The sequence below is a fragment of the Periplaneta americana genome, chromosome 10, assembly GCF_040183065.1.
Source record: "Periplaneta americana isolate PAMFEO1 chromosome 10, P.americana_PAMFEO1_priV1, whole genome shotgun sequence".
In the NCBI taxonomy this organism is placed as follows: domain Eukaryota; kingdom Metazoa; phylum Arthropoda; class Insecta; order Blattodea; family Blattidae; genus Periplaneta; species Periplaneta americana.
Genome location: NC_091126.1, coordinates 75,118,826 through 75,695,541, shown reverse-complemented (window position 1 = coordinate 75,695,541; position 576,716 = coordinate 75,118,826). Strand labels below are relative to the sequence as shown.

Below are 576,716 nucleotides of genomic sequence, written 5' to 3'. Positions count from 1 at the left end.
TTTCAAGGATTACCTCACATTCACGTTTCTTAAGCTCCTGTACTACCATCAATTGGTTGAATGGAACTTAAGGTCTGTGTGTAAATTTCTCCTCACACTTTGATCAGACATTTCCGAGGCCAGATCATGCTTCATGGTTCAATGTCATGGACATCTGTTAGTGCCATGCCTCACTGCTGCCATATTTTGTGGTGTTTGAATGCTGCAAGTTCTACTGGGCGATTTTTAAAGCTGAATTTGTCTCTGAAATTTTTAACTCACAACAATATGGTTTTTCTGTCAAGAATTCTTCTATATCGACCTACTCCAAAATGTGTCCGAAAAAACCACTGTATTGCGATGATATAGTCACTATTTTTAAATAGGCTCTGTTCACAAACACCTGTTTCACCCTATGATGGTAACTAAAATGACATGACTGCTGCTGCTGCTGAAAGGTGTCACTCCCAATAGCTACTGCGCAGTGGCTATTTTAAATTCAGTAGATTATTCTGCCAGACCCTGTACTTTATTTTTTTTTTTCGTAGTTTCTCTCTTATAGACTAAATATCGAATATTCCAATTAATTATGTTGATGAAACATTTCATTTTTTATAATATAATGTAGCTAAAATAGCATAAGATTGTCTCGGCCACTGGAACAGAGTGCATCCCTTCTCATGTTTCTCTCCTGTATTGTATTAAATGGTAGTTTTGTGTCAAATTGATTACATAACCAGAAACTTGTGCTATTTTTCATTGTCTAGTGTAGGTTCAAGAACCTTGACAGTAGTTGGTGAAGATGATAATCAATTAGTTTATGTAGCCAAGATCGACATTTGTAGGCTTAATCATTGTTAAAGAGAAAAGTTCCATGTTAACTATAGTTCTATCAATGGCAGATTTCTAGCATCAATTGAATTGTCTGTCAATTTTGAGAATGTAGAAAATCCAGTGTTGGGATTTACTCACACCACCATTTCATGGAATAGACATACTTCCCTCCCTCTTTGCCTGTTTTGTCAACAACATATTCCTCTCGTCATACCACAGTGTGGTACAAACTGGTAATTTGTGTTTGTTTCTCCAGCAAAGTGGAAACTTTCTTGATTATTGTTGCTTGATTTACCAATCGGGTGACTGGGCTCAACATTATCCGTCATCTCTAGAATGTCGTATTTCTTTTGCTTAGACTACTATTTCCTTGTTTTTCCCTAAATTAAATTACATTTCATCAAAATTCGAACTTTAGAGGTAGTACCATGTGTGGTATGAATAAGAATGCAAAAGAGTTTAAAGGTTTGGGTAGTAAGATTGTTGAATATCAGTCTAAGGAAGAGAATTATTTTATTTTAATGAAACTTTTCTGTCAAGAAAAGTGTCTTACAAATGGAAGGTAGGCCAAAGTCATAAGTTTCAGACATTTTCCAAAGTGCGGTAAACTATCAGAAACTTGTAGTAAATGAATTTAAGAAGTGGTATTTAAAATAATAATGATGAAGGAATATTATTTTTGTATTTCCTTATAATTTGGTCTTTGTGAATAAATCTGTCAGTAAGCTTTTTAGCAATCCACAAGAAAAATCCTTATCCACACACAGATCGAACAAAAATTGCCAGGTTTGAATCACATTGCACTTCTGCTTCTATCCTCTTCGTCGTCGTCCTCCTCCTCCTCCTTCTCATCATCATCATCATCATAATCATCATGTTTTAGCAAGGATAACCAGATGAAGCAGAAGAGAAAGTAGGAAACAATATCAACTCCTCCAGCCTCGTATGTCATTCCATCTTCTTGCAGGTCTTCCTACACCTCTATAGCCAGAAGGTTTATATATATATATATATATATATATATATATATATATATATATATATATATATATATATAAATGGAATGCGAGTATTATCCATTTTCAAGGGACTTTGATTTCTTGGGAAACAGTATTTTATTAATATTTTTATTACATGGCCGTAATTATATGTATTGTGTACGTAGTAGTGATACAAACATTCTAAGAACTACATACTTAACATACTGTATATTTTTTGTCATAATTGAAAATTATATCTTATTTCAGGCAAGTGATGGCTGTGGGATTGACAGTCATTTGTTCATGTGTAGTACTCACTGTAACTGTTGTTATTTGCTGTTTCTGGAGTCGATGTCCCCTGTACAATACATGCCGAGTGAACTACACTCAGGGTCACATAATTGCATACCGTAAGTTTAAAAATAATCTTGTATTTCTAATTAGCTAAGCAGATTGTTCGTAAAATGATATCTGTAAACCACGAGACTTGTATAAAATTGGAATAGTAATTTACCCCAAGTCGCAGTTTTACACAGAAGTCAAGTTAGGTATATCATATTTCTTCAGGTTAAAGTACTCTTAATCAAGCTTTGGTAGATGTCACTTTAAATACCTCAAAAAAAAAAAAAAAAAGACCCTGCTCATTTTAAAATTAATTCCATGTTAGAAGTGACTATTTAAAAGCTACATAAATAGTTTGCAACTAGTAGCCCATATACAGCATTTTAGGCTTGGCTTATCGAGGGCTGGACCCAGAACAGGTTCTTGCACTTACACTTGATTTGGCCCATTGTGCGCTCTATATATGCGATGATGGCATTCGTGAATCCGAGGTTGACAGGTGGGGTATATTTCCTCAGCCCTGATAGAGCCAGATCCCATCCTCAGACAAATAGTTTGATAGGCCCCACGGCTCGGAGTCCCAAACTCTTCCTATATCATCCTCGGAAACCCATACTACCTCAAGACCTCACCCCAGCCTATTTTTAACAATTGCAAATGATAGATGAAATTAGGGGGAAAATGAAGTGTATTGGTGGAATGATAGAAGGAAACGAGAGTGTTCCGAGAAAAACCCTCTGGTACATCTGATCTGTCTATCACAAATTCCAGCACAAACTGGCTGGGGATCAAACCTCGGCCATCTTGATGAAAGACCACTAGCACTAGCACTTCAGCCACAAACATGGCGAGATTGTACACATTGAATATCCTGTGCAGTTGAAAGCTTCGTTAAATAAACATACGTTTTCCAGTATAGTAAAGAATTAATAATATGTATGCAGTGAATGCTAGCTGGCAGGTAAAACATCACCCAACTATTGGTATTAAATTATTTGCAATTGTTGAAACACGTTTATTTAAAGACCTCAGTATCATAATGAACTGCAGTGAAGCAGAGTACTGCGACATGCATCTTTTCCTGAGGAGAGTTGACATTACTTTTATTGCATTAATATTTTTAAAATTTAAATTATGGTTTATTTAACGACACTTGCAACTGCAGAGGTTATATCAGCACCACCAGTGTGCCAGAATTTTGTCCCACAGGAGATTTTTACATGCCAGTAAATCTACTGACATGAGCCTGTCGTATTTTAAGCACACTTAAATGCCATCGACCTGGGACGGGATTGAACCCGCAACCTCGAGCACAGAAAGCCAGCGCTATACCGGCTATGCTACCGAGGCCGAAATTAATATTTTACTTACAGACAAGTATGTTGGCAGAACGGTTGTGATTAATCTAGATTTGTGAGTGGCATTCACTATTAAATAAAAAAAAATCTGGTCACCCTATTTAAAAAAGAAGTCTATTTAACATTCCAGTAGTGCTGGGATTTTCTATGCAGGAAGATATCGTCCAGTGTTACAATAGACGTTAATATGCCCCAATTGACTAATACTGGGAGATATACTAACCACAGTATCTTCATCCTCTATCCTGTAAATGCTGTTCTTGGTTGGTATTTTGCCAATAGTCTGTACGGTATATTTTATTGTTGTACACAAGAAAAATTGTACATTTGCTGTAGTTGTTCAAAACAGTTCAAGTTCTTTGATCCTATTAAAATTTGAATTAAATTTCGCTATTTCGACATGTGTTTCCCCCCCCCCCCATGTTTAGAAATTAGTTATGATACTATGCATATGACTTCCAAAAGGGAGTACTAATTTGTTACATATACTATGAAAACAGTAAGTTTTATAGAGCAAGTTTAAATGCCAAGGTTTATTGTGTGCTATTGTTAAAATGAAACAACTGAATTCCCATGAGATAAAAATTGATGACATTATCAATATTTAGATTGTCACAAAAGAAACTTAATACTGGTAAGAATCCTTTATAACGAATGTTTTTTTTTTCCCTAAACTACTGGTACGAATTTTGTTCATATTCGTTGTCTACAAGTGAATTTATGTACGAAATATGCTAACAAAACTGGTTAAGCTAGGTATGAGCTCCAGTGATTTGATTGCTGTCTTTTGTTATTAGCGCCAAAGTGTTTGGTTCAGAGTAAGCACTATTACCTACAAAATTACACAGTAGATACTTGTGTATGCAGCACAAAACAAGAGATAAACCGAACCCAGCTAGGATGCGTAGGCTACACATATATCTCTTTCCAAGATTGACTGTGACTGGGCATGGGTAGAGGGCTCGTGCATGATCAACAGTAAACAAATCTTGACCAAACACATCCACTCTTTTGCATGGCTCTAGTAAATACATTTTGGTTAGTAAAGAAGTTAAACTCTCTAGGTTTCTCAGTGAATAAGGGGGCAAGTACAGGATGAATACAAACTCTACTAACAAACTTCCAAAGTTGTTCAGGGATGTTAGCTGAGTGTTTTGATGTCAGGGACTCATGGTCTCCGGTGCTTCATTACTGAGTAATTGTATTGTCCTTGTTTCTCCTGATCATTATGTAACCCATACACTGCTCAGTCTTGTCGTGTTATCGTGGAGTGTTATGAGCTAAGGTAATAGTGAAGTGGAGCAATTTACTTCCTCAGAGCTGACTGATAAACACCTTGCCTGTGATGAAGTTGGATGTGATAGTAGAGCTGCCACAGATGCTATACAGAGCTGTTTTAACTGCGACAACAACCTCATCATAGCACATTTTCGTCTGTACACTAACAGTTGCGAGAAAACAGGTCGTTCTGGTTTAGTATACATGGTGCTGATCATGACAGGTACAGTACATCCGAACTCCCAAATTTCAAGAGAAGGTTTTAAACACAATTTGGGACACTCCCACAATCAGAAGTCGCCACATTACAAGGAGCTTGCATGTAAGTTAAGGAACTGTTTTGAATATTTTACATGAGTAACAATTGCGAGTACCATCTGCAGACTGTGCAAGCATTGCAGCTGGAGAACTTCCCACATTGAGTGACGTTTGCAGATTGATTTTTACAGCAAAGTGCAGAGGATATTTTTCTCTGTCAGTGCTTTGCACAGACGAGGCACTGTTTACAAGAAAAATTTTGTTCAGTTTCCAAAACAGTCATATCTGGGAGAGGAAAATCTACATCCACTCGTGTGGATGCTTCCAATAGAGGTTCTCCTTGAATGTATGGGCTGGTATTGTAGACAATTATGTGCTTGGGTCTTATGTAATTCCTGATAGACTGGAACAGATTTGTTTACAAACTTTTCATTGGTTCCTGGTGATTCGAAGGCACAGTCTGTTAGGGAATGCCTTGATGCAATATTTGGTCTAAGATGAATTGGTCATGGTGGTCTTCTCTCACGGCCAGCTCGATCACCATATGTAACTCTGATAGACTTCTTCTTCTGGGAGTTTGTTAAGACCTTGGTTTACGAGACTCCAGCTAACATCCCATGGATCTAGTCACTAGGATTATCACAGCCATTGACGAAATATGTTTGCCAGTCTCTTGAAATGTTTGTGTACAACAGTCCATGGAGCAATACTATATACTTTGTCGTAATCCTGGTGGTCGACATTCTGAACAGCTGCTGTAAAGAAACCTTATCCAACAAAACCTACGAGCACTGCTGTGCAGTAATTTGTTTAGAGATTTTTAATTATTTATTAATTCTGCCTGTTATTCATTCCGTAATAGTTTTGTTAATTATGAAATTATGGCACATGTATATGAGTTTTGATTAATTTCTGTGTAATTATCAGATGTCATTTATCAGTCTTATGGAGACTATTTCACTCATGCAATCAGTGATCAATCGCGTATAAGATTTCATTCAGTTTCAGCCAATCATGGTCATCTATCACTGTAATATTGTGGAAATAATCTTGTAGCACCTGATTCATAATTGTATTTAGAAGGCAGTGACAGCTCATCCTCACTGTAAACCTATGTACTAATTAACGAGGAACATCATAACCTCATTATAAACAAACTATGGAACAACCAGTCAGCACCTTCATCATCAAATACTTTTACTTTTAAAGGATGCCAATTCTATAATTATACTTTATTGTGTATTAATATCTATATTATAAAGTTCCAAACTTTTATTTAGAATTAACGTACTGTAGGTCAAATGACAACTTTCATTGTATTTAAATCACATTCAGTTTAATAAAATTTAATACTTCACATCATTATGCTGTTCACTTATTTAGAGATTCTTAACACTAGACAGCAAGTAATTCTGAATTGTGAATTTATTAATACCGGTACTTTATCTGTAGTTCAGATTCTTAATACTAGATGGAAAGTAGTACTAAGGAATATAGAAGACTGTTCCAACATACAAAGTACAATGTACAAGTAAATTAAATTGAATAAAAATGAGTTATTATGTTCATTTTATTGAATATTCTATTTACGAAATAGTTTCACAAAATATCACTCGTGGATTCATCTTTTCACATAAATTGCCTCGTGCTTTGTTTCACTTCTTACTTGTGAATTGTCAACAAAATGAAACTCGCTCGTGGTATTACGTATGATAAATAATACGATCTACCACATTAACAAATTACTCAGTGATGCAGCACCTGAGGCCATGAGTTCCTTATATTAAATCAATCTGCTAGCATTCCTAAACCATTTCTAGAAGTTTGTTGGTAGATAATAATAATAATAATAATAATAATAATAATAATAATAATTTGTCACTAGAGTTCGTATTCATCCTGTATATTGTCATAGCAAGTTGTCCTCTTTGTTGTTTCAATGTTGCAGATTTCTTCAGTAGAGTTGGTAGAAGACTTGGAAAGTGGAAATGTTGTGATTTTGCAAATGAAGGATTTGGGAGAAATGTGATCGTGAATCATGTGATAAACATTTGTTTTTTTTTTTGTTATTTTTTTTACTTGATTATTTAACGACACTGTATCAACTACTAGGTTATTTAGCGTCGATGGAATTGATGATGGTGAGATGAGACCGAGGATTCGCCATAGATTACCTGACATTTGCTTTACGGTTGGGGAAAACCACGGAAAAAACCCAACCAGGTAATCAGCCCAAGTGGAAATCGAACCTGCTCCCGAGAGCAACTCTGGTTCAGCAGGCAAGCACCTTAGGCAACTGAGCTACGTCGGTAGCCAATGAACATTTATTAAATTAATCCTTATACTAATTCTTTTTTGTAATATATGTAACAAGAAAACTTTGATCCAAACCTATTTACTTTTTTATAAGTAAATGAACACATTATTGACCATTGACTGTCTAAAAAATTTTATGTTTATTTCGACAATTAATTAACAGTTTTGCAAAGTAAAGGCACTTTCATTGTAATGTGAGTTTTTTAGTAATAGAAATAAGGAATGTAGTAGTAATGTGAATGGCACATGCAAATTCAATTTATTATAAATGATTCCCCAACAAAATGAATACCGGTACTGTTACAGATAATCCTAGCCTACAGAAAACAATATGCAAGGACTAACATAGGGGAATTACGTAAGCCACATTGAAAGTACTTAAGCTAGAGTATCACTAATATATCTCAGAGTTACAATTGCAGTGGAGGCTGGACAAACCATATCTATTAGTGAATTAAATTTTATCCAATTAGGCTTGGAATTGTGGCCCAGAAAAACATCAAGTGGGAGTTCCACTCTCTTGATGTAGCCTTGACTCATTATTGTCTCCTTGCCTTTGTAGTTTACTGTTACGACTAAACTGAGAAGATGTTTTTCTATCACTGCCTTGTGCTTGAATCATGCTGTTAGGCCTACGTGTAATGTACTTATATCTCCCATGATATGATTCTGTAAATTTTGGTTTTATATCAATCTCCCTATGCAGAATTAAGCAATTTCTAAAACTGCAATAAGTTTTATTCATATGAGAATCATGTATAACGAGTTCATGTATATGATGCGTACTTATATAAGATTTTTATATTATTTTGGTATTATTAATACCTTGTATGATACAATTGAATTATGTTCTGAATTGAGGAGCTTTCTTAAACTTACTCACCTTTACTTATTTATTCATTACATAAATCATACCACACCATAGCTGTAGATACAGTGTTGAAATTGTATACATATTACACTGACTGAGGCCAGCACTAAGTTTAAATTTGCCACATTGCCAGTCTGGGCCATCAGTTTTGCCACATTGGAAAGTTCGCACGAACTTTTGTTTTTAGTGAACATTTGAACCTAAAATAACTATTATTTTGTGTGATGTGTTTTAATAAAGAAAATCCATACAGTTTTTATGTTTATTTAGTTATGTTCAGGCTGTCAGTGTTGCCACATTAGGAAGTTCGCACGAACTTTCGTTTTCATTGAATATTCGAACCTAGAATTAGTGTGGGCTATTATTTGTGTTGTGTGATGTGTTTTAATAAGGAAAATCCACACAGTCTTTATGTCTATTCAGTTACGAGCAGGTGATAGAGAAATAAGTTTCACATGGCTGCAGTTTCAACATTTGGCACCATGAAATACTAACTTTTTTATATATAGGTATTTATTCAATTATCCGCCAAATCTCGTATCCGGAACTAGCCTAGTCACTTTGGTGCCAGTCAAGAGAGATTCTACTATAGATGCTTGTAATGAGATCCACCTGGCAGTAGATGAGTTGCTCCTTTTCGGGACATGTTCATTAAAATGTGAAGAGGTTTCACACAAAATGTTAACAATTTATTTCCTGATACTTATGGCCAGTTTTTCCAAGTAATGTTTAATTTGGCTTAACAAATGTTAAATTAACAGCTGGTTTATTTTTAACGTTTTGTTAAGATGTTTTCCATTTTTCCAACATAATTTTGTTTAAAATAACCAACACTTAACTTTAACTGTCGTTAATACTATTCTAACTACTCAACAGCAGTTGGTAATGATTTTGCATATATAAGACAACTTCTTATTGGCTGATATTATTATTTAAATTCTGTACTGTGGAGTAAGTCATGAAACATGTGTAAAATCGTAACCTATTACAGTAGCCATGATTCATACAGTACAGAGAATTGATAAATGAAAGTTGCATTGACTGCTATTGAATAATAATAATTATTACGTATGGTTATATTTTATAATGCTAAATATGAATTTCTGTTTAGAAAAATCTCAGCATTATGACCACCAGGTGACAATAATTACACGAATGTGTGTGTAGTCAACTGTACAGAAAACCCCGAGGAGAGTTCCGTATCATATAAAATTCTCTAATTCAGGTCCATGCATAAATTATATGTAATTTCGTCCTAAAGAAGCAAATGGTGCTGAAACATTTTATTATTTACTCACTGCGTGTTTTGAAGCACTATTGACATCGGCTATAATTGAAGAGCTAGTAACATAGAAACTAGAGTTAATAGTAGCTGGTGAATTGGAACAAGTGGCCTGTTTCAACTAGGTAACATACAACTGAGTTTTATTTTAAGACATGAAAGTGATTATTATAACTATATACCGGTACCTAAGAAGTATTAGTAAATTAATACATAATGTGCATTCAAACATAACAAAACTTAAACTTAATCGTATAAATTTTATTGGGGGATTTCAACGCTAAAGTAGGACAGGAGGATATTTTTAGACCAACTATAGGAAAAGAGAGCCTACACGTAACTAGTAGTGACAATGGAATTAGATTAGTCAACTTTGCCACATCGAAAAATTTAATTGTCAAAAGTACAACATTCCCCCATAAGGATATACATAAATATACTTGGACTTCTCCAGATGGATTGACACACAACCAAATAGATCACATCTTGATAAACGGAGACATACTAGTATAGTAGACATTCGAACTTTCAGGGGTGCAGACTGTAATTCTGACCATTATTTGGTAATTGGAGAATTAAGAGAAAGACTATCAGTAGCCAAGCGAGTAGAGCAACAAGTTAATATTACTAAATTCAATATTTTGAAATTAAAGGAAGAGGAAGCTAAGCAAAATTATCAGGTCGAAATTTCGAATAGATTTGCCACTTTAGAAAGTTCCGACGAAGTTGAGAAAGAATTAGATGTTAACAGCGTGTGGGAAAATATCAGAGATAGTATCAAAATTGCAGCTGAGCAGAGCATAACTTATCATGAAACTAAGAAAAAGAAACCGTGGTTTGATGAAGATTGTTGCATTGCAGTAGAAAGAAGGAAACAGGCAAAATTGAAATTCTTACAGGATCCAGTTGAGGAGAAGAGAGATAATTATTTCAATGAAAGACGGAAAGCAAGTCGTACACTTAGGAATAAAAAGTGAGGTTACTTGAAGGAAAAACTGAATGAGGTAGAAACAAATAGTAAGAATAAAAACATTCGAGATTTATATAAGGGTATAAAGGAATTTAAGAACGGATATCAGCCAAGGGTAAACGTGATCAAGGATGAGAATGGTGACTTGCTTGCAGACTCTCCATCAGTCCTAAACAGATGGAAAAACTATTTTGCGCAACTACTAAATGTACATAGGCCAGATAGAAATGATCGGGACGAAACTGAAATACAAACTGCTGAGCCATTTATACCCGAACCCACGCTTTCAGAAGTCGAAATTGCGATAGAAAATCTGAAAAAGTACAAGTCTCCAGGTATCGATCAAATTCCAGCAGTATTAATACAATAGGGTGGAAGTGCATTATATAGCGAAATTTATAAACTTATACTTGCTATTTGGGAAAGGGAAATTGTACCAGAACAATGGAAGCAGTCCATAATTGTACCTATTTTTAAGAAGGGGGACAAAACCAACTGTGGTAACTTTCGAGGAATATCACTTTTGTTGACGTCGTACAAAATGTTGTCCAATATTCTTTTGAGAAGATTAACTCCATACGTAGATGAAATTATTGGGGATCATCAGTGCGGTTTTAGGCGTAATAGATCGACTATTGATCAGATTTTTTGTATTCGACAGATAATGGAGAAAAAATGGGAGTATAAGAGTACAGTACATCAGTTATTCATAGGTTTCAAAAAGGCATATGACTCGGTTAAGAGGGAAGTATTATATAATAAATAAATAAATTTAGCTTCCCTTATGAAAAGGTTGCCAGATTTGACAAAGCGTATTACATATAATTTGGAAACACACCTGAAAGGTAAAATGATACACATTAGAAACGGTTAGGGAATCAGATATGCAAAATGTCAGAAAAATTTATACCTAAGTAGCGTTTGTGCTCATTTGCAGTTAAGAAAGGGGGGATATTATCAGATAGGTTACAATGATTTGAATGCCGCGAGAAAAATAATAATACAGAGTGATTGGCATTGATATCTAAACCACAACAGCCATCGGTTAAGATAACTTGAAATTTCCATTATCACTCCCATACAAATGATTTCTCAATATCTGAATCGATCCTTTGAGGGCACTAATGGCTATTTCCTTCACAATGCTGTGTGTTAGGCCCAGGTTTTTACATTTGTTGGCAAAGAAGGAGGGTATGGTACCTCGTGCTCCCACCATCAGACCTATTACATCAATGTGGGACAGACTATATTTATCTTTATAGAACGGGATTGTTGGTTCATAGATCCGTTTCTTTTCACTGTCCACCTCATGCGGTTGATCTGCATGTGTCTCAAATCTGATGGTGGGATCGAGAATGTATGCCGAGTTGTTCTTAATGGCTATGATATCAATTCGCCGAACACTTCCTTGTGTGGCTAGTCCCTGCACCTCTTGATGGACTGTAAACCCTACTTCCTTCAGTGCCCCGGCCAGCATAGAATGGACAGCATGGTGACGGATGTTGCGAAGGGCCTCACTATAGGGGCAGAAGCCAAGGATATGGGGAAGATTTTCAATCTCGCTGAGACAGCGCCTACAGTGGGTACCATCCCGACTTCTACCTGGTACAGCTCGGACCGGAGCGACATAGCCTACCATTTTAAGGGCGTCTATCCATTCTGAGAGGGTTAGACCTTTGTGATTTCTTATCCAGCTGTTTGCTGGGGGGAACTCTTTGTTAAGAATCACTCCTTTACCCTTTTGTTGCAATGTACACCAATTTTCAAATTCTTTGTCTCTTAAGCGTCTCTAACTTTTTGAGAGTCCACAAAATTTTCACGATTATTTAAAAAAGAATTAGCAGGAGTTAATTTAAGGCTCTTTAAACATGTTTTACTCTCCTCGATAAGGTCCCTAGTGGAAGTAATGTAAGGATCATTAGTTTTGTGTAATACCCTTAAGCCGTTAATGTGTTGTAGCTTGGATTCCCAGCGTACCCTAAAAAGACCAAGACCTTTATATTTACGATGTGTATATATCATAGAATCGGGTGTGTCAGCCGGTAGTTGCAAAATTTCTTTAAGAGTGCTTTTAATAATTTTATCAGCGTTATCTAAAAAAAGTATTGGGTATTGTTTTCAAGGGCATTGTCTGAAATGTGTAGATTAATGATGGGCAAATTGAGGAATTTAATATACAAAACTTTTGATCAGGATGTAATAAAGGCGACGAAATTAGCAAATCTAATCTAGTTTTCAGGTCGTTTAAAACGGTTTGGGAATCGAATATACAAACGTCAGAAAAATTAACACCTAAGTAGCGTACATGCTCATTTGCAGTTAAGCATGTAACAGTAGTGTCATCAGAAATGTTTAGTTGATTTGGATGCAATTTACCGCGAGAAATATTAATAGCTACAGATTTATTTACATTTATATCTAAACCAATAGCTTTGAAACGATCAATAGCCATCCTTGTGAGTTCTAAAGCAGAGTTTTTGTTTTTAGCTATGATAACAGTATCATCTGCAAAACCAAATACAGTAATAGGTTTTAAACCTGAAACAAGATTGAAACCGTATTCGGCAGCGATCGAGTCTTCTGACAATTCATTAAGGATGTGGTCAGTACATAGATTTGGTATTCCCAAGAAACTAGTTCGATTAATTAAAATATATCTCAGTGAAACATACAGCATGTAACAGTAGTGTCATCAGAAATGTTTAGTTGATTTGGATGCAATTTACCGCGAGAAATATTAATAGCTACAGATTTATTTACATTTATATCTAAACCAATAGCTTTGAAACGATCAATAGCCATCCTTGTGAGTTCTAAAGCAGAGTTTTTGTTTTTAGCTATGATAACAGTATCATCTGCAAAACCAAGTACAGTAATAGGTTTTAAACCTGAAACAAGATTGAAACTGTATTCGGCAGCGATCTAGTCTTCTGACAATTCATTAAGGATGTGGTCAGTACATAGATTTGGTATTCCCAAGAAACTAGTTCGATTAATTAAAATATATCTCAGTGAAACATACAGCAGAGTCCGTATAGGTCAGTTTCTATCTGATACTTTTCCAATTCATTGCGGGCTAAAGCAGGGAGATGCACTATCACCTTTACTTTTTAACTTCGCTTTAGAATATGCCATTAGGAAAGTTCAGGATAACAGGCAGGGTTTGGAATTGAACGGGTTACATCAGCTTCTTGTCTATGTGGATGACGTGAATATGTTAGGAGAAAATCCACAAACGATTAGGGAAAACACGGGAATTTTACTGGAAGCAAGTAAAGCGATCGGTTTGGAAGTAAATCCCGAAAAGACAAAGTATATGATTATGTCTCGTGACCAGAATATTGTACGAAATGGAAATATAAAAATTGGAGATTTATCCTTCGAAGGGGTGGAAAAATTCAAATATCTTGAAGCAACAGTAACAAATATAAATGACACTCAGGAGGAAATTAAACGCAGAATAAATATTGGAAATGCCTGTTATTATTCGGTTGAGAAGCTTTTATCATCTAGTCTGCTGTCAAAAAATCTGAAAGTTAGAATTTATAAAACAGTTATATTACCGGTTCTTCTGTATGGTTGTGAAACTTGGACTCTCACTCTGAGAGAGGAACATAGGTTAAGGGTGTTTGAGAATAAGGTGCTTAGGAAAATATTTGGGGCTAAGCAGGATGAACCCACATGACAATGGAGAAAGTTACACAACGCAGAACTGCACGCATTGTATTCTTCACCTGACGTAATTAGGAACATTAAATCCAGACGTTTGAGATGGACAGGGCATGTAGCATGTATGGGCGAATCCAGAAATGCATATAGAGTATTAGTTGGGAGACCGGAGGGAAAAAGACCTTTGGGGATGCCGAGACGTAGATGGGAGGATAATATTAAAATGGATTTGAGGGAGGTGGGCTATGATGATAGAGACTGTATTAATCTTGCACAGGATAGGGACCGATGGTGGGCTTATGTGAGGGCGGCAATGAACCTTCGGGTTCCTTAAAAGCCATTTGTAAGTAAGTAAGAATTATAATATAGCTAGCGATAAGATATGTTTGCACCGGCTTTAAAACAGAAGCGAAAGAGCTGGATTCTTGGAATTTATAATCGTTTTCTTTCCGATGGAAATTTAATTTTCCAGCAGGATAATCGCCCCGCGCACACCGCCATAAACGTTCAAAGACGGTTCACGGAAAAGCATGAAAAATAGGAGGATTGACAAATATCGAGACATCCCACCTCAAAATCCAGATCAGTTCTGGGATAAAGTTCTGGTTACCTGAGAAGATTTCGCTAAGGACCAGAACTATTTCCGCGATCTTGTGGACTCAATGCCCCGAAAATGCCAGGCAGTGATAGACGCCGATGGCATATGGACAATGTATTAGATCCACATGTGTATTTCTTTTATTTTTCTTTAATTTGCTTGTTTATCTTTGTTTTATTTCGGGAAGAAAATTGATCTCCCAAGAGTTTTTTAAATTCTCCTAGTGGAGCCAGAGTTGCGAAATAATAAGTTCCACTACACAAAATTATAAAAATGTAGAAAGGTAACATGTATAAAAATTAGTTACGTTAATAAAAAAAAAAGTTATCGCCGAGAATCGAACACGGGCCCCTGGGATGGCAAGCCAACATGCTACTGACTACTCCATTGGGGTGTCATGACGTAAACAGCGTGACGAGGCACATATAGCTGCTAGGCTTGAAGTCTATGGACACAGCTCACATACAAACGTAATCGTGTAAATATTTCAATGTCTAGTACTAGTTAATCTTTCATTTGGACTGATTTACTGAAGCTTGGTGAAACCGGCTCTTACTCTAAACATTCCTCAAAGAGAAATATAACATGTTATTTTCACAACTTTTGTCTGAACAGCTGTGGTGTTATCCGCCATGTTTAACTGTCTGTTAAATGAGTTAACGGCCTGAAATCCTACATTTAAAGTTAACAAATGGTTAAGAATCTGTTAAGCCAAATTGGTGATGAACAGGGAAAGGATTTATATGTAAATACATATTTACTTATAAAGCTAATATAATTTATATTTTGCATTATCTTTATGTTTCACAATGTGTAGGGTTGAAAAATCCTACTTTTATTTTCCATATTTTTCCATATTTTAGAGTTTAGTACATATTTTCGTTAATTTCCATATATTTTCCATATTTCATATAAAACAGTCCATATTATATTAGGTTTAACAATAAAACAAAACAAAATTCCATTAACTTTTAAAAATACATTTCAACAATAGAGATTTAAACACATGTTCAGTAATCCCTTTAACATCAGAGTTATTTGAAAATTAGCAGTCCTATCAACAATGGGAAAGTAAGTTACAAAACTGTATTAATTTAATTTAAAATTTTTAACAGACTTCAGTTGTGCAGCTCAACAGTTAAATGCCAGTCAGAGTACACATAGGTTCAGTTTTGTAAATCATACTATAAAGACGGTAAATATGCCAAAAGTACGTCATTCAGTCAATTTAAAATCAAAACTAACAAGTTACATTTCAGAATTTAAAGAAGATGGTTTATCAACTGACAATAAAATATTATTTTGTAATTTGTGTCAGTGTGCAGTATCATCTACACAAAAGTTCCTGGTGCAACAACACATTACAACTAGTAAACATCAGGCCAACAAACAACTAAATTCCAAGCAGAGACAATTGTTTTTAACACAACCAACAACATCGAATGTAAGATCTGAGTTTAACATCGACCTGTGCCGCTCTCTCATCTCTGCTGATATTCCTCTCTACAAACTAAAGAATAAGGTCTTCAGGGAATTCCTTGAAAAATATACTCAACATACAATCCCGGATGAGTCAACACTTAGGAAGACGTATGCTCCATCCATCTACGATGAGACAATACAGAAGATAAGAGATGAAATTAAAGATAGTTCAATTTGGGTTTCCATTGATGAGACTCCCGACAAAGAAGGTAGACTTGTTGGTAATGTAGTTATCGGTTTGTTAAGTGAACAATATTCTGAACGAATTCTTTTACATTGTGATGTTCTAGAAAAGTGCAATAACAAAACTATAGTTAAACTGTTCTACGAAGCTATGGGTATCCTGTGGCCAAAGGGTATTATGTACGATAATGTGTTATTCTTTATTAGCGATGCTGCCCCTTATATGGTCAAAGCTGGACAAGCATTATCTGTTGTATATCCTAAATTGACTCATTTTACTTGTGTGGCGCATGCATTTCATCGTGTGGCAGAAGTGGTCAGAGACAATTTCCCTAAAGTAGATTTGTTGATTTCATCAGTGAAAAAAGTATTTCTCAAAGCTCCCAGTAGAGTTAACGTGTTGAAAGAAATGTACCCTGAAATTCCATTGCCACCAAAGCCAATTTTAACTAGATGGGGTACATGGCTAGAAGCAGTTGAATATTATGCCGAACATATAGACTCTATTAACAATGTTCTCCTTGCATTGGACTCTGAAGATGCAGTCTCAATTGATACTGCGAAAACAGTTACCTGTGACATAAGTGTGAAGAATGACTTAGCTCACATTCAGCATACATTTTCATGCATCATAAAAACGCTCAAAAGTCTCCAAAATAGGCACCTTTCACTATCTGAAAGTTTTGAAATTATAAATAGTACTGTGGAACAACTGAATCGTGGTAGAGGTAAAGTTGCAGATGCAGTAAGAGCTAAGGTGGACACTGTACTTTCAAAAAACCCTGGATATGAAGAACTACAAAAGGTTGTTGCTGTGATGAGTGGTGAATCAACAGTGAAGATTAACTTGGACTTATCCCCAGCAGACATTGTGAAATTGAATTATGTACCAGTTACTTCTTGTGACGTCGAACGCTCTTTTAGTCAGTATAAATCTATCCTCAGAGACAATAGAAGAAGATTCACTTTTCAGCACTTGAAAGAAATGTTTGTAACCTATTGTTATGGTAACAGACAATAAAAATTGTGTTTTGTTGAAACTACATTGGAAGATAAGGTACGTCCATTATATTTTTTGTTTAGTTTGATTAAAATGTACCAATATTTAACGTACATAGTCATTTTTTTATAATTTTTAAGTCCATATTTAATTCCATATTTTGGTAAAAATCCATATTTAATTCCATATTTTGGTAAAAATAACTACATATATATTTACATATTTCATATATTTTTAGTCCATATAAATCCGTTCCCTGGTGATGAACAAATGGAAAAGCCGTATTTAACAAACTGTTGAAGGTTTAATAGTCGTTAAGTGTTCTAACAATACTTGGACAAACCGGCCATTAGAGTTATATTAGGGAAAAGTAATTATTTCTGTCACAAATATTAAAATCTGAGTTCCCAGAAGGTGATAAAAATAGAATCAAGCCACCGGCATAGCTCAGGCAGTAGTGAATTTGCCTGTTGATCCATGGTTGCACTCAGGCGTGGGTTCGATTCTCACTTGGACTAATTACCTGCTTGTTTTTTTCCGAGGTTTTCACCAACTGTAATGCCAATGTCAGATATGTCGTCACCGAAGTTTTGACAAATTTTAATGATGGAATAAATTGGTAGTGTGTGCTAGTGTCCTGAAATGTTCGAACATGAGAGAGGCAACCAGGATATTACAAATTTCGTCTTATTTCATATGAGAAACTAATCGCAAGATCTGTGTCAAAATCCTAAGTGGTTAAATCATGAAGGGATGCATATAAAGAGAAGGCATATGTCACTGTTGATAGTGATTCGTCCGTTGGATGGGGACGTTAAGCCTGGCGGCCTCCTTGGTGCTATTCAACAGGAGTAGGCTACATGCCGGCACCAGGCTTCTCCTTCTCCCTTCCTCACATTCATCACCACCCTCACCCATTCCCTACAATACACTTACATATACACTCACCCTACACTCTTCACAGATATACATCATGCATAATGTGGCCTGCCCAAGTGGTGTGCAACTTGAAAATGGGTCACAGTCTGTTATCTATCCGCAGTATGTGGAACCCGAATCATGTTAAGTGAAGTGGGTAGGCATTAGACCCACACAAACACATATCAAAATTAAATGTGAGTTTATACATCATTTTCACACTGCAATTAATATGACTATTACTGATTACATTCATTCACTCTTCCATTTATTGTGATCTGTATATGCCTGATAGGGAAACTGTTCATGAACTCACATTCAGTCCTCCCCTCAAATTGCATTCAGATAAACAAATATATAATTATTTCCCCATACTACAGCAACTGTTGTTGCGAAAACTTATTTATAACTAGCTGTACTCGTGCGCTCCGCTGCACTTGTTAGAAATAAATATAAAGTAATTACATAATTAAAATAGGACATCTGGTCCAGGGAACATTCGTGTTTGATAGAAGGATAAATCGTTTAATATGTCACTTAATTTAAATTGTATTTAAATAATTAAAATGCGATCATTTTGGTCCAGAGACCACTCATTTATTGCAATGATAATTTCTTTAACATATTTTTTAATTGTTATTACATGCAAATCTATACTAATAATAAATCTGTAGCCGAATTTTTTCTGGTAATTTTCGATTTTCCAAAAATAATTGGTCCTAACATATATAATAATTAACCACCCTGAAACCGAAAATCGCTTTTTTGAAATTTTTGTTTGTATGTCTGTCTGGATGTTTGTTACCTTTTCTCGCGATAATGGCTGAACGGATTTCGATGAAATGTAGAATATAAATTAAGTTCGTTGTAACTTAGATTTTAGGCTATATGGCACTCAAAATACATTATTTAAAAGGGGGGTTATAAGAGGGCCTGAATTAAATAAATCGAAATATCTCGCTTATTATTGACTTCTGTGAAAAATGTTACATAAAAAAAGTTTCTTTAAAAATCATTTCCGATAAGTTTTATCCCTTGCAAAATTTTGATAGGACTGATATTTAATGAGATAAATGAGTTTTAAAATTAAAATAAGTGCCATCTAAGGCGCTGTAATGAAATAAAAAACAAATGACTTCGTCTATAAGGGGCCTTGGACAACAACAATCGAAAACTATGAAACATAGCCTACAGAGAATGTTTCTGTGTTTGTATGAAGCAATATCGGAAGCTAAATTAACTGATTTGTATAATTAATTATTATTTCACCATTTGAAAGTGTAGTTTCTCTAGATGGACATCATGCTATAATGTTATTACAGTATCTTCTGAGTGAATTGAGGACAGGTAAGATTAAAATAGCTTCTTATGCACAGAAAACTTGATAGGCTATTCTGTATATTCGTTTCCTTTTATTTCTTAAAATAATGTTTATGTAAGTTACATCCGTTGTCAACACACTTATTATATAATATAATATTATTTAAGTTATTTGAAGAATTCAGAACCATAGTGGGTCAAGTGCCATTTACTGAATATGTAGAAAACAAGGGTTAAAATTAAGTTACCATAATTCAATGGAAACATATAGCAAGTAAAATAAAGTATACACATTAAATCTAAATGATGTCAATGTTCATTAAACTATGGTTGCATGTAATAACAATTAAGAAACATGTTAAAGAATTGTCATTGCACAAAATGAGTGGTCTCGGGACCAAAATGATCGCATTTTAATTATTTAAATACAATTTAACTTGAGTAATATATTAAACGATTTATCCTTCTATCAAACACGAATGTTCCCTGGATCAAATGTCCTATTTTAATTATGTAATTACTTTATATTTATTTCTAACAGGTGCAGCGGAGTGCACGGGTATGGCTAGTAATTAAAATATGATCATTTGGTTCAGAGAACATCCGTTTTTGGTGCAATTTGGTCCCATCAAAATTTTGCTTGGGATGAAATGTATGGGAAATAATTTTTAAAGAAACTTTTGTTATGCAACATTTTTCACAAAAATCAATAATAAGCGAGATATTTCGGTTTATTTAATTCAGACCCCCTTATAACCCCCCTTTTAAATAAAGTATTTTGAATGCCATATAGCCTAAAATCTAACTTACAACGAACTTAATTTATATTACAATTTTCATCAGGCAGCGAAGTTCGAGATAACGCCGAGATCTAGTAGGCTCTGAGGATGGTGTGAAGATGCACCGAAACAGCTGGAAGCCACACATGCTTACACAATTATCACGAGTAAGATCGCCATTTAATGAATTATTCATTTGTTTTTATTTAATTGCAGTGCCTTAGATGGTGATATTTTAATTTTAAAACTCATTTATCTCATTAAATATCAGTCCTATCAAAATTTTGCATAGAATAAAACTTTTCGGAAATTACCTTTAAAAAAACTTTTGTTATGTAATATTTTTCATGAAAATTAATAATAAGGGAGATATTTCGATTTAATTCAAGCCCCCTTATAACCCCCCTTTTAAATAAAGTATTTTGAATGCCATATAGCCTAAAATCTAAGTTACAACGAACTTAATTTATATTTCAATTTTCATATAAATCGGTCCAGCCATTATCGCGTGAAAAGGTAACAAACATCCAGACAGACAGACATACATGCAAACAAAAATTTCAAAAAAGCGATTTTTGGTTTCAGGATGGTTAATTATACATGTTAACACCAATTATTTTTGGAAAATCGAAAATTACCAGAAAAAATTTTGGCTACAGATTTATTATTAGTATAGATGTTGCATTAAGAAACAGTGGCACATAATTGGAGAGAATAGTTGAGTTGTCTTCTTCCGTAAATCTTTATCCCCTGATGTGAAATGCGAAATACAAAGCAAGGTCGTGCACACAACGTGCTGCACCTGCTGAGTGAGCACTATCTTCTCAAGGCCAGAGTCTAATCAACTTTTCGATAATCTTTTATTAAGCCTTCAATTTCGTAAACTTAGTTAGTATGGGCATGTATTTTTTTATATTTATATATCTACTGTGGAGCTCTAGCAATGTGGGTAATTTTAGGGAAGGTTTCGACATGAGCTCGTAGCAGTTCACAGAAATGTCTTGGTCGGGGAATAATTTTCTTAAGTCCACTGGCAATCACTAAGAAACACCTTATATTGAATATTAGTAAACATAATGTCTTCATGCTTGATTATATAAGGCATAGGAATGTCACAGTCTATTTTTATTTGTTTTTTCTTTAATTACAGCTAAAGAAGACGATCCTCTTAACTCTATTATGCCTCCAGATGAAGGACAAAACAACTATTCACCAAATGCCGTGAAGATCAAACCAGTGGAGGATGTGTGATTCTTCTGAGAGCCAGGTATATTTTGTTAATGTTTCTTCTTCATTCCTACAGATTAAGCAGACATGTTTTGAATTTTGAGGGTGACAATGAATGAGGATGGTATACAGTAATATAATTGTAAAGCTTCACTTAACATTCCTTTCTTACTATAGAGGTTATTCACAGAAGAAGAGATATTCCAAAAATGAAGCAGTTGTAAAATGTAATGATAAGAGAAATTGAGATACTGAGAAAAAGTTCACCATAGACACTTTGTTCACCATAATTCTCAAATAATCTATTAAGGAACAAGCTCCAATCCACGTGTGAGAAGCCATCAGCCAATGGACTGACATGGAGAGTGTCACATCAGAGTCATAAATTTATTTGGAAATCTTTTTGGTCAGATTACATTAGAGATAATAGGACACGTATTTAGACAATAGCTTGCTCACAAAAAATAAAATATAGCCTACTATATACTACAATGCTTCTGAGCCAACTAGACAGGGAAATTGGTCGGCCACTTATCTGATAGGTTCCTACATGTCCACTGCTAGGAGGGGATGTAAGCATTCAACATTGACAGTGTTCATTTGGCTGTGATTGAGTGAAGGTCGTTCATTCTGTCAGTTGTGCAGAAATGGTAAACAGATATTTGTTAAAGGAATGTATATACATATACAATACGTACACAAGAAATAGGAAAACATGTACAACCAGGCGAAAATTCAGACGTAAATATTCTGCCAGGCCAGACCCTCTAGTCATTCTCTTTGTGCACGAGCAGTATGCAAGAACAGATCCAAAGACATTGGAAAGATAGATAGGCTATTGTCACTAAATGCTGAAGCACCTCTGTTGCTACTCCTACCTGACAGGTTACACACTCCCTATTCTTACTGTGTGACAATGCTACCTACGTTTTATACTTACTAACCATTATTGGTTGTAGAATATATAATTTATTTCCAAGAAATAGTCTGCCCAGGCATCCTGGGTTGCCAAAAACACAGAATAACATACATATAAAAATAATAACGATTACAGTAAAATAGATGAGTCAAATTGAAATGTGAACTAGGAGCTTAAATTTAAGAAATAATAAATTTGTAGATATATTGTAACAATCACACACTAACGGATAGAAAGGGGGGGGGGGGAATTATGATATTCCATATAAATGATTTTTCAGAATCGCCACAGACCCTTTAATGCTAGAAGTAATTATTTTTGGAATGATGTCATGGAGTCTAAATGTTTTGATAGTGTTTACAGTTGATCGTGGGATGGTGCCCCTCGCTCCGATCATTAAACCATGTACTTTCCAGGTGCCTTCCATCTGATATTTTCTCGAAAATACGGAATAATAGGCTCATAGTGGAACCTAAATTTTGATAAATGGAAGATATATTAGAATGAATTGAGAAACAGTTAAAGCTTTGAAAAAAACACACCAGGTTTTATTGCTTTGGGAATTATAATTATATTAGTACTATATGAATCACCTACGATATATGACATTTGTGTTAGAGCAATTGAGTGATTCACAATTTGAGTCTGGTTTTAATACTTTACATTGTGCATACTAAGAGTTAAGGGAGGTTTTACTTGTTGCAGTTATTACAAGCATAAAAAGTGCCAAGAATCTGCATTCAACCCCAAATACATTAGTTCACAGTGTCATAAAAACGTAAAGCTTGTTAAAAAGCATTGTGTATTGGTTCATAATCATTATTTTGTATATTGAAAAAACTTAAGCTATAAAATTGTGACAAATAATCCAATCTTACGATGTTTCGTTTCGGTAAGCATCTATGTTATGTTTCTCAACATTTCTCCCAGTCTCAGTTTTATTATTGAAAACATTGAGACATGTGCCCTTTCATTTCTTATATATTCTGACCTAAAAATGAGTCATGGATGACGAAAAATGGTATTTTGTATGTACTTATTTCTCTTTTCTTTAAAGACTCTAGGCCTATGGAGGACAAGTTTGAGGAATGTATCGTTTTCTTTCTTATGCACTTTCACTAAAAAAACTCCCAAACAAAACTGTGATATTGATGTGACAACCTCTCCATGTGAGCTACATTTGTATTTACATGCTTGGTATTTGACACTTACGTCAATTAGATTTCATTTAGTTTTGTTTCTTGATAAGCAATGTGATTCATATGAAATTGAATTTTTAATAATTTTTATGTAGTTTTATACATTTGTTGACACCAGAATCAATTTGTCCTGACTGTCTTGCCTATACAATGCCTGAGTTTCGTGGGTTAAAACACAGCAAAATCAATGATTTTTAAAAGATGATAAACTTCTTAGCATGGCTTCCTTCAGGAGGGAAGTAAAGTTGGAAAGTCTGTGTCCTATATTTATGGCATGTGAAAGATTCCTGTACCTAATAAAAGGGATCTTGGCAGTCGGCCACATCTCCCCCATGTCGAAGTTTGATGCTGAGTAACATAATATACTGTTAAAAGAGACATTAAATAAAATACTGTTAATTGACCAGAGCCAAAAATCTATTTGGTTGATATGTGATGAATAAAGAGCGAAAAAATATGAAAACAAATTTGGACAAAATATGAAAGAATAGTAAATTCCCTTTAAAAAATATTAATGTATCCTGCAGGAAGCATGATGCGAAATGGACATCTGTTGGTGCTGTTAACTCAGTACAAGCAAGTCTGCTACACAAGTCCTGAAATTCAACTACAAATATCAAAAGTAAGCAACACCCAAACCCCGAAGATAGCATTAAAGCAAATAAATAACAATGAAATGTAAGCCCTTCCTCCAGTTTAGAAACTGGCTCTTCCCACGCATATCTATCTCATTGTCGACTTGTAGAGACATTTTGTGCAAAACTGTGTCAACATAAGTTAATTTGTAAAGAACAGCAAATCTGGAGATGATTTGAGAGAGCACTTATTGTTGAATAATAAAGGGAACCGACAACCAATGCTACAGTTTTAAAGTTTAAAGGCCGATTTGTTGTAGGCGTCATTTATTGGGGTAACACCAGTTTATTTTATTGGGTAGGGGGCCCCTAATAAAAACTTATCGGCAAATTCACAAATACAGGATTTGTCAGTTAGATAATAGGTGCTATATAGCAGGGAAATAAAACTGAAAATAGCAGTGCTTTCCTTGTCATAAGTGAGGGTACCATTGTTGAGAATTCAGCCACGACCTGCATTTTGTATATGTTTTCGTAATTTATTGAGGACATGTTACAAGTATTAGTGTGTGAGAAATTAAACTTGATACAAGAAAATGTTTAGGCCTACATATAAAAGTGAGTATTCATAGATGTCATTCAGTCGAATCTCAATTCAGCTACACTTTACATTTGGCTACGATTATACTGCTACAAGTTACATGACTAAAAATTAAGTTTAAGTTGAGCTGAATTTGGTTATGGTTGGTAATGCTTGGGTCTGTACAGTATACTAGACACTGGCTCTGATACTTTAATAGGTTCCTTGTGATTGGATAATTTTATTTTAACGTGGTATGGCATTGGGTATGACACATGTTATTTGTCCCTTGAGAAAATTGAAACTCGTCTAAAATTTTCAAGTATAATGGGAATACATCAAAAGGAGGACTCAGTGTTGGGAATAATTCCCAATTACTTACTTACTTACTTACTTACAAATGGCTTTTAAGGAACCCGAAGGTTCATTGCCGCCCTCACATAAGCTCGCCATCGGTCCCTATCCTGTGCAAGACCAATCCAGTCTCTATCATCATATCCCACCGCCCTCAAATCCATTGTAATATTATCCTCCCATCTACGCCTCGGCCTCCCTAAAGGTCTTTTTCCCTCCGGTCTCCCAACTAACACTCTATATGCATTTCTGGATTCGCCCATACGTGCTACATGCCCTGCCCATCTCAAACGTCTGGATTTAATGTTCCTAATTATGTCAGGTGAAGAATACAATGCGTGCAGTTCTGCGTTGTGTAACTTTCTCCATACTCCTGTAACTTCATCCCGCTTAGCCCCAAATATTTTCCTAAGCACCTTAACCTATGTTCCTCTCTCAGAGTGAGAGTCCAAGTTTCACAACCATACAGAAGAACCGGTAATATAACTGTTTTATAAATTCTAACTTTCAGGTTTTTTGACAGCAGACTGGATGATAAAAGCTTCTCAACCGAATAATAACACGCATTTCCCATATTTATTCTGCATTTAATTTCCTCCCGAGTATCATTTATATTTGTTACTGTTGCTCCAAGATATTTGAATTTTTCCACCTCTTCGAAGGATAAATCTCCAATTTTTATATTTCCATTTCGTACAATATTCTGGTCCCGAGACATAATCATATACTTTGTCTTTTCGGGATTTACTTCCAAACCGATCGCTTTACTTGCTTCAAGTAAAATTTGCGTGTTTTCCCTAATTGTTTGTGTATTTTCTCCTAACATATTCACGTCATCCGCATAGACAAGAAGCTGATGTAACCCGTTCAATTCCTAACCCTGCCTGTTATCCTGAACTTTTCTAATGGCATATTATAAAGCGAAGTTAAAAAGTAAAGGTGATAGTGCATCTCCCTGCTTTAGCCCGCAGTGAATTGGAAAAGCATCAGATAGAAACTGACCTATACGGACTCTGCTGTATGTTTCACTGAGACACATTTTAATTAATCGAACTAGTTTCTTGGGAATACCAAATTCAATAAGAATATCATATAATACTTCCCTCTTAACCGAGTCATATGCCTTTTTGAAATCTATGAATAACTGATGTACTGTACCCTTATACTCCCATTTTTTCTCCATTATCTGTCGAATACAAAAATCTGATCAATAGTCGATCTATTACGCCGAAAACCGCACTGATGATCCCCAATAATTTCATCTACGTACAGAGTTAATCTTCTCAAAAGAATATTGGACAAAATATTGTACGACGTCAACAAAAGTGATATTCCTCGAAAGTTACCAGAATACTCTACAATTAATATGAAATTTCATATTTTTCCGCTCCCTCCTGATGAATTTGCTGGCTAGTGATCAGGAAAATGTCTGCTTTATGATACAAAAAAAATTTTCTTTTGAATAACCTAATATAATAGAAATTTTCAATTTTTCTCACCTCATGGAGCACTGAACAAAATGCTAAATTTATCATGCTATACACTAGTGACAGTAATTCTGGAAACTTTTTGCGTTTGTACTGAATTATCATAACATCCTGTATTTGTTTATACATTAATACTAAAATGTTATTCTTGACTGATTTGTTAATTTTGGGGTTATAATAAATATATTACCCCTATATTAAATCCTTAATATTTTAACAATAAATAATCATTACTATGCGGGGAATTATGTTCTTGTCATTTAAGATGTAAATATTAATTTCAGATTTCATTATAATTTTCCATTATTTACTGTAATAAAAATTGGTCCAATGTTTATTTTGTGTCAAGATTATTGATGTTCAGTAGGAGCATTGTTGAGCAGTAGGGACATTATTAGTGTATTTCTTTCATTACTTCAGTATTACTTCACTCCGTTAAGAGCTAAAATTATTTCCAAGTATTATTTTAACTGGGTCCTTTTAATGAATGTGTTTTAAATTCTCTCTTTTCAGCATAAATATAATGTGATTCTGTAGCTAGAGACCACAAATTTCAGAATAATATTGTAACTTACTTACAATTTGTCTTGAACATTTATTCACATATACCATCAACCATGTAAAGCAGTATCTGCTCATAGCCAATGCTGAAAACATTCCCCTTCCACACTTCCGTCCAAATTGTGGAATACTGATTTTCTTAAAGTGGCATCAGTAATGGCTGCAGTCTCTTGACATATAGCCTATTTCAGGGCTTCGATTGTGCGGGGTTTATTTCTGTATACTTTTCCCTTCAATAAACCCCAAAGAAAGATGTCTGGTGACATTAGAGTGGAAGATTTTTTGACCAAAATATTTTTTAGATAATTCTGTTTCCAAAAAACTTTCATGCTTTCATTTGAATTGTGAGATGTGGCACCGTTTTGCTGGAAATATCTCTCAGTCAGTTCATCTCTGTTCTGATTGACAGACTGTCAAGATTCTGTTTTATGTTATTGAAGGTATGCATATATAAATTTACAAGACAATCTGTAAGTAAATGACAATTCTATTGAAAGTTCGGGGCCTGTAGCGAGACAATCAGTTTATGTGTATGATTGTGTATAAGTAGGCCTATGTATTTTCTTATTTTTAATTAAACTTTACTTCATTCCTTAATTTTTTTTAATGTGACAGTATAATGACCTTGTTATGACTACATTGTTTTTTATTCTGTGATGTAAATTCCTGGAGTAGGGAGCAGATGACTCTGGCAGGGAGAATGTTATGTCTTTGCAAGAGAAATGACTAGAAAATAACTGTTTCTTGTACAATAATTTAACCTTTAAGACATCGATTATTTAATTTGCTAAGCAATATGTCCAATGAGATAGTATTTGTCATTTAATAATAACTCTTTTTTTTTTTAATCTAGATTTATTGTCTCACAAGCAAACCTTCTGATGGGAGCAGATAAAAAAGTTAAATTTTTTTTTTCACCATGTTAATAATGTCAAAAGAAGTGCTTATACAAATTTTGGCCACGCAATTGCAAGGGCCGTAAAAGAATAAGTTCGCCAGGGGTCATTAACAAAAGAAAACACTATTTTATTGGAAAAATTGATTAGAACAGGCACAGCAATTGTTGAGCTATTTTTCAACATATTTCCCACTGCAATTGAGACATTTGTCATAATAATTATTATCATGGGATCGACAGAGAGGTCCACACCTGTGGAGTATCGGTCAGCGCGTCTGGCTGCGAAACCAGGTGGCCCGGGTTCGAATCTCGGTCGGGGCAAGTTACCTGGTTGAGGTTTTTTCCGGGGTTTTCCCTCAACCCAATACGAGCAAATGCTGGGTAACTTTCGGTGTTGGACCCCGGACTCATTTCACTGGCATTATCACCTTCATATCATTCAGACTCTAAATAACCTAGATGTTGATACAGCGTTGTAAAATAACCCAATAAAATAAAATAAATCAACAGAGAGGTGCAGACATTTCTCTAACACTGGTTCCGATCCTAGGCAGCTGACTTCTACGACATAAGGATACAAAAATTGATCCCGTGGTATGATAAATGTCTCAATTTCAGTGGGAGATATGTTGACAAATAGCGCAACAATTGTTGTATCTGTTTCAATAAATCTTTGCATGCAATTGTGCTTTTTTTCTGTAAACGGCCCCAGGGAAAATCACTTTCTGGATGGCCTCGTAATTGCAGTCAAGTGGCCAAAATTTGTATAAGCACTTCTTTTGTCATTATTAACAGTGGAAGAAGAAAAGTTCACTTTTTTATTTGCCCCCATTAGAATGTTTGCTTGTCAGATGGTCAATTCAAATATTTATGTGTGTCTGTGGTTATTTCTTTACCTTTATTTCAGAAAAATCTACAATTGAAGACCTCTCCGGATTAAGGATGTAACCAACAAACCTCTTAATTCATGTTTCAGGAGAAAGGAAAATAAGTTCAGAGATATATCTCATTAGGCCTGTATTTACTACCACAACTATTTAACTAAACGAGGGTACAAATTTATTCTGCCATTGAATGCAATAATTTATTATTGTAAATAAATGCTTTAAAATTTCTTTTTCTACCTACATCACATATTTCAAGAACTTGATATTACATCCTTTAACCAGGGAGGTCTTCAATTCTTGCTTTTGCTTATTCACTACTTTGTGTTGCAAGAATTTAATCTTCAATAGAGCTTGTTTTATTTTATGTTCTTATCTAAAGATTTGATTCCAACTTTTGTAACTACTTAACCAGTGCTGAAACTTACAGAACTGAAGATAATTTCTTTTCTCACATTCTTATCTAAGTTTGTGTGTGTTGTGCTGTATTTATACTGAAATATAGGCACTTCACTGTTGAATATGTATTTATATACTGATTTATTTGTTTACAGAAATTTTTGTCAGTTCAAGAATCTGTATGGCTCGGACCTATAAATAAGAAGCCTTCCTTGTAAAATTATCACCATCATCGTAGTTTTTAGTATTATTATTGTTATTATATGTAAGACTGGCGTCCTACAGATTACCGAAGTATTACTGTGTTGACTGTGATGTTTGTAATATTTCATAACATTTTTGACAGCATGCTTTTCATTAATAATGTGTTCATATTATTTTTATATTAATTTTTATATTACTAAATTTCGTAAAATTTTACAGATATATATATCTATGTAATAAATTATATTAACCATACACAGGTACTAACAATGCAGACAAATTGATTGGGGCTGCCGTGTAAAGAGGAGCCAGATTTGCCAACTCTTTGATCTTGACTTTACATTCTAAGAAAAAACGATTTAATATATTTTTTTTAACTTAGCTTCATTTGTAATGTTTTTATGTGTATAAAGCCGGGAATATGTAGTACAAATTTTTAACTTGTTTATAATTCAGGTTTGTTGACGTAAAGGAACTGTGTTAAGTCATTAATTTCTCTTTGTTTGTCCTCCTCCACTTAGTGAAAATGATTGTCATAATCTCGTTATGTTATTAGTTCCAGAATTATTTCAGACAGAAGTTTTAGATGAGACCTTTAGATGTGTGAACAGTGTACAGACCCAGAAAGAAAATTCAGGTGGCCCAAATTTTGTTTCTGGGTCTGTATACATACAGAAGTTTGCTCTCCGTCCGTCTGTCCATCTAAAGCCGTGAAAATATATCAATAAAAGGAAAAATTTTGTGATCCATGTATCAAGATATTTCAGTATTCGATAATTTTAAGAGTTACTTTTAAGTTTCAACTCATATTCTTTTTTATTTAAGTGTTTATTAATATGCAGCAGAATATACTCCCATAAATCGACGTTCATGATTTATTTAAAAAATACATCATTATATGATTTATGAACAATTTATGTGTATTTTGTGCCTAAAATTTCGACTATATTTGTTTATAGTGACACAACATAACATGGAAATTGATGTATTTTGAGGAACTGTGTTACAAATTTTAATTACTTCCATTTGCAAAGCATTTGCCAATATTTATATATCACAGTTACTCTGTATGTATACTTTTGTGGCTGAGCAGTCATTGCTTTATTGTTATTTTGGATTATGTATTAGGCCTAGTTCTCTAGAGCTCATTCGTTTTATGTATGTAACATATGTGAATGGATTACTGGATAGTATTAGATTAAAGATCAAATTAGTTTACCTTTAACACAACAATATATAACATACGCTTATTTATTTTAAAGCTTTTTCAATGATAAAGATACCTAGTACCGTACAATATTTTTTATAAACTAAAAAATAGTAAGGAAGTGTGAGAAGATTGGTACCTTTTTGGACTTTCGAATTTAAAAAGTTGTTTGTGAGACTTTTTTAAGTGCGACCTGGACCAATGTCCTTCAGCATATATCAGTATCACATAGAAACATTGCAAGATAATAGTATTTGGTCTGATTAAGTGGTTTTACAATATAGTGCACATTTTCGTAGATAAGGGAAAGTTGAGACACAATTGATGGAAAGATGGGACACAACGTAAATTTAGAAAAATTAATTAAAATCCAGTGGAAATAAACATCACTTCAGTAATTACAAAAAGTTGTCAGAAAATATACGAAAATTATTAAATGAAATATCACGTTACAAAACAACCTTCATGGTTTATAATAATTTTCAGATTTGGAAAATGAACGCTGTTGTTTCTTGAAATGTCTGGCAGAAAGACAGTAAACATACCCAATCTGTTTAATTTCATTAGCTATTTCATATTGTGGTATTTTCTTTACTATGTCAGTTTCTTCTATATGTGAAATGTCCTTAACCTTTGCAGAGACGAGAATTAAAATGATGCACTAATTTAATTTTAATATTTTCATCCATAATTTTGTGTGTAAAGCATCGTAAATGACATCTCTGTTCTTATCGTGAAGTTGACTATTACACAGTTCAGATTATTAAAATTCTCTCTGTCATTATTAGTATCCACATAGGTAAACAGTCCTTCATCTAAGTCAACACAAATGTATTAATGTGTTCTTCATTGTTTTTTCACTGTTAGTTGAATGTAGGCCTACAAGTAATTTCTTCTTTCACTTTCACTTGCACTTCATTCTTGCTGTTAATTCAGTTACCACTGCATTATTTTGGATGTGTTGTAATAATCAGCTCTTATCCAGGTTTCTGTCCACTTTCTGTTCACATATGAGCGTCTGCCTTTGGGTATGGTCTGAGTTCTGTGGTGTAATTGCATCCTTTCTGTGTGTTATTTTAGTAATGGAACCTGGATTATTATTTTATTTAAGAAACTAAGAATTCTTGCTGAGTTACGTAGCGCATCCAGAAATTAAGGACAAGTTAGATGTAGAAAATTGTACATATAATTTTGTCACAGTACCTTATATTTAATGCACATTGTTGCTACACGTATTACACTATTTTTAAACATAGTCGCCATATTTACCGAGATGTTTATCGTATCATGACACTTTTTGTATTCATTTGTCGAAGAAACCACCAAGCTGTTCAGCCACACCTATATGTTTTCGCGAACCATTTGTGCCAACCTTCACTAATATTGTTGGTACAGTGGAGGTTGTGTCTTCCGCTGATTCCAGATCTCACATGGATAGCGAGGTGGTACCACTCTTCATCCCCTCCACCCAATGATATAAATATGTCTCCTTGAAGTAACAAAAGAACCTATTGATTCTTCATTTACATGATTTCGGAGTTTTTTCGAAAGATGTTGGACATGATGTAAATTCTCTGAACATGCTCTTAACTTTCTATAAAACTAATAACCGAGTGTAAATAATATAATTCCCAAGTTTATTTTAACAATAAGTATAATCGTATCGTTTCTTACACTCAGAACACTAGGCACATGAGATATTTTACTACAGGCCCTTCAGTAAGTTAAATTCACCAATTTGAAAAAGAATGATTTTATCATAGTTGCAACAGAAATTAAAGCAGTTGAAAAGAATCGCTACATTAACAGTGACTTTCTATTGTTACAGAATACATTGTTAACAGAACTGATTTATTTCACAGTAATTAGCGTAGATTTTATAAATGTTCTTTGTAGTAAAATTTAAAAAATATACAGGTACCTCTAAAGGTAGGGTGACTAGATGTCTTCTTTTATCCAGACATGTCCTCCTTTTTAGGCCTTTATCCGGAGTCCGGGTGGATTTAAAAAAAAATCAAGAAATGTCCTCCTTTTCGTTACTTGTATGCCTGATATTTTGAAACTATCTGATTTGACGCCTTTTTCAAGTAATTTTCCAGTAGGTGGCAGCAGCATCGATGGAATATCCTCTTTGCTAACATTCATAACTCTCTTTGCTCTTCCTTTTGATAATAATTATAGTTACCTTGGCTTTCATATGTAGCTATCTGTAAAATCTTTTTATATTATCATAAGTATGCTGTAATAAAATAAATATTGACATAATTTTAAATAAAATATAGGCCTAAGCCTAAATATAAATAGATATTTTCTGTCCTCTTTAATAATTATAGTTCCCTTGACTTTCATATGTAGCTAACTGTAAAATCATTATTATTAAGTTTAATCATAATTATTTTGTAATAAACAGATATTAACATACTTTTACGTTTGATATAAGCCTAAATCTGTACTGTATATTGACGTAATTTAAAGTATAATATAGGCCTAAACCTAAATCAAAGTAGGCTATTACATATTTTCTGTCCTCTTTTTTTCGAACAATGTCCTCCTTTTTGAAGCTTTGTGTCCTCTTTTTTATCGATGTGAATCTGGTCACCCTATCTAAAGGTGATTCGGAAGTGTCAATTCATGCAATAAATCTCCAATGCCATTTCCTCATATTTCCTTTGGCCATTACACTTTCACCATAAACAACAACATTGTGCCTGTAAATTTCTATTCCATTCTCATTTCTTTTCGTTTAAAATTCTTATCACTAATCACACTTTATGGGCAGCAGGATTTTCAGTTTTCATGTTCATTGTAAGTGTACACAGCAAAACAAGCAACTGCCGTAGAACAGTAACACACATGTATGTTGCACTTGATGCCGAGTAGACGACTTAATATGAAAAGAAAGTGTTAGCATTGCCTGCACTGCCACGATGCACAATCTCTATTTATTTTCTATTTGTGCCTCGGACATGATATCTCTGTTTCATTATGCATTCCTTACGAAGGGATAGGACTTTCAAGAAGCAGATAAGGCATTGTGTAGTGAAAGCTCGAGTTATAGTTTGATTTGATATGAATTCTATCTTTATTTACATTCATCTGTACATCACATGCAGAAATGCACTATATTTCCCTGTTTGTTTTCAGGGGAACGTATACACCTATATCTAAGGTTTGAAGCTTGTATGTACTAGGTGATCATTTTGTATGTGAAACATAAACAGTGGCTCTGCGATCTTTGTTGTTACTCTAGTCTATGACTAGAATAAGAGAGCACAGGTGACATAACAGTGGTGTGCTGTGTATTAACATTTAAGTAGTCTCGTGGGGGTCATGTTGGTTTGTATTATGTTTATGCTGCTGTCTACACTATCCAGCTTATCAGTACCGTCCTGAAAGGGTATTGGCAGTACGACTACATGATAACTTCCAGTTTATCACTGTCATTTGTTGCGTTAATTTAAATTTTCTAGGCTGGGGGTTCTGTTGACCCCCATGCAACTACTAATGTCATAAATTAGTCCACAAGTAGTATAATGTTATTTTTGTGATTCTGTACGTGAAATCTCTTACTGTAGAAGATTATGGCAAGTAATGATGCATATGAGCTAGAAGATTACATAGAACCAGGATATTTCATATTTTAATTCGTGTTTTTAATTGGGGGTCACTCTAACCCTCACACGACTACTAATGTTACAAATCAGTCCACAAGTATTATAGTGTTACTTTTGTGGTGTATATACATGCAAATTATTACTTAAGAATATATTGGCAAGTAATGACCCATATGAGCTAGAAAGTTTAGGTGGAACTATGAATTTTATATTTTAATTCGTATTTTTACTTGGGGGTCACTTTGACCCCCACGCAAGTACTTATGTCACAAAATAGTCCACAAGTACTTAAGTGTTAATACAAGCAACTGCTGTTCTACAAACAGGATGGTCGGGTAATAAAATGTGGAGGAAGAATAAGCATAAAAATCTTTCTTTCTTTGCGGAATGGTGTAGAATCATAAAATATATATTTTCTGATGACACAAAATCAATAACATTGAAGTAGAACAGTCAATAAAATTCCATTACACCCATACTTTGAACAGTTTACAGTATTGTTGGCTTTATTATTGTAATTAAATTTCGCTTTTAGGGTTTTGGAAACATGTGAAAGTGTCGGAAAATATAACAAAAAGTCCTCAACACTCATCCAATCTGTCTTCTGTGCAGCTCCAGAAGAAACTACAAGAACTCCATGTAACAAATAGTTTTTCAAGTTCTTGGAAATACATAAAAATGGTGGGAAGTAGTTTTCTACTACATTTATTGTAGATAAATCAATTCTCCAGATGTTATCAATTTGGTGTTTCTCAGCTACGACTCTTGAATGGAGTCTGGATGGTCATCATAAGTGTTTCACCTCACTTTTATATGAAATTCCACAAAAATTAAACTTTCAAATTGTCACAGAATTGTCCAGTGTTCATCTTCTCGAAACTATTACTTCATGTTAGACTGTTTGTGATTTTTGGATTGACAGAGAATGATTTGAATGTACAATATGCTTCCACTGATCTTCACTTGTAGACATAGGCCTATTCTTACTTTAGAACAGATTGACGAATATTTCATAAGCATTTCCTCTGATATTGTAAATAATTTAGTTTTTATAATGATACATATTTCTTTTTACTTTGTCTTCTAATATCTACACTTTACTAAATTTGTCATTTATTCTGGGAATGTTAAATTTTTCTGCAAGCTGCTCAAAATCACTGCTATTTCTGAATTCATTAACCACACATTCAAGCACATCTCCAATAATCCTATGTACTGTAAACATATTCATGGCGGAACAAATGAAAATGTTTATCCTTAACGTGATTAGAACCAATACTTTGAATGAAAAGGTATAGTTGAAACATTCTCTTTCTCTGTCCTCAGTTGAATGTCCCAACTCTTCTATGAAAACCACTGAGGAAAGAACAGTATATATCTGGGTAATTCAATTGTTTTTCTCATTTTCATTAATATGAATAATGTAAATTTTCTAAAAATATAAATTTTAATATTATGTTATTTAAAAAAAATTTTAGACATTAAGGAAAAGCAGTAGTTTTTCCGTTCCTTTATATGTATACAAAAATGCCGTCATTAGCAGTGTTTCACTATTCTTTAACTTTCTCTTCTGTCAACCTAACAATTGAAATTCTTGCATAGTATGTACCAAATCACTCACACTTCCCTAAAGCATTTTTATACAAGGGTTGTTCGGAAAGTAACTTCCAATGGTTTATATAAAGTATAAGAAGCATTACAAAATAATTTGATTATATACAAAAAAAAATGTCTACATACATAAATTATTTTTTCATATAATCACCAATTGAATTCAGGCACTTGACGTTTTTGAGAAGCGAGCTTTTCACTTCACTCTGCAAAGAAGCCAGCCACCTGTGAATTGAGTCATTACTCTACATCATTTTTTAACTGTTCGTTGTCACTGTAGTTATGTGCACGTAACCAATGTTTCATGTGTCTGTAAAGGTAATGGTTTCTTGAAGAAAGGTCGGACTGTATTGTGAATGATCAAATGGTTCTTAACAAAATGTTCAAACAATTTGCAAATTGGGGTATGCCATGCATTGTGAATCGAAAAGCTGGCGGGAGTCAGCATGCCACACTTTTTTTTTTTTTTTTGCACTTTCAAATTGTTAGTTCAGACAATACACTACAGAGGTAATTGCATTTGCTTGTACTATAATGGCCCCCACGTCATAGCTGCCTGGTCTCTGGCATCATGTCTTGGAGTAGCAACATGAAATGAGCAGGTTCGAGCCTTCTTGGGGAAGAAAACTTCTCATGAAATTTTGGCCAGTGTGTGAGATCGGTGGCTACCCAGCATCGTGATGAATTTGGGGAGCTACATTGACTAGCAAAATTCAATTTTACAAGCCAGCTATAACAGCTGAAGAGATGTGCTACTCACACTAACCCCCATACTGGTTACATGATCATTCGCCTCTACTGAGGCATGTGGACATGAAGCGAACAATTGGCTGATAGGCCTTGATTCTCCATGGGCTCGCAAAAAGGATTTTTTCGTTTTTGTGCCATGTTATCAATAAACAGCCACTCATTTCATGACACAAATAACAGTTACTTTCTGCCAGTCAGAGTTTTTGTTAAACTTTCTAGATTTTTTTACGAATGAGTGTGCCTCCACTGTGTAGTCTACCTCTTTCATTTACAATTGACATAGGAAAACTGCATTACATTGCTCCTATCGAGGAATTTTTTTTATCTTGTTGTGGTATAATTCCACAAATGTGAGTCTTGAAGCAATTTCCTTTGTCTTGTGCGCGTTTATAAGCATCTTAGTGACCCATCAGACACAGGACTTGTGATACCTTAGTTTGTCTCTCACAATTTGATGTAGAATGCTAGGCGAAATTTTCAGAATAAGAAGTGAAAACTCGATTATTGTAAGACATCGATTTTTCCAAATATTTCTACACAAGTTCATCTGTTACAACAGAAAACCAGTCAGATCATACTTCACTATGAACATTTCTACTACTATTTCTAAACATCCTGCACCACTATCTTACACGTTCGTAAGTCATAACGATTAGTTCTTAAACCTGACTAAATTGATGTTGAATTTCTGTAGAGCTGTTGTTTTTTTACATAAGTCGTATGAATGTGCGCAATTCACAACTGAAGCCTGGACATAAAAAGGACTGTAAGTGCCAGAGAGAGAAACTGTAGAAAACAGAGCTTTCTTGTGCGACTAGTAATGTAATATCATACATTTTTCACGTCTATGGGAGAAGATAGAGCCTAAATAAAATTACAATGAGACTTATCATTTTTTTTAATGGATTGAGCCAAGGACATGCTTATTTTTTGTGGGGGGGAACTAATTTTCAAGGATATTGGCACTTACAGTCTTCTTTTTTTATGTTCAAACTTCATCTGGTGGTGTCCTTTATAATAATACTCATTTTAAAAGTCATGGCACGAATCAGCTGCAGACAGTTAAAAATATAATGACTGGATACATTTTATGCTACTGTTCCAGCTCACTTCCCTAAATTTTTAATTGTAACATACTTCCTCTGAATAGATACTGCCTGAGAGACAAAGTATACTAGACAATATTAATGTACCTACAATTAAATTAATAGAATTATTTCTAAAAGTTAATAGAAGTTACGTTCTGAACCATCCTTGTATTTATAGTTGCAGTCTCTCGTGAACTGTGTAGGCAAGGTTTAATTTCTTTTAGGAACTTCGTTTATGCTACTGGGATATATATCTGACGACAGAAAGTCATTTGTGTCTGATTTCTTCGCAAACATTGTCTTGCAGTATAACTCCTAATGCATCATCTCTGCTTGGCATTTCATTCACAATGGCTCCTAAGTGTGATTTTTACTGTCACTGTTGGTGTGATGTAATGATGTATTGTGCCATAATTATGCATTTTTTACCAGAGTTGTCTGTTTTGGATTAAAGTGTACTGGTGTCTGTGAAGTGTTGCATCTGTCACTACACACGTTCTAGAAATTAAATCAACATTATGCTAACGAATTAACAGATGTAGTAGTGTTCAGAAACTAGTTAATTATTTTCATATGAAGCTAGTTTTCATTTTCATTGTCACTCTTAAATATCGAAACTTTTTATGTACATTTTCAAAGATTGTTTTTATGAGTGTGAGCATAATTAGATATTCATTACAACGAAATGTTTCTCATTCTATAAAGTCCATTAATGCAATCTGTGTTTCACTTTGATGATATTTCATTACAACGAATTCATTTCAGCAACGTGCACAATTTTCTTACACTGGTATTCAGTTATAACTTAATTTTTTATAGTTGTCAAACTTGAAAAATGTTAAATATTTGTCAGGTTTATTTTTATAATGTATGGACCAAATTTATACCATGATTTTTTCGCATACTTTTCATGCAAGGAACTTCATAAAAATGACTGCAGACATTCATAATTCCTAAGAAAGACTTATAGATAAACTTGCATTACATACAGATGACAGTCTTATAAAATATCGAAACTACGAGTATTCTAAAATGTACGTAGTTCAAGTAGTGTCCATTTCGAAAAAAAATATTTCCCCAATTATTTTAGTAGCCATGGAATGTACATTCCCGTTTTCTAAGGTTTTTGTTTCAATTTTACTGCTTGATGTGGTTTCTCTTGCTGCCTTATTAGAAGATTGTGTGCAGTTTCACTTTCAGATCTGACATTTTAAAATAACTATTAATTTTCCACGATATTTCTCATGGACTTTATTTCAATTCGTATTACATAAATTAGTCAATTCCATGTGTGTGTCATATAACATTTCATTCATTTTTTAAAATAACTTATTTCCCTCACAGGAATCCACATTCATGTCTGTCTTTCATCTAAATATCTCGTCGTAGTATATATCCTTCCTGTGTGAACCAATAAGTCACAGACTATTTTCAATTTTAGTGTTAAAACTTCCCTGACATGATATAGACATTTAAAATAGAAAGTCACTATGGCAGTTAGGTACCAGTACCTAGTTTGAAGCATCATTTAGTCTGGTTATATTTTTTATCCCTCTTTATTTAAAGTAATTCATTCCTAATTTCACGTAAAATTAAAAGAATTCCTGCGTATATTAATTTTTATTTGACAACATATTTGAATATACTAGACGCTATATCATAGCTTAAAGAATTGGCTCGTAAAACAAAAATAGTGAATGTAGCATTCACAGGTACCGTAGTTTACTAGTTTACTCGTTTTAACTGTTGACTTTTGTTCCTCACTACATGTGTTTTAAATGTCATTTTTTAATCCATATAAAAATAATTACCACATCATTACATCATTCCGTTTATATATAACAAATTATATTAACAATTATCTTCTAATATAACGGTAACACATTGATTCACTGTGCATATGCGTAGTGATTTCAATAGATATTCAATGCTCTAGTCAAAAACAAATTGTAGGAATATTTCTGAAAGGCGCAGTTTATTATTCCCATTCCATTTTCCCACCCTAAAACAGGTATAAAACGTAATATGAAGATTATAGGAGAAAAACCTGATGTCACATTTTACTGTTTTTCCAGGAGGGAAGTTAAAAGTTTCAAGATCCATTATATTTTGTTGTCTTTTAATTATCATTCTTAAAATTTCTTTGGACTAATGAGGTTATTATTCTGTACAGTTAAACTAGACAAATCTACACTATCTGAGCTATTACATGACATTTAAAACAGAAAATTGATAATTTTGGACTTACCACGTTTTTCTCCCGTGCTCTTAGATTAGATTAGATTAGATTAGATTAGATTAGATTAGATTAGATTAGATTAGATTAGATTAGATTAGATATTGTCTGTTGTCCTACTTTTTAGTGTTATTTAAGGATATTATATTAAATAAATGTCAAGTAGCATATATCTTGTATAAATTTTCTCAGAATTTAAAACTGTAATTGTAAATAATTTATTAAGATTGTGTCAGTGATGATTTACCAAAATTATTACCAGGGAAAGGATTTATATGTAAATACATATTTACTTATAAAGCTAATATAATTTATATTTTGCATTATCTTTATGTTTCACAATGTGTAGGGTTGAAAAATCCTACTTTTATTTTCCATATTTTTCCATATTTTAGAGTTTAGTACATATTTTCGTTAATTTCCATATATTTTCCATATTTCATATAAAACAGTCCATATTATATTAGGTTTAACAATAAAACAAAACAAAATTCCATTAACTTTTAAAAATACATTTCAACAATAGAGATTTAAACACATGTTCAGTAATCCCTTTAACATCAGAGTTATTTGAAAATTAGCAGTCCTATCAACAATGGGAAAGTAAGTTACAAAACTGTATTAATTTAATTTGAAATTTTTAACAGACTTCAGTTGTGCAGCTCAACAGTTAAATGCCAGTCAGAGTACACATAGGTTCAGTTTTGTAAATCATACTATAAAGACGGTAAATATGCCAAAAGTACGTCATTCAGTCAATTTAAAATCAAAACTAACAAGTTACATTTCAGAATTTAAAGAAGATGGTTTATCAACTGACAATAAAATATTATTTTGTAATTTGTGTCAGTGTGCAGTATCATCTACACAAAAGTTCCTGGTGCAACAACACATTACAACTAGTAAACATCAGGCCAACAAACAACTAAATTCCAAGCAGAGACAATTGTTTTTAACACAACCAACAACATCGAATGTAAGATCTGAGTTTAACATCGACCTGTGCCGTTCTCTCATCTCTGCTGATATTCCTCTCTACAAACTAAAGAATAAGGTCTTCAGGGAATTCCTTGAAAAATATACTCAACATACAATCCCGGATGAGTCAACACTTAGGAAGACGTATGCTCCATCCATCTACGATGAGACAATACAGAAGATAAGAGATGAAATTAAAGATAGTTCAATTTGGGTTTCCATTGATGAGACTCCCGACAAAGAAGGTAGACTTGTTGGTAATGTAGTTATCGGTTTGTTAAGTGAACAATATTCTGAACGAATTCTTTTACATTGTGATGTTCTAGAAAAGTGCAATAACAAAACTATAGTTAAACTGTTCAACGAAGCTATGGGTATCCTGTGGCCAAAGGGTATTATGTACGATAATGTGTTATTCTTTATTAGCGATGCTGCCCCTTATATGGTCAAAGCTGGACAAGCATTATCTGTTGTATATCCTAAATTGACTCATTTTACTTGTGTGGCGCATGCATTTCATCGTGTGGCAGAAGTGGTCAGAGACAATTTCCCTAAAGTAGATTTGTTGATTTCATCAGTGAAAAAAGTATTTCTCAAAGCTCCCAGTAGAGTTAACGTGTTGAAAGAAATGTACCCTGAAATTCCATTGCCACCAAAGCCAATTTTAACTAGATGGGGTACATGGCTAGAAGCAGTTGAATATTATGCCGAACATATAGACTCTATTAACAATGTTCTCCTTGCATTGGACTCTGAAGATGCAGTCTCAATTGATACTGCGAAAACAGTTACCTGTGACATAAGTGTGAAGAATGACTTAGCTCACATTCAGCATACATTTTCATGCATCATAAAAACGCTCAAAAGTCTCCAAAATAGGCACCTTTCACTATCTGAAAGTTTTGAAATTATAAATAGTACTGTGGAAGAACTGAATCGTGGTAGAGGTAAAGTTGCAGATGCAGTAAGAGCTAAGGTGGACACTGTACTTTCAAAAAACCCTGGATATGAAGAACTACAAAAGGTTGTTGCTGTGATGAGTGGTGAATCAACAGTGAAGATTAACTTGGACTTATCCCCAGCAGACATTGTGAAATTGAATTATGTACCAGTTACTTCTTGTGACGTCGAACGCTCTTTTAGTCAGTATAAATCTATCCTCAGAGACAATAGAAGAAGATTCACTTTTCAGCACTTGAAAGAAATGTTTGTAACCTATTGTTATGGTAACAGACAATAAAAATTGTGTTTCGTTGAAACTACATTGGAAGATAAGGTACGTCCATTATATTTTTTGTTTAGTTTGATTAAAATGTACCAATATTTAACGTACATTGTCATTTTTTTTATAATTTTAAGTCCATATTTAATTCCATATTTTGGTAAAAATCCATATTTAATTCCATATTTTGGTAAAAATAACTACATATATATTTACATATTTCATATATTTTTAGTCCATATAAATCCGTTCCCTGATTATTACCATTGCCAGTCTTGCAGGATGTAACTTGTCATTTACTTTCTTTTCTGCCACAAAGTTTTTGTATGATATGAATATTAATTTCATAGTGATGTTGAGATATGTAGTGGAAGAGAGCCAAAATGGACTACCATACCCACATTTTCAATTATTATATCAGACTTAATTTTCATGGCACAGTACAGTTTAATATTGTGACCATAACATAGAAATCACAGAACTAATCAGTTACAAATTTGCTTTATGAAATTAAAGAAACCAAGAAGAGGAATTTGGTTTGTTTAAAAATGTGGTTCCTAATACTTAATACAATTTAATGCTTAATTAAATCAACAAGTCCGATAGAAGAAAGCAACCATTTTGCCATGCTTTTCATTTGTTAAGAACAAGAGACGTCAAGTTGAACAATTCTACTGACTTTTTCGGCTATTTCTGGGGATTGGAGGGACCCCTTTTTTCCCCCAGACTTCATATCTTGTAGGCTTATGATGTCTCGCATGAAACATCAACTTGATCTTCACTGTGATTGTGCTTTTTCCTGATATTACTACAACAGCTATCTATGGCACGCAAAAAAAGCATTGGATTTTTATGGATTACAAAGTGATTGTGTGTGCAGGAGTGAAAGTGTCGTGATTCTAAGAGGTATATGTTTCATCTGGGCATTGAGAGGGGTATGCTACCACTTGCCTTATGAAAATGAATTGGAGTGCAGGCGAAGTTTGAGGGTAGGGTGCTGTGGTATTCCCAATTTTCCACGCCACATATATATTGTTTTATTATCTGTACAGTACATAGTTATTGCGAGATTAATTTTATGTCATGTTAAGGTTTAGTTACGAATTTGCATGGAGGTTTATGATATTAATCGATAATGGATTGACATAATACTCGTTGATTTTCTATATCATTCTCTCAATGATGTATGTTTTATGATGTCTGCATTTTCTCACCCTGATTTGAGTCTATCGAGTTGAGTGCTGGAAGAAGATTGGTTGTGTGATGGAGAATTCTATATTGATGGACGGACAGTGATGACAAAAGGACAGAGGAGTCAGCACCCTGCTGGGACTGACGAGGAGTTGAATTTTGAAATTTGGACAGAGCATAGCGGCTCCAGTTTGCGATACATTGATGCATGTGGATGTGTGGTTGAGGGCCTGGCTGCACTAATGTGGCTGGTAGCCATTACCTGCATTTCTTAACAGACACTCCAACTGTGCTTAGCGAGTTTCCTTTTTTATTTTCCATTAGAAATTGGAATTTTGGTGGTAATTTTGTTATATGGTACTTTACTTCATTTGTAAATTTTATATCTAATATTTCATGTGTCAGGTTTAATGTATAATCAGTGAAATATTTGATCTTTGTTATAAGCATTTGTATACTGTTTTGAAATAGATTTTGTTACTTATTAAACAGATTTATATATGTGTAATGTAGATTTTGTAGCCAAAATTTGGAGAGATAGCTACTATGATATGATATGATATATATTTGATGTCAACATTTACATCCATGTAACGTGGACCTCACAATTTTGTATCCGGTGCCACAATTACATTCATTACAGATATACCTTATAATTTAACTTTCGACCCCATTTCAATTGATCAGTATTCCCACCTTTAAAACCTAACAATTTAATTTAGATCGTTCAAAATTGACACTTTTACTACTCTGTTCTTGATTTTCAGTTCACTTACATCGATCATATACTGTTTCTAATAATAGCCTACTTGTTACTAAAACATACTACACCGTTGTCCAATGTGTTCATTATTATGTCTGTTTCTTGTATACATTCCACTTTCAGATCTCACTAATTTTCTACATATTATAATTTGCTATCCTAGCTAGCCTCCTCCACCATACTCCTCGCCTATTTTCATTATCTCTATCATCTTACTTAACTTCCTATTACACTCCTCTAATTCATATTTTATTTTACTTACTATGTCTTTAGACATCTCTTCCTTAGCCATCTTTGGACCAGAAACATCCACTTCACCCTTTTCTGTTATAAACTCCTCTTTCTTTTTCTTCTTTTCACTTTTCCCCATTTCAGCCCTTGTGCTCACAGAAACAATTTCACTTCTCCTCTCGGCACTGACCTTCATTCCCACTAATCTAGTTAAATCACTTCCTGAATCACTTGAAGTTTTACTCATGTCATTAAACTTCATTGCATTTGTGGTACTTAAGCCGCTCTTATTTGATTTCTTCACATATGTTTTCTTCTTCTGTATTCTTGATCTCACCATTTCCTGGTTCTGTCTCGCTTCCTCCAGCTCAACCTGCAATTCAGCCAATTCTTCGTCATCTACACATACCTGATCAACGATCTTGTTATGATAGTTACAATAGCTACTGTCTTCGCGCTACAAGTTGGCATGGGGAGTAGATAGGCGGGACGGGGGAACTTTACGCTACACTCTGACCTGAAAACTTCAGTTCACTTACTTGGCTACTAGGGAACGGAGTCAGATATAAAAGATTCCGCATCTTCGGTGTTGTCGCTATGACTATCATCACATTTTTTCAAAATTGCTGGAGTATAATCTGTCCATGATAATCGTCTGTTTATGTTCCAGCTGTGTATATTAATTCGAATCTCTCAACAAAGCCATTAGCCCCACCACCCCCATCCTGATGGACAACAATGAGCGTTCTGGACACATTTATGGTAGTCAAAACTCCCGTAACATTTTTATCGTGCCAAAACTTGGGAAACGTTAAATTGGTAGGCCTATCTATCCGCATCTCGTCCAGATACAAAATCAGTTTTTTCACTTTCCTAAGCTTTCTTATTTGCTGTAGATATCTTCACGTATTCTAATTTACAGTGTTTTCCTCAATTATTATTATTATTTTTTTTTTTTTGCTGCACACTTCTTCCACATGAAATCCTTTTTCTTCAGTAATCGTCTTAATGTTGTCTTTAATTTAAAATCAATTTTCCCTTGTAAAAGGTAGAAATTTGTTGCAGCTTGGTACTATTTTTTTGTACTTGTTATTTAACGACACTGTAATAACTACTAGCTTCTTCAGTGTCGATTGAATTGATGATGGCGAGATGGTATTTGGCGAAATGAAACCAAGGATTCGCCATAGATTACCTGACATTCGCCTTCTGCTTGGGAAAACCTCGGAATAAACCCAACCAGGTAGTCAGCGCAAGTGGGAATCGAACTCACTCCCGAGCGCAACTGCAGATCAGCAGGCAAACGCGCTACCTCCTGAGCTACGCCGGTGGTCCTCTTTCTTTTTCAAATAAAAATTCTCAATTATATCTTTTTTGACAATCTCCCGTCGAAGTCATCTACATTTGCATTTCAGTAGTCTGGACATTTACGTTTTTTTTTCTCCCTCAGGTGTCGACAATGCACTTTCTTCTGTGCAGGCTTTCATTTCATTCCTTATACGCTGTATTGTTCTTGTGGATAGATTAGAGTACTTTTCTACCTTTGCTGTAGGTTTCGTAAGAGGAATGCAAAGGCACTGTTGTTCTTTTTCTTCATCACAGAATTATTTTGCACTTCTAATAATATTCCTTTCATCGGTATAGATTGTCAATCCTTCTTTCCTCTTTGTCGACATATTTACAATAAACAAAAAACTGCTATAAACCTAAATAACAGTATACAATAACATAAATTCTATTAACTATATTATCAACACTATTAACACGAAAAGCAAAGGATAACTAAAGCAATACAAAGATTTGCAGTATACTGAAAACAATTGTCTTGTTGAAACTAATAAAACACTACAATAAAAACCCCACTATTATTTTCACAAAGTCGCAAAGACTCATAGACACGTGTAGTAGATGTTTGTGAAACAGGAATATTGCAGTGAACAGCGCAGTGCACATGCGCAACTGTTTCCCCTCCACCCCGTCTAAGTACTTCAGGCGACTTCTCCTGGCGTGACAACAGTACTATATAAACCAGCTTAATTGGAATAGGGTTATATTTCTTCATGTTTTGTTTAAGTTTTGGCGCATTCGTTTCCAAATATTTTCTTGTTAGATCAATTAGTATGGGTGTGTATAGATATTTACGCTGAAAACATGGAGAAAATGATCTTCCTCACAATTCTTGGGAAAAACATTCTTGCAAGAGTGAACAAAACAAGTAAGGTCCTGCCATCAGAGGATGTGAACATACTTGTCGCCATGAATCTTCTTGAGTCTCTAAAAAAACCTATCTTCATGGAGTTAAGACAAATTTAGTGAATACGAATTAAAAAGCCAGAAGTAGGTGTCCAGATTCAGATTACAGAGATGTGAAAAAATTTAAATGAGAGCGAAGTGTACATCTTACTACTGTGACGGATCACGAGAAGAGGTACTTCTCAGTAGAAATGAAAAGTTTAAGGTGGAAACATTCCTTCCTCTTCTGGACTTCCTAATTCCTGAATGGATAAAACATGCAGAAGCTTATTCATTGATGTCAAATCTATTTTCTTTCTTCAGTGAACTGAAAACAGTAGGTTCTGATAAACTAAAGAAAAAATGTGAATATCTAGCTAATGTATACCAAAAAAAAGCTTTGATTATGGTGACCTTTTAAATGAATGTGAGCATTTCAAGCAATACATCGTTCTTGATGAAAATTGTGAAACTCTCACTTCATTGTACAGAAAAAAATAATTTTCAGACAACTTGATATCTGTGTTTCCCAATGTTGAAATTACACTTAAGAGTGTTCATGTGCAGGATGGTGACCATCTGTGCATGAGAACATTCATTTTCAAGACTGAAGCTTAAAAAAAAAAGAAAAGAAATCAGCTTTGCAGCCCAATGGGGCAGCAGCATTTGAACTGGTTTTCATTCGTGTATGAAAAATTACATCCTGAACATCAAGCCAATTATAAAGGAATTCTCTACAAAGAAATTTCGCTAATGTTTTATGTTGAACACTTGAGCAATAATAAATAATTTATGATAATTTCACAATGTGCGCCTGTGTTACATCCTTTAGTATGACTTACCAAGTACCAAGCATTTGAACTGGTTTTCACTCGTGTATGAAAAATTACATCCTGAACATCAAGCCAATTATAAAGGAATTCTCTACAAAGAAATTTCGCTAATGTTTTATGTTGAACACTTGAGCAATAATAAATAATTTATCATAATTTCACAGTGTGCGCCTGTGTTACATCCTTTAGTATGACTTACCAAGTACCAAGCATTTGAACTGGTTTTCACTCGTGTATGAAAAATTACATCCTGAACATCAAGCCAATTATAAAGGAATTCTCTACAAAGAAATTTTGCTAATGTTTTATGTTGAACACTTGAGCAATAATAAATAATTTATGATAATTTCACAGTGCGCGCCTGTGTTACATCCTTTAGTATGACTTACCAAGAACCATTTTTGTGTTGAAATTTTTGTTTCTCAAATTAAAGGTTCATGTTATATTGCCCAAGCATTTGTATTGGCTAATCTTTGCTGTACATTACTTTTTTTTTTAATTGTCGAAACTGATTATGTTGGAGGTACCAATAAATATGTTTATTTTACATTTTCACTCCTGTGATAGGTTGTGTAGGCAGGGCCCATTGTGCTTCTTTGCCTGGATCCTGTAATGCTGTTAAGACGGTCCAGTATAAAATAGTACTATTCTATTTTTGGCTTCTGACACATTCCATTTTTTTAACCATTCCATTAACATTGAAATTCAACTCCTAAACATAACTGTCACTGGCAACATAATTTGTGATGAGTGTTTTGAAAGCTTGTTCTCGAATATGTCCCTCAAAACATCAAACCTTCAGCTCTTTCAGGAATGCTGACTGCTACATATTGCAGTTCTCAGAATTGCACTGCCAACTTTAGAGCAGAAAATATCCCAGTATCTCATAAAAAGAATGTATTCCATATTTGGCTCCCTTCATCTATATGTAATACGTATATGTCACCTATTTGTAATTTTAAAATGCTGAATATAAATTTTACACCATCCTGAAATTTTATGAAAACTGAGATACAGGAGTATGTAGTAAAAGAGGTTATGACATTTTCCATGTAGATAAACAAAATATTTTACTAAGGATCTGAGTAAGAAAATTGTGTTTTCTTGGGACATGTTTAAAATTTGAATTTTATGTGTAGAAATGTCATACAACGAAGTATAATGTAATTACTTTAAATTAGTTTGGTTATACTTTAAGAAACGAAACCATTGAAATGTTTAATGTACGTCATTCTTGACAATCCAGCCAAAATATGACCAAATGTGATCACATAAGTAAAACTGTCTTATAATGTGGAGCTATTAAAGTCTGATCATCAGTTAAGTGTTGAAATATTTTACTGATCTTAAGACAGTATTCAGCATCATGATTGGATACTTCAAGTGATATTTGTCATATACAAAGCATGTATAATTTAGTAAATAATAAACGTTACATGCAGGGCCATAGTGTGGAAAAATGGCATCCCTGGGAACAAATATTTTTTTTGCAATAGCAACTACTTATCACTTTTAGTCTTTTGTCCATGAACATCACTTTTATTCCTACATTTTAAATCAATATCAAATATTTGATTAAGCAATTACCATACCATGATATCTATACTTTAAATAAAACTGAAGAGTAATTGCAGTAAGATTTGAGCAAACATTGGTACTGGTATATTGTTGTTACTTTGTTAGACTAATAAAGTTTTTATTGCATGTGAAATGGATAATTTATGTACCTACTTTTCATGATATTATGTGCGACTAATTTTCTTCATGTTAAAAATACTAGTCATTTTACGCCTCTTCAAACCCTGTGTCTATGTGGGCCACCCAGGTCGCCATTACCTCACTGCGGCTCTGCTTACATATTACAATACATATATGAGCCTATATTCCAAAAATGTTTGTCCACCTGATTATCTGGTTGAGGATTACCTCAACTAAATTTAAAATATTTACTTTATAACATATGTCGGATATACAAGACTTAACTATATTTATTAATGTTTATTCAGAGACAATTATGTATGTATTAATGAATTGTAAATTATTATGTATATTGTAAAATGAAGTACTTTCTTGATGTCAGGGAGTCTAAAACTATTTTTTTTTCTTTTTTTTTTTTTTTTTTGGAAGTGAGTGGTTGTTTTAAAATTAAGAATAAAATTCAAGATGAATGCATCAGGCCTCGGTATACAAAGTGCTATACTATCATGGACCAAACACACAGTGAAAGTGAGGATGTCACTTCTTTCATATACATAATTAATATCATGTTCAAGAAAGCATTCATCTCCACTCTGTAGTCTCTAACATACTTCTATGACTGCTTGATATACCAGTAGAATATTACAAATATTTGAATGGTTAATAATTTCTTTGATTTTATTAAGATTTCTTACACTTAACATTTCCTCATTATTTGCACAGTGCCACAGAAGTTCAAGTAATCTTGTCTGTGTTATCCAATAGTACTGATTGTTTTAAAACACTAACGATTTATCAATAACAATATCATATTTAAAAACAGAATTGCGTGTTGAAACAAATTGAATGAATTTAATGGTGTCATAACTTAGACTTTTTAACGTTTTGTACACATTAAAAAGTGTTTATTAACTTTTATTCACTTTGAACATCCAGTGCACCAGGGAAGTCTCTCCGCACTGAAGACAGCAGAATGTATGTGCTAGCAACTGCAGTTATGTTGGCAGCAGCTGGAACTTATGCTAGGAACAAAACGTAAACTGTGTACTCACCACAATCATAACAGATGCTAGAAGTGTTTTCCTCGTTCTTGAAGGCACAGTTCGACTCTTTTACACTAATTTGCAAACACTTTCACTAATTTTTCTTGCGTAATCGACTGCACAAAATTAATTACATTTGTCTTAAGTCCATTGATTGTTTTAGGATTATTACCATATACCGAAGATTTTGCCGCACCCCAATGAGTAATTTTTTCGTAATCACTTTCTTTTAATTCATGAACCACTGTAATTTTATAGGGGTACAATTGAAGTTTGCTTCTTACAGCTTATGTGCTGTCCACTTAGAGATTGCGGCCTCTTGTGCTAATTTGCGTGTTGATTTTGTAGGACTCTGCAATATTATATCCGAGATTTCATCAAGTTTTTCTGCCTTTAAAATTGTAGGCCTGCCACTTCTTGGTGCAACGAGAACTGACCCAGTTCCACGGAATTTATTGATAAAATCACGTACAGTATCGTGATTTGGAATTAGGAAAACACATGTGAAATTTCTTTTTCACATTTTTCGTAAACTTATCACCTTCGCGAAAAACGTATTCCACCAAAAACACTCTTTCTTCATTAGAAAGCATTGTCGCCAGTAGTCTTTAGCCACCACTTACTCACGATTAGACTGCAGTACACCCCATCTGCCCTCAACTGATACCGTTAGCTAAGCAACCACCACTCAAGGATGTGGCAATGACTCAGCCTGGCTGATGCTGCTAACATAATTGCAGTTGCAAGTGCTTCACTCCGCTGTCTCCAGTGCAGAGAGACTTCCCTGTTGTACTGTAGTATAACCATGGATTAAATTTTATAATCCAATAAAAACTTCCTTCCCATTAAAATATGTTGACATTTTGTATATAAATTCAACTGCAGGCCCCTCCATCCTTTGCCATAAACTATTCATTCTAGAAAGCAAGAAATTATTACTTATGATATATATTACTACATTTGACGAAAAGGTATTTCGTACTCTAAATTATAGAAATATTGCATTTTGTAATACACTAAATTTTTTCAGTCTGTTTCTTTTACTACATTAAAATCTAGTGAGATGCATTTGAAAGTTAACCAGTTTATTACTATGAACTTCCTTCATAGACAGAATATCTGCTCACCAGCAACATTGCAGTTTTAGTAACTCTTCAGTCAAGGAAGTATTTTCGTTAAAATTGTACAAATTCAATACTCACGTGTCATGATCGTAGCTTCTCTCTTAATAGACGGAAAAGAGATATTTTATAAATCTCTTTAAGTTATCTTGTAGTTAGTGTTTAATACGTATTTTGTTTTGTAACAAATTTGCACTTATAGGTGTTTGTAGAAAATGTCAGTACTTGATAATCGTAACAATTTTTCTATACATGTATCTGTATATTATTATATTGACAAGTATGCAGAGTGCCATATTGTAATGTGATGTGATGAAACTGTCTCAGGTTTATTTTATATTTTAAAATTGTAACTGTTAGTTCATATCAGTGTATGGATATTTGAATGTATATGATGCAGCCTTCTTCATATTGTCTCTTAAATTTATGTGCATAAGATGTGAGATTAATAATTAATAATATTTGACTTATTACTCAGGACAGAAATGGTATTTGAAATGAGGCCAGATTTTTGCTTGCTTTCTAAGTTGGAATTCAGTGGTATATCCATTTAGCTTGGTTAAATTGTTTCTGTTGTTGCTCTTATGTAACATTACATATTAATCAACTGCGGCTAGTGGTTTTAAATTTGGGAAGACCCTGAAATAGCAGACTGGGGACATATAGCAGGAAGATGATAAATTAGTAATTTAAATAACGAACTAACTTATTTGATCCTATGGATATCTTACATGAGGTAGGCCTACCTTAACTTAATATGCTTGTAAATATAATCAGCCATTCTCTTCCCTTGCGCTGCAAAGTAGTTTATTGGAAAGTTTGTTGAAGGTCAGCAATGTCAATAGCCGCTTATTAATCAAATGCATTGCAAGTACAAAATATCAGTTGTCTTTCATTGTAATCTGCGTAAACATTTTCACACTTTCCACAAGTAAAAAAGCAATGTTATCAGAATGGTCACTGTGATTTTCAAGAATTTGACAGTCTCCGGTATAATATTTCATAAAGTCATTTTTTATATATCGGTACAGTCGTGGTAATTAGTGTACGAACTTTCGCGAAATATCGAAAATCGCGAATTATCCGCAAAATTTTTTTTTATTAAAGTCCAGTGAAAATTGCATGTTTAATTCCTAAAATACACTTCAAAATCAAGTGCAAAACAATTTGAAACATTGACGAAATTCCCCATGTCACATGCCTGTACACTGAACAGGGAGGGACTCTTTTTTATCTTTTAAATAACTTTTAATGTATATTTAAGCCAGGAACTTGAAAAAGTACACAAACATACAAAAATTCAAAATTATGTGAATAGTATATTTCGCTTTAATTCCTCAAAATTCCTTCAAACCTATTAAAAAAATGAAATTTTTAGTTTCTAAAAATTCCACAAGTTCTGGATTATGGTGTTCGTGCATTTAACTGTAACTTATTTCTGCAGTGAAATGTACACCACACATTGAATGAGAATGGTTTCTACACCAGTTGAAAGGCCTCATTTATGAATATTACAACCATATTAAAAACTTAATTTGAGAAAAATTGTGACTTGTGGGGTTTCTGCAATTCACGATTCAGCTGTGCTTTTTTAGTGACGTCTTAAAAATATGTAATCTACAGAAAAAATATATTATTATTTTGTGAAGCATAATGGAAAGATGTGAAAGAAAATTTCGCACAAACTATGCAAATTCCCAAATACCACACACTGTTTTCTGGAACCGAGGTCGTGTCTCAGTAAAGAGATAGTCACAAGCTATTCTAGACACCCCATATTCAATAAGAGAATGGTATCTATTGTTGGACTCCCCCCAAAAAAAAAATTGATGGTAAATATCTCACAAGGAAAGTGCACGAACTACACTAGCTCGATTGTGATGAAAATTGTATAAACAGATAATTACAGATCACTGATTAACACTCGTTTTGCTTTTCTTAGTGTGATCAGTGTAATGCTTTAACCCTTAGAAGCCAGAAGACTTATACCACTAATGCACGCAAATGTCTAACTCTTAACCAGGGGTTTGTAAACCTGTATAATCGAGTAAATTCATGTTGGGCTCGTTAGCTGAGCGGTTTTATGGCGCACAAGATATGTCTGGCCAGCATATCGTGCCTAAGATCGCAGGTTCACATCCCGGCCACTGCAGTCAGTTAAGCCTGTGGTAAAGGATGGGGAGGGCCCATGTAAAACAATCAGTGTAATGGTACGCACGGAAGCTGATGGGGTTTCAGTTGACTGCAGTTGAAATGATTTTTCTCCTTTTTTTTTTTTTTTTTTTTAAGAAAAAAATTACAAAAAAAATGTATTGTTTTAATCAAGTGCAATGTCCTTAATGTTATATAAAATTAAAGAATATCAACGTATTTTATATATAACATACAATTTATAACATATTATATCACGTCATGACCATAATACTCAGTATAGTATAAAATTTGGACTCAGACTAAATCCAGACAAATGACAAGCCATAATAATGGGTCACCAACGAGCATTAAAAAAATAGATCTAGCCACTGTATCAAATACAAAAATAAATAATAAAATTACATATAGTAAGAGTAAAAAATTTAGGAGTTTATTTAGATTCAAATTTAAATTTTCAAAGTCAAGTGACATACATATGTAAGAAAACTTTTTCTGTAATTCATTCCCTCAAACTCTTAACCAACGTTCTACCTCTCAGATTCTCATTCAAACTTTAGTGATGCCCCTCTTTGATTATTGCGATTCTCTATTCTCGAATCTAAATACTGATCTTGCCCACTGCAGATTACAGCGTGTTCACAATATCTGTGTTCGTTTCATTTGTAACAGAAAATTCGATCATGTAACACTGTCACTAAAATTGTTGTCTTGGAATCCGCTTAAAGAAAGAAGAATCTTCAACTTCCTCTTATTACTATTTAAAATCATTCACACCTCCACACTTTCTTACCTAGCATCTCGTTCTGTTTACCTTTCACTACATCGAACCCGGAACATGTACCTTCTCTCTATTCCTCTGCACAGAACATTCTTCTACTCGTCATCTTTCAGCATATCGATTCCACGCCTTTGGAATTCTCTCCCTGACCATGTCAGAGACAGGACAATATCAAAATTCAAATTTAAATTAAAGAATCGCATTCTAGTTCATGGAATTGCTCGTTGAACACCTGTCAGGTTGCACAACTTCGACTTAACCCATGACATATAGTAAATATTGTAACTATGCTGTTGTAAAATTGACAATTAATATGTAATGTGTTATTGTTGTAGTATTAATTTTCAAGTTCCATTGTTATCATCTTAAAGAATTATTTTGTTGTTTTACATAAATTTATCACGAGAATATATGTAAGGTATCTAGGTGTAAATTGAAGTATTCTCTCAGGGAACATTTTTCTTTAAAGGAAAAGTATTTACAAGTTTTTAGAATATTTTTTTTACATAAAGAAAATGTAATGATGCATATTATTATCTCTGATAGCCAATATCACTTTAGGTCGAGTAAAAACAAACTGCTTATTGGTTTTGTTTGGTCTCATTTATTGATCATCTTATAGTTGCAGGAACTTTTCTGTAAAACTACATACTACCGACTTACGACAGTGTGTCCAGATGTTGACCATGATAGCAATAGAAAACACTAATATTAATCACACTTATTAATGAAACATTATTTCTGGTTTCAAAAATTTGCTAGACAACATATATATGATTTACAATGTCGTTTATGATATTGTGTGGTTCTATGACAAAGTAGTCAGGGTGCTTTGTCATAGAGAGTAGTGCAAACAGTCAACAAAATCCACGTCCTCACAATCTGCATGACCACAGTTACTATTTCAAGCATGCAACATTGTCTCTGTAGAGCACTGTTAACCCCCCCATTAGGTGTGCGGAGTTTTGTGATGCATTTAGGTGCATGGGGGACAGACGTCACCCATTTCTTTGTATTTTTTTAATTAATTTTACTGTTTATGGAGTTCTGATATCTATTATATCCTTTTGAATGAGTGTAGTAACAAACATTTTACATAATATAACAATCTAAGAATTTATTATCATGCAAAATTAAATTAAATTACATATACAGGGTCTCCCATATAAACTAAGACCGAACACACTGTGTTTGTACTCTGCGCTATGGCAGTTGCCTCAGCCGAACATATGTCGTGCTTTAGGCATGTATACAATCTTATATGAAATCTTACCTTATAAAAGATGCTGGAAGTGTCGTCCTTCCCGGGTTATACAGGCATTGTATCTGGTAACTACATTCTGGCTGACACGAGTGAGTTCTGCCAATGTAATGTTTCTGATTTCATTTGTAATGTTTTCTTTCAGTTCCTCCAATGTGTGAGAATTTGTTTGATACACTTTTTCTTTCAGTTTACCCCACAAGTAAAAATCACACACTGTTAGATCTGGCGAATGAGGGGAAAATAGACCAACACTGATCACTCTGTCTGCAAACACTTCCGAAGGGAATCTTCTGCTGTATGAGCAGGGCCTGAATCTTGTTGAAACCTCCCACGCGATTTTTCTTCTTCCGTTAACTGATGGAAGAACAGCGTCAAAATATCATCTTGGTACCTCTCTGCATTTACTGTAGTTTCGAAAAAAATAGGTCCAATTATTCGTCTTGCACTAAAAGCACACCACACACCATTAGGATTTTCTGCACACCAATAGCGAGAGTTATGACTGTTCAATGACCATTAAGATGAAACCAGACCTCATCCGAAAAGAACACAAGCTGTGGGTCGAATAAATGATCATTCAATGATGCAAGATACCACTCACAGTGTCTCACTCTTGTGGCTGGATCAGCAGGTTTTAAACAATGGACCCGTGTAAACCTGTATGGTTTGATGTGTAACAGCTTTGTAGCTCTGTGTGCAGAAGAAACCGAAACCCCTACTTGTTATGCTAATTTTGAGAGTGATTTATTCGGTGACCGTTCAAGATTCACATCAATGTCATCTAGCTTTTCTTCTGTTAAAACTATTCGTGTGCGCGCATGTTTTTTATTGAGCACTGAGCCAGTAGTTTCAAATTTATGTACAATTACGTGAATCTGTGATCGTGAAGGTGACACTTTACCAGGAAATTGCTGAACAAATGCATCGCATTTCCATCGAGCCGACTCGTACTTAAAATAACCTTTACATACGAAAATACGGCGTTGCAATGATAACTGTCTCACCATTTTAACAACTGAGATTCAGACTGGCGACTGATGCTTGTGAGGTCGAACACGTGCATGCTGCTTTCAAGGTCAAGAAGTATGCACGCGCCTTCAATACTGCAGCTTACATATCGGAGCATAAAAATGCTGCTTGGACGGTCTTGGTTTATATGGTAGACCCTGTATATGATTAGAACAGCATAAAAATTATTAGTTACACAAAAAACTTCCTTTTCTAACTCTGATTTCTGTAAAAAAAATATAACTGTACATATCTCATGGGTTTGTCTGTTAATTCCTTCATTGTTCTAGAGTCACTGACCATACACTACACTTAGAGGTTAACCACACACTTTTCACAAATATTTTTGAGATGGTCAGGGCACATCCACTTGTCACATTTACAACATCATTTTCTGGTAGACAGATCACGAGCTCTTTCACATTCATAACAGCGACCCCTTGTCCCACACCTTTATTCTGTGGCAGTTGGTTCCTGGCCTTCAAGCCCCAATAATACTTTTGCACAGCTCCTAATCTCCGTCAGCACTTGTGTTAGTGTAGCTCTTCTGTGAATGTGAGGCTGTATTAGTTCCCAAGTAATATTTTCAAGAAATGTAGTCCTCCTAATGCCTTTCTCATTATTCTGTTTCATTTTGTGAACACACAGTGCATTGATCGCAGCTATGTTCAACAGATTGTATAACACCACCATGGGACAGCACCTTGTGTTCCTAGAAACGTCATTATTTTGACAAAGCTGATCGACAGAGTCAACCCCTATTTTCGTGGAATTATAAAAGGTGACAATCTCGGGTTTCTTATCGTCTCCTGTTTCATTAATTGCGTCATCATGATTCATTGTAGAAACAAGAAGAACAGCTTTATTTTTCTTGAAACAATAAGAGACAATTATTTTATCTTTGTGGAAGCCGAATAATGACGATTTTAGTTGTCTTTGTTTGTTTGGTATGAATTCATGACGTATCTCTCTTTTATTCTTTCGAAGAGTTCCAACGTAATTTAGGCCCTCTTCTCTGAGGGTCTTAACCAGAGAAATACTACTGAACTACTTATCAGCCGTAATATTTCTATTGCTCTCTGCAACTGGTTCAATCAGCCTAAGAATCATCTCTTTTGCACCATTACTTTGACAGTATGGTCTGTCTGTCTGTGTGCCTACATACATTTCTAAATTCATAGTATAGAACAGTGGTTGTCAGCATGCACTGAAATGGGTAAAGGGTAAGGAGTATCTCGGAATATGCACTGCCGTATAGAAGGGAGAGAGATGGAAAGCATACCCGCCAGCAGCCACGGATGCATAATATTGCAATGTCTTATCCGCGGATAAGAGACACCAGCTCGAGGGTGCACTGTACTGATGACCGTTGGTATAGTGTTTTTAGCGTCTACCAGTGCAAATGTTTTCAGTCCATACTTTGCTGGCTTGCTTGGTATATACTGCTTAATTGACGATTTCCTCTAAAGGCAAGCAATTGCTCGTCCACAGTCATGAATATGCTTAGTGAAAAATATCTCTGAAAATTATTCACAACAATTTCAAACACTTCTCTTATATGTGTAAATTTGTCCAGTTCCTTGTTTGCATTTCTGTCTCTTAACGTCATCGAAATGAAGACATCGAATTATAAACCTAAATCTTTTTTTCACTCATAGTGAGGTAACACGATTCAAAGCCATTACCTCTAGAATTATCCTACATTTGATGCAGATTCTTTCTTGAGCACCTCATGCTGCCTATCAAATATAGCAGACCTGATACTGCCCTGACATTAGTATCATCGGTTGGCTTGGCATCTCTCTCCCTATCGAAATTATTGCGAATTGTTCCAATGTAAATATTAGTACAATTAGTAATTATTTTGATCACTTTTTATCAATAAATAAATCTAGCAATTCAATTTCCGAGTTCACATCGCGGGCTTTTCCCTTTGGACCACATGATTGCATTATGTTGTGGGCTTGTGTGCGAATATTGGTTATAGTTTTCTTCTTCTGTCATTTTGTTTCTCCATCCCTCCCAAAAAAATAATTTGTAGACCGATCACCATTTTCAGCAGCTACATCCTCTTCGCCATCAGATTCATCCTCAGCTGAAGACTTCTCCTCTTCACTCTCATCCATCCACCCTGAAAGTACCCTGGGGTCTGATGTTCTCTTTACTTTCCTTTTCTTTTGTACCAACATAACTGAATAAAACATAATAATCCCATAATATTTATTATAAAAAGAAGTTGTAGTTTATAATGTGGCAGCCTAATTTAATATATTGTACCTCATTAGTAATAACAATAACAAAAAAACGTTTCTTTATTATGGACCTCATTCGCACATGTGTGTAATAATTGAAATTAATTTCAAATAACATAAGCACTTACCGAATACAAACAATACAACGAAGATTGGAACATACAAATGCGGCTGACTTCTGTCACTCAGTGGAAAAGCACGTCTCTTACAACCAACAGTGACACTTCAAAGCTGAAAACTAAATAATTCTGACCTATGTGGCAAACTGGAAAGCTGCCTTAAGTCACGAAAACACACCCCTTTCCAAACAGTAATACCAACTAAACAAAATTCATTGGGTAACAGGTGTCATCCACGTATCTAACGGAGGGTTTAAGGGCATTCACCTCTTTTTCAGTAACATATCCACAATTTGGAGAGTATAAGAATGGGTGTAAAATGCTGTAGATTGGACAAGTGTACAGTGGTGTAGCCAGGAATTTAAGATGGAAGGCCATGTTTTGGAAACATCGCTTGGTAAATTTGCCCAAAACTTTCATGCAATAATAATAATTGTTCAATACTATGAAATTTAAGATAAATAAAGACCCCCAAAAGTTGATATAAAGCAAAATCCATTCTCTGTCATTGCAGAGCAAATCAACAGAAACCAACCCTAAGTACATTATTTACATTAGTTATTGTGTTGAGAACAGTAGCTTCATAATTTCTTTTAAAATCATAAGTCAATTTAAAGGAACTTGTCAGCAGAAATATATAGAATTTGTCATTGTAAATATGTGACCCATTCCGCGAAAAGGGACCTAAAGTCGTGAAAGGAAAATTTACAGGAGAACAAAATATAAATAATAGATTAAATGGCAATCTTACTCGTGTTAATTGGTAAGCATGTGCGGCTTACAGCTGTTTCGGTGCTTCTTCACACCATCCTCAGAGCCTACTAGATCTCGGCATCATCTCGAACTTTGCTGCCTGTTATGTGGGTTGGGTGGGTGTGGCACCCACACAACAGGCAGCAAAGTTCGAGATGATGCCAAGATCTAATAGGCTCTGAGGATGGTGTGAAGAAGCACCGAAACAGCTGTAAGCCACACATGCTTACACAATTAACACGAGTAAGATCGCCATTTAATCTATTATTTATATTCAAATGTTAAAAGTAGTGTATGAAAGATTCAACATGGAGGACAAAATAACGAATTTGCGGTGTAAAAACTGCATTTGTATGTTTTGACATCTTGCGCTACCTGAAGGCTTTTTTACATACTAAACTAGGACGTAGTTTTGTACAGTGCTTCTTAAATACCTAAATCTTTCTTATAGCTGCTAAGAAAACAAACAAAAACTTTAATTTACATTTTTCTTGAAAAGTATATAATATGATATCAATATTCAATAAGTAAAATATTAAAAACTATAGCACCTAGAACCATGAATTTTTTTTTTAATGTTCAGTATTTCATCCTCTTTTTGAAACGACAAAAAAAAAAAAAAAAAATCCAAGTTTATGTCCCATTTCCTGCAACTAGTCACATATTGGTCATTGTCGGTAGAGTCAAACAATATTTTTCTTTCAATGTCGCACTCACACAACCAATGGTGGATTGTTTCTTCATACTTAGGATTACCATACATCCATAATGGAAAAAGAGGACTTCCTATCGACAAAAATTCTAACATAATCGTCTTTTTTAAAGACAAAACTAAATTATGCACATCATATTACTATCTGGTTAACCAGCCAACAACAATTAAATATAAAATGAACATGAATATTTAGGCTAATAACAATTAAACTTACTTTATCTACATGGATATGATTAACTTCTGATAATTACCCAAAAGATGTCAAGTTCAATCATTTTGATCACTTTCACAATCACAAAATACTTCATTATCATTATTGTCTTTTTCACTTTTATCATGCCAAGAATACATGGTGGATGATGAAATCTCCCCCAATAATTTTTTTCTTTCCCAATAAGTAATCATAGAAACTCGCACAGGCTAGATGCTTAAAGTTGTATTGCGCGCGTGCGCACACACACACACACACACACACACACTATACCTTTAATATCTTCAATGTTAAACCTTTTTCAGTCTTTGGTCCACTGTGCATTTACAAGAGAGCAGATGCATTAGCATGTATTAGCATTGTGGATAGGGATAGAAAAATAAAATTCAGCAATTTTCAGAAGTTCAGAATGGCACACAAGACTTGGAGACAAATTGAAGTATTCACACCACACTTCACTAGATGATTGTTTTTGTTTCCTCTCGTAGGTGTTTAAAAAATTTAGTGAAATTACAGAACTGATCAAAACAGTTTACGTCATTAACTTTAACATTTGTTTGTTCATGGAGATAAACAATACAGTTTTCACCTTCTTCTGAAGTTGGCAATTTTTCAGTTGCATCTACTTCAATGGTTCAAATTGCTGATACTGAACCAGCCACTTCTTTAGATTCTCAATTGCAACACTATATACAGGTGCGATTTCCTCCTTAAAGCTGTCGCATTCTTGAGAGTATCCTTCTCTTTTCTCTTTCATTACTTTTTTTATTGTTATTGACTTGTACTTCTGATTTGACCTATCTTGAAGTGTATCTAAAGTGGATTCTAAAATGGAAACTGTTTCAGAGACAGAATTTGAGTCCTTCTCTAGTTCTACAGGGTGTCCGAAAAGTTCTGCACTGCAGGCAAATTACAGTATTTGTTCAGTATGTCCTCCATCCAATTCCAGACAGGTCTGTAGGCGGAATTTTAGGTTATTCAGCACATGGGGACCAAAATCCTGGTCTTTGGTATGGCATTCATCTTCAATCCTGGCACTTAGGTGAACCACATCGCGAATCTTCACACTGTACACGTCAAACTCGACATCATATTACACGTCTAACTCGACATCATATTACAGGGATGTATGCCCTGGACCGTATGTTGGTTGGGGGTGGCTCGGTTGTTAGAGCCATTTAAGACATCCTCCCTCACATTAGGGTTGTCACCCACCCAACACCTAGATCAAAATGAGTACATCGCCTACCCCCAACATGGAGAAAGTCGCCTACTCCTGACATGGAGAAAGCCTTCCATGTAGGCGGCTGCCACTGCGCCTTCTTGCCCATAAACAGGATTCGAAACACTCTTCCCAGGCGATTGTAATACTTGGTTGGGCGCACTGCCGAAGGCACTATGTATAATCCATGTGGGTGTAAACGATGTCCAGTCTTGATCCCAACACCGACATTGAGAGGTATTTTTCTAAGGTTCTGCCGGCGATCCCTACAGTGCTTAGGGAATTCCTGGTTTCTTTGGGGATGGCCTCCCCTGAAGCCAATCACCGCCGGTAGAACACAACTAGCCACCGAGGTAGCTCAGTCAGCTAAGGTGCTTGCCTGCCGATTCAGAGTTGCGCTCGGGCGCGGGTTCGATTCCCGCTTGGGCTGATTACCTGGTTGGGTTTTTTCCGAGGATTTCCCCAATCGCAAGGCAAATGTCAGGTAATCTATGGCGAATCCTCGGCCTCATCTCTCCAAATATCATCTTGCTATCACCAATTCCATCGACGCTAAATAACCTCGTAGTTGATACAGCGTCGTTAAATAACCAAATTAAAAAAAACAACCTTATTGAGTGCTTTGAGCACCTGCCAGATAATCAGCCAGAGGCTGATACTTCCTGACTTTTTCTTTGTATGTGTCTGTTAGAGACGATGCATTCTGGTAGCAGACTGTTACATCGACAACGAGAACCCTGGCCTCGTCTGTTAGGACAAGGTCAGGTTTGCATCTCTCGTCACCGACGAGATGCTCTGGTTCTTTTGTCACAGTGAACCCTTTCGCTTCGGCCTCACGACCGATCTTCTCAACTACAGCATTGTGCCTGGATATATGTAGTCCTTTGCCAAAAACACACTCTCCGGTAACGTGCCCTAGCATTTCTGACTTAGACTTGCAGTTGTGGCAAAGGACAGATTTTTCTTTATCAGCTTTTGCTAGGGCAACATCGACACTGTATGAGTTGGTTCTAAGTTTAAGGGCATCAATGTACCTCTTAGAATGCAACATGTTAGGATCATAGAGCCAGGAATTTGCTACTGGGTCGTTATGAAAATAATCAACACTTTGACCCTGTGATCTCAATTTACTCCAATCTGCAAATGATTTGCGGCTTTGCGTAGGTGATTCTTCAGCCTGCCATCGCCATTAGCAGCGCATATTAATGGATGTCCACTATTGGAGTGAGTCATTCTCGCCCTGAGATTAGACAAAATCACTAGAGTTGTCAAACAGGGTATTTCCATTCCTCCATCCCTTAATCGCCAGTATAAAACCTGGTCAGTGGTACTGGGATGGAGGTGCAGTATGGATTTAAAAATTTGCCATAGTCTTCTGTCTGCATCATTTAAAACTGCCTTACTGATATTGCATAAAACCATATCTTGCAGAAACTTGGGAATAATATATTGTGTGATGAACCTGACTTTTTGTGCTGGTTTTAATGCCAGGCTCTTGATCCTCTCCACAGCCTTCACAAGCTTACCACACTGGGCATCGTCTCTTAGGCCTTTAGCTAAGGTGTATGTGATGCCCAGGTATCGTACTGGGGTGGAAGGGTCTGTGCCAGGAATAGACTCACCACCCATAGTAAGCTTGGGGCCCCTTACTATCCATGCCTTTCTTTTTGATTCTACTAGGAATCTGCAGGATTTAAGCGGATTCAGTTTCATACCCATGCCCCCAAAGTAGGCATGGAATCATTCGAGACTATTTTGGACTTCATGTTCCTTGCACATCTAGTCTTTCAGATAAAGCTTCCTGTAAAGCAGACTTGAATAATTTCAAGGGAAAAATTGTTCCAGGGCCGGGTATCGATCCCGGGACCTCTGGTTGAATGTACCAGTGCTCTGCCAACTGAGCTACCCGGGAACTCCACCCAACACTGTCTCAACTTTTCCCTTTATATCCACATAACTTGCGTGGGCTGACGAAATGCCTGAGACCCACATCGAGTGCACACAATCTCTGTGTGACTTGGAATTGTGGTTTTCTGTTAACGTACACAGTGACGTATATATTATGCAAATCTAGTCTTTCAGATAAAGCTTCCTGTAAAGCAGACTTGAATAATTTCAAGGGAAAAATTGTTCTGGGGCCGGAAAAGTTGAGACAGTGTCGGGTGGAGTTCCCAGGTAGCTCAGTTGGCAGAGCGCTGGTACGTTCAACCAGAGGTCCCGGGATCGATACCCAGCCCCAGAACAATTTTTCCCTTGAAATTATTCATGTTCCTTATCTGCCAAGACAAGTAGATCATCTGCGAAGTCGAGTGCCCCTATAGGCTGGTCATTCAGGATGAGGCCATTCCACTGCAAGTCTCGAATAAGGGGGTCTAGAACAAGATTAAAGACCAGGGGAGACAATGAGTCACCCTGCTTGACCCCCTTCTGCAGGGGTACTCCATCTCGAGGCCTTCCACCAAAGTTGAGGCCCCATCATACATATCCTTAACAATGGAGATGGAGTGTGCATCTAGGCATTGGGCATGCATTGCTTCCCAAATGGCCTCATGTGGTATGGTATCAAATCCTTTAGAGACATCAACCAATGCCCCACATACCATAAGCATGCTCACCTGCCTTCGCAGTGTGCAAGATCTGGTCTAGCCGATAAGAATTCTTGTTACAGCCATTCTCGGGCATGAAACCAACCTGCCTTTCATGGATGTCTACAACACTCTTTAGCCGCCTATCTATCAAACCTGAATAGAGGTGGCCCAGGAGTGGCCCAATCGTAATTGGGCGCCAGTTGCTCACATTTTCCAGGTCCAGACCACTCTTGGGGATAAGAGTGGTTCTGTTCACCTTCCACATCTGGGGGATGGAGCCCGTGACCATCACTAGATTAAACAATTTTGCGAGGACTTCCAGATACTCTTTCATGTTCTGCAGCAGAATTTTAGTCACACCGTCTAGTCCTGCTGCTGTTTTGGCTTTGAGTTTTCGGATTCTATGTTTAATTTCTTTTGGTGTGACCTCAGTAAGTGCCTCGTTAGTGCTCTGTGAAGCACCAGGTGGCATAGTGATGTCATTTTGCCATTGTCTCCCATAGTCCGACAAGGAAGGTGTGAAAGGACTAGTGGGCTGTTCCTCATTCAAGGTGGCCAATGTCTGCTTCGGCAAACGTGGGGCCCATTCAACAGATCCTCTGCGACCAATCCAGTGTTGAGGAAATGTGTCATTCAACTAGTGTCGCACAACCATGGCATAGTGTGGAGGGGCACTGTCCTGCATGAACCATGTGGGATGTTCTCCAATTAAATCCAACATCAGCATCAGCCAATCTTCTAGCATAAGCAGATACTCTTCACCATCCACATTTCCTTCGAAAAAGTATGAGCCAATGATATGATTGTTCCAGATTCCACACCACACCACTACATGATCAGACCCTTGCTGTGGGGGTTCTCATTACTTCAGTAGTGCAGATTTTGTTTGTTGACTTAACCTTTCGCGTAAAAATTCGCCTCATCGGAAAACGTCACGGTGGATAGGAAGTGTGCCTCCTCTGCAATCCTGTCCAAGAACCATCTACACATTTACATCCTGTGATCAGGATTGTCCTCTGATAAATGTTGTAACAGTTGCAGTTTGTATGGGTGAAATTTTTCCTTCTACAGAATATCGTGGACAGTGGACTGAGAAATGTTCAATTGACTTCTTTGGATTGGCATACACTTTGGAAATCACCGCTTCTTGTATCACTTCATCAGTTCATGGTCATCCCGACTGAGTCAAATCAGCAACGTTACTTGTGGTGAATTTGTTAAGTAATCTTCCCACAGTGCTGTGTGATATTGGTTGGCATCCAGGATGACGTTGCTTAAATTCCTCACTAACATCACGATGTGAGTAACCATCATGGTCACACAACAGAGTGATTTCAACGCGTTCCTTGTTCGAAAGCATCATGGACTGCAACAAAGAACATAAAATCAGATATTTCTGTATGGTGAGGGACTTTTCTGACACTCTGTAGTACAGTATATTGTTGTGGAAGACTGAATTGAGTAGACAAATAATAATCTTGCTCTACTCTGTTCATTTTCAAAGATAGAAAAGTATTGAGAAGAAAAGTATGATTTCAAAGCTGGAAACATATGGATCACCCTCTCAATGCAAGGAAATAGTGATAGCCATCTAGTTTTGGAATGACATAACAACTGTTGATAAGTGACGTGTACAAAATTACAGAATTCTTTTAGTTTTTCTGTATGTACGGTATAAATGAAAAAATAATTGAATATCTTCAATACAATTGAATCAATATCTGTGTTGAAATCAAAATCAAGACCATGTTGTACACAGTTGTGCAAAACATGTGCTGGACAACTCATCTCCACCAACTTCGGATTTAAAAATTTTTTCAAGTGGCTTTCAAAATTTTTTCCCCAGAACTCTCCCAATTCCCAGTTTTTCTGGTGTGTCCTTTACATAAGTAACAATTGTCTCTGAGTTCTCATTAGGAGTACACTTCATTTCAGTCACTTTTGCCTTGATCCCACCTATTTAATATCAAAATACTGAACAAGTATGGGAAAAATTTTCATAGAAACATGATTGCTTTCATTGGTTGCTATGCCACAGAAAGGGTAATTTGCTAGAAGACGTCGTTAGATATAGGCCTCTCTTACACTAAACCTGGAGTAAATTAAACTTATTAATCAAATATGATTCTACTTACTGTTTTTTATAGGCTCACCTGTATGTAATTTCTATTTTATACATATTTCATTGTTATTGTCCATCCAAAGATCATTAAGAACGACTAATATTACTCATGTCTTCTATCTTTCTTCAAATAGTGTTTATGTGCCATGTTAATTTTCATTTGTTTTCATAAATTAACAATGATGCACATTGAGGGCAACATAAGAAATCATTTTCCTACACAATCCAAGCTATATTCACGTTGTTTTGAAATGATTAATCGAAGATGCTTTGCTTATTGTTTATTACACGCACATTTGTATGTAATTTGTATTCTATACGTCTTTTTTTCTATCCCAAGATCATTAAGAAAGGTGAATATTATTCATGCTTGTTTCCTGTATTTCTTAAAATATGTGGCATATTAGTTTTTTTTTTTTTTCGTTATTTATGTAAACAATGATGCGCCCAAAAAATAAAAAATAATAATAATTTCGTGCTCGACTCCACATCCTATATTCACATTTGTTTTTCAGTGATTTATTAGATAATCTATCGGTATTTAAAAGACTAATTTAGAAACATGTTACATAAATCATCCTTGTACCAAAAGAGAATGCTCCCCTGGACAAAATGATCTTATATGGCAGTGGTCATCAGCACTTGCTGAAATAGGTAACGGGTAAGAAGTGTATCGAAATATGCACCATCATGCAGAAGGGAGAGGGAGAAAGCATACCCGCCAGCAGCCATGGATGCACGCTAATGCATCTCTTATCCGCGGGTAAGAGACGCTAGCCCGAGGGTGCGCTGTGCTGATGACCGCTAATATATTGGATACAATATCAATTTAAGAAGCCATTAAAAGAATTATCCTTGCACTAAAATGTAGCCTATGCTACCTGAACAAAATTGATTGTATTTCAATAAAATTATTTAAATACTGTTGCATGTTAAACAAATTATCCTTGAACCAAAAAGGAAGTTCTTTGCACCAAATGATCGTAGTTTAATTATTTCATTACTTCATAAATATACTTTCAAAATTATAGTACAGCATTCCAGAGACACTATGTCATCACTGCGAAAGCTGCTGTAAACCTATCCAAAATATTTTTATGTATCTTATATATGTATGAGGTTATGTTAGCTTATATTTTGGTGTGTAGCAGAGGTCTGCATCGGACGTTTTCGCTCGAGCGCCATAGCATAATCTGATAGGTAGCTCACATGCATGATGGGTAAAATTGTCGCGAGCGATAAATCCTTGAATGGTATAAGCTGAGCGTTAGGCATTTATTCTTGTTACTGTCAAGAAGCACACTGTCAAAAATGGAGCACGAGCTAAAAGATGTGGTGAAGTTGAAACTACTCAACAAGGAATACAAGTTAAGTGCTAAAGAAGGTATGAAGAGTGATATGTGGGACAAATTCTTACTTGTGACTTCTCAGGATGATAAAAAGTTGGGTTACGTTTCTTGTAAACATTGTTCAACTTTGTTGTCATTCTCTTCTGCTACAACTCCTCTGAAGACACACGTGTGTAAATTTTGTCCAGAAACAAGAAGATCTGATTATGTGCCACTTGATATAAAACAGTGTTTTACACAGAAGTGTGTCGAAATGTGCATAAGTGATCTTCACCCACTTGACATTGTTTTGGGTACAGGATTTCAAAACTATTCTCAGGAACGTATTAATATAGGTGCAGATTATGGACGTGTAAATGTTACTGATGTTATTCCTCATCATACAACTATCTCTAAGAAACATTCAAGCACAAGCAGATGAAATTAGAGAAAAGGTGATGCCCAAAATCATTTATGCGGCTGAAAATAGTGGTTGTGCCTGTACTGCAGACTTATGGACTGATCCATACAAAAATAGAAGTTTCCTCACATTACTGCCCATTACTGACAGTGAATGGTCACTGAAGAGTTGCACTTTAGCTACGACACAATTTTCAGACAAAAGTAAGATAGGAGAAAACATCAGAGAGGAGATTGAAGAAAAGATGACAGAGTTGGGAATTTTTCCGGAACACATGGAGAAGATATCCTTCGTGACAGATCAAGGACCTAACATTAAAAAGCTCTGGAGAATTATTCCTATTTTCCATGCATTGCACACTGTTTAAATACTGTGCTAAGACACTTATTTGATGACACATTTCTGAAAACTGAGTTACCTACGTGTCAACGTACAATCAATGCTGCAAAACATGTAATTCGTTACATGAAGAAGACTGGTGCAGTGGAATGTCTACAAAATGCACTGAAACAGGAAGTGGATACTAGGTGGAGTAGTTAGTCTATATACAATGCTTAATTCATTGTGTGTGGAGTATGATAAAGTAGTCGAAGTGCTGACACAGAAGAATGCAGCAGAAAAACTACAAGGCTACGACAACAACTTGGCACTGCATGTCAGAGACTTCTTACAACCCTTCACAGAAGCTTTCAACTCACATCAAGGAAATACCTATACAACTAGTACTTCTTTGGGTCCATAAACTGAAGAAACACTGCGCAATAACTGGTGAGGAAATTGAAGAGATTACGAAACTCAAAGAACGTGAACTTCGTTTATTGGAGAATAAAGTTAAAATTCAAGGTATCCACAAGATCGCTACAGTACTTTTCTTTGGCCGTCGTTCAGAAAGCTCAAACAGCTCAGAGCACTAGAGAGAGAGGAAATACTGTGTACTGTGAGACGAATGTGTTCTGAAGTTGAAACATCTGTTGGCGCTCTGTCCGATATATACCAACAATGCTCACCCACTAAGAAACTGAAGTCAGTGTTTGCTGAATGGCAAGAAGATGGTAACGAGCCTACCGGAAATGAAATAGATTTGTACATCAAAAGGGAACATGTTGATGATGATGAACCTCTTCAGTGGTGGAAGAAAAACAGTAATCTGTATCCTAGACTTGCAGAAGTAGCCAGAGGAATATTCTATATTCCTTCCACAAATGCAGCAAGTGAAAGGAATTTCAGTGCAGGTGGGAATCTAATATCAGAAAAAAGAAGCGTGCTCGATGCAGACAGGGTTAATGATATTTTGTTCATTCATAGTGTCGGGAAGAAATATAATGTTTAAATGTACAGTGATGAACTGTGTAGTAACATCATAGATGTTTATCATTTAAAAACTTTGCAGTGTTTAACTAACCTCTCCATAGTACAACTACAAAACTTGCTTTAAAATGTAATATAAATGTTAGGTAAATGTTTTTTCCCCCACACAGGATTGATTTTGCTTTGCCACATCTGATAGGTGTTATTGGATGTAAATGTAATTATTATAAATGGAGAACACAATCATGATAATGTAAGAACCGTATCAAATTTTCTAGTAATAATAATAATAATAATAATAATAATAATAATCTCTAATAATTAGTGTATCAATCTTTGTGTCTGTAACAGTTGTGCAGCACGATTATTCGTTTTATTATATTTTCTGTGACGTTATTTCTGTACTAATATTGTTATTAATCTACTGCTATATCAATAATATTTTGTAAAACGTTTCTACATTGTCGCAGTATATAGGCGAAACACTATGTATGGACCTATCATATTATATGTTGTAAATCAAATATTGAATAATTATTAATTAGCAATAATAACTGTATGTCGAAGTGTTTCATAATATTTTATTTATAACTCCATGTTACTGTTTTGGTACGTTCCATTAGACTGTCCCACTAGACGTTTGTCATAAATGCAGAAAATAAAGCCATTCGACCAAGTTCAGGCAAGCGATTTAACTCCAATGCAGCACTCTGGTGTGTAGCATTATATGAAAGATTAGGTTAGATTACGTGTATAGATTATATGAAATAGGTTAGATTAGGTGTCTAGCATTATATGAAAGGTTAGGTTAGGTTACATTAGGTGTGTAGCATTATATGAAAGGTTATATTAGATGTGTAGTATTATATAGGGTTAGGTTAGATTAGATTTAGGTTTGTAGCATTATGTGAAAGGTTAGGTTAGATTAGATTAGGTGAGTAGTATTATATGAAAGGTTAGGTTAGATTAGGTTGTAGCATTATGTGAAAGGTTAGGTTAGGTTAGATTAGATTAGATTAGATTAAGTGAGTAGCATTGTATGAAAGGTTAGATTAGATTAGGTTGTAGCATTATATGAAAGGTTAGGTTAGGTGTGTAACATTATATGAAAGGTTATGTTAGATTAGGTGTGTAGTATTATATGAGATTATGTTAGATTAGATTTAGGTGTATAGCGTTATATGAAAGATTAGATCAGATTAGATTAGATGTGTAGCATTATATGAAAGGTTAGGTTAGATTAGGTGTGTGGTATTATATGAAAGGTTAGGTTTGGTTATGTTAGATGTGTAGTATTATATGAGGTTAGGTTAGATTTGTAGTATTATACGTGGCTAGGTTAGATTAGATGTGTAGCATTATATGAAAGGTTAGGTTACATTAGGGCTGTAGCATTATATGAAAGTTTAAGTTAGATTAGATGTGTAATATTATATGGGGTTAGGTTAATTTAGATTCAGTGTGTAGCAGTATATGAAAGGTTAGGTTAGGTGTGTAGTATTATATGAGGTTATGTTATTTTAGATTAAGTGTGTCGTATTCTCAAAGGTTAGTTTAGGTTAGATTAAGTGTGTAGTAATTATATGAGAGGTTAGGTTTATGGTAATACTTACCATTTATGATTGTGGTGGATAGAGCAGTGCCGCCCTTTTGTAGAACTCGCACAGCAGACAGGTCCTGGGAAATTTCACTTTGAATATATACTCGACAGAGTAGCGCTTGAAATGCTTCTTCTTTTGGCCGAATACAGGCATCAAGTACTTGACGAAATATTGCTGTCTTCTTCATTCATGGACGAGGATTTTGGTAAATAAGTAAGGTATGTGTGTTGTGCGGGTTGGGTGGGCTTTCCATTCTCCCAGTGACTACATCTACTTTCTACTACTCCAAAGTATAATATAAAGGTATTTTCAGGGTTGTTTTTTTAATACCCTATAATACCCGAAACATAAGTAACCTCATATCAGATGTCACCAGTACCAGTATGTATACAGTTTCCTTAGTCGAACTTGTACTTTGTATAGGAATTTACTTTTATTTATATAAATTTGCTGCATGCGTAAAATCGCCTATGATTTTATTTACCAGAGTTGGCAACTCTAAACACACATAGCAAAATCTCATTGTCTCCAAAAGCTGACATTCATTTTTTGCTTTGGAACCAGATTTTTTTTTTTTTTTTTTTTTTTTTTTTTGCAAATTGTTTACTGAGTAGAATTGTGTAAATTTAATTTATTAAGCGTGATATATTTATCAATTTGTGCCCTGTGCACATTTGTGAAGTTATTCCATATCTCTGTTTAATATGTTGAGTTTAAAAAACGCAAAGAAAATCAGTTATAATATAATTATGTTGTATGTAGCAAGATCAATTATTCAATTTATAGGATAAATTATGGGTTGTCATGACTGAGATATCTATTGTTAATTGCCTTTATGTCAGTAGGGCTTGACTGACGGGCATATAAGGATTGGTGCTCTTAGGGGTAGAGGTCGGGGTTCGGGACGGCCCACAAGCAAGTCATTCTAAAGATGTTTGGGATTAGTGTAAAACTGGCCTATATGCACGACATCTCCTAGCAAATTACTGATTTGTCCTTTACATAAGAAGCAATTGTCTCTGATTTCTCATTAGGAGTACACTTCATTTCAATCACTTTTGTCTTGATCTCACCTGATTTAATACCAAAATACTGAACAAGTATGGGAAAAATTTTCATAGAAACATGATTGCTTCCATCAGTTGCAATGCCACAGAAAGAAATACCACTTAAAACATCTACTACAACATCTGTTGAATGTGGTGACAAAACAGATGTAGTAATTGATTTGAAACTGCATGAAAAGCCAGAGTACCTTCTGTTGCATGGACTTAGTCATTCTGCTTGCTTTCTTTTGGAGCAAAAAAAGAATTAACTTTAGATGATGACCCAACACTTTGTACATGTTCTAAATGTTTTGCACTTTTTTTCATGTGCTTCCAGATCCAGTGCACCTGAAAAAAAAAAAAAAAAAACATAAATAGTCAGTCCTAACCTAAAAATTAAACTGTATTCTGATAGGCTTACTGAACATCTGTAGGCCTACTTATATTTTCTATAAATGTTTCCAAAAAACTGATACTTGTAAAAGATATATCATAAATATGCTTACCTTTTTGTTAGCTACTGATATATACGTGCCAGATGGACAAACCAAACATTCTGCCTGACTCATTTCTCCCCTTCCCAAACGCTTTGAACTTTTCTTGAAGTAATTAAACACGAATTTTCTTTTCTGCATCCTGCTCGAAATATCAGTCAGTATTTGTACCACAGAACAATTTAAAATGGATAATTATTCAAACAACATACAATACAGATGTTTATCGTCGACAGTCAACTGCCACTGTCAGTTTAGTGCAGCCATATCACGTGACTGCTCATGGTTGCATAACCAAGGCTCGGAACACAAGCGAGTAACGAATCATGCACAGGAGAAGCACATGCTATGACTGCAGAGAGACAAAGAGCGCACACTAGATAAATTATGTGTGCTGAATTGAGACAAACGAGAGAAACTATGTTCTCTCTAATTTTGTTGAAATATGAAATAGTTTTGGTAACGTTTTGTAACTCTGTTTGAACTATATTTGACATCAAGCTTGCAGAATACTTAACATTCTGTACACAACACAGCGAAATTGCATTTAAAAGTAGTTTTTTTTCCTTGAGTAGAAAGGAGGACATATCGCACATACAATACAATACATTCTTTTAGAGTATGATATCTTTCTCTTACAGAGTTCATCTAAGACAGATTTTTTTTTAAGGAGGTTTGAACCTTACATTACGGAAGGTGCCTTTGTTATATGCGGCTAGAATTTTGAGTTCAATTAAGTTTTCTTGTAAAACTGGTTTGAGCACATCAACATTTAAATCAACTGTTTTCACCTTTTAACTAATATGATATTTGTTACATAAGATACCATTAAATAGTTTAGCTTATTTATTTTACTTTTAAGACAGAGCTGTGGAAATTGATTCGTAATTAACACAGTCATTTTTCTCATGCCATTTGAATGTTGAAGTCACTGTAAACAGTAAATTGAACTCCATTGGTATTTGATAATTTTGACAGGTTGACACTGAATTGACACTGTTTAGACAACTTTCTTGGACTTCATCTCTCTCCCATACTTCTGTCATTTGTTCTCTCATAAAATCCATTTCAGTGTTGATACTTGTGATCTTTCCTGACCAAAAATTTCATTTCCAGTAAGAAAGTTGATTACTTCTCTTGAAGTGTGGCAGGGTAAAAGTTTTTTTCGGAATATACCATCTCCATTTGGAAATTATGTTTTCAGTAGAACGAAACTCATCCCTAATAATGTAAGGAGCATGGTGACCCTCATATTTATCATCCAGCTCACCATTCAGCCCATTCATTTTGAAGATGAAATTATGCAACACTTGAGAAGAAATCATCTTTATTGAGTAAAAGGTTTGTCAAATTGAATTTGCGCATTACTCTAATATTGAAAATGTGTCCGTTTCTCATGACATAATGTGTTATGTAATGTGAGATGATTGAGAGAACAACAGGTTAAGAAAAAAAAATCAGTTCAGTTTCAGTCGACAGTTGGTGACGCTACTTGCTTTCATTGAATTCCAGAATAACATGTCTAGAAAGCCTTCTAATTCCATCAGAAAAAATTACAACGAAATGTGTCTCGCATTTTCTCATCAAGTATCAAAGTGCTTCTTTTGCAAAGATTTTGATGTCCAACATAGTTTTCTGTATTCAGATTTGTCTGATGTGGCTGATATTTGTGAGGAACTAGTATAATATGAAAATTATTAAATATTCAGTACCCAACTGCTCAAGGGACTTCTCAGAATCTCAATGCTAAACTTACAAATAAGAGACAGTAAGCAAAAATTTTAACACACGACATTACTTTAATGAATTACTTGGCTATGAGAATATCACATTCCGATTCCTCTTTAGTGAGTGAAAAAGCATTGAGACTGTATTGTAACGAATTATTTTAGTTTATGTTTTAAGTTGCCTGTTAGAACTACTTACAGAGTACATATCCCAAAAGTTAAACACGCAGTATTGTACCCATAGTAGTTTAATATTTAAAATTAGGTAAGTTAAATTTTCTCTTACTTATATTAGTTACATTTGGTACTTTACAAAGTGTACATTTTATTTTATTATACAACTGTAACATATATAGATAATTTTTAGAACAAATTAAACTGCACGTACTGCCTAATTCACTGTACCTTATCATCTGAGCTTTTGAAAATAAAGAACATATTATCTGTTGTAATAATTTTTAATACACGAATATGTTAATATATTATTATCTAACTGTAATTTGTATATTCCGTAGCATTGTTTACAATTTTATTAACTATTTGTATAGATTTGCACATTGAGGGTTGAACTAAGTCATACTCTTTTACAATTAATAATAAATAACGCAGTAAGTCTTAGAGTTTAGTTTCTTTAGAGTTATTTTTGTGAACAAATGCTATTTTGTACGTGTACATTGTTATTAATTTATAATAATTACCTATTATTGTTCATAATCTAGTTTTGCTACGTATTTTTGTTCTGTGTGTCACTCAAATGTAACTCACATTAAGTAAGATATTCTTTTTGTTTAGCTAGTCATTTGTAACTTTATGTATATATATATATATATATATATATATATATATATATATATACATACAAACGATTAATATTTGAAATGTATTAAAAATGGTTCTTTAATAGTTGTTTTACTTTCTGATATGAAATACCCAACTACAATATATGCAATCCAACAAACATGTTAAAAGTAGTTCTTTTCATATGTCGATATGTCCTCGGAGATTGTGAAACATATCCAGTAATGTTATACTGGATGAAGCAACTGAAAGTGACAACAGACTTTTCTTTATATAAATTGTATTGAAAGAAGAACATCAAAGTTGGAAAGACAAATTTACTCACATTATGGATTACTCTGTGCACTGTATGTAAAGTGACATTGTGTACATTTTATTATATTTATTGCACTTTGCTTGAAGAACACAACACGATTACTACACTAACTGATCTATAAGAACTTTACCCTTAGGTCATAAGTTTTATTTCATCGCAATTCTTTTTTAATATAAAAATGTTCAGAATTCGACAGGATTGGTTTGGTAATGATGTATGTTATATGCGTCCCCTCACTTAGTCTTAGTGTATATTAGTGCGTTTGCTTTTCTATAATGATTAGGGAATTAACGTGGCTTCAATACAGTAATCCCCACTTATCATCAGAATCTGTTTCTAGGTTTCAATTATCCACAGTTAGTCATGGCAACATTTTTTACGTATTTTAGCTCCTAGCAGTGCTGTCATGGTAATTTTTCTCTTGGTCATACACCCCACCCCTTGTTTTCTCCCTTGAAATATATTTTGCTCCCCTCTCTCTATCTCTCCGACTGTCATTTAATGATTTTTTTAATATTAAAGAAGTAAAGAAATTGTTTTGCTTTACATTTTAATTGTAAAACAAGCTTGATTTAAAGAACACACCATGGAGCCCCACAGTAGATGCACACTTGTCTCGATGAATCTTGAAGTGTGTATTTGCAGCACTTTTTGTTTTTCAACCCTTATTTTATATAATTCTGGATTCCAGCACTGTAGAGGTGGACAGTTTTGTTCATGAACATCAAACAAATACATTAGGAACAGCAAGAGATGATCTCCACGTACAAAACTTGGGCACCCATATGCCATATGGCTCCATACAGACAAAATTTTCTTTTCCCCATACGATTAATTAAAAAAAATTGTATGTTCCGATACAATATATGGCCCCGTATGGCCTCCATGACAGCACTGGCTCCTAATATCTTAATCTGAAGAGTTCTATAGACAATGTAGAATTTAGCTGCACTCTATGGTAACATCATCTCTCACCAGCACTGTCCTTAGAGACATTACACACTATTTACTTTTCATTGCTCTGACTGTGCTACATTAGCAACAGGATATTTATAAGATTTGCTGTTATCCGCGGTTTTGTGTATGTGGTAGGTTTCAGAACATCTGCATCATGGATACAGGTGGATTACTGTATATGCCCAAAGCATTTTTGGCGAATTTATTTTAAACAGATTCTCTTTTAGAGATTAAAATAAGTGTGTATTAAGATTTCATAAACATGGACTTTGAAATAATCAAAAGTAACAGAGGAAAAGACATAGAAATTTACAGTGAAACAGGCCATAAGAAATGGAAACTTTTGAACGTCAATAAAACAGCGTATCATGACCATGAAAACATTTCACCATATGTAATTAACAAACAAAAAATTCGTGCAACATTGAAAAGAAAGGCGACAGGTGATTTATATACAAAATCCTTCAAGTTATGAGGGCCAAAATTAAAGGAAATAATAATTTGGGATTCTTTTTTCTTAAATTGATCCATTCAGGCAGGAAATTTAGAGAAAACTTTGTAAAATGCTTCTCCTTCTTGCTTCTTCCTTCAAATAAGCCTTATAACATGCTTCTGCCGAAAATGTAGTTCACACACCGGAGAACAGTTTTCTCACATGAACAGCAACAGTAAAATTGTCTTGATAACTTGTAAAACAAATCTAACTTTTCTTACGAATAATGAATGAATCATTGTTTGACTGATGGTACTTTGATTATGCTCCAAAACTTTTCTATCAATGTACACCATACATTCATGTGTAATCCACCGAGTTAGCTCTGTGGTAGCGTGTCCGCCTCCAGACTAGCCAGCCCGGGTTCGATTCCCAGCGGGGTCAGAAATTTTCATGTAAAATTTCTACCTCAGATCTAGGAGAGAGTCGACCTAGTTGGCGAGTTGGTAAAGCGCTGGCCTTCTATGCCCAAGGTTGCGGGTTCGATCCCGGGCGAGGTCGATGGCATTTAAGTGTGCTTAAATGCGACAGGCTCATGTCAGTGGATTTACTGGCATGTAAAAGAACTCCTGCGGGACAAAATTCCGGCACATCCGGCGACGCTGATATAACCTCTGCAGTTGCGAGCGTCGTTAAATAAAACATAACATTTTATAAAAACATAACATCTAGGAGAGATGGTGATGCACAACTTCTAATTACTAGATTGTGCACCAATATGCCTGGGTTAAATCCCAAATTTCTCCGCAGTGCATATGCCACTGTTGATAGTGATTCATCTGTTGGATGGGGACGTTAAGCCTGGTGGCCCCCTTGGTGCTATTTGACAGGAGTAGGCTACATGCTAACACTGGGTTTTCCCTTCTCCATTTCCTCACCTTCATCATCATCACCCATTCCCTACACTATACTTACACATATGACATAACTCTTTACAGATACACATCATGCACAACGTGGCCTGCCGAAGTAGTTGTAACTTGAAAATGGTTCACAGTCCTGCCATCTATCTGCAGTATGCAGAACCCGAATCACGCAAGTGAAGTGGATAGGCATTAGATACACACATTCGTGTGTTAATGCAGAAGGGATAATACCGTAGATAGAGAATCTCTCCATGTTCTCTTTCATAATAAGAACTGTGGAATACTTGCAAGTTTCACTACTAAGGGGCAATCATGACAAAACAAAGGAAAAGAAAGTTTTTTTCTTCCAGAAATTTGCGAAATATGAATCATTTGTGATAATACAATGGAAGTTTTGTACCATGTACAATACAGAACCATCTGAGGATAATGACGGTTCATAATCACTTTTGTTAGTGAGGCCAGATGTAAGTTTATAATAATATAAAATCTTTAAATATACCCACTATAATAATGGAAGTACAGAACTGAACTCACTTGGTGAAGTGGCAGCATTATTTACACAAGAGTTGAGCCCGTCTGTTCTTCTGGTTGGCAAACATCTTCATGACTCGGTTGTTGAAGTTCAGAATTTCCCAGGTCACTTAATGAAAACTGGGAGATGGTTGATGGAGTTTGAAAGCCATCGAAATCTTACCTTCATTTATGCTCTGGACATAATGTCCATCTCCTTTTAATAAAAGAAGGTAATTTCATTTTCCGTTGTTTTGATGCTGCCAGTCATAATGGAAATGTTTCTGAGAATAAAAGGCAACCATATGACGGTGGAGGATTAGAAATAACAGTAGAGTTGAGTACCTGAGAACAGAATGTCAACTCTTCGATGGTGGAGTGAGGCAAGGTCGTCACACGTTGCCTGGATTTACAGTACAGCTCATTACCTAGGAATCACTAATCCTACCTTTGTCCTTTAACTAAAGGAGTAAGGAACTTAGAATGTTGTTCTCAACACATTCTTTCAATTTTATACAAGGTCGTTTGACTTCAAATAAGAATTTGTCAGGATATAAGGTTCACTATAACCGAAGCAAGGGTTCACTCTAAACGGAAATATTAATGTACTTTTTAATGTATGCAGGTCAGAACCAATGATTTAGGTTCACTATAGCAGAATGTTCACTATAACCGAGTTCACTATATCCAGAGTTGACTTTAATAATTACGAACAAATAAATTATAATACAGCTTACACTTTATTTTCGGCAGGGCCTGGCTCCACTGGCCCATAATGACAATTCGCCCCTGTCTAGGGGCAAAACAATTATTGAATGGTATAACAAATTCCAGCAGAGCCACTGCCTGTGTGCTATGAAATGAAGTCATTGGGTATAGCCAGTCGAAACTGTCGAGTGTGTGAGAAACGTATATCGGGAGCCATCAGTAAATTTTCAGCACATCACCACCACTTCGAAGCATTGTTATACTCCATTTTTAGTAAAGGGAAAATGTAATATGGCGTTACTACGAAGTGGTCGTGATGTGCTGAACATTTAATGAGCACTTGGGTGTTAATACACAGTGCAAGCTGGGAATTGCAGATGTCTCAGTCAAATATCTGGACTATTCTACACAAATGTCTTCACGTGAAATCATATCAGGTGCAGCTGTTGCAGACGCTGAGTCCCTGAGATCATAATTTCCGTGTCCAGTTCTGCATGAATTTCCAAAATCGGCTAGAGAAAGACAGGTTTCTTGAGATTAGTTTTCAGTGACAAGACGACATTTCATCTGTGTGGTAAGGTGAACCATCACAATGTACTCATTTATGGTAAGAAAAATCCTCCTGTAGTGGTGGAACACTTCTGTGATTGACCTAAAATAAATTTGTTTTTTGCAATTCCTTTTTGAAAAATCTATGGACCATTTTTTATAGAGTAAACTGTCAATGGTATCAATGCTACTATGACTAATGCCACAATTACAGGAAGATAATGAGGACTTCATTCTAACAAGATGGAGCCCTTTTACACTTTCATGTAAACATCCGTGATCACCTGAATGCTAATCTTTTCAATTGTTGGATTGGGCACATTCTGATAATGACTCTCCTCTACTTTCCTGGTCTCCACGTTCACCTTACCTAACCCTGTGATTTTTTTCTTATGGGATTACTTTAAGAATTTCATGTATGTGCTTCCTATAGAGAAGGTGATCATATGCTTCGTAAGTTGACAATACCACACGTTTTGGTTGTTATGCAAACAAAAGAAATCACAGTGCTGTTATAACTATGTACTTACCACACTAGTGTGCAGTAAATAAAAACAAATGTTGTTGTTTAGTCAACTGTCCGAGGACAGGTCTGAACCTCACAAGTGATACCAAGAAGGTGCCACTTATGAGGCAACTAGGCCAGAAGATAATGGGGTAGGATGGCCAGTTTCTTTCCCCCTCAATTGCACACATCGCTGATTAGCTACGTATTACACTAATCAGACTGCCGATGCATACAAACTATTGTTCTTCCTCTGACACATAACATCAAATGAGATCTGAGCCTTTATTTAGAAAAAATCACATTTTTATATCTTCTTTTAGGCTTTTCCAGTAGTAACTTAGCACAACTGATCTTCCATGCTGCTTTAATCTCTTCATCCACTAAATCCTCAACCTATTCTGCCATAATTAAATGATTACAAAACTTCTATTATACTTATATATTTTGTTCAGATTAATACAAATTTCATTACCAGAAACAACAATGACTGTTTACACTGAAACAAAATAATACATATACTGCCTTGGCAAAAACTTTAAACTTTTTATAGGAGAAATTTTTACTTACCAAACAAATTTATGCAGTATTCAAAATTAAAAACAAATTTATTTAAATGACGGTCATCCAAAAAATAGTGTGCAATATACAGGGAATATCTTCAACTGTCCCGGAGAGTTGCCGCTTCCTGCTCCCAGGCGGCCTTGTGACTAACACGTTGATGACGCAGTTCCCAGTTGGCAGTCTCAGTGCTAGATTGGGTGGATGCATACTCCAATGCTCTTTAGTTTCTGAGCTGTGCTTAATTATTTGTGTGAAGTTAGTGATTAGTGTGTGAAGTGTTTAGTTCCAATGCCATTTGCATTATGTGAGCATGTGTATATTTATAATACTTTATAATACATAAATTACAGAAAATCTTGTGCGAAAACGTACGCAAGTTCCGACAGAAATTTCCAAACAGACCCGTACTGTGTGTAAAAACAATAAAAAAAAACCTAGCTAAAATATTCAAAGAAACAGGTTCAATAAATGATCATAAAAGACTATATAAGAGCTGAAATGGATTCAATCAGTGCTGCTGAACTTGTGAAAGTTAATAATAATTTTATAAGAAGGTGTCAGCAATGTGTAGCAGTCAAGGGGGGATATTTTGAGCATAAAATATGGGCTGGGTAAGTACAAATAACTATACATTGCTTGCCTGCCAGGCAAACAGCGGGTGTATGCATAGCAGGAGACAGTCGCTCTGTGGCCGCAACTGGGAAATTCCAACTCTCCAGGACAGTTAAAAGATATTCACTGTACATGGGTTAAGTGCATAACAGAATATCGGAAACTGAAAAAACTCGACTTCGCCTTGTTTTTTTCAAACTGTTTCCTCGATTCTGTTATAATTCACTTACCACACTTCTGTTGCAATATCCTACTATTTTATAGTCACTCAATATTTGTCAATTATGTCATCTGTTCTGTTATTCTGTATATGTATTTTCTTATTTATTTCCAACATATTGTAGACAATATACTGTATTCTATCTATAATATTTCATTGATTATATCTATTCTATTTAATTCTGTTTCTGTATTCTATTACTGCTGTCTTTTCTGTAAGTTCCATTTTGCATTTCATTTCCTTTACTAGTATCTATTCAAGATTATTTGTTTCATTCCCATTTATGTATTATATATTCTCTGTCTAATGTATTCTATTTTCTGTTTTATTCTACCTATATCATATCATAAAAAAGTTACATTTCTGATGCATGAAGCATAGTGGTCGAGTGAGTTAAGATGTATATCTCTGTTTAGAGTGCGAGATCAGCAGTTCGAATTCCAACAAGATCCATTACATTTTTTATTTTCAAATACTTACTTACTTACAAATGGCTTTTAAGGAATCCGCAGGTTCATTGCCGCCCTCACATAAGCCCGCCATCAGTCCCTATCCTGTGCAAGATTAATCCAGTCTCTGTTATCATATTCCACCTCCCTCAAATCCATTTTGTTCGTGCCTGTGGAGTAACGGTCAGAGCATCTGGCCGCGAAACCAAGTGGCCCAGGTTCGAATCCCGGTCAGGGCAAGTTACCTGGTTGAGGTTTCTTCTGGGGTTTTCCCTCAACCCAATACGAGCAAATGCTGGGTAACTTTCGGTGCTGGATCCTGGACTCATTTCACCTGCATTATCACCTTTATTTCATTCAGACGCTAAATAACCTGAGATGTTGATACAGCATCGTAAAATAACCCAATAAAATAAATCAAATCTATTTTAACCCTGCTGTTCTGTTCGGGTCTATATGACCCGAAGTGAATATTGTTTTCTTAACATTTTCTTGAAATAGTGAAATATGCTTATGAGACTCAGTGACTTTGTCTAATAATGCAATATGCATTTGTGATTTAAAAATAATTTTAATTTTTCAAATAGATTTGTCATAATCTGTAATTGTTACTAATGTAACATTCGGGTCAATATGACCCAACATAAGATTTTATTATTTTCTAATGTGTTATTAACATTTTTTAAGAATTTGTATCATGCTTTTATTATAATGAGTAGAAATTGAATTATTGCCAACAATCAGATACACGAATTTACAACAATGGACTGGTTTCCTGTTGTTTTTCTGAATGAATTCCTTCTAAACTGTTACACTTTATCTGGATAAATATTTCAATGTTGTTTCTCAGTTTGAGTTCACATACCATGACGGAAAGACCATTGAGTAATGCTCAGTTAGTATCAATTGTGAATTCCTCCGACAGTGAAGAGTTTCTTTCAGAATTTGAAGATAATGTAAGTTGTGAATCTGAAAGTGAAAATGATGGCGATTTTGACAGTCAACAACCAGTCAATATTGTTCAGTCAATTCTTCCAAGAATAAAGCTATAGAATGGAAGTTGAATCCACCTCCGCAACATGGCCATCTTTCTGCCTCGAACCTCATCAAGACTACACCAGGATTTAAAAGGTATGCCACCATAATGAAATAATATAGATGCCAAACAGAGAAGGACGGCGAGTTTATGGCCAGCAATGGGCAAATATCGACTGTATTGTTTTCCAGGCTTATATAGGACTCTTGCTTCTTGCTGGTGTTACTCGATCTCATGGGGAGTCAACAAAAAGTTTATGGGATCAGAAAATGGACAGAAACATTTTGCGGGCAACTGTGTCACTTGAAACCTTTGCAAGATATCGCATGTCTTTCGATTTGATAAGAAATCTACTAGAGAATAACGAAGACCCACTGATAAACTTGCTGCTATTCGTTGCAGTTGGGAGAAATGTCTGGAGGTCCTTTCTAAATTCTTCAATCCTGGCGAAAATATAACTGTCAAACAGGTAGTAGGATTTTGAAGTCACTGTCCATTCCCAGCAAACCAACGAAATACGGAATAAAAATATGGATGCTTTGTGACAGCAAAACTTCATATGCATTGGTAGCACAAGATTATACAGGGAAAGAATATGGACCATACAAAAAAAGTCAGGGTATGAGGGAAGTGTGTGATCTTTCCAGTAACCTAAGGGGTCAAAATGTAACTTGAGACAAATTTTTCACTTCTTACAATTTGGAACAATACTTTTGAAAAAAAATGACAAAGTTGGGGACTATACGGAAAAATAAGCCAGAACTTCCACAGCAAATGAACAAAAAGGAAATACATAGTTCTTCATTCTACTTCACAAATGATACTACTGTGGTCAATTGTGTCCCAAAGAAAAACAAAAATGTTGTGCTAATGAGTACACTGCATCATGATAATGAAGTCCGCAACAGGAATGATAAGAAGCCTCAAATGATTTTAGATTATAATGCATCGAAAGGGGCTGTAGACACATTTGACCAAGTAACATATACATATACTTGCAAAAGAAAAACAAACAGATGGCCAGTGAAACTTTTCTACAACATTCTTGATGTATCTGCTTACAATGTGTATGTCTTGTGGACTTCGATAGATCCAAATTGGAATGCAAATAAATTGACTAGAAGGAGATTGTTCTTAGAGGAACTTGAAAAATCAATGACAAAGCAATATATTTCATAAAGAAAGCACTTTTCAAGAACAGAGGAAGAATCAGAATTGTCAAGAACATTCAACAACCTAAAATTGTGACTACAATACCGGTATCAGAGTCTACAAGAAGAAAAACTGTAAAACGTGAACGATGTAAGTTCTGTCCATCAAGCAATGACAATAAAACGAACATGTTGTATGGAAACTACAACAAACTTATTGTAAAGGTCATGTCGATAATTTGTGTCACATAATTGAGGGGCTTAGAACAAAAAGCAGGTAAGTGACGGAAACCTAGTTTTGAGAAAATTACAGTTAAAGTTCTACATGCAATGGAATATTATACACTAGTTTGGTGAAATGATGCCCATATAGCAGCATTGCACAGTGTGATACTTACCTGATTTTATCCCAAAGAAACATCCTTTTGGGCTATCACAACACGCACTTACCTCATTTTTTTTAATAACGTCACTTACCTGCTTTTTGTTCTAAGCCCCTCAATTGTAAGCAATGAGAAAGAATTGTGATTATGTATATCATGTGTGTTACACAAAACATAAGACTGAAGTTAACCATTATAACATAGCACAAGCATTTAGTTCAATCTACAATTTCTCAATGCCTATTGTTGTATTATAAGGTAAACATGTCATTCAAACAAGTATGTTTCTTCAATTTGTTGTTATCAATTTTTAATAAGAATATAGAAAAAACAAATGAATAATATAGCAAAATAAAATATCACGAACGAATAATATTTAAAAAAAGCAAAATGATGTAAGATTATAATAAAATAAAAAATAAATAATGATAAACTATGTTATTGTAGTCATGCAAATGTTCACAAACATGATTTTGTAATTTTATATGCAATGTTAATAGGTCGGGTCATATTGACCCGAACAGCACATTCATATAGGAAAATCTAACAGAACAGCAGGGTTAATATCCTCCCATCTACGTCTCGGCTTCCCCAAAGGTCTTTTTCCCTCTGGCCTCCCAACTAACACTCTAAATGCATTTCTGGATTCGCCCATATGTGCTACATGCCCTGCCCATCTCAAACGTTTGGATTCAGAAGTGGGCATAGTACTTCCACTGCCTTATTGAATTTAACTGAAGATATATGGGAGGCTATGGATAAACGACTAGCAACAATATTAATTTTATTGGATTATAGCAAAGCATTTGACTCTGTTGACACAGATCTACTATTAACTAAACTTCGAGTCTTAAATTTTTCTGACAGCGTTAGCACCTGGATGCACTCCTACCTCACTGGCCGCCAGCAGCGTGTTGTCTTTAATAATCGGTTCCCCTCCTGGCAGACAGTAGAGTCAGGATTTCCCCAGGGTTCGGTATTGGGTCTATTGTTTTTCTGTCTCTATATTAACGATATCGCCAAGTCATTTAAATATTGCAGATATCATATTTATGCAGATGACGTTCAATTATACATTTCCGCCAGTCCTGATAGACAAAGTGACTGTATTAATAGACTCAATAAAGATCTCGAATCCGTTTCATCTTGGTCTCAACAATTCGGACTTAACTTAAATACAGATAAATCACAGGCCATCTTATTTTCGAATAAAAGATTAATCCCCGATATTAATAAGCTGAACCTTCCTCCTGTGACTCTGAATGAAGCGATCATACCGTTCAGTTCAACTGTAAAAAACCTGGGAGTTCATTTTGAATCTAACCTTACCTGGGAGATACAATAATAATAACCTTACCTGGGACACGCATATCAAACACACATGCAAGAAAGTATTTTCCACTCTTCACTCATTAAAAAGATTGTACCACTATCCAACTAAATTAAAGCAGACGCTTGTACAGACTCTTATTATGCTCATTTCGATTATTGTGACGCTTTATTCAGTGATCTCAGGGTGGATTTATCCCAGAAACTGCAACGTGTTCATAATGCGTGTGTTCGTTTCATTTGTAATGTCCGCTACTACGACCACATTTCGCCTTCTTTCGATAAATTATTGTGGCTCAGGTTAAATGAGAGGAGAAAGTTACATTCCCTTTCTCTCTTTACCGAATTTTGCACACCTCTACTCCCTCTTACTCGTGGTGGGAATATAATGGTGAAGCAGTGCGCAGCCTCACCCGTTCTCCTACTACGTGATGACGTCACGCGGGAAGCATTGCAGACACTCTCGCAGCTTGCTAGCTTAGCTCAGCTCAGCTCCGTAAGGTTTTGGAAGTGGGGGAGGTTAATTGATTATAAATACCAAGAAGCTGTATTAACTAATCCCTTCCCTACTAACGTCTTGTCAGGAACGTGATGCGCTCCCAAAGCATAGCCGTCTAGACATGACGTCTTTGTGACCCTGCGACTTTTATTGACAGTTTTCATTCAAGATGTCAAATGCAGTTTTTTCAAGCTGTCTAAATAGAGGGTTGTTGTATGTTGTAAAACGATCTATCATGAAGAAGAGGAGTTATTTTCCTCTAAATATACGCGAAATGTTTTCCAGAATTCTGTTTGAATAAAAGTGCATTGAAGTTCTGCCCTGCATTCCAAGTGGAATGAACAAAGTTTAAGAAAGGGAGTCAGAATCGAGGTCTTGTAAGAGTTATTGGCAGTAAAGTGACATGACAGAAAAGGTCTGTCTACGAAGCACAACATTCACATGGTCAACATAAAAGAAAAAGGGTAACAATGAAGGGGAATAAACAGTGGTGAAACTGAAGGGCGTAATAGAGTACAATAACGTTATGTTGTGAGTTGACTGTCAGGTCAGCGTCAGAATGAAGTCTTATATCCCTTCTCCATTATGGGAATATACGTAAAAAAAACTACAGAAATGTTTCTTCAATATAATGTTTATGGTACTTTTGAGCTTTTCAATGTCTGCGTAATTGCATGTAAGACCGTGAAGGGAACAAACCCAGGAAGGAAAGGATCTGTACAAATCTTCGACTTGACCTGGATTTATTTTATTGGGTTATTTTACGACGCTGTATCAACATCTAGGTTATTTAGCATCTGAATGATATGAAGGTGATAATGCCAGTGAAATGAGTCCGGGGTCAAGCACCGAAAGTTACCCAGCATTTGCTCCTATTGGGTTGAGGGAAAACCCCGGAAAAACCTCAACCAGGTAACTTGCCCCAACCGGGATTCGAACCCGGGCCACCTGGTTTCGCAGCCAGACGCGCTGACCGTTACTCCACAGGTGTGGACACTTGACCTGGAAGCAGGCATTTTATAGAGGGTTAACCTTGTCTAACTGAAGTGTTAGTGAAAGGGGAGGGGATGCTGGAGTTACGACGACAATATTACAAACAAGCTGTTGGGCTTATTTCCCCCCCCCTCCCGTCATATACCTACCACCCACAGAAAAAGAAGCCAGGGAGAACCTGCAAAGTTGGTAAATCTCACAAGAAAGAAGCGAAACAACGTGGGAGTGCAAACAATGTTTTGTACTGGAGTCTTTCGAAACTTAACATACTGTTCAAACTGTTACCAAATTATGAGTATAATATCACAATTTGTAGTAAAAGACCCATGTTTATTGCAAACGACCTCCACCTGCCTTTAAATGCCACTTACCGCACACCACCAATTCACTGTCTGCGCGTGGAGATTTAAATAGAGATTCCAGGCAATAAACCCGTCCTTTTAAATCTTACTGCATGAACTTAAAGGTAGCAACAAGCAAACTTTAGAAAAGAGTCAATAATGAACATTTGTTAAAGGCAGGTATCGAATTAATTACGTTTATTCTGGTGTACTGCTTTCGTTAGAAGATATCTTAAGTTCATGGACTCAACTCGGTTTGATCCATTCAGGGTGATGGACAGAATACGTTTTGAATCAGACCTTCGATTTCAGGCTGGCTTTAAAGAGGCCGAAAATGTGAATTGCAACAAATGTCAAGTGTCCCTAAAAGAAGGCAAATTCGAAAAAAAAAAAAAAAAAAGCGCATTCTCGATCAAATGTGGACTTAACGCGTTTTGATTCCGAGCTCCTCAAATACGTTCAATAAAGATTCATCGTCAACAGTTTTACATTACTTAAAAAAACACACATCAGTTTTTCATTCCAGTGATTCTGCATATTTCTTTTAGTAAAATGCTCCTGCACACAATTTTAATATCTGAATATTTTTTACACAAATTAAGTCCACAATTTCCACATCTGACATTAATTTTCGTAATGTGAACGGCTTTCCTGTTAGCAGCTAGTACTTGAAATAGACCTTGATTCACCCTCACCAACCACTTCTGTATTATCTTCCTCACTACCACTTTCTTTCTTCAACCCTGCCGGTAAATCAATTTCCAATAGCAATATAAGTCTACTAGTCGTTAAAACTGAAGAATATTGCTGGAGAAGATTTTTAAATGTAGTGTAAATATTTGTAATTTAAATATGTATTGTATTGATTAAGGCTGGTTGAGTGGAAGAGAAGGCCTTATGGCCTTAAATCTGCCAGCGAAAATAAAACATTATTATTATTATTACCTATTATTATTATTATTATTATTATTATTATTATTATTATTATTATTATTATTATTATTATTATTATATCACTTTCACCCAAAATATTAAGACTGCTATTATCCACAAAACAACTCATGTCTATGTTCTGTATCCCTGAATACAACTAGATTTGAATAAACACCAATAAAGAAAGAACAAATTTAGCAACTCAAGTGTCTACACTGCAAGTAAATGGTAAAGTGGAGAATTGAAACAGTAAACGACTTTAACGGCATTACAAACAGTTACAACAATGGACAAAAATCACAGAATTCAAACTAGAAAATGTTTATAAAAGTGTAAGTCATATGAAATGCCAAGGGTGGGTAAAATCTGTCCACTAACAAATACTTCAAATTATTAGTCTGCTATATTTTAAATCTAAAACAGTACACATGTGTGCATACTTATCATGTTAGAGACAAATAGAGTAAAGGTGAAAGCTGTCAGATTTCATTAATTCAAAAAAAATTAGAAAATAAAAAGGGTGGGCAAATTTTTCCCAACCGTGATAATGCTAGGGTTAAGCGAGAAAATAATTAGTTTATGCCCATTGATTGACGCCTTTTTTGCTCCTCTATTGACATTCGAGACAATTGAATCCTTCCATTTAATGAAGCCTTTTCTGTCTGGAAGTTGTTAAAAGATACTAAAGCTTTAACATTTTATGAGACATGTAATTAAGTCCTTTTAGCTTAGAAAGTTTTGAAGAACTATGAGAAAATTATTCCCTTCTGCGGAGCGACTCGTATGTGAAAAATGTTAACAATATGATACACAGGAACATACCAGTTAATAGTTATTATAATGTTGTAATTACTCACGTTTCGTTATTTAGGTCTAATGCACTATCCTCTGATACATGTTCGTCTGAATTGGTTTTGAAGTGGCCTGAAGAGTACATGAACTATTGGCAATGATGTCATGAATTTCTTTTCTCCTTCTCCGTTTTTCACATCTGTTCAATCTCAGATTATCTGTTGATTTTCGTTTCAAGCAAGACTGCGCCAGAGTTTTTGTGGGTACAGCGTCTACTTTCAGATTGCGACTGCTTTTTGGTTCATAATTTAGGAGTTTCTGCTTTAAAGGTACTTCGTAACTTGACTCCTCAAAATGAAGTGAACATATTCGAGCTGAAACAACATTAAGTCTTAAGATTTTTACCCCCTTTCTTTTCCCTCAAAGCAATCTATGGAATAAGTCAAACAATAAGTTTAACATGAAAATATATTTTGCAAATGAGTTGCGAAGCAAATAAAATTATTTAGTAACATGAGAGAAAACTCATCGTACTGTAAATTGACTTCATCCTCCCTTCTACAAGCATGCAACCATTGTCTTGCCAAGTCTTCATTCTTCGGAAACCTATAATATTTTACGTCAGTTCCTTTTGTTTTTCGATTGTAACTCAAAACAACCAGATACTGCACATCCAGGCATACTAATAGCATGTGTCACATTAATAGCATTACTGATACAAGAATAACATTCAATATAATATATAATATATATATATATATATATATAATATATATATATATATATATATATATATAAACAAAGAATTAACACCGTGCACGTACACATAACAGCTGTTTGTTTTGTTCCTCGAGCACTGCGGTGCGAATTAGCGCGCCGCTGCTGCTTCCCAAGTGACGACATGCGCAGTAGAAAACGAGTTTGAGTCAACAGTCTGCTACACCATTATATTCCCACCACGCTCTTACTTATCTGTCCGATTCCACAGTCTTTCTCGGTATCATAACTTAAATACTCAGTCACAATATGATAACACGCTAGAAATACCACTGAACACATCATCTCTTTATTCTTCGTCTTTCACTGTTGCTACTTCTCGTCACTGGAATTCTCTGCCGCCTGAAGTCAAGGGCTGCCGAACTTTAATTTCCTTTAAATGTAAATTAGAAAAATATCTTATGATGAGTTGCCAGACCAAACGTATTGCAAATGTGTTCCACTGTATTTATTTTTATTGTTCTTGTTTCTTATTTTTATTATCTAAATCGTGTTTATTTATCACTTAATGCCAATATGTATTCCACTGTGTTGTTGTTTTTTATTATTAATCTACTTTTTGTGTACATTTTATTCAATTGTCGGTTTCTGGTTTAATTATGTAAATCCTATTTAATTGTAATCTAATACTAATATGTATACTAATGTGTTTATTTTTATTTTTACTGTGTACATTTTTCTTTTTTTTTTATTGAATTATCGGCTTCTGTTTTTATGTGATTCGTATTTGATTCTAACAAATTAATATGTATTTCACTATGTTTTTTTTTTTATTTTATGAGGTAAATTTTATGTAACTACCTCTTTTGATCTCATTATGTATCAGTATGCAATTACTTAATTTTGATCTAGTTTCATGTTCAACTGTGTAAGCAAGTTTTAATCCTGGTTGAGTGTAAGAGAAGGCCTTACAGCCTTAATTCTGCCAGGTTAAGTAAAGCATTATTATTATTATTATTATTATTATTAATGTTCCTCATTATGTCAGGTGAAGAATACAATGCGTCCAGTTCTGCATTGTGTAATTTTCACTATTCTCCTGTAACTTCTTTCCTCTTATCCCCAAATATTTTCCTCAGAACCTTATTCTCAAATACCCTTAATCTCTGTTCCTCTCTCAAAGTGAGAGTCCAAGTTTCACAACCATACAGAACAACCAGTAATATAACTGTTTTATAAATTCTAATTTTCAGATTTTTTGACAGCAGACTCAACCAAAGCTTCTCAACCAAATAATAACAGGCATTCCCCATATTTATTCTGTGTTTAATTTCCTTGTTACTTGTTACTGTTGCTCCAAGGTATTTGAATTTTTCCACCTCTTCGAAGGATAAATCTCCAATTTTTATATTTCCATTTCGTACAATATTCTGGTCACGAGACTTAATCATATACTTTGTCTTTTGAGGGTTATTGTGTGGTTTCGTAACAAGCTGTTTTTTATGGTGATGGGTTGTTAGCCCTTTGCCCAATCCCCAAGCTGGAGGACCACCCCTATCGGCTGTCCACAATTGCTTATTCAATATATTCGCAGCTACCCTCCATATCTGGAGGTTGTCTCCTCTATCTGCAACCTGAGGATGCGCCATGCCATGGTGATAGGGACCCACAATACATGGATTATTCTTCATTAGGTATGTAATCATTGAAACACATAATCAGTGCATGCGAAAGTTTACTTAACTCTAATTCTTGGATTTACCCATATTTTTTGTCATGCTATGCCAGTGGTGTTCACTTCATTGTCGTTTAAGTGTGGAAATTGGCTTGGTAAACTTTTCACTTGCTTAGAAGCCATATTTTTCATGTTGTTTAGTCAACTGTCCGAAGATAGGTCTGGATCCCACAAGTGACACCATCAAGGCATCACTCATGAGGCAACTAGGCCAGGAGATAATGGGGTAGGGTGGCCAGTTCTTTTCCTCTTCCATTGCATACATCGCCAATTAGCTACATGTTACACTAATCAGACTTCAGATGCATACAAACAATTGTTCTTCCTTTGACATATATCGTGAAGTGAGATGTACTGCCTGATAATAATAGATATACATATCAGCCAGAACTTCAATCAGAGGATATTTTTCACATCAAATTTTATTTAGTTGTTTCAAAAGGAATTACACAATTGGATGGAGTTACGCAATAATAGACTGACAATTTGAAAAAAAAATTAGATATTTACACAAATCTATTGATGGTAGGCTAATTTAACTCTGAAAAAATCAAGAATTCGATATTTGAATTTTGCTGCTATTTATAAGCAAAAATTCATTTGTTGCATAAAATTTGTTTATTTATTTTGCTTTGAAATATTAATTCAACTGGTGGTCTCTTATTTAAAATCAGTTAGCCTTTTTTGGGATTATTTGTGCTATTTTTTTGTAATAGAATGAATGTTATAATACTTCTTGCATAAAATGTTTTATAAAAAAACATATTTATTTCAATGGCCAATATCTCGAAACAGGTTTTTGGCACTTGGTCTCTTATTGCGTAACTTCGTACAATTATATCTGATATGCTTTTAATGTGCCAAGATGGTTGAAAGGAATAAATTATAATGGAAGGAAAGAGGTCAATTTTTAGACGCCAACATTTGTTCATTTCAGGTATCAGAAGTTGTAATTCTTTTCTAGAATTAATATTGTACTGGTGTGTTTATGTTTGCATGTATGTACATACACTAGACTTTCGCTAATCGGGTCTTCAGTAATCCGGCCTCATTCTAGTGTACTTCCTATCACTTCTACTGTAATAGTTTTCTGAAAAATTTGCACCAGCATCATGTGTTATATTGTCGGACCATCGGATCTGTGCACCTTCGGCACTGTCGTCGAACTTGGAAAAGTTAACGCCTCTACTCACTCCATTCCACCAGCTTTCCTCTCACCACGTCAAACAGCAGACCACAAAACCTTGCCAAATAGGGATGTTGTCAAACTTCCGTCAAACGATGTCATGTCTCTTGAATATTGCTTATTAATAATGTGAGGTTAATTATTACTTAATCATAATTTAATTTAAGTAGGTCTAATGACGCTGACTGACTTCTATGATTATTTGGAGATAAATTATATGATTACAGTGGATATTTGTTGGTTAAATGGAAATTACGTGAAGGGAATCTATTTCGTTTTTAAAGAGAAATGTTTTCGTCAAAAATACTTCTCCTTCACCTCATTATCTTATTTTGTTAGGTTTGGAACGTGATCTTGAAGTCCTAATAAAATTATAAAATTGTAAGAATGAATGAACACATAGTCATGTACCCTCTTTCTTTCTCTTCCGAGCTAGGGACTGGCTATGGTGAAGTTACTACTTGCTACGATCTTATTTACATACTATATAACACAACATACTTATAATATGCAGGAGTTCTAATTTATGCTAATGAAAATAACTTACATATTTACAAAAGACCAATACTTGTATTATGCATGAAATTACAGACATATTACAGACAAATTACGGACATATCTGAATCTGAGTCACTACTATTGCTGCTGCTGCTGCTGCTGTCTTCACCCAAATTGATAACAAATCTAGCTACTTCCTCTTCTATTAATCCGTAACATTTCTCTCCCACCTTGGAAATTTATTGCTTCTCTCGCAACTTTCAATAATTTCTTCAAAATCGGAACTTCTGCATGGTATAAAATTCTTGTATCTTTCTTCTTAAAACACATCGGTCCATATCATCCACAAGAATTAAAGGTTCCCTTGGTCTGTTCTTCCCTGGTGATTCTAGCTTTTCATCTCCTGCATTGATTCCCTATCTCCTGATTTTCTTTATTAGGCACTCTGACCTGCCTATATAAATTACATAAAAATGTTGTATTATATCAGTATTAGTTAAGTAATTTTAATATGTAATCAAGTAAAATAAAATAAGCCTCACCTGTGGAGTAACGGTTAGCGTGTCTAGCCATGAAACCAGGTGGCCCGGGTTCGATTCCTGGTCGGGGCAAGTTACCTGGTTGAGGTTTTTTATGGTGTTTTCCCTCAAACCAATATGAGCAAATGCTGGGTAACGTTCGGTGTTGGACCCCGGACTCATTTCACCGGCATTATCACCATCTCATTCAGACGCTAAATAACTTAAGCTGTTGATAAAGCATCGTAAAATAACCTACCAAAAAAAGATATTGACCTGTTTGTTTCTCTTCTTCAAAAAATGCTATTACAGTGAAACCTCTCATTTACGGATATCGAAGGGACATAACAATTGTCCACATCTGGGAGGTGTCCCTTATTGGGAGGGAGGCTCCCCAATCTAACAGTAAATTTATAATATGCATTATGTATCCCTTCATGCTTTAAATGAAATGTATTACTGTAGTTTAATTCTAAATTCAGTCTACTGTACTATAGTAAATTCTTTGCAACTTTGAACTACAGTAGATAAGACCGAAAAAGGAAAATACAGTACTGTGCCATGCAGTTTTATACAAGATCTACAGTTACGCAGTACTGTAATTTACAGTTTTCAACTTAACCTTTATGTTCAGGTACCATGTCTCTCGAAACAGAACAACTGATTGAAGTGAAGAGAATAATCCTATTAACCCTATCATGTGTTAAATACAATTTCACGATCGCGGAAAACTTTGACCCATCAGACAGGTTAAATTTAATGACTTTGTTTATCCACCCGCTTCCAGCTAACAAGGGGTAGCCGGCTGGGCTAGTGGTAGCCTTATTGTCTTCTTTCATGTTAATGAATTTCTGTACAGTTCTTAAAACTAAATTTTCTATTTTTGTAACACATTAGGTTTTGAAATCCAAGTTCTATCCGCAGTGAGGAGGTAAAGCAAGCTTTAGGACTGTGAAACAGCTGTCCGTGTCCGTGTCTGAGAGTGTCCATAAACAAGAGTTAAATTTATCATTATTTCTATATTATTTCAGTTGGGACATAAAAATCTGTCCATGTATGAGGAGTGTCTGTATTTTGGGGATCTCGGTAAGGAGAGGTTTCACTGTACTTGCTTAATAATATATTTTTTTTCACCACTCTGTGCTACAGTATTCATGTTGAATTGACAACACTGGACTGCAAGTGCAAATAAACTGTCCCGCAAGAAGGCTCAAAATTGTGAGTAGTGGGAGACAGAAAAGAGAGAGATAGGAATGCAGGGAGAGAAATGAATTACCTAGGCTGAGAAGGAATTAGGGTTCAGTTCGCATATCTTATAGGGACACAGATCCGATGGTCTGACAATACTGTATTACTTATACACGTATATACTTCTGTGGCCAGGAGGAAAAAGGTCTTAAGTCAATTTTTGTGAAAATGAGATTTTTATATATTCTGAAAGCGGAAACAATTCTCTATAGTCTGGTAAAACGGTTAAAGTCAAATAAGACTCCTGACTGGATTTATAGAGCGTTACCAAATGTCCTAAATACTTTTTGAATCGAGCACACACAGAATAAAGGACTTAAGAATATTCGATACTTTTTTCCTTACAAACCATCACATGTTTACTTTCCATGCTTCCCTATTAAAATGGTCTAACTTGTATTTTAGCCATTTTATCACATACTGATGCCCTTTCCTTTCAAAACTTTAAGCACCAGGGTAAACAGTCCTATAATTGTTCAAGACCCATTTTGCATTTCTAATCATTTACATTTCTCATTTATTTTAACATGAAAAAGTCCTATGTTTACATAGTCCCTTCTACTCAGTTTGGGTTCTACTCTTAAAAGGGCTTAAGTGCGGCAATTTTTGGAAATAATAAAGAAAATTTTAAATGAGCAACATTACCTATTTTAGAAGAAATATAAACAAATAATATCCAGGAAAAATCTATTAATTAAAAAAACTCTATAATTGACATCAATTTCAATCTTTCTACTGCTCTCCTGAAAAGTATAAAATTTTTACTTAAGACTTTTTTCCTCCCAGCCATAGACTTATAGGCCTATACATATACATATGTCGACTATGTGTAGAATGTTCTAGTTTGCATTTAGAAGTGCAATTGAAATGATTGGCGCAGCTTGTAACATTAAATTTAATGACATTTTTAAGCACTCCCAGTAACCCAGCACTCTTGCCAATCTGGCACCCTAATGTGCAAGGAATGGCCAGATTAGCAATAGTACTGTTAGCCTCTCTTCTTTTCTCAACTTGTCAATTGAATGCTTGTTATTTTCTTTATGCAAGAGAGTGCAATTCACTCTTTACTTTTTATAACCATGGTAAATAGGATATTGAAACAAACTTGTGAAAATGAAAAATACACCAGTCTTCCTTTTATTGAAAATTGAAAAACTGCATTAACATTGCACTTGTGACCTCCAGTATATGTATAAATTCATGTATAAAAGTTTCCCATAAGCTGTTATATAGTCTACATTAATAAAAAGTGACATATTCTCATTTATACTACATGACATTCGAACTTATCATACAGTATAAAAGTTTACACACTTGCACACACACACACACACACACACACACATAGCTGGAATGTTCTATGAATTTACAATTCATTTCTTACCTTCTGAAACTATAAATTACAAAGAATAGAATCACAGTGATTTTTCAGAATGTCTTCATACTCCATCAGAATAATGTAAAAGAAGTACGAGTATATCTGTATAAAAACTACATACAAAATTGTATATTTTAAAATAATGTGATACTACGCAATATTGAATATGAAATTTCATGATTTTAAGTAATATTATTTGTAATAATTGCCTTTTTTAAACCATAGGCTATGTTTCTTTTAATAATGAAGAATATTTTTAATTCTCCAACAAATGGTGCATTTAATGTCAGTACAGAAAAGAATGGAAATTCCTGTTGAAATTTTAAAATTATTTTATTCAGGTACCTATAATATCACTGTTAAAATTAGCTTACCATTATTACTCAGACTTTTCTCTTAGATGCAAGAAGGCAAGTCCCAACATTGTTTTGATCTTTTCCTTATGTATTTTAAGATTGTAGTAATAGAACACATAAGATCACAGCCACAAAAACAAACAATGAAAAATAAGTAACAAAGAATTGAAATACAGCTCAGTTGCTGTCCAATCCATTTAGGCATCAAATAAAAGAGTAACGGGATTTTCTATGTACTTCTTCCAAACATCTGAAAATCTGGCTATAGTCACCCCATCAATGACTCTGTGATCTGCAATCCAACTCACACATATTACTTTTGCTTTAATTAAGTTCTCAGATTCGTCGTATCGTGGAACAACCTACAATTAAAAGAAACAGTGTCAATATATATAAAGCATTTTCTATCTTTGCAATATCTATAAATAAATCACACATAATACAAATTGCAGACAAGTGTAGCAGGAGAGGGCATTTTTTTTTTTTTTTTTAATATTATACACAGTGTCTCAAAAATAGACCAACAGATTGTGATAGTAGCCATAGAGTAAATAAATATGCCGGCAAAAAACCCACAGTCCTAGTTAAAATATTTTTCAAGTTATCATTCTGTGAATTTGTTAAAGTCCAGTCCCAGTAATGAAAGCTAGGCAATCTCTGAAATGTTTGAAGAAAGAAATGTTTTGTTTCTTTTTGCTCAAATGATTTCCATTTTTTTAATGTGTAAATTTATGTAAACTCAAACTCAAGAGTAATTAGGCAGTGTATGGAGAGCTGTTTTCAGATTCCACTGTAAGTTAGTTGAAGAGTTCGATGCCAGATAGTAAACATAGGCCTATGTTCGATACGTATGAAGTACACCAACACACTGCATAATCACAAATAATGTTTATTTGATATCTCAAGAACTATTTGAGTTAGAAAATTGAAATCTTTTGCTTTGTGTGTGTGTTCTTTTTTATTAAGGAACATTTCAGAAAATGTTGCCAGTTTATTTCTGAGACACCCTGTATAGTCTCATTAACATGAGAGTGCGACTAGTCTAACTTGTCCATACTGCACTCGAGAAAAAAAAAGATTGAGGTTTCTATACCTCATTTCAGTTTGGTTGATAGGCTTTCCCCTCTACTCACACTCCCTACCATCAGGGAAGAGGAAGATGCTACTGTCCATCTCACAAACATTCGACTAATTGACTTCCTACATAGTGACAAATTTTATTTCTGAAAGTGTTTACCAGTACTCTATATTTCGAAAGTCCATACTAAGTGTTTATATTGAATTTTATTGCTGTTTATATTAACTGGCACATTAAAAAGCTGTTGACAACAGAAGATAAATGTTTTCTCCACCACTAGTTGCTACCCTACAGCATCACAATGGGACAATCTGCACAGTGTTGCTCCCTCTGACTTCATAATTCAAACTGACATTCCTAAATGTAATTAATTATATTAGTTGAAAATATTGTAAGAACTACACAAAAATATACTCTAATATGTAATTGTCAAACATCTGTGACACTGTATTTTATATTCACTTAAATACTTTATTTAATATTTTGTTTTCTAGTGTGTACAGCTTGGGGGGGGGGGGGTGTGCAGGTATAAGAGGTAACAGCTACTAGTCTGTCACTGAAGGACTCAGGACAAGTAGAAGGGGAAAGAAATGCCTTCGCATCCTCTCAACTTGTATGAAATGTTCTTTAGTCATGTTTTCCAACATTTTGCAACTACAGTTATTATTGGTTTGGTTTACCGACATACAACATGGTGGATCGGCCAGTGCTAGTCTACTGTCTGCAGCCCACTCTGCTCCCTAATTCCCCTTCATGTTGGTTGCGCCAATGCATGTGTGTTGTACACTTGTGTGATTGTTGTGAGTGCAGTTTCCTGTAGATACCGCATAGAATGACTCGCTATTCGACTAAAGACGAAAGAGTGCTTATGTGCAAGACATAAGTATGAATGGCTTACTGAGTCTGTACAGAGTTTATTGCGAAATTTCCGAAAACTCGTCCACCGATGAAATGGGCATTACATAAGTTAGTGAATAAATTTGAGAATACGGGGTTGGTGTTAAAAAATACCCAGAAACAGATCAATTTTAACAGAGGCTGTACTAGATGGCATTGGCTCTACTCTCGAACGTTCACGACAAAAATTGCTAAAAAAAAATAGCTCAGCAGACTGAAGTATCTGTACAATCTGCAAGAAAAGTTACATCTTAAACCTTATCACTATATCCCAGTGCATGTCCACGGTTGTGGAGTAATGGTTAGCATGTCTGACTGTGAAATGAGGAGAGCCGGTTTTCCCTCAACCAATTGAAGCAAATTGCTGGGTAACTTTTGGTGTTGGACCTCGGACTCATTTCGCCATCATTAATTAACATATCATCATCCCTCTGATTGAGGTTCTGGCTGATATGTACATCTATTATCAGGCAGTACATCTCACTTGACAGTAAGTATCAGAGGAAAAAGAATTGTTTGTATGCATCTGAAGTCTGATTAGTGTAATATGTAGGTAATAAGCGATGTATGCATTGGAGGCGGAAAGGAACTGGCCACCCTACCCCATTATCTCCTGCCTAGTTGCCTCATAAATGACGTCTTCTTGGTATTAATTGTGAGGTTCAGACCTGTCTTCGGACAGTTGACTAAACAACAACATATCATAGTCCAGGTCAGCTGTTCGACTACCCAATCATTCACAGAATAGAAGTGGTAAGCACAATAAGCCTCAGGCTGCAGTGTAAGCTTCGGGTCCCTTCTCAGTACAAGGGAAAAAATATAAGTATTCCAGTACATGCTCTAAAAGGTGATGATGCACATTTGTGAGTGAATTATTGCAATTGGTTTCTAGACTCCATGGAAAGTTGCCTAATTGGCCCACAGCTTGTGTTTTTCTCAGATGGGTTGGGGTTTCATCTAAACAGCTGTGTGAAATTACAAGAATTCCAGTGGAAGAACTGCAGAGAGTGAACGAGAACATATTTATGCAATAATCCAGTTATGTGGGACAAAAGGATCGACATTTTCAGCGTCTATTATAAGGTAAGTGTGTTGTTGTGGTTGAATTGCGCTGTTTTAGTACTAATTCTGGCAGTCTCAACCACAGTCCTTCCGAGGACCCACGTGCCAGTACATTGGTAAACCAAACCAATAACAACTCTGTATTACAGGTTCCAGTATCAGGATTATATCACCCAAGATCTAAAGAGCTGCTTACTCTGTTGAGTCCATCGTATCCGACTAATCCAAACAACTGGATAAGAGATCCTTATATAAAATCTGTTTTATCACTAGAATTACTGGACCAGTCATTCTAATGGTTGACCTTTGTTTAAGTAATAAAATTTTTGTAAATGTTTTATTTCAAGACTTCCAGGTTCTATAAAGTTTAGTGAATTTTAATATTGTATACTTTCTAAGAAATTACTACTACAGTCCCTCTAAAATATGCTACACATAATTACTACTCGTAGCAGCAAAATGGGTCATTTTGACAGATGCACTGTTTTATGATAGACACATATTTAGCCTCTAAGTGTTCGCCTTACAACAAAGTTACGGCCATTATTATTCATAGTTGGTTTTCTAATGAACATATTTCGATACTGTCCATTATTTCAAATCAAGTAATAATGTTTCTTCTGTTCTTATTCAGAGAGTGGCTTGATTCATTTCAGTCTACGAATGTATGTATGTCTTGTTAGTGTAGCATAACAGATTGTGCTAATGTCCATTACATGCACGACATTTCAGATGTCGAATCCGAAAGAGAGGATAACATTTTATGAACATAGTAATCTGGCAGCCAACAAAGATAATAAAAGATTTGATTTTGATTATCTGCTACCTGTAAATGCATCTGTAAGTTTTTCTGCTGAAGATGTAAAAGAAGATTAAAATATTGGCGAATGATATTTCTTTTGTTCCAGGTGAGTGCATTTCGTTTGCTAATTTGGTTTTTATAGGAGAATTTCTTCCCCCTCCCCCAGTCTGTCTTGCGTAAATATGCAAATGTAAATTAGAGGGAGGACTTCATTTTATTGCGAAAACGAAACAAAAAAAATCCTATAATAAAATGGCCTATTCTACACAATTCTGATAGAATACAAATGATATACAATATGTTTTCATTCATGTAATAACGGAGAGGGGGGGGGGGGAGAGAGAGAGAGAGCATTTACTGCATTATTTAAAAATGGCAGACTCCGTTATTACATGAATGAAAACTTATTATATATATATCATTTGTTTTCTATCAGAATTGTGTAGAATAGGCCAGTTTATTATAGGATTTTTTTTTGTTTCGTTTTCGCAATAAAATGAAGTCCTCCCTCTAATTTACATTTGCATATTTACGCTATATATATATATATATATATATATATATATAGCTTACAATTCTTTGAATTTCTTACCTGAATTTTTCCAAGTCCAGCAATGGCTACTTGTGGGGGGAAAATTAATGGTGTTGTATACATTCCACCAATCTGAAAGGAAAAAAAATATATACAGTAACTATTGAAATTTTATTTATAAATATATACTTCAGCTTTCTTTCCGCAGTTCTTTTCTACAATTTTCTTCACCTCAAATTAAATCATCATTAGGTACATCGCTCTCAATCTCAAAATGAAACACAACGTAATGTACTATAATCATGACATAATACAAAATTTCTGTTTGTTTATTCATATATTTATTTGAATATAAAACTTCTTAAACTACATATATATTACTTATAAGTACATTAGGATTATCGTTATAGAAAGATAGTTTTAATTAATAAAACACAGAGACATTTGTCTTGGATAAGCCAGTGTATGCTATTTAAAAATAACATTTTTATCTACTGTAGTTGGACTAATCATAAGTTCTTAAATATACTTTTAACATACAATAAAATTACAGAACTCATTGTAGCAACATTTGCTTTCTAAAAATATCTGACCATGTCCAAATGTCTAGCCTTTATTAATCAGTTAATCTTTTAGTACTTTGATTTTTATTTTACTTGTAAATGTAATATTAATTGTAATTATAATTGTAATTGTATTCTTAATATTGTAGTTGTAATCCCCTGGTAGAGGGGAAGAGAAAGCCTGATGGCCTTATCTCTACCAGGTTAAATAAATAAAAATAAAATAAGGATTCTTCTATTTTCAGAAACCAGATACCAGTAATGAAATGGAAATGGTTTGTCGTTCATCACAGATACATACATAGTAATTTTCCTGATGTAATTTAAATCTTTCGAAATAAAATTCAAATTTTCTATGACACGCATGCAGTCCATTGCTTGACCTTGAGCTGCCAGTTCGAAATGGACAGACTATAGTAGAGGACCACAACGAATTTGGTGTGAATTGTTTGCAGGAAGTGTGGTTCCCTACATCTAATGTGGACAGTGAGAAGAACTTTTCTGCATGTACAAAAATATTCACTGACTGTCGCACAAATCTTCATGCGAACAATGTAGAAATCATGCTTACTTTATATTTTGGATATGCTGATATGCCATATGTGTAAAAAAAAGTTTTATAATAAACAAAGCATAATACATTTAATTGAAAACTTATTTCACGAAATATCCACCGAAGTAGTAACAGGTTTAACATCAAACTCATATTATTTCACCAAAAAATACAGTCCCTACCATGAACCTTGGATCAACCAAACAGCAATGCAATTACTAAACTGAGTACAATGAATATTAAATACGAAAGAGAAATAAGATATTTTGAGGTATTTGGTTATTTCATTAACTGACTTGTTGTTATCAGTGTTAAGTAATGAGACATATCTGTCAAAGTATGAAATACTTACAATGCCGATGTTGGACAAGGTGAAAGTTCCATCACTCAGATCTTCCTGACGTAGGCTGCCTTTCTTTCCCAAATCTTGCAATCTATTCAGTTCCTTAGCTACTTCCAAAATCGTGAGATTCTGCACATTCTTTACGTTCGGAACCACCAATCCAAGTGGAGTGTCCATTGCTACTCCAATATTGTGTGACTTTTTGTACGTTACATTTTCACATGAACTATCTAAGCTTGAATTTACTATGGGAAACTGTTCCAATGCTTTTGAGGCAGCTTTGATGAAGAAAGGCATATATGTCACCTTTATACCCTTTGCACTTGCTGCTTCCTTCATGTGTGAAACTAACTCCACTAGCCGCATTACAGATACTTCTTCACTGTATAAAAATTGAGGTATTTTCTGCATGGAAGAAATAAAAACACAAACAATAAATATTATACTGTATTTACAGGAAAAATGCACTATTAATGTAATATGCGACAAATTTTCAGTGTTTAAATCAATATAAATCCAGTGTTATGAAATGATTGAATGCGAAGTTTAAACATTATATGATTTTTGCATTTCATAACAATTCAGTACTTGGAATAATTCTTCTCAGGTTGTCAGCCAGGTAAGTTGGATAGTTGTTTCCAAACTTTCGATGACTAGCTCTACAATCTTCTTTGGGGGTTGAAGTGCCGTGTGACTATGTCTAGCAGTTATACAGGGTGATTCACGAGGATTTACCATCCTTTAGGAGCTTATTTCCGAAGACATTCTGAGCAAAAAATGTCATATAAACATGGGTCCTATTCTCAATATTTACAGAGTTACGTTTCGTTATTGAAACGCATTGCTGTGAACAAGTGATCTTGGCAGTCAGCAGCCAGCGCGAGCGCTATGGAAATCAACAAAGTTACATAGCATGATGAGTGCCGTTCACAAGCATGCGGTCAGTGTACTCAAGCAGATGGCGACATTTTTTAAATGTGTTTTAAACTCTCCAAGACTGTAAATTAGGATGCAAAATTGAACTGCAAATAATTAAGTCGGTGGAAGTGGTATGATTTGTAATAATGTTGTGATAAGTGCGTAAGAATAATGTAATTTTCTAGTTAAAAATAGAAAAAAGATATCTGTACGAAGCAACTAAGTAGTTCACAGCACATTTTTAGCTTCATAAAACTTGCCAATTAAAGAAATGATACTTCTGAATGGTTCATTCTCTGTTTGTATTATTCTTTTACCTTCAAACTAAAGAAAAAACGCATTTTACAAACAAGTTTAAATATTGAGAATAGGAACTATGTTTATATGACTTTTTTGCTCAAAATGTCTTCAGAAATAAGCTCCGTAAAGGACGGTAAATCCTCGTGAATCGCCCTGTATAAGCAGTCAGTAGAGCTTCCCACTGCAGGTCAATCAGGAGCTAGTTCCTAGTTCCGAACGCCTGCCATGTTCTGATTGGTCGAAGCGTGTTGATTGCAGGTTTCCACTCTGTACTCAGCTGTAAACCCTCATCTCTGCTGAAATTATTGCCATCTAGTCGGTCATGCAGGCGATCAAGACTAGGAACTGGCCCGCAGTGGAACTCCTACTGATCTCTTATATACAGGCTAGACATGGTCCCACAGCACTTTAATTTCTGAAGAAGATGGCAGAATTAGTCACTGAAAGCTTGGAAGCAACAATCCCACCTACCTGGCCGAGAACCCAAAAAGAGTTATTCCATATCCAACTCCAGGAAAGCCTCAAGTCCTACAATTCAATACTTTATCATGTTACCAATCATAATGCTGTTTGTAGTTCACTTCCTTGAACAATCATTCACAAGGAAAATGGAGAGAGGGGCATTTTTTGTAATCCGAGAAAGAAAGTAGTAGGTAGATGTCAGAGTCCATTTATAAATTCTATGGCTTAGTTAATATATGAAATTAATTTGGCATAGATACCTATAGCACACATTTTCACATATAGTATTCTCTTTAATAATGATTTCTGTTTGTGAATATTAGTGTTTAAAATATGGTAAAAATATGAAAAAGTGTTATTCATTTATATTGATATTCTAACTATTTAATTCTCAAGCAAAGAGAGAAGATATTTCATCCAGGAATGTTATTACCAGTACATGAAATGTAGCTTAATCATTTTTACTATTAAAAAAAAAAAAGTTGCTGGATCTTTATACAAAAATATTACAAAAAAGGCAATTTACTCGAAGTGAATAATTTACGGACACTACCTTTTGAATACAAAACAATATTTAAAACTAACTATCAGAAACAGGTACTCTATAACATAAAGGGCACACCTTCTAGTCGACAGTCTTCCTTGGCTTTTAAAGTATTTGTGGAGAAGAATGTTTTGAAACTGAAGTGGTATATAAAACTTATTCCATATTTCCCAAATCCAAAGTTTCTTCTTGTGCCATTTAAGTCCCTCTTTTTTTTTTTTGTTCTATTTCTATAATAGCTAGGGTTAGTTTGTTTTTTTTTTTTTTTAACGAGTTTGTGTAGATATTTTTAAGCTCTATAATATTCACCTGAAGATGTTTTCAATTGGAATTATGATTGTGTAGATATTAATTATTAAATTTTAAAGGAAAATGAAGTTTGTCCTTTGTTCTATTTTCATAACTTCTAGGATGAGGTTAATTTTGTGGGGCAATCCATATATATTTGAGCTCTAGATATTTTTAAGAAACTTTCATTTCGAAGCAAAATTGTGTAAATAATATTCCATTTTGTTGAAAACAAATTTTGTGACAGTGTGTGTTTAACCATTTCAATTGTCACTTCATCTTTTTTTTAATGGTTTATTTGACGACGTTTTATCTAGAGTCTGACTGAGATAAAGGTGATAATGTCAGTGAAATGAGTCCAGGGTCCAGTGCGGAAAGTTATCCAGCATTTACGCTTAATGGGTTGAGGGAAAACCCTGGAACAAACCTCAACCAGGTAACTTGTCCCAACCAGGGTCTGAACCCAGGACCACCTATTTCATGGTCAGACATGCTAACCATTACTCCACAGCAATGGGCACACTTCATTTTATGTAAGGAAAAAGTGAATAAAAAATAGCCATGTTCGAGTAAATTGGTATTTCTTTGTAATTCTTTTGTATAAAGATCCAGCAACATTTTTAAGTAAAAGTAAAAACAAATTAGGCAACGCGTATTACCCAATCATTCTGTTTGTGAAAGGCAGTTGCTTGTACTAATACACAGCATGCCATTGTTACATCACCTGTGCAGTTTGATCCTCTTATTCTAGTCATAGATTATCTCTCTCTCTTTTTCCCACAGAGTAATAACATAAGATCGCAGCATTGCTGCTTACGTTCCACATACAAAATGGTCACCTAGTACATTTCATGTACAACATTCCTGGATGAACTGTCTTGTTGTTGATGTATATGGACAAAATGTGCTCGAAAGTTTAGAATAAATCTTGTAGATAGATAGACGAATAGCATACAAAAAATGTATTTTCAGTTTCCCGTATAATGAAAGCATCTATTTCCGCGAAAATCTCGAAACCATTTTTTTTGCAACATTACAGTACTTTATAAAATAGACCTTCAATACAAATTTATTCTGCAAATACTAAGAACTATCCAAATGACAATAAGTGAAACATTTTAACTCATGTCATAGCAACAATTTCTTCCAAAAATAGAACCTAACCACAAATAAACATTTTTACATTACTATAATAATTTCATTTAATACAAATAATTAAATCCATTGCATTTCTTACAGGACTTTAAGAAAAAAAAAAACTTAATAAATGCTGTAAAACTCAGTGAACACCAAAACCAAATTGCCTGTCTGAACAGGACACCATGTTTGTTTACTGTCTCTGGAATTGAAATTTGAATCTGGTATAACCTTAAATGCCTGTGCCACAAGGTCAGAAGGCTTTGGGAACGAAACACTCAGGTATGTGACAAGATGCTAGAGATTGACAGTAGTCAAAGACGACGATAATTTAATCAGATCTCCACTTCACATAATGAAGTAAAAATTATTTTGGAAAGTATATGTAACATTAAAATTATATTTACCCAAGATTCTGTCATAGACTTCACCATTGCCTTTTGCAAGCCTTTAACGGGTACTGTGTAATCATCAGCAGGTACAGGTTTTCTATCAGATATTGATGAAGGCTTCTTTAAGTATTCTAATACATCTTCTTTAAGGACTCTTCCGCCTTTTCCAGTCCCAATTACAGTACTTAGTTTAACCTGTAAGAACATCATTACAAACGTATTAACTGATAAAAGTTGAAACTGGAACAAATATTCTTTCTGAACTTACAGTTAAGTAATGTTAATAACTTTATATATTATTTTCTGCAATGAGTAAGAAGTGTAAATAAGAGATGAAAGAAAATTACACACAAATACGAGGTTTATTTCATACGTCATAACCTATTTTTACATGCAAACACGTTGAAGTGAAGACCATATTACAGGACAGAATGTCTACTGATTAACGTTAGCATTATCAGTTATTTGTGAATGCTTTTAGATAGCAAGACATAACACATAATTCTACATTGCTGTTGCATATTTCTTTATTCCTTCACCCTGCAGTGAGTAATATTGAATACACCCTTTAAGTCTGAGAACCTTCAGAGTACAGTATTCTCCGAAACTGTCAATTATATTTTTCCAATAATAAAGAACGCAGTAAAATCTTGCCATCTCATGTCTCACTGCATTGGAAACATCTTCTCATATATGAGAGCATTACCTTCGCTCTTTCAGTTTGGATATCCAACCATAATCACAAGGTGAAATAATATCATCCACTGAGTAAGGTAGATGCTGTAGTACCTCCCACCTCCAGTGTCGTTAAAGCCCTTGACGATGTTTTCATGTGAGCAATTGTATTATCATGAAGAATGATGGCATTGTGAAGCAGTTAAGAGATTTATTCCTAATTGCATGACGTAGGTTTCTTCTGCAGGTAGGGCTAATATGCTGTACAACTTCATCATATGGAACAAAATGACACAAAATAATCCACTCTCCTTGGATGTTATATACTAAAATTAACATTAACTCACAAGTAATGAGTTTTGTTCAAACTGCGATTTTTTGGCAATTCTGGATGTTGCCATTCAGCACACTGATGTTTAAAATTGGATTTGCTGGCCTTGGTGAAAGTTCCACCAATGGCAATGATCCTATTTAGCATGTCTGCAACTGTGTATTGTTTCAGGTTCACTCGACATGTTTCGTAAATTGTGACCACTTTTGAACTTCATTCAAGCCACCAGCGTAGCTGAGAGAGTAGCATGTTTGCATGCTGATTCAGACCTGTGCTTGGGCATGGGTTTGATTCTCGCTTGGGTTGATTACCTGACTGGGTTCTTTCCACGATTATCCCCAACGGCGAATGTCAGGTAATCCCATGGCGAATCCTCGGCCTCATTTCGCAAAATACCATCTCACTATCATCAATTTCATCGATACTAAATAACGCAGTAGTTGATACAGCATCATTAAATAAACAAGAAAAAACTTCATTCCGTTCGTATGGAACCCGTTTCACAGCAATCTTGCGCATGTGTAGGTCATGTCATAAAAATCTATCCACAGTGACCTGATCAGTATTTGTATGTGTCTCACTCTTTCAGAGAACAATGCCTGTCTTCATCCACACCTTGGGTGAGCAACACACCAGCAGAATAACCGCAGGGCATCCTGTATGTGGCATGTCGACACTTGCTTCTCTTCCATGTTGGAATGCTGCTACGTAACATACTCTTGTGTTTTTGCCGTGGAGCACTGCTATGTTCAAGTAAGATGAATGTTCCTCCTAGGGAACAGAAGAAACTCGACATCATTGTGAAATTTTGCATGGTTGTATGAGCTGTTAAGCTAGCCTATGCATCAGAGAAGTTTAACATTTTAATCATTCTCTGAAGCCAACAAAGAAGGTATGTTTTCAACATGAAATAACCAGCTTTGGAATATGCCCATATCTGGATTTTTTATACATCTTGATTACACAACTTTTAACACTGTATCACTTCGGAATATGTATGATAAGACTTTCTTGTGTTAAATTTTAACGTACCTCGTACATATCACAGCCATAACAAAATTACAAAACACCTCCACATATGCAGAACACATCACAAATGCCACCCACACCTACAGAGACATCAACACAGACATGGAAATACTGCACATCCAACCAAAAAGCCAGAAACTCAACACACTAGAACAATATGAAATATACAGACATACGAAAACACATCCCAAAGATATTCTCAACACACAACTCAATTTCAAAACACATACACTCTTTGACTCTACACTACGAACGCACCCTCACAGGAAACAACAAGAGGCGCCAAGACCAACAACGACCAGTTCTGAAGATGACCCATAAATAGGTCGAAACATGTAAACAAAGGTACGTTAAAATTTAACACAAGAAAGTCTTATCATACATATTCCGAAGTGGATTTTTTAATCGATCTAACTTATTACGGACAAATTACTTGATGCCTCTCCTGACAGTGGGTTGGTTCAATGTCGACCTTACGGGAACACGGCATCACACAGACAACAGACATTCACGTCCCTCAATATACATACTACAGTCAGCAAACGAAGTATAGAACCAATGGTATAGCTAAGATGGTAACGCGTTTGCCTGCTAATCCAGCGCTGCATTTGGGAGTGAGTTCGATTCCCACTTGGCAGAGTACTGCACGGTAGCACACAGCTCAGCACTGCCAGATGGCGGTTGCAAACAAACTAACAATAGTTTATTGCTAATGGGGTGCAGTATACTTTTCTTACCACGTGTTTGTTACTCCTCACAGCTGACGAGTTCAAGGAGAAGTATACACTTATAGTGAGTCAAAGTGAAACTCATACACTAGGAAGAATTTTCCATTTATTATCATCAACCAAAAACCATTACTGTTACTCCAGTTTGATTACTTTAGTTGTTTAGTTAAATTGTGATTTAAGTAATATTTTATTTTATACTGAGGTACAAAAATAAACTCTTATTTCTGATATGTATACTTTTTGACACGGAAAATGATCCCTCTTCTGTAGCGTGAATTTGTCTAAATGTCGTCTGGGTTAACGTAAGATTCAGACAAGGTAATATTAAGCATTGAGATCTGAGGATGAAGACAAGTTGTAGCAGCAACATATCACGAAATAACATATTCCCTATGAAGCCTTTATGGCTTAGTGATAGAGAGCTCTTTCTTCTTGTTACAAAGACCAGGCTTCAAATCTCTCTAAGTAAAACACATGCATGTAAACACAGCGCTCATGATGATTCCCAAGCTATTCTGAGGTGGGACTTAGTCTCTGAACAGCAAGAATTTCCGTGTCAAAGGGTGTACAAAGATAACTAATTACTTTTTTGTAGATGTAGCTACATAAAAGAGGTAAAAATAAAACTCATACATTTCTGTGAGTTTTTTTAAATTCTGTGACAATACAACAGTCATTCCAGTTGTCATGGATGTTACATTATTACTATTTTTAAACTCATATATATTTAAAATGAAATGACTGTTGTCAACTTTTATTATTAGAATCAATTTAGAAAATTAGTATCATTTTACAGAAAAAAAGTTGTTGAATAAAATTTATTATTATTGCAGAAAATAAAGAAAAGGTTCCATCACAGATGTTACAAGATTTGTGAACTCACTTTACACCTTATTAACAAAAAGTGTAAAACTCAGGTCTCTCAGCAAAAAGTGATTCATTCTCACAGTATCCATGAAAAAGCTATGAAAATCTCATGGCATCCAATTAGTTCACAAAAACATAATCAGTAGGCCTAAATATACAGAACATTTTGGAGCACTAATCATTGGAGATTTTTTTACTTTGTTTAATTATCCAACATTCCTCTCTTGGGTTGAAATTTTTTTTCCATTAATGTTTTCCTTTATTTTCAATGCTGCATGTACTTTTTATATATTTTTAACATACTGACAGTTGCATGACTCCTATTCACAATTTTAGCTCCTTCTCTGAGAGATTTTCTATTTTTGTAATGAAAAATCATCAGTTCTCTTTCTGCCTCGACTGAACTCTTAGATAGCCCATGATAACGCTCGAACTTGTCTGTACGTGTCTGTACTCTACAACTCTTCACAACGAACTAAGCATGTTTCATTCAGGAGTACACAACACAAACCTACACAATACCTTTCCCATAACTATCCATTCAGAGCTGTGTGAGTTTTATTTTGATGTGTTCACCAACATCGAACTAGAGAATCGGTGATATCTGTGTAAATTCAGGGATAAGGTAACTGATCAGTGGTGACATAATAGAGAGTGAATAATTTCGAGGGAAAAATTGTTCCGGAGCCGGGTATCGAACCCGGGACCTTTGGTTTAACGTACCAACGCTCTACCACTGAGCTACCCGGGAACTCTAACCGACACCGATCCAATTTTTCCCTCTATATCCACAGACCTCAAAGTGGGCTGACAACCGTCAAGCAACCAACTTCGAGTGCACACTAACTCCGTGTGACTTAAATTGTGGTTTTCTGTTAACGAACAGTGACATGTATTATGCAAATCAAAATTTCAGGTATAACTCCCTGTAAAGTTGATTTGAATAATTTCGAAGGAAAAATTGTTCCGGAGCCGGGTATCGAACCCAATGGTAGAGCGTTGGTACGTTAAACCAAAGGTCCCGGGTTCGATACCCGGCTCCGGAACAATTTTTCCCTCGAAATTATTCAAATCAACTTTACAGGGAGTTATACCTGAAATCTTGATTTGCATAATACATGTCACTGTTCGTTAACAGAAAACCACAATTTAAGTCACACGGAGTTAGTGTGCACTCGAAGTTGGTTGCTTGACGGTTGTCAGCCCACTTTGAGGTCTGTGGATATAGAGGGAAAAATTGGATCGGTGTCGGTTAGAGTTCCCAGGTAGCTCAGTGGTAGAGCGTTGGTACGTTAAACCAAAGGTCCCGGGTTCGATACCCGGCTCCGGAACAATTTTTCCCTCGAAATTATTCAAATCAACTTTACAGGGAGTTATACCTGAAATCTTGATTTGCATAATAGAGAGTATTCGCATCCTACTGATCCGCTAAACAGTTAACATTATATTGACGTCATTGATGAAAGAGTCAATCAGAGCAATTCACTTCACATTACTTCAATAGCAGAACCGCTATCTCTAAGCAGATAGCATGGAAGTGGACGAAGTTTACCATAGACTTAATTCGGTGTTAAAACATGCCATCTCATTTGAAATTTATCATTGTGAATAATATTCATCTACTTAGAACAGCTCAAGATGGATACAAGAAGTACAAGAAGACTCAGGAAAGAATTTTTCGTTGCGATTGCAACAAAAGGCTGAGTCGTGAGTTCTCAGCTCCTTTGTTTAACTCCCTATAACTCGGAAATCAGTAAAGATTCTGAGTAGCGACCACTTTTAAATTTAATTTCCATTGTACATGAGGCCTCGCCATCCTCATTGAATGATCAAGACTATATGTAGTCAACATGTAGATACCTATTATTGGACAAAAATCCGTTCCGGCAGCGGGAATCGAACCCAGGACATCTGAGCTATGCCAAGACCCAATCCATGGTGCCGACCGAACTCTTCTCCTTTGTATCATCAATGGTCTACTACCTGCATTTCAGACCTATACATATGCTACACTCGTGATGAAATGAGATGATGATGGAGACTTGTTGGGATGCAACAGGGGAACTGGAGCTCCTAGTGGAAACCCCTGTTTATATGGACCATGGGCTTTCCCAACAAAAGTTATAAATCAGGTTTACACCAGGAATCGAACCCGCAGTCCAGCACTCCAACCATTAGACCACTGTTGCGGCCTCAACATAAATATAAGTACAAATAAAGCCCATTTTCTAATATTTTTGTTACATTATTATTATTATTATTATTATTATTATTATTATTATTATTATTATTATGATTGTGATATACTAGCACATAAAGGTAACAGTGCAAAATTACTGTTTCTGTCCCTTTAAAATGGCGTTTATATAATAATTTTATCAGAAAACATTAAAGGTTGTCCAAGATTTTAAGCAAAAATTTAAATGCCTGCTCAAAGAAATACAGTTTGGCTGTCCCTGCTACATTGTTTAGAGGTTAAGCAGAGAAAGATATGTTGCCTTGACTTATGAAACAATACTCGAATATAATAAAATTATGGCTTAGTAAATGTTAAATGAAATAGCAAGATGATGATGATGATGATAATAATAATAATAATAATAATAATAATAATAATAATGTGACAGATTATATCCATACATCCCTCTTCATATCACACTGCAGGTAGGCCTAACATTAAGCACAGCAAAGTTATCAGCAATGAGAAGAGACACGGATGAATCATGTTCATATGAATGTATCAGACAATGAGTAGAGGTGGGTGAGAAAGAAAGTTATTTGTATGGTAATCACAGACTTACATTCTTTTCCATTGCTATTCTTCTCACTGCTGGTGTTGCAAGAACTTTGCCCAACAGTTCGGTTGCTTTATTTTCCTCAGTGATTGAAGTTGATTTCTTTTCTTCTGTAGCTATTGATGCTTTACTTTCCAATTTTACATCTGAAGTCTCTTCTCCTACAAACAAAATATTTTACTTATTAAAAGCTTTCCAGACCACTTAAATGAATTCAGTTTCTTTAATGACAGTTTGAACTACATGCGCACTTGTAACATAACCATATTTCGTCTATGATACTGAGCACCTGTTTTATAACCTTACCACTAAGGAACACAATATTGTGTGCAGCTATGAGTTATGAATTTCTCTTATGTGCATAGCACTCTTTATGTTGGCTAACATAATATCAAGGTCTGAGGTGGCAATGAGATTACAATGGAAAAAGACAAAAGAATTAAATTAACCAGCCCTTACAGAAGGAGTTGTTAGATTTGGCATTCAGTACAAGCGAGAATTTATTTTGTGGTGATCATGTGATTGGATTGAATGTATCTCGGTTTATAAGACAACAGGTGTCAAATTCCTAGCTACCTTACAATGCGTTAATTCGGTTAATTCGTTAGAAAAATGAGAGAGACTGGAAGTGAACAAGACAAAAAACATATGAAGTGACATGTTTTGACCAATAAAACTCTATATGACATAGCATTTCTTGTAGAATGGTTTTAAATATAGCCATGTATTTTATTTTTATTGTTAATGTAATAACAAATAATAACTAAAGACAGATTTTTTTATGCAAATGGACGTTTTTATTTATATGATTGCTACACTTCTCAAACTCTGTAAATATCCATTTTCTGGCTTAGTGATTTGAAATAAGTAGGCTATACTTTTTCCGTGCATATTTGTATATTTTGTCCTTTTTAGGGATAAATTTAAGCATAATGCATGTTTGTAAGATTTTACGTCTAATAAAGAATATTTAGAGGTTTATCTTGCACATCACGTTCATTTTTTATAGTTTAGTGCAGATTTTCTGTTAAATCACATAATACTGCATTTGATAAATGTTGCCTCTTAGAGTTTAGTATTTCTGAGCTCACAATATTTGAGTGTCTACTGAAAAATATAAGTGAAATGACTAATGGTCTGCAGGGCTTCTATCTAATAACTCCTATACCTTACCAGCTAATTCATAACCCCCAACTCTTGTTTTGTACAAGGTCCCCCTGCCCCCGAGACTAAAATTATTATTAGAAGAATTTCTCTCATGAATTGCTCCCATACTTAGTACCGATAGTTCAGTGACAATAGTGCAACTTGCTTCCCCTTACATGTTGTAATTTAAACAGTTAGTTTGTAATACATGTAGAGTTCCTTTGGAAATAGCTTTGTTTGAAGAGACGGAATTTGGCCTCATTTTATCTCAAATTTCATCAAATTTGCACCTGTTATTTCTTGTGACGTAAAAAGGTCATTTTCTAGATACAAAAAATTTTTTGACAGATGAAAGCATGAACTTGACTGCTGAAAATTAGGGATAGGCTATTAAGTAGTACATAGTGTCATTTGAAAATAAAATGTGAGTTTCAATTTTTATAGTGCATATATATTTTTTATCATTATGCATATTTAGTCATGTATGCATGCATATTTTACGACTTGATAGTGCATGAATATCCTATCTCTACTAATGACAGTCGTGAGTGACTGCCCAGTTGACTTTCTGAGACACATGCAGATTACATGATGGAAGCCAGTAGTGTAGCTATAGGCAGTAAAACTGTCACTTAATGCTCTTAGGTTCTCAAATCTGCAAACTAAACTTTTAAAGACTGAACTTCAATTTGAAAACTAAATACAACATATTTAGAAAGTATAATCTATTATAAAAACTTCGACTACAAAGCTTCATCCCAAAGACTTGGAAAAACTGATATTGCAACCTTCCAGGAGAAGAAAACAATTGTTTTCTGGCACTATTATACACGTGTCATCAATACTCCACCTCTACTAATTTGCAGAAGAATGATAGCCGGCAGAGGCACAGATTAAATGCTACATTATAACCTGTCACTGTCCTGGTGAATGCAGTATTGCTTAAGAAAAGGAGAGTGTAGCTAGATAAAAGATCATGAAAATTTAGTAGAATAACAGCACGGCAAAACTCAAGTAACTAAAGGAAAACTCCCTCATCACCTTTTTTCTATCATAAACTTCACCTTGGAATCAGCAGGAAATGCCAAATCTTTGCTCCGTTTATTTTATTTCTTACTTGACCTGATAAGAAAGGGAGACTTTCCTTACTACTAATAAAAAAAATCATTATCACAACAGTTTATTCCACAGTGAGCTGAGAGAGGTGCAATCATCTAATTTCACATGAAGTTTGTATAACTAGCTCAAGATCACTTGGACATCACCCATGCCATCACATAGAGAGATACAATTTATGGATAGCAAAAGAATTTTACGAATAAAGGTACCACATATCCTTATTCTACCAAACATAACTTACTTTCATTAACAAGGTTTAATCCACACCTGTGGAGTAACGGTCAGCGCGTCTGCCGCGAAACTAGGTGGCCCGGGTTCGAATCCCAGTTGGGGCAAGTTACCTGGTTGAGGTTTTTTCCGGGGTTTTCCCTCAACCCAATACGAGCAAATGCTGAGTAACTTTTGGTGCTGGATCCCGGATTCATTTCACCGGCATTATCACCTTCGATTTCATTCAGATGCTAAATAACCTAGATGTTGATACGTCGTAAAATAACCCAATTAAAAAAAAACAAGGTTTATATTTTATTTTTATTCCCATTTCATTTTTCGTTTTTAATTATTCTTTCAATTGCAGGGTTTATTCCTTATAATTAAAATGATGGAGTGATAATGAAATCCTGAGAAGACAGCTGTGTCTAGCGCAGTTATATTTCCAAGAGTATGTGAGGAAAAAGATATCAACTGGATTCAGGAGGTGAGTCCCACACACCCTAAATGCGAAAACAACATTATACTTGTGGTTGTCCCATTCATTTTCCATTTCTGTGAAGTTTCATATTTATTCTATATTATTATTGGTTATAATAACTATTTAAACATTGAAGTAGAACAAGCGGCTTCAAGGGCCACAATAGTGCTATAGTTACGAGCTGACGAGAAGGCATCCAGTGTATGCTATCTTATCTGCTAAGGCAGGACTGTTTTGATTTCAGCCACACACGTGTCTATCACCCATGAACAATGATGCATTTTTATTTGGTAACCTGCTCTTATTGTATGTTAAGTGCTAAATCTATGCATAATAACACTATATCGCCACGCTGAATAGGTTATCTTTCCTCTTTGCCCATGCATCTCAATCTAGAGGTCATTAATAAATAGCTTTCCTGACATTGGCCATCTCATCAGCTCGTAGCTGTACTTACAGTTTAAAAGCTAAAAATTGTTAACATTTAACAAATAATTAAATACTGTAAATGTAAAAAATAAATAAAATGAGAACACATATTTTCCTCCTCTGTCTCTCTACTACTCTTTCTTTCTTTCTTTCTTTCTTTCTTTCTTTCTTTCTTTCTTCCTTCCTTCCTCATTCCCTCCCTCCCTCCCTTCCTTTCTTTCCTTTAAGTATGAATAATATGAATAAGATTTATTGTCACCCAATATATTCAGTCCTGCTGGCCCTTCACATTCCTATATTCGGGCCAGCCATCCTGTTCTTACACTACTTACAACATCTATACATTAAGGCAATTAAGTGACCAATGCATGCTCATCCCTTTGTTAATCAATAATGTGTCCGTACATATCTATTAATTTCAGTTATCACTCCCTACATTTCATAATTTAATATCTACATTCACTATCGTACTAATCATATCTTATTCTAATTCCCCTTACTTATTCCTAACAATTTCATTTACTATTTAATTCCATCCCTATTTGCTCTACAATTCCTCTTCATTTACCATTGTTAACTCTTCTTTGTATTATACTTATGATATAAATTAATTTCATGTTTCCTATCCCTCATTGACTTCCCTTCTTTCTTCATTACTTCCTAAATCCTACTGACCTATATCATGTCTAACCCCTACTCCTAGTTCACCTTACTCTTTAATTCATTACATTACGCACTATTCTTTACCTTCTAGTTAAATATAAACACCATAATCTACACTTATTACTCAGTCACTACTCTCGGTCCTTTCTCAATGCAGATTCCTCTGCTATTTTTTCCCCCACTAATATACTATTTTCTTAAATTATAGATTGGCTTTCCTTTATTATTACCTGTCTTTAAGTATCTATAAATAAGTCACAACATAACAGCACTAAATCTCAATGCTTTTTCTTATTCACTATATTATTTTCAATGTTTGAAATTCATCATTTTTAAAGCAAAAAAAGCAAAGAAAAACAAATAATGTAATTACGAGAAGTAAACATACAATTAACTACTATGTGTAAGAGAGGTGGAGAAGTGTAAGGTGACAATAGGAGAGTCGGAAAGGGGGAGAAGTGGGAGAGGGTATGGGAGATGAGTAGCTAGATAGGGTGAGGAAGAGGGAGAGGAGGGGAGAAAGAGAGAAAGAAAACGAGATGAAGAAAAATCTGCAGACATGCACTCCACGGTTTGATTCTGTGTTGAGAATCAAAACCATTTTCTATTTACATACATTCATATTCTTTTTTATTTTCCTCAGAAATATGGATTGCAATTGAGAAAATGGCAACAATGAAATATTCTTTACTGATGCTCATTCAAGAATTAGAGATGCTATTTGGGTGTATGGTTAGTTTTTGTTTATAAAAAGTTTCAGGTTCAATCCCCTAGGCATTTATTTGTTTTTAACTGAAATTTTGAGAATTTTATTATTTACTTCTTGTTAAGTTTTAGTTCATTGATTTCGCATTACATGAAATTAAACAACAAAAATTTATTGCAGTTCTCTTGGTTTAATAATTTCATAAAGCAACAATAACATAACTTATGCCTCACTTCATTTCCTCGAAGAAAATCAAAATCTTTCAATAAGGCCGATGTGAATGTATAGGGTGACTCAGAAAGAAATGCATTTTTAGAAAATTGATAACTCTGTTTTGTTTGATTACTGAAAAAAAAACACGCACGCACGCGCACGCACGCACGCACACACACACACACAGAGCGTGCAAACTTAAAATACAATCTTTGGAAATTACTTGTGTACAATCACATCACCCAGATGTTGTTCATGTTGTTGACACTCCTCCAAGCGTAACATAGTTCATCCACTAACATGTTCACACATCTGCTGAGGGATTGTTGCCATTTCTTGCACTTGCAGCTCATTTGCACACCGATCACAGTGGATGACATGCCTCAAATTGTCAAAAGCACTCGGTTCCTCACCTGTGATGCTCCTATGGCAACCACAGGATGTTGCTGAGCCACTGACTTAAAATTTTTCATCCATTGTTAAATGAGATTTGTACTTGGACACTGATTAATGTTGTGCAGGCTATAATGTGCCCGAAATCGACGTTGAACAGATATGAAAGAATGGTTGTTCTCGTAAAATGTCATTACACAAAACACACGATCTCCACCAGTGAAATGATCCATTGTTGCTGATTTTCTAAGGCCACTTCTACCATTGGAAACTTGTCTCAAACCCTCTACTATAATAGTTGGTGCGTTATTTAAACAAAAACGCATTCCTTTCTGAGTCACCTTGTACTAAAATTCTGTTTTTAATCTGAACTAAATCAAATTAGTTCGATAGTCTTGAAATTTACCTAGAATTATCTAAAAAATATCTGTGATTACAGCAGCTGGGTAATTCAGTAGAGCAAGTGGCTACAGACTGAAAGGTTCTGGAGTCATTGCAAGGCGGTGATGAAATTTTTCACATTGATAGTACTTCCAGAATGATCCCAGCCTCCTATCAAACTAAATATGAGTCTTTCCTAGGAGTAGAAGGCGGTCCAATATGGTGCCGACCACATCATCTCAGTCTAGTGTCGAGGTCATGAAAGCATGGAGCTCTACCTCATGTCCCCCATGCGCCTTCGTAGCTCGTGAAGGGAGATACCTTTACCTTTACATCTGTAACTTAATTCGTAACTCAAGATTATATAAATTCACAACCCCACATCCACTATTCCATAAGCCAAAATGACAGCCATTCAATCAAGCAACTAGACTCCTTGCTACTGAATATAAATTATCCAAGTGTATTTACAATGTTGCAGCAGTTTCCAACATATCAGTCCTCATTCTGTGAAAAAGACAGAATACTGGACATTTATTTAAATACGAAAGTTTCTTGTCTTTATTAAAAGAAATGTATTGTGTAATGTGGGTATCATTCACTCTATATAAAATGCATTTTTTAATTTTAACTTGCCTGAGCCTTCATCCACCTCAACATCTACCAGTGGGTTCCCAACAGTAGCAGTTTCATCTATATTATAATATATTTTCCTGATGATTCCATCATATCGGCTTGTTATAGTTACAGAAGCCTTGTCACTTTGTACTTCACAGAGGTTGTCAAATTGTGATACCCTGTCATCTACTTTAACATACCTATAAAAAGCAAAGAAGAAATTAATATAAAAATTTACTTAATATTAGACATGATGATGCAAGAAAATGTCTCATCTGAAACAGATTTCTTGAAAACTAAACATTATGTATAATTATCACAAAATAAGAATCGGTGTCATGAACATGACATTTTGTAATTACTAGGGGAGAGTCGGGTAGTATCGGACATCGGGTAATATCGGACAGTGCGTTTCTTTCATCTACCACCATATGGTAGTACCTGAATGACATGGTTACGTTTCTCTATGCGACATCACAGAAATGTAACCATGTCAATCAGGTACAATCATTGTGTGGCAGATGAAAGAAACTCAGTGTCCGATATTACCCGACGTCCGATACTACCCGACTCTCCCCTAATATTGTATTATACCTCTGCTGGTGACTGACCGCGGAGTTTCAATTGGCTTATCATGGACATAGGTGTCAGATTACTAAAAAGCAAAACAAAAGATATTTGGTTGCATTCATTTCAATGCTCTGAATGTAAGCTGAGAGTTTAGACTTACTTTTTCTCACAGATTAGTACAATCTTTTGCTATCTCTTTCCCCTTACCGTAAACTATGATGTTGCATAGAGGAAGAGATATAATACAAGATCAGTACTAATTTCACACCTCAATTTTTGTCATATTATCAATAATATTCCTGCATTATATTCGAGGTTCATCATTCCTGCACGAACTAACTTGTAGATAATGAATATCAACAATGCTCCAATTGTTTTCGAGAAGTTTCTGAACAGACAGACATGATCAGACAGAATGCAAAAACCATCTTTTCTACTGTATATTTAGATAAGTTGAAAACTTTCGTGTACTATTTCATTATAACATCCGAAACAACTTAATATAAAGTACCGTTTCAATACAAAAAGCTCTCTAAAACCGAGGAGGACCACTGTCACTTAAGGTTACCAGATGTCCCGATTTTCTGGGGACAGTCTCCTAATTTTGCTTCCTTTCCCTAGACAAAATTCGTCTCTGGAATGTCCCTGGATTTAATAATTTTTTCCCAGATGTCCACGGATTTTTATTATTTTACATCTTGCTTTTTATTTCATTTTTATGGTTTAATGATCTTTCCACATTGCTGCGATAAATTGTGCTGATGCAATTTTGCCGCTTTTTCATGATGCCATAATTAAAAATGAAGGTGAGGACGTAACTGCAGTCGAATCCTCTGTTGTTATCGAAGTTAATAAAAAAATGAACTCCAGAAAATAAGATACATTTATTTATTTCACTATAAATTAAGCAGATTTTGGTCATTTTTAGAAGTGGCTCTTATTTCACAACAGAATTTTCAGTGTCGCTGGTATATTTTATCAAAATGCTGTTTCTGTAATTCGTTCACAAGTTATCTTTGAAATGCAGTTACATTGCTGAGACCTCTTGTAGAAAAAAGACAAATCGGAAGAGACAGTTCATTATTTTTCTTCAAATGTAGATGACTTGACCTGGATGAATATAATTTATTTGATGAAATTTACTGCTTGAAGAAATATGTGACTTCAGGGAAAATGCTAAAATGGAATGAAGAAAACTCTACTTCTTGCTCAAAACAGAGTGGAATTTTTATTTTTTTCTGAGAAAGTGATTCCCTGTGCATAATTCCAGAAGTTGACTGAACTATCTCTGTGGCTTGGAAATAATACTTCAGTGGAGAGTGTTTCTTCAATGAACATGATGTGAATATCCCAAAAATCAGGAATGAATTTAGAAACTGTTCATGCCATGCTTGCTATCTTAACCAACTTCATCATGACTTGTCAGAAATTTGCTGAAAAAATTGGGATCTGGATAAGACCTTTTAAAGAAATGCATTCTTCTTAAAAAAAAAAAAAGACAGTAGTTCGGTCTGTAAATAGAATGAATACCAGTATTTTATTTCTTTAAATTGTATAAAAACAGTATAAGTGAATAGTAATATAACAAAAATGTTAAAAATACTGGTATTTTTTATATGTCGATATGTGTCCCTGAAAATTGTGAAAAAAATCTGGTAACCTTACTATAACTGCAAGAAACCTTCGAAAAACAAGAGGCTTGAGGACAGAGCAAGAACTGCAAATATTTATGATTGTTTATGGCATTGTTCGTAGAACTTAATAGAACTAGGAGGTAATACGTTAAAGAATATTCTATTTATGTTCCACTAATATTCACGTCTGGAGTATCTGTATAGCACCTTAACTTCTGTATTACTTACGAGTAGGTGGTTAGGCATAAAATGATAATCTATGTAAAGATTATTTTTTTTGGGGTCCTACAGAATGTCTGTTATGGTAACAATTAATATTAGAGAAAAAAATTCGCTCCGGAGCCTGGGATTGAACCCGGTTCCTTGGTTCTACATATCAAGCGCTCTAACCATTGAGCTACGCCGAAGTTCAATCCACAGCACCGGATCGATTCCCTCTCCTCCAGTGTTTTTCCCTTTGTTTCGTGACTCCAAGTTCGACATGTACTGTATGTTGACATTTTTATATTAAGTCAACTGCCATTATACGAGGAGCGCACTCAGCTGAGTGACTTGGTGGCCGGGATTACACAGTAATATGCACTGTTGCTCGAAGAACAACTGAGTGCACTCCTTGTATAATGGCAGTTGACTTAATATAAAAAAATGTCAACACACATGTCGAACTTGAAGTCAGGAAACAAAGGGAAAAACACTGGAGGAGAGGGATTCGATCCAGTGCTGTGGATTGAACTTCGGGATAGCTCAATGATTAGAGCACTTGGTATGTAGAACCAAGGACCCGGGTTCAATCCCCAGCACCGGAGCGAATTTTTTCTCCTCTAATATTAATTAATAAAATGATAAATTAAATTGTTAATTTATATTGTTCCATTTTTTCAGTCAATAATTATTTCAATGTTTGGCAAGATTTGGAATCCAGAACTGGATGAAGCAGGCTGAGGATCGTGAAGAATGGAAGAGAATCATTAATGAAGTCAAGGCTCTGTTGGGCTGTAATACTAATTCAGAAGAAGAAGAAGAAGAAGAAGAAGAAGAAGAATTTCAACGAGGACAGAAGTCAACAGAATAGCATGAACAATTTCTGACATATTTTCTTGAAAAGAAAAACATTTAGGCTTACTTCTCCATTTTCTTGTACAGTTTCAAGAGAGTGTAAACTCTTATCATTAGTCAAATCCTCATCAAAAACACACAATAAGATAGTCACATTAGTGTGGTTTCCCAGCACTATGACACAATAAAGTTCGTTTGGTAATACTGTAAACTGTAACCATGTCAAAACTATTTTACTGTGTCATAGTGATTTTTCTTATAATAAGATTTCAAGTAACAATAAGTTCACATGCTTAATTTATTCACAATTTACTGTTCGACACACTATATGTATTCTCAAATTCAACTACAACCCCCTAGAATATTATATAAAAAGCTCAAGTATATGGTGAGTGAAATGTATGCAGATTTAAGTCACGTGGTGTTAGTGTGGCACCAGGTGAAAAGTGTTGCTTAAAATTGACATAAAATACTATCATCAGTAAGAAATTATAGGAGAATATTTTCATTTTTAATGTTATGAGTTCCACTGAAGTGAACATTTTATATAAAGCAATTAATTTTGTGCATTATCAAAAGAATGCATTCTTGATAGAGTTGCAGGTTTTGTCAAACTATTGGATTGCTGTGAACACAGACAAAGTGCTTTAAAAATGAATGACCTTTGGTGCTATTCCAAAATACCTTGCCTCAGAATTTTATATTTCTATACTCAGGCCATTGTAACCTTGCACTTGACAGTTCTTGTTTGTGTTGGCAACCCTTCCTAAGAAAAATTTGAAAAATGCTGTATGGTAGCATTCTGAACCAATAAGAACATAATATTTTTTTATCAGTTGCTGCTGCTGCTGCTTCTATATGGGGCTTTGCTGTGTTGTCAGTTTGCTACATGCTGTGTTACATGGTGTTACTACCATGTACACAATTTGTATGTTTGTATTATAAAGTTAAAAATAATTTGCAGTGCTGCTGTGAAATGTTGCAAAAAAGACCTCATTCAGAAAATGATAACTCGTGTAGTGATAATTTTTTGCGTAAATAGTCAGGCATTTTGTATATCTATGAAATGTATTGCAGTAAGATTGTAACATTTGACAATGTCTATAGTGAAGTTTTTCATTCAATGACAATAAAGATTATTATTATTATTATTATTATTATTATTATTATTATTATTATTATCAGAATTGGTGTGAAGGATTCGTCAATTTTACGAGCAGAAGGAATTTGTCCCTTAATATGGGCATACCTTGATTCCTGCAGATAATATAATATAGTGAACATAAAAAACTTACAAAAAAGAAGACAGTAATAAAGAAAGGAGTTACATAATAATTACGATTTGAATTAATGGAGCAGAAAAGCAAACTTCGCGTAAGTTAAATCAACTTTGTGTAGTGGTTATTGTGGCAACGTCTCATCTCCTACTACCAACATTACGCAATGCTGCCACGTGAAGGTTACAACAGATTCAGTACAGCTATGTATATGTTGTTCCTTTAACCCATTATACTTGAACTATTATATAATTTTTTATAGATCTGAAAATGAAATGTACCGGTACACAAGAAACAGACATAATAACGAACATATTGGACAATGGTGTAATATGTTTTAGTAACAAGTATTATTAGAAACAGTGTGTGTTCGATATAGACTAAGTGAACTGAAAATCAAGAATGGAGTGATAAAAGTGTCAATTCTGAATGAATTAGAGGAGTGTAATAGGAAGTTAAGTAAAACGATAGAGATAATGAAAATAGGTGAGGAGCATGGCTGGGGAGGCTAGCTAGGATAGCGACGTTTAATATGTAGAAAATTAGTGAGATCTGAAAATGGAATGTACACAAGAAACAGACATAATAACGAACATATTGGACAATGGTGTAGTAAGTTTTAGTAACAAGTATTATTGGAAACAGTGTGTGTTCGATATAAGTGAACTGAAAATCAAGAACAGAGTCGTAAAAGTGTCAATTTTGAATGATCTAAATTAAGTTGTTAGTTTTTAAAGGTGGGAAAGCTGATAAATTTAAATGGAGTCGAAAATTAAATTATAAGAGCATCTACAAAAGGTATATCTGTAATGAATGTAATTGTGGCACCTGATACAAAATTGTGAGGTCCATATTACATGGATGTAAATGTTGACATCATATCATATCGTATCATATCATATATCATATATAATATCATATCATTCATATCATATCATATCATGTCATATATCATATCATATATAATTTCTTAGTTAAACACATCCTAATCCAATTATATCAAAATGATCTGAATGTGATATATAAGAAATATGTGATAATTTGCAAATTAATATCCATATTCGAGAATCAAATATATTTTGATTTAATATTACAGTATGTTAAAGCAATATATTTGTTCCATAAACACATACTAACCATTCCTTGATTGTTACTTCATTTATGCCTTCTCCAATATCCGTTAAGTTAAAAGGAATTACTTTACTCCTCGTTAATGCCGTCTGAAAGAGACATCTTTTATTTAGCCAGTCAGTCTTATTTCTCTCAAGACGGCATCTAGTACTGTGATTAAGGCATGTGTGTACCAGCCTCGCACATTTCACTTTTCTCTGTGAAATATAACAAAAGAAAATATATGAAAGGTGCAGAAGAATTGTCACATAAAAATTGCAAAATCTGCGGGGGGGGGGGGGAGGAATTTCAAAAAGAGAGTGTCTTAGTACTTAAAATTTATTATTTCAAAGAACCTAAGTATCTCTTCTCAAATTAAATTATTTTAGTTTAGATATAGTGAAAGAAAGTTCTCCGGTAAAATTTGAGAAAAAATCATTCTATTAAATGGTTAAAAATGGAAGGTTTCACAAAATAAAATATAATGTTAAATACGGACTTCAAAATCATGCTCACAGTATGAATTAATTTCACAGAAACTATTGTGAGTTGTTAGCAAATAGTGTTACACTAAAGCACTCATAGCTTACATTATGTTTGGTTAGGTTATTCTAGGTTAGCTAACGTTTGTTACATTCTTTCAATACATGACGTATGCATGTACATTAATTTCTTTAATTGCCGGTATGCAGTATTAGTCTACTACTTGCCATATTTCGAAATGAAACGATGTTTTTACCGTTAATTTGATGACCATGGAACATGTGTTTTTATTCAGGGAAAGTGATGACGAGAGTAATATACTGAATACTATAAATTATAATTTTTATAAATATAAAGATAATAATAATAATAATAATAATAATAATAATAATAATAACAACAACAATGGTAATTTATTTCAGCTGGCAGAGTTAAGGCCATAAGGTCTTCTCTTCCACTCAACCAGCAAAAAATATGCATACATATGTAAGCTACAAAGAATGCAACAATTTGATTTGAATAAAAGTTACATGTATAGAAGAGCTACTCATGAATTAAACAATGAAATAGGCTACTATGAACTATTAATTAAAAAACAAGATACAAACTGCGTACCGGTAGCAAAATTAAACTAATATACATAGAATGTTAACATATTTCAAATAATGCTAGATAATATGAAGAAATGATCAGAACAATAAAATTGTGAAAATACAGTGCTATTAGGATGCATGTCTAAAAAAAGAAATTAATAGTCCCTGACTACATGATAAAGTCAGTATAACTGAAATGAATTGCTAAGGTTATCCTTCAAGCTATTTCAAAAGTGTTTATTGTCTTGCAGTCCCTAATACTTTGTTGTTTAATCAACTGTCTGAAGACAAGTCTGAACCTCACAAATGATACCAATATGGCACTACTTATGAGGTAACTAGGCCAGGAGATAATAGGGTAGGTTGGCCAGCTCCTTTCTTCCTCCATTGCATACATCACTGACTAGCTACATATTACATTAATCAGACTTCAGATGTATACAGACAATTGCTGTTCTTCCTCTGACGCACATCGTCAAGTGAGATGTACTGCCTGATAATAATAGATGTACATATGAGCCAGAGGTATCCTAATAGTCTGTGACAAGGAATTTCATTGTCGCAAGGTGGAGACTGTAGAACATAGGAATAATAAGATGTTTTATAATGGGGTATACTTTGGGTAGCACAGATAAGTGATCTGGTATTTACATCGTGGTTAGAGTATAGATAAAAGAAACGAGACGAAAGGTAATTTGGTGATGAGGTGTGCAGAATTGGAAAGAGTAAAGACAAAGAGAGTAAAGTTCTACATTCTTTGAGTCGGAAGACGCGCCCCGCACGCACACACACACACAGATATATATATATATAATTGCAAGGTTTAAATTGTCCGCAGTATAGGAGTTGTTGCCATAATGAGAAATGACGCACTATGGAGGTACACTTCGTGGCAAAATAATGGGCCAACTCTTGATCATTAGAAATGCAAAGTTCTGCCGCATGATTCCCATGTGTAAATGAACTGCACTTGAAGGCATTGCTGTGATTTTGTTCACTGAAAGTCGTCCATCTACAATATGGTCAGCCTTATGATGGTTTGTGGCTTAAGGGTAACATGTCTGCTTTCTGTACCATAGGTTGTGAGTTTGCCTTCCGGTAAAGTAAAATTACTTTTATTTAAATTTTTAATTGCTTTATTTTATATGTTAAAGGGAATTTGCCTAATAAACTTCGTTATGCCTCTATAGTAGAAATATTATTGCACATCACTAGTGCATTACCAGGCTATTAACAAGCGAGACCTGGCCTGTATAAACAAAAGCAATAATTGTTTCATGTCCAAAAAACCGAAGCATATCAAATATAAATACATAAACAAATATATAAACAGAAAAGACATTGTAGGAACTAGTATCTCATCCAAAAACCACCTGCGTCAACAACTGCCTCATTCTGCATGGCACATCTACAAGATTATGGAACAAGTCTTCATTCGTGTCCACTTCCTCCCACGCATCTAGAACTCTGTCCCACAATTCGTCAGCTGTCAGAACGGGCAGTTGTTCTGCCCAAGTAGAGCGTAGAATCCCTTTGACTCTTAGGCCGGGTGCACACAGAATCAGACGCGACGCGGCGCGACGCTATGTTTTGCTTTACAACGCCTCGCGACAGCTTAAAACTGTCTGCTCGCGACAACTGATTTGGTGGCTGTGTGGGTTTGGAAAACTGGCCTAGGCTAGAAAATGGCGTCAATAATAGAGGACTGTCTATATGAAAAATTCTATTGTAGTTGCTTATTATTTCCTAAGGACGCAAGCTCCTAAAAATCTAGGCTATACGATTGAAAGAGTCTTAAAATTAAAATGTACTGCACAAACGTCATTTTTTATGTTATGACTACTTCACGACTCACAATAAAGAAAAATAATATATTAAATCAATAATGAGTGATAGTTTAGAGCAGAGAATTAGGCTTACTACAAATTACACTGGTCAACAGTCATTTTGCGCCAGACATAAAACTAACAAATTCTTAATAATTTAGACCTCCTGAATTAAAAAATAACAAGCAAAATGTTCCATCACTTCGGGTTTTCGAGATGCACAATATAATTAATTTTTGTATATTTTATTTAAAAATCACCGTATTAGGTGTGTAAATATTTTGTTTTACAAATGTCAAGACACATTATGTGAAAACAAATGTAGTATATGTAGGGCACCATGTTAGAAGCACTTGTAGAAAGGGCAATTATTTTATTGCCCTTCTACGAGTCTATTTCGAGGGAGTGAAACAGGTTCGCGGTATAAATTCACTTGAGTTTACCTGATTTTACTTGAGATGTACATTTCTTTCACGGTGAGCTTAATTACATTACTGTAGTTTATATTATGCAATATATCACCATGTCAAAACCACTTCTAGAAGCGGAAATTGTTTTGTTGGCCTTTTCGGTTCCATTTGGAGGGGAAGAAATAGGTTCGCCGTATGAAAACGCTTCAGTTTACCAGGATATTTCTGTGGTGTTAGTATTCTGTGTAGGACGTGTAGGCTATTTCTTTAAAGTGTGCTTTAATGATAATATTCAAAGTACGAATGGTTTATATGTGCGGATTTGAAGGTTGTAGCAATGCTTTTTGGGATGCAATTAGGCTACACAAAATTTTGCTGCTTTCTGTACGAATTGGACAGTCGCGCTCCAGATATTTTATTTTTATTTTATTTTATTGGGTTATTTTACGACGCTTTTTCACGATCTAGGTTATTTAGCGTCTGAATGAAATGACGGTGATAATGCCGGTGAAATGAGCCCGGGGTCCTGCACCGAAAGTTATCCAGCATTTGCTCGTATTGGGTTGAGGGAAAACCCCGGAAAAAATCTCAACCAGGTAACTTGCCCCAACCGGGATTCTAACCGGGCCACCTGGTTTCGCAGCCAGACGCGCTGACCGTTACTCCACAGGTGTGGACTCGCGCTCGAGATAAGCATTATAAAATAAAACGACAATCACTAGAGCCAAGGAAGAAAAATGTTATACATCAACCCCTTGTACCTCAAAGCGAAGTAATTTTACTCCTTTTACACAATAAGTTAGGGTTAATGAAGAATTTTGTTAAAGGGATAAATTATAAAACTGAAGCATTTAAAAATATCCAGGAAAATATTCTTGCTATTAATAATCCGTGGCGCTACACCCCGTGAAGAGCCCAGACCGACCAGCCGGCTGCTGGCCTCAAGTCCACATGCCAAAACAGAGGTGGACGATCATCCAACTAGAATGGAGGTATCGTGTGGTTAGCACGATGATCTCCCCAGTCATTATATCTGGCTTTCACTACCTATCGTAGCTCCCCAAGTGCATCACGATGCTAGGTGGGCACCGGTCCCATACACTGGCCGAAATTTCATGAGAAAATTTCTTCCCCCATGAGGACTCGGACCAGCGCGCATTCCTTAAAATTTCCTGCTATTAGTGATTCAAAAATAAAAGAGGGAGTTCTCAATGGACCACAAATTAGAGAAATAATGGACAATCACTTCGAATCTTTGCTGGAAGGAAAAAAGAGAGCCATCTGGATTGCATTCAAGGAGGTTGAATTAATTTTCTGGATAACTGTAGAAGTGAGAACTATGAAGAACTAGTGAAAAATTTACTGTTGGCGTATTAAACTAGGGATTGTAAAATTTCCCTGAAAATTCACTTCCTTCACTCACATCTTGATTTTTTTTTCCCCGAGAATTGTGCGATTTCAGTGATGAGCATGATGAGCGCTTCTATCAAGAAATTTCAACTATGGAAAAAAAGATACCAAGGACAATGGAGTACCAATATGCTAGCAGACTATTGTTGGACTTTAGCTCCTGATGTACCTGATGCCCAGTGTAAAAGAAAATGGAGAAAAAGAAAGCTGTAATCTTCTGAACAGTGAATATTTAGCCTTATTGTCATTATATAAAACAATATTTTGAATAGATAGAAATTCCAAAATTTCTCAAAAACCGTAACCAACAACTGTTTTTATTGCCATACAGTATTCGTATTCAGGAGGCTCAAATTATGTAGAAAATATATATCACATGCCTAGCGCAAAAAAAAAAAAAAAATGTTAACATTTGTTACGCAGTGTTATTATTATAAATATTATAAATTATTATTCACCTGGTGCTTTCATCTCATTTGCAATTTTTCACATATTTTCAGAAACCACATTATTCTCGTGATATTGTTTCAAAGATTGTACAGAATGTATCTTTCCTGTATTAAATCAACTAATTTATCCTCATCGAGCTCCATTATGAATAATGTGCACTACACAACAATAGTATTTTTTGTAGATAATGAAAGCGTGCAATCATAGCCACTACTAACGCATGCGCAGTACACTGCCGCTATCAGACAGTCTCCTCGCGACCAACTTCAAGCAGTAATTCGATGTTGTCTCTTCGTGTCGCCTTGTGTCTCCTCGCGACCGTCGTGCCGCGTCTGATTCTGTGTGCACCACATCATAAGAAATCAATGGGAGACAAGTACCACGAGACAAAATGTCGCGCCGCGCCGCGTCTGATTCTGTGTGCACCCGGCCTTAGCCCACAGATTTTCAATCAGATTCATATCAGGTGAATTTGGAGGCAAGTCGACTAAATCGACATCAGGTGTCCTCGTAAACCATCTTTGAATTCAGTTGGCTCTGTATATCTGGTGGTTATCCTGCTGGAAGAAAAGTTTTCCTTCTCAATATCATTCTCAGGCAGAAGGGATAATTACATTTGCCAAAATGTGTTCGTAGACTTCTGCCGTAAACTGATTGTGGATGCATTTCAGAAGTAGTGCCCATCGTATCGCATCCACCCCTAACACGCGACACTCATTCGACCCGACAGTTAAGTCATCTCACAAAGTGTTCATCAAATCGGTGGTCATCTATACGATAAATTAGGGCAGGGCTATTGTTGCTACTGGAGACAGTTACCCAGTTACCTAATCAGAAAAAATGGCATTTCTCTAATCGAAGTCCTGTCGGAGAGGGCTGTTTTCATTTACTAGAGTTCAAGCATATATTATAAGAGATGTGACATAAATCTAGCTTTGCGAGACATATGATCGGAAATTTGTAATTCAAAAAATTAAGATTGTCAGACACTTGAACCAATACTATTTGTTCGTTTTGTAGACCCATGCCACAACAATCTACGCTATTGAAACTGTTAATGCCTGATCGGCATAATACGTGATTTTCCTGTTCATATTACTCCGATTCATTTTGTATTTATCAATTTTAAATAAGTGATTAAATGGCGATCTTACTCATGTTAATTATGTAAGCATGTGCGGCTTACAGCTGTTTCGGTGTTATTCGACACCATCCTCAGAGCTTACTAGATCTCGGCGCTATCTCAACTTCGCTGCTTCTTGTGTGGGTGCATTCGTGTGATGAAGAGTTGTGTCAAATAGTGTGTGTGTTCTGAAATTGATCTGTGTGTTGAGAATTTGAGTGGGGTGTGTTTTAGTGTGTCTGTATATTTCATATTGTTCTAGTGTGTTGAGTTTTTGGTTTTTGGGTTGTATATGTAGGATTTCCATGTCTGTATTTATGTTATTGTATGTGTGCTTAGGATTAGTTATGTGTTCGGCTTATGTAGATGTATTGTGTCCTCTGGTTATTGCTTTAATGTGTTCTTTATATCGAGTTTGGAATGATCTGCCTGTCTGTCCAATGTAGAAACTGTCGCAACTATTGCATGTGAGTTTGTATATGCCTGTGTGGTTGTATTTATTTATTTGTTTGTGTTGTTTGTGTGTTGAGATGTCTTTGTAGTGTGTTTTCTGTTCTGTATGCTATGTTGTATTTCTGTTTTCTGAATGAGGATGCGTTCTTGTGTGTGTTTTTGTTTTCGTATGTTAGTGTGATGTATTTTGTGTGTTGTGTTTGTGTTGTGTTTTGTGTGTTTTTTTGTTTGTTGAGTTTTTGTTTTGTCTTCCTTATGATGTCTATTATGTTTGGGTTGTAACCATTTTCTTGTGCTATGTATTTGATTGTGTTCACTTCTTCATTGTAGTGTTGTTGGCTCATGGGTATGTTGAGTAATCTGTGTACCATTGTCCTGAATGCAGCATGTTTGTGTTGTGTGGGGTGATTAGATGTGTTGTGTATGTGTGTGGTGGTGGTGATGGTGGTTGGTTTTCTGTATATTTTGAAGGTGTGTTTGTTGTCAACTTTTGTTATGGTGATGTCTAGGAAATTTATGGAGTTATTGTTTTCAAGTTCCAGTGTTTATTGGAGTTTTGGGTGTATTTTGTTTATGTATTGGTGTAGTTTGTGAATTTGTCGTTTGTTTCCTTTGTACAGTATGAGTATGTCATATATGTATCTGTGCCAGTATATTATGTTGTCTGCATATTATTTAATCAATTATTTATATTCAAGTGTTAAAAGTAGTGTACGAAAGATTCAACATGGATTATCAATTTTATTACTATTTCACTCTTCAGAAGCCTTGATGTATCTAGAATCAACCCTCCATTCGATTTTATAATATATTTAAGATTCTTAAACGATTTATAGCAAATTTAAATGGTTGAATTATGTGCAGGACTACCAGATGTAAAAATATCTTTGCAGGACTAAATGATGAAAAAAGAGAGGACTTTTATTCAAAAGGAGGACAATGGGTAATTCCACAGTATTTTCAGGTAACGACATTCCTGGGTGAGCTTCAAGTGTTACTTGTGTGTTATTGCTTCCATAATACTGTATAATATATCAAGTCTCAATATAAACGAAAACAATAATACTAAATATTGTCCTGGTTATGAGCATTACATATGATAAATTTAGTTTAGGGAAAATATTACCAACAGAAATAAAAAAAAAGCTGTACTTTTTCCGTAAAGGACAAGAAACAACACGTGTTATGAGGAGTTAAATTTTCAGTAGTCATCGATTTTAAAAATGCCGGACATTTTGTTATATTTTTAAATGCCAAAGCTTAAATAGGAGGACATGTCCTCAAAAAGCCTGGTCACCCTGATTATGTGTCACCTGGTGAACTACGGCTGTGACAGGACGAACATGCGCAGTACTATGTATGTATGTATGTATGTATGTATGTATTAGGAACTTACAAATTGTAGGCGGCCCATTCATTTTGCCGAGATGTGTACAGCAAGGAACATAATATTGTTGAGAGGGCGAAAATGTTTCAAGATCTCCAGCGCAATTCGTAACAGGCTACAATTTAAATTCCTTCTCAGCATAGATTGTAATACTTAACAGAAAATCGAAGCAAATATCTCATTATATCATCCAAAACTTTCAGCTCGGAGCATGCACAATGTGGCATCTTTTGACTTCGAAAATACTCGAGTCACTTAAGTATTATGCCCCTCATGTGTTCTGTTATTAACATCAGGATTACCAGATTGGGCGATTTATCGCAATTTAGGCTACATGAGAGGACAATAAAATTGTCTAGTCTCCGAGGTGCCTTTTAGGCTACCACAAAAATCGAAAGGGCGAAATTAGGCTACATGTTATTTCCTTTTACATCTTTACAACATATTTTTCATAAGTTTTCAGACCATTCTTTAAAATCGGAAGTCGCTCTTGTTCATTGTTGACAGTATCGTCGCAACATGCTTCGAATTTTATCTCTGTATTCTAATATCTAGTGTGTTAACCGTACTAATAGTCAAGGAAGTATTCATAATATACAATCGTACTTGTGATTTTTAAGCATGTGGGTAACAAAATATGTACAATGAGTTCATCTGTTGCGTAGCCCCATTAGGGTAGGTAGAAAATGCAACAATCCCGTCTTAAACTACTTTCCTCGCGCCCCATACCCACAACACCGGAAACTCTATTTTTTCTCTCCTTCTTTCCCCCTCATCCTATGTTCTATTTAATATTTCTACAATACCACCACCATCATCTATATTCTAATTTCTATATTACATTACATTCGCACCTACATTATTTTAATAATATTAACTTCATTAATTTTGTCTTACCTCGATGAGGATGTGACTCGGACTTGCGAAGTTAGGATTACTGACATAGCGCCTCAACCAGGTGAGCCAAACAGTCACTCAACTGAATCATGTTGAAAAATTATGGTTTATTTAAAGACGCTCGTAACTGCACAGATTATCAGCACCGCTGGTGTGCCGGAATTTTGTCCCGCAGGAGTTCTTTTACATGCCAGTAAATCTACTGACATGAGCCTGTCGCATTTAAGCACACTTAAATGCCATCGACCTGGACCGGGATCGAACCCGCAACCTCGAGCACAGAAGGCCAGCACTAATCATGTTGAATACTGTACATCTTATGTTCACGGAAATGAAATGATAACACCATTTTCACGTCACGAATACTGCTAACATTTCTAAATTATTTGAAAAACTTGAAAAGAAAATAACCTGTTTAATTAAAAACATATATAAGTTACAGCCTTATATTACATAATTAAACATGACGTCGTTGTTCATTATTGCGAGCGCGATATTCAAATATTCGCTTTTCTAATAAATGAAAAATAAAACCATTTTCATAGCAGGCTAAACATAACAATGAAACGGTTAACAGCGACATAAAGTTGGCTTTTTACGCGGTATTCAGAAACAGGGTTGTCCGACTGGGCGATTTATCGCAATTTAAGCTACATAAGAGAGACAGTGGGTGAGTAATGAAATTTATTGTTAAGTCTTCGAGTCGCCTTTTAGGCTACCTCGAAAATCGAAAGGACGAAATCAGGCTATATGTTGTATTAATTTAAAATATGTTTACAGTATTATGTTATTCATAGGTTTTCAGACCAATTTTTAAAATCGTGCCATTGTTATTCATTGTTGACAGTCTCGTCACAGTCTAGTATATACAGTCACGAAGCTTCAGTTGTGAGAGTGCTAGGAACAATAGACTGTGCAGGTACTATTTCGCATTGTCTGTAATGAGGCGATTGTAGCGATCCTAGTGGTTAGCAATTATCTATGGATGCATATTTACTACGTATTGAGCTTCGTGACTATATAATACAAGATGCTTCGAATTCTCTTCATCTCTGTATTCTATGACTAGGAAACCTTACATTCCTTACATTGTGACGTCATAATTTTATACGTTCGCAAAATATATTGTTATCATCCGCGGTTCGTTTGTTTTGCGCATTTTTATTGAGGTACTATTGCTCTGCTATGCTGGGTAACTATCGGTGCTGGACCCCGGACTCATTTCACCGGCATTATCACCTTCATATCATTCAGACGCTAAATAACCTAGATGTTGATACAGCGTCGTAAAATAACCCAATAAAAAAAACTATTGCTCTGCTAATGTTAGCTGCTAATAATATTAATGGCAAATATGAGGAACAGTATTGCAAAGCCTGGGAGAATTTGCCTGAATTTAAAGATAATAGGCGTTATTAATGACAAGACAGTTTCATAGGATTAGCATTATTGAATTAGGTACGAAAAATGAAAGGTGACACAACTTATTGTGTATATCTTTCAAGATAATATATAGGCCTAACAATTCCGAGCGGATTACAGTTAAGGCGGATGCAAGATACTTATGCCTCATTTATAATAATAATAATAATAATAAGAAGAAGAAGAAGAAGAAGAAGAGGTCTGGTGGGTTTATTGTTTTATTTTATTCATGTAGCTTCTTCACAGCGCTATAGTTGTCTATTTTCACCACTCCCCAGTCCCCACTAAAGATACGAACCGATGTGAACAAATATAGCACTTCATAGGATAAGCGTATAAACAATTCAAAGACGTAAGTACCTAATATATGCCGCATACTTTCATTGCATTTTATTGGGAACAGGCTTACGGAGATTACTGATTATTATTAATTTATAAGGCTATTTTAGGCTATATGAAACTCACAAATCGGCGAGTAGTACTCATCACAATCTGGCAACCCTGAATGACCTGGATTTCAGTTTAAGGGCGCATTGTTCATTTAGTCGCTTTTTAAAGTTATGATTTCTATATCTATAGGTGAGGATCGTGTTATACTCGTACGTAATAAGACAGCAGTAAATTTCGTGAGACGTGTGAAAAAGGATTCCATGCGTCCTTAATTATTTTTCATAGCAAAATGCCTACGCTTTCCACTGGGCCTCTGCTTAGTCGCAAGACTTGTCAACTTGCCATATTCATGTATTGCAACAATGAAATTAAATGTCAATATAAAATATTTTACAGTAATGTATAAATGTGTAATGTAGTAATGTATAAACTATTAGGAGAAATGCTATACAAAAAATGTTCCATTCTTATAGTTTAATTGTTTCTAATCGACAACAATGAGTCCACTTTACCTTCCGTATTCCGCAACAATCATAGTATATCCCAAGTCGCAATTAGTAATTATTAACTTAAATGAAGTTAAGATCATTCTCAATCGTCATTCATTGTTTTAAACGCAGTGCTGCCAGCAGTGAACTTGTACAGTATGCTGGACGATTTATTCGTAGTTCAGAATAATAACTTGTGCATGTTATATGGTGCGTTTGTTTTTACTGTCTACGTCTGGCAACGAAAATTCTTAACATGAAATGCTGAAAAAATCCCGCCTTATTCAGAACAGTGCGGAAAGGAATTTCATGTGTACAAAAAAAATGTGCTAAAGATAGTCATTTTGCGTATTGCACAGTGTGTTGTGATAATGAAATTTATAGAGAAGCGAAACGTAAATTTAAAAGTAGAAGTGCTTCGATTCCGCGGAATTTAAATTATTTTATTTTTTAATAAATTGTGTACAGAAAATGATAAATTTGCGGCTGCAGAACTATGCAAGGCTTTCCATTTTGTAAGACATAATAATATAATAGCCTATTTATAAATATTCCCTTGAAGCTGATAGAGCTGTTTATCCTGATTTCGAAATTACCAATAAAGTTAGGTGTAGAAAAACGAAAGGCAGAGGCCTATGTGTCAATGCTTCAGCACCCCATTCCGTAAAGACGAATTTAAAATACTCAACTGACAATGACGTGTACTGTTCTCTTACTACAGATGCACTAAATAAAGATATGATTAAGTGTTTTCAAGTTATGTTGAAATATATTAATCATGAGGTTGGCAGTTGACATAATTCACTATTAGACCTTCATGAAGGCAGTCAGACAAATCAAATGATGGAGAAAATTATATTGTTCAGTCTAGGTTTTGAAAAGCTGCCAGCCTATATGACAGACAATTTGAATGTAAATTATCGTAAACCTAACAATGTCTTTCAGAAACTTAAAACGTGAGGTGAATGAAATTATCATTCCAGCTAATTGTTTAGCGTTAGCCCATACTATTCATTACATTCAGATATGCAATTTCAAAACTAAGGTTAGATCAGGACTCGGCGCTAATAACTCAATTGAGTCATGCAGACCACCCCTTAACTCTCCACTCCATCTTTCCCGGCTAAGACAGTAATGTTTTGGTGGAGTACGAGCAGACAGGAAGGTCAATGACGGATTATATCAGGCGGACATCATAGCTTTTACGAACTTTCGGCACTTTCTGGTCGCCTGAAGTCCACCACTGACGCGCAGACCCTTACTGTGCGTTCGTTTATAAGGCCCTGTAAGCGAAAAGGACATGGGCGGGGATTTCTCCGATCCTTTCACTTCGTCTCTTATGCCCAGGGCTGGGATAGATAAAGAGAGTACAGTGATTAAATGTTTCTCTGATTTTTGCAGTTCTGCTAAGACAGGAATCCTGTAAAGTTGCGTACACACTTAGCGAACGAACAACGAACGAATGATGAAGCGAAACTTCGTTGTTCGTTCGCTGTTTGGAGCAACGTACAAATCAGTAGCAGATGGTCAGAAAACATTCACGTTCGCTGATTATCCGCAATAATTGCAGACGAAAATATAATTATAGCAAGTGCAGCCGTTGTTATTATAGGCAGTTCAACAAAAAGAAAGTTAAAAACCAAAAGGCGATGGTGGCAGACCCACTCTACGAAAGTCGCAATCAATATAGAGGCACTGACTTGCTTCATGATTTACGTCGAATGGAATCGGGACAGTTTCACAACTTATGTTGCATTTCAGAAACAGACTTCGAAATATTACTGTGCAAAATAGGGCCAAAAATTTCCAAGAAAGGCACAGGCTGGCGAGAAGCAATACCTATTCAGGAAAGACTAGCATTAACACTTCGATATTTCGCTACAGGAGATTCAGTTTAATGTATTTATTCAAAGTGTCGAAACAGCTTATTAGCAGGATTGTTCCAGAAGTATGCACACCTATAATTAAGGAACTGGAGGATTTTATTAAGGTACGACTGCAAGACAGGGGAAAGTTTCAATATACGGATACCTCACTGACAATAATTATCTTAAAATACTAAAAAGAGAGATTTGTCTGTGTTTGTCGAATGCTGTGAGCTTGTGGACGTACAATACCTAAAAATATTACGGCATGCGACTACTACTGGGTGGCTGAGCTTGTTGTTTGCTGTAGGCACACCTTTCTATGAAAAATGTACTATCATGTAAGCAACAGCAATATGAAACAGATTTCTTCTTTTGCATAACTTCAAGAAGTATCTGAATGACTGATATGATTTAAGTGAGTCTAGCATATTGAAACAATTTTTCATGTTTTTAATTAAAAAAAAAGACTTCCTGAATTTCATTCAGTGATATCTGCTGTTGAGACATTAAAGATTAATGCAGATGAGCTCTTATGATTAATATTGCGCAGTTAAAGAGATAGCTAATTTCGCGCGAATGTATTCAGGCTACTATTCTGATGAAGATGAATATGTAAAAATTGTCCAGTAATGTACCGGTAGTCCTAATTCTGCATCCTCAGCAAAATTTATAAATTACAAATTAATAACATCTTACATTTTTCCCATAACACACTGCAATGCAGAATGTGAAAGAACATTTTCAAAAATTAAATCCCTTTGGAAGGATATTAGAAATATACAAGTGTGGATACAGTAAAAACGAAACTACAAATCTATACAAATTTTGAGGATAACAGTGCTGAAACGTGTTTTGTGCGACAATGTACAACAAATTCTTAAATGACAAGGCGTTGATGGAAGCAATTCAATCATAGAAGTATCACTAGGACTATATTATAGAGATGAGAAAAGTAAAGTTAAGCTTATCATATTTTTCCCTATGCTTTTATATATATTACAACATGATTGGCCCAATAGGCCCATATGTGTTCTTTCACTTTATATGTATCTTCATTTTTCACTTTGCAAATTTAGCACAAATCCTCGATTGTTCATATTATTATTATTATTATTATTATTATTATTATTATTATTATTATTATTATTATCATCATCATCATTATTATTAGCCCCAATTTAAAATGTGTTTATAGTTTTCTGCTTGAAACAATAGAAGTAGCCTACATCGGAAATTAAAGTTTACACAAATTGGGACAAAAGTAGCAGTTCTGCATATTAACTTTAATATTTTCTTTCGGGGTAATCTTCGTCTTCGGTACAAATAATTATGACTGCAAGAAAATCATTTTGACGTTGTAGCCTATTAGTGGTCCAGAGGAAATATGCCATAGTGATTAAGGAGGTTTTTTGAGTGATGATTTCGACAAAAATTTACTTTTTCTTTTTTTTTTTTTTTACATGATTCTGAACTAAACTCGTGTGGATTTTAAGATATAATTACTGCATAAGCTAGTACTGTTCACATGACTCTGAACTAAACTCATGTAGATTTTCAGATAGAATTATTACAGTATAAGCTACTGCTGCTATTATATTTGCCTATTTAATATAGGCTACATACCCTACGCACAAAAAAGGTAGAATACGATTTCACATGTTGCTAACAAAACTTCGTGAGGCCCAAATAGGGGTACCCCGAAGTGGTTTATTACAGAGTAAATTTATCAAATGTTTGGTCACAACACCTAGAAAAATAAATACGAAATTGTCATTATTAAGCATGCATTTTCTGTTAGAATAACAGAAACAAAATAGTTGTACTGTTATATTGTAATTTTTCTTCTCGAGAAATTGCAATGTAAAAAGCTTAAATAACACTTTTTTTTTTTTTGCAAACACGTGCATAGCGTCAATAGTATGGAGTACTTTCTAAGGTTATGTTAGGCCTACTTAAAAACCAAGTAATAAATACTATCAGTACTGTACTTCACACTCATGGAAATACTCACCACATAAAACGCACACAGTGAATGCAACTTCAAAGTTCTGGAACCATGTTTCGCAAATACAGCCATCTATTACTACAAAGTCACACACGTATTCTCGCACTAGTTACAACAGCTGTGCTTAAACAGTAGTGATGGGTCGTTCGCGAACGAACTGACTCTTTTGAACGACTTCTCCTTCAAGCTAGTAACGAGCTAGCTCGCTCGTTGAGAGCTGGTCGTTCGCGAGGCACTTCCAGCTCATTCAGCTCGCGACTCTCAACCAGCTCACAGCTCGTCTCACGACTCCCGCTCTCGAATAACCAATGGCATTCAATGCATGATCACATGACATCTGCATTTACAGAGCCTTCTTTAGTAACTAAAGAAGGCTCTGGCAGTTACTTTGAGAAAGACAGAGAAGATGAGACCGCGCCATACCCTAATAGCGGACGGATGTGGAACTAATATTACGCGGCTTTCTATCAGCTGATGTGTGTGTAGAAAAATATACGTATAACATTGTATAACGTTTATGTTGCAGGCTTTGTTTTTTCATCTATTTTGTTTAACATAATACGATTGTCCCTGTTATCCTTCTGATTCCTAATGTCATAGATTACACTATTATTGACAGTTTCGATATGTTACGCAACCAGCTCTTTGAACGATGTCGTTCGAGAGCTGTCTAGCCTCTCGTGAACGAACGAGCTGGCAGTCAGCTCGCGAACGAAAGAGCTGGCAACCAGCTCGCGAACGAAGGAGCTATCAACCAGCTCGTGAACGAACTGACTCTTTTGAACGACTCTCTCTTGGGAGCGCGAGCCAACGAGCTAGCTCGCGCCTAAGAGCCGGTTGGACCCATCACTATTAAACAGTGCGTTTTCTAACACCTAAACTGATATGAAATCTTGTAAGTTGTGAGTAAAAGTTTCAGTTTTCAAGTACTGCGTATCAAAGATTAACAGTGGAAACCACATTAAAAATCTAAATTTGAAATTTAATTTGCAACTATAAGAGAAACATTAGTGATAAATATTCACAATAACAAGTGACCCAGCTCGTAAGTCGTCAGGTCACGGCCGACTCGATAACACATATCCATGCTAATGCTTTCTGGGATCTTCTCAAACCAAAGAGTTTGTAATATATAAGTATTACAAACTCTTTGTCTCAAACAAACATGTTAACAGGGGACATATTGCGGTTGGTGTAGTCATCTTGCATAATATTAACAGTTGTAGATGTTAAAAGATGTTTTTACCAAAAGTAAGATAATAACTCTAGGAATTATTATAAATGCGGTAAGTTTTTAAACATGTAAAGCTGTTAATATTATGCAAGATGACTACGTCACCTTGCGTATACTGACAAGTCAAAAATGATTACATTTTGAGGATTACCAGACACTTTGAAAACATTACTCTTTGGCTCTGACTCGAGTAATAGTAAAAGTTTGACAGGCTTTGGCAAGAATAAAACACATTTTTATCCTATTTTACTTTATTCCTTTTAAAATCATATATTTCTCGGATCGATAATACATTTTTATAATGTATTTTTAAATCTTTAGGTTCCACATTTACATGAAAATAATATACAATATAGCAAAGTATTGTAGTGTCTTTTCAGGCACAGGTTTCAGTACGGTAGGCCTACTCTGTTTTGTTCTGTAAAAAAAATGAATTTCAGGTAAGAAAAATAGAGAAACAAACATCTGTTGCGAAATGCGAAAAATCGCAAAGAACAGAACGCCAGTAGAGGTAGATATCCCCTCCCTCGCCGCTCGGCAGCTCGCTCGCCACCAAGCCCCTACAGTCTCGGCTGCGCAGAACGAGGAAACCGGGGCAAATTGAACGCTGCGCTTGCCGCCATGTTGTTGGAGAGCAGACACATAATAGCAGTACGTAAATCACACAATTTAACGCTGTGATGATCTAAAATTGACAGATTATAGCCATTTTCGACGTTTAACGTAAAATTAGGACGAAATAAACATATTCAAAGTTCCATTGATATGCGTCAGAGTATCAAAGAAAATAAAATACGTACGCAGCAATTTATAGAAAACATGCTCATACATCCATAAATAGGCCTACATAATACACATTATAGAATGTATCATTTTACGATAATCAGCATATTGTTAGGTTTCAGAGAATCTAAAATTATATTAACATATATTATTCTTAGATCACAAGACATACATATATGCAACTTGATTACCTATAGAAGTTCTTATTATAATCAAATTCTTAAGTGAAATAAATATGTGATAATCAGTATAGACCTGTTGTTTAGTTTTAGAGAAACGAAAATTATATTACCGGTACTTCTAGACCACAGGACATAGGTAATCTGGCAAAATATAATGCGCGAAGGTAGCCAAATTACAATTAATAAAGGGAATGCTATCAATTATAAAAAGTACCGGTACCTAATACCTATACTATATAACGTCTTTGCTCGCCACACGGCAGTTGCTCTCTCTCTCTCTCTCTCTCTCTCTCTCTCTCTCTCTCTCTCTACTGTCTGCTCCCTGCCCCGGTGGCTCACTATCTGCAAGTGCCCGACTGCTTGCCTCGTTTGCTTTAATCAGGTCCCGTTAACTTAGCACTGTCGGAGAAATACTTCCAAAGACATGTGCAACGTCACATATTACATTCCTACAATACATTATGTTAGTCCTCATTGAACATAAAGGAACGTCCACTGTCAGTAGTGTGACACATTTGTTTATTATTGTATGGAATTTAACAAGTTATTTCTTATTAATCTCATTTACCATCTCTCATATACTCTTTGATAACTTGCAAAGTCATGTACAAAATTTTGTTAACAACAGTCAAGCTTAATTAATCCTACCTTTATTTTTTTGCACGTCAGTAGTGTGACAATTTTTAGACTGTTGTGAAGTAGTAGAAAACAATTTGATATGTTACTGCGAAATTGAAAATATTGAACCAATTACAGTGATTGAGTACACAAATATGAGTATTTCAATGTATCTAGCACAAAGTTTTATTTAATTAACGACAACTATTTTAATTACAAAAAATATTTCAGAATATAATGTGCGTCAGTAGTGTGACTTCCAATTGAATTTTCTATTGGATGTGCAAGACAAGTGTTCTTACACTAATTACATTAACAAAATTACTTGAAATGTACCAGGGACACACTTTTCTTTACTTGTGATTTTCAAAATTTCAAAATTATCAAAATTATCAAAATTTTAAAAATTTAAAAGATTTAAATATTTCACAATTATCGAAATTTCAAAAAATTTTCAAGACTATCAAAATTTTCACAATTTTCCTGCTATTTGCGCCATAGCGTCGCTCTATTTTCAGTTTTAGATTCGCTCTACTTTCCGCTATAATTTCCCACCATTTTACCCTCTTTAATTTCTGCTATTTCCGCCTTATTTTTCCTCTACTCTCAGTTTTGGGTTCGCTCTATTTTCCACTCTAATATTCCTGTATATTCCGCTCTAATTTTCCGCTATCTTCCGGTTTAATTTCACTAAAATTTCCAAGTTTCAAAATTTAAAAAACTCAGCAATTTTCCAAATTTTCAAAATTTCCAAAGAGTTTAAGATTTCCAAACATTTTCAAAATTTGCAAAAATTTGCAGAATTTTCAAAATTTCAGTGTCAAAATTTAAAAAATTGTCAACATTTCAAGGATTTCCAAAAATTTTCACAAAATTTCAAAATGATCAAAATTTTAAAAATTTCAAAAATTGAAATTATTTTTCACAATTATCGAAATTGAAAGAATGTTCAAAATTATCAGAATTTTCAAGATTTTCCTGATATTTCCGCCATAATTTCCTTCTATATTCCGCTGTAATATTCCTACATATTCCGCTCGAATCTTCCTCTATTTTCCTAATTAATTTCGATCTATTTTTCGCTTTGATTTTCCGCTATAATTTCCCTCTACTTTCCGGTCGAATTTCCCTCTATTTTCCGCTATAATTTTCTTCTATTGTCTCCTCTAATTCCCTTCTATTTTCCGCTGTAGTTTACCTCTATTTTCCGCTCTAATTTCCCTCAACTTTCCGCTTAATTTTGCTTTATTTAAAGCTCTAATTTAACTCTATATTCCAATCTAGTTTACCTCTACTTTCCGATTTAATTTCCCTTCATTTTCCGCTGTAGTTTCCCTCTACTTTCCTCTCTGATTTCCCTCCTTAATCCGATATAATTTCCTTCTATATTACGCTCTAATTTCCCTCCATTTCACTCTCTAAGGTTCCTCAATTATCAGCTGTAATTTCCCTCCATTTTCCTCTCTCCTTTTATGCAATCTTCCGCTTTAATTTTTCTCCAATTTTCGTTCTTATTTTCCTCTATTTTCCGGTGAAATTTCCGTCTATTTTCCGCTCTAATTTCCCTCTACTTTCCGCTCTAGTGTCTCTCTATTTTCTGCTCTAATTTTTCTCCATTTTGCGCTCTAGTTTCCTTAGTTTTCCGCTCTAATTTCCTTCCATTTTCCTCTCTATCTTTCCTTTGTTTTCCTCTGCAATTCCCCACCATTTCCCGCTCTACTTTGCCTCTATTTCCGTCCTAATTTCTCTGTATGTTGGGCTCCAATTCCACTGCACTTTCCCCTCTACTTTCCGTTCTAATATCATTCTACTTTCCCTCTAATTTAGTTTCGATCTATTTTACGCTCTAATTTTACTGTATTTTCGCTCTAGTTTTCTTTTATTATGCGATCTAATTTCCCTTCATTTTTCGCTCTAATTTCCCTCTACTTTCCGCCAAAAATCGCTCAATTTAACGCTCCAATTTAATTATATTTTCCGCTCTAGTTTTCCTCTGCTTTCCAATCTAATTTTCCTCCACTTTTCCGCTGTAGTTTCCCTCTATTTTCCGATCTAATTTCCGTCCAATATCCCTCTACGTTCCATTCAGATTTTCGTGTAATTTCCGCTCTAATTTCTCTCCTTTTTCCGGTCTAATTTCAATTTATTTTTCGCCCTAATTTCCCTCTAATTTCCAATCTCATTTCCGTCTATCTTCCCCTATAGTATCCCTTAATGTTCCTCTCCGATTTCGTTCCCTTTCCGCTCTAATATGCCATGCTTTTCCGCTTTCAATTCCAGAAATTTTGGCCCTAACGTCGCTCTATTTCCCATTTTAGATACACCCTATTTCCCCCCCTAATTTCTATCTATAACAATCCAATCAGATGTTATTTTAGTCTTTCTTTAGTCTTTATTCGTACTTTGGGCTCAATTTAGCCTTAATTTAACCTCAATTTAGCCCTACATTAGTCTTAGTTTTGTCCTACTTAGACTATCTTTAGTCCACATTTAGTTCTACTTTAATCCAACTTTAATCTTACTTTAGTCTAACTTTAGTCCGTCATTAGTGCAAATTTAGTCCAACTTTAGACCAACGGTACTATTTAACTATTTCACTTTCAGTCCTACTTTATACCAAATATATTCCTACATAACGTAGTCTAGTCGACTTGTCCTAGTTTATACAAAAAAAATCCAAAACTTTCAGACTTCTAAAAATTTTATATTTCAAAAAATTTTCAAAATGTCTGATTTATTCAAAATTTAAAAAATTGTTCAAATTTGAGAATTTTCAAAATTTAAAAATTTTCCGAAGTATCCAATTTTAAAAATTTCGAAATATCAAAATTTACAAAATTTTCAAAAAATTAAAAATTTTTTCAAATTGATCCAAGTTTTCACAATTTTCAGTTACAGAAATGTTTATGATTTTCAAAAAGTTTTAATATTTTTCAGCATTTACAAAAATTAAAAAATTTTCGAAGTATCAAAATTCATCAAAGTTTCAGAGTATCAAAATTAAAAAAAACTCGTCGAAATTTCAAAATGTTTTCAAAATTTAAAGAATTTTTTGTTTTCAAAATTTCAATTTTTCATAATTTTCAAAATTTCAAAAATTTTATAAAATTAAAAAATATTCACTCTTTCAAAATTTAAGGATCTTCCAAATTATCAAAATTCTTAAAATTAAATTCTTAAAAAATATCAAAATTTCAAATAATTGTCAATATTTGAAATATTTTTCAAAATTTCAAAGATTTCCGAAATATGCAAATTTCAAAATATTTTCAAAATTTCATAAAAATTTCAACATTCTTTGAAATTTAAATAATTTCAAAAATTTCCGCTCTAATTTCCCTCTATGTTCCCCTCTAATGTGCAGCTATTTCCCCCTAATCGTCGCTCTACTGTATTTTCAGTTTTAGATTCGCTGTCTTTTTCCGCTCTATTTTCCGTCAGTATTACGTTCTATTTATCATACATATTCCACTTTAATTTAACTCTATTTTCCAGTATAATTTCTGTCTACTTTCCTATCTATTTTTCCTTCTTTTTCCCACTAATTTCTTTATAATTTCACTCTATCCTCTGCTGAAATTTTTCTTTATTTTGCGCTTTAATATCCTTCTATTTCCGCTCTAATTTCAATCTATATTCCTCTCTAATATCCCTCTATTTTCCGTTCTAATTTCCTCTTATTTTCAGGTCTAATTTCTGTACATTTTCCGCTGCAATTCTGTTCTTTTTCCCCCCCTCTGTTTTCCCCTCTATTTTCCCTCTAGTTTCCTTCTACTTTACTTTCGCTCTATTTTACGCTTTAGTTTAACTTTATTTTCCGCTCTAGTTTTCCTCCACTTCCCGATGTAATTTCCGTCTATTTTTCGCTCTAATTCCATTTTATTTTTCGCTCTAATATCCGATCCGATATCAGTCCATTTTCCCCTCTAGTGTCCCTGTATCTTCCGCTCTAACTTGCCACACTTTTCCGCTCTTAATTCCGGCTATTTTCGCTCTAACATCGCTCTATTTTTCCCTCTTTTATCTATTTCAGTCCAATTCCATATTATAGTCCGACCATCGGATCTGTGCCCCCGTAAGATATGCGAACTGAACCTTAATTCCTTTTCAGCCTCGGCAATTCATTTCTCTCCCTATATTCCTATTTCTCTCTTTTCTATCCCTCTCTCTCTCTCTCCCCCACTACTCACAATTTTTAGCCTTCTTGCGGGACAGTTTATTTGCACTTGGAGTCCAGTGTTGTCAACTCAACATGAATACTGTAGCACGGAGTGGTGAAAGAAATATTATTAAGCAAGTAATAGCATTTTGCATAAGTCAATCAGCGTCATTAGACCTACTTAAATTAAATTATGAATAAGTCATAATTAACCTTACAGTATTATAAGAAATATTCAAGAGACAGGACATTGTTTGACGGAAGTTTGGCAACATCCCTATTCGGCAAGGTTCGTGGCCTACTGTTTGACGTAGTGGGAGAGAAACGGGTGGAATGGGGTGAGTAGAGGCGTTAACTTTTCCAAGAACGACGACAGCGCTGAAGGGGCATAGATCCGATGGTCTGACAATAGTTTATTGTTCTTTTAGTTTCATTTTTAATTTAGACTCAGACTAGTCTTAATTTAGCCTCAATTTTGTCCTACTTTAGTCTTAGTTTAGTCCTTCTCTAGTCCATATTTAGTCCTGTTTTAGTCCAACTCTAGTATTACATTAATCAAACATTAGTCCTACTTTAGTACCATTTTATTTCACTATTGATACTGCATTATTCCAACTTCATTATTACTTTAGTCTAGGTTTGACGTATGCTTTTACACCACACAAAAAATATTTTTTTTTCCAAGTTTGCAAAATTTCCAAAATTGTCAAAATTTTCCAAATTTCAACAATTTTTCAAAATTTTCTAAATTTCGAAATATTTTCAAATTTTTAAAAAAAATTTTAACTTTCTAATAGTGTCAAAATTTAAAGAATTGTCACAATTTCAAAGACTTTCAAAAGATTTCGCAATTCTCGAAATTTCAGAATTATCAAAATTATAAATACTTAAAACATTTAAAATTTGTCTCACAATTATCGAAGTTGTAAAAAATTTTTCAAAATTATCAATATTTTCCTGCAATTCCGCTCTAGCGTTGCTCTATTTTCAGTTTTGGATTCGCTCTATTTCCCGCTCTAATTTCCGCTATAATATCCCTCTACTTTCCGTTAAATTTCGCTATATTTAAAGCTTATATTTAATTCTATATTCCGCTTCATTTTCCTCTATTTTCCGATCTAATTTCCCTCCCTTCTTACGCTGCAGTTTCCCTCTATTTTCCTCTCTGATTTCCTTCTTCTCTCCGATCTAATTTCCCTCTATATTCCGCTCTAATTTTCCTGCATTTCCCGCTTTACTTTTCCTCAATTTTCAGCTGTAATTTCTCTCTATTATCCTCTCTATTTTTATTCTGTTTTCTGCTGAAATTTCACTTTATTTCCCGCTCTAATTTCCCGCTGCTTTCCGATTTCAAATTTCCGATCTACATTTCCTCTATTTACCGCTGTTAATTTCGTCCACTTTCTGCTCTAATTTCTCTCTATTTTCCGCTCTAGAGTCCCTCTATTTTGTCCTCTAATTTTTTTCTCTATTTTCCGCTCTAGTTTCCTTCTATTTGCCGCTCTAATTTCTATTTCCTCTTTTTCCTTTAGTTTCCGCTGTAATTTCCCGCTTATTTTAGCTCTAATTTGCGGCTATATCTGCTCTAATTTCTCTCTATGTTTCGCTCTAATTCCTCGCTTTATTCCCCTCTATTTTCCGCTCTAATTTCCATCTACCTTCCCTCTACTTATTTTCCTCCTATTTTACGCTCTAATGTAACTTTATTTTTTTGGTATAATTTCCCTCTATTTTTCGTTTTATTTTCTTTCTATTTTTCGCTCTAATTTCCCTTATTTTTCGCTCTACTATCCGCTTAATTTCGCTCTATTTAACACACGAATTTAACTATATTTTCCGCTCTGGTTTAGTCTATTTTCCGATCTAATTTCACTCTAATTTACGCTTTAATTTCCCTCCACTTTCCGTTGTAATTTCCGTCTAATTTTTGCTCTACTATCTATTTTCCGCTCTAATTTCGCTCCAATTTCCGATGTGATTTCCGTCTATTTTCCCTAAAGTTTTCCGCAATGTTTCGCTCTAATTTTGTTTCTTTTCCGCCTTAATTTGTCATTTTCCGCTTTAAATTCCAGCTACTTTCGCCCTAACGTCACTCAATTTTCCATTTTAGATTCGCTCTATGTTCCCATCTAATTTCCATCTGTTACAATCCAATTCCATATTACTTTAGTCTTTCTTTAATCCGTACTCTTACTTTGGTGTCAATTTAGTTTTAATTTAGCCACAATTTAGACTTATATTACTCTATTTTCCGCTTATTTTAGATCTATATTCCGCCATAGTTTCCCTCCATTATCCGCTCTAATATCGCTGTATTTACGTTCCATTTTCCTATATAATTTCCCTCAATCTTCCACCTTAGTTTCCCTCTATTTTCCGCTCTATCTTACTTCTAGTTTCCGACCTAATTTCCGTCCACTTTCCACTTTATTTTCCCCAATATTCCCTCTCTTTCCGCTCTAGTTTTCATCTATTTTCCGCTCTAGTCTCCCTCTAATTTCCGCCCTTATTTCCCTCTACTATCTATTCTAATTTCATCCTTACATTCCGCTCTAATTTCCTACTGTTATCGCTCAAATTTCCGTTCCAATTTCCTTGTCTCTTTCGCTCTAGTTTTCTTTTATTTTCGGATCTAATTTGCCTCTACATTCCGTTCTAATCTCAATTTTCTGCTCTAATTTCCCTCTAGTCTCCGCCATAATTTACTTTTATTTGCCGATGCAATTTCCCTCTGCTTTCCGCTCTAATTTCCCTACAACATCCTCTCTAATTTCTCTTTATATTCTGCATTAATTTCGCTCTAATTTTGATCTACTTGCGCTTTAAATTCCATCTATATTTTGTTCCAATTACCATGTATTTCCACTTTTATTTCGCTGTTTTTCGCCCTAATTTCCCTCTCTTGTCCGCTCTAATTTATCTTTATATTGCGCTCTAATTTGCCTCTATTTTCCGATCCAGATTCCCTGTGCTGTCCGCTCTATTTTCCCTGTATTTTCCTCTGTAATTTCCCTCGAATTTCTACCCAAATTTCCCTCTGTTTTGCTACAATTTCCGCTTTAATTTCGCTCTATTTTCCACTCTAATTTCTCTCTATTTTCCGATCTAGTTTCCCCGTAGTTACACATCTAATTTTTCTCTATTTTCCTCTCTAAATTCCCTCTCTTTCCGCTTTATTTTGCCCTCTAATTCTCCTACCTATTTTCCTCTACTTTCATCCCAAATTTCCCTCCATTTTCCCCTCTACTTCCCGCTCTGAACTCTCTTTACTGTTGACTTTCATTCCCTTTATATTCCGCATTAATTTCCCTCCATTATGCGCTCTAATTCCCTCTATTAACCATTCTAAAATCAACCTATTTTCTGATGTAATTTAGCTTTAATTTCCGCACTCATTTTCCTTTATTTTCGGCTCTAATTTCCCTTCGCTATCGGCACTCATTTCCTTCTACTTTCCACTCTAACGTCCCTCTATTTCCTTCTCTAATTTCCCTCAATTTTTTGCTCTATTTGCCTCTATTTTCCGCTGTTATTTTCCTTTTATTTTCGCAATAATTACCCTCTATTTTACACTCTAATCTATCTCTACTTTCCGCTGTAGTTTCTTTCTATTTTCCGCATAGTAGGGTAGAGTAGCATAAATCGCACTGCTTCCTAAATGGCACCACTGCTATTTTAAAGCAAGTTACTGTAGTTGTGTGGCATCTAGTGGTATTGTTACAATCTACCATATGAACTTCCACCATGTCACTTGATTTCTGCCACTTCTTTGTGTCAGCAGCGTGGTGATAGTGTATCTAATAACTATAATCGCTCAGGTAGATGTATAGGCCTATTTAGCTAACATTTTGTAACGAAATAGCGGATTTGTGTGCAAAGGAATCCATAATCTTAAGATGTTATTGGTTTAAAAAAATATTAAAGAAAATTTAACTTTGTACGATTTTCGAACATGTGGTGATTATAGGCTAGAATGAAGAAAATAATAACTTATGACGTAGTTTCTCAATTCGCACCACTTTGTAGGTGCCTAATTCGCACCGGTGTGATATGAGCAACTGTAGCAATTCTAGCCGTACAAAAGAAGTCCCCAAAAATTTTAGCTGAACGAGGAATGCATCAGGTGGGTGCAATATCAAGTGGTGAAAAGGGCGTTAGTACAACAAGTGTGTGTTGTACAAGCGCACCAGGTATTTTATGCCACCCATGATAATTTTTAAACGTCAAACAGTCCATCCTACATTATCAGCTGGTGCTCCTCCAGGATCGTTAGTTGTTTGCTCTGAGTCAGGTTACATCAACAGTGAACTATTTGTCGAATAGTGAAACATTTTATTTGCCACTCAAACCTGCCATAGAAAAAAGTGCTGCTTCTGTATGTCTACCTATACGACTAATTCCAAAAATTTAGAAGCTAGATTATCTCGGGAAAATGGTGTGCTCCTGTTTCAGCTTCCTCGTCATAATACTCAGAGGCCCAGCCTCTAGATATATCTGTCTTCAAACCATTTCAGACAGCCATATCATGAAGCAGTTCTTAGGTGGCTTCGAGATAATCGTGGAGAAAAGGTGACGCAGGTTACAGTCTGAACTGCCTGGTGAAGCACATGACGAATGTGTAACAATAAAAAACGTATTCAGGCAGTTTAAATGTTAAGTAATTTATGCTCTATTTTTCAATTTCATTTGAAGATGCGTTACTCTCTTTCGTTAATATCAATTAACTTGTAATTTCCATTCATTACATTATTAATATTAAATACTGTTTAATATGTTCAATATTAAAAGCTTTCGTTCATCCTGTTCCCAACAGATAAAGAGGTGCGATTTAAGAAACCGCAGGTGTTATTTAGGAAACTAGTTGCCTAAATGGCACCACTGATAAGTGTTTCGAAAATGTCATTCTAAATAAAATTTATTAAATCAAATTCAAGAATTCTTTTTTACATGAAAGGTAAATGTTCTGGGAGTGTATCTCTGTAAAGGAATGCAGAAAATAAAGTATTGTTCAATAAAAATTATAAATGCTAAAGTGGTGCGATATAGGCAACTTTACCCTATTACCTAAATTTTTCGCTCTACTTTCACTTTACATTCCGTCTATTTTCCGCTTTACTTTCCCTCAATTTAAGCTCTAATTTCTCTCCATTATACGCTCTAGTATCCCTCAATTTCCAGCTCTAATTGCCCTCTATAATCCGCTCTTTCTTCTCTGTATTTTGAGCAATAGTTTTCCTGTTATTTCCGCTCAAATTTCCCTCTCTGTTTCGCTCTAGTATCTCTCTATTTTCGTCACTGGTTTCCTCTCAAATTTTTCTCGAATTTCCGCTTTAATTTTCCTCTAATTCCCGCTCTAATTTTCCTCTATTTCCCGCTCTAATTCCCTTGTTCATTTCACTATAATTTCCTCAATTTCCCACTCTAATTTCCCTCTCCTTTACGCTCTAGTTTCCCTGTATTTTCCCCAAATTTTCTGTCCAAATTTCCGTCAAAGTTAATATAAAAGTTGGAGTTGGAGATTCAATTCCGAATTTCTAGTTCCGGGTTCAGGATTCTGGGTCCAGACTTACGGGTCCAGGCCTCCTGGTTCCGGGTCCTAATATATAGGTTCCGGGATCTGGGTTCCGAGTTTCGGGAACTGGGTTCTGGGTTCCGGCTTCAGGATTCTGGGTCCCGAATTGTGGGTTCAGGGTTCCTGGTTCCGGGTCAAAATTTATGGGTTCCGGGTTCCAGGTCCAAGGTTCCGGGTGTCAGATTCCGGGTTTGGTTTCGGGGTACAGAATTCTGGGTTCCGGGTCCAGGGTTCCGAGTCCCGGGTTCCTTCTCCCGTGCTCCGGGTTCAGGGTTCCGGTTTCAGGTTTTCGAGCTTCGGATTTCGTGTTTCCGGGTCTTGGTTACTTTTATAGGGTTTCGGGTTCCGGGAAATGGGTCTCGAGTTGCAGGTCTCAGGTAACAAGTTCGATGCTCAGAATTCCGGATTCCGGGTCTCAAGTTCAAATTCAATTAATATGATAACATTAACTTAGAATAAAATGAAACAAAATGAAATAAAATAAAATAGGTTAAATTATATTAAACAAAAATTTAATTAAATTCAATTGAAATTATAAAAATTGAATACATTCAAATAAATTAAATTAAAACAAAATTAAATAAATTAAATTAAATTAAAATATATACGATAAAATAAAATGAAATAAATTAAATTGAATTGATTGAAGTAAAGTGAAGTATGGTGAGGAGAGGTAAGGGAAACGTAAAAGTTAACGTAAAAGTAAAGTTAAGGTTAAAGTTAATGTCGAAGTTGGAGTTGGGAGCTCCGTGTTCCGAACCCCTAGTACTGAATCCCGGGCTCCGAGCCTCGGGTTCCGGGTTCTGGTTCCAGGATTAAGGATTCCGGTTTCCTGCGTCATGTTTCCTGGTTCCGGCTACAGGGTTCAGGGTACCGGTCCCAGTGTCCAGGAATTCCGGGTCCTGTGTACGGGTTCCGGGTTTCGTGTTCGGCGTTCATAATTCACGGTTCCGGTTCCGGTTTCAGAGTACCGGGTTCAAGGATCTGGGTTCAGAATTCAGAGTCTCAGGCTCCGAGTACCGGGTTACGGTTTCAGGAATCATGGTTAAGGTTCCAGGGTTCAGGGTTAAGTATTCAACTTTCCTGGGCCATAATTCTGGGTTCCAGGTTAAGGTATCAGGGTTCCATGTAGCGAGTATTTGGTCCTGGGTTCCGAGTCAAAGATTCTAGGTTCAGAGTTCCGGTTTCCTGGTTCAGGCATAAGGGTTCCGTGTAACGGGTATAGAGTCCCGGATTCAAGTAGAGAATTCCGGCTTCCTGGTTGAGATTTCCGGGATTTTCGTTCAGGGTTCCGTTTTCAGGTTCCGGGATCCGGCATACTGGTATATGCTTCCGGGTACAGTTCTCCAGCTACATGCTTCTGGGTTCCGGTTTCAGGTGCCGTTGTGCACGTTCCAAATTGAGAGTACCGGATCCCGGGTCCCAGGTTCTAGATCAAGCACATGCTTCCGTTTTACGGGCATCTGGATCCAGTTTTGTGTTCCCGGAACTCGGGCACCGGCTTGCGGTTTCTGGGTTGTGACTTTCGACTTCCGGCTTCTTGATCCTGGATTCTGGTTTCCGGGCACTGGGCACACGGTTCTAGTTTCCGGGTACGGGTTCCGGTACAGGCTTCCGGGTTCAGGGTTGAGACTGGTGTCCGGGTTTAAGAATTCTGGTTTTAGTTTCCTTCGGGTTTCCCGGGATCATGTATCCGGGATCCTAACTCCAGGTTCCGGTTACCGGGACCCTAACTCCACGTTCCGGTTACCGGGACCGAGGTCCCGGGTTCCGGGTTAGAGTTCCCGAAACATGCTTCCGGGTTCCGATCTCTGCTCACAGTTGCCGTGTTTTAGACTCTGCTCACGGTTGCATGATTCCCGGTACCAATTTCCGGGTTCCGGTTTCCGGTCCATACTTCACGGTTCCGGCCCTAAGTTTCCCGGCCTCGTCTTCCGGTTCTGGGATTAAGATTCCGGGTTCCGGGTTCGAGTTTGCGATACATACTTCTGACTTCCGGCCACTTGTTCCCCATTTCCGATTGCTCGGTTCTCGGCTTCCGTTTTCCGGGTTCCAGTTTTCGGTCCTAAGTTTCCGCGTTACGGTTTTCGGTCACAAGTTTCAAAGTTCAAGTTTCCGGTTTCCGTGTCCCTGTTTCCGAATTCCCGGTGTCTGGTTTCCGGGTTTTTTGCTTGCACTGCCGGGTTCCGGGATCCAGGGTTGTCCTGGTTTTAGTTTCCGGGTTCCGGGTTCTTGCTTCCAATTTCTGGTTTCCGGGATCCAGGTTCGTGTTACAATGTTCGAGTGCTGATTTCAAGGTTCCAGATTCCGGTTCTTTTTGTTCTGGTTTCAAGGTTCCAATTGCCGGTTCGAGTTTTTGGGGGTTACGGGTGTCTGGGTTACGGGTCACGGTTTTCCGGGTTCCGGGTCAGAGTTTTGGGCTCCGTGTTCCGGTTTCCAGGTGCCAGTTACCGGTTTCAAGTTCTAGGGGTGTATGAGTGCCCGGGATTCCCGGTGCCGTGCTTCATGTTTCTGTGTTCCGGCTTCCGGGTTCTTGTTTCCAATTTTTCGTTCCCGAGCTCCGGGTTCTTGCTTCCCTCTTCGGGTTCCGGTTTCAAGGTTTAAGATTCCGGTTTTCGGGTTCCTTTTCTCAGGTTTCAGTTTTCGTGTTTTGCTTACAATTTCCGGTACCTCAGTTCCGGGTTCTTTCTTCCATTTCGGGTTCCGGGTTCGAGTTTTAGGTTTCAGTTTTCCGATTTTTGCGCTCCGGTTTCCAGGTGCCAGTTTCCGCTTTCAGGTTCCCGGGGTTTTTGGGGTAACAGGTTTCCATTTCCGATTTCCGCATTCCGGGTTCTTGCTTCCAATTTCTGGTTTCTAGCCACAGGATTCTACCTTCCATTTTCTGGCTCCGGGTAGCGATTGCAAAGATTCAGTTTCCGGTTTTTGGTTCCGGTTTCAAAGTTCCAGTAGATGGTTCGTTGTTTTTGGAGCTACGGGGAACGTGTTTCCGGGTGCCAGATTCCGGTTTTAGGTTTCCTGAGTTTCAGAGGTTCCACGTTTCCACGCTTCAGGTGTCCAGATTCTGTTTTTTGTATTCCGGTTACTGAATTCCGGTTTTCCTCGGTTACAGGGTCTTGCGTCCATTTTCGGGTTCCGGTTCCGCTTTCAAACTTCCAGTTTACAGTTTTGGTGATCCGATTTCCAGGCTCCAATACCCGATTCGCTCTTTTTAGATGTTCCGAGTTTCTCGGTTCCAGGATTCAGGGTTTGTGGGTTCCGTTCACGGGTTCCAGGTTTCCGGGATCCGTATTCTTGGGTTCCGGGTTTCGGGTCCAGATTTTCAATCTCCATGTTCCGGTTCCAGGATTTCCCGGGTTTCGGGATTACGGGCCCTGGATTTCAGGGTTCCAGTGGTTCCTGGTCCTATTCCCGGTTCCGGTTAAAGATTTTCATTCTCCAAGTTTCGGTTCCAGGGTTTCCCTTGTTTCCGGGCCCCGGATTCCCGCGTTCCCGGGTTTCCCTACCTTGCTTCCAAGGTTCTGGATTTCCCGGTTCCGGGTCCAGATTTCCAATTTTCTTTTTCCGGGTTCCGGACTCCTGGTATCGGGTCCAGGTTTTTCAGTCTCAAAGTACCAGTTCCAGGGTTTCCCAACTTCCAAGTTTCCGGTCCCATGATTTCCGAGTACCGGCATTCTTGGCTCCGGGTTTCCGGACTGAGAATTACGGGTTTCTAGAACCAGTGTCCGGGTTCCTGGTTTCTGGGCTCGGAGTTTCCGGACTAATTTTCCGGGTTTCCTGACTCCGGGTTTCCGGGCTATTAATTCCGGGTTCCAGGTTTCCGGAACAATGTTCCGGGTTTCCAGGCTCTGGGTTTCAGGGCTTCCGGGTTCAGTGTTCCGGGCTACAGGTTTCCGAACTAATGTACCGGGTTTCCGGTCTCCGGGTTTCAGGACTAAGTATTCCGGGATTCCAAGAGCAGTGTTCCGGGATCCGATTTTCCGGACCAAATGTTCCGTTTTTCCGGGCACCGGAATTCCGGGCTTCCGGGACCTGTTTTACGGCTACGGGTTTCCGGGCTTCGGAATCAGTGTTCCGGGTTTTCGGAGTTCCAATTTCCCGGGTCCCTTTTCGTGGCTCCAGGATTACGGACTCTGGGTTTCCGGACACAAAGTTCCGTGTTTCCGGGGTCCGGGTTTCCGAGATCAGTGTTCCAGGCTCTGAGTTCCGGGTTTCCGGAATCCAGGTTTTCGGATTCCTCTTTTCCGGGATCCGGGCACATATTTATCAAATTTATTCAAAATATTTCGAAATTAAAATAGAATTCAAAATTTTCGAAATTAGAAAAAATTCAAAATTATCATACATTTTCAAAACTTTTCAAAATTCAAAACAACTTCAATATTTTCAAAAAGTTAGAAAATTAAAAAAATTGCAAAATTTTTAAGAATTTCCAAAAATTTTCCAAAATTAAAAAAAATGAACTCAAAATGTTTCAAAATTAAAAAAAAATTCCAAAATTAAAAAAATTTAACAAATTTTACATAATTCATAAAAATTTCAAAATTTTAAAAAATTTCAAAATTTTAAAAAATTTCCAGATTTTTCAAAAAAATATAATTTCAAAATTTTCCGAAATTAAAAAAATTCAAAATTTTTCAAAATTAAAAAAAATTCAAAATTTTCAAAAGTTTTCAAATTAATAAAATCAATTTCCTAATATTCAAAATTTTCGAAATAAAGAAAGTTCAAAATTTTCAAAAATTTTCCAGTAAAAAGTTTCAAAATTTTTAAAAATTCTCAAAGTTAAAAAAAAAATAAAAATTTTAAAAATTTTTCAAAAGTTTTCCAATTAATAAAATCAATTTCCAAATATTCAAAATTTTCCAAATAAAGAAAGTTCAAAATTTTCAAAAATTTTCAAGTAAAAAGTTTCAAAATTTTTAAAAATTCTCAAAATTAAAAAAAAAATAAAAATTTAAAGAAATTTTCAAAATTTTCCAAAATTCATCAGATCAAAATATTAAAACTTCAAAAACATTTACAATTTTTCAAAAAATTTCGAAAATTTTCCAAAATACAAAAATATTTCAAAATTTTCAAAATTTTTCAAAAATAGAAATAATACCAAAAATAATAAAAGATATACAAAATTTTCCAAAAATTAAAAAAATCATAATCGAAAATTTTCAAAATTTTCCGAAATTAAAAAAATTCAAAATTTTCAAAATTTTTAGAAATTCAAAAAAAAGGTTTTTAAAATTTTGAATTTTTTTAAATTTTGGAACATTTTGAAAATTTTATATGGTTTAAAATTTTTTGAGGAAAATTTTGGAAATTTTTTAAAATTTTGAAAATTCTGAGTTTAGAAATTTTTTTAATTTTCAAATATTTTAAAAATTTTGAACTGTTTTCAATTTGGAAAAATTTTGAATTTTATTTTGAATAATTTTGAAATTTTTTTAACTTAAAAACTTTGGAAATTTTTGAAAATATTGAAATTTTTTGAGAATTTTTTAAATTTTTTGAAAATTTTTGAGAATTTTGAATTTTTTTCAATTTTGGAAAGTTTTTTAAAATCTTGATCTTTTTATGAATTTTGGAAAATTTTGAGGATTTTTTAAAATTCTCAACTTTTTTTAATTTTGGAAAATTCTGGAAATTTTTATCAAATTTCGAAATTTTTTTTTTCGAAATTTTTCTGAATATTGAAATTTTTAAAATTTTTAAGTATGTTTTAATTTTGAACGATCTTGAAAAGTTTTGAAATTTTTTTGATCTTTGAAAATTTTTAAAAATTTTGAATTTCTTTAAATTTCGGAAAAATTAAATATTTTTTAAAAATATGTACCCGGAACCCAGAAAAGTGGGTCCCGGAAACCTGGATTCCGGAAATCCGAAACTCGGAGCCCAGGACACTGATCCTAGACACTGGAAACCCCGAACCCGGAACACGGAACTTTGAGTACTGAAATCCGGTCACCGGAAACCCGGAGCCCAGAAGAATGAACCCGGGAAACTGGATCTAGGGAACCGTGAACACTGATCCCGGAAATCCGAAATACTGAGTCCGGAAACCCGGAGAACAACAAACCCGAACCCGGAAACCAGCAACATTAATTTGGAAACCCTGAGCCTGGAAAAGAAACCCAGAAACCTGGAGCTCGGATACCGGGAACCCGGAAAACTGATCTCGGAAACCCGGAATACTTAGCAAGGAAACCCGGAGCCCAGGAAAGCGAAGCCGGGAATCTCGGAACATTGGTTCGGAAACCCGGAGCCCGGAAACTCGTAACCCGTAGCAATGATTCCGGAAACCTGGAATAGTTAGCCCGTCGCCCGGAAACCCGGAGCTCAGAAAACCGGTACCCGGAAATCCGGGGACCGGAAGCCTGTTACCTGGGAAACCCTGGAACTTCTACAAGGAGACTGAAAATCTGGACCAGTAACTCGGAGCCCAGAACCCCCGGAAACCGGAACCCGTAAAAAGGAAATCGGAAATCTGGACTTGGAACCGAGAAAACCGGAGCCCCCTGAAACACGGTAAGGAAACCGCCGAACGCGAACATCCGGGGTCCGGAAACATGGTAATCACTGGAACCGGAACATGGAGATTGAAAATCTGGACTCGAAACCGGGAAATCGGATCCCCGGAAACAGGACCAGAATACCCAAGAACTCGGAAATCCGGGGCCCGGGTACATGGAACATGGGATACCCTGGAATCGGAACATGGGGACTGAAATTCTGGATCAGGAACGGGGAATCCCAGAACCTAGAAACACGACCAGGAACCCCCGTAACCCGGAAATCCAGGGCTCGGAGTCCCTGTACCTCGAAACCCTGGAACCGGAACATGGAGACTGAAAATCTGGACACGAAACCCGGTGCCCGGAACCGGAACCACGGAAACCTGAACCTGGAAACCTGGAACTCGAAACAAGGAGATTAGAAATCTGGCCCGGAACCGAAATATCCGGAACCCAGGGAACATGGTCAGGAAACCCCGGAACGCGGAAATCCGTGTCACGGAACACTGGAAAACCTGGAACCGGAACATGTAATTTTGAAAATCTGGACCCAGGATACGGAAACCCGGAAATAAGACCAGGAACTCCCGGAACTCCGGGAACCTGAACGAGATTGGAAATCTGGACCCGGAACCGGAAAAACCGGAATCCCGAAATCTGAGGCCCAGAGAACTTGAACCTGGGAAACCCTGGAATTGGAACATGTAGATTGAAAATCTGGAATCGGAACGGGGAAACCCGGATCCCCGGAAACAAGAACATGAATCCAGAAATCCTGGCCCGGAGACACGGTACCCCCGAAACCCTGGAACCGGAACATGTAGACTGAAAATCTGGATACGAAATCCGGAGCCCGGAAGCCAGAACCCCTGAATCCTGGAACCCGGAAACGTGGAACACGGAACAAGGAAATTAGAAATCTGGCCCGGAACTGGGAAATGCAGAACCCCGGATATATGGTCAGGAAACCACGGAACGATGAAATCCGGGCCCCGGAACCCTGCAAACCCTGGAAGCGGAACATGGAATTTGAACATCTGGACCCGGAACACGGAAACCCGGAAATAAGACCAGGAACCCCCGGAAGCCTGAAATCCGGGTCATTAATACCTGGGAAATCCTTGAACCTGAACAAGGAGATTGGAAATCTGGATCCGGAACCAGGAAACCTGGAACGCAAGAAACAGGAGCAGGAAACAACGTAACACGGAAATCCGGCCCAGAGACCCGTAACGTGGGAAACTTTGGAAGTGGAACATGGAGATTGAAATTCTGGATCGGGAACGTGAAAACCCTGATTCCGGAACTCAGGAAAGAAGACCAGGAACCCCCGGAACCCGGAAATCCTGGGCCCGGAGATACGGTACCCCGAAATCCTGGACCCGGAACATGGAGACTGAAAGTGTGGACGCGAAACCCGGAGCCCGGAAACCTGAACCCCCGGGAACCGAACCCCCGAACCCGATAACCTGGAACCCGGAACAAGGAGATTAGAAATCTGGACCCGGAATCCCGGAAACATAGTCACGAAACCCCGGAACTCGGGAATCCGGGTTCCAGAACCCGGGAAACCCTGGAACCGGAACATGAAGTTTAAAAATCTGGACCCGGAACCCCGGAATCTGGACAAGGTACCACCGAAGACGGAAATCCGGAGCCCCGGAAATCCTGGAACCGGAACATTGAGATTGAAAGTCTGGACGCGTAGCCCTGAACTCCAGAACACGGATCCCGGAACCAGAGAACGGAAGTCATAAACCCTGAAACCTGGAACCGGGAAACCCGGAACACCTAAAAACCGCGAACCGGATACTGGAACCTGGAAACCGGAACACCAAAACCGGAAACCTAAAACCAGAAACTAGAACCTTTGAAGCGGAACCCGGAACCCGAAAATGGAAGCAAGATCCCGAAACCTGGAAAATTCTGAATATGGTAACCGGAATACAGAAACCGGAATCCGGACACCCGAAGCGCGGAACTTCTAAAACTCAAGGAACCTGAAAGCGGAATCTGGCACTCGGATACAGGAACCCGGTAGCCGGAACCCGGAAACTCAGAACCCCCAAAAACAGCGAACTGGATACTGGAACCTTGAAACCGGAACCCAAAAAGCGGAAACTTCAACTTTGAAACCGGAACGAGGAGATTCGAATCTGGAGCTGGAAACTCGGAACCCGGAACCCCGGAAATAGGAATCGGAATGCCGGAGCCCGGAACCCCTTAACTCTAATCCGGGAATTTGAAACAATTATCCGGAACCCGGAAACTGAAACCCGGTAATAGCAGCCGCGAATCCGGAACAAGGAAACCGGAAACCGTGACTCGGTATCTGGAACCCGCAAATCAGTAACAGTAACCCAGAAACTTAGAACTCGGACAAGGAAATCGGAAACTTGGAACCTGAACACTCAGTAGTGCAGCAGGATGCAAGTACTGGGAACCCGCAACCAGAATCCGGAACTCAGTAGCCAGATACTTTAACCTGGTTACTGGAACCCGTAACCCAACAATCGGGAAACGGTTGTAAGTGCCCGGAACCTGGGATTGGTAGGACCCGGAACTTTATAATCTGAAAGTGTAAATGTGAATCTAGAAGTCTGAAACCGGAATTCAGAAAAAAGAGATGTACCTGGAACAATGAAGATGGAAGAAAATAGCCGTATCCTGAACCCCGAACACGGAACCGTGAATCCGGAATCAAGATATTGGAAGCCTAAAACCGGAACCCTCAACCCGGAACCCGGTTTCTGAAACCTGAACCCTGAAAAAAGAACCCGCATATCTGAACCACCCTGAACCCGGAAGCCGGAACTGTCAACCCGTACTATTTGTCTCGTAACCCTGGGCCCAATACTCGTTACGCGGAAACCTGATCCCTGTTTCCGGAATCTGGAAGCCAGAATCAAGGAGCAGGAAATAGGAATCCTTAACTTTAGCCCTGAATCGATAACCTGGATCCCTGAAACCAGAACACGGAACTCGGAGTCCTGAACCTTGAACCTGAATACGGATCCGTGAACCCAGAACCGGGAAATCTGAACGCCAAACATGGAATCCTCAAACTTAGAGGGAAAATAGGGCGGAAAATAGAGGGAAACGGGAGCGGAAGATAGACGAGAACTGGCGGAAATTAAGGTGAACAATAGAGAGAAACTTACGGAAAATAAAGCGGAAAATATTATGGATTTTAGAGGGGAAAGTAGCGACAAAATAGAGCAGAAAATAAAGCGAAGTTAGAGGGAAATGTGTCGGAAAATAGGTGGAAACTTGATGGGAAAATAGGGAAAATTTGAGAGGAATCTGGAGCGAAATCAGAGGGCAAAATAGTGCGAAATCACAGAGAAAGTAGATGAAAATTAGAGCGAAAAGTAACGGGAAATTAGGGCAGAATAGATGCGGACAATATAGAGGAAAATTGAGGAAAATTTGAACACAATAAACAGGGAAACTAGATCCAAAAACAGAGGGAAATTAAAGCGCAAATTAGATGGTACATATTGGGAAAAGAAGGAAATTATTGCGGAAAAATAAGGGAAATTTGAGCGAAAAATAGAAAATAGAAGGAATTTGGAGCGGAAATTAGAGCGAAACTAGTGCGAAAAATATAAGGAAATTAAAGTGGAATATGGACGGAAATTAGAGCGGAAAATAGACGCAAATCAGATAAGAAGGTAGAGGGAAATTAGAGCGTAAAATAAAGCGAAACTAGATACCGAAAATATAGGGAAAATAGAGCGGAAATTAAAGGGAAACCATAGCAGAAAATAAACGGAAATTAGAGTGGAGTGTAGAGGGAAACAGAGTGAAAAATAGACTGTAACCAGTAGGGAAAAAAGAGGGAAATAAGAGAGGAAACTTTAGGGAAATTAGAGCGGAAAGTAGAGGAACATTAGATACGAAATTAGAGGGAAATGGGAGCTGAAATCGGATCAAAAATAGATAGGAAAATATAGCAAAACTAGAGCGGAAAATAGCGGGATATTACAGCTACAAATAAGAAGGAAAGTAGAAAGGAAAATAGAGGGAAACTTGATCAGTATATCGGGAAATTAAAGCTGAAAGTTGAGGAAAGTTACACCGAAAATAAGAGTGAAATTGGAGCAGAATATAACAGAAAATTAGAGTGTAAATTAGAGGGAAACTAGAGCGGAAAATGAAAATAAATTATATCGTAAAATAGACGGCAATTAGAGGAGGAAATAGAAGGAAGCTAGAGCGGATAGTAGAGGGAAACTAGATTGGAAAATATAGGGAAATTAGAGCGTAAAGTAGAAGGGAATTGAGCGTCAAATAGTGGGAAACAGAGCGCAAAATAGAGGGAAATTTGAGCGGAGAATGGAGGGAAATTAGAGCAGAAATGTTTGGGAAGTTAGAGCGCAAAATGGAGGGAAATTATAAAGGAAATTATAGGAAAATTAGAGCGGAAAGTGGGCAGAAATTTGTGCGGAAATTATACAGAAATTTTTGCCGAAATTACAGGGAAATTAGAGTGGATAATAGGAGGAAATTGGAAAGGAAAATAGAGGTAAATTAGAGCGTAATGTAGAGGGGAATTAGTTCAAAAGAAAAGATGGAAATTAGAGCGAAATTAGACCTGGAAATAGAGGAAATATAAAGCGGAAATTAGAGCAACTGTGGATGGAAATGAGGCCAGAAAATTGAGGGTAATTGGCGAGCAACTTATTGATAAATTAGAGCGAAAAACAGAGGGAATCTAGAGCGGAAAATGGAGGGAAATCTATTTCGAAAATTAGAGGGAAACTTGAGCGAAAAATAGGGGGAAATGAGTGCGGAACATAAAAGGAAATTAGAGCGGAAAGTGGACAGAAATTAGAGGGGAGACTGGACGGAAATTAGAGCAGAAATAGAGGGAAGATAGAGCGGAAAATAGAGGGGAACTAGTGCGAAATATTGAGGGAAATCAGATTGGAATATAAAGCGAAATTAGAGCGGAAATTACAGGGATATTAAAACGGATAACAAAGGGAAAATCTTGCGGAAAATAGAGCTAAATTAGAGCTCGAAATAGAGGGAACATAGAACTGAAAATATAAGGAAAATAGAGCGGAAAACGGAAGAAAACTAGAGCGTAATATGAGCCGAAACTACTGCGGAATATAGAGGAAAATTAGAAGGGAAAGTAAGAGCGCAAAACACAGGGAAACTAGAGCGGTAAATGAAGGGAAACTAGAGAAGTAAATGGAGGGAAATCAGAGAGGAAGCCGGAGAGAAATTACGGCAAAAAATAGAGAGAAATTGGAGCGGAAATGAGAGAGAACTAGAGCGAAAAATAAGGCATAATTATATCGTAAAATGGACAGTCATTAAGCGAAAAATAGAGCGAAACTAGGATAGACAGTAGAGAGATTCTAGAGCGGAAAATAGAGGGAAATTAGAGCGTAAAGTAGAGGGAAATTACGGCAGTAAATAGAGAAGCTATAGCGTAAAATATAGGGAAATTAGGGTATATACAAATGGAAATTAGAGTAAAAATTAGACGGAAATTTGAACGGAAAAATACATAGAATTTATAAAGGAAAATTGTGGGAAACTAGAGGGGAAGTAGAAGGAAACTAGTGCGAAAAATAGAGGGAATTTACAGCGGAAAATTGATATTTGTGCGTAAACTAGAGGGAAACTAAAGCCGATATCAGAGGAGAACTAGTGCAGAAAATAGAGGGAAACAAGTGCGGAAAATAGAAGGAAATGAGAGTGGAATATAGAACGAAATTTGAGCGGAAAATGGAGGGACGATGGAGGGATATTAGAGGAAAAATAGAGGGAAATTAGAGCTTAAAACTTAGCGAAATTAGAGAGGAAAATAGAGGAACATTATTGCCGAAAATAGAGGTAAATAGGAGGGAAACATACGGCGAAAGTGTAGCGGAAAGCAGAGGCAAATTAGAGGGAAATTAGTGCGTAAAATAGATGAAAATTATAGTGCAAAGTAGAAAGGAGGTAGAAAGGAAAGTGAAATTAGAGAGGAAAGAAAAACGTAATTAAAGTAGAAAATTAGAACGGAAATTAGAGCTAAATTACATCAGAATATAGATTGATTTTAGAACGGTAAATAGAGGGAATTAGAGCGGATAATGGAGGGAAATCATTGCGGAAAGTAGAGGGAAATTAAAGCCAATAGTAAAGGGATTTCAGAGCAGGAAGTACAGGGAAATTAGAGGGAAAAATAAGAGGGAAATTGGAGAGGAAAGTAGAGGAAAAATAGGGCGGAAATTAGAGGAAAATTAGACGGCAAAATGAAGCGGAGAATAGAGGGAAATTAGAGCGAAAAATGTTGCGGAAAAGAGGCAAATTGGATATGTAAATACTGGGAAACTAGACCGGAAAATAGAGGGAATTTAGAGTGCAATATAGAGGGAAAAGAGGAAAATTAATGTGGGAAAACAGAGCGAAATTAGAGAGGAAAGTAGGGTGAATTTAAAGCGGAAAATAGAGCAAAATAAAGGAAAGTTACGACAGAAAATAGAGGGAAAATACAGAGGAAAATACAGAGACATTCGGGCGGATAGCAGAGGGAATCTAGATCGGAAAATAGAGGGAAATTAAATTGGAAAATACAGGTAAATTAGAGCGGAATTTAGAGGGAAACTGGAACGGAAAATAAAGGGAAATTATACAAGAAAACAGGGGAAAATTATATCGGAAAATAGATGGAATTTAGAGAGCAATATAGAGGTAAATTAGAGCGGACAACAGAGGTAATTAGGGCAAAATAATCTAAATAAAATTGGAAATAGAAGGTAATTAGAACAAAATATAGAGGAAATTTAAAGCGGAAATAGGACAAAATAAGGTGGAAAATGAGGCAGAATATAAAAAGAAATTAGAGGGGAAAGTATAGGGAAATTAGAGCGGAAAACAGAGGGAAATTGCATCGGAAAATATAAGTAAATTAGAGCGGAAAATAGAGGGAAATTAGATCATAAAATAGAGGGAAATGACAGCGGAAAATAGAGGGAAATCAGAGCGGAAAGTTGAGATTAATTAGAGCGGAAAGTAGAGTCAAATTAGATCCGAAATTAAAAAGGAAACTAGAGCGGAAAAGAGAGGGAAATTGGAACGAAAATTTGAGGGATAATAGTAGGAAATTAGAGCGGAATGTGGGGATTAAATTAGGGCGGAAATTAGAGAGGAATGTAGTAGAGGGAAACTAGAGCGGGATAAGATGAAAACTAGAGAGGAACAGAGAGAAACTATTGTGGACAATAGAAGGAAAATAGAACGGAAAGTGGACGGAAATTAGATCGGAAACTTGAGGGAAGAAAGAGCGAAAAATAGAGGGAAATTAGTGTGTAAGATTGAGGGAAATCAGATAGAAATATAGAGTGGAAAATAAAGATGTTGTGCTCGGTCTTACCGAACACTAGTTCTTTTATGGTCACTTCTGACACCAGATTTGTTGTGGCCGGTGCTACCGGTCACGGTTATGTTATGTTTAACTTCTGACACCAAGTTATTGTGACTCTACTTATTAAAGCGCACACTAAGTCAGGATAATCAGGAAGGTAATGGTCGAGCTGTTATCTTAGATCGGTACTACGTTTACAAGAACAGGATCACAGGTCAGGTCAGGTCAGACGCGAAGAATAATTAGTTTAAGCAAACCAGATCATTCACTTCACTGGTTATTCTGTGATTTATTGTAAAACTTTACTAAATACATGTATTGCACACTTAGATATGCCATGAAATTATTAAACACAAAAATAATTTGCAAGTCTCCAACAGGTCTAGTTAGATATACTGTATTCAGTTAAATTACTTGACCAATGAAAGAGAATCTTGGGTATACTCAGTTACATGAGTTTAAAAGAAAACAAAATGATATATAAAAAAAATTCAGTGCGTTAGCTTGGTTATATTCAGGTACAGTCTAATAAATGAACTTCGGAAATAATGTAAAATCATTTACAGAATTCATCTACAAAGGCGTTGTGACTTAGTTGCCATTCGGCCTAGATTGCTGAGTACTGATAATAGTACTGCTCGTCGAAATGTCTCGTGAGGTAGCACCAATCACAAACCTCGGAAAAATGCATTGTATCTAAGTTGTTACGTTCAAAGTAGAACTTTGAAATATATACGCAGTTCACTGAGCTCTAAGCACTGATATTTCCCTATTATAATCTAAGTGGTGAATTACTCTGGCACTTAGTGGAACTTGGTATAACGAATGCATTGTGACTATGACTTCAATTATTTTGGAAATAATAGAAATTGATAAAATGAATGCATTATGACTTCGTGGCACTAATAACAACTGCAAATACATCGTGGCTTTGTGGTAGGCTATATACGTTGTAGTTTTATAGAACTGATAGAAACTGATAAGTGCATTGTAACTTTACGGTATATCTCCTGACACTAGCAGCAATTGGTATAAGATAAAATATTATAACTTACATAAGACGAAACAAGTATAATGTTGAGTCAGCGGTGCACAAACCGCGGCCCGCCACTATGTTTGCTGCGGCCCGGTAGTTAAAGTTTCAAACTAAAAAAAAAAAAAAAAAAAAAAAAAAAAAAAAATTGGACTAGTATTATTGATTACTATAAATTACAGTAACCACTAATTAGGAAGACATTTATGTAAATGATTTATTATTGGGGGATGTCTGCGGCCCTCCAAAAGAACGTTTTTTTTTAATATTGGCCCGCAGTATTCATAAGGCTGAGCACCCCTGGTGTTGACGAAGGCGGACGCCTTGGTCCCGGTGTCTGTTGGTTCAAGTTGGTTGACTTACATGCTTCTGACTGGTCTTCAAACTTGCAAGTGAACTCATGTCCACGAAAATCTTTGGTTTCATATGATCGGTAGCGTCATGACGCTATCAATGTCGCGGGAAAAAGCATGGTTACTACTAAGGTATATTATGTAGGCCTATATGCCAATCTTACTCTCGACTAACATACAGGTAAATGATAGGTTTCCTGCTGTCAGCTGGACTCTGTCTGGCTCTCAAAGCAAGAGAGGGCTATGGAACGTTCTAATCATGCACGTGCCTATTTGGCGCGTGAGAGATAAAGGTAAGCAAAACTGTCGTTCGCACTTTCCTCTGTATGCAACTGGCCTCGCGACGCAAGTCTGCTCTGAGTCATTTTTCTGCTGGCGAGTTACAATCTGTCGCGAACTTCTATACACATGGTTTTGTTCGCAAAACTTCCTATGACCATGTAGACTACCTTAATTTATCCCTTAAATTAGCGGGGCACAACACAGGGATATTAGAGCGAATAATGGAGGGAAACTATTGCGGAAAATAGAGTTAAATATAGCGGAAAATAAAGGGCAATATAGCGGGAAGATAGAACGGAAATAGAGGGAAATTAGAGTGGAAAACAGAAGGAAAATCGAGCGGAAAATGGGAGGAAACTAGAGCGGAAAATAAATGGAATTTAGAGCGAAATTAAATCGGAAATGAGAGGAAAACTAGAAAGGAAAATAAAGGGAAATTAATACGGCACATAGAGGGAAAGTAGATCAGAACATAAATTGATTTCAGGGCGGAAAGTAGAGAAAAATTAGAGCGGTAAGTAGAGGGAAATAAGAGCGAAAAAATCAGGGAAATTAGAATGGAAAATAGAAGGAAACTAGAACGGAAAATTGATGAAATCTAGTGAGGAAAGTAGAGGGAATAGTGGGGAAAATAGAGGGAACTAGTGTGGAAAATAGATGGAAACTGGAGGGGAAAGTAGGGAAAAATTAGAGCGGAAAATAGAGGGAGAGTAGAACGGAAAATAGAGAGAAACTAGAGCTGAAAATGTAGGGAAATTAGAGCGAAAAATAGAGCGACATTACAGCGGAAAACAGAGGGAAACAATTGCGGAATACAGAAGGAAATGGGAGCGGAAAATAGAGATAAACTAGCAAAAATTGAAGCTAAAAATAGAGAGAAAATAGCGGAAATTAAAGTGCAAAAGAGAGGCATTTTACAGAAGAAGTTGGAGGCAAAATGGAGCGGAAAATAGAGAGAAATTATAGCGGACAATAGAGGGAAACTGTAGAGAAAAATAGGAGAAACTTAGAGGGGAAAATAGAACAAAATTAGAGCGGAAAGTAGATGAAATCTGTCCTGAAAATAAACAGAAATTAGAGCAGAAAATAGACGGAAATTAGAACAGAAAATTGAAGGGAAACTAGAGCGTAAAACAGAGGGACATTAAGGTGGAAAATAGAGGAAAATTAGAGCAAAATGTATAGGGAAATTAGAGCGGGAAATAGAGGCAAATTAGAGGAGAAAATAGAAAGAAATTAAAGGTGAAATTCGAGGGAAACTTGAGAAGAAACCAGTGACGAAAATAGAGGAATACTAGAGCGAAACAGAGGGGGAAATTAGACCGGAAATAACAGGAAAACTATTGCGCAAAGTACAGGAAAAAAAGCGGATTATATAGGGTAATTAGAGCTGAAAATTAAGGGAAATTAGAGAGTATAATGGAGGGAAATGAGAGCTTAAAATTGAGGGAAAGTAGAGCGGAAAATAGAGCGAAACTAGTGTGGAAAGTAAAGGGAAATTAGAGCAGAAAATAGAGGGAAATTATTGCGGAATGAAAATAGTGCCAAAAACAGAGGGAAACTACAGCGGGAAATAAAGGAAAGCTAGAGCTGAAAATAGAAATTAAAGCGGACATAGAGGGAAACTAGGGCGGAAAATAGAGGGTAACTAGTGCGGAACATATAGGGTATCTAGTGCGAAAAATAAAGAGAAATTAGAAGCGGAAATTGAGGGAAATGAAAGTGGAAAATGGAGCGCTAAGTAGAGGGAATTTAGTGGGGTAAATTGAGGAGAATTAGAGGAGAAATTCAAGAAAATTAGAACGGAAAATAGAGGTAAATTAGACCGGAAATTAGAGAAAATCTAGAGTGGTAAATAGAGGAAAATTAGAGTGGAAAATAGTTCGAAATACGGCTGAAATAGAGGGAAAATAGTCTCAAATAGTGGGAAACTGGTGCGGAAAATGGAGGGATACTAGCGTGGAAAATAGTGGGAAACTGGTGCGGAAATTGGAAGGAAAATAGAGCGGAAAGTAGAGGAAAATTAGTGCAGAAAATAGAGTAAATGTAGAGAGAAACTAGAGCGGAAAACAGAGAAAATTAGTGCGGAAAATAGAGGGATACTACAGCGGAAAATAGAGGGCTTATATAGCGGAAAATCGAGGGAAATTACAGCGGAAAATATTGGGGAAAATAGAGGTATATTAGTGTGGTTTTCAAAGCTACTCTCTATATAATTTCAATCATTACAAGAAAAATGATATTATACCGAAAATAGCTTTAAAAATCAAGAGCATTAAAAGTGTAAATGCTTTTTTTCTTTGTCCTGCAAAATCTTTTAAAAAACACAGTGGATTTTGAAGGCAAAGCGAAGATTTTTAACAATATTGTAGAAGAAGAAAGTACACTTAAGGTGTCTTAACATAAGGTGAAAGGAGACTAATACAAAAAGTAGTCTGCTGTCAAAAAAATCTGAAAGTTAGAATTTATAAAACAGTTATATTACCGGTTGTTCTATATGGTTGTGAAGCTTGGACTCTCACTTTGAGAGAGGAACAGAGATTAAGGGTGTTTGAGAATAAGGTTCTTAGGAAAATATTTGTGGCTAAGAGGGATGAAGTTACAGGAGAATGGAGAAAGTTACACAACGCAGAGCTGCACGCATTGTATTCTTCACCTGACATAATTAGGAACATTAAATCCAGATGTTTGAGATGGGCAGGGCATGTAGCACGTATGGGCGAATCCAGAAATGTATATAGTGTGTTGGGAGGCCGGCGGGAAAAAGACCTTTGGGGAGGCCGAGACGTAGATGGGAAGATAATATTACAATGGATTTGAGGGAGGTGGGATATGATGGTAGAGACTGGATTAATCTTGCTCAGGATAGGAATCAATGGCGGGCTTATGTGAGGGCGGCAATGAACCTCCGGGTTCCTTAAATGCCAATAAGTAAGTAAGTATGTAACAGCAAAATAGTACTTTAATATAGCGATTATTAAAAAATAAGTCAAGAAAATACAATATATCTAGCAAGTGAATTGAGAAAAGTATTTATACCTTCCATATTTAAATACATGAGGAACACTGGGAATAGTTGTCAGACTTTTAGTTTTCGAAACTCTCTATATCATGATTTACACAATGAGCATAATTAACAAAGAATTTTCATCAAAATAAAAGGATGAACTCTAACATAGGTGCATTCAGGGTTGGGGGAGTAATACGTAATGTAGAAAACTGTTTTATACACGGAGTAATAAACTAACATTTATTGATTTTGACAATCTAAACCAGTGGTCGTCAGCACTCGCTGAAATGGGTTATGGGTAAGCAGTGTAGGCAACATGCACCCTCGTGCAGGAGGAAGTATACCTGCCAGCAGCCACGAATGCACGCTGGTGCTTTAAGAGACCTGTGGGTAAGAGAAGCTAGCCAGAGAGTGCAGTGTTCTGATGACCGCTGATCTAAACAATTACTTCATTCCTTTTAAGTCCTGTTAAGAAAAATATTTGTTGCAGCAGAAGAAATTTAATTTTTGTGATTTTATAATGTAGTTTTTACATAGATTACAACATTTGTTCACACTCACTTTCAATGACTCTAATACTTAGAAAAATAGCAATGCTTTGCTTACTTTCAGTTTGTTGGAAAAACCCCATATCCTAATTTATTATTATTTTTTTTGGAACTTTATATATATATATATTATAAAACACAACTAATAGTGAATAAACCTAACATTTAGCAACTAATATTACTTGTTAAATACATTTTGATAGTTAAAATAAAAATAATTAAACTAAACAGTTTTTATTGATTTCCCGAAATTTTTGTTTTTGTCACTTCTGGGGTTTTAAAAATAAACTATTCTAGTGATAAAGGCTTTTTATAGTATAACAATTAAAGATAAATATTATGATCTGAACATAAATAATTTTCGAAATTTTATGTGGTTAATGACTAATCATCAAAGAGTTGGGAAGCATGTCTGAATAGACTTTTTGTATATCAGAACACTAATGAAGTTATTTTTTCAATCTTAGCTTCCATTGGTATTACTATCTTTGTTGGTCGTAGGTCATGTGTGTATTGCAAAATCTTCTTAAGATCTCCATTTTTCTTTTACATTAGGCCTAATTGGAAACCTTTAGTTATAAGCTAGGTTTGTTGACAGTTCAAACGGTAAATTTTCATCACAAACTGGACAAAGAAAGACTAAAAATAAAAGTTCTTGGAGGTTTTATACGTATTTTACATTTATTACGTTAATTACGCATTATTTACGCGTATTTTACTGTAATGTAAATAACCTTTTTTTACACGTAACGTCCCAACCCTGGGTGCATTTACATATAACCATACTCACGAATAGTGACAACAAACAATAACAGTATCTTACATTCCAACAGGTATGTAATTAAGAGCCTGAAAATTCTGTCATTTCTTATCATTTGCTACTTAATATTGTTCTTGTAAACTGACATTACAACATTTCTCCAGGAAATTTTGGAGCCCAGTTAACGTATTTTTTAGTTCGCTATTTAATGACGCTGTATCAAGTGCTAGGTTATTTAGCATCGACGAAATTTGTGATAGCAAGAAATTTGGCTAGATGAGGCCGAGGAATCGCAATAGATTACCTGGTATTCGCCTTAGAGTTGGGAAAACCTCGGAAGAACCCAACCAGGTAATCAGCCCAAGCGAGAATCGAACACACACCCGAGCACAGATCCGGATCAGAAGGCAAGTGCCTCCGCCGACTGAGCTATGCCTTTGGTTGCCAGTGAAGGTACTGAGCTGCAAGTCTCAATGCCTCATATTTGATTCCTAATGAAGCAGTGCATTTTCTCCATTGACCTACTCCTTTGGTCGCACTACTGCCCTGAGTTTCACTCAGTCTCTACAAGAAATTAGTACCAGAGTTATTTGCTTGGGGGCTAAAGCAGCAAGCACATTGGACTGCCACTTCCACTGCTATTCAATGCTGACTGTATTGCGAGGTGGGAATGTTGACACCTCACTGCCACCATAAGGACCTTTTGGTCGACTGCTATGGAGTAATGGTCAGCATGTCTGACTACAAAACTACTGGGCCCAGGTTCAAGTCTTGATTGGGATAAATTGAGTTGGAATTTTTTCCCAACCAATTCAAAGCAAATGCTGAGCAATTTTCAGCATTGAAATCTCGGGCTCATTTTGCCAATTTGAACTTCATTTATCAACAAAAGGATGCAGTAAGACGTAGTACCGTTGACTTACACACAGATGGTATCGTACTGAGGAGATTGCCAAACACTCAAGGGAACAGGAGGGTTTAAATGTGGACTTCATCAAAACTCAGTGTTGTGTAAGTGGAATTCCTAAAGTCAAGTTAGCTCTAGACTATGGACTGGAATGGCCTAGCAGGAAGTGGAATTTCTTGTCTTGCTATAACTATCATAATAAAATTTAAATGAAAGTCTCTTTAAAATTAAGTACCACGTCCCTCCCAGAGATGGAAATGCAGCCACACGAAGTTACTGACAAACGTGCAAAAGAGATGGTAGTTCTTTTCTCCTTGCATTCTGTATTCTTTAATAAAGTGTAGGGGAAGTGGGAGGAATGGCGCCACCAGAGGGAGTGCCACCACCCTTCTTTTCTCATAAACGTTTCGAGATTTGCATGCTCTGCTTGCACTACCATAAGATGTAAGGCATTTAGTACCAAAGTGTTATGGTGGCTTGTGTTGCAGTTGCACATGTTCAGTGAATAAAAATCTCTTCTACACATTTTTCTTCTACTATTCTAAGTCAGAAGAAAGCACGGTAAGTAAAAGTAATTTAATATTAATCTAAATGTATATACACAAGAATAATCGACCACATATCAAGAAAGACATACAGTAAAACCCCGATAAGATGCTGTTCAAGGGACCGGGTGTAAACCGCATATTAACCGGGACAGCGTATTAGGCAGGTATACTAATTTTGATTTATATACAGTATCTATTAGCATTTTTCTTTATTGAAATACATGATTCATGAAAAGTAATACAGTATTACTCCATTGTGTAATTACTTTACTGTACGTCAAAGACATTTACAATATGTACTGTACTTAATTCTTTCGAAAAGAAAAAAGCCATTTATAGTTGTTTGCCGTGTGCGTGTACTCCAAGTTCTCATGTTTGCCACACTTCAGTTTCCTGTGATTACATCCTCCTGACGTCGCAGCTTTAGTGATTGAGTCGCGATTTTTTATTATCATTCTTAATATTGATGATGGGATTCCTAATGCATCAGGGAGTTGTTTCTGAGTAAGAGTACTGTTCTCATCATACTTTCGTAAGATTTCCAATTTTTCCGACACAGAAAGCGCTTTTCTTTTAACACTCATTGTAATCACATTCACAGACACTTCAGTACACTAAAGGACAACAAACTGCACAGCAAAAATTTCCAGAATTTTATTACGGCCGAGTGAGTAATGCTGTTTGAGAGAGATGGTTAGCAAGAGGGTGAGGTATTGTAACTGTATGTAGGCTTTAACCACGCAGATAAGGAGTCGAATAATAGCGTAACAAGAGGGTGGGGTATACCGAAGTATGAAGGTTTAAATGCGCAGGTAAAGGGTCGAATACCAATACTTTTCAGGTCAATGGCACCAGTGAGTTCAATGACCAAGATGTTTCATTGCTGTTACAGTACATTGCTGAAAATTACATCGAAAATATTCCACAAAAACAGCGTATTATGCGGGACTTGAGCGCAACAAATGGGGTATTTTATAAAGGCGTTATATATGAATCGGTCAATACAGAAAGGGCCTCAGTCACGATTTTGCGGAAATCGAGTTATTACCAGAATCCTGCTCCTGAAGTAATCACCAACCTTCTATGATGAAGGGAACTCAGTCTCATGCTCTTAACGCGGAGAAACCGACACATCAGTTTCACACATCCATGCAGAAAGGGACTCAGTCCGTGACTGAGGCCCTTTCTGTATATTTTATCATTGGCAACACTGCAGACAGTTGACTCGCAATGTGCATTTCTTTCTTGTTCCCGCCGAAACTAAGCTGATCTTATCTTAGTACTGTTTGTCGTCCGTTAGTGAAAGGTTCATATTATAGTGTTTTGCAATGGAAGCACATGGTGCCAGGTTCAAGAAGAGATTGAGAGATACATCATCATGGAGGAATAACGCAATTAAACGTGCAAGAGTCAAGGGTTTGGAATACGTTAATTACAAAGGAGCTATAATCCCGGCAAAGAAAACAGGACCCTCTTGCAGGTAAATGCATTACTATTCTAAATCAGGTTATGTGGCCATAGGATTGTTTGTTATTTTCTCTTACTTTAAGTATATAGGCCTATATTATACAGTAGGCACTATACTCATAGTATTAAACACATATTAATACCATTAAATAGTTTTTCAGATTTATCTTTGTATGATGTGTTTCATTAGACTTGCATAATATAGTTTTTATGTTCCTCTTTCCTTGTAGCTGCAAGAGGAAAAACTGTTTTTCTGCAATTGCAGAAGATGTTCAGCTGCAAATTTTTTCACGCTTTCGTGACCTAGCGACCAAAGATGAGCAAGATATATACCTGCAGTCCCTCATTGACATCCACGATGTACAACGCCGCCGACCAAGGAAAGGAGATGAAGCAAGGAAAAATGGCAATTCCTTCAGATATCATGTCATAGTAGGTACTTCAAAACTTGAGATATGTCTCAAGGCTTTCCTTTCACTGCATTCAGTAACCATTAAGCACATAAAGAGAATTAGAAGTCTATCGTTGCTTGGAAAATGTCCAAAGGACATGCGTGGAAATTCCCTTCCTGGTACAACTGTAATGCTAATCAGGGAGCATATACAAAGTTTTCCGACTAAGGAAAGTCACTACGCGGGAAAAGCAATGACATATTTGGATGCTAGACTTAACGTTAAAATCATGTACCAGATGTTTAAGGGTAAGCACTCTAATGTAAAGGTCAGTTACCAGTTCTATCACAAGTTCTTCACTGAGAACTTTAATCTGTCATTCGGAAGGCCACAAATTGACAGTTGTTCCGTTTGTGAAGGATTGAAGTTGAAGCTTCGTAGTCCTCACCTGAATGACACTGCGAAGAGATGTGCAGCTGCTGAACTTTTAGTTCACAAACGAAGATCTACTAAATTTTATTCCAAACTACAGGCAGACATCAAACAGAATGATAAACCCAATGTGTTACTAATTTCTTTTGACTTCATGCAAAACGTACATCTACCACATATCCCAGTTCAAGAGACATTTTATTTGCGGTAGTTGACCGTAAACATTTTCTACATACACAACATGAAGGTAAACACAGCCAAAGTGTACCTTTAAACACGAAGGGCAACGCAAGAAAGGACCTAATGAGGTGTGGTCTTTTCTTCTTGATTATATTAATAATGATATTCCTTCAGAAGTGGATGAATTACATCTGTTCTTGGACAACTGTGGGGGACAGAATAAAAATCATGACTTGGCTAGAATGCTCCTTACCCTGACTGACACAGATCGCTTTCAGAAGATAGAGCACTACTTCCCTGTTAGGGGTCATTCGTTTCTTCCTTGCGACAGGGACTTCGGTCTCATAAAACGAGCTCTAAAGAAGCATGACCGACTCTACAGCATACATCAGATATTGGAAATTATTGTAACCAGTAGCAAAAATTATGATAAGTTTCTCGTCAAGGAAGTGGAGACATCAGAGATCTTTGATTTCAAAACATCGTGGCAAACCGTCTACAAGAAGACTTGCCTATCAAAACAAACTGCAAAGAGAAGCATTTCGAGAGACCAGAAAATGCAATTTAGCATTAGCACATTTATGCATTTCACCTATGAAGCCCAACTGCCTGGCTGCATTGTAGCTAGAAATTTTATTGACAGTATGATCACACATAAGTTTCAACTGTCCCAGCCAGGAAAACCAGTGCCTGTTCTAGCTACAAGCCTTGCATACCCGGCAGGATATATCTCAATGAAATTAGCTACGTTGAGTGACATAAAAAACTGTTTAGATACATACCTGAGGAATATAAGGAATTTTACCAAGAGATTTGTGACTTGCCAGTGCGTGAACAAGTGGAGGACTAGTGAATATCTGCAGTATGTTCATTAATATCAGCGGGACGTTTTGCGTTACTAATAACTCAGTTTGCAGAACATTATTTAATTATGTGATTTTTGGATGATTTAAAGTGATACCTATGTGAATATTAACAAAATAATAAGGCAATACTGCTGTATTGTGAAATAAATGCTGTTATGTGATCAATAACCTAGACTTTGAGACATCTCTAGCAACATAAGGACATTTAATAAAGTGAATTTGAACTGATTTATAATATTTATGATCTACTTTTGTTGTCTCAACATAGTATTTTTGTTTACTTGTATAAAAAAAGGAATAAATAAACAAATTATTTCAAGAAAATATCATAACATTCAGAAAGGGCCTAAGTCCACCACATTTACTTAATGATATAAAGAGGGAGAACATTCTAATATCACGTTCTGTCATGAAATAACATTGAGAAAGTTGGACACTATAATACCAGACTGTTTTCTGTCATTAGAGAGGGAGGCAAAGAAAGTTAATCAGTTTTTTTCAGTTTTCTCGAAAGTGAGGTACTTGGACTAAGGCCCTTTCTGTATGGACCGATTCATATGAAATGTGCAGGGACCAGACAAAAAAAGTGTATTACACGGTGTAGCGTAATAAGCGGGTGCGTCTTATCGGAGTTTTACTGTACAGCCAATTTTTAGCAATGTATCGAGTTTAGTTTAGGTGGGAAATGATCTAGTGTTGTTGTAACAGCATGTTCATGTGGTAATGATATCTGTTGCTTCAGATGGTTCGTTCGTGGGATAGGACTACAGATATAGCTAAATGGACAGAAGAAGAACTAGATGCAGCAATGAAAGCAGTTAATGATGGACAGAGTGTGAAAAGAGTAGCACAGCAGTATAGTATACCGAGAACACGGAGGGATAGATTGAAAAGTGGAAACACTAGCAAAGCACGCTTAGGTAAAAACTACTATTATCAGACGACCAAGAAAAGGGACTTGCTGATCATGTTTTATTGTTAGCAAAATTGTTCTTTGGCATGACGCAAACTGAACTTTGGCAACCAGCCTTCGAATTAGCTGAAAGAAACAGAATCGAAAATAATTTCAATAAAGCAGAGAGACTGTCTGGTATGGATGGGTTAAATGTATTCCTGAGAAGAAATCCGGGAATAAGCTTAAGAAAGCCAGAAGCAACAAGTTTAAATAGGATAATAGCTTTTAATAAAGAAGTAGAATGTTTCCATAAAACTGATGAGACAGTTTTAGAAAAATACAAATTTGAGTCCTCAAAGATTTTCAACGTGGACGAAACTGGGATTTCAACAGTTCAGAAACCAGTGAAAATTCTTGGCCCTACAGGACAGAAACAAATGGGAATCGCAACAAGCTGGGAAAGGGGGGAAAACGTGACTTATGCTGTGCTATGAGTGCATCTGGCCAATACATCCCGCCAATGTTCATTTATACTAGGAAATGAGTCATTTGTAGCAGAATGAAGGACATGAAGGAACAATACTGTATATACATGTTCGAAGAATGGTTGGATCAATGATGAGTTGTTCGTTGTGTGGCTTAAACACTCCAAGAAACACTCAAAACCAATCATAGAAGACCCTGTGTTGCTGATTTTGGGTAAGCGCACAGCAGTCACAAAGCCATTTCTGTCTATGAAGTTCGCAAGGCAAATGGTGTTGTTATAGTTTCAATTCCGCCACATACTTCTCAACGTATGCAACCACTTGATATTACCTTTTTTTAGGTCTCTCAAAAATGCCTTCAACAGAGAATGCAACTTTTTCATGAAGAGTCATCCCCTTCAGAAAATAACTGCATAAGAGCTTGCTGCTTTATTCAATAAAGCCTATATGTGAACAGCTACTATTGAAAAGGTTGTATCTGGATTCTCCAATACCGGAATTTTTTCATTGGATCCCGGCAGATTTAGAGGAAGATTTTGTTTCTGCAGCTGCCATGAGACAACCAGCAACACATGTCATTCACAACGAGAATTTAGGCCTAAGTCAAGATGACGACCAAGGAAATCAGCAATAAGAGGATTTTACCATAGTGCCTTCATGCTCAAAGGATGTTCCAGTACCAGAAAGCTCTTGTCCAACATTTCATGTATCGTACATATCTCCTCTCCCTACATTATAGCCCACCACATCAAGTGGGTCCAGGAATAGGAGAGAAAAACAGCATTCCAAAATCCTGAGAGGAACGCTATTGAAAACTGTAATGGAAGCAAGAAAGAAGACAAAAAAAGAAAAAAGACTCCCCAGGAAGAGAAAACTGAAAAATGCAAGAGTCAGTTAAGGAAAACAATTCTGAAGACTGAAAAGGCGAAGCAAACTTGCAAAAGAAATTTAACTTTTGAATCATCCCAAGATGATGACTTAGATGAAGATGAACTATGTGATGATGATTCCGCAGATGATATTGACTATACTGACAACAATGTGTATCTTATTTGTGGAGAATTTGGTATGAACAATGAACTGTGGTACAGGTGTGCTCAGTGTTCTGGATGGGCACTTTCAGAGTGCAGTGGATGGGACTCTCCAACAATTAAAAATGTGATTTTTGCATGTATAACAAAAATTAGTGATGGAGCATTATTTTTTTAAATACATTATTACTGTTTTACTTTATAAATTCAAAGTTAGAAGTGATCTTTAAGGTTTTTCATAAATCAGAATCATGTACTTTAATAAATAATATTTTGGTTTCCCTTTTTTTACAACTGCATGTCTTTATATTGAAAACATTACTTTTGTAGATCTTAATTCATTATAATTTACCACGTTTTGTAAGAAATAATTATTGAAAAATCAATGGAAATGAAGCTTTTCCACTTTTCTGAAGAGGACAGTATTACCTCATCACCATTGGTGGGATTAGCCCTAGTATTGGGGTAATGCCACCAGATGTATCTTTATAATTTAATTAAACTATGACATTCAGTGTCAAAATTAATTTAATATATTCATACAACATGAGTAAGATAAAATATCAAGGTACAGTAATCATGATCTATGAGAGATAGATACGAAAGTCGACCTGGGTAGCATAGTCGGTATAGTGCTGGCTTTCTGTGCTCGGGGTTGTGGGTTCGATCCCAGCCCTCGTCAATGGCATTTAAATGCGCTTAAATGCGACAGGCTCATGTCAGTAGATTTACTGGCATGTAAAAGAACTCCTGCGGGACAAAATTCCAGCTGATGTAACCTTGGCAGTTGTGAGCGTCGTTAAATAAATCATAATTTTTTACATACGAAACTAGATAATTTAAATTTCCTTTAAGATGGCGTCATTCCTTCCACTTTGCCTACTGTACACAGATATACGGTTTTTTACTATAATGTAGTCTTTTTCATTATGATCCTGTTTTTTGGGAGACTTCCAGTGGCCTATGATAAAGACGCAATTAATATTACAATTTGTCACTTTAACATAATCTCTTAAATCTACTGATAAAAGCAAAATTTTAATTTTTATACATAACACATTTATTTTAAATTTCCATTTATTGCCGTAAAAGTACATCCCATATAAAGGAAAATTTTCTTTCTTCTTTTATCATAGTTCACTATATATTTTATTTTTATTTATTTAACTAAGTTGAGCTCGAGAACTTATTTAGACACTGTACTAACCTGCCACAATGTAATGCAGAGTATGTTCTGCTGACTTTCAATGCAACAAAATTTTTCAATATTTCCTTTACAGTTTTTAAAATCACACTCTCTTATCACCACTTGACTAAAATTGAAACATGCAACTGAAAATCCTACTCTTTCTAAGAGTATAATTTTAACTACATTTAAATGAGATTCAATTCCTCAAATACAAAATTAACACTAGAAGGACTGATAGGACAATTTTGTCCCATTGTGAAGTTTGAATTCTTACCATTCATACAATTGAATACTTAGTCTTGAAATTTTATGACTTTAATTTATTTAAGGTTAACTGCCTGTCACTTGATTTTCAAAGCCCTGGCTCTCTTTGTTTGGGTTCTATAAAAGGTTTTATTCAAAAGGACGGTTGGACCAGTTTTGTCTCGTCGCATTTCCTTTTGAGTTTAAACAATTCTTTTTCTTTTAGACATCTGCTTGTCACAAAAGTTTATTATTTACAAGATTTACTTATTAGTGTGTTCCCAAGACAGTAATAAGACATTTCCTTTAGGCCTAACTACCTTTTCCAAGAAAATTTACTTTACCTGAATTATTTTCGCAAATCTGTTTGAAAACATAATAGTACCGTAAATTGGGGTGACTTTGAACGCCGAGGTGACTTTGAACAGTAATTTAGTGCCTTTCTAAATTAAATGCTGTACCCAATTGCGAAAAAACTGAACTAATTTATTGACAACTTAAACAGTTTTTTCGCAATTGGGTACAGCATTTAATTTAGAAAGGCGCTAAATTACTGTTCAAAGTCACCTCAGCGTTCAAAGTCACCCCACTTTACGGTACCATTATCTGTAAGATCTAAGTACAGTAAGCTTCAATTTGGAACACTATACATTTATTTTTGTGCTACCTGTTCATAATTAGGCCCATGTTTCATGCAGAGATAAAGCTCCTCCAATCTGCCAGAAATGAACAGCTCTTTTCTTTACAACAATTCCTGGTCAATAGTAGAATTATAAACAACCATTATTTGGTACGTATTTGCAACTATTACTGGTACTAGGCATTTCAAAGAGTGAAATGTCTTTTGTGAAAGTGTATACATGAAAATAATGAAGGTTTGTGGATTTTCAGTTACAAGTTGTAAAGAAAAGAGCTCTGCATGAAACATGAGCCTAATTATGAGCAGTAGCACAAAAATAAATGTATAATATTCCAAATTGTTGATTTATTTGGTTACTGCATTACACTATTGGGTATAAATAAGCTGTTTTATAACTGTGTAGTTAAAAAACAATACGAAATGTCCTGTTGGCAAGGCACATGTGAGGAAGTAGTAGCCGAACTCGAGAGACTTCATAATTTACATGAAGATGATTCTGGAGATCGAGATGACAATGATTCTGAAGATTGAGATTTTGTTCCACCGAACATAACTCACAGTTCATCTAATTGTGAAGAAAACATTTGTATGCAGTATTGAGTGAATATAAATAACAAGAACTGATACAAAAAGCTTTAATTGAAACATTTTATTTGAGGAGGGCACTAATGTATTAAATTTAAGAGGAATATTTCCTGTTTGTATTATATTATTGTAAGTAAACTATATTTATGCATTAATAAAGTTTTTGTACTTTAATCATGTAAATTACGTGATTTATTACAAACTGGGACATTTTTGTCCCATCTGGCCTTCTAGAAAGTTACAAGGTACAGGCTTTCTAGTGTTACGACTATCTGTAAACAGCTCAATCTCAAACAACATCAATAATAATTACAAGAACAACACTAATTATATTAACAAATCCAATTATTAACAATGTAAAGCCAAGACACAGTCAGAGCTAGTCCCAGTATTCCCCAACTCAACGTAAGAGATCTTGTTAGTGACTATTTTTCACACATTTGAGATGTATTTGCTGCAGCTATATTACAAATGCAAAGCAGCAAACTGTGTCTGTAAATGTAACTGATGCACACATTTTCTCTTTCAGGCATAGTCTGCACATACATACAAATGCCCGCAAACAAATGCATTGTTTGTTTCTGGAAAGTTTCTGATGCCTCACACACATTTGCACAAATCTTTGAAGCATAAACATGTCCCTGAGTGAAATAGTTAGTGCTGGTTATACATTTTTGGCATTAGAAGTAAGAGACCTTGCTAGACACTTCATTTTTACGGGCTGATCTGAATATTTAATATTTATTTCTTTATTTAACCTGGCCATCAGGCCTTCTCTGCCCCTCTACCAGGGAATTACAACTACAATATGAAGAATAAAATTACAATTAATATAAAAATATGTCGATAATATTCTGAAAGACTTAAAATTAAATGGAACTGAGTTCAGAAATTTCGTCAGAATGATGCCTAATGATTTTGAGACATTCACTCAAATGATAGGTCCTCATATTTGTATTAGGGGAGAGGGGGGCACATTTGAACATGGAGAACGTTTAAAAATTTTAAATATCCCGCCTATTTCAAAGAGTGTGAGCAAAATCTAATAACCATTGCAAAATCCAGGCTAGCCACCATAATTTTATTTTCAATTCCCGCCATTCTAGTATGCATGCTTTGATTCACATGAAATGTAATGTTTTGCTTCCCCAACAGTAAATTTTCCATAAAATGTTTGTAAGGTGCTGAATCATGGTGTGTGCTGCGGAGACAATTGAACATTTCAACTATAAATAGGAGTAAAATTTCAGAACACGGATTCCACCAGTTATCCCCACTCCAGGACACTATGGAACCGGGGGAATTAGGGGTAATATTGGGTGGGGAGAAAAACAAGGAAAGGTAAGATTTGAGGGAAAAGAAATTATCTGCTTGAGGGTAATTTCCTTCTCTCCTTCCCTCCTCTCACACATCTCATGTCAGCGAGATGAGGCGTGAGAATGCGAGAGAGGGAGGAGTCTGCAGGGAAAGTAGCTGGATGCAAGATAGGTGTGGTGAGGGCAGAGGGGAAGGGTGAAATCCGTGTTTTGAAATTTATCCTAAATAGATAAGTTTTAAGCTAATATTTAAACAAATGGCATTGTTAGTAGAGTTAACCTAAATATATAGCACAAAACTTTATTGTATATATCGAGGGGCACCTTTGAACTCTTCAGTGGGGGTACATTTGAACACTGTTCAAAGGTGCCTCAAGACTATGTAATGAACATTTATGTGAATAGTATCAATTTTTTTTGCTTCAAGTAACTGAGTCCGTGGCAGCTATGGTCAGAAACTTTATAAGGAAGAGAAGTAAGCCAGAGATACACGAAGATGTAATGCTCCAAGCAGTAAAGGCAGTTATGAAAAACAACTGCAGGTAGCTGCTTCACTCTGTGGCATACATTCATCAACCCTCTTCTACCATGTCAGGAGTGCTAAGACAGAAGTTACTACAGATGAACCAAAGCCAGCCTATTCCTCTAATTATACTTTTCGGCAAATTTTTTGTAAAGAGGAGGAGAAAATGCTACAAAATTATATCCTTCCTTGCTCGAAAATGAACTACAGGATGACATACCAAGAAATTAAAAAGTTTGCATATGATTAAGCAAAGAAACTCGAGCGTGCTGTTCCAGTGAACTGGGAGGAACCTAGAAGAGCTGGTTGAGAATGGCTTAAAGGTTTTATGAAACGCCATACAAGCCAGTTGCTCAGAAAACCTGAAAACACAAGCCTTAGTCGCAGTACGAGCTTCAATAGAACAAATGCTGCAGAATTTCAAGATAACTTACAGAGAGCATTAAATATGTACAAATTTTCTGCAGAACGTATCTTCAACCTTGATGAGACTGGCCTATCTACTATTGTGCAATCTCCTCGTGTAGTAGCAGAAACTGGTATGAAACAAGTTGGTCAGGCAGTTTCTGCAGAACGAGGAATGATGATCACTGTGTGTGCCATAGTGAGTGTCAGTGGAAATACAGTTCCACCTGTATTTATATTTCCAAGGGCTCAAATGCATGATTCACTAATGACAGGAGCACCATCTGGAAGCTTTGATCTAACCAACAACCAGAAGAGTGGATGGATTACTGGTCCACTTTCTGTTAATACTCTAGAACACCAACAAAAGCACACAAGATGCACGAAGGGGGATCCAATCTTACTCCTGCTGGACAATCACGAGAGCCACTGCTCTTTGGAAGCAATTGTGCTTGCAAGAAATCATGGCATTGTAATGGTGACATTTCCACTGCACTGCACCCATCGCTTGCAGACTCTTCACATGGCACTTTTGGGGGCATTTAAGTCACGATATGCAGTGGCTCAGAATGATTGGTTGGTTTCCAATGCCGGTCGGACTATAACTATTCACGACATTACAGGTATTGCCAACTCCAAATACAAAATATCATTCACGATCAAAAATATTCTTTCCGGTTTTGAGAAGCCTGGCATCTGACCATTCTCTATAAATGGTTTTGGTGATGAAGATTTTGCTCCAGCCAGTGTAACAGACAGACCTGTACCAGGCTGTGAAGAAGACTTACTGGTACCGTCAAGATCTACATTGTTGGATAGTAAAAACTTGAACCATCCTACAGAAAATGAGAACAGTCCTAGCCATGGAAATCCAGCAAATATTGAAGGTGTCAAATCATAAAACAAACTAAAGCCACAGCATGTTCGTCCACTTCCTAGAGTTGAGCATCGAAAAAACAAAAGTGGTGGGAGAAGGAAGAGAAAATCAAGGATATTGACGCTTACTCCTGAGAAAAACAGAACTGAAGCTGAAACAATAGGACGAGATCTTAAAAAGATAGAATGTGAATGTCTTTCAAATGATGTGTCACAATATATACCTCTGTCTGCCATCAGTAAGAAGTCTAGGAAGAGTTTGTTTAGGGAAAACAGACTCAGATGAATGCTATTCCATCCAGGATGAATCTGATAGCTATAACATCGAAGTTGAATTGTCAGATGATGATATGACACAGATGGAGACTGATATTCAGAAAAAAATGCCAGAATTAAACTCCGGTGATTATGTTCTAGTGAAATTCGCTACAAGAATTACAACGAAATATTTTATAGGCCTTATTTTGCAAAAAGAGGGACTTGAATACAGCATAAAGTTCTTAAGGAAAAGGCCAACATGCTGGAAATTTTACTTTCCTGTCATTGATGAAATCAGCACAGTGGACCATGAAGACCTTGTCCTTAAACTACCGGAGCCAGTTGTCAATGAAAGCTCTCACAGGACGACGGCTATCATGTCATTCAGTGTTCATTTGTATCATTTTAATGTAAACTAATATCAGTATTAAACTTAGGCCTACTGGTCTTGTGTGAAAGAAACACTGCTAATACTTTCATTTTTTCATTTGTTAATTATTGCTAAACTCCATTAGTTTACACCGTTTTGAACAATTTTGTAGACATTCTTTGTAAAAATAAAACTCATAAGTTTACTTGGGAAACTTAGCCTAATTATTTAAATAAAGTGAAATACTCTGTTCTCACATATAACTTTGTAATATGGGGCATATGAATTCCCATTAAACTTTATGTTCAAAGGTGCCCCCATAAGATTCAAACGTGCCCCATACTGAGGCACTTTTGAACATATTGCAAGGGATCACTGAAAATTTTTTTGTAATAACTAGAGGGTGGATCTGTGTGCGTTGTCCCTGAAGTTTAGTATGCATGGACTGTGTTGCTACTGCTCGCATCGTATGCATGGACTGTGTTGTTATTGCTCACATTGAGTCTAACCTGTTTCGTTTTCTAACTGCACAAAGATCCGCCCTCTAGTAATAACTGTAACAATAATAGAAAGCTGTAGCTTATATAAAATGAAACAGAGATCCCATTTTGTATGACACCACTTTAACAATTTTTCTTGCAGCAAAAATAACAGTATTGAAGAGCTAGGCATGAAAAGTGGTCAAAGGTGCCCCCTCTCCCCTACTAACAGTGTATCAACTACATATATGTTGTTGAAAATTAAAATATAAATTCATTAGTCAATCTGCTCCATCTAGTCTCATTCATAACATTAGAGTAAAAGGAATAACTTTTCATAGCCTATCCCATTTTGGGGGGGGGGGAGATTATCGACTGCGTTAACAATCTTTGAGGAGTTTCTTATGTCTCAATAAAACTGATATTTTAAAGCGTGAATTTTCTTCTCCATATCTACTGTGTTAAATAACTATGTATTTTCTCGATAGTGTGTCAAGTAAATCCATTTTTTTTCTGACTCACAGTCTTCATTCTCTACATCCCACATTTTGTAAACATTTCATTAATGAAATTAAAATTAACGACTGTGCGCACATACTCTCTCCCTCCCTCTCCACCCTCTCTCTCTCTCTCTATACACTGTAGGCCTAAGTAGTTTAAGCTACTCTCAGACACTAACTCAAACGAAACATCTGCAGACTGGAATGTTTGTGAATGCAATTGCACTTCTTTTCCAGGCAGGATTACAGAACACCGGCATTTGTTATAAAATATCTTCAAATAGAAGTTCGCAAATAACATTAAACAGTATGTATATGTGTTTGCGGGCATTTCTATGTAAGGTGTTGACTAGTCCTCAGGCCATCCTGCAACATACAGTACACCAAGCAATATGGACATAATATAATGTAATGACAAGTTATTTAGAATTCCACTTTATAACCTGTGAGAGAACTTAATTAAATCAAACCTAATATATGATTTTATGACACTTGTATTTCACTTTAACATTTATTTGAGTCTTTATGTATTCACAAGACCTAAAATGCCACATACAAATTTATGATCACAAAATCAAAGATTGAACAGTCAATATAATCCTTAAAGGGCATTAGTTTTCCGTACTGGAAACTTGGTTTCAAATCCATGTCAACAAAAGTGAAATTTATGGCCAATAAAGAAGGTTTGATATGAGTGTCCATGAGGCCTTCCATTTTCCTGCCATCATTCTACCTCATTATTAAACCACAATGAGGAAGCTATCATCAGCTTTACCAGTCAACATTTGACACCCAGCATATATAAGAGTCTTTATACCCGATCAGTCTGTGTGTGCGCGTGTGTGTGGGGGGGGGGGGGAATGGCGAGTTGTGGGGGGGAGGGTAGGCATAACTGCATACATGTGGGGGAGGTTTCGATTTTGAGATCTATGACCCTCACAGAAGGATTTACTCTCTGAAGGCTATGCTGGGTGCACACTTATCTAGCAAAACTGCTTTAAGGAAAATATTTATGGTTAAACATGTTTTTTCAATTATTAATATAGAAATGCCGCACTTACTTAGCACGATTACAAAAACACTGTACAGCATGTTTAAGCATGATTGAGCGAAAAGAAAAAATGCTGTACAGCACAATTAAGCAAATTTGAGCAGAGCTGGGACTGCTTGTAGCACAAACACTGACCATTGCTTGAAGGCAAAACATTTGGTTGCGTGCATGTGCTTGCAATTTGCATTTGTCCTTGTGGTGTGAAATTATTACAGCAGGTATAGCAGTTGCTTGGATGAATGAGAAAATATGTGTGACTATGGAAACAGACGCTAAAGAATTAATTGTCCTGGCAGAACAGAGGCATTCAGTTTGCAGTTATACATTTAAGGATCACCATAATAAGGATCTGATTGGACAGTTGTGGCAAGAAGTGGCAAATGAAATAGATAATGCTATAAGTAAGTAGATGGCTATTTTATTATTTATTTTATTTATTATCTATCCAAGGAGCCTAGCAGACATACAGTTTTCCTGAAGTTTTTTCGTGGAAGTATATAAATGCATTACGTTTTACAAGTAAATATGAATACCTACTTTCATTTAAATATGTCCTATGAGTTATTTGCACTATAGATTGTAGAGTTCAGCAAGGCCGTAATTTTTAAGCGACCCGAACACGACGTGAAACCCAAGGAGATTAGCTTTATAATTATCACCCAAGTCCAGTCCGAAACCCAAGATTACCTTAGAAAGACACGGAGAAGTACATAATTAATACATTGGGCATAGAAACAATAAGCTACTTAAACTTATTTATTTTGCTACTGTCAGCAGACTAGCAAATAAAGCAGAGGCCAAGGGCCACAGGGGCAGGTACAGCTGCTAGAGATTATCACTCAAGCATGGCAAAGATTCATTTCCCACTTTCCCAGGTAAAACAAATAATCAATGCTCTGTGTGTATGACAGTAGAGACGAGACAAATGCTATTACGAATACGAAGTCGAACTAAACAGTAACTTACCATACCAGTAGTCTATTGTTCTGGATGGGTGCTGGGTGGACATCTAATTGTGTATGCATTAAAACCTTTGTATTATTTTTTAGAAAAAATTTATACTTCGTTAGGACATGTGTATAAATTTAAATCTAGAGGGCATTCTTTGATACATAAATTCTTCAATATATTTCGCAAAAAAAAAAAAAAAAACATTTCGTTTCTTTAAGGCCCGAACCTGGTCCGAACTTGACAAGCATAGTGAATTTCAACCCAAGTCCATCCATTGCCATAATACTACAACCACATCATCCTCCACCGCTATTGCAAGACTGATTTCTATTCCTGCTTCTAGTCTGCCATGGATCTAATATTCTCGGAAAAAGCAAATGTTTCTGTTTCTAGCAAAAACGCTCAAATACGAAACAAAAACTTTAAGCAAAATGATTTTTAGGAAAACAAAATTGTTTTCGTGTACACCAAAAATGTTTATGTTTCAAGCAAAAACGTTTCTGCTTAATGCTATGGATCAGTGAAAAAAAAAAAAAAAAAAAAATTAAAAATGGACATTTTGTTTATAACTCTAAAAAATGAAATAATGTTTCAGTTTTCTCTATCTGTACTTATTTTGGCTCTATGACAATTTAAAGCTCCTCAGGACAAACTTAAAGGGACCAGAGCAATACTATGTATCATATACATGCTGTGCTTTGTCACTCGTTTTCTCAATTTTCAACATATTGTAACATTCAAAATGCTCTAATGAATGCAGTTTTTCTCCAATCTCAGTGAAAATTTGAACAGACGTCCACAAAAGCATGTGAAATAAACTGACATATGTGTTTTCTTCTGCTACTGAAAATACTCAAATCACCATATGTTGAAGATGTGATAAGTTTTAAAAACTGAAAAATTAACAAATAAAAGAGTAAATATTTTTATTCTCAAAAAGAAATTGGAAGAATATGAAAAGCATGTGTCATATTTTACATATATTTATCAGGAATAAATTAAATATAAATTTAAGAAAATATTATGTAAACTTTGAAAATTGGGACAAATGTAATTCAGAATTAAAAAACAACAAAAAATTAATTATAAATAAACTAATTGGAATATAAAAGTAAAAATGTGTGTATTGCATGTCCAAATTGTAAGAAATATGTGGTAAAAGTTTCAAACTAATTGGCGTAAAATTGTAGAAGTTAGAAATTTCACTGATCCATAGCCTTAAAGCAGTTTTGCTAGATAAGTGTGCAACCAGCCTTAGGGAGACAAAACAACCAAGTGACAGACTGTAAAATGTGTTTTTAATGAGGCGCAATAAACAGTATAAGTAACATCCTATCTGCTAATCATTGAGAGGAAAAAATGCCAATGTTGAATCGGAGTGCAATCAAATTGACAATGCTGGAGTTACAGGTATGTTAGGCTAAAGAGGAAGACGAATTCAACTATTAGCAGTGAGATAACTCTCAGTGTTATACACAAATCTGTCGATGAAAAGATTGAAATTTCTGTCAATTTCTTATTAATAAAGCAAAATAAGGAAAAGTTGCTTACACTGGTGTGGATGTTATGGTTATTAACGTTATCTGAAAAGAGGAGTCGTCCTCAGTGGCCTAACAAATATAATGCTAGCAGTTGGATTTAGGTTCGAAGGTTCAAACCAAACTAGAGCAATGAATTTTGAAGAATGATAAAATACTTAGAAATGACCTCCTTTGGAAGGAAAGTAAAACCGGGACGCCCATGTCGTAGATTTATGGCATATAAAAGAACACTATCCCTGACAGACATATCCAGGCAAAATCTGTTTTCCATTCTTTGCCCAAGTTGAACTTGGACACTAAATAACCTCTGCACACAAAAGCGTTATTAAATAAAATACTGCTACCACAGTCTAGTATATACAGTCAAGAAGCTCAATACGTAGGGAATATGCATCCATAGATAGTTGCTAACCAGTAGGATCATTACTATAGCCTCATCACATACAATGTGAAACAGTACCGGCACAGTCTATTGTTCCTAGTATCCTCATCAACTCAAGCTTCGTGACTGTATATACTAGACTGTGCTGCTACCACTAGTTTAGAGAGACTGGATAGTGTCCTGTGTAGTGTGATAATCCTTTACAAGGGAATGAGTATGATGTACGTGTATCATTAGAAAATAATACCTTAATTTTTCATACGAGAGAAATGAGTGCTCATGGTGCCAGAACTATTTCCAGAAATTAAGAATAAGATCGATTTTCCCTGGAAGAAAAATATGTATGAGAAAAATAATAAAGTGTTCCAGTTCCAGTCCAAATCCGTAGTAGGTCCAAGGGTCCTACTGGTTGAGAGGGTGAGACGCATCATGCAGAGGAGAAATGTAGTGAAGAGGGACAAGACTTCAAATAGCCTTACTTTTGGAAAGCACTGGCAGCTTGAGAATGCTGTAAGTGTTCTATCAAAATTAAGTTCTTCACATAGACTGATAATTGTGAATGCTGGTAGAGCTAATGGATTTATCAGCACGAAAATAATTATTGAAACTAGCTGTAAATATAGCGATTGTCATGGCTAAAAGAAGAGCAAGAATTACGAAAAATGAGTGGGCCTACGTGAAATTTTAATGAATAGTATTTCATTTAATTCCGTAGTTGTTTTCGAAAATGTGTTGTATTATTCAACACAGGAAAGTGCCTACAGCTTACACTATCAAACGTGACATGGCAAGGCAATACATGATTCTTTTATGAATAGCAGTTGTAAGACTCGAAGTAAAAACACATCTCACACTTCACCAGTCACCCCCACACTTCAACATTCAGGTGCTATGTGGTGGGACAATTGAAACAGGGCCAGAAAACTCAAAACCGAAATGAATGAAAGTACAAATGTAGCGTATGTATGTATGTATGTATGTATGTATGTATGTATGTATGTATGTATGTATGTATGTATGTATGTAACTTTTTTGAGCAGCAAGTTCCAAATGAGAAGTAATACTACATGCCTAGGTTTACCTTCAAGTACATTATCGATTTACATTATATATTGTATGTATGTATGTATGTATGTATGTAGGAGGTGTGTGTATGTATGTATATATGTAGGATGTACAGTATGTATGTATGTATGTATGTATGTATGTATGTATGTATGTATGTATGTATGTATGAGGTTTGTATGTATGTATGTATGTACGTATGCATATATGTACGTACGTATGTATGTATGCATGCAGAATGATTTATGAAGAAAGATCAAATCTTTTGGATATAATTTTGAATATATTTAAATAGAAATGTTCATATGAAAATATTGCAAGTATGATTTCAATTGTTGCAAAATATGATCGCTTGATTCTCTAGAATCAGCCATGATTCAATTACTCTAATCACATTAAAAAACTGACCGCCTAAATAACTACAGTTTATATTCATAGATACATGCAGAGCTAGCGCTCAAAAAATTAAGAGCTGATTTTTAAAGGAAGATTTACGTTAAGTTGAACACTATGATTCAACTCATTTTTCCCTCATGTGTGAATTATGTGCACCGCTCGAGCATCCAGCGGCATCCATAAGGAAAAGTCTTTCTTGTATTCATCATTGTGTATTAGATCAGACAAGAATTCTTTGATCAAGTCATGGCACAAAAACCATTAAGTGATATGTAATTCATAATGGTCAGCTTATTTTTACCAACCAGACATAGCTCCATAACTATTTGGAATGGACTCACGTCCATATTCAAATTCTTACTCAAAAGAGCTTAAATAATTCATAGCCTAACATTGTGACCTTTCTCCAACAATCATCCTGTATACTATTTCTGCATACTGCAATGCATTAAATATTAAGATGAAAAATTATAATTTAAATATACAATTTACTTGAAACTCATCAAATGTTATAAAGCATTTTATGTCTTTATGATATAAAAATTCTGTTTCCTTTTATATACAATATACAACTATACAAAAGAAAATACATAAATTTTCACATATACTTACATGATAAGTATATGATATCTTGTATACAATGTCAAATCATGTAGCTTGCAAGATGTCTGATACGTAGTACAAGTGCATTTGAACACAGCTAAATTCATACACAGGTACATGAAGTACTTATGGAAGTTATAATATAAATGTCAATTACATAAGTAGAGATATGTACTAAGAGGAGTTAAGAGGACCATATCAATACCAAAATCAAATTGAATTGTGATGGTGGTGGTGGTGGTGGTGGTGGTGGTGGTGATGATGATGATGATGATGGCTGATGACAAGGACGATGATGATATGAAGACAACTGTAACAATGATCATGATAATATAAAAAAAACACAACTCATTGGCGCATGAAAATGGAGTTCAATCATACATATTGAAACACAAAAATAAGTTACAGAGATTTCTTGTACTTCACTGCTCATCTAAAATTCACAACCTTGCAAGATCTTTCTTCAATAAAGGTAACTTACACCTGCTTGATAGACCTGTGGAAATATTTGTGTACTGTGACTCGCAAAGGAAATTGAGCTTAGATAAATATTTGCTTAACCCCTTTTCACACACAAAGCTGAATAATTATTTTCTTCATATGTTAATAGTAACAATGCAAGCAGTAACAAATTAAATTTCACGAAACTGTAAATTACAGCAAACAGAATGGGAGTAATGAGTAATGAAAAGAACTGCTAGCATACAGTTACTACACTTCAATCGTATTAACGTAAGATTTTTCACTGGTTCATGTACAATTCAAATACAATTTTCATATTTCATATCAGAACTTCGCCTTCTGTCACTTCCCAACTGATTATTTACTGAACTCTACACGATGTGAAGAGAATTTTACACAGGAAGGAAGCAAAACAGACTAGATTTCTGGAGTTGATCTGTAAATGGAACCATTAAGTTTCAACATCTTACTCTATTAAGTATTAACTAAAGAAAAATCACAATTTCAGTCATGATCCGCTTTCGAATTATCACTGGATCCATAAATTTATCAAGTACTTTCGGTGAAGATAATTCTCGTCAGATAAATTAGTCAACTTCGCAGTAAGGATAAGGCTCTGGTAAAGATTAAGTTAAATTATGTTACCATGCCACTTAATGCTACTACATGCTTTAAGGAAGAACATAAATTTCCAGTGTAATGTTCCTTTGGTGCATATTTTATGAGATTTAAATAATGCTATATGTCACACTGTACTAGTGAATTTTAATACTGTCAGTAACTATCAATTTAATTTCAATATCATGAAATCATTTCATCACAAATACGAATCCTATGTCCTCTTTCACAGCATTTCAAATTCCTCACACTCCAGATCCTCGGTGTCATGAAGGTGCAGATCTGTGCATCGTATAGTGTCATCAGGAATGTCATATCTCTCTGCCACTGCTGCATCTCTGATGCGTCCCTCGCAGAACACAAACATAGGGTAGGCGGCAGGTGGCACCACAAACTGAAAAGTTTCGTTTGGGTAACTACAAAATATGGCCAAAGAGAAATCCAAATCCAGAGTCGTGTACACAACACAATAATTGACATTCAGTAAACTATTTCTTATAATACATGCAGTGATGATCAGTTCTTTAGGCGAAATTTCCCTTTTCCTGCACTTTACATTCACTTTTCATGTTCAAATTTATATCAACTTATTATTGGTTCTAGACTGGCAGAGTCCTTTGTACTACAATAGGAGGAAATATAGGTTGGTATTGTTGATTTATCGAAATAGCATAAATCTTATTCGTGATTGTAAAACTAATGTTTGTGATAATATTATAACCTAAGACAAAACTTTTCTCTAGTGAAAATATGTGGAAATGATCTTAAAAAAATTGTTAAATATAATAATCCTGGGAACAAAAAAAAATAAAAGTGAAAAATAATTTTTACTAGTAAAAGTTTCATTCTGGAATTGTATTAAATTGTTTGCGAAATATATTATTATTGTCTTTCAGTACACATGTATTAATTTAAAAAAAAATCTTTTTGAAATATTAATTGATATTCATAAATCTATTATGCTGACTGATGGTACAAACATTGTAAATAAATTTCCTAAGATATTTTACTCTTTTTATAAACTGTATATATATTTTTTTTATTTTGAACCGAAAAGTAGAACCTCATTTAATTGTTCTATTTTGTGAGTGATGTCTTGTTAATGTTGGAACTTTACTCCATTTCACCAATACAGTGAAACATGCTTTAAACATGCCTTTCATTAAATGGAAATATTTTCCGGCCCTGTGATTTTAGGTATGGAAAACTTGTGAAATTCCCTGGATTAACGCGAAAATGTAAATAAAAATAAGTCTTGATACGGAAAATTTACATTGTTCCAAAGTGTATCACTGAGAAAAATTTTAGACACACATAAACTTATGAATAATTAATTTCAGTATTCATGAATCGGTGATGAGCAATGTCTCACCATTGGACATCCCTTGTTACCTCAAATAAACCATTATATTTAAGCATAGTTAATCTTACTTGGAACATTTTATGGTCGATTACTACCTGCAAGTTCAGGCAGATAGTTGTCTGTTCTAACTCTTTCATTATTCTAAGAGGAGTTGAAATAGAAAGCCAGGTACATTTTCTTTCATCTTCATAGTTATTTTGTTTCTTGTTGCCGTGTTTACAGAATTTTGTACTGTAATTCACAAGTGCTGAGTTTTCTAAATACCCTGAAAGTGGGGGGGGGGGGGAGGCACTCATGCCAATTTTCAGGTAATTATTCACAATAAAGAAATAATTGAACAGAAATTTTTAGTCATAAAATTAATATCAATGAAAACTCAAGACTATTGTGTGTATACATTCTTCCACAAATCACAGCAAGTTTCATATCGAGAGACATTGCAATTTTTATTTTAAACTTTATGGTAGGTACAAAAACATCACATTAATAATAGACTATAAATTGTCCCAAGATCCCTGGACTGAAGAATTACATCAATTTCTTGCATTATGTTAATAAGTAGGGGACAGATGTTGATGACCTAAAAATCTACTTAAAATGATCATTAAAATGCCCTTAAACTAATGGAAAAATGACATAAAATTAAAGGAAAATGACATTTAAATATTATTCACACTATTAGCACCAAAACTTCTTAAAAATTAGTCACTTTGTTTCAATGACTGCCCTGCAAATGCCAGAGAGGAGGCAACTTCCTGAAATTTGGCAAAGATAAAGAAAAACAAATGCAACATAATGAAGGTTTTAAGGGAAAACTATAGATTTTTAATGAGGGTTTACAATGTGTTTCATTCAGGGGTAGTCCATGTTAGTGCCTTCTTTCTCCATCTCCTCCTCCTTCCGCTCTTCACTTTTGTTACCAGATTTTCCAGACGAAGTGTGAAAAACAAAACTAATTGTGGGCACAGCGTGCATTCTTGCAATCTTTGTGTTAAAAATACTGTCTACTACAGTAGACATCCCTTCCGAACCATGTTGAGGACACAACGTGCTGTCCAGGACATGGTGAAATTTTTCCCCTCTTCCAAACATAAATTCTAAAGACTCTCTCGTACCGACAAAGGAACAGTAGCAGTCAAAGCCCTCACTTAAACTAAGCTGCTGTCAAGCATTTTATATTACTTCCGTTGTGTGAAGTGAAGCCTTCAGTGGAATGAGTCTTTTCCAAACTATAAAACTCAAACTTCACTGTTATTCACTTATTCAGTAGGTAATTACTAATGACCTATTTGTTTACAAAATGATTTAACGGACCTATCGGTAAAGAAGAAAGTAAAATGCATTCCAAATCATCTAAAAGTTCTTCAAAGTATTAAAAATGACCAAAAAAAAAATGCGAAAAAAATATAAAAATTATCTATTAATTCTAAACGTCAAAAAAATGCAAAAATGCAATATAAGAAATTAGCCTACTTTTTACGTTGATATTAACATAGAAAGAATTTCTATATTAATAGGCATCATCCTAATGTGAAAAATAAGAAGACGACTTTTCATCAACATCTGCCCCCTATTTATAAGTAACAATCGGCAGTGACGAAAGTTGAAAGCACATGGGAAATACTTAAAATAAGTGCATTCCACTATTGTCAGCACATTTTGAACTGGCGGATCAAGGTCCAGCAATGGACAGCACTTGCCATACATGCTTACCCATTTCTGGACCATTCTCCTCAACTAAAGTCACCTGGGATAGTCAGGATTGCCAGTGCTTCAGTTCACAGTTTGAGTTCAGTGACTCGTGTATGGTTTGTACAATTTTACATGACCTTGATCCGCCAGTTCTAAATGCACTGAGTATAGGAATTAATAAAAACATTCCATTCTAAAATTATAAATTAACACATAAACATACATGAGCAACAATACCTTAGGATATGCAATGCAGGTAACAAATTAAAGCTGGGAATTGAATCTAATGCCTCTGGTATGGTACAGACGAAAGAGTTGTGTCACACTGACATCTAGTCATTGGCAATTTGGTTGATAATTTTGTTATAAATTTATCCACATTCAATAATTATTGCTATATTAATTATAAGTCAAACTCATGTCAGGTCAAATCAGCCCGGAGGGTAGCGAGAGATTAAGACTCCCCACGTTTACAGACAAACAACATTAATGTCAGTATCCCCACCAGTCTGCAATACTGATGGAAATCCAGATCTGCCGTCAATCCATCATTCCAGCCCACACACGATCAGTATTGATCTCAGTATTTGTTAATACTGACAGTATTACTGAACGTGTAAGGTCTGCATAATATTTGAATGTGTTCAGTTATAGTGTGAATAACTAAATGAGTGAGATATTTCATCTGAATTACGTGCAAATCCCTGGTTTAATTTTTATAGTACATTAAAGGGAAACTGGCTTTAGTGGAAAATTTCCCCAGTTCCTTGCGATACCATTGAGGGCAGGTGTTACTGTATATGAATTTTCCTAGATATTTAGGCAAAAATTACAACATTTTCCCTATTCAGTGTAAAACAATAGCAAAATTTTCCCGAAAAAGGAAAATTTCCTCCAACTTGACTGTGAGAAAAATCCTAAACATACCTGCTGAGCACTCTTCACAAACTTGAAAAAGTCATCATGAGTCCTCAAATAGAAGCCAATGCAACATGATGGATCCAGTTTGGAAAGATTCATTTTCCGTGGAGATCTACAATGAAAACTCCAGAGGGGAAAATTTGGTTGCCAAACATCCACTACTTCCTGACAATAATGTGGGTCCAAGTGGATGAGTTTATCATCTGAAATAATAAATCACTATTTGTTTTTTGGTTCAACATGGGTAAAATTACATAAGCATTAAGACATAGCCTTATCACAGTCTAGTATATAAAGTCACGAAGCTTGAGTTGTGAGGGTGCTAGGAACAATAGACTGTGCTGGAACTATTTCTCATTGTCTGTAATGAGGCGATATTAGCAATCCTAGTGGTTAGCAACTATCTATGGATGCATATTTACTACGTATTGAGCTTCGTGACCGTATATACTAGACTGTGGCCTTATCATATTAATTGTCTTGACTTGCAGAAGTTTGTTTGTATGAATCTAAAAAATTTATGCTAACGAAAACTAAGTTACAAGTATTACTTTGTGAAAATAATTTGGGATTTTCTAATAATGTTTGTTGCTAGAATTCTAAGAAACAAAATGCTTTATGGTAGGCCATCTTCCATATTGTAAGAAACTATTTCCATATATAAGGTGAGTTTTTTTTTCACTTCATTTGAAGTCACAACAATGCAGCATGCAATTCACCATTTTTCCCCACACACTCCAGTATTGTGTGTTCACATCTGTTCATTCATGTACTTGTTTATATGTCAGTGAACAACAGGAATAGTACTCACGTACAAAATGACATTCGGATTTAATAACAATAACAAAGTATTTATTTAAAGGCAGCTTATATGCAATAAAAGATAATTTTTATTAGGGAGAGACAAAACTAAAGAAATGTCAGCAGCCAACCTCTTATTTTCAGGATTGACTACATTTTGTCCACGCATGTAATGAGAAAACCATTCGAGATAAGATAAAGATACATTTACTGGAATATATTAAACAATATTAAATATCTACACAATACAAACACACGCACTCAGAGACATTCTGAAGCTATGTAGGATAATATCTTGAGATGCGCAACAAATGTTACTATATTAATTTAAAAAGCACATACGAATTTCTCACAACCACTTTTGTTAACATTATGTATTAGTTGTAGCAAATAAAAGAAATTAAAGTTTAAAAAAAAAATTTGAACTCAATAAACAATTTAGGCAGCACATAAAACTTTCAGTCCCCATGGCTATCTGGTACCCAGAACATAATGAAAGAAAAATAAAAGAAAAAAGAATGAAGGAAGAAAAAAAAAGAAAGAGAGAAAGAAATTGGTATTTGTTAGTTTGCATCAAACCTTGGAACTTTTGGTAGAAAACTGTGTAGACACATGAATTTAACACTTTCTGAAAGAATTAATAGAATTAGATGGAATTGATAGATTTTATTATAGTTTGAATATTGTATAAAATTGTTTGTTTAATCCTGATTTTTACAATAGCTAAAACACATCTAGATACTTTAGATCTAATTAAAGTTTGGAATTAACAAATAAAAAAATATGAACGCCAGCACAAACTTAAAATAAAACAAATTATGAGCACATGTTTTACGAGTCTCTACACATTACAATCAATGACTGAAAAACATTTTAACCCTCCAGTGGTCACTATATGAGCTTTGCACACACCTAATTTCACCTCCGGTTTACAATGGAATAGGAATAACTGATGATTTGTCCTTCATCCTAGCTGACTTTCTATGTATTAATTCTTATTATAGGAGAAAAATTCACACTGGCACCGGGAATCGAACCTGGATCTTGGTTCTATATACCAAGCATTCTAACTGCCTCCGGTGCAGTGGATTGAACTTCGGCGTAGCTCAGTGGTTAGAGCTCCTCGAACTCTATCTGCAGTGTAAAAGACAACTGTCTGCTCCCAGGAATATAGACGGTAGAGGCCGGCAAATTTAAAAAAAATTATAATTTTGACCATCCAAAACACACTTTACTCTACACAAGGTTTCAGTCTCTAATCTCCGAACATAATGGTGATGTCGAGGAAAGGGATGTGGTGTTGTGTTCCCCCTTGAATCTCTTCTGGTACAGGAGCATCAAAATGGGAATCCCGAACACAAGCTTATTTTCGGGAAAAAATACCAAGGCTGCTAACATTCTTGCCGCCATATGCACAGTGAGAACAAAGCCAGTAGTGCCATTGAATAGACCTTCTCGTACTCTATCTGTAGTGTAAAGGACAACTTTCTGCCCCAAGACATATAGACAGTAGAGGTCGGCAAAATAAAAAAACGGTAATTTTGACCTTCCAAAACACACTTTACTCTACACAAGTAGAACGATCGTGCTCAGACACCCGCCCTTTTAAATGTAACATCCCCGCATGTTTACTACTAATCACCAGTGAAATCGAGCAAATCCGTTGCATTTTTTTCTAGACTTCTTTCTGACCACCTGAACTGTTACAGTCTCTAATCCCCGGAAATAATGGCGATATCGAGGAACAGGATGCGGTGTTCTATTCTCCCTTGACTGACTTCGGACACGAAAGCATCAAATTGGGAATCCCGAACACAATCTGATTTTCGAGAAAAAAAAATGCCAAGGCTTCATTTAAACCCCTATTCCGCCAACATTCTGGCCGCCATAACTCCGCCGTATATGTAGTGAGAACAAAACTGATAAGTGGGATATGAATAGAGCTCCTCGAACTCTATCTGTATTGCAAATGACAACTTTCTGCCTCCAGGCATATGGACGGTAGAGGCCTGCAAATTTAAAAAAAAAATGGTCATTTTCACTTTCCAAAACAGACTTTTGTACACACCAGGAAAACGAAGTGGCTCAGGGACCTGCCTTTATATGGTAGCACCCCCGCATGTTTACTAGTAATCACCAATAACAAAGAGCAAATCCATTGCACTCTTTCTGATTACCTAAAATGTTTCAGTTTCTAATGTCTGGAAATAATGGCGATATCGAGGAAAGGGATGCAGTGTTGTATTTTCCCTAGACTGACTTCGGACACGATAGCATCAAATTGGGAATCCCGAACACAAGCTGGTTTTCGAGTAAAAAAATACAAAGGCTAAATCTATGTGTAGTGAGAACAAAGCTGATAAGTGGGGTGAATAGTGCTCCTCAAACTCTACAGACATGGACAAATTATTAGCAAATTGAAGATTTTGATTATACCAGGTGTTTCAGACCACACGTATCAGCCTTTTCTCTCGAAAACTATATGATACAGGTTGTTCATAAAAAAATGTTGATACCAAAATCTATGTAAAGAATCGATTTGTGATAGTACCATTTCCCGTAACAAACCAGAAATAGGGGTACCTGTGGTCAACTTCGAAATTTCAAATGAGAACATGGGTCATTGAAACTACCATTGGAAACTACTTTTAAGAAGAAACAACTTTTACTGAAACTTTTTTTTCTACTTTTGTTTACTCACAAAGCAACAAAAATGATATCTTTTGAGAATTGTTCTATGTTTTTTATGTACATACACTCTTCATAGTAAGTGTTCAATATGTACACCACCCTGTGCCAAACAATGTTCTGATCACCTCCTAACATCCGTGATTGCACTTTACCATTGCTGAGAGATCCACAGGCTTCTCTAATTCTTTGTTTCATGTCTTCTCTAGTTGTTAGACGCACCTGGTAGAACATGTCTTTAATTCTGTCTATTGTTCTGTGAACTTGACCATGTAAATGAAATTATGATTCCTTTGAGAAAATTATTAGTTATAGATCGACACTGCCAACAGCAATATTCTGCAAAATCTAATACAATTATAGAGATTCACTTGACCTAAACTGTCATGCAGTTAGGCAATAACTCTTGGACTGAAGACACTGTAATGTTTCAATTTTGAAAGTTTAGGGGCTTTATAGGCTGAGAATTTTGAAATTCCTGTTTCTTATGCAAGACAACATAGAGATTTCTTTGGAGATGATAATACGTGGCACAACAGCCAATGAAGGGCCAAGGTTGACCAGCCAACTATTGTCCTCATGTCCCCATGACTCAGCAGATGTGAACGATCATCCAACCAGAATGGAAGTATCATTGGTCAGTACAATAATCACTCTCCCAGCTCTACCAGCTGGTTTCCGAAACTGGATTTTGCTACTTGCCATAACTCCCCAAATTCATCACGATGCTGGGAGGTCACTGGTCCCACACACTGGCTGAAATTTCATGAAAAATTTCCTTTCCCATGAGGACTCAAACCATGACCCATTTAGTAATGCAAGTCCAAACAGATGCGTTATCCATGGCACTATGGTGCAGGACTTACTTTGGAGAATGTTTCAATATTTCTCCATTTTTTTAAGATCATGACAGTTGCTTACGAATTCTTTCATATAGAGATTCCATTTCCCTAAGTCTAAGAACAAGTCTTTGTACTGTATCCCTTTGTGGATCTTGTTCACCAGAAAATTTACCTAAAAACTACACACTTCCCATTATGAATTTGTTATCACCAGATAGCAGTTTTTCTGTCCCAATACTGAACATTAGGTATATGTCAGTTGCAGGGAGGCCAGTGAACTCACTGCTATGCTCCCTCCATAAGCCAAGGGACGTGATATCTTGTCTCTGTGTAGGAACTGAAAATCCGCTGTCTGGTTATCACGTGTCATACATAAAAGTTTTCTTTTCTAATGTTAACTTATATGGTGACATTTCCATAAACTAGAATCTATTTCGCTATAACAGTGTAATTAATAATCTGCACACTAAAACACTGTAATAATACAATGAATGAAAACAAAAGTGATATCAAAAACTGCAGGTTGACATATGAGTGGCAACATGTGGAACAAAAATTGGGAAAATTATCATTCGATAAAACAAGTTCCTGACATGATCTTCAGCTTGTAAAGTTTTCCACGGTAGTGGCTGTAAATGGAAGGAAAGATCCCATACTAGTTACAAAACGAGATAACTCACATAGTTGCAAGAGGTACTCGAATATTTACACTGCACATGGATGCAGAAATATCCCACATTTTGGGGCTACAGATTGGCTTTGTCTTCAAGACAGGGAAATCTGAAACTGTCTGTTGGATGTATCTTTCTCTTGTTAAAAGATCCAACAAATAGTTTCCTCTTTTCCTGCCCTCATTGATGATGGAGCTGATACATAGGTGCAAAACATTGGATATTTCAGCATCTATAAAATCCAAAAACTTCGCACAAAGTTCACTACCATGAAAGGCTCAAATATTCTTTACTCATGTAATTGTCTAATAAGTCTGATTCAAAATTGTAATAACTTAAACAATGCTGTGGAGAATTGTTCAGAAATTCACAACAAGTGAAATACTGATCATGTATAAATGAACACAATATATTCTGAAATATAATAATCTCTAAACAGCACTGTTATACCTTGCAATCAAAGTTAAAATTGTTCTCCAAATTGTTTCATATAGACTAGACTTTTGCTAATCAGGTCCTTAGTAATCCGACCTCTTAATTACTCGGCTCTTTCTGCTATACTTCCTACCAGTTTTACTCTAATAATTTTTCAAGTAATTTGCACCTGTGCCATGTATTATTACTTCAAATGGCTCAGGAATTTGATGGAAAGCTTTTAATTTTTAAGAAAGTAAAAATATGAGGGTATACTGTATTAGACTGAGCACGTATTAGTTGTTACTGCTATTGCTATTAATTAGTAACTAAAATGGCATGGAGAAGGGGGGATTACTCATTCTTGCGACATCATGAGTTGTGTGGCACACCACACCAACAGTGGAATATTCTAGTTTCTATTTAGAAATGCAACGGGAGTGGTTGGTGCAGCTTATAACATTAAATTTAATGAAAAATTAAACAACATTTTTATGCACTCTCATTAATCCAACACTCCTGCTAATCTGACACCCTTCTGTGCAAGAATTGCCGAATTAGCAAGGGTCCAATGTGTAATATATGTTATAACTCAGAGCAGAAATGTTTGAGAACTGTAATCTTACCTTGGAAACCTACAAAATACAGTGCATGCTTAGGACGACCACCAATAATGCCAATGCAATTTTCTGTGGTGAGAAGAGAAGCAATGCATGGTCCATACACAGAGTTCATTTTTTCTGCACCAAGTCGAAGAGGCACAAGCAGTATCAGTGCTCTCCATTGTGAAGATCGATTTGTACAGAGATCTACTACATCCTGGATGTAAACTGAAAAAAAAATTAATTACAATGAAAACTGTTTGCACATCTAACAATATCATCTCACACTACTGTTTACACTGGATCTGAGTACTCAAATATTGTATAATAATAATAATGGCTTTATTTAACCTGGCAGAGTTAAGGCTGTAAGGCCTTCTCTTACACTCAACCAGGATTAAAACTTGCTTACATAGTTGAACATACAACTGGATCGGAATTAAGTAATTACATACTGATACAATTTAGGTACATAATGAGATCAAAAGAGGTAGTTACATAAAAATTCTGCAGTGCTTGGGAAAAGTGACACAAATCAGTTTCCACAAACCTTTTTTGATAATTTATTGACAACTTACGGAACATCTGCTCGCTTGGAAAAAAAATACATAAGTATTTCTCCCATTACAATAACTCATATAGAAAAAATCAAATTGACATAAACCAGGGTAAGTTGTCAATAAATTATCAAAAAAGGTTTGTGGAAACTGACTTATGTCACTTTTCCCAAGCACTGCAGAATTTACCTCATAAAATAAAAATAAACATAGTGGAATATATATTAATGTTGTTAGAATCAAATACAAATCACATAAAAACAGAAGCCGATAATTCAGTAAAAAATGTACAGTAAAAATAAAAATAAACACATTAGTATACATATTAGTATTAGATTACAATTAAGTAGGATTCACATAACTAAACCAGAAACCAACAATTGAATAAAATGTACACAATTAAAAAAAATAGATTAATAATAAAAAAAACAACACAGTGGGATACATATTGGTGTCAAGTGATAAATAAACACAATTTACATGATTACACAATAAAAATAAGAAACAAAAAAATAAATAAATAATACAGTGGAACACATTCATTAAATATTTGCAACACATTAGGTCTGGCAACTCATCATAAGATATTTTTCTAATTTACATTTAAAAGAAATTAAAGTTCGGCAGCCCTTGACTTCAGATGGCAGAGAATTGCAGTGACGAGAAGTAGCAACAGTGAAAGATGAAGAATAAAGAGATGATGTGTGGAATGATATTTCTAGCGTGTTATCATATTGTGACCGAGTATTTAAGTTATGATACCGAGAAAGACTGCAGAATCAGACAGATAAGTAAGAGGGAGTAGAGGTGTGCAAAATTCGGTATAAGAAAGAAAGGGAATGTAACTTTCTCCTTTCTTTTAACCTGAGCCACAATAATTTATCGAAAGAAGGCGAAATGTGATCATAGTAGCGGACATTACAAATGAAACGAACACACGCATTATGAACACATTGCAGTTTCTGGGATAAATCCACCCTGAGATCACTGAATAAAGCGTCACAATAATCGAAATGAGGCATAATAAGGGTCTGTACAAGCGTCTGCTTTAATTTAGCTGGATAGTGGTACAATCTTTTTTAATGAGTGAAAAGTGGAAAATACTTTCTTGTATGTGTGTTTGATATGCGTAGCCACCAGCGTGGCTCAGTCGGTTAGGGCGTTTGCCTGCTGGTCTGAAGTTCCGTTCGGGCGCGGGTTCGATCCCCGCTTGGGCTGATTACCTGGTTGGGTTTTTTCGAGGTTTTCCCCAACCATAAGGTGAATGCCAGGTAATCTATGGCGAATCCTCGGCCTCATCTCGCCAAATACCATCTCGCTATCATCAATCTCATTGACGCTAAATAACCTCGTAGTTGATACAGCGTCGTTAAATAACCAACTAAAAAAAAAATTATATGCGTGTCCCAGATAAGGTTAGATTCAAAATGAATTCACAGGTTTTTTACAGATGAACTGAATGGAATGATCGCTTTATTCAGAGTCACAGGAGGAAGGTTCAGCTTATTAATATCGGGGATTAATCTTTTATTCGAAAATAAGATAGCCTGTGATTTATCTGTATTTAAGTTAAGTCCGAATTGTTGAGACCAAGATGAAACGGATTCGAGAGTATAGTACTTTACTGCAAAGAATAGATTTCGACATTTTCGAGGAACTACACATTCGAGCATCAATGATAATTTAAAGAGTGGCTTTAGACATGTTGTCTGTCTGCTGTTCATCTGTGCAACAACTTCTGAACTACTCGATGGATTTTGTTCATATCCAGTATCAATGGGTAAATTTATCTAGGAATGATGCTCATGAAATATAATTTCTGGTAAAAAAAAATATTGGATCTCTATATTAAATCATCATCTTTGTCTTCTTTTTATTCTTCAATAAGTTATTATGGCCTGTTCCAACTACAAGTTGAATTTTGGTATTGCAATCTAAAGACAGGTCATCCCTTAGTCCTGAAACCTGCTCCTTTACAACTGATAAGCACTTCAGGAAGTCTACTTTTTGGCATTCTTAGATTTTCATATCAATTCTATTACGTAAACAATCCTTGGCATGCCCACGCTTTCACGACTTACAATTATTCAGCAGGACCAGCTGCTAAACCTCCTGTCCCCACTGTGCTGAAGGTCATGTCAGGCATCAGTGTGAATTGTACTTTTACAAGATAAGAACGTGTTCTTTAGGGAACATAATGCAGTGTGTTAATTAAGTTAATATTCAGGTATTCTATTCCCCAAAGTATATTCATGTATGATTCACAAGTAGCTTTTTCAATATATGTGTTTGTTAGTGTTTACTCTTTAAGTTTTTGTGAACACTAACTTAAATGACAAACTGTAGGTAGATTTACTGCGGACTTACTGACACCTGTTCACTGCAGTTATTGGCTTGACTCTCCCAAGACCTGCAAGCAGGGGAAGCAAACATGCGAAGGATTGTTCCCCCAGTACCTTTGCATATCTATATATTCCAATAAATTTGGTATTTCGAGCTTATCTTTTATGTCTGTGTTTCTTTTGTGGTCCATAATAGTGTATCAGGAGGAGAGTTCGGGGCACAAGAAGATATCAGATGACAGAAGACATTAAGATATGTGGATCATATGCAGAGACAAAGAGGAAGGTAGAAAATAGGAAAGACTGGAGAATGCTGGGTTTGCAGTGAAAAGACCTGCCCTTGGGCAGAACACTATAAATGAATGAATATTATTATTATTATTATTATTATTATTATTATTATTATTATTATTAATTTAATCCGGCAGAGCTAAGGCCAGTAGGCCTTCTCTTCCGCCCAGCTAGACTAATTCTAATTGAATACAATTGGCTTACAGTAGTTATGACAATATCTACACCGTAAAACAACATGAAGGTGAATAATGAAAGTAAAAGTAAATAATGAAAGTTAGATAAGTAAGGTTAGTGAGACAACAATAAACATTGGTTAGGAGCAGCAGCAGCTATAATAATAATAATAATAATAATAATAATAATAATAATAATAATAATAATAATAATAATAATGATAATAATAATGATAACGATAATAATAATAATTTACTTTACTTTACTCCAAGCAATTACGTTCCTTGAAGGAACAGAGCCTGCCTAGCAATAGAAGCCCATTCTCTTCTGTCCTGAGTTCTTCTCCTCCATGCCCTTATAGCCATTTGCTTTATGGCTTCTTCTACGCCTTTAATCAATTTCTTCTTAGGTCTCCCAACACATCTTCTACCAACTGGCTTCCCTCTATAAATCTTTTTCAGTAAGGATCCCTCTTCACTTCTTTCAACATGGCCAGCCCATCTCAACCTTACGCTTCTAATTACTCCTATTATATGCGGTTCACCATATACCTCGTAAAGTTCTTTGTTAGTTCTAATTTTCCATTCTCCATTCTGGGCCCATACATTCTTCTCAGAATAATAATAATAATAATAATAATAATAATAATAATAATAATGGGATAATTTAAATATTTATTCTGTGATAATATATGAGGCATGTTCTTAAAGTAAGTTCCGTTTTCAATTATAGCCGTCACATCGCTGCAATCGTTATTTTGCACATGCATATTTTTTTCTTCAATCTTCAGACAAGCTGTGCATGCAGTTTCAGAGCTTCAGTCCGTGTTTGGGGTTAGTTATGATCAGTTGAATTGTTTAAAGTGATCGAGCACCCCGCCAACTGTGAGATGCGCTCTGTTATCCATTTCTTGAATGCGAGAAACATCAAACCAGCTGACATTCATCGTCAACTTTGTGAGGTGTATGGTGATGATGCCATTAGTGATGGAATGGTCAGGAGATGGGTTAGGAAGTTCAAAGAGGGCCGCGTCTCTGTGCATGACGAGCAGCATACCGGTCGGCATCTTTGGTCAATGACAATTTGGTGCGTGCTGTCGATGAAAAAAATCATGAGGACAGGAACAAATTGACCATCCCTCCTACAGCCTGGATTTGGTTCAGAGTGACTTTCATCTCTTCCAGCACCTCAAGAAGTTCCTCGGTGGTCAACGTTTTGATGGTGACGACACCCAAAATCTCATCTCGAAATTTGGCTGGGAACAAACTGACTATCCCCCCTACAGCCTGGATTTGGTTCCAAGTGACTTTCATCTCTTCCTGCACCTCAAGAAGTTTCTCGGTGGTCAACATTTTGATGGCGACGACACCCAAAATCTCATCTCGAAATTTGGCTCGGAACAAATTGGCCATCCCCCCTACAGCCCGGATTTGGCTCCGAGTGACTTTCATCTCTTCCAGCACCTCAAGAAGTTCCTCGGTGGTCAACGTTTTGATGGTGACGACACCCAAAATCTCATCTCGAAATTTGGCTGGGAACAAATTGGCCAAAATCTTATCTCGAAATTTGGCTGGGAACAAATTGACCATCCCCCCCTACAGCCCGGATTTGGCTCCGAGTGACTTTCATCTCCTCCTGTACCTCAAGAAATTCCTCTGTGGTCAACGTTTTGATGGCGACGAAGTGAAAACAGCAGTGTGGGAGTGGTTCACATTGCAGGCAGGCGAATTCTACAATGAGGGGATAGAAAGACTTGTGCCACGACTCGATAAATGCCTCAATAATGGTGGAGATTATGTTGAGAAATAATTGAAGTGTGGCCAATACAATGCAACAAAAATAGTTTGTAAATATCTTCCCGTTTACTTACTACACCCTTTTGGAACTTACTTTAAGAACACGCCTCGTATAACCATTAAACATTGAGAAACTTGAAACAGCTATTATTGTTATCAAGAATTGTTAGAAAAATGTTTCCTTAGTCTATTCTTAAATTGGTTTGATGTCTGACAGTCCCTGACATTATTTGGTAGGGAATTCCAAAGTCGAGGAACAGTCACAGTGAAAGAATATGAATATGAGGTAGCAGTAGCAGTAGCAGTAGCAGTAGCAGTAGCAGTAGTAGTAGTAGTAGTAGTAGTAGTAGTAGTAGGAGGTTTATTTTGCCTGGCAGAGTTAAGGCCATGAGGCCTTCTCTTCCACTCAACCTGGTTTCAATTATATACATGAAATACAAAATTAGATTACAAAACAACACAAAAGAAAATACCTTAGAAATTACATAAAATATAGTAGAAAATTACAATAGTCAAGATCAGTTACATAATATAAAATTACAAATAGACAAGATTGGCTACATAATATATAAAATAAAGTAGAAAATTACACATAATCAAAATCAGTTACATAACATAAGGGGGAAAAAAAACGCTGTGTGTATTGTGTGTATTGTGAAGGAAGCAGAGTAGAGAGATGTTTGATGGAATGGAATTGATAGAACAAGGTTATGCTGTGAACGTGTATCACGGTTGTGGTGGGATGCTAAAAGTGTGAAGCGAGGAACTAGGTAAATAGGTGTAGAATTATTTAAAATCTGATACAACAAACAGAGTGAATGAACTGAACGTCTCTCCCATAAACGAAGCCAAGATAATTGAAAGAAATACTCAGAGACATGATCATAGTGACGGCTGTTAAAAATGAAACGAACACAAGCATTATGAACATGCTGAAGCCTCAATGACAATTCAACACTAAGATCACTATACAAAACGTCGCAATAGTCGAAGTAAGGCATCATAATCTGTTTCAAGATCTGTTTCAGTTTAGAAGGAAAGAAATTGTTCAGTCTTTTCAGTGAATGCAAGATTGAGAAAGTTTTCTTACAGACATATTTTACCTGTGCATTCCAGCTGAGATTCAAGTCAAAATGGAAACCAAAGTTTTAAACCATAATACTGAATGGTATTATAGTATTATTTAAAGTCACTGGCAAAAGTGTATTAATGCTGATGGAAGATAGTAATCTTTGATGTCCTAGTAGAATTACTTGAGTTTTCCCGGGATTAAGGTTTAGCCCGCATTTTCTAGCCCAGCTGCTGATTAACATAAGATCATGATTTAATTATGATAGGCTATCATTAAGTGAGTTTGGTCGTGAATGTATATGTATCTGAAGATCATCTGCATAGAGATGATGCTGACAATGTTTAAGGGCAGTAGAGATGTCGTTAATGTAAATAGTGAAAAGTAGAGGCCCTAGTGCAGATCCTTGAGGGATTCCTGCCTTCACGTCTCGCCATGAAGAAAACCGATTATTGTGAGACACACATTGATGGCGATCGCGAAGGTAAGACTCCATCCACATGATTGCAGTGTCTGACAAGTGCAACATTTTCAGCTTTGCAATAAGAATATCAATGTCGATAGTTTCAAATGCTCGAGAAAAGTCCAGTAGTGATAGTACGGTCACTTCGCATCTGTCCATAGCTTCACGAGCATCTTCAGTGATCTTAAGTAGGGCAGTAGAGGTGCTATGATTTGGTCTGAAGCCGGACTGGAGTGGGTCAAGGAGATTATACGAGTCCAGGTAATCAGTGAGTTGCCTGTGGACTATACGTTCTAGTACTTTAGATAAAGTCGGAAGAATACTTATTGGTCTGTAGTCGCTAGGAGTGGTAGGCTGAGTGACTTTAGGAAGGGGTCGAACAAGAGCATATTTCCACTGCACAGGGTAGGAGGATGTGATAAGAGAAGCGTTGAAGATATGTGTAAGAGTTGGAAGAATAATGTCGATTATTTTACTAAGCATTGTTGTGGTAATACCGCCGGTGCCTTGTGCTTTTGTTTTGATACGTTTTAAAGATTTAATTATGTCTGTAGGAGATACGTCACACAGAAAAAATTTCTCACATACAGGCAGAGGTCGGGATGTGAGTTCGTCTATAACTTGTTGTTTTGTGACTCTGTCAGGACAAATGGGTGGTGACGAAGTATAGTGGTCATTTAGTTCGTCGAGTGAAATGTTAATAGTCTCAGTCTGTGGTTTTTGTTTACCTAGGCCCATTGTTCTTAAGTTTTTCCATAAGTTCTTTGCTGTGGTGTCAGGTTTGATAAGTCTGTGGCTATGCTGGATTTTGGCATTACGTAATATTTGTGTCGCACTGTTTCTCAGGCTCAGGTACAGTGGGAGGGAATGGATAATATTGAGGAGTGTTGTGATCATGTGTCTAGATTATGGTGGGCGAATCAATTTTGAAAACGAGACACAAGATAGACAGGAGTAGAGAAATGCAATATGTGAATGAGGAGTGAAAGACAGTGGATTTTCCTACGATTTTCTAAACAGAGCCAGAACAACATTTCGTGGGATAGTGTTATGTGATCAGCCCGGTGAATATTGCAGACGAAACAGACGCACATATTATGAACACGTTGTAGTCTCTGCTCTGAATAACACTTAGGTCAGACATCACGAGTGTTTGTATTAAAATATTTTTCAGGGAAAAGGATAGAAAATTCTTCAATCGCCTAAACGAGTAGATTAGTAAGAATACTTTTTTGCAGGTTTCTGCAACTTGTATGTTCCAATTTAAACTTTTATCCACATAAATACCTAGGTTCATTACTGATTCACTGAACATAATTTTGGTGCCATATATTTTAATCGGAGACAAATTTGGTATGTTAATAGTGCTTAACAAACGTGAATGGCCCACAATGATTGATTGTGATTTTTCTGGATTTAGTTTAAGTCGAAATTTCCGTGTCCATGTCAAATTGAGTCGAGATCATCATTAATTTTAGTTATTGCATAATTTATTTTGTCAGTATGAATGAATGAATGAATGAATGACTGGTGTATCCAGCTAATGACCTCAAAAATATCATTCAGATGCTTCTTTCTTTGTACTTTGCATTGTCTTTTGACCTAATGTTCTTCTGATAGGTACAAGCATTCTCTGGAAATTTATTTATTTTAATAATGAAATCTTCTCTTTGGGAGTAGAAGATATTTAATCCTAAGCAATTAAAATTGTTTACTCTGTAAATTATTTGGCTACTTAACAGAATTTTTAATGAGGCGATTTTTCCCTTGACATACCACTGTTTTTGTTTCTGTGTGGGCAGAGCACCCATCCAGACGAAACTAAGAGGTAAAAGGTAGAGTGGGATCTATCTGCATAGAGCAGCTTGAACAGACTTGTTTGTACACCGGCATATTACTCGAAACCTGCCAACAAATTTTGTTAGGCAGAGATTGAAGTGCTACCGGTCTGCATAAGAACTCTCTGTATGTGAGTAGTGTCGTTTCCAAACGTGTGCAAATAAAAACCAAAGGGAATGTGAAATGGAAGCAAGGTGAGTACATCAACTGTGTCACCACAATGATTAATAAGCAGGGAAAGGATTTATATGTAAATACATATTTACTTATAAAGCTAATATAATTTATATTTTGCATTATCTTTATGTTTCACAATGTGTAGGGTTGAAAAATCCTACTTTTATTTTCCATATTTTTCCATATTTTAGAGTTTAGTACATATTTTCGTTAATTTCCATATATTTTCCATATTTCATATAAAACAGTCCATATTATATTAGGTTTAACAATAAAACAAAACAAAATTCCATTAACTTTTAAAAATACATTTCAACAATAGAGATTTAAACACATGTTCAGTAATCCCTTTAACATCAGAGTTATTTGAAAATTAGCAGTCCTATCAACAATGGGAAAGTAAGTTACAAAACTGTATTAATTTAATTTAAAATTTTTAACAGACTTCAGTTGTGCAGCTCAACAGTTAAATGCCAGTCAGAGTACACATAGGTTCAGTTTTGTAAATCATACTATAAAGACGGTAAATATGCCAAAAGTACGTCATTCAGTCAATTTAAAATCAAAACTAACAAGTTACATTTCAGAATTTAAAGAAGATGGTTTATCAACTGACAATAAAATATTATTTTGTAATTTGTGTCAGTGTGCAGTATCATCTACACAAAAGTTCCTGGTGCAACAACACATTACAACTAGTAAACATCAGGCCAACAAACAACTAAATTCCAAGCAGAGACAATTGTTTTTAACACAACCAACAACATCGAATGTAAGATCTGAGTTTAACATCGACCTGTGCCGTTCTCTCATCTCTGCTGATATTCCTCTCTACAAACTAAAGAATAAGGTCTTCAGGGAATTCCTTGAAAAATATACTCAATATACAATCCCGGATGAGTCAACACTTAGGAAGACGTATGCTCCATCCATCTACGATGAGACAATACAGAAGATAAGAGATGAAATTAAAGATAGTTCAATTTGGGTTTCCATTGATGAGACTCCCGACAAAGAAGGTAGACTTGTTGGTAGTGTAGTTATCGGTTTGTTAAGTGAACAATATTCTGAACGAATTCTTTTACATTGTGATGTTCTAGAAAAGTGCAATAACAAAACTATAGTTAAACTGTTCAACGAAGCTATGGGTATCCTGTGGCCAAAGGGTATTATGTACGATAATGTGTTATTCTTTATTAGCGATGCTGCCCCTTATATGGTCAAAGCTGGACAAGCATTATCTGTTGTATATCCTAAATTGACTCATTTTACTTGTGTGGCGCATGCATTTCATCGTGTGGCAGAAGTGGTCAGAGACAATTTCCCTAAAGTAGATTTGTTGATTTCATCAGTGAAAAAAGTATTTCTCAAAGCTCCCAGTAGAGTTAACGTGTTGAAAGAAATGTACCCTGAAATTCCATTGCCACCAAAGCCAATTTTAACTAGATGGGGTACATGGCTAGAAGCAGTTGAATATTATGCCGAACATATAGACTCTATTAACAATGTTCTCCTTGCATTGGACTCTGAAGATGCAGTCTCAATTGATACTGCGAAAACAGTTACCTGTGACATAAGTGTGAAGAATGACTTAGCTCACATTCAGCATACATTTTCATGCATCATAAAAACGCTCAAAAGTCTCCAAAATAGGCACCTTTCACTATCTGAAAGTTTTGAAATTATAAATAGTACTGTGGAACAACTGAATCGTGGTAGAGGTAAAGTTGCAGATGCAGTAAGAGCTAAGGTGGACACTGTACTTTCAAAAAACCCTGGATATGAAGAACTACAAAAGGTTGTTGCTGTGATGAGTGGTGAATCAACAGTGAAGATTAACTTGGACTTATCCCCAGCAGACATTGTGAAATTGAATTATGTACCAGTTACTTCTTGTGACGTCGAACGCTCTTTTAGTCAGTATAAATCTATCCTCAGAGACAATAGAAGAAGATTCACTTTTCAGCACTTGAAAGAAATGTTTGTAACCTATTGTTATGGTAACAGACAATAAAAATTGTGTTTTGTTGAAACTACATTGGAAGATAAGGTACGTCCATTATATTTTTTGTTTAGTTTGATTAAAATGTACCAATATTTAACGTACATAGTCATTTTTTTATAATTTTAAGTCCATATTTAATTCCATATTTTGGTAAAAATCCATATTTAATTCCATATTTTGGTAAAAATAACTACATATATATTTACATATTTCATATATTTTTAGTCCATATAAATCCGTTCCCTGTTAATAAGTAATTATGAGATCTGTTAATTATAGTAAGTATAAATTTCCACAAATAATTAATATTTATATTATAACCTGCTTCCAATAAAAGCATAAAATAATAAATAGGAACATCTTTTTTTATATACAAATCGTGATGCAGATTTACCAGCATTCGAATCCCTATATGATCATAAAGATAGCTAATTTAATTGTGGCAGTATTTCTGTATATTTTCTACTGAAAGAAGAGAATTTGGTGTACAAAGTACAAGAGATTGAGTCAAATGATGAAAGAATATTCTCAAAACCTTCTGAAACATTCAAAAAGTCTCTGATAAGGGAAAGAAAGAGGAATGATATTGTTTTTAAATTTGAGGCAGACAATAGTTTTCCTTAGCAATGTTTATTATTATTATTATATTCAATTTTAGTTTCGTTATTTTCATTAATTATACTTCGTGCTTATCATCAACATCATCATCATCATCATCATCGTTTTCTTTGTCGTTATTGTTATTGGTGTTCTTGAAAATAAGCGCAATTCTTTTTTTTTTTTCTATTCCAGGACATAATGCTAATGAGGAACAAGGTTTTCCATTAATTCAAAGTCAGTGGAAGAAGGAGAGAAATTGTCTTTCTCTCGGAACAATAATGACAATGATATTCTTGCAATATAACTTCAAAATATCAGCTGTAATGATACACACATATATTATGACAAACAAACTTCTGGCTGATAGGTCGATCAGAAAACTACAAGAATTGATCATTATGAGGTAACACTGCAGATGTAGTACATTTTAAATATGTGTAGTAACACTATCCAGAAATAAATACTTGACAATTTTTTAAGTACAAAAAATCTCCTTTTGTCCCAGTTTTTTCACCTTCAATGACCTGGTTTTGTCCTTGTTTTACCTTTGATGTCCTAGGTTTCTGATTTTCATATGTTAACACTATATAAGAATTAGTCATTTATTTAACCAATGGCATGTCGCACAGTAACCAAAATGTCTATAATAAAGGATAAAAATGTATTACCAGTGAAGTAAACAGTTAATATTATATGCTTTATTTTTTTAATAAAGACAAAATTTTAAAAATTGTTTTTCATTATATAAATTATTAGAATGAAAAGTCTTGATTTTAATAAGTGGATGTAATATGCCACTGAAAGGATGCACATTTAATACAATACTAGATGTCAAAACAGCCATCAATTATTCAAATGTAATCAATAATATTTTCCCTCCACAAGTGGATCACTCAATTATACCAAAGCAAGTCTATTATATGAAGAAATAATTCAATAAGCAACTAACCTGCACAGTCCTGAGCTACATACACACACAATTCATCAAATTCCTTGTTCTCCTTCGTGGCCACTTCCACAGCTTTCCTGGAAAGGTACAATGAGTATAAAATCACATGGCAAAATGTCAAATAAGTTCAACTGTGCTCTGAGATCATCTTCAAATGAAGTAAAATTGTCATTTTTTTTCTCGATAAGTGCAGCAGATATAATTTTTTATTTACAACATTCCCTGTAGGCCACAATTTTTCTGCTATTTCAGAGAAATGTCATTTATGTCATTAATAAACACATTCATAGAGTTAATCTGTTTCCAGAAGAAGGTATGAATGACCAACATCTAATTACTTGCCTTTCTTCTCATTTTCGAAATTAAATTATTTCCACCACTATAAACTTACATTTTCCCAAAAGAAACAATAACATTCCACAAATACTACTTACATTTTTTCGTTCTTTTCACGATGGTAATCACTAGAGATATTATGTAAAATAGAGTTCCAAGTTAAAAAATGGCACATTTTTGTTATGAAATGAACAGATAAAAAGCCTGGATATGCGCTTAAAACATCAGCTACAGTAAATGCAAACAAGATTCTTCACACACAAATCACAAAAGCAATTGTATATTTTGTGTGGTAGAAAGAAATGGAACGAATTAAAAAAATATGGATATAAAGGCAATCAAAATTAAAAAAAAAGAACAAAATGAGGTAATATAAATGTAAAAACAACTGGAACAATAAAAAGAGTTCATTAAATAATTTAAAGAACTTCGTTTTTATTTGACACTACTACGTTAAAAATGGATCACACATGCACTCATTGCTCGAAGTTAACACTTGTTTCAACATAATAAAAATAATGTTAAATTAATCTCATAATTTGGAAATTCACTTACTGTGTAGGGGAGACTGTTGTACCTTGAAATACTTTTCACATTTTATCTTTTTTTAATTTTGAGAAATGAAATTTATTTAATGAAAAATTTAAATAATTATTGAAGATTCCTTTACAACTTCATGTATGCATTTTCCTATTTTATAGATCTATTAAGAATGGAAAAAATACAATGAAGGGATATGTAATGTGTTCAAAGGTACAACAGGTTCATGTACCTTGGAACATACCCTCTTGTAAGTTGGAACACATGGAAAATAGGTGGGAATATAAGCTGTAAAAACTGGCAATCATATTTAAAATATATTTGCCATCATAAACCAGAGCAGGCTTATCTGATTCAGATTTTATTTCCTGGAGGAGCAATAACTGCTTCAACAGTTTTCTTCAAGACATCCAGAACATTTGGGGGCCTCTTAACTCCAGACTTACTTCGTGACATGATCTTGAAAATAAAAGAAAAACAAAAACCGATAGTATCATGTACCTTGGAACATGTTCCATGGTACAACAGGTTTTCTGTTCAAAGGTACAAGAGGGGCACGTTTAAACAAATATGGCACCCAAAACTAGAGATTCGAATAAATCATGGAAATTAAAATATGTTATTACTCACCAGATTGTAGGAAACACACTGTACTTGACGGATAGTCACAAATACAATCTGGTTTTGTGTTAGGAAACATATATCAATGAATGAAATGTTTACTTTTGGTACTAAAAAAAATTGTTTTGTCCACATAATTCACACTTTGCAATAAATGAAACCGAAACTATGACCAGAGCTACTTTGCAGCTTTCTCTACAATCTACTTCAGTTTGAGTCCTCTAGGTAGCAGCAAAAATTAAAAAACAAAAAATGTTCAAAGATAAACTATGCTGAAGGTACAACAGTCTCTCTTAACATTTAATTTCACACATACAATGTATTTTACTTTCATTTAAGTAGCTACTATCCAGAAATATGGGACTCTGATTTTTGTACCTCATTGCTCAGCGTCCACACTTGAAAGTTTATCTCAAATAGAAACTTTCAATAACACATGAAATCCATTGTTTTACATGAACTTCCATCCAGCAGAACTTGTAAATGTTAAGTTTTGGGCCAAGAAATTTAAACGGGGCCGGAAGTCATTTGAAAACTATCCTCACATGAAGGTTCTCTTCAGAACTTTTTTAGTTATTTAACGATGCTGTATCAACTACTTGGTCACTTAATGTCAACAGAATTGGTGATAGCTACATGCTCTCTGGCATGATGAGGTTGAGGATTCACCATAGATTACCTGACATTTGTTTTATGGTTGTGGAAAACCTCGGAAAAAACCCAAGCAGTTAATCAGCCCAAACAGGAATCGAACCCACGCCCGAGTGCAACTCCGGATCAACAGGCAAGTGCCTCTGCTGACTGAGCTATGCCAGTGGCTCAGAAGAATCTTCAAAAAGTGAAGGTCATACTTATGGAAGATCGTCATGCAAATGTTAATGTTACAGTTCATGAACTAGCCATTTCAGCAGGTAAACTTTCCACATTCATTCATATTAACATTACAATGTCAAAGGTCCCATTCCAATGAGTACCCCAAATGCTAACTCCAGATCAAACACACGTCACCAGGAATTCAGTCAGGAGAATTTGGACCTGCTCAGAGAAAATTCCATCGACTTTTCTTCATGGATTTTTACGAGGAATGAAACATGGATTCAACACTTTGACTCTGAAACCAAACAAGAGTCCATGCAATGGAAGGCAATGTTTCCTGTGCAGCAGTCAGCCAGAAGTCATGGCAACAATTTTCTGGGATAGAGAGGGTTTTGTGCTCTAGGAATTCATGATTCGTCACTGGAGAACCCTTCTAATCCACAATAAAGTCAGTACATAAGACTATTAAACAGAAATGTCCCGGCAAACTGTCAGTAGGCATATTTTTGTTTTACAATGATGCACCAAGCCCCAAATTCCAGAATTCGAAGACTATTACCAAAGAATGTGGATTTCTAGACCTGAACCATCCAGCATAAAATCCAGATCTGAATATTTTCTTTTTCAAAAGCTGAAAAATTTCCTACATAGATATCTGATGATAATGCCCTTAAGGTAGCAGTAATGTGCTGGCTGGAGGGCCAAGGAGAAGTGAAGTGGACTAAATGTGTTGAAGTTAAAGCGGACTATCAGTTACTTACATATGCAGGTGGATAAATTATTGAACGCCCTGTGTAAAGTTAAAGATGACTTATCTTTGACTTACAAGAGAGAAACCATGGGAAAGGAATTATTTTTATAAGGTGGTGTCACAAGCAAAAAAGCAATAGTGTACATTACCAAGTGACAATACTTTTAATATTATAAAATTAAGAAATTATGCGTAATTTACCTGAGCAAGTGTGACACAGATCCTGGTCCATACCAGTCTCCAGGTTTCTTCCCTGTTGCCTCACCAAGAGTCACCAACATGTGTATCGAAAAAGGACTGTTGCAAGATGGATTATCACCAAACCATTTTATGATTTTTCTATGACACTTCTCTTCATTGTACGACCTGGCTGATGTGGGTTTCTGATCATACCATCTCCAACCTGTAATAATATACAGTAAAACATTGATTACCCAACTCTCAATTTTTGTAAAGTTGTTTATCTCTCACATTGAACCCGGCCAGCATTCATTTTGTATTGAAAGGGTGGAGAGTGAGAGAGACTACTACATAAAAACAAACCCATAGTGTGAAAATTGGAATTTTTGTGCCAAACTGTGTTGAAATCCTGAGCATAAACCGGAAAAATCATAAGAAAATTGGAAACATATCCAGAAAATTTCAAATTTGCAAAAAAAACTTCTGCTAATTTACTAAAAAATGGAATCAATGTTATTTGCTACTAAACGAAAACAACTCACATATGAGACAGGAATGAATTTTCTCAAGAGATTGTCGTCTGTAGTTAAATGTATGAAGTATGTCACAAGTACATTCAATGACCCTAAAGCATTATTTCCAATACATTTGTCGACATTTTGTGACTGTAAACGTACTGTTCAATGCTACCACGTATATGTGTTTTTCAGGAACATTTTTTTCTATAAAACTGATACTGACCCTAGACCATCAAAGCAGAAAAATAGCCATATAGAAGAAAGAGATTCTGATCGTATTACTTCATTTTGCAGAGATATATTATTTTCAGGTTCTGGTGAAATACCGTGTTCGAACTAAAAAAAAAAAAAAAAAAAAAAAGTAACCTCGTATAGGTGATCTGTATTCCAAAAACAATTCACTTTAACTTCAATGTGAAAATTATCAAGTTTCTAATGTCCCTATTCAAGAAAGTTTTAAACCAGAAATGGATAAATACCTACATGATAATGTTATTTTATTCCTTTTGAATTCCATAAGATAAAGACAAATAAAAGGAAAACATTTGAGAAAAAAAAATGAGAAAAATCAATTTTTCTACAATTTGGAATTCCGCGTTAGAGGTCTTTCCTTCTCCACTCTGTCCTAGAGTAGTGATCGACAGAATTTTTGTCATCACACTTCTCTAGCTGAAGAGGCGAATTGAAGCTGAAACAGATTCACCTCTTCAGCTAGAGAAGTGTGATGACAAAAATTCTGTCGATCACTACTCTAGGACAGAGTGGAGAAGGAAAGACCTCTAACAAGGAATTCCAAATTGTAGAACTTGATACACCTCCACAAATGCTATTGCTTTGTCTTTTGATTTATGCCTTTTGACTTTGCTTTGCGAATCAATTTTTATTGGAAAGTAGGCTCTACATTTGACTAATAAAATCTGTATTACCATAATATAATGAAACATATAGCAAGTCATATAAAGTATGTAGGCCTATATTAAAGCTAAATGATATGACAACCTTCATTAAATTACGGTATTCACTTAACATTAACCTTTCTTTCTCTGTTTTTAATAAATGGCATTTGGCCCACTATGGCTCTGAGTCCTTCAAATGTAAACGACAATAAGCACATTGGATGAATGATGTATTTCTGCAGTTGAGAGTTGAGCAACTCGAATCTTCAGAGTCCCAGATAACATTGGCAAGAGCTTCAAAGGCATCACATTCAACTGGAAAAGTAGCTTTCTTCCAGGCATGCTTAATCATGTTAGTGAATATGGGGGCATTGAACTGATTATGGATGTTTGCATGTACTGGAATGGCACAGGAGATTCTGAGAGGGACGAAAGTCACTGCACGACGATGTTCGTCCAGAACAGGCTCATCATCAGGGGCGAAGCTGAAGGGTAATCTGTGAGCCTTAGAATACCCATGGGATTTTCAAGAAATAAGCGCATTTTCATTTTCCTGTTTCCATTGGTATAAGTAAATGAAATCTCTAGTTTTCGGTATTATGCTCTCTAGTTACGGAAGGATTGACGCCAGCTCCTCGGCGCGGGACCAGCGCACAACTACATTATGGCTACTCACCAATGAGTTATACACTCACTGAATGAGGAGACTGCTTCAAATCAGGCTCGCTGCAGCTGATAGAGAAAGCATATGCGCATGCGCCAAGCGGAGTGCTTGCATACGTCACTAATGCTAAACCGTGTGCTGTGAAGTCTGGAAAGAGCCTAGACTCTGGACATGCTCCGGACGTGTCATTCAGCGTTACCAACCTTAATACTAGTGAATCTGCTACAAAGGTCCGAAATTCAGCTACAAATACCAAAATGAAGCAACACACATTCACAGAGTAATAACCAGAATCTTATGACCTATGCTATAGTTACAATGTTCGAAGGCGGATGTGTTGGATATGTCATGCATTAATTTAGGGCCAGTTCATTTTTGTTGCATAGTCGACTCCCAATAAAGACACTGTCAGGTGTCGGCGAATTCACCAATCCAGGAATTGACCATTAAACAATGGGCGCAATTCACATAGCAGGAAAAGAAAACTGAAAATAATAAAGTTTTCCTTGCCATAAATAATGGTCGCAGTGTCCGGAATTCAGTCCTAACTTAAATTTTCTATTATGTTTTCATAATTTTTTTGAGGAAGCGAGAAACTTCTTATGGTTATTAGAGTGTGAGAAAATAAAATTTGATAGAAGAACGTGTTTACAAATAAAATCGAGTATTCACAAATGGTCATTCGATCGAATCTCATTCGGCTACACTTTGCCATTCGACTACGACCATTCTGCTAAAAGCTACGTTTAGCCGAATTCGGCCACGGTTGGCAAAGCTGCAGTCTGTCAGTGTGTGAGAAATTATGGTATAAAAAAAGTATCGCAGATCTTTTTGGCCCCTGAAATTTTAAATGTTAAACAAAGAAGCGAGTCACTGTCCAATTTGTATGTCTCCCAACCAGCTGCAACCCCCTACAGACACCATCCTGCCAAACGCCGTGACAGTAGAAGTACACTCAGAACTCGTGTAAATAGTCCTATAATGCCAATAAGTTAAGAAAACCAAATCTAATAAAACGTTACAGACTGTGAGTTTATTGTTATTGTTAGAAATTTTTTCCACAACACTATCACTACTGCTTTCATTGTATTTTGTTATTATTATGATCTCCATTTGTCAAAGTCGTCAATATCAATAGCGGTCTTTTATAGACATGAAAAACACGAGAAACGCATAAGATCCCTTTCTTATCTTGTCACTACAAATTCCATCAAAAAATTGTCTTGGTTAAGAAAACTCCTCTGTCGAGAGGGGCTTGAATCTGCACAACTGTGGTCACACCACTCGTTATTGGCTGGTGAACACTGTCCAGTTCCCAGCACCACTATAAATGTTGCTGGATAAAAAAAAAAAAGAAAGACTATCTATAATCTGACTTGAGGCGATGGCCCCTATCATATTCATTTTAAATAAAAATAACTGCTCTGCAAATGGGAGTGAAAAGTCACCACGCTCTCTTTCAACATAGCGGTCTTTTGCATTGACGTTTCTTCCCTGATTCACTCATTGATAATCCTTCAGCTTCATGTTATTTTTGTTCAGGCAAAATCCTCTTCACCTTTGTGTTTCTTATTTTTTAAGTAGATTATTTTACAACGCTTTATCAACATCTTAGGTTATTTAGCGTCTGAATGAGATGGTGATAATGCGGGTGAAATGAGTCCAGAGTCGAGCACCGAAAGTTACCCAGCATTTGCTCATATTGGGTTGAGGGAAAACCCCGGAAAAACCTCAACCAAGTAATTTGCCCCGACCGGGAATCGAACCCGGGCCACCAGGTTTCGCGGCCAGACGCGCTACCGTTACTCCACAGGTGTGGCCTTCACATTTGTTAGACATCTTGTTTGCATCTGCTACTTATTTTTTACTATTCTGGTTATTTCCTCATAAAATGTTATACATTAAGAACGATCTCTCTTGTTCATCCTCTTTTAGTAGACCTACTGTATTTTAGTTTAAAAGTAATGGAGGCGTCTCGTCTACAGGTCGATTTCATCTAAGCAACTGAGTATACTTTCCTTTGTGTCAATGCTCCTCCCTTGTCTACCCGAGTCCCTTTGCTTGACCCAATCCTGCACAGGACCATCACCATAAAGGCTCGCTTGCTAACTTCCTCTTTCCTCACAAGTGACAAAAAGATCTGCGATACTTATACTAGAGGACAGTATTCATTTTTCGTCGGTCTGTTTCCGTAAAGTGCAGTTGTGTTCATTATTATCGTGTATCATCCATTTATTCACTTTTCGTTTTTATTCAGTCAACTGTGGGTGCGGTATTTCGGTACTACGAATACACTTATAGTATAGAATTCGAATTAGATTAGCTACTGAAACGAACGTGAAAATTGAAAATACATTTAACGGTTGGTAAAGAATACTTCGTGAAAACGAACTTTTTCTAATTACACTTTTCGACGCAGGAGCATGACTGTATTGGTTAGCAGCAGCGTCTTTAAATAACCACGCGATGAAGTGAAGTGAGAGCGGTATTTCAGTGCATGTTTGTTTGTGAATTTAAAAACATGGATCAGTGTAGTGATCTAATAGTGTATCTGAAATCAAGACCATTTTCTTCGTTGTCCTATGAAGAGAAATGTGCAGTGAAAGAGAGAAGACCAAAACCTCATCTAAACATTGTACAGCGTGATAAACATCAGTCACGTAAGTTTCAGTCTCAGTGGTATGAGCAATATGAATGGTTAACAGCAAGTGTAACGACCGGCATGATGCATTGTTACGTTTGTCTTCTGTTTGGTGGTGAAGGCGATAATAAAGAATGGAGTGAAACTGGGATTGCATGTATGAAAAACTTCCATCGTAGAGCACGAAAACATCAAATTTCTAAGAAACATATTCTTAATTGGGAACGATATCATCTTCCGGGACAACTCAGAATAGAGCATGCTCTATCAGAAGCGGCTCGGCTCTCGAGTCTCAAGCACAACGAAATGGTGAGTCGCAATAGACGATATCTTGGCAGACTGATTCAAGTCATCTGCTTCTTAGGAAAGCAAGAGCTCGCATTTCGTGGACACGATGAGAGCGATCAGTCAGAAAATAAAGGCAATTACCTAGAAATATTGGACATGCTTGCGCAAGAAGAGCAGTTTGTTAGAGAAAAGTTGGAATCCATATCGGGCTTTAAAGGGACTTCAAGTGAAATCCAAAATGAATTAATTGAATGTGCAACATTAGTAGTCAAGGAAACAATTCAGAAGGAATTAGACTTGGCGGAATTCGTGTCAGTTCAAGCAGATGAAACACTAGATGTGTCTTGTAAATCACAGATGAGTGTTATATTTCGTTATTGTGTGAACGATTCAGTACAAGAACGGTTTTTAGGATTCTTTGATGTATCAAAAGACAAAACCGCCGAAGGTTTATCAACTGTTATCTTGAATGTGATGAAAGACAGCAAAGTTGAAAATAAGCTCATCTGTCAAACTTATGATGGTGCTTCAGTGATGTCAGGCTCTCGTGGTGGTGTTAATGCGATAATTAAGCAGCAGTGCCCTAATGCAATGTTCATTCATTGTTACGCTCACAGACTTAATCTGGTACTTTTGTATGGTGCCAAAACGATTAAGAAAGTTCGTCTCTTTGTTTATGATTTGACAGCCTTTCACACATTTTTCAGTAAATCTTCAAAAAGATCTATGCTTTTAAGAGAGGCAGGTTTCAAACTCCCTCAAGCAAGCACTACGCGCTGGAATTATCACTCTAGAGCTACAGCAACTATAACTGCTCACTTTCAGGAACTAAGAAGAGCGATGTCTCATATTATTGACAATGATGAAGACTGGGATGGAGATTCCTATAATGGCGCTGTTGGTTTGTTAAGAAGATTAGAAGATCCAACCTTCATTTTCTTGTTGTGTTTTTATCAGAAAATATTTGTTTACATTGACCACTTATACAGTGTGTTGCAAATAAAGTGTACATCAAATATCAGCATTTGTAATCATGAAGTAAAACTTGCTATAACGAATGTAAAATCTCTTAGAAATCAGGAAACTGTTGAGGAGTGCATCAAAGATGCTAAGGTACTGAACAATGAGGCAGGATCAGGATCATTTATGACACTACAAGTCCTAGCGTTTGAAATAATTGATACCATAGTGACACAGATGGAATCGAGATTTGAAGATCTTAAAAACTTTAATTTTGTTGAATTACTCGATGAAAAACAGTTCCCTGCTTATAGATCAGTGTTTCCGTCACTTAAGTTGAGTGCATTGGTAAAAAAGTATCCATACTTTGACAGTGAACAGCTTCAAAATGAACTCACAAACGTTTATTCTGACCAAACAAAGCATTTGCCTGCAGGTTTGTTGCTGAAATTTTTTTTTGAACAATGGCTTAGAAAAAATCTATCAAGAAACAGTGCGGCTCATAAGACTGATTCTCACCTTCCCTGTATCTACTGCGTCGAGTGAACGAAGTATGAGTGCATTGAAGAGAGTTAAGACATTTTTAAGGAACTCCATGTCAGATTCTAGACTGAGCAATTTGAGTACTCTGGCTATTGAGAAGGGTTTGTTAAACAGTCTTTCCAGGGACGACATCTTCAAAGAACGCATTATCGACATCTTTGCAGAGCGAAAAACACGCCGACTGGAGTTTATCTACAAAAAAATATAAGGTATGATTTTTAGAATACCCAGTTGCATGAATGTAGCTTCGCCACTGCTCATCATGCCATAATTCCTGGTGTTATTGATGGTTTTATATGGGTAAATCGACGGATCACTGTGGAAGAACTTCTTCGTTTGGTGGGAATAAGTCATGGTTCGGGAAAAAACATTCATTCCAAAGAAGCACCTACATTACCAAAAAATCTGCACGCAATGGGTTCCACATCAGTTCACAGAGGAACAAAAAACAAACAGAATGGCTGTTTCACTGGGTCACTTGCAGCGATACCACGAGGAAGAGTAGGCTATGCATTTCTGTCCTGTATTGTGACTGGGTACGAATCGTGGTGTCACCATTTTGAACTGGAGAGCAAATGGCAGAGCCAAAAATGGAAAAACAAGGATTCTCCCCCACCGAAGAAGTCCATAGCAATGTACATAAGTTTTGGTAAAGTCATGTTGGCATTCTTCATTCCTCTACTTGTTGAATTTCTCGAGCATGGGGGCCACAATCAATGCACAGCATTATGAAGAAACTTCACAGAAACTGGGAGGCGCCATTATGTCAAAAAGCCCTGGAATGCTATCGAACGGCATTATCCTTCTTTATTATAACACCCGCCCACATAGGCTACTGTTAACTCCGTGAGGAATACGATTCAGATATTTGGTTGGGAAATGCTTCAACAACCCCCTACAGCCCAGATCTCTCACCATGTGATTTTCACATTTTTAGAGAGTTGAAGAAAGACATTCGTAGACTTCGTTTTGCATTGGATGAAGACGTGTGAGACTGGGTAAATAACTCGGTAGACAGCCCACAAGCTTTTTCAAGAATGGGATTGATAATCTTGTCTCGCAGTGGGATAAATGTATAAACAGTTTTGGAGGTTACTTTTGAGGTAATGTATGTATTTACTTACACTGCAAGTGGCCAAGCACCCGGTGGCAGTGGTATACACAATATAAACAATACACAATAAAATTACAATACACAATAGAATTATACAATACAAAATACATACACAATACAATAAGAATACACAATAATTACAATACACAATACATAAAATAACCTAATTAATAAGTGAACCTAATTTTACAATACAACCTACATATGTATAGGCCCTACAAAAGTTTCACATTGGTACTGATAATAATCTTTCAGTTTACTCCCATCTCACTCACTGTAGTGGCACTATGACGCATTTCACTGACACTTTAGAACACATTTCACTGACACTATAGAACACATTTCATTGACACTATAAATTATCACTGATCAGAACTATTCACTGCAATGTAAAACCATAACTTCACTGACTCACCACGCTTCACTGATACAACAGCTCAAATAAGACAAATAATTACACCCTTATGCATACTTATAAACAGAACTACAATAAATATTCTATTATACATTTTGGCATCTGACCGGTTTTCATTTGACTGTCCCTCATATTTTTACCACTATGGGCAGCTACAATTGGTACCATGAACATTGATTACAGCTGAACTTTCAATCATATTTGATTTTATACAATTATCTATCAGGCACTTCGCAAATGTACCTTTTCAGATGATCATTGCAATGCTGTGTTCTAGTGGATAGTACTTTGGTTTCATAAGCAGCAGATTTGGGGTCAATCCCAGTTGGAAATGTTTTCTGTTATATAAATTTTCATTCCATGTTACTTATTGCTTCTAAGTCTATACCATTTTTGTTGTATGGCACACCATTAACACACGACAGATTTTTTAATAAAAACTCTAGGACTAAACTACATTGGTAAAGAGTAATTTCAAAGACAGGACCATCTCCTGAAATATATGTATACCGTACATTAAACTGCGTTCTTCTCAACACCTTGGAAGAACTGGTCATATGCATCCCTTGTGACCGTCAATGAATTATGGCAACTAATTCAGAATGCCTGTGACACCCTGGCAGAAAGGCGAGATTTAATTTCAAATATGGTATGGTCCATCTCCAAGGGATTACGGGACGTCATACAATGGCATGAAAGATTAACTTCCTACTAAAATTGTGGCTTTTTTTAAGTTATTTTAAATTATTTAAATTCAATTATACATTATGCTTTTATTTTGCGCCATAGATTTAAAAAAGAAGCTATTCTTACAATAGCCTAATTTGAAACAAGTTATTTCACTGTTTAACGACGTAAATGAAATCATATTAAGATGTAACAGACAATAAACCACCCACTGAACTCAGTCCAGAAAACCAAAATCATCCGCTGCTGTGGAGTAACGGTTAGCATGTCTGACCATGAAACTAGTGGGCCCAGGTTTAAATCCTGGTTGGGACAAGTTACCTAGTTGAGGTTTTTCTGGTGTTTTCCCCTCAACACATTACGAGAAAATGATGGATAATTTTCGACATTGGACCCTAGACTCATCTTGCTGTCATTATCACCATCATCTCACTCAGACAGTAGATAACCATAGCAGTTGATAAAGCATCGTGAAATAACCCACTAAAAATCAATTTCCTGCCTCAAAACTGATATATTTAAGGCATATTTAGAAGTTCTTGGGTAAGCTACACACTGTCACTAAATTAATATGATTATATTACTTAGGTTAAAAAACATAATTAAATAATTCTGTCTCAATGCGGATTCCAACTCATGATGAAAAGATTATAAAGACAAAGTTCTGGCTCTGAGCTACTCTGTAGTCTCGCGAACACTCCTCTAAGTAAGTAGGGCATTTCGAACTTAAAATGGGCAATTTATTGATTTTTTAACAACTATTCATCTTTGATACAATACAAAATGTTCGAAAAAATTATTTTCCCTTTAATAGGGCATACCTAGATTGAAACTATCAAGAGATAACTCTTTAAAAAATAGATTCTCTATTGAACTGAGCTGAGGTCTTCCTGTATGATGCAAATCTGCTTTTCTGGTCATTTTTTCTTGGGACCACTGCATATCTGACCAGCGATTTTAATCCAAGTAGAGGAAATTCTTGTAAGACATGCAAATTTGTTGAAATCCAATTTACATAGCCACTTAGCTAAAGCCAGATGTTGTCAGTAAAAAACACAAGTTTCGAAAAACCAAATCTGTCATATATATTTAGCTGGTAACATTGCTACTACATGTAATCATTGTTCAATATGGCTAAAATTTTACATCCTGTAGGTTGTTTTATCCTTGTTTGTTTGCTAATTTATACACTCACTTTCTCATATTTGTTTGGAATCAGGCTCCATCTTTCTTCTTCACAGCACTAGATCTTTGGCCTTTTTTCTTTTACCAATTATAGGTAGTCTTGCCATCATAATAATAGGCCACAATTTCTTATTGGGCTCCATTTGATCTATGTGTTCACTCCATTGGCTTCTACACTCTGCAGTCCAGTTTTTAATCACTTGTATTTGACACTTTCGTCTGACATCCTCATTTTACCATAGTATTTTCTTGTCTTCTTAACAAATTTTTCGAAGTGCATTCATTTCATATTTCCCCATTATTTATTCAATCTATTTTGTATCTGGTCTAGTTTCTCGAGCATGGCATGATAGATGTAATAACAATCACAATCACGCACCTATTTCATTAAAAACGCACACATATAACAAGTACTTTCCTCAAATATACAGATACGGAAATAAAATTTGGAGCTACCTTATTGTATAAGCTTCGCTTACAACACACTGCACATGTGCAGTATATACTACTTATGGACAGTCGTGTGAAATTGTTGCCTACATACAGGTGAACGTCCATCAAGACTCGCTCCAAATTTTAATTCTGTATCTGTAACTAATTTCAACTGCCTATGAAAGATAATGGTTCAAGACATAATAAAAGAGGTTTTATTCTCAAAATGAAAACTCACAAGTTTTTCACATGTATTATTTATGGACATAATTTAAACCACTTGAACAAATCACACAGCTCTTATTTATAATTTAAAATTTAAAGGTATCATTCATATTATTTAAAATAATCACCACATTTCTACATGAGCTCTAGCAGTTGCAGGGACAATGTTAAGTTGGTAGACATTCTCCTGCCATATACAGTAGTGGCAAAAAAAACTGGACCGACCCTTGTAGCTGATTTCAGAGCCTTGTTCACTCCAGAGCACGATAGATTGGTAACTAAGACTTTCGTGGTTCGAATCCTGCCTGGGAAGAAAACGTTTTTTGTTCCTTATTCAAATTTATTCCCAATACTTTTCGATTGCTGGTAAAATTCATGTTCTGGGAATAATAAGTTAATTAAGTAGTAAAATATCGCTGCAATCAAAAAGTATTGGGAATAAATTTGAATAAGGAACAAAAAAAAGTTTCCTTCCCAGGCAGGATTCGAACCACGAAAGTCTTAGTTACCAGTCTATCATGCTCTGGAGTGAACAAGGCTCTGAAATCAGCTACAAGGGTTGGTCCGGTTTTTTTGCCACTACTGTACATTGCAAAATGTTTGTAGTAGCATTGGTAATGCCTCACTGATCTCTGACTGTGGGTGTTTCAACCTTCTCTGTCACATAACTTCAAAGAAAGAAATCTAATGGGGTAAGATCAGGGGATCTTGGGACCACACAATCAGTTCTTCTCTACCAATCCAAAAGACATGAAAAATGCAGTCCAGAGAGTAATAAATTTTTCTGTGCCAATGAGCACCTGTCCTCATTGTTTTGGTAAAGGAGGACCGAGCACATGGCCCCAAGATCCCCTGAAGTAGGGCTGTAGGTGTTGAATTTGAGAAAAGAGCTGCTTCAATATGTCGAGTCATGTGGTACCAGTCAACAGTTGCCTCAAAGAGTATGAAAAGCCCAGTGATTTCAGTTTGTGAGAGTGCACAACAGAAGTTACATTCAGGACTGTCTCAAACATCTTCAATTATACTGTGTAGGTTTTCTGTGCTATATATGCAGACAACAAAGCTATTCATTTCTCTTAACACACAGAAGTATGCCTCAGTGAAGGTCTTGAAGTCAAAATTAGGACTGATACCTAGACAGTTAAGCACATCATTGACAAATTGCACTGGTCTGAGCTTGCAGTTTGGCAGTAGCTTTGTATGCATTCAGCTTTAGCTGAAAGTGCTCAATTTGGTGAAATGTCGAAATTTGCAAAACTTGTGAACCTCACTGAGTTGCAGATTGTCTCTAAACTCTAACTAAAATAATATCTATGTAGCAAATGTGTGACCAAGCCAATTATTTTTAATAATAGGTCATTTTTCACACTTAGAAGTCTTTCAACATTTGGGAAAGAGAATACCGCTGTTTATGGCTGGTCATAAAAATTGCCTGCAAGCTGATTACAACAATGGCTGGCGAATCCTCTGCTCTCAAACGAAACAATTTTTTTGAACACCCACAGTCATTTGTTTAGCTTCACTTCATTCCAAGTCAGCTGAAAATATTTTCAAATTCAATTAAAAATTAGAAAGAGCAAACATCTCAGCAACTGAAGTAGTCGAAGAATTAGATTTACTTAAAAAAACAAGATTATTAACAAACAATGTGTCAACTTTCAAACTTCGGCTGTTAGTTCAATCTTAACCCAGCTAGAGAATGAAGGTCTTTTCATAAAATCAAAATTTGAAGAAATAGCAAATTTATTTTATGAGACTTTCATAGATTATTTTGAAAAGTAGGTTTCTCCATATGAACCTATGAAAACATATAATTGGATAACACTGAAAAATGTTACGTTCTAAAAGCAACAGATTCAGGCTCATCAGTTTAGACAGATGAAGATGAACTATTTGATGAAATTGTGCATGTGAACAAAACTGTAACTTGCGAACTTTAAGAATGGAAAAGCAGTAATATTGAAGTAGATAAAACATGGTATAATGTTTTTAATGCACTTAAAAACGCATTTGTTCAGTCTAAAAACATAGAAGTTGTTGTATGCTTTGCATTGGTTGTACCAGGCACAAATACTGTTGTGGAAAGAATCTTTTCAATTATGAACAATCTGTGACTAATGAAAAGAATCGTTTCATAACTGAAACTGTACAAGCTATTAACATTGCCAAGACTCATTTTTCAGGATCTCGATTGTAAACAGTTTTACAATATGTTATTGAATAATCCTAAATTTTGCAGGAGATAAAATCATCTGAAAAATACAAGGTTAAGAAAAAAGTTACAGATGCTGAAGGAACCAGTTCATGTTTAACAGATTAAAAGGTCCATATGTTTGTATGTGTGAAATAAATATAATTTGTTTGTAATTGTAAATGTTAAAATTTCATTCATAAAAAGATTTTGACACAATGTGGTTCCACTACAAAAAATAGGACATGCTTTTAATGAATAATAGTCACTATTAAATAGTGTTATTTGATGATAGAATGAAGTCTCATTATAGCAATAAGTAGTCTGATATTGAACTGGAACTGTAAGACTTAGAAGGAATGCTTGCACTCTTTGTTATTCAAGTGTCCTGTTTTTTAAAGCAAATTTTGTAAAAGTCCTGTTTTTTTATGTTTATAAATCTGGTCACCCTAGTTTAATGATGAGTGAAAATATTAATCAAGTGATAGAATTGTACTATTTACTCTAAGGAAAATTTAAAGAATGACGTTAAATTGACATGCTTATGGATTTATACTGACTTAAGTACTCAAACTTACGTGTCTGGTGAGTTGATTACGATGTCTTTGAAGATGAAGCAACCCAAAGTTTACATTTCTTAGCTGCATATTTTTTTCATTGTTTGATGCTTTCTCCTTGCATTCAGATGTCTTATTTCAATAAATGCCCTGGCTCTTACATACAAGGAAATTATTTTGTCATGAACTTCTGGGAATTTTGATTTAATTAATGAAGCCAGAGCTTTCATCACATTTTTCTTTTTGAAAAAGTCAGTCCATAAAATGCACCAAATATTACTTCAAACTGTGCACACTTTCCAACTCTTCACTGGGACGTGTAAGACCAACTTCTGGAATAATTAATATCCAGTCACTAGTTTCTTACCATGGAACTGAATAGTTTTCTTTAGAGGCACTTAACACTTTGTCAATCCATCGATACTTGAGCATCGCATAACCCACAATGTATTTTAGAGTATCTTGTGCAACGTCCTAAGTCCTAGATGGCTGGTATGAGTTCTCCATTAACAGCTCTGCTTGTTCTGTGTCCTCGACTAACATTTTGGGCACCAGGAACTCTTTAACAATGTCAATGCACAATTCAGTCATAACAAATTTGATTAAATCTTCTGTCTGACTGGGTTTCACAACACTTGTAGATGAGCCACTCATTTCTTCTGAGACTGATGCACTTATGGATGAGGAAATCACATTTGAATTTCCTGACAACAAGAGAAGCCTAATGCGATTTCTTACCTCAAAGGAAGATGGTTGTTATAAAAAACTCCCAACCCACGAACACAAGAAAATAGTTCTCTGAACAGTCTTGATTTAGCCTAGATGTTAATACATAAAGATGCCTTGTCCTTTCAAGTTTTCAAACAGTCCAAGTAATGACTCAATTGAAATTACAAATTTTTTTTTGAAAAGATAATGAACCTGACTTTTTCCCCACCTGCACATGGGTGATTATGTCCAGAAACATTTTAGGGTATTTTCTTGACTGCAGAAATGAAGCCCATATCCACTTCTCAGGGGTGTTTTATCATCCCTGAGGAACCTCGAATTCATCACGTCGAAAACATCGTTAAACAGAACTATAAAACTGTTTTACCTTCATTTAGAACATATTTCACTGCCTGAGAAGTACACCGAAAAAACAACTGAGCAGCTATCATACATTTTGATGTGATCACCTGGTTTCACTAAGGTGAGCATCATTGATGTGATGCGTAATTCTCAAATCACAACTTTGGTTGGCTAACAGATAATGTATGATTTCCTTATGAAGTCCAGTGCTGTCGTGCAAAACAAGACTTTCATCTAGAAAATGGATCTGCAGAAGTTTTAGATGGTGAGCCACATCACAAGAAACCCACACCTTTCTTGACCTATCCATCGGATTGTTTTTTCCAACTGTACATATAGTTCTTTCCATATTTTCGCGACTTTTCCACTCACATCACATGTTACAGCTACTACCGCAATTTGACAGGCTTCAATGTTTGTAATAATACCCTGTAGTAGCTCTCACGTCATTGTCTCATCAAAATCATAAAATATGGGCTGCTTCCATTGGGAAAAAGATCTACAACCATGACAACTTGGACATTACTGTGGGGGTCCAGTATTAAATCATCTGACATATTGTAACAAATACGTGAATCAATAATCATTTCAGCGAATTTTTCTAATCCTTCAAAAATTACTGCCCTAAACTTTAATAGATGGATCACTTCCTTCAAAATGCCAGGTCTACATTTTAATTGCCATATCCATTTTTGTAGAGCTGAACAAGCAGGCAAAGAGGTATTTGTCATTCTAATATATTCATAAGCCCTCTTAGAAAGAGCTCTTAATGCAAGGGCATTTGTGGTGTCTTCTGGGAACTATTTCATTCTTTTATTTCCACTTAGAACATACCGAATCTGCCCTAGCGTTTAACATTCCTTTTATGCCTAGTTTACACCTGATGAGTATTCAGCTGAGATCACTAATTATGCTGCTTAGCCAAGCGTCATTCATAATCAAGTATGCATATGAGTGTTACAGCGAGTCACTTCATTTGTAGCATTTTTCAAGTCTCAGCAACATGAGCAAATGGAGAGGTCGTCGTAAATTGAGAATAATTTTTGAAGGACTACATCAATCAAATAATTCTATGGTGCATAGTGAAAAGGGCGTAAGTAAAAAATTGGTCGTTTTGAGTTATTGACCTCCATGTAAATACAAAAAATTTACTTTTTCAGATGATATAGAGGGCATAATGTCTATCCTTTTCGATAATGACATAGAGTGCCAGATTTCCAGCCCATCATAATGATACTGATCTTCATTTCAAACTTTTCTCTATTGAAAAGTTACAATATATGACATGCCGTTTTTACCGCACACCATAGAATTATCTTTGCATTGACAGAGCTTCGAGAAATTGAGTTTAGGACCCGAAAAAGACGATCATGGTCACGACAATGGATTTTATGTAGAAGTACTCACAGAGCCACAGTTGAACGATTTAGAGAATTGGAATATGAAGATAAATAAGAATATAGGTTTTTTTTTTTATTATGAATACTGAACAATTTCATAATTTATTGCGAAATATGGGACCTTCAGTTCAACGATCCAATACTACAGTATTTCCATTCTCGCATGTGTGAAGCTGCGTGGTACACGTGAGCCTAGAAAGATAAAATGTATGCACTATATTATGAAAGATACCATGCCAGCAAGGGATGTTACAAATTAATCTCTCTTTTTTTTTGACAACAGGAAATAGTTTTCGATCTCTGCAACACCTATTTGAGTGCCCAAGGCAACCATATCTGCATTATTGTTATTGCACGATCACTTCGCTGCCATTACACTATGCAGTCACCATGTTAGCAACCAAGGACCATCGGTGTTAAATACATGCTGAGACAAATGTAAATGTATTTGCCACAACACTCTTCGAGCCACCATCCAAATACATTGAGTATGTAAGCAATACAGTTCTGTAGGTAATGGTGTATCTACTCACCACAGAAAATAGAAATGGTTTCTATTCCCTCACTCGTACATTTCACTTGTCAAAACACTAGTCCAAGTACTGTACTTTGCGTTCAGATTAGATAAGTGCTTGGTCGAGTACACTGTCTCGGCTGAATACTCATCAGATGTAGACTAGGCATTAAGATCATCGCATTTTACCTTATCTTAAGCAGCAACAGTCATCTTTTTATAGACACAACATATCATGGACCTCTAATATTTTGAAGAGCTGCATTTTTTTCCTTTAGTGCCGCATAAGTAACTACATTTTCTTTCATAATAAGTACTTTAATTTGATTATTGGAATTTCTATTTTTTTTGTCCTTGTCACATACAATAATTGAATTCATACTAGTTAATTTATGGAGTTTTCTTTTCTTGGGTGATAACGTAGTCAGAATAGATATTGCTTGTTATCTGACGTTTCTGGCTTCTTGTCTTACATCTCGTTCAGAGGAGACCTGTAGAATGAGCCAGAACGTTAATAGTCTAAAATTGTTCAAATACACATAAGCCCTATTTCAATTCTAGGCAATAGTAAGTACTTTAAAGCAGCATTTTGCATTATCAGATAATTGATATCCGAAAGTAAGGGATAAATACCTGTAGTGTGATTTCATTTGTCCTTGTACTAAGACCCTCAGTAAAAGTGTCTCCATGAGAGTTTGGAATAAACTGCTGAGAAAGTACAGCATTTGGGCACAGTGTTTTCTTGCTGGGCAAACCTAAAAGTTAATTTTTCAAATCCTTTTCATAATTCCCAAGAGAAAACTGCACTGAACATACGCAAGAATTGTCTGGATTAAGCTTATCAGTGCACTTACAACGAAAAATCCACAAAAGCCTTAATTCTTCATTTTCTGGAAACCTGTCATACATAATATTTGCACTTTTAAATCCATAATTATGGCACTATGCTACAGCACAATAAATAGAGCTTTTAAGAATTTCATTCATTCTCAACTAGTAGACGAGATGAAACAACATTTCAGAAAATCAGAGCAAACTGAATCTGTATTTGGTTTGGAACTAAAACAATAATGTTTATGCCAACACTTTTTGTTTCTAAAGGGATGGGGGCAAGATGTTTCATAGCAGACGAAAGATAAGAAAAGAACGAATTTAGGAAGAGAGAGAAAAGCTGGCAAAGGTACCTAATTAATTTTTTTTAATTTTTATTTATTTTAGTTGGTTATTTAATGATGCTGTATCAATTACTAGGTTATTTAGCGTCGATGAAATTGGTGACAGCGAGATGAGGCCGAGGATTCGCCATAGATTAGCTTGCATTCACATTATGGTTGGGGAAAATCTTGGAAAAAAACCAACCAGGTAATCAGCCCAAGCAGGGATGGAACCCGAGCCCGAACGCAACTTCAGACCGGCAGGCAAGTGCCTTAACCGACTAAGCCACACCGGTGGCTGGTACGTAATTAATTCCATGCTGGATTTCGTACCATATGCTGTCACGCAGCAAGCAGGCAGAGGGAAAAGCAATGAGTGTGATGAGGGAAAAAACCATTCTGTGTTAACACTATGAAAAATTCTGAAAGTAAAGCTAAGAAATCTGAGGTATTCTTAAGGTATATAAAATGTGTTGAAAACTTTCAAATGCTAGGATGTAACCACATTGATCATGCTACTGTCTACCCAATCAAGTATAGCACACTTCACCACTGACTTTATCCATATCTGACAAGAGCACATGTGCCAGCTAGTGACCTTGGCTGAGCTCAGTAAATAATTTCGACACTACCTAAATGAGAAAGTTAATGCCTGCTGTAGCTAGTACAGTTAAGCATAAGATGGCATATTTAGAATGCAATATAGATGTGAACCTCCAACATGGGAAGCATCTGATTCTGGGACAACAAACTGAAGATTACACAAGTCTGTTTTTATTTTGAATAGTACATTTGGATAACTTTCATCAAGACTTCATGTACATACACGAAAACTATACGGACAAACTTCAGATGATTCCTGACAGGAAAAGGAACAAAAAAGTTCATATCAATGTATGTCTGGAAATGCATATTTGCCATGGTAGACGGCCCTGATGAATGAGTGTCCTTTTTTTGTGTTGCAAAGTGTGTGATTGGAGCGAAGTTGAAGCACAATGGTCCATTATTCATTCCAGGAACAAGACGAGATGGTTTTCTTATACGGTCACTGGGAGGCCACATGGATTTACCAAGCCATGTAGCATGAGTCCTTTCATATAGGCGAACATGGAGGGTGGCCTCCACATGTTCATAAACCAGATCTGGAGGAACATGTTCTACACAATACTGAGAACACCCCAAGTACAAGCTCGAGGCAAGTGGCCCACCAGCATGGTGTAAGCCAAGCGATGGTTTTGGGTATCCTGCATGAAAACTGGTACTATCCCTATCACTTGCAACGTGCGCATGGATTATCAACAGTGGATTTTCCTCCAAGGAAAAATTTTGTCACTGGTGTTTGCAACAGGCCACCACCATTATGGGATTTCTATCATCAGTCCTCTTCACTGATGAAGCGCCTTTGGTAGAGATGGCATCAACGTACACAATCGTCATCTGTGGGCTACAGAAAATCCTCGGGGAATGGTTGAATTGTCTCATCAGCAATGTAATATAAAATAGTTATATAATTTTCAGCCAGCAACTTATCGAAGTGTAAGTACAGAATGAAAATATAAAAAATCTAGGAGGTTAAATGAGTGCATAACAAATGGACATATTCTGTCATTTTAACCTCCTAGGTTTTTTATATTTTTAAACTTAATTTTTAATTTTTATCTTTAAAAACATTGGCACACAATTTGTTATGAGTCACATAACATGATATTAACTTGATTGTTATTTTTACCTGATTATTTTAACTAATTACAATGTATGATGCTCTGGCTTACAGCCACACTTAAGCTTTTTTAAAATGAGCATGCATGGTTTGTAATGCATATATGTGTTCACTCATTATACAGCTATCACCTGTGTTCAAATTGTTTTGTTTGCTTTATTGTGTCACCTGAAGATGACTTTTGTACAAGTCGAAAATATTCGTGAAACATAATATAATGTGATTTGTGAAATATATAATTTAGTGTGATGTAACAGAATTCATTCTGTACTTACACTTCGATAAGTTGCTGACTGAAAATTAAAAACTATTTTACATTACAATTCCAACTTATCTGAATCTCAACATGACCTTCAAATTCATCAGCAATGGTTCAGCATCAATGTTTGGGCAGGGATTATTGGCGACTGCTTACTTGGACCATTCGTTCTTCCACAACGCCTTAACAGAGAGATGTATCTCGAATTCCTATAGAACACTCTGCTTCTTTTGCTTGAGGATGTGCCTTTGCCATATGACAGGTAATGTGGCTGATGCATGATGGAGCGTCAGCTCACACATTACTGTTCGTCAAAACCTCAACAACATCTTCCCCAGAAGTTGGATAGGACAGGGAGGCCCTTTTGCATGGCCTGCTCAATCACTGGACTTAAACCCTCTAGATTTTTACTTGTGGGGACATCTGAAAAGTGTTGTGTATGCTGAGACAATTCTTGATGTGCAGACACTTGAACAGCGTGTCTGTGTAGCCTATGATGCTATTCGGGTACAGGCTGGAACATTCGAAAGAGTGAAACAATCCATGATGCGACGTGTGGATGCTTGCATTGCATACCATGGAGGCCACTTTGAACATATTGTGACGGCAGGCCGAATACTCTCGGCGCTTCGGGGAACTTCGTGAGCATCCAGCAGGAGAGGGGGACACGAGGAGGCGGCGCGGACGTGACGAAGGCAGAGAGGGGCAAGTAATGCGCCTGCGAGTGAGGAAAGAAATCCAATGAAGTCGAAAGGTGCCATCTTCTGGACATCTGTAGAAATTTCCAGCATCGTACTTTCCCGAAACTATGGTCTAGTTATAAATTGGAGATGCAAGTGAGCTGAGCAGTTAGTTGCAGTTTTTTGACAGCTAGCCAGTCAGTCTTGTGTAGCAGTGAAGCCAGCTTCGAGACCGGAGTTCGACTTATGAGTGTCCGCAACTGGGGGAGCGTCCTGGAGAGTGCGGCGAATCCAGAGTCTTTGGTTCATTGTGCAGTGGACCGCAGTTGGGGGACCTGAGTTCGAAGTTCAGTGGACTGTCTCTGAAGGTCTTGGGATCGAGATACTGTGAACTTGAGTGACTGAGCTAGAAGAACTAGCCAAAGCAAACGAACTGTGAACTGAGAACTGACAGTTCTGTTTTGTAAATAGTGCTTTGTGAACATTAGTTAAGATTAGAAGTACATTGTTGTTCGCAATAATCCAAGTGAATTGACATTGTCGTCTGTGGAGTGCAGTAACGAATACTGTGTTGCTGTGTGGAGTGGAAATCCCATTGTTGACGGGAGTGTTTAAATTAAATTGTAGAAAGTGATTATTGTTGTTTTGAATAAAAGTTACATTCTTGTTTGAATTAAAAGTTACAATATTTTGTAGCATGGATAAAATTAATGCCATGTAATACATACATGCAGACTCACAATCCATTTCCAGACATATGTTGATATGAATTTTTTTATTCCTTTCCTGTCAGGAATCACCTCCTGAAGTTTGTCCTTATAGTTTCCATTCATCCTGCATTTACACGCTGACTGGCACAAAAACGCAACACATGACAAAAGTTTAAATACTGTATAATGTGTTCATATGTAATTATCCATTTAACCAAAATGTATAATTTTCTGATTTTTTGTTTGATGGGAAAGACTGTTGGCTATGTTTTTTTGAGAAGACACTGCATTGAAGCAGTGGTCATTAGCACAGTACTCTCTCACGAAATGATTTTTTTTTTCGTTTAAGAACTTTGGCGATCTTAAAGGATGCTAATGCTACCACATTTGACCTTCGTAAAAATGGACAGTTGGGAACTCATTTTTTACTTTAGATCAGACAATTTAGCCTTTCGAAATTCATTATTTGTGGCGAATTTCTGGTGAATGGTTCGAAAATGTCTTTCTACATTAGCTTTCTTAGGAAGTGCAACAGATGAATTACAAATAAGATGAACATCCCACTTATCTTTCACCATAATAAAAAAGAACTCTTCTTCCCATCCACCATGAGAATGAAATGATAACACTGGTGTCTTCCCAATACCTCCTGGCTAACTCATTTCGACTAAACTTCTATAATACTGCTAAGAATTTAACTGTCTACGTAATGCTCTGATTCAGGTTCTGGCTGATATGTACAGTACATCTATTATCAGGCAGAAGGGCTACATCTCACTTGATGATATGTGACAGAACAAGAACAATTGTTTGTATGCAACTGAAGTCTGATTAGTGTAATATGCAACTACTCAGAGATGTGTGCAATGGAGGGGGAAAGGAACTAGTCATCCTACTCCATTATTTGCTGGTTGTTATCTCATGAGTGATACCTTATTGGTGTCAATTATGAGGTTCAGACCTGTCTTCGGACAGTTGACTATACAAACAATAACGTAACATAACGCAGCATAGAAATGTACTGTAACAGAATAACAACTCAGCTTGGCCACTTGTCACACAACTAAACTGCACATCACTTGTCTTCTGCATTTATAGCCACAGCAAGTGTGTAATCTGTACAAAACTTTCTAGAGGTATCAATGTAGTCAACCCGAAAGCCTTGGATTGAGACTACTGAAATGTATTCTCGGGATTTGTGAACAAGACAGAGTGTAAACACTCCACTAGCAGGTAACTGCCTGCTTCTCAGCTAGATGCCAGGGGTTTTCAGTTGTAGAGAAAGATTGTTTACTGATACAGATCACCACAAGTTACCATTCATGGCTTGGCAGTCGGCTAGTAGACTGCAGTTGATATATTGGCACTACAGGGCCTGGAGGAGGCCCTCCAAGAAGGATGGGAACTGATTCCTCAGGAGTTAATCAAGAGCATGCTTGAGAGGTTGGAAGCCATTATTAATGCAAGATGTAGTAATAAGCGCATCTGAAGGCAAAATAATAGTGTCAGTGAAGTGCTGTAAACCAAACAGTAAAGTGAGAGTCAACAAATATTAATTATTGAGTTTAATAAAAGAACGGTGGAAGTGTAGATATGAAATATGTGTTATTTGTGTAATGCTGTAATTTATTCTGTAATTCGATCAAACTGTTATAGAATTTGCATTTTGTTTTATGATAATGTTTCTAAAAGTTAATACTGAATCTTAAAGTAACAGGTAACTCTTCATGAAATTCACAGGAAAGTAAAATAAATTCTTTTTTTTTTTTTAATTTTTGAAGTGTTAAGTTTCTTGTGCTGGTCAGTGCATATACTATATTTCCATATACATTTAGACAACAAACTTCACTTACCACGTCCTAAGAAGTGGCAAACCAGACCTTGGGCCAAGAGCATTTGTCCACTTCGAAGCATACATCCCCAGCCGCAATCAGTAGTAAAATTGGAGCCATTAAGTATTGGAAATTCCCGCCGGTATGTAAGCCATATACGACTGATAAAGTCTAGCTTGAAGCCTTCAATTCCTTCACTCTCAATTCCCCCCTCTGGATGAGGGGAAGAGTCTATTATCATCTTCCGATGATAGCACTTGCCCAAGAGCCATACTGGTGAGTCTTTCGAGAAATTTGTTTTAAGTTTCACTGTCCATCCTGCACAAAATAAAATATTTAATTAGCTCAAAGTGAAATATTATAATAATAATAATAATAATAATAATAATAATAATAATAGAAAAAATGTTTAGATCAAAAATATGTGTCGTGAGAGCAGTTATAATTTATAACAAAAAAAAATACAGACATTAATTCCAGGTTCAATTCACATTACGAAAACAATGGCTTTGAATCTAAAATCTTCATTTCAGTAAAGCGTTTTATTCCCAATAGTAAGCTGATCATAATTTATTTCAAACTGAAATGTCATGAACTCTGTCGCTTTATCAGAATTGCACAAGTCTACAACAATCATCTCAGAATGCCAATAACAGCTATTCGCACTCGTTATATGACTGCCAAAACAATGAGCAACATTCACAGATATAATTATGTTTGTGGAAGGCACCTGGTACATGTACATTGTAGAAGTGGTGCACCTGTAGCAAAATGGCTTAAAATATTAGCTTTCCATACTAGAAATTTGGATTCAAATTGGAGTATGTGGTAGAAGAAGATGGCATTGGTACAGGTTTTCTGTAAATACTCCCATTTTTCCTACCACATTTTCATAATTTCTTCATTCACTATCACTCAAGAAATCAAGTAAATAGACGATTGAACAGGTAACAGAGTAATAATTATATTAATGTGACGAGTCTACAGATTACGTAATAGGTGATATCCAAATATTGCCAATGCATAACTGATACTCATGGACTTGGAACATAGGACCTTGGAGCAAGTTGCACTCATACACACGTCTAATTCAAGTACACTTTAAATAAAAGTCATTATTCATTCCATTCTCGTACAAACTTCGCATTTCCGCCTGGATATGCTAATATTTCATTTATAAGAATATTTTTTTGTATTAATTTCTTTGATAGTGACCTTAATTTTTTTATTCTTTATGTTTTACTTTCATTTATTTCCATTTTATTTGTTTGTTTGGAATTGAAATACTTTCCAATACAGCTGCATACATCTTCTAACCTCTCCTCCATTCTTGGCACAGTAGCTTCTGAATTGACCATGATTATTGTTACCATCCTACAGCTTCTGATTTATTTCCACTTAAATCCTGAGACAATGTCAACATTATAATAGAAATAAAAGAAGAGTTCGATGATAATTTCATTTTATAATTGCACAGAAAAGTCATTAGAACATAAGAAATATTTTCTAGAAACATGGATATGCAACTGCCTCAAAATATTAGCATGTGCTCTTTCTAATCTTATGTAGAAACATTAGAAAATGTTAGCAGAAACAGTTTGTTGTGCTTGACTTCAACAGTGAAAACAGAAGAATTATTACAATATATAGTAGATCTCTGTTGACAGAAATTTTATTCCACTTTTACTACATCTAGATAAAAACTTGTACTATAATGTAAAATTAAAGCTTACAGAAATTAAGAAATATAATCCAACCATCTTCATTAATTGTCAAAAACCTCCTGCCAATAGTGAAAAGAACAAAATACTACCTATATTTCTCTCTTTGTAGACCTATTGACAGAATGAAACATTTCACTGTAATTTCCAACTAGTTTAAGAATTATGAATCTGGCAACATTGCCTCTTTCCATACACCAACTAACATCCAGGAAACCAGTATAGCGTTTTATTTAAATTTTTCCTCGTAATCTTTGATAGTAGAATTTATATACACTAGAAGCTACAAATGCCACTGAGTACAGAATACTGGAGTGAATGTCGTGTGTTGGGAGGGTTTCCAGTCCTGATTTACATTCTAATTATTTTTCATGATTTTATCTTTGGGCCTACTTATGAGCAAGGGTTTTGGCGAATCAGAACAAATGCCGAGTTATATGAATTATATAAAGATATTAACATTGTTGTTGATATAAAACTCAGAAGGTTAGAGTGGCTGGGATACATAACCACGATGGAGAACAATCACACACCCAAAGCTCTACATCTATGCATTGCCAGTAGGAAGAAGGAAACTCGGACGACCTAAATTGAGATGGCTGGATGATGTTCAGGCTGACCTAACAAAAGTTGGAATTAGAAGATGGAGAACACGAGCATTAGACAGGAGTGATTGGTCGGATGCTCTGGGGGAGGCTAAGGCTAAACTACAAGGGCCGTAATGCCAATGATGATGATGATCTTCCAACTGAGTGAAATGAAGGTGGTAGTGCCAGTGAAATGATTCCAGGTTTCAGAGCATTCACTCTTAATGGGTTTAGAGAAACCCCAGGGAAAAATTCAACCAGGTAACTTGTTCCAGGCAGGACAAGAATCTAATAATAGATTGATCTAATAATGAGTCAAACGGACTGCAGCATGCATCTTATAAACTGTGCATTAATGTGTGACAGTTAAGACCATTAACAAAATGTCAGTATTAATTGGTTTTGACACTATTACTGCCCTTATTCATCATTTACACATCAGAGTGCTGTTAACAAGATAAATGTTCCAGTCCATGTGACTCATTTACCTACTGTTGGATTTCAGAAACTTGTGAATCATGCCTAGAAATCCTCCCAACAGGTATAGAGAGTGGCACTCAGCTTTTAGTGCATAAAAATCTAATGCCTAATGACCAGAGCTAGGATTTATTTGTAATTACTAGAGCCTGGATGTTAGGCAAAATGCCTTTTTTTTTAACTGAGTATATGTATGAAAGACCTTGTAGAGATAAACGCCTTTTTACATTGTCAGTGTACATTTTCTATATTTTAATGCATTTAAAATAAACTGCACATAAATTATATAAAAAAACAAAAAAGGATTGTTGTACAAATTAAAAATATATATTCACCTCACACAAATAATTGCTCAGAATCTTATTCTCCAGCAATACATATGTTTCCAAGAAGTCGTAAACTTTTCTCCCCACTGATTCCATCTTTTATGTCACTTAACAAAGATGTTTGAACAGTATAACTCTCAGTGCTCAGGTCACTTCGGGGTTCACCAGCGAAAGAAAGGGAACGAGGGAAGTATTAAAAGTAAGTCTCCAGGTCCCGTTACTGTTGTCGCTTGTACGCACAAGTCACGCATACTTTGAAGTCTCTAATCCCTTCTCACACCCCTCTTTTTGAAACAATACACAGTCGGTTTTTCCCGATCTCTGAAAGAAAGTAGAGACAATCCTTCTGAAATAAGTTGTTTTAAGTTTGCTCCAATCACTTCAGTAGAAGTAGAAATATCTTTTTCCACCATGTAAAACGTTCTCTCTGACATGGGGCTCACTATGACAGTTGAAAGCTTAAAAAGGCATCTTGTTGTGACATGTAACCAAGGAAAGTGAGTACCATATGGGATAGTTTGTTAAGTATTTGTCTATTTTTTGTTTTTCCATGAATAATAAATAGGCTACCTATTTCACTGCCTATCTTTACTATTTTTAGTATCTATATGTCTGTCTATTTTAACCAAAATAAATGCCTAAACATCTGGGCTCTAGTAATTACATATTTCTTTAAATAAAGTAATATTACAAAGATAGCAATATTTTTTAAACTTATCTCTATCAATTAGTCTACGTTGTTTGTAATACAAATTCAGCAAATTTATTTCACATATTTTCCCATATTTATAGTTGTTGTTTATAATAATAATAATAATAATAATAATAATAATAATAATGATTTATTTTAGCTGGCAGAGTTAAGGCCGTAAGGCCTTCTCTTCCACTCAACCAGCAAACAGTGTATATACATATGCATGAACTTACAAAAAATTCAACAATTTGATTAAGTGAGAGTTACATGTATACAAGAGTTATATACGAATTAAACAACAAAATACTATGAACTATTAATTAGACACTGAAATAAACTGTGTAGCAGAATTAAGCTAAAATACATAGAATGTTAATATATTTAAAATAATATTAGATAATAGAAAGAGATTATTATGAGACAATTTTGAAAATACACTCCCACCAAGCAACAACAAGCCCGGTCAGTGAATATTCTGCTCTTGTCCCGTAACCTTGTGTATTTTCAAGATGCCAAAAGTAGAACATCCACTATTGTGCAATTAAAAAATTATGTTGTTGAGTTTAAAGATGAAGGTTTTACAACAGATGGAAGAGTGTTATTCTATAATACATGTCAAATCAGTGTCAATCCAATGAGAGATTTTTAATTAATCAGCACATCTCTACCACAAAGCACCAAATTAGCAAGGGAAAAAATAGCTGGATTCAAACTTTTGTGACACAAACAATTAGCATCAGTAATTTTCTGGCACGACCACAGCAAAGGAATAGAGACTGGATTAATCTTGCACAGGATAGGGGCTGATGGCGGGCTTATGTGAGGGCGCCAATGAACCTGCGGGTTCCTTAAAGCCATTTGTAAGTAAGTAAACGAGTTGAGTTCAACACTGATCTTTGTTGTGCCCTCATGGGATCAGATATACAGTCACCATACAGGCAAATGGTTAGTCTTCTAAATTGAGACAACTCATCCTATCTGTGGCTTACATATGGCACTAAGACAAGAAATGGAGCATGTACCTACATATTCCCAGTCATAAATGTCGGAATTTTCCAAATTAAAAACATTCACAAACCGGTGCCTTGGCTTCCGCATGTTGCCTTGGGTAGTTTTGGGCTAGGATAAAAGCTAATGCAACTTCAAATTATGCCAGGACATGCCAAAAAAGAATACGCCACACCAAGGTGACTTGAAATGTGGTCTATAATCATATCATATGGGGAAAGGAACTGGCCACCCTACCACATTATCTCCTGGTTTAGTTGCCTCGTGAGTGATGCCTTATTGGTGTCACTTGTGAGGTTCACACCTGTCTTCGGACAGTTGACTAAACAACAATCATACCTTGAAGGGCTAACATGACCTTAACCTCATACAGTAAAGCATCTCATTTAGGCACAGTGAAAACGTAAATGAAGTGCAGGTAATGTGTGAGGGGAGGAGGAATCATAAGATAAACATGAGGGTTGCACAAGGTTTTAGTTACAACATTTATGGCGGAGCATTAATTTAAATTATATTTTCCAAAAACACAGAAAACAAAATAACACAAACTGCATAACATCATATACACATTTTAACAAACAAGCAATTGTAACATTGAAATAATTCAATATAATAAATCAAATTTTGCTACTTATATGATGTTGCTTTCAAGAGCATTTTTTACGGTCATGAATTTCATTCTCTGTATGACTAACATAATATCACCTTCTTCTGTGGCTGAATTAACAAAACTACAATACTGTAATTATGTTTAGGAAATAGTGTTGTCACTTCAGACCAATATCCTGTAGTTTTGTTAATGCAGTCACAGAAGACAGTGATATTATGTTAGTCATACAGAGAATGAAATTCATGACTATAAAAATTCGTGCTTGAAAGCAAAATCATATAAGTAGCAAAATTTGATTTGTTAGACTGAATTATTTCAATGTTACAATTGCTTGTTTGTTAAAATGTGTATATGATAAAATTATGGAATTCGTGTTCTTTTGTTTTGAATGTTTTTGGAAAACATAATTTAAATTAATGCTCCACCATAAATGTTGTAACTAAAACCTTGTGCATCCCTAGTGTTTATCGTACGGCTCGTCCTCCCCCCCACACGTTACCTGCACTTTGTTTACGTTTTCACTGTGCCTAAATGAGATGCTCTACTGTATCTCAGAAGTAAATATATTTGCAATTCCAAAATAAGTTTGAGCAAGTCACTGTAGTGTCAAGGTCATGAAACTGTTGCGCTCTACCTCCAGGCTCCCCATGCACCTTCATTGCATCTAGAGATAAACCTTTATCTTTATTAGGCCTATAGAAAAAAAATGAACAAAATATTGTATTTTCTTCTCACAATTAAAAAAAAAAATGCGCGTTAAATGTGATGCACGGAACATCGCCATACATGCTTATCAAAATTATTGAGGTAGTTAATAAGTCAGCAATTGGCAATAAATATTTCATAAACAATTAAATTTATTTTGCTTTAACTGAATTATAAACCTTACAACCTCACTCAAATGGTTAATATTGCACTCGTAGAAAAGTAAATTTATGCAATAATTTTGTAGACTGGTAGGCTTACAGCATGGGAAAACTCTAGGCATAATTCGATTACAATATTAATTTAGGCTATAACAGTATCGTGAATTTCAATAATATAGGTTACAGTATACATTTTAATAACAAAGTAAAGAATGTAAATATTGTGTATATTGATCTTGTGTAGCTTACTGGCATTTGTCACATACTGGGTCATCCAATTATCGTCTGACCAGCTGCAGCAGAGATTGTGCCAGCCGATAAGATATCGCTTCCTGCTGGCCAGGCAATACATGAGTCCCTGGTTCAGCGATTACTTGTTATGCTAGAGTGCCTGCCTAATAGATTCTAATGCATTTAAAAAGTTATGTACTCATCCATGTCACACAAGGAGCCGCTGGAACTGTCTGCCTCCATGTTCAACATTTCTGGCATCTGCTTAGGAAATTATTCATCACCCTTCTTAGTTCTATTTGAGAAACTGAATTGATCTCTTGGTGGATGTTATCCTTCATTTCGTCTAAAGTACAGATAACTCTGGATATAGTGAACTCAGTTATAGTGAACTTTCGACTATAGTGAACCTAAATCATTGGTCCCGACCCGCATACATTAAAAAGTACATTAATATTTCCATTTATAGTGAACCCTCACTTCGGTTATAGTGAACCTTGTATCCTGATAAATTCTTATTTCAAGTCAGACCTTCTTGTATAAAATTGAAAGAATGTTTTGAGAACAACATTCTAAGTTTATTACTCATTTAGTCAAAGGTAGGATTAGTAATTCCTAGACAATGAGCTGTACTATAAATCCAGGCAACACATGACGATCTTGTCTCACTCCACCGTCAAAGGGTTGACATTTTGTTCCCAGGCACTCTACTCTACTGTTATTTCTAATCCTCCACCATCAAAGGGTTGCCTTTTGTTGTCAGAAACATTTCCATTATGATGAATAGCATCGAAACAACGAAAAATGAAATTGCCTTCTTTTATTAAAAGGGGACGGACATTATGTCCAGAGCATAAATGAAGGTAAAATTTCGATGGCTTTCAAACTCCATCAACCCTCTCCCAGTTTCCATTTAGTGACCCGGGAAATTCCAAGGCTGAATACGCAGTCACACCATAACGGCATTTGTCATTTCTACCTGACCAGTCTGTTCTAGTGCTCCAACAGTGAACGTACTATTTTCTTTGGAAGATAAGGCGAATATTATAAGTCACATTGAACGTGGTTTTTCGCAAGCGGATGTGGGTTGTAAATCAACTGTAACAGTATACAATGTAATCCATTCCACAAAAAAATGAAATATTTTATTTTCTTGTCCACAATTTCATTAATTTCTATCATTTAACGTTAGGGGAGAGACACTTCGGATATAGTGAACCTTGGATATATTGAACGCAACATGCAAGTCCGCAGAAGTTCACTATATCAGGAGTTGACTGTATGTGGATTCGTCTTGTACACTTCCCATTTCCCGAAATTTATTAACTAATTTATGAATCTATCATGACTTGGAACTCTATCACCTGGGAATTTCTCTTGAAATAATCTCCTGACAGCAAGAGTGGATTCTGTATGGACATACAAATCGTAAATAGGCATCTGATGTGAAATAGAATAATTAGGTCTATTATTTGCTATTTATTCTTAGCAGACTGAACACATGTAGTTACTTGCACTGCTCAAACAACACTAACTGTATCATGTGAGAGGTCAAAACCACTTCACCGTCCAGCTATAGACATTGCCTTATCAACTGAGGCAGTTCCTGCTGCAGATCTGGTCAGAAGATAATTGGGTAACCAAGTATAACTTTGGTTATTAACCGTAACAGATAATTCTGTAAAACCAAAAAATGAATCTTTACATACAAGTATAACTTATTAAGTGTAGCCTAAGTTTCGAAAATAGTTAATATTTATCGCACATTACACAAGTTTTTATGCATGACTTAGGAATTTTATTCTAATATATTTTAAGACATGGTTTTACAGAAATACTTTCTACCTTGAATGTATTTGTAAATTAAATTTTCACATTTCTCAATTGTAATATTCTCTAATAGACCTACTTTCTTCTTTATTACCAAGTTAATAGTAGGCCCTAAAGGAACTACATTTACACACCCTCAATGTGAAATACTGAATCATTTTATAATGAAACACAATGCTGTTGTAACATATTTATTACTTCCGATTTTCTTTCTTGTTTAAAACTTGACTCATTGATTAATTCTTCTGGGAGAAAATATGAGACAGTTACCTTGAATTCATGCACCAAATGCACAGTAATTTGCAGCTGTTCCTTTTTTTTTTTATGCTTGGTTATTTAACGACGGTGTATCAACTAGCAGGTTTTTGTCGAAAGCCAGATTATATTTGACAAGATGAAGCCGATGGTGTGTCATAAATTACTTGACATTTGTCATGATATTAAGGAAAAACTTCAGAAAAAATATAACCAGGTAATTAGCACCCAGTGGAATCCAACTTACACCCCAGGGCAGCTCCGGATCAGCAGGAAAACGCGCCTGCCACTGAGCTACGCCAATGAATCTCTGTTCCTGTACCAATTATTAAACGTAATGGAATTCTTTACAATAATTGCATTACGACGTTAAGGTACAAAAGTATTCATCTACTTTAGTAGAGTTATATGTACCACAAACAAAAGAAAAATTGAGTGCCGACACCAATTTCGCACTGAACTAAGACAGTAAATTTGCTGTGAAAGTGGGGGCCAGTGGAGAAGTGGGCTGCAGCCAGGTGGGATCGCTACGTCGAAGACACATTCGAAAGGGCACATTCATAGGCAATTGCGAGTATATACAAAGCATACCAAAAGCTTGAACTAAACTAATCTAACCTATCACTGATTTTACTTTATGAAAACTCGCTTTTTCTTCGTGACCAGTAAGGAAACGCAGGAAATGAGATGTATATGCTGCCCCTCCCTCCCTGCTATTCCTTTCACCTTGACGGTGCGATCCTGTCTGTCCGCACGTCTTCCGACCTGCTCTTTCGCAGCAACTTTCCACTCTTATTTTGGTGCGAAATTGGTGTTGGCACTCAGTTTTTTCTTTTGTGTACGGTACATATGACTCAACGGAAAAATTTTAGTATACGGATTCGTCACTGACAATTATATCTTGAAATACTAAAAAGAGCAGATTTGTCTGCGTTTGTCAAATGCGCATCATCATGCTTACCAAAAGGCACTTTTCAGTGCCAATAATTTATTTTGTGTGCACAAGGTTGAAATTTTGAAGTAAGAGGGAAAGGAAAGAATCCGTGTTCTGAAATTTACCCAATAATAATAATAATAATAATAATAATAATAATAATAATAATAGTACTGGGCCTGATATTCAATTGTGTCATTTTTGCGCGAACCACTTGTCGCTAATCTAGTTCATCAGACTAGACTACCTAATCTCATCGCCGACAATAGGGACATTTCTCACTACCTCCTCATTAAACCTTACCTAACCTTGTCACTGACAACGGGGCTGTCACGAAATAATCAAATTTTTCCCGGTGAGAGGCACTCAGCTAACATTGAGATTTAACTCGGCTTAACTAGCGCTGAGGTATTTTCCTTCGTACTCCGCTTATACACTTTGCATATACGAATCTGTGACAGGTTAGGTTTGGTTAGTGTAGACTTTTGTTACACATTGCATATACCTACGATCAACCGCATCTCCGCTCTTCACTTCCAAAATCACCGGAACTATCTCAGCGCTAGTTTCACAATTTTACATTTAACAAGCCTAAAAATGAGAGACCTAATACACAGATGACTTCTTACACCATGATTTTATGTTTGAAAAACATACATATCATGTTCCATGCAGCAGGTCAGCTAATTTTTGTTAAATGTATCTATGGACTGTCGCAGTCAGAACCTGCAAGTGATGTTTACCGATAGTACATAAACTTACCATATTTCATGTTACACCACATTGACATTAATTTTGTTTTCACTTTCCCTTCTCCTTCCACGCCTTCATTATCTTCTTCCACATCATTTGAATGAGCACTATGATCAGCTGTTTCTCGCCGCCCTCTAATAAAGTTATATTTTGCTTCAGCACTCATTATTTTGCCATGTATTCCATTATGATTAAACCAAGTACAGTAATCTCATCCCGCTGCGAGTTTCCCAAATAAAGAGAGCAAATAAATATATTACTCTCACGCACACTTAGACGTAACACATAGCCACAACATCAATTCCAGGTGAAACCAACGTAACGACTAACGTTTTCTACGGTGTCAACGGGAGCGCTATCTCCAGTGATGCCAACGGATGAATATAGATAGTCTCCAAACAGCAATTCTAAAGTAGTTAGGTTTCTTAATATCAATAGAAAAAGTTTTATTTTTGTCGCTTGTGGGTGCTGAAAGTTCGCTATATCTCTATTTCAGCTATAGAAAAGTTAAAAGAAATTGTCACCGAAAAAAAGTTAAAAGTCGCCAGATTTAAGCGCCAAAGTAGCTATATTGGCTAGACTACCTGTCCAGAAAAGCGTTCATAGTTGCCAACATGGTGAAGCAATATTCTACTACTAGCGCTGGGAAATTATGCTGGACTGATTTGCGTACAAGTTAAAATAAGCTTATCTCATATGAAACCCTTCTTCATGGATGAATATATAATAGGATGCGAAACTTACTGAGTTTCCCGTAACATATACTAGAGGCGCTGTTGTAGAAATTGATCTTTCTGTCACCTGTTGGGAGGAGGGGCGTTATCAGGGGGGTTTAACTCAAATGATAGATGTTGGATGCTCATAGATGTTCCATAGTTTGCCGCATGTGGTCAGGACAGCGCTGGCTGTATTTCGATCACAGAGTTTGTAAAACTAGCAGTACAAAACTCTTTGGTTTCGAAAGTTCTTTGGTTATAAGTTTTGCCAATATGACAGTTTTAAACAGATATTATTAATATCCATTATTTACAGAATGTGTCAGTTTTATAATATTTGGATTATTATTACTATTACTATATAGTTATTTTGCATTTTCATTTGAGGACAAAGTAGCCATATTAGTGTACTGTGTATGACCTATTAACCTCATTTGTTCAGTTGATCAATTGTTGGATGTTGGCATTCCTATTCTGTTTAAATCTTGTATAAATTATAGTGATGGGCGAAGTTGTTCTTTTCCCGGAACAGTTCCGACGGTTCCGGTTCCGAAAAAATACTATGTTCCAAATAACAGTTCCGAAATAACAGTCACCAGTGGTGATGAGTCGGAGTCGTTGAGTCGTTCAAACGAACGGTACAGTACCCTCCCTCTTCACAATAGACAAATAACACCATGCAGCTCACACTGGAGCACTCATAGGCATGACATAGTACACATTCTTATCTATAGATGGCACTGCAATGCACATTCGAATCGATTTTGGAAAATTGCTGTGCATGCGGACAGAACTCAAAAGCTTAATGTTAGTAATTACACAGCTGTTGACTACAAGGACAGAATACAACACTTTGTTTTCGTACATAAAGTTATAAAGACATGGTAGCCAACTAAAAAAAAATAACACAACATTTAAAACATATGGTATGTAATTTCTGTTCTCTCTATTACATAATAAAAAAAACAAATCATTAATTTTTATTTTTACTTTTCTTAATGCACAGTTATAATAATAATAATAATAATAATAATAATAATAATAAATATTACAATTTCATAAATAAAAAAGATATATATTGGCAATACTGAAACCTGGAAACCCCGCAGTGGGTTAGTAAAATGTTGGAATCGCATCTTTACCAAAGTGTAATTTAAACTTCGCATTAAACCTCGCTCTCCAAATCATTACTTATATGGGTAGTTTCCAACAAATAATGCTACAACATTTTTGTCGTTCTTTGATAACAGAGAAGATAGCACAAAAACTTGTGCTTGTCAGACTTAACCTCAACAAACGACATACAGACATTGTAACTAAACCACTCATTACCATTTACGACTTTAACCTTTGTATAGAATCAGCTGATCAATGAATTAATAATAGTATGCGTACTTTATGACTTTGTAGAATGTTTATAAAACAGAATTAGTCAACTAATGGTGAAATAAACCATAAAGCGGGAATCAATATTACAGATTATTGAATACTTACTAGAGTTGGGTCGATTCGTGAACGAATCGTTCATTCGAACGACTAATAATAAAGAATCGTAAGAATCGATTCGTGGTATCAACGAATCGTCGTTCAAAAGAATCGTAACGAATCGTCGTTCAAACGAATCGTAACGAATCGTCATTCAAAAGAATATGAAGGAATCGGCATGGTATCGTAACCCACGATTCTATTCGTTGTTTGATGTAACCTGTCAACGGACATTTCCGAACCGTGTCGAATGCTCCCGAGCGAGAGTGAAATCAAAATATGTACTGCATTTGTTAAGTATGGAAAATAATGAACACAAACCTGAAATTTGCATAGTTAAATAGAGATGTAATGCAAAAAATGTACTTCATAATAAGGTTCAGTTGATAAATTATAATTTAGAGAAATTATCTTGGGTAATTTTGTAGACTAATGGAGTTCATACTGAATGGTTCCAGCCAGTGGGAAAGAGACAATCCAATGTCTCGCCTCTTATGCCATCTATGAGAGAGATGTAGAACTTTTTGTTCTACGCGTGGTTTGCAAAGGAAAGTGTCTTGCGACGATTCAAAAGAATAGTTGGAATCGCAGACTGGGAAGAATCGTGAACTCGTTGACGATTCAAAAGAATAGTTGGAATCGCAAACTGAGAAGAATCGTGAACGAATCGTTAGAATCGATTCGTAATGTGTGATTGAATCGTTGGAATCGACTTCTGAAAAAGAATCGTGTTGCCCAACTCTAATACTTACTATAACATTACAGATGATTGGCCAGTCTTACAAATGTTGATATTAAAGTTCGCGCCACCGCAAGGATTTCAATGTCCATGCGCCCCCCTCCAACCACGTGAGAGTTTCAAGTACAGTGTAATTGCAGCTGTCGTTGGTTCATCGGAACAAGCTCCGACGTTCCGACTGTTATCTCAGAGTCGGAACATACCTTGTGCAACGCGGTACTGCGAGCCCGCAACAGCTGGGCAAGTGAGCAGCTCGGAGTCGGAACACTGTTATTTCGGAACAGGAGGTTCCGACCTACTGTTCATTTTTGCAACAGTTCCGAGGGAGTCGGAACATACCTTGTGCCACGCGGTACTGCGAGCCCGCAACAGTTGGCAAGTGAGCAGCTCGGAGTCGGAACACTGTTATTTCGGAACAGCAGGTTCCGACCTACTGTTCATTTTTGCAACAGTTCCGAGACCGGAACAGTTCCAAAATAACTGTTGTGTTATTTTTTACCCATCTCTAATAAATTATGGAATGGACGAACATGGCTGCTTAAGGAAGAAATTTGAACAGATCGAGTTAATTGAGAAGTTACTAGTGCTTTCCTGCAACAAGAAATAATTCGCAACGTTAAAGGTAAGAAAGAAATATGTTTGAGATTACATCTACACGGTTCAAATTTTCTTTCAACTTCACACATTCAAGCAATGCCTGCAAGATTGGTATTTAATAATAACGGAAGTGCACACAATGTGCAGGATAATATATTATTTTAGCTTTCGCTGCTGCAGAACTTGGTCAGTGAAACTATAATCGGTGTTTACACTCCATCACATGGTATTTTGGTATTTTAATATTAATATGGCGTACCTTGTAGATAGAAAATCTTAATGTATCTTAATTCAACATGCGCTTTAAACTTGATTCTTTCAATATTCTTCCCAGACTGCGTGCGTACGAGCATGAAAAACTGAACCGTGTAGATGCAGCTTAACTGCACCGTCATGTTTTCTAATTTAAACTGAGATCTGTAATTGTTTTCAGGGATAAACTTCAGAACGCGATTACCTTCCTTCTACCACTACCACATGATGAAATGATTTCTGTGTATTAGGCCTAACTACAATTACGCCAAGAGCTTTAAAGGTAAGCTAACAGAGTTAATATACACTTTGGGTATGAACGAACATCTTATTTTTGTATATAGCTAAGTTAAGTTGGTCAGACATCTTAAAATTCGTGGGACAGAATCTGATATGACTAAATATGTTGTTCTCGGTGTAATTCTTTACAGTTGCGTTACCAAAGGATGGCGGGGGTACCTTAGCTTGGTAACGCAATAGTAAAGAAGTGTTGTTCCCGAAAAGCTATATTTTAGAAATTTGACTTTACAGTTAACAGTAGTACCTTTACTGGAATGATTTTGATAAAATAAAAAGAGTTAAATTGCCGGAGATATTTATTATTTTTATAGACTCTTGGATAGAATTCTTCCAGGAATATTTCACAAACGTTGATTATACTGCAATCCTTCAATTGTTCTATGAAATGTAGTGTTATTAATGCACTATATGATACTAGGCTACTGCTGGTTTGTTTCAGTTAATAGAAAGACAAATGGCGGAGTTTTACACTGTGAATGTGCTGCAGTGTACTGTCAGAAATGGGTTAGTAATGAGAAGACCTGGTTATTCCTGTTTCCTGCGCCAAGTAATGCAGCACAGCTTAAAAGGTAAGCAATGGCATTGGCATAAGCTCAATGCAAAGATATCCTTATATATCATCAGTAAATAGTCAGGGTTGGTAAACTGTAGTGATTTTTTAATTTAAGTGAGAATTATTTGTCAAATTCATATTTGTTTATTAAAATGAGTTTTTGCCTTCTTTTGTAATTCATTTAAACTTAATTTGTGCATTAGTTCCTACATAATTGTGTAATTTGTTAATGTGTTATTTTAAGTAATTAACAACATCTCTTCAAAAATAATTTACTATGTTTACACATAGGCCTCATTATTAATACATGAAGAGTTACAGCACTAATAACCTGCACTTAATGATAATAATAATTAGCTTAGACTTAGGCAAGATATTATGCTCAGTTTGTTATTCATTAGAAAAGAATTCAACTATTTAGGGAGATTAATATTTACAAATAAATTTATCAGAAGAGCTTAGCATTGTGTGTATTCAGAATATATACGTAGTCTATTTGGCATTGTGCAACTTTTACTTTGAATATTGTTATGAGCTACAACTATTCATTTCAATCCTCAGCATCATACTGTGCTTTAATTAGGTGGTGATTCCGAAAGTAGGAAAGTAGGCTCTACTTGACTACCTGTACCATGTGTTCTGTTGCTCCTTAATTAGGAGTTGGGAAAAGACATATGAGAAGCAAACATTCAAAACCTGTCCATTTCTTCAGAAAATGCTAGAATTATATGTCTGTAATAAACAAAGATTTTTCTGTGGTGAAATTTTATATGAATTCATAGGAAGAAAAATATATTTCACCATAGAAAATATTTTGTTCATTGCAGAGATGCAAGTTTGCTACTCATATATATTGCTAATAGTTTTAAGAAGCAGCAGAACAGTCATATGTAAAAACGTTTATATATTTTTTTTCAGGAAGTTAATTTCTCATCTTAATCATGTTAGGTGCATATAATTTTAATCTGTGATTTAAGTAGTAACAATTATTTGATGTAAATAAAATGAAAATTATTTTATTTACATCATGATTAAATCATTAATTTAAATTAATACCAACCCTGGTTTGTGTATTTTTTTAAGAAAATAATAGAATTTTGATTGTAACAGGTACCACATGTGGGCAGCTGTGGCAGAAAATCCTCATCCTTACAGAAGGGCCTATATATGTGCAAGCCATTTTTGCAGTAATCAGTATAACGGTGACTTCAGATATAACTTACTAAGAGGGGCCATTCCATCAAGGGATGCTTGGTATCCCACTCAAGAACTACGACCCACTTCATCACCAGCCTACTTACATTAACCTTTTTCACCACCTAACATAATTGCTTCATTCATTGTCTTTATCTTTTAACAAAATTGTGTTTAATTTTGTTGACAAGTGTATGGTAATGGACTTCATTCATCATTATTATTATTATTATTATTATTATTATTATTATTATTATTATTAAAGGTAAAAGGTAAAGGTATCCCCGTAACATGCCAAGAAGGCATTTGGGGGGCATGGAGGTAGAGCCCCATGCTTTCCATGACCTCGGTACTAAAATGAATTATTATTATTATTATCATTGTTATCTCATTTCGTTTAATGTGTTGATTTCTTCAGTTAATTGAAGGAAAATAAGGGGAATTCATTCATTCATCTGAAAAAAAAAAAGTAGAGTACTTGACTTCTACATTATGAGCAATATAATTTTTGTAATATATAGGGCAATGATGAATCTAACGATCTTTAAGACCCTAAGTTAACATCACATAGTAATATAAATACAAATAATAATTACTAGTACATTGAGCATTTCAGTTGTGTCATCTATAGGGCATAGGAGGGAGTCCAGTGGCAGCGATACGAATCTGCAGCTTCTGCAACTGGTGAGATTTGGGTGCATTATTTAGAATTTTTAGAGAGTAAATATGTTGTTGTTTTCTAATGTCAGGCGTTTGACAATAAAGTCATTTGACCTCTTGCACTCCAATATTTTTCAAAGATATTATCATGACCAGAGTAAATATGTTGATGTTTTCTAATGCCAGGCATTTGACAATAAAGTCATTTGACCTCTTGCACTCCAGTATTTTTCAAAATTATTGTCATGGTCAGCCACTGAAGCACAGATTTTGAGGTGTTCCGAATCCATTTCTTGGTTTGAGTAGCACAATGGACAGTTAGGAGACTGATATATTCCAATTCTATGCAGCAAAATAGTCCCCCAATCGGATTTCTGGGCAGGACTACTTTAATGGTACAGAAGCAACTAAATTTTTTATAATGGAATGCTTGTCGTATAACATCAGCTAAGAAGAGAGTAAATATGGTACAATATTTTGTCTCTTCTCACTTTATAGATCTCTTGGATGTGGAACAACAAGTTTTGACGGAGAAATCATTGTAATAAGTAAAAGTCTCAGGAATCTTCTATGCCACATCAATAAATTTAAGAATGCAGTTATATTGTCAGACTCCAAAGCAGCTATTCTATCAATAGTCTCTAAATACATACTTTCATCTCAAACAGCAGAAATAACTAAAATGCTCTCTCAATTAATATCACTCAATAAAAGAATTGTATTCCAGTGGATACCATCCCATTGTGGAATCCTGGGAAACGAAAATGCTGATGCTTTAGCAAAGAAGGGCAGCACTGCTACTTACAGACCTGTTACTAAATCTACGTATTACTCTGTGAAAAGATTTATTAAATCTACATACTTAGACTTCAACAAACAAAATTTGATAACACAAATCTCAAGGGAAAAAATGGAACACTCTGCATCATAATCCACTGTTAATTCCCGATTTACCACTAAAATCGTCTGTAGCTGCATTTAGATTGGCAACAGGCCATGACTGTCTGGCCAAACAAACACCTCCATAGAATTGGAATATATCAGTCCCCTAACTCAAACCAAGAAATGGATTCGGAACACCTCAAAATCTGTGCTTCAGTGGCTGGCCATGATAATATCTTCGAAAGATATTGGAGTGCAAGAGGTCAAATGACTTTGTCAAACCCCTGGCATTAGAATACAACAACAACATATTTTGAGCAATGGGGCCACAATCAAATCAAACACTCAGTATCAAAGCTCAAAATTAGGAAATGTTGCGAAGTATAGACTTATCTCTAATAAATTGTATTGCACTTTTTCTAATATGTTCAGTGTTTTGAATCAACTATACATCAGAGAATGAAAAATAATTTTTTTACTTGTATTTCTTAATGGTGTTTTTATTAAAAGTCTAAGTTAATTTTATGTCTGTTGTAGACAAATAGTTTTCTTTGTATTCTTTATCAGTGGTGATTATTGATTACTTAGATTTTTAATATCCATATATTAAACTAATGGCAGTTACTTTTAAAAATAGATGTTCAGCTCTGACGGTGTAAAACAAATAAAGTGGTGTTTTATAAATGTTTATGAACGTGCATTGTACTATGTCACAGCAAAACATCTTATGACTATTTTCAAGCTAATGTTTGACATAAAAAAATTAAGAGCGAATTATAATTATATAACTGACCAATAATAACTTCGAAATCAGTATTCCAAAGTCAATCTTTGTTTTTATCTTCCAATACATGATACATAACATTATTTAAAAATAGTGCTTAAGGTGTTTTGGAGAGAAGTATCCTATCCTATTCGCATCCTGTATCTCAATTACATATTTGATCTAGAAGATGCAAAAACTTTTATTAGTCAAATTTGATAAATTAATTTAATAAAAGGGTTAAATGACGGTGTGTGTTAATGGTTTTCAGTTTCATGTTCAACCATTATATTTATATTCACATGTTAAAACAAAAATGTGATATAAATATTGTGGTTAAACATGTTATTTAAACTGATAAACCATTACACACTCCTTTGGCGATATGAAAAATACCAGTATGTGTTGGTATAATAGGTATCTGCAGTACCGATCGTGCTCTAATGTTGGCATAACGGATACCTGTAATACCGATCGGGCCGTGTAACAAGGGATGTAGTTCTGCATTCTGCCGCTATGTGTAACGAGATTTAGTTCCGATGTTTTGCCGCCAAGTGTCTCGACGTCGCGTCAATAGCGTGTCGAAGGTAATGCATTGAGTTGGGGGTCTTTCTATTTATTTGTCTATGGGCGTTATTACATCTAGCAGCGCACCAAGTAGCGAAAAGAGTAACTAATTACTCCATGCATTTAGGAGCGCACCTGGTGACGAAAATGTTAAACTGGGGAGGAAGTATTCCCTCTCACTTACTTACTTACTTACAAATGGCTTTTAAGGAACCCGAAGGTTCATTGGCCCCCTCACATAAGCCCGCCATCGGTCCCTATCCTGAGCAAGATTAATCCAGTCTCTATCATCACACCCCACCTCCCTCAAATCCATTTTAATATTATCATCCCATCTACGACTCGGCCTCCCCAAAGGTCTTATTCCCTCCGGTCTCCCAACTAACACACTATATGCATTTCTGGATTCGCCCATACGTGCTACATGCCCTGCCCATCTCAAACGTCTGGATTTAATGTTCCTAATTATGTTAGGTGAAGAATACAATGCGTGCAGTTCTGTGTTGTGTAACTTTCTCCATTCTCCTGTAACTTCATCCATCTTAGCCCCAAATATTTTCCTAAGAACCTTATTCTCAAACACCTTTAACCTATGTTTCTCTCTCACCCTTGTCGATATTCAAAACTAACCCAATTTAAAATAAAACATTTAGGGCCGTATTCATAGACATTTTTAGCGCGGGCTTTCGGTGGATTATCAGCGTTTTTCGTATTCATAAACCAGTGTTAGCGATAGGATATGATTTGAATTCTGTACTAGTAACCAGTGGATAGCCGGGGCTAGATTAGTACGCTCGTAGCGCGTGCTGCGAAATGTCTATAAATATCATCCATACATTTTTATTCCTCACAGCATCTTCTACTGAAAATTCTTACCGGAGCCAACAGGAAGATAAAAGAGACGATCTATTTTACACTACCCAATTAAAAGATAACCAGATAGAGACAAAAAATAAAGCAAAAGATTAGATAATTTGGATTGTATTCTTTGGGTATTTATTGTACAGCGCAATGGAAAAGTCTCCAAGAACTACTTAGATAGTTCAATTTATTATATTACTATTACTTTACAATACATTCAACAACACTGGCCCGGGTTCGAATCCCGGTCGGGGCAAGTTATCTGGTTGAGGTTTTTTCCGGGATTTTCCCTCAACCCAATACGAGCAAATGCTGGGTAACTTTCGGTGCTGGACCCCAGACTCATTTCACCGGCATTATCACCTTCATATCATTCAGACGCTAAATAACCTAGATGTTGATACAGCGTCGTAAAATAACCCAAGAAAAAAAAATAAATAAATTCAACAACACTATTTTTACAACGTCCATAAACATCACTATACAAGTAGTATCACTTCATGTTCACTTAGTAACAAGTTTCTGTCTGCCATCTTGTCTCCTCGAGCAATATCTCGAATGGATAAATAGAGAACTCTGGGTAATGTACCCAACACGTAGTTCTAATGTTCACATCTACGACAATAGTGTCAGAGTTGTAAGCTCCAAAACTGGTTGTGGAGCTAGATCGGAGCGTGAACTTGCTTAGGTCTGTGGAAACACCGGAGCACGCAACGAGTCTAGTGGAGCGCTCCACTCCGTTTAGTCTCTGTCTGACAACGCTGACCTATGATGTTGGGCGCTGATCATCTTATTTCAGCCCCCTGCCACCAGATGTTGCTGACCGCAGTTTCGCATCCTATTATATATTTATCCATGCCCTTCTTGATTAAGTAATAATTTTCAATGGGTTTAAAACGTAAATTAACTTATGTACATAATAATTCATATTTCCTTCACAAACTCCCTACTGATACAGTACTGAAAGTATGGTGGAAATCAGAGAACTGTAAAATAAAAATTAACCACCGCAAAGTGGAACGGATGGGCAAAGTAGCTGGAATATATTAATAAACTTCCCTCCCATATAATAGATGTTCACAAAAACTTTGTATCTTATTTACAGATAACATTCCGGTACTGTACTTGTTTTATCTACGAAGTCTTAATACGTTTGGATGGGGCAAACTACCCCCTTATAGGGGGTGTTGTATACAAAAAAGAAACTTCTCTCCTATCTATGTAGCAGATTTTTACAAAATACAATCTATTAGTTATAAGTACCAGTACCATAGTTGTTTTGTTTACGAAGTCTGGTTGCGTTTGGATAAGGAAAACTACACCTTTATAGGAGGTAAATGTAAACAAAAATAAGAACTTTTCTCCTATCTAGCAGATTTTCACAAAATATACGGTAGTATATTGGTTACATATAACATAGGCCTACTTGTTTTGTGTACTGGTAGCCTACTAAGTTTGGTTGCGTTTGAATAGGAAAAACTACCCCTTTATAGGGATGAATCCATACAACAATTATATCCAGAGGCGAATGAAAGTCACGAAAGTTAGGCTTGCTCTTTTATTCATAGGGTAAGATGGGAGGATATAATAATTTATAATTAATAAAAATAATAAGACCCACATAAATAATTTATTTTATAATTATGAAATCATTATGAGTCATGGAACATATTCGCTTATAAGATGTAGACGTTCAATATAATATAACAAACATGGCCAACAAAATAGTTTATTTAGTTTTTTCGACCCTGCCGACCAATGCATATTGTTGTATTGAGCTGCACTGAACGAGCGCACTTATTCTCTATGTCTGTCTTCTCTTGTATAGTCTTTCGGGAAAATGGATATAATAATAAGGTTTCAATAACACACAACTCCGAACTCATTGCAATACTTCAAATTAATGTTTAAGAATTAATAATATATGCAGCAGCTAACATATGCATTCCACTCATACAATACATTGCACAGCACATTCACACTGTCAATACTGATCTGTGTAACGTTAAATAGTCGTTGGTATAGCTCTTGGATCAGAGTTTCAAACAACTCATAACAGAAGCGTGTGCGCCTAGGACGGACCAAGGAAGAAGGCACTTGCGCGCTCATTATATTCTCGCTATTTCTACGTCTTTCCTGTAGCTCCGAGAAAAGAGCAAGCGTTGTTATACTTGCATGTGCAGCCTGTGCAGCAAGCATAGCATGCCCTGAGAAATCGCCCCTGATTATAATCATCTCTCCTATGTAACAGATTTTCACAAAATGTAGCATATTAGTTGAGGCGTTTAGTTGCAAAATCAGATACATCACTAAAACATAATTTTTCAGTATGAAGGAAAGACTTTTGCAAGGAACCAAGAATTTGCAACCAATACTATTCTTTCATCAGACAAATCCATGTGATGTATCTGACTTTGGAGCATAATAGTGCTAAAGCAGTTGTAGAATCATATGAAGATATGAAATATAACAACTCATTTTCGAAAAAAAAAAGTGATGTATCTGATTTTGCAACTACACGTCTCAGTTACAAGTAGGTACCATACAGTACTTGTTTTGTGTACGAAGTCTGATTACGTTTGAATAAGGAAACTACTCCCTTATAGAGCTGAATGTATAGCTACATACAGCATCATAACTTCCCTCCTATCAAACAGATTTTTATAAAACTTTGTACATTAGTTACAGGTAGCATACTTGTTTAGTCTACGAAAACTAATTACGTTTGCATAAGGAAAACTACCCCTTTATAGGAATGAATTTATACAAAAATAATTTAATACAATTTCTCTCCTATCTAGCAGATTTTCATAAAATTTGTAAATTAGTTACTGTACAAGTACCGGTAGCATACCGGTACTTGTTTTGTGTACGAAGGCTGATTACATTTGGATAAGGGAGACTAACCCTTTATGGGGGTGAATGATTGGTATGCTTTCTTTACTTTTGTTGTCCTTCGAGGAGTTGACCATTCGGGCAGCATTACGCCTTCCCAATGATCGTAAGGAACAATGTACCAGTACTGCAAAAAATGAAATCTTCTTCAGTTTGTGAGAAAACTATCCAATATATCGCCTACATTTTTCGCTCGATTTTGCGAAAAGATAACGGGCGGTCTCCTTAGTGTAGATGTCGTTTACTTGTTAACAATACCGAAACATCAGATGAAAAATTAATATTCTTGTATAGGCACTCGCTATACTTTTTTACAAAAATATTTGTATACCGGGTACTGGTACCTCTTAAATTTTTTCCGAGCTTACGAAATTCCCTACAGTTGTGGAGAGAGATTCCTTCCACCTTGTCAACAATTCTCCAAATTAAGTTTTACTGTAAGATGTGTAATTGGTCTTGATATTAATACTTAACCCTTTAAGTGCCAATCACGATTACATCGTGATTTTATAATTTTGCTAGAACTGCCAGTCACGATCCAATCGTGATTTTGTTGTTATTCTCCAGACAGCAAAAGACCACTGTTTTGTTGTGCTAAGAGCATAGAGAAAGGTTCATCGTGATGCATTTTTGTGTATATTTACTTGGAATTTTTCACATAATACTATGGCAAGGGAGTCGGCACTAAGATGGTTAACACTTCAAAGAGTTCAAATCGCGTCAGAGAACAGCTCTGCAGGGACGCTGTAAAAATTAAATGTACATTCCATTGGCACCTACTAGCGTGAATTAACTTAAAAACCTTAATTTTCAATATATTCTTAATATGTTGTCCTAAAAATTAGTGCCCACTGTTGTTCTTCATATTTAAAAGTTTAGACAAACATTCATTAAGTTCAAAGTTTTAACAAAATGAATCCCTATAAATGTGATGTAAATAAAATACTGTAATTTCTCGCGATATATTTGTCATTACTTACACATGCGAAAGACAGTACATACCTCCAGCTACAGTTTACATTTCACAAGTCTACCTTCTACTCATAAACAAACAATTTACAACCACTTAGGCCTACTATTTCACTCTATCAAGCCCTCTCCCAATACACGTAACTTCTGGAGCTAAACTAAATATACCGTAAACAAGATCTTTCGAGGAGTATCAAACAAACTGTGAGATACTATAGGTATTGCTTAACAGCTCTGATGTCTGAAATTGTTAAAATATTGGAGCCTTGTTGGATTCCACCTAAGACCCATAATTTTAATTTTTCTGAAGATGCTACCCTTTTAAAGATGAAATTCAATCATCAATGGTTGGAGACGTAGTCTCCATGACTGGCATACTCCAGGCACCTAAAGGGAGCATTTTCCAAATTAATTAATTCATTCATTGTTCTGCAAAAGGGCAGGTCTTTCACTGCAAACCCAGCTTTCTCCATTTTCTGCCTTCCCCTTTGTCTCCTCTTATAATCCATATATCTTAAGCAAATATTGTATCTTATTTCCACCAAATAAAAGTGCGGTCAGAGGGGTTCGGTCACTCTGATAATAAGCCCTTTCAAGAAATATAGGCTAAAGATGTGCATGAGGTTTGTAAAGGAGATACAAACACCCAGTGGCATAAATACTGCTGTTGAAGCTGCAAGATTGTTCCTACAGGACGTGCCGGTAGACATCCAAATTAACCAGTTTTCTAAGAATATCATAGAAGAAAATAAAGAGGTAATCTTTTCAATAATTTCATGTGTGACATTTTCTGTTACACACGATTTACGTTTTCATGGTAAGTACCACGATGAGGAAGTGAAGAAAGATTTATGCCATTTACAAATAGATGCGGGAGATTAATCATCTGAAAAACATGTTGAACATGAAAAGAAAAATGCCACATAGCAATCAGTTCAGATTCAGAATAAAATCATTTCTTATGTGGTACTAATTACTATAAAGGAGAGCAAGGCAGATAGAATAGAAACACCCCCACTGTCCGTGATGTCATTTGTCATCGACACTGGGACATTTAACTTGTTCGCATAATACAGTGGTCGGCATTTCATGTGGCAAGTGGCAGCTTACGTCATAGTTACGCAGGACAGTTCCAGAGAAAGGTTTACTATTGCATCCCTCCATCTGCACTCACTCCACATAGGACAGGCAGAGTTACATACACAAGTAGTTGTAACTGACAATCAGCATGTCTGTTTCCAAATCATTAAACGTAAAGAGTGCAGCAGAACGAATATTTGTAGAAGAATGGGAAGAGAAATTCTTTTATTGTGCACAGGAAGAAAATGTAATATGTTTGTTATGTTCCAAACTACTTAAAGGGTTTCATATTACCACCATAAAGAGGCATTATACAAAACTCCATTGTCACATGTACTTTGTCAAAACAGAACTACAAGAAGCAAATGACAAAATATTGAAATTGAAAAACAAAATTTCTGAACATGAAAATGGGCCGTAAGAATAAAGTTAAGCATATCCTTTTACTCTACTATTTACTATTTTGAAGGATGTGCTTCAGATTTTAATAATAAAATGCAGAGCAAAACCTTCTGCTCTTGATGACGCAATAGGAAAAGAGCACTTGCTTCACAGGAAGAAGCATTTGCTTGGAGCACAACCTTTTGCTTCAGAATTAGAAAAAAATGTATGAATAAAGTGAACCATAACCTTCGATTCAGAAGCATATCCTTCTAAAAAGTGAAGTCTGGTCAGAAGCAGACTCATCTCTGTCGTTTACTGAGATGGTTCAATTACTAGTCGCATTACGTCGTGAAAAATACTACAAATTACGTTGGTTTACTGTTAGGGAGCAGTATAACAGTTTACATACACTTAATGAAGAAAATATCCAATGGATTACATCTCATTTTCTGGAAGAAACACAGGAGAGAAGAGGAGTGGCCCAAGTGCTAGCGTGCTGTCTATAATCCCGGAGGCCCGGATTCGATCCTCGGCCAGGTCGTGTTGGAATTTGTGGTAGACAAATTAGATGTTGCAAAGAGTTTTCTCGGGATACTCCCGTTTCTCTCTATCATTCCATTTCATCTATATCTGCAATAGTAAAAATTGGTTAGAGTGAATTCTTGGGAGTAGTACGGGTTTCCGATGCTGATATAGGAAGGGCTTGGAGCTCCGGCCTCTGGGGTTTATCGTCGCGAAATGGGACCTGGCTATATCTCGGGCTGAGACAGAATGGCCAACCTGTCAGTGTCAGATACACGAATGCCACTCAGGCCACCTGTCGGATTTGGACAATCATCATATACAGGGCGCACAATGGACCAAAGCATGCTCAAGTGTACGAATCTGTCTCGGGTCCAGCCCTCGTAAAGCCAGTCAGCCACCCAGCCAGCAATCCTTGGAAATAAAGATGAAGATATTTTTTTTTTTTTTTTTTTTTTGCGGTTCATGGTCGATCGGAGTTTCCAATCAGGTATTGCAGAAGAGATGGGTATACATCGGACCACTATGAGTAAAACTGTTATTAATGTATTTAAATAAACGGAAAAAGCGAACAAATGGCTCAAGTTGTCATCATCATTACAAGATATAACTGTTGCAAAACCTGAATAGTTATAGAAATTAAATTTTCTGAGTGTAATCAATGTATTAGACCGCACTCATGCGTATTGCTAAACATACACTGCATGGTGGTATGGTGATAAAATTATGAGTATGTTGCAAGCTCCAAGCAAAGCAAAAGAATGCTTGACTAGTGTTGCAGTTAGTTGGCCAGGGTCCGTTCTTGACTGTAGAATATGGAAAAATTCATGAGTTCGTGATGTGTTCAGTGAATTTAAAAATACTGTCCTATAGGGTGATGGCTTCGAACCATGGCTCATGGTATCATATCGAAATCGGATTTTTAAATAAAGAGACAGTTATTTATAATAGAACGTTCCTTTGGCCAACTAAGAAGCAGGTTTCCCATTCTACAATACTTCTGTACAATTGCTGCCTCAAACGTCCCAACACTCATATTGTTTGTTGCTTTGTTTTTCATAATGTAAGCTAGCGAAGTACCTATATGACCATAATTATGACTTTACAGACAATATATAGGATTTAAATGAAGATGAAAATACTGAAGAGCAAGAGGAACCTGCCACTGAAAGGACTTCAAATATATTCACGTCACTGCATTGGTATAATTTTACTACTCGTATTTTATTGATGCACACAGATTAACGTAGAAACTTTAATTAACTATCACTATTTCTTATAGTAGGCTTAATTATAATATTTAATAATGCTATTATGGGCACTTCAAAGACGCATGTTAAGAGGAATTTATTAGTATGCCGAATTTTCTTACAATAATTTTTATCATTTTCAGAAATGCTACCTCCTTTTTTCCTTTTCACTTCTGGAACTTGTCACTTTTTTCTAATATTCCAGGATGTGTAGCTAAAAAATATAATTGTACTTTCAAGGGGCACAAAGCTACCGCTGTCTGAATCGGAAGATGCAGTTTTAACCATGCGGAATCCTTATTTAGTTGTGATTGAAATGTAAAGTAAAAGTAAATCCACGGCTTTACAGCCCTGAAAGGCCAAGACCGACCAGCCGGCCGCTGGCCTCACGTTCACATGCCGAAGTAGAGGTGGACGATCACCCAACCTGAATGGAGGTATCGTGTGGTTAGCACGATGATCCCCCAGCCGTTATAGCTGGTTTGCGAAACCGGATTTTCACTACCTATCGTAGCTCCCCAAGTGCATCACGATGCTGGGTGGGCACTGGTCCCATACACTGGCCGAAATTTCATGAGAAAATTTCTTCCCTCACGAGGACTCGAACCAGCGCGCATTCCGTAACGCGAGTCCTAGGCAAGATGCCTTAGATCACGACGCCACGGCGCGGGACTGTGATTGAAATGAGTGTGGTTTATTAGCATCAGAAGGAAACTTGCTATATCATTGGAAGGCCTACCATTGCTGCTTATCGCATTTCTTTATGAAACCAAACACCCGCACTCAGCTGACAAAGAGCGCCGACAAATACACAGTACTGCAACATGAAACGACACAACAACATTCATGAGCACATGCTCCTGTCTTAGAAGCATAAGGTCGAAGGATAAGGTAGAGGTTATTCTTACAATTTGAAGCATATGCTTATACTTCAACCTCTTGCTTCGGAGCACATCCTTATACTTCAACCTCTTGCTTCGAAGGAAATCCTTCAGTTTTATTAATATGGTCCAATGAGCTCTCAAAATTTAAATAATTCCTTGTATGAACAACTCTTTTCAGACTGCCAATGTAAAACCTTAACTCTTAGCCCATGTATATTTTGGGACAGTAGCGATATCACAGTAGTGACACTTCATGCAACTTCGAAAGGAGCTTCAGAATATGTAAGAACTAGTCTAAATTACCCCTTTCCTAGTCCACGTACTTTATGTAGACGTATTTAGACTGGAGTGTCCGCCAGGCTTAATCAAAATTAGCTTAAACAATAATGACAGCCTGCACATACCTTACATGAAATTGAGAAAAATGTGGTGCTGTGTTAGGACGAAATGAAAATATACAGTGACATTTTCTTACAATCCAACAAGCGACTGTTTCTATAGGCCACACAATTATATTCTGATCGTACTTGTTCGTAGTTTGACGTGGAAATGGAAGCAGCCAATTTATTATGTGTTTAATTGTACTATATCATCTTCATTATTACAAGAAATAATCTCTTGTCATGCCTCTGGTTTTAAAGCACGTGCCTTCGTCAATGACATGGGCCCTCAAAATCAGAAAATACGGAAAGAATTACGAATTAATGTATAATATAGGTCGGACATACATTTCAAATCCAGTGACATCTGAGTTTTCTGTGATATACTGAACGCACTAAAACTAATGTGAAATCATTAAATTTACTAGACACTGGATTTGTTTTGGAAACAGGAGAAAGTGTTAAGTCAGCAGTATTAGAAAAATTCATTTCAGATAACGAAAATATGGACTTAGTCTCCCATAAATTAACAATGAACCATCTCCTAGTGACTGGAAGTGAACGACAAAATGTCAGACTGTCTGACAGTGTTGCAAGTGGCATCCGTCACAATTACACAACAAGGAACATGTATAACATGTTATAAAATGATTTTGATGTTTTAATTTATGTATGTATGTGTGTATATACATACATATACTGTGTGTGTGCGTGTGTGTGCGCGTGTGCGCGCGCGCGCTCCTCTTCACTCCACCTATAGCTTTTTGTGTTACTAGTGAGTTTAGATTTGGAGTAGGCCTACCAGACTGTTTCATTTGCACTCCCCCGCCCCTCCCTCCCAGTGTTCTTGCAGAAAAGACCTTTTTAACAGGTTTTTCATTGTGTCCACCATGGTTTAACAAGCACAACATAAGAACAGTTAAAACACGTGCATAAGCCCCACACTTCTTACCTCAATCTACTTCTGAAGAGCGATAAACTTCTCAGCTCTTGTAGAGGCAAGTTGCGGCCAATGATGACATATTTTATTCGCACATGCATTCGAAGTATTTTTAAGCTGTATCTTCAGCCGGCATCCACCAGGCTGCATAATTTCAGCTCATAAAATAATATGTTGACTCGGCAGTCATAGGCCTATTCACTTCAACATAGCTAGTTAAGAAGTGAGTGTTTCAAATATTTCGTCCATTTCATTTATAATCCCGCAGTTCGAAAGTGAAAGTACTATTGAGTCAAATAAAAATAATTAGTGAGCTACAGCTCATTAGCTCATAAGGAGTGGCCACCCCTGATAAGGACAATGAGCCAACAACAAAAGAGAGTTGCTGAAAAATTGTTAATGTTGAAGATGGCTTCACTTCAAAGGTATAATAGGAACTAAAATATTTGGCCAATTACTTCTCTTATAATCTAATTACTTGTCCCTGTTGCAGTGTTCTTAATTTCTCAGTAATCAAAAAATATTTTATCATGACAAAGAAAAATTTACATGGACAATATATTAGTAAAGTGGTATTTAGTAATTAGAAATTGAAGAAAATCTTTTATACATTCTATAAACAGAAGACATATAAGTTACTTGGAGAGTTCCATCATTCATATAACAATCTATCATAACAACCAAATAATGTTTTATAACATGAGAATGAGTGTATCAACCTTAAAATATGGCTATCGCAATTTCGTCTTTGCACCACCCAGAGTGCTGTACAAGGCAAGCTAGCTACTCTATTGGCTGTATTCTAGCTCATTGCAAATATTTCATAAGACTCAAAATATGCCAGTATTACTGATTGACATAAAAAACAATAATTTGGTTCTTAAACAAAGAATAAAGTTAATTGTTAATGCTCTGTAAAATTAATTGTTAATACTCTCCAAAGTTAATTAATGAATTATGGTTTATTTAACGACGCTTGCAACTGCAAAAGTTATATCAGCGTCACCGGTGTGACAGAATTTTGTCCCACAGGAGTTCTTTTACATGCCAGTAAGTCTACTGACATGAGCCTGTCGCACTTAAACACACTTAAATGCCATCAACCTGGGCCGGGATCGAACCTGCAACCTTGAGCATAGAAGACCAGCGCTATACCAACTATGCTACCCAAGTCGACTCTCTCCAAATTTATTCTCCGTGTGGAGTTACTTGGAACAGAATACACAACTGCATTAGTTTTGTGGCATAATACTCATATATCATTTACTTGGGACACAGAAGATATTAAAAAAAAATAATTTTGATAATTTTATTACAAAAAACCGGAAAGTAACGAACAAAATGTGATACAATTGCTTTTTGAAGTCATTTAACTTTGTGTAACAAAAACTGAACATTCACAGATCAACACACGTTAGTTTGAAATCACTCAAAAACATATTTATCTCTACAGAAATATCGTCTGGAAAGAGAAACATTTACACATATTGTATAACGTCGTATATAGTTGCTCATTAACATGCAATCATACGATTCATAAGCTAGACATAACATTGTTCAAATAAAATACTTTTTTCCCTTCTTCTCTGTCCCCTCATTATAAATAAACTTTATGCAAACATAATCTCCACACTGAACTTGTAGTCATTCCTGTTGGATATCTGGTTCCTAAATGATTCCATTATTTTCATGATGTTGGATATCACTAATACTGACCATCTTCTTCTAGTGATGATAATTTGCTTTCAGCTCTCCTCTTCTTGGGAGATCGTTGTAATGCTTTCTCTCTGTGCTCTCTCTTCTTTTCCAATAGTTCCTCCTGTGTCTTTAGTTTATCATCATTAGGGGGCGGATCTTGATGAAAAGTCATTTTCTTATTTTTCACATTAGGGCGATGCCTATTAATATAGAAATCCTTTTCATGTTCATAGCAACGTAAAAAATTAGTTTTCCATATTGAATTTTTTGCATTTTTTGAACTAAAAAGTCATTTTTACATTTTTTCTTTTGGCATTTTTTAATATCTTGAAGAACTTTTAGATCATTTTGAATGCATTTTACTTCCTTCTTTACATATAGGCTTGTTAAATCTTTTTCTAAGTAAATAGATGAGTAGTAGGCCCTACTAATAATTACCTACTGAATAAGTGAACAACAGTGAAGTTTGAGTTTTATAGTTTGGAACAAACTCTAAATTCCATCCCTCGTTCCACTGAAGGCTTCACCTCACACAACAGAAGTAATATTAAATGCTTGACAACAGCTTAGTTTAAGTGAGGATTTTGACAGCTGGTACGAGGATGTCTTTAGAATTTATGTATGTTTGGAAGGGAGGAAACTTTCACAGTTTCCTGGACAATAGGACGTTGTGTCCCCAGTATGGTTCGGAAGGGATGTACTACAGTAGACAGTATTTTTAACACAAAGATTGCAAGAATGTACGCTGCGCCCACAATTTGTTTTGTCATTTATCTCCCCATCTGGAAGGTCTGATAACAAAAGCGAAGAACGGGAGGAGAGGGAGAATGAAGGCACTGACATGGACCACCCCTTATTGAAACACATTGTAAACATTCATTAAAATGTATAGTTTTCCCTTAAAACTTTAATTTTGTTGCATGCTCTTTTCCTTTATCTTAGTCAAATTCCAGCAAGATGCCTCCTCTTTCCGACATTTGCAGGGCAGTCATTGAAACAAGATGACTCATTTTTAAGAAGTTGTGGTGCGAGTACAGTGAATAATATTTAAATGTCATTTTCTTTTAATTCTACGTCTTTTTTTCATTATTTTAAGGGCATTTTAATGATCATTTTAAGTAGATTTTTAGGTCATCAACATCCGCCCCCTAATTATCATGTTTTTTCAAGAAGCCTGATGTCACATTAGAGCCTGGTCAAATAAAGTTTTTCTCTCTTCTTTTTTGTTGAAGTCTATCAGCCTTGTTTCTTTCAGAAACTCTTCAAGTGGATGATTTATCTTTCTATTTGAGCTTCACGGTTCCATGAAGTGTGTAACATCACTTTTTGTAGAACAATAGGAGATATGCCACTAGCTTCAAATTCACTAATCGCATTTTGAGCCATAGTGTCATGCAGCTTCTCACGGGCTTTCTTTAAATTACGTGGAAACATATCTTTAGGAAGCAGGTTTTTATTCTTACACACTTACTAATATTTCTCTTTCAAGAATCTAAAAGGAACTAAGTCCAAAGGTTGGCATGGATGAGTGGCATTTGGAGGTAACAAGAGAAATAGTATTTTATTCGCTCACATCCTTCAATGACTTTCACGGAGATGTGGCTTGCCATATTATTTTTTATTATATTATGACTTTAGAACAATCGGCTAATGTTTTCAGGTGTGGAATCATTGTTGAGTGAAATCAGCCTTCGAAAATTGTACCTCAAACCATCCTGACTGAACAATTAAATTGAGTGTCCTTAGGATCAATTTCTATCCACATATGGAGCAAATGCTCTGATTTATATACAACATTTCTTTCTGTAGTCAATGATTCTTTCAGAGAGCTTAAAACTGCTCCGTACAATTACTTTTTCCCTGGGTTTTTTGCCTTATTTGTTTCATCATAAATGAGTAAATTAGCAGACAAAACTCAACCCAATGAGACCTAAAATTTTTCAAAATATAGGATCATTCAAAAGTAACTGCAAATTTTAAAAGCATTATAAAAATTATAATATTTGAAGTAGAAAAGAAACAACGCTCTCTTGGGAAAACAACGGGGTATTTCATTTGTTACTTTTTGCATTTTCATAGTTACCTTTTTGTTCATTAAAATATTAATGATTTTATCAGTACTGGTACAAGATTTTTTTAATTTCAAGCCACAGTTCTATCATTATATGTTAGAATACAGCTGATCTCATGTTTTTATGAAAACCATAATGGTCTTTCTCAAGGTTTGAGAAAACTCAGGACAATTAATAATTTAAGAGAAGATTCATGTTCCATTCGTAATGACGGAGCTATATTTCGAGAGGTTTGAGGAGACTGGTTTTGTTGCCAATGAGAAGAAAAGAAATCTAGAAGACCAAAGGTAATCAATGGTGTCACTGCAGCTGAGGTGCTTCAGACAAGTAATCTAATATTGGTAATCCATTCTTGATTACACTCTTTTAACACTTATAACTTTTAAGCTATTTAAATTAAATAAATAACTTAATAGTTCATCAGTAATCTAATAAGTAGAAATAATTATGGAATTAGTAGTGCTAGTCAGGTGTACAGGCTTCTTCAAATGAGTTATTACACTGCCGGACAAAAAAACTGTAATACTGACTTTTTTTTGTAATATTGTTAATTTAATATATCGCCCAAACACATCCCATAGCTAATTTTTTCACATATTGAATGGCAAACATTTTCGATGAAATAGTGCTTCTAGTGACAACAACATGACAACATGTGGTCTCTCAAAGACCTGTTCCGGCATTGTTGTCATTTTTTGTTATAGGAGTTTATGGCGGTAATTTTCAGAGCTGCGTATTTTGCTGTTGCGTTCTGAGTTTATGATTTGTCGTACTCATTTAGGAAGTTTGTAATCATTATTTAATCAAGTTTATATCTATATCTGTTAATGAATATATCTATAATATGTTTTTGAAAGTGTCTTTCAAATAGACAAGTTTAGTTTAGAAAAGTTTCAGTATGCCTTTAAGTTCTCAAGATTCGGCAATAGCTGTCCCATTAATTAATAGAGAATACACCTATCGTTATGTTACATCCTCTGTTGTGGGTGCAAGCCTGACATTGTATTGACCTCAAACCCCAGGAGTTCCATCTAGTGTCTGCCTAGTTAGATATGAAAAAAAGGATGAAGTCAAGTCTCTTCAAGAGCTGTAGCATAATATAGTTAGGAAGCACACTAAATAAAAAAGAAACTATGCCATTAGAACTATCTTCCGAATTACAGTACTGTTCTCCAACTAGGAGATCAAACATGAAAGGAATGTGCTTACTATTGCGTCATCTATTGGAGCGAAGTAGATAGATAATATTATCGTTATAACGTCAGTTTAAAAACCATGCGCTCTCCTGCATATGTTATTTCCTGCATGGAGAGATTAAAAGACCAGGAGATTAACAGTGATCTAATTCTGTAACTAGGATAGTATCAATATGTGTGTGTGTATCAATGTTATTGTTTGTGCTGTGAGAACTAGCCAATACAGATACGAGTACCCACATGTGTGACCTTATGACATCTTATGACATCAACACTCATTCACAGCATTACCCTGCTTCGTCTCAGTCCCCAAAGACTTTCTCGTGGTTGGAGTACAGTATGTAAATTAAACGATATAAATTATATTATTGTGATGTACTGAAGTATGTATGATATTTCCGTGCAGGAATTCTGCATTACCATATGATGAAGGATGGGTGGAGCAGAGAAAAATTCTCTCCTGACCGGGACTCGAACCCAGGTTTTCAGCTCTACGTGCTGACACTGTATCCACTAAGCCACACTAGATTCCAGTTCCGAGCTGGATTGAATCATCTTAGTTTAAGCTCAACCTCTTAGTTTTCTTCTAGTGGCCAACCCTCATGCACTGTGTCACAAATGTGTGACAGTAGCACACTGTCCAACACACTAATGTGCAGAGGTGCACTCATTATGAGTGACTAAGTGGCCGGGATCTGATGGAATGAGTGCCGTCTTAAATCACTAAGTGATTATTTATGTATATCATATTATTGTGATGTACCGAAGTACGTATGATATTTCCGTGCAGGAATTCTGCATTATCATATGATGAAGGATGAATGTAGCAGAGAAAAATTCCCGGCCACTTAGTCACTCATAATGAGTGCACCTCTGCACATAGTGTGTTGGACAGTGTGCCACTGTCACACATCTGTGACACAGTGAATGAGGGTTGGCCACTAAGGGGAAACTAAGAGGTGGAACTTAAACTGAGAGGATTCAATCCGGCATCAGAACTGGAATCCAGTGTGGCTTAGTGGATAAAGCGTCAGCACATAGAGCTGAAAACCCGTGTTCGAGTCCCGGTGCCGAAGAGAATTTTTCTCCGCTCCACCCATCCTTCAATATAAATTATTATTTTAGAGAAAGTTCTATTTATCTTGGCAACAGGTTAGGCAAGATACACATTTATAATAGCTGTAAAATATTAGAGCTAGAAATGGTCCACTTACTCACACTGTAAAACTGCAAATAAAATATATGGCAGAAGAGAATTACGAATCTCAGAATTACGCAATTCACGTCAAAAATCTTTTAAGGTATTCTATCTATGACCTATACCAGGGATACAGAACTGGCGAGAGAGGGGTGGAAAGCATGGTTCCCCGTTCACAGTCCATCGGCATTGAACAATGTATCTGTGGCCTGTACGCAATCACATAAGACAGACACTGAATACAACCCCCTTCCCTACCAAGTCAATGACGCGGGGGTGGAAGGAAGGGGTGAGTGACGTATTCCAATGAGTGACATAATGCCACAATTGTTGCCCAGTTCTGCAAGCCTGACCTATACACTAGAAGAACTGTAACACCAAGTGTATAAAACAGATAGGTCATGTGGTACTGGATGTACATTAGTTCACAAGGAGCAAGGAAATAATATAAATCAAGATCAGAACATATGCTTATGGCAACATTTTTTACTCAACCACTTCCCATAGTTTGGTGAACAATGTTGTTTTGATGATGAGAAAACCAACATTACACAACCATCACCACTACAACTATAGAGCACAACCACCACCACCTTGAACAGTAACAAATGTTGTACTTGTACAAATCACAAATTCTTGTTCAGGTCACATTTCACACCTATTTTATTTATGCACATCCATTGTAGCAGAACATGTTTAAAGCATTCTTCAGTAAATAAGCAAAAGCTAAAAGAAACAATCAATATGTATACACAACATGCACTTGGTGTTGCATGCAGCAACATTTTGTGAAACTGAACAGTGTCGTCCACGAGGTGCACGAGTCAGATGTACAACAAAAACAGTAAAATTACCTAAGCTACATGATTTTCCTGTTGAGCTACTATCCAGCTCCACACTCAACATGCACACATACAATGTTATTAATACTGTATTCAGTCTCTCACAAACAGAAACTTATAACCACCTCTGAACATAATTAATTTAACCGAAATATAAACTTAGAAGTACAATGTACAAATTCATTAAATATAAATAAAACTTCAATATATATATAGATATAAATATATACAACTATTTTAAATCCATAAATATGTATGGAAGGATCATAATGTTATTAAATAGAAAATAAATTTACAAACAATTGACAAATAGTGTGGAATGCCATGCCTCACTGGACCATTATACATTAATCTATAAGATGTTCGTATTTATGCAATAATAAATAATTCTCTTGAAGAAACTGCATCAGAGTGAATCTTGATGAGTAAACAGTACTAACACTTGATTTCCTGGTTGGGTATTTCTCGAGGTTTTCCCCAACTGTAAGGCGAATGTCAGGTAATCTATGGCGAATCCTCGGCCTCATCTCACCAAATACTATATCGATATCACCAATTCCGTCGATGCTAAATAACCTAATAGTTAATACGTCTTTAAACAACCAACTAAAAAATTTAAAAAAGTAATATTAACAGTTGATAGTGATGTTCATGACAGTGAATCAATTTGAATAGAGGCCCTGCAATTAAGTGAACTGACTAAATTACTATCAAGGTAAGAACAATACGACTTTAAACATCAGCATGGAGTCCTGTAATTGTACTTTAGATGTTGAAATGCACAACACATCACCCACCACCTAATGCACGGTGGTGCAAAATATCACATCATCTCAATCTTTCTTGGTCAGAGACGTGCCATAAAATAATCCACTTCAATATGCAAACAATGGCGCCTTAGTTGACTGAAAGTTCTAGATGACAGCAGAATTTTCCATTGCTAGAACTTTCACCACCATACCAAGAAATGTAAATTTAGTATAGTATTCTTTGTCATTTAGGCAGTCAGCTATGACAGGAAGAATTTTCAATAATACAGTATATTCGATTTTGACTGGTCTAACAAATAAATTATTATATACCTCTACCCTGCATAATTGCATCTGCTTCATTTCATTTCAACTTGTCAGTTTTCTCATCTCTCATATCCTGACATTTTTTAAGTAAAATACATTCCTAGTTAGGACAAGGTACCTGGTTGGAGTTTCTTCTGAGGTTTTCTCTCAACCAACCGAAGCAGAATTGCTGGGTAACTTTCGGCGTTGGACCTCGAACTCATTTCACCATCATTTATTCACATATCATTATCATCATTACTGCAGTCTGGGTTAAATTTATGGTACAGTGTGCTGTATTCGTACATGAGCATGACAATTCAGTGACAAATATCATTCACAGAACAGCAGTGGTAAGCACAATAAACTTCAGGCCAAGGTGCAAGTCTTTGGGCCTGTCCTTCATAAAAAGGGGGGGGGGGGAAATAAAATACGTTTTGTAATCGAGGAATTAACATATTTTTTGCAATTATTTTGGTTAAACTTAGAGAAATACAGTTTCTGACAGGAACTTTGGAACTTTCTGCTATATAATCTAATACTAGTTTAGTTTCAGTATTAATCAACAAGAAACAAGTCCTTAAAACAATTTTATACAGGGAGCCACTGCATGTAAATATTTTTACAGCATAATATCAGGTGCAGAAATGAAATTTGTGAAAAAACAGTTTCATCGTCGTCGTCATCATCATCATCATCATCATCATCATCATCATCATCATCATCATCATCATCATCATCATCATCATCATCATCATCAATAATTCACGGGTTAAGCCATTAAGGCTTGTTCCAGTCTCACAGTTTTCAGTTAAAGAGTTGTTGTGTCCATCGCTTTCTTGGGCTGCCAATATTTCTCTTACTTTCAATGACCTCTTTATAGTACCACATAATTATATAACTAAATTTATTAATTTTATTAAAGATGTTTTCATTTTTAAAATAAGAAATATTACAGGCAAGATACTCTGTGGAATGCCAGTAACGTACCCAGAGGACATATTACTAAATGTATCATAGATGAAAACACAATTTCTTCAAGAAAATATTTTGTCCAATTTTTCTAAGGCATTTCGTTCAAGTACCTCTACATTCAAAAGAGAAACACTTTTGTACAACAAAATAACATCTGTTCAACATTTTAGCCCATGATATACTTAAAACCTCAATTTAGTATAAATTACAAATTGCTCAAAAAAAAAAAAAAAAAAAAAAAAAACAAATGCAACATGCTCTGAATCTTTGTATGATGCCATTGGATCCTTCCATTGCACTGACGAATTTGTTAGCCCAATTTTCTCATACAAATTCTTTACAATGCGAATTTTTTAGGCCCTCAATTTTGAAATCCATATTATTTAATGAACAAGCAATTGGCGATGATTTTATCTCTCACAAATTGTTTAAATAAGAGCACCAATATTCTAAATTTTGTTCATTCAGTTATAACAGTTTATCTCCTCTTCATTTCCATGGCCACTTCTAAATATTTGAGTTGTAACATCATGATTTGGTATCTCTACGAACAATATAAAAGTATGACACATAAGAACTCTGCTGTACAAATTTTACAGCAGCTGTTCCAGCTCATTAGATATAGCCCTGCTTCTTTCTCTCCCTCTATATTATTCAAAGTTACCTTAATTAACATCCGAACAAAAGTAAAAATTTCTCCCATAATAAATAATGTCACATATAACTGCAACACTTTGTATAGTAAAGAATGTCACAAAATTCTAATATGAATTTAATTCGATTTTCATATTCTAACATTTCTTTTTTATATTGACACATCTACCAAAACTGTTCTATTATTATGGCACAAGAACGTATACAAGTTTGGACATTTTCTTACACAATTAAGTTAATGACACTTCATGATAAACAAGTGGTTACAATCATAATCTCAGTCAGAAATAATAACCATCAATTTATTACCCATAAAATTTTCAGTGGATTGCATCCAGTTTCAAAAATAGTTTCTTTTATGTTACATACATTATATACAATTAAAAATTTAGAATAAATAAAAAGAACATCCACATTACATTATAAATATAGAGAGAATGGAAAATGAATGGGATGTATTATAATACAACTTCGCAACAGAGATATCAATAATAGTAAAGAGGTTAATTCATTATCAGATGTAATTCTTAGTTTTATAACAAGTACCTATATGGATTTACTAATAAGAAAAATCTTAAATAATGATGAATTAATTGTCATCTTCCTCTCCAATACGAATTAAAAAAATGAAAGAAAAAGTTACTTTACAGTACTTAAGATTAACAATATAAGGTTTTATTTGTTAGTTGTTAGCAACTGATTTACATGTACAACATACACTATCTTTTTGAATACACAGTTAGACTGTTAAGCTGGCAAAATAGTCATAACAGACACACTACCTTAAAAATGTAGGTTAATAAATCATTTGATATTGTGGCTTAGGTTAATTTACGTATGAAATTTCCTACTTAATATAAATTAACATAAATAAATAAATAAAATAAATAAGTTATTACCATTTAAACTAGTTCTAAGACATAAATTTTGCTTCAATTCACAAGTACTACATCATGCCCTTCAAAATGATTCCACCAGAGCTCAGTAAATTACGAAACTGATGATCTTCAAACGAATCGAGTAGGGATAGTTGAACTAACTGCTTGTCAGGGAGGCACATGTACTGTATAATAATCTTGCTCAACTATGGAAGCCCAAAGGAACTGTGGTATATAATTTTCTTATTTATTACCCAAATGCCTGTCATATTAATATTTAGGCAGATCATTCTGTTGCAAAAGCGTCAGTGACAAGATAAAAATTACCGTAAAATGGGGTAACTTGAGCCAGATTAAACAAATATCAAATCAGAACACACACATTTATTGGTAATCTTTCAAAATAGGTACTTTTATACATTAGTTTACACTTGTAGATGCTGTTTCTAAAAGGTTTTTAATATTGTACCCTAAATAATAATTTTTAATGCTTAAAAATTATGTGTCTCAAGTTAGACCTACAAGTGGGGTAACATGAGCCGCATGTTTTTTTCTTATGAAAAGAGCATGTTGAGAAACAATGGGGTAACATGTGACACTGGGAATAACAAGACAATTAAAAAGAAAACTTAGTGACATCAAATAAGATTACTGAAACTTCTGATAAATGAGTAAGGAACCAGAAATGAACAAAACGTCTTAACATAATTGCAAGACAATCAATTATTCTCAACTCAGTTCAAAAGGGAAGGTATATCGACCTCTTGACACACCTAAAGGCTTCACTGTTGACACAATTTGGTCAAGTCTTATCTTCATAACATCATCTACAATGGGAAAAATATATATCTTATTGTTCTTCGATGATTTGCGTAAGAACTTCACCCTGCATTGCCCATCATTGTCATTTGAAATAACCTGACCATAAAATGTTTTCACACATTCTTTTTTAGTGTTTTCATTATATTTTAATTTTACAACAACAAATACACCACTCAGAATATCATCACTATGAACAGGACTGTCACTGCTGAAGATTGTATTTACATTGGAAGAGGATTGTTCTGGTATTTCACTGCCTTCTGTTTCATTTTCTTTGCCTGAAGAACAAAAGGAAATCACATCATCAGAATCTGTGTCGTGAACAGAAAAGAGACCTTCATCTTCACTAGAAGAGCTGAGATGAGATTCATTGTGTGTTCTCTTTCCTTTCCTTTCCTTACCGGTACCTTTCTTCACTGTCCCTTGGCTTGGCGAACCTTGTTCAACGTCATCATTGAGCATAGTTTGCACAATGCTTCTACCTGCAGGTATGTTCAATTTTTTCTTCTTTTGTTTCATAGGCTGTGTTTCATTTGATCTCTTCTCCTGAAGCAAAGTTTCTAAGGATGAAACCCAAGTTATATTATTTTCATCATTGCTTTGGGAAAGCACTGTTGTTCTAGGCAACCTTTTCAACACTTGCTGCCTGTCCAAGGGAACCAATCCTGTAGCCTTAAAACCTGCTTTAATATTCTTCTCACAGTCTGAAGTCATAGCATTTAGACACTTACTGAGAAGACAAGGGAATTTATCCTTTGGAATGCTTCCTCTATTCGTCTCTTTCCACTCCCCTAAGACACTTCTCCAATAAGCTTTTAGGGGTCGGAAAAAAGATACATCCAATGGTTGGCAAATACCAGTACTATTTGGTGGCAATAATATAAATCTTATATTTAGTTTCTCACATTGACTTATCACCCAGGGTGATACATGACTTGCCAGGTTGTCACCAATGAGCACTTTTGGAGCTTCAGTATCATATTTTTTAAAATAGGGTAGAATTATGGACCTGAACCAGTCCTCAAATATTTCCATTGTAAACCATCCACTCTTTGATCTGTTAAAAACAGTCCCTTTTGGGCCTCCCTCTGTCCAGGTATTGTATAAGTGCTCTGCCTTGTAGGTAATATAAGGAGGTAACAATACTCCATTACCTACCGCAGTAAACATTACTGAAGTGCTAGATTTAGTGGTGTCTATAATCCTTTCTGGATGACGGCAGCCACGTCTTACAACAACATGTTTCCTTCCAGGGTCGTCTGTAAGGTTCGTTTCATCATAATTAATGATAAGATGAGCATCAACTCCCTCTAGATTGGTTTGTAGTTCATCAAAATAAGCTGTTACAGTTTCCTCATCAACATTAGCTCTGGCACGCTTCACATTTTGACACAGTCTCTGTGACAAAATATTCTTTTGTCTTTTAAGAAAACTCATGCCCCAATCTTTTCCTGGCAAATTATTACAAAATCTCTTTTCTGTTACTCCCTTTTTGTCTAGGAATGACTTGACAAGTAATCTTATGTCAAATAATGTGAGTGGAAACCCCCATTCACCAGCAGCAGTGATACATTGAACTAATGACCTTTCATCTTCTTCCAACAATACACAAGGTCGGCCTACTTTCCCAGCATTTTCCCCATTTATTCGTCGACTTATTGTGGCTCTGGATATTCCAAATTCTTCTGCAGCTTTTCGCAGCGTCGATTTTCCACTGTTGACAGCTTCAATGGCTTTCTGCAAACTTTCCTTGCTATAATCCTTGTATTTTCTTGCCCCAGGATGTCTCTTTGGATTTCTTGGCATTGTAACTTCCTAAAAATTAAAGCAATTCCAATAGTTTGTGATTTACTATTAAAAATAAATATGATGGGGTAACTTGAGCCACTGTCACAAGTTACCCCACAAGCTGTCAATTTGGGGTATTTTACATTCTGGCTGAGATATGTTGGCCATACTGCAACTTTCAACATGGCTTCCCATTGAGCTAATATGAGATTAGAACATAATAGCAATAATATTACTCTAAATTAAATGGTGTTATCACAGCAAATAAAGTTTTAATGCATCCAATTTTTGATCTTAATTATCCTTATTATATATTTAAGTATATTATCCTTACCTTTTATATATATTTTCGACAGTTTATCACAACAACATACAGCCACATGTAGGTCACCTGTAGCATACACAACACTAGATATATGTCTTCAGTGTTGCCACACTACTTCAAAATAACAACACACGTAAAAATGGCTCATGTTACACCACCGTTTCAAGTTACCCCATTTTACGGTAATATATAAACGTCAATCACAACCAGTATAGAAAAAGTAGATAAAAAAATTTAAAGGATGGCTATTATCTTTGATTGCACATTATAAAATGGGTGCTAAAGTAGAAATACCGGTATTGCGACATTAAATTCTTTCACTTGCTCTAAGCAAAGTCATTAATCCAAGAAACTACCACTCTAGGTAAAATTTACAAATAACGAAGATAGATAATTTTGCATTCTTCATGGGCCAAATCCTTAAAAAGTAGTCAATTCTATTAATTTATTATTGAGAACTGCACATGAGGATGCACAAACATGGCTGCAAGTAAACCTATTAGAGTTAGTTTAGAAAGAAAGCTCACTAATTTCTTACTATACATAGTTTTGATAACTGTTAAAAAGAAGGAAGTGTGAACATTAATTATCGTTATATATAGAAAAGAACATTAGTAGACATAATGTACAGTACCTATATATGTATGGAATACCAAAATACGTATATGGTTTTGATCAGTAAACTTAAAAAAAAAAAAACACGAACAGATGGCACAGATATTTAAGAAAAAATAACACACAATTTAAATTGATAAATTAACGGAAATAATTTCGAAATAAATGTAATTTACTTCATGGTTCATTGTGTCAGACACGTTTTCTTCATACGAATAAGGAACTACTGATAAATAAAATAAATCTCTACCAAAATGAAGGAAACAGTCCTGTCTTACAATAAGTCGTCTGGACTATTTCAGAACATAGCAGATACAGGGAAATTCAAGTACTGGTACAATTCTTTATCCAGACAATCTGAAATATATGCTCCTCACTTATTTCAAGAGAAAGCAAAGAGCAAATAAATGAAAGCATATTTAACAGGAATTGCTTTTATTAGAATGACAGGATAATAAGATAGTAAGAGAATGTCTGTGGAGAGTGTTTCATGTAACAGCAACAGCTCAAGACTTGGTGTATTACTTACTATCTGAGAATGAACCAAGTATTATGGATATGGTTAAAAGTTTTCATTCAAATTTAACTGATGAAGCAGGTACATGTTCAAATTCAGGGAAGAGGAAAGTGGTTTACAGTAATTCATTATGGACATGAAGATTTTTTAAAGTTTGATAGGTGTGTCATGCTGAAAATACATTCATACCATGTCATTTTTAATACGGCATAACTTTAATAAAATAACAACACAGCATGAGCCATTCTGCTGTTTTCGAAATGTGAAAAAGAATATAATTCTGATATTTATCAATCCATAAAGTATTTTTTAATTCAGTGAAATCGCTCACAACTGCAGGTTAATTGCAAATATAGTTACTTCATTAAAATTAAGTTTTGTAATATGTGTGTGTGAGGCAAAACAATACTGAAATATTCAGAAATATAAATTAAAACATTTTATGTTTCTTCTTTGTAGTCCTCTACCACCTATTAGTGTAGAGGTAAAACAATTCATTACCTACGCAATAATGTGGTTTATTAATATTTGTATATAAATATCACGGATCTAATAATTCATCATCATCATCATCAGAAACTGAAATTTTTAAAATGTAATTCACACGAATTCCTCAAAATTAATGTCTAACAATATCTCGGTAAAAAATTAACAAAGGTTTTAATTCCTTTCCCTTATCAGAAATGCGCAAAAGGATGAATTTTTCATGCCCCACCACAATAACAAAAAATTGCAGCATGCACAAATCAAGTAAACTTACGACGCAAATGATTGATCAATAAATTTATACCATTTACAATTTTAAAATAAATAAAGGAAACATTAAAAAATGTTTCACTTAACATCAAAATTTACCCAGAAACAGGTCATTGCCTGGAAAAAGGTTCTGCTTAGTATGACACCATTCAAAAAGTGTCATGAGCAAGTAAGAGCCCTTAGTGGTGATTCAATGGTCAGTTTTCAGCAATAAAATTTCACCTTTATACACTACATTACAGATGTAATTTATTGGATTATCTTACAGTAAGTGCTGGAATTGTCGACTACTGAAAATATAGCATGAAACTTTTTGTACAGTTTCTTCAAAACATATGTATCGTAAATGAAGATTCACTGTTCCAATGTGTACTGCATTGCCACGAACTCAAGTGAAAACTGCACTGAATGAAGTCAGATTTGAACTACTGTTCCAACCTTAACGTCTCTTCAGCCTGTATTATCTATCCATACTATGCAAAACAAATTCTTTCCGCACTCAATCCAGGGGAAAAGTACACACTATTTCCCTACCAGTCTCATTATCTATAACAGCAAAAGGCTGACGACATTTACCTGAGTGAAACCTGTTTCCTATTGAATGCTTTGTATTAAGTAGTAATTTTTGATCATGAATATGGAAACAAATTTTTTAATGTTGTACATCTTTTGACACGGAAAATGGTCGCTCTCCTGTAGTGTGAATTTATCTGTGTCGTTTGGATTAATGCAAGATTCACATGGGAAAAATTATGCATTGAGGATGAAGTCACATTGCGACATATTCTCTGGCTTAACGGTAGAGCTCTTTTTTCTCGTTCCAAAGTCCAGGGTTCGAATCTACTGTATGTTTAAATTTTAAGATATTTTTAATGTTCTAATGTAGGCTTTCTCGGCTGGCATCAATGGGGTGAGATTGTTCCAGGCTAAGTGGACGTGGTCTACTGGCAATGTTACATCCAGATATTTCGTCTAAAGCTGTGGTAGACATCAGTGGAGAGGAACTCTGGGACATAGTGATCTTCTCAGCATGCCAGGGACGACTGTTTTTAATGTATTAGGATACAGTGTTATTGGTTTTCATTTAAATTTAAATTCCCAACTCTGTAATTTAGCTTATACACAACAGTAATATTCAAACATGCTAATTTTATAGGAATTTCCTTATTTCAAAATATCATGATGGAAGAAAGTAAAAATAGAAACAAACACACATGAATTACTTTACATTCGAGACTCGACTTCATGATGGAAATAGAACTAGTCATGCAATTTACCGTTTGTATAGAAGTGATCATAACAAACAATGGTTAGGCCAACATCGAATTTCTAAAGAAGGAAATGGTTCGGAACAATTATTGTTTCTTTTCTTTCTTCCCATGTTTTAGATTTAGATGTTATTTATTGTATAAGTTTTACCGAAATTAATTTATTTTGAGTACAAATTACTATTATTGCTACTAAATACTATTAATTTTGTATTTTGTATTGGTATGCATGCATAAACTGATGACATGGCAAGATGTGAATACAACCAGCCATGTTAACTATCCGATTATAAACTAAAAATCATTGAAGCAAGTGACATGAGGCCTATAAAAAAAATATAAAAATTTCTTTCAAGTAACCGAGAATTGAACTCCGGCACTACTACTTACAAGTCACGCTTTTACAACTCGTACACAATAGATCTAGTGCTTACCATGCTTGAATGAAATTCACATCTTTCTGTCGACCAGACTGCATGTCCTGTACTTGCAATGGAAGGTTTAAGGAACCATATTAATATTTTATTAAATTTTGCCGTCAGTATACACTACTAACAGTTGCCATCATTGTTAACTAAGAAGAATAAAGTTGAATTTTCTAATGTATGTTATATTATGTACGAGCAGAAAGGGAAAAAGGCTCTTTATTTCACATTAAATTTTTCTTTTTATCTAGTCTTATTATGTAATGATGCAGATTATCTTTTCTTTTTTTTTCGCTTCCTTTTTAGGAGATTGCAATTTCAGTTCTGTAACTACAGTTTTTGGTGCAAAATTATCCAGTTTACCTACCATAATTTCCTAACTGTATGTAGTTAAGTCAACTGTCCGAAGACAGGTCTGAACCTCATAAAAGAACCAATAAGGCACCACTTATAAGGCAACTAAGCCATGAGATAATGGGATAGAGTGACCAGTTCTTTTCCCTCCCCCATTGCATACATCGCCAATTAGCTACACGTTACACTAATCAGACATCAGATGTACACAAAGAATTGTTCTTCCTCTGACACATATCATCAAGTAAGATTACTGGCTCATAATAGACATACATATCAGCCAGAATCTCAATCAGAGGTAAATTTCCTAATTATGAAACCATAATTAATTAAAATCAGTAATAAGTGCTTAAAAGATAAATAAAAATGTATTTCATTTAAAGTGGATTCGAACTCACAACGTTGAATAAAATACAAGTTTTACTTTGGCTGCATTGAGTAAAATGATACTGAAATTAAAGAAATGCACGTTAGTGAACAAAGTGTACACGACTCCTGAGCTTGAAGTGGGACTTTGTCTCTGAACAGCAACCAATCTCCATGTCGAAGAGTGTACACTTTCATCAACAATGATTTTAATGTTCGTGTTATTGCATGAATATGATCTTTTGCATTTTATACCCTTACTGAACAACTTCAACTCCACATCACACTATATAAAGCTGAAAACTACACAAGTTAAGTTTATATATTTTTAATATATGAATTGTGAGTTATTAACAGCTCAGAAAACAACAAACCTCTAAAATCACTTAAAGAGAATTGTAAAGAAAATGATGGTTATACAAGAAAACTCGGATAGTTGATTCACGGTCCTGACTTACACAGAACATAGTTCAGAAAATAAGAGAGCCTGACGACATATAAAAATGTTCTCCTTTATAACGAACACACTTCCATCTTGAAGAGTTATAACCCATTTGCAGCAATTTATAAGCAGTACACAAAATTGAAATGTCCTTCTTGTAACTAATTGGCACAAATATTCTAGGTTTCCAGTCATTCATTCACTGTAAAACACTGTTCAACTTTTCTTGCAGAATAAAAAATGTATTTATGTCATTGCTAGAAAAATATTAAGTGGACGAGTTACTGAGTTTTGACCAACTTTGGTAATTTTCATCTTTTTAAATATGGTGTAAAAAATCTACGGTTTCTTGATGACTACTGTAATTAAGACTTCAGCACAATATCCTTATTCTACACTAGAAATTCAGTTTATCCCTTATAAGTGGTTACTATATTCGGAATTTCATATTATAAACTTTAAACTGACTTTACCGCAAACCTGATTTTTTACATTTTAACTTACCAGAAATGTGAATGGCTACACCTGAAATAATGAAATTTTGCACATAATATTCTCAACAGGTCTATGCATGAAATGCTATATTCATGTACACGTATGATTATTAAGAAAGCTGTTTTTTTATGTCGTGCAAAATTGAAAATACAAACTCAAATGTTCAATGTTATTTTTTTTTATTAATGCAGTATACTGACTAATACACTATTTAATTATAGGGAGTCTTAGTTTCATTTTAAACTTTAGGAAATTGAAATTACCTTCACATGGGGCCCAGATAAATGTTTACTAAAAGAGGTAGTAATTATTTTTATACAAAAACTATAAAAAAAAAAATTTGTGGGAATATTTTTCAACATAACAATTAAAACAAATTCTTCTTTCTTGGATACACTACTTTAATACTTGTATAACCACTGATGAACGTGTTGAACAAGTAATGACTACTTCACTGTGTTAATATAAATTCTGGTGGTAAATTATCTAATTGACTAGTTTCGACGTGGTTTTATCGTCATCATCTGAATCCTAGTGAGGTCCAGTATTATCTTCTGGTTTCTTGTTGTGGTGGGATGTGTTCACGATTGTATCGAAAAGGGTGTGTGTTTTAAAATTCAGTTGAGTGTTCAGAATGTGTTGTGGATGTGTTCTTGTGTGTTTGTAAATTTCATATTGTTTTAGATTGTCAAGTTTCTGTTTTTTTTGGCTGGATGTGTAGTATTTTCATGTCAGTGTCTATGTTGCTGTAGTTGTGATTGGCGTGATGTGTTTTGCGTAGGTTGAATTGTTGTGTGGTTTGGTTATGGCTGTGATATGTTCCTTATAACGTGTTTGAAAAGATCTTCCAGTCTGTCCAATGTAGAAGTCATTGCAACTATTGCATGATAGTTATAGTTTAGTTATATTTGTTTGTGTGTCTTGTCTGTGTGTTTTTGTAGCATGTTTTTTGTTCTGTATGCAATGTTGTATTTTAGTTTCTTGAAAGATGACGCAATCTTGTATGAGTTTTTGTTTTTGTATGTTAGTATAATGTATTTATTTTGTTCTTGTGTTTGTGTTCTGTTTTCTTGTTTGCGTTTAGTCCTTCTTATGATGTTGTCTATTATGTTGGGGTTGTATCCATTTTCCTGTGCTGTGTATTTCTTCCTTATAGTCTTGTTGGCTCATAGGAATGTTGATTAGTCTGTATCATGGATCGAAATGCCGTGTGTTTGTGTTGTGTGGTGATTTGAGATGTGTATGTGTTTTACCTTGGTAGTGGGTTTCCTGTATATTTTGAACAAGAAACCAGAAGATAGTAGTGCTCGAGCTCACTAGGATTCAGAGGATAACGAAAAAATCACGTCGAAATTAGTCAGTCAGTTAATTTACCACCAGAATTTATATTACTACAGTGAAGTAGTCATTACTTCTTCAACATGTTCATCAGTAAAAAAATTGTGCACATGTATTTTAACAATATCTGACTGATGTAAAATGCTCAAGAAGATTCAATGAAATTTGTAGGAATTACAAAAACTCTGTAGTGCATCACGTTATTAAAGCAATCTTTCCACATAAGTGGAAATGCATTGGCAATCTTACAGGATATAAAACCCATCTCTTGGCTGTTTCTAGGGAACAAAAAAAAAATACGAACTGACTTTTATACTGTGTCATGTTTACAAGTAACAACACATTATGAACAATAATTTCGTGAAATTTCCAGAAACATAGTTTTTGAAGGAGGAAGCAATGGTGGCTTATCATTGTGAACAGCTTTATTTGATTTTAGACAGCCCCAGTGACTAAATTTTCCGTTTATCTACTACTTGCTAACGAAAGTATATCTATATTTACAAACTCGCATATTGTTTTTACGAACTCGCATATTTTTTTTAACAGTTATTTGCTTTCCAGAAAAGGGGCAACTAAAATTGTACTTTCTGTATGAAATTAAAAAATATCGAAACACATCATTGAAAATCGAAATGAGTTTTACCTAATCCTACAAGGGCAATAAAAGTAATTCAAATAAAAGTTTTCAATAAATACATATTTCAGCTAATAATTTATCGTTCACAGCTCAACTTTAATTCATAACTGAGCGATAAGACAATAAAATTTTTAAGGTTTCCTTAACTGTCACTAGAACTAGTAAATACAAAATAGTACAATAATCATTTTCACTTACTTTCAGTATTACAAAGAAATAATTTTCCACTGTCATAATAAGACTAACAACAAGCAAGATTTCTAATGCACTCTAGTATATATATAACATCACTCTTAAAGTCCATGAAGTAACCTTCCCTTCATTGTAAAATTCATGAGTAGATTCATAACTTACTGATCCTTCGCTTTAAGGATAACAATGGCTTTTAAGACTGTTTCAAATACTGGAATAGTAGTACTCTGTAATACAAAATGATACCCAATAGTTTTATGGCTAACTGATGACCACAAAAAGACACGATCCCCAATATTGCTCAAAAAAGACATTCAAAACTTAGACTTACAGCATTTTGAAAAGTTGTGGTGATCAATAATATTTAATAATATCTAAATGATATACTTTAAATCAGTTATAATAACATGGCTGCTGTAAACTGCATACATCCAACATTTGACATTAAATTCAAAGATGGAATATTAATATAAATATTATGAGAAGACTACTTTTTAGAAAAATCAAATATATCAGCATGTATCAGAGACTTGTATATTTCACTTTCACATGCCCATAATCTCGGTATGTACTACAAATTGAAAGCCATGCAAAGCACCACTTAAATATAAAAGTGGCACTAAACTCAACTTACTTCAAACATTCTCACTTAAATTAATACATACACACAGATGCATATTCTCACATGATAAAAAAGTCGTATTTTCCAGTTTAGTAACTCACACAATATTTATGCTTAACTGATTGCGTTTTGGAAATATGAGATCAGTTTAGTGTCAACAATATAAACTTTTCTTATTTTCTATCAAGAACATACATAACCCTTAACTGCCTCAATAATTTGAAGGGGATAGATTGAGATAGTCCAAAGCCACACTTCTAACAAACATAGATTTTTGTACGAGTTCATTTTTTACACATATGGAGAAGCTACTAGTAAAATATAAAATTTACTCAACAAATAACATAAGTATATGCTGAAGAAATTATGATACTGGTACCGCACTTAACAGCATTGGACTCTAAACTTCTAACAGGCTCTCCTGTAAAATTCTGTCTCTGTGGCTTAGGATTACATCATACTCATCCCTTCATTTGTTTGTATTACGTACTTTTATGCAAATTAGGATTGAGTAACATAACCAGAATACCTTATTGCCGTTATACAAGTACTCTCTATTTTCTCAAGACATGAAACAAAACAGCTCATTTTAATGCCAAGTAAAACCTGAACATTATACAAAAATCAGTATATAATGATTCACAGTTCATATATTTAATTTTACCTTTAAATATACCTACAAAATTTACCTTTCGTTAACTTAACAGGTATTTTCTTCAGGTAAACAAAATTATTATCAAGATCTGGTTAAAAATGGTACCATATGTATTTCCAAGATATTTTCTTCTTGTTGAAAACAAAAACTTTTCCAACAGTAACTATCAACGTCATTGTGAATGAGATCGTAAGAGCTTCTGCGTAATAGTGTAATAATATTAATTAAGGTCTTTATACATTTATGCTAATTAAATAATAAAAAATTAAACAGGTTTCTGCCCCATACTTGTCATTGAGTGAAGTGCTCAATTTGGGCCATGACAAGGAAGCAACACCTTCAGAGGTATGTGACCATATCTACAGTGTTATAAAATCATAACAAAGGCCCATGAATATGAGCATATACCCAGGATTCACCCCGTATATTTATATATAAAAGGGTAACTCATAAAAGTTTTCAAAATACAAGCACTGTGCCTTCATCGGCTATGTAATGCTGCATTCTCATCTGTTTAAAACCAATAACCAAGGTTCCCATGACGTACATATTTCATGTGGCTGACAAAGAACATTATACTAAACTGCGAATGTAAAACACATTCCAGATGGTTATGACATAAAATATATAAGAGACATTAATTCACTCTGATGGAGCATGTACTAGTAATTCATTTGGGAATCTTTCTACAAAACAGAGTAAAAGCCAACAATAATACCAACAAAACAACTATATGAAAAAAATATTTTCCATGATTAAGAAAGAAAAGTTAACAGATTTACCAAATATATTTATGCTTCAAGTATCACCAAAAAATTCTAATAATGAATGCAATTCGAATCACATGTTACAACAAATCTCTCGAGTTCAAATAAAAATAATCATTAAAGGTGCTAGGAAATCCTTACAACTACGTGCACATGGCCCAAGTGTACACAATGTAGTATATAACTTTTATGTAACAGAATATCAATTAAAAGTTTAAAAATGTTATATCCAAACACTATTTACATATTTGTATACTTACAATATATGCATGCTGTCAAAAGCAGCAACAACATATGCACACTCAATTTCTGGATAGACATCTACACAACTTCAATGAACAATTTTGACAACATAATTAATCCTTGTTCGAACCCACCCGGTACAATTCCCTCTTTTCTTGAGCAGTGGATTTGCCTCCCTCCCCCCGAGAGCTGGTTGCTTGATCAGCAGCTTTTGATTTTCCATCTTTTTCAGGAATGGCAGGCTTGCTAGTTTTCACTTCAGCTTTGCTGCTAGAAGACTCGCTGCTCTCCTTCCGACGTACTTTCATCTCAGACTTGCTACTGCTTGCAGCCTTCTCTTCCACAATTTTGCCTGCCTTTGCATCACTACTTTTTCCTTTCTGGGTTTGCGATGAAGCCTTGCTGTCCACCTTGCACTTTTTCAAGCTACTGTCTACAGTTTTAACTGAACTCGAAAATTCTTGTTCATTCACTACTGGAACATCAATACTGGATGGTATTTCTTTTGCAAGGGACTCTTCTTTAGAACCTGTGGGCGAGTCCTTCTCCTCTGCAATGCGAGGCAGATGCTGGGAGGTTCTATCACATGGCACTATCACACTAACATTCACTGAACTTAGTGGTAAGGTGTTTCTACTGGTTAAGTGCTCCTCTTCATCTGGGGAACTCACGCTGTGAGCATCTGTAGTTATCTTTTTATCTCTACGCTCTCCAGGCATGTCTCTGCCTGGACGAGCTAGCAGTGGGTGCTCAGGTGGTTTTGATGTGACCATCTGAGTGCTTGCACTCCCATAATCAGCTGCTGTTGTTCTAGAAGGGATGGGGGGAGACTGGGATGTAATCGTGACCCTGGGTGCTGTCGAAATTGTTACCTTGAGAGCTGGATTACACAGAGGACTGATAGAGGAAGGAGTTGGCTTGTTCTTGCTTTCTGCACTCCGGGGGTGCAGGCGATCTGGGGAAAGGGCACGACGCAAAAGTGGGGAACCTGGTTCGGCACTCTTCGGTCTTCCAAATCCCTTCTTGTTACCTGAACCTGGAGTTGAGAGAGAAGTGCCTGGACTGTATGACTGTGTAGTATTGGAACTACCTGGATGATGACCAGCAGGGAATGCTAATGGACTGGGAGAGCGAGTTGGGGAGGATGGGAGTGGAGATGGAGATGGTGTTCTTGCAAGAGGGGACAGTGGTATGTGACCTACAGATTTCCTGCGATTGGGAGAGTGGATGCTCTTGGCAGCAGTGTGCAGCTTATGCTTGAGTCCGTGCAGTGTTGAAGGTCTCTGATAGTGCACTGTGGTGCCTGAAGGAACCCCAGCAGGACTGTTAGGGGCAGAGGAGCTCGGTGAACTGGACTGGGAGGAGTTAGCAGGAGAATGTGATGACTCAGGGGAGGAGAATGTGATGCGGTTTGTTGGTGGTGAGCGCAGGGTTTTGCTATGTGTTGGAGACCCTGGCAGATCTTGAGATGATAATGTTCTTGGTAATGACTGAAAACTTCTTGTGGGCGTCACCAAGGGTGGAGATGATGTACTGGCTGCGATCTGAAAATCAGTGGGTAGCAAGGTAAATTACTGTTTTTCTGTATCACTTACATTATTGAAATATGTCCCTCTGTTTACAATGTGTTTTGCTGAAATTTGTAATACAAATCTTAATATCAATACAGAATAAATGGTGTCCTATAAGACAACAAACTTCGTTTATAAATTGTACAGTTTTAATGTATGTTTTTTTTTGCACAATTTCCTTAATGGCTATAATCACGTTAATTTTACAGAGTAATTCATGTGGATATTTTAACATATAAAAGTTTTGTGTAAACAAGTTTACATCTGAATCCCAATTCTGTAAATAATAATTGATTTCTCTGAAAAGTTTTGCTTTTGGAACTATATAGTCTATATGTTTTCAGTTGATATTTCATTTTGTCTAAAAGATTAATATTCAAGAAGAGAAATGGAAGGACTCATGTCGAGTAACAACTACTTCATTTTTTTTTTTTCAAATAAGACCTCTTAATTTTTTAAATAAAAATAATTATATTTCATGTGCATCATTCACAAATCAACTGACTCATAGACACCAAATATGAACATAGTTCACAGAAAGTTCATATGCAAATGGACACACAAAATTCACTTTCTCGGTTTCAGAGATACAGAACATGTGAATTTCCGTGAAATGTTCGAAATCCATTTTTTACAATATTGCAATACTTTCGCGTTATACTACGTAGAATGCGAAAGAAAATATAAATAATGCGGAAATTTTCAAATATTACAATACTGTACAGAATAAATAACTAAAAATATAATACACTATTAACTTATTATAACAAGCTTTAAAAAATGAAAATTTGCAATATGTTGCATGCATACCATGAACTGGGGCATTAAATCAGCTGGAACAACAGGCGCAGAAAGTGGGCAAGTAATTTTCATAGGCTGCAAAAGATAAGAAGAGAAACAAAAGTAAATATAAAATAAAATGTACAAAAGCAAATAAGCTGCTACTTAAACTCATTTGTTCACAAAGCCACAGCATGTGATGGATTCAAAGGACGAATGCCAAAAGCGAGATATATCTGAGAAGTGCTTTGTTAAGTGATACGATTTTCTTTTATAAAAATAATGGAACAGTGAATGAGAAAACATTAAATTGGTTGCAGTAATATTAGATGCATATATTAAGAGCAGCAAATAAATGACTTAAAGACAACTGAATTGCTCAAATAACAGTAACAATCACATCTCAGCACAGCTCGCAGATTTAAATCAATTGAGGGGTTCAGAGCCATAGTGGGCCAAGCGCCATTTATTAAAAACGAAGAAAACAAGAGTTAAAATAAAGTGATTACCATAATTTAACGAAACATACAGCAAGTAAGATAAAGTATGCACATTAAAATTAAATGATGTGTCAATCTTCATTAAATTATGGTATTTACTTAACTTCAACCCTTGCTTTCTCCGTTTTTTAATAAATGGCACTTGAACCGCTATGGCTCTGAACTTTCAATTGCCATTATGTCTTCGCAAACTCTGCAATGTCCAAGAATACCAATTCTGCTTTATATTTCACCATTATCCTGTTATCTAAATACAAGATTAGGCTAAATGATCTTATATATATATATATATATATATATGTGCAACGCCACAGTGGCTCAATAATAGTGCTGGACTTTATAAGCAAGGGGGGGAAGGTCCGGGTTCAAATCCTGGATGATCCATCCTGAATTTGTAACTTGTGCTGGCAAACTCATGGTCCAGACAACACAAGAGTTTTCTTTCGGTACTCCAGTTGCCTGTGACATCTTAACAATTCTCCATCATCATCAATAATTACGAGTGTAATGTACATCCACCTCCTGTGGTGCACTCTGGATAGTCTCAGACGAACTAAGTGGCAGGGGTGAAGCGTGGTATGAGACATTGAGACAGTGTCTATCCAAATTTATCTGTGTTTATAATAATTAAAATTCTAAGCTATATTAATATTTGGGGTTACGAAGTTACGATCAGACAACATGATTTCATTATTGCAAGACAGCTTGCTTGCTGAAGTCACACTCTTCCACAATATTCACTGACCCGACCTGCTGTAGGGAGAGACGGAGGTTATGACTTTACACTATCTCTTTGGGTCTGCCATTCAGCTGGTTTCGAGCGTGTGGACCAAGTAACATGTGGATGCGTAGCACAGCTCGCCATCAAACCTCTTATGGTTCGTCTTCACTATTAAACATTTAACAACAACATGCTAAATGTTAAATTGTTAACCATTAACATCCCAACATGTTAATGCTAATTTCATTTAACACTTTGTCCACACTGTTAAACATGTTAAACTTGATTTTCTTTGCGTAGTCCACCATAAACAGTCCATGAGATTTTAATGTAGAAAGTGTCTTATTTTCAAACCTTGGACAATGGACTCAGATGATGATTTGGCTTTTGTAATTGTCTCTATTGCTTATTACAAGGCCTTGAAAAGGAAGAAAATGAGAATGTGGGTGTGGCAATATCTTAGTAAAAGACACTATGCAGAAGACATTCTAAACGAGCTTAAAATTGAAGATCGATTTGGATTCAAAAACTTGCTGAGAATGTCAGAACAAGATTTTAATATAGTGCTGCAAAAATACTATCTGTTACATCAAAGAAAGACACAATTTAAGAGCAGCCATTTCATCTCAATTAAAAAAATTACAGCGCAATTGATTGATTATCATAGGATCCACGACATGATAGATGTTAAAGGAGGGGGTAATATCGTATAATTATTTTTTCCGAAGTTTTACGAACGTTAACATACCTCACCAAATACGACCATTACTGACGTCAACATAGCATTAACGTTTAGCGTATGACAAGAGTGCAAAAAATTCTCTATTGTATTCTCGAGAATAATTAAATAATAATTCCAGTTCTCTAAAACAGTCGGCCTTCTTTGTTTTGTCTCTGTATTCTTTTGCAGACACATCCCACAAACAAGGTCTTTTCATCAGTGCATTAATTTTATTCTAAAGTAATTTCTTTCGTCCATTCCATTACTTCGAACAACTTACAGCCAACACCAAGGATAGTATAAAAATAATCAAGATACGCACCACAAAATAGGAAATTAGTTGTTGCTATGGAAACTATACGAACTTTGCCGAACTGTACCGACGCTGCACGAGCAAATGAATTGATTTGACATGTTTTCCAGCAGCAATGGAAAATATGCCAACATGTTAAAAGTGACTTCAACATACTCAGTCAACATTTTAAGTCAATTGAGACTTGAAATGTCCATATATATGTTAAATTCAACATATTATATTTAACATGTTGTTGTTAAATGTTTAATAGTGGAGACGAGCCTTTAGGAATGCTGTGAGACATTCCCAATATTCTCTCAGTTCTCTCGCACCTAGCGTGGCTGGCAAGCATCATTGCTACAATGAAAGTTGAATTTCTAGTGCGCCAAGCGTTAATGTTATGGTGAATTATTACTTATCAGTTATTTTTTATAAAATGTGTGCTCAAAGCAATTCTGATTCAATTGACTTTTTATTATATACAGGTTTCTCGTCCTTATCTTATGAACAAAAGTGCAACATGAAAAATCGTAAACCTACTCCCAATTTAAATATAATTCAGAAGGATGGTACTGTGAAAAGGAAATTCAAAACACAATGGTATCCAAAATACAAGTGGTTGACCGGTAGCACAAATACAAATTGCATTGTTTCCTTTGAGGTGAATCTGAGTGAAGTAAAGATGACATCTCAACACTAAAAAATTTTGAACGTGAAGTGTGGAAGCATCAATCTTCACAAAAACATTTAAAGAACAATGAAAGTTTTCATATGTTAGGCCGAAATCGAATTGAACATGCTCTATCAGAAAGTTCGCGCCATGCTGCTATTCAGCACAATAAAAAGTTGCTAATAACAGAAAAATTCTAGGTCACTTATCCAAGTAATTACTTACTTAGGTAAACAAGAACTCCCACTAAATGGTCGTTGTAAGACAAAGATTCAGCAAACAGGGGAAATTAATCTAAAAAATCATTTGCACTTCAACTCCAGTTTCAGAGGTACTTCTAGCGATATGCAGAATGACTTGATAGAGTCATGACTGACATGCTGCAAGAAAGAATAAGGAATGAAGTAGATGATATAAGTAATTATATGTTGCATACAATTTAATTTTATTAAGAAGTGATTTATGGGATTTAAAAATGTTTGGATGTCTACCCTTGTTATAAATGTATGCTTCGCCACTGCTAAGTGGTCTATACTTCCTGGCACTAGCGACATCTATAAGCCACGCCCATAGAGTCGGAGTGAATAACGGCAAGTTACAGGCTCTTCCATTAAAAAAAAAAAACCCTAAGAGAAAGAAAGAAAAGCTATTTACTGAACTCAAATATTCAAAATTTATACAGGTGAAAAGAAAAGCTCTCGAAGTTTTATTTCAGTACATCATACATGTTCAATGTGGACCAACCCCTTGAACTTTGATACATATTCATCCTGTAATCGAGTTCCTGCCAGACACATTGCAGCAGAGCATGATTGATTGTTGCGATGGTTGCAGTGATATGTGCTCGCAGATCAAACATGGTCTGTGGTAATGGTGGCATGTAGATTCGATATTTGACCAACACCCATAGAAGAAATCAAAGAGCAACCGATCCAGTGAACACTGAGGCCAACACAGGTTTATCATCATCGTCATCGTCGTCGTCGTCGTCGTCGTCGTCATCATCATCATCATCATCATCATCATCATCATCATCATCATCATCATCATCAAAACTAGTACAGCTAATCCATCTGTTAGCACAGTCAGTCATTGAAATGAATTCTTACTTCCCAGTGAGTGTTTGAGAGTGAGCCATCCTGTTGGAAGATGAAACTGGGACTGTTTCCTTTCAGTTGCAGCAGGAACCATTCCTGTAACCTGTCTAGGTTCCAAATTCCCGTGATCATCATCTCATCGAAAAAGAAATGTCTGTACATCTTCTCATGGGTTACTGCACAGAATATAGTCACACATGTGCTCCAAACAGGCATGAGCGGTATTTTTCCCTCAGATTCCGACATTATGTCTGTTAACCTTACACAAATTTACCCAAAGGGTGTTTGTCACTGAAAACCCGAAGATTCTGCAAAATCATCAGTTTCCACTAAAGTTTGCATACTCGTGCAGAAAAAATGTCAGAACACAGTATTGTCTGCCTTCAAGGCCTGCAGCAACTGTAGTCAGTAGGGATTACCATCGTGCATTACGGGTGCTACATTCAGTTCAAGTTTGTCGAGTATGGCCAGTGTTCGGTCTGCAAAATGTCGTCAATGTTTGGTCTGCAGAAGAAGTCCTGTCATGTTTGTTCCACCTCACTATAAAAATATTAGCTTTCCTCCACTCCCATCCCTTCACTGTTTCAATCGCTTAAGGATTTTAGCACAAGTCTTGTGATTAGTTCTTCATATGAAATAGGACGAAGTTTGTAATGTCTTGGTTGCCTCTCTCATGTTCGAACATTGTAGGACACTAGTAGGGATGACAATGCTGCTGTTTGTGCAGAACCCACAACACAGTCTTCTATGGTATATTATTGCACTGTATTGTATTAATGTCGTGATGCTGTAGACAGTTATGAACTATGCTCTACTAAGCTCTATACAGTCTCTCACGGTGGATTTTTGCAGGCTGCGTGTGAAGCTTGCATAGAGCTGCTCCACTGCTCTCTAGGTGGCCAGCTGACTTTCTGTTACAGATGCAGCCCCTTTCCTTAAACCTGGGATCTCACTTAGGAAATGAATGCCGACTTGGTGGATCTACCAGTAACTTGCTTCGGAAATTAAGTTGCACAAAAATAACAGACCTGCGAAGGTGAAACTCCAGGAGACATGAAGCTCTACTGTCTTCAGTGGTAGCCATTTTCTCTCATATCACCCTGGCAGTGAACAGTGCATACTTAGGCCGTGAGGTAGACCAACATATACTTTGAGAATTTCTCTTTCCGTCATTACCAATTTTGTATGTCTAACTTTCATTCTGTGTGGGTGACATATATTTATAATTGGGAAGATCATTTAGTCTAGTTGTGTATTACAAATAATAATGGTGAACAATAAAAAATCAATTATATGTAAATTCAAACTCTCATAAATAATAATAATAATAATAATAATAATAATAATAATAATAATAATAACAACAACTTCTCTTAACAGAAGAAGGAGCATCTTCTGTGGACCTAGGGAAAAAGAACTAAGGAAGAGAGTAGTGAAATGCTTTGTATGGAGTGTGCCATTGTATGGGACAGAAACATGGACATTACGACGAAGTGAAGAGAAGCAAATAGAAGCGTTTGAAGTGTGGATATGGAGAAGAATTGAACGTATGAAGTGGACAGACAGAATAAGAAATGAAGCTGTGTTGGAAAGAGTGGGTGAAGAAAGAATGATGCTGAAACTGATCAGGAAGAGGAAAAGGAATTGGTTGGGTCACTGGCTGAGAAGAAACTGCCCACTGAAGGATGCAATTCAAGGAATGGTGAACAGGAGAAGAGTTGGGGGCAGTAGAAGATATCAGATGAGAGACGACATTAAGATATATGGATCGCATGAGGAGACAAAGAGGAAGGCAGAAAATAGGAAAGACTGGAGAAAGCTGAGTTTGCAGTGAAAGACTTGCCCTTGGGCAGAACACTGAATGAACAAATGAACGAATAATAATAATATCACTTTCTTATTTTTATTTTTGATGTCGTCCTCATCACCTATTTTCTCTTCTTGATGTGAGAACAATGGTAATTCAAATTATGACAAATCATAATGTAAGTGTAGACTCAATTATAGACAGAATAACCATATCTGCAACGTAATGTGTAGCATTCATTAGCAAAAGCAAAAACTGAACAAAATCATTTCATACGCAAATCATTTTTTGGCATCAGTGTAAAGTAATTATTAAGCCAATTAAAGAAAAAAAAGCATAAAAATAAAATTTTGCCACATCAACACACTAATACACACTGCTCAAATGAAACCAATTGAGTTTTCATTATTCTACAAGATACCCTGTAAAATTGTTACACTTTTCCTTGCATTTAACATTTTTACCAGTCATGAGAGTGCAATACTATGTTGCTTTTTAAAAATTCTTCTTACTTGCTGCATTTCCACGCTGGCTCTCTTGCTGCTAATGCGACGGAACAGGGAAGACTTTCGCCTCTTGTCACTGTGTTCTCGTTTCTGTCTCCTTTGACGATGCATGCTTCGTCGTGCTAACTTGCTTTGCCATGGTTCTCTTTTGCGGCCACCTGTTCTGATGGAGGTGTTCTCCAGAGGAGTGGAGCGTAGTGTCACATGGTCTCCCCCAGAAAGTAGTAATTGCAGAACCTGTGTATGGTACAGGCCTTGCACTGCTTCACCATTTATGTGAGTAATGAGATCTCCTGGCCGCACACCGGACTCAAAAGCTGGACTCCCATCATCCACTGCCTAAAAAACGAAAAAGAATTGACTGAAATATCAATTAAAAAAATTAAAAACATGATTATCCTTGAAATGAGATCAAAGTTAGGACTTCAGTAAGGAACCTATAGACACATGACAAGTTCTTAAATCTTATTCAAATCATATTATTTATTAGATTTTAGGCTTCCACAGTAACTAGGTTTAGAAGCAGACTTTTAGATATTCCACTATGTGCTAGAACTTAACGTCTGCAAAATTTCAAAACTGCATAAATATTCCATCTTCAGGGCAATATAACATGTATGCAGTTCCAAAACACTGGAAGTATTAAGTTTCAGCATATGGTGAAATACCAAAAATATTTACTTCTAATCACATTCATTCATCCATTCATCTCATTTATTTATTTACTCACTCATTCAGTTATTTATTAATCTATTTATTTATAATTACTGTCACCATTATCCACTTGATATATTTAGGACTGACAGTCTGTTCCCATCGTCAAGAATATTCATCCTCCCATATAAATAGAGGGTTTCTGATATCTTGCAGTTCACTAGGTTTGTAATTTAGCATTATGTTGAATATCCTCTGGGTTGGAATTCTGACAGATGTGGATAGCAATCTTATTTCTGTTTTTCTCATCTCTTTATTAAGTTCAGTGTCTTTTTCTTATCCAATGGAGGGTACTTGACTTCATGTGTCACTCATCCAAGAGTTCTCATCTATGAGCGACATGCCAAAGCTGTAGTTCTTTTTGATACCACAGAGTTGCCCACAGTGCAACAAAAGAGACGAACTACATAGCAGTGAATGATGATGATGATGATGATGATGGTGATGGTGATGGTGATGGTGATGATTAATGAAGCAATGATGGGATGCCAGTAGGGAAAATGGAAGTACCCGCGACAACCTACATTGAGCACCATATCTGCCAACCACAAATTACAAATTCCATTTGGACGCACTGGGATTTGAACCCAGGTTATCAGCGCAGAAAGTAGATGTTCTAGACAATCAGCTAACAGTGTGACATTAAGCTGAATATATTCTGTTGTAATAATATATCTGAGCATTCTTCATTTACAAATATGTGTATTCCAGCAGCGAATGTAAGAAATTATTCACTTACTATTGTTAATAATATAATCAATTATATTAATATCTATGATTTCTGATAACTTTAAAAAACCTTATATAATGCAAGAATATATCACCTGTGTAAAAGACTGTGCAAGATGTGCTAGCTCTATTCAGATATTAACATAAAAGTGGCACTCTACAAATTTAAAGGGATTAAATATTTGTGCAAGACATATAAAGAAAGAAGCCTTATGATTCCCATAATGTGTTCTTTTATTTTATAACACAAGAATAACAAACATTAATACAGAAAGTGAAGTGATTTATTTTAAAAATTGTATTAGTCATCAAGTCCTTTTTCAGGGAAAGTTAAAAACATAAAATTTTTGTAAATCAATTCCAACTTCTTTAATTTTTTTTTTTGCCAACAGTTCAATTCAAAAACAAGAAGAGAGTCAAAACATGGAAATATAAATCTAATCAACAGAAATTTAATCATTTAACTTAGAATTCTGGATAAAAAGTGTTTTGTACCAATATGGGAGGGTCCACCACTGTGGAGTAATGGTAAGCACGCCTGACCATGAAACGAGAGGGCCTGGGTTCAAATCCTGGTTGGGGCAAGTTATCTGGTTGAGGATTTTTCCGAGGGTTTCCCTCAATCCAATAAGAGCAAATGCTGGGTAACTTTCGGCATTGGACTCTGGACTCATTTTGCCAGCATTGTCACCTTCATCTCATTTAGACGCCATATAACCATAACAGTTGAAAAACGTCGTAAAATAACCAATTAAAATATAAAAAAAAACATGGGAGAGAAACTATTTTATCCTATATAACTGTAATTTAAAAAATGAAAACTTAAATAAAATTAATTACTTATGGCATTTGACCATATTTTTGTCCTTCAATTTGCTATTAATATATATTATGTATCAGATAATTTTTAAAAGAAAGTTAAAATCCAGGGCATTAGACAGGGGCACTATAGAATACTGTACATATCTTCCCTTCTCTCAAATGTGTTCTATGCAAGAACAAAATCCTCATGGATGGAAAATACATTAAAACTTGTGACGTTATTAAGGAAGTGCATAATACCCTAGATCATATATGTAACAGATAGCTCCTCGCTACGTTAAAATCTGCAGCACTTTGAAGAGAACAACCGCCAGGATCGCCACCCGTCCGCCGTAAACGAACACGAGATGGCAGCACAGTCACTAATGCAATTCAAATGGGTATTATGACGTGACTCCTTATGTAACAACTAGATAGCAGCTTAGTAAACCTGACAAAAGTTGTTAACCTCAAAGCCTATAACCCCGACATATCTGTTACATATATGATCTAGGATAATACTTAAAAGCAAGTAACATTAGCAACCAACAAATCTATATAAAGGAGCAGTACACAAGTATATTTTTTTACGTTAATACATCTACTTATATCGAAGGGTCACTAGAGAAATCTGAGTGACAGTAGCAGGTAACGTGGTTTTCCATGAAGGCTGTCTCATTCCATTCTCTACCTAATTATTGGATAGGATGTATTTGGACTACACTATTATGGTTCAATTTTGATAGCTGAACATCAGAAACCATGTTTGGAAATTTTTTGACGTAAACACGTGAATACTTCAGGGTCACTACACCCAGAAAGCAAGTTTAGTAGAAGACATATTTACATCAAACTCTTCAGAACCAAGGCTCCAATGTCAATTTCTAAGAAAATTTTGAACATGAGAGAACAGGGAACAATCAATACTTACCATAACCAGGTGATGCATTGTATAGAAATCTGTATCTCCATAATAAACTCTGATAGTATGGACGGTAAATCCAAAACCACGTGGACCCCTTCGAATTATGATAGGAGGTTTGAGGCTGGTAACGAGAGGGGAGAGTTCTCGACAAGGTGAAGTATCCCTCGAACTGGCAGTACTTGATCCTCCAGGAGATTGGACTGGTTGAGGAGGAGAATCATCTGCAACAACAATAACTGCTTAGTCTCCATGCTGCTGGATTTGAATACCTTATTATGTGTATTTTCTCCTTAATTTCTTTCAGTTTATTTGGAAGACGACGATCTTGGCATTAGGCATATTAAATTGAACTATCAGATTAATGTTGTTGATAGAACTTCTATAGCAGTGGTTCCTATCCTTTTCAATATCATGGACATTTTGAAGCTCATGCTTTATTTTCGCAGACCCTTTAAAATGTTTTTGCATAATTGAGGTCCATTGGCATGTTATACTATAAATACAAAATTATTTCATGTTGTAGCAGGTCTTTGCTGTGGAAAATGAAATCAGTTTATATATATATATATATATATATATATATATATATATATATATATATATATATATAAAACTTTTGGAAGAATATACAAAATGGGGTTTAACTGTTAGCATGGACAAATCTAATTACATGACAATACAGGATTAAACTCAAGACTTGATATTAGAAGAAGATATGGGACTATTTAAACATTGCGAAAATTATAAATATTTTGAAGTAATAATTGCCAAAGATGGGAAACAAGATCATGAAATCAAAAGAAGAATAACAATGGGAAAATCAGCAATATCAACCTGAAATAGCATTCTCTGGGACAGAAGTATTACCAAAGAAAATAAATCACAAAGTTTTAGAGCAATAGTAAGAAGCATAGGAACATATGGAACAGAAACTTGGCCTGAAACATCAAACAATTTCTAAATTATTAGCTATGGAAATGGACTTTTGGAGAAGATCGGCTTTAATATCAAAAAGAGATAAAATTAGGAACAACATAATAAAATATAAAATGGGAGTAAGAAATTCAATACTGGATTATGTACAACATAAGCAATTGCAATGGCACAGTCATGTAAAAAGGATGAGTGAAGAACGATTACCAAAAAAAAAAGTGTTGGAATGGTTGCCACCTGAGAGGTTGAAGAGAGGGAGACTCAATACTACATGGATTCATGGAATTAAAACAACAATGAGGGAAAGAAGATTGGAGGAAATGCAGTGGGTTAACAGAGAAGGTTGGAGAGAATCTTTGAAATTAATTTTCAAAAACTAGAATATTGGGCACTGGAAGACGTATATACATTGTTAAACCAGTTTTATATATATTGCCTTGCAGCTGTAAGTTTAGCAAAGTCTAGCTCAATCTGTAGATATTCTAAGTTGCAAGTCTAACTCCACATTTTTACTTCTGTATTTGTTGTTCAAGAAAATCAAAACAGAAAATGTACATTCACACACGTATGTTGATGCATGTGACATTAAGTGTTTTATTGCAATTCCAAAACATCGTGATTCATGTGTCGTACATGAAACCAAGATTGCAAGAGAATGATTGTAGCAAACACGGTTTTTAAGAAAAAATTCTGTGATAATTCTAACAGCTTCTCTTCTACTTTGACGAGAAAACTATTTCTGTCACCAAGAAGGAGCTTTTCATACAATTATTTTCTCCATTACAAGAAGGAAGATATTTCCTTAATTTTAATGTTAATGAAAGAATTGTTTTATTGCTAATGATATCCGACAAGTGACCATCACCATTTATTGCCAGAAAGTCACTGAGATTGGTAAATGGATAGATACTCGACTGATAACTCTCAGAAAAAAACAATTTAATTTCTTTATCGTTGTTTAAATCTTGCATGGTGAACACTGTTAAAGTTTAAACCTGAGAACTGGAATTCTGAGAATTTTAAAAACAAAGCAAAACTTGCAAGCAAAGAGATGTCGTTTAAACAATCTCTTTCCTGTTAAATACCAGATCTGAAAAGTCCGAGATAAGCAAAACATATTCCAAAAATCTAAGAGAAGTCAGAAAATATGAAAAAGATAAACTTAATTAAAATACCACATGAAAACATATGATCTAGGTTCTGTGGACACCATTCAAATTACTAGTGAACCCCCAGAGGTCCACAGACCACAGGTTGGAAACCGCTGGTCTATAGTACTTGCAATACTCTGTAAGAGCTACATCATAGTAAATGTGTGTCAATCTGTTAATTGCATTTCTGAGAAAATGTTTTTGTATTAGTCTTTCATTTGTTGCCTATTAAAATAAAGTCCTGTTCTCCATTTTCCCCTCATTCATACCTTGCCAATTTCTAGTAAGTTTAAGCAACTAAATGATCATGGCTCTGCAGAGAATATAATAGAAGAAAAATAAAAGGTCTACAGAATAATTACGGAAAATTATCAGAAAAGTTTATCGTCAATATAAACTAAATATTGAGTGTAAAATCATAATATAGTGAAACCTGGATTTTATGTTCCTTGATTTTACATTTTCCTTGTTTCTATGTCCGATTTTAAAAGTCCCACCGAAACTAATATAAGAACAATGTCATAAATTTTCCTTGATTTTACATTCTCAAGTCGGCCTTGGTAGCACAGTTGGTATAGCACTGGTCTTCTGTGCTCGAGGTTGCGCGTTCGATCCCGGCCCAGGTAGATGGCATTTAAGTGTGCTTAAATGCGACATGCTCATGTCAGTAGATTTATTGGCATGTAAAAGAACTCCTGCGGGACAAAATTCTGGCACACTGGCAATGCTGATATAACCTCGGCAGTTGCGAGCGTCGTTAAATAAACCATAATTTTAAATTTTACATTCTCCATTTTGTGTAATTCCTTGATTTTATGTTCAGACAAAGCTTTTAGTGAACAATAATTGAAGCGTTGGCTGCAACAACGTTGTAAGATACAAAATTTTCATTTGGCGTGTTTCCATGTAATAATGTTGTATGTCATGTTACCTTGCTATACTCTTTGGCTTGCAACTGTCCATCAATGCAGTACATGAAATTTGTCCACTCAAAAGTTTGCTCCCCCATAAGACCAACGTTGTACGTGTACACATTTTTGCAGCTCCTGTAAATTTTACCAAATGTAACTTATAACGTTGTTCCAGCCGACGCTTCAATTATTGATTATTCTACATTCATCAGGTCATTTATACATTATTACAGCAAACGCCTTGTGAGAAAAACAATATGGGCAATTAACAAGTTAATTCATGATGTGTCTCTGATTAAGGTAAATGTTCTGGATGTTCTGCATTTCATTGCAGAGGTTCGGGAAGCAATCACGAATTCAACAATATCTGTTTCATAGAGCTGGATTTAATGTGGATGGAAGTGGGCCTCTGAGGGTTGAAAGTACAATAGAATTAAACATGACAGAAGACTAATGGGATCAATTAGAAGCTGTTGTTATCACATGAAGAATATGTATGCTGTAATGATGAAATCTTAACATGTGAAGTTCAGACCATAGAACAAATGTTAGAAGGAAAGCTAGCATCTGATGCACCTGAAAAAGAGGAGGAGGAGGAGGAAGATGAAGGAACAGTGAATCCCCAACAACTTTCCTGTCAGCACTGGAAGGCATCGGTAATACTAGCAAGTACCTAATGAGATTTGATTGTGATGATAATGTAATGACTGCCCCAGCAATGTTGAAAATGAAGTATACAGTGTGAACTAGAAAGCAATAAAACAACCTACCTTAATGGACATGTGGAATAAATAAAATTGTAGGTAATATTATTTACCGTAATGATTTTATTATTATTATTATTATTATTATTATTATTATTATTATTATTCATAATCCTAAGATAATACATTTACCTACCTACAACAGTTATTACGTTATTAGTATACCAGTATTTTGCAAAAGTTAAATTGTTTATATTGTGTTAATATGATATTACTTGAATGTGTGGGACATCAAAATCTATGTAAATTTTAATTTCCTTGTTTTTTCATTTTCCTTGATTTTGCTTTCATTTCGAGTAGGCCTAGTCCAGTCAAAAATTTAAAATCTAGGTTTCATCACATACAGTATATGAAGAAGTTTAAACAGCCGAAACTTGTCTCCATCTTTCTAATTTCCTAATAGAAAAGCTACATACCAGAAGGTATCATGAGGGAGAGACCTGATGCAGATGCACTCTTGATGACAGCTCTGGATCGATGTTTGCATGGTAAAGACATTCTCTGAGTGCTTGTGTCTGCACCTCTACGTGTTCTGTCTTCTGTTGGTGCCATTTCCTGGAAATGCTCCAAATCCAGACTACAGGCACATGAAATAGAGGGTAAAATGAGTTTATGTCCTCAAGAGAAAACAAAATATAATAAAGTACATAAGATTTCACACCCTATTTGTGAAGCACTACAATTACAAGTGTTACAAAAAGTTGTTACAAATACATATTTACCTACACACACGAACAGTCTTATATTACACATTTACGAGGGACCTGTTAATAAGCTCATATCGAAACCTCGCTTCAAACTGTGCACATAAATCACCACAGCAGATAGTATTTGTAAGGTTGTGAAAACCTATTGGAATGCCGCATTAAGAAATAATGATGCGTATTTTGAGAGAGCAGTTGAATTTACATCTTCCATGAATGCCAACTCTGTCTAGAAACATGTAAAGATTATGCAATGGACACTCCGTACCAGTTCAGTGAGCACTATCTACTCAAATTTTCGACAACCATTTATTCTTGCTTTAAATTAGTGACTTCACAGTTAACATGGGCAGTCAATTATTATGTGTTTGTCTATCTGCTGTGGATGATAGCGATGTTCGATGTACGAATATTAGTTTTTTCTATGTAAGATCATTAATAGTTCTCTTGTTAGTGTTGCAAAGAAAAGTAATCTATATGAAAAAAAAAAAAAAAAGAACAACGGTATTTAAAAATATCCAAGTAATTTTCAGAAGTTTATCATGTTATTTAAAAATTAATAATGCTTTCTAAACACTGTCACAACATCCTGCTTACTCCTTCGTAAGTGTGTTCTGTTGCTAACTGATTACAGGAGTTATAAATCTCATGCATCTGAGGTAGATATTACTAATGAATTTCTAAACAATTTGTAATCTCGGATTCCAGACGACATTATAAAGTGTGGTGAGTAATGTCACCTGAGTTAAAAGGTAGCAAAATAGTCAAAATAGGAATGTTTTTAAGTGTATTTCCAATTATTATCAATAGTTGCTGCTTTATGCTGCATAGAGTTACAAACCCTCTTGTCTCATGATAGGGTGGAGCACAACTTAGTTGTGACACATTCTGAATAAATGGCAGGTATGTTGTGGTAGATAGGTGGATGACATATGGTATTATGTGATAATGAAGGATTACAGGAATGCAAAGAAAGTGGGTAATGGTAGACGTCCTCTTCTGTCTGGGTATGTCCTCCTTTTTAGGCCTTTGTCCGAGATCCAGACGAATTTAAAAAAAATCAAGAAATGTTTTCCTTTTCGTAACTTGTATGCCTGATATTTTTAAATTATCTGCTTTGACGCCTTTTCAAGTAATTTTCCTGTAGGTGGCAGCAGCATCGATGGAATATACTCTTTGCCAACGATCGCAACTCCCTTTCCTCCTCCATGTTATGGTCGTTGCTAAGAGGTAGCAAGTAAATCGAGGTGAGAATGTAAATCTAAATAGATAATATTTTCTGTTCTCTTTAATAATTTTATTACAGTTCCCATGATTTTCAAAATATGTAGCTAACTGTAAAATCACTATTGTTAAGTTTTTTTCATAATTATTTTGTAATAATATAAATATTAACATACCTTTAATATGATATAAACCTAAACCTGTACTCTATTTTGTAATAAAATAGACATTGACGCAATTTAAAGCATAATATAGATCTCAGTCTAAATCTAAGTCCATATTTTCTGTCCTCTTTTTATCGATGTGAATCTGGTCTAATAGGTACTATTCCGAAATTCGCCTGGAGAGAGGAAATCACAAAAAACCCAAGTCAGGATAGTCGCCTCTGGGACCGAACCCTAGACCTCCAAATATAAGAAAAGCATGTCGACCACTATACCGCCATGCTTGGTAAAATATTGTTTACATCATTAATTGGTTGAAAGTCATAAGGTCCTTTCATATACTGTATATCACAAATTTATTTTGATATATGAATACTACGAGGGTGATTAAAAAAGTAAGGTAATAAGAGATCTCAAAGGTGACATATTCCTCTCTATTTCGAATTTTCTGCCAGGGCCACAGCATTATCACGCAGCCATTAGATGACGCATATGTTGCGCTAGACCCTCGTAATATCAGTTGTAAGATAGTTGTGCACACGAAAACATGGTCAAATGTGGAAGTGCGTAGTGTGATTCGGCATTTGCGTCTGAAGGGCACCTCACCAGCAGAAATTCAATGTCAATTTGTTGAGGTGTATGGTGTGAATGTCATGTCATGGGAACAGTTGTAGATTTGGTGCACTGAGTTCGGTAATGGCAGGAGAGATGTGCAAGATGACCAACAATGCAGCCAGCCAAGCACGTCCATCACAGATGAAAATGTGTGCTGTACTGAAGGTCTGATTCAGGACGATCGTCGCATTTGACTTCCTGACATTGCTAAGGAACTCAACATCTCAGTGCGCAGTGTGCACACTATCGATCATGAGCAGCTGGGATACCGAAAGATGTGTTTACAGTGGGTGCCAAGGCAACTCACAGAAGATCACAAAGCCACTTGGCTGGGATTGTTTCTCATGCACTTGATGTGGTTTCATGAGGAATGAGCGCCATTCTTGCACTGTATCATTACAGGGGATGAAACGTGGGTGCATCATGTGACACCAGAAACGAATAATACAACTAAAACAATGGGAGGAATAAATAAATCCTAATATTTAAACAAATAATAAGTAATTCAATGGTAAAGGTAAAAATTAGTGTTATGGGATGATTTAATTGAATAATCCAGTCGATTAAAATTAATCGGTTGTAGTTGATATTAATTATTATTTTGTTAATACAAACTCATACTAAAAATTCCGACAATATTCCTCTCTCGGAAATTGCTTACTTAAAAGCTTACAATACTGTTATTTTCTAACTACAAAGCAGGTAGCATAGGAAAATTCTCTGCACTTCAGAAAGAGATGAAGATATGAGGGCAGTGACCTAGTCTACCTCTATTGAAAGTTGAAACACAATGCGAAACCCTTATTAAGATTTATGTTTTTCCAAGAAAACTTCCACCTTGTTGTCAGCTCATCTTCCTAGCACATTAAAATACATATTTTTCTGGGATTCGTCCCCCTCATCCCTTATAAAATAGCCATGTCTACACTGTGTGCAAGTGAGAGCGTAACTATCTTCTCTTTCTATAAAATCTGGTAATTCGATTACAATAGGGGCCAGTCTTCTGTTTCTACCGCTGTACTTTTGCAGTTGCAGTAGTGAGTTTGTATATGAAGGTTGTGTTTTTAGTTTGATAAAGAAAAAAATCAGTTTTCTATGGTCTGTGAAAAGTGTAAACTCCATTATGTCATATGAGAATTTGAGAGGCAAACTCGTGAATCGTTTGGATTTAAATTAAACAATCGTGGAGAAGTGCTTGACAGAAAAAAAGTTGTTTCGTGTTTAGTGATGCAGGAAACATAGTTACTAAACGTAGAGCAGCACTTAATTCGGAGCATGTGAATGCACTCACATTTTTAAAGTCACGATTGAAGCAGTATTAACTAGGTGAGTCTTCATACTTTTTGTTATTTATGTTTGTCTCAAAAATTCCCGGAGAAATTGACACAATAAATTATAAGCCTCATAACAAATATGTTAGTAAATAATTAAAATAGTTGTTTTGTAATATAATGATACAATATATACAGAGATACAACATTTAATACCTATGCTTATAACTGAACACAAGTTAAATTTAACAATAATTGTGTATTACAGTATATTAAAACATTTTTTCAAATTGATCAAAACTCGATTAATCTACCGATTAACCGATTAAACTGAAATAATTATCGATTAAATATTTTGATCGATCAACAGCACTAGTAAAAATACCTTCCAAACATGCAAATGAAGTAAACTGAGCAAAATAATTATTTAGGTGCATAATACTGTAGATGGATGAGAATGCACTATAAATAAATGTTTAACGTCGACACCACCTGAGGAAGGACGAAGACCTGGAGAGAGGTTTCAATAAGGAAACAAAGAAGAGAGATATGCCAGAAAATCAATCAACAAATAATCGAGAGTGAAAATTAGGAATTTGAAGGTATGGAACATTACAAAACCAACATATAAAGTATATTTTAGATATATTTACAATGATAATTGTACTATCTCAGTCAATAATGTGACTGACTACAAACATTAGGGATTGGTGGCAAAGAATTTTTCTCTTTGTCAGTGCTTTGGAATGCTTCTGGGGCCCACCAATATTTATCAATTTTTTCTATCAAGGTAAATTCCCTCATTCATTTGTTAAAATTAATAACAAAATAACTTACCTGCTGCGGTTATCTTCTATGGAAATTGAAAATCTAGGTAAGGAATCTTTGCTATGAAGCCTTCGTTTCCTCTGAATCTGTGGTGAAACATCATCACTTTCAGTTTGAGACGACTCTGGAGTAGTTGGGTTTGCTATAATTTTCTTCTGGAAGTCAACACCATCTGTTTCAGGAGTATCCACAGTGCTGCCCAAGTTGGATGGCGAGGATTCAGAGTGGTCCGATTGACCAGAATCTCCCCGTGAGAATGACTTCCTTGCTGTATTATCCTCCAATTCTTCATACATTCCTAATCGTGTCTGTACCTTGCGATACTGTGGAGAGCATGATGAGAAGGAACCAAATAGTGGAGAGTCATCAGTATCATCTGTGTCTTCTCCAATATCATGATTGTATCTATCCATACGAGCTGTGAAACATAGGGAGAAATTACAGAAGTGATAACACATACAGTACGCCAATACAATTTTTTAATACACTGATATAAACCACAGGCAAGTTTATTATAAATCTATGACTCAGTGTAAACATGGGTTGAGTACAGATCTAGACTAAAAGATAAAAGGTAAATGACTCCTATTATGGGTCACGAAGGTTTATAGAGTAGCAGAAGTTAAGATTACCTCCTTTATTAGACAATCGAGATTAGTACCAGTAGAGATGTCAGTACTATGGTGCTTGTTGTCTTTCCTATTAAGAAAATGCTCCTGGTACTTTTTTCTGTTGGAATCTGAGTAAATCCCAGGGCCAAAGTGCAGCCAAAGGAAAAAATCCACGATACTATCAGGAATCGAACACGCGACCTTCTGGCTCGCTGTGAAATGCCTAACCGCGCCACTGCTGCGCTCCTTCTTTGGGGTAAAGTTTATTAAATACATTATAGAAATGATGGGAAGAGCTGCATTATAATTTAGAACAAAGTAAATAACATATGAGAAATTCAGTTTCTCAAGGGGAAAAAATAACACTATCAACAACAACAACAATAATAATAATAATAATAATAATAATAATAATAATAACAGTAATCATCATCATCATCATCATCATCCATGGTGCTATAGCCCTTTTAAGAGCCCAGACCGACCAGCTGGCTGCAGCTGGCCTAACACCCACATGTCGAAGCAGAGGTGAACAATTATCCAACCAGAACGGAGGTATTGTGTGGTTAGCACGATGAGCCCCCAGCCTTATAGCTGACTTTCGTAAACGGATTTCCCTATCTATTGGAGCTCTCCAAGTGCAACACGATGCTGGGAAGGCACTGGCCCCATACACTAGCAGAAATTATAATATGATCATTTCTTCCCCATGAGGACCAGCATGCATTCTGTGATGCGAGTCCTAGGCAGGATGCTTTAGACCAAGACGCGAATAATAATAATAATAATAATAATAATAATGATAATAATAATAATAATAATAATAATAATAATAATAATAATAATAATAATACTCCATACAACTGTATTACAGATGTTTCATTACTTGCTCCTGATGAAGCACAATGGATTGGACGGGTCTATTTCACATTCTAAGGGTTTTTTAGTTGGTTATTTAACGACGCTGTATCAACTACTAGGTTATTTAGCGTCGATGGGATTGGTGATAGCGAGATGGTATTTGGCAACATGAGGCCGAGGATTCGCCATAGATTACCTGGCATTCACCTTACAGTTAGGGAAACCTCGGAAAAAACCCAACCAGGTAATCAGCCCAAGCGGGGATCGAACCCGCGCCCGAGCGCAACTTCAGGCCGGCAGGCAAGCGCCTTAACCGACTGAGCCACACCGGTGGCTTTCTAAGGGGTATCAAGTTAGTTATGTTGTGGCCGAGTGGAGACCTCAAGTGCAGTATGTGTAATAGCACAGTTGCGTTACTATAAACACATTCTATACTGATTCTTTTTCTTGCATGTGTAACTAGTTTGTTTTGAGCACTACTGAGTGTTGCTTATATTTTATGGTAGTTTAGTTTTTGTTTCTTTGTTTAGTTTGTTTAGTAAATTTTATTTTAGTATTTATACATAAATATGCCAGCAGTCAGTGGTCAGTTGTGAAATATCACAGAAAGAGAGAGTGAGTGAGAGAGAGAGAGAGAGAGAGAGAAGCAGGTGGTACAATCAATTTAAAAAGCCTATTCAAACAACCGGTGTTTCGAAGACCACTGTAAGGATAACAGAAATTGATGTTAATTTTTAAACGAGGTTTTTCTAAAACAACATTTTTATGCATATATGCACCTATATCTCAGAAACTATTAGTGTTACAGGGCTGAAATCTTGCACACTCATAGTACATCGTATAATGACTTAATGGTAGCACTTTTACATTGATATAATATGTATTACAAGATTTAGATGTATTTTTTTGTGTTGAAAATTTCAGGTTTTTCTCACTAGAATTTCTATAAAAGTTTATTACTATTTTAATTGATTTAATTTATAATTTTGCTAGTGAACGTAAATAAGTATACTGCAATCCCCCCCCCCCAAGAGAAGACATAATGGTTGGCACAAATCACTTTTCCAGGATTTAAATAAACAGAGCCCACAAAGATGAGATGTAACATTAAGTGTAAAATTTTAGTGACAACTATACCATTTGGCTGGCTTTTTGAACCTACAGACATCGGTAATTTTATTTTCGTTTCAGGTAATCTACACTATGAGTAAAAATGAAAAATGTTACTAACTGTCAAAGTAACTTGTGTCCTCCTCATGGTCAATCTGTGGAACGAATTCTGCCTTTTGCCGTAGTAGAGAATTCCAATCAACTCCAAAGAAATATGGATGCTCCTTCACTTCTTGGGGTCCTCCAGTTCCCAAACGATCTCTAGCATTTTGTTGTAACAATGCTGTTATAATGTTCTTCGCTTCAGGTTGGACTGGCCAGTCATCGTCATCAGGCCACTCAATGTCATCTGGTACACAAGAAGCTGTTTAGTATTGTCCATAGCAATATCACAAACATATAAAACATTATTAATCACTTACCATTAACTGTATGTGCAAATAACTCCTCTGGTGTTTCTCCGAAAAATGGAACACATCCAATTAAAAATTCATAAAGTATTACACCCATTGACCACCAATCCACTGGCTTGCCATAACCCTGCCTATAAAAAAGCAACATATATCTTCTGACAATACACTGTTTCATAACAGATTAAACTCATATTATACAAAAAGTCTGGAAATCTTATAGTACTTAATATATATTACATAATTATGTATGTTGTAAACAGTAGAGATATTGGAAATTTCATGGGTGATAGAGGTCATGTTCCTAAACAAAAAATCTTAAAAAAGAATGCCAAAGTTTAAATTATAAGAAAGAAAAAAAGGACAGGTTTTCAGAACAGGTAGTCAAATTTTGAAATTCCAATGTCTTGTAGTCAATTGTGAACAGACAAAAATGACTGTCAATTCAGAAGTCTATGATTTGGAAATCATTCTTGCTATAAACGAATTTTTGCTTCCAAACTACATTTAACCTATCCATAAATGAGATGTGCAACACATAATTAATGAAAACTAAAATATATAAAATCGTCCATCTCTACCATATACATTTCAATAATGGAAATAAATGACTGCTTACTAACGCTATCAGCCAACAACTAAGTAATCGTTGGTCTTTCTAAACACGATGCATTCAAATGTCTTTTGTTTTAAGCTAGTAACTTTAACGAAAACACTGGATTCGTAAATTACCGATAATTGGGGAAAAAAATTCTGAGATTATAAGAAACTATATTTGTACTTTTTTATTTAGAAACATAGTCTGTATCATTTGTCAAATTTCGGTCTGTATATATACACAAAATATAAAACTAACTTAACACTACAGTACTCATATCTGATAACAGACTGAGACAGAAATGTCTAAAACTGCCGTATGTAATAAAATTACGTTTACAGCTAAGGAAACCTACCTCAATATTACTTCCGGAGCTATGTATTCTGGGGTGCCAAACACCTGTTTATCAGAAAATTGCCTGGTTTCCCTGTCTATGTAACCTTCATAAAGATTAGTTGCCACTGAAATCAAAATAATCAACATGGAACCACTGAAATTACACCGAAAATCCCATGCACTGTTTGCACTGAAACAAATACAAACCAAAGATTTTTATTCTGACAATGTCTGCAATATCCTATTTTTATACTTACAAGACATAAGACCCATCTTGCTTAGTCCAAAATCTGTCAGTTTAATATGACCCAACGCTGTTATCAACAAGCTGAAATGATTTAACAATGCATCACATTTCATTTAATTTCAATCAAGCACTAATATTTTATTATTAAATTTAATCAAACACGAAATCTAAACAGAGTTATATGCTTTAAGAACACAAAATAGCAGAGTTTTAGACCTCCATCAGATGGTTCAGAACAGGTATTCTTTGCAAATATTACAAATGCAATTTTAGGGTCATTTTCACCAATGCCGGTAAATATACTTGTTATCATAGTTTTATAAAACTCGTTTAATAACATCTCGGATAACATTCAACTGTGTTCACCACAACATTTATTATCTTAGCTTTCTGAAACCTAGATTTTCTTTCAATTCACTTTAATCCTTCAAAATTCTCATCTTGAAATCAGCATCATCTCTGCACTATGGTACTCCTGGAAATGAGGCTATCTTGAAATAAAAACTGACTAGCATCATACGAACTCTTAATTTAGCAAAAGTAAAAACAAATTAATATGATTATCTCAATGGTGTAGTTGAATTATACAGAGTGTTTTGCTACCATAAAGAACTATGATCATTGAAGAAAGAAGAATATAGAAGCCTAACATGACATACCAAGAGATAGATATATTATTGGAACTCATACAAAAACACACTCGAAGTGTCGAAGTTCACACCATCCAGGCTGGTCTATGTGTTAACAAGGGAACCCTTTCTGATCGAGGATCTACGGTATTCACTACTTCTGCCTTCCACAGACGCGTACAAACAACTTCTAGAAGAGAATACACAGAAAAGGAACAACATAGACGACAAGTTCTACGCCACTAGCACCATGGTCGACCGAAGCTGGACTGGGACTAATCAACGCATGAGGAACGTAGTCACAAGGCTAGCAGTGCATGGATTTCACTTCAAAGTGTGCAGCACAACACAATTCCATACAGTGTCCAAGAAGCGTGTCTGTAAATTCTGTGGTGAAAGTTGTGACATGTACCACGTCCTGCAGTGTACCAAGTGCCCAAAAACAGTGACCGAACTTAGCACAGAAGACTAAGGAACAAACATCCTATGCACACTTGTGCGCATTTCTTCTTTATTATACAAAAACACACAAATTTTATTGAAAATAAGAAACTAATGGAGTTACAATCAAAATTAAAAATTATAAGTAGAAAGAAATAGCACATATATGGTCTTCCAATAAGAGTGACCTACTTCTAACAGAATATAACTGCCATGTTTATGAAGCTAAAGCAGTCATATTTTTCCCCTTGGTTACAGTTGTTGTTGACAAATAATCATGGAACGTTACACCATTCCACAACAAGTAGAAATCGTTAAAATTTATTATCAAAACGGGTCATTTGTTTGCCAAGCATTCTGTGCATTACGTGAAGTGTATGGTGCGCGTAATCATCCCTGCAAGAGAACAATTCAATGTTCGATCGAAAAATTTGAGGCAACTGGTTCTATTGCAAATCAAACAACGCCTGTACGTGAATGACGTAAACACTTCAAAGAAAATATAGTCGGCGTTCGTGAGAGTGTATGCAAGAATCCATGGAAAACAATTTTTCAGCGAGCACAAGAATTGGGTATTTCATCAACCACAACTTGGCTGATTTTGAATCTGGACTTGAAGTTACACCCTTACAAAATTGTTTTAACTCAAGAACTGAAGCCAAATGACCATAGATTGCGTCGTGTATTCTCTGACTGGGCTATGGAGCAAATGGAAGTTGACCCTGCTTTTAGCCGAAAAATCATCTTTAGCAGCAAGGCCCATTTTTGAATGAATGGTTTCGTTAACAAACAAAATTGACGCCATTGGAGCATTAGGAATCCATTGGAGACTCAAGAACAAACACTTCATCCCCAAAAGGTTACCATCTGGTGTGGACTTTGGTACACATTTTTTCAAGATGAACGAGGACAGGCTCTGAATGTCAATGAAGGAAGATACAAGGATATAATAAGGGATTATTTTTAGCCTCAATTGGAAGGTATGGATCGCAGAAATGTCTCGTTTCAGCAGGATGGCGCCTCATGTCATACTGCTCACGAAACAGTCGACTTTTTGAGGGGGAAGTTCAGAGACTTCATTATTTCGTGTGGTGATGTTAACTGGCCCCCAATATCATGTGATTTAACGCCACTGGATTAATTCTTATGGGGTTATGTTAAATCACGGGTTTATACCAACAAGCCAGAAACAGTTAATGAGCTAAAGAATAATATCACGTGCGTTATTCGTGAAACTGAACTGGTTTATGTTTGTCTGAAAATTGGAAGAACCATATATGCACAACCTAACGAATTATATTAAGTGTGCTTGAAAATGATAATAAATAAATAAATACAATTTATACAATTTGTTTCATTTTAAAGGTATGGCACTCTTATCAATTCTCAAGGAATTGACTTGTTCGTAATTCTTCGAACTTAGGACATATATGGGAAAATTCCATGAATGCTTCCAGAAAAGTGTCAGCAGAGATCTGGATGGAGTCGCTGAAAACAGATGCACATAGTAATGTATAAGCTATGGCTCAATTTTGATTGCATCACATGATCTGCACAGCCATGTTACCTGGAATATACTCATACTAAATAATTTTGCACTGAATGTTAAAAATGCTGTTTCGTAAGTTTTCATAGTACATCTCTACAACCAAATATTCAATAAGTTTACTGTATGAATTCTGAAAATTTCACCTGTGTTTTTCTATTCAAGATCTAGGTTTAATTCTTACATACAATTTAAATTTTCAAAACCATGTTAATGAGATCACAAATGATGTTTATGGTCAACCAGACTTTATTTTTGTAATTCTAGAGATATTTTAAGGATGAACATATTTTGCAATTATTTTATAATACTTTAATACATAGCAAATTAGAATATGTTTCAGTTGTATGGTCACCTATATATAAAAATCATACTAATTACTGTACACAGAAAAAATTCAGAAGTGTTTTCCTCGATATAAGTATTTTAAGAAACATAGTAGATCTATTTTAATTAATTATTCTTATATAAAATTGTTAATAGTGTAATTATTAGAAATAAACTATTACAACATATTAGTTTTAATGCAGTGAAAACAATTTAAGAACTATAAATTGCTGCAAATTCCCATTTTTAAATCAAAAGTACTGGTATTAAAATGCTCACCACTAATTCAAATGTGTAACATGTTTCATTTCCTATCTCTTAAAAATAACTCTCTGAATTTTAGCTTAACATTACAACACAATCTATACAAAATTGCTTTATGAACTTTTATGCACACCGTTTGATTAACATTTATATTATAATTTGTAACTTTATGTAGGCATAATATTTTTCTTTATCCTCAGACTTAATGGGATTGTATATTTTGTTTTGTAATATACAGCACAATTTGGCATTATTCTACCAACTGTAAGTGGAATTTATTCCTGTTGTCTGCAGAATGAATGAATGAATGAATGAATGAATGAATGATTGGCTAGATGGCTGAACAAACGAATGAATATAAGCATTAAGTCACAATTTTGTTACAGTGCTCACTCTGTTATAGTAATCTTCTTAGAGATTACAATCTTTGACTTCGTGTTTTGCCCTATGGTACATGAAAGCTACAGTTACGACTTTTAATGTGAATTGAAAGTGGATTAAAATCAAGCGAATGACCATTCAGAGTCTCAAATACTCCTCTTTCTGCAGCCTGCTTGGCAATATGTGCACTATAAATCGATAATATTGCTAATAATAGCTATGTAATTAGAATAACAAATATAAACTCCTCTGCTTACACAATATATGATACACAGTTCACCTTTACATTTGTTTTCGTATCATGATAAAATGGATGCAGCAAAGGGGAAACACTTCCATCCCTCTTTTTTTTTTAGTAGGTTATTTTACGATGCTTTATCAACATCTTAGGTTATTTAACATCTGAATGAGATGAAGGTGATAATGCCAGTGAAATGAGTCCAGGGTCCAGCACCGAAAGTTACCCAGTATTTGCTCATATTGGGTTGAGGAAAAACCCCGGAAAAAACCTCAACTTGCTCCGACCGGAAATCGAACCCGGGCCACCTGGTTTCGCGGCCAGATGCGCTAACCATTACTCCACAAGTGTGGACTCAATTCCTCTTCAATTTGACCCTTCACATTATCACAAGACTCTCCTATCACCGATCTATTCCTGTAATATCTTTGGGATTTCTGAACATGACTTCCAACATTGCTCTTATTTGCTCATGAGTGCTCACGCTGCTTCATAAGAGCAGCTGAGTTAGTCACCACTGCTATACATTGAAACATCAGGCAAGACAGATTGAACAGATTCAGATTGCTACATGCCAGGTTACTACTACTTAAGGATCAACTTCTTCATATGTCACTCCAAGCTGGGCTGGATGCAGAAGACCGGTGCTGAGTAAATTAGAAGAACCTCCACCTATGCACTTTCTTTTCTATTCTTTGTCACATTTCATCATCACTATCATTTTCCCTCTAGCTTGTTAGGTGTTCCAATTGCCTGTGCCATTTTCTTTTATGCCAGTTTTCTTGGATAATCCCATTTCACTGGTCAATCTTCCACAGATATAATATAAACTAAGATAATGTCAGAAAACCAAAATAATTATGTTGGTGAAACAGAAAGGAAACAACATCGTAGCTTATCGATCCAAAAACCTGGATAAAATAATTATCGGCATTGGTGAAATTGGCCTTTAAATTATTTACACTCATCATTTAAGAAATCCATACATTTTGACAAATAATTTCCTGTATGAGACAAATCCAAAGACACATCTTTACAGCTCGCATCAGTCTACTGACATCAACTCCTTTTAAATGTTCAAATTATGTTTATTCCATGCTAAAAAATAAAACAATACTGTGGTACTTACTTATCTGGCTTCAGATCCCTGTGAACAATGCCGTAGCTGTGCAAGTACTCTACTGCTAAAACTGTTTCGGCAAAGTAAAATCTGGCCATATCAGGAGGAAGTGGCCCAATATTCTTTACCAGTGTTGCACAATCTCCTCCTTCTACATACTCCATAACAAGACAGAGATGTTTCTGCAACATTACGAAGTTTTACTTCACTTCTAACAAAGACAATTAGTAATTCAGAGACTGTCATCATTGAATAATTAGTTAGAATGTTGGCTCTGTACAACCAACATTCAAATATTAATCATGACAAGACCAAGTAGAAATCGTGGTGAAACAAATATTTATTTAGAATGTTTCCTTTTGTACTCCCATTTGTCTATCTCAGTTCATTATATTTCCATAATTCATAATAATTTACATCACTGTACAGAAAACTACATAGCAGTGGATAATGTTTCCAAGAGACAAATTCCACATAGGAAGTTCCTGAATGGGTCTGACATTTGAGGCGTACAGAATACAAGTGGTGCAAATCACAGACACTGTTAGTGAGATATTCAATGTTTTAGAAAAAATCAAATACAAAAATCAGTAGCACAATTTTTCATCCAATGTACATTTATTTATAAACACAAAATACCCTTTAACCTACATGATAGGAATATAAATACCTGAAACAAAATTTATGGCTGAAATTAAATAATGAGAAATAAACCATGGACTTGCTTCACTTGTGTCCTGAAAATGCTCAATTATTTCACATAGCAATAATGTCAGTGTAATTAAAATAATCATTTGCTTACGATTTTCACTTGTTACACAATTTTAACATTTCTCTATCTTTATTAATTATAAATACTGAATAGCCGCCCAGAACAAGGTTGTAACCCCCATTTCTTATAAATTGACTTTTTCGTCAATCAAAGTTGTAAAAGATGCACTGTGGGTAATCCTTGTACTCATATTAAAATCAGCATAATATCAGATTGTCAATCTTGCTCTACAAAATTAAAAGTATTTACAGTACAATGCATTTCTTCTCATTTATGAAGAATAATTTCCTATTTGCTGGTTACTACCTTGTTCTGGGCGGCTATTCAATTAAAATAATGTCCTGAAAAAAAAAGACATAATAAGTTTATATTCTATTCTGTTTTCATATAAGTTACGAGGGTAAGTCAATAAATAAGTCGCAAAACGGTAAAGATACAATAGTGCTCAGAGTAACTGCCTGAAATTTATTACACTTTTCATTATATTCACTCTGTACATTCAGACACATACCACCTCTTTACAAGTCCTTGAAAGTCAGCAGCAAAGAAGTTTTTGTCTGCTGTCACAGCCAACAGTTACCTCTTGCGTTACGACATCATCATTTTCAAAATGGCGGCCACTCAAATGACTTTTTTTAGAGGCCCGAAAAGATGAAAATCACTGGGTGCTAAGTCGAGACAGTATGGTGGATGTTCCATGTGTCTCCAATGAAATGTTAGCAACAGCTCCTAGGTTTGTCTGGCGTGTGTGAGCAGACATTGTCATCCAGAAGAATCATGCCCGCTGTCAGGAGTCCAGGTTGTTTGCAATGAATGGCCTGTCGCAGTTCTCACAGAGCGATGCAGTATGACAGGGCATTCGCAGTCTGACCGTTAGGTTGAAATTTCAACATGGTCACCACAACTTTGCAGGCTGATGGAATTGTCTTGAACTTTTTTTTGGATGTGGAGGCAGAATGATTTCATTCCATGGAGGATCATTTGGATTCTGGTCGAAAGTGGTGAACCCACGACTCGTCCCCTTTAACAATTTGCTGTACGAAGTTCTCTCCTTCCTCACCGTACCGATTGAGGTGCTGCAAGGACAGGCCCATTCTGTTCATTTTGTGTTAAGCAGACAACTGGCAGGGGTGCACAAACTTTACGAAACTTCAGTTCCTCATGCATGATGTTGTAACCAGTTCCATGCGAACAATCTACAGCATGGCTACGTCATCAATCGTCACATGTTGGTCATTATGAATGATGTGTTTCACATGCTGCACTGTGACTTCAGTTGACACCTCTGCAAGACGACCAGGCTGCTCCCGATCTCTGATGCTTCGCCATCTCTTGTTAAACTCTTGGATCCATCTGAACACAGCTTTCCGTGATAGACAGTTCTCACCATACATGGGACGCATTTCGTAATGCACTTCTTCTGTAGAAGTCCTTTGGCCCACAAAAAACGCACAACTGCATGCTGTTCTTCTCATGTACACTCATGAAGCACACCCGCCATCTTGCACTGGCTGCCACTGACTGACCATGGGCTGCAGTATACAGTACAGCCTCTACTGTCTAGCATACATATGTTGCTATCTACTGGAAAAATATGCGCGTGGAATTTAAAATTGTATTTGGTAAACCGACATTCGCGACTTATTTATTGACTTACCCTCGTACTTTTGTATGAGTTCATTAAGAACATCAAACTATTGGACTGATAGGATATTATGGCGGGGATGAGCAATAGATCTTTCAGGTCGCAGAGCCAGGGCTGTCATAGCCCTCCCCCTTTTAAATTTAATTCAATTCCATACTTTTGTATCATATTTTACTAATAGTTATATTATAATCTGCACAAATAAGAGCAACAGTTTATCACTTGAAGACTTGCATAAAACAAAATGAAACACAGTTGTAACATAACCATAACGTAACTAATACATATCTAATAACCTGAATTTTTTTTTTCTTTACCTTCATTTTCAGTATCTCACTTGCTTCCAGTTGCATCAGGTACTGCTAACATTTAGTTTGATTTAAATAATTTTTCAATTCATCACACAAATAAAAATAACATTAATTACTGAATATAAGAACAAACCACAAAGTAAATAGCACAACTTGCTAAGTGAGGTGGACTACTTCACTTGTCCTCTGAAAAAATGGCAATCTGTTCCAGTGTTCTGGTAAAGTGCTACTATCTACTGCCAAAACATTAAACAATAGATTCATTTTATTATTCGTTTGAAAGATCTTATACTGTTGTATCTTTTAAACCTTAAATTAGCAAATGTTTAATTTTTGGACTTGCACCACTTGTATTCTGAGCGCTACATTTATCAATCTCTAAAAAACTAAGAAAATATTTACAATAAAAAAACGATATTGTCTAAAAATAACAACACCTGTAATTTCATTAAACTATCGAAGAGATTAAGTAAATGTTCAATATTAACATTAAAACAATCTTCAAATACAAAATATCAATACTTTGTGTTTTTTTTAATTCAATGCCTTAAACTTTGTAATATTTACCTTTGTTTCAAAGCTGCAATACATGCTGACAACAAATGGATTGTCAGTGAAACTCATTATATCTCGTTCTGCAAACACTTGATCCACCTGATTTCGAAGCATTAAATTGTTCTTGCTTATTTTTTTCATAGCAAATCTTTGATGCGTTTCTTTTAAACGCACTAGATACACGGCTCCATATGCACCATTAGATATAAGCTTAACAATCTCGAAATCATCTTCTGAAGGAACCTAGAATATGAGTACTTCCAATTAGCAATATAATACAGACTATAACAAGTACTCAAACATATAAATTCAATGTCTATTAAATTCACGTAAATATTATTACACCAAGACATGTCAACTTAATGTAGACATCGCAATTATTGGTTGTAATGCTAATGATGGAAACAACATTAGGACGTTTGTCTGGAATTCTTTTCCTCAATCTTTACAAAATTTCGGCCATCACATACTTAGTAATGATAAATAATAATTTCACTTAAGGAAAATGTTGTATGGCTGAAATAAATTTCTCTCAGTAGCAGGAGAATTGCCCGAAGAGTGGACACCTTTTTAACATGGATTCTGATTCACGCTGAAAGTTGATTCATAATGTCAATAGGGATAAAGTTGGACACGAGAGATGCAAGGAGACAAATGTATATTTTGATCCACCTGGAAACTGAAGCACTGATCACACTACATGGTATTAAAACAAAGTTGATTATTGCATTCCTTTCCTTAAAAAGTACCATATTTTATCTTGTACCATTCTCTTCCCTCCCCCATTTTTCTGAAGTTCTGTGACTGAAAACACTAAGGGGGAAATATGAGAGTATGTTTACCAAGGGGATACATTACGCAGTTATTAGACTCAGTGCTTGATATCATAAACAGATATACCAGTAATTTTTTAATTCACTTTCATTTTGGTGATGAGTCTAAGTGCCAAGCTGGCAGAGAAAGAGAGGGATAATGAAAGCATGCATAAAAATTTAAGTGATTTACTGGGGGGAAAAAAAAAAAAAAAAAAAAAAAAAAAAAAAAAAAAAAAAAAAAAAAAAAAAACAAACAAACAATATGGCCAATTACCTACTGATTTATTACCATAAATAAGTAATTTTAAAATACCCTTCAAGTCAGTTGAATAAACTGTTGAGTTATGATATTCCATGCTTTCATCACTTCTTTTCCCTACACTGTGTTGTCACTTTCATCACCGCAGTAAAACCCCATATATACGTTTCTCACTTGTACAGTTTTCGCATTTCTACATTACACTTCGAACTTTCTTTCGATTTTCCATGTAAAACTGTTCCTTGTATCGGTAAGTTATTCATTTACATGTTTTTCTCACTTGTTAGTAAATTTTTCTTGTTCCTCACAAGCTTTTTTCTGCACTTATACTGTTAGACTCTTGCTAATCCGGCCACTCCTTGCGCAGAGATAAACAAGAGTGCCAGATTACTGAGAGTGCTTAAAAATGCCATTAAATTTAATGTTATAAGCTGCGCCAACCACTCCACTGGCACTTCTAAACCAAAACTAGAATGTTCCACATGTGGCAGGAGCAAGTATGCATATATAAGTATATACGTGTATAAGTAAAACAGTGTAACACACGGTGCCAGTGCAAATTTCCCAGAAAACTATGACAGAAGTGATGGGAAGTACACTTGAAGGAGGCCAGATAATAATTGAGAGGCCGAATTACTGAGGGCTGGATTAGCTACAATCTAGTACCGGTATATGAATCGCTTCATAAAGAATGGGCTTCAGTCCAGTTTAGCTAAGTTCTGGGAAATGAATAAAAACTGTCCAGACCGATGCCTCTTCCTTTACAAAACGCTCACATTCCGAACACAATATCACAATGAAAGAAATGTTGGACTGGTTTATTTTCTTGATAAAATGATGTGTTGAGCATTCAAGATGGGAAATTCAATGTTAACTCAATTTCGAAAAAAATGTGACTGATGCCCCTTTCTTTATAAAGCGATTCATATGTTAAATTGGCAGATTAAATTTGCCAACAATATATATATTCGAAAATTATTTTGTATTTGTACAGACCGAGAAACAAAATGTGACAGTTTTTATAGTTTAAATCCTGTGCACCAAGTGACCAGCATGATGTGTAGGTCTAATGCAAGGATACTGGAGGGTATGTTTATGATGCAAGAGGATGTAAACTGTTACAAGAAACTAAGTAGAAGAAGTGGAATCCGTATCGGTATTTGGTGATGCAAAATAGAAGTTTAAGCTTGTTCTGAAAATAAGAGGGAAAAATATAATACAGCAGATTGTGATCTGAGAACAGAGTAGCAGTCTTTCATTCTTTGTGTATCAGAAGTGTTGTGCAAAATGAGTTTGCTATAAAAAAAAAAGTGTCCTTCAATACAGGACAAATTAACAATAATTTAAGACGTGAGAAACAACCCAAATGAAGCAAAGGTGAACATTGCAAAGCACCTTAATTTGCCATAATCAACATTAACTATGATTCTCGGCAAAAAAGCTCGAGCACTGAAAAACATATGCAAGTGCAGGATGGAAAGTTCTCTGAATTGGAAAAATACATTATAATAATTGAATGGGCATGTCAGTCAAATTTTGACGGACTTACCTATTCAATTATTGTAAAAGAGCTTATTGGACCCACACATCATGTTCATCAAAAATACATTATGATTTGGTTCCAATAATACACTCCTAACGTGCCTATATCTGGTAAAATTTTGAAAGAAACAACACTAGAATTCGCAAAGAAATTGAACATGAGTATCTACAGAGTGACTGTATTACTTTGGAGAGGTGTGGTATTTCTGGGCGAAAAGTCTTTGGTGAAGCAAACAATGTCAACGAAATTACTGTATAGCATTAGAAAAGTAACCTGCCAATGACAATAGGGAAATATAGTCTGAAAGACATTTACAATACCGATGAATTTGGCCTCTTCTACAATCTGCTGCTGGATACAAAATTGGCAGTAAAGGGTGATCCATATCGTGAAGAAAGGCAGAAAAAGCAGTAGGTCTCAGTGCTTTTCGCTATGAATGCAGATAGATCTGATAGACTACGGCCACTATTTATTGAAAAATAAAAAGAGCCTCAATGTTTCAATGGTGTGAAGATGCATCCTACAGATTACGAGGCAAACGAGAAAGCATGGATGGCCCAAAATCTGTTCAAAAACAATCTGGAAAATTTGAACATATGTGTAGTGTAACAGAAATAGACACTTTTCCAAATGCTTCTACACAACGCAAATACATAAAATGTGTTTATGTTTAAACTGATTTCATATGTTTTTATGCATCACCATCATCATCATGTCCTTTATGTGTTAGACCAGCAGTCGTCAGCACAGTGCACCCTTGGGTTAGCATCTCTTACCCACAGGTAACTTGCCCCGACCGGAATTCGAACCCAGGTCACCTGGTTTCGCGGCCAAACGTGCTAACCGTTATTCCATAGGTGTAGAATGTCTGATGTTGTAATGTGACTCAACATTATATTTGTTTTTATTATAATAGAGTGTCCACATACTAAGAATTTGGCACGTTCGGCAGTTTGAACAGAAAGAAACTGTTCCTCTCATTGGAAATCTTGAATAACTTTAAATGTAGTGCTGGTATTTGTTCTGTTCTCTTTGTAAATAGTTCTCTTATTGTAGCATAAAATACTTCAATCTCCAGTGATTTCATACCTAGATAATTATTCTACGTTTAATTTGTACTTCAGCAGCTAATATTTTCTTTGTTCTTAAATTATACAATAAATTGTCCAGTCTTTATTAATCAGGTAATGTTTTAGTATTTTGATTTTATTGTAACTGTAAATTTAATATTAATTCCAATTTTAATTTCAATTGTATTCTTGATATTGTAGTTGTAATCCCCTGATAGAGTGGAAGAGAAGACCCGATGACCTTATCTCTACCAGATTAAATAAGAAAGAAAGAAAAAGAAAGAACGAACGAAACAAAGAAATAAAGATAGAAAGAAAGGAAGAAATGAATAAACAAACAAACAAAGGTAGAAAGAAAGAAAAAAGTACTGGTAACTAAATAAACATCCGAGTAATAAATAAGTAAATGAAAGAATGAATGAATTAATAAATGAACACAGAAATGAATGCCGTGTCAGTGGACCTATCCATTTTACAAACCACCAGTGATGTTCATTCTTGGTTACACTACGCTTGAATGTGCGACACTGTCTGTTTACATTTGCAACAGTTTTCAGCACCCATCCATGGGTGCACGGAGGCACAAAGTGCAAAATGCCCGCCATGGGCACGTCTGCTCTAGGCCAATCTATATAGATACCATTTCATATTAGGAAACATGTATTTAAATTGAGAGTTAAACTGTACAATTAATTAAAAAAGTAGTTTCCACACAGGGAATAAGCTTATGAAACTCCACCTTAATCTGATTTGGCCAAAAGGTTTGACGAAATACAAGGTCTTACATTATATTCTGGAAAGCAGAAACTTCTATAACACAGCCTAGTGGATTGGATGCAAAATTCTCTCAAATCATAAACTATTATTAATAGACTAAAAGTTAAAATAATATACTAAAATACTTGTTAAAAAATGGACTTGTATAGTATAGACCTTATAGACTAGTTCTTAGGTCTGACATTACAGCTGGAAAAAACCTCTGAAAAAATCCAATCAGGAAACTGAACCAAGGCTGACTTAGGCATTGGAGCATGAGTACTGCTTCCTAGAATATGCCAGTGGTGTGTACACACATGGATGCAAATACACATACATTTACATTCTGAAAATAAAGGAAGAAATAATACTGTAGAATATCGTACCTTTGAGTCTTTCTCATCCTTTGGTGTTGACTGAGGTATACATAATCGAAATTTTTCTGGCGAGGAACACGTAGTTTCTAATTGACTCAGATCTTCTTGCAGTTCTAAAAGACGAAATCAGTATTTATTGATCACATCTGAACAAAAATTGTGAATTTACAAAAATAAATACATATTTTCTCGCATTGCACTACCTCATATGTAAGAAATGAATTTTTATTCACTATGGAAACTAATGAACAATAATATATCAATCCTTGAACTGTCATGTCACTAACGAGACAAAGACAGCATAAAACAATGCTAACAATTATTACACAATCAGCTATATTTTCTTTTTAATGACTTGCACTGAGTGGTAAAGTATTCTTGTGTATTTGCGCATTTTCAATAAAAATTAAGTAAGAGATTTCTTACTAATACCCTAGATCATATATATCCAGATTGCTCAGTCTCATAGGCTTTGACGGTAACAACTTTTGTCAGGTTTACTATGCTGTCATCTAGTTGTTACATAAGGAGTCACGTCATAACTCCTATTTGAATTTCATTAGCGACTGTACTGCCATCTCATGTTCGTTTACGGTGGATGGGTGGCGATCCTGGTGGTTGTTCTCTTCAAAGTGCTGCCAATTTTAACATAGGGATGAGCAATCTGTTACATATATGATCTAGGCTAATACATAGTCCACATTAATTTTGTATAAAAATGAGAACTCTTTAAATACTGTTTCTTAATGGAATAGATGTGATATTAGAAAACAAATGAAATGTGGAGAGAACTAGTTGCATAATCCATACTTCATATGATTATATAATCAAGTATTACTGAATGATAACACTGTAAGAACATGTCTTTCATCAGGAACAATTGGTTTATAATACTTCGTACTAATTTCTGAAACACACTGGCGCTAATTTTTTTTTGTTCCACATTAAACCTCGTATTATTAATCTCTATGTGAAGTACCCAAATGTCCACTGCAGCCCAAATTACTCAAATTTGTCAAAAACGGGTTTTTAATGATTAGAAGGAATGGTATGATACTGAATTTTTAAATCTGTAACAGTGTAATTCTATCTGTAAAGAAACTGCGTGTAAGAAAATGAAATCGTACCTGCTATAGGATCCCTGTTCAAACCTAATTTATTTATGATATACTGTGGAATGTCGGCCTTTATTCCTTGAGATGTCTTAGCCTGCCCTTCTGCTTGCTCAAGTAAATGATAGAATTCTTCAGGATCAAATTCCAAGCACTCAAGTAATCGAGCTGGTCTTGATATTATTAGAAGTAGCTTTTTAATAGCTCCAGTCAATCTTGCAGCTGCTTCAGGTGATTTCTCTTTCGTCTAACATAAAAGTTTTTAAATAAGTCAAACACAAATATATACACGTTATAAAAAACACAGGTAACGTGTTTTACATAAATATGAAATTTTACAAAATATTACGGTATACACTGTAATTTTACATCTTGATTACACAACTTTTAACACTGTATCACTTCGGAATATGTATGATAATACTTTCTTGTGTTAAATTCTAACGTACCTTGTTTACATGTTTCGACCTTTTATGGGTCATCTTCAGAACTGGTCGTTGCTGGTCTTGGCGCCTCTTGTTTTGTTTCCTGTGAGAGTGTGTTCGTGCAGTGTAAAACGGAATCAAAGAGTGTTTGACTCCACTTTACACCACATGAACACACACTCACAGGAAACAAAACAAGAGGCGCCAAGACCAGCAACGACCAGTTCTGAAGATGACCCATAAAAGGTCAAAACATGTAAACAAGGTATGTTAGAATTTAACACAAGAAAGTATTATCATACATATTCCACTGTAATTTTGTTCACGAGTCCAACATTACTGTCAACTCCATTAAATTCAGACACTAAACACTTTCCATAGCTTAAATTTACTTAAAGAACATAATAAAAATTCTATTGTAGCCTAAAACGCATCATCCTACACAGTGCCGAATTTAGGCCTAGGCAACCTAGGCAGTTGCCTAGGGCGGAAATTTCCAGGGGGGGGGGGGATTTTCTCTCTCTCTTTCTGTTCCTTTTTGTATTTTTACATTTTAATTTTACAGTGAAATTTCTTTTTAAAAGACTTGTTAGTAAATCTTTTCTGAAGTTTGTTCTTGAACACCTTGTGGAAGTCGAATATTGTTTTGTTATCACATGGTCGTGACCATGGCGAGAGTAAAAGGAAAGTGTGCAGCTGCATAGTTATGTTGTAATGCTGGTATCACATTATTATATTATGCAAGTGATGTAAGAGTAATGGAACGGAGAAAAATTCTCTCCGGCACTGGTACTTCGGTCCATTAAAATATATATATATATATATATATATATATATATATATACATATATATATATATATATATATATATTATGCAAGTGCTTAAATTTAACTGCTTGTATAAACAAGAATGCATTGTTGAAAATAAAATTGGATGTGTGTTTATTACATTATTGCTATGAATGGTAACCAAAACTCTCAGTTACCAGTACATTTCCAATATAATATAACGTCAACAATATTATTTAATCACTTTCCAGGATGTGCACTGTATAATTCGATACAGAAGGCTTATTCCGCAAGAGTTGGAGTTTATTTTTCAATTTACTTTATATTTCCTATTGAAGTAAGAAATACTCATAATAATTATACCACCAAGAAACCAATGCTTAAAAATAAACCACAGCTTGCCCTTCATAAAGGACTCAATTTTGTTTCAATAATAAATAAGTTTGAATATATTTCTTTGCATCTAATCTGATGTGCTTCGTCAGATCGACTTTGATGACATCATCAATGTTTTGTGAAGAAAGTGCGAAGTAAATCTTTATAATTCACAAGTAAGATACATGTATTTTGATTCCAGTAATTTATTGTTTTCTGAATTGTAACATTTAATTTAAAATTAATTTAAACTAAACACGACTTGTATAATAGCTGCTCATGAACTGTTTGTGAAAGTTGGGGGATGGTAAATTTTAGCACTGCCTAGGGGCGGCACTATACCTAAATCTGGCCCTGTTCCTACATATTACTATTTTTATACTCATATCAGAAACACAGGATATGCATAAGCTGAATGGCTAGATGTATGGAACTAAACTACAAAGAATTCTTCCCCAATAGCACCAATCCACAACTATTCTCAGAATATATGAGGCAGATAATAAAAACATACATAAAACAGTCCTGTTTGTATGAAATAAGACTGAAAGATACAGATTAAAACACCATACCTCTGACAATAATCTCTCCAAATTCTCTGACATCTCATAGAAGTATCTGCTTGTAACAAGTTTCTCTTCAGATTTCTGCAAGCAATCTCTTGCCATTTCAATCACTTGATGATGAACGAACCTGACGATTGGAACGGAATCTTTTGGCATATTTTCGTAACTTTCTCTAGCATCAAGAGATTTGTTATCGTTAATGAAACTTTGTAAGCGTTCTTCCATTTGTTGAGTAGCCTGAAATTTTCATATGCAACAAAAACGAATAATTGATAAAACAATCTTCCATAAACACATGGAGATAAATCCCAATAAATAAATTTACAAAAACTCAATCATTGATATATTACAACATACATCAATTTTTTACAGTAAAACATTTCTTGAATCAACATACTCAGGTATGATATACTTGAGTGTTACCAGCATATATTTTTACTTACGTACCTTGGGGAATCTTTCCTTATATAAAGTATTCATCATCACTATCTCATCATCCACTACAGGTGATCGACTTGGACTACTGTAAAATACAACATAAAATATAATCAGTTTCATGTGAGCTGCACGTACAAGTCACATCAAACCCATGCATATTTATATAGCAACATGACTTAGAATTCATTGACCTCCAAACAGGACAAAGAGTAAAAACAGCACCTAATAGGATATATCAATAAGGACTATTGTGTTAGCTATGTAAGGACAGCATGGTTGTTTCAAGTTCTTAAAGTTCATAACATTAAAAATAATAATAAAATAAAAATGTACATAACACACTATATGTCAAATGTTGAATATTGCATGGATGTAAAATAAATTATACATCATGTAGAAAAACTTGAATTCTAATTTTCAAAATTAGCTTTATCTATTTCATGATTTACAATTTTCCACTAAGTCTGTAACACTCAAAGCATCTATATGAATTGATACTACTAAATATGAAGGCCTTACGAAATTAATTTTTCTTTAACCAGTATTTTGTATCAGTATTGTAAAAAATCAACTACAGGTGAGAAAAGCTAACTATGGACTCAGCATAAGGCATAAATATAAAAGCATTCTACTTAATTAAAAAAAAAACTGGAATTTTAAGAGCAAGTGCAGTATAATTGTAAATTTCACAATTTGTTAATTGAGCTTTCCGTTTTCTTACAATGAAAAAAAAATGTACGCATCATTACCTTTCTTTTCACTCCTCTGTCATGTCCCTTTAAATTTAAATATCTCCATCCTAAGTCGAGTGGTCCAAATATAATTGATTTTAATAAACATATCTCTCAACTATAATGTTACAAAATTAAAACCCAACTCAACTGTAGTCTAACTCTGCTCGGGGAATGATTGTCGATTAATCTTTAACATAATACTGCATCAATAATTCAAGACTTTATGCAATGCACTCTGATGTACAGATCTTAAAATAATTTTAATTTATCTTATATTACAGAAATTTGATAAAAAATTATTTAAAAATTCCTTTATGAATACAAAATAAAAACAGGAAGCAAAACATTCCAAATACTATTTTAATTATACACTGAAAACTTCATTTTCATTTTAATTACAGGGAATTTAACACACTGTTGCCTGGTTCAGTATCGATACATACAGTATTTTCCTTGCCAACTGTTGCTGACTGGTTATGAAAGTATATATTGTAGTTGTATGGTTACTTGTATCCTTTAGTAAGGTCACGTGACTTCGTATTTCTTTCATTTTCTTTCAATCTTTATCCTTTTCTGTGCATGTTTTGACTGGCTGTTTAGAGGAGCCAGAGAACCTCGAGTTTTCTAAGATGTAGCTATCTAGTAAGTAGGATATTTTGAATGATGACGAGAATTATTTATTAATTACATTTCGATGTACAGTCAGAATGCTCAACTGATAATGAAATTCTTGTAACAGAGGAATTATTTTCGCAAGATAATAGTGATGTAAGTGACAATGAGGACATTAAGTTGCCAAAAAGATCAATACTAGTAATTGATTCTGACAGGGAAACAGTAAACTAATGTCTTTTGCCATGTTATAAATAAACATTTCACAGTTACTGCACATGAGTGGATAGAAAATTATGTTCCACCAGTGTATGGTAACCAGAAATGACAGTAGCACATAATTAACCTAATAATATAAGGGAAGTGTTAGGTATAATTTTTGATGATGACTTACTTTATTGACTTGCTTGTTACATAGACAAATTTATACCGCCAACAGAACACAACATTGCAAAAATCTCTTCTAAATATCTATAGCGGTGTGAAGTCGCAGAAGTGGACATAAAAATAATCCTTGTACTGGTAATACTAATGGGACAGGTGGTCGAAAGATTATTGGTCAGCAGATCCTTTGACAGTAACGCCAGTATTTCCTAAAGCAATGAGTTGTAATAGTTTCGAAAAGATTCACACATATCTACACTTTGCTGAGAATTCCCAGCTCAGCCTGACGCAGGATGGATTTGCAAGTTTCAACTTCTTTTAGACTACATTCTCCTTAAATTTCAGTGGCAATGGCAGTGGCCAATGTGGCATTTTGGTAAAAATGGCATCCGAAGTTGAAGCTGGATATAATTTCAATATGATTTATACAGATGAGGGAAAAATGTTAGATGAAACCATATTATCTGTCTTCGAACCTTTTCTTGGTATATGGCATATATATATACTGTGCCCCATAACCTTTGGGACTCTCCCATAACTAACATATTTTAGTACTGGTATATCTAAGAAATATATATTTACGTTTTAGGGTTGAACAAAACCTAACATTTGGAGTAGTTGGCAATTATGCAGAGTGTTGAAGAAATTGGTAGTAACACAAATGTATTTTAATGGGACACTCTCTTCACTCTTCATCGTGATTCAAATTAAATAAGTATGAAGTACCATAGCTTTGTATCCAGGCCATTAACAAAACAAAAATATTATTTAAATGTTATGTATACATTTTTAACTATTTCATGGAAAAATATTTTTGAAAAAGTAAGTTTTAATACACATATTATTTTTTATTTACTTATTTATTTATTTTACTTGTTAGAGATAAGGCCAACAGGCCTTCTCTTCCCCTCTACCAGGGGATTACAACTACAATATTAAGAATACAATTACAATTATAATTACAATTAATATTAAATTTACAGATACAATAAAAATCAAAGTACTAATTATGTAGTCCATGATGTTTCCATGACAATAAATTCTCATATCATTTGGCTGTTTGTTACTAAAAGAGCAATGGAGAATATGTGGATATGATTTTTTATTTATAGAAAGTGCAGGAAAACTTCACGAAATAGTTGCAGATTATCTTGAATACTATCCAGAACGAAGACAACCTTCTAAAAATACTTTCGTTGGACTTGAACAAAAACTTCGTCGTGATAAAGAAATATCAAATAAACAACCAGGACATAAGTAGAAAGTGACAAGATAATAATTCAGTAGCAGTGATGGTTTATGCTGATCAAAATCCACAAATATCCATAAGGGATATTGCAACGAATCAGGTATATCCAAAAGTTCATTACATTGGATTTTGAAGTAGCATCCATTCAAGTTGGATTTAGTGCAGTATCTTAGGGTATACAGACTATGACAGATGTTAGAATTTTGCTTTTTCAAGCAATGATTAAAATAGATGATGATCCCAGTTTTCTATTTAAAGTTTCATGGGTGATAAAACAAGATTTCGTGACAATGGATTAGTGAATCGCCATGATGCACAAAGCTGGGCTGCAGAAAATCCCTATTGGGCGCGAGAAACTAATCATTAACAAGTTTGGGGCACTAATATATGGTGTGGGATTTTAGATAGACGCTTGTTAGGTCCATACTTTTACCAAGAGACTTTAACAGTCGCCATATATCTACAATATCTTCAAAATTCTCTGGTTGATTTCTTATCAGAACTACCTCTTCAAGATAGAACTTTGAATGTTCTTTCAGCAGAGGGTTTCGCCAGTGCACAATCCAGCAATTATTTGTGAATGTATGGAGGAGGAATTCCCATAAAGATGGATTACATCCAAAAGACCAATAAGATGACAATCACGCTCTCCATATATAGACCTAATATCATTGTATTTCTTTTTTTGGGTACACTTAAAATCACAATTTTACGATACAAAGCCAGAAAATATAGAGAATCTGCAAAACAAGATCTTGGAGGCATGCAGATGTATTCCTTCCAAAATGCTGGGAAATGTCACAAGACTGTATACAAAAAATTATTTTGAAAGGTGTATTGCAGAAGAGAGGAAGCAATTTGAATATTTGTATCGAAATTTACATTTCAAAATATATTTTTTTCATGAAACAGCTAAAAATGTACACATGACCTTTAAATTGTTTTTGTTTTGTTAATGAATGACGTGAATACAAAGATACAGTATGACACTTCATCCTTAAATCATTTGAATCAGGATGAAGAGTACAACAAATTTATGAAATTAAATATAGGATGTACCGTTAAAAACGTAATTGTGTTATTACGAATTTCTGTAACAAACTGTAGAATGTGAACTAATCCAAACGGTACACTTTGGTCAACCCTATAACGTTAATATAAAACTATTTTAGATAGGTTATGGGACATTCTTTATAGCAAGATAACTATTATAATAGTGTAAAATTAGCAGACATGTAATTGAAGGACACAAAACAAGAGTATGTGGTATGGGACCACCACAGTCTAGTATATAGTCATGAAGCTTGAGTTGTGAAGGTGCTAGAAACAATAGACTGTGCCAGTACTATTTCGCATTTTCTGTAATGAGGCGATATTGGCGACCCTAGTGGTTAGCAACTATCTATGGATGCATATTTACTACGTATTGAGCTTCGTGACTGTATATACTAGACTGTGGTACCACTACAAAAAACCAGGGATAGCCAAATGAACTGAAAGAATTGACATTCACGCAGAAAAGGGATATCTTGCATGTTGTGTGGAAAGACAAAAGGCCAGTTCAGATGATAAATATTCCAAAAGTCTTCAAAGCAAGGAAATGACATTCACGCAGAAAAGGGATATCTTGCATGTTGTGTGGAAAGACAAAAGGCCAGTTCAGATGATATTAACACTATATGACAAACAAGATGGTATGTCAGGAGAAGAAATGAAAAAACCTAAGTGCATTATACAATATACTAAAATACATTAAAAACATTGATCGGGCAGTTCAAAACTTATCCTACTTCAACATCTTGCAAAAGTTTCTGAAACGGGACAATAAAATAGGCTTCTACTTGATTAATTAGTAGAAGTAGTTTTTACTGGCAGTGGCAAGAGAGTGGATTAGTGACAGTGAAGACACACAAGAGTCTGGCCCTGTCGACATTTCTGAAGGTGCCCCATGCAAAGACCACCAGGAAGTCTTTCTATAAAAATAAAAGAAGACTTTCTATAAAAATAAAAGAACATCTTCTGGTGGAAATCTCACCTAAAAGAAAGGGAGAATTTGTTCACTTAGGGGAAAGCACAGTAAAACAAGGTACATTTGCAAAAACTGTGGAATTCTGCATAGAGGTGACTTTTACACAGCTTACCACACCTGAGAAACTACTAGAGTAGGCCTACTTCAGGAATATGCTCCGTAAGTTTCATCAAAATTCTTTACAGTTTAGTAAAGTAAAATTAATTTACTTAAAACCGTGGGCTTCACCAATGTTTCTGTTAAGAATGCCTTGGACTGGGGTAATCAGCTGGAGGCATGGTACCGGTCAACAATGTGTTAAAATAAGACACAGTCTGCAATTGAAAAATATCAATGAAGTAAATAAATAATGAAAGATGTTACGAAAATGTGATTCAAACCCTGAACTTCATAAGCAGTAAGGAAAGTTATATTTCAAAATTCTATGGGAAATTAAGTGACTCTTCAATTTTTTTCTTACAAGACTTCGCCTTCTCTTAGTGACAGTTTCTCTTTATATAGTAATTGGCTCACAGCAAGAAGAGTTAAAATATGTATCTTTCATGATTTCTGAGCTGTAATATACACTCTTATAGCTTGTTTTTATATTCGTAAAATGTCATATATCTATTCAATTATTAAAAATGCAGCCAGTAACCAGAAGAACGAAACAGTGCAGTACTTCATAGCAGATGAATATTATGCACTCATTTGAATGCACAGTATCATTTTGACACACATTTCGCCACTTGGGCATTGCGTAATTACTCTAACATATTTAATACAATATTTGTAAATCATTATTCTCAATTTGAGACAAATGTCCATTCCTGCTCCCACCCAACTAAAATCATCTACCTATGTCAATTAATTACAATAAAAATACCATGCCATCACATGAAATAAGAAACTAAATTTATGCTAAATCTGCACAGTTACTTCAGAAGTGCAATTATGACAGAGGGAGAGAGACAGACAGAACCTATCATGTTACTTAACTCATGCAAGCCCTTAGTGATCAAGCTTTGTGCATACAAATCAAAAGTGCAGTGAAACTTCATACTTAACAGTACTTCAATGCTGTGAGTCAATTATATATAGATACGTGAAAGCAGATACAAGTTGTGGTATGAACGACAGTCCAAACTGTAAGCATGTTCAAATCCCACACCTTGGATCTGTTTCCACCACGAAGTGCTCTCAGCACAATATATATTTAAAGATCTCTGAATCGTTTCTTTGCTACAAGTAACCTCAGAATTGATCACGGTAAAATCGCACACACCAATGTGTTCCGAACTTCAAGGTGTTATTTATTGCAACAGATTGCTTGGATAGCATTATATACAAGTAAAATTTTCAATAATTTGCATGATTTTATAGAAAATATTTTACAACTTAAAATATCAAAATATTTTTAAGTTTCTGGACGGACTTTCCAGTGAAATTGATCAGGTGCTTAGTAACATGCATAAAACACACAGCGCTCCTAAATTACCACTATCACAAATCTGTAGTTCCCCCTTCAGAAAATAGTATGCATTATATTTCCTGAAACAAGCAAGTGATATATAAGAAATAATGAAGGAAAATTGAGATATATGGGGGAAATCATATAATTATAAAAATCTTCTGAATTTCATGTGGTGATGTGGTGATGATGGTGGTGGTGGTGATGGTGGTGATGGTGGTGGTGGTGATTATAATTTTTTTTTTCTCAGTACTTATTTACCAATCCGTTTCAAAACATTTATTAGATCTATCATTTTTCATTATTTCTTTCCTTCACTTAGAATTGATTCCTATCTCTAGCAAGCTTTAAGGTGACATGATATTGTTTTCATTTCAATAACAACTGTTTAGTAGTCCCTTTTCTTTATAATTTCACTTTTATGTTGTATATAATTATTTTAGCTGCAATAATAAGATTATGCATTATAACTTCTAAAACACAAAATAAAGAAACTTAATGCTGTGCTTAAGAAGAAAGAATATAATCATGTTGCTACAGTTTCACCTAATTCCTCAATAAAGTCACACACGAATGCAAAATTAATAGTTAACATGCAGGTGATTAATGTACCTTATATGCTCTGTAAATGACAGTTAAAAGTAAATAAATTATACTCATTACAATACTGCTGAAAACAGTTTTAAAAACAAACATCATTCACACTACTTTCAGGACTGAAGTTCATATAGTCAGATGTGGCCTTGCTACTTGGTGCAAGATGTGTAAAGTTATAAACGTGTTCAAAATTAGTAGGGAATTTTTTTTAATCTGACTGTATCAACTACAAATTCGTAACAATACACTTGAGACATGCATTTCAAGGATGTTCATCTATCTTCTTTCTTCATTTGTTGAACGAAAAGACACTTCTCTACATAGAAATGATTTAATAGTCACCAAGAAATGTAAATTGACTGAAACGTTAAAAATATTTGAATGTCTGATATATTTCGGGCCCATGAAAAGTCATAAACTCCTGGGTTATAGATGCAGAATAGAATTTAGCATACTGGTACAATATTATGTAAAACATGTCTTTTTAAGTCACTACTATGTAGTTTCTATATAGACTATTACAACTAACACTATGAAAGTATAACGACACAGGAAATTTGAGATGTTTGATGACGATTCATAAAGGAAACTTTTAGATGAAACAAAAACTTTCGTTATTTTTCAACTGTATTTTGATTAAAAACAATCAATTTTCTGCACGAATATAAGGAGTTCAAAATCTCAGTATAAAAAGAGTAAATTGCATCCAGTTTCACTAAAAAAATTATAAAAAAACAAAGGATAAATATACCTTTGTTGACTGAAAAAGATGGCTGAACATCCTTATAATTTATTAAAGAAATGAAAAGAAGCTTACTCTAGTGTGGCGATACAGAGCCAGGCCAAGCTATGAAACAAACATTCAGTGTCAGCAATCATGGACACAATTACAGAATTAAGAGAATCCTTGTTGAAACAAGTGTACTACTGACGCAAGTTGATCTACATGAAACATGTGTCAATCTGTCTAATTTATTAACTCGCTTCCTATCTTAACAGAAAGTAACTGAAAAATAATAACCACAGTACAATATGTTTACAACAAGGATCCTCTACTGCAAATAAACATAACATCTTCAGCATAATCCTGTTTGCAGAAAAAGTGGTGCACGGCAAATAAAACAGAACTTACAAAGTTTTATTTCCCAAATTATGAATATTACTTTTAATGGATAGAATAATTTTAAAGAAAAGTGTAAATCTTCAACAATACTGTATTTAACCTGGTGAGTTATCCAAGCCACATGAAAATTAAAATATTTGAACTCACACACATGTACACCAAGAGAAGATAAAACAGTGAGCAGCATGACAATAAAAAAATATTCACATCAAGATATAAACTGATGAAGAATAAAATTACAATAATCATCATATAGCATTTACAGAACAAGTGTTAGCACTTTGAGCTAGTGAAAAGGCCTCAAAAGTGTACAGTATCAAAATACAAAACATATTATCTCATTCTTTTTATGTGAAAAAATGATTGCTATAGTAATTTATTATTTAATCCAATATTTTTACGTAAGAAATATTTGCATCTAAAGATTGTAATTACTTATATGTTTTCCCTTTTAAACAATCTAATTAATTTTTTACATGCGATTTTTAGTATACTTGACGGAAGAAAAAACATAATAGATTCTCTCTTATTTTATGTTTTTGTTTATTTCTCAGTTAAAGTAAATGTAAACATGATGCAAAAAAAGGGTATTCTCCAATTCTATATCATATTAAATTTTTATCAATAATACTTGGAAACACTTGACAGAGGATGTCCTGAATGATTTCACATACAGTACACTTGAAAAATGGTTCATTATATTGTAGCACAAACACCGACCTGATTCTGGCAGCACTAGCCTCACAGCTACTTATATTAACTACTTTACACATACATTTATATTCTTGCTATTTCCACAAGTAGATAATAGATAAAAATTAAAAACGACTAATACATCTCAGAATAGAAATGGTTGAAGTTAATCTCTTATTAAAACACATAAGATAAGATCTAGCCTTGATATATAGTTGTAGAAGGGATAAAAGGTTGTATTTTTTCTCACTTTATTATAATTTCCAATATGTGTCCAATAGCCTTCGTAAACACAACACTTACGAAAGGATGTCAATGACATTTTGTACATCCATACTAGTAATATATTATAATGAACGCAAGAATGTATTAAAGGAACATTTCGATATTTTAAATAATACCACAAATATTAAAGCACATCTGGAGCTTCAATGTACACTTTTGTGGTCTTGTTATTCCTCCTCAACAAATGGTTACCGGTAGCTAAAGTTTATGAAATTATAAATTAGGATGAAATACACTAAACCAGTACTTCATTTACAAGAAATTAATCAAATTTTATCACATCGAATCCAGAACAACATTCTGTCCTAATGTTAAATTTATTTCTCTTATTATTATAGTTTCCAGTATGGGACCAATAGCCTTTCTAAACACAACGCTTACGAGAGGATATTAATGACACTTTTACATCCATACTAATAATATATAATCAATGCAAGAATATATTAAGAGAATATTTTGATATTTTGGATAAAACCATAACCATTGAAAGATCTTTGGAGCTTCAATGTACACATTTGTGGTCTTGTTATTCTCTCAACAAATGGCTAGTCAAAGCATATGAATTTATAAATTAGGATGAAATACATTAACACTGGTTCTTCATTTACAAGAAATTAAACCATTTTTACACATCGGAATCCAGAACAACTTTCTGCCAATACCTGACCAGGAAATTTGATTTGAATCAGTATGCAGGATAAAAGTACAAAAATAAACTCACAAGCAAACATTCTCATGGGGGCAGATAAAAAAGTTATTTTTTTCTTTCACCATGTTAATAGTATCAAAACAAGTGTTTATACAAATTTTGGCCACTCGAGCATAATTACGAGGGCCCCTCAGAAAGTAAGTTTCTCTGGGGTCATTTACAGAAATAAAACACAATTATTGGAACAAATACAGAGATTGTTGAACTATTTTTCAACATATTCTCCACTAGAAATGAGACATTTATCATACCTTGAGTTCAACTGTTGTATCCCTGTGTAGTAAAAGTCTGCTGCCTGGGATCGGAACTGTTTGTGACAGTTTCTGCACGTCTCTGTTGATCCCACGGTATGAGAAATGTCTCAATTCGGGTGGGAAATATGTTGAAAAATAGCTCAACAATTGCTGTATCTATTCCAATAAATCTTTCCAAGAATTTGTATTTTCCTTCTGGAAACGACCCCAGAGAAACTTACTTCTTGGGGGGGGGGGGGGCTCTCGTAATTGCGCTCGAGTGGCCAAAATTTGTATAAACAATTGTTTTGAAATTAATAATATGGTGGAAGAAAAATATTAACTTTTTTTTACCCCCCCCCCCCCCATGAGAATGTTTGCTTGTCAGTGCAGTGTCCTTCAGAATACTGGCACTCAACAAAATTCAGGAAATGTGGAGCATATAGGATAAAGAAAAGAAAGACGAATGATGTATTGATTAGGATGTAGACAATAATATTAATTACCTATATATTTTACCACTAACAGAACAGAGTGAAGACTTTAAGATAAATGATTCTGCAATGTGTTCAATCTGGTTTCACAATCTGTGTTCAATCTAACATAAAAATTAGCTCCAGAACTATCGCTACATATAAATTATAAGTGTCCAATAGTTCATTTTAGAAAAATTATGTTATGTTATTTCATAATTGCTGATGAGTCATTTCGATTCAATCAAGTAAGTAATTGTAAGAGACGCTAAAGCACTCGATTAAAGAGCATTTCTCGGGTCATGATATTCAGCAAGATAAAACAGAAATATAGGCCAGTTGACTTCAAAACACTTCTAAAGTTGTGTCCTTTCAAGGAGTTAAATGGGTTATTCGTGGCTTTTTACCCTTCAAATCATCAGGTGAGGATGGTATATACCCAGCCATGCTACAACAAGGACTGGATATTGTCATTAAACTGATAAGAATATTCAGATCTTGCATTGAAACGGGATACATTCCGAAATTCTGGAGAAATATGAGGGTCGTATTCACACCAAAGACAGGGGAAAATGATTTTACCCAACCTATTGACTGATTAATGTATTATAACTTATGTCAAAGTCATTGAAAAAATTGGTTGACAGATATGTAAGAAATGCCTTGAAAGTGCATCCACTTCATCACAAACAATATGCCTTCCAATCTGGTAAATCCAATGATACTGCCCTTCATCACCTTGTTTGAAGGACTGAAGGATTGGTTAACAGAATCACAGTGCTTTGTAGGTTTTCCTGGACATCGTAAGAACAATTGATAATACATCCTTTAATTCCATATGTCAAGCTACAAAGAGAAAATATATCGAAAACACCTTAAATAGGTGGATAATAACCTTACTCTCTCAGCGAATTGTTAAAGAACATCGTAATGACAGCTTAATAACTGTCTTTCGCAAGATGTCCTCAGGGTACTTTATCACCTTTACTGTGGTGTCCAGTGATAGACGATCTTATAGATGATCTTAATAGGGCTGAGTTTTATACTCAGGCTTATAATGATGATCTATATCAGGCTTATAATGTTGACTCTGGGCGTCATGTCAACATGCTGTTTGAGATTCAAAACAAAGCTTTAAGAAGGGTGCTGACTTTGTGCATGAGGGGGATTATATGTAAGTCCAAATAAAATCAAAACAGTTTTGTTTACGAAGAAAAGGAAAGTAGAAGCTTCTTTATTTGATAAGCATTTAGTATTAAACAAATAAGTTAAATATTTAGGAGTAATCATTGATGCCTAACTGATTTGGAAAATTCATGTGGAATATCGTACCAAAAAGCTACTGTTGCCTTTTGGGCATGCAGATGAGTATTTGGATGTAATTAGGAGCAATAGCCGAAAATTCTGTATTGGATTTATTGTGCTGTCTTGTGCCCCATGATTATGTACACAGCAGTTGTATGGTGGTGCCAGATCTTGACTTTTCAAGCAAGGACTTTGTTGGATAGTGTATAACTGGTTGCATGTTTAGGTATTACAGGAGTCATGAGGACTTCACTAATCAAGGCTCACAAGTTCCTGCAATGTTTGCCTCCCCTGGATCTGGCAATCAAAAAAGGAGCCATGTTAGCTGCCTCTCAACTCTCATGACCTTGGTCAATGGATAGAAAGGGCTGGAACACTTGGCAATACATGTCTTTGGAAAAGGCAATGGAAATCAGTCCCACTGTTGTCATGAGACAGAGTAGTATGATTCATACTGAATATATGTAAATCCTCCTGTTTGTATTATTCCTAACAAGAAAGAGTGGGAGGAAGATTACCTTAACAGGTTCCCATTTGGTAGTCTGATATGGTTCATTGATGGTTCCAGAACTGACAGTGGTACTGGCGCAGGAATTTATGATGTAAGAGCTAGAGCAAGAATATCTATCCCTTTTGGTCATTATGCTACGGTTTTCCAAGCTGGAGTGTTTGCAATGTTAGCTTGTGCTCAGGAAAACCTAAATAGATCATGTCAAGTCATGAATATTTATATTTGTTCTGATAACCACTGGGTGCACTAAGTGCACATACAGTCGACTCCAGGCTGGCTGAAGAATAAAGAACTACTCTGAAAACCCTATCCAGAAGAAATAAAGTACCTGTACAACTCATTTGGGTCCCAGGACACAGTGGAGTGTACGGCAATGAACAAGCCTACCTACTGTCCAAGCGTGGAACTACCATCCAATGCTATGGCCTAGAATTCTGGGTTGGCATCTTTAAGTGTATAATGAAACAGGCTGTAAAGAAGAACCTGACAAAAGGTTTACTAGGAGCCTAGAGATCTACATCAGCCATGAGACTTGCTAAACTCCTTATTGGAGAACAAAAACCTGACTCAACAAAACAATTTCTGTCTTTGGAAAGGAGAACTTTGTAATGGGTAATCGGACATTTGACCAGATACTGCCATCTGAATAAGTACCTGCGTATAGTGGTCTTTAGTGATGACCAAGTCCTGGATTTTTAGATTTTAAAAAACTAAAATTAGACTTTTTAAAACCACGTTTTAGGATTTTTCTAGGATTTTAAATCTTCTAGGCCTTTATGGGAAAAATTAAATATAAGCAACATGCTATTAATATATTTCTATAACTATTATATATATATATATATATATATATATATATATATATATATTAAAATACCCGTTGTAATAACATTATAAATCTAAATAGCAGCTGTATAACGAAGTTGAACTCTGTATCATTAGTTCACTACTGAATGATAACGAATCTCACGCCATAGGTGGAGAGAACACTGACTAGTTTAGGTCATGTCATGAATACGTAATTGCGCCACATCTGACATACACCTTTTCTTTTAAAATTTATCCCATGTTTCTACAGACTGTCGTCCTCTGATATCCATTTTCGCCATATTGTAGAGCTTTCCTTCCCAAGAACACCTCCTACAATAATGTATGTATGCTGCAAAGAATGGCAATACTATTTCAGTGAGTTCCACAAATACTTTAAAATAAATCAAGTACAGATGTAGGCCTATAGGCCTACGTTAAACAAAACGAATTACTACTTTTTAAGTTCTAACTAGCAAAATAGGTACTTTTAGATCCTAACCTATGAATTAGGTCTTTGTAAGTCCTATAAAATTTAAGTATGTTATTCATTTGTACATAAAACAGAAAAGAACAGTGATATTTCGAAAGTAACAAGATAGCAACAGAATAGGTTCGAACCTAAGAATCCGGGGGCTTTGTGATTACTCAACTTGTAGAAAATATGGGATGGAGGCTGACTCATCACTTCACATTTTGCTGGATTGTCCAAGTCTAAGCCAAATCAGGCATCGCTATCTAGAGAAAAACATGCTGTCTCCCGAGGAATTTCAGGAAATAAAACCCAGTAGCATGGCAAAGCTGATCACATACTGCAGTCTTCTGGATTAATTTCCAGATTATGTGGTACACAATGGGTCATTTGTGTCTAAGTGCTACGGTAGCAGTCTACATCCTTGTTTTAGAAGAAGAAGAAGAAAAAGAAGAAAAGAAGATCACCTGATAGAAAGGTAGGTAAAAAGTTAAAAGTATTCCTATGATGGGCCATTAAGTCCCACAGAATAATGGGAGGTTAAGGCTCCCACCTCTCCCAGACAATTGGCATTAGCAGCAGTAATGATGTTAGTCCTACGTGTTTCCGCCATAGGGTAGTGGGAGGTTAAGGCTTCCACCTTTTCTAGACAATTGACATTAGAAGCAGAATGATGCCAGTTCTATATGTTTCCACCTTTACCTTCCATCTAATACCCCTGGTACTCATATGCATTACACTAGACGGCAGTTTGGAAGGCAGTCAGCTGCTATAAGCGCCATAGCATTTCTGGCATGTGACGTCACAAGCTTGTACAGCAGAACCAATCGGAATCAGTCTGTAACAAGTACTTCCCAAGTTCGTTTGTGTGAGTGTTTCAATACATTGAATAAGTAAAACTAACATTTACTGTGTGTATGTAAGATAAATAAATGGAAGAAGAGACTGTAAAAAAACAAGTATTGCACAGGCAGGTGAGGAAAATATTGTTTAAACTGCATAATTATTTTAAAAACGTTGACGAGCACAACGCTGCCGGCCATCTTGATGCTGGCTGCAACGTTGCCAACGTGCAAGAGACGACTGCAGAAGCATGTGGTGTGGGCTTGAGAACCGTGCAAAGAATATTGTTAGTGAAGGAACAGGGTTTGTTTGGTGTCATGCTTACAGTAATCAACGGCTAAGGTCATTATTGTCTTTTGATAATTTTAATTCTCTCCTGTGCTATTTGCATCGCACGTGCACGTGAAGTAGGATGTGGCAATGTTGTACTCTGCCTTGCCCTCTCTATCTGTCTCTCTCGACACAAACGCTAGCAGACTACCGCCTTCCGAATTGCCATCGACTCTAGAGGCTGAGTAAACTCATGTCATAGAGTCTCCAGAAGGATTAGATCAATGGAGGAAATGCATTGTCCTATAAAAAAAAAACTGAACCCACAGACTTTTGGTTTGCTGAGCAATAACTTAATCATGAAGCTACCAACCCCCAATGGAAAGGGAAAGATATAATATGAGAATTTGAGACAAATATTCTAATTGTGTGAAGAGAATAATCCTTCAATGCTCCTCTGTCCTGAACTGATATTGATGAGGAAAGTAAATGTATGCTGCTCAATGCTAATATGTCAGACAAATTCCTGTTTGTTCTTCTAGAGATGAGGTCAGATTCTTACTCTTCTGTTACTGACAGACCATCCATCTTCTTTTGGAGGCAATTTCGGGCTTTGTAACAGTATTATGGTGATCTCATCAAACTTCTGAGCCCAGGAACTGATCGTTCCTGATATTTCTCTCCTGATGACATTCCCAAGCCTTGCAGATAATGTGTTAAGTCCTCTACACCTTCAAAAATTTTCCTGAACAGTAAAGAATTTTTGTCGGGCACCCAGCCAACATTGCATAGGCCTACTACAGCCATATTTCATCAAAAGAATTAATCTTGTAAATTTCTTTGGATATAAAGGCATGTTACAGCACACAATAAAGTTTAAAACTAACCGAAAAATCTAAACCACTGCAATTTCACCAACAATAACATGGAATATGGCCAGTGTTAAGAAGAAAATAATTGTGGAACCATAAATTCTATTCCTGTAATGACAATACTTACTTCAGAGAACAATTTTGCATGAATACTGGTATAGTGCTATCCTCTGACATGAAAAATCCCTCAAGAGGCAGAAAAAAATTGCTTCTCTCAACAGAAAAATAAATGGGAACAATGGGAAAATAATTTAAAAAAAGGTAATATGTTGGTTAAATTGATATTTTACGTAGTGTTACGTTATTTGTCGCTAGTATATAATACATTTTAAAGGACCACTGTTCATGAAACTCTTATCTGAAACATTTTCAATATTTAGACCATTATGGGGCTATCTAACACTTTGACACATTTATAAGAAAGTTAAACCTATTCATAAAACAAAGGTGGGGAAATTATGATCTCTTGATTCCAGATCTGCTGTGTATTACCAGCATCAATTCATTAGTATAGAATCTGTACTACTCTTTTTCTACTTTGGTTCTCATACGATATTGGATTTTATTACGAAGCAAATAAGTTTTTTTTTTCTCTCTACCTGAAATAATTGTTCTAAATGCAGCATCGAGGGAAAATTAAAATCCAGCATTCGGTTTTTCTTTTTGCAAATTATTTAATGATATATATATATATATATATTCATATATGAGGCCTCGCCGTCCTCATTGAATAATCAAGACTACCTATATGTAGACAACATGTAGATACCTATTACTGGAGAAAAATTCGTTATTTAATGATGCTGTGTCAACTACTAGGTTATTTGGTGTCAGTGGAATTTGTGATAGTAAGATGGAATTTGGTGAAATGAGACAGAGGATTTGCCATGGGATGAACTGACAGTTATTTGCATTACAGTTGGACAAAACCTCGGAAAAATCCCAACCAGGTACCTAATCAGTCCAAGTTGGAATAGAACTCATGTCTGAGTGCAGCCCCAGATCAGCGGGCAAACACAGTCCCACCTCCAAGCCAGGGGCTACCCTCAGTCCTCTAGTGGTTGCGGTGGTGACAAAGGGATTTTAACTCACTTACAGGAAATAAAAAAAAATTTAAACTATGCAGTCTTTATCAGAGTTCTTTAACTTACGAACTGCTTTGCATTTACTAAAAAACTCGTGCCATACTGTTTTATTGCAGGCTAAAGAGAAATTAATAGAGATATGTTTCTAGATTAGAATACATCCAACTAGTTCGAAATAACAAAGCACTAAAACAGGAGTGAAGTTTTCTACACATCACATACACACTGTCGGCCTGGGTAGCATAGTCGGTATAGCGCTGGCCTTCTGTGCTCGAGGTTGTGGGTTCGATCCCGGTCCAGGTCGATGGCATTTAAGTGTGATTAAATGCTTAGATTTACTGGCATGTAAAAGAACTCCTGTGGGACAAACTTCTGGCACACCGGCAATGCTGATATAACCTCGGCAGTTGCGAGCGTCATTAAATAAACCATAATTTATTTTTATATACACATCCTTTTTTAAACTTTTCCTTATTTTTAAATATTATGTTAAAAATCTAAATTCTCAAATGAGCTATAATGAAAAAATTTATACAACACATGAAGTCAGAACATGATCTTTATTATATTTTTTCACTAAAATGTCTTTTAAGCCTGAGAGAAGTACATGGATTTTCTCCCAGACAGATATTTGCAAACAAAACTTTGTTTGTACCAAACACTTGAAGCTCTGACAACATTATGCGCTCCAAAATGTTAAATCAATATTTTGTAACATTAATGTAGTTTGTGTAATGTCAAAATAAACAGAATGAATAATTTGAAACTTTCAAAATTTAAAGTTCTGTATAACTATGAACTACGATGTTGTGAGACGGAAAGTTAACCTGCGCAACCCAGTAGCACTGATAGATTAGCAATCACAATATAATATATCCGTCTGAATGAAATATATTCAGGAGTGATCTATAATGATGGTATCTTGCTTTTTCCCTGTAATACATAGCATCCTAACAACAGTTAAGTTTCAAGACAATTTAAAATAAAATGAGATACTGTTCACAGATTACTATGTAAATTCAAACATTACTCTTATGTGGCTACCAATATTAATATAAAGATTAAAAAAATTATGCTGAAGTAATGATAATATTTAAGTTATGACTGCAATTTTTCCTCGAGTGTTTGTTGAGAAAACAGAAGCTACAATAATCGGGATTTTAGTTTAATCATGCCTAGATCTAATACTTAAGATTCCGGTGGCATTAACCAAACAGAAAAAAATATTATAGGTACTAAAGTGGAAAACTCAAATGTATATTTTGAACATTATCACAAAGTAAGAAATATCACCTGTATTTGTGTCCAGCAACACTACTACTCTGACTTCACTAAAAAATAATAAGTGCAAATTTCTATCCTGCTGTTGCTACACAAGCAAGATACACGTACATGCATAATCTCAACAAGGAATTTCTTAAGTTGGTTTTCCTTCAGATTTTAATGCTCATGGTAATTTAGTTTCTTGTTGCTTGGTTTCTACATCTGAGTCCTTTGCACTCACTTTTCTTTAATTAATCTGTTTTAATAATTCTGAGGCCAGAGGGTCGTGTAGAAAATTCTAAAATACTGATGATGTGCGAAAATGAAGAAAGGATTAAATGTTTTAATTATGTAATGCACAGCACCTGTTTTATAACCTTAACACTCAGCACTACTCCACTGGTCAGAGCTGTGGTGTGAGTGGGTTGTGCGTAAGTGCCTCACACTGTGTACATTGGCCAAAATCAGTGCAAGAGATGACAATATGATGAAACACGACGATCATAAAACAACTGGATTCACCCAGTCCCTATAAAAGGAAGTTTAGATTTCTGCTAGGCCTCGCAGTCACAATGAATGGTTTCTTTTTTTTCTTTTCTTTTTTTTTTTTTTTTGTTTTTGTTTTTTTTTTTTTGTGATTATCGCGTAATTGGAGTGGATGGTTCTCAGTTTACTATACAACAGGAACTATTTAATTACATTTCTTATGTACTAAACCTGCCCTACAAGAACAACGAAGATATACAAAGAATTTTCAAGGTGCCAAGTTCTTAGTCGTCCTACAGTGAACAATCTTGTTAGAAAACTGAGAAAGAAATGTACATGGCAAAAAGCGTAGAAGAAGGCAACATGTTTTAATCCACGAAATGCTAGATACTGCAACCCTTTGTGTGGAACGTTTTTAAATAACTTCGTTCATTACTCTTATTTTTAAGTAACAATTAGTGACTGTCCAAGAGATTCATTTACCAACTAATTTGTGGGCTACATGACAAACTATTAGTGCAGCTGTGTGCAGTAAGAGTGCCACTTATGAGTGAGGTTCAAATCTGGTGCACTGTATTTTGAGGAGAGAAAATCTGAACCAGACTGTCATCAAAATGACTATTACTGATACCCCACAATATTGGAAAAATACAATATCTACTTGCATATAAATTAATATACGAAACCTATACCAGAGAACATTAGATTAATTTTAATATCTCTCAGAAGTCATATGTTACGCAGGAAATCGAGGTCACTGCAAACAAATTTAATCTGATCCACTCAACATTCATAGAAACATGTTTCGTCCACCTTAAAAGAAAGAGGAATATCTTAATACATATTTTTTGACACATTATACCTATTTACATGGGGGGGGGGGAGGAATCTTGAATTTCCTGAATGAGAATTAGACTTCGAATTATATCAGTCCTCATTCACAATTACTGTGGTGTAAGAAGTGATAATATCTCTAAAAATTTTACGGATTTTTATGCTAAAGTTTTTCGTTTACCTGATGCTAAAAACTTCTTACATTTTAAATGCTATTCTTACCAATGAAGCAGCTGAGGGAATGAATATACATACCATCCTCATTAGTGCATTTTGCCTGTCAGTACAGAAAAGAAAATAACTGTTGGTAAAACAAAATGCCTTTATCAGGAACCTGAGTGGCACCTCCTGTGGAAAGCTCCTTCCTAATTTCCATAAACATTCAAGCCAAAGTTGTCATTGGAAAGATCAAACGAAAGGGAAAACAAAATGAATCATATACAGTAAAAAGAATTTTAAATGAAATCCATTATTTTCTATGTTAGTAACAAATTACTTCTCCTTTCCATATCATCACACTGTTCCCTTGAAAAATTTATATTTTAAAATCAATTTTTATAACTTAAATTATATATTATGCACTCTTAATATAATGCAGTCAAACTACAGCAATGCAACAAGTAGTGTGTAATTAAGACTATAATAAGCAAATTTTATACAGAAGAATGTGCAAGGAATATACCATCGAGATGGTGAGAAATTTTTATGCATTTTCATCGTGTTCAAGATGTAGAGACATCCAACATTATGGAGCTACATGCCGACTCCTTAAAATGAGAGAAGGTGTGGAAATGGGTCCATCCTGAAGAATAGCTCTTCGTAACAGATCCAACAAATATGTTTCTCTGTTCCCCTTTACTTTCCCCGATAACGGAACCTACATATAGCTCCAAAACTTTGGACGTCTGTATATCTAGAACACAGTGCAAATACCCAAAAACCTTGCACCATTTGATCACCGTGAAAATTCCAAATCACAATGTACCATCAACTTTGTAACTCACATTTTGAAGTTATAATATAATCACATGATTTATATCAATGTCTGTATGCTCATAAATATTATAATTTTAAAATAGAACAAATACTAAAATAGAAAGCTTGTCTCCTCTTACAAGATTTCCGCAAAAATACTACAACTGTAAAAATGGCAAATTTAATGTCCACTGTTGAAGATAATACAAAGAAAGAATGTCGTCTGTGTACTTTTATGTACAATATTTTAAAATAAGGAACTTGGTATGAATGTAATAAGAAAATTCTTACACTGCTTTATATTTTTCTCCAAAATTAAAATTCTGCATATGTTACAGTTTAATTTCGTAAAGTATCAGAAGAACATATTAGCAGGATTCAGAATGTAACATATAAAATTACAATTCAAAACTTTAATAATGGCAACTGAAGTAGAAAATACTTAGAAAGCTTTTACTCAAGTGTTTTGCATTTAGTAATGATAAGATATTACCAGTTTGGTAATCTGTATCACACATCAATATGAAGGGTATTCATTAAGATGGGTACAAAGACAGAGTGATAATATCCATCATACTATAACACCCATTGTGGAAAATATTTTCTACAAAAGAAATTACAGTCAATTGTAGAGACTTCACTACAACATTATCATCTGAAAATTTTCAACTTCACAAATCCTCAGAGGGTGCATAAGGGCATGTGATTATACCACATGTAACACATTTTATTGTACACTGAAAGCACTTTCAGACAAGCCGAGTTTAGTGGTCACATTACTTTCTACCTTCCCTCAGAATTCGAGCTTCAATCTACTTATGAACTGTGTACTCTCGACAGGATGTTTTTGCCAAAAAAAAAAATAATAAACAGTTTGAAATTCTTTTGATCGGATTTAGGGGAATTTGTCAAAATTTTTCGCCGTTGTTACAATTGGTCACACTTAATTCGTAACAAATTCATATTCGCCACAGGTATATATCTGTCATAGGTGATTTATTAGTAACAATTTGAATTGGTCACGGGTGATTCATTGATTACAATTTGAATGGGTGAAATTGAATTCATTAACAAAAATTTAGTTACCCACATAGTGAATTTCCTGTTATTTTACTGTAAGTTTCCTGCTATTATTATGGTCTATTGACCGAAGATAATCCAGAATGTTTCCTTCCTCCTTATATTGTTTGTAATTCAGGAAGACGCGAGAATTTCTGCTCTTTCTTTCCATCAGCAGCAGTATAACAGGGAACCGGCAGTCTTTTATCACTGACGGTATAATTAAGGGCCAAAAAATTTACAATCTAAGAAGTTGGTGCATGAGCAGCATAAAATAAAAATGTCAGAAACGAAAATGATATTTGATATTAACATATGATATTATAGTAGTATGGTGATGTAATGTTGGTAAATCGTGTTTTTATTATGAGTGTCGCTTGAGGTTAAGAAATGGATGAACAAACTAAAGTGAACTTGAAACTCATTTCAAGATTTATCAAGATTATTGAAATTATGTGTATTAAGAAGAGGGACCCAGTGAGTAAAGCTGTGTGAAGGTTGACTGTTAAATAGGTATAGCGATTTTTTTTCTTTTGTGTAATTAAGGAGAGATTTTATGTAGGACAGACAGTTAAAATTTAAGAACGATATTGTGAAAGAGTAATAATCAACAATAGAATATATTATATGAAAAATAGTAGATTGTTGCAATAATTGAAATGTATAAAATGTAACAGGCTAAAGTAGGAAGAGTAAGATGGGATGTAGAAAGACCATAATTATAGATAAATTATATTAGTAAGAATAGAATGCAGGAGTGGAGTGAGTGGAGTAAGATCTAAGAGTAGTAATAACAGATGGTGGATATTTAAGATCAGTAAGGAGAAATGGACTGTTTGAAGTTAATTTAATATTAAGATTAGTGGAGTTATTAGTTAAACTGACGGTCAGAATTTCATAATAATTGTAGGAAAATGTAATAGAAAGTTATGGTGGAACCCGTATACAGAAATGTGGTGGTACATCATAACTATTATAGATATTGATGACAATAAATATTTTCACTATCATAACAGGGAACCACTGATTTCGAATCTTCACGTGTATTCTGTGAAGCTGTAGCAAGATTGCTGGCACAGATTTATATGTTTCATCCATTATCCAATAATGATTCCTTGATATCTCATTTAGATGTCTGTCGGTTGCAAAAATTAAACTTTTTTTTCATTATCTGGTTCAAAATGGAGGAACCATCTATCACCATGTAAGGTTTTGGTATACCTTTTAGCTACGATGTTCAATTAGTTGATAGTTTTCGGTTCTTGAGGCAGATATTCTCATCCGGTGAAGCACAACATCCTTTTAATGGTTGATTTTTTGGTAGTTTGACATTTCCTTCAATTGACACTTTCTGCAATTTATTTTGAAGAATGGAGGAAATTAGTTCTCTAGAAGTACTTGCTGTTTCCTTCATAGACACCATACACTGTTTCTCCTCGAATCTTCCCCAATCAACAATATGACAGGAATGATCTAAAGGTCCATTTATGTTTCTGGTCTCGTCATGTGTTACTGTTAGCAATGAGGTTACACTCACAACTTGAATCACAACACCACAAAACCAACTTTTGACGGTTCTACGTTTGGTAAACATGAAACCATTATATATATAAGTTTACAGCATCCTCTTTCGGTTTTAGTGTATCTAATTTCATCACTCATAATATTAAAAATACTACGAAATTACAGTGGAAGAAGTAATGAAAATACTTCGGATTTGGAAAGTTGTAGAAACTAGTTTAGTTCAAATTTAGTAATTTTTAAATTTTAATAGAATCTGGCAGTTCAAATTGAAATCTGTAAGATCCCCTATTCATACAGGAGGAAAAACTTGCCTGGTTTCACATTATAAGTGTATTAAGGAAAGGCTTACATGGGAAAAAAAAAATGTTAGTTCTGCAAGCCTGTGAACGCTCTCCTAAAAAATTGTCAAAATGTGACGAAACGTGTTTTTCCCCTGGACCATTCATATAGAAACAATACATTATTCTGGGAAGGAAAAAGTTAAAAATACATTATGTAAAATAAATAAGACGATATTTTATGGTATATTGAAAAATGTTTATGAATTCTGGTGAATCCGCTTTAATTGTTATTAATTGTAATTGTGTGACGAATCATAATTGTTACGAATTGTAATTGTGTGACGAATTGTAATTGTGACAAATAAATTGTGGTGAGTTCCCCGGATCAATTTTGATCCATGGATTGCACCTTGGACAATGGCATGATACGAGCTCAGATCTCCATAGTGCATAAAAATGTAATTCTGCTCAATGTGATATCATGTTATGATCTACGGAAAACTTCCTACATATGAAGAGAACCAATAGCAGATCGCTGCGGCATTGTAATATTGCTGTCTCATGCAAGAGAGCGATGGAGATACTGAAGTGAGAAGGAAGAGAGATCAGTTTCCAATTACTTTGTCTTCATCACTCCTATCAGTCTTTGTAACTGTTCTCTGTCTTTTAAATTTATTATAATGTACCTAGGTTCTAATATATCTCCTGTTCTCTTCCTGTAATTTTCTGAGTGTTTTACACAGGTGGCCCATTGTTCTTTTATTATATTGTCGAGTTCTTCGTGCACAAGCCCTTCAATGTCCACACTTTTAAATGTAGTTTCTCCTGGCAACTTGACACTTCATTTGAGCTACGTAAGTCCAATGGCGACATATTGATAATGGTATGGGAGCAATGCATTATTCGACTACTTCTTTCATTAGCAAATCTGTACAGTCTATATATTATTTGCTGATATTTGAACAGCAGTAGGTACACATTTTAGTAATTCAAATTTAGTTTCAGTTTATGAAAAATGATTCCTTTTTGTTGTAACCATTAATGAATGTAGTTTTTTCTAGACAAGGTGTTCGAAATTCCAAATAATTAATATCTTCGTTCAAACACTAGTCTTTAATTGTAAGAGATATGATTTCATAATAATAACCTGACATCAATTTAGATCCAAATACCCACTTGCTTTATAGTAAAAGTCCTGTTTTTGTCTTACCTTTAATCCACCATTTCTTGAGGAGTTTTTTCCAAATATATTTTAATGTGTGTTTTATTTGCCCAGGTCTTAACTAAGTAAAATATTGGTCTCTTGTCATTATAAACTCGAATTTTGTGCAGTGTTCGAAGGTATGTTAACCTTTATGCAGTACTATTACTTCTCACCATAAGTAATTTCGGTTCATCATTAGTTTTATTGTATCGATATTTGAGGCCTAAATTTTTTAATATCCTCAATGTGGACGTGGTGGAAACCTGTGTAAGAAATTTTGTCCGGCAAATTATCTTTTCGGCATTGGAAATTCGCCATGATCATAAAATTAAAAAAACAGTTCTATGTACTACGTCTTTCATCAAGTCGTCTTCCCCCCCCCCCTTTCGAACATTTATATGTTTTCTGGGTGAGTGGAAAACAAGAGTCCTCAAACTGAACTGTTTTGCTTCTGAACATATTTGGGACATCGTAGATTGGTTCACACTACATGGTTCTGAAGTTAAAACCTGACACATTTTGAAGTCAAATTTACTTTCTTCTTCAATGCTGGATTATTTAAAAAAAACTTGTGAACTCCTTTATCACTACCACTTGCTTTACACAGCGACATGATGTAACAGAAATGTTCCTTCACACGAAGGAGAAATGACCTGCTCCTTGTGCAACATTAGGGAGGAAGGATCATAACAGTGAATCAGCTCGACAATGTGTGTTTGTTTACTTATAATTACATGTCTAAGTGTTGCAGGCGTTCTAAACAACAGTGCTCGGGAATGTAACAAGCTCGAACACTATGCTACAACCCTAGCTTTTATAATAATTGAATCAGTTATTTCGAAAATGTAACATGTGACATTTTCGCGCATGTTACTTTTTTTCAACCAGAGTGCTCTTTACCCTTTCCTATAACATATTATTCTTAAAAATCATAAAATAAATTACATATATCATCTATAGAAATGAATAAGAAACTGACTTTTAGTCTGATTAATGTAAATAGGTGCTACTGAAGTAGTTTGCGCAGAACTGTACATATTACTTTTTCGAAATAACTGATTCAATTGTAGATAGGGAATGGTTTAACCCAGAATTGCATTTTGTTTTTTTGCATACTTAAAAGTTCATTTTATTTATACTAGGCAAGCTACTGAATTTCAGAATCAAATAAATGTCTTAACACCAATGTCCCCCTTGATGGCAATACTCCTTTACTAGGCAACACTGCACTCCTGTGATTCATGGCAGCCATGAAGCCATTGAAGGTCATATGCAGGATGTTTGCAACAGAGTATAGTACTGATGCCATAGAAAATACACTGATCTGAGACAAGAACACTTGTTTTATTCAATAGCTCTTATTGCCATATTAATTCTGTGTTGATGAAAATGAAGTATACAGAGTTGTTTCCGAACTCTGATAACGAATTTGAATGACATCATGTGAGTCAGGAGTCACACGGCAGCTGAACTGTGGCATGAGGTGACAGACCAGTAGTGAGTGATCTCATAGTCAGAGTGCACGGTGACTCACAGCAGAAATTCCCAAGAAAATCGAGCTTTTTTGGGAGGGGTACATTACGACCCTTTCCAATGCCAAGTACAGTTAAGTGAAAATAAAAGAAGCCTGCAATAAACGAGGTTTCGTTATTTCCAAGAAAGACATCTTCTGTGTACTTAATAAGATTGGTAAAGCTCGAATGGAATTAATTTGTATAATCTCGTGGAGTGTGGTGACTTGTGACGGGAAGTGAATTTGCTTGCTTTTTCCACTCTGGAATTAATCCCATCCAAGCTTTGCCAGTCTTATTAGGTACACGCAAGATGCCATTCTTGGAAATAACGAAACGTTTTTTGCAGGTTCTTATGATTTTCACATAACTGTACTTGGCATTGGAAAGGGTTGTTATGTACCCCTTCCAAAAAGGCTCGAGTTTCTTGGGCAATGCTACTGGGATACACCATGCACCCTGATTATTAAATCACTCACTACTGGTCTGTCACCTCTCACCGCAATTCAGCTGTCGGTGTGATTCCTGACGCACATGACGTCATTCAAATTCGTTATCAGAGATCGGAAACAACCCTGTATACATTATGATTAATACTGGAAATGATTTGGAAAGAAGCTGTCATAACCCTCAGTTTTTCTAGAAAGAAAAGAATAAGTGTAGGAAGAAAAATAATCGTACTAGTCAAAGTTGGAAATTGAACTGAAGATCTCTAGAATATTGAGCCAAGTTCTTAGCACAGAGTTATCTGCTTGAATTCTACTTCTTATAATCAACAATTAAATATAATGCACCCGTTTCAGTTATCAAAGTGGTACTATTACGTAACTGTTCATAAAACCAGAGCAAGTACAGGTAAAGACGGACTGACATGGTCAATACTTGCTGACTAATTTACGCGTTTATTCCCTGAACTAAAAGAAAGGCAGGTGTTTCTCAGCATGTGATTGAGATAGAGCTAAAAGTTTCTTACACTACAAACGATAATTTTATATAAGAACATTACTTCGTTCTGTTGTTAGAAATTACCTATTCATCATTCTATACACATACACTAAAAGTAAAGATTTCTACTACTATTTCCACAAATATTTATCAAGTAATATTCGTGTTTGTACCTTATTTCTGTAATAGACCTATCCTCATACTGGAAAATAATGTACAACATTAGACACTATTTACAAAAAATTGTCACCACACATGTGAAGCTTGCAGACATTTGAAACTTAAGAGATCGGATTACTTACCTCAGACTCCGAGATCGAGGACGGTGAAATGGAGATCTCCTTCCTTCATCGTCAAGACTAGGGTTGCTGTCATTTGACGAGAAGTGAGATGTCAGCATCTGCAGTTCTTCAGATGTGGGTATGTTTGGTAGTTGATGCAATCGCTCCTGGCTTGAACACTGTGACTGAAACAGCAGGCAATATTACAATTTATGTTTCCTTTAATTCTTCAAATTGGAGTCTTGAATAAAATTTCGAAGGAAATTTTTCTGTTAAATGTTAATATACCAACATTTTATAACAAATATGAACAAGATTTTTATCATTAAACAAAATTAAATATATTTTGTCATCTTTTTTGGAACTATGACAAAATGAAAAATTCTGAAAAGTGTTATCATATGAAATTTCGAAATCACTGCAATCTGTTACTAGTAACACAATTCAATTCATGTTGAATAATTTCGAGGGGAAAAATCGTTCCGGGGCCGGGCATCGAACCCGGGACCTTTGGTTAAACGTACCAACGCTCTGCCAACTGAGCTACCTGGGAACTCTACCAGACACCGATCCAATTTTTCCCTCTATATCCACACACCTCAAAGTCAGCTGACAACCATCAAGCACCCAACAGTGAATGCACACTAACTATGTGTGACTTAGATTGTGGTTTTCTGTTAACGAACAGTGACGTGTATTATGCAAATCAAGCTTCCAGGTATAACTCCCTCAGGTATAACTCAATGTTGTTTACTAATGCTAAGCTGTTAACAAAGAAGCTCTTTGCTCTTGTGCGCTCTGGCATTTTCCACAAATTAGCTTTTATTAATAAATGCTGGATATCATAGGATATAATCTTGATCCACTTCTTCTTGGAGGTTGCAGAGTTGACACAGAGTTGATGGATAGAGTCCAATCATATGCAGATGCTTAGCCAGACAGTCGTGCTCTATGAGAAGTCTGAAGTTGAAACTGCAGACTTTCTTGGTTATTTGGGTATAAGGTTTTAATTGGTACAGAGAATTTTCCATTCTCTACCTGTACCTCAACAAGATAATGTAGGTCAATTTTTATACAGGTGATTAATTTTTTGATACCATGATACTGACTTCTCACAGAGCACGACTGTCTGGCTAAGCATCTGTGTATGATTGGACTCCACCCATTAGGAGGGAAAAAGACCTTTGGAGAGGCTGAGTTGTAGATAGGAGGATAATATAAAAATGGATTTGAGGGAGGTGGAATATGATTGTAGATATTGGATTAATATTGCTCATGATAGGGACAGATGGCGGGCTTATGTGAGGACGGCAATGAACCTTCAGGTTCCTTAAAAGCCATTTGTAAGTAAGTAATGAAAGAGCAGACTTTCTGCAGTGTTTTTAGTATTTTTCTTTCTTTTTTGCAAGATTATCGGCATTCTCGTTACCAGATAAACAACAATGAGATGGTACCCACTGAAAAGTTACTCCATAGTTTAACTTGGTTAGATGTGAAATCATTTTCCAACACTACAAGATTTGATGGCTTTTGCGAGTTATAGCAGATGTTAATGAAAATATTCCTGGTAGAGAGTCTGGTCAGACGGGATTAATAAGAATGGACACTGAGTGAAATTCCTGGCTCTGTTTTTTTGTACGTACGCATTAAGTTAGCATTTGATTCCACTTCCAAATGCTAGAGGTCTGTATAATCTAACACCCATGAACGATGGAGCAGCAATTCCTATTCACTAGCAAGTCTGTTAAAAGTATTTCTGCTGTCGACTGCTGGTGCGATGTCAGCGCCGACTCTAGGGAAAGAGGCAGAACCTCATGCTGATGTCAGTTCAGCTGGTTTGAAGGTCAATGAAATAAGTCACTGCTACAACAAAGGTACCAATGCACAATGTCCATACTTATAATTCCCTATATGCTGAGCTAACCATTACTCAACAGAGGTTGACTGATGGAACTTTTATGTAGTTCCTGAACATTGGAAATGTCAAGTTCCAGAATACGGTGGAATACCTGAAAGTCTAATTTAAATCAATTTCTTCAAAGAGAGTTGTACTAAATTTTTTTATTTCCATACTTCTTTTCTAGGTATGGAAAATTAATGTTATACAAAGCCAAGAGCATTAATAAACAACAACTTTCTTTCTTACTAGGTTTAGAACTTCATTTTACCAGACCATCTGCAAAGTCTTATTCATGTACTACCCCATACCCTATACAACTATATTTGGTTAATATCGAACACTTAATAAAATGTATGGTCACGATTTTATGACCCTTGTAAACGTAAAGAATCTTCGAAACAATGGGCATCCGGAAATCAAATAGAAATAACTAAAACATGAGGAGAATTCAACGATTCTCTCTTTATATATTCGGAAAGTAAATCAGTCCTTTTCCAAAACATTATTAAAAATTTATTATCACGAAGATAACATATATTCATTTTAAGTTTTTATGTTTCTGCAAAATACAGCTCCTTCACCATGCTGCAAATGATACTGCCATTTATAGTTGGTTTCCTTAACTGTTATTCAAAAGATGTACCTGAATGAAATTTTTTAATGTGCACCGAAATAAGAAGATGAACTTCCATTTACTGGATTACAGACAAAATGTCTCATGATTTGTATCAATGTATGTCTTAATTTTAAAGTAGGACAAATACTGAAGCAACATGCTTACTTCTTGCAAGAAGATTTCTGAAAAAGTACTACCTAACGACCAACCCAAAATTGAGACATTTAACTTCATTTAAAAATTATACAGTTTAAGCAGACATACGTAATTAATTTTCACAAATTTAAATAAAATAGTCATATGTATACAAGGTGATTCACGAAGATTGTGCAATACTCTAGGATGTGATTTCTGATCCATTCTGATGAAAAAAGTTCATATATACATGTGTCCAATTTTGAATAGTTTCTTTCTTATGTAACACGAATTCTTGTGAACTTCTCTCTCTCTCTCTCTCTCTCTCTCTCTCTGGACGTCTGGAGCTGTATGTGTTACAGTACAGCTGATAGCAGTGACACAAAATCTCGTGATATCAGGGTCGTGGTTAGAGATAATTCAGCACCGGTATAATGTATTTATTTAGTATGTTATTTTACGACGCTTTATCAACAACTTCGGTTATTTAGCATCTGAATGAGATGAAGGTGATAATGCCGGTGAAATGGGTATAATGTATCTACCTAGCATCCAAACATGGAAGTTAGGGGATCCGGCAAGCGCAGCTGACACTCGGGCGGCTATGTGCATTGCTGCAGAAGGTGAGCTTTTCGAAAATTGGCTTTAATATAGATTTTTCAGGTGAGTAATAACGTGAATGTTCTTTAATGAATTTATAATACACCCAGTACCATTGTTGTAAATAATTTAAATGCTTAAACCTTCATAATATCTACGTTTATGTTTAACATTCAGGAGGGTATAACGCACTGAATTAAAAAAAAATGACATATGTTTATATAAACTTTTTTCATAGAATAATGCCAGAAATCACATCCTAGAGCAGATGTGCTCAAAACAATAAGCTGGGGAGATTCAAAGAAATGCATCCCGCAAGACACAGGTTACGTGCTTGTAGGGTGGGAGGCGATTTCAAGAAAGAACTGAAGCAGTGGCCGATTATAGTGCTTTGCTGATGAGAGAGATGAAGAACACCCTTCGACACAGATATTGCTAAAAATAGTAAGCTAAATGCCACCACTGTCTCGAGTAGCCTAGTTATGCTCCACTGCAAGGAGGGGGTGAAAGGAGGTGTACTACGTCAGTATTACGTAGTATACCACTTTCTCCTCTTTCCATAGGTTAGAGTTAAAAGTCCACTTCTGAACTCTTCTGTCATAGATTATTGCACAATCTTCGCGAATCACCCTGTATATGAACATGGGAGTTCAGCCAATGTCAGATAAAGCTGAAAAAATGAGTTAGAGGTGAACCCCGATGTATATATTTAACCTGACAACTTACTGAGACATTTGAACTCCCTGGAGTTGTTCCATAACCAGATGATGGCAATGACGCCACCGACCATCTTCTTCCATCACCCCTGAAATACACATGTAACATATTTATGAGCAGTGTTATATAATGCTTCAGTTCAAATTACCCTTCAGTTCCTCTTATGAAGTTCGCATGTGTGGTGAAGAGTGAAACTAAAATGCATCACCTTTAACAAATCATTACACACTTTATTTAAGGTAGAAAAATTTACAACTTTGTTATCAAATAAAATGTTTCATTGTTGCAGTTTCGTCATGAAAGAACAAATACTTCGTATGTTCTAAAAAATATGTTTCTTTACTTATTTATATATATATATATATATATATATATATATATATATATATATATATAGTACTTACATGAAACCTGAAATTCCTAATCATTTCACCAATATAGTTAATACTCTCTTTGCGTGATGCAGTGTAATGCATTCTTAAGAAAATGGTTCAAAAACTGGACTCAATGCAACAAGTCTCTAATGTGATATAAATCCGTGAAAATTGTTCATAATATGAGGCACCCAGTGCACAAATGGCCCAACCCACAAAATTATATTTCCACTTTACCTCTTTGTAACAGTGAACGAAATGCGATATACAAATTAAACTTCTGCTGAATTCTCATGGAAAAACTAGGAATGATGATTATGCCGATTTACACTTTGAAGAGAACAATATGAGGAGCTCTTTAAAGCAATAAACTCAATATGCAAATTTTGTGGGTTGGGCCATTTGTGTGCTGAGCATCTCATATAATATATACATACACACAAATAAACCTTGTTCCATTTAGGCACTAAACACAAATGTGTTATCAGTTATTACCACAAATTTTATATCTTTTACTTCAAATTAAACGCTTGTCAGTTTTCAATTTCAGGAGAATTTTCTCTATAAAGACAACTTCTTTCCTTTTCACAGACCTGTCTTAATGTAGCATATTGGTATAAAATTACAAAGAAGAATTAATGAGGAAAGCAATAAATTAGAACTTATATTCTGACGCACCAAACAAGCACAGACCAACGTGAAATAATCTTTATCTATATATGATCTTTTCAGCAAAAATATTACCAACATAGAGTGATTTCTAAGTTCTGCGTTCACAAATTTATCATACTGAATTATAGCTGCCATGAGTGGGAGGCACTGGATCTCCGCCTGTTCTAATAAAGAAAGTAGCACTCTTGCAGGAGTGACAATTGCAGGCAGAGATGTATGTAAGCTCTTCTAAGACACTACAGTTTAGAGAAAGTAACATAAACAAAGTACAATCTCTACTTTCAAAACAAAGTTAAAACTATGTTTTGACACAGTTTTAATACCAATCTTTGTGAGCATGGGTGTGTGTATATATACACACACACGCATGCGGAAAACTCTAGAAATACAGACATCTGATGTCCAAAATTATGTCAATGTACAAAGCATCCTGTGTCCCAGTTTTTTCCCCTGACTGCTAAATGGAACTTATTCCTGAAGCTGTGTTGAGCTCCCCATACACGCTTCACATTATGTACACTGGATAAGATCAAGGCCTGATACAACAATAATATAACATAGCACAAATACCGGCACAAGACAAATGAACCCATCCAGTCCCTTCCACAGAAGGGAGTTAAGATTTCTGTTGTGTCTTGCAGACAATATAAACAACAATTTCTTGTGTAGTGACCTCGTGACTGAAATGGATGTTTGCTTTGTTTGCTATGCAACAGGGAGTGTTTCTCATGTACTCACTAACTTAACTGACATGTGCAAAAAACCGTTTGCAGAGAGTATTCCAGGTGTCTAAGTTCTTACTCATCCTCCAGTGCATAAATTTGTTAGAAAATTTACAGAGATTAAAAGAATTAAGATAGAAAACGTAAGTGGAGGCGACATGTTTTGATTCAAGAAACCCTAATTAAAGCAACATTTCAAGTAGATTTTTTTTTATAAAAAGCTTTTGTTTTACCATTATTATTTTTAATGTATTAAAAGTCAGTGGTAATAATGAGTGACTATCCAAAATATTATTCTATGACTGACTTACAAGCTGTGTGATGGAAGCCGGTAACGAATCTGCAAACAGTGAAAGTACGGCTTAGGAGTGAGGAAATAAGAGACACACTGTATAATTTAGTAATTATCTTATATTATAGAAGTAATAATATGAGTTGTAAAAAATAGCAGCACCATTGTACTAAAGGCAGTTTCTACCACTGTTGCGAAATAAACAGTACATCACAGTTGCTTCAGTCAAGTCGACAGTTTAAGACATGGAAAACTTAAAATAACATACACATATTCACATTATTGTGCAATGAACACGATATTTCAATTTTAAAAGCAAATATAATGTAAAATGTATCGTATTTCTGAAATGTATTTATGTCTCTGAATTATTTTGCGAAGATTCAAGTGGATGATACATACATAACCTACTTGCTGGCATTTTATCAAATAAAGTGTGAAGTAAAAATTTGGCCACACAATAATATTACCAGTATCTATGGCATCAAGGAGATATTAGTATTAGAATGTCCATACACCTACACTATTTGACATTTACCTTGTCTTGAAAAGGGAATCATTGTTACACTTTGCAACATTATTCCTCTTAGTCTTCAGCAAATTACTCAGCAATACTAATATAAGTAGAATCAAGCATTGTATGGTAAAATAAAAGTTTATGCTTTCTTTTTTCTGAATTGCAAGTGATTTTGGAACAAGTTTGAGATTAGGTAAGACAATGGAGTATAATTTTACAGTTGTCTCCATTGACTGACTTGTCATGTTAGGTTTGGCAGATTTATAAAAACAAAGTTTTCTTAGGATTAGAGTTCCTAAAATGTTTATCATGCTTTTGTGGTCACAGCTTTGCCCTAATTTGGAATAAAAATATGGAACGAAGTGTTGATAAGCTGTCATAACTGGAGATTCTGTATTTTTTTCAGCATTCATACTACGAGGTTTGGTTTCATCCAAAGTTTGTAAATTCTATCCACCTTGGACAAGAATAAAGAAGCATTGAAAATACTACAGCATTTTGAATTACAGAGAATATATACATAGAGCCCAATTGCCTTTTATTTTTTTTACGAGGTTTGGTATTTTCCGAAGTTTGTAAACACTATCCACTATGTACAAGAACAAAAAAGCATTGAAGATATTACACTATTATAAATACAAAGAATAGGTAAGTAACAAATCTGGGCTTCTTTTTTTTTCCCCCGAGATAATGCTAAAAAAAAACAGATGAGTAGTATCAGGAACTGGGTAAAGATGCTGCCAGCTATTGGTTCAAATGCAAATGTTGGCACAAAATACTTTATCACTTGGTATTCTTTATCAAATACGCAAGTTTCAGTCCGCTGTTTTTAAAAAGTAAGTTCTAATAAAACTAAGGGGTAAATTCATTTGTACTCCAGCTCAAAATAAATCGTAAAGGAGAAATAGCTCATAAAAACTAAATTCGAAGTATCAGCTGTTGATGTCTTTATCTTATTTTGTATGTCTCTTTCTTTTTATATATAGATATGTTATGCAATAAGCTTGAAACTGACTTGAAAATGAACAAGAACATGAAACATGTGTTACTAAATATATTACTATAACCATTATTTCTCTATTTCTTCGGAAAGAATGAGTCATTCATTTGTTAATCTTGAAGAACCTAAATACTGTTACCTTCCTTTATTACTGTTTGTATGGGTTGTATATCACCATCATAATCATTATCATCATCTCACCCCATCGTTCTGGGTTAGCCTGTGATAAGCCTAACTCAAAAAATAAAACTGGTGTGTAAATATTATTGCAAATGTGCAATAAAGTGAGGTTCAATGATTTTTTTTTATTTCAGTCAGTGGGATTTTCGAAATTATGCAATAAAAGAGAAAATAATTTTACTTATCAAAACTGTAGAATACTTCCAGTAGTATAAATATCACAATGAACCATATATAGCAAAATTTAAAAAAATAAGACCCTGTATCACTGATAGTGGACACTAACACTACAAAGAACTGTGAAAACTAAGCATGATGAATATTTTGCAGTTTATGTCTGCATTTTCTTGTCGAGGTAAAACGACATTGTTTAAGCTTTTATTATCCTCTAGTTCTCTGCATAAATTAAATCGTTCAACTACTAAAGACATCACAAGTGCCTTGAATTATTTTAATAGAAGCAGATCAGGAACGCCCTTTAAGAGCACAATAGTATTTGGATCCTAGAAGATTTTATACATTTCTGGATAATAATTTCACATAAGAATAATTAAGAAATTTAAGGTCAGACATTTTCTTCAACAATGGACCCAACGACGATCAAGTGCTGAGGACTTACATAATACATATTATTTAAATCTCAATAGTGGAATTATGTAAATCATTCTGCTCTGAAAGGTTCATCGAAATAATGAAGGATACGTCTTCAATTTTATTAACTTGAATTTCGCCCCCTATCTCCCGTTTGCCATCCTTGAGCTAAAATGTTACAATAATTTATTGAAACATTTAAATTATGGTTTATTTAATGACGCTCGCAACTGCCGAGGTTATATCAGTGTCGCTGGTGTGCTGAAATTTTGTCCTGCAGGAGTTCTTTTACATGCCACTAAATCTAATGACATGAGCTTGTCGCATTTAAGCACACTTAAATGCCATCGACCTGGGCCGGGATCGAACCCGCAACCTAGGGCACAGAAAGTCAGCGCTATACCAACTGCGCAACTCAGGGCGACCATTTATTGAAGAGACAAAACGGTATAATATACGTTTTCCCGAAATGTTCCAGTCAATTTGTTCCTAATGGATGCCAATACTTCACACAATACAAAAGTTGTTGGGTACTGCAGCTTGGATTTTTATTATTTTAAAGACCTTTTATAATAATGTAATTTCATTGCTGAAATATGTCACATAATAAGATACATTACTTACCTTTTTACGGGAGCAAACGCGAAATGCTGGCTTGGTGACATTCTGGGACTTTCTATGGGACTCCCTGAAAATGAAAACACCCATTATCATGTACTCATATTTGCTAATATTTCCTTTTTCATGTTAGTAATTAATGTAATATTATAAAGCATTTTGAAAGATTCATAATCGTCGTGACACCATGGTTTTGGATTGAAACCATACTTGGAAAGGTTTCTTTTATACACAAGGGAGATTCTGGTTAAGATATGATTCATGACGACTTATAAATCCACCTAGTATTGGTTTAAAAATCTGAAAACATCACTTAAGATAAGTCCCTGAAATGGACAGGTTAGCCCTTTATGAATACACGGTTAATTTTATTCCCTCAGCTTCCATCAGTGTTATTGTATATCATAAAAAGGCTCACCTGAGATTGGTGAATGACATCTTGGAAGTGTTGGAGATGTTGTGGAAATGAAACTTTTTCTATGGGACACTCTGCTACTTCTGCGTGATAAGCTCAGTTCTTTCTGTGAGATAAAACAAAACATAATGCCATTAAATAGGCTACATATTATTTGTAGTTCTATAATCATTATATGATTTGAAGAAATATGATATACAATGCATGTATTAAGAATTACGAAGTTTCAAATCCAAACTAAGTGTAAGTGTTCTCTAATTCTTAAACTCTCAGACTGATAATGCTGTAAGCCGATGTTTTGAATAAATTGCAGAAATTAAATAAATATCCAGTAAATTCTCTAATTTTATATGAAAATTATTTCACATGAAAAGACGAGGATGTTGGAAGTTACCTCCTGAGATAACCTCGTTCCAAGTAAAGAACATAGAAAATTATATACTCACAATGAAAGTTGTAGGCCTACTCATGTTAATTGGTGAAATTGTTAATAAGTTTATAATTCCAAGTACGATACTTTGGCTATTATGTCTTTCTTATTTCTTGTTGCATACTATATGGCTCAAGGTACTAAACGTTTCTAATGTTGAATTGAAATTGAAAAAAAAAAAGCGCGCACGGGCGCACGCACGCACGCGCACACACACACACACACACACACACACGTAATGAATGTATGTATGGTATGCATGTATGTATGCACACATACAATGAATGAATCAAACAATCAAGTCACTATGGCCCGTTTTTGGGCCATGGCCTCCCCAATGACTTTCCTTCTTTCATTTCTATTTCTTGCTGCTGCTTTCCACTTCTATATATGAATCAGGGAAACAGCATGCTTTCGGACCATATCCTCCCGGTGATTTCGAAGTCTACCAACTCTCCTCCTCCCTAAAAAGTGTCCATCCAAAACCTTCTTTGACACGCACGCACACGCACACACACTATATAATTGAATACCTATACTGTATATACAGTATTATTATAACTCTCGAAAACTCCTGCAGGATGTTCACCTACAAGTACATACTACCACATATTTGTAATAAATTAAAATAAATTAAAGCTTATCACTGAATTTAACTCCCACACATTACTGACATTAAAAAATAAGAAATTCAGATATATATATTTTTTAATATTTCTGTTTTATTTAAATATTTGACTTGTTCATTCTTGTTTTATGTATATAATAGTTTTGTATGTATCTTTGTTTCCATTTAATTTAATATATATTTTTGTGGTTTTCTGATTGTAATAATTATAATAAATGTGAAATTTGATTTAAAAAATTATAAAAAATATATATGTAAGAATATGAATTTTTCTAACATAAACTGCATCATTGCAGACTTCACCTATAATATCAAACATACGACGACAATGATGCATCAGTCAGTTCATCTACTTGTTAAAAATATAAAGAATACAAAAATACTGGTCTGCCATGTTGATATTAACGTAAAGACTGGTGTCATTAACTTTTCCAGTCGGTGAGTTTCGATATTAATATAAAGAAAGCTGTTCCCCTAGTCGCTTTTGAAATCAAGATGCAGAAGACTGTTGGCAGAATGGGTAGAGAATGTCAGCGAACACCTCAACTAAGATACATTGTCAGGACAGCATCACGTAACTAACAAATAGAAAAACTACAAACGAGGCTACTATTCGAGCTTCTTACCTTTCACCAGACATGTACTAAGCCAATAAATGTACGTACATCAAACTCATTCAACTGATAGAGGAAGTAATATATAGTGGGTTTATACTGTAGGTTCCTATTCCATGCAATTAACACAGTAAAGTACAACCACTATGTAAACTAAATATATGTTTCACTTTTAATTGCATCAGTATTACTTATAAATAATTCAAAATACTGAGAATGCATTTCTGTAGAATCTCTTCGTGTTTTCATTACACTTTTAAAAGAATGGAATAGAAGAGAAAATAAGGTTGTAGAAAGAAAAAATTAAGGGTTTGTAAAGCTTCAGTTCCTCACAAAACGGAATTAAAGTTGAGATTCCTCCTGAAAATTATGTAACATTTCCTACATCTTTACTTCCATTAGGCCTATCAGCTGATTAATTGTCTTTCTAACGTTAGGTATCTTTGTAAGAATCAGGAATCTCATTGTGTGCTACTACAAAGTTTGAAAACTGTCAATGGTGATATTTTGAACAGCTACTTTGTGTGCCTTCCTGTCAAATGACTCTAAAATAATATTCTGTAATGTTGAAATTTGCTTAAGACTCCAGTAGCCTTGGATATACGTACATTATTTCATAAAACTATGACAAAATACTACAGCACTACCTCATAACAAAATGGGTGACAAATGAAGGTCAAAGTGTAGTGGTGTTTTGTATCTCAAAGAGAGATAATTTTAATGTTCTTTTGCGAGAAATCACTCATTTCCCATTATTTCAAAATATTTATGTAGGTACCATTTATATTTTAATAAATTATTTTATTATTATTCTGAATCGTTTTTTACACTCTCCAATAATTTCAATACAATTTAAAACTGTAATTTATAGTTTATCATTTTAATTTACACATAAAATTCAGTACACGAATACTATAATTTAGTGATGGGCAGAATCAAATAATTTTAAGAATTGATGAATCTTTTCTCGGATAATATTAAGACTCGAAACATTTATTTGAGTGAAAGTTCTCAAACACTTTTATCACTGGAATAACAATTTAATTACTCATCTTGGTTGTTCTCGAATAGTTCTCGGCAGTAGGTTTTCAGTTCTCTTATCCAAAATTCAGCATAACAGCGATAACAATAGCAGTGACAGCAGTTTATCGTACATGCACAGTTTATATTTTTTTAATTATTCTATCACATACTGCTGCAAAATTTCCATAAAGATGTTGTATGGCTGAATTCCGTAATTAGACAAGAGAAAGGAAGAGGAGAGGGGTGAAACAGAGAGGTGTCATCTGGAGCAAGTGTTTATTGCACGCAGCTAACTCATGTTTGGAGGCTAGGTTAGCCGATTTATACGATTGATAAGCAATCAGTGTTCTCGAGAATTTCCTTCTCTATACCAGGACCTTCTAGGTCATGTCTATACCAGGACTCTTTCTTTCTGTTCTCATTCTTCACTTCTCGCAGCATCTACCATCTGAGCAAAATATTTGAATACTTGTTCATGATTCGAGAAATATATCTCGAGATCTTACAAGAATCGAATAATTCGTATTTTTTTATTCGAATACTCCCATCACTACTACAAATAACAAATATGGATAAATCTCTTCTTAATTAAATTTTTTGTTCATATATACAGAGTGTTTCCGGGTTGATGTTACAAACTTTCAGGGATGATGGGGAAGGGCACATGTATCAATTTGAGATAAGGAACCTTGGTCCGGAAATGACTGATTCGGAAGTTATAAGCAAAAATAGTTGTGTGGAAATGGAATTGTAATTTGGCACCACGTGCCCTCCTTCCCTTAACCTTTGGAACAGTCATGGAAAGATGGTATGAGCCGGATGTCTCCTATGTGGGTACTTGGCTGGATACAATCTGTGAGCTTGTCTACTGTTCCCATTGGCTCATCCGTATTCGAAAATCATGTCTGCATATTCCGCTCTTCCATTTCACTAGGTCTGATCGACTGGACACTGCAACTTGTACACATACACTGCTGTCTACAGACATGCATATCAGGACCGACCACGTCCGTTACACATTACGCCATTTGCACTGCTTGAGTGTAGTTTCCTGTCCCCACACCTCAGACAGACACTGAATGGAATACTGTAAGTAGACAACGTAAACAACGTGAGATGAATACAGTATGTGTAAGATGTACAGATAAATACACATAAATAAGGTGTACAGAGGAATAAAATTATTTAATTTCCACACAACTATTTTTGCTTGTAACTTTCGACTCACTCATTTCCGGACCAGGGTTCCTTATCTCAAATTGATACATGTGCCTTTCCCCATCATCCCTGAAAGTTTGTAACACCAGCCCGGAAACATCCTGTATTTTATTTTACAGTACCAATTGAGTGATAACACTACTTGTTCCTCTAACCAAAAAATTATTAAAAGGACAACAAATTAAAGAACCATTTAGACCCGCAGTCATCAGAACAGTGCAACCTCGAGCTAGCGTGTCTTATCCAAGCATAAGACATTGCACTGGCGTGCATCCGTGGCTGCTGGTGGGTATGCTTTCTACCTCTCCCTTCTGCATGATGGTGCATATTACTTTGCACTCGTTACCCTTTACCCATTTCAGTGAGTGCTGACGACCACTGATTTAGACCATCGACCCAACTCTGGATACAGTGAAAGTCAGCAAACACTCGGCTTCAATACTTTCAAATAAGTAAAGTAACTTTTTTATAAACTGATTTAATTAAATTCTTGTATTGGGATCCACAAACTCTTTCTCGTTGGCAACGTACTTTTAAAACCAGGAACTTTCTGCAATGTCAGATAAACTTTTTGACAGTACTGGTACACATAAATTAGCAATATAATGTCCTCTTTTTGATATTATTATATTCTGCAATTGCACCAACTCAATGGAGGAACAATTTTACATATTACACAAATGTTTCTTCAGCTTAACAGAAAAAAGTTCACATGTAAACTAAATTAAGCATCATACAAAATATTAAGTATACCTTACCTTTTGACGACTGTTTCTAATATTCACAAATTATAGGTGTATTATGATTATTAATAAATAAGAAATGTGACAAATATTTACGCCTTTCTTACATCCGCCACTGCACTAGGCCTACATGTTTGATTAACAAGATCAATATAAATACGAAAAGAATACAAAGGACAAGCACATAGAGAAATTTGCTGTCTTCACATGTAAAATACTATGTTATGTAACATGTTCGTTATGCAGAGAGAAAGGTTAAAATTATAAATAGAAATAATACACTTCCAGGATTAATCTAATACTTGATACTATTAGGAACTGTAAAAAAAAAAACACATTATTTACACTTTTGTTTTAAAGTTACATTATGTACTGGTTTCTTTAGATTAATGGTTAAACATGCAGCTTTATTATCAGTTGACAGATAAAACAATGCAAAAGAAATATGTACTGGTAGCATTATCAGTTGAACTAATGGTACCATGAGCATTATACAATCAGTTATTCATGTTCTATACTTTGTAGAGACAAGTAAAATGTCTTACATTTTAATTTAGAGTTGGTTGAAATACCAGATACGTCGATTAAAATACTGCAAAATATAATTATATAACTTTCAAATTCTCATCATGCAAAACACATTATACATTCATACACATATTATGAAAATCAATCATTCTTCGCAAATTTATTGAATTTTATGCATGCAAATTAACAGAATAATTATGTGCCTTTTTCTAATAACCAGAGACTTGATCAAAAGCATCTCACTAATGATCTACTTATTTGCCCTCCATGAAACATAGGAAACTGGAGAAAGTACCTATACAGGAATACTATTCTAAGAACACAGTTTCAAATTGTATTAGCAACATCTACCACAAGGGCACACATTCATGCAAATAACTAGACAGCAGACTTTTGGGTCCCAAAATAAATTTTTTGTTATCTATAAAAGGCGTTAACTTTACACAGTTCACACTCCATACAACTAAAAATTGGACTTGAAATCCTAAGATATATTTGGAAAACACTGATATTAGAAGGTATAGGATTAATTCGTATTTTACTGTAATTAAGTTAAAAAAAAAACATGAACAAGTATAAAAACTGTTCATTTCAGTCCTGTAAGAAGTCCCATGCTCCATAATTGGCTTCACAATATACAATTAACGTTTTTCTGTGCTTTTGACGAGAAAGTTAAGTCCGTTGTCACTTAATATACTGTAGAGAGAGTTAACTTTCTATTGTACTTCTCAAAAAATATTTTCAACTTTTCACTTTTTTCATCAACTGATATGATTTTAAACATTTTTCCACTTCGTTTTTTTTTAAAGATGATCATTCATCACACTTTTTTCCCAAAGGAGTAAAAATTTCAAAAAGAAACGTGGAGTGTGAACACTTTTGCATACCAAATTCTTCTGAATGCTTTGGGTCTCTGTTTTGTTTGTTTGTTTGTTTTTTTTTCGAAACTGTTTGTAAATACCGAAGGGATTTCAATTTGTAAATTCGCTGGTTGTACTAGCACTGCTGACAGAATTTGCAAAAGTAATTTCTAACTTAATTTGTGGTACTTCATTAAATATAAGAATTCATATGCAGCATTCAAATCTAAATATCCACAAAGCATAACAATGTGATATACTAACTCAATAAAAGAAGGTTTACCTAAACTCCGCTGTCTATTAAATACCCACTATAAAATATTTCAACTATTATGAACGAATTTCCTAAATTATGTACATGAAGTATTCACATGCAAAACATAAGTGCGACGGTAAGTTGATTAAACTACATACTTATCATTAGTATTTTTAAAATTATTGTTCACACTCAAAGAGAGTAAAATTACTATAATTGCTTCATAATGCAAACACAGGTGCTAAATGAAATGTGCTTCTGTCAGCTTGCATATTGTGCAAATGACAAAATTAACTCAAATTATGGACAAATACTTCTGTAAATAACATGCATGTTCAATGTTTTAAAGGATTAGTCACAAAATATATTTCAAAATGCATATGCATCAAGAGCAAGAACCTCTCTACGCGAAAAGAGTTAATAATATTTGTATAATATCGCCAAAATTAATTTAAAATATTTCGCTTAAATATGATATGATATATATGATATATTTATTTGTCAGTCAACTTTACAATTCACAGTTATGGTGGGCCTTCACATTTCTGTTTTTCGATCCACCATCCCTTTAATACATACAACTCTTTCTATTAGTGTATTCTTTGCCGAGAATTTCTTGATTACTTTCTAATGTTCAGTTAAGACTGAATTGCTATATGTCCTTCCCTCTATATGCTCTTCTATTCTCTCCCTCCTACCTAGACTGTCTCCCTTCCATTTCTCGCTCACCTATTAAATATTGCATATTCCTTCCTTAATAATTTGCGTTATTTATTTATTTTCTTCTCTACCCTCAAATCCTACCTACTCTTAATCATTGTTTTCCAGCTATTTTCTCCTACATTACTTGCTGACTTTTTCGTTTACTCTATTTTACAACACTTACATCGCTTTTTTTTTTCCTACCCTCTGTTTATTTACGTATTGATCCCTTTCTCTTCGCTTCACTCCTAAATTTCCTATTTTATTCCTCTTTCCATATATTTATTTCTATAATACTCCTACAGTTATAGTACCCCTCATACTACTCTCAACCCATAACATTGAAAAAATCAAATATCTAATTCACTTAATTACACTTGCAATTTCTCTCTCATTCCACTTCACATTTGTGCAGATGTTTTTTTTTTCACTTTAATTCTCTTGTATTCATTGTTTGATAGTCTCTTATATTTCGCTTAAATAAAAAGGAAACACAATTATAACAATACTTTTATCGAAGACTGTTCCACATAAGAAAGATTAGTAGAGATAAGTCAGAAACGTAATGGCATATACGACACTTAATTATAAATTCAATTTGAAAACAGTAGTATTTACCAAAATGTCACAGGAAAGCAAAGGTTTCTCGCTTCTCTCGATGAACTAATGCGTACTTATCACAGTCTAAAACAGTCGCACAACTCCAACCAGCATTCGACAGTTGATGCGACAGTAGCGCACAAGCGGCTAGCAAGCTAAAACAATAGATCTTAGGATTGCTAGTGCCAGCACGTACTTACGGAAAGGACGTGGGATGTTGATAACTTTTTATGTCTCTGAAGAAAGAAAATGTGTTTACTTTATAGTGCTATAAACTGCAGTAACAACGAACTAAAATTTCCGAATGTCGTAATTCAGATTACTACCTAAGACCAAGTGAGGTCATAAAGTCATAACTAATATTCATAAGCAATGCAGCACATGGTAGTATTGTGTTCTATAAAACACCTTATTGGTTATCAGTTACCTAATTGCATGTCAGGAAAAATATTTTAAATACATGTGGGAAAAGACGTACAATCGTCGTAATATTATTTTTAAAGTAACACAGGTTGCCTTTCTTTGTTCACCTTACGTCTAGTATTTTGTTTGTTCTTTCTTTGGCTGATAAGTTTTAGAAGATTAGAGTGGGGTTATTTTACGACGCTTTATCAACTGCTGTGGTTATCTAGCTTTTGAATGATATGAAGGTGATAATCTCGACGAAATGAATCCAGGGCCCAGCGTCGATTTGCTCTTAATGGGTTGAGGAAAAACCCCGGAAAGAAATCTGAACCAGGTAACTTGTCCCAACCAGGATTTGAACCCGGGTCCACTCGTTTCACGGTCAGGCGTGCTAACCGCACTCCACAGTGGTGGACAGAAGATTAAATTTAATGAAGAAAAGTGTCGATTATTTTTATATGTACAATAATATCAAACTTTGTTCACTTAATGTGAAGTTTATGAATGCTGAGTCATGTACAGTACAAAACGAATTATATTCTGTTAATTTTGTAACTTAATTATCTATTTTATGTTGTGTGCATTATTGCCCTAGATGTTTTCCTTTTATTATAAAAATATGTATGTTGGACAGCATACAAACAGAACAGACTCTGTATGATAATGAAGGAGGAATATTTAAGTGGGAGATATTTTTGTAATGCGAGTCACAAACAAGTTATATTTTTAATGCAAATGACAACAAAACAAATGACAACTTTGATTTAACAGTATTTAGTGTTATTGTTTTCCGACACGGGTATATCAACCATTGTTTAAGCATGTTTTTACAGTTTTCATTACCCATTAAATTCCCACATTAAATGAGACTAGCTATAACATGAGTCACATGGAACAACCCATAATTCATTTCAAAAGTACGAAATTTCGAACAATTAGTTACGAAGAATTCCATTAGGCCTACAGCATATGATATTTTCTAAACCAATTGAAAAAAAAATTGAATGATGGATTCCTACTGGTTATTAATTAGCAGAAAGAAGAAGTTATTGCATTCAATTTCTCAGATTTATTCCCAGAAAAAAATAATCGACTAACAACCTTAGGAACTAGTTTTCATTGTTACACAAAATATATAGGTACTCACCTTAATATTCGGTCAGGCTTTAAATTTCATTATTTTCGAACTTGAATCCATTAGTAAGTGCAAAAATCATAAAGAGTATTATTAATTAATTGAAACACACGATAGAAGAATATTGAGCAGTTATTGATTCAAAATTAATATATACCATATAATTTGTTCTTTTGAATATAAAAAGCAATAAATTGTGTATATTTTAATATTCGGTCAGTGTGATACGGTCCCCTTTTCACTGTGTTTACTATGTCGTCTGCAAGCACTGCACAGTGAAGGGTGGGAGTGATATGCTTCAGTTGTCTTCTTGCTGTTAGCACTTGCAGACTTGTAGTCCGATTTTGCAAGATTATTATAATAATGGGGCGCAAAGGTAAGAATACTAGTTTTGAAAAGCGACAGCTTGTTATTTTTCACCATGTGAAGGGACGTACACATAGAGAGATCGCAGAAATGTTCAATATGAGAATGAGTACAGTCAGGGACCTAATCAGAAGATATGAGAATGAAGACAGGATTGAATATGTGCCGCAGAGGGGGCAACCAAGGAAGTTAACACACAGAGATTTACGTTTGATCATCAGGAAAGTTAATAAGAACCCTCGAATAAATACTCCCCAACTAGCAAAAGACCTAGCAAAAGAAACTTCAAAGTATGTGCACCCTGAAACGATTAGAAAAATTTTAAGAAAGAGTGGTTACTATGGAAGAGTGGCTAGGGAAAAAACCTCTGATATCTGAAGTTAACAGAAAGAAAAGACTTGAGTTTGCAAACAACAATATTGACAAGGATGAAGTATGACGGAATAACGTCATTTTCGTGGACGAAAGTCCATTTAGCGTTTTTGGTCAGGCTGGTCGGGTAATGGTGTGGCGTAAGGTGAAAAAAGACATGAAAATTGATAACTTGCAACCAACTGTGAAGCATGGTGCTGGAAAGGTTATGGTTTGGTGCTGCATGTCAGCTGCTGGAGTAGGGGAGCTCGTCTTCATCGACAGTAACATGAACGAGGAACAGTATCTCCAAATCCTGAAACAAAATTTACACAAGAGTGCTGAAAATTTGGAAATACGTAATATTTTTAAATTTTACCAAGACAACGACCCACACATAAGTCGTATATTGTGCGCAATTGGTTACTGTATAACTGTCCAAAAGTTATCGACACGACTTCCCGGTCTCCCGACTGCAACCCTGTAGAAAATCTATGGAATGAGCTGAACAGAAGACTGAGAAAAATGCCAGTTTCTTCAAAAGAAGCGTTAGAGAGACTACTGAAAGAGGAATGGGGCCGCATTAATGGAACATATACAAGCAGGATCGTAGCCAGTATGCCCAAACGATTGCAGCACGTTACCCAGAAGAACAGGTACCCAAGAAGGCATTAATTTCCTATTGCAGTTGTTATGAAGAAGTATATTTTTGATTTCCTAACTTTTGACTGAATATTAAGTTGACTGTGATATTTTTGTTTATGTTGATAAAAAATAAATAGTTTGATTTTTGTAATATCAGATTCAATTTGGAAAAATGGATAATATTGTTTACTTTGAATGTAGTACAAATGTTTTTCTTTTATACGCAATAATGTATTCATCTTGCTTCAAATTGTTTATTAAAGTTTTTAAATATTCAATTTAAAGCCTGACCGAATAATAAGTTTAGCACCTGTAGTTCCTTCCCCCATTACCGTTTACTAAATAGGACCTACGTGTTTTTGAATATACACGTATACAATAGGATTCTATATATTCTATTAGAACTTCTACACTTTAAAAAGTGTAGTCCTTTATGTGTATATATACAAGCAAGTTCTTACATAAATATTTGCTAGCATGTGGAAATAAACAAATTTCTTACTCTTACTTTAATAAGTATGATGGAACATAAAAATCTTCATAGCAATGATTAAGATGTTTTATAATCGGTGAGTTCGGCTCATAAATTGACAAGGAATGGTAATAATTAATCACAGCAAAGTTTATGAACAAATTAAATTGAAGAATTTGTGGGATGTTGTATTGGTGGCAAAGACGTGTCAATTCAATGAGAGAAAAAAAAATCCAACTATTTCTACTTTCATGTAAATGCTAACCAAGAGTAAGATTTCAATGTAGACTGGCTAGTTCCTGTAGTCCCAATATAAAAAGTAAAATGAAACTTCTATTCGTACCTTCATTTCATTTTAAACACTTAACACTAAATTTTATATAATATATTAAGATTAGTAATATTAACACATTTATGAGGACGATAATAATAATAATAATAATAATAATAATAATAATAATAATAATAATAATAATAATAATAGATTAGTTGATCCGATAATGGTGGTGTCTTAGGGATAGTACAAATTTGTTGCAAATGAAAAATCAGTTATAACACAAAAAAGGGATAAGAATTCTAATGATAGGGAATTGTTTTAATGGTATCAGTGGTGGTGGTGGTGGTGGTGGTGGTGGTGGTGGTGGTGGTGGTGGTGGTGGTGGTGGTGGTGGTATTAGCAGCAGTGGCCTTGGTGTACATTGTAGTGATGGTAGTGGTGGTAGTTTGCGGTAGTGTTGATAATGTTAGTGGTAGTGATCAGTGGCGTAGCATGAAATTTTGAGCAGGGGAAGCTAATTCAAGTTGTCTTTCATGCAATATGAGAAAACGTAATACTAAAATATAGTCTTAAAATAAATAGTAGTCAATGTCAAGTCAGCAGTCGAAGATTGGTTGGAACCTCGTAAGTAACACCAATAAGGCATGACCTCAAATGGTACGTAGTAAAATATGATTTCACGGTTTACACATATCTCTAACAAATAGACACGTATAGGCCTACGTATAACATTAGCTCACTCCCTGTCATAGAGGAATCACAATATTAACGGTCAATAGATACAGTATTAGTATCATTACGTATGTATGCATCTGTCTTTTGGTTGTATCCTTCATTGACAGCAAGGGAGTCGGTCATTTGTTTTTTAGATCACACTTTTGTTCGTAAGTCAGTCTTGATAATAGAATTGTCCTAAAAAATTCAAGTAAATTGGTGTCAGGAACTGTTATTTCACTCATTATTTATTATATCAGCCACAATGCACACTAACACTTCAACTGAACACAACTGATGAAAAGGGATCTCGGAAAATACTTATTTTCAATGTTAAAGCTAGCTTCTTGATAGCCTTGCGACCAGGGTAGTTTAGTTAGAAAGGGATGGAAAATCTGCGGGATGGGTTACACAGAAGAATGAGTGTGAGAAACCAGTCTGCTTGGAAGCTGGTGTGTGCAGGCTTCTAGTTTACTGCTGCATCACAAATCATCCTGAGCTGCCGCATCACAATATTTAACGCGTAAATATAAATTCTATTAAAATTAATAAATAATTTTGTCCATAGACTGCAGGTTTATTATGAAATTATTATTAACTGGGGAAGCTAAGCTTTTTAGCTTACATTGACGCTATGCCACTGGTAGTGATGTTAATGGTAGTTGTGATAATATTAACTGTAGCTGCGTTCATGGTAGTTTGGTGGTTTTTGAAGGTAACAGTGAAGTTGATGGTTTAGTAGTTACTATGGTTGCAATACGTGCGGTGGTGGTGGTGGTGGTGGTGGTGGTGGTGGCAGTAGCAATAGCAGTAGTAGTATTAGTGGAAATTATAGTATAAATGGTGGTAACTGTGGTGGTGATGGTTTTATTGGTTGTAATGGTTGCAGTGGTAATGTAGTTATAATATTCCAGGAGATAGTGGTATAAAGTTAGCAGAGATGATTCTGGTAGGTTTGAGTATAATAAAGGCATAATGTTGGGGATCGTTTGAAGTACACCCAACAACATTATAGGTACTAATGATGTCTACTACATACACATATAAATCCTAAATAATTATTTAGTCACTGATTAACCAACTTCTTTACCATGTTAACTTTTTTAGGAAATTACCTCTCTGACTAGTTTCGAAGTGTTATTCTTCATTGTCTAAAGCCTAGTGCTTTGGACAATGAAAAATAACACTTGAAAATTAGTCAGCCTGGTAATTTCCTAAAAAGTAAACATGGTAAAGAAGCTGTAAAGTTAATCAGTGATTATATAAGTGTTAAAAGTGTATATAGAACAACGAAGAATTATTCAGTACCATAATTGTAAAAGATCTGATTCAGAAAATTATTTTAAGGAGAAGAAACAAGGATGTATTATAAATAATCCAATAATAACACAAAAAATTCTGACTGGAATGTGAGTAGTTTTTGGTGGTGGTGGTGGTGGTGGTGGTGGTGGTGGTGGTGGTGGTGGTGGTGGTGGTGGTGGTGGTGGTGGTGGTGGTGGTGGTGGTGGTGGTAGTAGTAGTAGTAGTAGTAGTAGTAGTAGTAGTAGTAGTAGTAGTAGTATACAGAGTAAGTATCCATGATATAGAATTAAACTAAACTATGAAAACTAGTTTCTAAATATACATTTATCATTAATTTCATACCTTATTAAATTTATATAATTTTAATTATAATATTACATACATTGTCATAATTATGACAATAAATCAAGATATTCTATACATACAGGTATATGTGTGAAGTCTGAACATATATTTCTGTTTTATTTAGAAGAAATAAATTAATTCCAAAGAGAATCAGAAAATTAATTGCATTTTAAGTTTCTGTTAGTAAGAAATCTTAGTATTCAGTGTCTCAGTACAATGTGGTCTGCCAGAATGGCAGTATGCTGAAGTGACGCTGGTAATATATTTTGTACTCGTCCACTTTAATTTAACCAAGAACATGCTGAATTGTCAGCCATCATTTTCTACACATTTCTGGCATCTTATTAACATGTTATTCATCACTCACTCCCTTTGATAAATATAGGCAATCTGCTAACAACTATAATGCTTGAGATCTCCTAAATTTCGTGAGTTTGTTTTCTTAGTTTATCTTTCAATGAAAAAATCACAGGTTGTCAGGTCAGAAGTCACAGATTAACATTAATGTCTCTATCCTGCGCAACTTAATTATTAATTTCTTGTACGGAAATGTTTGCTGTATAAGCAGTGATAAAATCCAGTTGAAGGAATGTGTAATAAAAAAAGGAGTGTAAAATCAGATTCGAAAACTATTAGCATTAATTGCTTCTTGAAATGAAAATGGTCTGATAATTCTTTCCTCACTCATGACACACCATACATAGCCACCACCATTAACATAACTTTTAATGTTAGGGCCTATTATTAATATTAATAAATTGATTAATCGATTCGTTAGTAAGTAAGTTTTGTAATATGAGACTTAATAGTTCTTATCATAGAGTAACAATTAACTTGCTTGAAATTGGTGGTGGTGTGGTGAGGGTGGTGATGTTGCAGATGATTATAATCATAAGAAATTTCATCTACTACAAAATAACATACCTACATGGCATGCCTATTACAGAAACATTTGCTAGTACAAAGCAAATTTTGCACTTCAAACCTACAGTAATGTGTGTGCAACAAATCTCTACTCTACATGCAATGACTGATTTGTGAAAAATCCGATTGACTGGACCAATCCTTGACTTCAGTTACAATTCTTAACTAAAATGTACAAATACTGAGTACAATGAATTATTAAAGACACTTTTCCACCATTTCAATCCTTACAGTAATACGCTAGTCAATATTATGTACGCACATATCACATAACTCTTGCATTCAATTTCCGTCATATTAAATATAGGAAATATTCTATAGCAATAACAATACTAATGTTTGCCTACCCTTCATTATATTCTCACACTTCTACGACGAGAAAGAAACAAGTTAGTTTAAAATAATTAAGATGGTTGACAAAATACTTTCATGTTTCGCAAACAAGAAATATCAAGTATTAAAACAAGAAAATATATCCTTGTACTGTAAATAAAAGTGTGGCCATACACGTAAATATGCAAATATCTTCACATTTGCTTTACTTTGTAAGATCAACTGTTTGTTTTCAACTATACAGCATTTAAATATGTGACTGATTTTGTTTCACTCATCATACATACTTTTAATACCTCTATTCCACTGAAGTCGCCACTTCAAGACAATGTAAAAATAAACTGATTGGCCCCAGTCTTCTTCAACCCGATTTTTCAAAAGTATGTATTAAGTCAACGACTGTATGGATCCATTTTCAATATTCTCTGTTACTATAGTAAAGAAAATACAAACATTTGATGCACTCAAATTATTGAAATTAATTTTGTATCATCAATCAATCGATCGTTTATTAATGTCCTGAGCAACAGTTTGTTGCAATAGACATAAAATAAAATAATATTTCATGTACCTCTTGTGGTAACTTATTAAACATTGTTATAGCAATAGAAATGAACCATTTTTTTGGACTTACTTAATCTAACTCTAGGTTCTGAAAGACAGATTTACTATTTTAAGTCATTACTGAACTAATTGAGAACCTTTAGTTTGAGCTCCATGACTTCTATTACTCTTACTTTTTAAGTTGGTCTGTATCATCTACTCGGTTATTTAGCGTCGATGGGAATGGTCGATAGCGAGATGCTATTTGGCGAGGATTCGCCTTACGGTTGAGGAAAACTTCGGAAAAAAAAATTCAACCAGGTAATCAGCCCAAGCGGGAAACGAACTCACGCCCGACCACAACTCCGGATCGGCAGCAAGTGACTCAGACGACTGAGCTACTCCAGTGGCTTTTAACTGCTCTCAATCTTGGATTAAACACAAAATAACGTTCAATGTGTTGACTTAGTGAAACTATCAGTGCCATGTAAATTTGCACTTTTGATAGAACCAACTGCTCACCAAAGTAACAACTTCAGTGATGCTGACCTTTAGTGCTTCAAGCGGAAATTGTAGACCTGCTTATTAACTATCACGTGATCTTTGGCTAGCTAAACACCTTAGTTGTAGTTGAGAAAAGAATATCTGGCAATCTGATTATTTCCATATTTTTCCCAACCAAGGAAAATGAGTTCACATCACGTAATTACTTTTCACTTCTTTGACATATGATTTTAGTAGGTTATTTTACGATGCTTTATTAACATCTTTAACTGAATGAAATGAAGGTGATAATGCCGGTGAAATGAGTCCGGGGTCCAGCACCGATAGTTACCCAGCATTTGCTCATATTGGGTTGAGGGAAAACTCCGAAAAAAACCTCAACCAGGTAACTTGCCCCAACCGGAAATCGAACCCGGGCCACCTGGTTTCGCTGCCAGAAGCGCTAACCATTACTCCACAGGTGTGGACATTTGACATATGATGAAAACGCAAAAAAAGTGTGGTGTGTGTTTTACCACACATTAATTTCTAATTTATGAATCGAAAGGAACTCCTATAAATATCCACTTGATGTTGCTTGAAGTACTTATCATTTGTAATATGGTTCTCGTTTTCTTAGTTCTCAAAGACGAGTGTCAAATTCTGTAGACTTAAACTACATTGCTACAATCTGGGAATGAATTCGGATAATCTTATGAACACAATACTACAACGACACTTTTTGTGTGTAACTGAAATAAAATCAAGTGAGATAAGTATAACCCCAAAAATCTACAATTCAACTTGAATGGGTTAATCCTCGAACACTGGTATAGCTAGAAACTTTACATTTTGGAGAGACCATATTTCGGGACGTTTATTGGATGGTATAGAATTGTTAGAGATGTTGCTTGACAAATTTAAGGAATATTGTCTGTTGTCTATAAATTTAGTTAGTCGCATTTCTCTCTCATTTGGGAGCGTCGCATATTGCGTATAAAGTCATGTTCGTGCTGTTAATCTTCTTCTGGGGCAATGCGTAGTGATCCCATTGCAACATATTTGTCTTATTTCAAGATCATATTATCTTCAGACATTTTGAAGATACAACTGAAGAGGTCCTTTTTGTAAGATTTTAACATGGTTTAATCACGTTTTAATTTATCCTTTCCAAGGCTATATATAACTGTGTAAGTTTATTTAACAAACTCTCCTAAGTCTTGTCATAGATCCGTTTGATAAAACGCATAAAGAAACTAAGGGCGCCAAATTTATTTTATCAGTTTTTGTCATTGTTCTCATAACTTGTCATTTCATTTGGACTTGGCCAGTTTGGACTCCCACCTCTTCAATTTCTAATGGAAACCACACTTCTTAAAATACACTGATTTCCATTTTTTGTTTATTTTTGTATCAAGCCAATTAATGATTTATTGCAGTAAAACAGATTTGGCACGTTAGGTTCTTAAACATTAATTTTTGTACAATAAAAAAATGCTGTAAATGTGCTTGAGATAAACGCAAAAAGAAACAGCACAGTAAGTGGAAACGAGATTCTTAGTACACAAATTAGAGCAACAAGCTATACTATTTAGCTTTATTTATTATTTATAGTCGCTTAATTTCTAGGCCATAATGTGTCTGTTGTGTATGTTAGAAATGCTTGCTGCTTATGAACAAAATGAAATTGAGGTGAGTGTAAGCCATGTCCAGTAATACGTTTGTTTTAAATAATTTAATTTTCTACATTTAATGCATTTTATTTTAAATAAATACTGTTGACAAAAAATATAGGACACTAATTTTTGTGCCATATTTGCCCAAATATTTCGTAACAAACTTACAAATGTATTTAATACGCAATGAACAAAATTAATTGTTTAATATTACTTTTCCAGTGTAATAGAACTTGTAAAGTTATATAGGGAAGTATAAAATTTATTTCAATACTATTTACAATACTTTCTGCACAAGAAGCAACATTTTACCCTAGTGTCACACCTAGCGTTGCAACCATTACATTTGACCTTAAAATGGTGATATAAATTTTTCATCACATTCGTGAAAAGGTAGATGATAATCATCATAGTTAGTACACGAGAAAATATATATATTTCTTCATATAGCAATAAGTGAATTAAGTCTAAGCGAAATTCCTCTGGACATGAATGATTCTTTGAACTACCGGTACACTTATTTTCGAATGCTTTACAAAAATATTATGTTCCTGAAAATTTGATTACCACATGAAAATCAATAAGCCAAAACTTGTAATGGACTACTTCATACCATCAGTAAATGGTTAATGAAATTGCTCTGAGATTAGTTTGGCTTTTATTCGGAAAAAAAAAAAAATTCACCATTTCCAAAGAAGGAACAATTCTTTACTGAACCCTCTAACAGTAATATATTTTCTTTCTGAAATTTTAGCACAAGTTTATACTCACTGACAACAACAATTACGGACTATAGTGTAAGGGTCTTGAAAATGCATCCACACAACATAAACTCCATATATAGTATCATATTCAATACTACAACTACAGAAATGTGGTGGGGGAACTGTCAACCATCTTTCTTACCTTAAATTGCATGAGAGAAGTAACAGAAGGAAGGGGCAGCGTAAGATTGGGACGAGGATGGCGAAGTGTTGAGTCGCTCACACTACGAGACATCCTCCTCCAGAGAGGCCCCTGACCACTATGTTCCTCATCCTTAGACATCTTGACCCCTACATGGGGGCACTGACGGGAAAGACAGCCATGCTACTAGAGAGTTTTGTAGAGTATTATAGCGAATAAGATGTGTAGCCACACAATAAATTTCCATGATAAAATGTAATGTATCCCATAAACACGTTCCCAACTGCAAATACAGTATAACATTTTAAGACATAACAGTTTTCAAAGCTCACAAAAACTGTTCATACGAATGTGACATAGGTGAAAAGCAACATGACCAACAAATTTGGATGGACTGGATAAAGGAATCTAATCCTACGGCTACTAACACATCCACTGCAATAGCTACTATTGCTCGTACATATGTGACAAATACAAAACTCTTTTTGTTATTATACACCAATTAGTACTGTATACTGTATTAGTGCTATATGCAAATTTATTAAGTTATTCTATGATAATAAGGCATACATATTGATTACGAAATGTAGATGAGGAGGAAATGGGAATCCATAAATCAGAAGTCATATAAATTTGTAGAATCAAATCTGGGTGTTCCAAACACACAACATAAACGTTGTGCACTTTATAAACAACACAATCAATGCCGTGTGTAAAAATACACATTACCCAAACTTCATCCCAAACTACTCAGTACCGAGGGAACAAATATGAATATAGAGTAAAAGTAATAATAATAATAATAATAATAATAATAACAATAATAATAATAATAATAATAATGACGACGACGACGATGAGATTGATGATGATGGGAGGTCGTTATTATGGTAACGATAACTGTGACAGTTGCAACGATTAAGAAGACGAATGCTGATACTGATTGTTAAATATAGATTTCACAGTGGTAAATGCATTGGTAATAATTATGATATTTCGATCATGACAGAAATGTATACAAGGTGATTCACGAGGATTTACCGTCCTTTACGGAGCTTATTTCTGAAGACACTTTGAGCAACGAGTGCTATATAAACATAGTTCCTATTTTCAATATTTTCAGAGTTACACTAATTTAAAATTGTTTGTAAAATACGTTTTTTTTCTTTAGTTTGAAGGTACAATAATAATACAAATAGAGAATGAACCATTTAGAAGCATCATTTCTTTAATTAGCAAGTATTATGAAGCTAAAAATATGCTGTGAACTCCTTAGTTGCTTCGTACAGACATTTTTTTATTTTATTGGGTTATTTTACGACGCTGTATCAACATCTAGGTTATTTAGCGTCTGAATGATATGAAGGTGATAATGCCGGTGAAATGCGTCCGGGGTCCAGCACCGAAAGTTACCCAGCATTTGCTCGTATTGGGTTGAGGGAAAACCCCGGAAAAAACCTCAACCAGGTAACTTGCCCCTACCGGGATTTGAACTCAGGCCACCTGGTTTCGCGGCCAGACGCGCTGTCCGTTACTCCACAGGTGTGGGCCGTACAGACACCTTTTTTCTATTTTTAACTAGAAAATTACATTATTCTTACGCACTTATCACAACAATTATTACAAATCACACCACTCCACAGACTTAATTATTTGCAGTTCAATTTTGCATCCTAATTTACAGTCTTGGAGAGTTTACAACACATTTTAAAAAATGTCGCCGTCCGCTTGAGTACACTTGGCCGCACGCTTGTGAACGGCACTCGTCGCTCTACGTAACTGCATACGGCTATCTTTGATTTCCGCAGCGCTTGCGCTGGCTGTTGACTGCACGCTGGCCAAGATCATGCGTTCACAGCAATGCGTTCCAATAACGAAACGTAACTCTGTAAATATTGAGAAAAGGGCTGATGTTTATACGACATTTTTTGCTTAGAATGTCTTCGGAAATAAGCTCCGTAAAGGACGGTAAATCGTCGTGAATCACTCTGTATAATGGTCGCTGTAGCTGTCATAGGTATGATAGCAATGAAGAATGGTTGATCACTTGTGAGTCTAGGGCTCGAATTTTCATTGCCTAACAGTAAAAAATAACAGTGAGTTTAAGTATGACAGTTGTGTCTCACAATATGTAAGGTAAGTAATAATAATAGTACTCTCGGCTCCACAAGTAAAGAACCCTGGCCTCACACCACATCTGCACAGATGACAGTGATTGACAGGCCAGTTAGGGGAAGCTGTTGCCACGTTTGCTCTTGGCTGGACTCTTTAAATGTATTTTCTTTTGCAACTGGTTGGATTCTTTCAAAAATGTAAAATTCACAACACAGCATTCTCGGCGGTCTCCTGGCGGTATCTTTGCCCACAGTTTCTCTAATTGGGGGAGCGTGTCAGTCAGATTTATGGCTTCCTGAACCCAACCCTGCAACGAAGGTTCTTTACTTGTGAAACCAAGAGTAATAATTCCAGGAGGATTTGCTGAACATAATATGGTATTTCAAATGAAAAGAATCGTTTTCTGTGTAAACCCCGTGCCACAGATTTTGTTACCTGTCAGAAGGGTACTGTAACCTTCCTTTTGTTTACGTCTATTGTCAAGGAATCAGAGAATAGACTTCGGAGTCAATGTTCACCAGAGAGTAACGAACTATACCTGGTAAGGTTTATCTTGTCTCAGTAGCAATAAAACCAAGTCCCTTCAAATGAGGGTGTAGATTATAGGAGGGTTGTAAATTTTTAGTATTCCTTTCAAAACCTTGTTATTGTACAGGCTACCGGAACTCATTTCTTGAAAGACAAGCTCAGTGACGGAACTACACAGTACAAAGAGAGATATTTTGTAATTTTATTTTGCGCTACAGAATGTATCAACTGGTCCCTTCCGCCACTGGATGGATGGACGGCATCGCTCCATTCCCCCATCGCCATAACAATACAGACGAAGTAAGACATAACTCCTTTCTCTCTCTTTTCACAGTGAGACAAGATACATCACACAGACTCTACCCAGTGACAATGAGTTTTCTACCTGAGATAGAGGAAATGTTTGCTGGGCTTTAACTATATACTACGTTGCAATACTAATTTTAAATCACGAAAATCCGAGCTCTACTTATGACTATGATGAGATTATGAAAATGACTATTTATACACGCCAAATAAATAAATAATAACGTAATAATGATGATGATGATGGTGGTGGTGATGATGATGATAATAATAATAATAATAATAATAATAATAATAATAATAATAATAACTTACAAGGAGAGGTCGCAATTTGTAAACATGATATTTCAATGGGATCTATACCAAATAGTACGGCTGTAGATATTCAAAGCAATGATATTTTAAAACGGTGTCGGGTTTCTTGACTACACAACAGGTGCAAGTTGGACAAAGTTATGCACAATAGACCAACCACTAAAATCATTTTTTAGAGATAGGCTACTGAGATATTTAGTTGAATTTATTTACAAAATTCATTGTATCAATTTTCCTCAATCCAACTGAGTTTGTGCATGGAAAAAAATAATTTCAATAGCAAATATAACACTGTTTTACCATTAAAACATGCTGTACATTTTTCAATAACAAACTATGTGTTAGTCTGTTATCGCAGAATACAAAATAGAGGAAAAGCAAGTGAGCAAGAACTAAAACTCAATATTGAGAGTGAAAAATAAGAAACCATGTATTTTCAACTATTCTCCTGCAGATGACACCAAAACCTATATTTACAAAATTGCTAATTGCTAATTGGTCTGGTTTTGCACAACTCCGTCCACTTGTAATCCATCAGAAAGTGGTCAACGTAATATATTAGTATGTAGATCTTATATTCAAACACTTGAATACTTTTTTTATTTTATTCGTCCTTTTACTGTTCAATAATTTGTACATTCGCATGCTTTTCAAATATCACATGTTTTTAAATTTCTTATATATAAACTAACAGAATGTGTGTGATATGATAATTAAGGGGAAAAATTACAAAAAAAATTGAAGTATGAAGATTTGAACACAGGACATCACACATACTAGTTCGTAATGTTGAGCTCTCAAAAGACTCACTCAAGCTGAAATTAGTGTGTAGTAAAGGAATCTAATGACACCATCTACATTTATATGCAACATGGATATGTTGGAATTTATTCTCCAAATCTGATGGATTTATTTGAAATTACAGCATTTCAAGGTCGCTATCTCGCTTTTAAACCAGTAATGTAGTTCTCTTAGTAATTAATATACATTTTCTGAATGTCTTGAAAAGTAATTCTTCATTGAAAGAAGTTTAATTGCAAAGAAATTTCAATTTTGTCAGTTGACAAAAACGTATGCCGAATTAAATATGGTTTGTACGGTAAGTGACAATAATGGTATTAAACAGATACAGCTACGACAACAACACAAAGTCATCAAATCAGTTAGTAGTAATTATTATATACGAGTAATTTCATTAAAAAAAGACTAGTATTATATTAAATTCCATTATAGTTTAAGATTAAATTAAATTATATTTAATAACGAACAAAACTGGATGAAGAACTAAACGAAAGAGAACGGAACTGAAAATTAACAACAGAACAGAACAAAAGACACCATACCAGATTAAAACAGAACAGAAGACTAAATGGACTACAAAAAGCTAACATAAACCAGGACCGGAACACACATTTGCTGTAAACTGCGAAGACATTATTTTCTGAACTGTTGCATTTCTTAAATATCACGTAACAGTTAACGATCGAAATAATTTGGATGCCTTTAGTACCTTATGGTACCACTTCAGTGTTTGTTCTAACATAACCTCAATCTAATTAATTTCACTGTCAATTATCTAAACACTAGTTAAAGTGCCATTGGTACTCATTTCATTCCAAAATGTTACACTCACTTCACCCAAAATGTCATTACTCATTTCGTTCCAAAACGTTACACTACCAAATTGAATAAAATGACTAGTGTATCAGAGCCTACGGCATTCATACAGACGAAATGACATACAGATTCTTGGTAGAAACAATCCAAAAAGTTTAAAATCTCAATCGAACTTAAATTCCTTCAGTGAATTCAGTGAAGTTATACCACAGTCTAGTATACACAGTCACGAAGCTTGAGTTTATGAGGGTACTATTTCGCATTGTCTGTAATGAGGCGATAGTAGCGATCCTAATTGTTAGCAACTATCTATGGATGAATATTTACTACGTAATGAGCTCCGTGACTGTATATACTAAACTGTGGTTATACTGAATACGCGGCATTTTGAACATAACAGCAACCTCATTTCATAATTCAGTTATATTACCAGTTATATCCCACCTTATAACTTATTTTCTTCAACTACCATTTCAAAGACATACAAATATCAATTAAATAATAATTAAGGTTTAAAATGGTAAACCTTCGTTTTTCCGCACTGCGTAAAAATTCAATTCTTATAATCGAAACAGTCATATATTTGGCTCCATTAATAAATTACACAGTAACGTTAATGTATTTAATTAATTATAAATATAAGTATTTAAAATTTGTATAAATACAAAACAGTATTAGTAAAGTTATTCATAACGAGATTCTCATCTTTTCTTCAGACTTCATTTACAACCTTGGGAAACAGTGTCCCATTGTTGATATTCTCCAGGTGAGCATCAACAGTCTTTAGTAACGTTGTAAATAAGAATCTCATTGACCCAGTATAGCAAGGTCGAATTGATGGGCAGTCGTTTTGACACACATTCCGGCTTGTATTTTGCCAATGAATGCCTTATTTCCTTAGTTTCTTCGAAACAAAAGTGTTTGGTACAAAGGACCTATACCATTTCATTCATGGCTTTACCTTACCTACGAAAATCGTTTCATTCGTAGCTTCACCTTACCAAATAAAATAATTTAATAAAACATTTACGGTCAAGTTCACGTAAATTTTCATTGTTACTTTTTTAACCAATAGCATTATTTCAGCAGTAAAACCATAATAATCAACTATGTAAACAGACTCAAAATATATTAAATACGAACAAAATTCATCCACTAATTCAGGTCAAATCTCCCTAGACTACAAAGACATAACATGTCAGATAGGGCCTACATATGTATATGTATGGCATTTAGGTTGAAGGAAACGTTATTTCCGCGAAAATCTCGGTATATATATGTTACATTCTCTTTACACTTGGTACAGTAAGAAAATGAAAACCATGCCATAAAAATCTCAGAAGAGTGGGAAATGACAGCTAAACATCAACAAAATAAAATCAACAGCTTATGTGTATTTATTTTTGACTACCGTATATAAAATTAATTCGCACAACGAGAATGCAGAAAGAGATTTCAGAAGCTATCAAACTTTATTCCTTTCACAATAAAACTCCAAAAATTTCTAAAGAAGATCAACGTTCCAATAAATTTCTTTTGGTATAGTATGACTCTTTTCTTTCTACATAACGATCATCTTCATTTTTCATGCATTACAAATGTTTAGAGAAATGTATGAAATAGTTTATTAATGGTATTTAACAACCTACTTACTCAGCATCAATTGAAAAAGCATGTCATGTTTATGGTAGTCTTATGCGCCGTAGCTGCGTGGTCTAAGGCGTCACTCCTTGGACTAGCGTTATGGAACAACACTGGTTCAAGTCTTCATGGGGGACGAAATTTTCTCATGGAGTTTCGGCCAGTGTATGGGATCAGTGCCGATCCAGCATCGTTATGAATTTGGACAGATACAGTCGGCAACGAAATCCAATGGAGCAAAGAAATGAAAATTTCGACTCAGCCATGTATCCCTAAATATTAATGCGAAATCAAACAAATCTTACAGTTATGGGATACTTATATTGGTTTGGTTAGTAAGTTAATTAAACACACTCAGAATTATCACTTAGCATATTTACGATGCTGTTTTAATAATAACTGTATTGATATTTGCCTCTCTCAGAATGCCATAAGATTGGATTTAAGTAGCACTAAAAAGTAAATGTACAAGTATGACCATTTATATACTTTGCTCACTAAATCTTTGATCGAAATCATTTTCTGTTGTCTTGAGATAGGAAAGCTTCTGCTGAAGACATTTCTTTCATACATACATACATACATACATACATACATACATACATACATACATACATACATACATACATACGTACGTACGTACGCACACACACATGCATGCATACATACATACATACGTACGTACGTACGTACGCACACACACACGCATGCATACATACATACATACATACATACATACATACATACATACATACAAAGGTGCAATCAAAATATTTACGAACTGCACTTGTATTTATTGTGTCGTTAAACGTACATGCGCGTGTCACTGAATATCATTGTTTCCATGCCTGTTGAGTCAGTCTATCAAACAGTGTCAGATTGTCATTAAGACTGAGCTTCTACGCGTGATTTTGTGCAAACATGTTCAAGGATCTATTGCGACTTTTCCTGGAATCTCTCCATACACGCCTTATGGCTAGTCTTCTTATCTGCCTTTCAAGTGATGCATTTCGTATAGATTACAGACTTTTTCTTGATTCTGAATAACTTTTTTTCCTATGTTCTGTGTGTTGCCTACATTCAGTACAGTCCGGAAACTTACTGACTGTCCCTTGTATACACATACATGCATGCCTACATAGATAGAGGGTAATGTTTTAAATTACTAATGAACGTAAAAAGGCATAATGATAAATAACTTAATTCTCTATAAATAACAATAAGAATCTTGTCACATTGTATAAAATGGCAAAAAGAAAATCGTCTGTCCTTTAATGAACTCAAATCTGCACTCGACCAATCCATAACAACTTACATTATGCTACCGACCATCACTTTCCCTAGAATCACCGGGTGGTCCTGATGATGTTTTTGGGAGTGAGATCACAACTGCTTGTGCTGATTACTTTCTTAGGTTCATTCCGAGGTTTTCCCCAACTATAAGGCGAATAACATGAAATCTCATAGCGATTTCTAAGCAATTAAAAATGCACTCTTCTTAGAATATATGACATGAAAATTTTGAAGTATAAACAAAATAACAGGGGGGGGGGAAACACGTAAAGAAGGTCAGAGTAACTTTTGCACCGAATTCCCGAGCACTACGTTACTTCGCTCTCTCCGTTTTCATTAAGTTTCACATAGATCTGAAATTCATTATTATTAGGGAAGTTTCTAGTCGATTATTTAACGACGTTGTATCCACTTTTAGGCTATTTAACTTGGATGGAATTGGTGACATCGAGATCATTTTGGCAATATGAGGTAGAGGATTCGCCATGTGATTATCTGATATACATTTTACAGCTGGGGAAAAAAAACTAGACAATCAGCCAAAGCGAGAATCGAACCCACGTCCGAGCGCATCTCCGAATCAGCAAACTGGCATCCATAATACCTGAGCTACTCGGTTGTCACGAAGAATGTAGTCCTACTTTTCCATAGCTCTCCCTTGGAACCGTCTTATTCCTTCTCGTTCTTTTCTAATTGCCAATTCATTATAAATCAATCCGTATTGTGAAAACGAATAACACACAGGGAGAGATACAGAAGTGCGAAATAGCGCGTGGCGTTTGTGTTAAAGTCGAGTGGCGCTCGTTGCCGTTTACCGTTCTTATTCTAGAATAGCGGTTCTGAAACTATTCATATAGGCCCTTCAGTTCCCTTAAAATTTGTGGAATTAAATCAGAAAAAAAAATACTTGCTTATCCTATTTTATGAAAGGAGGTGCTGAAACTGCTGCCATTGTTGTCCATACATTTTGGTACCACTTTAAGAAACTATCCATATTTTGCTCTTAGTTCTCGTTGAGAAATGGCAGCAATCTCCTGACGGATATTAAGTTTCAGTTCTTTCAGAATGTGTGGGATTTCCTTGTATACAACATCTTTTAATTTATTCCAGAGATAAAATCGCAGGGTGTTAGGTCCGGGGACCGAGGGGCCACATATTTCTACTAGTAACTCTGTCCTGGATGTAAAACTCTTAATTTCTGACATACACACTTTGGTTCGATGGGTTGGGCAGTCCTGTTAAAATATAAAATCGCAGGGTCAGTTAATTTGCTAACGTGGAAGAAATCGTATTCACTTGTGTGGACATTCAACAATTTTCTCATTTAAAAATGGCCCTATGTTTCTTTCGCCACTCATAGTGCACCAAACACCATTTTTTTTTTTTCATTTTGCGAAGAGCTTCAAAATTGTTAATATTAAAGCTGTATTAAGTGGCACATGAACTTCAAATGGGCAATCCTCTTCGTATGCGCATATTTTGTGAGTGGATTCTGAATGATGTACAGCCTTAGACACGAAAAGTGACCGCTCTCCTGTAGCGTGAATTTGTCTAAGTCCACTTCGGGCAGCGCCTGGTCCACACGACTAGGGAAAGGATGTTTATTTTGCACTTCATTTACTCCTTGAATATATCTTATTTATAGATTATTCGTAACACTTGACCTGTAAACAGAGAGAAAAAAGCAACAAGCAAAAAAAAAAAAAATAAAGGAAAAACAGAGCGGAGTCGTGCATAAGAAATTCCTTCACGTGTAAACCTAAGCTCTCACGCGATCAACCGAAGTCTTCCGAAGGGGACTTTGCGTATGGGAGCCGATAATTTTTTTTTGTCTAAGACTTTACATAAAGAATAAATAGATCCACATTTAATATTTTTTCTAATAATAGGCCTGGTTCACTCTTCATATACAGTATATGTAAATTCACAAAATAATCTTTATTGGTGCTCTGAAAAACTCAATATGCTTCATGAAATCGCTCCCCACGATGAGAAAATTGGTCTACGCTTCGCCATAATCGGCGATCATAGGATACATTTCTTATGAGAAAATTGTTCATCCTACACACATATCAATACCTTTCCCCCAGCCTTTGGAGAATTAACAGGCAGGGATCGTGATTTGAAGGGTTCAGAACCATAGTGGGACAAGAGCCATTTACTAAAACCGTAGAAAACAAGGGTTAAAGTGAAGTTATTACCATAATTCAATGGAAACATATAGCAAGTAATATATATTTTTTGTTGGTTATTTTACGACGCTTTATCAACAGCTTAGGTATTTAGCGTCTGAATGAGAGGAAGGTGATAATGCCGGTGAAATGAGTCCGGGGTCCAGCACCGAAAGTTACCCAGCATTTGCTCATCTTGGGTTGAGGGAAAATCCCGGAAAAAGCCTCAACCAGGTAACTTGCCCCGACCGGGAATCGAACCCGGGCGACCTGGTTTCGCGGCCAGACGCGCTGACCGTTACTCTACAGGTGTGGACAGCAAGTAATATAAAGTATACACATTAAGACTAAATGATATGTCAATCTTCATTAAAATATGGTATTCACTTAATTTTAACTCTTGCTTTCTCCATAAATGGCGCTTGGCCCACTATGGCTCTGACTGAACCCTTCACTTTCCCTATTTATTTTAACAAAACTCTGTCACAGTCCATACAGCCAATGTTTCGACGACAGAAATTAAGACAGTTTTCAACGAGGATAGAATTACTAGCAGTAACGTGTGTCTTCACCGATCGCTGCGACTTTTACCTCTGGGGTATATATATATATATATATATATATATATATATATATATATATATACACACACACACATACATACATACATACATACATACATACATACAAAGAAAAACCCACACAAACTGGAACAATCGAAACTTAATATCCGTCAACAGATTGTCAATATTTCTCAACGAGAACTACCCCGAATGATGAATAGTTTCTTAAAGAGGTGTCAAAAATGTGTGGACAAGGCAAGTTTCAGCACTTCCTTCCATAAAGTTGGTAATTAATTTTTTAACCATTGTCATTTCATATATTGTTAAATTAACTGTATATGCATGATTGCATCACAATTCCTCTACGATACCGTACACGGCAACCAGCGCCGCGTTCGAGGATAGCACAATACCACGTGAAGATCCGTACTTCTGTGGTACACATTATATAAAAGGAACGAAATACTAATAAAATAGGCCTATATGCAGTTCGACAATTACTGTTATAAGAGTTCACCTACTAAAAGTTTATGAAAAGTACTGCTAACAGATTTATCGAAGTGCTGCGCTTCGGACCTGATATGACAACGCACATCATTCCCATAGGAACAATATATCTCTTTCGAACAGAGTGGGAAGAAAATGGTAACTCACTGGAACAATTATTGTTACAATTACAGAAGTGACCAATAAACTTTTTTAATACCTTTCCATAACTACGCACTAAATTCTTTCACAAGAAGAAATTAACTTCTTATATAATAATTGCTTTTAATCCACTTGAACGAGTCCTTCATACATGTAGTTATAGTACAGATCTTGATATTAAACTATAAAACAATTAATGTATTCGTAAAACATTTTACTTGCTGGCTCTGAGACATACAAGTTTACTCACTTTAACATGTTGCCACATAAAAGAAGTTTCCTGTCACATGATCAGCATGAGAGTTTACTTTGTAATCAAACTGTGTATTAAGAATTAACTCAAACTATGAACAAATTGAAGTACAGGTTTTCATACAGGCATAACTACTATTGTGGTCGCAGGGAAAGATGAGACTTCTGACGTTTCTAGTAAAACGCATGGAATGTACAGAGCCAAGGCGCAATGCTGCAACTAAACAGGACACCCCCTTCCTCATTTCGTTGCAGACACACAGCTGGATGGCTGACTGGTGGACATGCAGGCAGATAACCGCGGAAGGAAAGTTAGGGAATATTGTATCTATCGTGTCCACATCGTGTGTGGCGCCAGAAAGACAGGTGACGTGACATTTTTATACCCGTAAGATGTCCTAAATAAAATTACGAAAACATAAAACGTATATTACTGGTTGAATTTCGTAAACTGCGACCTCATTTACGTCAAGGAAAGCACTGTTATTCTCAGTTTTATTGTCCTGCTATGTGAATAGCGCCTATTTCAAAAAGAAACCGGCCTTATACCAAAAATTACGTCTCCAACACAACCGCCTTTCAGCTTTAAAATTGTACCATTGGACGTCGGTTCTTATTATTATTCAAGAATAAACCATCTCCAGATGTATCATTCTTTACGAATGAACATCTGTTGTTACAATGGCTTTAATGTTTTCCAGGAAATGTCTCTGCCAATCTCTAAAAGCCGACAATGAGATAGATTTGTACGTGGAAAGAGTCGGTTTTTAAAATGGGGAGCTTATGATCTATTGTTATTCACTTGCTTTTATGACAAATATTAGCTTAATTCTGTATTTATAGCTGAATTTAGGGTCGTTTGTAGCAGACTCACTCGTGTTAAGGTTAGCAACTTTAAAAGGCGATCACTTTGCATTGTGCTTCGTGCATTAGGATTTAAAAAAAATAATCATATTTTGGGAGCATGGATTTCACATTTTGTCAACATTTTCTTCACATTTTTCAGTTCTTTAACTGTAACAATTGTCGTATCTTTATTCGGGTGCAAACTGAATGATTTCACACATAGGATCATTCGCAACATGGTAAAATGAATTGGTTCGGAACGCGATAAAGTATGAAAAAGTATGCGTCTCCTTAAAACTTATTTTTACCATTACTATACTTAATGCAATAGTAATACAATAAAAATAAAAGGGGATCTACCAGTTCTGAGGTGGTCTCTAAGAAAGTATTCTTTTACTGCTGAGATAATTACACATTCGCAGACAAAATTTTAAGTCAAGTTAAAAATTATGGACTTTAATGAGAATATATTGATCACAGAGCGGAATGTATGTCTGATAAATAAGAACCACGTGTAAAGTGTGAAATTATGCAGTGTATCTTGAAACTTTCAATTCAGTGAAAATTAGGGGTCAATAGAGAGATATAAAAGAGTTTTTATAAAATCGCCTCTGTAGTGTAGGAGTCAGCATGTTGGTCTCTTACGCAGAGGGCCAATCGTAAGGCAAATTCAGAAAATTCGAGCCACAGCATCCCTGAATATCACCAGCTTCATCCATCACCAAAATCATGTTCATAACAAATCAGTAATACGTCTACAGACACCATCTAGTTCACAACAATAGAACCAGTCTAAACAATAGTACACAGGCCTTCGGAGTTCACCCAAAATATTAACTCGCTGTATGACCAGAGATATTAAAGAGAGTATCAATAACAGCAAAAAAAAAAGTTAAAGTTATGACAATGAATTTTATGTAAGAATATAAACTTTCTCATATGTTATGGTAGGTAGCATTCTGTGCACTATGAACAGAATGGTTAGGTTATAACAGTGGCTTTGCTTTTCATAAATCCTCAAAACTAAAAATGTAAAATGCTTTCCAATTAAAATAATTTTAATTAAGTTAAGACAATGGTGAAATCTATGGTTCGGTTTCAATCACAAAATTCTACTGTTTGTGGCCCTGGAAATTACTTCTATATAGGATGATTCAGGAATGAGCTATAGCTATATTGAGAGGTGATAGTATGGGCGATTCTAAAGAAAACATTATACAACACTCGACACTTACCTGGGGTCTTTTCTGACCCCACACCATATTTTATTGTTAATATCTACATCCATATACTCCGAAACGTTCCAGTAACCTAGATATGCTATCCTTGGTTATTTTAGTTTTCTTTACAATTAAAATTATTATTTCATAATTATAAATTGATTATTTCTTTCATGTTTATTGCGTGGGTTCGTGGATGGCCCCAGCTATAAAACACGTCTTTATTTTCTAGTTAGAATTATTTTGCAGTGGTAGAGTTTAGTTGTAAACAAAGTGAACATGTACTTTGAAAAGTGAACAAATTAAACAAACATAGCATAAACTGTCATGTAGGCTATGAGTAAAATGTTGTAGGTTCAAGAGTAATTTATTTGTATTTAAAAAATTAGCTTCTTGTTCTTTCTACGGCGGCAGGTGATGAGACTTAATTAATTAATTGTATAGACATAATAATTAACACTTGATGAAATAACAATTCCATTTTGTGTTGTATTTCACGAAAAGTGAATGTGTTCTCTAATAATTGAAGAAATAAAAACAAGCTACAGATTAAATGGTCTGCCATTAAACTAATTTAATTAATTAATTTGTTCATTGTTTAAACACAGTCAATAGTTCTAGGTGCAATAAAAACTTTGAATTTACTTATATTGTATATAGAAATGCATTAAGCTATAAAAAATTCTCATTATTAACAACAAATATTCTTGGAGTCATCCAGATCAGTAGTATGAAATTCTAGAGCAGCTAAGTTACAAGGGACAATATATGTCTTAAATATATCATGTCTTAATCTCAATGGTTTCCGAGAAATAGCTATTTGAAAATAACAGATATGATTCTCCTTTTCTTCCTCCGTGTAATTGCTCACACTGGTGCAGACCAAAATTTCATTAGGTAATATATTATCGCCTTTGTCATGCTGACCACTTGTTTCTGTGGTTACTTGCACACAGAGTGGTGGAGGGATGAGTCTTACCAATCCAGCTCTACGACTTCATCCGTGTCAGAAACGTTGCAGCAGTTACTAAGTAGGAATATATTCTGTGTAGTGAAATTACAATGTCAATAGTCTTTACGCATGCAGAGTATGCCATGATGTATGACTATGGTTCTTGCAATGGTAATCGTAGAGCTGCTCTTCGAGAATATCAACGATGGCTTCTTGATCGTAGAGTACCTGACAGAAGAGGGTGTTCGACACATTGCGTGCACGTGGTACTCTTACCAGTTTCCATGTTTTATCTCAATGGTATTCAACGTTTTTTCTCCCCGTACCCTTAGAGACTTTTCCACTCAAGCTTGTACCCCCAAAGTTGTTAATTCAAATCATACATATGCATTATAATTAATTAAAGTCAACAATTTATCAATTATTAAGTCACCTAGTTTTAAATTATAAAAGAGATAGTCATGCTATTAAATAAATAATTAAATTAACAACGTTATAGATATCATACAGTAGAAAAGAAAAATTATCTTATTCAGTATTATTAACTTCAGTGGTCCTGTCCTGTTAATGAGATGTTTTCTGCACACCAGCTCCTCGATTCTTGGTCAAATCCTCATGAGTGCAAGTATCAGAGATTATACTGAATTCAAGCGATTTCTGTGTTTCGTTCTGATTGACGGCAATACAGAGAAACCCTGCTCACATAAATAACTACAGGGGAATGGCAGAAGGTGTGAAATGACAGTGTCACAAAGTTCCATATAGTATTTGCGAGCGTAACACCAAAAGTATAAACTGACAAGTTTCCGAATTTTATTTTCAGTGCGCTATGAATGGACAATTATAGAAAATTTTCTTTCAATTCTAAAGGAAGTTCAGAGGAACTAACGGCTGTGGTGGAGAATGGATTTGTAATCCAATCACGCTCTGATCATTCATAAAACGTAGGTCTATGTTTATTTTAAATTTTACGTACCCCCCTAAAACTCTTCGTATACTCCCAGGGATACGCGTACTCCCGGATGAATACCACTATTTTATCTTAACAATAGGGCCAACAAGATGTAAATGAAGTGAAGAACATTCTCCACATGAACATAGCCCAACTACCAGCTTTAGAAGAATTGCTGCAAAACTTGAGATTGCACAAACACGAGTGTGACGCACAATAGGCCTACATGAGCAAGGCTACATCTGTATTATCACAAACATGTGGAACACCTTGAAGGAGATGAAGACAAGAGGCTGAAATTCTGTGAATGGATTATTGCTAATGAATAATGACCGACAGATTCCCACATTCTGTTTATGGATGAATCAACATTGCCCGTAACGGAATAAATAACATGCGCAGCTATCACTTTTGGCAGATAAAACTCCTTACACTAATGTGGACAGCAATTCAGCGTCGTTTCGCACTTACCGTGTGGTGTGATATTATTGATGACCATCTCATAGTCCAGATATTTTAGACAACGGTGTTAACGGAGCAGGTATCTTGAGTTCGTGCAAAATATGTTACCAGTATACTTTGAGGATGACCCTTTGGCAACACTGACTGGTATGTACTTTCAACAAGATGGAGCTCCTGTTCATTCCAGCCGGCCAGTGATCCCGTATCTCAATGAAACCTATCCTGGACGTTGGAACGGTCGCGATGATGTCATTTCTCGCCCACCGAAGTCACCCGAACTTACACCATTAGATTAGTTTGTAGAGTTGGCTAAAGATCGCAGTCTTACTTACAACAAATAGCTTTTAAGAAACCCGCAGGTTCATTGCCGTCCTCACATAAGCCCGCCATCGGTCCCTATCCTGTACAAGATTAATCCAGTCTCTATCATCATATCTCACCTCCCTCAAACCTATTTCAATATTATCCTCCCATATACGTCTCGGCCTTCCCAAAGGTCTTTTTCCCTATGGCTTTCCAACTAACATTCTATATGCATTTCTGGATTCGCCCATACGTGCTACATGCCCTGCCCATCTAAAACGTCTGAATTTAATGTTCCTTATTATGTCAGGTGAACAATACAATGCGTGCAGTTCTCCTGTAACTTCATCCCTCTTAGCCACAAATATTTTCCTAAGAACCTTATTCTCAAACACCCTTAATCTCCGTTCCTCTCTCAAAGTGAGAGTCCAAGTTTCACAACCATACAGCTTATTGTATGGTTTCGTAACAAGATGTATTTTACGGTGATAGGTTATCAGTCCTTCGCCCAACCCCCAAGCTGGAGGACTACTCCTTATCGGCTATCCACGACTGCTTATTCAATATATTCGCAGCTACCCTCCATATCTGGAGGCCGTCTCCACAAGACCAAAATGGAAACAAGGAAGCTATTGCTTGGCCGAATTTTAAATGTTTATAACCACATTAAGGAAATGTCCGAACCAGCTCAAATTAGCAACACGGCATCTGGTTGTAAAGTGCATCGAAGTTGACGGTGACATTTTTGGCATGTTATGTAAAGAGAAATAGACAATTAAACACAACGTACAGATAACGATCTCTTGATATACTAACACTTGCACTGTTTCCGTTCCTCACAGTTTCAAATTAGCTTTCTCCAAAAGTGATACGGTTATGTAATGTTTTTCCTTCAGAATCGCACATACTATCACCCCTCAACTTATGCTTCTTTGTTCCTGAATCACCCTCTACAGATCACAGTTCTCCAAACCTCTGGTCATGATTTGATCCATTCTAGACTCTAGACCAGGTCTGCACAAACAGCGCTCAACAAGCGCGCGCGCTCCTTCGGAGCGGGAGAGCCGTATTTACCGCTCGCCGAAACGGAGAGGAAGATACGTCAGAATGACATAGACTTGCTATAGGTAGAGGAGAGGGAAACGACCACTCAGTTATCTAGTGGAGTGCAGTGTGTAGGCCTATTCTCAGTAACTGTTTTACGTTCCTTACCTACTGCTACAGTACAGTATGGAGGAATCTGAAAGACGGAACATAACATTTAACATTTAACGATTTACAGCTCGAACTTATTGATCTTCAATGTGACCTAAGAGCTGAAGATCGTTTGAATAATACTACTAGCCTGGTTGAGTTTTACAAGACTAAACATTAGCAATAATATCCACGACTACACAGGCTGGCTGTGAAAATGATTGCTATGTTTGGCTCAACATTTATATTTGTGAGCAACTGTTTTCTACAATCAACTTTAATAAAGGCAGGCATCGAACATCTGTAACTGATGTTTCATTACGATCAGTAGGCTACTGTTCCTTTCAGCTGCCAACAGCATAAAACCTCGTTTTGATGTACTGATAAATAAAAATATAACAAAATCATATTGTACATTTAAGTAGCTATAGAATTTCTATTATTTCTGTAAAATAAATATTTCTTTATTAATTAATAATAGTTCAAGATAGTTTTGCAAACACTGAACGGGAATTCATTTCATAAGCACTCGTAATAGTACTTCCTTTTGTGTACATTTTGTACGAGATCACCCCTTCTTCCAGTCCACCCTTATACAGAGCGCAGCTAATATCTTCATTCCGCTCATGAGCTGTGAGCCGGCTCGGAGAGCGCAAACCTTGTGCAGGCCTGCTCTAGACATTTCGCTAGCCCAGGATTCATATCATATCGCTAACACTGGTTTATGAATACGAAAAACGTTAGTTCGCTGATCATCCAATGGAAGCCCGCGCTAAGAATGTCTATGAATACGGCCTTTAGTTACTGCGTAATGAAACATACCACAAAACAAAACAGGAAAACGCCACATCACAAATAAGACATAATTACATCAAAGAATTTGTCTTTGTTTCTTTTTGGGGCCACTTAAAAAAAGTAGGTGATTAAACAGCATCGGCACTAACTTGGCAGAATTGTATAAGAGCCTAAGGGATACGAAATATGGCGATTACTTCAAAATACAATTCCTAAATTCGTTCGATAAAATCGAGACATACATCGGAACTAAACTGTTACATATGAACGAAATGTCTGCGATGAACGAGAGTACTTCAGAATCTAGACTATCTCATGGCTTGAATATTTGTCACCCAAATCGTGTTGGTATTTTCCATTATTATCAGCACTATTATCTAAACGACGACGCTGAATATCTGCAGTTACCTGAAGCTGGCCTCACATTATTAGTAAGTAATTCTGTCAGCATAAAAATGGCATTTTCATTACTGTCCTCACACAATCATTAACTATGGGAATGTCCACATTGATAATACAATATGTAAACACACAATAAGGAGGACGCTAAGCACTAGCCGTAGTTCTCACATAAGCTGATTTCACCAAGCCTAACATATCCTAGCATGGTTCATTCTGAAGTCCGCGGTGTAAGTTTTAAGGCACGTGAAAGAATCCTGTCACTGTATGATGAGGTTTAAAGTGAAATAACCCCAGCAAAATTTCAGCTTTACTAGTCACCAATCATTCCTACAATTTTCACAAAAATTAATGCATTTAGTTTTAAACATTTACTGGATCATATACTTATGTAAACATAAACGTTTTACGAATTCAAAACTAAAATTCTAACACTATTAGAATAATAACTGTCATTATGTAAATTATGTCTCATTTGTTTTAGAAATGACTGTGGCATTCTCTATTATTCTAAATGTTACGATGTCTCATTGGAAGGTTTTCCCCTTGCCTGATCCTCTTAAAGGAGTAAACCAAAACATTCACAATTGCTAATAATTAAAGTACTACATCATTTGACATATGGGAATCACCGAAACCTAAACATATCACTAAGGTATAGGCCTACTTTGTCTTAAAACTGCAGTATTATCAATGCATTCTCTCAAAACGGACTCCTACCTGTTTCAAATACATCGATTTTATGGTGCCAGTGTCCATGGCCTGAGAACAGACAGACACATTACCTTGTCCCCTTAACTGGTTGGTTTACGTGAAGCACGATTTTAGGTCACGCCATGAAATTAACCCTCATTTTCAAACTTCAACACCAACTCTCACACAATAATATAGACACGCCTGAATTCTGAAAACACTACTCAATCGATAATCTGCAAATTTGAGAGTTTTTTCATTATATAGGTCTACATTCAAAACTGTAAGTGATGTACTTCATTAGTTCACAACTAAGGAGTAGCTTCAATGTTGTTTAAATCAAGTTCGTTGGGTTTGAATCCCGCCTACAACATCGTTGTTCTTAATATGATGTAGGGTAAAGGTTGGTGATATTGTGATATTAATAATATTATGATAGTTTTATTTGAGAATTTTTTACAATTTTACTGAGCGAGAGGAAGATCAGTTTTTTGTGTCAACGTTAAGGGAATATTCGTAGACAAGTTTCTGCACAAAACCGGTCGTTCTCTAGCTCAGTAAAATTGTAAAAAATTCTCAAAAAGTACTATCATAATATTATTAGTATCACAATTTACCAACCTTTACCCTATGTTACAGTAGCGTGCAATTTAACCCGAACAACGTAATTACTTATGCAAAAACACTCAAACGGGATAAAAAAAAAGGATCTAAGACATACCTCAGTAATCTATGTGGCCTCCCTTGTTCCTAATAACAGCTCTGAAACGATTTGGCACGGATTCCACTAATTTCCCAAAAATATTCTTCATTTTTTCATCGCGAAACCATACCCCAATGAGGGCAGAAATCTTCTTCTCCTTTGTAGAACAATCCATTTTTTGCATTCTTCTTTTGCAAATTGACCACAAGTTCTCAATGGGGTTGATGTCGGGTGAGTTGCCTGGCCAGGGGAGTACCTGAATATTCTTCTTGTCGAAGAATTCTGTAGTTTTTCGAGACGTATGGCATGGTGCCAGGTCTTGTTGGAACACACCTCTGCCATCCGGAAATGATTTTTGTAGCTGGGGTACGATTCTGGTTTCCAATAAGTGAATATATGTGTCAGAATTCTTCATTCCCTTGATAGGTATTAATGCTCCAGGCCCTGCATGTGTAAAACAACCCCAAAACATTACTTTAGGGGGGTATTTGGGTGCTTGTTGGAGATGAGCTGCTGTTACTTTTTCGGATCCTTTCCGTACGTAAGAAACACGGTGGCCGTGGACCTCGAAATGAGACTCATCGGATAAAAGTACATTCTTCCAGTCATTCACTGTCCAGTGTTGATGTAATTTTGCCCACATTAAGCGTTTTTTGCACATAACAGGGGTTAGCAGTTGCTTCTTAATAGGCTTACGAGCCCTTCGTCCAGCTTCCAAAAGCCTATGCCGCACTGTTGTGACGTGAATATTCGCCCCAGTGGTAGCCATTAACTCGCGACAATTAAACGATCATCTGCAGGTGAAATCTTCCTTTTCCGGCCACAGTTTCCTTTTTTCTGGGGTGTGATAGATCCAGTCTCCCTGTATCGTTTTATGATCGAATTAACAGTAGCCAAACCGATGTGACATTCTGCAGCAGTTTGCCTCTGTGTCATAGAAGAATGCTCTGCTAATGTTATAATTTTAGACCGTTTTCGTGGAGTTGTATCCATTTGTGAAGACGACAGAATGTACACAGGATTGCAGTATTAAGTCTTCAACGCAAGTGAAATGCTTATAAGTACAAAACGACAGGCAAAATGTCACATTATAAAAAATAATGACAGACCTTCAACAATGGAATTACACGTACTACAGATGTCAATTAAAGCGGTATGAGCAGCTGTGAGGCCAACAATGACAGAAAATGTAAAAATATGTCGTGTTCGGATTAATTTGCACGCTACTGTACGTTGAATGGGAATACTCTTCAAGAAAGTCCATTATGCATGGGCCTACAATCCCCCTGCAAATGTGATGGGTATACTGTTTAGGATAGTCCATTATGCATGGGCCTACAATTCCCCTGTAAATATGATGGGCATACTGTTCAGGAGAGTCCATTATGCATGAGCCTACAATTCCCCTGGCCAAATGATGGGTATACTGTTCAGGATAGTCCATTATGCATGGGCCTACAATTTACCTTGCCAAATGATGGGTATACTGTTCAGGATAGTCCATTATGCATGAGCCTACAATTCCCCTGGTCAAATGATGGGTATATTGTTCAGGATAGTCCATTATGCATGGGCCTACAATTCTACTGGTCAAATGATGAGTATACTGTTCAGGATAGTCCATTATGCATGGGCCTACAATTCCCCTGGCCAAATTATGGGTATACTGTTCAGGATAGTCCATTATGCATGAGCCTACAATTCCCCTGGTCAAATGATGGGTATACTGTTCAGGATAGTCCATTATGCATGGGCCTACAATTCCCCTGGTCAAATGATGAGTATACTGTTCAGGATAGTCCATTACGCATGGGCCTACAATTCACCTGGTCAAATGATGAGTATACATTTCAGGATAGTCCATTATGCATGGGCCTACAATTCGCCTGGTCAAATGATAAGTACACTGTTCAGGGTAGTCCCTTATGCATGGGCCTACAATTCACCTGGTCAAATAATCCGTATACTTTTCAGGATAGTCCATTATGCATGGGCCTACAATTCACCTGGTCAAATGATGAGTATACTTTTCAGGATAGTCATTATGCATGGGCCTACAATTCACCTGGTCAAATGATGAATATACTTTTCAGGATACTTTTCAGGATAGTCCATTATGCATGAGCCTACAATTCTCCTGGCCAAATGATGGGTATACTATTCAGGGTAGTCCATTATGCACAGGCCTACAATTCACCTGGAAATATGAAGATGAATGGGAGATCCTACGAATTGCTTTCCGTTCCCATAGTTAGATACTGCAGAAAAAATCACATATGTTATAGTTGCCAGGTAACACAGGACGCCTCCGAACACCAGAGGAACTGTGATACCACTTAAACATGAACATCCCTCTGATGTTAGCGAAGGCCGCCACAAGTCCTTGTCCAATATCGTGACCATTCCCATATCCGCGAAGAGCCAGCGGGTTATCGTCCATTGAGAGTCTCCGTCCCCCACCGCACCAGGGCACAGTCGCGTATGTTTTGCAGAGAAGCAATAAACTGACTGGTCATCTCTATTCAGTATCTTCGAAAGTCCTATACTTTACTCTGAAACCGTATTTCTAGTATATTAAATGATTCGAACGAAATTGAGAATGTTGTTGAAATGGAATCTTAAATATTGAAAAAATGTAAGAACTCCAAGTTTTAAACCACCTCTCCTCCGATCCTGTCCAGCAAGAGTATCGCCTGATATTGTGTCAAGGAGCAAACCTGTATTCTCTTTTTTGCCACAGTCAGTATAGATCCAGCGACTTGGCAACTCCGAAAGCATAACTATGCGTATTTGTCTAGTGCTACTCTAATGATAAACGGATATTTTCCAGAAGAGAAAGATGAAAAGATAGAGAAATAAACAAATAAATGCAGAAAAGTACACAGTTCCATAACTGATTTCTAAATATAAACATGAGTGCTAATTGCACGTATGCGCATAAACGTTGAGATGTTTAAGTATCAATATACCGTCGATCCACCACTTTATTTAGGCCTACCATTAACTATTAATAGTTATTTGATGACGCTGTATTAAATACAAGGTTATTTAGGGTCAATGGAAATTGTGATAGCTAGATTATGCCAAGGATTCGTCATAAGTTACCTGACATTCGGCTTATGTTAGGGAAACCTCGGAAAAGACCCGGACGGGTAGTCAGTCCAAGCAGGAATCAAAACCACGCCAGGGTGAAAATTTGGATCTGTAGGGCAAACGCGCTACAATCTGAGTTACGCCGATTACTTACTTACAAATGACTTTTGGAGAACCCGGAGGTTCATTACCGTCCTCACATAAACCCCCCATCGGTTCCTATCCTGAGCAAGATTAATCAAGTTCCTACCATCACATCCCATCTCCCTCAAATCCATTTTAATATTATCCTCCCATCTACGTCTCGGCCTCCACAAAGGACTTTTTCCCTCAGGTCTCCCAAGCTAACACTCTACATGCATTTCTAGATTCACTCATACGTGCTACGTGCCCTGCCCATCTCAAACGTCTGGATTTAATGTTCCTAATTATGTTAAATGACGAATACAATGCGTGCAGTTCTGCGTTATGTAACTCTTCATTCTCCTATAACTTCATCCATCTTAGCCCCAAATATTTTCCTAAGCACCTTATTCACGAACACCCTTAACCTCTGTTCCTCTCGCAGTCAAGTCCAAGTTTCACAATCATACAGAACACCGGTAATATAACTGTTTTACAAATTCTAACTTTCACTTTTTGAAAGCAGACTAGATGACAATGGAATGATAGCAGACATTTTCCATATTTATTCTGCGTTTAATTTCCTGTCGAGTGTCATTTATATTTGTTACTGTAGCTCAAAGGTATTTGAATTTTTACACATCTTCAAAGGATAAATTTCCAATTTTTATATTTCTATTTCGTACTATATTCTGGTCACGAGACATAATCATATATTTTATCTTATCGGGATTTACTTCCAAACCTATCTCTTTACCTGCTTCAAGTAAAATTCCCGTGTTCTGCCTAATAGTTTGCGGATTTTCTTCTAACATATTCATATCATCCGCATAAACAAGCAGCTGATGTAATCCGTTCAATTTCAAACCCTCCCTGTTTTCCTACTTTCCTAATGGCTTATTCTGGAGCAGTCAAAAAGTAAAGATGATGGTGCATCTCATTGCTTTAGCCCCCACTGAACTGCAAAAAGATCAGACGGAACTGGCCTATACGGACTCTAATGTACATTTCACTGAGACAAGTTTTAAATAAGGAACTAAATTCTTGGGAATACCAACTTTAATAAGAAATATTACATAAAACTTCTCTCTTAACCGAATCACATGCATTTTTGAAATCTTTGAATAACTGATGCACTGTTCTCTTGTAGCCTACTCCCATTTCTTTCTTCAATATCTGTCGAATACAAAAATCTGATCAATAGTCGAGTTATGACGATGGTTTTCTTAATTGTTAATTTAGTTATACCACTATTGTATTAGTTCCTTAGGGTGACAAAAATATAGAACTGCTGTATATTAGTTTACTTTAAACAAACACCTAACAAATTCTGAAGTAAAGTTTGTACTAACATAAACTAATTGCGAAAGATACTTTTTGCATGTTTATTAAGACATTTTAGGGGATCAGTGAAACTATATCTATGGCGTGTCAGTTATAGAGGCGCAATTTTTTTCGTAGGAACGAGATCCTTGGAGTATAGAAAAGCAATATGAGAGGCAGACGAGCATACCGAGAAGGTTAAAATTGATATTTCGCGGAGGAAACAAACTGAAGAGAAATGGAACGAGAAATGTGCATACATGTAGACATGCGATTTGTCAGAGGAAAGTCGTTTGCTCTCAGGGAAACGATACCAACTTAAAAATTACGTGATGAAACAGAAATATTCCTTCACGCGAACAAGAAATGAACTGATCTCTAAAACACACCATAGCTTTTGATGCAATGCAATGTAACAGTTATTAACGACCAACCGTAAGAATGAGTCAAACTGATCATGTGTTTTCTAATAATAAATAAGGAGGAAGAACCATAACAGCTCGACCATGAGTGTTTGTTTTCTTACAACTACGTGCCTGAGTGTTGCAGACTTTCTAAACAATTGAGCTCGTTTCCGGAATGCGACAAACAAAGCACGTTACAATCAGCGTTCTTATAATTTGTACAGACGGAACGGTTTAACTTAAAATTAAGAATTTTTCTCGGGCGTACTTCGAAATTAATTCTCTTTACCTGGCAAGGTACTCAATTTGAGATAGAATTTTTAAATGTCCAAGCGCCAATGTCTCCCTTCATAACTTCACTCCTTTACTTGGCAACGCTGCACTTCTCTGTTTCGTGGCAGCTCTGAAGCCGTTGATATACAGGACGTTTTCAGCGGATAACTGCATTTTCAGAAATTATCAGAATGTAGCTGTGTGATTCGTCAGGAGATAATCGCCAACTGTGAGGAAGGTTCGGAAACATATGTTGCAACATAAAAAGAAGAAAAAGAAAATTGTATTGTGGTCCTTGTTTTTGTCATGGTCCTTACTGTGATCCTTGTTATTTTTGTTCTTTCCATGGTTCTTATCACGGTCCTTGTGATCCTTGTCGTGGTCCATGTCGTAATCCTTGTCTTGGTCCTTGGCTTCGTTCTTGACCTTGTCTTGGTCCTTGGCTTTGTTCTTGTTGCCTTTATCGTGGTTCTTTTCTTTATCATGTTCCTTATGTGATCCTTGTCTTTGTCGTGGTTCTTATCATGGACTCGTTGTCTTTGTGTTGGTTTTTATCGTGAGTTTGGTCCTTGTCGTGGTCCTTTTTGTGGTGTTTGTGGCCCATGTCATCCTTATTGTGATCCCTTTTGTATTTGCCACGGTACTTACCGTGGTCCTTGTTGCCTTTGCCATGGACCTCATCGTGGCCGTGGTCCTTGTTGTGGACCATATAATTTTCTTTGTCTTCGTCCTTGTTGTGTTCTTCATAATGGTCCTTCTCTTTATCGTGGTTCGAGTTGAGTGAAAATAAACATGAATGTCCAGACGACTTCCTGCATGAATTCATGAATCGGGCTACGAAAGTTAGACTTTCCACCATCAACTATCGTCTCATTCTTTTTTGGACAACTTTACGTTAGGCATTAGACGGTTGGTTCGCGTTACGGAATGCGTGCTGGTTCGAGTCCTCATGGGGGAAGAAATTTTCTCATGAAATTTCGGCCAGTGTATGGGACCAGTGGCCACCCAGCATCGTGATGCACTTGGAGAGCTAAGATAGGTAGCGAAATCCGGTTGCGAAAGCCAGCTATAACGGCTGGGAGATCATCGTGCTAACCACACGATACATCCATTCTGGTTGGATGATCGTCCACCTCTGCTTCGGTATGTGAACGTGAGGCCAGTAGCGTGCTGGTCGGTCTGGGCCCTTATTATTATTATTATTATTATTATTATTATTATTATTATTATTATTATGAGACGGTTGGTTGAGATCCATTCAAACTGAATAATTGTTACGACATAGTCAAACAAGGGACGAGTCTGTATCTCAAGCGGTAGCATGCTGGTCTTCCATCAAGTTTGCACGCGTTCGGTTCCCGGCCAGGTCATGATGGGATTTGTGGTGGACAGAGCACACGTTGCAGAGGATTTTCCTCTGTTTTCCTCTGTTATTCCACCAACCACCTCCATTTTCCCCTCATTTCATCTCTCATATGCAATAGTTAAAAATGGGATGAGGTGAAGTTTCGGAAGTAAAACAGATTTCCGATGCTGAAATAGAAATGGTTTGGAACTCCCATGTATTGGATCTGACTCCGTGAGAGGGTTGAGGTAGCATGACCCACCGGGTTTCATCGGATTCACGAATGCCATCCGGGCTACATGCCGAGCTTGGCCCATCATCGCACATGTAGGGCGCAGAATGTGTCAAAGCAAGGCTAAGTGGAAGCATCCGTCCCAAGTGCGGTCCTCTAAAAAGCCAAGCCAAATGCAAGCAGAGTCCAAAAAGAGCCAGTTGTAACGTGTGAAGTGGCTTCAAACTGCAGTACGACCAAAGGATTAAAAAAAATATAACAAAGCGATGATAAAAAAATCTACTGCATTAGCTCCTACTGTTCTCTGTACTAATGTGCCTTGGCCAACAAATTTTGCTTGGAGCACTCTATCAGGAACAGGTTTTCTTTGCGTTCCGAAAATTGACGACACGGAAAGCACAGCTTTACTTCCCTGCCTATGGAAGGGATGCCTAGGATGTATTGCTCCCTTAAAATTCAACGTTCTCGGTCTTGTTTCAAACGCCGAACCTCAGACCGAATGACTAGCTTGGTATCCACTAGACCACCAAGGGCGAAAGAGAAGAAGAGACCTATGAAAATAGTGGAACTACGTAATAAATATGAGAAATAGGCCTACTTAAATACCGTGGAAAAATTTAGTCTGACTACTACTACGTCACACTACTTTTGACCAATAAAACGGTACGAAAGGACGTCTTTCAACCAATCATGGCTGCTTATCGCACAATTTTATCGCGTCTCTAGCATTTCTTTAATTTTATCACTTCCCTAGCATTTGTTTCTCTGCACTGGTCTGGACGTCCAAAAAAAAAAAAAAAAAAAAAACAGAAAATTACAAACCACTCCAGTCGATGCACAGCAGTTTCAAATATGACTCGCATTGGCATACAAGTACAAGAATTAATAAAGATCACTGGTCATAGCTATGCATCTTCCCTGAAACCCTATTTACAAATAAATGAAGAGCACCATTCGGAAATCCTGAATAAGTTGAGGAATACACCACAGTCTAGTATATAGTCACGAAGCTCAATACGTAGTAAATATGGATCCATAGATACTTGCTTACCACTAGGATCGCTAATATCGCCTCATTACAGACAATGCGAAATAGTACCGGCACAGTCTATTGTTCCTAGCACCCTCACAACTCAAGCTTCGTAACTGTATATACTAGACTGTGAATACACCATGTACATCAACGAGTTCACTTTTTTTACGCACACGTCCAATATAACATCAACTGAACCACCAACCACCAAGGTTTTAACCTTCAAATTTGAAAATTGTACTTTCAATAATTGTTTCTTTTAAAATTATTCATGTTTATTTTTTTCATCATCGTTAATTAAAACTTTTCCTGTTTATTTCATCATCCCTAATTAAAACTTTTCTAACACTTTTATATTATTTAGGTTATATTATAGCTTCTGCTATATGATATTATGGATAGTCTCGTATCAGTGATTGCTTAATACTAAGATTTATTGAAAATCATCTGTCAAGTGCCGTTGATTACTGGGATCCGGATGATTGAAGTGGAATGCAACTGTTTTAATAAAAATGAGACTGAATCGACAAAGCCTTCTTGACTAGTAACCGTCCACAAGTTCAATGAAGATTCCATAGTTGGCACAACTGATAACGAAAACAGCTAATCATGACACACTACTGCCATCTAGCGTAATATTTGTAACGTTGAGATGGTACAAAATACATTTGAAGACAGCTGTATTTTCGTAAGTCAATTAATATGTTATTGTATTGGAGTAATTGGATAAATCGTAATACAGCGAACGCCACTAGGGGAAGTTATCCCCACTCGAGTTTTGATTTTCTCTAGATAAATCAAAACTTCTATTGAGATTACTGTCGAAAAAATCTTAGGTTATGAGAAAAGTGAAAGATTGTTAATAGTCCGAAACGAGTTTGGATAGTTTTTATTATTCAGAAAGTTAAAAATATTAATTATCGATACTCGAAAAGAAAATATATGTATATCAGTCTGGGCTCGTTATTGGTAGTTAATTTAAAGATAACGAAATTATTGGAACTTCTGTTGTTCTTTCATCTCTTCATTCAATATAGGCCTATATGACATTATGACAAAGATGTAAGAGATCTGACAAAGGAGTGGAGAAGCAACTTTCCGTAAAACGTAATTTGCAAGGGATATAAAAGATTCTAAACAACTTCAGAACTACACATAAACTATAATACTGTAATATAGTTTAGGCATACTGAAAAAAATACTTAGTATAACAAATAAAAAAAAAAAAGGAATTAAATTTGTAGCACAGTCTTGTATATAGTCACGAAGCTCAATACATAGGGAATATGCATCCATAGACAGTTGCTAACCACTAGGATCGCTACTATCGCCCCATTACAAACAATGCGAAATAGTAACGGCACAGTCTATTGTTCCTAGTACCCTCAACAATTCAAGCTTCGTGACTGTATATACTAGACTGTGTTTGTAGCATGAATGTTGAGGACGTAACTCAATTACCTATACATATAAACAAATCTAACCTGTTTACCATGATTATGTGGAGCCTATCCTTAATTATTATTTCATACGCTATTTGTGCAACATAACACCGAACTGGCAGTTTTAAGTTCACTGATTAAACATGAACACACCAAAACGAAAAACTTTCAACAACATAAAAAAGTTTACTCAGTGCACGTACTACCGTCACCACGTAACAGCGCATGACTTCACGAACAAGCAGGTCAGCCGCGGCCGACAGCAAGACGACTGTTGTTTAGTCAGGAGACAGGTCTGAACCTCACAAGTGATATAAACAAGGCACTACTTATGAGGCAAATAGGCCAGGAGATAATGGGGTAGCGTGCCCAATTCCTTTCTCCCTCCATTCCATACATCGCCGACTATCTAACAATTTCCACCTATTACTACATTTGCTAGTGGATTATAATTATTTTCCAGTTGTCAGGTTGTATTTTCTTTTGTCAACTATTTTTCCAATTTCGGTACTTAAAACACTACAACTGGCAGTTACTTTCTGTTATAGGCCTACTGATAGCGTCGAAAGCCTTTGAAAAGAAATTATGGTTTATTTAACGACGCTCGCAACTGAAGAGGTTAAATCACCGTCGTCGGTATGCCGGAATTTTGTCCAGCAGGAGTTCTTTTACATGCCAGTAAATCTACTGACATGAGCCTGCCGCATTTAAACACAAATGTCATCGACCTGGGCCGGGATCGAACCCGTAACTTCGACCATAGAAGGCCAGCGCTATACCGACTGCGCTACCGAGATCGACGTAAGCCTTTGAAGAAGCTGTCAAAGTTAATGGAACGAAAGTTACTTGCGAGTGTTATTTGAAATTTAAACGTAATTAATTATATAAATATCAATAAATAATACAGTAATAGTAAATAAATAGCACACATTTTATGGTGGTATTCGGTTTTCGGAGTTTGTACTAATTTCTTATGGTCAAACAAAATAAATGTTTAAGCTATGTATCATGAATCATAAAATGTATAGTCAAACTGATCAATTTAATCTTACCAGACAAAACTCTTTTTAATATTAGATATAAATAAATGAATAAATAAATATAAATAAATAAATAAATAGTATTGTTTCATTACATAGAACTACGAATTTATCTAATTTGGTCAAATATAATAGCTGTTGGCAACACTGAAAAAACGGCCATATTAGTTTCTTAGTAAATATTACGTGAGCTCCACTATAGAGCGGAGCTTTTCTCGTCCAATACAAACGCCAACACACCTAAAATTCTCTATACATCTGCTTCTTTTCCGTCTATTTATTTATAATGGAAGAAAGAACTGTGTTGATAGTTTCTCGTATAAAGTATAATTTGTTTTCATGGTACTCAGGCCGTGTCTCAAAGCTACATTTTCAGCTGAAGTGAACTAGATTGTTGACTGAATAGCCGGATGTGATGTCAGAAGTCATGATCCAAAGCTACATAGTGCATAGCAACCAAGTTCGTAGTAGCTAGTAAACGAAAATGCTTGCTTGATTGATGACTTGTTCACTAAACAAAAATGGATACCTCATCAGAAATTGGGGTTATGAAATCTGAAAATGTTTTGGAAGTGAAATAATGTAAATATAATGTAGAATAACACGTTAACTTTGAACACTTGCACTGTTAGTACCTTCTGTACAATGTTTTAAACATTACTATAATATATTTAGTCATCTTTTCCACATAACTCGTAATGAAACTGCAATAGGACACTGCCTTCTTAATTTAGTGCTGCACTGTGATGTCATGGTTTTTAGAAAAATAGTTTATGAAGAAGGCCATGTTTCAAGCATACATTTCCAAAGCTCCCTTGTAGTTTACAAGTCACCTAGTTGCTAGTCACTAGTGTGTAGTATGGACTTGAGCTTTGAGACATAGCCTCAATGTGATGTGAGATTTTTGGGTATTTATAGCTTGTCACAAACAGAGGAATGTCTATTAATATATCGCAGTTACAGTGATGATTGGCAACAAGGCTGAACACATTCCCAGGGGACAATGACGATTAAGTTCTAAAGCAGACTAAAAATCTTCTTCAACACCGGCTTTATTTCTTGTTCATTATTTAAAGACGCTAAATCAACATTGTGGTTATCGGTTATCTTGCGTTGGGGCATTGGTGATAGCGAAGGGTATCCCTATATTGTGCATTAGGATAAAATAAGGGAAAAGATTGTTAGAAGGGTATAGTCATACTGCATACAAGTGAAATTTTTATTCCTGCGGTCACTGTCAACAGTGCTCAAATGTGGAACTTATATACCTAGGGGTCACTGTAATAACGAATAGTAAATTCCCTTCACACTTTATAAAAAAATACGTCCTTTTAGGACCAAAGGAACGCATTTTCAGATTTATAAGTCTAGGACTAGGAACGTAATATCAAAATAATATCATTTTATTGTCATTATGTTGCCGATTAAAAATTGCTTAGCCAGTGGTTTAAAACTACTTAAATCATTTTGCCTGTGCTTATTTTGTGTACTGTAGTGGTAGGCAGTAGAGATGCGAAAGAATGGAAATATTCTGATTTTTTTTCGATATTTTCCTCTGAGGGCAGGATTTTTTTATTGTTTTCGGAAACATTCGGAAGAATTCATATACAACTATCAACCCAGAAGTGTTTATCCAGGCGGACTAACTTACGGACTGTTTTTATGTGTAAAAGTGGTAAAAATGTAAACACAGAACATTTGGATACAGAGGAACTGCTCTGTTAGGCACAACCCTCTACCGGCGGATGAGTACACACGTCTCGCACTGTAGTTTTACCCAATGTATTCTATTTTCCTTGGTTTCACCGGTGCTTGCCTTCAATAGCGCACGCTTAAGTTCATACCTAAGTCACAAGTAGACTATATCATTACTGTTCTACGAGTATGTCCAGTTCTCATTTGGAGCCGATAAGAACAATTTATTTACAGTAAATTGTGATTGGCAAAAATTAAATTATGTGAGGCATTAATATAATTGTTGTAACTTATGAGTTTTAATAGATTCTTCAAGATACAGTATGTAAATATGTTGCTTTTTTCAATTTTGTTTTTCTACAGAATTTACTGTATTTTACTATTTTCGTTTAATTAATTACGCATTGTGAAGGGATTTTAATTTAAGTAATTTTTTATTTTTAATTCTATGAATCATGCGAAAACAATATTCCCCGTGGAAGGTCAAGGGTTTGGGAATATATGGAAGATATCCTAAGTGCAAGGAAGGATGGAATAAATGTAAATTTTGTGGGGAAGTTTTCTCGTTTCCAAATTTAACAAGATTTTCTCAGCATGTCCTTACAAAAATCGTTTTGAATTGTGTGTTCAGCCAATATAATGCAGCTTATTCCTTCATTCAAGCTACCGTGGTGTCTGACCGTGAAACGAATGGGCCCGGCTTCAAATCTTGGTTGGGACAAGTTACGTGGTTGAGGCTTTTGCCGGGGCTTCCCTCAACCCAAAAATAGCAAATTCGAGTAACTTTCGGCGCCGGACCCGGATTCATTTCGCCGGCATTATCACCTCCATCTCACTCAGACGCTAGATAACCACAGCAGTTGATAAAGAATCGTAAATAACCAACAAAAAAAGATACCGTGAGGAAAGACATAAGTACGAACGAGGAACTAAAAACTGTCATTATCTTCATCCAAAACAAAGTACAGATCTAAATCTAAATATACGGGAGGTTTTGGCAAATCTGGCAAAAAATCGAGTGTGGACAGATTTTTTTTAGGTGTATGAAATATGGAGAAGCGCTCATCTTACAAGGGTCATGTAGGCTTATACGGTGGCATCACAGTCTACTATATACAGTCACGAAGCTTAATACTTACTAAATATGCAAACATAGACAGTTGAAATATGCATCCATAGATAGTTGCTCACCACCAGGATCGCTACTATCGCCTCATCACAGACTCTTTCCCTAGCAGACGATAAAATGTATTGTACTTTCGATATCGTGTTCTTTTGAAAAAATTAACACCTTCCTTTCACTATTGAAATATGAAATACATCAGGTTTATATATTATTTTCATAAAATATATACGAGGCGCATCCAGAAAGTAAGTTTCCCTATTTAAAAAAAAGAACACACACTTTCAGGAACACATTTATTGGCAACAGGTACAGCAATGTTTCAGCTATTTTTCAACATAGCCACCATCAGAATTGAGATATTTGTATCGTGGGATCAACTTTTGTATCCCTCTGTCGTAGAACTCTGCCGCCTGTGAATGGAACCAGCGTGTGACAGACGTCTTCAGCTCTTCGTCGTTGCCAAAACGCTCACCGGAGGACAGGAATTTCTTGAGGTGCAAGAAAACGTGAAAATCGCTGGGAGCAAGATCAGGACTGTAGGGTGGATGATCAAACAACTCCCAGCCAAATTCCGTCAAAACAGCTGCTGTGCGCCGAGCCGTATGTGGACGAGCATTGTCATGGAGGAGCACAACACCTGCAGTAAGCACTCCACGCCTTTTTTTTAAGGGCACGTCGCAATTTTCGCAGTGTTTCACAGTAACGGTCAGCGTTCACTGTTTCACCTCTTGGAAGGAAGTCAATGAGCAGAATGCCCTTCCTGTCCCAGAACACCGTGCACATCACTTCCCGTACCGACAGTGTCTGTTTGAATTTCGTCCTAACCGGAGATCCACTATGCCGCCAATGCATTGACTGCTGCTTGGTTTCCGGGGTGAAATTCGAAATCCAAGTCTCATCGCCCGTGACGATCCTGTCCAGGAACTCGTCGCCGTCATCGTGATACCGTTGCAGAAATGTCAGTGCTGCTCCTAAACGTTGAATTTTGTGTTCGGGTGCCAGGTTTTTCGGCACCCACCTGGCACACACTTTTTTGAACAGCAAGTGCTTAGTGACAATCTCATGCAACAAGGATTGCGATATCTGCGGAAAATGGGTGCTCAGCTCCGTAATCGTGAAGCGACGGTTCTCCATTCCATGATGCACTGCCGCACCAGCTCAACACGATCATCATTGATGAGGGACGGTCGCCCACTGCGCTCTTCATCATGGACACTTTGACGACCTTTGGAAAACTGCCTACACCAGCGACGCACCATCTGCTTACTCATGATGTTCGGCCCATAGACCTGAGAGAGCTGCCGATGAATTTCAATTGGCGCAATACGGCGGCGGGGGAAGGAATAAGAGCTTCCATTTCGGACCACTGCTGCCACGCTACTGACACCAGGCGGGACCTGTCCGGCTGGCATATGATTGATACGTCATAGATCTGTTACGCATGCGCAATTGACACGGCTAATTACGTTTACTTTCAAGGGGAAAAAATCGGGAAACTTACTTTCTGGATGCGCCTCGTATTATATTCTATAAACTCACCTTCCTGGATCTTTCGGAAGAAGGATAACTCTAACCTATTTTTCTTACAATTTATAGTACTACAAAGTCTCCTTGTCCCATATTATTATTCAAATTATTGTATTTTAGCCATTTACAGTTATTACAACCGATAACGAAAATTTCACAGTTTACATAGCTTTTCACAAAAATGCGAAATACGGCACAGTCAATGCTTTTTCGATCTAGACCAGGCCGTAATGTTTGTTCGGGTTTTCTATATCAGTGTATGGAGCTCAGTGAAATACTGTATTATATTATAACTTTATTGCTTATCATTGCTAAGCTTTATTTAGTGTAATTTGTCCATAAGTTCCGTTTACTTCTTGTTGATTAATATGTTGCAGAAATAATTACAAAACTGTGTTATTTTAATGTGAAGAGAATTTTACATGTTAACATAATCTGTTCGCGTCAACATTTCGAGTGCTATTCATAGACATTTCGCAGCACGCGCTACGAGCGTACTAAGCTAGCCCCGGCTATCCACTGGTTACTTGCACAGAATTCAAATCATATCCTATCGCTAACAATGGTTTATGAATACGAAAAACACTGATCACCAACCGGAAACCCGCGCTAAAAATGTCTATGAATACGACCCTTCAAGTTCAGAATGGAAGCTACTTTGAGGTTCAATAAAAACGAATTTATATTGTGATTTTAATTTAGCACATCTACCTTCCTTAATTGTAGACAGAAGATTTACCATACTACTCCTATGAAATTAGTGTACGTACGATTGTGTTACTTCGTCTCTCAGGTAGTAGATAAATACAATAATTCATTACTCAATTGTTGTATTAAAATACAGACAAATAGAGTGTGACGGGTGTCATACATGACATTATGTTTAATTATAATGTATAATTGCGAATATAGGAATATAAGTTAAATGTAGTAAACATAACCTATAATATCCATATGACATAAGATGCATATGTAGTGACAGGACATTGGAGACCACTAAAATTAGACGGAAAGGGGCAACTGGTACAGTAAACATAACCTATAACTTCAACATATCTAAATATTCGTGCGGTGCAACTGAAAATTATTGAATCGTGCATAAATGAATGTACAAGAATTTCGCAATATTTAATCGAAATAAAGGCAGGTATTAGGCCTACACATACGAACAATGTAATTTTCACACCAAAAATAATTTTACACCTTAACTCGCAAGGAATTATGTCTGAAGTGTCCCCTAATCGTTGTTTTAAATTTTATTAATGCAATTACACTACATTTTAGAGAAATATATGTTACTCTTTATGCATTCCAATTAATTTATATGGTTGAAACGCCGCCCTTCGTGATCGGGTTAAGCGAGTCACATGTCCTGCCTTACGGCCTGTATTAGATCACGATGGCAGTGACACAGTCTATTGTTCCTAGTACTCACAGCGCTTCAAGCGGCTAGCAACTATCGGGAGAAATGCAACTCGTTGGAAAAAAATCATCCCAAGCTTCGTGACTGTATATAGTAGACTATGGTGGCATGGTCTCTGCTCCATACAGCCATTATGTCCAATATTAGTACAAGTTCTCAGTGTGCCACCTAGTTCAACTGCAGCAGAGAGAAATCGATCTATATTTTCGAACATTTGTACCAAGAAACGTAACCGCCTTCATACGGATAAAATCGAACAATTAAGGCATCTTAAAGGAAATTTGAGTTACACTAATTTTGTGCTTCCTCCTGAAAGTGATGAAAGTGACATGGTCACATAAAATAGTGAACATAATTAATACTTACTTATTTGTCTCAAAGTAGGCCTATATAAATTACTTTACATTATCACTCACAAATTATTTTGTGACTAAATATTACGAGCTCATAACTGTGTTTTAATCATTATATTCAGGATATAATGAAAACAGTTGTAATTCTTTTATTTCATTCCAAACGCATTCTATATAATACATTGTTTCCAGAAAGTTCTAAGAAGATAAAGTGTTTCCTTCCTAATGCTTTCTGATTTTGTTTCAAATAAATTTAAAAAAAAAAATCCGAATATTTCTGTTTGAAATTGTCGACAATTTCCCTATTCGCATTTCTAGTAGGCAGTCCGAGTAAGGAAATTAAGTCGCCTTATTTCTCCCAATCAGTGTGATTGAATAATTTCAGTAAGCTACCTTTAACTTCTGAGAGCCTTAAGATTTTTTGACTGTCTTTATTGCTCGTTTATTGATACATTCTATACAACTTTAATTGGAAGTTTTTAAAACATCAATGAAATACAAACGATTGGGTGTGACATATTAAACCAGAGATGCAGAACTGGCGAGAGAGGGGTGGAAAGCATGGGGAAAGCGTTGGTTCCCCTTCCACAGCCCACCGGCGTTGAATGACGTATCTGTGGCCCGTACGCAATCACATAAGACAGACAGTGAATACAAATCCCCTCCTCTACCAAGTCAATGAAGCGGGGGGTGGAAGGAAGGGGTGAGTGACTTACTCGATGAGTGACGTAATGCCACAATTGTCGCCCAGTTCTGCAAGCCTGTATTAAATTTGCTTACCAAACGCCCTTTGGAAAGCTTCGAACTGCTCAGATTCATTCGTCACAATAATTGGAATGCTACTGACTGCGGCATGGTCTTAATTTCTATTTTCAGGTAACAGTGGAAGAACTCTTCTCCTAATTCTACCCGCTGTTTTTCCTGTATTAAGAACATCGTCTTTAGACCACACCCGTGGATTAACGGTTAGAGCGTCTGGCCGCGAAACCAGGTGGCCCTGATTCGATTCCCGATCGAGGCAAGTTACCTTGTTGAGGTTTTTCCGGGGTTTTCCCTCAACCCAATATGAGCAAATGCTGGGTAACTATCGGTGCTGGACCCCAGACTCATTTCACCGGCATTATCACCTTCATCTCATTCTGAAGCTTAAATAACCTAAGATGTTGATAGAGCGTCGTAAAATAACCTACTAAGAACATCGTCTTCAGTTAGTTGAAAAGAAATGTAATCAGGAACATTAACAATTTCGCTACGAAGTTCTTAAAGAGATATCCATCTCTCTGCGTTTAACAATATTTTATAAAGAATGGCATAGGCAAATGTTCACAGTTTTCATGATTATGTCCTCCTACAGAAGTAGTGGCCAACTCAGCTGCTCAAGAGTGTGTGCATTCACAAGCAGAAGACACAACCATCTGAGTGGGATGATCTGCTCTCGCACAAAGAGCACGAATTGGTCACCACTGCCCTCCAGATTGTAAAAGGTAATCATAGCCGTCAGTAAACGTAACTGCACTACAATTATTCACAATACCTCCTCTGTTCTCCTTTTCCAGTTAATCGTGTACTAATAACTTATGACCCCTTGAAGCAACGCTGGTAATCTATGGCGAATCCTCGGCCTTATCTCGCCAAATACCATCTCGCTATCTCCAATTCCATCGACGCTAAATAACCCAATAGGTGATACATCGTTAAATGACCAAGCTAAAAAAAGGACGAACAACACCTAGAAATCTGTGCAGCAATTGAAAGAGAAATATCATTGCTTACAAAGCACTGAAAGCAAGACTGCTAATGACTTCAGTGTCAAATGCAGCACGCTAAATAACAATAATAATGCTGGGTGAATTGAATGCCAAAGTGTATAATGTTGAAGGAAAAACCTGAATGGGAAATGTTGAGGCCACAGTATGTTATTTAAGGAAAAAGGGTATTCACATTGATAATTCTATCTTGTTTGATAAAGTGGTGATTTTGAAGTGTTTATGAGAGGAATAAAGAAGAACTGAATGATAAAATATGAAAAAATAGGTCGACTTTCTTTAAGAACTATAATCGCAGAGAGCTTGTATAAGTATGGTAATAGTTTGCCATACCTTCCCGTAACAGTAATATGGAAAGGTGAAAATACACTGGAAAAGCGATGGTTTGATTTCTTAACGCTAGAAGATTGCACTAGTTTATATTTTATGCAAGTTTTTAAGCTCTGCTTAAAAGATTGTGACTTAATTGGAGGCTTGACTTTCGAATATGAAGCCATCATGCGCATAATTGCATTATCTTCTTTACTGTTGCCTTCTCAACAACTCCTTAGCATTAGCTCTTGGTTTAATATTATAATTAATTATGCCGAACAAGTGACCCGTTGAGAGCTGAAGTGGTGTAAGTCAAAAATGGATAATAAGGGTTAAAGTAAATATTCTGTAAAATACAGCGCAAAGTAGCAATTAATATTAAGTTTATTTAAACTATTAGTAGTCAGTGGATAGCACGAAGTACATATTAATTACTGCTTTGCACTGTATTTTACATAATTTTTACTTTAAACGTCATTATCCAATTATGACTTACACCACTTCTACTCTGAACGGCTCAAGTAAGGGCGATTTCCATACAGAATTTTTAAACAGTAACTGTATAATAAGTTAGCAACATTGAAATAAAATTAAAACATAGGAGAATAGAGAAAAAGCACAGTAACAAAGGAAACTTAAGGGGGTGATGAGTGAAATTTTTATTTTCTGCATTTTTCCTTGATTTTTGTACACATAATCACGGTGTGATAGCTAGCTAACTAGCTGTAGCTGGTCACTGTATTACCGACTGGATGCAATGACACGTGAAAATGCTCTTTCACAAAAACTTCTCAAATTGCGAAACATAAAGTATTTCTAGTAGGCCTTCTACATTAGATACTCCCATTTGGTATGTTAATGTCAGGGATCAGATTGGTTCAGTAGCAAGGAACTTTTAAAACACAAAAATCTTAAAATACACTTTAATACTTTCAAGTAAAAAAGATCGATCAAAATTCTTTTATATTTTCTACTTTCCCCTAGAATTACAATACCTGAACTCAATGCAATTTATTCACTTAGCTACGGTGACGACCTACTTAGTTTTGTTTATTTAAATTTACAGAAGATGTCAAGAAGAAATATAAGGCTTTGAGAGATGTTTCCAGATCAGAGTTTACAAAACTTCATAAATCAAAAAGCAGTGATGAAACTCCTTCACCTTTCCCTTCATCTTGGGCATTTTTCCAGAAGATGCTATTCCTCATGACACCGAAATACGTTCCACTGAAGACAGATACGCAATTTCAGATTGAATTGGATGAAGTAGGAGACGACGATGATGAGGTTAACCAAAGTGTAGAACTGTAGAGGATGCGACAAGTGAAGTGGTTGTATTCTAACTGATGACTCATTCACATAATATTCTCACAACAAATCCTGAACGAATAAGCTTCAAGCCTACACCGAAACGAAGTTTGACGCGAAAGTATGATTCTCATATGGACACATTTTTGTGTTTGGAAAAAACGAACAAACTTGAGTACTGTACTTAAAATCCTGAGAGAGTATGAACAACGATGAAGAACTTTTTTAACGAGCTTCTAGCCATCAATTAAGAAAATAACATAATAATATCAGTAAACATATAGTCAAGTTTCATATTTATAGATTCGGTAGTTTAAAGACTTATTTAAATAAAAATATAATTAGCATATTTTCAAAATTTTTAATCTCTCCAAATTTTGTCTGAATGTTTTTACTATACCTTTCATCCCTTTAGAAAGCTTTTGTTCTCGCACTTTTTAGGTTTGTCTTGTAAAAATAGGGGAACAATTCAAACCTATTCATATTCAAATACATAAAATTTACAGAGCGCAAGCAAACTTTTATGTTTTATTAACAAATTATTTTCTTTTTTCCACATTGTCAACATAACTTTGTTGTGTAAGTTATACATTAAAGAACATGTATAATCCGGATCAGCTTACTTAATACCCTAAGGGTGAAATATAACCATTTTTCCCCCATTACTACATAAGCTAGTGGATTATGGTGATTTTCTAGTTTGCAGGTTGAATTTTGTTTTGCCAACTTCGTTTCGAATTTCGGTACTGAGAAATACTACAACTGGTAGTTATTTTATAACTGTTTTGTTGGCAGCAGTGACAAGTTGTCGGTAGTTTAAATTCCGAAAATTCAAATTATTCTAGATTTCTGGGTCGATTACTAGAAGCTAGTGAAATTTGAACATACTAAAAATTAATTAATATCAGTATTAATATTAATACATAATAGTTATTGTAGTGTTGCTTTGTGTTGTGGTTACAATTCAAGATTATAGTCAGGTAGGCTAAGTGTAAATAAATATATTTCGTGTGATACAGGCCTTAGGTAATCGACAGAAATACCATTTCATATTTTAATTAATTTCTTTCATGTTTAGACTTTTATTACAATAATGGAGTAAGTATTTTTAAGCATACATTTCAACGTTTTCGGAATTTGTACTCTTCATTTCACGTGATCAAACAAAATACATTTTTAGGTTAGGTCTCGTAAATCGTAAACTGATCAAAGTAATGAATTCCATGTTGTAAGGCAAAATATATTTTAATATTAGATCATACGGTAATCTACCAACTACCAACATAATATACGAGAGATGCAGAAGGAAAATATAGCTACTCTTTCACAAATTATTGAACCATTTAGAAAACACCTCTCCAACATAAAGATGAGAAGTGGTAAATATGCAAATCATCGTTATTGTTAATACTGTATTATTATTATTATTATTATTATTATTATTATTATTATTGTTGTTATTATTGTACATGGCATTGTGATTTTACAATCTTTTGGTGATATCTAGTATCAGTCGTCAACACTGAAGAGGCGGCCAAATTAGTCTTTTAGCAACTACTCTTATGTGATCCTCACTATAGTAAAAATTTGAGCATTCTAGCGTAAAATGTGTGGAATCCTTAGGAATGTGAATACTGAGAAAAGGCCAAAAAAGTACGGAAAAATAAGTTAAAACTTTCCATGCATTTAAACTTAATGAGCTCAGACTTTTTAAAGATGACGTAATTGAAGACACAATCGCAGCAGGTTTCTAAAACTTTGTAAAAGTGTAAAATAGCTGCATTTTCTACAAATGAAAAAAAAAAAATTTGATCAAAATTACCAAAATTTCGCCCATTCCTCCCTTAAGGTGGGGGAAAAATATAAAAGAGCCCAAACCCACGCCCAAGCACAGCCTCAGAGCGTAAGTCTAAATAAATCCTGTGAGTTACACCGAATCTCTGTCTTTCTTAACCTTACGAAATATCAACTATGATCTTTGGATTGCAAAGGCGACGCTCTACCTTTCCGGCGAACTCTGAGTCAACAACACATTACAAGCATTGTGAAATAGATAACTATATAAGAAATTGGAAGGACGTGGTGGATGCAGCGACACAAGAGAAACATCATACTGTAAGCTATGATTTTGGCGTTCAGATTTCTTAACAGAGACATACTGTAGTGTTCCGTAAGACTTTGCAGAGACGGCACGTGCCCAGGAGAGAAAAAATTACATTCATTATTCAGCAAAACATCACATTTAACACGGAAGTTCCTTCTTTGCGATTCTCGTCTACGGAGAAATACGTGACCAATGCTCACGTACACAAAATACGGTGATGCAACAAACGGAGGGATATTTAACTCTGGCAGCTACGTAACAGTCCGTTCCATGATCTGAATGACTCACAGGAATCTTATGTACACAGAACTGGCAGTGTCACAAACTAAATCAATTATGACCCGTAGAAATTGGACAGCTAGGCAAAAAGTAAAAGGCCTTCGTATTACTATCCAACTAATCCAACCATAAAATGTTCCACTAAAATGTAAAGGTCAATAGAAAAATATCTCCAGAAATGTGTGCAACTATGGTTTGATATAATTCACGCTGTTCAAGATAACTTTACATTAAAACACGAACAAATGTTATGACCAGGGGCAGGTATTTATGGAGATTAATTTTATCATTTGTGTTTTTTTTATTATTAGTGTCGGCGGAGATTGTTTTTTTTAAGTAGCTTATTTTACGACGCTTTATCAACATCTCAGATTATTTAGCGTCTGAATGAGATGAAGGTGATAATGCCGGTGAAATGAGTCCGGGGTCCAGCACCGAAAGTTACCTAGTATTTGCTCATATTGGGTTGAGGAAAAACCCCGGGAAAAACCTCAAGCAAGTATCTTTCCCCGACCGGGAGCCGAACCCGGGCCACCTGGTTTCGCGGCCAGACGCGCTAACCGTTACTCCACAAGTATGGACCGGAGATTGTTGGAGATTGATTTGTATTCCTGGCGGAGATTAATGGAAATTTTGGAAAATAAAATTATTTTGGAATTGGAGTATTAACTCAATATGAATATTACTTTCCAAATAATTAACATTAAAGGTTCGTTGGATTCTGGCAAAGGTGCGGTATGGCCAATAGACAATATTTGTTGGATTGAGATTGTATTTAACATACATTCATATAAAAAACGAAAAAACTTGCAGCCCTCAAATTAACACTTTCAAATTATTAGTGAAATGTTGAATTCTCCGTCTTTTGAGTTCACTAATGTAATCAGAACACCTGCAATACCATGTAATGTAGCCTACTTGGATATATAACAAATTCAAGTGAAAAAAACAATCCGAAAAAAAAAACTCAGAATATGAAATTCGCTGTAAAACGACGTAATAGTAATAATTCGCGAATGTGTTCATATTTCGATATTAGAACACTATTTCGTGATTTGTCGCGATTCTTTTATCAGTATATTATTATTCAGAATCACTTAATTCGTAAATATTAGTAAAATTATATTGTATATCAATTATGTCGTGATTTTCGCGATCTCCATAAATACCCGACCCTGGATGACTACACCAGTGGATCCCAAAGTGTGCGTCGCGACCCACTATGGGTTGTGTAAGGAGGAGAGTGGGGTCGCGAGACAATTTAGCTCTAATAAACAAAACAAAAACGCTTTATTAACATACATTTATGTTGTATTTAGAAACATAAACATAACGTTAAACACGAAAACGAAAAAATATTTCAGTAATTACGAAAGTAAAAAATTATTAATGCGATAAATGTGCCTGTTTTTCAGAAATATCTTCTGAAATCTGAACTCTGTATTTGAAACACAAAGTGATATCATTTTAAAGTTCAAGAAAATTTCACACTTTTGTGTTGATAGCAATCAGAGACGAAAAAATGTAAGAGCGTCTTTCGCAACGAGGTATTCTTGCACAGTGAATCTCCGGTGATCTATATTGGGTGTGCAGTGTGTTGTAGTGAAAGTGCATTGAGCTTCAGGCAAATTCTGAAAGTTATAGTGGCAGAGAAAAGAGATTGATTTGCAGTGAGAGAGTGTGAGTTATAGTGAACGTGCTAAAATAGCTTACAATTGGGTCTAGGTTAGCGATTTTGAGGTTACTATAGTAAGTAGGATTCTACGGAATAATAAGGATGTAACTGATGTTTTGTTATTTGAAGTATTGTATCAGTGAAGAAGTATGTTGTGTCAGTGAACTGTGTTTGTGTCAGTGAAGTTTTATAGTTTATAGTGGCAGTGCAAAGTATTTGAACAGGAAATGTTTTTGAAGTGTTAGTGAAATCAGGATAGTATCAGTGAAATGTGTCGTAGTTCCAGTGTAGTGAGTGAGAGCGAAATGAGTGTACAGTAGTGCTGAAAGTTACTTGCGCATGTATGAACATATCATTTAAATGTCCTCACAATTTTTTCCTAATTGCAATATTTAACTGATTATTAAAGTTTACAATATTAGACGTTTTGCAACATTGCCGCATGGGGAGGATTGGGTTTACAAGTACACAATACAGCTCAAGCGGGTACAGCCATACCGGTACAAAACAGATTCTCTGTTCTAATGCAGGGGCGGACCAGGACAACACTGTTGTTTACATAAAAGAGCAGCAAATACAAACTTTCAATCTCGCTAATAGAACATTATGTTAAATTTATATTTTATTTAACAATACTGCTCCATTTTTTATTGTGCGTCTAAAAAATAAAGAATAATGGTTTACTGCACAAAATCACACGATCTTTTTTTCTAATGGAACATTTTATTCTCTCCCGCTTCCGTAAAGCAGTATCATTTTTAAAGAAATATTTCGTTGTGTGCTTTTCGAAACGGGGTAAGAGTCTCGCAGTTTCTAATAATCGTTGAGAAACTGCTACACAATTCGCCAACTAGGTAACCTTCTTTGGGGAAAACGTTGAGGGTACACCCTTCTTGCCGTACGTGAAATACGACGACTTTCTCCATAAATTAATAACATATCATGATATTGCTGAACTGTGAATGACATTGTAAATTGTTTATCGAATGCCTGTACTATACTGCCATCCATTCGGCAGGAGACCTATGGACAGGGATCTTGAACTCAGCTGTTCTGTACGTCTGTGCAGACTACTGTCAGCAACATGAATCCTGCTGAACACGTTGCCACGTCTCTCACGCCAGAATATTAACAAATTTAAGCATGCATTATTATTTAATTTCAAGAAAACATAATAGAACACACAAATATTTATTTAAAGTAATATTAACTCTTTGCTAGATATACCTACTGATGTAATTGTTTTAGTAATTTTACTAATGATATAAGCAGTATAACGCAAACAAAATATGGAAATAAATACTTTTTTCTGGGAAAACTAAAGTTTTGACCCTATGTTGTACAAACATTTTTTGATCTTGTACACTGTCCCCGAAGACTGTGAAAAGGACGGCACTTATAGCCCTTACACCCTGTATACACAACAGGCTACAGAAAAACAATAGCATGGGCTTACCACACTACGCGTTCTAAATCTGTGCCATAAAAATCACTCTATAACACATAAGCAACACTTCGTGGTATTTTACAAAACACATTATTTATGGATAAAATATGAAAAAAAAAATTAAACAAGAAGAAATAAATATTTCAAATAAGCTACAATTCTCTCTATTTTTGCAACGAAGTTACACTAAATGTCAGCAGCGCGAGACAATCCAAAATTCATTACATACAGAAAGAATGTAGCTGGACACACATTAGAAACTGCTAGTGTTTGTAGAAGGGAAATAATAATAATAATAATAATAATAATAATAATAATAATAAAAATACATGATCTATTAAGGGTAAAACTAGCAATATGACTTATCAGCATGGTCACAATATTATGTGTTACTGGTTAAGCCGGAATTGCGCAACGTGACAGATGTTTAACAAGCAATTTCATTAACTAGAATGTGTTTCTTTAATTTAAATTTGAATTTCGATATTGCCCGACAGTCTCTGACATGGTCAGGGAGAGAATTCCAGAGGCGTGGAATCGATATGCTCAAAGATGAATAGAAGGATGTTCTGTGCAGAGGAAGAGAGAAGGTAGGCCTTCATGTTCCGGGTTCGAGGTAGTGAAAAGTAAACAAAACGAGATGCTAGGTAAGAGGGTGTGAATGATAAATAATAATAATAATAATAATAATAATAATAATAATAATAATAATAATAATAATAATAATGAGGGAGTTGAAGAGTCTTCTTCCTTTAAATGCATTCCAAGACAACAGTCACGATGGGTGTCACATGATCGAATTTTCTAATATCACAAACGATACGAACGCAGATATTGTGAACACGCTGCAGTCCGTGGCCAAGATCAGTATTTAAGTTCGTGAATAGAGAATCGCAATAATCGAAATAGGACATCACAAAATTTGAATGAGATTCGTTTTGAGGCTGAGAGGTAGAACGTTTGTCAAGTGTCTGACGGAATGAATTATAGAACAATTTTCTTACATATGTAGGTCACTTGACTTCCGGCTGATGCATATTGTTGGCGTTCGCGGAGGTATAAATCCGTTTTTAAGTGTACATAAAAGGAGATCCTTGTCAACAACTGTGTCAAAAGCTTCGCTGAAACCTAGTAATACCAGTAGTGTTCTCCGGCGACTAAATAATCGTACTGTACTACGCGTTTCAATGTTTCTGATGAAGCTGGCAGCATACCCTGATTGGTTTATAGTCGTTTGGGGATTCAGGAATAGATACAGATTTGATTTGGAATCCATGTCCAAAGACGGGCACTTTCTGTGCTGCAAGCTGAATTGATTCATCACATGCTGTCACGTGAGGTCACCGGGTGAATTGCATTAGTTTTCGTTCCTGTTATACCTTTCGACGCCATTGTTTTACTTGCTATTAGCGCTGTTCGAATTGGTGACCACCAACTTCGTTGCAAACACTGCACGTGCAAAGCATGTTCTGGTACTGTCCCCACAGTCTAGTATATACAGTACGAAGCTTGAGTTTTGAGGGTACTAGGAACAATAGACTGTGCCGGTAATATTTCGCATTGTCTGTGATAAGGCGATAGTAGCGATCCTAGTGGTTAGCAACTATCTATGGATGCATATTCCCTACGTATTGAGCTTCGAGACTGTATATACTAGACTGTGCTGTCCCTAAAAATGTATGTTGCGTATTTTTTCTCTTCCACCGCCGCCACAATTCGTGTCACCAAATCTGTCTCAGACTCGACGAGTCTGACGAGACTTGTGAACAAGACTCATATCGCCCCTTAGAACCATAAATATTTTACAGAATGCACAACGAAAACGATGCGTCTCCGGACACCTATTCCTAACCAAACCCATTTCTACTCTGTACCTTCTACAAAGTGCGGCCGGGTAGCTCAGTTGGTAGAGCAGCTGGCTACGGACTGAAAGGTCCGGGGTTTGATCCCAGGTGGTGGCAGGATTTTTTCTCGTTGCCAAACTTTCAGAACGGCCCCGAGGTTACTCAGCCTCCTATAAAATTTAGTACCGGGTCTTTCCCGGGGGTAAAAGGCGGTTAGAGCGTGGTGCCGACCACACCACCTCATTCTAGTGCCGAGGTCATGAAAAGCATGCCTTCATGGCATGTTACGGGGATACCTTTACCTTCTACAAAGCCTAGAATTTTGGAATGGGAAGTTATTTACACCCGGTATAAAGCTGGCAGTCCACCGCTGTGGCTTTATGGATAGTGTTTGCGCTTCCCAACCAAGCGGTCCGCGATTCGATTTTCGGCGTGAACAATGGAAGAAATTTATCTTCCTTCCACTGAACTGGATGTTCGTCCGTTGCTTTGTGATTCTCCTGTGATGTCTCTGCGGTAGCCTTGTGTCATGGCGATCTGTGACCAGGGAGGTCTGCATTCGTGAGACGTCTATATTCCTCGCTATATAGGAGCGTTGGTAAGCCTTGGTAGTCACGAAATAATCATGTGTTTCTAAGAACCAATTATATTCAGTCCAGCTTTTTCCTTTGCAGTGGGAAATTTCTCTTGTAGCAGCTGTTGTTTTATTACTTCTTTAATTATAGTTTTAGTGTTAAGTTATACTATTAGAGTAAACAGTAGTGTAGTTTTGTAGCAACTGTGTAGTATTTAAAGATATGGCGAAAGAAAAGTCAAAAAGAGAAATACTGAAAAGCCAAGTCAGGTTGGTGCACCGAGTCTATGACTACTTCAAGAGGGAGGCCGACACTGGTGGCCCAGTAATTGCCAAGTCTCAGAAGAGAACGGCAGCTGCCTGTAGTACTGTGCAACTAAATACAGGTGAGGCGAGAAAATGACAAAAACAATGTGGCATGGTTAAATTTTAGTTTCCTACAAAAACGTAATCGAAATATGCAAGTGTGTGGTTTAGATTATTTTATTAAGGACGTGTTGAGGCGTAAAATATTCGAAATGTATGACAGTGTTATATATCCCACGGCGGAGAAATTAGTTAGACGGAAGACAATGTTGGTTTTCAAGGAAGTTCCCGATCTATGTACAGGATTTTAAAGAACATTGGCTTCAAATATATGAAATCCAAAGATGGAAGAAAATTTTCGAATGGAGCGCAGTGATATAGCGGCTGCAAGAATCAAAATTTTAAGGACAATGCACAATATCCGGCAGCAAGGAGGGAACACACAGATGCATTACCTGAATGAAACCTGGCTAAACCAAAACCATGCCAGAAATACTGTTGGAAGACGAGTGATGGATCAGGCGGCTTAAAGTTTCCAACTGGGAAGGGAAACTAATTATATGCCACGCCGGTTCAAGTGCTACCGAATTCGTTTCGGAAAGTAAATTGGTAATTCGCTCGAAATCTAAATCGTCTGATTACCATTCTGAAATGAACGGCGACACTTTCAAGACCTGGTTTCTTAACCAATTTCTCCCTTATATTGCCCCGGGTTTCATTATAGTTATATACAATACACCATACCATTCGGTACTACTCAATAAAGCTCCTTCTACACGTTCTAAAACTGTGAATTGTAAATTGATTACAGTCACAGCCTCCCGCACAACTCTTCGGATAAAAGATTGGAGTTGCAAGTTGTGAAGAAAGATTATAGGGGAGAGTCGGGTAGTATCGGACATCGGGTAATATCGGACAGTGAGTTTCTTTCATCTACCACACGATGATAGTACCTGATTGACATGGTTACGTTTCTGTGATGTCGCAGAGAGAAACGTAACCATGTCATTCAGGTACTACCATATGGTGGTAGATGAAAAAAACGCACTGTCCGATACTACCCGATGTCCGATACTACCCGACTCTCCCCTACTTCCAAAGAAAAACAGTATGAATTAGACGTCATAGCAGAGTGTAGACTCCCTCCCTACCACTGTCAATACAATCCAATTGAGTTGATTTGAACCCAGGTGAAGAGTTACGTAGCCAAAATAAACACCGCCTTCAAAATGGCCGATGTAGAAGTGCTGTTAAATGAGGAGGCAATAGACAATATATCTATATCTGCGTGGGAAAAACGCCGAGAAATTACAGGAGGAGGACTTTTTGAAGGAATTAGCACGAGACGACATCTTGGAACCCGTAATCGCCAACCTTCAGAATTCCGATTCTGACAGTGATTGCAGTGAGTCATCAGATTAGATAAGCTATTGTCAAAACTATTAATGAAAATCTAATTCACTTTCTGTTTAGCGAGATTATCTTTAATGTTAAGCCTAAGTAATCAATTTGAGCATTAACTTTATTATGCAAATCTAGTCTTTCAGGTGAAGCTCCCTGTAAAGCAGAACAATTTTTCTCTTGAAATTATTCATTAACTTTATTGTTAAACCGAATATTTAATTTGAGTAGCCTATGTCTTCAACTTACGTTAGTTGAAGTGACTTTGTCTTGAAATATAATCGAAATTAATTGAAATATGTCTTTAATTTATAGAAATCTTTTAATTCTAGTTCAACAGAAAAACATAATTTGTTACCATTGTCGCTCTTATAATTCCTTCAGGGCCTTTTTCTATTCACACGACTGAGATTTAAATACTCGAACCGTACTGGCATGCCCACAGTTGGCACCTATTTTTTCAACGTTTTGCAGTATAAAAATGCTTCCATTTCGACAAATCTTGTTTGATTTACACATGTTAATTCACTATTGTTAAAAAAATATATTACAATCTCAACAACATGTGTAATACTTATAGCAGGAAGCTGAAATTTGATAATGTCATTAGTAGTGTCTGGTAAAAGTTTCAGAAAGATAGGTAAAAATGTTGTAGGATTTTCATATTTCAGAATCGAGTTTCCTTAATATTTTAACATGCAAAGATGTTAGTTCAATAAGTTATCTTCCTCACTTAAAACTTTAAATAAAATCAGAAGTCATGGATAATACAGTGAATGTAAAAAGTATTCGCACTACGATTTTTTTACTACAAATTGAGACCTAAATGAAGTACTATTAACTCTTGGTAAGAAATAAACTGTTCACGTATAATAATAATGCATCACATAGCAAATACACATAATACATGTTCATAATTTTGCGTGTAGGTTCTGTCATAGTTCAATAAATTGAATGCCTAACAAAATTGCAGGGTAAAAAGTATTCGCACACTCAACTCTGTTGAGGAATAAAAGCACTCATGCAGAACGCAGTAGGCACATGGCACTAAGAAAACGCTCCTAATGCATGTTCCAAGTCAGTTTGATTCTATAATCACAAGTAGTGTATACCTATCACGTCAAATGGGACTAAGAGGAAAAGAAACTTCTAAGAAAGAAAGGGCTACTATCATCGTCTGCATAATCAATGTAAAACACTGAGTGAAACATCAACGATTGTGAATAGAGGTAAGTCAACCATCAAGGGAATCATAGACAGATACGAGGAAAGAAATTCGAACGAAAATTTAAGGAAAAGTGGCTGGCAGAGAAAAATAAACGAATACAGTGGCAGAAGAATCATACGAAAAATTAAAAAGAATCCACATATTAGTGCCGCAGAGCTTCAAAGTGATCTCGGTATAAGTGTATGTGACAGTACAATCCGAAATTACCTAAGGAGCAGCGAATGACATGGTAGAATCGCCCATAGGAAATACTACATAAGTAAAGTTAATAAGAGTAAAAGATTAGACTTTGCTGAAACAAATCTTAACCGGTCCCAAGAATTTTGGAACAGAATGCTTTTCACTGATGAAAGTAAGTTCAATATATTTCAGTCTGATGGGAGAAGTTTTGTGTGGAGAGAAAAAAAATGCTGAACTAGAAAAGAAAAATCTTCGTCCACATTGAAACAAGGTGGAGTTGAGTACTAGTATGGGGTGCATGAGTTCAGCAGGCGTGGAGTCGTTGGCTTTTATAGAGGGCAATATGGATCACCAACGTTACATTGATATTCTTTAAGGATCATGTAGTGCCTAGTGGCCAAAAATTGGGCATCAGGAACAATTTCATATTCATGCAAGACAACGACCCCAAACATACTGCATACAATACTCGACTGTGGATTCTCTATAGCATCCCTTCATACCTTCAGACACCTCCCCAGTCACCAGACATCAACCCAATCGAGACCTTTGGGATTATTTAGAAATAAGACTTAGAACTAGGCATATTACCAGCAAAGAGTATCTAAAGACTGCAATCATAGAAGAGTGGAACATTCCAGCAAATATTACTTCAAATTTAGTTACTTCTATCCCCAGAAGGTTAGAAGCTACTGTACAATGCAAGGGCTACCTTACAAAGTATTGAAATTGAAAAGGAACTGACTAAAGTGTGACCAGTGTGCGAATACTTTTTGTTCGTATTTTTGTTTGGTATCATTGTGTTTTAATCAAATATAATTATTTATTTTGAGAATTGTACAATTAATTTTGTGTTTATATGTAAAGAAATGACAGAGAATGTATATACTTGTACGTAACTTGTGTTCATGTCTAACAAGTTGAGAGTATAGGATTTGAAGCACATTTAATATTGCTATATATTTTTATTACCCACCGTGCGAATACTTTTTACATTCACTGTATGTCCCACACTTGCATAACTTCCACATGAAGAGCTAGTGAATTATGAAATTCCTAATTAATTCAACAAATTCAACAACACGTTCAAACGCATATTTTTTTCTACATCAGCATTATAAACAGTCTTTATCCTTAATCAAAATCGCGCATAATATGCCATATTAAACTCTTCTCATTCATGTACGATTTAAAATCCCTTCGTTATCACGTGTGTAAGACGTTGCAACCTCGCAATGTATATTCTGTATGTCTCTTTCGGCGCGGCGACCCGCGTTCGTACGTGGCAAAGAGTACAGCATGCGATCAAAAGAATCTCCCTCCACAGACTGCAGTGGTGTTTGAGTTAAGCAGAATAAGAAAGAACGAAAAAGTTCGCATAAAAAATTCTCGGAGCAATACACATACAGGCGGGCGCGAGCGGCAGACATTTCTAGGAAGAATAAAAATGAAGGAAGAAATATATATTACTCTCATAAACAAGGTGGACTCTATGTCATTACTAACAATAAGTAAAAAAAAAAAAAATGAAACAGCAAACACAGGATGGAAGGTGTTCAACTGCAGTAAAGTCAAAGAGTAAATCCTTAAAAGGAAGAGAATTTTCCTATTTTGCCTTATTTATTAGGTGGGAAATCGTCTTTATTTCTATAAATAATTCAAGACCTGAACTGACAAACATCCCAAGTCCACTGAAGTAAATTGTTCAGGAAAGCAAGAAAATTATACAGGCTTGCTTGTAAGAGTATTAAAATAAATATTTCTATGATTAAAAAATACAGGCTTAGAGTAGGATTTGGAATATTCCTTTTCTTTCTTTCTTTCTTATTTTTTTACAGAGTGTAGTCTATGCAAAACAAATAATGTCAGGTAGTCAAATTCGGTAAATTTTGAACTTGGTATAATTGTCAATTCGCGTTTTAAGCAATTGCAAACCGCAGTAAATTAAATCGAACTAGTCAACACATTGAAACAAGGAGAAGCCGTTTTCCGCCACAAGTGGCGCAATATCAAGTATCCGCGAAAGAGGTCAATGATTTTATTTCATAGTTTGGAAGTTATAACTCGATTGCAGCATATCTTCCGTCCCACTCTACGATCAACGTATGATATTGAATACTGAAATCTTAATACACTGATCGTAGTCCAGACTGCGGACTGGCAGGAATAAACCTGGTGTGGTTAAAAATGTGCTGCAGTTAGTATTAAATAAAATTGTGAAAACATTAGCCTCTTTTTTTTTGTCTTTTTAGGTTAGTGTCTAACAGTCACGGCATGTAGAAATGTGAATTCAGTTTTTGCATTCTAGCATTCTAACCTAGACTTTTTGTTCTCAAGTACCCTCCTTTTGGGGTTTCTTGTGCACTGAATTACATTTCCCAGTTTTTATATACCAGGATGTGGAGAATAGAAGAAGACATTGAACTTTGTATGAAATGATTCGCAAGTACTGGTTCTGTGTGTGATAGTTGCAGAACGTTCTACACAAATTACGGGGTGGGGGGGGGGGGAAACGCTTCCTCTGACACAAAGCTATCTACAAGGTAATCATACAATTCAGTTACCTTTGAATTGTATGGTTTCTCTTGGCATAGAGCAAATAAAAAATAATCACTTCTTAGGTGCGAGATATGGAAGACCAAAATTTTGAGTAAACCACTTAGCTTCTTCGGATGTTTAGTCCTTGTATGTATTTGTTAAACCAATACCAGAAAGAATTCTATTCGTTCTGCCAATACTTTGTAATTTGCGCCACCAGACTTCAGAAGGGTGGAATCTGTATCCAGTCATTTGCACTGGCGAAGAATCAACTGACATTATTTGTTGCCAACAGAAACACAATTTACCGCAAAAAACACGCTAGATAGCGCAAAATCAACTGACGGAGAATCATGTAGCCCCGAGCAGTGAAGGGAAAAACCAACAAAGACTGCTGCACACTCCGCTATGCAATACCCTCTACATCCCCCGGTACTCAGGTCTTAGGCCTTGACGGTGAAGCATGCGTTTTCATTTCGGTAACAGCGTTGCCGAACACCCATTACTTGAAGTGATTAAAATACTCTTACACCGTAAATGTGACATAGACATTATGCACAATAATTTGCTGGAACTGAGAGCTCTAAGGTAAAGACGTTTATAAAACACATATTCCTAAATTTAAAAATTATGGCTCGCAATTGCAGAGGTTATAGCAGCGTCGCCGTTGCACAGTGGTTCATTTTCCCGAATTCCTGGCCAAAACTCCAAAACTGAAACATATAGGGGAGGGTTGTTTGTTATCTTAAGTTGAAGAGGAAGGACAGGGCATGTAGACATCGTATATCTTATCTCCCATCTCCAGTCCTGTGCTTGTAAATACGTGGCTGAAAATGCTTCTCTCTTGGACAATGCAGTTGCTGAGTTTGCGTGGTGAAAGAAAGGTCGTTTTTGAAGTGTTATAAATAAGTGGTACAAGTGTGAAACTAAAAGCTGAAGCATGGATTCGATTCCTGGAGGTGTGTAGAATATTTTAACATAGTTTTAATTAAATAACAGCATTTAGATATTAAAGAATATAATCACGTTGATTGTGGTTGAAAATGTGAAAGCGGCGGATTCACGGAGGTTAAAAGTTATCGGTCCTGCGAGGTCCTGTCAAGTTTCTCATCACAAACCATACCTATGAGGATGCTTTTAAGGTACCAATAAAGAAAGTCTGCCCCCAACTGCCACTGGGCCCACTAGTTCGAATTTGGTTTTGAAATGCGCACAGCGTCTTTGCGTTGTAATACAAGGGAGTATCGGGAGGTGACGCGCAACAATTATTTAACGGAATACTATTTTGGTTAGGACGTTCAAATTTGGCAGATAGTTTGAAACTTGCACTACATACAGCAATGATTCGATTGTATGTCACCCTGGCGAAATGAGCTGTGACTACTGAGTAAAAATGACGCGTTTTCTACCATCGTTCACTTGTGAAGGGCAGCGAGATGCAGTCCGTTTTTTGTGAAAAACAAAACATTGGAGTGAAATCCACAGGGAAATATTGGAGGTGTATGGCACTTGTTTGTCTGGATCATAGCAACATCTCCAGGTGGTGCAGGTTCTTCGAAAAAGTCCGCCGACGAAGCACGTTGCGCCCGACCGGTGACAGCTGCAACACCACCCAATGTCAGAGGTATCATTAAGGCGGCAATCACTCACCCTACAGTCCAGACCTTGCATCGTCTCACTTTCACCTCTTCGGACCAATGAAGAAATTTCCTAGGAGGACAATGCTTCGGTTCGGATGAAGAAGTGAAATCAGTCGTGCGCAGGTGACTATACGCCCAAAAAAAACGAGTTTTATGAACGAGGTGTACTAAAAAGTGTCACAATGGGAGAAATATGTCGAGAGACTTGGTTCCAATGTCGAAGAATAGGTAAAACCTTTAGCTTTCTTGTGCATTATTTCATTTCGCTTACCTATGAAATACGCTGCCAAAAAATTGTTGTGTCGTATATTAATCCTCCATCAATTTATTAAAATTTAAATTATTTCTGTAATTCCTTTCAGGATATGAAAGTCATCACATAAACTTCACTAGGCGTGAATGTTTACTATACTACAGGTACGTTCATCATCTAATTTTGAAGAAAAGTATGATTACTTAAGAGAACGCATTAGAATCATAACCGATTCCCCTGCAACATCATCCGATGAACTAAAGAATGTATTAAAACATTTAATGTATAAATTTTAAAACCAGATGGAAACTGTCAAATAGTACAATTGAAAGATTCCTGCCACAGAATAAGAAATGCCTTGAAAAACTACGAGTTTTCCAATATGCGTTACTGAAACGCAATAAAGAGTCTAGCGTCAATTACTAGAATTTAGTAAAGTGGTGAACGTTATAAAAGACGAAAAGCACAGGGATTAAGACAAAACTTAGGTGCTTCAGAACTCGCATATGCCACGCAAATGAGTCTTCGTGAAGCAGGAGAGTTTTATATTGCTGTTGCAATAAAAGATGTACAATTTTCAACACCAACCAGTACGTCAAAATGCAGAAAAGCTTATAAATTAAGTTCAGAGTATTGTATACCTCTATCTGGAGTAAAAACATTGTCCATTCTAGTTGAAGTTCAATTAACAAAATTCCATTCTAACCAGATTAGGTCCGAGGCTAAAAATCCAACGCCAACATTTTCCAACAATACAGAACGGTGTTAGAAGCACAAATGACATGCTATCCCGATACCATTGCCATTCAAATAACAGGAAAGTCTGCTGAAACTGATCTGCAGGTATTGTTGGACCATACTTCATAAATAATATCGGAAGTCCCAAGAAAGAAACTGAAGCGTTTGTCGGCAAATGTAATATCACTTCTGTCAGCTCCAGATGCATTTACACATTTAGATGTGTCCACTCAGGGCTCTGATGAAGATGACTCCCTTATCTCCGCAGACTATGATGCTAACGAGTGAGAGAATTACTGTACTATACAAATATTATACATATAATATATAGATATATGTATATATAGATAAAATAGACTATAACTTTGAGTACTCTAAGAAGCAATGAAATGATCATCCAAGCCAAAAAGCATTTATTATAGCTATTTATTTGAATTTATTAGGTATTTAATTCTTAATTATGTTACTTTTATGATTTGTTTCGATTTCGTTACGTTCAAATTATTTCAAATATCTCTAGAGGTTTTGGCCAAGAAATTGGGAAAATGAACCCCTGTGCGTTGTGCCGGAATTTTGTACCGCAGGAATTCTTTTACATGCCAGTAAATTTACTGACATGAGCCTGTCGCATTTAAACACACATAAATGCCATCGACCTGGGACGGGATCGAACCAGCAACCTCGAGAACAGAAGGCCAGCCTATACCAACTACGCTACCGAGGCCGACCATATTTATACAGTCAACTGTGGATATTGTGAACTCAGTTATAGTGAACATTCGGCAATAGTGAACCTAAATAATTGGTCTCGACCTGCATACATTAAAAATTACATTAATATTTCCGTTTATAGAGAACCTTAAAAATTGAAGTTACAAGAGTTGTATCCTGACAAATTCTTATTTGAAGTCAGACCTTTTTGTATAAAATTGAACGAATGTGTTGAGAACAACATTCTAAGTTTCTTACTCCTTTAGTCAAAGGACAAAGGTAGGATTAATGATTCCTAGACAATGAGCTGTACTGTAAATCCAGGCAACGCGTGACGACCTTGCCTCACTCCACCGTCGAAGTGTTGTCATTCTGTTCTCAGGCACACTACTCTACTCTTATTTCTAATCCTTCAACGTCAAAAGGTTGTCTTTTGTTCTCAGAAACAATTCCATTATGACGGATAGCATCGAAACAACGGAAAATGAAACTGCCTTCCTTTATTAAAAGGGGACGGACATTATGTCCAGAGCATAAATGAAGGTAAGATTCCGATGGCTTTCAAACTCCACCAACCTCCTCCCAGTTTTCATTAAGTGACCCGGGAAATTTCAATGCTGAGTACGCAGTCACACCATAATAGCGTTTATTATTTCTACCTGATCAGTCTCTTTTTAGTGTTCGAACAGTGAATGTACTGTATAAAAATGTCGAAGCGTGATGTGTTTTCTTTGGAAGAAAACGCGAATATTATAAGTGACATTGAGCGTGGTCTTTCGCAAGCGGACGTAGGTCGACAACATAGTTTAAGTAAATCAACTGTGAGTACCAGTATACAGTGTAATCCATTCCACAAAAATATTTTTTTTTAATTACTGTATAATACTTTATTTTCTTGTTCACAATTTCATTCATTCCTGTCATTTAATGTTACGGGAGAGACACTTCGGATTTAGTGAATCTCGGATATAGTGAAAGAGAGATGTAAGTCCGCAGAGGTTCACTATATCCAGAGTTGACTATGTTTAAAATATGAGATAAAAATTGCCATTTAAAATAATTATATCTGAGAAATCTAAGAGCAAAGGTTAAACATAATAGAGGACTCTTACACTCTTCGTCCCTTAAAAAAACTGTCATTGAACATCTTCCGCCCTGTTTACCCCCTTTTTAATGATATATAAAATACCTATAAAAGTCAACCATACCATGGTTAGGTGAGTGGAGAGATTACAGCTGAAGAATGGGAAAAGTCTACATGTGCTCCTGCGATACATGCGAGTCAATTTTGTTAACTCTAAATTTTTACGGGAGCGAGAAACGAATGGCCTGTGCATTTTTCTTGAAGAAGTCACATTCTGAGACAGGATTCTTTTACACACAGTATAGTGCAGGCATGTCAATTGATGTCCACAGGAGCAAGCGCGCGCTTTAGAGCCCAGGAGAGCCTGAGCGCTTTACAGCGGAAAGGAAAGAGACAGACGAAAGAGGTGGTATATGCCGCTTGGTCGAGCTATATTCAGGGATGGCCAGCACTGATTCAATAGATAAAGGGAAGAGAACTTATTAAAACTGCATCCATGTTAATTTTTAGATTTGCCTGAGAAGTATAAGTGCATTATAAGAATGTAAGTTTTAATTTTAATGCTCATTTTTCACAAGTTTGATTTTTTTATTCAAAAGAAATATTTTCTCAACTTTTCGTATAGAAAAGTGAAATTTTCAGGTATAGGCCTATTTATTTAGTAGCCTTACAGAATGTTTTCGTAAATCTAATATACCGTATATACGTATTACTGAAGATGGTGTATTGAAAATTTTGAAAATATTCGCATGGAAATTGTTTGTAAGGAAATGAATTAACAAAGCAACTACTGTTACATCATAAGCAAAAGATACGTGCCCATGTGTTGTAAAAATGTCAGCTCTATAGCTTCAGCACATTTCGAGAAAATTTAATATTCTGATGATAGGAAGTTGCTCACAAATATCACCTTAAAATCATAATGCGATAAGAGTTTTGTTATGGAATATTAGTTACACTTAAAACAGACACAGTACCTAGGTAACTTTCCTTTGCACTGTAATATTGTTTTGATTAGTTTGATTACTTTTGTACGGCTAAAGATACCAGCAATATAAATTCCAACTTATCATGTCATACTCAATCTCTTTCTTTGGAATATCACATTCTTTATGAATGATGTGTTTCATCAACTTAATACAGTATAATATTATACTACTATGGAATTTAAGTGAATATTCCTTCTTAACTCTCTAATATGTTATTAAGATTTAAAACACAAGTGAAATATTAAGAAATCAGTCTTAGTACTTTTGTTTTCCAGACAATATAGATAATATTAAACAGAAAGAAGCCATATAAAAATAACGACATAAAATTTCACGTTCCGTTTGAAGTTTGTGCACCACTGTTTTCTTAATGCAACAGGTTGCTTATTCACATAGGCTACAAAACCCTTTCTCTTTCCATACTTAGCGCTTGCTGCCCGCGCACGACGTCAAGGTCAGAAAAATGCGCTTGCTTTGACATCACTGGTATATTGTGTTGGACACTGTGCCACTGTCACACATTATGTGACACAGTACATAAGGGTAGGCCATGGGCCAACTAGCTTCACTTCCCTTCCGAGGGAAGCCATGCTGACAACTACTTTTATCGTCTCAGTTGGGCTTCAATACGAGAAAGTCAGACAGAGAACGTGGACGGCAATGTAAATGGTTCTCGATGTCCCCTCTTTACCTGAAGATAACAGGAGTGCATTTTCATGCTTTTGAATGTGGAATAACCGTGAACATTTTTTTTTTGTATCGCAATCACAATCCAGTGAGGAATGCAATTAATATTGGTCGGATGGGGACAATAGCGACACTTTTTCATTTGTTTTTGCCTATGTTTACTAAAATGGTCTCTTAGGGGAGAGTCGGGTAGTATCGGACATCGGGTAATATCGGACAGTGAGTTTCTTTCATCTACCACACGATGAAAGTACCTGATTGACATAGTTACGTTTCTGTGATGTCGCATACAGAAACGTAACCATGTCATTCAGGTACTACCATATGCTGGTAGATAAAAGAAACGCACTGCCCGATATTACCCGATGTCCGATACTACCCGACTCTCCCCTAATTTTGCCTATAACAGCTGAAAACAGCCAGCATAATATTTGTATTTTCAACGTGTACATTCTCCAATATTTTCATGTAAGTAAGTAATTAAGAAGACAATAATGTCAAGTTAGAAGATTTTCCGTGTGCAAATTAAGGAGAATCATAGAGAATACGGAAACAGTCATGTACGTATATTAGACACTGAAAATATTCTTTCTATTAATGTTAAGGGAGTGAATAATCTTACGACGAATAGCTGGGAATATGATTTGTGACTGTAATCGCGAGAACTACATTTGTGGAACTCTATAGCAAATAAATGTTCGAATAGATAAAACAACATATACAGGGCGTAAGCGATATAAACTGCCAAAAAATACTGGTGGTAAAGCATAAATAACCGAAGAAAAAAGTCAAATATTTTTCTGTAACTGTCATGGTTTTCCCAGAAAACAAATGTTTTGTGAGTATATTTCTTTTTTTTTTGGAAAAGGGTAGAGACAGTCATTATTTAGGCTACTTTGCCCGGTATGTACGTTGAAGCAGTCGTTTGTTATTATGTTGTGTATTGGTATGTGTTGAATGTAAGGTCAATGACAATAACATTTACATTACTGTATTACTACTGGTTGAGTGTTAGAGGAGGCCATATGGCCTTAACTCTGCCATGTTAAATAAATCATTATTATTATTATTATTATTATTATTATTATTATGTACCGAAGTACATATGATATTTCAGAGCAGGAATTCTGCGTTACCATATGGTGAAGAATGGGTAGAACGGAGAAAAATTCTCACCGGCACCAGGACTCGAACCCGGGTTTTCAGCTCTACGTGTTGACGCTTTATCAACTAAGTCACACCGGATTCCAGTTCCGATGCCGGATTGAATCCTTCTCAATTTAAGTTCTACCTTCTCTGTTTCCCTTAGGTGGCCTACCCTCTGGTACTGTGACACAGAATATGTGACAGTGGCACATGTCCGACACACTACATTGCAGCAATAATATTTTAGTGCTGTTCAACTGTTACAATGCACTTAAGTGTTACTTCAAATGATGTGAAGTTTATATTGCAATACGATGCAAAGAAAGAATGTATGACTTACATATTTATAAAGAGAAATGAGTAATGTTAAAGATCTGAAAATTTACTGTAAATCGGATGAGCTCTTATTCCATTCTAACATTCAAATCCTAGATGCTATATAGGATGTCTTCCTGACTGTTTTGAATGAAATTTTTCCTGGCACGTACCACCTAAGTAATAGTAGTAGTAATAGTAGTAGTAATAATAATAATAATAATAATAATAATAATAATAATAATAATAAATTTACATGTTGAAATCAAACTGCACTTTATCCACTTTCCTTACGATCAAACTGCACTTTATCCACTTTGCTCACAACTAAACTGCATTTTATCCACAAGCTGGTGGCAAAGTGAAATTTCTCCTAACAAAAATTGCTTACGATTTTTCATTACTTCAAGGAAATCGGAGTCTTTTTTTTTATTAAAATATAATTTTGAAGCTTACACTTTACACTGAATGTATTTGTTTCTTCCAATAACTTTCAGACAAGGTGGAATTTGTTTTTCGTATTTCCTGAAAAATCAGATTTTTGGATAAAGTGCAGTTTGATTCTAGGCGACTCAAATCTTAGACCTCCGTAATACTTATCCGATAAGGCACTCTTCACTCGAGCTCGGCTACTACCTAGTCCTTCCCGAATGAGGGGTCAACAGTTCGACAAAATTCACAACGAAAAGGTGGAAATCATTTAAAAATCATTAATATAATGATTTCCCTTAGCAAAGCTCTTTTCGTCGATACAAACTTCGCCGCGTTACTTTTAGATTTTATGTAATATGAAATGCACGATGAAATGGTCTTGACGATTCTGGAAGTAGAACGCGATTGTTTTTTATTTTAAAATATCCATTAATATTTATCGGAAATTACTTTATTGTATGGGAACCACTCTCGGATAATTTGACTCGTAGATATGAAATACGAACAAAATCCGTCCAACAGTTTAAGAAAATCGCGGTATAAAGAGAGAAAAACGACATACTCAAAACCACTTTTTTGTATGGGAAATGCTAAAAACGTGTATTTTCGCTATATAATTTTTTTAAGTATCACAATAGTTTATATTTCGTTTAATAAGAAAGTAAGTGAAAAGCATCGCATTTCTGACTTCAAAGAAATTCACGTTTAGACGCAACACATTGCAGTCCTTGGAAATGATGTTCAACGGCAATATAAAGGTGGCCGGTTAATCGCCACATCGGTACAACCGACCATCTTCACAGCGTTATCTGCGAGATACTTGCGGAAGTCATTGCAGCTATTCCGATGACGTAAACCACTCCTACTGAAAACGCTAACCCCAAACTTTGGCTTGTGGCCATGAGGTTCAAACGAATCTCTTCAAACCTTAAATGTTACTGCAGCCTCCTGGCAGTGTACAGATTGCACAACATTGCAAGCATTCTCAAACGGAAACAAGTGACAGATACCAATATTACACCCAAATGTGTCTTAGGAACAGCCGCTTATTACTGCCTCTTTCACTAACTTTTTACACACAGTATATACAGAGAGTACTGCGAGATGCTATAGAAAAATATATTCAGATATTTTCGCGGAGAGAGAAGTTTCCAGCATACCCCTAGAGTCCCTAGAGAAAAGGAGGTTGTCGTCATGCCATCTGTCTGTGAACAACCATTTCTCCTGCATTATTCCAGAAGAGCGTCATCCCATGGAGGTCAAGTACGATCAGCCGACTGCTGGCCTCACGTTCAACATGCTTCAGCGATCATGCAATCAGTACAGGGTAACGTGTTGTTAGCACAATGATTCCCACAGGCGTCATAGCTGGCTTTCGCTCCTGCATTATTAGAGAAATATAATTCACATTATTCACTATGTACGGTCTAACACAACTGCAAATAATTCAAAGTAGTATCATTTCCCCAAAATATCAATGGGTTTTATAAGTAGAAATATATTACACGAGATCAAGAGACAAAATAAATGTTATGTAAATTAATTCTACGAAAATCATTATTTCAAGACACTGATTATTACTCAAAGAATTATTCCTCCAATTGAAAACTTTTTCCGGGCAAAAATTTAAGGGTTATAGATAGGCACGTGAATTATTTTTTTAAAATTAACGTAACTCTAGAGATTACAGAAATATAAAAACGTTATTGCTTTCTGAAATCTATAGATTTCCGTGCAAAAATTTGCAGATATAGCCTACCCGCAGCATCCGCATTCGTTTCTCGCTAAAATAATTCAACATTCCTATCAATTTTCAATGCTTGTTTCTCGTAAGTAACAAAACAACAGCACAAGCAATTGCAATGTACCAATAGATAATTCTTTTGGATTACAAAAATTCGCTTAAACCGCAAAATTTATAGATGATTTCAAGACTTCTACGACATTCAAAGTGATGCGAGATTTCAGATTTGTTAGACCTATGTCAAGACGCTAAGTCAACATTTCGAAGCTACTAATTAACACCGTAACAATGGGAGGCAGTGTAAATAGACCTTGGTAAAGATTCAACAGATGGGTTCCCCTCCCCCTGCCTTCCTTGCTTATGAAGTCGATTCATAACTCTGAAACGTTGAATGTTTAACATATAGTTTGATTCACCCATTTCAGCCATCGCAAAAGTATAAACTCAAAATGCGAATGGTTAACGTAAATGTTGAAACACTAACGTTGACAGTATGCGTCTGGGTTATCAATGTTGCGGTACATTCTGTATAAAAAGTTTGCAAGAAATTTACATTAATTCTTACTATTCGGTTATTTAGCGATGCTGCATCAACTACTGAGTCATTCCATGTCAAACCAACACACTGATTCTGTCCGACATTCAGGGATTTTGATGAAACTTTCTATATCAATTGACCTGACACAGTTATGAATGGAAATCATAAGAAATATTTTTTTGTCTTCCGTTCAAAAGTTAGTATTACCATTTTCCCCAGAACCAAACGAGATACATACCTGGGCAATGTCTCATTTGAAAGCTCTTTTTGATGGGCGCTAATATGATGTGTAAAAGACAGGACTAGAATACAGAAAGTTTTCTTAATGATCAAATAACTTTTTAAAATTCAATTTTCTCATAAAACGATACTTTCATGATTTAAAAAAAAAACTACTCATAATGTCATCCTCCAGCTCGCAAAGTTTCATTTTGGGATCCTATTGGGGTCAGGTGATATAAGAGGCATAAATTTCACATGAAAAGAGAAATAGCCAACTTTTGAAAAAAGACAAGTTTTAAACAGATCTGACTTATTACCAGCAGTTTAAAACAATATGATACTGGTTAATATAAATTCTATTTTAGGTGCATGATAAATAAAAAAGTTAATTTAATTTACAGGAAGGAAACATCTCTTATATTAGTTTACAGCAGGTAACATAGTATTTGTCTGACACGCTGAAAGTGTTTAGTGCAGGAAGTACTTCATGACCTTAGCAATTTTATTTTAGTCTTCAGATAGAATATAAATAAGTCCCAAGTTGGCATGTAAGAATTCACTTTGTAAATTACATCAGTATAAGGAGCCCAGAATATATCAGGTGTTGAGAAGTAATTAAAAGAATGAGAGAGGATCCAGATGGGTGAAGAAATGTAATTTTCACTTCATTTTCATCTCCATTTTCCCCTAAAACGTAATATTTCAAGTCAGCCTGGGTAGTGTAGTCGGTATAGCACTGGCCTTCTGTGCAGAGGTTAGGTTACGGGTTCGACCCCGGCCAAGGTCGATGGCATATGTCAATAGATTTACTTTACTGACATGTAAAAAGTGCTCCTGCGGGACAAAATTCCGGCACGCCGGCGACGCTGATATAACTTCGGCAGTTGCGAGCGTCGTTAAATTTAATTAAAGAAAATAATATTTCAATTGCCATCTGCCACTGCATATAAAATTACATAATCATTCAGTTCACCAAACCCTAACGTCTTTTGATGAGAGATGACTGGACATCCAGTTGATAATGAGACAAAGGAAAGCAATTCCGCATAAACTTTTGTTCTTTTCCTTGAGGGAATGAAAGCATATAGCTTTTGAGTTCCTGGAATTGTCATAATTTTACTGAATTGTAGTGCCAGCTGTCGTACATTTTCTACGTACTCTTCTTGCGAAACATAGTAAAGTCCATGACACAATATTGTGACCGTCCACTTGTTTCAGGAGAAAAAAAAAAGCTTATTCGGTTTTTAATATCGAAATTTAATGATGAAGTCAAGAAATTTATTTTTATTTTTCAGATGCTCAGCTTCCCAATATAAAAATACAGATTTTTTTTTTAAACTTTGTCATAAAAAATGATTTTGGGCTTGTATCAGAATGACATTTTTCAGCTGCAGCTCACGGTAAAAGCCCATGTGATGGGGTGGGGGGGCACAGTTAAAGTGAGCCGACAAGGAAATCTGCAAAGGCCATGCCAAAATCAGATCGAGCCAATTTTCAACTCCATTAATGGGCAAAACTTGAACTTTCCAAGGCCAAGAACTTTACACATGTTACGCAAAAAGAGTACATAGAAAATCAACGACAGATGGCACTACACTTCAGTAACATTATTGGCAATTCCAGGAACTCAAAAGCTCCATACTTTCATTTCCTCAAGGTGTGAAACATAAGTTCAAAACTAAGTTGATTTCTTTTCCCCATTTTAAACTAGCTATCCCTCATGGAGAGATTTACTTTTTGGTGAACTGAATGGTTATGTAATTTTACATACAATGGAAGACAGTGGTTGAGCTATGTTTTAGAGGAAAATAAAGAAAAAAATGAAGTGAAAGTTACATTTCTTCATACATCAGGACCCTCTCATTCTTTTAATTACCTATCAACACCTGACATGCTCTGGACGCCTTATATTGATGTAATTTGCTAAGTGAATTCTTACACGGCAACTTGTCGGACTCATTTATGTTCTATCTGAAGACGAAACGAAAATTGCTAAGATCATGAAGCACTTCCTGCACTAAGCAGAAGACTGATAGACTTGAGTTTGCAGCAGCCACACTTCCAGCATATCAGAAAAAATACTATGTTAATGTTCTGGGGTAAACTAATATAAGAAATGTTTTCTTCTTGTAAGTTAAATTAGTTTTTTTGTTATGTATTTGAAACAGATTTCATATTAACCAATATAATATTGTTTCAAACTACTGGTAATAAGTCAGATTTATCTAGACTTTTGTCAAAGACAAGCTAGGATATGATGGTTATTTCTCCTTACATGTGGAATTTATACTCCTTATAATCACACGATCCCATTAAGATCCAGAAATGACACTTTGCAATGTGTGAGAAGACAGTAGTAAGAAGTAGATTTGTGATTTTTTTTTTCAAATTAAAAATGCCATTGTTTGAGAAAATTGAATTTTAATGTGTTATTTCATTGGGTATATGTACGTGAACGACCACAAATATTATCAGAAAATGCAGGCTCTACATTTATAAAATTTTGTAAGAAAATGAACTCACAATTGGGCAAAAATTACAAGGTACTACAAGACTTATTAGAACTTAAATATCTGATAAAAGTATAAAAAAAAGTTCACTAATACAGTAACGTGCAAATTAATCCGAACACGACATATTTTTACATTTTCTATAATTGTTGGCCTCACAACTGCTCATACCGCTTTAATTGACATCTGTAGTACGTGTAATTCCATTGTTGAAGGTCTGTCATTATTTTTTTTTATAATATGTGACATTTTGCCTGTCGTTTTGTACTTATAAGCATTTCAGTTGTGTTGAAGACTTAATACTGCAATCCTATGTACATTCTGTCGTCTTCACAAATTGATACAACTCCACGAAAATGGTCTAAAATTATAACATTAGCAGAGCATTCTTCTATGACACAGAGGCAAATTGCTGCAGAATGTCACATCGGTTTGGCTACTGTTAATTCGATCATAAAACGACACAGGGAGACTCGATTCATCACACCCCAGAAAAAAGGAAACTGTGGCCGGAAAAGGAAGACTTCACCTGCAGATGATCGTTTAATTGTCAGGAAAAGTAAATTAAATCCTACACTAACTGCTGTCCACTTAACCCGCGAGTTAATGGCTACCACTGGGGCGAATATTCACGTCACAACAGTGCGGCGTAGGCTTTTGGAAGCTGGACGAAGGGCTCGTAAGCCTATTAAGAAGCAACTGCTAACCCCTGTTATGTGCAAAAAAACGCTTAATGTGGGCAAAATTACATCAACACTGGACAGTGAATGACTGGAAGAATGTACTTTTATCCGATGAGTCTCATTTCGAGGTCCACGGCCACCGTGTTTCTTACGTACGGAAAGGATCCGAAAACATAACAGCAGCTCATCTCCAACAAGCACCCAAATACCCCCCTAAAGTAATGTTTTGGGGTTGTTTTACACATGAAGGGCCTGGAACATTAATACCTATCAAGGGAATGATGAATTCTGACAAATATATTCACTTATTGGAAACCAGAATCGTACCCCAGCTACAAAAATCATTTCCGGATGGCAGAGGTGTGTTCCAACAAGACCTGGCACCATGCCATACGTCTCGAAAAACTACAGAATTCTTCGACAAGAAGAATATTCAGGTACTCCCCTGGCCAGGCAACTCACCCGACATCAACCCCATTGAGAACTTGTGGTCAATTTGCAAAAGAAGAATGCAAAAAATGGATTGTTCTACAAAGGAGAAGAAGATTTCTGCCCTCATTGGGGTATGGTTTCGCGATGAAGAAATGAATATTTTTGGGAAATTAGTGGAATCCATGTCAAATCGTCTCAGAGCTGTTATTAGGAACAAGGAAGGCCACATAGATTACCGAGGTATGTCTTAGATCCTTTTTTTTATCCCGTTTGAGTGTTTTTGAATAAGTAATTACGTTGTTCGGATTAATTTGCACGCTACTGTAGTATTTTTCAAACCAGTTTTATCAGAGTATGAAAAAAAATTCTTCAGTTACATCATTTGGTAACCATAACATTATTATGGTCTGACATCTTTAATATTTTTCTTGCATGTAGTAAACACTTATTTCTGAAAAGTAGACTACTCTCAGACATGTACAGTTGTTTATTTTAATACAATTAATTCCTTATTTGTTCTATATAAAATATATTAAAATTTGCATAATGTCTTGTGACCTAATTTTTCTATTTTCAAAGAAATGGGCATTATTGCAGTCTACCTTTTGCATATATGCATGTTAAATCAGTGTACAAAATTTCAGAATTCTATCTCTAATGGTTGTGGAGTTATGAAATAATATGTGTGAACATTTTCAAATTTTGGAAAATTTGATTTAAAGTAAATAGTGAATTCTTAAAAATATTATTAGTAACCTTTTTTATACTTTTAACAGATATTTAATTTCTAATAAGTTTTGTTGTGGTACCTTGTAATTTTTGTCAAAATGTGAGTTCATCTCCTTATGAGATTTTAGAAATTTAGAATCCGCATTTTCTGAGAATACTGTGGTTGCTCACGTATACCCTTAAGAAACCTTTTACACTTTAACCCACTCCTATCAGGTTATACACTACCGGTCAAAAGTTTTCGATCAGCTATGCAAACAACTATATACTTTATTTCAATATACAAACACGTCGTAAAAACTAAATAGACCAACAAAATAAATATTTTCTCTCTCTAGCATTACGATATGATAGAATATTCAAAACGAAATCCCTGTTTTAACACCAAATCCATAGTTCTGATAGGTGATCGAAAACTTTTGACCGGTAGTATACATCAAATGAAAGCCCATCAAAAGAACTTCAATGTGAGGCATTTCCCAAGTCTGTATCTCATATGGTTCTGGAGAAAATGGTAATTTACTATTTCAATACCAAGCAATTTTTATAAAAAAAGTATGAAAATTTACTTAGTAAAACTTTTGTACGGAAGACAAAAATTGGCTTATGATTTCCACTTGATCACTTGACATAGCAAGTTTCATCACAATCTGGGTTGTCAAGGGACATTTTAATTCGAAATTGTGTTAATATGACATGGAATGAGTAGTTGGCTATTTAATGTCGATGGAATTGATGATAGCGAGATGGTATTTGGCGAGATGAGACCGAGAATTCACTAGGTAATTACCTGACATTCATATTACAAATGGGAAAAACTTTGGAAAACCCAACTAGGTAATCAGCTGAAGAGGAAGTCGAACCCACGCCCAAGTGTAGGTCCGGATCAGCAGCAATTCATACTATCCAAAATATATGTGATTATCACACAACTTTTCACAATACCTACTCTTAATTTTTTAAGTTGTTCCAGACATGGTATCTTCCTAGATTGGATCTTCCGATCCTAACTCTTCCTCAGCCAAACGTCATTAGTTCATTACAGTCTGTTATATTGAATTAAAGATTGCGCAATGGTATTTTCTATTTCATCTTTATTATAATATTAATCCTCAGTACAGTCCACATGTTGACATAAGCTCTATTATTTCTACACTCCCATTTCTTCGAATGTTTAGTAACAGCTGCTCAACGTCTGTAATTATGAATGTGGTATTAACGCTATCGAACCATTATTATTTTGTATCTACCCAAATAAGTTCAATAAAATGTAGGTCTGGGCGGTAAAGAGGACTGCATGGCCATTTTCTGCATGAGATTTGTCCATTTTGTCGTTTATTTATTTTGCTCTCCAGTCAAAGAGTAAATTTTCATTTTTCACAATAACATACATTTGTATACGAAAACCAGATTTTCATTACTTTAATGAAATTGATGTTGCAGGTTTGTCTGTCTCGGGCATTATTTAACACTGGGAAAAATTTCGGTACCAATTTTTTAAACAAGTTTTTAAAATATTGAATTAATATTTATAAGGATTTTCTTCTGATAATCGGTGTTCTTCAGATTATATCTATATATCCTATGTATAAGTAGGACACTGGAAAATAATTTCGTCTCTGCCCTTAGCATGGACTATGAATTAGCCCTTCACCTTCCGACACAACAGGCCTAAACCTATTCTGCTTCATCAGTCCAAGATTTTGCAGTGGTGTAGCTGCTATGAATGTATGTTTCGTCCGTAAAATTTATGGGTCTTCCTTTTTTCTTTCACATTACTGTGTCCACATCAGTCTTAATTCTTTCATATAAATATCTCGTTCAAAATAAATTTCATGCTTCTCTATTAACAATTACCTGTCTTAATTTTCTTCAATTCACAACCTAAATCTTTCTAATCTTTCTGAGTTCTGAAGGTCAATAGCAGGCCGAAACATTTTAACCAGGTATGGTAAAATTTAACACGAAAAATACATATAATACATATTCCGAACTAAATCTTTCACTACTCTGTTGAGTGATGATTTACTATTCAAGTTTATGATCTCTTTTAACTTGAAGTGATTTTTCAGCTGCTGAAGTACTTCTTTTCTGCATATGAAAATACTTAACTGATCCCTGCCTTTTGTCTCAAATGCTGTAGCTTGGGTTCTCATGTTCCTTACACTCCTTTTTTTACTGTTCTTTCTGCCACCCAAGTGGCACCTTTGACACTCGCTTCTGCACTTTTTGTAATATGATCTTTTATATGTTAATATGGTTAAGTCCTCATTTCAAACTTCTTCCTCAATATACTAATATATTTGAAATAATTTTTGTACTTGACTATGGAGTGTTTCGTTGGTCCCGGCCCGCATACATTAAAAAGTACATTAACATTTCCGTTTGTAGTGAACCCTCACTTCGGTTATAGTGAACCTAAAAGTACAATTTCCAAGAAAAACTATGTAATTTTAAAATGACCAAAATGGTAATTTACGAAAACCCTTTCTCATATAAACTTCCAAGAATATCTACGTAAAGATTAATTATTCTTTTAATCCTTAGGTAGAGTCTTCGAGTAGCAGTGCATATTACTGTACAGATTACTGTGCATATTACTGTGGTATCCCGGTCACCAAGTCACTCAACTGAGTGCACTCCTTGTATAATGACAGTTGACTTAATAAAATGTCAACGTACATGTCGAACTTGGAATCAGGCCACAGAGGGAAAAACACTGAAGGAGGGGGATTCGATCCGGTGCTGTGGATTGAACTTCAATGTAACTCAATGGGTAGAGCGCTTGGTACGTAGAACCAAGGACCCAGGTTCGATACCCGGCGCCGGAACGAATTTTTCTCCTCTAATATTACTTGTTCCAAGAATATTTTTAGGGCAAAATTCCAACCCTCGCTACTCCTTAAGTGCATTGAAAGATAAAGAAAGAATTTGTTCAGCTTCCTGGACAGCTTGAAACATGTTACAATACTGTACGCAGTGATGGATAAAGGAAGAATTAGTTGTGACTCCTTTAAAAGAGATTATTAAAAGAATAGGAAGACAAAGTGTTTTCTTTTGTAAAAGGGAATAGAGTTATAACCAAACAGTAAGTACAAGAAGGATTACAGTATGATGGTTCTCAACACTCCCTCCTGAATCTTTGTAAAAGTGAATCCAGAAAATTTTCAAGGTCAAGGTAAGCAAAGCTCCCTAATTAGTAGGAGTGGTGCGAAGTCGGTCTTTGTCCACTGCCTACATAACTTAAATTCTATATTGTATGTATAGCAACGTCAGTAGTATAAAAACAGACACTTCGGTTTTATTGAACCTCGGATATATATAAAAGAACTAAATATGTTGGTTCGCAGAGGTCCACTATAAGCGGAGTTGACTGTATATTAATGTTGTATTTACAACAACCGAATAAATTGAATAGATTTACTTACCGGTATATTAATTTATATAAGTTAAAAAAATACGTAAATAATTTATTTTATATACATTACAAAGAGGAGTAATGTCCGCTGAAAAGAAGTCTTTATGCCCGATGGTATTTTCTAAATTCCGAACGCTCTATAGGGACATGACCAATTCAAAGAATAACTAACAATTAATAATGAATAAAATTCCAAAGTAATTTTATATGACTATTTTGATTAATAAATAATTAGTAATGAGCGTCTCATTATGTTATGGTCACTGGACACAGTTCTCCACACGTCAGAATTGTATGAAATGTTTCTGTAAACGAAACACTACGAATTAAGCATTAATAAGGCTTGCGCATTAGCTAATGGAACCGACCCACCCCTACCGCTCCTTACATCAATGCAATGTCAAAATGATTGTTATGATTTCCCCTAGGTGACAGCCAGGCTCGTTACTAGCGTAACAGGCAAGGCCACCGGGCAAAATCATTCAATCAAAGTGTACGTGACAAGTAACAAACACACAAAAATCACGCATTAAGTGTAATTTACTGATGGGGTTAGATTTACGTTTCAGTATTATTGTGTACAATTCGAAAAGTGAAAATTTATGATTTTATCGACCTATTAGTCTATTTTACGTAACAGTTAAAGAAGGTAAAATATAAAAATAAATTGCTACACAATAAAAATTAACTGAGAAACGCAAAATGTTTTAATATGGAATGGTACCATTTATTATACTATCCATCCAAACGCTAATAAAAATATTTGAATTTCGGAACTGTTTACAACTACAGGTGGGCCCGATAGTGAGAGACTGATTATTGGGGTACAGCAGAATAAAAATTAACAATGCCATCTAAATAATTCCGCATAGTTAAATTTTCAAATTTCACATTTCATTCCAGATGCATACAACATAAAGAACAACAAGGTATTCGGGAAGAAGTGATTATGATCTATTTTAGCGATATTTCGGCACCCCACAGAGACTAAGACAGATATACTGCAATTGCTAGAATATTCGACATCTGGGATCAACCCCTGAATTTTCAAGACTGCGCCACCAATATAAATTCCTTAAATTCATTAGTAGCATTATTATTATTATTATTATTATTATTATTATTATTATTATTATCCTGTATCTTCAGAAGTCTAAACCATCGTGAAGTTCTTATATCATAAGCATTATTATTATTATTATTATTATTATTAACTTCGTTCTTTTCATTTCAGAAGGAAACGGAATGTTGGCAGATCCAGAACACACTAGGGAGATAATTTTAAAATAACTGACGAGTTTGTGAAGCCAACAGGCCAGTGTGTCTTAAGTCGTGTGATCTATAATGGTGATTATTTCTATTAATATTATTATTAAACGTAGGCCTGCTCGCAGACTTTTCAAGTCCAGATATTACACAAATTATGTGAAATAACAGTAGGCCTATTTTATGACTGACAAGCAAATATTCTAATGGGAGCAGATAATTTTTTTTTTATTTTTTTCTTCCATTATGTTAATAAAGCCGAAACAAGTGCTGGTACAATTTTGGCCACTCGATCGCAAATGCGAAGGCCATAAAAATAAGTTTCTCTGGGGCTATTTACAGAAAGGAAACACAATTTCATTGGAAAAAATTATTGGAATAGACACAACAATTGTTGCGCTATTTTTCAACATAGTCTCCAGTGGAATTGAGACATTTGCCATACCATGGAATCAACAGAGGTGTGCAGACGGCTGTCACAGACTGGTTCCGATCCCAGGCTGCAGACTTCTACAACACAGGGATACAAAAGTCGTTCCCACTGTATGACAAATGTCTCAATTCCGGTGGGGAATATGTTAAAAAATGCTCAACAATTGCTGTATCTGTTCCAATAAACATTTCCTTGAAATTGTGTTTTCTTTCTGTAAACAGCCCCATGGAAACTTATTTTTATGGCCCCCGTAATTGCGATCGAGTAGCCAAAATTTTCATAACCACTTGTTTTTACATTATAATAAACTTTTTATCTGCCCCCATGAGAATGTTTGCATGTGAGAAATAACAATTTGGAATTTTGAAATGGTCGTAATATATCGCTGGCAAAGTGTACTTACTGCACTTTTGCCACCGATATTAAGCTTCTTTACGACATGGCATTGGAAATACCAAGGAGAAATACCAGAAACCTCAGGGGAGCAAGTACTAAGTAGACGTTATAACACCATGCTGTCAGGCGACTATAAATAAATCCCACTCAAAAAAAAAAAAAAAAAAAAAGGATTCCTTCCAAAACTTATAAATGCGAAGACAAAATGGTAGGAACAAGTGAATATTCCGTTATCAGTTCTTGTCAGTATCATCATCATCATCATTATTATTATTATTATTATTATTATTATTATTATCATCATCATTATGGAGCGGATGTTGATGATCTAAAATTAGCTAAAAATGAAAAAATATTCTTATATTTACATAAAAAATTTCCTAAAGTTTTTAAAATGACCTTAAAAGTTAATAAATTAGAGGAAGGGCACTGTATATGGACAGATAATGAACACAACTGAGCGGAGAGTTTTAAAAATAAATAAAAATTACTTTCCTGTTTCTGTTTTTTTGTGTTAAAAAGATTAGTTATCAATACAAATTCACGGATGACCATGTTTGTATACCGCAACACAGAATAATGTATGATATTTAAGCTACAGTAAAGCTAATATTTACAGCAACGAAAAATAACAGAACTTTTTTTGGGTTATTTTACGACGCTGTATCAACATCTAGGTTACTTAGCGTCTGAATGAAATGAAGGTGATAATGCCAGTGAAATGAATCCGGGGTCCAGCACCGAAAGTTACCCAGCATTTGCTCGTATTGGGTTGAGGGAAAACCCCGGAAAAAACCTCAACCAGGTAACTTCCCCCGACCGGGATTCGAACCCGGGCCACCTGGTTTCGCGGCCAGACTCGCAACAGAACTTACAATAACATATTTTATTACTTCTTTTAGGCTGTGGCGGTCATATCATGCATGAAGTTTCGAGGTATGTACAAAAAAATCCTGCTTTAGGACGATCTTATAACGCAGAGTGTACTGTTTGTAGTGGGATGCAATATAACTTCGATGGTTTCAATAATTATTTCCTTTTAAATATAAACAGTATTGGATAAATGCTTGTAGGGTAAAGGTTGGTAATATTGTGATACTAATAATATTATGATAGGGCTTTTTGTGAATTTTTTGCAATTTTACTGAGCGAAAAGAAGATCGGTTCTTTGCGTCAACGTATTAAGAGAATGTTCGTGGACAAATTTCTGTACAAAACACACATCTCTCGCTCAGTAAAATTGTAAGAAATTCTCAAAAAGAACTATCATAATATTATTAATATCACAATATTACCAACCTTTACCTTACAACAAATTATTGCCACATACTTTGTAATATATTAATGTTTTATTAAATTTTTATGATTGGTCCTTTTGAATTGATTAACAAACCTTTTTAAAATTATTCATTCTTAATTTGTTTCCACCTCCCACACACCCTGTTCCTCACCCTCGACATAAAAGTAAATTTTAAACAACTTCCACGTGCTGGATTTTTACGCGCTTGTCAGCCGAGAGATGAACTAGAGCAATAGGGTACACTGAATTATTTCCAGGTGAAATCCATCCTCGCCACATTCTTTGTATCGTCTTATCGGATCACTATGCCCACCGAATGAAGGTCAGTTTCCTTAGCAAAGAAAAATATTAAGCAATGGAAAAGCAGCAACTATGTTCTGTAAGTAGGATTACTGGGAAATAAAATAAATTTGAAAAAAAAAAAACATCAGACAAAAATGGTACAAAAAATATATATACAAATTACATATTTTGCATTGTTACAATATCAAATTAATTTATTACTGTATTGAAAGGCGTCGTTTTAATGCTAAAAGTGAAATAATGACGTTTCCTCAACATCGGCATTATTATTATTATTATTATTATTATTATTATTATTATTATTATTATTATTATTATTAGACCTATTATTACTATTATTATTATGCCTATTATTATTATAACAACGCGGTATTTTATAATAACTTGCCATTTGCCACATTTTAAATCATACCTCTTTCCAACTCATATTATGATGCTACATAGTTGGGCTCCCTTAACAGTTCAGCAAGTCGTCAGTCAGCCTCTAGAGAACGCACAGATATCTATGGGTGCGATCACACAGCAACACGACATCGCGTTAGATCTTATGTACGTCATAGCTTATTCCTATTTTACTTTCGACATTAAGACTAAGGTGCAAGAAGCTAACAAACTGTACTTTACTAATCTAAAAGCGGCATGAAATATAACGGCGATATTAATTCTTTAACGTATATTTTCAGAGAGAAATTATTCCAAGGCGATAACATGGTATGACGATAACAGAGAAAGAACAGACTAAACATGAATTTTGTACCGTAGTCGTTTTAACAACGTAAAAGCTCTACCGTAGAACGAACCTAGGCGCTCTTTGGTGAGTAGCAGTCAGCTGACAGTTACGATTGGTCCTCCTTGAGTTGACATCCCTACTATACCTCAATTTCGTAAACTTTGCGAGCTCTGCGTGGAAATGAGCAAGGAAAACTAGCACAGTAAAGTATTTATGGACGTCAACTAAAAATATGCCACAGGAACTGAGGTCAAGTTTTTATGTACAAATTCCTGTAACGCTGCTGCAGTGGACTCGGACGTCTTTCTTCCGACGACTGGACCATTTCTGGCACTGATGTGGTAATTAGCTCTGCAATGATATCTCAAATACTTCTATTCATAAAACGTTATACAGTATCAATTACAGATGACAGATTAGGTGAATAAAAAAGAATTTAACAAATAAGATGTTAATTTTGATAAAGTTCCTACCTACGAATTGGATGGAACACGCGTCGATTCCCATCAAGAGCGTTGGATTTACGTTCGTCCCATAGAAACAGGGTGTGTCTTTAGTCAAGTATTACCGTACGCATTGACTTTGCATCCTGCTTATATTACTTCGTATGTCTGGTGTTGGTTCTAAAGTGCATCGAAGTTAGCACATGCTTTCTCAATATACATTTTACGCATTTCGCAAAACAAATTATTTGATCATGTTGTGAATGATATTGTTTATAGTTAATTTCCATGAAATTTCGTTTTCTGGAATATACACGAAGAATATCATTATTTATGATTTAAGCGTGGTGATTTTTCGCAGGAGCGGCAACATGCGAAATGACTGTAAAGGCCTGTGGTTTTTGTATTCTCATTTTTCGCGACCTATATAACCTTTTTTAAATGACATTTGACTATGCGATAAAATGCGAAATGTACTCAAAATGGGAAAATTGTACTAAAATATGACATAGCCTCCTGAGTCGTGAGAGTATAGTATACTATACTATACTATACTATACTTCATACATGATTATGAAATAAGATGTATGTGCAGAGACTCGAAGTATTGCATAATATATCTGCATTTGTGCCTAACTGTAACCTGCAGAATTTTTTCAGCACTTCTCCTCATGTCAGTGACTTTTTTTGGAGTGTAAAATTATACTGAACTTCAAAAATAAAACAACAAATGTCTCAGGACTTAGGAGACTACATGCAAAACCGACTATTTTTAAATAAAATTTAACTAATATAAGTTAAGTTTATATTTATATAAGATAAAATGAATTTCTTGCGTTCAAGAAAAATGAAAAATGCATATCTGACTTTTCGAGAGGAGAGGTACCCAAATTTCAACACTTTTATTTTCATTCCCTGTGGTTACACGCTGGTCTGTAGAATATGCTGACAAATATTTAACTGCTTTAAACATTCTTTCAATCTTTGGACGAGAATTTAGTAAACAGTGATTCATCATCCCTTTTACACATTTTCAATTAAGAATGTAATTATTTTGTAGTATACTGTCGGGCTATGTTTATGAGCAAGATTTCCGTCTCAATTAGCAAGTTAATCATTGAGTTGGAGGGCTTTTATAACTCTTCTTCACATACGGTAGCTGTGAGACGAGCTCTTAATATTATGCACTCAAAATGTGTGCTGGATGATGGATGATTATCCACAGGTGTGTTGGAATTCTTATATTCTTGTTCAAATAAAAATGTGAAGGAAAAAATGATAAACTCGTATATGGTGCGTATGGCAGGTATGTGGCAGGAAATTCCACAAATATTTTTCTCCAGTAGTTCGTAAACGTTTTTTAATTCTTCCACTACTGTCCAGGTATTATCAGTTGATTTAGAAGCTTTAACTTAGAGCAAAACAAAGCTACCACTTTTTTTTTGGATGTTAACAAAAATAGCTTTGTTGAGTAATATGAATAGGTCCATAACCATTTTTAATACTGTAAACAAAAACATATGACCTGCGTGCAAATGTTGTTGACTTTAAAGCTTAAATACCAACAGTTCGCATTATCGGCTCTGCAATGTGTTTGGGGTCAACAAACAGCGTATATGCTGAAAGATTTTTCATTAATACAATTTCATTGCAAGTGATAAGACAACACGAATGACAGAACAAAATATACGTACAGGTGTGTGTTCTATGATTCCTTCCAATAGTGTCGTTCATTTATGAACAAGATTAACAAAATAATAAATAATTATTAGTATCTCTGTGTAAGTATGGTTTTAATTTCACACGGATATTTTCAAAAGACATGGCCTATCTTGCTTTATTGACCTATTGTAGAGTCCATGTTTTCTTTCAAAACGCCAATGTCAAATATATAGTCTAAAAGCTACAAAATGCCAAATTTATAATTTAAAACTGTTAAAAGTCATCACACCTATTACAATCCCAAAAAGAAAACAACTGAAAATTTATATTCTACAGCTGAAAAAAAATAATATTAAAATGGATTTGAGGGAGGTGGGATATGATACAGACTGGATGATCTTGCACAGGATAGAGGCCAATGGCAGGCTTATGTGAGGGCGGCAATGAACCTCCAGGTTCCTTAAAATCCATTTGTAAGTAAGTAACAGCTGAAACAAATGCGCGTAATTAGCTTTGCGAAATTTATATGAAAGACATTGTAACCATGCCTTCTAATGTTATACAATTCTAACATCATTTCTAATATTAATTTTCTATTCCATATGATATAGTGAAGAAATCTTTTTAGGACATGAGGTGATATTAGGAGGAATAATAAAGTACATAAAATTTGCTAATGATATGGCGTTATCAGAAGAGGAGACGACACTAAGGGATATGTTTGGAACTAAATGATAGCTGTAACCAGTATGGGACGAAGACAAATGCAAACAAGACAAAGACCATGGTTATCGGAAGAAAACTAAAGAAGATATATTTGCGAATTCGAAATGAGGCAGTGAACAGCTTAAATACTTAGTGTGTGCTGCAAGTAGTGACGTAAGCTGCTGCCAGTAAGTCTAAAGGAGGATAGCAATGGCAAAGGAAGCTTTAATACATACATACATACATGCATGCATGCATGCATGCATACATACATACATACATACATACATACATACATGCATGCATGCATGCATGCATGCGGACATCTGGAAAAAGAACTAAGGAAGAGATTAATGGAGTGTGACATTGTATGGGGAAGAAACATGGATATTACGAGAGAATGAAGAAAAATGACTAGAAACATTTGAAATGTGGATATGGAAAAAATGGAGAGTGTGAAATGGACAGACAGAATAAGAAATAAAGTTGTTCTAGAAAGACTGGGTGAAGAAAGAATAATATTGAAACTTATCAGAAAGAGAAAAAGAAATTGGCTAGGCCACTAGCTAAGAAGAAACTGTCTACTGAATGATGCACTGGAAGGAATGGTAAACGGAAGAAATGTTCGGGATAGAAGAAGGTATCAGAAATTAAGATACATGAATCATATGCGAAGACTAAGCGGATGGCGGAAAATAGAAAAAAATTATAGAATGCTGGGTTTGCAATCCTTGGGCATAACACTATGAATGAAAGAATTACACTTCCAATTAATAAATCGGTATTTAAAAATTATACAAAAGTTAAAATACTGTATATTATACTCTTCTTCAAAGGTTCAATCATGAAAAAAAAACGTGCTTATCACAAGAGATACTAGTCGTGTAAAAAATGACGCTCTTCATTAAATGGCATTAGTAACTACGTGGGGGCTCGAATCTTTTGGGTGACAAAATTAGAAAAGAAATAAAAAGTAATTCTGCATACAATGATTTCTCAAAAACATAAGAGTCAGGGGGCATGCATGTACTGCGCATCCCATTTAATTTATCTTTTGTAAGAAATAAAATTACGAAATCAGTTTGAACCGATTTCGATTTCATCGTCATTTTGTGTTTTTAATTTCACATAAAAACTATATTTCACTTATTAAAACTCGTTATATATCATGTGCATTATTACCGGATTATTTCAATATGAAGAAAATCCATGGAATAATTTATGAGAAATACTTGTACACAGGCAACATGGCAAAATTATGAAGGATGGGTGGAGCGGAGAAAAATTCTCTCCGGCACCGGGATTCGAACCCGGGTTTTCAGCTCTACGTGCTGACGCTCTATCCACTAAGCCAAACCGGATTCCAATTCCGATGCCGGATTGAATCCTCTCAGTTTAAGCTCCATCTCTTAGTTCTTCGGTACATCGCAATAATAATAATAATAATAATAATAATAATAATAATAATAATAATAGTAATAATAATAGTAATAATAATATGGCAAAAACCACATTATCGGTATCAGGGATGCTGAAAACGTGTATTTTTTTGCAAAAATTTCGAAATCGATTTCTTGCCGTGTTACAACACTTTCTGTAATGAGAAAGTAAACACGGACCAAACGGTAAAAGACGATGACGACGACGTAACATTCTTAAAAAAATACATTTTTACTTGCCTGAAAATTTGAAATAATTGACAAAATACACTAGAATTTGGGATTCTAACTCAGAATAACAAAGTTTCAGACGGAAATGCGCTTGCAAGAAAAAAAATAAATTTAATCTGCTACTTCCGAATGAAGTACGATACAGTAAGGCAAATAAATGATTGTCACACGCTACAGTACAAGTAAACACTCATAAATCAAATATAAATTGTCTTGAGTAATGAGAGTAGTTAAAACGCAGGTGAACATGCGACGATAACAATGAAAGTGCCAAATGTCCATATTACAGTACTTGAAACAAATAATGACAAAACTACATTACAAGGAACCAAAATAAAATAGTTTAACAAAATGTTAACAAAACATGAACTTAATATTCCACTCCAAATGCTTTCAATTATAACACGTACGTCTCCATAAGTGTTGGGAAAGATTTTAAACTCTGTTGCTCACACGCCATACGACGCAATTCTCCACTTAATTAAAACGTGCACGCGTGACAAACGAACAAATGCACAGGATGCCAAGCCATGTTACGCACATTACCAATTGCAAATCACTCATAATGCATTCATTACACAGTTCATTTGTCATCTATCTAGAGAAAGTACAAGGTGATAGAGGCCGCGTTACTATACATATGTAAACTTTCTATATTTATATACGCACATGAGACAACTCACTCTATCTAACCAACACACGTCCCTGCATGGTAATGGTAATGCTTGCTACTTCAATCTTCGTAGATAAACGAAATCGTCTCTTCATTAACATTTTTCACTCGAAATTTCATTTCACAAATAAGTGATATAAGAGATTAACCGTGAGTAATGTCATTCATTTCAAGGGTTTATTCTTTGAGATATTTTGAACAAAAACGTTTAATAAAATCTTGTTCGCTTTTGCTTCTTTTCGAGATAAGAATTCTTTTATACGACACATTTCATACCGTGTTTTGGGAAAGCCATTGGTTGAATTCTCAATATACCCAGTCAATTTAAGAAAGCAGTGTATTATGATAATTGATAATAAATGATTGACCGAATTTTAGTTTTGTCCTTTGAATGTGCAAAAATTTGATCTGAACAAGTGTAACATTGTAAAATTTCTTTGCAGAACGAAAAGTTAAATTTGTTCCAATCAAATTTCTGCACATTTTAAGGCCCAAACTAAAATTCGTTCAATCATTTATTATCATAATACATTACTCTCTTAAATTAACAGAGCATATTGGGAATTCAATCAATGGCATTCCCGAAACGGCTATGAAATATTTCATATAAAACAATTTTTATCTCGAAAAGAAAGCAAAAGCGAGAAAATTTGTATTAAACATTTTGTTTGAAATATTTCAAAGAAATTAATGACATTACTTACTGTTCACCCTTAAAGGGACAGGCATTTACGAAATGTCATATTCTAAAGTATTCCTGCTAGCTGTATGGGAGCAAGGATTTTCACATTCATGATGTGTAGAATGCAAATAACATCAAAATACTTCTCATATGTCAAAGGTTTTGCAAAATTGTCATATTTCATAAAATATTTCATATTTTTTCTAGTATTTTGCAAGATTTTTTCCCCTTTCGTTAATATTTCTGTAACTACTACTGCTCGTGGCCTTCCAGATATTATAAGGAGACAGAGATATTTTCCAGGAAACACTTGAAAAGCCCAAGCCATCCATTCCGTCAGCATTCCGGGATTCCCAAGGACAAGTGATGAAATCGCCAAATTCCCCTTTAGAGTCTTGAATTCGTATTTTCAATGAATTCGAAAATCCAAAAAAAAATAATTGGTTCCTATTCCAACTTTGCTCATTCTTTCTAACCTAAAATCTTTTCAGTGTTGCCATATCTATTTACATAGAATTAACGTTGAGCTTCATCAACCATCAATTTTGCTATCTACTTATTTCTACTCTTTTCTGCAACTTAATGTGTTTTTCTTCGTATAAAACAATATTACCTAACAGAAAGTGTAATTTTTTGCTCGACAATAAAGAAACGTTACTTGTGTTGTATTGTAACCAGTGTTGGTTTAGAGTTTAGAGTTAACGTGCGGCACTTGTGATATAGCACTACGCTCAGGCGTTTCATGTTGAAATTCCGCTTGGGCTACTTCCTGCCTGTTTAACTGTAAATCGAATGTCAGATAATCTCACGACGAATGCTCGAACTCGTCTCGTCAAAATATGCTTTCGCTATTACTATTTTGAACGAAGCCACATAAACGCGCGCTTCTTACAGCTTTGTTAAATTAGCGAACTAATACAAGACAGTAGTGGCTAACTACAGTGGTGTCTAGCATGACGAACGCCTCGAACAATGAACAATCCGCATAAAGAAAGCCAGATTCGGCCGGAAATCGAGTCGCCTAACGAACTACTGTATATCCCGCTTAACGAACCGAACGCGTGCGACCATACGTTCATCAAAGTGGTTTGGCACTTTCATATTGTATGTACCTCACATTACGCGTGTCCCATAGCATGTGCATGGTGTGTCAGACAGAAAAAAAAATCCATTATCAAAGAGGTTTGTTATCTTCGTATTGTGTTTACCCCACAATACAAGTGTAAGTCTATCATATAATGATCATATGGTACAGGATAGAAAAAAAAAGAAAGATGTTATGACTGCATTTATCCATATTCCTTGACTCACTCTGAGTTTAAAGCAGGAACTTTACTATCTGTGTAAAGTGTCACAATGTTAAGGGGAATTCCACAACACGTGTGTGTAGCGTCAACATACAATCTCAACTGTAAATAAAAATTAATGGGAATATGCGAGATGAACCACAAATTTAGAGAATGAAAAGACACGATGTCTCATCGGGGAGGCAAGGAATGTACAAACTTAAACGAAATACAGAGGACTGGAAGGGGAAATGTGAATGTGCACACACAATACAAGAATACTCCCACTGTCCTAAAAATAGTGTATGGTCACTTTTGGCAGCACTTCGGCATGTCGTTAGACACGTCACAATATATTACGCCGGTTTTAGTGCGTCACTTAAGTTCGGATATCATTTTCGTATCCATAGCTTTAATCCTGTGTACTACTGCAGACAGTACGAGAATAATGTCCGAGAACGAAATGCAATACAAGGCGATTCTAGGCCACCGGACATGTCGGTGAAGTGTCTACTAGTTTCATGAGTTTGAACAATGACTACTTTCTCTACAGTCCCTCGAGGCAATTTCGCCAAATTAATTTCATCTATAACTTAGTCGATAGCCATTCAGTTAATCAACATATCAACCAACGTACATGAAGTTAAAATAAACTAGTCAACGCCATAATACAATCTACTTTTTTGGACAAGAATTCTTCATTGAAATAATTCTATATTCCAAGGAAATTACGTTTCCAATATACAGTACAGTACTACAGGGAGATCCCTTTGTAAGTTGAGAATGGCTACAGCGCATTTCGGTACGATATATCGACAAATATGTCACCTCTTCCCGCATAACCAGTCATCCTTACGACGAACAGAGCGCAACCGCACAGTAGTGCCTGTCATTGTAATCCAACGATTATTTACATTAGACACAGATGATTTCCAGTGGAAACATAAACCCTATTAATTACAAAATAACAATTCCGTAAATCGTGTTTTAAAAATGTTCATTAATTTCGTCACAAATACAATATTCGGGATTTCTCAATCTCAAATTAAAAATGGATCTCTACGTAATATCACAATTAAGAAGTATTTTGGCAGATTTCACAAAAACTGTGGAACATTGATGCTAACGCAATTAAGAAACTGAAAAACAACCATTCAAAACATTGATATTTTTTCTTCCAAATTTATTAAAAGGAGCAGAAAAAATCGCTCATAAAACCAGAAACAAAGTATTAAATTATAAATTATTTATTTATTTACTTATTCATTCATTAATTTTATTTATTTATTTCACCATTCTGTACGCACGGTCATGGCGGATTAGATGCAGTCCACTTCTTAATCCGCCATCACCCACTATACAACTAACAATAATTGTTTAACAACATATAAGTAACTAACATTTTCCTATCTAACTCTTCATATAACTGTCTACTTCATATTTCTATCTAGTCTATTTAAATTGTAAACACCCCGCTTCCATAATTAAATAAAAAATGATTTTATTATTCAACATGATCCCTTTCAATATTTTCATTGTACACTTTTCATAGTATTATATCGATTCCGAATAATCAGCATATATAACCCCATTTGAGTCAGAGCTTTAAGCTTTTCTTCCCATCTAATTTTAACTTTAAAAATTAATTTTCCTAATTTACTCATATTGATAGCGTTTAGGGGACTATTTTTACATGCAACTATAGAGTTCATGTTCAAAAATTTTTTATCCAGCCACAAATATCTCAAATCATTAGTTGCCGCACAATTTAAAGCTATATGTATTGCGTCTTCCGCTTCTATGCATGAAGAACGTTTTTATCTTTCTCTATGTTTCCTCTCCTATTTTTGAGCCAACAGACACCTAATCTCCATCATGCCATTCCTGTTTCCCTTATTTGAACATTACAATGGTATTATTATGATAATTATTATTAACAAAAATAAGAGTAGAATACAGATTAGATAATACCTTTAACAGCATTCCTAAAGCACATTGCAATAAAATTACTAGAGACCGGATTTTAAAGGGAATCCCATTTTTATTTCAACACGAAACATGAAATAATTAATTATCAAAACTATATTCCACCGACCAAATTATGTGGTTTTGACATTCCTTTTTTTTTTTTCCTTTTTTTTAGTCCATATTCCTTCCCCCTCCCTTTTAAAAACATCTCTTATTTTGGTCCTTTTTTGACAGAATATCGCAAACATTTAGATAATTTTTCTATACTTTTTCCGATAGGCCTAACTTCTTGCGCAAGGGAAAATAAATATTGTTCTTCTGATTCCAGGCATTGAAAAACTAATAAATTGTGCTGATTTAGAGTTCAGGATAAAAAGAAAATTTTCACCTCTGGTTTCAGTTGATGTTGAGCGATTATTTTCTGTTTATAAAGATATTCTGGTTTCAAAGAGGCAGAATCATATTGAAACATATTGAAATGTTGAATGTGATCAAATACAACAATTTCCTTAGTTCAGTTCAGGATAAAAAGAAAATTTTCACGTCTGGTTTCAGTTGATGTTGAGCGATTATTTTCTGTTTATAAAGACATTCTGGCTTCAAAGAGACAGAATCATATTGAAACATATTGAAATGTTGAATGTGATCAAATACAACAATTTCCTTATGTTGTGAAGCGATAAATATAAGCTTGTGTGTGCTATGTTTATCCATGAATGTGCTGAAGTGTGTTTTCAATTAAAATAGCACCCTTTTGAGGGACTAATATAGTCCTTTTTGAAGTCTTTTTTTTACTAGGCCTATATCAAATACAACACTTTCCTTATGTTGTGAAGAGATGAATGTAAGATTGTGTGTGCCATGTATATCCATGAATGTGCTGAAGTGGGAGTAATCTAGTCCTTTTTCAAGGCCTTTTTTTGGTTATAACTTCCCCTCTTTTGTCCTTTTTTGATGAAAAATTTTCCCTTTTAAATCCGGTCTCTAGTAATTACAAATCTAGGGAGATAATAATTCTAAGATGCCCTCCCAGTAATAGGAGTGAACAGCTTAAACTAAAAGAATATACTGTATTTAGCATTTAATTTGTAAATTTGATATTTATGGATACAAATTTAAAAAGTAACTTTATTTGTTTTTAATTACGAAGTTCGTTAAGTCTATAATTTCAATTTGTAATGTTACAGCGGCATTGAATTATCATGGAAAAGTCACTATGTTTAAGCGAAATGAATCAACAGGCCTAATTGATGTTGCCAATAATCATTAAGCCTTAAGCAGTCGCGGGAGTGTTGAATTCGCATACTCGAGATAATAACGGTTTGGTGACGCCAACACCCCGCGCTCTATTGTACATAGTGACAGTGACTAAACTGACCATAACAAATAATAACAATGGATGTTAAGTAGTGACTGTGGGCACAGAAAATTATAAAAGTAGTCTGGAAAGAAGGATAAATAGTAAATTATGATAGGAGTGAATAGACGTTCGAGTATTACATGTGAACCAATATTGAAATATTACCATTACTGTACATTAATTATAACATTGCGATAGGTATTAAAGTATTTCATACAGATGTATAAATAAAAAAGAGTGATATATTAATTGTTCACTAAAAAAATTACCCAAAGAATCGGATAACCTGTATTTGGGGTGTCAGCAACATCCTGCACGATTCTTAATGTTATAAAGTTAGACGCGACTACTTAAGGATGATTTCAAACATGTTTACGGTTACTGTTTCCTTACCAATTCTAAGAAAGATAAGATACTGATGGCTAGTTTCTCCAAGAAATGTTTAATTTGGCTTAACTAATGTTAAATGAACACCCTGTTTTTTTTCTTTTAAGTTTTAATGTATTTTCCATTTTTTCAACATCATTTTGTTTAAAACAACCAACACTTAACTATAACAGTCGTTAACACTATTTTAACTACTCAGTAGCAGTTGGTAATGATTTTGCACATGTAAGGCAATTTTTTATTGGCTGATATTATTCTTCAAATTCTGTATTGTAGAGTAAGTCATGAAATATGTATAAAATCGTAACCTGGTACAGTAGGCCATGATCGATAAAGAAGAAGACAAATGAAAGTTGTAGCTGACTACTATTGAATAATAATATTATTACACAGTAAGGTTATAGTACTAATACTAAAATATGACTTGTCAAAGAAGCAATTTTTGCTGAAACCTTTTTAATATAATACTCACTGTGTATTTTGAAACACTATTGACATTGGCTATAGTTAGTTAAAAAGAGCCAGTATCATAGAATTAAGAGTAAATAGTAGATGCTGAATTGGAGTAAGTAGTCTATTTCTGTTTTAGGATATTCAAATCTGGTTTAAATTTCTTGTAAAATTTTGAGGCCTACTTGTTTTGAAAATCTATATAGTCTCCAATTGAGTATCATGCTTCGTATATAAATCACCATTCCTAGTTACCTTGCCACATTGGCACTCCACATTTTCTAATATTCAATATATAGGCTAATAGTTCATTATCAAAATAAGCAGCCGATATGATAACCAGTTAACTTTTGAAGATTATCTTCCCTATATTAGCTTTCCAAAGTATCTTCTAAATTTTATGTTTTCAGTCATTCACGAAACATTCCTTAAAGAGAGATATAAATATTATTTTCACAACTTCTGTTTGAACAGCTGTGGTGTCATCTGTCATACTTAACTATCTGTCAAATGAGTTAACTGTCTAAAATCCTACATTTAAAGTTAACAAACACTTAACAATCTGTCAAGTCAAACTAGTGTTGAAGACATGAAAAAACTATATCTAACAAACTGTTTAGAGTTTAACATTCGTTAAATATTCTAGCAATACTTGGAGAAACCGGCCATGAAAGTTTCAGAAGTGCAGGCTTAATCAATAAGTAGTAACAGCTACGTATATGTGACTGGGGTGCTGACAATATCCCGAGCGACTGCTTAAGGGTTAAAATGCAATTCTGCTAAATATCTTCTGTTCTCCGAATTTATACGTTCGAGAAACGGATTTCTGATTCAGGTCCTAGTGTTGTAAAACACAACTCATGAATTATGGACATTAGGTCTCAATGTATTCTTCTATCATCTGCAGGGAACAAAATTTTATATACTCAAGTTTCCAAACAAGTTCTTCTTTGGACTGCTAATCAGCACCGAATTCGGTTTCTCAGTAATCAAACACTAGATTCGAATTCGGAAGGTCCTGAGTTCTAATTCCGGGGCCTGCCACCGGCGTTGCCAAGTGCAAGGAGTTACTCTCCTAATGTAAGGCGGCATTCGGACGTGTGTTCAAATCTCGCTTGGGTTCATTGTCTGCTTTGTTTTTCTTCTCAGACTTCTCCAAAATGTAAGACAAATGTGAAGTAATACATGGTGAAACATCGGCCCATATTGTTAAAATATTATAATTTCGCTATCACAAATTCTATCAACACTAGATACCTCGCAGTTAATACAGCATCATTAAATAACCACCAATAATGACCCTTGCGGTGGCTGAATGGTCAGACCTTCAGTCTGTCATGCAGGCGGTCAGGGTTCCATTACGTTCGGGCCTGGGATTTTTCAATGAAAATCCGTAGTGAAATTTGGTTCACAATAAACCGGTAACGGAAGTGACAACGAGAACGATTACGGGAATAATGTTAAAATAAATGTATTTAAATGTGAGCATTCACAATTAACTAGTGTGAATGCTCACATTTAAATACATTTATTTTAACATTATTTCCGTTGTCGTTCTCGTTGTCGTTTCCGTTCCCGGTTTATTGTGAACCAGCCTTGATACTCGTGGCGGACAAAGTTGCAGTTGGGCTTTCTCTTCGGGTTTTTCCGTTTCCCCATATTAGGCATTACATAATTCCATCAACATTTCTCCATTGTGTCATTCCATAGCGTCCACCGAACGCCGGTTGGCGACGCATAGAGGGGGCTGGCCTAGGGACGAGTGAGGTTGTCTGCTCGAAACCTGGATACGCACCGAACCTTAGTGTAGTCAACCATTGTGGGTTTGGGAATGCACCTAGCTTGAGGGTTAGCGCAATATATCTTGAAAGGTCACAGTGCTTGGTCGTAGTGTCCCCCCTTCCAAAATTCAATTCCATCCCAACCACTAATAATACACATATCATCGTCTCTTCCGTCCCATGATCGTGTACCCATTTTGAACTTGTGACTAATGCATTGGCATTGCGTAACCTACGAGGTTATAATTAAACTGAGCTTACTTAACTAGCTCTAGATTGATAATTATTAACCATAGGATTACCAAATTCGGTAAGAGGAACATAATTTTTATAGTTCCATATTGCGCAGTAGGTAACAGTACGTGACGCAGTCACGTATTGTCTTCGTAGGGTAGAAATTGATGACTTATCGTCTTGGAATATCTTTTGGCGTGATGAAGCACAATTTTCTCTTAGTAGCAGAATGATCTGCGCCCACAAATGAGATTCATGAATGCCTTGTGCACAGTGAACAAGCTACTTTTGTGAGGTTTCGCGAATAATTTTATCATTAGTTCGCATTTCTTTGAAGAGATATGAGCACAAGGACCAACGATATGTAAAAGTGAAGAATCCTATTTCGGTAAATGAACGGCCGTAGATTCTTACAAAAAAAAAAGTATGCTTTATTACATTCAACATTTGTTTCCGATTTACAACCTAGTCTTAGTGCAGCAAAATCGTCTTTTAAGGGAAATGATGGATGAAATTTCTATTTTAAATATTTTTAAGCTAGGCACTCTTTTTTTTATACGTACTCCTATTCATGTCAGTAATGATGTGTCTAAGTATCATCATATATAATTTCAGTTAGTGTAAGAGTTATTTAAATTTAAAAATACAATTTTATATTTTCAAAATTTTCATGTCCCACAAATTTCCAGCATCATGCCTGATAGTTATTTTACAATAACTTTGATCTCTTTAGAAGCTTTCTATGTTCTCACATGTTTTAGTTTTGCCTTATAAAATATAAAAAAAAACTATTCACATTCATAAAATTTACAAAGTGCAAGCAAATATTTTATTTTTATTCAAAAATTGTTTTTTTTTTTTTTTTTGCAAAAATTCCAACAATTTTGTTATGTGTACTTTAAAGGACACAGTAAAATTTTCAGCTCCCTAAAATGTGAAATCCTTAGCAATGTGAATGCAAAGAAGTAGGCGAAGAAAAGTACGGAAAATGAGTTTAAAACTTCACATGCATTTTAAACATAATGAGCACAGCTTCTTTTTAAGATTGAGTAATTAATGACAACCGCCGTAGGATTCTAAGACTTCGTCAAACTGTGAAGTAGACATCATAGCTTTATTTTCTACAGAAAAGGAAAAATATGATTTTGACCAAAAATTACCAAATTTTCACACATCTCCATTAAATAGCGTGGTATATAGTTTATCACGTAATATTGTATTGTATTTGCGCCTTTCAACAGATTGTAGCCCCATTTCGTAATATATTACTAATAGGGAACATACTTGTTTCCCATTGTTTGCGCATGCTACATTTTTCTATAAATATTTTCTCTATTACCATGTCAGTAGATTCGTTTAATATTAACCATCATGAAGTAAACTCTCTGATAGCTCATTCTTTTCCCTCTCGCACAGCTCAAATGCCAGGTCTCACCTCATCTGTATCAGACTTTCGAAAACGGTATTACTGTGAAACAACCAAATAACTTGCAGAGATGCATTTTTGACACCAAGAATTTATGCTATAACCTGAGAATGTAGACATTAACAGATTGCCTGATGAATGAATAAATTTCGCGTTTGATATCTTGAGAAAACGAACAAACATAACAGCCCTGATCTCAGAAAAATACAAGCTCTACAGGTACCGGGACCAATATATGCGATTGCCGTACATCACATTTACTTCATTCTTCCATACCCACACTAGCACGATTACCTGAACTGAAAACGTTGGTCGTGAGTTAGCTTATCTGTTGCTCCGTCTAGTGGAAGGTAATGTTGGTTTTCAGAACACTTCCTGCTTGCAGGCCCTTTGCCTTATTAACCCCATCGCCCAATCATTGCAACGGTCTCCAAGCGCAGAGTTTGTTCCCAGTAACATCTATATTTGTCTCGAAAGCCTTGCCTGTTTTTTTTTTGCTAATTTGTGCATTTGCGCACAAAACGTTTATATGCAAAGGCATATTAATCTTGTTTCTTCAATATTTTTTATTAATTTCATAAAACAAACGCTGTAACTCGATATTATTGCGTGAAATTAAGGCAACTGCATAATTTTCTCATAATAATTCAGTGCTCAAAATTGCAAAATTTCCTCTAATATTAGCAGTAATATATAATATTACGTGTCAAAAGTCAAATACAGTCTCAGGAAATATATGATGCCGATTCATATTGCACTTAAACAAGTCAGTTATTCTACTGTCATCTGACAAGCATCTCTGGCAAATTCTACTCTTACGTTCAACATCATTACTCTGTACAATACAGTATTATTATAGCTGAAGGGAGAGGGTTAAGGCGAGTGTCTATCACTTTAAAACTGGATCCATCGGCTAAGGCAGGGCTTGCCAAACTACGGCCCGCGGGCCGGATCAGGCCCGCGAGCTACTTTTGTTCGGCTCATTTACTAACTTGAAAAAAAATTAAAAGTCAATAAAATAATAAAAAGAATATTAATTTATTGACGAACTTCGATCGATGAAATCAAATCAGAGGCCCAGATTGTTAAACAAATTGCTCGTATATTGCGGTAACAATTATGTTGCTACAATACAGGCTACTGGTTGCAAGCATTCAGCCGCCGGGCGACCGTATGTTGTCCAGCCCAAGCGCGAAGTGTGGCAACAGAGCAACCAGAGATTGCACCGCTGTAAGCTGACAACAGCGACTTCTTTCGGTACACGCTCACACATATCAGAGCAGTGGAAATGTGAAGTGGTAAATATTATCCAGTTAAGAATAGTATTAGCACTCTGAGTTAATCCACAAGCATTTACTAGTAGTTCTTACAGCGTAACTTTAATTATGGCAGGGAAAGAAAAAAAAAGAGAAAATGGACAGTGAATGTTCTGTGTTTAAACAACAATGGAGTTGGAACTATTTTATGATTCAAACTGGAAATAAAGTAATTATGCCTGATTTGTAACGAATCAGTTGCTGTCTTTAAAGAATATAATATTCGCAGGCATTATGAAATCAAACATTTTTCAAAATTTTCACAATTTTCGAGGAAGTTACGGGATGATAAATTTGAAGTAATGAAGCGTGGACTATCATTTTAACAGAATATTTTCAAGAAACAGTTATCAGACAATGAAGCAGCAACAGTGGCTAGTTTCGCATGAACTGGCGAAAAGGCAAAATCTTTTAGTGATGGTGAATTTATTAAATCGTGCATGATAATGGCGGCAAAGGAGATTTGTCCTGAGAAAGTAGATTTATTTCAGAAAATTAGCCTTTCAGTAGCCTACACACAGTTGCTAGCAGAGTGGAAGATATTGCCGAAAACATAACTTGCCAGTTGAATGAAAAAAGGAAACAGTTTGAAAGCGTAGGTTTTAGGTCAATAAAACACACAATTTGAATACTGATGTTATTTATGAGCTTTGTTTATTAGACTTAATATAAACTTACGTGACTTGGACCGAGATTCTTTCTCGGATGGTTAATGTGGCCCTCGCTATGAAAGGTTTGGCAAGCCCTGGGCTAAGGGAACAAACACGAACACAAAAGCATACCAGTCCAGGAGCATGGAGAGTGCTTCGCCGTCACTGGACTTAATCTGCTTTGGATTCCTACCCCCACTCAGAATGTAAATGGATTACTGGTAAAAATCACTGGGAAAACCGGATTGAGTGTATGTACAGAAATTGGTTAGACAAACGGTTTATGAACTTTCGAACAGCGACTTGGAATGTAATAAGTTTGATAGAGAGATAGAATTAGTAGAGGAATTACAATAACGAAATGTTGATGTTGCAGGCATATCGGAAATATAAGAGGACAGAATGGTCTTCTTCTGAGGTAGCAATACTGGTAAAAAACGTTAAAAATAACAGTTGGTATTCCATAGATATCCGATCCCTATCATTAAAAATGAAGAGATGTGAATTAAACATACCGTCATTTCCCATAACTATGGTCCTGGAACACAACTATGGTCCACGATACAACTATTCAAAGAACATTGTAGAAGTAACATAGATCGTTCGTAGATAGCTGCAGTTACTTGACTTCAAACTATAGTACAGCAAAAATATAGATAAACGAGGTACTAAGTCATGGAGTACAAAATTTGAATGGACCATAGTTGTGTTCCAGGAACATAAGCTATGGGAAATGACGGTAATTGCAGTGTACGGAAAAATCAGTGTCATTTTCTACAACTCCTTAGAGGAAACTTTAGATAATATAAAATTGGATTAATTTAAAATAGCAAGATATTGTAACGCCAGAATTGACAACCAACATATTCCAAATTCTGTAGGAGATGTCATGAATAATAATGAATAAACGCAAGATATTTTTTATCGTTTATAGATCAAAAAATCAATTTATGCTATAAACTTAAACATTCATAAATAAACACGGAAAAAATCAATATCTGATGATACACTTAATAATTATAAATTCAAAATTAAAAGCAATCATAAAGTATACAATATTGTTCCGGGGAGTGACATTTGTATAGGCCAGCCAAGCTCCGAATACCGACGGCAGGAGTCCTAACTACTGAGCTCGCTGCATGTTTCCTGTTTGTAGCGATAGCAGCGACCACATCTCCAATCGGTAATAAGTTGGTGGACCTATAGCAGTGACGATATGTTGTTGATCATCAGTGTGGCTCTATCAGTGTAGTTCAGAAAGAGCATGTAGAAAGATGAAAAATTCTAGATTTCCAAATACAGCTATGTCTTTCAAGCAAAGAGGAGGCAGAACAGACCATAGAAGGAAACTTAAAAGATGGATGGACCAGGCAACCGAAAAGGTAACTATAGTTCAACTCGGAAGGTCAGAATAAGAAGAAATAACATTAAGATTATCGCATGCTTATTACAGATTTTAATATTTTACACTATTGATGGTGGTGGTGGTGGTGGTGGTGGTGGTGGTGGTGGTGGTGGTGGTGGTGGTGGTGGTGGTGGTGGTGGTGGTAGTAGTAGTAGTAGTAGTAGAAGAATTTTATGACGCTTTCAAATGCAAGGGTTGGTCAGAAGAGAAATTCAAAGTGATTGAGAGAAATAACCGAACATTTTTGCCTGAAATCCTTAAACAGGAACAAAAATTTTACGTGTAATGCGACACGGGCCCACAGATTTACCTCCCTCCGGAAGACGCCGAGCTAAGAATTTAATTATCCTTTAAAATCTATTGTCATCGGCCGGATCTGAACTCGTGAACTTCGGATTCAGTGGATTCAAGGCAACAATTGAAGCGTGCTGCCGAACAACGGGACAAGCGCGAAATTGAGCAAAGCTAGAATTTTCAGTGGAACATCTAGATTGAGGTCTCTTCTACCGTGACACATGGTTCGTTTTATAGAAAATCCGCGGGAGGCTCGTATCCTTTTGTGTAGTGGGTGCAGCATGAGCTGAAGTGTTTCAAAATTGCCTCTCCTGCACAATTTGCTCATTGGCGCTTGTCCCGTTGTTCGGACGCACGCTTCAGTTATACTACTGAAGACTACATTGTTTACAGCAATAATAGCGAGGAGCCATTAAGGAATTCGTGAATAACAGTCTCGGTAAAAAAAAACACGCAAAGTGCTACTGATACAATAAAAAATGGAGAAATAGATCGAAAGTCGCATATTCAGTCATTGAATATTACATGGGTCAGGAGTCCTAACTGCGCGAAATGAGCACACAGATAGTGTGATTGTCTCTGCAAAGTATGGCAGACAAATATACGCAAGGAAATCCTTTCATCTCTCCCTTAGAAGAGTAAATAATTTTACTAAAGTAACTAAGCTAAAGTAATAATTACATTAAACAATATAAAGAGCAGTAATTCATATTACATTTTAACACACCATAATAATAATAACAATAATAATAATAATAATAATAATAATAACAACAATTACTGACGTGTAACAAACGCAATTGTTTCGAAAGGTATGACATTTTAGGTTCTCTTTTCATGATCTTCAAGAATCATCACTATCATCATCATCATCATCATTATCATCAAAATGAAGGTCTGGTATTAGCAGACGTTTTACGTCCAACAAAAACGTCTGAAAGTCAGAAACTTCAAAATATTACGCGAAAATCATAACGTTGTTACTTTTTAATTTTCTTTAAAATGAAATTCAGTGCTCAGAATGCATATCTTATATTACTGCGTAACATTATCTGCCACCTAATACGTAAATCTTTATAAGACATGATAACTGATAAAGAATCTCCATTCACTTAAGTCGGAATGTAGTACATCCTGCATCTAGCGCCCGCATCCTAACGCCCGAAGGAAAACACAGTTATTCAGCAGCTACTCAATCCGTCTGTGAGTCACTCGAAGTAGTATTAAAGTAAACCAAACGAACTTTCCCCGACATATATGTACAGGAAATTAGGAGTAAAATATAGCATATGTATAAAAAGATTCGAAAGCAAAGTGCTCCAAACAGTACGTAAATTTTCGAAGCACATTATCACATTCAATAAAGGCTATTCTAGACCGAATGCAATCAAGGTAATGGAAGTAAGTAGCAATGATGAAATACTGACAGAGAAAAAATAAGTCGAAAAAATGACAAACACATTCTCATTACCATTTTAAGTGTTTCTTAGTAATACAGTAGCTATTTCATTACGTAAGTACTTATGCCTATGCTTATAATCCATTTCCTTTAATTATGACTTAAAAGGCATATACAGGGTTGTTTCCCATCTCTGATAACAAATTTGAATGACGTCATGTGCCTCACGAGTCACGCGACAGCTGAAATGTGGCGCGAGGTGACAGGCCAATAGTGAGTGATCTCATAGTGTGCACAGCGACTCTCAGCAGAAATTCCCAAGAAAATCGAGCATTTTTGGGAGGGGTATATTACGACCCTTTCCAATGCCAAATATAGTTAAGTGAAATTAAAAAAGCCTGCAATAACGAGGTTTAGTTATTTCAAAGAAAGGCATCTTCTGTGTACTTAATAAGATAGGTAAAATTCGAATGGAATTAATTTGTATCATCTCGTGGGGAGCGGCGACTTGTGACGGAGGCTGGATTTGCTTCCTTTTTCCAATCTGGAATTAATCCCACCCGAGCTTTGCCAGATTTATTAGGTACACGCAAGATGCCTTTCTTAGAAATAACGAAACCACGTGTTTTGCAGGCTCCTATGATTTTCACGTAACTGTACTTGGCATCGGAAAGAATTATGTACCCCTCCCAAAAAGGCTTGATATTCTTGGGCATTGCTACTGTGATACACCGTGCACTCTGATTATGAAATCACTCACTACTGGTCTGTCACCTCTCGCCGCAATTCAGCTGTCTTTTGGTGTGATTCCTGACTCACATGATGTCATTCAAATTCGTTATCAGAGATCGGAAACAACCCTGTACATAGGACTATAAATGAAATCATTCACTTTATGCCTCTACCTCATAATCATACTAGGGAACGGATTTCTAGTTCCGTACCTATTTTGTTTGCTACGTCCTAGTCGTAAGCAATTCTGATATCTCTACGTTTCATGTAGACAGGATTAAAATTCTATAGGATCTAAAACGCCTAAATGAACCATAAACTCCTATGAATGCCTAAAACCCATGTTTGTGTCTGAAAAGTGTCTTTTTAATATTCTGTGTATATTTAAAATAAAAATGTCGGTACTGTAATTCCAAAAATGCTCAAAAACTACAAAAATGCTATTTAAAATGTAAAAGAAAAAAATATATATCTTACAGACAAATATAGATCTCGCAAGTTCGTCCCATATAATTCATAGAAGAGGATGGAAGAAGATTTTACCTAATTTCCTGGAATCGATGTTCGTTTAGAAAAGTTCATACTAGCGTAAAGAGGTGGTAGGTTGTTCAGATTAGGCGAGACCTTACACATTAGTTTTCGCGTCAATGCACCACCGTTATGCGAAATAAAACTGACCAATCAGCACTCAGTCCCTTTCACGGATATAATTTGAGTCTTCACTTCAGGAGCACTGATTGTCGGCATCAGTTCTCTGTACATAAATTCCATCTAAGATTAAATATTTACTAAAATTAAATTTATTAATTATTAATTTTATGTAAACTCCTAACAGTTCTAAATCTGATTTTATAAGGTTCTAAATCTCTCCTCTTTCTGCACCTAGAGATTCGTTCCCTAATCATAACAAGTTCCGATCCGTTTTCTGTATTGCACACAAGGATATTTTAACTTTAATGTTATATAAAGCATGAGAAAATATTGTGATGCAACAATCATATCAATTTCGAGATTATCAAACTGTATGTGATACAGAAAAATTGATTTTAGACATGTCATCTTTATGTATATGAGGCATGTAGTTGCAAAATCAGATACATCACTTGTTTTCGAAAATGAGTTAATGTTATATCTTCATATGATTCTACAACTGCTATAGCACTGTTATGCTCCAAAGCCAGATACATTACATGGGTTTGTATGTTGAAAGAATAGTATTGGCTGCAAATCCTTGGTCCCTTGCAAACTTTTTCCTTCATACTGAAAAATTATGTTTTAGTGATGTATCTAATTTTGCAACTAAACGCCTCATATGACAATTACATTCCAGTAGCTAAACGAATTCTGTTTAGATTCAGTATTCACAAGTCAATACATTCTGGAAATAATGCAGTAGGCCTACATGAATCCCAACAATTTATTTAACAATTAATAATTTTAGTAACAAAATGGTGATTTATTACGCAAAATTCGCTCTAACAATTTTTTTGTGTTTGCTATATAAGAAAGCCCCCAGTAAATGAAACGGTATAGACATGTTTAAGGAAACGTTTGTCAGATAAATCACTAACGCAATCATATGTCTAATCTAGCACTTTTACAGAAAACAAATTTAGAGTTTTAAGACATTTCTATACAATTGCTTTGTAAGATTTGCGTAACCATAGCTGCTACAAAAGTGAAACACAATAATTGATATTTCACATTTCTGTAATAAATTACACTACGTAAGATCATAACAGTTCATTATGTTGGCAATAATTAGCAGGCGCGTAGCGCGAGTGAATTATCTATCCATAGAGACCAGAACTCGCGTGATAATTCTACATCCATTCAATTGTAGCGTTTACACTTTAAATTCAAAACATATCTCCTAAACAGTAGTTCATAATTATAAAATTATTTTAATTACTCTGAGCACATGCACTGTATTCTACACTTAATATAATTACGAACATTAAATCCAGAAATGGATATAGAGTGTTAGTTGGAGGACCTGAGGGAAAAATACCTTTGGGGAGGCCGAGACGTAGATGGGTTAATATTAAAACGGATTTGGAGGAGGTGGGATATGATGATGGGGACTGGATTAATCTTACTCAGTATAAGGACCGATGGCGGGCTTATGTGAGGGCGGAAGCCATGTGTAAGTAACATGCATTATTATTTCATTAAGAAATCATTAAGACCATAGAACGTTAACAAAAATTACTCTCAGGCTCCTAATAGTTGTAGTTTCACGCTGCATGTTTCTGTTTGTAAGTAACATGCATTATTATTTCATTAAGAAATCATTAAGACCATAGAATGAAAACAAAAATTACTCTCAGGCTCCTAATAGGTGTAGTTTCACGCTGCATGTTTCTGAAGATGCCCAACTCCAATACCTGGATGACTCAATGTGATCTGCTTTTTATACGCCAGTGCCGTGCCGCCCATCTATAAAGAGTGCGAAACAAGTAACATTCGTTAAACCGAACACTAGCACAGTCCGCAAGAGGGGACAGCTTTGCATACTGCCTACTATGCTGAATTGAATTGAAAGAGAAGTGGGAGGAGAAATTTTAAAGTTACGCAAAATGCGTCCTTGCAAAAGGTTTGGGGCTGAAAGAAACTGAATATGTGAACTCCAAGCCTGTTGACCACTTGTCTCAATCCGGGTTACGCTGCTCTACTGAAGGAGCTCTAGAAAATTTTGAAGGGGCAAGCCGAAAAATGTACGTAACCTCTTAGGTACCACATACGCGAGGGGACGGAAATGTGATCAAAGCGATCACGGGACAGGACGAGGAAGAAATGGCTGGTGTATGTCTGCACATTGAAAGGAACTTTGTCATTTCGCAGTGCAGGTGGAGTCGAGAAGACTCGTTTATTTGCTGTTCGGATGGCAAGGAGTAAGCTTGCACCTTGAAAGGAGCTTTGCCATTTCGCAGTTCAAGTGAAGTCGAGAAGACTCAGTCGTCTGTTTTTCGATGACAAGGCAGGTGAAGGCCGTCAGAAGAGACGCCGCGAATTCTAAATCTACAAATTGAAAGGTTCTCGTCATTTCGCAACGCGACTAGACGAGTGACCTCACCCATTTAACAGGTATTTTATAGATTCTAAATTAGGGCATTTACTTTACTAAAGATAATTACATTTTTAGTCCTATAGAATATATCTGTTATGGTAACAATTAATATTAGAGGAGAAAAATTTGCTCCGGCGCCGGGGATCGAACGCGGGTCCTTGGTTCTACGTACCAAGCGCTCTCACCATTATTGTATTGTATTGTATTAATTGTTACCATAACAGATATATTCTGTAGGACCAAAAAAAAATAATCTTTAGTAAATTCTTCTACAACAGTGTATATTTCTGTACAGATTACTGTGCACATTACTGTGGAATTCCGGCCATCAAGTCACTCAACTGAGTGCGCTCCTTGTATAATGGCAGTTAACTTAACAAAATGTCAACATACTTGCCAAACTTGGAATCAGGCCACAAAGGGAAAAACACTGGAGGAGGGGAGTTCGATCCAGTGCTGTGGATTGGACTTCGGCGTAGCTCAATGATGAGAGCGCTTGGTACGTAGAACCAAGGACCCGGATTCGATCCCCGGCGCCGGAGCCAATTTTTCTCCTCTAATATTAATTAGGGCATTTACGTCGTTTTGTTAGAAAATGGGGAAATTTATGGAGAAGGGTATATAGGTCCGTGGCCCACTTCTCTTAGGGCTCATCCCGACATTTGTCTTAACGCCTTAGGGAAACCACGGAGATACCTTTGGCAGGATGAGTTGTCTCACTATAAGAGACTAGCCAATTGGCTTTTAGGTAGGGGGATGATTGGATTATGACTTGAGTCTTGTTGAAGCGTCTCAAAATAGAGACCAGTCAATTGGCTTTATGGTGACTTAATTAGGATGATATAGGAGAGAGGGCATAGATATGAAATGATTATTAAATTTAGAGTAATTACCGGGGTCATGGGTATGATGTGAGTGCAGGTCCGTGGCCCATTTCTTTTAGGGCTCATCCCAACATGTCTTAGCGCCTTAGGAAATCCACGGAAAAATCTTAGAAAGGATGAGTTACTATGTAAGGCATTCTTTAGAAATGTATCACGTCGTCCTTTCCTACCTGGTTAAGCAGGACTAATGCGAAGCCCCGCCCCAGCTCAGCCTCAGATCAGTAGCCAATTCTGGCTGGCTGGTTTACGAGGGCTGTACGCAGAACAGGTCCGTGCACTTGGGAACGCTTTTGCCCAGTGTGAGCACTATATATCTAACAGGTAGTCTGGGTGGCATTTGTGAATCCGACGCTGACATATGGGCCATCCTGCCTCAGTCCCTAATATAGCCAGGTCCTGTTTCGCGGACGAGTAGCTTAATAAGCCCCAGGGAGCCCAAAGCATTTCCTACATCAGCACCGGAAACCCGTACTACCTCAAAGACTTCACCCCAGCCTATTTTTACTATTGCAGATGATAGATGAAGTGAGGGGGAGATGTAGTGTTTTGGTGAAATGAGAGAGGGAAACGGGAGTGTCCTGAGGAAACCCCTTTCCAACGTCTTTGTCTACCACAAATTCCACTACGGCATGGCCGGGGATTAAACCAGGGCCGCCTGCATGTAAAACCAGCGCTTGAGCCACAGACGCGGCACGGCGAACACTTATGCTTCTATATAGTGCTATGTCTAGGAGGTATGGGTTGTCATACAGTAACTAGCCCTCCTACACAAAACAGGTATTGGTTTGTTTAGTTTAGGATGTTTCTTAATGGTTTGTTCCCTTCACTTGTGGCAGGGAAGATGATTCACTAATGACTAAACAAACCCTGTCTCTTTTCCTTGTAGAAGTAAACAAAAGGGAAGGGGAAGAAAACGACATGGTAACTACACAAATAACGATAATCCATCGACTGTATATTGATTTTTAAAAATTGGAGTAAACATGGTTATTGAAAAAAACACGGAATTATAGATACAGAATTAAAAGTGTAACCAATATTGTCAATATAGTAAGGTAATAAAAGACCTCTACTTTACAGTATAATAAAATGTGTCGTAAATCATAGCCTCATAGCCATTACTTCAAAGGCCTATTCTTTTAAAAAGTGTAATACAGGATACTTCATTTGTTTGCAGTGACAAAAGATTGTTATTCAAGTGTATGCCATCGTATAACCAAAACTATAATTTTATAATTTCATTTCAGTATTATGCATTTTCCACTCGTCATTTGATAACAAAAATTAGTGAAATAGTATATCTCCTTTGTATCTATGATAATAACTTATTAAGTATGTTGTTTTTACATTTAGAAAAGTTAATTTCTAATCATTGTTCTTCAATGTAACGTGAGTCACAAAAACCCTGGGTTAAAAATATTACCATAAAAATAATATTCAGAACACATGTGATTTTAATTTACTTCTTATATTAAAATACAGTAAATTTTAGTACAACATTTTAATGTTATGTTTGCCTTAGTGTCATAATACCCTTCTCAAATTTTGTAATGATAGTCACAGATTAATTTTAGAAAAGAATTCCTTTTCTTTTTATTGAGGAGTAGTATGTCTTAGCACTCCAGTTATATTTCAGTCTACAGTATTGCACATATTTAGTTATTTGTCTCTTTACTGGTTGCATTCAGGTAGAATAAATATATATGATATGGCGGGAATGACAGCAGCAGACAGACAAAAGAAGAGGAGACAAAAACAAAACAAGAAGGAAAGTATGAGATATTCAAACGAAAGCACCAGTTAGAAGCAAAGAAAAGTGAATAACCCATGAAAAGGGGTAGAATATGTTAATTGGTCATAATTGGAAGACATTTACAGTATGAATTATCCAGAAGTGAAATTATATTTTATTTTTATTTGCTGTCTCAGTTTTTTATGTAATATAGGTCACAAATAGTCTAATACAGGGGTTCTCAACCTTTTGAAGATTGTGAGCACCACCAACTATTATATTAAGTGCGCGAGCACCATGGAATCGAATAGGTTTAATGGACTTACATGAATAAATAAATAAAATAAATACACAAATAAATACATTTTAAAACATTTACATGGATAACGATACCCTTGAATTTGAATGTTACTCAGAATTTCAGTCATATCCAAGGAGAGGTCACTTGTAGCTATACGTAAATAGTCCTGCAGATGTGAATTAGTTAATCGCGATCGTGCTTTGTTCTTGAGGTATGTCATAAGTGAGAAAGTTTTTTTCACCTAGGTAGTTTGTCCCGAACATACTGGTAGCCAGATATTTAAGAGAAAAACTCCACAGTATTTGGAGCCTTTCTGTGTCTCCTGTTTGCCAAAAGCTATGAATTTCTTCTTTTAAAACAAATATTTTTGGGCTAAGGAGGATTGGAGATTTATCAATTGAAGCTCCAGAGGAGTCATATTATTCTCGCGAGCACTTTTTTACTCGCATGACGAAAGCACCAAATTTAATTAAAAGAGCACCAGGTTGAAAATGCCTGGTCTAATGAGTCGTATACAAAAAATATATATTCAGTTAATTTTGAAATTGATTTATTTTATGTTATGTGGTATGTATTATTGCCTTAAATCTTTTTCCTTTCATTATAAATCTATGTATGTTGGAAATATTTTTGTAACGTGAGTTGCACATAATAATGTTATGTTTTCAATATAAAAGACAGCAAAATAAATGGCCATTTTGATTTAACAGTATTTAGTGTCATTTCCTAAGACATGCATATAAGCTATTTTTTATATATTTAATGTTTCTATTATCCATTAAATTCCTAATTTTAATTAGTCAAACTTAACATGAGTCACATGAAATCAACCTGATAGTCTAGAAATTTTAAACTGATCTGATAGAAATTTCAAAAGAATGGAATGACATAACCAACTTCAGTTCACATCATAGTTCCAAATTGTTCAATAAGAGTTTTATAATCAGTGATTTAGAAGTTAGTAAGATCATGTGTTGAAAATAAAAGTTGAAGAAATGTCGTACGCAGGAAGACCTTTGCGTATCAGGTAACGAACTTGGTTTTTTTTCCCACAAAACTTGAAAATAAAAACTGCGCGAAATGTACATTCTATGCTCGATAATTTAAACACACAGCATCACAGCGTCTTCAAGCGCATAGTAATTAATTTACGCCGCTATAAAATTCTGTAAAGTATCAGTTTGTCTACGTAACGTAAAATACATGTAATTTACGTAAAATATGTATCATGTAATTTATGCAGCCAACCCTGATCATGACACATTACCCCTTAATGCAATACAAGAACGCAATATCAGCAACACATTGGTGTCACTTATGAGGTTTCAACTAGTCTTCGGACTGTTGACTGAACAATACGACTCAGTCCCTAAAGGAAACTGGTAACTACCCATTTCTTTGCCATGAATCTTAACCAGGCCCGCTGATTTTTCAGCCAGAAGCCAGAAAGTTACTACAAATGCCACGGAGGACAATTGCAACATGTAACTTCATAAATACACTAGTATGTACAGTAGTATGGTAGCAACAATAATAAATATATATCACAGTTTTGTGAAATTTAACCGGAAATGATAGTTCACAGATCGTAGAGCTAACACACTTAAGCCGATATAACGGAAATCAAAAAGAAAACAAAAAAAATACAGTATATTACTCAAAAGAAAGCAAAAACACAAAACACTAGCATTTTATGGGAGATAACTAGTCATCGACAGCAACAGTATCAGACGGTATAAGGGCCTTTGTGATGTTTGGCCGTGTGTTCTTAACGCTCCAACCACAGATTGGCTACAATTGGAGACTATGAACTGAGCTTCCGACACTTCATGACACATGTCAGTGGGGGGAGAGTTGCAACGTGGAGCGCTCTCACGCACCTAACCTCGTGATGGGATCCGTTCTGCCTCCACGCCACCTTCCTGTGTTGAAGGTATAGGCCTATAGAAAAACATTTCACGTACACAATGAGTCTAAAAATTGTAGCATAACGCTTCCTTGTCCCACCAATAACATCGCTTTCTCAACTGCTAAAGATTCGGTTTTCTGCGCCGGAGATCCGCGTTCAGAAACTGAAAATTACAAATAAAATTTGTAGTGAATAAAGACTGTTCAGACTAGTACTCGGTTTTCTGCGCCGGAGATCCGCGTTCAGAAACTGAAAATTACAAATAAAATTTGTAGTGAATAAAGACTGTTCAGACTAGTACTTTCAGACAACTCCAGTTTTCCCTACCGCCTTTCCAGAAATGATTCACCATTATTTATTTATCACCGACACATGCGGAAGTGCATGGTTGTGTGTCAGCACTGAAATATATATATATATATTCCGGCATATAGTTTAATCACTGAAGTGAAAGTTCATTTCAGATAGCTTCTGCAATGATATTTTTATGAACCATCCCTTTCAAGGCAAGAAATCATAATAAAATTACGGAGACTGCAGTTTTATTGAAATCTCAAAAGCTTTTACTAATCACTTCATAGTATCTATCAATGAGATAGCCTATTTTTTTTTATTTTAGTAGGTTATTTTACGACGCTTCATCAACATCTTAGGTTATTTAGCGTCTGAATGAGATGAAGGTGATAATGTCGGTGAAATGAGTCCGGGGTCCAGCCCGAAAGTTACCGAAGATTTGCTCATATTGGATTGAGGGGAAAACCCCGGAAAAAACCTCAACCAGGTAACTTGCCCCGACCGGGAATCGAACCCGGGCCACCTGGTTTCTCGGCCAGACGCGCTAACCGTTACTCCTCAGGTGTGGACATTTTGCTAAATATTGCCTTGGAATTAGTAACAAATCACGGAAGGATGAACTATGTAGTAGAAGTATAATGAATGTAACTTGGCACAAGCGGCAGCTCCTCTGTAGTCTGTATTACAATATATACAAGTGATATTTATTTTACAGTTCTTTCAGTTACAATCTCCTCTTTTAGGCATATGCCTCCGATTCTCAAATTGCTAAACATTTTAAAGCGAGTTTTACTCTTATTGCACTTCTATCGGCAAACTGAGAAATTCATACACAGGATTTGTATAAAATTAGGTCACTATTCACTTTATATCTGGTGGTCTTCATACATATAACCTTTCAGGATGACGGACATTCATATCAGAGAATTTCCTGTTCCTGAAACAGTTATTAGTATATGTTTTTATTTAAACTTCGCTGTGCTTCTACGTTTTGAATATGAAAGCGAAAGGAAGAGACAAAGTGAAGTGGAAAATTCAATAAATGCTAGTAATATTAACTTTATTTTTAAATCTCCTAAGCAGTAGCAACAGTAGTAAAAGTAGTACCATTTAACGATGATTTCAACTGCATAGATTATTGACCGCCAAAATTCTACGTGTGGGCGAGAAATGGTCGACAATAACTTTGCTTAGAGTACCCTATTAAGGACACGTATCTTTTGTGTGCCGTAAAACTATGACATGGGACTCAGAGCTTTCTTTTCCTCCCGCAGAAAACAATGTTAAAATTTTATCGTTTTCAAAATCCAACGGGTTTGAACCCGCGAATTTCGGAAGCAATGGCTAGCACGGTAATTACTAAACCACCGAGAACTCTCTTAAAAGTCTCAATATTCACTCCGCAACAAAGCTTATACGTAGTTATACCACAGTCTAGTATATAGTCACGAAGCTTGAGTTGTGAGGATGCTAGGAACAATAGACTGTGCACGTACTATTTCGCATTGTCTGTAATGAGGCGATAGTAGCGATCCTAGTGGTTAGCAAATATCTATGGATGCATATTTACTACGTATTGAGCTTCGTGACTGTACTGTGGTTATACTATCTGGAAATTGTACGAATGCGAAGGGCTCACAGGGTAACCGCACTAAAATTTAAGACAGCAGCAGCGCCATTTAGCTAATTTGTCTCTGAACTTAATATTTTCGAAGACAGAACCTATACTCTTTTTTTGGGGAAGGAGGGATTAGCTCATGATTAAGTATAAAACAAAGAAGGAAAGTGTTAGAAACAATTTCGAGTAAACATTTTTATGCCGCTAATACTTTAACTTCAGACCTTCAATCAATGGATTTTTATTTTTTGAGTAAAATTTGGAATTTCATATTCTCAATTCCGACACAATTTGAGATGCAAATGTATAAAAAAAATCCGTTGAATGATTTATGGAAGAATGCCTATACGTCCGAAGGGACAAACAAGGCGGAAAGACGTATAGAATGCATGAAAAAGCGACTTGACCAGTATGGGAGAAACTGGAAAAGCATACTTGTGTCTGAAGTTTAATTACGATCTGAAGCAACATATTTTTGTGATACCTAGCTACTGATGTTAAGAAATTCAAACGTACAGTTCTATTTTATGATCCAAATTAAAAATTTAACATTCACATACACATCTTATAGGGATCATTATTTTTAACCTTCCCGCACTTAATGTCACGCAGTCAAGTGATCGAATTTTCAAGAATCTGACCATGCTGGTGCTCACTCGATAAGTTATTTTCAGAGTGCATTGCTGTACAAGATTCTTGCAATGTTACTATATTTTATTGTTACTATATTTTATTGTGTTGTACCGTAAGTAATAAAATAATTTTATTGAACTCGATAAGAATATAACAGCCTACTATTATAGTGCTACTGTTCGAATCTCAAGGCCACATTCCGTATGTAATACTACAAAGAATTCAACATCATCGTCAGATTTTATGTCGTTTTTACGATACAATATGCAAAGGGGGGGGGGGGGAATTAAAGTCATAAACATCATACACAACTACGGACTATACGTTTCATGTGTTTTGCAAAAATTCAGTCCGCCATCATGTTACTCTAATATAGCCATTGTTTTTAGACAGACATGTCTAAAACTAGATAAATTAACTCTAGGCAATTGTATTAAAATATACTATTATACGGTATCGTGCGAAAAGTAAACTAGTGCGAAAATTATTCTTAACACTGACTTTCAACTATATGCACCGATTGTCAGTTGTTTCCCAACAGAATGATGTCACACGCCAGCAATCACAACCGACCAAAAAAGCGGATCAAAAAATGACAGACCTACTTACTTACTTACTGGCTTTTAAGGAACCCGGATGTTCATTGCCGCCCTCACATAAGCCCGCCATAGGTCCGTATCCTGAGCAAGATCAATCCAGTCTCTATCATCATATCCCACCTCCCTCAAATCCATTTTAATATTATCTTCCCATCTACGTCTCGGCCTCCCCAAAGGTCTTTTTCCCTCCGGCCTCCCAACTAGCACCTACTTTTTAAAAAGACTGTTTTTGTTAAGAAACGTGTACAAATTAAGTAAATTGCTACACTATCTATTTCTATACAGAACTACATTAAAAATTAAGAATTAAATTTAATCATAAAACATTGCGGAGCTCCCAGGTTTGAACAGGGAAACTCTCGATCTGCAGTAGAATGCTCTACCATTGAGTTTTACCACCGTCTGCATTTCGTGTGGCAAAGTTTCACTGTTAAAATGACTGTGAACACAGCAGTGGTGAAGTCAGCAGAATTCCCTATACCAGCTAAGACGAAGGGCTGTCGAAATAGGTCTATAGTGTACGACACACACGTCAAAATGGTTTTATTTTGTTCGCATGTTTCCTAAACTAGATCTGCGATCTCGTTTTGCAAACATCCCTATTCACAAAATAAAATTCTATGTATAACACTTGTATCGTAAATGTCTAGTGCAGTTTATTTTCTTGAACTACTAGTTATAAGATATGCAAAAATTAAACCATACGTTGTGTACCTAAATAAAAAGTAAAACTTTTGTCCTTATATTTCATATACAGTCCCTATCGACTAGTCTACCATAAATTTTAATTAATTGTACAATATAACACATTCTGGCTACTAATTTTGAAATTTCATAGTATGTTTAATACTTTCCGACCTCTTACATCCCAACTTTCCTTACTTGGCTCTATTTCATAATGGATGGCGCTAAGTTCAATTCGAAAATACATTAGTTTAGATATTTTTAAGATTTAAAAATCTTGTCTATTAAAGTTTTCAAATAGGAGCAATAACTATGTACACTTTTGACACTGAAATTTGTCACTGTTTAGAGACTAAGTCCCACCTCGGAATAGCTCGGAATCAATGTGTACGCCGTGTTTACACGCGTGCATTTTACATAGAGAGATTCGAAGCTCGGTCTTTAGAACGAGAATAGAGAGCTCTGTCGATATGACATAAAGGCTTCAGTCGACCTGGTTGGCGAGTTGGTATAGCGCTGGCCTTCTATGCCCAAGGTGCGGGTTCGATCCGGGGCCAGGTCGATGGCATTTAAGTGTGCTTAAATGGGACAGACTCATGTCAGTAGATTTACTGGCATGTAAAAGAACTCCTGCGGGACAAAATTCCGGCACATCCTCTGCAGTTTCGAGCGTCGTTAAATAAAAAACATAACAAAGACCTCATAGGAAATATCTCATTTGTTGACACACATACGTCACTGCTACGACTTGACTTCATCCTCGAACCTCGATGCTTATATTTCACCCTGTGAACCGCGCCTTAACCCGAACTACACTTACAAGTTAGACAAATTCACGCTACAGGAAAGTGACCATTTTCCGTGTCAAAGGATGTAATATTAACATTTTAGAGAAATGTCTTCTTACGTTCTTTACCGTAATAAGTAAGGTTACTTCAATTTCTAAAAGCATTCCGACTATATATGTTTAAGCTGTTTTCTTTGTTCGAAGAAGTTTTCGATTGCATGTATAAGGCAAGTAATAATTTCTGACAAAATTGCTATCAGGAATACAATATTTTATTTACACTTTATCCATGTATCCAGTCTGCTCTCAAAAAAGTTGAAAGTTAGAATCTATAGAACAGTTATATTACCGGTTGTTCTGCATTGTTGTGAAGCTTGGAGTTTCACTTTGAGAGAGCAACAGAGGTTAAGGGTGCTCGAGAATAAGGCGCTTAGGAATTTTTTTTTGGACTAAGAGAGATGAAGTTACAGGAGAATGGAGAAAGTTACACAACGCAGAAATGCACGCATTGTAATCATCTAATATAATTAGGAACATTAAATCCAGACGTTTGAGATGTGCAGAGCACGTAGCTCGTATAGGTGAATCCAGAAATGCATATAGAGTGTTAGCTGGAAGACCTGAAGGAAAAGACCTTTGGGGATGCCGGTTGTAGATGGGAGAACAATATTAAAATGGATTTGATGGAGGTGGGATATGATGGTAGGGACTGGATTAATCTTGTTTAGGATAGGAACCTATGGCGGGTCAGGAGCAAGCCATGTATAGTGAGAGGGGAGGGGAAAAGGGACAGGAAGCATGTAGGAAACTACTTTTTCGGTAAGAATGTTACTGACAACCTGCATTTCCGAGAAAATCTCGAAATCGAAATTTTCCAGCGTCACTTATAACTTCGTATAATGACAAAGTACAAAGTGAAGTACTTGAGTAGATTTAATGCCGGGAATCGAACTCTTGGTCTCCCAATTTTTAGTAGCTTCGATCCAACATATAAGCGAAGAAACACTTAGCCTTAACTACTTAAGTACAAATAAAAAGAAACAATAAAGAATTATTTCAGCATTCTCCGAGTGGTTATCTACTCTAATACAAACTTACTATGTATACACATACATATGCCCATGTACATTCGTTCAAAAACTGCTTGAAGTGAAAGTCTTTTAATACTCCACAAGTGGAATGATTACACAGTGACACTGGAATCTGATCAAAAATACAAAGATCAACAAAAAATTAAATGACACAATGTTTTGAATTTTAATTTTTCATCGAAGATTAAGGAGCGTCGAAAGTCATTCTGGGGATGAATGAATGGTCATAACAATTTTAAGTTTACCAAAATATCTAGAACCATTCTTCTTCCCAGAATAAATCAATTTCATACAACAAAGTAAAAGCAACCACATATATCTCCCCGAGAAACAAAGGAAAAAAACCGTGGGTGTATTATAAACAAATTAAAATACTGTCACTTCCAAGTGTAAAGCACTAGCGCAAAATCATGATTCATCGTCATACTAAGTCTGCCTGCTTTAAGCAAATGCGTCGTATCAGATAAGTTGAGTTTCGTGAAAATCGACGCATTTATTCTTAGTTATTATTGAAGAACTACGTCACGGTCAAGATCCAAACAAAATTACGCACTAATTATGAAGTAGAACGAAGGATTTTCAAAAATATTTGTTAAACCGTAACCACAAACAATTTTATGTTGGCTATTCAAGGTAAAATCAAAACAGAACACTGAAACTAGGATATTGCGTAGGAACGATTTAAAAACGTTACATAGACACAAAAGTTTAGATGATGTGTTAAAATATACAGTCCATTTGCTCCTCACGTCTTGTAACTGAAAATGTTTAACGTTTAATTTCGCATAAACTTGAGAAAATTAATTAGCCTACAAACAAGACACCTGGAAGTGACATACCAATACTTCAAGTAATAAACTAATTTATATATCCAAACAACCCGTCAAATCACAATGTCACACCTACTACTTTTTCATAAATATTTTTTTAAGTTTTATACGCAAATTTAACATGAAAATAGTACATATAGACATATATTTTAAAATTTTAATAATGAAATTATGACAACACGGTGGAAGTCCGAAACTGTTACGTTTAAAATAAATATATAGTTTAACTTTATAAGCTCGCAGCGTAGAAAACAACGAAATTGTAGCTTCTAAGCTTATCGTGTACATAAAAAGGAGACAACATCCATATAAAACCTACAGGTACGACTCAAGACAGTTCATTATGTACTGTATATTCTGTAAGGAAATGTAATTTCCGTCCCACTACATCACGTATCCACTCTGGCCTTAATTTCCATAGAGTTCGTATGTCTGGTGACTACAATATGGTTCAAAACTAAGGACATGGCTATGGAATATGGAATCCTAAATAATCAAACTTGTGTTGCAGCCTCTTACATGAAGGATTCTGAGGCCGTGTATCAAAGCTACATTTTTAGCTGAAGTGAACTAGATTGTTGACTAAATGGCCGGATGTGACGTCAGAAGTTATGATCCAAAGATACATAGTGCATAGCAATCAAGTCCGTAGTAGCTAGTAAACGAAAATGCTTGCTTGATTGTTGACTTGTTCACTCAACAAACATGGCTACCTCATCAGCAATTGGGGTTATGAAATCTGAAAATGCTTTGGAAGTGAAATAATGTAAATATAATGTAGAATAAGACGTTAACTTTGAACACTGGCATGTTGGTACCTTCTGTACAATGTTTTAAACATTATTGTAATATATTAAGTCCTTATCTTTTCCACATAATTCGTAATGAAACTGCATTAGGACACTGCCTTCTTAATTTAATGCTGCACCGTGATGCCATGGTTTTTAGAAAAATAATCTATGAATAAGGCCATGTTTCAAGCATACATGTCCAAAGCTCCCTAGTGTGTAGTTTACAAGTCAACTAGTTGCTAGTCACTAATGTGTAGTATGGACTTGAGCTTTAAGACACGGCCTGAGTACACACTGCAAGATGGCCGAATGGTCCACTGAGTGGCACCTACAGCATATTTTGGGAAACATAATGTGTAATTAACAATCTAATCTATGTAATCTAATATTTAGTTATTCATAAACATAATATTTAATGCCATTTTCATTAATTTGTTTAAATTTATTGGTACTTCATGTATTTGTTTATTAATTTTAATTGCATGCAATTTGGTATATAGGAGATCCGTGCACGATACTGTATGCAAACTGTCAATTCACACATAATGTTGAACCTGGAATAAATCTTTCTATAGTAAAGAAAATGAAAATCGTCTGAACTGCTTTTGAAGTATATAAATAATATAATCTTTCAAAAAGCAGTTACAATAGTGTCACTTTTAAAAACCCTGAGGGCATTATACATTTCTTTTGCATAGTAACTCAAGAAACCAATCTTGCTCAGCACGAAAATTTGACATTGCGAAATATCCAACAAATACATATGAGCACAGAATGAACACTAAAAGCAATATTGTAATAACTGTATGCTGAACGTTTTGAGGTTATGTTAGAACGTCCTGAATGGTTTATGAAACACGCCAAAACATGCTTTTAGTGAAAGAAATGAAGATTGGAATTCCCATGTATTTCAAATATTTCCTGTAATCAGTACAAAATGCATGAATGGTCAGAGTAGTTCCCTCCTGTTTCTTAGAAATTAATTTTAAACTTGCCAGTTTACAATCATAGGAGGTAGGTTCTGATCCTCGTATATTCTGTGAAAACTGAATGAAGCTGAAAAATGTGCAGAAAACAGACCTTCAAAGTGTCATGAACACACTCCTGTCGACCAATATATAAGGTCATGTTCAATATTCAGTTCTAAATTCCAATGGCTCAACACAAACATTTACATACAAAGCAGGTTATCAAACCTCATTATCACACCACTACGCATTAACTAATTTCATCCTTTCCAAAGTGGCAATGGCTATAACACAAAAATAATAAGAATAAGTGTAATAATTATATCACTACACCACAAAAGTAATGAAAAAGGTACTGTTTGTTATTCGTAAAATCGATTTATACTTGCTACAGCAGTGAAGAGGTCAAGGTTTCAGGTTTCCTGTTCTACGTACCTTGAACTGAAATGCACAGCCCTTTGCTCGATCACAGAACAAAAATGCGTTGTTCTACCCCATGTGTCTGGAGCATCAAAATGCCTTGTAGTAGAGCTGCCGCTCCCTCCCGCCCTTCGTGCGCAACTGAGGTAACGTCCCCTCATATATTGATTTTCCTGAAGCGGGACATGGACATGGCGAGCGACCCTGTTCGCTCGAATAAATGAATACAAGAGTAAGAAGTGTAAAAATTACCACGGATTTATTCACGGACCATCCACAATCCGACAGTTACTGTGTCCATTTGTCAGTGGTAATTACAAATAACTATCTCTGCGACATTGTTGACGAAAGTTATAGTCATTGCTTCGCACGTTGCTCTATAGCCAATATTTTGTCATGGAGTCCCGGCTGTAGGCGATGGCGAGTGTGTCGCACCACCTGATTTACCACGAACACCACAATCATCGAACTATTAGTGGTAACGGCTTTCCTATCAGTGAATGTGCTTCAGATGAGGTGGGACATCGTTAAAATTTCCGAGTCTGTCTAAGGAAATATTCTATACAATTCCAAATTTTATTTACGGCTAACACGCACAGTTCTTTAAGGTTTAAGCGTCGGCCCGGATTCGTGCTGATGGAATGTCTGAGTTCCTCTACTACAGCAAGTGAAGTCCAAAATATGGGCTTCAGGTAAATCAGCTAAGGGTATGAAAAATCCTCGATGACAGTTTTTAACTACATAGATAAACATTAAATAATTGTATAGTGTATATAGCACACATCGACGCAGTAAGTTAGCGCCACTTACGTCACCTCTTCCCGCATAAGCTGAGACACTTTTATGGCGAAGCATGTGTGACCGGACAATATCTCGTCATTACAACGCAATGGTTCGACACAGTATTACGCAAAAGATTGTTCTAGTGGAAACTTATTTGCGAAATAAATACTCTGTAAAATGTATTAAAAATTGGGTTCATATGTTTCGTCGCAAATATCCGGTATCTCGCACCCTAAAATTATAAATGTAAGTCTCTGTAATTACACTAACCAGAAACAAGGGTGTATTTTGTTGGGGAGACTAAGTTGTTTCAGGCCCTGAATAATGCAATTTATAACTGAGGCGTTCTCTGGATCAAGAACTACAATATCTTGGATTAGTGACACAGAGCATCAAACATTTTAAATAAGAAACAACAACTTTGTGCAGAACGACATTCAAATGTTTCCAGAGAGCACTGTTTGTTGGAGGGAAATAATATTTTGTCAGGAGGAAGATATGTTATTAAGGATTCTAAATTTATTCTGGAAACTAAAAAAACGACGTAACGCACGTTAAGTTGTTATTCAAGGACACGCCTGAACTGAAGTAAAAGCTAATGTAGCAGATTATCGAGATATTCCCGCCTTATCCATCATTCTCCAAGTTCATTATAGTCGCGCCACTATTATGAAGAAGAGTTCTCAGACACAAGCAAGTGTGCCATATCAGGGGCAATATGCTCTGAACACAGATGAAAAAATAAACGCAGTTCTAATTATATTAAAATGTTAATGTTCTCTAGATCACAATGTGTGAACCTGCACCTTCCACTGTAGTAGAGCTAAGAGTGCAATTATGAGAGAACGTGCAGGGAAATTGTGTTCTAAATGAGGAACACATACCTTATGCACCTTATATCTTTAATTACAACATTCTGGACATACCCCAAGACTCGTAGTACTCGGATCAAATTGTTCATTCCAACACATTTAATATAGAAAAATGTAAACAATTTCTAATTCACAAAGGACAAAAGTATAAAATAACAATAGACACAGCCATGTGTTACAATGATTTTTCTGACATACTTCCAACATTGCTCCATTATCGCCGTATCATATCGATGACTCTAAACTGCCTTCATATATTAAAAGGATCGTTATACAACTAACCTTCCCACACATAAGAAGATATTCCTCGAACATAGTTCATGTGCTGTCATTTGAGAATATTATTCAATAATGTCAACAGAAAACAATACTGGGACGTAAGATAATCATTTATTATCATTAGATATAATTTTACACAACCTGAAGTTTGTTCACAGCCGTGGAGTAATGGTTAGCATGTCTGAAAGCGAAAGGAGCAGACTCGAATTCAAATCCGGGTTGGGTCAAATTATCTGGTTCAGGTTTTTGTAGGGTTTTCCCTCAACCCATTCAGCAAATGCTGGGTAACTTTCGACGCTGGGCCCTGGATTCATTTCGCTGGCACTGACTCTTTCATTTATTCAGACGCTAGATAATCTTCGAAATTAATAAAGCATCGTAAAATAAACCAATTAAAAAGTGTTTATGATTTCTTTCCTTCCCTTCTACCTCCAAAATTCCTACCTTAAGCACACTAAATAAATGTATACTACAGTTTTCCCCCCAAAAAGAAAATACTTACTTACTTACTTACAAATGGCTTTTAAGGAACCCGAAGGTTCATTGCCGCCCTCACATAAGCCCGCCAGCGGTCCCTATCCTGTGCAAGATTAATCCAGTCTCTATCATCATACACCACCTCCCTCAAATCCATTTTAATATTATCCTCCCATCTACGTCTCGGCCCCCCTAAAGGTCTTTTTCCCTCCGGTCTCCCAACTAACACTCTATATGCATTTCTGGATTCGCCCATACGTGCTACATGCCCTGCCCATCTCAAACGTCTCGATTTTATGTTCCTAATTATGTCAGGTGAAGAATACATTGCGTGCAGTTCTGTGTTGTGTAACTTTCTCCATTCTCCTGTAACTTCATCCCGCTTAGCCCCAAATATTTTCCTTAGCACCTTATTCTCAAACACCCTGAACCTATGTTCCTCTCTCAGAGTGAGAGTCCAAGTTTCACAACCATACAGAAGAACCGGTAATATAACTGTTTTATAAATTCTAACTTTCAGATTTTTGGACAGCAGACTGGATGATAAGAGCTTCTCAACCGAATAATAACACGCATTTCCCATATTTATTCTGCGTTTAATTTCCTCCCGAGTGTCATTTATATTTGTTACTGTTGCTCCAAGATATTTGAATTTTTCCACCTCTTCGAAGGATAAATCTCCAATTTTTATATTTCCATTTCGTACAATATTCTGGTCACGAGACATAATCATATACTTTGTCTTTTCGGGATTTACTTCCAAACCGATCGCTCTACTTGCTTCAAGTAAAATTTCCGTGTTTTCCCTAATCGTTTGTGTATTTTCTCCTAACATATTCACGTCATCCGCATAGACAAGAAGCTGATGTAACCCGTTCAATTCCAAACCCTGCCTGTTATCCTGAACTTTCCTAATGGCATATTCTAGAGCGAAGTTAAAAAGTAAAGGTGATAGTGCATCTCCCTGCTTTAGCCCGCAGTGAATTGGAAAAGCATCAGATAGAAACTGACCTATACGGACTCTGCTGTATGTTTCACTGAGACACATTTTAATTAATCGAACTAGTTTCTTGGGAATACCAAATTCAATAAGAATATCATATAATACTTCCCTCTTAACCGAGTCATAAGCCTTTTTGAAATCTATGAATAACTGATGTACTGTACCCTTATACTCCCATTTTTTCTCCATTATCTGTCGAATACAAAAAATCTGATCAATAGTCGATCTATTACGCCGAAAACCGCACTGATGATCCCCAATAATTTCATCTACGTACGGAGTTAATCTTCTCAAAAGAATATTGGACAAAATTTTGTACGACGTCAACAAAAGTGATATTCCTCGAAAGTTACCACAGTTGGTTTTGTCCCCCTTTTTAAAAATAGGTACAATTATGGACTCCTTCCATTGTTCTGGTACAATTTCCTTTTCCCAAATAGCAAGTACAAGTTTATAAATTTCGCTATATAATGCACTCCCACCCTCTTGTATTAATTCTGCTGGAATTTGATCGATACCTGGAGACTTGTACTTTTTCAGATTTTCTATCGCAATTTCGACTTCTGAAAGCGTGGGTTCGGGTATAAATGGCTCAGCAGTTTGTATTTCAATTTCGTCCCGATCATTTCTATTTGCCCTATGTACATTTAGTAGTTGCGCAAAATAGTTTTTCCATCTGTTTAGGATTGATGGAGAGTCTGCAAGCAAGTCACCATTCTCATCCTTGATCACGTTTACCCTTGGCTGATATCCGTTCTTAAATTCCTTTATACCCTTATATAAATCTCGAATGTTTTTATTCTTACTATTTGTTTCTACCTCATTCAGTTTTTCCTTCAAGTAACCTCTCTTTTTAATCCTAAGTGTACGACTTGCTTCCCGTCTTTCATTGAAATAATTATCTCTCTTCTCCTCAACTGGATCCTGTAAGAATTTCAATTTTGCCTGATAATGTTATGGATTTCTAGTTAGTCTGGTACAGATCCAGAAACAAATTTTGGGCTTACTGAGCATGCGCAGTATGTAATAAATGGAACTGGGAGAATTAAGGTGCCCAAATTTTGTTTCTGGATCTGTACAATGACTTGGTAACAACAGACAATATTTTTTAATTAATACAGAATAGCATCGCGGTTATAGTGTTGGATTGACATCTCTACTGCTACCAATGCCGACTGTAACGTAGGAGCCTAAACCTCTCGCTACTCTGTGGGCCTCCATGGTCTGTAATGAAGACAAATTTATACGGTTTGCCAAAATTTTCAGAGTGGTCCCGAAATCCACAAAGTCTCCTGTCGAATTGAGTAACGGGTCTCTTCCAAGTGTGAAAGACGGTTAGAGCATGGTAGCGGCCACATCATCTCATTCTTGAGCCGAGGTCATAAAAGCATGGAGCTCGACTTCGATGCCTCCAATGAAATTCATGGCGTGCGAAGGGGTACATACACAGTACAGCTCCAATTCTGTATAAAATCCTTCACAGAAAGAGTCCACCTCTTTTGGTTCACCATGGTTGCAGCGATGCAGGCGCACTAGGAAAAGACCAATAATCACGATAGCACCACAGTCTAGTATATACAGTCACGAAGCTTGAGTTTTGAGAGTAACAGGAACAATAGACTGTGCCGGTACTATTTCGCATTGTCTGAAATGAGGCGATAGTAGTGATCCTAGCTGTTAGCAACTATCTATGGATGCATGTTTACTAAGTATTGAGCTTCGTGACTGTACTAGACTGTGATAGTACTGCAAGCAAGTGCCGGTACGCAGTGTTATATAATGCAACATTTCGATAATGTTGAAAAGCAACCTCGTATGTGAAAAAAACAACACAATAAGATTTCACTTGATTCCCAATAAAGAAATTTTCCCGAAACGTCTGCAAACAAATCAAGGCATGGATACAAACTTCACAAGAAGAGATTCTAATACACTTTTATGTCAGAAATTTGGTCGTTACCAAGATATTAAAATGTTTCTTCGCTCTCCTGTAATTTTTTTTTTATATCGGAATATACGAGATTGCTGTTCAACACCATCGATCTCCTTTAATACTAGACATAAATTACATCTACATATATCAAACATACAGCGTTTCTTTTTCTTTCATGAACTGTAATATTTTTAGGACAGAGAGTTCCTAACAAACTTACCCGTATAGCTTTACACTGCTCTTAAAGAAAAATTAATAGTATTTTACAAACGGTTCTGATAAGATTTCACATAAGGTTCCTTTATTCAGAAGATACCCTTTCGATTTCATATGTAATTTATTCCAGCTTGTCTTCAGAGTTTCCGTGGAAATTTTAGCCCAGCAGGCAGCGAAATTATAAATCACGTGGGAGGACTAAATTTGTACTAATTTCTTCCGATATTTTTTAAGTTTTCGCCATTTTTAATTCAACGAATAACTTGCAGTTTTTATTGCATGTTTAAGGACATTCGCTTGACAGACATCTCTTACCTCCTGTGATATGTTCGGTGCCAGTGACTGAATTTAACTGGCATCATCATTGTTTATTAAGCCACAGTACGCTTAAAATCATTCACAGAATTGGAGTCGTACTGCGTTTAAAAAAAAGGTGTTTTCCAGCGGAAAAAAAACACATGTTCAGGAGTTCTTTGACAAGAATTGTACAGCCCACTTGTACCTGACTGATTTTAATATGGTCCTTTGTTTATGCAAGGATTAAGACCCTTAGCCTAACGCAAATAATGTAGAAAATGCCGAGACTGAATCCTGCTAACGTACGTGATAAGTCAACAGTTGTACGACATATGGGAAAAGTTTACAGGATTTTAGTAATTTCGCTACATTTACTTAAATTTCGGGTTATACTTCTCCCAATTTGATTCCTTAGAATAATCTCATTCGACGCTAGAATGAAGAGGGTACAAATTTTCAATGCCATGTGAGAAGTAATCTAATGGTTAGAATTTTAAAAAAATAAACTATCTCACTCAATGATATCCTAAGATTCTTCAACACATTCCACGTGCGTTCAATTCGTACTCGGTTAGAATGTTATCTTCACGCATTAAACGATTTCTTGACTTCTTTCTCAGCTGCTTACTGTTTGCCGATAAATTTAAAGTTTCTGCCGTCAACATCAAATGCTTAGAACAAAGAACGCAGATATTGATTATCTGGCCTACTGTCAAGTAATTTTCAAGTACAATGCCTTACTTTGTATAGGCACAAAATGCACGTTTCGCACGGCGGTCACTTTATGATTGTTTTCCGAAAGGGGAAGAGAAGATAAACAGGTTTAATATTGTTTCCTCAATAATAGGTACCTAGAATAAAATGAATTGAAAATACCAGTAACATATGATTCAGTTTACGATGATGATTGGAGATATGGATTTGAAAATAATGGCGTCGTCGTGACTTTAAATTGCATGACGTACCTTCCAAGCTTCACGAAACCCCATCAATTGTTAAAGGAGTTAACCGGGGCGGTAGCACACACCACCGACACAAACCACGGCCATGGGTAGAGCCTTAGTTCAGTCGGTTGACTGATCCTCAAAAACGTAAACAAGTTTCGATCCGAGGCACATCTTGTGATAAACATATTTGACTTGAACTATTATTAGGTTCCATGATCTATGCCCCAAACTCTTTCCTGATATCCTGATGCCATAATTGATTAGGAAAACATGGACACTTGAAGATGTTGTCCTCTTCATGGGCATTAATTAATGCGAGAAACATATTATAATTATTACTAGCAATTCAATTATTTCAAGGAAATTTCAGTTCAACTCCCCTATCATTGTTAAAACACATGTAAGTAGTAAATTAACCCATTAATGCCCGTAATTCCCTGTGTGAGATTTTGGCGTCATATTTCTGTTATGTGATCCTGGAAGAACCCTAATCACTATAATTTTATTTCATTCATGTACCTGCAACCAAAAGGTCCATTTTAGGCTGGCAACTTTAGTTGCCACTGGGCACTTGCGTGTCTGATATTTTGTTATTGTGAAATAAATGCATCTAACTTCAATAAAAAGGTTTTGCTTTATTTAGCACTTACAAATTTACATACACTACATAACTTGAGACTATTACTTTACACTCTCTCCATAATTTTTGTGTCAGATATAAGGGAAATGTCGATTTTATTCAATACAAAATAGTTCTTATGCATCATGAAATGTTCTGAAACACGACTCAGGGTGAAGCGCAGCATCACTCTTATTGCAAACGAATTTTGTACGAGAACCACATACATGACATCTTCGATACTTGGATAGACCGTCCTCGACTATATGGCCTTTATCGTCCTTACGCACTTCATCCAGCACTGCGGAAAATGATAAGGAGCGACGGATTCCTGGCGATTTTGCTGTATAACCATATGACTTCAGGAGATGAATGACGCATTGATGTTTGTATTCAAGAAGAGAGTTTTCATTCTCAAATCTACGATACAGAAGCCATCTTTGAACACAAGCTAGTTCTTAGTATGGATGCTGTAACGTAAGTAGCTATAAACTGATCACCAATATCAACACCACCCATGTTGGTATTATACTGCGCTACAGGTCCTGGAACGTTGACAGAAATTTTCTTCCTATCAGCTCTGGAATATCTGCTTGCCTTTCTCAAGGGATCAACAGGATGATAGTTTGTGAGAACTGTAACGACACTGTTCTTATTCCATTGGACTACCAGCAAATCGTTGCAAGTCGAGGATGCGATTTCACCTCGGGATACTTTCTTCCAGCTTTTTTTATCAGGCAGATTCATTGAATCAGTGATTCTGTTTTCCCGTAGAGTTCCAGTGGCTCCGAGCCTTCTGTTAGTAAGTCCTTGCATCAGTCCAACAGTTGTGAAGAGATTATCGAAGTAGAGCTATATTCCTTGTGGTAACTGCACATGAGCAACCAATCCCAAAGCAACATTACTTCCTTGGCCAAGACCTGTTTCAGGAAGGAGAGTTGAACTTCCACAATATGGTTCAGCATGAAAGATAAACCCAGATGGATCAACAACAACCCACAATTCGAATCCGAAGCGCACAGACGTTTCCCTTATGAATTGACGTCCATAATATGGAATCATACTTTCATCAATGCTTACACATTTGCCAGGAGACACCTGTTTGAAGGAAGCGTTCAGTATATGGAAAAGTTGTCTCACTTTATAGAGAGAATCAAGGCCATCTAATCCGTCATTATTGGTCAGGTGAAGGAATCTCAGTAGTTCATCATATCGGTTGCGTCGCATAAATTCTGACACTATTGGCACATGAACATCCAGTTCGCTTCTATAGTAAAGCCTTCTTGATGCCAGTTTGTGGTACCCAGACAGAAGTAGAATACCGATTAGAGTAAGAATCTCTTCCCTTGAGACATTCAAATTATGCATAAGATGCTGAGCCACATATCTATTGGTTTCCATAACTATAAGCTCAAGCAATTCTGTAGAGAAAAAGGTTCTGAGAGCATCTAAAGGAGATTTTACTGTTTCTCTAAGTAGATCTTCAGCGTGGCGTCGAATATCAGGACTCATTTCCTTGATTTTGAAGTCTGCCACTTTGCTGTCTTTGCTCCATTTTAGATATGAAGTAGTTAGCTTCAAATTTTATTCCAATTATTTTATAATAAATGTATAAAACCTCTATACATACAGTTAGCCTATTTACATAACGATAATACAATAACAGATGAAAATCAGATATATTAGTACCAGATATTACGTAAATAAAAATGTGCTACAGCACGGAATCGAACTACGAACTAGTCAGTAGTGAAGAAAAGAATTGCTCTAATAAATTGATATTATGTCATTGTTCGTTTTCAGAGTTAGCAATGGTAAAATTTTGAAGAATATGTAAAATGAATAAACAAATAATCGTAAGTGCCCACTGGCAACTAAAGTTGCCATACAAATTCAAACCACTCTAATGAAATTGTGATAAGTTGTAAATTAAAAACCTGTTAGTATAATAAAATTGCAGATATTCTTATAAGATTTATGTAATTGAAATTGTTGTGCAGCAATTTTTGGATATAATTTTACTTACATTATTGAAAGAATGTGTAGCAGTCCAGAATATTGTGTGTGCACTCCTTATTGATTTCTTCTGTACTGACGACATAACGAACGGATGCGATAAAACTCAACTCGAACTAGAGGAGGATAGTTGAATCTTTACACCAATTGTTGTGAACAATGAACAAATTTACAACCGACCGATCAATAAAGCTTTATTGCCTTGGCAACTTTAGTTGCCACTGGGATATAATGGGTTAATAGGTCACGTCTAGAGCATTTTTTCCTCAATACCGCTCATTTCCTAGCATTTCAAAGAGTCGGCAATTCATCTCCAAAGTTTTGTGCAAAGAAGAGTTCGACCTTTCATTTCGTTTTCTCATTAGAAAGCGTACAGTATAATTTCCTTTCTTAGTCGGTTTAACGTCCCCCTTGTCCCTTCTTTTTCCTTAGGGAAAATCGCCGAATCACACGCTAGAACCTCAACAATACGGGCATTCTTGGTTATAGGATTTGCATGGCACAGGACTGCAACAGAGACATCATAGCACAATCACAAGACAAAGAATAAACACCCAGTCCCGTGGACGGAAGATAAATTTCTTCCACTGCCCACGCCGGGAGTCGAATCTTGGACCGCTTGGTCTATCCACATAGTCACAACGACGGACTATATTACAATTATGCTAAATAATTTTCGTTTTGAGAATTTTAGGAAAAGGAGATTTTGAATTGTATGTAATATCAGTATGCATATTAGTCTATCTGTCTGCGTAAAGCGATCTCATAAATTAATGGACGGATTTTATTCATAGTCAGCATCTACCAGTCAATTTATTCGGGAATGATGCAAATGAGATATAATTTTAATAAATAATACAATAGGCCTTCACTCGAAATTAAAACCATAAAATTACGATTAACTCCAAATCGATTATAAAGGATTATTTTTTTATTTTGTTTCTGCCACAAGACAAGGAGATTAATGAAGTGAATTGCCCAGTATGTCTCTAGATTTCCAAGTTTTCGAGAATTTAATTATCATACGCAGAAATATTTCTCCATTTCGTTGTGAATATTTCAATTCCAAATAATATCCAGCATAAGCCAGATAATTCCTACCCTTAGTGAAGTGTGCTTCATTACTATAGGATTAGCATCGCCTGTCAAGCTCATTTTACGCATGAGTGAACCAATGCAAATTCCAAAAGAATTTAAGATTCTTGTCAATTTTTTTTAAATCACAGAATATTGTAAATTAGAAGTCTATCAACAATCCCAGTAACTTCTGTGCCGATCATATGGCAGCCTTCTCGTAACAAATTTCAAAATCTTATCCACGTGCAAAGTAGACTATAAGGCGACTTCTTGTTTTGATTATCTCTTTATCTGTTCTTTTAATTTCAAATTTCGTCCATCATAACGTTTCATTTTATACATTTGGACAGTCAGCAATTTATTTGACTATGGAGTGCTTTGTTGACTGCCACGGAAATGATTCACAATGATTCGCCGACAACAGTACACTGTCTGCATGTTACCAGATTGCAATAAATACAATGTAATTACTGTAGTATGTTCCAATGTCTGCGTTTCTTCTGTATTCCATTTTTTCGATATTTCGTATTCTGAATTTTGGATTAAGCACCACATTGCTAAAAAAAATAACGAAATATGCATTAACATCTTAAATATGCATACATGTGCACTATAAAATCTTGGTTCTGGTTGCAAATAACTTGAAGTGCATTAAATATAATGTTAGCATATGATTTGCAATTAATAAAACGCGCAAATATGCTAAAATCCGCCCTCTAGTTACAACTATAGACAGGATTTTCATGCACTATCAAATCTTAAAATATGCATGCATTCATGCACTATAAAATGGTCAAATATGCACAATGAAAGAGAACACTAAAGATATGCACTATCAAAATTGAAACTTACATTTTATTTTCGAATGTCACAATGTAATACTAACAGTATTTCCAAATTTTCAGCAGCCAAGTTCACGTGTGTATCTGTCAGAATGTTTTATACATATATACGTCACAAGAAGTGACAGGTGCAAATTTAATTGATGAAATTTGAGACAAAGTGAGGCCAATTCTGTGTCTTCAATATTTTCACAAGTTAGATTCTTTTATTTTTTATTTACTGGTCATAATAAGAATATCCATTAACAGAACATACATATAGCAAGCAATTCACACAGTAACTGTACATATACTTCGGACCTTCTACCTGTCCAAATTAAAAGCATGAAAGGGGAAACTATTGTCGCCGAACTACCGATACTAATAATTACGGGAGGGATGCACGAGTGGCATTCTTCTAATAGTGCCCACGTGCATCAACGTCGGTTAGTGTAACCACCGGTTAAAATTGTCACCTAACCTGTGGTTAAGCAATTTTACAGTGGATCGACCTCGGTTACAACTTAAATAGGAGGTTAACCACAGTAATCTCTAACCGGCCATATTCGAGCGGTTAAAGGAGATAACCAGTGATTAGTAGACCAAGTAAAGCAAAATGGCGGCCAGAACCACAGATGTTTATTTCGAAGACGATTATTATTGTACAGTACTTGAACTACTTGGATAGAGTGTTAGCGTGAAGTTTCTTTAGTGGAAAGAGAGAACTCTTACGAGGAATTAGGTGTCAGAAAATTTCAGGAGGGATTTCGTTTATCAAAATCTACAAATGGATCACTTGATATAACACAAAAACAGTCATATTTCTCCTATGAATCAGCTGCTTATGTTACGATTCTATGTAACGATTATTTTCTGTATTTTAAGAGGGAATACTCGAATCTTTCTCTATGTCACTAGCTGAAGAAAGAGAGGTTATGGATGGATCTTAGGATAATGCACAATTCCCTGGTGTAAATGGGGTCCTGGATCATACACACATTCCTACTCATCTTTTGCACCCTTTTCCTTTATGGATATTACTTCTTTTTTTTATATAATATATTTACATCTAGTAAGTAAGTCTATCAATACTTCAACCTCACATTTGGATATAATCATTTTTGCGTCCAATTTTCCATTTTGTACGATTTTAACCTAACAACACTGAAAAACAAAGAAATGCAACTCGTAAATATAACAATGCCGAAAGGCAAACAAATGCAACGCGAAAATGTAGGACACGTTCATTTTGATGTAGAACGTAGTGAGCACAGTCGTTTTTAGATGTTGACTATTATCTTTGCAGCAGTATGGATGCTTTCCTTTAGTCATTTTGTAGAAACAGTGTACCATCATAGACTTCACTCTGGTTAAATGATGTGTCAGCTAGCCATGTTTAAGTAATCGGTGATTGTGAATGGTGCACAGAAATTACATTTTAACCACGGTTACTGTTTAACTGTCGTTTCGTAATCTATGATTACTGCGTTTTTAACCGATGTTGATGCACTTTGCCATAGGTCTAATAACACTGGTCAACAGTGATTACGTTAAATGTACAATTTCTTCTGTTTCTCATGCAATTTCATCTGCTGATTTAAAAAATGAAGTCAGAATTTTTCTACCACCCATCATTTTTTTATTTTTTATTTTTAGAAAAATTGATTTATGTTTATTACTACAAGTATACAGTCCTTAACATGTTAATGGAAAGAAAATATTTCAAATATTTCATTTTATTGGTTTAACAATTGACCTACAAATTTAGATCATTGTTCCTGTGAAGTCAGAATTCATAAAAATAAATTTTATTCCTCATTAGACTGTGAGAGTTAGTATTAATTCTCAGATGAGTTGGAACTTGCAATAATGAAACAAGTTTCATAACCTGTGTTTTCTTTGGCCTAAATTTAAGTGTGGTAAAAATATCTTATTACATACCTCGAAATACTGTATAAATCACATAAACGATTTTTGTTACGTTTGTGAATAGTTAACTTTGAATTTTACTATACTAGTTAAAAGAGCTTTTGAGTGTTCTTTTGATTGCAAAAGAGATGAGAACATGAACTGTGCCCCTGAAATCTGTTGTGCTCCAAGTGACTCTATTAACTGGTTGGCTAAAAGGATGCCGTTATATGGCTTTTCAAGTTCCAATGATATGCCGGGAACCTAAGGATCATTCAACAGACTGCTAGTTTCTACGAACCACAGATCAGGAGATTACATAAAATTTGTCAGCAAGCTGATTCAGAACTGTAACGTGATGGAGTGTCATATCTCTCAAAATAACTTCTTGGATTATCATCTATTTTTTCTTCTCTCATATCCTTCGGGTAGTGGCTGACGAACATGGGGAGCGTTTTCATTAGGATTTTTCTGAAATGGAAAGGCGCTACAAGGAAAAATGAGCCCAAATATTCTGTCAGACTATTGCTGGACACTCAAAAGAGATGTTTCTCAAGCGAAGTATAGCCTAAAATATATTTCACATACATTTTACGTAAATAAATATGACTTTAGATAAAATGCTACAAGTTATCAATACTAGAAAAGATTGAATTATATCTCATATAATTACTCAAAAAACCTGAGTGACAGAAAATTTTTGAAAACAGAGATTTGAAATCAGCACGAAAAATGCTATAAGAATCACACATTCCTTATCCTTTAACAAGAAATATGTTTAATTTTGTTGACCAGTGTAACGATTTTAGCTTCAGGATGGTACTTGTATAGAACAGGAATTGGTGGTTTGGAATTTCAGTATGACCATGGGTGGGCAACACGTGCTGTCAAAGTGTCAACACAACCTCAATGTAGGTAGAACGGACTCTGTACTAGCTGTAGTGTCTGTATGCGGTTCTTGCAAGACGCAAGTTTGCTCGCGTCTGCAGTAAATGGCGGCTCGTTTTAAGTGAAAAACAATATAATCCACAGATCATTTCCCTTTAGTGATGAGTCGAAAGAGAAATATTTTTTTTATTAATAAGGGAGGTAAAGCTTGTATTATGTTCTATTACACTTTCTTACGCATGACAATTTATGTTACAAATAAACACAGCGAAGGTTTTAGTAAAAAAGAATACGTCTAGATCTGCTTTAGAGCAGCCAAAGGTAAATATGGGATATCAACAGGGTGAGACTGATATCAAATATCGTTAGCACGTTGTGAGGGCGAGAGTTACAGAATTGCACGACATATGATCGACTAGCTAAGAGCATTTATGGATAAATTTTAAATGTGGCAGTATCATGTAGAACACAGACAACTTCACTTTCTTTGACTATAAACTATCTTGAAGAGTGATAAGAAAATCTTATACTTAAAGACCTACAGCAGAATTCACTAGTAAGTTTGGAGAAACAGTGACAATTGGCAAGGAATCGAGATTTTTATAAAAATCCTTTTGGCTTACAGCCGATAGAAAATCCTGAAAGTTTATAGCTTGAATTGATAAATCAACAGAACAGCACGCCACTCAGATTCCAGCGAAATCAGGAATCGAACTGTTCGTAATGCTGTCTAAGTCAGAATTTCCAAATAAACTCTTTGCTTCCATATATACTATATGTGTTTGAGGCAGAGTTTAATACAAGAAAAAGGTCTAAAAGTTATCAACGTACAGAAAGAGCTCAGAAATAAGTTTATTTAATCTGCCGTGACATGTAAAAAATACTTCCTTGAATTTGTGATTATTTGCGAATACAGACTATTACCTTTATGAGAACAGAGGAATAATCTTTAATGTATAGAGACTTGTAAATTCTCTCAAATCGTGTAATAATAAATACGTACTGCAGCTATGCTGTATCTTGAAAAGGCTGTATTCAGTTTGTGTTTCCAGTACTAAACTAATTTACAAAGATAGGAAATAATATAATTTTGTTGTGTGTGTTTAGGTACAGTCTGTCTAAAATTACTATAATTGTTGTACCATGCGTCATTGTGAAATTCAAATCATGGAGTAGATATCATGGTCACCTACATGAGCCACCAGAGCGCACCGTGGCAGTGAACTGCTATTGCAGCGAAACTACAAACAACCTGTAACTGCTGCGGCTGGCTCCGTCTGTCATTCTCTCTTTCAAGGATTTTTTAGCACTTTGTGAGCACTAGTTGCCCATCCATGATCTTTACTAAACAAATCTGATACGTGTTACTATAATGCGTTTCACGAATAGATAGGGTTACCTCGTCGGGTTTTTAAACCAGTAGCAGGCCAGTTTTGCAGAAGGGCGAAAGGACTACCGAACGTTTCAAAAGAAACTTCACAATCCTGGTCTCGTGTATGCACCTATTACGTTACCCATAACAATCACAGAATTAGATTGAATGTTAGGTAAAAACTGGTCCTGAAACTATTTTAAACGGTCATTTTCCATTTCTTCGTAATAATTCTTAGTTGAACGCGATTTGAACACCTGTAGTCCACTTTTTTTACAAACCCCTGTTCACTACCGGCATGAAATACTATAATCTTGAAACCTTTACCAATCGGCGCACGCGGAACTGGGTCATCAGACTAATTGTCCATAGTTTATATTTTGTCATGTTCAGAATTATTCACGTTTCATCGGGAATGAATATAGCACGTTTGGTTGATCTTATATCTTCCTGATCAGTGTTAACATCATTCTTTCTCCACCCACACTTTCCAACATAGCTTCGTTTCTTATCCTGTCCATTCTTCTCCATATTCACATTTCAAATGTTTCTAGTCGTTTCTTCTTACTTTGTCGTAATATCCATGTTTCTGCCCCCACACTCCACACAAAGCATTTCACTAATCTCTTCCTTAGTTCTTTTCCATAGGCCCGCACAAGATACTCCTTTTTCTATTAAAAGCTTCTTCTGCCATTGCTATCCTCCTTTTCACTTCCTGGCAGCAGCTCATGTTACTGCTTATAGTACACCCCAAGGATTTGAAGCTGTGCACTTGCTCTACTGCCTCATTTAGAATTCGTAAGTTTACCTTCTTTACTTTCCTTCTTATGATTATGATCTTAATTTGTTTGCATTTATCTTCATTCCATACTGCTCACACCTGTCATTTAGCTTATGTTTGCAGTTTTCCTTGGGAAAGGTAAATGCGGTAGCTTCCCAATGCTTTCCGCGCACCACTCTCTCTTTCATATCTTGAAAAATCCCATGGGGTCTCAGCGTGAAGGTAAAGAGAGTGGACTTAACTAATTAGGCCCTCCGGACTTCATCGAAGATCATCGCAAGAGTTAAATAATACAAAGTATTAGGAAAAGCTATTTATAGACATTTGTGTATTTACATTAAGTGCTATAAGAACCACGTTATACAGAGTGTGTATGTGTGTATGTATGTATACACACATATATACTCTTACCGGTGACATTCAAACAGTCTGTAAAGTAGTTAGTTGTTATAAGACAGAGCTAACGCAACATTTGAAATACAAAACATAGTTGGTTCCTATAAAAAAAAAAGTTGACTCTAAATCTTGAAAATTATTTAACGTACAAAAAATACATTATATGTATCAGATGTTTCCTTCGACGTAACTCAAATTATAATTGTCGGTTTATGAATATATGAAATAATTCACACGTTATGGGAGGTGAAAGTGGGCCACCCTGTATTATTTATTCCACCAGCTTACATCGGTTGTGATAGCCGTCCACATTTCTGCATACACCGCCATCACTCCCTTGGATACATATTCTGCTTAAGTTTTTCTTTTTATCATCCATATATGTGTATATTTATGAATAATTACACACACTTAAATTTCACAATTTATAAATGAAGGTAAATTTTCCTTTGCAATTTTAAAGAGAGCCTCGTACCTTGTCTGTGTATTTGGGTGCATATAAAACTTTCTTTCCGGCATATACTTCAATCAAGAATAGTTCAAAAAAACAAACTATAAACAGTAATACCATTTGCAACATGATTAAGTCCCTGGACTACTGTTAACGCAACAGCATCTGTGGTTCCCGTTCCAAAGGGATTTTCTCGGATTGCTCCCATTTATCTCTACCATTACACCAACAATCTTCACCTCCCCCTTGTTTCATCTTTCACTAGCAATAGCAAAACTAGGGTGGTTTGAAATCTTGAGGGTAGTACGATTGTTCGATGCTGATACAGGAAGGGCTTGAGGCTTCGGACACATTTGGCTTATCCGGCTACTCGTCTGCGGATGGGAACTGGCTATATCAGGGATTGAGGCAGGATGAGCCACATATCAGCGCCGGATTCACGAATGGCAGCCAGGCCACATATCTCACTTGAACAATCATCGCATTTGTAGGGCGCAAATGGGCGAAATCATAAGTTTAAGGACACGTACCGGGTCGAGGTCTCGAAAAGCCAAGCCACGCTGCGAAACGCGTAATTACGGGGGGGGGACATCGTGAAACAGGCTTCGCTCAGGTAAATACTGTTATTGATCGAACGGGACTGCAGAGAAAAACAGTATATACACATCCCCTAGAACCTAGATCAAGCGTGACAATATTCTGTGCTGTGTAGACTAGTAGGGACAGATAAAACAGGCTGAAGGGACGTCAATATTAGAGCATTAGTATACAGCTTACTTCCATTCAGAGCAGTTCAATTTATTTCGTGGCAATGCGGTACATATTAAAACAGCGAATCTTCATTATGACATGTATATGACAAAGAAATATTGTGTGTGCCGTGCTGGCCTTCAACAATCTATAATTCAGTAAAAAAAAAAGTAACAGAAAGGGACTCATTTTCAAATTAAAAATTAACATAAATCTCACTGTGACTGAAGAATGGCCCATTATATAGGCTACAGACTAGAACAAACTCTCACGAAATCGTTAAGAAATTTCGTCCAACAGGCAAGTGTATCCAAAATAACATCTTGGAAAGCGACGACATTGTTAAAACTAAACTAAACTAAAGTCGTTCTTGAATTTAATGAAAAGGAGCACATGTCTTGGGTTTTATTCTATCGATAAAGACGAAATACAACGTGTGTCTAGAAATATTTTCAAAATATGGGAAATGTGCGTTAGAGAGAACGGTCGAGAGTTGCGGAATTTATTTTAAGATAAGCCAAAGTTACATCTTTAATGTAAAGTATAACGCTAGATTTCACTGCCGAATTGTCCAAAAACACACCAGACCCTGTAAAATCAAAATATGTAAACTGACACACGTATAACATAATTTGCAGAAATTAGACATTGCTTAGTGTCTCCTGTAAAATTTGTTTTTTTACAGTATGTACACAATATCAAGGACAAAGGTATCAAAGCAGTATGCAGGATTTTCCGCGTATATATTTTGAAAAACATGAACACAGGGAGATTTAACAGAGTCTATTATGGTTTTATTATTTTTTTAAATTTAGTATAAGAGTCCACTTGACAGGAGCGTTTGAAGAACAGTAAAATAATGAATAATTTTCGTTTGGAATACGGTAGACTTCAATCTAAAACCCAATTCCTCTCAGTTTCAGATTATTGCTCCTCACTCCTAACACAAGTAAGTGTACATTTACGGAAAGTCTTTCTATTTATTTCAAATAGAACTACCATTTTTGTGTAATTTTGTTAATATTATGGAAGACTTATGAATCAGCGAAGGGAAGTGTACATTAAAGAGTGTGTGCATACAAATCATTTGACATAAATTTACGTAAAGCCGCACTTTTCTTAATTACAGTATAAGGTGCAATGACAAAGTGTGGTTGTTCGTCTGTGATCTTTGTAATAGTAAATAAATCGCATGGTGTAATTGGTAAAAAACATCTCCAACTTTCCAAATTCAATTTTTACCTGTACATCTCTCATATAGTATTTTAATTTAATAATCAGCAACAAATAATAATAATAATAATAATAATAATAATAATAATAATTTATATTAGCTGTGCCCACAAAACTGCATTCAAATTGCACACAGTAAACGTTAAATACAAGATCTGTGTTCTGGTTGAAAACATGAGATTAATATGGATATTTTCAAAATTCACTATTCCCCCCCATAGTAGTGTGCGCGCTTTTAATCCAATTGTCTTTATCCAATTTATGGCGGCCGTGTTGTAATACTACGTACCGTACATCTCTTTATGTTCGTCACTGCACAGGGTTCCGTTTATCGGTCACGGTCATCTGCCGCGAAGACAAGAGTTACATAGGTGCTAAAGCCGCAGAAGTGATGCATTCTTACATGATAAAGTAAAAAAAAAGTACTGGCATCGATATGGAAATGTTTACTTATGTTCACACTCTGTCTATACAAGCACTGAGATTAGTTTTTAGAATTAAGTAAAGCATTAGAAAAAAAAGATTAATTATTGTAGAGCCCGGATGTTTGCCAAAATGCCTTTTATTACTAGGTTAGCATATGTCAAAGTTACATAGATTTAAACGCGTTTCGTGGTATTTGGAAGTGATAGAGCCAATTTGAGTTTGCCTATTTATGCCCTCGCTCCTTATTTTCAGAATACCTGCCTATTTCTGCCTTTCAAAATTATATTTCAATTTCAATTTTGCTCTTTTAAATTGTTAACCAACATTTTAATTACATTCGACTTATGTGCGGGTTTGATATCGACTATTCCAAGTAGTTGTAACCTTTTATAGAACTTATAGTTACCTCAAAACCTTCCCCGCCTACTCAAATGCCATTAGCGAAGAGTACAAATTTGTATTGCCTCTAAACGCTGGCTTACAGAAAATAACATAAATCTCCCAAACAATAAAAGTGATATTACAGTGATTGTAGTAGACAGAAGTCCGTCTGTACTAGCTTCTTTCAAACATGATCTAATTAACATCAGTTTATACAAAACGACGTTTTTTTTTCTGATGGAGATTTTTAAAACATAGAAGGAACAGACTATTGTCATAAAATATAAGTGTGTAATGTGCAACCAGTCAGAGGTCTGCTGCAAGAATATATAAATTATATGATAAAATGTATTATGATTTTTTTTCTAGATTTACTATGTCCTTTTCATGTTTTAAATTGCTTTCTTGCCTGTCCATAGTGCCTTTTTTAAAATGTACAGTGTTATTTCTTATGTTTCAACTGGCTTTTTTTTCCTACCTATTGTGTACTTTTTATATACAGTGCCTTTTTCATGTAGTAAATAATCTTTTTTGCATAACTTTCAACTATTATAAATTCCTACGCATCCAGGCTCTAATTATTAGTAATTATTTATACTCACTTGTTCCTGAATACTTAGCAGCCTGTGATTTATACTTTCTTACTGAACAAAGCACAAAGAGAAATTATTATAACTATGTAAACTAAATATTTCAAAAAGTTCATGAAAATAAAAGCTTTCAGCTTTCCTAAAATACAGTATATAAAGAAAAGTTTTCGGTAGGCCGTCCATCTGTCTGTGAACAACGAAAGCTCTTTCCATGTTAGAAATGCTGAAAACTTTATTTCCGTGAAAATTTCGAAATCGTCGGATTACATAGATTAATAAAAATCATTTCTCTTTTTGCCTCGTTCACTAAGCAAATATAAATCACATGGTGGTAGATGTCGGAGAGCGAGGGAGTACAAATAATCACTATTAATTTTCTCCTTCTAACACTACTTATTTACTTCCTAGAAACTAATATATATTTACTGTCACCGACGTAGCTCAGTCGGCTAAGACGCTTGCCTACCGATCCGGAGTTGCAATCGGGCGCGGGTTGGATTCCCGCTTGGGCTGATTACCTGGTTGGGTTTTTTTCCGGGATTTTCCCCAAACATAGGGCAAATGTCAGGTAATCTACGGCGACTCGTCAGGTATTATCTCACTATCACTAATCACATCGACGCCAAATAACCTCGTAGTTGATACAGCGTCGTTAAATAACCAAGTTATAAAATATATATTATATATTTACTTCCTAGAAACTAATATAGCCTATTATACACTGTATATTAGTTTCTAGTAAGTAAATATTTATTACCTACCAGTTAATGAGTTAATTCAATTTGCAATTATGCAAATAAAATATATTCTCTCTAGTAAGAAAGACAATAAAAACAAAACATAGATTTAATCGAAATCGGATGTAAGGTATATTTTCACAATTTTTCTTGCGATATAAAATAATATGACAAACCAAATTTATGTGAAATGTATGCCTTCAAATGCTGTCAGAGGAATTAAATACCGGTAGTACGTCTGTAATCGAAATAATCTTCAGACACTAATTTTAGGGCCCAAGAATTGGTTTGCAAAATTAATGAACGAGAATAGAAAAAAATTGAAGGAACCTTTCTCTCTAAAAATACTTTTCTGTAAAGTCACCAATTTACTTTCAGAATTCGTGTTCGCTACCCATCATAAACAATTTTCACAGACAAGTAGGGTCATCAGACAATAAGTATCTACGTATCTAAGCATTCTAAGCATTTGAAGGATTGATAAATATGACCTCCAGAGTCGCTGTTGAATTCAAAACAAAACTTCCTGCCTCATTTGCAGATTAACGCTAGTCACTCTACAGCATTACCATCCTAGCCCCATTTATGGACATACACGGTCTTTAAATCAGAAATTAGAAATTTGGTACCCAGAGCTCAAGACAATATGGACAAAAACATTGCATTCTTCACTTTAATCGCTATCTTTTGAGACGACTTAGAATCATTGTATCGACAATAGCTGGAACAATGCTACGATTTCTTTTTCCGAAGAACGTTAGACGGAGCTACTCTCGTGACATGTTGCAGTGGTTTAACGATGTTTTCTGAGTTGTAAAAAATATGTCACACAAATTTTGAAATTGTATGGAATCAGAATATGTCCAGAGAAAATACATCAAAGTGTACTTTTGTTCATTAAAAACTTCACTCTAGCTTTCTAGGATATGACATTTTTAATGCTTTATTTAATGACGTAGTATTAACTAGGGCTGTAGAGCTAATCGATTAATCGAACCGATTAACCGATTACTTTCAAAATCCGATTAACCGATGAAATGTTTTTAATCGAACCGATTGAAATTACCGTCTAGTGAAGGAAACATATCTTGTAATGTTTTGCAGCACAAAATCTGTGTACCGTTTGGTGCGCTGGACTGTTAAAATATGATTGACAGGGCATTAGTGTAAACCGATAATGTCTTCTTGCTTTAGAAAGCTAAGTCAATAGTACCTCACGTAGGCCTATTTGTCAATGGTAATCCTGTAAGTGCAAATACGTCCTTAGCTTTTTTCATTGAAAACGTGGCAGGCATCATTTACTTTCACAAATTATACTGCATTGTACGTTGTCAAAAAAAACCAAGCTTGAGATCGGAAGAGGGTTAATGATCCGAATAATGATATTTCTTGGAATTAAATTCTTATGCTTCGTTCATAGGCCTAGGCACCTGATTTTATCCATAGTTGTTCATGAAACTACCAAAACTCAGTTTTTGGTGTCTCAAGATTATCAGTTCATTTTAAAAGATCGTGTGTGATTGATTGTTATTCAGAGGTCCATGTGTTCAGTGTTGTATTTGTGAACTATAGGCCTAATTGCGATTAATATGGCTCATGAACCGTTGCGTGGAAAACATCGTGAAAATTTCGGATTTAAATTGAACGATTGTGGAAAGTTGACGGACAGAAAAAGTGTTTTGTAAGAATTGAGGAAAATCGTTCAGTTATAGTGGAAGCACAAATAGTCACCAATATAATCTTAACCATTTTCATCCGTTTCAAGTAGATCTACGTCTACTAACGTTGGTACTTCGAGTTCTCAACGTTGGAGCACCTAAATAGTAAAGCCTGTATCCTGTTATGACATAACGAATAAACTTGTGAAGTATCGTCAATATTTTGACGTAATTGGCTGGAGAAGAGAGATGTGACTGTAAATAAATGTACACTGGAAAGTTTTGTTTTGTTTTTGTTTCAACTCTTCGTATACCAGTACATCATCAGTGTCAATAGCTTCATAATAAATATTTGCTACACATATCAATAAATTAAAAATATTTGAAAAACGTGAGTTCTTCTTTATAGCATATGAACATGAAAATTATCGATTTTCTCCTTTAAATGTCATGTAATACCCCAGGTAGTGTAGATTTGTGTAGTTTCACGTACAGAATAACAACTTCAATAATCCAAAGAAATTTGAACAATGATAGCCCAAAGACAATACAATATAACGGGTCTTGAAACTTTTAACTTGCTATCCTGTAAAAATAGTAAAACGCGACTTATCAGGTTTTACCCCTGTACTCTTCATAATAATGTATATATTTACTAATGTGTACTTCACTGTTCGTAATTCACCCTGGAACCAGTTATTTAGGCCAATTTACCTATAGAGTCTTTGCCCAGGGTGCGCCATTGGAAGCTGGTATATACTACACCAGCGATGGGATGAAATGATAATGGAGATTTGTTGGAATGTTACAGAGGAACTGGAACTCCCGGAGAAAACCCCTGTGTTACCTGGACCACGGGCTCTCCAACACAAGTTAGGCTATAAATTGAGGATACATGGGGATCAAACCCGGGTCCACATGATTATAATTTCAGCGGTTTAGCCAGGAGACCACAGTGGCGGCTTGCATATGGAATATATAAAATTATATTAGATATTTTTATTCAAACTTACAAACACTGTTTATTTTGAATAATTTCAAGGGAAAAATTGTTCCGGGGCCAGGTATCGATCCCGGGGCCCTTCGTTTAGCGCACGAATGCTCTACCGACTCCACGGCGTCGAGTGTAGTTCTTGGGTAGCTCAGTCGGTAGAGCATTCGTGCGCTAAGCGAAGAGTCCCGGGATCGATACTCGGCCCCGGAACAAATTCCCTTGAAATTATTCAAGTTTGCTTCGCAGCGAGCTTTACCTGAAAGCCAGATTTTTACTGTTCGTATTGATTAAATTTCGATTATTCGGTCGGTTAATCGATTAAAGTCATCCGGTTAACCGATCAAAATTTAGTCGATCAACAGATTTAGTATTAATTACATTATTTAGCGTCCATGGAATTGGTGATAACGAAATTATATTTTGGGGAGATGAGGCTGATGGTTGTTCATGGATTAAACTGACCTTTTGATACACCCTGTATAAATACCCTATATATAATATATACATTATTTTACGATGTATGAATTTGGGAGATTGTCTAAGAACAGCATTTTGAATCTGCACGTGGACACGCGTATTTTAAATGTGCTACTCAACGACACTCTTATCAACTGTGCCGTATCTACCGTCAGTAGAATTGATGACAGAGATATTTTCAGGAGATCAATTCAAAATTCGTCATGTGTTTGCCTAATATTCGCCTTTACAGTTGGGGAAATCTCTTTAACAAAGCTATAAGCCGTAATTGGATTCAAACCCACGCCCGAGTGCAACCGCGGAGATTCTCATTCTCCTATATTAGACAAAGCCTGTGTCCGCAATAAATGTATGTAACATTTATTAATACCGAGCATACATTATTACCTTGAACAAAACTTGAATATCAATAACAAGATCTACGCTTTTCTCGTATAACGTGCGGTGTAAGCAAAAAAACAATATACTTCTGGATAATTAAACCATAATATGTAAGTGCTATATTGAGAAGTCTTACTAGCTACATGAACGAAAAGTGTGACAAAAATTGTGTGTATTATGTTGGAACCTCATGACACAAAACCTGCCTTCTATTTCTTGCTGTGAGAGAGAGAGAGAGAGAGAGAGAGAGTGTGTGTGTGTGTGTGTGTGTGTGTGTGTGTGTGTGCTGGTCGACACTACGGGTTTTTCCATATAAGGTTAGGATCGTGAAAACGTACTGCCAACGTCAAAGCAATAATTCTGTTTAGTATATTTCAGTGTCTTAAAATACTTCGAAAACGTTTGCTACCTATTTGGTACGAGAATTTACAAGAAAGAGCATAATATCATTCCATATGTGAACTACTGTATTACAATGCAAAAAAAAAAAAAGACCAGGAAAGAGTTGCGGATTACATAAAAGATTATGACCACACCTGAACTGCTGTATGGTTCAAATATTTGGGTAAAGAAAAACTGTATATAAAAATTAAAGCAACGAAATTAAATTATTTAAAAATATTTTGGGGTGGCATAATATGAAACGGGGGAATGACAAATAATCAAATTTATAATATAATAAACAACACCACTGAAGTGGGAAATTGAAAGAACACATCTAACCACAAGAATAATTATTATACCCTAAAGAAATTATAAATTAATATCTAAGTAGCACATCTAACCACAAGAATAATTATTATACCCTAAATAAATTATAAATTAATATCTAAACAGCTGGAAGATCTTTCACTCGATGTTTCCTTAGAGGACGGAACCGGCGTTTTCATAAATCATGAAAGAAAAAGAATTAAAATAAGAAATCACTTTGTCATAACTCGAGTTCCTCTATATTTTTTTAACCATGGTTTCAAACTTAACGAATATTGATTGACAAGGACACCTTGCACGTTGAGGCCAAATTCACGCCAAATTTCATATCATCTATCTTTAGCCAATCGAATGCGACACAAACCGAAATTTCTGAGATGAGAGACAACAGTTATAGTACGAGTAATTTCAAGGGAAAATTGTTCTAGGGCCGGGTATCGAATCTGGGACCTTTGGTTGAGCGCGCCAACGCTCTACCGACTGAGATATCCAGGAACTGCACCAGATTCCGGCTTAATTTTCCCTTATATCCACATACCTCAACTGGTTTGACAGGACTCCAGAGCCCAGCATTGAGTGCACACTTACTGTGGGACTTAAATTTGTGGTTTACTGTTATCGAAATAGTAACGTGTATTATACAAATCTCGCAATAATTCCTGGGTAACTCAGTGGGCAGAGCGTTGGCGCGCTCAGCCAAAGGTCCAGGGTTTGATACCAGGACCTGGAAAAATGTTTCCCTTAATATTATTCAAGTCAGCTTTAAAAGACGTTATATCTGAAAATCCAGATTTGTATAATAGTTATAGTGGTTCAATACAAGGCACTAAAACTCTTATCATTAAAAAATGAAAATTTATCAACAGTAATCTCACTAGAGAAGATAAAAACTCGAGTGGGATTTAATTGACTGTTACACTGTTAGAAGAAATTATATAAAGATTAGAAAAAATAAAGTAACTTACTCTAGTATAAAATGAAATATTAATTGACTTACTGAAATTCTATTTCACTAATGTTACCTTCAAGAAAACGTTTAAACGGAACCGCCATTTTCAGTCGACTATCTATGCGGGAAACAAATGACGATCCCAAAGCATGTTTTATAGTAATGTAAAGAATTTGCAGTTTGACATGTTGGCAAACAAAGAAACAAATTGTTGGGAGGTGATAAAAACAGAAGAAAGCATATAAAGATTAGAAGAAATAAAGTACTCTAATACAATCAAATAGATATTAACTGACTTATTAAAATTCTATTTCACTAATGTTATCTTCATCAGAATGTTTAAACGGAGTCGCCATTTTCAGTTGACTGTCTATGCGGTAAACAAATTACGATCGCAAAGCATGTTTTATAGTACCGTAAAGAATTTGCAGTTTGAAATGTTGGCAAACAAAGAAGCAAATGCTAGGGTAGTGATAAAAACAAACAAATTTCTAGGGAAGTGATAAAATTAAACAAATGCTAGGAAAGTGATAAAATTGTGTGATAAGCAGCCATGATTGGTTGAAGGATGTCCTTTCGTACCGTTTTATTGGTCAAAAGTAGTATGGCGTAGTAAAAGTGTAATAGTTAACGTCACTTCACCCGCAAACTCAAATTATAAAAAAAACAAACAAAACCGCTGTGACGGGAAATGCTTAAATTACGCTGTATTAAAGCATGTCTACATCAAAGTAATCAATAGCTATCACTGAGATTTTTATTTTTACGAGTTTTTTTTTATTTTTCTCTATGTACTCAATACATGTTTTCTCAAACTCTCGGTAAACAATTCAACAAAAGCGAGTGCTTTAAACTTTGAATGCGTGCGCAGTGTAATTTAGATTTCAGAACTGGTCATTTTTCATGTTCAAGTTTCTCTCTCCTCGTCCATCCGTTTCCTCTAATTTTCTAACCATCTTGCTACCACTGAGATTGGAACCTGCGGGCGCCCTTAATTAACATAGGTTCCTTAATTTCATATTATCTGTTTACAACAAAATAAAGTAATAGAGAAATATATAACAAGTATCTAAAGAAATAATATTAAATACAGTACACCTACAGTAGATACAGGCCTATTACTCTCTGAAACACGACAGGCCCATAAAAAAGAGGACATACCGGAAAGTGTGAGAGAAGATTCTGCATACAATACAGTATGTTCACATAATTTTGCGATCTCCAAATCTCAGAAACGAAAGAAAATATGAAAAACCTACTTGCACAGAAATGTGCCCATGTAAAGGGCTCACAAAATGAGAGGCTATACGCAATTCAATGAATCCAGAAAACCTTACTTTTAACACAAAGGGTCGGTTTCATCAAGCTTCAGTAAATCAATCCAAATTAAACATTAATTGGTAAACATTAAAATATTTAAAGATTCACTAAAATGCGAACTGTTCACCGACCAATTTTTTTTAACATTGAATGAACAACAGGATGTAATGGCTCATTACGGATAAATAAGTGCGATCAATGAATTTTTCATAACTGTATCAGAACATCTTTCTACGAAAACACAGTCTACTATATCGCAAATCCTGTACAATCTTAGAAAAAAGTTTGTTGTGTCTCTTGGTAGTGAAAATGTTGAAGTTTTGACCGCGATTTACACGAGTAGGCCCTACGTTTATATGTGCGTTGTCTCCATAGAAATCAAGCCGAGCAGCTATAAGCGTCTCGTCGCGCTACTTCATAACTCTCTGGTGGAGCAGTCAGTAGCGTGCTGGCTTCCAGATTCCCGGACCCGCGTTCGATTCCCGACCAGATAAAATTACTTTATTAACCTATCTAATTTTTATACATGTTACCTCTCTTCATTTTTTTATAGTGGACCGAATTATTTCCTAACTCTGGCTCGACTAGGAGAATGAAAGAACTATTGGTAGATCAATTTTCTTCCCGATATAAAACAAAGATAAACAAATTAAAGAAAAATAAAAAATACACATGTGGACATAATACTTTGTCCACATGCCACCGGCATCAATCACTGCCTGGCATCTTCGGGACACTGAGTCCACCAGATCGCGGTAATACTTCTGGTCCTCAGCAAGATCTCTCCAGGTAGCCAAAACTTGATCCCACAGCTGATCTGGATTGTCCCAGTATTTGTCAATCCGACTCGTTTTCATGGCTTCCCGTAAACCATCCTTGAACGTTCGCGGGGTAGTTATCCTGCTGGAAAATTAAATTTCCTTCGGAAAGAAAACGATTGTAAATTTCATGAATCCAGTTCTTCCACTTCTGTTTTAAAGCCAGTGCAAACAATAACAGTCCCTCTGGATCCATCCTCTTGGCCATCTTGTAGAAAATCTCTCTAATGAAGCATTTATTATAGTATCTATATGGTGTACGCATATTCATATCTTATCGCTAGCTATAATATATCACAAAAAGCATAGCGGTATATAGTATAGTGTCCGGTGTGCGCTGGCCTTTAGTCAACAGTGTGACTATTAAACATAATAAAATATTAATAAAGATTTAAGTTACATATTGTTAAGGAACAACAATTTTCACACCCCATTACTTTATTTATAAGTCACAGGGCGAAACATATTTCCACAAATAATGCGAAATGTGTCTAATTAATTTCAAGTAAATCAAGTTAGTGTCCAATTTCGTGATAGTCATATCCTGGAGAATTGCATTAGTTCATATACAACGTTTTATACGGACACTTTAGTCAACAGAGCGCCTGTTTCCGAATCAGTCGATCGCGTGTTCGACCTCGCTGTTATGCATTCCTTTTTTTTTTTTTCTATATTTGTTAAATTAATTTACTTATTTATTTGTTAACAGTCTTTACCACACTACTTATTCACGCTGAATTCTTTTCCCTGGAACTTGTTCTAACTAGTAAGGGACGACATATATCAAAACTAAACTAATTATATTACCTCAACTAGTCGTTCTCTTGCGAATAAAATCGCTCGTCCTCTGCTCATGCGCACTGCCTCCTTTCTGGGACTGCGACAAATTTTTTTCTAAGACAGTACCTGCTACATCATTGCTTTCAGTAATATATGTCCAAACATTTTCGTCCAAATTTCTATGACCAACACATTTAAGTCCAGTGGAATAAGTCCATAGCATTTTCGTCCAAGAGTAAATTTCGTCCAGAAAATTTTTAGTCCACAAAAATTTAGTCCAATATACATATTGTCCAATCGTGATTGATTTTGGATATTCAGATACTAGAAGTACATTTTAAACAGATGCCAACAATATAATACCAAATAAAGGAGAACTCAAAAATATACAAGTGTTGCTAGGGAAAATACATCAGTTTTACTTAAAATTATCAGGTATAGAAGCCAAATAACAATTACTTCAAAAAGGAACAAACCACTGCTCATAAACGGCTACTGTTATCAACACTACTCTTATAATAAGAATCGAACCAGGATATATTGACGATGTGAGAATCGGTTAAACTGTATTACACAGCAACCCGCAGAACTCCGAAGATGAAAATTAAAGAAAGAAATTGCACTTTCTAAGAAATAGCTGCAATGAATGCATGATCTTTGTTCTTTAGAATAACTGAAAATAGATCTCATGTTTTATTTCACTGATTCTTTTTTTTAATAAACATAGCTACGAAAATTTCAAGTAAATAAATTTGGATTAAATCGGATAAGAACAAAATATATATAGGACGAAATTTCACGTAATACTAAAATGACGTGGTCGAAAGATCTGTGGACAAAATTCAATGCAAGATAAACATATAACTGAACAAACGTAAAATTAGGACCAATTACGAATGGACGAAAAAGTAATGGACTAACATTCTGCTAACCACATCATTTGCATGCAGACCAACAATGAAGCAAAGCTGTTACAAAATAATAGTAAATGGAGAAAAAGTATTATTATTATTATTATTATTATTATTATTATTATTATTATTATTATTATTATTATTTTCGCCATAATTGTAGCTTTGTAATTATTGCATTCTTGATTACAGTGGTGACCTCAGTTGATGGAGTATGATATTTTATATACAATAACTGCAATTTAGGTATAGATAATATTCTTGAAACCTGTGATCCAGAATGACATACCTGGCGGCCCATTCTTTTTGCGTTAAGTGTACGTTATGTTTGATCACTAGATATGCAGAGGTACAGTAGACTAATCATTTGGCCACCACGCTCATCTGAACTAAACCCGCTGGACTTCTTTGTGTGAGGGTACTTTAAGTTAATGTACGCGACTGCTGTGGAGGATGAAGCAACAATTCGTGGGATAATTTTGAAGGATTCTCATACAATACGTACAACGCCACCCATTTTTGAGCGTGTTCGCGACTCAATGAGACGAGCAAAGGCCTGCAATAAGGCAGGAGTGAGCATTTCGAATATTTATTGTAAGGTAATCAATAGTATGCATAATTACAGGAAATTCAAAGAAAGTGTAATAAATCAGAAATTACGAACTTCCGGATCCATGTTCCTACAAATTTTCCTTCTGCTCTACATATGAGGAATCCAATCCTGCAATTTAGCCGTGTATTTTTAAACACCCTGTATATAAACTTCCGGCTCCCAAAATTCCAACTCTGTCAAGCCACTGGCCAAACTCCAACCCATGATTTCAATCGTGTCAATTACTCAATCGAGCCAGCTCCTTCTTGGTCTACCTCTTCTTCTCTCTATCGGACTCCATAACATCGCTGACTTGGGTATAGTCCTTCTTCTATGCGTTTATCATGCCCACGCGATATCATAATTTTTTTCGCGTATTCCACAATATGTACTTTTCTAAAGTAGTGGTCGTCAAAAATTACATCATATAAAATACAGTCCACAAAATACAACAGAGGGGAAGATAGGAGAGGGAAGTATAAGAGGAGAGGACAGGGAACATCTTCACTATTGCAAGTTTTCAGTGCGCAGAGACGGCCAGTGAACATAACCAAACTGCTTAAATTTGAATTATTTTTAGTTTGTTATTTAACGAAGCTGTATCAACTACTTGGTTATCTAGCGTCGATGAGATTGGTGATAGATGGTATTTGGCGAGATGAAGCCGAGGATTCGCCAGTGATTACCTGGCATTCACCTTACGGTTGGGGAAAACCTCGGAAAAACCCAACCAGGTAATCAACTCAAGCGGGGATCGAACCCGCGCCCGAGCGCAACTTCAAATCGGCAGGCATGCGCCTTAACCGACTAAGCCACGCCGGTGGCTAATTTGAATTAACAAGTGATGGCAAAGGAGAAGGAGATCATGCCTTACCACTCCACCCTGCTCGTATTAATTAAAGGGTTGACTCGTATGTCAAGAAATCCCGACCACTACTCTAAAATAATTTTTAACCACAAGGAAAATTGATAGACTAATTCTAGAGATTTTATGACTGAGTTAGGAGACTTTCATAATTTTTAACGAAATATTGTTGATTCGTAAATTTTAATACGCAGATTAACCTAAAATAAATTACATAAACTCGGTACAGGAAACTACCTTATCCGTAAAGCAGATGACTATTACTCACATGAAATCTAGTAGGCAGTACTATTCATCCATATACTTCTCTTACACATTTTTGTTTCAATATCTTTAGTGTTACATTTACTTTCACGTGAATGCTGAATGTAGGAGTCTTTCCTTGCGTTTCTCCAGTATCATTTCATAATGTTGTTTGGTCAACTGTCCGAAGACAGGTCTGAACCTCATAAATGAGACCAATCTATGTTAATAGTATACTTATTATCAGTCTACCATCGAAAAACTATTCATAGTTTGTTGGCTCAGAAACTGGTGACCAGTGAAAGAATTAATTTTTATAAATTATAAGTCTTTTAATATAGATTGCGACCTGTTTCTTTTCATGTTCTACAAGTACTTATCCAGAATTCTACTTTCTAGATAGCAGTTTGATTGTTGTTTCCTAACTTGGTGAATTGTTTGTATAACACGTCAAATATTTGTAAAATCTCATAAAAAGGAAGATGTGTATATGCAAGGTGTCCTAGTGTACCCCCGACTTAGAACTTGTGTGGGCAAGCCCTTTGTCCAGGTAACACAGGGGTTTTCTTCGGGAACTCCAGTTCCCCTGTGGAATCACAAAACATCTCCATCATCTCATCACAGTGCGTGGTCTGTTTCATTCAATTTATGAATGATTGTTTTCTTTAAAATACTTTAGTTATAAGACTTTGTCGCTTTCCAAGCTATCGTGGATGCGTCTACCTGTTCAGATAGGCTATCCTTCTTAATGATTTCGTGGAAAACTATTCTAGCATAGAACCAACGTCAACGAGTTTTTCTTCAGTGACTGCGATTTATGTACAGTACCTTCTTCTTTTATTCAATCATTAGCTAGTTTCTGTCACGTTTTCACTAAATTCTGGAATGTTGAATCAGATGAATATAGAACGCCATGATATTGCAACAGAAATACAACGTGACATTTATTGAACGATTTCTTTGTATTATTCGTATCATAAATGAGGATTCACTGTTCTAATGTGTACTACACTGCCACAAAGTAAGTTGAATTGCATTGAATGGAAGTCGGCTGTATACTAATGCTCTAACATTGATGTCATTTGAACATGTGTTATCTGTCCATACCACGTAGCACAAAACCTTCCCACACTTGATTCAGGAGAAATGTACACACTATTATCTCGGCAGTCGCATTCTATCAATAACAGTAAAAGGAGCCACCAGCGTAGTCGGTTAAGGCGCTTGCCTGCCGGTCTAAAGTTGCGTTCGGGCGCGGGTTCGATCCCCCCAACCGTAACGTGAATGAAAGGTAGTTTATGGCGAATCCTTGGCCTCATCTCGCTATCACCAATCTCATCGACGCTAAATAACCTAGTAGTTGATACAGCGTCGTTAAATGACCAACTAAAATAAAAAAAAAACAGTAAAATGCTGACAGCATTTCATTGAGCGAAACCTGTTTCTTGGTATATTTTCTGTAGTACAAAGAATCGCAGAGTATAGTGAGGGTCACGTAAGAACAGTTCCTAAACAGCAGATATTGCCGTCTTATCAGTGTTGCCAATTGTTACCAGATATCACACGCTCCTACGTACTGAATAACTTATTTACTTACAGCACTTTACCTTCATGTTGGAAGGCTATTCTAAATAATTCAATAATTTGTAACATATTTTCGTAGGCAAACTATACGAGAATGGGATCAACATGTTCGGTATTTTGTCTGGCAATACGAAATTCTTGGTTTGATTAAACAACTGATTCCCAAGACCTAACCTAAAAATGTATTTTGTTTGACCACATGAAATTGTTAGTAACTCCGAAAATCGAATACCACCATGAAATGTATGTTTAAGAATACTTACTCCTAATAATTTTGCTATTCTAGTTATAATTGCTGTCTCCGTGAGCATAATTCCTTCTTCATTACCTTATTTCGGTTAAATTTGAGAGAATAGAACGCCAGTAGTGAAAGTTATCCCCACTCTCGCAGCACGCTTTATGCTTTTTTGGCGCAGTCGCTGCCATGCTTTTTCCTCTCTTTGACATTATTGTAATACAAATCTAAACACGAAAGAAATTCATTAAAATGTAAAATGGTATTTCTATCGATTACCCACCTGCATTATCACACCCAAGCATGTTATACTTATTTACACTTACCTGACTATAGTCTTGAAATTGTAGCCACAACGCAACACATAAAATAACTATTATGTATTAATATTAATACTGATATTAATTAATTATTACCATGTTCAAATTTCACTAGCTTCCAGTAACCGGCTCAGATATCTAGTACAATTTAAATCCCATGGAACTCCTGTACCGACGTCTGTGTCAGCTGCCAACATAACAGTTACAAAATCACTACCATCTGTAGTATTTGTCAGTATCGAAATTCGGAACGATGTTGGCAAAAGCAAATTCAAGCTGGAAACTAGAAAATCACCACAATCCACTAGCATATGTAGTAATGGGTGAAAAATGGTTAGGTTTCACCCTTAGGGTATGAAGTAAGCTGACCCCGACTACAGTAAGAGAAATACACTAGCCAGAGCTTTCTTCAGTTTGCTAAATCAATGGAATGTTTGTGTTGGTTGACAGATACAAAAATAATTAATTAATATGAGAGAATAAATGATGACGCTACTGTCACACACAATGCAGTCCAAGGATGGCAGTATTGTTTCATCCCTCATCACTGCACGGTATATCTCGGCTATTATGCCGTTGCTTGCCAGGGTGAGTGAACGATGTGTACTTTATCCCTGGTCCATGTTTAGAATACAGTAATTTATTTTGATCCTCGTTTCCTGAGTTTCCCTAAAGTTTCTTCACACTTAATAAAAATCACTATTTAGTTGTGGAGTGTCGTATTTCGAAAACGTTAATTTTAAAGGAATTTAGAAGCTTAAAAATGTTCATCTTACAAAATCACTGCAATGCACATACCACATCATCTCAGTTATGAGAAAAAACTTCATTTCTGTTGATGGATGGTCAATTGTAAATCATATTTTGTTGCTTAATAATAAGGGAAAAGTGTATAATCAGTTTCAATACGATTCTACAATGGTAAACACATTTCAATTTTCTTTGGAAATAATTCGCAAAACTTTCAAGACAAAATAATCAGCCAACGACTGTGGCCACATCATTCACCAGACATTAAGTGGGTTATTTAACGATGTTATCAAATACTACGTTACTTAGAGCCTATGAAATTGGTGAAGCAAGCTGGAATTTGGCGAGATGAGACCGAGGATTCGCCATCATGAGATTACCAGACACTTACTTGTCTTACAGTTTGGGAAATTAAAAAAAAACACAGGGTTAAGGCTGGTTCACAATAAACCGGTAACGGAAACAACGAGGACGAGAACGGTAATATTGTTAAAATAAATGTATTTAAATGTGAACATTCACAACTGTTGTGAATACTCACATTTAAATACATTTATTTTAACATTATTTCCGCTCTCGTTTCCTTTCCCGGTTTATTGTGAACCAGCCTTTATATCTGTCAATGAGCGAAACAAACCCTCGCTCAAGTGTAGCTTCGGATCAGCAAGCAAACATGCTCACCACAGAAGCTACGCTGGTGACCTAGCAACTTAAGCTATGCAATTTTTCTCTTGTGGGGAAAATAGAAAAAAATATATATTAGAAAAACTGTTGAGCCCTAACGTACTGTAGTCACGAAATTACAATACGCAATGTTGTCTTGAAAACTGGGATGCCTATCATATTCGCATGCAAACACTCAGTTTAGAACAAAATTTTAAATAACGATCAATTTATGCTACGAGATACAGTGGGAAACCGCAGATGGAAACGGTCACTGCAGGTTCACGTTTCCTCGTTTTTGTGCATTCTATATCCATTTTTGACAACAATCATCATCAATACGAATATTGTTTCAACTACTGTAATGACCAGACATCGAGATTTTGGACCCGATAGAATAAGTTTACTAAGTCCATACTATAGGCATCGTTGTCACTGTGTTTGAGGTGGATGGGAGTCGGCACCAAGAGAGACACGTGTACATAAAACCAAGTCCAGTCTAGTCTGCTGGTGCTGTACAGTGACGTTCCAAAGAAAGACAACTAATTTATCAAACATTAAAATAAAATTAATGTTAGAGGAAAAAAATTCTGTAGGGCCAAACAATCTTTACGTAAATTAAAATAAAAGCCTATAATGCGAAATTTTCAAAATAAATTAATATGCGTTTCCTTTCGGCTTCTTTCATAAGCACATGTGCAATATTTACACAACATACATAATAATCATACACAATATACACAACTTATGATGTACAACACCTGGTATCCCCACAATATATTTACAATATAATGTAATGAAAATGTATGTTCTGTTCAACTTGTTTATTTTACAGCTTTCTCTTCCAGAATACTATTTCAACTGGTACAATGTACTACAATACACATTCACAAGGTCTCAAAACGAAATTTTCTTCGGTAGTCGGCAAGACAAAGTTTATATTGGGAGAAGCTTCGCTCTACATCACATGATGTAATTGGTGCAAAACGAAAAAAAAAAACACTAAGTTATTGAAACCTATCTTCGCTACCCCAGTAGTGTCCGTAGACTTCTTCCCTGCTAGCATATCTTTTGTCACAGAATATCGCATATCCACTGTTTTTACACAAAACTGAGTTTACTTTCTGTTTAATATGATTACTAGCTGGTGTAGAGGATTCTTGATCAATTACTTTCGCCATCTCCTTAATTAATTTTACAGGCTGTGGGGGCAGAGGAACAGTGGGTGCAATTTCCTTGAATGTTAGCACTCGTGAAGGAGATTTCAAAAATATTACTTTGCAGTTAGCGATGAAACAAGCTACATCACTAAGGGACGCCCGTATCTCTTCAGCATCCCGGTGGCATCCCGGTGCAATGTGTTTTCTGGAGTTACAATGGGTCTCAATGTATCGTTTTTTTGTTTCCCCTTAGTCTGATATGACACAATTTACATGTAACATAGTCCCATTAAATTCAAAACAATCATTTCCGAACTCCTGCACAAATGAATGCGTCTTAGAGTCTTTTACTTTTAGCATATTTACTGATTTTTCGACTAGTCAGATAGATAACCACATGCACAGATCAAAACTAGACTACTATCTCCTGTCCTCTCTTCTGACAAAGTGAACTAGGTGTACGGGACTGTTTTTATTACCAGAACAGTACCTCCTGTTCCTGCCTTACGAGTATGACTGAGTAAATAAAGCACATGGGACGACAGGTAGGTCGCTACCCTCACTGCCCCCACCCACTACCGTCCTGATTTCCAACTTGAAATCACACTGTTTTCTTCTATCGGGTCTGAAGTCTCTAAGCCTGGTAATGACTTAATGACACTTTTTACTTTTATTCTGACATTTTATGTATACAATTTTTCATAACCACACGTATTTATATAAACAAAAAAAAAATACCAACAAAATTACTGATGGAAGAGTGGCATGACGTTCAGGGTGCCTTTATAACCTATCTTGATAATATCACAATCTACTATATACAGTCACGAAGCTTGAGTTTTGAGGATGCTAGAAACAATAGACTGTTACGGTACTATTTTGCATGGCCTGTAATGAGGCGATATTAGCGATCCTAGTGGTGAGCAACTATTTAATGTTTGCATATTTACTACGTATTGAGCTTCGCGACTGTATATACTAGGCTGTGATAATATAATTTTAATCTTGAGTGGATTTTAGCACAGATGCGTATTATATTAGCCAGTATTTTTATGCATTTAGGATAAAAAAAACAAGGCTGCGTATTATATTCGAGTAAATACGGTATTTCTCTTTTCTGCTCTGAATGCTCCGCAGCCTGAAAGCTTATTGTGCTTGTTAGTAGAACTGGTAATAGCAAGATGGTATTTGGTGAGATGAGTGAGGATTCTCTATGGAAAAACCTAACATTCGTCTTACACTTACGAAAAATCTCGGGGGAGGGTATCCAACCAGGTAATCACCCCAACCACCTTAGCACAGTCTCAGACCTGGAGTCCAACTTGCTACCAATCATGTCAGCTATGCCAATAACCCTTAATGTACTTAAAATAACACCGGCGTAGCTCTGTCGGCTAAGGCGCTTGCCTGCCGATCCGGAGTTGCGTTCGGGCGCGGGTTCGATTCCCGCTTGGGCTGATTACCTGGTTGGGTTTTTCCAAGGTTTTTCCCAGCCATAAGACAAAAGTCAGGTAATCTATGGCGAATCCTCGGCCTCATCTCGCCAAATATCATCTCACTATCACCAATTCCATCGACGCTAAATAACCTCGTAGTTGATACAGCGTCGTTAAATAACCAAGTAAAAAAACTTAGAATAAGAGTTAATATTAGTAAAGACATAATAATTAAAGACACATGACCGAAAGAGCTTTAAAGAATAAAACAAAGATACCTGAGATGATGTCAATATACAGTATATATATGTTTATTTGTTACAATTTGACATTTCTGTGTAATCTGACAGCCATTGCTTCGATCCATGCGGCAATCATCGGGAAGAATTTTGCTTCATTAACATGCAGAACAAAAACTGCTGTTTAACTGCGCTATAATGTATGAAGTGGTAAATGTTGATACTACTCTCATTGAAGTTATATGCATTTATTTTCACATTTGTTAGCATGAAGTAAAATTTGTATGACTATAATATTTTGTTATTTAAAGCCTCCTAACAAAATCGACAGTAGGCTATTTCATCTGAACTGCAATTATAATTACTGTGATTTAAATCTACGGTAATTGTGTAGTAAACAATGCCCAGGCTGTCATTTTCCCTCAACAGATGTCCAGGGCACATTTTAATTTAGTAGGTTATTTTACGACGCTTTATCAACAGCTTAGCACAGTCTACTATATACAGTCACGAAGCTTGAGTCTTGAGGGTGCTAGAAACAATAGACTGTGACGGTATTATTTTGCATTGCCTGTAATGAGGCGATATTAGCGATCCTAGTGGTGAGCAACTACCTAACGTTTGCATATTTACTACGTATTGAGCTTCGCGACTGTATATACTAGACTGTGAGCTTAGGTTATTTAGCGTCTGAATGAGATGAAGGTGATAATGCCGGTGAAATGAGTCCGGGGTCCAGCACCGAAAGTTACCCAGCATTTGCTCATCTTGGGTTGAGGGAAAACCCGGAAAAAACATCAACCAGGTAACTTTCCCCGACCGGGAATCGAACCCGGGCCACCTGGTTTCGCGGCCAGACGCGCTGACCGTTACTCCACATGTGTGGACTCCAGGGCACATACTTTCCAGTTACGTACAAAGGCTGACAATATGTCAATCATAAGAAAACGTTGAAATGTTAATTAAAATTCATGAATATGCCATTAGGAAAGTTCAGGATAACAGAGAGGGTTTGGAATTGAACGGGTTACGTCACCTTCTTGCCTATGCAGATGACGTGAATATGTTAGAAGAAAATCCACAAATGATTTGGAAAAACACGGAAATTTTACTCGAAGCAAGTAAAGCAATAGGTTTGGAAGTAAATCCCGAAAAGACAAAGTATATGATTATGTCTCGTGACCAGAATATTGTACGAAATGGAAATATAAAAATTGGAGGGTTATCCTTCGAAGAGGTGGAAAAATTCAAATATCTTGAAGCAACAGTAACAGTTATAAAAGCCTTTTGTAAGTAAATAAATAAGCAAGCATATATATTTGGGAATATATGTATTGCTTGGACGATGCTTACTACATAATTACCATTATTAATATAAATTAAATATGCACTGAAGTCATATTCTATTGAAAATTCAATCATTCATAAATTCCCCATCATCACTAAAACGGACATCAAATTTTATTCATCATGTCCTAAAATACTGAATTCCAGTAAACTAATAATCTTATTCAAAATTGCGTATGAAGGTATCGACGAAAATTATCAACAGAGGAATTATCTGATAAAACACCAAGTTCGTTAAGTTGGCCCATGTACAATACATTTCACGTATTATTATGTGTATTTTGACGTTGGTAATTTTTAAGATATGGTGGAAATTATGACGTCAATGGTGACATAAGTTATTATTTTTTATTGGGTTATTTTATGACGCTGTATCAACATCTAGGTTATTTAGCATCTGAATGAAATGAAGGTGATAATGCCGTTGAAATGAGTCCGGGGTCCAGCACCGAAAGTTACCCAGCATTTGCTCGTATTGGGTTGAGGGAAAACCCCGGAAAAAACCTCAACCAGGTAACTTGCCCGGACCGGGACGTAAGTTATTATCAGGGAAAGGGATTTGGAGTATTATAAAGAATGGTGAAACGTAGTGTAGATATTTGTAGCTCAGTGACTGTCAAGCGAGCTGCGTCACAGAGCATGGACGAATACAGTCCACTTCATGAAAACTTACACGCAACGTGCTGTAAACGTATTGCAGAATAAACAAATGTTATAGTTTAATTATATATACTGGCCTACATAATGTACATAATCATTTTGAACTACATGTGTTTTTCTTGGCAACGCACAAGACACCAATAAACAACATTACAAATATACATAATTAAATATCAATCTCTGCGTCCTCGCGTGTCAGTGGAAACATTGATGGCTGATAGACAGTTGTCTTCTGTATGGAACTCGCCTCTGAATATGTATGTTTTTTTCTGTCAGGAGCGTGTTAAATTAAAACCTTTATTTACAATATTATGAAATATGATAATATGTATACAACGTATACTACAGAATTTACAATATATGCAATATACTACAATGTTTACAACATAGCCTAATGTAGTATCATTAAAAGTTGAACAAAATATAGAACCAAACGAAATGGCATTTTCAATTAATGCTATGTTTTGTTGATGAAACAATTATTCCTACTGTGCCTTGTTGCAATCAATTGTAAATATCATGTTGAATGACGTCATTAGGACACGTCTTTGTTAGTACATCTGAAATCCGACTAAGAATATCGTATCCATCATTTTTAATCAAACCCTGTTCATTTTTTCACCAACACGGTTTCCTGCTTCACCTTCTACTGCACTCAGTTTATTTACAATAGTCCTCATAATATTTATTTGCTCAACTAGTTCTACTCCTGACTTCTCTAATCGAATAATGGCATCCGGTAAATATAAAAAAAAATTACTTAATACCCACGACTTCTTTCTCGATTGTTCTATCCTTTAGCAGTTCCTGGCATATTTGAATCGCAGCCGCGTCATCGGGATTGAAAGACTGGACCACTTTCTTCACAGACTGGAGGTGATGTGCGTAATAATTGCAAGCTTCTAACCATGACCCCCAGCTCTTAAGAACTGGAAATGGGGGGGAGCGACAATTTAGGGAATTGTTTCCTGAATTTTGATACTCGATCTGGAGCTTTTACAAATATAGGCTAGTCTTTCAATTTTGTATTGTTAGTTGGTTTCACTTTCGGCATTGTACCTGCACTTCACCACTCTGAACCGCAAACCTGCATGTTGAAGTTCTTATGCGACAATTGTCCCATTCACCTGTTGTTGACGTGCAGAGAGCTGCGAGTATGGCATGGAGGGAAGGAGTTGGTATAAAGGGTTGTAAACAAATGGCTGTGTAGATGCCAATACTAGCTTTTACTGCTCCAAATTCCGTTCCCTAGTTATTATGTTGTAAGATGGCGACATGGATGATGGCGGTATTGTGAATTATGGATTGATCGATTGGTGAAGGCATGCGGTATATCATAATCATTTTTAAATTTAAAAGTTTTCGACATCTGAAAGTTCGTTAATTTAGAGTTGCACATGGTGTGTGATCGACCAATTACTTAGTTCAGTTTAGTCCCTGATCACATATAACAGATTGATCAGCCTAATGCACTTTCAAGATAATTCATATAAATTTCTGTATCCTAACATCTAGCGACTGCAAAACAAGTCATGTTATAACCCTGATGGAATTGGATGCAATAATAGCTTGCAGCTATACTTCCATCTAGCGGTCATTACCAAAAGTTCATTTATAACACTGGAGATCCTAGTGACTGTTCTCTTTTATGTGTTGCCATTTTATAACGTGGGAATAGCAAATCAGGTATATATTATGTGATCAGGAGTTTAGCTCATAACTTGAGAAGTGTGGAGAGTGTTTTTCTTTTTCAAGGCTTTTGTAGTTTGTGGAGCGAAGTGCAAATGATCTGAGAAACGTAATTTTATTATACCAAGAGTTTATGTTGTTTGTGGAAAGAGGACTGCTTATATGAAAAATACATGGTGTGGTTGTTGGATATTTTCTGTTCAACAGAATATTGCATTGATTTATGTGTAGGTGCATGGATTAGTGTACATTCTAAATTGTATGTTCTAAAGGTTTTTTTTTTTTATATTAATACAGTTTGTGATTATGTCTTGATTTTGAATTTTGTTGTAGCTAAGTAATCATTTTTCTCTATTTATTGTGTAGCCTACCTTTTTAACTTTTGTGTTATGTAAAATGGATGGTCGTGACTTCATTACTGACGTTTTTGTATGCCATACGGTTGCCACATTGGATTAATTTCATTTAAGTGTCATTTTCCTGAGAAAATGTATGAAAACCACAAGATTTTTCTGTTGTTTTTTTTTATGTGCGGCTTTTATTATGTTGAGTTACATGATGTTTAGAAACGTTGTTATTGCAGTAATGGAGAAAGTTACACAACACAGAACTGCACGCATTGTATTCTTCACCTGACATAATTAGGAACTTAAAATCCAGACGTTTGAGATGGGCAGGGCATGTAGCACTTATGGGCGAATCCAGAAATGCATATAGTGTGTTAGTTGGGAGACCGGAGGGAAAAAGACCTTTAGGGAGGCCGAGACGTAGATGGAAGGATAATATTAAAATGGATTTGAGGGAGGTGGGGTATGATGATACAGACTGGATTAATCTTGCACAGGATAGGGACCGATGGCGGGCTTATGTGAGGGCGGCAATGAACCTTCGGGTTCCTTAAAAGCCATTTGTAAGTAAGTAAGTAAGTTACTGCAGTAAATATTTTCGGCGTGGCTCCATGAAAATTGGTAAATTTACATATTTAATACCCTGCAGGTTTCATAAAATTTATTACGAAAATTGAGACTATATTTAATTCAATATGGCTGCCATATTGGTCACAAACACGTTCGTTACGTCATTGGCCCTTCCGTTGTATCTTTAAAATTACCTGATTATTTATTTATTTATTTTAGTAGGTTATTTTACGACGCTTTATCAACATCTTAGGTTATTTAGCGTCTGAATGAGATGAAGGTGATAATACCGGTGAAATGAGTCCGGGGTCCAGCACCGAAAGTTACCCAGCATTTGCTCATATTGGGTTGAGGGAAAACCCCGGAAAAACCTCAACCAGGTAACTTTCCCCGACCGGGAATCGAACCCGGGCCACCTGGTTTCGCGGCCAGACGCGCTGACCGTTACTCCAAAGGTGTGGACACCTGATTATTTAATTAGCAATCAGATATGTCGTATGTTGGGAGTGTATATACGTATTAAGCACTCACATAGACCTACGTAAGTAAGCACACAGTTGCAACACAATTCCAAGTAACACAGCTTTCAACCTCACCTATACAACGATACCATCTGCTCACATAGAACACTAAACAAAATAATGGGATCATCGCAGTTCCAAACTTTTAGTTGACACACACAAAAACAAAACATCAGCTGATGAACGAGAATGTCCAGATTGTTTTACTCACCATGCTTGTCGATAAAGAAGGTGCTGACTGACCCAAAACGGAGCTGTGCATGCGAACTAAATTTGAAATATCTTCTGGACCTGTAATATATCAAACAATTCCTTTAGAAGTAAGAATGGATATACAGTAAAGCAACAACCCAATCACAAATGATAATTCACTAAGGCCGGAGTTACTTCTAATTGCTACCACCACCATTACCACACAATTATCTTGTACAGTTGTACTGTGAGTGGCAATAAAGGATTATATATTCACCTGACACCCTCGCTGATTTAAAAAAAATGACTCATTTTCATATTAGATATTGTGCATAATTTTTTAAAACAATTATTTTTGGAACCCATGTTACATCTCATTAAGAGACTCCACTCTCTAAAGGTGCATCTACATTGTTCAACTTTTCTTTCAATAATTTTAAGCATTCAAGCAATGCATGTAATAGTAAACGAAACACATTCAACTGTGCATGCCTTTTTTACACTAAAAATGATAGCACACGTGACAATTGAAAGCTACCCATTCCCGGTGGGTACCTATATTGTGCGTTATTTCGTTCAACATTAGCATGTAGCGAGCAGCTGATTGTTTTAGGTGGCCACAAATAAACTAAAAATTGTTTTGTTTGATGATGCTGGAATTTTTAAGCTAAAAATGACAGCAAGTACGATTAGCTTTATTGAAGGTTATCGCAAATATGAGTGCATATGGAACGTTCAGCCACAACTTTGGGAATCAACTAGGCCTAAGTATTTACTCTGTCACACGTTAAAAGTGTTAAAATTGTTAAAAAGGTATTTACCTTCGACAGACGACGACACATAGCGTCGAAACGGGCCGTCTGTCGAAGGTAAATACCTTTTTAACAATTTTAACACTTTTAACGTGTGACAGAGTAAATTTTATGTTTTTAACAAAGTGTTAACGAGAACTTTAATCAATGATAGGCCTAAGTATTGAATTGATATTTAATACTGGCTAAACTAGCGCTTAGGTAGTTCCTTTCGTTCTCCGCTTATACACCTTGCATATTCGAATCTGTAACAGGTTAGATTTGGTTAGTTTAGGCTTTTATTACGCCTTGCATATACGATCAACTGCATCTCCACAAAAAAAAATCTCTTATAGATTCAACGATTTTCACTTCCGAAATCACCGGAACTATCTCAGCGCTAGTTTCACCCAAAATCTGCATGCCTCTTAATTAAACGTGTGTTTTCAATTTGTGACTTTCAATATCCTCCCCAAATTGCATGCGTACACGCACAGAAAGTTTTACCGTATAGATGCACATGCCTTCCACTCCAGAACAGAAATTAATGTACTTATGAATTCAGTCCCACCAAATAAAGTTAATATTTATAGTTCTCTCATGTGTTCGGCCTTTACATAATGCTAACTAAATGATAAAGAAGTTCCAGTACCTATGAATAATTAGTATTTCTTGGTATAAAATCTCCAGTCAGTTCTCAGAATTAATAGACAAAATTTCAAATCTTGGACACAAGTGTATATAGGCCTACAAGCAATGTGTGTTGAAAATTACGCATAAATTGAAAGCAAGAGGCAGAAGTATAAGACGAGTATGCTCACATTATAACTAAATCATATTCTGTTATAGAATGTCAAGATACTCATGATATTATTAAATTAGAAACGAAATAGTTTTATATGCTTTGCCAAGTCATAGGCCTACTGTTAATATCAAACGAATTCCCAGTATGTTTTTTCCTCATGTAAAACCTTCATGCAAACCTCAGAAATCGAGAGGAAATTGTGGCACAGTAAGTAATACATTTTGGAGGAGGAGGTGATGTATCCAAGTTGCAGAATATGGCAGTGACCTACAATAAAGGGGCAGTTAGTTACCCAAGTTTCATAATAGACTAATCGCAATGTACCTCGCCTTATGATACAAAGAACTTTTTGTATAAAACTACAGCAGTTACAACGCGAATTCAGGGTGCCACGCTTCCATTTGCCTAGACACAGAGACTAAAACATACTGTACTAGACTAACCAAACATACCTATTGTACCAGTAACAGAATCCCAGTATCACAGTAATCTGTATATATTCCTGTTGCTTTTTTCTGAGAAATAGGCCTAAACTCAACGACGTTACGGAAATTTCGAAAGAATGGTTGTTCTCCAACAAACCTGAACAAACTTTGTTTTTGTTTAGCCTATGTAAGGTTTGGTGAGGAAGGAAGAGTGGACTTCCCTTCGAAATTCTTTCAATCTTCTTCCTTTCGAAAATATAAAATTATACTCGGAATATGTATGATAAGACTTTCTTGTGTTAAATTCTAACATACCCTGTTTACATGTTTCGACCTATTTATGGGTCATCCTCAGAACTGGTCGTTGTTGGTCTTGGCATCTCTTGTTTTGTTTCCTGTCAGGGTGTGTTGGTGTGGTATAATGTAGAGTCGAAGAGTGTGTGTATTCTGAAATTCAGTTGTGTGTTGAGAATTTCGTTGGGGTATGTTTTCGTGTGTCTGTATATTTCATATTGTTCTAGTGTGTTTAGTTTCTGGCTTTTTGGTTGGATGTGTAGTATTTCCATGTCTGTGTTGATGACTCTGTGGGTGTGGTTAGCATTTGTGATGTACAGATCAAGATGTATAAAATTATAGTCATTGCCCTTTCCGCACCGGTATTTTCCATTTCACCAATCCAAACAAGCAACTATAAATCAGACTGACACAGACACTATTACAAAATGTGAGATATAAATGGCCTATACAAGCCTATATTGTTGTATCCTGTGCAAATTTTTAGAGTACCGGTACACTACTCTGAGACTACAAAAATAAATGAATACCTCTCCCACCGGAATAAGGGTCTACATGCATAGGGAAACAATGTACCATATACCCTTATTCCGGGGGGTATTCAATTAATTTTTCTCTGCTGACAACTGTCGGTCACTAAACATTGTGATCATTCTTTTAGGTAATTTCAAAATCGTTAAAAAAATTTTCACACGATATTTAACTAAGAGATAATGCTAGGCAAAAACAATAATTCAGTGTTGTCTATACTACTGTTTTCAACATAAAACATATACAATGCTTGTTAGGAATTGAAATATATAAAAAAAAAGTTGTGTAATCCATAACAATTTGATTTAATTAGTATTAGTTTATAGTTTTAATTGCTACCTCTTTGTTTTGTGTAAGTAGTTCATCATTATTGTTGGGTAAACTAAGAAAACTAAATAAATAAACATCATTATTGATACTGAGATATTATGAATAACTGTTGCGAATACTAATTGCAAAACTCCACCATATGAAAGAGAGACAGTACCTTCACAATGTTTCATTCATAGTGTGATGCATGAATGTTTAATAAAATCTTTAACAAAAAGTGAATAAAAGTGTCTGGCAACGTGATAACAATGAGCAGTAACATATGGCACTATTATTGTACATTGTTTCATTTTGGAAGTGTGATGTCTTATAGTATATGTTGTTTTTAATTGCAATATCTTTTACAACACACATTTTGTTACTTTTTCACTTTGTCGCTTGACAACAACAGTGAAATGGGAGCATCTTAATATCAGAGTGAGAAATATCTTCTGTAAACTAAGGTTACTTTAACAATAGTAATTTTCATAGATACTCTACATTAGAATCATTGTTTATTTCTCACAAAGCCTTACCTGGCAGACGTGGTCTCGAAGACTTATCTTCTGAATCGGAGTACCTTCGACGGCTAATGTCACCACTTGGTTTGATTGAAATGACAGTCTTATCCCCATCTCTTGTAGTCTGAATGTGTGTCCGTACTCTAGCCCTACTGGGCCTACTAGCAATACAACTGATGTCCATGATTAGCACGTATATGAACACTTCACGTATAAAGTAATGACATAAATAATACCTAGATAATTGATTTAATCTGGCCTAATTTAAGCCCCCTTCAGGAGTTACGGTCCGCATTCAGTTCCATAAGATTTATGTTTCACACGCGCATTTTAATAAATGAAACGCTAAAATGATACATACTGTGCATAATACCTAACTATCTCATATATATCCCTTCGTTGCCATTATAAATGTTTCTAAAAAAAATTGAAGACCTCACATCAGCTGTAAAACACGTAAAATTGCACACACAAGCGCTTGCAGCGCTTCTGCTGACATATAGCACTTGTTTTATTCAACATCATTACCGCCAGGAAGCGCTCGAATATAGTCGGTTGCTGTACTCAAAATGCAACAAGTGGGCAGTGTCGCCAACTTATGGCTAAATCTAACTTTTGTAAAGTGAGAGCCGTAATAGATATTGAACAAACGTTTATTGCCTAAAATATAACATGTCTGGGCAACAGAGTCTGCGACTTATGGAACATCGACAGCTTCTAGGAAATTAATCTTTTTGTTAATCATTTACTCGAAAAATATATGAAAACAAAGCTCATATGAAACTTAATTTAAAATGTCATATCATGACTTTTACAATTTAAAATGCCATAATCATGAAAGCTTTAAAAATTAAATGTCATTTTTTTATTAGCACACAACATGGATAGTCTTCGTCTGTTACGAAAACAGATCATGCAACTACAGACAAAACCATTCGTTCTCTTCTCCTTCTCTCCTTCGCTCTGCAACTACAGACAAAACCATTCGTTCTCTTCTCCTTCTCTCCTTCGCTCTGCCACCCTCTCTCATCGCTTAGTGCTTTTGGATTGTTATATTTGAACATAAACCCAACCATGCATTTTAAGTAAAGTTTAGTCATATAAATCCCCCCCCCCAATAGTATAAACCTAGTTCATACTTCATATATACTCAGATTGCTCGGCGTTATAGATTTTGACGGTAATAACTTTTGTCAGGCTTACTATGCTGCCATCTAGTTGTTACATAAGGAGTCACGTCATAGCTCCAATTTAATAATAACGGAAGTGCGCACATGTGCAGGATGATATATTATTTTAACTTTCGCTGCTGCAGAACTTGGTCAGTGAAACTAATCGGTTTTTACACTCCATCACATGGTTTTTTTATTGGGTTATTTTACGACGCTGTATCAACATCTAGGTTATTTAGCGTCTGAATGATATGAAGCTGATAATGCCGGTGAAATGAGTCCGAAAGTTACCCAGCATTTGCTCGTATTGGGTTGAGGGAAAACCCCGGAAAAACCTCAACCAGGTAACTTGCCCCGACCGGGAATCGAACCCGGGCCACCTGGTTTCGCAGCCAGACGCGCTGACCGTTACTCCACAGGTGTGGACCCCATCACATAGTATCTTCAACATAGCTCGTCACCAACGAGTTAGAAAGAGAAAGATATAGAGTGGTCATTGCGCCGCCATGTTTGAAGAAAATTGAACGACCGTCCGCCATGAAGTTATGCGCCCAAAACAAAGTGGGCGTGGCATTAGAATCGTCAGCTGTCTTAATTTCGTTTGCATAAATCAGTTAAACTGAAGTGGAAAAACCTAGTATTTCGTCAAATAGGTGCTGGGAACTTAATCTAAACTTATGCACGCTAAATTTAAAACACTTGAGCTATTCCTAGAAGGAATGCTTAAAAGAATAACCTAAGCAAAATTGTCATGTAGTATGACAGGAAGTCCTAGCAAATATACTGAAGAAAATGTTAATATTCCTAGGTTCTTGTAAATGCAACCTGCAATATTGCCTATAAAATGAACGAGTATGATTCGAATGGTTTTATAAAATTGTTTTCGCAGTCTCTACACGTTGCAGAACTATTTATTATACAATAAGATATAGAATGAAAGTAGGCCCTAACTGTAGTAAACAACCTTTACCTCCAAGCTTGTAACGTGGGTAAAACATGACCAAACATGCTTTCAGTTTTTTTTTTTTTTTTTTTTTTTTTTACAGTAGAGTATAATTATTATCGAAATGTGAACGTGAGGCCAACAGCCCGCTGGTCTGTCTGAGCCTTTCAAGGGCTGTGGCACCACAGATAATTATTAGTGTATAATTGAGCACCACGTACAATAACACTGATAAACAAGCGATAGATATCTGACATGTTGTTTACTGTTTGTAATGTAGTTTTCATGCTGATTTCAAATCTGAAAACCGTTTTGCGCTATCACGTCAGATTTTGAAATTATCGACGAAATTTTATTTTCACATGGAACAAGGTTCGTCGAATTTTTTTTTTTTTTTGGCGTTTTTCCAGATGATGTAGAACTTCACCAGATGTGTTTTGATAAGTGTGCGGCTATGTAACAGACAAATTCCATCAGAAGACTTTTACGCCGTTTCTTAGGAAAACATATGAATTATACTTTGATTCGAAAGTGGATAGTGGTAAGTGGTGGGCACTACAGTTCATCTGTTTGTCCTGTGCATGCAACTTGTGCGGTGGATAAGGAAGGCGAACAACAACAGCCATTTGGCATTTGGAGTTACTATGATATGGCGTGAGTCAAGAAACCACACTACAGACTGTTATTTCTATTTGGCAAACGTCACCGGATTCTCCTACAAAACTCGTGCATCTGTAAAGTATCCAGACTTTCCTTCAGTTTCTAAAATAATTCCATATGATCCCGTCACGTGTCCAATACAACAGCACCTTCAGAATACACAGTTAATGAAGAAACGCAAGAAGAAAGTCCTCTTTCATCTCCTACCAACGACTCAGACTCTGACTACTACCCTGGAGAAGATATTCATTTGGTGAATAATGCTGAACTTTGCGATCTTGTATGGGGCCTGACACTAACAAAAGGCCAAGCTGAACTGCTGGTTCACGTCTTAAAGAATTTAATTTCCTTGCACCGGGTATAACGACTTCACAGTTTCGGCACAGACACAAAGAATTTGTGAAGTTCTTTGCAATGAGTGACACTATTTGCTACTGCACGGACATTCAAGATCTTATGACCCTCGGGGTGGAACACAGAATCGAAGCATGGCGACTGTTCATAGACTCATCTAAGACAAGTTTGAAGGTATTAAATAATATTATTACACAATAGAAACAGATATGCGTCAGTACTGGTTGCATATTCTAAGCACCTGAAAATGCGTACGAAACCATGTCACTATTTCTGGAAAAAATACGCTATCGCGAGTACAATTGGCTATCTGTGGTGATTTAAACGTTATCACTATTCTCATGCGAATGCAGACAGAGTACAACAAGTACTGTTGGTTCATCTGCGAGTGGGACAGCAGAGATAGAAAGAATCATTACATAAAGAATTGATCGATCAGAGATAGACTGCAGCCAGGAAGTAAAAATGTCCTTCGTGTGCCGTGAGTTGAGCGTGACAAAGTTATCATGCCACCGCTTCATATAGCCTATAGCTGGAGCCCATAAGAATTTCGTGAAGGCACTAGACAACGACTCTGATGTTTTTCGGTACCTGTGTAACACGTTTTCAGAGTTGAGTTGTACGAAAGTGAAAGAATATGTGTTCATAGGTCCACAAATAAGGAAGATCATTGCAGACAGCCACTTCCAAGACTTAGAGAGTGGTACTGAAATATTACTATTATAATTATGTGTCATGTGGCGCATGTTCATTAGTACCCTATGTAGCAATAAATGCTCTCCTGAAACTTCTCTCTGTGAGTTGTTAAACATAATGGTTGATGTCGTTTATCTCAATAACAGTGGGTAATCGAGACAAATGGTTTGCATATTTGGAATCGGCATGGTTCAGTTGTCTTAGAACGCTTGTTGGATACCAAGATATCCACCAAAATTGTTTTTGTTTTTTTTTTTTGTTATTCAGTGTAATGGGGTAAGTAGTTACGAAATATATTCATACTTACCCCATTAGTGCACGTGGGTGATCAATTATGTTCTTTCATGTCCTTCCAGTCAAAATACTAACAACAATACGACCTACCCCAGAGTTTTGCGTCATTTTGGATGAGAGTATCGAAATACAATTTTAATATTTGATTGCTATTACTGGGTTTGAAACGGAATTGTAACGGTTTTATCCGTACTTAGTTTAACTTTATTACTAGTGAACCATTTATTTGATTAATCGTTTGTCTTCGAAATAGGCCTACTTTTTACAGTGGCGGCTCCTGCATATTTCTTAAGATGAGGAAAGAAATTAACAGCACTAAATGACACCTTCTTGAATGAAACATGCTACAAATTAGCCTACATGCATACATGTAAGACCAGGTAGTGTTGGGGTTGGCCTTCCCTTCTGTATAGCAATAATCTGTTCTTGTAAATTGAGTTTCCTAAATTGTCCAAAATATATTATGATTTCACTTCCATTCATTGTTGAATAATTGCACAAATTAACAATTACAAGGAAATTCACAAACTCGTAGCATTTTTCGAGGACACCACAGCATCACACGTGTTGGAAGAGACTATAGTACTAACCCGTAACCGGAACCGTTTTACGGAAATGGGAATGGGAAATAATCTGAGGAAAGTCAGAACACTGCACCCACCCACGTGGTCTGTGTTGCCACATGTACATTTTACAAGTTCAGTATCACATGCTTTTGAAGAATGTCAGTTCTTGTAAAGTCATACTATCATTATTGTTCAAAGCTGCCGGTGGCCGATTCATTTTTTATGTTAAAAAATGATGTAGTTTGGAGTACCTATTTTCAGTTTCAAATATATTTGTACAAAACTGGCAACTTGGCTGTTGCCCTGTCTAGTAAACAATGAATAGAAGTGAATTTCAGGGGCCAACTACGTAAAACTACTTCCTCTTTGCTTTACATAAACCCGACTTTAACTTTCAAATATCCACGAAAGTTTCAAATCATGTATAGTAGCCTATATAAAGCGCAATGAATATTATTTTTGATTTATAATTAAAACAAAAAGTTTACATGGTGTCTTTCATAGCGTTGCGTTAAAACTGTTTTTGTTGTGTCTCCTCCTAGATGTGTTATAGACCGGTTGAATGCAGCCGTTAGATGGCAGCGGTAGCGAGATTGCTACACGACCGGTCGGTTTCTATTTCCCGCCCATGACTGATTCAGAGGAGGATGTCCTCCCTCTCCGTTCATTTACTTGCTTTAAAACTCTGCTTCTTTCTCTGGCCGCTAGTGCGCTGTTGTCTATGTGTGTTAACTGCAGTAGAGGAGGAATGGAGTGCCTTTCATCTACACAGACAATCTCGCATCTTTCTCGCCGTTTTCTACAGCACATGAGCGCGTGTCGTTTAAAACTCGATCAACCGAGTTTTTCTTATAGCTGTGAACTTAAAAATTATCGAATCTTCCTCGAATTTCAAGGCACATATTTTATTTGGTATTTACTTTCAAAAGAAAAAAATGTGAGGAAGACGTTCCTCCCTTCCCTCCCCCGAGGAACCGCCACTGATTTTTTATAAGCTACAGCTCATCGTCTTCTTCTATAGGCAGTAAGGACAGAAGGAGCAGAAATAAAGGATGCCGGTGTCGAAATACAATTTTAATATTGTATTGCTATTTGTTTTTCACTGGGTCTGAAACGGAATTGTAGTGGTTTTATCCGTATTTAGTTTAAGTACATTACCAGCGAACCATTTATTTTGTTTATGCCGGGCGTTGTTACACATTTATGCATGAAAAAAAATGCTGCTACTTAACAAAACTATGGAATAACTTCATAAAATTTACATGAAATATGATATATCAGTTGTCTTTGTCCTTTTGACATTGCAGTTATATGCAGCACACACAACAGGCATGTTTTTTCTTCGTTTTTTTGTAGTTCTTACCTCCGTTATACAACATTGTAAGCAGACGAATTTTTACAAAGGTGGGCGCTTAGTTCAGATCTGCCGTGTTTCGCGGTGGCACCGCAAAGAGCGCTGTACAGGACAACATGGCCACTCTATAGTCTTCCCTTTCTAACTCGTTGCTCGTCACACAGTAAAAACATGCACTCTTCGTTCGGGTCGTGAAAGCTGGTGTTGCGGCATATTTTGAAGTGGAAGCCGTGGGTCGCAAATCTGGTCACCAGATGTCTCTGTATGTAGTTAGCCCCCTTCCAGTCCTCTCTGGCCATGGCATCCGTGACGTACAACTCCTCCTATATTTCTGCTTTCTTATGTTGGTGTTCGAGGACGGTGCTCTCGTATGCTGATGTTGATGGCAGTAGGAATTGCAGCCGTAGGTCTTCTAGTAACATAGGTTCTCTGGTTAATTAATAGACGATTCTGGATGGTGCAAATCTGGACAGGCCAAGTACCCGTTTCAGATATGTCGCTTTCACTTTCTCGAGGTCCTTCAGGTTACCTTTAGCGAGGTACTGCCAGACAATATCGAGGCCATATGTGATGATAGGCACTATTTTAGCTGTGAAGATTTTCATCGCCGTTTCCAACGAGATCCTGGTTAAGTGCTGAATGTCGTGCATGGCGATCATTGCCCCTGCTACTGTCTTTGATGTGAGCTGTGTATGTCGATCCATTTTGTTGCAGGGTTATCCCCAGGTATTTGAAAGTCTTTACGTTGGTCAGTGGCTCGCTCTCCAGGTATAGCACATCTGCTGCCGCTTGTTTTCCTCCTCTTTTGAACGTCATCGTCACTATTTTTGTCCTGTTTAGAGTGAGGTCATTTCTTCTGGCCCAGTCTACCAATCTTTCGAGTGCTCCCTGCAGTGTGTTTCGTGATGTGGATGCCATAACCATATCATCCGCGTACAGATAGGTCGTCAGTCCTTCTGCTTTCGTTGCCTCTACTACGTCGTGTGTCGCTATGTTGAACAGCAGGGGACTGAGCGGGTCCCTTGAAGTACTCCTGTTGTCTGGTCGATCGGTGTTGATACTGTTATTGTATCGTCGATCCGGATACTATTTTCCATCAAGATGTCCCTTACCAGTCTGGCTATGGGGTTTCTCCTTCCTATCAGGTTCTCTAATTTGCCTATGAGTTTTGTTCTATTGATTGTGTCAAACGCTTTTGTGTAGTCCACAAACACCGTGTGGAGTTTCCCCTTCGCATGGTGGAGCGCTTCTTTTATATTTTCTTGGAGGCATTCCACGGCTTGGATTGTGGAGCGGTTCTTTCTAAAGCCAAATTTCTCCACTGGTATATGATGGTCCACTAGTGCTGTTATTCTTTCTGCGACAAGTTTCGTCAGTATTTTTAGGAGTGTGCATTCCACAGCAATGCCTCTGTATGCATGAGGGTCACTAGCGTTGCCTTTCCCCTTATATAGCGTTTTAATCTTCGATGTGATCCAACGATCTGGAATACTTCCTCTCAACAAGCATTCATTGAAGAGGTCCGTCCAGGCTTTTATGAACATTGGGGCTGCGCTCTTTAAATGCTCGTTGAAGATATTGTCCGGGCCGCTGGCCTTTTTGTCTTTTGATCCCATGATCAGTCTTAGGACTTCATCCTGTGTGAATGGCTCGAGGAAAGAGTCTTCTTCTTTCTTTGCCGTTTCCTTGTGCGGCCTGGTGCCTTTTGACTGCAGAATTTCGGTGAAGTGTTGGACCCATGTGTCCATGGGAATATCCCTCGCAAACGTTGGTTTTCTTTGCTTCAAGACACTAAATGGGTCGTTTTCTGACACCTCTGTAATCTCTCTGACTTCTTCTTCATAGTACCACCTCTTGGATTCTCTTATGAGTGTTTTATATTTTCTTCTTTCATTTGCATATTCTTTTAAAGTCTCTTCTGATCGTGAGGTTAAGGCATTGTGGAGCTTCTCGAGGGCTAGCTGTCTAGCCTGGTAGCAGTTCCTTTTGAACCAGGGTTTTGCCTTCCTTTCATTGGGCTTCGTGATTCTTGTGGCGTTTGTAATAGTGTGTTCCAATTTGTTTACTGCTCTGTCAATGTTTCCAGTCTGTATCTCCTGTTCCGCTTCTTTGATTTGAGTGTGGGACTGTTCTATCCTCTGCGTATCTAATTTCCTTGAGATCTTCGGTTTCCGGGGACAGGTCGGGCTTTCCTTCTGGAGTGTGAATGTCGTTGCAACAGGCATGTGTTTTCTTGCTGCTACTTTGAGCACATCTTGTGTCACTTTTCTGACGCCCTTCTGTTTGTCAGCACAAGGTCAATTGTGCTGCTCCCATTATGGCACACGTAGGTTTTCTCGTATGCTTTATTTATTAAGGTTAATCCTTCTTCTTCGAGGAATTGTAGGACAGTTTCAGACTTACGGTTGCGGACATCAATCCTGCAGTTCATATCTCCTGCTATTATCACTAGCTCCTGCTGTTCCGATTGCGCTAGTCCGCCACTTATGATGTCTATGATCTCTTCTTCTTTGTAGTTCGGATGTAAGTACACGCCTATAATAGTGCACAGCCTGGTGTTGATTATCAGCATTTCAGGTGAATTCAGTTCCACTTTAAATGGGGCTAATTCTGGTTTGATGAGGCAGGTGATGCCACCCATCGGTCTGCCACTCTGGCCTTGAGTGGCAAGCGCGTTAATTGAGTAGAAGCCTTTTGCATTCCAGTCCTTTCTCAGAAATGTTTCGATGAGTACTATCACGTCAAACTTTGCGAGGTTATCCTCTGGTATCATGTCCAAAGCGTTTATTAGGCCTTCTGTGTTCCATGTAGCCGTCTTTATGACGTTGCTCGTGATATTATAATCATATGCCTAGTCTGCCCTGCTTTCGAAAAATATATTGTCTTACGACGACTCCTCTTGGCCAGAATTCCGGTTGTTCCGTCAGGTCTTTTAGTTCGAACGGGATGCCCACTCTGAATGCTTTGTTTATTCCTTTTACATTTAGTTCTTCGCATTCTATTGCTCCACTTATTCCATTTTCTTCTAGATATTTGGTTAGGCCTTCTTTCTCGACGGATTGGTTAAAGCGTCCCACGTATAGCCATGCTGTTTTATCCGCCGCTCTTATGGGTATATTTTCTGGATTCCTGGTGCCAGTGATTCGGGTGTTTTCCCTGGGTTTCTTCCTCTTCGCCACCTCTACCCAAGTGCCTCACTCTTCTTCTGGTGACTCCCAATTTGAATTGCATTAGCGACTGTACTGCCATCTCGTGTTCGTTTACAGAGGACGGGTGGCGATCCTGGCGGTTCTCTTCAAAGTGCAACCGATTTTAACATAGGAACACAGTCTACTATATACAGTCGCGAAGCTTGAGGTGTTTTTTTTTGCAAATCTCGTGATAAAGCGCTCCAAGCGGTTAGCAACTAAAAACAATAGACTGTCCATGGTCGACTTTGGACTGTCGTATTTCTATCGAGTGCTAGCTCGTTGCGTAATTCACATTGATGCTTGTGAAATGTTCGTTATTGGTTATAATGAAAATATTAATGGCTAAAATATAATAATTGGAATAATAATATGGGACAAGGAGGAGACGTTTCTAGTGCTATAAATTGTAGCAACAGTAAGAGAAAGAGGCCAGAGTTATCCTTTTTCCGATTTCCGAAAGATTCAGAAAGGTTCCTGGGTTTCCACAAGAATGCTGTGCAGAAACAAAACTGTTAATTTGAAGTTCTTTGTGACTGTTAGAATACATTATATCCTTAAATTTCACAATGAAATGTTTCAGTCTAACCGAAAGGACATTAGATACCGGTCAAAGTTCTGTCACTTAGGCTGCTAAATTTCCAGAGAAATAAAGGTTAGGTCTACTTTTTTTTTCAGAGGATATATTTTTAATTGTAGCTATTAATTTTGTTATTATTTTTATGTGTTATTTTACTAAAGACGTAGAAAAATTAAGTTTGTTTTAATGAACTTTACTGATCACGTTTTATTTTCAATTCTGGTGGGATTATTATTGCTTAGGCCTAATTTTTTCTTCAAAGGATATGTTTTTAATTATAGCTGTTAATTTTGTTGTTATTTTTATTTGTCGCTTTAACTAGAGACGTAGAAAAAGTCTGTTACAATAAAATGTATTGATCACGTTTTATTTCCAATTCTGGTGTGATTATTATTGCTTAACCTCATCCCATTTTGTTAACTACGTAAGCCTACACTAGAAGTACCGGTACACGTAAGTTACTCCATTAATTCATATTTCCATTATTATTGTTGTAAAGAGAAATGCAAATTAATATTTATTGGTTTCATAGTTAATTATCGCTATAATCTTGAATGAGTGAAGCTATTATAGTAAATTTCAGTTCGTTTTGCACAAACAAAAATTATATTAACTTATTTCTTGCAGCTATCTTCGAGTTTATGGTGGAATTTAATATACTTCATTAAAATAATAAATTAACTTTATGCATTTAATATTTCAATAATGGAAGGAAGGTGTTAATTTTTCCAAAAGAACACGACAACGAAAGTGTAACATATTTTGTCGGCTGGTAGGAGAGAGATCTGCGATGATGAGGCGATAGTAGCGATCCTAGTGGTGGGCAACTACCCCTGTTTGCATTTTTACTACATATTGAGCTTCGCGACTGTATATAGTAGACTGTAATAGGAATGAGCAATCTATATGTGATCTGGGGTATAAACTTGTGAATGTAACATGAGATTTGTGTCAAATATAAATTTTGTTTAAAGTTTATATGCAATAATGATTTTGGTATCTACTATTAAGAAAAAGCTTAAATTTACAGTCATTTCAACAGTGCAGATCAAGAACACTGATACTGATGAATTGTCACAAAGTCAGTAAATTAATCGTAATAATCCTAGTATTTCTTTAAGTTGATAATTTTTTTAAATTCCAGCCTATTTCAGCATTAATCTAGCCTATTTCTGCATGTGCAAGTTTTACCCTAGATCATGTATGTAACAGATAACTCATCCCTATGTTAAAAACGGCAGCACTTTGAAGAAAACAACCGCCAGGATCGCCACCCGTCCGCTGTAAAAGAACATGAGATGGCAGTACAGTCGTTAAAGCAATTCAAATGGGAATTATGACGTGAATCCTTATGTAAAAACTAGATAGCAGCATAGTAAACCTGACAAAAGTTGTTACCGTCAAAGCTTATAAGGCCAAGCTATCTGGGTATATATGATCTAGGGTTTTCCATAATCCTGCATTTTTTAGAGATTTATTTATATTTCGATCCAGTTTTCAAATCTAGCTGTTTTTACACTGAAATGTTTGACTCATTTAGCATATTTTTACGATTAGTTGGCAACACTGCAAGAGGGTTACACTCAGTGAGATCTATAGCATGGATAAATATTTACGATTCATCAGTTTGTTTCCGTGAAGTGCAGACGTGTTCATCATCATCAAGTATCATCCATTATTCACCTAAGTAATTACTTTGTTAGTCACCTTACGGTGCGGTACTTTGGTACTACGTACACAATAGAATTGAATTTGAAGTAACTTAATTACGAAAACGAATGTAAAACGCGAAAATACATTCAACGTTTCGACAAGATTACTACTTGAAAACGAATTTTTTCAACGACACGCTACGACGCAGAGGCACGACCGCATTGGTTAGCAGTAGCGTCATTAAATAAAAACGCAGTGAAGTGAAGTGATAAATATTTACCAGTCATCACGAACGTAGTAGACCTATATTACTACTCATGACAAGGGCAGAGAATGAATTTAAAATTCATATACATTATACAGTACAGTATGTAATTGAAAGAAGAAACTTATCTATCCTTAAGGCAAATCTAAATCCCCGAATAAAACAGAAACCTGCAGCTTTTCGCATAAATTTTTTCGCCTCATGTTCCATATGGACTAACAAACCATGTTGAAGAATGTGGCAACGCTGCCTCAGACCTCAGTGGTAGACTTAGGCCCGATTGTATAAACCATTTAATCTTAGATCAGAGGTTAAATTGATCCTTGTTTCAGCTGAACTTGGAATTTTGTGTTGTATAAAGTCTAATCTGAGATTAATTTGTCTCAAACTAAAGTCAACTTTGACTGAAGAAATTTCTCCGATTAAGTTAGATGATCCAAGTTCAGTTATTTCTTTTCTGTTTGAAATATACGAGTGACAGATTGTGCAAATAAAATATCCATTATAATTAATATCAATAGATATGATAGGTACATTTATATATATATATATATATATATATATATATATATATATATATATATATATATATATATATCTTTCAATTTCTTGTCTTAATACACAAACAATCTTATATTTTATAAGGCTCTATCGTGTTCAGAAGTATCAAATAACATAACCTATAATTATATTATGTTTATAACAACCATTAATTATTCATGGATATGATAGATACATTCATAAATTTTCAATTTACTGCATTACTAAACGAAAATTGTCGTTTTATAAAGCTTTATTATGTTTAGCAGTATCAAACACCATAACATGTTAACTCGGAGAACAGTCAACCTTCTTCTTATTGTCCGCCATTATTTACATTGCACAAAAAACCAGTGTCTCCAACAGAGTATACGGAAAGTCGCCAAAAAGTAGTTGCAAAGTCGCTAGATTTCTCATTATCAACAAAGAAAGATTAAATTTTGTCACTATTGGGGTGCTAAAAAGGTCACTAAATCCCTATTTAAGCAATATAAAAGTTAAAAGAAATTGTTGTTGAAAAAGAGTTAAAGTCGCTAGATTGGCAATACTGAACAAACCTGTATAACATGGTCCGCGCATCACATATTTCACCTGTTTATGCGATGTTGCCAGATCCTTTTCACGTGAACTTAGATTGCATTTGAACCAAGGTAATTTGATCGTAGAAAAGTTTTATACAATACAAGAAGTGTCTGAACTCGGTTCACTTTTCGATCTACGATCAAAGTTGATCTTTAGTCAGGGAGTTTTATACAATTGGGCCTTACAAATTTCCAGCTGGAAAACAGAGTACTCCAGTTTTAGGATCCTCATTTTACGTCTCTGCAGTGTTTTTTTTTCCCTGAAAAAAAAAATATGCAAACATAGATAGTTGCTTACCACCAGGATCGCTCCTATCGCCTCACCACAGACTCTTTCCCTAGCAGACAATAAAATGAATTGTACTTTCGATATCGTGTTCTTTTAAAAAATTAACACCTTCCTTCCACTATTGAAATATGAAATACATAAGGTTTATATATTATTTTCATAAAATATATATTATATTCTATAAACTCACCTTCCTGGATCTTTCGGAAGAAGGATGACTCTAACCTATTTTTCTTACAATTTATAGTACTAAAGACGTCTCCTTGTCCCATATTATTATTATTATTCAAATTACTATATTTTAGCCATTTACTGATCATTTCACAGTTTACATAGTTTTTCACAAAAATGCTAAATACGGCACAGTCGATCTAAAAGGCCGTAATGTTTGTTCGGGTTTTCTATTTCAGTGTATGGAGCTCAGTGAAATATTATATTATAACTTTCTTGCTAAGCTTTATTTAGTGTAATGTGTCCATAAGTTCCGTTTACTTCTTGTTGCATAATATGTTGCAGAAAAATAATTACAAAACTGTGTTATTTTAATGTGAAGAGAATTTTGCATGTTAACATAATCTGTTCGCGTCAACATTTTAAGTTTAGAATGGAAGCTATTTTGAGGTTTAATAAAAAAGAATTTATATTGTGATTTCAATTTAGCACATCTACCTTCCTTAATTTTAGACAAAACATTTACCATACCACTCCTATGAAATTAGTGTACGTACAATTGTGTTACTTCGTCTCTTAAGTAGTACTATAGATACAATAATTCAGTACCGTACTCAATTGTAGTATTAAAATACAGACAAATTGAATGTCCGGGGTATCATACATGACATTATGCTTAATTATAATGCATAATTGCGAATTTAGGAATATAAGTTAAATATAGTAAACATAACCTATATTTTCATATGAATGGCAAAGCATAGGAGATCACTAAATTTAGACAGAAAGGGGCAACTGTTACAGTAAACATAACCTATAATTTCATATATCTAAATATTCGTGCGGTGCAATTGAAAATTATTTCATCGTGCATAAATGAATGTACAAGAATTTCGTAATATTTAATCGAAATAAAGGCAGGTATTACACATACGAACAGCGTAATTTTCACACCATAAATAATATTACACCCTAACTCGCAAGTGAATTATGTTTGAAGTGTCTCATAATCATTGTTTTAATTTTTATTAATGGAATTACACTACATTTTAGAGAAACATATGTTGCTGTTTATGCATTCCAACTAATTTATATGGTTGAAACCAAGCCCCTACAGTCTCGGCTGCGCGAAACGAGGAAACCGGGGCAAATTGAACGCTGCGCTTGCCGCCATATTGTTGGAGAGCAGACGCATAATAGCAATACGTAAATCACGCAAATTAACGCTGTGATGATCTAAAATTGACAGATTATGGCCATTTTCGACATTTAACGTAAAATTAGGACGAAATAAACATATTCAAAGTTTCATTGATATGCGTTAGAACATTAAAGAAAAGAAAATACGTACGCAGCAATTTATAGAAAACATACTCATACATCCATAAATAGGCCTACACAATACACATTATAGCTTGTATAATTTTACGATAATCAGCAAATTGTTAGGTTTCAGAGAATCTAAAATTATATTAACATACATTACTCTTAGATCACAAGACATAAATATATGCACCTTGATTACACAAGTTCTTATTATAATCAAATTCTTAAGTGAAATAAATATGTGAAAATCAGTATAGACCTGTTGTTAAGTTTTAGAGAATCGAAAATTATATTACCGATACTTCTAGGCCACAGGACATAAGTAATCTGACAAAATATAATGTGCGAAGGTAGCCAAATTACATTGAATTCATTCTTCAATTGATCTGTATAGCGCTAAATGCGCTGATCGATCAATAAATCATTAAAAAAATCTTCAATTAATAAAGGGAATGCTATCAATTATAAAAAGTATCGGTACCTAATACACTGCAAACAATAGGTAATTTGAAGACCTAAAAACTAAACAATCACTTTATGCAAGATAAAAAAACCACATTTTTTATGTGTGGATTTTTTACTTATTGTATTTTTATTTTAAATAAATAAAATAGATATATTATCATTGTTTGCGGAGTGATGGTACATAATTTTTATGCACATATGTAATATCAATAAGATGCCATTCCTTGCTTTTGTTAATAAAATATATGTCCGGCAAAATGTAAAAGAGTTATTTATAGGTGAACTCTGAATCATAAGTTCACAAAGAAGGCTTAGCTATTATAGCTATTTATTTATTTATTTATTTATTATCTGTATAATTTATTTATCCATATATGGATCTTGAATGAAAGTTTATAATCTTGCAGATAAATTCATTTACATAATAAAAACAAAAAATTATCTTTCCACTAATGTTTTAACATATGATGTGTAAGTCTAAATAATTCACTCAGTGTGATTTCTCTACAGTCTGATAAATATTCTTTATTGTCGTAAACTACTGATTGATTTTAATTATATTAATATTGTAACAACAGAGATAATATTATATCGTACATTTTGCAAATGGCTTGGAAAATTAAACAGGGATGGTATTATCGCCACGCTCTCATGGTTAACATTCGGCAGGTCTTTGAGAGGTCTCATGCACTAACATTCGGCAGGTCTTTCAAATTTAATTGTATTATTGTTTTCAATTTCTTCCATTATTAAATGACACCTACTTGTCTAATCCACGTGGACTAAAACCGAGGTTGCAATGTCTTGTGCTGAGGACGAACATTAAGGTATGTGATTAAAAATTATTATTAAAGAGTTATTATTAAGAGTTAAGAAAGCCAACATAACAAACTAGTGCTTATTCTTATCGTGGAAGTAGACGTGACAACGTGACGCTTAGAGTGAAACATACAGAGCAACAATCGGGCGGAAAAATTATGTTTTAAAAGCACACCGCACGTTATTGTATGATGCCGACATGTTAAGCATGAGTCCGCGGCGATAATATATCATCTTTCAAAATTCTATTGCCATTACTTTCACACTGTTCACTAAAAACACCCGAGACAAAACAAAGGACAAGTATGACAATCGTGTTTACCGCTCTATTTCTACCAGTAGCATGGCGGCGTAAACATGCGCAGACTGGTTTCAATTTTGGACAGCACACCAGCGCTCTGTGTGAGTCTAGTATACTATTATAACGTCTTTGGTTGAAACGCCGCCCTTCGTGATCGGGTTAAGCGAGTTACATGGTCCCTGTATTAGATCACGATGGCTGTGGCACAGTCTATTATTCAGAGTACTCACAGCGCTCCAAGCGCCTAGCAACTATCGAGAGAATTGCAAAAAAATCATCCCAAGCGTCGTGACTGTATATAGTAGACTGTGATAATATTATATATAATCTAGGCACTATACTTGTTTTTTTGAAAGATGGGACATGACAGTTAAGCGGCCGAGCTTGGAACTACAGTGCTATGTTGCCAATATGGACTACCATGCTGCCAGCTGAGGGAAGCTAACAATTGACATTAAGATGGCTGACGTTAAAACATTCTTTGACAATTGACGTGAAGGCAAGAAAACAATACAAAAATCGACAGAGAATCAAATACGAAACGTAGCAATGCTAACATTGTGTGCACAATTAATGTCGCCAAGGGAGCAATTAACGGGAACGGCAAATTTGGCAAATCAATCGTTGTTACCATAGCAACATGCCTACCACGCTATGTGACATTCAGTTGTTTTTTTCCGATCGCAACGCTTCTGTCATGTCCCATCTTAAAAAAAAAACAAGTATAAGGTATGGTCACAGTCTAGTATATACAGTCATAAAGCTTGAGTTGTGAGGGTGCTAGGAACATCATACTGTGCCGGTACTATTTCGCATTGTCTGTAATGAGGCGATATTAGCTATCCTAGTGGTTAGCAAGTAGCTATGGATGCATATTCACTACGTACCAAGAGGCCTATATATATTATTAGTCCATTTTGAATCTTGCGTACACCACTTTTAACACTTGAATATAATTAATTGATGAACTAGTGGACTTACTCGTGTTAAATATGTAATATTTGTCCGGCTTACAGCTGTTTCAGTGCTTCACGCACCATCATCAGAGCCTACTAGATCGCGGCGTCATCTCGAACTTCTCTGCCTGTTAGGTGGGTGTGTTTTATTGTTGGAAGGTGTTGAAGTGTGTAGTCGAATAGTGTGTGTACTGAAATTGATCTGTGTGTTGAGGATTTGATCGGGGTGTGTTTTAGTGTGTTTGTATATTTCGTATTGTTCTAGTATGTTGAGTTTTTGGTCCTTGGGTTGTATGTGTAGGATTTCCATGTCCGTATTTATGTTATTGTATGTATGGTTAGTATTGGTTATGTGATCGGCGTATGTAGATGTATTGTGTCCTCTGGTTATAGCTTTAATGTGTTCTTTGTAGCGTGTTTGGAATGATCTGCCTGTCTGTCCTATGTAGAACTTGTCGCAACTATTACATTTGAGTTTGTATACACCTGTGTGGTCGTATTTATTTGTTTGTTTTTTGTGTGTTGAGATGTCTTTGTAGTGTGTTTTCTGTTCTGTATGTTATGTTGTATTTCTGTTTTCTGAATGAAGATGCGATCTTATGTGTGCTTTTGTTTTCATATGTTAGTGTGATGTATTTCTTGTGTTCTTAACAAAAACTTAACAAACACAAAAATACACAAAACACAACACAAACACAAGAACAATTTCATCTCTCTTTGACATTATTTCAATAATTTTGCAGCGTTTGTAATTTCGTAACAATTAGTTTGTGGATGAAAATTGTTGCATTATGCGGGGATCTCGGAAGAACATGATGATGATAATAATAATAATGAGTACATTTTTCATTATTAGAGAAGTAAACTAAAATAAATAACATTGCAGGGTAACAAAATTCATAGAATCTACGAATATTTGCTGTACAAACTTCTTTAAAATACATAAAGAGACACATATAACGTAATTCGATGAATGAAATATGAAAATAACCAGCTCCTTCATGTTATGACGTAGTATGTTTATTGATATGTCACTAGTAGCGATTCATTGGTAATGTTAGGGTACCTGGTAATGTACAACACACTTCAATTATTTCGTGGAACAGGAAGATACAACTCCATTCTTTACATCTTTCATCAGTAATGAGGGAGATCGTACTTGACTGGAATAATAAATTATTATTTTTTTTAGGGCTTTCTTGATATTACTGCCCTAATCTGACAAACATGGTTTATCAAAGCCTCTGTAGGTACGACCACAGTCTAGTATATACAGTCACGAAGCTTGTGTTGTGAGGGTGCTAGGAACAATAAACTGTAGCGATACTATTTCGCATTGCATGTAATGAGGGGATATTAGCGATCCTAGTGGTTAGCAACTATGTATGGATGCATATTTACTACGTATTGAGCTTCGTGACTGTATATACTAGACTGTGGTACGACCACAGTCTACTATATACAGTTACGAAGCTTGGAGTGTTTTTTTTTTTTTTTTGCATTTGTCGCGATAGTTGCTAGCCACTTGGAGCGCTGTGAGTACTAAGAACAATAGACTGTGCCACAGCCATCGTGATCTAATACAGGCCGTAAGACAGACCATTATTTGTTTATGTTTGTCTATGAGGCAGACCATGTAACTCGCTTAACCCGATCACGAAGGGCGACGTTTCAACCATATAAATTAGTTGGAATGCATAAACAGTAACACATGTTTCTCTAAAATGTGGTGTAATTCCATCAATAAAATTTAAAACAATAATTATGAGACATTTCAGACATAATTCACTTGCGAGTTAAGATGTAATATTATTTATGGTGTGAAAATTACGTTGTTCATGTGTAATACCTGCCTTTATTTCGATTAAATATTGCGAAATATACGGCTGGTCTAGATAAAAAAAAAAGGCATTGACTGTGCCGTATTTCGCTTTGTTGTGAAAAGTTGTGTAAACCAAAGAACAACAAAATAACTGTGAAATGTTCGCTATCGGTTGTAATAACTGTAAATGACTAAATACAATAATTTGAATAATAATACGGGACAAGGAGACGTTTGTGGTTCTATAAATATTGTAAGAAAAAGAGGTCAGAGTTATCCTTCTTCCGAAAGATCCAGGAAGGTGACTTTATAAAATATAATATATGCTTTATGAAAATAATATATAAACCTTATATGTTTCATATTTCAAAAGTGGAAGGAAGGTGTTCATTTTTTCAAAAGAATACGATATCGAAAGTATAATACATTTTTATCGTCTGCTGGGGAAAGGGTCTGTGTTGAGGCGATAGTAGCGATCCTGGTGGTGAGCAACTATCTATGGATGCGTATTTCAACTGTTCGCATATTTAGCAAGTATTGAGCTTCGTGTCTGTATATACTAGACTGTGTTACGACCATCATCGGTATCATTCTGTTCTCGATTTCTCTTCTCAGCTTATCACAGTTTATATATATATATATATATATATATATATATATATATATATATATATATATAAAATAAGGGATTTGGGCTGAGATGGAAAATGTATTCAAATGTCTGTAATGGCTTATGGTAGTGGTGTAGCTGGTTTTCGGTTTTCTTACAATCGTCAGATCACATATTCATAAAGCATGCCAGAGAACATTTACCTGCTGAGTTTAGAACATGAAGAAGGATGTCATCTCTTATTCCATTGTTATCGTCATGCACACTACGTAGATCTCTTAGAACTTTATATCCATGTTTCCCTACTTAGCCCCAATCTGCACAAGATTCTACGCTACAGTATAAAACTCTTTACCGGCAAAAATGTTTAATAAACGAGTATCATTTGTGCACATGCCTCCATAACTCCTTACGATATTATCCTGGTTTTCTTTGCTCACATAGAATGTAGCAAAAAATGGCACAGGGAACTGAAAATTTATATCTAATCAGACATTATAATCCTGAGTTTCGAGAAAGTACTTTGCCACATGTTTTGCACTTTGCAAACTTGAGTATAATTTTTTCATCAGCTGTATAAATTTCTTTAAAAGTTTCTCCATGCTGGACTCTTCCCTGCCTTTTCTTTAGCATTATACACACCACTATTAACTTTTTCTTTACTGCCCTCAGCAGTCTGTGTCTCCATTTTCAACTTATTGAACGTTTCCTAATGTCAAATAGTAGTGAAACAAGTCAATGGGTAATGACAAGTCGCAATCGGAATGGATCACTGTTAAACAGCTCTAGAGCAAAAAAACAGAAACTGGAAAGCATGCAGAGCTCTACTCAAGAAATGCACTGACTTCCCATGCCGTGACTTGCACTACTGTCACATCAGAGCATGGGCGTGATTGATACAAAAAGTGTCAGGCTCTGGGCTGTAGACATACAAATAAATGTGAAGTCCTACTATATCCATTTACATTTCTTCACACTGTTCAAAATATATAAATAGAATAATATTAATCATACTTTATAAGAGGACATTTATTCTCCACATGTTTAGATATTCAACCACGTTTGCATGGTTGCTCTTCACCATTCAAGTACAAACTGCAGACGTCATTTCGGGAGAATCTCATTACTGTGAATCGAGCTATGACATATCAGAGATGTTCAGGACAGTTGATAGACCAACAGATTTGAAGTATAGTCTGTAATGAAATTTTGAATTCATGAAATGTTTTTCATGCAGATATTCATTGGCAGATGTATAAACTTTATGGACAAAATATTCTTAGCCAATCGAGATTTCGAGCAGATGGGAAACAACAATATTCAACAAAGTCGAACAGGTATGTCAAACTAGTGGCCCATTTGCAGCTTGTCCCAAATCCATGAAAAAACAAAAGTGTGAACCAGCAACAACTCAGCAATTAAACATATTTATGCTTAGTAATGGCAAGGTTTGTAGGTCGTGTTCAACCCAAAAGTGGTACAGTGATATAGGATATAGCCCATGGCCCAAATGAGTTTGACATGCCCATATCCCCTAAAAGTTCTCTTTTATTTTCGTATGAAATTATGACGAAACATATCCATTATCGAAAATTTGGTTTGAGATGAATTCCTAAAATTTCGGTTGATAATCAAAAACAATGAATGGCATCTTTAAGCAATATCACACAAAAAAGAGAGAATTTCCTGAGGTGGGTCGTGGCAGGGAATGAAACTGGAGTTTCCTTGTGCCATTGGAAAGTAAACTGCTATGTTTAATGTAAAGTAAAAAATTTCAAGTAGATGTCCACAAGAAAAAATCATGTTCACTATTTTCTGGGAACTGGAATTTTGTTAATAAAATGTATACATATCACAAGAACAGCTATGAATGCATTAGCAAGATTCTGACGAAACTTTGGCATATAATACAGAATAGGAGGCACGGCCTACTGTGAGAGTGTCATACTTCTGCACGAAACTGCAGACCTCAAATTGAATGTCACACACAGGAACTCTTCCTCTTCTTCTTTTGGGAAATCACTCTACAGTCAAAACCTTGTACCAAGCGATTTCCACGTCTTCCTGCACCTGAGAATGTTCCTTGGACAGAGGGTCAGGGACAATGCTAAGACAAAGACAGGCATTCAGAATGATTTATGGCACAAGTGGCAAAGTTTTTTGAGGAAGGTATAGGAAAACCAATGTCTCAGTATGAAACGTGCTTGAAGCTAGCGGGTAACTACATTGAAACAGAAAGGTGTTTAAATTTCATAGAAATATAACTATAATAAGTTTTTTTTTTTTTTTTACTCAAATGGCAATCACTTTCTGGACTTATCTCCTTACTGCTACTAAATTTTGTTCCATTTAATTGTTATAGAATGGTTATGTACCGGTACGACAGGTTTTCTAGTCAAATGTGCACAAAATTTCAAGAAAAAATGTAGAGGTGAAAACTGTCTTCATACACGAGTTGCTAATTTTTAGTGATGAACACTATCACAAAATTGTAAATTGTTCTATGTAAAGTAATATAATTTTGTAAGAATTAATGGGGAAAACATAAAAACACTGAGTACTAATACCATACACAAAAGACACTGATATTCTTTAGCTTCATCTCGAATGAATGAATGAATGAATGAATGAATAAATAATAAATACATAAATAAATACCGACCACGTTTCATAATACATCAGTAATGCGTACTATATAAAAAAATTACCCCTTTTTCAATTTCGTGCTATTAAATTATGATTAAACATGACTTACTGTGACTGTACAGGTATGCCTAACTGCAACCCTTCCTGTTACATATTGTAATTTCACGGTCAAAGTAAATTAGCACTCTTGCTGAAATTCAAAACCTACAAATTACATTGCAGGTAATCTCCAACATATGATTTTACTCTACGAAAATTATAATGCAAAAATTAGTAATTCCAAATTAAATTATTTCCTAGCGATATTATATACAGTGTGTTTCAGAATTCAACTGAAGGAATTTAAGGGGTTGTAGAGGGGTCCTAAGTAAGTATTTTGAGATAGAGAACTGGAGGTCTGTGGGTTCAAACTTGCAAATAATGGCGTGAAATATTTTTTAGGCCAGTTCACCACTGATTGAACCTGCACATGGCATAGCGATACATTTGGAATGTGTCTGATACAATATTGCTATGTCTCTGTGACACAAACAGTAAACATCGTAGACGGTTTCTGACAGGTAGTGGCGTATACTGGTTAAAGGGTTTGGGCTACCGCTGACCCTATTATTACACAAAATATATCTAACAATTACTTTAATTTTAATTACTATGGTAAAACTAATAATACAAAATTATTACATTATGTTATATTATAAACTTTTTCTTTTGTAATTTCCTTGGGAATGAGGTCGAAATTTCAAACTTCAGTAAGATTTTTTTTTTTTTAATTTAAGGCGTGTAACTTTAAACTAGTGTTGTAACATTAAAAAGCCAGCTCTGGTTATTTTTGTAATGTACGTAATAATTACAATAATTGTTTAGAAAAGTGAGGAAGGAATGTAGTTTGAGAAATGCATATCCATTACTCTGGACAAATCTCTGTATGTTTATCAGTTAACTTGTAGTTTACATAAATTGTGCAATCCAGTATTCTGTTTAATAGAAAATATCCTAATAAAATGGATAAATGAGAAAAGAAAGAAACTTCCCTTTTCGTCTTCCTTAGAAGAGGAAATAAACAATATTCAGGAATTACTGTAGAGAATAAACGTACATATACTGTAATAAAGGAAAGCAAGTTACAGGAATTGTTCAAAGTAACGACCTCTGCCTTAAGTACAGTATTTTCCTGCAACAAATTAAGTACTTTTTCTGACATTTATTAATAAAAGTATTCTGGGTTGATCATTAGAAACTATGTACAACGATTTTTATACAACTTATATATTAAAATGGGGAAAAAAAATGCACGAAAATAATAACACGGAACAAAAAAATATCATGCACTCGTCACATTTGCAACCAAACACTAGCACGTTTCTAACAAATATATAACTGAGTTCCATAGGAGTGCAATATAAAAGTGACTTGATCTCAAGTGAACTTACAATGAACCAATGGCTAGTACTATACACTATACTCTTGCCGAAAGCATAATAAATAAAGAAATACTACAATACATATTTCGGTGGCGCAGAAAGAAAAGAATTCAGATATTTCATTAATGGAATAAAAGGTATTTTGATTTAAAAAACTACCATGAGCAGACTCGAACATACTACCTTTTGGCTTGAGGTCCAACTTCTTGTCCATTATACCAAAGCCTCATGTAGATAAGTTTATTTTAAAACAGGTACAATAACGAAAATTAATGAAGGTGAACTAAGCAGTGCAGTGGCATGCTGTCTCATTATTGTTGGTAGTTTTACAGATTCTGTGAAGGCCAAATTTTGAAAACGCAGTTGATTAGTTCTTAACAGTTGGGCTTCATGCAATCCATAATAATGCCCTCAACCATCGCATACCATTCCACAGCTCTATTTAAAATTTAAATTATGGTTTATTTAATGATGCTCACAACTGCAGAGGTTGTATCAGCATCGCCGGTGTGCAGGAATTTTGTCCCGCAGGAGTTTTTACATGCCAGTAAATCTACTAACATGAGCCTGTCACATTTGAACACACTTAAATGCTGTCGACCTCAGCCAGGATCGAACCCGCGACCTCGAGCATAGAAGGCCACCACTATACCAACTACGCTACCGAGGGCGACAGGCTCTACTTATTTTAATACTGGAATATGAGTATCAAATGTAAACAAATTTAACAACTGATAACTTGGTTATTTTTCGTCGGAGACCCTGCATTCCTGATATCAAATTGCTTCTCTACAACCCCTCTATAAACAGATAAATTTCTTCGGTTGAATTCTGAAATACCCTGTATAACTGAGACATGTTCATGAGCTCTAAAAACAC

At 35.5% G+C, this 576,716-nt stretch overlaps 5 protein-coding genes and 2 long non-coding RNA genes across 12 annotated transcripts in view; 3 read left to right on the top strand and 4 right to left on the bottom strand.

Moving 5' to 3' along the window:
• Positions 1-33,132, top strand: part of LOC138707796 (uncharacterized) — a 38,656-nt gene extending 5,524 nt beyond the window's left edge. Inside the window, exons 3-5 of the mRNA XM_069837725.1 lie at positions 2,061-2,203; positions 21,568-21,684; positions 29,656-33,132. Coding sequence (XP_069693826.1) covers positions 2,061-2,203; positions 21,568-21,668 — 244 coding nt within the window. The 3' untranslated portion in view covers positions 21,669-21,684; positions 29,656-33,132. The remainder of the gene's footprint in view (positions 1-2,060; positions 2,204-21,567; positions 21,685-29,655) is intronic.
• Positions 33,133-96,647: 63,515 nt separating this feature from the next.
• On the bottom strand, positions 96,648-141,104 carry Dbct (Dihydrolipoamide branched chain transacylase E2). 2 transcript variants are annotated; one of them, XM_069837722.1, is made up of 8 exons: positions 140,793-141,101; positions 125,609-125,799; positions 119,953-120,134; positions 113,582-113,736; positions 107,163-107,342; positions 103,116-103,511; positions 101,708-101,779; positions 96,648-97,638 (listed from the first exon to the last, which is right to left on the bottom strand). In XM_069837722.1, exons 1-8 carry the CDS (start codon positions 140,856-140,858, stop codon positions 97,474-97,476), a joined length of 1,407 nt encoding a protein of 468 aa, XP_069693823.1. In that variant the 5' UTR covers positions 140,859-141,101; the 3' UTR covers positions 96,648-97,473. The 2 variants fall into 2 exon arrangements, with proteins under 2 accessions (XP_069693823.1, XP_069693824.1); XM_069837723.1 differs by lacking the exon at positions 125,609-125,799 and having other exon boundaries at positions 140,793-141,104.
• LOC138707795 (uncharacterized) lies at positions 103,902-111,675 on the top strand. The gene is made up of 3 exons (XR_011334363.1): positions 103,902-107,037; positions 108,325-108,508; positions 108,743-111,675. It is a non-coding gene; the product is annotated as an uncharacterized lncRNA (long non-coding RNA).
• Positions 141,105-193,636: 52,532 nt separating the features above from the next.
• On the bottom strand, positions 193,637-253,645 carry Atg4b (Autophagy-related 4b). The gene is made up of 7 exons (XM_069837721.1): positions 253,312-253,645; positions 243,032-243,328; positions 220,376-220,577; positions 217,111-217,187; positions 204,870-205,073; positions 198,834-199,030; positions 193,637-195,245 (listed from the first exon to the last, which is right to left on the bottom strand). The coding sequence occupies exons 1-7, from the start codon at positions 253,466-253,468 to the stop codon at positions 195,078-195,080; spliced, it is 1,302 nt and encodes a 433-aa protein (XP_069693822.1). The 5' UTR covers positions 253,469-253,645; the 3' UTR covers positions 193,637-195,077.
• A 3,088-nt stretch (positions 253,646-256,733) lies between these two features.
• Positions 256,734-261,368, top strand: LOC138707792 (uncharacterized). Its single transcript, XR_011334362.1, has 4 exons — positions 256,734-256,864; positions 257,273-257,374; positions 257,831-257,960; positions 259,055-261,368. It is a non-coding gene; the product is annotated as an uncharacterized lncRNA (long non-coding RNA).
• Positions 261,369-283,253: 21,885 nt separating this feature from the next.
• On the bottom strand, positions 283,254-285,845 carry LOC138707791 (uncharacterized). Its single transcript, XM_069837720.1, has 2 exons — positions 285,688-285,845; positions 283,254-285,380 (listed from the first exon to the last, which is right to left on the bottom strand). Exon 2 carries the CDS (start codon positions 285,369-285,371, stop codon positions 283,473-283,475), a length of 1,899 nt encoding a protein of 632 aa, XP_069693821.1. The 5' UTR covers positions 285,372-285,380; positions 285,688-285,845; the 3' UTR covers positions 283,254-283,472.
• A 3,648-nt stretch (positions 285,846-289,493) lies between these two features.
• Positions 289,494-552,671, bottom strand: dop (microtubule-associated serine/threonine (MAST) protein kinase dop). Of its 5 annotated transcripts, XM_069837714.1 has the most exons (24): positions 552,181-552,671; positions 548,509-548,588; positions 391,630-391,791; positions 373,154-373,256; positions 372,742-372,805; positions 367,779-367,857; positions 363,823-363,986; positions 344,575-344,604; positions 336,712-336,787; positions 336,271-336,501; positions 334,125-334,356; positions 333,007-333,110; positions 328,190-328,420; positions 324,904-325,076; positions 319,959-320,029; positions 319,721-319,826; positions 318,780-318,901; positions 318,479-318,706; positions 315,785-316,193; positions 311,386-311,546; positions 307,217-307,431; positions 304,048-304,380; positions 297,755-297,820; positions 289,494-296,917 (listed from the first exon to the last, which is right to left on the bottom strand). In XM_069837714.1, the coding sequence occupies exons 1-24, from the start codon at positions 552,347-552,349 to the stop codon at positions 295,487-295,489; spliced, it is 5,040 nt and encodes a 1,679-aa protein (XP_069693815.1). In that variant the 5' UTR covers positions 552,350-552,671; the 3' UTR covers positions 289,494-295,486. The 5 variants fall into 5 exon arrangements, with proteins under 5 accessions (XP_069693815.1, XP_069693817.1, XP_069693816.1 ...); XM_069837716.1 differs by lacking the exon at positions 297,755-297,820; XM_069837715.1 differs by lacking the exon at positions 344,575-344,604.
• Between the last annotated feature and the right edge of the window lie 24,045 nt (positions 552,672-576,716).

Excerpts from the sequence above, each read along its gene's own strand:
- Dbct (XM_069837722.1), bottom strand. The coding sequence starts at position 140,858 with ATGGCTGTATTTGCGAAACATGGTTCCAGAACTTTGAAGTTGCATTCA. Across the intron at positions 113,737-119,952 it reads TGAGGTGGATGAAGGCTCAG|GAGAAGAGACTTCAGATGTA; the intron begins GCAAGTTAAAAT and ends TTTTGTTTGTAG. Across the intron at positions 101,780-103,115 it reads CCTTGTCCAACATCGGCATT|ATTGGTGGAATGTATACAAC; the intron begins GTAAGTATTTCA and ends TTTTCCTTTCAG.
- Atg4b (XM_069837721.1), bottom strand. The coding sequence starts at position 253,468 with ATGAGTGCTGAAGCAAAATATAACTTTATTAGAGGGCGGCGAGAAACA. Across the intron at positions 220,578-243,031 it reads TTGCCACTTCTTAGGACGTG|GTTGGAGATGGTATGATCAG; the intron begins GTAAGTGAAGTT and ends ATATTATTACAG. Across the intron at positions 199,031-204,869 it reads GTATTTTGTAGGTTTCCAAG|ATGATAAACTCATCCACTTG; the intron begins GTAAGATTACAG and ends TTATTATTTCAG.
- LOC138707791 (XM_069837720.1), bottom strand. The coding sequence starts at position 285,371 with ATGCCAAGAAATCCAAAGAGACATCCTGGGGCAAGAAAATACAAGGAT.
- dop (XM_069837714.1), bottom strand. The coding sequence starts at position 552,349 with ATGGACATCAGTTGTATTGCTAGTAGGCCCAGTAGGGCTAGAGTACGG. Across the intron at positions 328,421-333,006 it reads AGGATGAGAAAGACTCAAAG|GTTCCTTCAGAAGATGATTT; the intron begins GTACGATATTCT and ends CTCATATTCTAG. Across the intron at positions 307,432-311,385 it reads CTCCCTCATGATACCTTCTG|ATGATTCTCCTCCTCAACCA; the intron begins GTATGTAGCTTT and ends TTGTTGTTGCAG.